A 576,716-nucleotide genomic window follows, 5' to 3' on the forward strand; every position below is an offset into this window, starting at 1 on the left:
TGCAAAGCATAGGATTTTGATTCATGCTGAAAACTTTAGGAAGTAAATACCACAGGGCACAATGCACCATTATTGGGTAATCATGAACATGAAAAATCAATGAGAACCGCAACATTTAAGCATAGCAAGTGGGTCTATTTGGGTATTCATGTGCGGCACTAAATAATAAGCTCTAATATGATGAGTCACGTTCTTTTTGAACGTGGCAGCAGAGACATGGATACATTTTCACCATATGGGATTGCAGAACTAGTTATGGGTTAGCAATCCTGGGACAGCGTGGAGTGATTATCTTCACCAGAATACTTAAATGACAAAAAATGCAGTTCAGAAGCATACAGCTTTGCGTTACACTCACCAGACCTGCAACAGGGCCTCAACATACCAGGAAGTGAGGAGAATTCAGACACAAAGTTCACGGTTATAATTCAACAGACATTATTGATGATTTCTGCCAAGCAGATTTCCTAGTCCAACAGTGACTGAAGAACCTTCCTGACATTTCTGCTGCCAAGGTGAGCCAATATGGGAACCTGATTGAGAAGCTGCAGTACCTGTTAGATGATTGCCAGACTGATCCCCGGGTGAATGTCAGCATCAGAATGCCTACAAAGGCTTCTGAGATGACATCCCTTTTGACCAACATACATGATGAGTCGTTAATTACAGTGGAAGTTTAATGATTTATTTTAATATATTAGTGTGCAAGGAAGTGAGGTTGTAGTTTCATTAAGTAATCACAAAAAAATTATCTTTTGTGAGTGTTCTATTGAACAACATCAATGATGTTTATAGAGACTTGTCATGGATAATGTCTTTCACCAAAATAATCTGCTTTTCAGATAAGATATAAATTATCTGGATAACCACTTTATATGGATAAAATATTTCCCTACATAATGAATAACTACTATGCAATGATAAATGGTTTATATGCTTCTTCTGAAAAATCACTGTATCTGGACAAATATTACAACTTTCTGAATAACTAATACATATATTACTTTTAAAAACACTAAGTTGCTGACCAAGGCAGATTTATTAAGAAATAAAAACACTTAACAAGTAACGTTTCAACACTGCATCAGGGTCTTCCTCAGATGAAGAACTCTGAGGAAGACCCTGACACAGGGTTGAAATGTTACTTGTTAAGTGTTTTTATTTCTTAATAAATCTGCCTTGGTCAGGAACTTACTGTTTTTAATATGGAAACAAGACCTATATTACTTTTATTGAATATGCTTAAAACATGCAAAGGTGAAGCTATCATCAAAGAACTGTATATTCAAGTGGTACATAACTGCTAGAAATGCAGCAACTTATGTACATGGCGATACTTATTAATAGCTCCTACCTTCTTGTATTCACTTCCCAAACTCCTCTTTGAATTACACAAAAAAATGACAGTTGCATAGAATACAATCTGTAATCACATTACTTAAGCTATTGATTGCCAAAGCAGCCAACAAGTATAATTTTAATCAACAGACTTACTGCATGCAAATTGTAACTTGGATCAATCCTTTTAAACTACCAGCAACTTCAAAATGTTGCTACCGAGTATAAACTACAAAATACTACTGTTGGTTCTCATATTGAACTATTCTAAATTAAGCTACTTATTTCTTTCTATGAGAATTGCTTGCTTTTCTTTGCCAGTCCTCATGCTCCTTCCTGTGGCAGCCAAACCACTCTCTTTCTGTAAATCAAAACAAAACAAAGTGCATTGTAATAAACAACTTTTGCATATGGTTGAGTGTAAGGCAAGGCATGAGCCTTAATTTCCTCCATACAAAATAAGCGGTAAATAAATAAATAATAAAAACATCTTACACCATGTGCTGGCAATGTCATATTGTTCCAACATAACACACATTACATGCAAGTAAACACTCTTTTAAGTACCATTTCAGGAAAACACATGCCCTCTTCATTAGACATTTATTGTAATTTTAACACTATTACAATTATAACAGGAGAAATTTAACAAAAAAAGTTAAGCAATGAATCGTGTCATATATTATGACATATAAACTATCATTACATTGTTGAAGCTCAACTGCATTAATAGTGACATAACGATCAATTACTTATTTCTTATAACGTAATATAATTTCCCTTTAATCTGATTAATCTCCGCCTAGTGGGCAGGGTGTCTGACTGACATGTGGGAGACCAGGTTCAATTCCCAGGGTGGGTGATTTAAGGTTGGAATTCTTCCAGTTTTGTCCCCACTTAATGCGGTCCAGGGCTCACCTAGTCTCAAATCAATGGGTACCAGAGGGGGTAGGTAAAGGAGGCCGGAGGGTGATGCTGATGACATCAGCTCGAAATTGGTAAAGATCGAGAATGTGTGGGATTCTACCCCAACATCCTCTAATATGTGCCTTCATGGCACAGTGCTATATGCACGGGGAACTTTATCTCCGTCACTCACTTGGATCTCATATGGATATGTAAATGTCAGATCATATGAGCATAACATACAGTGTAACAGTGCAACTATTATGCTTTGTTTACAAAAGTGTGTACCATATTTAGTCATGTATAATGTGCATTTTTTTCCAAAACTTTTGCATCCCAAAACTGTGGTGCGTATTATGCACAGAATAATTTTTGCATGTTTACAGAACCCTATGATGTTATATATTGTTGTAAAGCTTGAATTCTGTAGTTTCTGAATATGGCAGCAGTTGAAATAAGCTCATCACAAAATGAAGAAACGTTCTGATTTTTGTGGTACTTTGGATGAAAGAAAAGATAAGGAGAAAGATTAATAATAATTAAAATGTGTTACTGGCCAAATAATATGACACATATGGAGTGTGTAAATGCCTTAATGAAAAAAATCTTGCTAACTGCTAGTTTGAGGGCCTTGAATGTTACAGTAGTCATGGAAAAAGTATATAGGGTAAGCTGGGGGAATTGGGAAGTATGTTTTTAAAACGAAGCTGTGTAGACTCTGATACTTGTTTTAAGACTTTGGACACAATTTATTATCTTGAGAACCGTCAATTACCATCTCTTAAACACACTTTAATTTTTTTCCCTCCTTATTTTATGCATTAAAAAAAATTAAAAAGTAATTTACAACCCAATTACCCCCATGGGGGTAATTTGGAGGTATACCTAGAACTCAAAAGATATTAGTGCTACAGTCTGTGGACAAAAGGCTGTTAAAAAAGAAAGTAAAAACTACATTTTACACTCAGTTTTAATAGAAGAAAAAAAAATTAAATAACAAATGTTTTTAGGAAAACTTCGCAATTTTCTTAAAACTAAAAAAAAAAACAATATTATCCCAGTATTCTAGGGCTTTGAAAACCTACTGCTTAGTTTATATATGTAGGTAAATGATAATACATACAGTAATTTTTTTGGTACAACCTAGAATTTTTTAGAGTATCTCAAAACTTTGAAAAACATGTGGGTAATTGGGAGGTAGTTTTCCCCCCTCCTTAAGCCCCGCCCCATCTTTAAAGTGCATGTATTAAGATTTTTAAAAATTCTTCATACTCCTTGGGGTATATTAACTTGTTTTAAGACTAAAAATCAAACAATTCCCACTTGATAAAAAATTAGTGTTACATTTAGTTAAGGCAGGACAAACATAGTTTTTCACTTTTAAAGTCAGAAAAGTGCAGTAGTCGAAACAATATTGTTTTACTCGCTGGAGAATTGAAGCAAAATGCCGGAAAAAAAAAAATACAATTAGATCCCAATGAATGAAGCTATCATTCCATGTACTAGTTATTGTTTTATGAAAATACAGGAAATTAATAAAAATAAAATAAAATGATACCCAGTTACCCCACCCACCCAATTCTTCCCGCTTACCCTAGTTTGAAGTGGTGTTCTTTTAGAAAAAGTAAAGAGAAATTGAGCAAAACCATGCATAAAAGGTTAAAGGCCATTTTCCATGATTTTTCACTTTGTAATGTAATGTTCTGCAACACAAGAAAAGCAATGCTGTTCTGGCAGAATTCGAGCATACACCTCCCATCACATGGGATGTGTATCAGCGGTATTAGTTGGGTGAGAAATAACAGAAAATAACTTCCTGAGTACTGCAAATCCATAATGTAATTTTGATCTCCCTTTCTACTATTACAACTAACTAACTCTCTAGCCTACTTAAACCCGAAGGTTCATGGCTGCAGCAACACAGGCCTTATGTAGACTTATTAGGGGATGATATAATTTTCTCAGTATGATATGAAACTTCTGTTAGGTGACTGTAATGCACAGATTGGCAAAGAAGAGACATTTAAACCCACAATTGGTAAAAAAAGTTTTCATGAATTAAGTAATGATATTGGTATAAGATTGATTACTTTTACAACCTCAAAGAATTTAATTGTGAAAAGTAACAGCTAGATTATGAGTTTCACCATCTGGAGAATGGTATATTTTGACTATTTTACCTCCAGAATATTTTACCTTGGGAACATCCATGGCCTCATATTCCTGTTTCTTGACATGTCTTTTTTACAGTGCAGAGTTATTGTTATACTATTACAGAATAAATATAATGGTTAAAGAGTGAAAGCTTTGGGATGCTACACACAGCGGAAGGAGAGGAAGGAGGTGGCTTGGGTTGGTGACTTACTGTTTACACAAGAGGATATTCTCCTCTTGATCCACATGGCAACATAGCAAAGCAACAGCTTTACGACCTACAACTAAGAAAGCTATTTCTTGAACCTGGATGATACTGCACATTATACACAAGATAAAATTTTAGTCACTTTTCTCCATCAAAAACTAGGATGCACATTATACATGCGTAAATACGGTACTACCACTAGTGAATTTGTTAATCTAGCTGAAACAGGATATGCTACAAGAAACAGAAACAATGGACAAAGTCAACAGGCATTTGTTGATAGGATCAACTTAAGGAATGGAATGGAAATTCTTAGCTGAGAATCCACACAGGTCATCTGCTTGTGAATCAACATTTGGCATTTTTACAAGTGGTACCTACAATTTCCTTCTGATGTGGAGAAGTCACCCAGACAATATCACATCTGTTTCTTCAATGGCCCTTACGACAAGACCACGAGGAACCATTACATAAAACACTAATCTGAAGGTGTCCAATTACTGGTCTCAATCCCAACCCTGATAAGTACAGGCATGACGAAAACACGAAATAACACACTGTTACGCTCATTTTTCAGGTTTTGTCACAAAATGAACCGCAAAATGCAAAACAATGTCAATTTAAATCCTTCCTTCTCCCCCACCTTTTGAGAGAGAGAAAAATGAAGGGAAAAGGGTGGGAAAACTATTTCTTTTTCTTTCTCTCCCAAGAGAAAGACAGAAAGACAGACAGACAGACAGACAGAGAGAGACAGAGAGAGAGAGACAGAGAGAGAGAGAGACAGAGAGAGAGAGAGAGAGAGAGAGAGAGAGACAGAGACAGAGACAGAGAGAGAGAGAGAGAGAGAGAGAGAGAGAGAGAGAGAGAGAGAGAGAAAAAACTGTCCTGAGAGTTACACAAATCATGGAAAATTGATAAATTCTGCTTTAAATATTTGAGAAGCAAAAATGGGCTCCTTTACACAGGAATAAACTTAATACTCTCACAACTACATAAATGTGCTATTAGAAGGGTAAAAGTTTATTTTGTGTAATAAGTATAGTTTTACATCAAATTTAGGGTTGCATTCACATTTTTACAATGGAATGTCATTTTATATACAACTTTTGATACCGAAATATACCCAGTTTTTGTACCAAAATTATAATCTTTTATTCACCATAAATATGTGGCTGTACTGACAAGAAATCCCCAAAACATTCATCATGTGGACCTTGTACAGATTTATGGCACAATATGGCACTTTTGAAGAACTGTACAAAACTAGAATGGCCTATGAAGACACTTATGCTCTACTTGCTGGCATAAGAACTTTTGCATGCAGTACAGCATTGTGTGAATCCACTTTCTCTGTGTTAACCTGCATCAATAGCCCTCAGAGATTGAATGTGCAGCAAGCGCCTGGCAAATCTTGTTTTTCTAGCATTTGAGAAGAAACGAGCATCGAACATAGATATGTCAAGACTGCTTCACAGGTTCAACAACATGAAGAATCGCGGACTCCAACTTTTTTAAGGCAGAGGTATGTACTGTAGTCACTATTATTGAATATTGTGCATTTTTCATATGGGATACAAATATTTGTGTAATCAAAAGTGTATGAAGTGTTTAGTAAGGAATGAGGTCAGTAGCATTCAATTAACACTTCGAGAGATGACAGTGTTTTAGAAGATATTGAAAAGAGGGTACTATTTGTATTATATTTCTATTTCTTTAATGTTTTATATTAACTTAATGACCCCCTTAACCCACACAAAATACCTTACCTTTATTTAATATGAAATGTTTTTTTAAAAAAGTCACTCATTTTATAAAGCCCCTCCCCCTGATAAACCGTGAGCCCTCCCCCTAGATCAATTCTAGCTACGGGCCTGAACCCAGCAAGTGTCCAATCATGTTGCCTACTTCTCCCAGTAATGCACATCATAAGGTGAAAGGGAAGATGTCACATTGGAAAGTAGAAAGGCTGTGGTATAAGTGGCATTTTGTGATATAGTCAACAAACAAGGAGCTACTTTCACATGTGGTTTCTACAAAAGAACACAGTGACACACTTGCTTGGTGCTTATACAATGAAGGTCATGTATAAGGGGCACCCATGTGAAATTGAGACTCTTGTATTAGCACTGTTTAAATATACAGAGTTTTGCATTTGATCTGGTAGATAGCATTGTATATCAGGATGCAAGTGGTCATCACAGGAAAGTAATAGCACGTGCTGAATCAAGTTGACTATATAGAGTGGTGACACAAATGTGTCCAAACAGGCCCAGCGAGCAGTTATTCAATTTTTGACAGCACGTGTTAGTGGAGCGAAAATTTATCACAGTGTGAAGGAAGTGTATTGGATATGTGTATATGTGTATGCGTATCTGTCACTGCATACATTACATGAACATTTGTAACACCCAACAGATGTACTATGTAGAATTTTAAGTGAAAAATGCAGGCTCAATCAGGACATGGACCTGGGTCTCTGGCATACTGTGCCATTCTCCACCACTGAGCTACCAAGATGGCCTGGCTTCACTTGATTTTTTGCTTTTGCTGTTTTACCTTGTGTAATCATCACTGAGTGGTACAATGGGATCTGTTGCCTTTGAGTGTTTCACTGTACAGTTGTGGTAGCACTGACAGTGACGATTACACAGGTAAAAGAGAGACAGCGAAAAGTCGAGTGAAGCCAGGCCGGATTGGTAGCTCAGTGGTAGAGCAAATCTGTCATATCTGGGATTGAGTCCTGGTCGATCCTGCATTCTTTGCTGAAAATTCTATGTACAGTCACGGACACTGCTGGGTAGTAACGATTCCACTGAAAGTCAATGTATTCACCCCTCTCTATTGTCCCAACCGGTTGCCTTGCAACTACCACATCTTCGGGAAACTACAAAAAAAAGTTCTTAAGGGCCACCAGTTCAGTAACAATGCCGAGGTCCAGGATGCCATTAGGTTCCAAAGACAACCACGGACGTTCTTCACTCAGGGTGTCCACAATCTTGGGATGCCCTGGGAAACATGTTTGAACCGACAAGGCGACTTATGCGTAGAGGATACATCGCCCATATATCACTTTTACTTCCTATATGTTTACATATCCCAACCAATAAACCATACCGGAGGAAAAAAGTATCACTTTCATTTGGGCAACCCTTGTTAATTTCAATGCATGTTTTACAAATTACAATGGCTCAATTTCCAAAACCAATATCTCTTACCTTGACAATGACGGCTGCAATAGTATCTTCGATCAGTCCAGTTTTCTTCTTTGCATTTTGCACACACTTTCAGTTTCTTATCTTTGGATTCCATCTTGCAAAAAGAACATCCTGAAATAAAAAAAAACATCTTTTTCACATTCTTGTTGATCATTATATTCAGCTTTTTAGCCATTAGGCACATTGGTCAGTTGAAACTGTAGAGACACTAGAAATTGCTTATTCAATTATTGTCATCCCTGGTTATTTTTTGACTGATAAAATCTGAAGTTTAGGAATTCTTGATCCATAATTAAAAAAACAAGGCATGAGGGCATTTTTTGATTTCTTAATACTAGAAATAAGACACATAATGGTGTAAAAGGTGGGCAGAGCACGGTGCTGAGCACATTACCTCCACAAAAGGCAGATTTTGAATGTGTGCAGCCCTATCTACACATCCCACCCCCTATATGCCCTTCTGGTATTACAATGCACAGGGGAAGCTTTACTTTTTCATATTTCTATACACGTCACATATTGAACATATTTCTGTTAACATCTCATATTTGAAAGAACCATTCTGTTATTTACTCATTACTTATATGAAAAAATGTTCTGTTAAGTAGCCTGGTTTATGTACAAAAAATCGCTTTTGTAACTTCTTTTCAAAAGGGAAGTGAATGGCTTTGAGATGATACTACTCTTAAGTCAATACTGATGCCAGTATATACACACACACAAATTCTTGGCAATACTGATACTTAAACCATTGTAGAATTTTATAATTGTTCAGAACAGCCATAAATGTTACTATATATTAGGGATGGGCCAATATGAAATTTTGGCCGATACTGATAAAGTACCGATATAAAATTTACCGATAACGATAACCAATATTCTACTGATCCAATATAAAATTAGAAATGGTCCTTGAAGAACCTGAAAGGTTCATTGACCTCCTTAATAAATGTGTGTTTCGAGTTGACTGCAGTATAAAAGAAATTGCATATTTAGACATTTACTTTTTAGAAAGTAGGGTATGGAGATTATCCATAAAAATTACAACAAAATGGCAGAATTTTGCACTAAATTATCAGATATTTATCGATATATCGGATCGGTAAAATAATCGATAATTTTAGTGATAAACCGATATGCCTATATCGGCCGACACCAATAAAGTACAGATTAATCGGTCCCATTGCATTGCAATTATTTTATCAGGCAACCAAGACTTTTGCTTACAAACATTATCTGAACCAATTAATAGAAAAACAGAAAAATAAAGCATAAATTTCAATCCTGGCAAATATTTTTAGTGCATAATTAATAAAAATATAGGGATGAGACAGATTAATCGGTACTCAATCCGTGTCGGGCAATATAGGCATATCGGTGTTTCGGTAAAATTATCAATTACTTTATCGATCCAAAATATCTACAAATATCTTATAACTTAGTGCAAAATTCTACTTTTTTGTATAATTTTTATGGAGAATCTTCATGCACAATTTTTTTAAAAAAGTAAATGTCTAAATATTAAACTTCTTTTGCATTGCAAAAGCTTGATCAATCTGGAAACACACATTTATTAAGGAAGTCAATGAACCATTCAGGTTCTTTAATTAAAGACCATTTGGAATTTTATATCGGATCGGTATTGGTAAATTTTATATCGGTACTTTATCAGTATCGGCCAAAATTTATTGGCACATCCTTAGCAAAATAGAATAAAATTATATATTTTGGAGGATATGTTGATCCAATATCAGTATCAGCTAATACAATTTGAACTAATTTTTCCCTGTTGTTAATGTTGGCTCAGCCAGAGAGGTGAAGAACTTGTCAGTTTTTTGATAAAATATTTTCTGTATTATACCTTATGGTAGTAGTATGAATAAGAATTCATATAACTCTTTCCAGAATTAACACCCTTTACTAGAGAAATGTATGTGAGAAAGAGATAAAAAAGTTGAAAAACAATTGACATTTCTTTTGGGAAATGGCCATTGATTTTCAAAGAAAATGTCCATCTTTAAGAAGCTCTGTTTGTTTGTTCATTAACTTTAAGCATGAATAAATTAAACAGATATTATGAACATAATTTCATTCCATTAGCACTGTATCATTAACAAATTGATAAGATTTGAATGGAGCAAGAATTGAGGCCTCACAATTGGCTTTACATTTGTTATGCACTTTCTGCGTGCAATCATAACATCTACACATATCTTTGAAGTGATGTTAATGGTTTTAATTAATTCCATAATTATGCATTTAAATAGCAATTTTTTTTTTTTTTTTTTTTGTAGTAGTTCTGGTGTGTGTGTGTTTATATTGTGTTATAGTTGTGATGTGTTTGTGTGTGTCTTGTGTAGTAGTTGTGATGTGTTTGCGTTCGTCTTGTGTAGTAATTGTGCTGTCTAATATGTTTGTGTTTGTCTTGTGTAGTAGTTCCTCCATTCATATCGGGGGTTAGGCGTAGAGCTGACAACTCTGCACTGTAAAAAGACATGTCAAGAAACAGAAATATAAGGCCATGGATGTTCCCAAGGTAAAATATTCCGGAGGTAAAATAGTCCCCCGTTCGGATCTCCGGGTGGGGACTACTTTGGGAGGTCCCTGGACTAAGGATAAGGTCTACGTTAGGAATAAGGATATTAAATTAGGCACCTGGAATGTTCTGAGCCTTTACCGGCCTGGGGCATTTCAGTGTACAGTTAATGAGATAGTCAAGTATAAATTAGATGTAGTAGCTGTCCAGGAAGTTAGGTGGCCAGGAGAAGGGAATTGTAAAACTAAAAATTATACTTTTTTCTATGGTGGTACTGAAAATCATAATTTTGGAACAGGCTTTTTCATAAATAATAGAATTATCTCGGCTCTTAAAACAGTAGAATTTATTAATGATAGGATATCATATGCAGTTTTACAGGGTAGGTGGTGTAAAATTATTTTAATAAACATACATGCACCAACGGAAGATAAAGATGATAATACTAAAGATGATTTTTATACAGAGTTAGAACAGGTCTTTGATAAATTTTCTCAGTATGATATGAAAATTCTGTTAGGTGACTGTAATGCACAGATTGGCAAAGAAGAGACATTTAAACCCACGATTGGTAAAGAAAGTCTTCATGAATTAAGTAATGATAATGGTATAAGATTGATTACTTTTGCAACCTCAAAGAATTTAATTGTGAAAAGTACCACTTTTAAACATAAAGATATCCATAAATATACCTGGTCTTCTCCAGATGGTAAAACTCATAATCAGATAGATCATATTCTTATTGATAAGAGAAGGCATACTAGTATAATTGACGTTCGTACATATAGAGGTGCTGACTGTGCCAGTGACCATTATTTAGTAATTGCTAAATTAAGAGAAAGACTCTCAGTGATAAATCATAAGCAACAAAATCTAAAAGTTATAAAATTTGATACAGGAAAGTTTGCTGATGAAAGAATTAAGAAAGATTACCAAATTAAACTGTCAAATAGATTTGATGTTTTGCAGGATTTAAATGATGATGAAAATATAAATGAAACAGACGTAAATAAGAATTGGGAGCACATACGTAATGCAATAGAATCAGCAGCTAAAGAAAGTATAGGATACCATAATCCAAGAAAAAGTAAGCCATGGTTTGATAATGAATGTCATAATCTAATAGAAATAAGAAATCAGGCTAGACTTAGGTGGTTAAATAACTCGGATGATACAAATCTAAGCAATTATAATAGAATAAAGCGAGAAGTTAACCGCACGTTTAGAAGTAAAAAAAGAGATTACTTGAAAAGCAAAATTAACGAAATTGAAACAAACAGCAAAAATAAAAATATCAGAGATTTATATAAAGGTGTAAATGAATTTAGAAAGGGGTGGCAACCTAAAGTAAACTTGATAAAAGATAAAGACGGTGATTTTGTAGCTGACCCAAGCGATATTCTAAATAGATGGAAGAACTACTTTAATGATCTTTTAAATGTCCATGTAGGAGATAAATCAGAAGTAAATGAAGTACACACAGCAGAACCTTTAGTTCCAGAACCTAACTTGACTGAAGTTAAAGATGCTATTAAAAGGCTTAAGAATAACAAAGCACCTGGCATTGATTTAATACCAGCTGAGTTAATTAAATATGGTGGAAATTCATTAATATGTCAAATTCATAAATTAATTTGTTTAATATGGAATAAAGAAGAAATCCCTCAACAGTGGAAAGAATCCATAATTGTTCCTGTGTTTAAAAAAGGTGATAAAATGAACTGCAATAATTACCGTGGAATTTCTCTACTCTCAACAACATACAAAATATTGTCTAACATTCTTTTAACAAGACTAACCCCATATGCTAATGAAATTATAGGTGATTATCAATGTGGATTTAAACGTAACAGATCAACTACAGATCAAATTTTTCACATCAGACAGACACTTGAAAAAAAGTGGGAATATAATCAAAATGTCCATCAGCTATTCATTGATTTAAAAAAAGCATATGATTCGGTCAAAAGAGATAAATTATATAATATATTAGTAGAGTTTGGAATACCTAAGAAGCTTGTTAGTATGATAAAAATATGCACCAGTGAAACAGAAAGTAAAATTCGTGTGGGTAATAATATGTCTGACAAATTTATAATTCATGATGGGTTAAAACAAGGAGATGCATTATCTCCATTGCTCTTTAATTTTGTCTTAGAATATGCTGTAAGGAAGGTAAAAGAAACTAAAGAAGGACTAAAATTAAATGGTGTGACTCAGTTGTTAGCATATGCAGATGATGTAGACTTACTGGGGGATGATATAAATACAATTAAGAATAATGCTAAAATATTTTTCAAAACTGCTAAAGAGATAGGTTTGGAAGTTAACAAAGAGAAAACTAAATATATGCTTACAGGCCGAAACCAAGTGTTAGGTAATAATCAAAATCTAATTATTGATAACAACTCGTTTGAACCAGTTTCCAAATTCAAATACTTAGGAGTAATATTAACAAATGAAAATTATATTAAAGAGGAAATAAAAAGTAGGCTTAATTCAGGAAATGCATGTTACTTCTCTCTTCATAAACTTTTGTCTTCTCGTTTAATATCTAAGAAACTAAAAGTTAAAATATACAAAACAGTAATTTTGCCTGTAGTATTATATGGGTGTGAAACTTGGTCCCTTACATTAAAAGAGGAACATAAATTGAGAGTATTTGAAAATAAGATCCTTAGGAAAATCTTTGGACCTAAAAGGGATGAGGAGACAGGTGAGTGGAGAAGGTTACATAATTTAGAACTACATAATTTGTATTCATGTCCAGATATTATTAGAATAATTAAATCAAGAAGACTTAGGTGGGCAGGCCATGTGGCACGAATGGGAGAGGAAAGAGGAGTTTACAAGGTTCTTGTTGGGAAACCTGATGGTAAGAGACCTGTAGGAAGACCAAGACGAAGATGGAGGGACAACGTTGAGATGGACCTAAAGGAAATCGGTAGGGATGGAAAAGAGTATATAGATCTTGCTCAAGATAGGGACAGATGGAAGGCCTGTGTTGCTGCAGCCATGAACCTTCGGGTTTAAGAAGGCTAGAGAGTTAGTTAGTTAGTTAGTTAATAGCAATTTCTTTGAATCATTCCATGTTTTGCAATTTTTAACATGTTGTGATATTTATAAAATCATAAATTATGTAAAAGTTGTAACTAAGTAAAAATCGGTAGTGATCTGTCAACAGGATGTAAAGAACAAATTATTAACGTAAAAAAAATATTTTGCATAATTCTTAACACTGATCAATTTTCGTTATACATTAGTAATAAATGTAATGCATACTTTTGTCATTTTTTCCAACGTTCATTGGTTGATTGCATACTGTCTGACTGGCTTTGTTCTTTGGCTTCTCTCCATTGCTAGGCTCGGCAGGAAGATCCACTTGTACACTACTATCAACTGTTCTCGTGCATTCTGCAGAAGGTTAAGAAAATAAAATATCATGCATACAAGTTGATGAAAACAATAATAAAAACATGCCCTCCACTGTCTTATTGATCAATTAATTACCTTCAACATTTCAAAACAACAAATATGAATCCTCAGTTCACATTCATGGCATAAATACAGTTATACTCAGAGGTAAGTTACACTCTCATATGTACAGAAGCAGAGAGTTCGGCACTGTTTACAAAAACACTTTAGACACCTATCGATGCTGCTGATTGGACCTCTGTTATGCAATGGATTTCATGGGTGTACCTTGAGGCCTAACTTTGAAGCAGCAGAAGCGAAAAGTTTTTCAACCCATAAATATAGCCTCCATGATTATTTTGCTAAATGACTGCTACATTTGCAAAAAATCATAAAAAATAATTTGCTTTAGTAATGTGATTATTAAATGCCGACCCTGCCAGAGGCAGGAAACGGCAAAGGATGATGATGATGAATGTGATTATTAACATACAGCTTAATGAAACACTTAAACACATTAATTATTTATACAATAAATTAATGAGCTCAATGCTTGTTCTGTTTCGTTCTGTTTCTGGAACAAACACACTTTATAAACTTAAAAGAGAAGCTTGATTCAGAAGTTTGGAAAAGTACAAGTTAATGTATGTTTAAGATGCTCAATGATTTGCTTCATTTTACTTCTCTTTTGTGCCACTTTGGCTAATTTGCGAAGATGGGGATGAGTGATGATATGATGAAATTGATGAATGGACACTCACAAATATCCATGCCCGGGCCAGGATTCGACCCTGGGACACCTGGCATCATAGCACGATGTCCTAACCACTCTGCCACAGGGGCTAGCAAGATGCTCAATGAGGCAAAAAGGATGACCAAAATGTGTTGCAGGTTTGCAGCAACAGATACAACACAAATTTTGCATTCTGGCTGGTTTTAAAGAGGCACATGTTTTAGCATATTATTAAGTGCCACAATGTACAATTTGTGCTGTGGCTGTTACAGAAAGTAACCACAATCCATCTGGCATCCCATGTCAGTGGTGAACTGATCAGCAGTGCAACCTCCGGCCAGCTTTAACTGCTCGCCCCTATGTACTCATTAGAAGCTGGGTGAGCCCCAGAGCCTCTAATCAAAAGCAATGTCAGAAAAATATGCACCCGACATCAATAATCACAGGAATGAAACCTGGGTCCATCATGACTTCTAATGATAGATATTTTCTGTAGATATGAGGGGTGTTCTGAAAATAAGTTTCACAAGTATTTCATTCACAAGACGTTTTATTCAGGAAAGCAAATGCGTATACACCTATTCTACTTTCCCACATAGATCTTGACAACAATGAGACACTTGTTGTACCACTGCACTTGTTCGGAAAAGCCTTTTGCATAAAACTGAATGCGTGCCTGCTTACAGGGAAAGTGCTGGTGGCACATTCCGTACCTATTTTAGAGTTGGGAACAAGGGAAGTCATTAGGTCCAAGATCAGAGCTGTAGAAGGGGGGTCCAAAAGTTCCCAAACAAACTTCTCCACAAGTAGGGTGACCATAATATTTTGACCTCAAAACGGGACATCTCAAGAAGGTAAGTTTGCACCCCCCTCTCTACTTTTTACTACCCTTGCCCCCATTTATGGAACTTTGATTCCCAATTTTGAAACCCAATCGCCACCACTGCCCCCTCAAAAATTGATTAGGCCTAATTATAAAATGATTGTCAAATTAAAGTATGGATCACATAAATGATACATTATAAACAATAAATGAAATATGAACTCTCGTATTAATTATTATAATTTTGGTATAACTTACATAGTGTTTCTAGTTCCTTCTGATCAACCTTTGATGTTAGGCCGACTCTGGAGTTGATGAATCCCAGAAGTATGCATCAGAAGAATCGATTTTCTTGAAAACAACTTTATTCTTCACCAACCTTTCATAAAACTCCCCACATATCTGGCACACAACACGAGATTTGTCTTTTCAGTTTGTGTTGAGATGCAGGAAATTAAATTTTTGTTGCAGGTTTGTATTGAAATTATGCCTAATTTTCTTGGCTATGTCTATTAATTGCTCTACAAATATCGGAACGCATACAAAACATTACAACTGTCTGCTCAAACATTCTCCACGACAATGGAACATTTTGATTTTTATAAAGTGCTTGAAATAGTAGAAGTGTTTTGCCATGATGCTAGTTAAAAAATTCCACCAACATTTTTTAAACATGAAGTGCCTCTCAAAGTTAGATTTGATTTTCAAGCTAACTCCTAGACTTTTATAAAACAGGACAAATAATGTTCTTTGAATAATATTGACAGGACAACTGGGACACACATCTGAAACGGGACTGTCTCAATCAAAACGGGACGTATGGTCACCCTATCCAGAAGGGCTGCTGTTGTCCCTTGTAATGCCCTGAACTGTACTTGATTGTTATTTAGTTGAAATATTGTGTTTGTTCTTTTCTTCTTTTAATTTGGCAAACATTTAAGATGTCACAGGCAACTAGTATTAGATGGACAAATAGACTAACCTGAATAAATCAACCTGGCAACACATAAACTGTGAGATTTATTAAAGCAACAACATAACTGAAATATGGAAATATCTAAAACAAGTTATGCATGTTTCTAAGTTTATAAATTGTTGTTAAGTTCGTTCAGAAAGAATAAACCATTTTATTAAAATGAAACAGGAAGTTTTGATTACCACGACTGATGATTACTCCAGTCTTTTGATAATGATGTGAAGATCGAAAGGTAAATTCCTAAACAGACTCAAAGGTTACAGTTACAGTGAGCGGTCTCGCAGAACATCAGAAGTGAGCATACTTCCTTTGAATGGCACTTTCAATCTTGTATCTTCATCATTTTCCCACGTCTGTAAAACTTTGTCTGTTTGCCATCCTGACTTAAGTGCTTACGGATCGGGAACGTTCTGCCTTGAAGAATCATCTACACATTTTTTTGTTTTCTTTTGAATCATGCCTAAAACACTGAAGAACTACTTTGCAGGCATTTGTGAGTTTTCATGGAAGTTGTGAGGCTATGTTCCATTTTGTGAGCACTGTAATCATTTATTTCTACTGCACATTTTCCTACAACCCTTAATATTTCTGAATGCTATGTCACACAAAAAAATATCAATAAAAATAATAAATTTTCGTTAAAGATTTTGAATAAATTTAATGCATACTGCAAACGTTTCCAGGACTCCTTGGTTCTTTGCCCACTGCCTGACTGGCTTCGTTCTTTGGCTTCACACTGCTAGGCTCGGCAGGAAGCTTCACTTCTCCACTACTATCAACTGCCCTCACGAATTCTGCAGAAGGTTAACAAAATAAAATATTATGCACGGCACCAAATTTGAGTTACTGAAAACAATAACAAAAATATATAGTGTGTAAAATCAGTGCATTAGTATATTCAGCAGGCTAGAATGGAGTTTTACCAAAGGGGTATATTAAAACTTCCAGAACGGTGGGAAAAATGTGAACAAAGAAGTGCAGATTAGGTGCATAACTGAACAAAAGAGTGTAGATTGAGGCAATGTGATTGGTTTTGCAATAATATAATATGATAATTCACTGCAACGCAAAAACTCAATGTGCCTGCATATCTCTATAACAGGTATTGGATAAGATTGCATATTACTATTAAAGCTTATTTACAATAAATTTTGTTTAAACATATTTACAGATTGTTTCTCAATAATAAGTTGTGAAAAGAAATTATCGTTTTAGTTATGGCATTGCTTAATTTGTTCTGAAAGTATGAGAAAATGGTTATACCTAGAGAAAAGGTGTTGATGGCCTTCTTATATTAAGCATGACGAAAGGAAGGATTAAAAAATAGTCAAGTGTCTATGGTAAGTAGTATCAAATATGCTGCAAAAAACTAGTGATGCCTAAAATTCAACAAAGCTGCCATTTTTCAAAATGGCATTTTTTCCTGGAGTGAGAAACTTGGGCATTTTCATTATAAGTTCGACGACACTGAGGAACACAGCCCAGAAAGTTTTGCTTTTATCTTTTTTTCTGGGTGTTACCCAAAATATCTCTAACTGCACAGGAATGAATTTGATCAGATCTATCACCAGATGAGAGGAATGGGAAAATTCTAAATGTAAAGTTATCATCAACAATGGGATTAACTGGGTTCACACCCTGCAGATTGTATCAACATTGCATATACAGGGTGTAAAAAAAGTTCACAGACCTTTTAAAAATATTTCAAGAGCATGCAACTACTCTGTAAGTATACAAACCTAAATCACTAACTTTTAAAAAACATTTATTAGACTAGTAAGAACAATTACTTACGTGAAATTTAGAAGATTTCGTACTTCCGCGTTGCACAATTTAATGGTTCAATCCTATTAATTTCGAAGATCCACTGTCTTCATTCATAAAAGGGTACAGCGTTTGAAGCGGAGATGGTACCGCGTCACTACATTGTTTGTTCCCGGGAACATCGCGGTACCATCTTCGAAATTAATAGGATTGAACCATTAAATTGTGCAACGCGGAAGTACGAAATCTTCTAAATTTCACGTAAGTAATTTTAAACTGCGTTTACCGCAACCACCATGAATTAGTAAGAACAATTTTAAAAACTAACAATAAGTGCTCAAAATCACTTCCTTTTGGCTCAATATAATTGCAAGGTAATCTCCAAAATTTATTTATTTATTTATTTATTGAAATTTCCAGTACAGCAGAAGCCATTTTAAACCAGAAAGAAACAACAATAAAACAATAGACTAAGATTAAAAACAAAAGAACGGATAACATAAAATAAACAAAAATAAAACAAGCCAAAAAAAGGACCAAGGTAAACTGTTCGACAGTGATTTCATTCCATGCACGTTGTAAAGCTTTCTTGAGTACATACACTGATATGTACAGAATCAGAGATATACAGGGGATGGACAAAAATATGAAAACACCACGACATTGAAACGAATGATATTGACACAATTTTTCCACTTGAAATCGGATGCAGTGCGACATTCTTTTGATTTGCGCCATTATATAGGACCCTATCGGACTGGTAGGAGTCGACAGTTGCACTGTAGATAGCATGCAGTGCAGTTGATACTGAATTATGTCCGAGCTGACTGTGTTTCAAAGAGAGAAAATTGTTCGTGCCCACCTTACAAGCGCCTCTGGTACCAAAGTAGACATGTTATTTGGCATATCGAGAGGGACTCTATCCAAGATCATGACGACATAATAGTGCGTCTGGAAAGACATCATCAGATAAACACCTGCATGGACGAAAATGTACATTGAGTGACAGAGACAGGACACTCAGAAGGATTGTGACCATGTTTTGCATGAAGAATGGTGCAAGATCCCATTTTCCAACATCCAGGACTTGTATTTGTACATTCCTCGGAGACTGCAGGCCGTTTTGGAAGCTAAAGGCGGTCCTGTACCTTATTAGCTACAGCATTCCGGCTTTGCTTCGCAGGTATTTCCATATTTTTGTCCATCCCCTGTATATTCTCCTCCAAAAGCGACCACACAAAGTAATCCATGCCATACAATGGAGCAAATTTGAGGGCCAAACATTCTTGCCCCAACAAATATGAAACAGATTTCTATACATTGCAATTGCTGATTGAGCTGAATGCACTGGAGATCAGTCTTGGTAAAGCATGACTTCGCTGAAGTGCTCCGCTACCCACAATTCCAAAACGTTAAAGGGAACTATTTGCAAAGTTTGCTCATTTTGACATTCTTATTGGTATTTTTCCCATCACACAAATGTTGCACCAAACCATCACACATACTGAAAAATGCAGCAGCGGAAACGACGGTGGTTTCCACAGTTGTACACACACATGTTAGAACCTTCCCATTAGTAAAAATAACTTTTGGAAGCCAATCAGTGAACAACTGAAGGAAACGACATGTTTTTACAAACGTTTCTGATTCATTTCATTATTACAAACAACCATTTAAATAACACTTTTCTTTAAAATTAAATAAGGATTTTTTTGAAAAAAAAAAAAAAAAAGAACATTTAAAAAAAAAACGAAAAAATGCAAGAAAAAATAGCCAAAAAGGTTTCCAAACGTTTTCACTACACTGTGTATTATAAGAACACTTCATTCAAGATGACGATTTGTTTCATTATTAACTCACCTTGAAATCTCAGTGTCTGAAGTATCCCATCCCTTGCAGGAGTCACATATTTATCAAATAAGGTATTGATTCCTGGATTCCTCCTCAGCCATTCAGGCCACTCAAATAACGGTAATGGTAAAAAAGGGAATCCACAAAGTCCAGACCATATTTTCTTGAAATGATCCTTCAATGCATTACCAGCTCTTTGCCAGGATATGCCAAAACTTTCTTCATTCAGCAGAACTCTTCTTATGACAATGTTTGCTTCCACCTGTAACAAATGTGATTTTCTTTACTGATTTCAAGGGGAGGGGGAGATGAAGGAAGTCATGGTAATACAAATCTAAATCACCATCATAATGAATCAAGAAAAAGTCATCCGATAATTTTAAATATACACACATATCGGTGATTTCATATTACACACCACCCATAAGACAGTGAATTAAAATTAGTTGGTAATAGATGGGAACAAGAAAGTATTTTATGGATTAGTGAGAGAAAGGAGAAGAGAAAGAGGAGACAGTCACAAGCTAAGGGATGAAAGAGGAAACATTGTAGAAGAGGATGGAGAAATAAGGAGAGTGTGGAGAAAACATTTCGAGAAATTGCTGAAGAAGTGAAGGAAAAAATGAATCTCACATGGAAAGAAGTGGAGGAAGCACTGAAGAGACTGAAGAGAGGTAGAGCATCTGAGTAGATGAAGTGCCAGTGGAAATGATACTAGGAGCAGGAGTGACTGTACAAAGTAGTGAAAACAGTGTGGCAAGAGAGAGAAGTGCCAAGAGATTGGACAAAGAGACTAATATTTCCCATATTCAAGAAGGGGGACAGAAAGGAATGTAAAAACTACAGAGGAGTAACACTAATGTGCCATTCAGTAAAGGTGTATGAGAAAATATTAGAGAAAATAATAAGGGAAGTGACAGAGCTGATCATAAGGAACAGTATGGATTTAGAAGAGGCAGATCAACAGTAGATCTGATATTCACCATAAGGCAATTACAGGAAAGGCATTATGAGTATGGAAATGATTTGATTATGGCATTCCTAGATATAGAAAAGGCATACAATAGCATGGACAGAACAAAGATTTGGAAGGCTCTAAAGAGAGAAGGGAGGCGAGGAAGAGATAGTGTGTAGAGTGCAGAACACATACAAGGCCAACCAGAGCTGTGTGCAGACACCACTGGGAAGAACAGAGTGGATCAGTATAAATAATGGACTAAAAAAGGGAAGTGCTCTTTCCCCACTGCTCTTCATAATTACAATAATTAACAAAGAGGTGGGGAAGAGATGAAGGCCTGTTGTTTGCTGATGACCTAGTAATATGGGGAAACTGTGAAGAAGAAGTACAGAGACAGGTTGATAGTTGGAATGAGGAAATCAGACGAGCAGGAATGAAGTTCAGCGCAGAACACAGTGAGGTGCTAATAACAACAAGAAACAGAGCCAGAAATGTACCAAGAATAAAGAAGGAAGAGTTGAGGGTAGTGGAGAGTTTCAAATATCTATGAAGAATAGATGAGGAGGTAAACAGATGATGGAACAGGGATGTTCCTATGAAATGCAAGAAGGTAATATATAGCACATACTATACTATGTGCCAATAATTACGTATGGAGTAGACACTTGGACAATGACAGAGAGAGACAAAAGAAAGATGCAGGCAGTGGAGATTAAATTTTTAAGGAGTATATTGGGGAAGACTAGAAGGGATTCTAATAAAGATGAGAAAATCCGACAAACAGGGGGGGTGGTGAAGCTCCAGAACAGGATAGATCTTTCACAGATGAGATGGTTTGGAGACGTGAAGAGGATGAATGCAGAAAGACTACCAGTAAGAGCATACAATGAAAAAGGAGTGGGAGTAAGGTCAAAGGAGAGACCAAGCTGTCGGTGGAAAGAGCAGATAGTGGAGAATGTTAGAAAAGGACAAGATTAGGACATGGTGGAAAGAGAGGAATGATGGAAGACCAGAAGAAAATGGAGATGCTTGACTTCTATGCCGACCATGCCAAGGCAGGAAATGGCGAAGGATGATGATGGTAGTAAATGATGATAAATAACTGTAATATTTCAATAACAGACAAATTTGTTACAATATTTTAGTGTTGGACCGAAATGAAATTTTGTCCGATACCAAGAAAGAACCGATAAAAAAAATCCAAATAGCCCTTGAAGACCCTAAATGGTTCATTGAACTCCTTCATAAAAGTGTGTTATCAGATAACTGAAATGCAAAAGAAGTTACATATTTAGAAATATAGCCGGCTCCTGTGGCGGAGTGGTTAGCACATCACGCTACGAAGCTAGGGGTCCCGGGTTCGAATCCTGGCCTGGGCATGGATATTTGTAAGTGTCCATTCATCAATTTCATCATATCATCACTCATCCCCATCTTCGCAAATTAGCCAAAAGTGGCACAAAAAGCGAAGTAAAATAAATCAAATAAAAAAAATAAAAATGAGACATATACTTTTTTAAAAAGTGGGGAATAGAGATTACATGTTTATATCCATAAAAATTATAACACTAAATTAAAATATATTTACAGATATATCGGAATGGTAAAATTATCAGTAATTTTACCAAAATGCAAATATTATCCGATACCGATTAAACTGTCCCATTGCTACAATATTTTTATTACCACTTATGAAGGGATACCATAGAGATGGACGGATTGATAGCAAAAATTGTTGACCACAAGTCTAATTTCTTGACTTCTTGACCTACTTGTTTATTTCTTTCCTTTTTCCTGACTTCCATTACTTTCTTGACTGGTAGACACCCTGCAGAAACATTTTGCCTTTTGTGTATGGATAATATGATCCTCTGTTTAATTTTGTAATTAATCTAAGTTGTTGCTATTCTTAGGTATGCTACAAAAACATAGACTTGCGTGCAAAGAAATAGACCAACTTCAAACTTTTGACATAAAATATTTACTTGTTCTTACTTTTTCTTCCAACTGTTTGGAGGCACATACAATGTTTACTTTTTCTTCCACCCATTTGGAGGCGCTAGTGAACTCTGCATTCGCCTATCCAAATGGAAGCATGTAATCCTACTTATGTGTACATAAAGTTCAGTAATAAATATGTATGACATGTTCTGACAGGTAAAAAAATTGCTGTCAGAATTTGATTTTTTGAGAACTTTCTGCATCAGCCTTTACATTATTCGCTATCAGAATTTTATCAGTGTGTTATTGTGTGTATAAGTTTATTAGTGTTATTTTGTAAAATGCACAACACCGGAATTAGCCGCACACGTGGTTGCTTTAATCCAAAGTGGGCTTAGTCATAGAGATGTGGCGCAACAGTTGGATATGACTCGCTCAGCAGTTCGAAGGGTATGCCAACATTATGAAGAGACTGATTCCTTTCATCGCAGCCAGGAAGAGGGAGAAGGCGTTCTACAACTGTGAGAGATGACCCCTTTATTGTGTCAAAAATGCTAAGAAACTGTCGATTTAATGCAGTTCAAGTGCAACAACAGCTCCATGAGGTTAGAAGTGTAGTTATTATTAGTCAGTGGACAGTAAGACGTAGACTACAGGAAGGGAACCTGACCCCTCGAAGAGCTGCAACTGGTCCAAAACTAACGCCGGCTCATCGTCGAGCTCGCCTTCGGTTCGCACAATCATCAGAACTGGACATTGGCACAATGGAGGTCTGTTCTGTTCTGTTCTCCGACGAGATCAGGATTTGTCTCTATGGCAACGACAGGAGAAAAAGAGTTTACCGGCGACCCAAGGAGAGATTTGCTGAGTGCTGCATTGAAGAGCGGACCAGTTATAATGGTGGTTCATGCATGTTCTGGGATGCAGTTTCTATGGAAGCACGAACGGATATTGTTGTGATCGCTAAAGAGGGCCGTGGTCGCCAGAGAAGGGGTTTGACAGCCCATTGATACATTGAAGAGATTCTGGGAGAACATGTTGTGCCTTATGTTGGTTTTATCGGATAAAATTTTACTTTTATGCACGACAATGCAAAGCTGCACATGGCAAATATCGTTTGTGAGTACATTGCAGAGGTTGGTTTTCGAGTTATGGAGTAGCCAGCATGCAGTCCCGACCTAAACCCATTGAACATTTGTGAAGTTTTCTGGTGTAAAGTTTTAAGGAAAGATGCAAAATGAAAATAACACACATCCACGGCTTTTAACTTAACTGAACAGGTGGTGCAACACTACCACACACTTTGCACCACTAACCAAACAGAAATTAAGCATGGTCATGTTGCCCTGCTCTCTCATACTTTAATTAAATTTACCTCATGCACAGCAAATACACAAATTCAAAATAATTCTATACTTACAATTTCATTTATGAGGTTCTTATGATCTCTACATAATCTTCCAACCGCATTATGTGGGAAGCATGGCACTGAATCAATCATATTTCTGGTGAAATATCGATTGAATTCCACATTCAGTTCACACATAGCTGTCATAAGGAAGAGTTTCGTGAAAGCTGTTAAAATCTGCTGGGCGTGATGAATGCTACCACAGGGAGTAGCGACAGATGGGTCACAGCAAAAGCCAGGTACATTCCAAACTGTGAAAAAGGAAAGACTGTTTAAAAAAGCACTTCTGTGCAAGTTAAATCTTTGCAAGTTTTCTGTTTAACAACATGCATTCAACAAACATAAACATGCATTCAACAAACAAACACATGCGCAAATGAACACTGTCAGCACTCTTAGATTTAACGCATATAATCTAGATTTGGAACAATTATAAAACTTTCCTCTATATAAAACTGAAGGCTGGCAATTGACTACCTTAACCCATAACGGGCATGGCGTGGTTCCTGGGACCTTCAGACTGGAACAACGCTCTTGTTCTCAGAAACAGTAACACACACTTTCCTCTCCTTTTCAGTAGCTTCATATTTTGGAACATCACGTAACTCACTTGAGCCATTTCGCTCTCTATGTTTTAGTTTCAGAGCAATAGACACTCGTGGATCTCATGGACCACACAATGCCCTTTGCGCAAGTCTTTCAGTATGCTGTAACGTTCTCCTAGGAACCGGGATCGAACCAGTGATGTTTAGTTGTCCCAATGGGTGGCGTAGCTCGATCACCATTCATCCTCATGACAAAGAGCACTTGCCTCTATCTGATAGCTCAGCAGTAAAGAGCAAGAGGTGAAACACACATTCAAGAGATGGCTAAACACAACTATTCAGGTTTTACACTTTCAAGTTTGAATCACACATGGTTATATGAGGTAATTACCTGTCTTTGCTGATAGATCTGATCTGCGGAGTGAACACCTAGGCATGAACCTGTACCATTCTCCCAAACTCTCCTCTTACTTCCAGGCCACCGTCTGCTCGAAAAAGACCCCTCACTGCCCGTTGCAACAAATACTTATTTCCTCACCTTTCTCCATAATGCCGAGTCATTGCCCTCTAATACATTTTGGGTCAGCACCTTATTTACCTGTTGCAATACCACTAATTCGGGAAGGTTGGTTAACTTCTGACATGGCATTCCTTAGATGCCTATGAGTGCAACGGCTGGTGATCGGGTTTTCATGCCTGATAAAAGATTCTCAGTTTTATGGGGGATGTTACGATGGAACCTGGTACGAGAACCCAAGTTGATGATCCGTCTTTTTGTGGAAATGTTCTCTCCACACTGGAAGAAGTTGTAAGTGCATTCTGATAGAACTGATAACGAAACACTGATTTCCACTGATCATCACTCCGATCATTGAGCTATCCCCCCCATTTTGACATTGTGTACAAATTTTTTGCAAGTGAATTTTTTATGTGATTTTGTTACCTTTGGGTAAATACATGTATGATCTGTTATAATTGGGGTGTAAGGGGTGCTCCTTCCACATAGTGCACCCAATAGTCAACCTCACTTTCACGTAGTAAACCCTGGACTGCAGACTAACGAGGCTATGGCGACTGGCCCCATGGCCAGTATAATTCTCTGTCGTCCTGTGTTTTGTTCTTATTTGTGCTGAGTGCTCCTTTACAGCCTCAGCTTTTAACAAAAGTCAGAAGATTTTAATATTTTATGATGTTAGTTATGCAACGTTCGAGTTGTTATGTGTAACGATAAGGGGCTGGACCCCATATAATGTGACGGGTGCAAAATAGCCTTAGTGCTGACACACCCAAAATTTTAAAATCAAATCAAAATCAAAATCTGTTATAATTGACCAACTAAAGCATTCTTTGCATCTTATGACAATGTATTTATAGAGCTGTTTATCAATATATGGGAGATTTTTGTAGCATTCCATAAATTCGGTAATAAAAATGGCAATAATGGAATTAATGATTTTTTTTAATAATTCCACAATGTCCAAAAATACATGATAATTTGTGAAAAAGTTTGTTAATGTTTCGATAACTCTTGGAAATAGTATCAGGTGGTTGCATTTTAGGCTTGGAACATCAAGCCACGTCGGAGAAGTGTCATGCGAGGATACTAGGTGAAAGGTTTGTGTTAAAAACACTTCATGGTGCTCGACACATACAGATTTAAAACTACCTTTGTTAAAAACCATTAAAACTCACGAGAAAACATGTTAAAATCACCACCAAGGTGTACTTGAGTGGCCGTTGAAAGCCCTAGTTCCTTGCCAAGGTGAAGCGTGCGAGCAGCTGGCACCGTTCTACAGATTTGTGGGGTACTTCCCTTCCCATGAGAGGTCCCTCCCCGTTTTTTTTCTTTTCTTCTTCCATCACCATTCCAGGGAGAATTCACGTTCCACTTCGGCTGCTTTCTTTACCTCCGAGGTGACATGGAAACCTATCGGGGCACTTTTGTCATTCATATTGTCCCATTTTTTAAAAAAGCTAATCCATACTGCCGTCATCTCGGTCCAGTTTATTTCTGTTTCCCGCACAAATAAGTGCCGTTTCGTATACGGTCCAATCCAATTTACTGTTACTTCTTTTTATTATTCTATGCCCACTGTTTATTACATGCTCTGCAAGCCCCATTTTCGGATCCCTTTCTTTGATATTCTTATCGTGTTCCCCCCATCTAACACACATGTTCCTGCCTGTCCTTTTTGTTCATCGGGGTTACTTAGGATTTTTACCCCCCACCCCCTCTTATAATCTGTGAATTGCTTTCCAATATTTCTAGGGGCTTTCGTCCCGCATTTCACACCATACTTTTTCACTGTCTTTTCAATTTTCTCTGCGAGTCCTTTACAGTACGGGATCCCAACATAGTGAACTTTACTATCCAACTCTCCCTCCTCAAATTTCTCCTTTCCTAACCTTAATCGGAGTTCTCCTTCGCGATATTCTTCCTCGCTCTTCTGGCTAACACATTCATTTCATATTCGGAGTACCCATTCTTCAATCCTACCTCTATTATACATGATATTTCCTTTTCAGTTTTAGTAATCCTTAGGTCCAGGTAGTTAATTTTACCATCAACCAAGTTCTCCCTGGTGAAGCCATTCTGTCTTCTTGTTTCTCTAATTCAGCAAAAACAGTGTTAAGATACTTTTCTTTTCCAATTATAAGGATATCGTCTATCTACCATAATATTTTATGTTTACTCCTACTTGTTCCATAACAGCATTTTCTAGGTAATGCAAGAAAATGTTTGCCGCAAAACCCGATATCGGGTTGCCCATCGGTAACCCTTCTTTTTGTCAAAAAATCTTTTCGTTCACGTGGAAATAATTGTACCTGGTTACAAGAAAAAAACACCTGACGTATTCCCATGCTACTCATATATCCACGCCATGGTCTAATAGCCACCTCTGAAGGCAGTCACCGGCTTTCTCTCTCGGTACACTAGGGTACAAATTTATTACATCAAAGCTACTAATTTGGTCATCACTCCCGATTTCTAACCCTTCAATTGACTTTTTTTTTTTACCTCAAAGGAGTTTTTAATGCTATACTGGGTGTTAACATTAATCTTCTTCATTCTTTTAATTAATTCTTTTGCTAACCCATAGCCTGGGTGTTCATAAGTGGGGATTATTGGTCTACGTGGGATCAGCACTTTGTGCATTTTTGGAAAGCTGTGGGGATATTCCCCTCTTTCGCTTCCTTGGTGAGCTTCTTTTTTCCCCCACTGCCCAAGGTTATACTGGTTTCTATCCCACGTCTAATCTCATTTCAAATTTTGTTAATTGGGTTCCCATTAACCATTTTGAAATCACTATTCAGAAACATTATTCTAACTTACTTGGATACACATCTTTTCTATAACTACCATCTTATTTTCCTTGTTAGATCGAATAAGATACACATTATTATCTTCAGCCCATTTTTTCACTATGTACAAACTCGGAGGTAAAGAAAGCAGCCGAAGTGGAACACGAATTCTCCTTGGCTTGGTGACAGAAAAAAGGGGCGGAGGGACCTCTTGTGGGAAGGGAAGTACCCCACAACTCTGTAGCACGGTGCCAGCTGCTCGCACGCTTCACCTTGGCAAGGAACTAGGGCTTTCAACGGCCACTCAAGTACACCGTGGTGGTAATTTTAACATGTTTTTCATGAGTTTTAAGGGTTTTTAACAGAGGTAGTTTTAAATCTGTATGTGTCGAGCACCATGAAGTGTTTTGAACACAAACCTTTCACCTAGTATTCTTGCATGACACTTCTCCGATGTGGCTTGATGTTCCAAGCCTAAAATACGACCACCTGTTGAAGGAAGCAGTAAACCTTCTGAAACATAGTTTACAACAAATACATACTTACTTACGTAAGTAGACAAAATTCAATACTCGAATGCAGTGGCGGAGCGTGACCTTTCCAACAGTGTAAGTCTGTCATGATTAAGGCTATGTTTATCAAGCCAAGCCTTGGCTTCAACAGTATTTTTTTTCGCCAAAAAGCAATGCTTTATTAACACACGAAATTCTTTTTTATCCATTTTTTCACAATAACAAAAGCTACTTCACTCACAATGCTATATCTCACAAACAAATTATCCGGCAGCTGTGAAATTTATACACGTATATTTTGAAGGTTAGTACTAAGTAAAAACCACATGGATTTAATTCTAGTAACGCCATCTATGAGTCAGCCTACGAACATTTCAGCCCAACTGTTAATGATAAAAAATATGCAAAGTTAGATAAAATGAATAATAATAATAATAAAGAAACAAAAACAGTATGAAACAGAAAAGTGCTGAATACTTTTAACAACCGCATAACCAAGTATCAGCTTCGTACCCTGAATCACAAAATCGGCGTACTTTATTTTTCATTTCTGTTACTATGCCTGCTAGAGAAGGAAGGGGGCGGCCTACCTACATCCACAAGTTTCTTCTTGGCAGCAAAATCCTTGCTGGACAACGGCGTCTTCAACAAGTTCTCCATCCCACCGCACAATCACACTCATCAACGAGTTCTCCATCCCACCACACAATCACACTCATTTTATTCCATAATGTATTTCACTATCACACCACAGCACAGGAATAACAGTACGCTTTTTAATAGATGGAATTTGCAAAAGCAATACCTCGAGACTTTAACAAACACAACAAGGAGGGGAAACAAAAAGAAACCATATCTATAATCGGTCACTGCTCAAAACAGTGTTCTTTCGGACTGTGAGAGGAATATCCCTATCGGATATAAATAAATTCTCTCTCTTGCCTTAAAATTCCCTACATTTAGTAAAGGAAGGAAACAAAAATAAAAGAAATGCTCACTAATTGTAGGGATATATCCAGAAATTTCTATCAAAGGACATGTAAGTGCTTTCTTAGGATAGTGTAAAAGCAAATCTAGCACCTAAAATATCATAAAAAGGCTTTTCGTACGTTGTTCAAAGAGTATTTGAATCACGGACTATGTAATTAATAATATTTGGTTCACATTTGACTTGAGATTTGTAAAATTGGTTCAATCTTTAGCTTTCATTAACATTTATTTTTTATTTATTTATTTATTTTTGCACTTTTTAGCTCAATTATTACTAGCTGAGTTCATACATAAACGGAAAACAGAGATCTTAATATTTCTGATGTTTATGCTCTCCTACAAGTGAAAAACATAAACGAGAATTTAGCACATCAATGTGTATCTAGCTTTCCCATATCCCGCTCATTTCTAGGTTTCTCCTTTTCCCCCTTTCTGTTAGTTTTTTGCTTCAGAATTCCTTGTTCCTGGAAAAAAAAAATCTCCTTCATGCACCACCGGCTCAAATTTCCTTTGCACTCAAATATTCATACCCGAATAACGCTGGAGCCCCTCCTCTTGCAGGACATGTCTCTCGCTGGCGAGTATTCAGTGAAGCCAACCCAAGCATAATGGTGCTAAATCTCGCACAAGTTTAAAAAGTTGTTTGTAAGTTGGGGATATAAATAAAACAAGAGGGCCACTTTTCGTTGTGGTTGAATTTTCTCAAACTTTTCATGTATAATGTCGAACACATGCTGTTGGTTGAACCATTCGAATTTATATTTATGATTTTGTTATAAATTAATATTAATAATATGAAAATCACAGAACATAATAATAGCATAATTTCGGAGTTTAAACAACAGAAGGGGCAAGGCGAGGAGACACTTCCTGAAAAATGAATGTCAACCATTTTTACACATATAATTTCATTTGTCACATCAAATTGTTAATTACTGGAAGTGCGTTGCAGAAAAATGTTAAATTCAAATTGAATTAGTATAATAGTTTTTCTTGTATGTACGCATTGCTTGCATTATAGAATTATTTTCCTGTAGTTTACGGTTATTACAAGCATAAGAAAACAGTTTTTCTTTGTGACGTTTCAGGAGAACGTTAAATCTTTAGTTAAAATGAAAATAAATGTCTGATGAAAGGAGCGTGTGTTCTCCTGAAACGTCACAAAGAAAAACTGTTTTCTTATGCTTGTAATAACCGTAAACTACAGGAAAATAATGAATTAGTATATTTTGAAAAGGGAAATATACCTAGTTTACCCCCAACCCCTGAAAAAAAATACTTTGCTTAATCCTCCCTGGTGGAAAGAAATACTGTGGACGTCCATGAACAACACCTTTTCTAAACATGAGGTTTGCAACACTGCTGTAAGCCTCTGGCTGTAGGTTTACAAATGTATGGTTCTGGCCCTCTCTTCTCCATCAAGATACGGTAGACAATGGTAGGCACTACTCCTTCGCGGTCAAAAATTTGTAAGGTAATATTCAGATGGCTTACAACTTTCCGCAAGCAGAAGGCAGGAGTTCGCATGTGCCGCCTGGTGCTGAAGTGTTGCAATCTAACAAACAGGATCTCGAGGACTGGTATCAAGCCGAGTTGAACTTTAAAGTTTTTACAAATTTTGCCATATAATTACATACATTTTACTAGAACTAATAAAGTGTAAGCCGGCTTACGCGACTTACATGGACCATCCGGGCCTGCTCTAACGTATTTTTGTTTATTTATCATCATTAAGACCTCATTGTCTAATCCAGAATCACTTCCTGAGTTATGATAGTCTTTATATCTAGTAAATTATCATTAAAGAAACAAGGTAATATGTGCAATATTAATAAATGAATAAGTGCAACTTTATAAACTTATTTTCATTATATCATAAACACTACCAGTAAACAGATGATTTGATTTGGGATTACAGACGATTTGATTTGGGATTACAGAGTCCACCTGTACAGGAGTGCAGGAGACAAGAGTGCCTGCAACGGCTACCCACACTAATCTTTACAAGTCACCCTGATTGATAATGTTACACTTCATACAACAAATTCCTACCAAGTTGCATGTTTAGATTTTTCAAGTGATGATCATGGTAAAGTTAAACACACTCATGAATGCAGTATGCATGCCTGCACATAAAATGTGTCACTTCTTGCTATATGTTATTGTCTTTTTCTATCACCCAACAATTTTACTACTTGCTGTAAATACTGCGGCTTAACACCCATCCAAAATGCCTCCAATAAGTCTCGAGTAACAGTCACCTTCTCTGAACGAGTAATAGTTTCAATAAATATTATCTTATTGTCACGCGAGCAACAACAAAATTTCAGGCTGCAATGGATGTGATGAGAGTAAAGTACATTATGTGGTACCTAACTGGCCAACTGTCAGGAAAAAAGTATTTTGACCATGCTTGGAAGAAACCTTAAAGATAAATAACTTGAACAGCATGTCTTCCACACCATGGCTTGTGTGCAATGTGAATAAACATCAGCTTTACTCGACTTGCATGCATGCCATACCCCCCACACTCAACCTAACCACCCAATAAATGCTCCCACCTGTTTTCCTGCTCTTCTGAACATCATCCACTACATACTACGCAGTAAATACTGGCAAAAGCACCTTCACGTCAACGCCTGTTATCTATCTCTTCTATCTGGCTATACTGATGTACTGACGCCATCTTCAATAGTCTGTGCTTCTACTGTGAACATGTGGTGAGACCGTGAAATACTTAACAATTGCTCATTTGTGGTAAGTGTTTACCGTATCCTACATCACATTATCTGCCCTTGAGGCTCTTTTCCTCATTCTATTACTGTCAGCGATTCTGATAATGCAGAGGTGAGAAGGTAATTCAAGAATGAATCAGAATGTGATGGCAATTATATTGAGACGCATGTAAATAAATGTTTGTATTAAAAGCTTTACTTTCAGTGTTATTAGTGGATAGAACAAAATCCTTAAGGTAAGGCATAACTTACAACACATGGCGGCATTTCACTAATAAATAAAGTCAAGTTTTGGCATGTACTTACTTTTTCCCTCTACCTTTCACCACATCATGTGGCTTGCCTCCTTCCTGGATTTCAGCAATTGCCTTGGTGCGTGCTGTGTAGCGTGGGTTCGACTGCAAGGCTCAGTTGTCGGTAAAGCAAGTTTTAGTCGTGAAAAGGAAATTCTTAACTTATTTCGTAACGGATGATGCATTGGTTAAATTTTGAACAAGGGTTTAATAAAAGGATTAATTTGAAGTACATAAAACTAACATGTTGGAGATAATATAACAAGTTTATAGGCAATATGTTGTTTCAATTTCAATATTCCTCACAATTTATCAAAACTTCAGTGGAAAATTCATTTTCCTCAATGTGTTAATTTGACAGTTCGAAATAATTTTCACTTTACAATTTTATGTTCCTCACTTAACACTTAAAACTCGATGGAAAGTTCATTTTCGTTAGCATGTAATTTCGAAATGTTGAATAAAAAACGGGATCTTACAGCATCCAGTCCCGTGAGATCTGGACAGCAGTTAGCTGCCGACTGGGTTTCATGTGGAAAATATTCAACATATAACAAAATATAAATAATTTGCCCACCAAGAATGACGTAACACAGACAATTCCTTTGCACATAAAGCTCCTTCTTATGAAGTCTCCCTTGATGAATTGGTCATGGGAGTTCCACTATATACGCAACACTTCACATTTCATTTCTTCATTGTTGTTTCAATGTTCAAAAATCTTTCAATATGTGTTAAAGTACAACTTTTTTCACTGATTGTAGCTGAAAATATTCTTAAATGTTCCTTCACTGATTAATTTGCTTTTATTTTACTTCACTCTTTGTGCCACTTTTGGCTAATTTGCGAAGATGGGAATGAGTGATGATATGATGAAGTTGATGAATGGGCATTCACAAACATCCATGTCGAACCCGGGTCCCCTGGAGTCATAGCACAATGTGCTAACCACTCCGCCACAGGGGCCGGCTTGAAACGAATGTTCCTTGAAAACGAATGTTTTTCATATCCATATTTGGCACTGCCATCTAGTGTTCACTGCAGGAAACTCATCTCTGATGTCACAGACTCAGACTCATTTATGCACTTTACGTTTTTCACTATAACTTTTTCTTGTACTTTAGTATGTCATTTTTGTTATATTGCCTGGGTCTCATATTATGGAGGGGAATGGAAAAATGCAGTCACACACCCTCTGGCACTCTCCCTGGTGTCTTTTACTTTGGAGGAAGGTAACAGGCTTCATCAGGAGATGAGACACGAAAAGTCAAAGGTTTAAACATGGGAAGGTAAGTCAGGTTAAAAAGGTTCAAAGACAACACAGTGCTCTGTCACTCCTTCCTACTCCATCTCCGGCTGGCATCTTGTCTTATCTCCTGATGAAGGCACATGATGTGGTGAAAGCGAGAGGGAAAAAGTAAGTACATGCAAAAACTTTACTTTATTACTTAGTCAAATCCTTAAGATTATCATTATTGATTTATGCAAACATAACCTCCTCTTACAGAAAACTGATAACCTATGACTTACCTTCACAGCAGTGATCAAGTAAATTTTCTGCATATTCTGGGCCTATCCTCATGGTACTTTTGTCCTGCCAATATCGGTGACGCATATAAGCTTGCTGCCAAGTGCTCTTGCAGTGTAAAGTTTCTACCTGGGAATCCATCCAAATTTCAAATACTTCAAAGGACACCTGAAAGAAAAGAGAAAGCTAGTAATATCTACTTTCTTATTGTAATCACACGCAGAGAAATCTGTTTCAATTATGTATATTCCAGTGGCGTGGCATGACTTTTTCAAAAGTGTTACCGGCCATCAGACGTTATCATCTCCACCCTACCGCCCCCAGAAAAACATGCCTTTGATCTGGATTTTTGTTCTCTTTTTTTTGCAATCCGCTCAATGATTTATTTAGCCACAATCACTCCTAGAAAGAACTACCACTCATGAGAGAGTTACCGTGAAAATCCAGTGAATAGCAGTCGAGCCTTGTCAACCATCTCTGTTTCTTTGCAAAGAGGTGGAAAGGGGAAGAAGAACCACACATTCGGGTCAGTTTGACGTTTCTGCATTGAGCAGACGACAGAATTCCCCTTCTCCAGTGGTGGGAGGAAGTCCAGATGTACGTACTACTGTTGCCAACTTAGTTTTTTGGAGCAAGGTTTGTCCAAATCATGAATCGCATCAAGTACTTATCTTTTCGTCTATTACTAAACGGTCTCAGTTGTAGTTAAATCCAGCTTTGGCTTTGCAGTCTAGCTCTAGTTACTTCAGAGAAATATCCCCGTTTTAGGTGGGATTTAGCTCCTTTCTGGAAATCCAATGTGACAACACTTGCTGATCCGGTAGGCCGAAGCAGCAACAGGGCCCCTAAACAGGCATATGAATAACCCCCTAGCACACTTGCTCCAAGTCTTTCCCCGCTGTTCCCTTGCATTGGCAGGTGCCCTTTCCTCTTGTTGCTTCTTGAGGGTAGCAGAACGGCCTGTCTCTTCACTTTTGTCGGCTCCAGAAAAAAATGTCCTCTGCAATATACACTCAACTGCAACGCTGTCGGTTAACTTATTTAACAATGTTGTTATTTTATTGAGAAAAAAACTTTTTAATTTCTTTACATTTTGCTGCGGTAACACCGGATACATGCACGCCACACCTCTGGTATATTCTTTATGAAAATAAAAGACCATGGTTTAAAACATGAAGCATATTAAAAGGTAATAATATAATTAGGGATGGGCCGATATGAAATTTTGGCCAATACCGATAAAGTACCAATGTAATATTTACCGATACCGATAACTGATCCAATATAAAATTAAAAACGGTCCTTGAAGAACCTGAATTGTTCATTGACCTCCTTAATAAATGTGTGTTTCGAGTTGACTGCAATGCAATAGAAGTTGAATATTAGACATTTAGTTTTTTAGAAAGTAGGGCATCGAGATTATCCATAAAAATTAGAACAAAATGGCTGAATTTTACAATAAATTATAAGATATTTATTGATATATCATATCAGTAAAATAATCAATAATTTTACCGATAAACTGATATGCCTGCATTGGCTGATACCGATAAGAGTACCGATTAATCAGTCCCATCCCTAAATATAACCATTAAAATGTTTACTTTCAGATTGCAAAGTTCATCTAAGTTTTGAGTACAGAATTTACCCATCATTTTTTCTTCTTGACAGACTTGAGAATTAATTATCTTTTCTCTCTCTCTCTCTCTCTCCTGTTTCTTCCATTCCAAGGGGGGGGGGGAGAAAGAGATTTCCTTTTACTTTTTTTTTTCACTTTTACTCCCATTCCATTCTTCTGCTTAATTTTCCTCTATCTTTGTGAGACTGCAGCTTCATAAATTAACAGTGAATATTACAATCCCAACAATTTTATTTGCATTAGGTTAGTCAAAAAGTAAATGCAATATTTTTCTTTTCTTCCGTAGGTTGGCTGTACAGTTTTCTGCGCTCGCAAGCTGATAGATAGTATCGTTGTCTTCACCTGTGGCAGGTTACAGTGTCATCACTTTGCTCTGCAGTGTTGCCCAGTAAACATGGCTGCGCCACTGTCCGTGTGCACCACAGAACAGCATTCTGTAATCCGTTTCTTGTGGTCTGAAGGTGTACCAGGAGCTGAAATCCATAGACGACTTTCAGCACAATACGGTGATAATGTTTTACCGCTGCGAAATGTTTACCAGTGGATTGAAAAGTTCAAAAATGGTCGAACAAGTGTGAAGGACGAGGAAAGAGCAGGTCGTCCAGCCACATCCACTACTGATGACAACATTGAGCAAGTCCGTGAGCTGGTTCTGAAAAACCGACGAGTGACTGTTGACGAAGGGGCAAACCACATGCACGTTAGTCATGGTTCTGCATATGGAATTATCCATAACAGGCTCAACTTTCATAAAGTCTGCGCGAGATTTGTCCCTAAAGAACTCGCTGATGAGAACAAGCGAAATCATGTGAGAATCTGTCAGCAATTATTGGACAGACATGCTAACGAAGGTGAAGCCTTTCTGAAATGAATCATCACTGGAGATGAAACATGGATCCATCACTTCGAACCTGAGAGCAAACGTCAGAGCATGGGATGGAAACACCCTGAATCTCCAGTCAAAAAAAAGTCAAGCGTCAACACTCTGCAGGAAAAGTGATGCTCACACTTTTTTGGGACTCAAAAGGAGTAATTATGGAACATTACGTGGAAAAGGGGACAGCAATAAAGTGAACAATACAGTGATATGCTTTCGAACAAGCTGAAGCCTGCAATTCGAAGCAAACGATTGTCGGAAGTCATTCTTTTGTTGCATGACCACGTGCATCCCCATACCACCACCAACACTGCTCAAACTCTTCAGAATCTGGGCTTCGAGGTGTTAGAGCATCCTGCAAACAGTCCCGATCTCGCCCCGTCGGATTACCATCTGTTCGGTCCACTTAAAGATGCTTTAAGAGGCCATTGATTCGACACAGATCAACAGGTGAAGGAAGCGGTGCATACGTGGCTTGCTGCTCAACCGAAAACCTTTTTTTCTCAGGGTATCCGAAAGCTTGTGGAACGTTGGACCAAGTGTATTGAAGTGCAGGGGGGACTATGTGGGAAAATTATATCATTGTAAGTTTTCTATTGTTGCTGTGTAAAATAAAAAAAATGATTGCATTTACTTTTTGACTTACCTAATAAATACCTTCCAATTTTTTTTTATTTTTATTCATTAATTAATATGTGCCCTTGAAATACAATGTTAGTAAGTAAATTATGGCATAATCACAACGAGCAATAGTTCAATTATGTCTAGACTTACTGGCAAATATACAATTTGGTTTAAGTTAGTTGTCAATCACTGGATCTATGAACCTTTCATGGACCTGGGCTTGAGAAACAATAGTCTAGAGTTTCCTACAAGTTTGATATTCAGAATGGTAAAAATACCCTAATATGATGTCATTGCTTAAATCTTAAACAGAGTTCAGTTTCTATGCCAAAAAAAAAGCTCATGTGGAATATATTTAAATATATTTTTTATTTGCTGAACAAACTTCTCAGGCTTTCCTATAACGACATTGAAATTTATTTTATGGATACAATTCTAAAAAATTAAATCAAGTTAACGAAGGGGTTCTGGTGTCTTGCACTGTGGCTGTGCGGTCTAACGCATCATGCTTTGGGCTCCGGCATGCAGGTTCGATTTCCTGGGGGAAGTGTAACAAAATTTCTCCTAAGATTTTGGCCTGAGTAGCGTAACCCAGTCATGGAAACCTGTAACGACTGGGGGTTAGTCGTGCTGACCACACATTGCCCTGTAACTGATTGGGTGATCTCCCACCTCGACAGGTGGGAGTGAGGAAGGCAATCGGTAGGTAGGCCCTGTCCCTCACAAGCTGCTACCCCACAGGTTATTATTCAGGGGGTCTGGTGTAGGGATTGCCAAAAAAATCTGGAATCTGGATTCCGGAAAATTTGAAATCCGGATGCAGAAAATTACTATCTGGATTTCAGAAAAAATGCAGATTTCTGAGCGAGAAGAATTACGAAGACAAGACAGGCTCTGGAAGGATAACGGATTACAGAGGGACAGCAAATTTTGGAGGGAAAACGGATTTCGATCCATATTTTCAATAATTGTCTCATGAATTTAACAATATACTTCAATCTACCAACCCAATGTCAGACTGTCTTCCATGTAGTACACCTTGGACTGCATTTAGCAGACTAACGAGACTATAGTGTCTGGACTCACAGCCAGTACAATCCCACGTGGAGCTTTTTTGTGGTTTTGTGACCTGCCCATGTGTGTTTGTGATTGTCCCTTCATCTGCTTCATCTTATCACAATTCATCCTCATTTTTGTGATTAGCCAAAAGTGGAAGAAAAGTGAATTAAATACAACAAATAAACCAAATCAATTAATGTAATACATCGTTCAACTAATAAAGTATGGGCTATGATAAATTTCTTCTTAATTTAAAGGGATAAAATAAAATATCACCTGTACAGTTACGGACACTTCTGGGTTATAACAATTCCATTAACTTTCAATGGAATCGTTACAACCCGGAAGTGTCCATGACTGTACAAAGCAAAGTACATACTGAGCATTTGAAGGGCATCAGGGAAGAGACATATAAATGAGAGAAGTAGGGATCAAGAATCACACAGGAAAGATACATTGATTGAGTTGGTGTTTTAAGTACACTTTAAGGCTAATCGGGACTGGATCTACAGTTTAAAGCGTGATCCGACAGGAAAGATAGCCAAAAGGCTTTATAACGGGTGACGACATCGGTTACTTTCACTACTTTTTTCTAGACTGGAGCGGATAGAGATAATTTTAATCAGAAGATTTGGTGAACAGCGTGCACGCAGATGTGTGTTTCAAAACACCGAGCGAGGGGGGACAAGGGTAATACAAGCAGAGAAAATTGGTGGAAGGGAAAAATAAGACGTGCAATAGCAATGAGAAAAGGTGAAAGAAATACAAAGGAATTCAGGAGAGGGCGAGGGAATATCTGTGTGTGAAACTCAAACTCACTCTCTCTGTGAACCCTATCAGTATATCAGTATTTGGCTCCTGCCCAGCTGGTCAAAATTTTCTGGCACCGTGCATGAAAGAAACAGTCAAAATTTTCTGGCACCGTGCACGAAAGGAGCCAACTACGCTTAGTAATATGGTAGATTTTCCTTCTTTTATGATATGATTGCACTACTTTATGTTTTAATTTTTGACCGTAAAATAATTGGTGCAGGTTAAAAAGTTGGTACATAAGATCAGTTCCGCAACAATCAGATGCAATCTGAATATTTTATTGTACGTATGATACGAGAGCAGCGGTGGTGCCAGTATTAACCATGTAGGTGCCGAGGGGGCATTCTTTAGCCATTACATCAAATACCAATGAACAATTAATAGACTTTTATGAAAATATGCCAATGAAACTGAAGACTACTAGTGACTTGTTACAGTTTTGTTTGTTTTGGCCACTACAAGTGCATGTTTTGTAATTTTAAATAAACAAAGCTTGTTTATGCAGGCCAATGACCATATACTGTGTCTTAAATAAAGAAAAATAAATTTTTAACAAAAAAAATAATAATGGTGGAAGACAGACAACAGCCACTAATAATTGTAGAGACCCCCCCCCCCCCTAATAGAGGAAAGTAAATGCGGGTTCTCTTTCAGATTATGATCAATGTCTGTTGTCTACTATGACAGCGGTGTTACTCCCATACATAACGTAACATGGCAGATGGGGATGAAAATTAAGGGGTGGTAAAAATCCCTCCGTACCTTCTTCCCCGTACCAGCCATGCATGAGAGCAAGAAAAGTTTGGTCGAAAGCAGAAAGAAATATATATAACATTTTGTGTTGTATACAATTTCATTGTTTGAGCTCCGAAGCATGTAGTCTCAGGAAGCAGATGCAAATGATTATATTCTTTCGGCGTCAGAAAGTGCTTGCACATTAAACTGAAGCACGAACTTGTCCAATCTATCAAAATATCGCTCTTGTGCAACTGCTACGACAGATTAGGAGCCATCGAGCAATGTGGGAATGTTTGGCCGAAACAAAGAACTGTTGTACAATACTACTGCAACAACACTGATCACAAATGCCTTCCGAAATCCGGATTCCCTCCAAAATCTGGATTTTATCCGAAATCCAGATTCCCTACGAAATCCAGATGCTCCGTTTTTACTATCTGGATTCCTGATTTGGCCATCCCTAGTTTGCTGTAGCTAAATGGTAGTAGGTGTTCTCACCTTTGGCGCATGCAGTCCTGGGTTCAATTTCTAGTAGGAGCCCACAAAATTTAGGTGTTGATCAAGCATTGTGAGAACAACTGGAGAGTTACTTGAAAAGAAGTAGCAAACTCCAGTCTCGAAAGTCAGTGCCAATGGTACTTGACTTGCTGACCATGCATCGGGAAGGACCTGGCCCTCAGAGTTTAGTTTAGTAAAATAAATTTACACGATTTTTATTAGGGTTATGGTTGTTCATCTGAATTTTGCCTAAATGCCCTTAATAAATCTCTCAGCTGTTTAAATCTGATATTGGGTTCAGATATTTGTTTTACACCCTCAGAAATGTAATTCTTACGAAAAGGTTTCTAAATTGATATACTGGACTCTTGTGTGTATTATGAAAATGAACAAAGATATTAAAAATGCAAATGAGATTACTGTAATTTGGCATTGTTTTCATATAGGCAAATATCTGAAATTTCAATTCATCACAGAAACCCTTGATTGAAAGATGCTTTGGGAGATGTCAAGTACTCCACATGACTGGAAATGAAGAAGTTTGATGCAAACAGTGTACTGGACAAAGAACTTGAGAGTTCATGAGTCAACCTTTAAAGGATGGGTCTTGCATGCTTGTACAGTCTAGGACACTTCTGCGGTGTAGTGATTCCATTGAAATTAAATTAAGCCATTACAACCCAGACGTGTCCGTGACTCTACAACCTCTCCAGATGGGAACTTTTCAAGTGCATGTGTTTCAAACTTGCTGTGAAGTCCAAAGTAAAAAAATGAAATCATAGCTCAAGAACTAATTGTCGTAGGGAGATGAAATCATTTGGTTTTATAATTGAAACTAAAAAAGAGGTATTCGGCATGCCCTGTGGCACTGGGACAGACAAAAAAAAAAAAAAAAAAAGTTTTGTTGAAAATATGCTGATACTTCTTGGGGGAAAAATAATAAAAATAGTATATAAGAGCAGCAGTATTACCAGCTTACAGAAAAAATTCTGGATTTTTGCTCCTGTCGATCCTATGGATGCTGGATGGACCTAATTCACATGAAAGCATGACAAAAGACCACTCTTTGAAGACAACTTTGCCCGTTGGCCAATTTTGATTTTTTTAAAAATGAATTCATGTTTGGGGAATAAAAGACATGGTTGATAACAATTAGACATAAGCAAGTTACTAATTTTTCTCTGTGAAACTTACTTGTAGAGGTTCTATTAATTTCGGTGGCATCTGCCACCATCAGCTTGGGAAATTGTTACTTCGCTATAGAACCTATACAAGTAAGTTTCGCGGAGAAAAGATAGTAACTCTCTTACGTCTATATAATTTTAAAAATGAAATTACGCAACACTTTCGAAAGTCGTAATTTTTAGGAAATTTTGAAAATTGAACGTTACCCTGTTGGACCCCTACTTGGTGCACATGAACATTATTCTCATTATTACATGTAATAGTAAAATAACGCACCCAAAAGTGTTTGTTCAAGAGTTATAACTCATTTTATAAGACCTATCACATAATACACATGGAAAATCAAGGCACTTTCAATTTGTCCTTGTTAATAATAGTAACGAATGATATGTTGCTTTGTAATACAAGTATATTATACCTTCATATGGACAAATGGACAAAAAGGACAGAACTGAGATACCATGTATAGTTTTTGAGGCCAGCCTTAGTGGAGAGAAATGAACTGAGTCATTAATACCTCATGTGAAATTATGAATATTTTAAAAGCTGTGTGTACATTGTTCCATTGGAATGATCACTGTATTTGTTGGCATGTAAGATGCACTTTTTTTCTTTTAAAAATAGATCTGAAAAACAGATGTCTTATATGCCACGCCGATACTCAGTTCTTAGTCACCTTCCATTACGGAAATTTTCACTTCTGAGTTGGAAGATTTCTTTCTTACGGTGTGAAGAAGAACATTAAAATGTATTAATTCCTAATTAGATTAGGTATGTTATTTGTTGAAAGTAGACCCACATATTACTTTCTATTTGAAATACAGTAAATTATTTATAAATTCAGTAAAAACCCTTTTTCCTAAAAAATGTGTACAGGAAAGGGGGGTGCATCTTATACGCCAGCAAATATGGTAGTTACTATAATTAATAAATGACAAATGTCATTATCAGCATTAGACCATATCAACCTTTCACTATACTCATGGCACAGGGATGTCATGTCAGCATTTTGCTTAAACAGGGTGTTTTAAAAAGAATCTTCTTCTGTTGCACTACAGCCCTTGGTGAGCTCTGGCATCTCAAACAATCTTCCTCCACCTCATTCTGTCTTGAGCTACATTCTTCCAATTAAGTACATTCATCCTTTTTAAATCATTCTCAACTGCATCGATCCATCTTCTCCTCGGCCTTGTTCCTCATACTTCCTGGTTTAATACCAAGCGTGGTAACCTGTCCTCCTCCATTTTCATCAGATGTCTTGCCCATCTTAAACGTTGTGATTTGATGGATCTCCCAACATGTTCATGTTGGATCAACTCTTCTAGCTCCATGTTATTCCTAATTCTATAGGATCCATCTTCATTCTTAATAGGGCCAAAAATCTTTCGTAAAATTTTTCTTTCAATTAAAATTACCTTGCTTTTTGCTTTGGATGCAAGTTTCCAGGATTCTGGATTATAAGCTATCACTGGTCTGATGAGTGTCCTATATAGTCTTAATTTGTGTGTTCTTGGAGAGGCTCTTGGACTTCAATAATTCTATATGTGCATAATTTTGTCTGTTTCCAGCCTGGATCCTGTGGTTAACTATCTCTTCTTCTTCTATATTGTTATGGAGAAGGACTCCCAAGGTAGGTAAAAGTGGAAACTCCTTCAAAACAGCATGTGCCCTACATTCAGAACCACGGGATTTCGTCTGGCTGGTGATCTGGACATTCTCATGCATCTTGTTTTGGTTTCATTAATTAATAGTACAGTTTCTCTGGATTTGCTTTCTATATTTAAGAAAGTGCCTTTAAGATCTGCAAGGGTCCGTGATATTATCATAATATCATCAGCATAAGCGAGTATCCAAGTTGTTTTGTAGAATATGCTCCCCCGTTTTTGAAGTGGACCAATAATATCATGTAGCACAATATGAAAATTAAAGTGGACAGCACATCCCTTTGTCTCTATTTTAATAGTTGGTGAGGCTTCACCCTGCACCATGACTCCAGCTGTTGTATTTTCTAAAGTCATTTTAATCAGTCTTACTAATCTATCAGGGAATCCTACTTTCTTCAATGCCTTAGTAATCACTGCTCTGTGCAAGCAATCAAATGCCTGCTAGTAGTCTATAAATAGAAGGTGCAGATCTATATTATGTTCATAGAACTTTTCCATAATTTGGTTTATGGTGAAGATGTGATCTATAGTAGATCTATTTGAACGGAATCCACACTGATATTCCTCTAGCATTTCTTCTGCTATTTTAGATGCTCTCATGTACAGAATATTGGAGAATATTTTGTATCCAATATTTACCAAGGTTATTCCTCTGTAGTTACCACAATTCATTTTATCGCCTTTTTTATGGACGGGAAAGATAACTCCATATCTCCAAATACTGGGTATTCTCTCTTGGTCCCATATCATGCAAATTAACTGGTGGACTTTCCTCCAGAGTGCTTCTCCACCGTTCTTAAATACCTCTGCGGGGAGCAAGTCTTCTCCAGGTATAATATATATGCAAATGATGGAGGAGACAGAAAACACTTACCACACAAAAAGAAAAATGTTGATATTTCGTGACCTAGATTAATCTGTGAACCTCTTTCTTCTCCGATGAAAATGTGACCTAGGGTACAAAATATCAACATTTTTCTTTTTGTGTGGTAAGTGTTTATTTACTGTCTCCGTCATCATTTGTATATATATTGAGCTTTTTGAAATTGGATGATTCTTTTTGAAACACCCTGTATAAGCAAAATGCTTTCTGAATACTGAATGTTACTTACATCTGTGATAGGATGGGTTGTACCATATTGTGAAAGGTAAACAGAAAAAATAGCCTTCAGGTCCATGGTCACAGCCAGCATTCTCAGCCTTATCTCAGTGCTCATTTTCCGGTGTGTTGACGGAATCAGGGCTTCTAGAAGCACAGTCCTCCTGCTCACCAGTTCATCCACAGCAATGGTTCCACTCAGGCAGTCTGAAATAATAAAATAGTGCATTTTATAACATTTAGAGATAACTTTGCAGCCAGGAAGGTATGTTAGCTTGAACTGAACGAATATCCTTATCCTTACTGATACACAATTCAATAATACAAAAGTTTTTAACCTTTCGCATACATATGGAAGAATTTTTCCCCACACAGGTATTTCCGTTCAGGATGGATAGAATAATTTTCTCCCATCACCACATGGCAGCAATTAACATGCCATTTCTTGAAAACTACACACAATATTTCGGTTCTGTCTTCTTTGTTCATTAGGGTACCTCTGAAGGTATGACATACTCGAATTACAAAACAATATATCCAACGTTACAACCGAAATTCCATAATTTGGCAACACTGCCACTTTTGTACATTTCAAAAATTTTTGTCCCCAAAAAGTGTGGTGCATGTTTACGGAACCCTATCATGTTATATATTGTTGTAAACCTTCAACTCTGCAATTTCTAAATATGGCAACAGCATTCCATTCAAGATGGTGACACTTATTTGCAATGCGGTTGAAATAAGCTCATTACAAAATGAAGGAACATTCTGATTTCAATGGTACTTTGGATGAAAGAAAAGGTAAGGAAAGAGAAAATAATTAAAATGTGTTACTGGCCTAATAATATGACACACGTGGAGTGGGTAAATGCCTTAATGGAAGAAATCTTGCTAGTTTTGAGGGTTCTGAATGTACCTCCTATATATGTTTCATTAGTCATCGAAAAAGTATATATTTTGAAGTTTTTTTAGAAAAAGTAAAGAGGAAATGAACAAAACCATTTATGAAAGTGCCACAATTTTTATCTTTGTTCTCCTCTTGGTCCATTTACTGTTGATCGGCATAGCAACAGCTTTACGAGCTACAACTAAGAAAGCCATTTCTTGAACCTGGATTGTACTGCGCATTATATACAAGATATAACTGTTTCGTCACTTATCCTTATCAAAAACCAGGGTGCGCATTATACACACATGCACATTATACACACATAAATATGGTATTTTTCCCCCACAAGAAGTATCAGTATGTTTTCAATGAAACTTTGTATGGTTGTAGGAATAAACCACTGCTACATACTAAATTTTCATTCACTTCAGTCTCTCGTGGGAGCTGAAGGGGCCTTTTATTTAATCTTCCTTTAACACTCATTATTGGGAGGCACACTGCATAAATTTTGTTCCGCTAAAAGCATTGTCTTTAAGAAGGTAAACAAAACTGATTTCATCTTTCTAAGACAATTAGTTCTCAAGCTACTTTTTGTTTTCTCTCTTTCTTTGTAATAAAGATTCACACTTGAAAAGGTCCTGTCCACAGAGGCTACCTAGGATTTTGAGACTCCATCTGCTAAAAGTTAAATTGGAACTATACCATAGAAATCCACCAGTTTTGCTTCCAAATATTCATTTCATATGAAATAATAATTTGATTCTTGCAAAAATAATAAAAAATCTGGATTTTGCATAATTTCCAGGATATTTACAATCCGCCAAAGTGTCATGTATAACTTTGTAGACTCCAGAACAGTACCAGCAATTACATTTCGGCCAATACATTTGTTCACTGTTAGTTCTCTTTTAATGCTTAACGATACCCATAGATAGGATAATATGGCATTAAATATTCATAGAAATGGGAGCGAGAGGTACTGTCAAGTAACTATAATTGCTAAATTTCTCACCAAAGAATGCATCAAGCAGAGTGAAATTTTGTGAAGATTAAAGAAGTTGTCCGATACTGAAATGTTATTGAAAGCCCAAGCATTTGTGTGGTATAAAAAAGAATGGATGTCAATACGTGAAGAATTTGACTCGAGGAAGCCTCTCGGCAGACCACATTCAACCAGTCCTCCACCTGAACGAACAAGATCAATGCATAACTGTGGATGGAAGTGAATGCTGATTATTATTGTATGCTTTGGACAAAGTTAAAGCAGCCTACAAGTACAAAAAATACTGTCATTCTACATGACCTCATACTGTTGCTTTAACTACAGAAAAAGTTGCAAAAATACACCACTCTGCTGGAACAACCTCCTTATAGCCTTGATCTCTCATTAAGTGATTATCATCAAGGATAGGCTATACATTTCCATATACAAGCAAAACACCACACCACTCCATTCAAGTGCAAGGCTCAATGCTACCATGCCAAAATGACATGGAAGCCATTTTGTTTAGTATAAATATTAGCGGAAATTAAGATAAATGCCTAAAAATCCTAATAAACAACATAAAATCAAGTTAAAACATGCCAGAGCAATATTACATACCTAAGCACCATGTGCTATAATTTGTTTATCAGACCAAATTTTTATTTACTTATGCATTTTCAAGAAAACATTTGTGTAGGTTCAGAATAACCCCACTTCCTTGAAAATACCATTTATTTACGCCAGTCAGAATAACTTTGCTCAAGAAACCCCAAAAATCGATGTTTTTTAATAGAAACAATCGAGAGCTGAAAAACTCTATCCTAGTCTGATACCTGGTGGCCAGACTTGGAACTGCTTGAACCAAGCTACCCATAATTTGAGTCAGCCAATGGGCACCAATCCCAGGCCATGACGCCAAGTCCAGATGGCAAACTTTCATTATCATGTGTGTAGGAAGCCATCTTGGACTCTATTTTGTTCCAGCTTCTGACCAGTTAAGGTCGTGACCAAGAAACGTGTTATATTAAAGTATAGCGAGTGAGCACAATGGTCTTGATATCATCGGGAACTACCGAAATAGTGATATTGAGTCCCTCAAATGACTACAAATGCTTACAGGACAGATAACAGTGTGAAAAGTTATCTAAGCCAGGAATCGGGACTCGGGCATGCAAAAAAGGGGTAAAATCGGAAAATGCGGACTTTTCATTCCCCGAATATTTTGCGTTTGGCCACGTGGCTGTGCAAGCTGAACAATCAGATACATAGTAACTGGAATCTACCTCAATCTGAGGGTGGAACAGGCATCCAACATCATCAGTACCACCAATAGTCTAGAGAGGCTCCAGGAAGCTCAGGATTTTGTCTCTTCGTGCCAGTAAATTCTGTTTTCCCCCCAAAAGTGAGCCATCATTGTTCAAAAGTGTGTGTGTGTAACAAAGGGCACCAGATCAGGTAAAAGGTGTCTGCATCCATACCTATGATGAGATCCGGAAATAGTAGAAAATCTCATCTTATCTAAATGCTGTGTGTGTAAAAGTGTACATAATTGTTTGTTTTGCCTGTGTTATTTCAAGATAATAGTCCTAATGGCCAATAAATTTGTCATTTCAATGAGTTGCATCTAATTTTCATCCCTGAGTGTGTAATTCTGCGAGTGTTCCACCACTACCGTTTAAATTTAGACTGAAAGTTCCTCTAGATACCAGCATCGGTGTTTCGACAGCAATGAGGAAGTAGTGCTTCACATGCAATTTGCTTCGACACCAAACACAGTCTTTCTATGCTACAGCCACTAAAAAATTCAGTAGTGAAAGTGCTTTGATTGTAGTTGTATGTATGCAGAAAAATGATCCACTTATATTTTGTAATATTTTCATGTAATGAAGTTAGTTCAAGTGAAATTCTGGTGTCTACAGGGTGGGGCAGAAAAACAGGATGATTTTAAAAATGATATAACCAGGGTTGCTACGATTTTTTTATTATGAAATTCCCTGACATTTCCAGGTTTTTCAGTCCGAAAATGAAATTTTTTCAGACATGTTTGTCATCATGATTTTTGCTTTTGAGCCTTGTGTTTTTCAATTAAATATATAATCTGTTAATTATTATGAACATTCATTTTCATATTATTTTTAGCAAATTTCATCGTACATTGAACCCGGCCGGTTCAAACCGGGAACTTTTCTAATGTTGGAAGCGGCCCCGGCGCCCACCCAGCATCGAATAACATGGGTACCTGGGGGAAACCCTGGGGGGTAAAGGCAGTCAGGGGCATGATGCTGATCACATCACCCCCACTCACGACCGGATCAAGAAAGTGTGGGGCGTTACCCCCTCACCCCCTATATGCCTTCATGGCATGGTGCTAAGCACAGCGGAGCACTTTACATTTTTTTAATTTTTTTTTACATACAAGAACATGTGAACATTCGAAGAGTAAAATGTAAAATTACAATCAGCATCAAATGTATTGGGTGCTACAATCATGTGCATCTAGACTTCAGGCTAAGGTAACAGAGGTATATTATTTCATCGTAACAGATCTCCAGAATATAAAAACAACAAAAAAAGTTCATAAACCATACACAATTTTTCATTTTCTGGCAGATTTATAGTGTGGTAGACAATGCTGCTCTTTTGCTTATATTTATAAGTACACAGCATCTGGAGAAATTTTTGTTGCATGTAGGAGCTCTATAGGAAATGATCTATAAAATAATACACTATAACTTCATCTTCACCAACGTTTCCATTAATTATGATCATATTGTCAATGTACAATGCCCCGGCCGGTTCAACTCCAGGAACTTTTCTAACATTGGAAGTGGCTCCTGCGCCCACCCAGCGTCGAATGACATTGGGTGAAACCCTGGGGGGTAAAGGCAGTCACGGGCATGATGCTGATGCACGTAAATTCCAGATCATCTGCAACATTTCCTGACATTGGCTTGTCAGGGAAAAAACTTGCCAATTCTTGTTTTGTTATTGTTTCGAATTGCATGGTGTGGTCATAAGGAAGCGATTCAACGTGAGGTAGCCATGATGAGAAACATGCTGCAAAATGTGATTAGAAGTTTCAGTGAACAATTCCAGCAATGCGTGGACCAAAATTGGCACCATTTGCAAAATGTTATTTTCCTCACTTATTGTTCGTATAAATCCTTTTTTTTCTCCCAATAAATAGCATACATATGGCTGTAAGGTTAGCACATGAATAAAGAGAACTCTTTATTTACTGTGTTATCAGGGTTGCTACGTGACTGGAAAAGCTTGAAAACAGGGAAATGTCATGGAATTTGGCTTGCATTGACAAGAATAACGTCTCACGGAGTTATCTTTTTATGTTGAACATTTATTGACACTTCTACCCTTCACCGTATATACATCTTTTCATTACAGATCCAATATCGACTGCTCCCGGTTGCCTTTTGCCCAAAAACACAGAGAATTGCACTTCTCAGGACTTCACTCTACGAGCACACTATTTACCATAGCACTAACCCGCCCCCGCAGTTTATCACGCAGAGGTCCCTACGCCATCCTCGTATTAAGTGCAGTACATCTTATTAGAGCTACGAGTGCACTATTTACAATAGCACTAACCTGCCCCTGCAGTTTATCATGCAGGGATCCCTACGCATTTGGCGCTTAAACTCTGTGTGTATCGTTGCATCCAATAAACTGTCTTCATCGATTGAGGGATGGCCATTTTCTGCGATCTGAGAGCATAAGAGAGCCCGTAACAAGTCGGAACTGGTATTTATACCTCCGACAAAGGACCCGCACCCCAACCACCGAGGCAAAGGTCCTATTGTTACCTTTCAAATGAGGAAGCCGTTGAGGAAACTCAACCGTTGGCTTCCCGGACTACCGAGCAAAAAGCAATCTAGGCCAGAGCATGTACACAGAAATACACTTTTACATACATATTTCCCTTTTTGCAGCTGTGTGCGTAAAAGCCACACAGCACTTCTCAGGGAAAATTCCTGACATTTCCCTGTTTTCCAGTCGCGTAGCAACCCTGATAATACAGTAAATAAAGAGTTTGTCTTTATTCATGTGCTAACCTTACATATGTATGCTATTATTATTGGGAGGAAAAAAAAAGGGTTTACACCCACATTAAGTGAGGAAAATAACATCTTGCAAATGGTTCCAATTTTGGTCCACACACACTGCTGGAATTGTTCACTGAAACTTCTAATCACATTTTGTAGCATGTTTCTCATCATGGTGGCTACCTCACGTTGAATCGCTGCCTTATGACTCCACCATCCAATGTGAAACAATAACAAAACAAGAATCGGCAAGTTGACTGTAAGGCTAGTACATGAATAAAGACAAACTCTTTTAATGTGTTATATAATTTTAAAAATCATCAGGTTTTCTGCCCCACCATGTATTTGACTGGTTTAATACATGACAATATTTTTGTAGACTCACCATTGGTTAACTGAAGATATGTCTCCTGCAACCAGTTCATTCTTCTAGCCAACAATTTCATCAAACGAACGGCATGCTCCTTCTTCTTATTGGAGACTTCTGTCCACTTCTTCAGTGAAGCCATTTCTTCAACGAAGCGATGCTCTACAACTTCTTGAAAGGGGAAAAGCAACTCTCCATCCACATCCTTTCCTACATGAAAGTGCAATGCAGCAATCATCTCCAACAATCTGCAGCGCTGAGCCTCTAATTTATTCAACCAATCAAGAACAGTATTTCCATCTTCACTGAATTCAGACTCCTTAACCTCTATAAAGTCACGTGCAATGCTTCCATATGCCTTGAGATCCTTGAATAAGGGGTTAGAAGATGCTTCAGTTCTTACCTTACTCTGCACTGACTTAACAATAGTGATTGCACTCTCGACGCTAAGTGTGTCTTCTCTCACATAATCCCGTATATACTCCTGTGTTTGAACAAAGCTCTTCGCTGAAGGACATGGAGTAACATGGTTTATTTCTTGCAGTATGTTATATATCCTTCCTGCTATTTCTGCTAATCTTGATCTGCAGCTATTCAAGAACAACTGCAGGAAAGTATTCTGGAAAATAATAACAACACATTGCGTAAATGTAAAATTTATACACAAACATTACAACTCATTGAGGTATCCCTATTTCCAAATCTACAGGGTGTCCCAAAAGTCTCATTACCATTACAATCAAACAAATCTGAAACCACATGACATAGAGCAGGGCATTTTTTTTTTAAAATGTTCTACAGCACAAAACGTTTTGTTGTTGTTGTTGTCATTAGTTCATTGGTATTCATTTTTGTTCTGCAGATTGGAAAATGATGACACCCCAGGAGAAGGTCCAATGTGTGCTGTAGTACGTGTACTGTGCAACAACACTTTCGGCGTCAACAAGGAAGATATCCTCTCTGGTAACCGCAAGATAATTGTGTGGTGCGCTCTGATGCACAATAAGGTGATATGCCTATTTCTCTTTATGGAGGCCAGCATCAAAGGTATAATTTATTGCAATATGCTTGAACAATATCTAGTACCCCACAGGGGGAGTTACAGGTATCCATTATTTTCCAACAAGGTGGAGCAACCCCACATTGGTCTCATGATGTTTGAGATATTCTGGATAGACATTTGCCTGGGAGATGGATAGGCTGTGCTGGACCAATCGCCTGGCCCCCACACTCTCCTGATATTACCCCCTTGGATTCTTTTCCCTTGGCCGCAAGTCAAGGATAGTGTATACCAAACCCCTGTTCTAGACCTTGTTACACTTCACAGCAGGATCATTTCACTTGTACAAGCAGTTGATGTTGATATGCTGCAAATTATGCAGCGTGTGTGGGTAGAAGTGGAATATCACCTTACCTTCCCATCCCGAGTAACACACGTTGAGATGCACTGACGTACAAAAATAAATTAAAATTAAGAAAGAAAAAAGCTGTAGAAAACTTTGCAAAAAACACCCTGCTCTATAATTTACTCTGATAAGCTTACTTTTAATTTTTCCGAGCAAATTTTCTTGAGGTACAGATGACTGACGAACCCACCAGATGAGTGGCAAAATCGATAGCAAAGAAAATTTGCTTGGAAAAATGAAATGTAAACTTGTCAGAGTAAATTACTTATCTCCGCATATCCACCAAACAGATATCTTTAGATATTCTGCTCTACGTTATGTGGTTTCATAGTTATGTTTGACTGTAATGGTAATGAGATTTTTGGGACACAATGAAATCATTTGTTTAGCATGTACTAAGGTTACATCTCACCCCCCTCCCCCCATAAGCTCATTGATCTGCCAATGGTGTGCATGAATCAGCACCAGCCCGTTTATTTTTTTTATTGCCTCTATCTGGGTCAGAAATTTTGCTCATAAGTCAGTAGCATTTAGGCAAGAGCCTAAACCAGTGATCCACCCATTTTTTTTCTTTCTGCAACTTGGTCAGGAATGAGAACAAATATCTGATAAGACTTTTGTTCAACAACTGCATTGGTACCACTCCACTACCTGTTCGTCTGTGCCAGTGTTTTGTCTTGTGGCTCCAGAGCAATGACTCATCCATCGTAAAGGGAAGAAAAATGGCATTGTTTTGTATCTTGCCTAATAAAACACAAGCACCAGACACACAGTGACAAGTTAAAAGACAAGCTATTTTTTTCTCATTTTGCCTTCTGATAAACATCTTGAACACACAGAATAGTGCAGGAAGGAAATGAACACGATGTTTATAATAAATCGTGAATTATTAAACTTGGAGGGGAGACAAAAAAAAACACCTTATTTACAGGAAAACTATTGGTGGAAGGGGTGTTTGCACTCCGCAACACTGCTAAATCCAACAATAAATCGTGGATTACTATAAATAAATGTAAATAACAATAAGTGGCGTGCTCAGAGGAGGGGTTGATGGGGGTCATAACCCCTCTTTGGCAAAGTATTTCTACAAAAAAAAAAGTCCAAGCTAGGAAAAGATGCAAAATGAGGGCTATTAAAAAGTACACGTAATACTCCTCCCCCATGCTTTCAAAAATCCTTGGAACATCACTGATAACAATTCCCCACATTGTGACGTCAAAAAATGCATAATTTAACAAAGCTTCTTTTCAGTTCACTTTATGAAGTTGGGCTGATCGGGACTGGACACACATGCAGCTAAAGTGGGATCTGATTCATTCTACATGTCTCCACTGTGAACTGAATCCACGACACTTTGATTGCCATATATAAAGATGCTTGATGTCCGACTATAAATGACCCCCCCCCCTCCAATTACCCAATACTTCTAAAACTAGCAACTAATTACCACTTTACAGAGTAAATGAAGATCCCACACAATCAGAAGCATAAATTGAACCTAATAAGCGGCAGATAAAAGCAGTCATCCACTGTCTCTAAACTCGAAAGTGGGTCAAGTTAATCTGCCACTAATTTTCACAGCAGGTCTTGATTTTTTCCCCTTAGAAATTCATAATCATACTTCTTTACCGTTGTTGTATTATTATTATTTACACAATATACCTCCTGAAAGTCGATTATGAAGTTGTTTCTTACTGACACTTGAGTTTCACCCCTCCCCTATGCTTTTCCGTTTTTTACATTCCCGCATTTTACATTCTTTTTATTTACAGGTACCTGAAAAACGTAAAATCGGGGTTACACTGTAATTATATTCAGGTGTATGGAGATCCATAGGCATGTTGCATCTTCTAATTAATTTTCTTCCTTGTATATGAGAAACATATCTGCATATATGATGAGTTTGACTCAGAGATGCTGCATAATTTGCCTTTCAAAATGTTTCAAAACCAGATTGGCTAGGAATGGAGATAAATGCATTGCCCATAGCTAATCCTGTTGTCAGTCTATAGATATTTTGCTTGAATTGGCAGTTCTTCATATCTAAGCCCAGTTTGAGATAACAATGACTTATTCTATGAACAAAGGTTCTAATTTAGAAAACAGTAAGTACATGCCAAAACTGGACTTCACTACTTAGTGAAATAATGGCATGGGGTGGTAGTTATGCCTTATCTAGAATAAAATCCCCCAAGGGAAAATAAAAAAAATAGAATGACCCAGAGAAACATGGAAAAGGGAGAGTATGTGCAGATGCAGAGAACAGCTGGGAAAAAGTGAAGGTGATGATCAAAACTAAATATGATGGAGAAGTTTCCTGAAGGCAGGAAATGCTTCGTAAAGGAAAAAGGTTAATGATATACCTACTTCTTTTTTCTCAGCATCAACCATGTTCTTTGCAATCACTAGCCTCAGTGCAAAATATGCACAACAATTATCTTCTAGCTGTTTGAATTTAGTTCTTGCTGAACCTGAAAACAAGGTTGTTGAATTTTAAATTCTATAAAACAATGACAAGCACAAAATACAGGGTTAATCATAAAATGGTAAAAAGGAAATTGATACAAAAATAGCATTGTGATGCTTAATTAGTCTTACTTTGCTCAAATGACAGAAAAAAAAAGAAACAAAAAAGATGAATCATGAGATTTACCAGTTACTTGTTTAGAAGAGTATGGAAGCATAGTTAGAGATTATTACTTTCATTGGTAATTAGTATTACACAGGTAACAAATGCTATTAAATGCAAGGCCATGAAATTAGGCAGGTGGCAGAAGTTCGTGCTGTTGCCACATCCGAGCACAACCTCATGTGTTCAAAGGTTTAAGAGGATGAAATATATTGTTGTAGAGTTCGTCTTTGTAATTTATGTGATACAAACAGACAGTATTTGTTCAAAAGGACAAGGATGACAACTGCTTGAACTAGGCAAAGCAGCCCTGTTGACATTGTCACACAGTGTGCAGAAACCAGCGACTTTTGTATCACTCTTCCTTTGCTTTTCCCATATATGGCACCAGCTCAATTTCGCCAAACCACCTATTTTCAAGGCTGTGCGTTTAGTGTAGCATTACTTTAGTTTATTCATCTTGATGAATTAGGAACTTCATGGTGCTAAATTTCTATGAAAACAGTGAATACATTCTTGCATTTTACTAATCTGAAAAATGTAAAATCAAACTACTACAGTGTATCAAAAATACACATAAAATCAGCAAATAAGCCCTATTTGTAAGAACTTACCAAAGAGAACAGTGAGGGGATCCACGAAAGTACTTGGTATTCCTTGCTCATCTATCAGCCAATCGAGAAGGTTATCCTGACCACCAGCGTTAACCAATCCATCATCTTCCATAATTGCTATTACACCAAGAACATGTCCTATTCTCCTGTGCAATAAACCAGGGGCAATGATATTCGCAAAGAAACATACTTTCACATCTGCAAATAGTAATGGTTTAAGTAATTTCTTACTCCATTTAGAAAACAAAAAAAAAATATTGAATAGTTATAACATAATACCATATATACAGAATATTTAATGGCATAACATACATAAAAAATTCTTTTAAGACAGTCTTTTCATTATGGTCACAACGTCCCCTTGACACAAAACAGCTGTCCTGCAGAGAGCAAACGATCTTCTCACAGGACCCAAAATTTCCTTCAATAATTAGATCTTCACCCCAAGACCAGTGTTAGGGTGGTCTCGCTATGACCTCTTGATCCTTCTTCTGACTCAAGAGGTGCTGCAGTAAACATACATTTCGCACGAAGCAGGTGGTCAATTACTGGTAATGAACTTATTGTAGCGTTCCAGGATTTAAAAAAATTATAACAACATTTAATTTTGGAGCAAATATCTCACACTTTGCCCCTGACCCCAAGGAAGGGGAAAAATTCAAAGGATTGGTTGTTCCCGTATTAGTAGGCAGCTGTACAGATGTAAACACAGACAGCTCAGGCTCCTTTCCCAACGCAGCTGAGTCTTCGGCGAGCACTTGAAACAAGAAACACGCTTTTCGTAAACTACTAGCTGCAGACGATGGGTCGGAGGCCATGCCTTTTCCTGGATAAGTGGCGGATATGGAAGATTTTACCCCGAGACACCTCCTTACATAAACTAAAAGGTAGAGACGATTCCCTGGATATACTGACATTTCTGTGACATGAGTATTTACGAAGGGAAATTCCCACACATCATGACATTAACTGTGAGTAATTGAAATATCCGGAGTTAAAAGTGGCCATAGCAAATTTACTGCAGTGTGGCTTAAACCTGTGCAAACAATTTTAATTTTTCCCATGACCTGTGTTTGGTCATGCAAACCCCGTAGAAGTTCACTAGTGCATACACGACACCCTCATTGTGGGTGTAGTCAAGAGTAAGTAGCCAATGGGAGAAGAGGACAATCCACCCTTCGGACAATGCTCATGGCAAACTTTGCATTTGTGAAGAGAGTTTTTCAATGCAGTTTTCACAACAGTTCTCTAAAGGACGTCTTCGATTAATTTTATACCCAATGACATGTAGTGTGTGCTCTATTTAGTTTCCACAACGGTGAAGCAGAAACATGTGCAACTTTTATGGAAGTATTATGTGCTTCATCCTCTTATTATTGTTCTCCTTAATTGTTAGTCAAACTCTCTTGAACTAGCATTCCGAGTGTCGTGAACTTTAGTTAGAACTGTCAGTTCTTGCCCAACCGGTGTTGGGTGGGTCTTGTGCACAGCGATACTCAGCTGTCACAGGCAACAACAGGTAATGTCAACAGCATGTATGTAAGTGGTTAAAGCATTAAACACATATATCCATGAATTTGCTACATTGTTCTGATTTCTGATTTTCTCTTGTGCTAAATTTATGGATGACGTGTTTTCTAAGACCAAATAATTATAGGATTTAACCGCCTATTTCCTTTGGCTGAACTCAGGACTGTCCGAGCCCTAAAACCTTCCCTTTTGGCTACTAATGATTTTGTAAATGTACTTCAAGCCTCTGTAAATGAACATCCATGCCTGCCTAATTCAGTATCAATACCTGATACACTTGTATTTATACTTATCTCCCAGTAGACTTTTTTTTCCTTTCCTGATGAAAGCTTCATGGAAAATCTTAGATAGACAGAAAAACAATAGTATGCTTGTCAATGGTAGCCAACACAGTGTGTTTCATAAGCCATGCAACACTGATCACATGCCTAAAACCTAGGAGAGATACATGAAAAATGTAGATTGAACTACATAACATATTCATTTTCTTCAAGCATTTGACTCAGTAACTACACAACTTAATTACTGCATGTTTAAAGAAATCTAATGTTTTCAATAATCTAATAATATAAGTAAATATGACCTTACATAATACCAAAGAGAGCTGTGGTGGTTTAGTTGGTAGCGCATCTGACTCCCATGCAGGAGACCCAGGTTTGATTCCAGGGATGGGTAATCTAAGGTTGGAATTCTTCCGGCCTTGTTCCCACATAAAGCAGCTCTGGGGCTCACCCGGCCTCAAATCAATGGGTACCTGGGGGACTACCCTGAGGGGTAAAGGTGGCCAGAGTGTGGTGCTGATCAAATCACCTCCAAAATGGCCGAGTTCGAGAATGTGTGGGGCTCTACTCCCACATCCCCTAAATGTGCCTTCATGGCATGATGCTACATGCACGGGGAACTTTGCCTTTACCTTACAAAATACAACAGGCAGAGTAAAAATAAATAAAGATCTGAATGAGAAATTTGAGATTAACACAGGCGTAAAATGAGAACACCCCTTATGAGCAGTTTTATTTAGTCTAGTCATGGAAGCTATAATTCAGAAGCTGGAAATTAGAGGAAGCATTTCAACAAGGTTAAAACAGATCTGTGTATACACAGATGATGATATAATCACAGCAAGAACTAAGCAATCAATGGTGGATTCCCTTGTGAAACTTAACTAGGAGGCAATGAAATATGGATTAGTAGATTGGGCCTGTATCAAATGGAAACAATTCAATTGAAGAAGAGATTAAGGAAAATGATTCAAGCTGTAAATGGAACATACTATGCAAATAAAAACATATTCCATTCTACATTAGCTTCCAGGAAAACAAAATTAAAACTAGGGATGGGATAGATTAATTGGTACTCTATCGGTATTGGTCGTTATAGGCATATCGGTGTACTGGTTTATAAGAAAAATTCCCGATTATTTTATCGATCTGATGTAGTGCAAAATTCTACAATTTAGTTGTAATTTTTATGGATCATCTCCATACTCCACTTTTTAAAAAAGTAAATGTCTACATATGCAACTTCTTTTGCACTGCAGTCACCTTGAAACACATACTTATTAAGGTCACCTTGAAACACATACTTATTAAGGATATCAATAAACCATTCAGATCTTCAAGAACCATTTGGAATTTTATAGTGGATCGGCAGAATATCAATTATTGGTATCGCCGCTAAATTTTATATCGGTACTTTATTGGTATCTGCCCATCCCTAATTAAAACTCTATCAATCTATAAGACCTGTAGTTGTGAAACCTGGGTACTCAAAATCAAAAAAGACATAACTCACAAACTGATTATATTTAAAAGAAAAATATTAGAGAAAATATGTGGCCCATAGAGACAATATAATGGCATATGGCGAGCAAAAACAAATGAAAGTATGGATGGATATATTAATAATATATAAGAAGATACATCAAAGCTCAAAGATTGAGTTGGTTAGGTGACTTTGAAAGATGCCCAAAGAAAGAATTGTAAAGGAATACATAACTGGAGGGAGACCTATTGCTACAAGATCACAACGAAGACCCAAGACCAGATGGACAGACAATGTTTGAAGTGACATAAGATGAGTGAAGATTCTATTGAACAGAGATGGGGGAAGAATGTAATTGAGCAGGCCAAAGTCTGTAAAGAGCTTTAGTACTTTAGAAGAAGAAGATATGATTTATTTGCACTTATCTCCTACTTGAGTTTTGTCTGCTGAAAGTTTCATGGAAAAGCTAAATCATGGACAGAACAACAAAAGTATGCTTTAAGCACAGTTGCAGCTTTTAACATGTAGGCTGCAGCATCAGAATACAAAACAAGCACCTTTTGATCCTGCATGCCCATCGGTAACATCACTTTTAAGACCGCCATTCATAAAAATGTGCAACTGTTGCATGATTTGTATGTTCCAGCACTTCAGAACACAAGAGGAATAGCTTGGAAGGAGCTTCTGGATCAAGTTTCTCAACAATAACATTTAGCTATGTAGCGTCCCAACAGATCAATCGTTTCATCCACAGCAATCCCTAAGTTGGAGTCACCTATCGGTCTCTGTAAAAATCCCAGAGTCTCCTGGTAGCATAAATCCAGATAGTTCTTGTGTATTCTGGATTCGTCAGGCACATGCTGGCTACAATACTTTTCCAAAAAAGAATGTTTATAATCTGGCATTTGGAGTTTATACCACAGTATATTTGCAGCCACCATTGCACGGCACATATCTTTGAAAAACACTTCTTGCAGATCAGGTACTTTGATTCATTTTTGTGAAAAAGAATTTGTTTCTTGGAAGAGACTAACTGCTTCTTTCTTACTGTAAAGCAATACGTGTGTGTTGTCCCAACTGCAACTTCATGGAACATCCTATCTTTTTGTCACAAACTTGACACGTTACTACTTTTCCATCGGTGCTGAAGGCATTGTCTATTGCCATGCACGAGCTTAATATTTCAGCAATTGCAGAAGCGACAAGAGCCATTGCCAAAACAAACACACCTATTCAGTGCTAACATCTCCCAATCAACTCTAATATCTAAAGAAAAACAGCAGCAATAAACTGGAGGCTCTAGTATCAGAGTATTGTTTACATTTGAGCTACTCTACCTACTACAAGCAACGAAGCATTCACTTGCAGCTTTCACATTTGGTGCAATTGTCAAATTTCCGACTGCATGGAAGCAAAGAGAATTTTTGTAAATTTCGAAAAAAATTGTAAAAAAAAGCATCTACAGAAAGAACAATCAAACGAAAATACATAGCTACTTTTGTACTTTTTGTACAATGGAACATATTGTGTAACTCGCTATGTACAGGAAAATAGCTTTCTTGTCCATCAATGCATGCAATATATATCTTACCTTCAGGTAACTTCTTGAATAAGGCGTTCAGAATCTTTTCTTCCATGTCTGCCACTATTTTTCTTTCTCCAGTTGAGTCCTTTCTCTCTATAAATTTACTTAATATCTGAAAAAAAGGCAATGATTTAATTAATTTATTTCTGCAAGTGTGCATCATTCCCCCCACCCCATGCACTGTCACTCAAACTAAACTCATAGTTAAGTCCATGCACATTATAATTTAAGGCTCAATGACATAAACAACAGTACAAAACATTATATCCCTACCAAAAGGATGTGTGGATTTCAAACCTCATGAATTTTACACAATCATAGCTAACAAATGTTGTTGGTCCCAGCAGGAAGAAAAACTAACCTTTAATCATATTTTTTGACCTTTAGTGAATGGAGGCTTTCAATCTTGCTGCTATGTATTAAAAAAAATTTGAATGGAGGCTTTCAATCTTGCTGCTATGTATTAAAAAAAAAATGAATGGAGGCTTTCAATCTTGCTGCTATGTATTAAAAAAAATTAACTCAATAAGTAATTGTCAGAGATGATTTTTTGGGGGGAAATGAGATAGCTTTTAGCGGAAATGAAATTTATACATTGTACCTCCAACGAGGAAGAAGAATACCACAATTTTACAAAGAAATTGGTGTTTCGCACATCCCTGAGCCACTACAATACACCAAACTGAATGAAAAATGTAGTATGTAGCAGTGGTACATTCCTACAACCATGCAAAGTTGGACTGAAAATATGGTGATACTTCTTGGGGAAAAATAACGATCAATAAGAAAATCAGTGTTGCCACCTTATGGGAAAAAAATCTGGAAATGGCATCCAGCGTTGGCCCTATGGACACTGGATGGACCAAATTTGGAGGAAAGCATGACAAAAGACCACTCTCTGAGGACATGTAATGCCCATCCCTCAATATTGAAAAAAAAAGAGAAAGAAAATATGCAAAATTCTTGAGAAGCATAATTTTCTGGAAATTTTAAAAATTGGAAGTTTTTCACAGGACCCCTAATTGTTGCACATTGTGAACAAGTGCCTTTGTTTTCATAATTACATATAAAAGTAAAATATATCGGTAAAAAGCGGGGCTTGAAAATAGTCCATTTATAAATTTTAGTGATGTGACGAAGCTGAAAATTTACAAATGTCGATATAGGCTACTCACCGATATTTTCTGGAACCAATACCGATGCCAATATTTAACCAATACAGAAGATTATTCAGCAGAAATAGAATATTATTTTCAGCATGACAAAAATAAATTTGCTACATAAATTTCTATTGCATATTATATACAGTATACACAAATATATTCACAGAGATTTAACATTAGTACACAAGCAGTTCTTTGAAATGCAAAATGAATTCCTCCTCTAAATATTGGAAATTTAATGCTGGCAGATTCAACTTCAGAAACACGAGTCTTTGAATCACTTCTGGAAGTAACCAACTTCTTCTCTGTCTAGCAAAACTGAGCACTCATGCACTGAATACTGATGCAGCAGGTGTACCCAAGTATTTTCTCACATCAGGGAGATGCATTATCTCCATTGCTCTAATTTTGCTTTAGAATATGCTGTTAGGAAGGTAAAAGAAAGTAATGAAGGACTAAAATTAAATAGTCTGACTCAGTTGTTAGCAAATGCAGATGATGTAGACTTACTAGGGGATGATATAAATACAATTAAGAATAATAATACTAAAAAAAAAATCAAAGCAACTAAAGAGATAGGTTTGCAAGTTAGCAAAGACAAAACTAAATATATGCTTACAGGTAGAAACCAAGTGTTACATAATAATAAAAATTTAATTATTGATAATAACTTGTTTGAATCAGTTTCTAAATTCAAGTACTTAGGAGTAAACAAATGAAAATGATATTAAAAAGAAAATAAAAAGCAGACTTATTTCAAGAAATACTTTTATCTTTTTGTATAATATCTAACAAACTAAAAGTTAAAATATACAAAACAGTAATTTTGCCTAGTGGCCGCGGTGGCTCAGTCGGTAACGCGTCTGACTATTATGCTCAAGGTCCCGGGTTCGATCCCCGGCCGGTTCAAATCTGGGAACTTTTCTAACGTTGGAAGTGGCCCCGGCGCCCACCCAGCGTCGAATAACATGGGTACCTGGGGGAAATCCTAGGGGGTAAAGGCGGTCAAGGGCGTGATGCTGATCACATCACCCCCACTTACCACCGGATCAAGAAAGTGTGGGGCGTTACCCCCTATACACTTTCATGGCATGGTGCTATGCACAGAGGAACACTTTACCTTTTTTTAATTTTGCGTGGAGTATTATATGAATGTGATTGAAACTTGGTTCCTTACATTAAAAGGGGAACATGAATTAAGAGCATGTGAAAATAAAATCCTTAGGGAAATATTTGGACCTAAAAGGAATGAAGAGACAGGTGAGTGGAGAAGGCTACATAAATTAGAACTGTATAATTTGTATTCATGTGCAGATATTATTAGAATAATTAAATCAAGAAGACTTAGATGGACAGGCCTTGTGGCACGAATGGGAGAGGAAAGAAGAGTTTAAAGGACTTGTTGGGAAATCTGATGGTAAGAGACCTGTCGGAAGGCCAAGATGAAGTTGGATGGATAACGTTAAGATGGACCGAAAGGAAATCAGTAAGGATGGAAAAGATTGGATTGATCTTGCCCAGCATAGTGACAGATGGGAGGTTTGTGTTGCTGCAGCCATAAACCTTTTGGTTTAAGAAGGCTAGAGTGTTAGTTAGTCGAGCCACGTTTGGATACTCATTTTTAAATTTTCAATACAACAGCAGATCCTGGTCATGAGGAATAGTCTGTTCTATTTCTGATTTTGAGGTACATTGATCCTCTGAATGAGAGTTTGCAATAATTTTATCACAAAAACTCCACAATGACGAAGATCCATTAACCTAATTTTTAATAATCGTACAAAATTATATTAACTTATTACACGATGCCAATAAGTATGTTAATTTTGGCCATTATTCATACATCGGTAATCAGCTTCAACACATCGCTAATAAATTATATCCCATAATGTTGGTAGGGCGATAAAATAAACATTTTAAAACTGTGTTTCTTAATAATACGAAGAATGGATATATATTGTTATGTGATTTGAGTATGTTATATCTATGTATGAATACAACTGAACAAAAAAGAGATCGATCTGTAATATCACATGTAGTTTTGAAGAAATGACATGGTAATTGCTATCAGAAAATGCTGAAATAATTTCCATACAATGAGCAGCTTCTTCTCAATTCATCTTTTTACGTGGAAAATTGTCATTTTTTAAAAAAAAAACAATTGAAATTAGATTATCTCGAAAACTACTAATTTTCGGACGGGGTATCATATGGTCAAATTTATTGCAAATTGTCTCTACTTTAACCCCTTTCAGGGAATACATCTAATTACCAGTCACCCCGTGTATATATATATATATATATATATACAAATTCAATGGGATTTGGATTAATGGAAGTTAAAATTTTTTAATTTTCGCCTAATTCGCAGAGCAAAATTCATGCAGAATTCCCGGTGAGTGGCCATACCGATCATGCCACCAAAGATAAATGGCTCCTAGATTATACATATAAAATAGAAATGTAGTACAAGACAATGCTCACCTCCATATCATCAACAAAAATCAAGATATAAGAAGAAACTCCGAACCGTTAGGTTTTATCTAACAAAACGAGTGATTGTTGGCTAGTCATGATGTTCTTAAGATAACCATAGAACAATGACCAACTTTCACTTTATCCAGTGAGCATCAAGGGACAGCAACTTTTCCAAGTTTTGCTCACTGAGAACTCATTTCAATGCTACAAACCTTTTAAAAAGTGAAATTTTATCCCTGCAGGACGCAGCAAAAATTCATGACATTTATTTATTCTGTTGGATAATATACTGAAGTGATAATACTGGGGCCAAGCTGATACCCATGTTAGTGGTGTTGGTATTGAAAATATCAGTTTGTATTTATTTACCGATACAAGGTGATGCTTTTCTGGCATGGGGATCAACAAAAATGCCCTGACACTTCCATTTAATTATGAAAAAACTTTTAATTAGTGCAATTTTTAACCATAGGTATCAATGGAGACTTTGTAACAGTATCAGTGTGGTTAATAGTTTTTCTTGTATGTACGCATTGCTTGCATTATAGAATTATTTTCCTGTAGTTTACGGTTATTACAAGCATAAGAAAACAGTTTTTCTTTGTGACGTTTCAGAACACACGCTCCTTTCATCAGACATTTATTTTCATTTTGACTAAAGATACAGTTATAACAATGGTTAGTAATTTTTTTAAACAAAAACAATCTGTTATATAATGGATGTTGTCAATGTTACATTGTTGTAATATAGCAACTTAACTGTGAAATTTTTTGCATTATAGAATTATTAGACTATGTACTAATAATGAGGATATCAAAAATGAAGAAGAAAGGCTCTTTAATATAGCAAAAGAAAATGGCTTTCACACTAACAGAATAAACCACATCAAAAAACAAGTTGCAAGAAAACTAAAGGAAAAGAGAAATACAGACAAAGATGAAAATCTGTTGAAAAGAAATTTGTGTGCATTCCATTCCACAAGGGATTCTCACATAAAATTGCAAACATTTTTAGAAGTTTTAATTTCAAAATTGTTTTTAAATCACCAAGAAGTTTGGAATGTACATTTAATGAATTCAAAATGAGAAACTCTCTACCAGATGTGGAAACCACAGGAATATATAATATATGTTGTTCATGTTCAAAGGATTATGTAGAACAAACAACAAGGAAAATGGCAATAAAATGGCCCGAACACTATTTGGACATTATAAATCTAAACCCAAGAACAGGTTTGTCAGCTCACATCATCGAAGACAAACATTTGATTAAAAAGAGAAGGTTTTTTTTAAAAAAGATTGAGGGGAAACATAGAGTTGAATGTCTGGGAAGCTTCGTTCATTGCAGAAGAACACTGGAATAAATTAAATAATGAAAATGGTAACATAGATCCAGTATGGAGTTTTCTTTTTCACAAATGGAGTAAGCCACCATCTTTAAAATTTAATGTAACAGAAAACATCAAGAGACTTTGTGAAAACAATGATGAATTTGAATTACCTGATGATATTTGGGATTCATAATTTTTAAAAAATCTGAAATAAAAATAAAACAGACTGCTTTTTTCACAGTTAAGTTGCTATATTACAACAATGTAACATTGACAACATCCATTATATAACAGATTGTTTTTGTTTAAAAAAATTACTAACCATTGTTATAACTGTATCTTTAGTCAAAATGAAAATAAATGTCTGATGAAAGGAGTGTGTGTTCTCCTGAAACGTCACAAAGAAAAACTGTTTTCTTATGCTTGTAATAACCGTAAACTACAGGAAAATAATCAGTGTGGTTGATTTTGATTTTGTTATTTAGCGTTGCTTTTCTACCACTTTTGGCTAAGTGCGATGATGATGATGAGTGATGAAGGTACACTCACAAAGAACACCCATGCCCATTCTTGGATTCAAACTTGGGACTCCTGCTGTCTTAGCATGCTATGTTAACCACTATGACATGGAGATTGGCAGTATCAGTTGGAGGTGGTATCAGCCTAGCCCTAGATGATGATGATAACCCATGGTGCAACAGCCCTTGAGGCCTACCTATTCACTGGCAGCTTCAATCCCACCACATGCCTTCACGGAGATGGAAGATCATCCAATCAGTTATGGGGTGACGTGTGGTCAGCACAACAAACCTCCAGTCATTGTTGAAGGTTTCCATGACTGGGTTACACTACTCATTCATAGCTCACAAAATTCTTCACTGCGGTGGGTGCCACACGTTGCATACACAAGACGAAATATTAGGTGAAGGGTTGTTATGCTTTTTCCCCCAGCAGACCCGAAACAGGACACGTCCTGTAGCCCAAGGCCAAAGTCAACACCTTAGACTGAACAATCACAGTGCGAGACAGCCCTACATGATCCAATATGGAAAGAATATCATGCCAGCACAGATACCATGAGGGTGTCCTACGAAGACTGTTGCTACATCTCCTCAAGGTCTCTCTCATTTCTCTTCCATATGAGCTCATCAAACATTTCTTTTTGATTTCAATATATTGATTATTTCATATATTGCTTATTAAGCCAACTCTCTTAAAAAACAGAGAAGTTGAAACCATCATTAAGAAAAATCATTGCACAACCATGACTAACTCCAAAAAGTCTATTCTTTGAGAAATAAATTAAAAGCAGATCTGAAAACACTGTCATGGTTTATTGACAAAAGTTGAACAACGTCAATCACAGAGATTTACAAGGATGGAAAATTATTTAAAAAAATTAAAATGAAGCAAATAAAAACTTAATTTAAATTAAGACTCATAATGTTAATTATTATCTTACCTCAAGAGCTTCTTGTAGAAATTCCCGTCCACCTTTCAGTAATGGGAAGCTGTTGTCACTGAGCCAATATTTCATGCTTCTGAAACAGAAAGATGATTACTGAAAATGATGTACAAGATATGCAAGAACAATCTGACCAATGTGTCTTGCAATAAAGTAACTAATAATTAGGGCTGGGCTAATACCAATGCTGATGTATTGGTATTGGTTGATACCAGGGGTATCGGTATTGGTTGATACCAGAAGTATCAGTATCGGTATTGGAAAGTATCAGTTGATCTAAGTTCTTCTTGAAGATTCGCATAGCCACATTTGTAGCTGCAATGTAATTTGAAATTTTGGCAGATACCAATAAAGTACCAATATAAAATTTACCAATATCGACAACCACTATTCTACCAATCCGATATAAAATTCTGAATGGTCCTTGAACCTGGATGGTTCCTTGACCTCCTTAAAAATGTGTCTCTAGATAACTACAATGCAAAAGAAGTTGCATAATTAAACATTTACTTTTTTATAATACCCATAAAAATTATAACAAAATACCAGAATTTTGTACTAAATTATAAGATATTTATAGATATATCAGATTGGTAAAATAATCAGTAATATACTGATACATTGATATGCATATATCAGTAGATACTGATAAGAGTACAGATTAATCTGTCCCATCCCTGTAATACAGTATGGCGGGAAAAGAAGTATACCAAAAGTTCGCAACATTGTACACAGTCGGTAACAGCGGAGATGCAGGGAAGCAAAGAAGTATACAGAAATACATAGTTTTCTTTATTTGTTAGGTATAAATGTAACTTATAACGAACATGAAAACGTTAAGTGTATTAACACAGCTGAACAGACCAAAAGGCTAAGTTACTCTACATGTTCCAAACAACAAACATTTCTTGTAGCGACGCTGCAAATTGCTAAACATTGCTGAAGTTGTGTTCTGTGTACCTGAATGCAATACGTGCAGGATATTCAGCACCTGTTTCACACTAGGCCCATCACTATGGCCACTTCCATACAAGCTGAAATAATACTCGCTAATAATGTTCTCTACAAGCAACAGGCTTCAACTGAGGCTTTGCTTCAATGCGTCTCTGCTGCTACCGACTGTGTACAATGTTGTCAACTTTCGGTATACTTCCTTTAAAGTGCCCAAATAAGAGATAGATACCTAATAAGATACATCAGGTTAACAACTCCAGCATATCAACTCTGATAAACTTACTATTCATTTTTCCACGTAAGTTTTTTCGCCACTCATCTGGTGGCTTCGTCAGGCATGAACGGTCTTGCTGCAGCTAGCGTGGTTCCTTCTTCTTCCGCTTGCACTTGTGGCGGCACTAGTTGACGCAGCCCTTTCACTTTTTGTCGTTCTCGTGCGGGTGTAGTCTGTTGCTGCGCCTCGGGGTTTTGGCACTGCACAAGGTGGTTCCAGATCTTGTCGTCTACTTTCGCGAAGCGGTGTTTGTTTGCGTGCGCAGGCGGGCTTTTTTGCGAACGTTTGGGGTCTGTGCTTGGTTTCTTGTTGCAGGGGAGGAGCAGGTTGGGTGGGTGCTTGTTGCTGGAGAAGAGCAGGTTGGGTGAGTGTGCATATTCCTGATGGCGGGAATACAGGTTTTATTGAGGGCCCGGGTATTGGTGTTGAGGTCAGTGGGCACGGTCACTATTGCGTAGGTTTCTCTTGAAAACCTTTCTAGTGTGAATTTTGCTTGCATGATTATTTTTGAAGAGCCTATGCTGTGGTTTTCATCTATGAGTTGGCAAGAAAGGCCTGTTTTTCTCCTCCCAAGTCTGTGGTCAGCATCATGCTCCTTGAGCCTTTCATCAAGCTGGCTCTTTGTCATCCTTACATACTTGCCTCCACATGCGCCGGTCACCATGTAGATGCCACTTCTTGCATTGGGGTCGGTGTAATAACATTTGAACAGGAATGTGAACTTTCAGCTTAACAAAACATACATGCACGAACTGTTTGTGTTCCTCAATCGTTCTGGACTGGTCTCATTAACATAAGTTCAATAGTTTACTTGCTATAATTTTTTTTAACCCCTCAATTATTTGTGAAACACCCGTTACATTAAGAAATTTATATTACATTAGCTCATTCTTAAACAGACATTCGTTACCTGTAATTTTCCGAGAAGTAACTATCCATTTCCCAGACCACACTTGGCACCGACATGTCAATTCTCTTCCTCTTCAAATTCTCTCTCACAACAACACTGCACTCTCCTTCAGTTTGTTCATACTTGTCCCAGCCTTGATTTAAAACAACTGAAAATGAGCAAAAAAACTTAAATGAGCATACATTGCAACATAATTTTTATTGAGCAATTCCAGAGGTAACAGACTGAGACTTTAGAAACAGACATATTTGTATTCTATTTCTTTGTATTCCATTCGTGGAAACATATAACAAAAGAAATATAACCCAGGAAATACACTGCTCCACAAAACTTAAGGAACACCAAGGGAACAGAACAAAACAAACACAAAAACAGGGTTCACCCTGTGTACCATCTTGAAATGTTGCATCTGTATCTTATTGGTGTTCATAAGCCCTGATCAAGAGCATCCCAAACATGCTCGATAGGATTGAGATCTGGTGAGCATTGAGACCACTCAATAAGGGTGATGTCTTCCATTTCCAGGAATTCCGACACAATATGTGCACGGTGCGCGAGCATTGTCATCCATAAACAGGAACTCCGGACCAAATGCTCCACGGAAATCGAGAACTTATGAATGCAAAATGCTGTTTTTTCCCAATTTTGGATTGGGCTGAAGCCTCATCAACCCCTCTCTCTGCATACGCCAGTGTAGCGTGACAAAGCTTAAATAAACTTCAGACAATGATATGCAAAGAGATATTTTATTGTAATGTTATTCTCAAGATTTACAATATTCTCTAGTACTCTACTTGATCTCAAAATCCCTTGGTGTTCCTTAAGTTTTGTGGAGCAGTCTATTTAAATAGTACTCTGCCAGTGGAGCAGCGGTGGTCTAGTTGGTAAAGCGGGAGACTCACATTTTGATTCCAAGGGTGGGTGATCTAAGGTCAGAATCTTCTGACCTTGTCCCCACATTGAATGGCTCTGGGGTTCAGCCAGCCTCAAAGTAAATGGTCTGGAGGGCAAAACTGGCTGAGAGCATGGTGCTGATCACATCATCTCCAAAATAGCCAAGATCGAAGAATGTGTGGGATCCTACTCCCACATCCCACTATATATATTCCTCACGACATGGTAAAAAAGTACATGGGGAACTTTACCTTGCCAATTACCTTATTCTGTCAGCAGCACTATAGGCCAGTAAACAAGGGTTGATTTTGAGGTCCAATAAGGACAAAAAACAGGGAAAGCTGGAACAAATTTTATTATCTTCCTAAAAGAGTTCTTAACAACGTATTCATTTTGCACCCCTCTAGCACCCCGGATTTGGCCGCTTTTGGAAATATCTCGCTTGGAAAGCATTTTACAGCAAAAGAGACTATGACAAAAAATAATCTACATAAAATTCCCTACAAAAAATATTCTGTGCATTTTTCTTCTAGGAAGCACTATTATGATGCTAGAGAATAGAGTATTTTCACCTTTTTTTCCCTGCTCCATTGTGAAAGAGCGAAACTCTAGAAAATGCTTTTGCATGGTAGCTAGAGGCCATAGATATGCACAAGACCCGGAAAAACCCCATCTGCAAGGAGGCACGGCTACGATAATATGCAACACTGACGTCAAGCCCAGATGTTCGACATCGAGCAAGCAAACTTCATGTGACAGTTGTGCACAGGCATCGATGTCTGCCAGGATTTTCTATTACCCGGGTCTTAAGTATGGCCTTTATATTTCACTACGCATGGAAATATTTGAATTTCTGCTAGGCACAGGTGCCCTGGGGTTGTATAACCATTGGCGTGGCAAGTGGTGGGTGAAGTTGGCGACCACCCTGGGCCTCTCGTCCCATGAGGTTGATACAAAAAACGTAATAAATGGAAGTGAGAAAGATAGAAAAGGCTAATTTTTGTGGGCAATAAAATTAAAACCTTTTTTTTATCTGGCTTTATATTCTAGTTTAACATTATAATTTGACACCCAGCGTCGAATGACATGGGTACCTGGGGGAAACCCTTGGGGGTAAAGGCGGTCAGGGGCGTGATGCTGATCACATCACCATCACTCACGACCGGATCAAGAAAGTGTGGTGCGTTACCCCCACACGCCCTATACGCCTTCATGGCATGGTGCTAAGCACAGGTGAGCACTTTACTTTTTTTTTTTTTACATCAAATCAGAGGCAGGCGGGAGATCTAAGCCTAAGGGGCCCCGAAAAAGTCAAAATAATTCTCATTTCCCATGTGAATTTGCTTGGACATTTTTATCCATTTATTATTTTCTTGAATTAAAAGTGCTTTGTCTTGGCTTTCCTTCTGTCTCGTGACCTTGTGTAGCCTACCCGATTTTAATATGTTAATGATAAAGCACCTCAAACTGCCACGGAGCAAAGTATGGGGCATTTCAATGCTTCCAGTGTTTTAAACTGAAGAAGGGTATGGATAAATATTAGCAGTTCATTCTTCCTTCCTACCTACAACTTCAGATGCAGCTATTGCCCTCTGTAACGGGCACGAAGATGATTTATCTTCAGAATTTCCTGATCAAGTTCTAAGTTTCAGGAATGTGCTTAAATCTGAAATCTTTGCTTTCGCAAAGTTTCTTCTCCTTGATAGCTCTACTCTAGCTTCCAGTGTTCTCTGTATCCTGTACCGCCTTCTGTTGGTTTCCTACTCTTCAAGTAACAACCATTAAAAAAGAACTATCTTTCTCAAAATTGAAACTTAGGGAAAACTTATGGAAGGTAGTGTCGAATGGTATGATCCAGCCCAAATTTAGCAGACTCAGTAATCTCACTCTTGAACGAGAAAGGGCAAGATCTAATGTAAGTGTCTATCGCTGCCCAGAAGCCAGCTTTCTGTTGAGCAAGGTGGTTTCATTTAAATCAAGATATAAATTGGTGAATTCTATTTTAAAACATCACTTGTTGAAATCACTTTAAATAAAATTACAGAATAATGTACATAAGAAATTTGTAGATATCAGAATCACTTTTTGTGAAAGTATATTAATCTCGGAATCATTTAATGGAGTTTATTATGCTCTAAAAAAGGAAATAAAAGAAACAAAACATATGTACTGATGGTGAAGCTCATATGAAAGTAAATGTAATATGTCATCTGAATAAACACTTCAATTTCCCTTGATTTAAAATTCAATAATTTTTATAAGCAAAAATAGAATAATATACTAATCATGTTAAACCGAAAATAGTGTCATTTTCATTAAACTGTAAATAAATATGGCAGTTGATATTTGGCTAACTATCATTAAAAACACTAAAATTCTGCTACAAAGACTGTAAAAATTATATTAAGTTAAAATTATAAAGTAAATCCAGAATTTATTATTTTCACTGCAAGAAAAGTTACTGAAATTATAATAGTTTCATTAACACACTCAACAAACATTCTCATATTAGGTTCATTGTGTTCAGTTCCAGAACAGAAATGTTTACATGTAATTTGTTACAGTGGAACCCCGATTTTACGTTCCCGGATTTTACATTTTCCCACATTATACATTCAATCTTGATGGTCCCAACATAGCAAAATGTTATAAAATTTTCCTCGGTTTTACATTTTCCCGTATTTTAAGTTTCTTCAGTCTGGTTCCCTGAAAAACGTAAAATCGAGGTTCTACTGTATTTGCTTTAATCAAACTGTTCAAATATTTTACAGGGCAGTTTATGAGGAAAAGCCTTTTTAATAAAAAATATGTCTATGTGTACCGTTCCAAAAAAGATTGATTTAAATAAAAAAAATATAAAAAAATTATAAATAAAAATCATTATTTTTATACACCCAGCTGTTAAAAGGGGTGGGGGAGGGGATAAGTAAGTATTTGTATTTTCTACCTTTGATATGTTGTAATATGTGAAAATTCAGAGGTAGAGCATCGTTTCGTATAAATATTAATATAAGTGTAGCCAAACCAACCATTCTAAGTAATGGAGTCCATTAGTGGTGATGTCAGAAGCAGACAACGAGCTAGAACTGAGTCTACACAACGAGAATGTGTTTTCTTTGTATCCAATTTAATGCTATTTTCATTCGGAAGGGGTAGCTTTAATTATTGTGACAGCAGTTATTTAACAAAATTATGATGCGTATCGTACATCAGTGTAAAGATGAGATTTTGGAGAATACGACTATATATCACACATACCTACAGAGGATAAGGTAAAGAATAACCAGAGAAGAAAATCATGCATTTTCAAAACATTCCACTTCCAAGCACAGCCGAAGCCGACCCAAAGTTTACCCAATCTGAAGTCAGCCACGCTGCTGCTATGGATGATGTGAAACCATGGGAGACCAGCAGCCTCAGGCGATTGAACCGACGACGCCCATTGCCTGAGATTTCCTTTGGAGCATTCACTTTACTCGATATCCTACTCCATTTATTCTTACATTCTCATCTGTCAGGTATATGTTATATATAGAGGTATTCTCCGAAATCTCATCTTTCCATTGATGTACGATGCACATCACAATTTTGTTTCTTAACTGCTGTCACAATAATTAAAGCTACCCCTTCCGAAGGAAAATAGCATTAAATACGAAGAAAACACATTCTCTCGTTGTGTAGACTCAGTCCCAGCACGTTGTCTGCTGAGACGTCAAACTATTGGACTCCATTACATAAATTTCCTGGAAGAATCTGACTGTACTTGAGGGACCCAAATTTGTTTCCAGCGGACGCGTACTTTACGATTTTGTAACGCCACTGCGTCAGATATTTAATATTATAAGAACATTAAGACGTAACAACAAAATGAGATTCACAATTATTATTTTCATCTAAGTCCTAAAATTCAAAGTTAACTGGTACAATTAATGTGCAATAAAGTCTAAATTGCTAATTAAAAAAAGTCAAATTCGAAGAGCTTGTAGGTAGATACTTTGGGTCCCTAGACAGGATTATGGTTTAGCGCACCCCCTTCCACCTGCTCTATCAAGCTCCGACATTTTATGTGCGTCCTTTGATATTTTCCACTTAACCCATGATGTGTGACATTTACATCCTACAAATTTTGCAATAAGGAAACAAAGAACGACTCATTAAATAATATATAGGTTATATTTAAAGATTCTTAGTTTGTATTTCTGATTTTTTTTTAAAAAAAATAGCACATTTAAGGATATTTCAGTTGTCTCACTGACTAAAGAACATCTTAAAAACGTACTATTACTACTACAGAGCATTCCCTGACATTCGCTACAAGACTCGTCAGCAAGCGGCCCAGCGTCATCGCTTGTCTTTCCTGGTGAACAGGGTCCTCGAAAGTCAGTAGAGTCTGCTATTAAAATTGCAGTTTTCATATTGTGTACTAACCTTGACTACAGAATGTGTTGAAAATGATGTCCCTCTGCTGCAACACATTCCTGGCATCTCCGAAGGAAATTGGCATTTACACGTGCAAGTTCATATACTGTAATTCTCCCGATTTCTCGTACAATACTGTCTTTCAACTCATGGATGGTGTGCGGATTGTCTTTGTATACTTCATTTTCTAGATTTAAGAATTTTTGCGGCTCTAAGTGCTGTTGTTTTTGAAACACCCGTTTCTTGTGAGAGGCGGCGGATAGATTTCCGAGGAGACTGTTCTAACCTTTGTCTTATGTCATAGAGTTTTTCCTCACTAAGTACACGCACGTGGGATTTTCTTTCCACTTTGATTCAGAACTGACCCTGTTACTCTAAACTTTTTTTATGAGGTTTAATATAGTGGTCCTATGTGGAATGGGAACACCAGGAAATTTCATTGCAAAACGTCATCGCACTTCTCCACAATTCCTCTTTCCAAAGTAACACTCGACAAGATAAATCCTTTGTTGTAATGTAAACTTTTGTGGTGCCATATTAAGCCACAATCTTCAATACACGGACACGACACAACACAACTTCCAAGGGAGGATTATACTGGCGTCAGTCTGCAACGTCAACAGAAAGGGAAAGAGAGCGAAGGCAGGAAGAGCGAAAAAACAGACTGTAGCATGCGACTGTCGCGGTCCACGTTAACCGGGAAGGACATACGCTGATGCCGGGCCACTTGCGAGTCTCGTAGCGAATGTCAGGGAATGCTCTGTACTTTGGTTAATGAAAATTCCAGCAGCGTGTTACTGTAGTTCTGCCAAGTGTAAATTTCTGTCGCGTACTATTAAATATAATTTTTGTCAAATTAATTATTACTATAGGCTTTAATATAAATATGATAATTTGCTGACGTTTCCTTGATGACTGTGTATCGATTCACATTGATATTTCAAACTTACAGAATGGGTGGTGCCTTGCATTCTAATCTCGCCCAGGGCCTCACGATATGTTGCTACGCCACTGTACCTAAGATTTTGTAACTTCTCTAATTAGTTTCATCATTATGTCAAACCAACTACCACATATTTTCCATATTTGATTGAAGGTATTGAAATAGGTTTGTGTGTCTTGTTCATTTTATGTCACTATTCTGGTCTTGAAATCGTAAATCTTATCTTGGTTTCATTTTTATGTTGTTTGTTTGTTTGTTGAAATGTGTAAATAGAATTGCCTACTATTTGCACCCGTATGAAGATACATGATAACAATTATATTTTGCATCGCATTACTAGATAACTAGCAACAACATGAGCGAACCACAATATGTTGAAAGAGATGACAATATTCCAAAACCTTTTATAATGCAAATTCTGCTTTCATGTTCAATTTTATGGACCATTGTGCCTTAGCGTTCAGGAGGCGAGGGAATCTTGAGCAACTAATTCAGATATTGAATTGGCAAAATTACACCAGAGAGAAAATCAGTGTATCCGTTTGATTGATTCATTCATTTATTTGGTCAATTTATGCACAATAAGGCTAATCGGGACTGGACCAATAGTTTAAAGTGGGATCCGAACCACCAGGTGCCTCCACCGGGTATCGAACCCGGAACCCCTTCATTACAAGGTGACGACACTACCACTGCGCCATAGGGGAGCACCCACCAAAAAAATATAATTTAGAACAACCGCCAGTCACACAAAGTTTCAAAATATTTACGAAGGCACTTTTTGCGAAACTTGGTTTGTATTCCTTTACAGGTGTCAGCAGTGGCGGCGATTAGGGGCAGGGCTGAGAGGGTGCAGTTGTCCTCCCCCACTTTTTACCACTTTTGCACCATGCTAACCTCATGTACCAAGGGAAATTAAACTGTCCTTGCCCCCCACTTTTGCACTTAGGCTCCCTAATTTTGGAACCCAATCACCGACACTGGATGTGAGTGATGCAAATGTTATCTACCAAAGAATAAATGTCTGCAATTTGAAATTGATAAAAGTGATGAACATTTTAAGTGCTCCTTGACCAGTTTAGAATCTGAAAGTTGGCAATGCTGACTGTGTGACTCATGTATCTGGAGACGGTGCAAAACCGGAATGAGCGTTCACTGAAGATAAGTGAGCTTCGTCTTGCAAGGCCTTCCAGTTAACCGTGGACTTTCGATGCTTGATGGGTCAAAACCCAGGTCTACAGTTTTACTCGCCCGCTCACCAGCCAGGCAGGCCTAGTAAGCGATTCTAGCCGATGTGCAGCTCTCTGCTTGAGGCCTTATTTCTTAAAAAATTACTATTATAAATGTTCTAAGGAATCTTCTTGAATATGTATTCTCAAGTAGTAATATATGTATATTAATTAAATTATAATTTTGTAATATTTAACATAAAACAAATTAACATAATGTCTGTATTTCTGCTACTGTTAAAAACCAAAACATCGCTTGTCTTCTATGAGCAAGAATTCTTGTAAGTGAATGTGGAATAGATGATCAGAATCGATGTGAGCTTGCAGATCGAAGCAAAAGCGACAGGCCACAATCTACACAGGGATTTCAAAGCCTCCTTTAGTCTAAAGGAAAACATTCACCGTGTATGCGTGCACAACTGGCGATGTGATACAAGACCCAGTTGGAGTGTCGAGTAAGTTCGAAAAGTTGCATTTATTTCTTAAGATTGGTTTCCAAGAGACATGTGCTGCTTCCATCTGAAAGCTCCGTTTGTCTTCTATACTCTGTTCTGGGAATCTCTGGAGCAAGCGAAAGAAAACAAGGGTCTGCACAAGTAGTAACTCGAGAAAAAAGTAACTTGACCAATGAACGCGTGACAGGGAACATAATTGCATGGTGGAGGGAAAACGACTGCAGCTACTAACCGCTTCCAGGATCGTGTACTGCTTCGCCCCGCCCACAAGCTTTCTCCCCTTCCGTAATGTAACACGTGGCCTTTCTCCAGGGATTCCCGGGACAGAGTATAGAAGGGAGCTTTCATATGGAAGCGGCACATGTCTCTTGGGAACCAATCTTAAGAAGTAAATGCAACAGTGTCAGATTTTGAACACGTTATCGAACATGTTAGCCCAACTTTTTCTGCAGCTACAAGTCCCCTTGCGTAATCTTTAAGGCGTTTACAGGGTATAATGTGAAGAATCTCTGGCGGTGCAACTTCTTTGTCTGTTGTGATACTTTCAGAGATGGTTCAAAGAGGATCATTAAGAGAAGGCTTATTGGTTGCCCACATCCCTACCTCATCAGCTACGTATAACAGGTAAGGGGCAAGTTTGTACTTGAAAGTTTTCTCTGAATTGGTCTTGTGATTTTTAGTAAAATAATTTATTAAATAAAAACTCTGGATCAACTGGATACAACACATCTGATTTTCACTTCAGAAGTGACCGCTCCAGTGATTAACTCTCTCTTAATTTTGTTCAAACTTGACATTTGCCAAATTTTTTCGAACGACCCTCAACATTCCAACATCATAAGCATCAGAAGGATTGGTTTTCTTAATCCCTATTACTTCTCTAATCATTGACTTTATTATTTTCCTGTAGTTTACGGTTATTAAAAGCATAAGAAAACAGTTTTTCGTTGTGACGTTTCAGGAGAACACACACTCCCTTCATCAGACATTTATTTTCATTTTGACTAAAGATACTTGATTACAAGGTGACGACTCTACCACTGCGCCATCGGGGAGGCCCATATTTCACATACAGAACTGCATGCAATGATAAAAGTAACTGAACTCATAAATGACATTCTGCAAGAAAGAACAAATGTAATAAGTACAGTTTTATAGAAGATAAATACAACAAAACATGATGGAAAAGATTTTTTCGTTTCGTGAGTTCCACACTTGCAAAACTGGGCGAAAAATGCACAGAACATTTTTTGTAGAGAATTTTATGTACATTATTTTTTGTCATAACCTCTTTTGCAATAAAATGCTTTTCAAGGGAGATGTTAGCAAAAAACAGTGGTTTTGGGTGTCATTTTTCCAAGATGGCGGCCAAATCCGGGGTGGTAGAGGGGTGAAACATTAGTTTGTTAAGAAGCCTTTTATGAAGATAATAAAATTTGTTCCAGCTTTCCCTGATTTTTTCCTTATTGGACTACCTTATTGACTGGTCTACTACGTATATAAAAATAAATTTGAAGGTAATAATACACTGACATAATTGGCAAACCTATGCATCTGGATTTTCTGAATCAAAGTTGGCAGAATAGTACTTGATGAGATAATTGTTTATGTTATGTTGTGCCTTACCTAAATTTTAGAGTTTAGAAACATGTGTTTTGTTATATTTGCATTCTAAAGATGTTCTCATTTAAAACAATGTACAGCACATTGCTCTTCACTGACATACAATTTTGACCATTAAGGTTGACATATCTCTGGAATTGTTCTATTACTATTAATACTGAAATTCAATACACTTGATATTTCTGAATTAATACATATGGAATGTTGACATGATTATCAGTCACACTATTCTAGGTTCATTGATTGATTGAATTAAAATTATAGGGTGTGTCAATTCATTTAGCCATTTTGCGCCCTTTAAATGTATATGGGGAAATATCCCCTCATCTAAGATTCTTAGTTAAAAATTTAAAACAAGGGTATAAAGAGCACATTGGGAAAAACTAAAAGTGCAAGGTTGTAAGAGGACCTGCAAAAGAAAAACACCACATTTAAAAGTATGAATATACTAAAAAAAGCAATTTCAAAATTCTTCACTTTTCTTGACCTTTCTTTCCTCTTTCTTGACTATTTTCCCCTCTTAGCATTTATTTAATCCCCCACTTCCCTGAATAGACCAGGTGGGCACCTAAAAGTATCACAGTGAATAGTTCTGAAACATGAAGGTTTACGGCAATTCTGACGTCACCGATGTAAATGTAGTCAAGGGGCCCAGTGGACAGAGCATTTCTGGTCTCTAGTTGCCATCTTGGATTCAGCTCATGTTCTTGAAATTGGAAGGGGGTCAAGTGAAACACGATTTCAGGGTAGAATTGACTCAGAAACACGAAACAGGAGTTGTTTTCTATAAAACTTCATTCTGAAGAAAGTTAGTATTGGCCGAAATAGGATTGTCAGCAATGTAATGGCAGGTTGTTATCCTTGTTCCAGGTGAACGAGCATGTCACGAACTCGTCAAGATCACATAGAAATGGTGCTGCTGAGGTGCCTCAGAGTGAGTGTGGGCGTCCGCAATGCCCAGCATACACATTTACCACAGACATCACAAGAAGACGTGGACCAAATTCCGGGAGACCACCTCGAATAAGAAACGAGAAGTGCCACTGATATGCGGTTTTCGCACAAACAACAAGCAGAATGCGGGTCACAAAAGTATCATATGTATTCGGGGTTCCGACAATTATCAGAAAGTCAAATGTCCCGAACAAAGGGACATGTTTTGACATGGGACGGGTATGCGTTACAAATAAGGATGAAGATACAGATTGACATTGTAATAATGTTAAACGAAACAAAGTTCAGACTGCCCCACTTGACCTCCAGTACTGCTATGACAGATGCAGGCTCGCTGCCACGGCAGTCCTGCTAACATACCACGTGGCCATTTCCGAAACATAAACCTCAAGAGACCAGTACTCGGTAATAGACGTCTACAAGTAATACCTAGATAGTCAGCATCCTTTATTTCAGATGGTAATGTGCAATGTACAAATAATCATGACACAAGATACGGGTACTCTACATGACAAGCATGCTTGTGCTATGAACGACAAGTTGCTTCTTTCAAAGGGTATGTTCGAGATGGCGGCCATCAGCTGCAATACAGGCTTGCAGTCTAACACACAGAGATAGTTGCACACTGTGTATCATGTCTCGTGTAATTCCTACACACGCTACGCCAATGCGGTGTTTCATGTCTGCCTGTGTGGTCAGTATGTTCCCGTAGACAACCTCTTTCAGTGTTTCCCAGAGGAAAAAATCCAAAGGTGTAAAGTCAGGGGAGTGAGATAGCCACAGAATACGTCCTCCTTGTCCAATCCAACAATGTGGAAACATATTCTGCACACAATCCTTACTGCAATTTACACTATGAGCTGGGCACCCATCATGTTGATACAACATGATTTTCCTAGTCTGAAACGGAATGTCCTCTAACATTGGTGGAAGTTCATGTGATAGGAAGTTGATATACTTGTTGGCATTCAGTGTGAATGAAAAACGGCCCTGAGGTGATCACCACGATACCAGATCACACATTCGCACTCCACGGACATTGGTGTTCCACCTGTCGAAGCCAATATGGATTTGTTACGGACCAATAGTGCATGAAGCGAAGGTTGACATGACCATGATTTCTAAAGGTTGCCTCGTCAGTAAACTAGATACACTACAAATCAGGTGTGTCGTTTCTTAATGCCCATGTACAAAAATTCACATGGTTTTAAAATCATTCCCATGGAGTTCTTGATGGAGTGAAACATGATATGGGTGGAACCTGTGGTGACGAAGAATGCGTAGCACACTTCGTTTACTTATCGCACTGTCCCTAGCGATAGCATGGTAGCTAATGTGTGGATCGACAGCAACAGCAGCTAGCACGTTGGTTTCACCCACTTCTCCAGTCACCGTCTTGTTTCGAGTACATTTGCGAGGTGTTACACTGCCGGTTTCCCTCAGCTGAGAGAAAAGCTTGTCAAACAGTCCTTGTGACGGTTGACGTATGTCTGGATATATCTCTGCATACACATGAAACGATAACATGGCATTTTTCCTACATTCTCCATACACTAGGATCATGTCGGCCATTTCTGCGATCATGAACACCATCTTCTCCAGTGTACCTATGTAGCCCGACTCACTTGTCTGCACTAACATGGTCCACGGTTGTTTCAGAAATGGCCACGTGGTATGTTAGCAGGACTGCCGTGGCAGCGAGTCCGGACCTGTCATAGCAGTACTGGCGGTCAAGTGGGGCAGTCAGAACTTTGCTTTCTTTAACATTATAAACATGTCAATCCGTATCTCCGTCCTTATTTGTACTTGTATCATGTAACATAGGCCCGTCCCATTTCAAAACATGTCCTTTTGTTCGAGACATTTGACTTTCCGATAATTGTTGGAACCCCAAATACATAATACTTTTGTGACCCGCATTCTACTTGCCGTTTGTGCGAAAACCGCATATCAGTGGCACTTCTCGTTTCTTATTCAAGGTGGACTCCCTGAATTTGGTCCAAATTTTCTTGTGGTGTCTGTGGCAAATATGGATGCAATGCCCACACTCACCCTGAGGCCACCACTCAGCAGTACCATTTCTATGCAATCTGATGAGTTTACGACATGTTGGTTCACCTGGAACAAGGATAACAACCTGCCATTACATTGCTGACAATCCTACTTCAGTCAATACTAACTTTCTTCAGAATTTCTAGCCTGAAATTGTGTATCACATGACCCCCTTCCAATTTCAAGAACATGAGCTGAATCCAAGATGGCAGACTTCAAGATGGCGACTAGAGAACAAACATGCTGTGTCCGCTGGGCCCCTTGACCACATTTACATCCGTGACGTTAGAACTGCCGTAAACCTTCATGTTTCAGAACTATTTGCTGTGGTACTTTTTGGTGCCCCACCCGGTAGATATTTGATTGAATGAAAAACCCCTACCACAAGATCGGTTAAGATGAAAACTGCAACTGTACTTTAACAAGAAATTTAGACTTGCTTTAATTATTAATGCACGTAAAAATGAATGCTTCAAACTTCATCATGCCCACAATATTTAATATCTTTACAAAACTTCCCGCATACAAGAATGTAAATTCTTAAGAAAGAAATTGAACAAATATTAACCACAACTTAATAAAATTTTAGATTTCCAAATTTTCAATTTTTTCAAATCCCAGTACAGGTATATAACAATGAAAGTTCACTATACTGTGAAAACTAAAATAAAAAACAAAATTCTTGACCAAAAGCATAATTTCATGACCTTTTCTTCACCTACCTGTTGATTTCTTAATATTCTTGACTGGTAAAAACACTGTTATGCTTTGTTAATGTTTTTTTCTGTGTAAACCAATGTATGTGTAAATTTATCTGCCGTCTGTAATTGGAGGCAGTAAATAAATAAATAAATGAAATATAAATGAATATATGATGGATGTGGTAAACACAGTTTAAAATTACTTACGTGAAATATGGAATTTCCAAATTTGTCGTAAGTAATAAATGAATAATCCTGGAATTTTCCAGAATCCTCAATTTTTCCACAGTATTCATTACACAATAAATTGTTATATTTTAAATTTATTTCCCCCCACATAGCCACAACATTCTCAACTTCTTTATTATTATTGAAGATGAGCCAGGTAAAACACTACTCCATGGATTTTGGCCAATGTACACAAATCAGAGTATTGGTAATTTTACCAATAATTTTATCAATCAAATAATTTATAAATAGCCTGTAATTTTGTACAATATTCTACAATTAGTATTATTATGAATGAAAACATATAATTCATATTCATATGGCCCAGGTATTAGTATATGATTACTAGGTTTGTTCTCCATGGCTAGAAGAGAAATCATAGACTGATATATTCTGTTACTAGCTTTCTGTATCGTGCTACAATGTACCTACGTAGGTATGTGAATGTTTAGGACATACATCCAGTTTTCAATTGAATATGTTATTTGTTCAACGTCTGGTGTTTATCTCATACTACTAATACTAACCTGTATATCCATGCCCTTCACATGAACCTTTGTACATGAAGGAAACGATCCACTGGCTTATGCTGGTTTGTGCCACTCTAGGTATACCAAACACTGTCATATTGAACAACAGGCCAACGTTCACTTTGGTCGAATTTTGTAACTTCTGCCTTAAGAATGGGACCAAACATATCACTTCACCACCTTATCACCACTCTACCAACAGCTTAGCTGAATGATATGTTCGTACTGTCAAGACCAGCATTGCCAAGCTCATAACTTGCAATCGCCAACCTCCTTTTCATCCTTCAGAAAACTCAACTGGATGGCCATGAAAGCCTACAAGCAGTGTTGGTCTCGCAACACTGGCCTAAGTTTTGGTGGGAACTCAATGATGTATCTCAGGCCTGTGAATCTCCATTCAAATTGACGAAGTCAGCGAAACAGTTTCAGAAAGACTCTTCGTTGAGGTGTGGTACCTTCTCCATCAGTTCAGTCATTTAATTTCTATCCCCTGAGCATGGTACTCCAAATTACACCAGAGGAGTTGTTCTTCATCGTCTTCAGGATAGTATCCTTTATGAGATCATACTAGAAGATGGAGTCACATGAGTGGTACACCCCAGGTGATTGAAGAGATGTGTCCACCGCCCTCACCCTCAGAGATCGCTCTCACCCTCCACAGCCCTCACCCTCCGACATCGCAGTCGCCTTTGCCCTCCACCGCCCTGACCCTCCAAGATCGCATTCGCCCTCACCCTCCACCGCTCTCACCATTTACAGTCTTCTGGAGGGTGAGGGTGAGGTCTGCCCTCATGAGGGTCACCCTCCGGAGATTGTAACAATCTCCCAATTTGATATCTGAAAATATGCAAGTTTCGTAAAGCTGTTTTGAGTTCATTTTTTGCTGATGAGCTAATCGAGACTAAATATACAGTTTCAAGTGGATTCCAAACCAGAATGATTATCGAGTGTGGTGTTGTTTAATGTGTCCTAGGTGCAAACAGATCCCAAGTTGAGCATTTCCTTTTACAGCACGGATTTGAATGCAAGTTGAGGAAGAGTTTGGAAAATGGAAAGGGGGGGGGGGGTGAATTTGAATTTGACTGAAGCAAAGAAAACGTAACTTTTTTTACGATGTGTTTTAGACAGCCGAAACGGAACTAAATTTACAGCCCCAAGTTTCTTTTTCTCTGGTGCCGAGAAAGGTTGTGTTGTTTCTCAAGAGAATCTTATCTTACCAGTTAATCCTGTAACGGACACTGTGAACCCACATAAAATCCAATATTCATTCTGTCCGATTATCACCAATCTTTTGCTCGCGCCAGTGTGACTGCTGTCAACATTTATCCAAGTTTCGGTTCTTGAGATAAACGACAGATTGTTTTCCTTTCTGTAGGTCTCTGTGCAAACGGTTTCTTATGAACTAGAATTGTAAGAATTTTTGCGGAAGAGCAACGACTGTGCACAATTGAAAAAAATACCGTCTTTTAAAATACTTTATTGGTGAAAATGATGTCATGTTCTATTTTCCTTCCCACAAGATGCCTCCTGTGCATAACAAGTTGTATAACTATGCAGGATAAATGGTGTTACCATCTCCTTGGAATATTTGTCCCTGTCCTCATTTTGTGTAACATTTTTTACACTTTCTTTAAAACTTACAATATTATTATATATACATATAAAGCTTATTTTCTGAGCTACTACCAAGTATAAAACATCCATTGTGGGGGTGATTTATACTCTACTTTAATTACACCTGAAAAACAGGTGCCATCTTGAAAAGTTTGGTAACTCGAAGTCCTTCAATTTGAAGTCGATATTTTTTGGTCCCTTGAACTTCATATTAACGATTTTTTACTGTATATATCAACAAGCACAACTACAAATTACCAGGTTGCATTTTTTTAGTAATAATATTAAAAATATATATATATATATATACAATTGAAATGGCCATTTACCATGATTTTTCCATTTGTAACGGAACGATTTGCAACACCGAGAAAAACAATGCCGCACTGGCAGAATTCGAGTATGAACCTCCCGTCACACGGGATGTGTATCAGCGGTGTTTGTCAGGCAAGAAATAATGGAAAATAACTTCCCAAGTGCTGCAAATCCATAACATAATTTTGATCTCGCTTCTACTACAGAATGAACAAGGTGGTTACAGAAGTGAAAGCTTTGGGATACTAAACACATTGGATTAAGAGGGGCAGGTGGCGTGGTGCATTACATGTGTATTACAGTGCACAAAATGAATTTCAAACAAATCATATACCCAGTAGTAATTGCAGCTTTCCGGCAAGGTAATCCGAGAACACTTGTTCGTATACCTATATAAGACTGGGAGTCTTACCAACTAAACTGTCACAACTTTGGAAGGTGGCTCCTCACCTGGTGTTAAAAATCAACACCTTCCCCTGGCAAGAATGAAGACATGAGTCATTGCTAGTTGTGCTACCGAAGCAAGAGAACATTTGTGTTTAGCTTCCATGACGGAATGGGGCAAGTATAAAAACCATGTGGCTGTTATAGCACTCCAGAAGATAGAGAAGTCAGCTGGCAAAATTTTCAGGACCCTCCAGAAGCTCTGAATCTCAAAGAGGTTCATGTATCATACTATCCAGCATTTCATTGACACTGGAACAGGGAATGAGAGGCCCAGAGAGAGAGGAACAGCCATGCACCGTAAGGACTGTGCAACTTGTGAAATCAGTACAGTGTGTTCCAACAGTCACTGTGCACACACTCATTTCAATGTCCAGAGATTGTCAGGGAACATGGATCCAAGAAATGTCAACATATAGTTATGGGTAAGGGTGCAGAGACTAGACAACAAGCAGGTCTGGACACGATGCTGCATGTTCGTAAAAACGGAGTTGGGGTTTCCTGAGTAATGTTTTGTATTGCGGTGGATACTGCATATTGCAGATTATCAAATGTTTTTTATTTTTTATTTTGCACATAAACATGTCCCTAGAAATAACTTCACGGATGAAAAAGTCTGGTGGAGAGAAATCAGGTGAGATTGGAGGCCACATACTTCCAACTCTCTGGATTACAAATTGTGGTCTGTGGTTTAAGACATGACTAGCAACAAGCCACCCCAGTATTGTCAGTCTGAAGCACTCCCTGGGAAAGGTAGTGGCAGATCTTCCTCTCGATGCAGTGCGCAATGCAATTCATGAGTGGCCACAGAGACTTAGGGCATGTGTGCATGCCAAAGGTGCTCATTCTGAACAATGATTATTGATTGATTGAATTGGTGTTTTAAGTTCACTTTATGCACAGTAAGGCTAATCAGGACTTGACCTACAGTTTAAAGTGGGATCCGAACCACTATAAGCCTGCACCAGGTATTGAACCCGGGACCCCTTGATTAGAAGGTGACGACGCTACCACTACGCCATCGGGAAGGCCTGAACACTGATTAGTGCTTTGTCTTCACAATATATTTGTGTAACACATATGTGTGTAATAATACAAGATCTTAAAATATCTTCGTTACTTCATTCAAAACCTTGCGACAGTAATTGTGTTAAGACTGGGCATGTAGAGAACACTTTCGACAAACAGAAGTTTATACAAAATATCCCAGCCAGATCATTGAATTTTAGAAAGGCAAACTTTCTTGGAATCTACAAAATGTTACATGATATAAACTAGGCACCTATTAGTAGTATGGACAATGTGGATGATGCTGTAAGGCACCAAAGTGCCACTTCAAGATTCGCTCGCTGGAATTACTAGAATGCCACTTCACACCAGAAATGATCAGTCTGTTAAAAAGAAAAGAAAACCACACTGACGTCTACCTACTTTAGCTAAGGTGCACAGTACTACGAACAAACCGACAGTGTGGCAATGGGCTCACCACTCTTGCCTGCCATAGCCAATTTTTCATGGAAAACTTTTAAGCATGAAGCATTGCACACAGCTCCGTTATAATCCACCACCTTCTACAGATACGTCAACGACAACATAATTGTCTGGCCGCATGGTAAAGAAACTCTTCAGCCATTTCTAGACCACCTAAACAAACAACACCCAAATATCAAGTTCACCATGGAGACTGAGAAGTATAACGGCCTGCCGTTCCTGGATATTCTCATCAAATGCAAGCCAGATGGATCCTTGGGACACAGTGTATATCGGAAACTGACTCACAATGATCTATATCTCTATGCCAACAATCTTCACCACCTGTGTTAACGAGCTACAGCACTTTTCACTTTATTTCACCGGGCCATCTCCATCAGTGACAAGGAGCATATATCAGAAGAAATACAGCATTTTCACATGCCTTTTAAACAGAATGGGTACTCGTGTCCTGGTCGAGCCTGCCTTTTCCGGTGAAAAATTCTACCGAGTATATCTCCTGTGTGTGCCTAATTTAAAGAAATAACATCTCTATTCTGGGAGGATCCTGGCAATGTGGAAGTCTACAGTCTTTCAAAGGCAACAGATCCTGTTGCAGTAGCGCTCACAGAGACTATTCCACAGAGGTAAAACAGCGATAGCGAAAAATCAGGTGAGGGCAGGTCTGCTTGGTAGCTCAGTGGTAGAGCAATCGCACGGTATGCCAGAGACCCGGGTTCAAGTCCTTGTTGAGCTTGCATTTTTCACTGAAAAATTCTACGAGTAATCTCCTGTGTGTGTCTAATTTAAAGAATTAACATCTCTATGCTGGGAGGATCCTGGCAATGTGGAAGTCTACAGTCTTTCAAAGGCAACAGATCCTGTTGCAGTAGCGCTCACAGAGACTATTCCACAGAGGTAAAACAGCGATAGCGAAAAATCAGGTGAGGGCAGGTCTGCTTGGTAGCTCAGTGGTAGAGCAATCGCACGGTATGCCAGAGACCCGGGTTCAAGTCCTTGTTGAGCCTGCATTTTTCACTGAAAAATTCTACGAGTAATCTCCTGTGTGTGTCTAATTTAAAGAATTAACATCTCTATGCTGGGAGGATCCTGGCAATGTGGAAGTCTACAGTCTTTCAAAGGCAACAGATCCTGTTGCAGTAGCGCTCACAGAGACTATTCCACAGAGGTAAAACAGCGATAGCGAAAAATCAGGTGAGGGCAGGTCTGCTTGGTAGCTCAGTGGTAGAGCAATCGCACGGTATGCCAGAGACCCGGGTTCAAGTCCTTGTTGAGCCTGCATTTTTCACTGAAAAATTCTACGAGTAATCTCCTGTGTGTGTCTAATTTAAAGAATTAACATCTCTATGCTGGGAGGATCCTGGCAATGTGGAAGTCTACAGTCTTTCAAAGGCAACAGATCCTGTTGCAGTAGCGCTCACAGAGACTATTCCACAGAGGTAAAACAGCGATAGCGAAAAATCAGGTGAGGGCAGGTCTGCTTGGTAGCTCAGTGGTAGAGCAATCGCACGGTATGCCAGAGACCCGGGTTCAAGTCCTTGTTGAGCCTGCATTTTTCACTGAAAAATTCTACGAGTAATCTCCTGTGTGTGTCTAATTTAAAGAATTAACATCTCTATGCTGGGAGGATCCTGGCAATGTGGAAGTCTACAGTCTTTCAAAGGCAACAGATCCTGTTGCAGTAGCGCTCACAGAGACTATTCCACAGAGGTAAAACAGCGATAGCGAAAAATCAGGTGAGGGCAGGTCTGCTTGGTAGCTCAGTGGTAGAGCAATCGCACGGTATGCCAGAGACCCGGGTTCAAGTCCTTGTTGAGCCTGCATTTTTCACTGAAAAATTCTACGAGTAATCTCCTGTGTGTGTCTAATTTAAAGAATTAACATCTCTATGCTGGGAGGATCCTGGCAATGTGGAAGTCTACAGTCTTTCAAAGGCAACAGATCCTGTTGCAGTAGCGCTCACAGAGACTATTCCACAGAGGTAAAACAGCGATAGCGAAAAATCAGGTGAGGGCAGGTCTGCTTGGTAGCTCAGTGGTAGAGCAATCGCACGGTATGCCAGAGACCCGGGTTCAAGTCCTTGTTGAGCCTGCATTTTTCGCTGAAAAATTCTACGAGTAATCTCCTGTGTGTGTCTAATTTAAAGAATTAACATCTCTATGCTGGGAGGATCCTGGCAACGTGGAAGTCTATAGTCTTTCAAAGGCAACAGATCCTATTGCAGTAGCGCTCACAGACACTATTCCACACAGGTAACACAGCGATAGTGAAAAATCAAGTGAGGGCAGGTCGGCTCGGTAGCTCAGTGGTAGAGCAATCGCAAGGTATGCCAGAGACCCGGGTTCGAGTCCTGGTTGAGCGTGGTTCAAGAAATGGCTTTCTTCGTTGTAGGTCGTAAAGCTGTTCCTATGCCAATCAAGAGTGAATGACATCTTACGTATTCAATGAGTCACCTGTTGCTATGTGGACCAAGAGTATATCCTCTTGTGTAAACAATAAGCCACCAACACACGCCACCTCCCCCTTCTCCCTCCACAGTGTTTAGCATCACAAATATTTTCCTCTTTAACCATCTTATTTATTCTGTAATAGTAGAAAGCGAGACCAAAACTATGTTTTGAATTTGCTGTGCTCAGGAAGTTATTTTCTATTATTTCTCGCCCAACAAATACCGTTCATATGCATCCCAAGTGACAGGAGGTGATTGCTCGAATTCCACCAGAACGGAACTGCTTTTCTTGGTGTCACAGAACATTACATTACAAAGTGAAAAATCGTGTTAAATGGCATGTAAACTGTTACATGAGCTTTTGAGTTTTATGAGTTTTTCTTAAAAACTTCAAAATATATTTTTTTTCCGTAAATAACGTAACATTTATACGAGGCACAATCAGGACTCTCAAACTAGCAGTTAGCAGCACATTCCTTCATCTTGTAATGAGATTATTTCAACCGCATTGCACATTAGTGTCACCATCTTGAATGGAATACTGTTGCCATATTCAGAAACTTCAGAATCTAAGTTTTACAATGATATATAACATGATAGGGTTCCGTAAACATGAAAAATCAATGCAGGTGTCACAAATTAATAGAATGACCCTGTACAGTTTCATGTTGGCTGTCCAAATTATTCCATGCATGATGCACACCACAGTTTTTGGAGGCAAAAATGTTGGAAACAATTGTGCATTATACATGAATAAATATGGATATTAGGTTTGTTTTACACCAAATTTAGGTTTTCATTCATAGTTTTAACACCAAAATGTCATTATATATCCACTTTTTACCCCAAAATATGTCCAGTTTTTGTACCAAAACCTTGGATCTTTTATTCACCATAAATATGTGGCTCTACATATGTGCATTACTTACCATCAAGCACTCCATATCCCTCAGCTGCAAAGAATTCCATAAGGGGAGCTAGTTGTGGCAGCAGATTTTTTATATGGCATCTCAAGTCATGGCACCTAGAAGCAAAACACAAAAAAAATATAGTAGTATATAGAAAACAAAATTTCACAAATCAAAACACAATACAATATGGTTAACACTTGATATGAAATGTGGACAAATTTAATATAATGTTGAGAATGTTCCAGTATAAAATTATAAATCACAAAATTATTAATTGATTTGATTTATTTTACTTCGCTTCTCTGCCATTTTTGCTTAACTGCAAAAATAAGGATGAGTGATGATGTTGATGAAATTGATGAAAGTGACACTTACAAAGAACATCCATGTCTAGGTTGGGATTCAAACCCACGACCCTGTATCAAAACTAATTCTTCATAATAATGTGTTAGTATTCAAGCAATTATTCAATTTAAATATACACATTAAACATACACACAAAGTAAGTTCCAATCGGCTACAAAAAACAAATGAAATTTCAAACAATTTTATGCTACAACTACTCTGCTACCTAGTTTCTACCACTATTGTGCTACTTGTAAGGATTAAGGCACTAGTTTCCGTATTCCCTCACATCTCTCAATGTTGATGCCTATAACGAATTCCATTTTTTCTTAATTACCGGCAGCAATAGCGGTGCCAACACCATTTACAAATATATAGTCATTGTAGTGCTGTAGTCATGTGTGATTAGGCCAGTCTTCATGAATTGTTCTGCTGCATGGTGAACATGATTGAGCCAACTGAGCACCCACAGGGTGGCCACTGTAAGACCATGATAAAATTCAAGTATAATTCCCGGTTTTCAAGGTGAACTTTCCAAAAATTCAAGGCTACAAGCAGATGTTTTCTCTATTTCAACCTCACGCATTAGCGCTTCTCACTCACCACACGCACACAGGTACAGGTATATTAAGAACAAAAAGTGGCTGTGAGATTCCAATGTATCCAAAAATTCCAATTTACTTCAATTAAATGGTATATATACATATATATAGTGCAGGAGGCCTTAGAAAGATCGCTTCGCGGGCTTACAGCAGACGACAATATGGGTGTGTGTCTGCGAGAACCAATCAGGTCCGCGAATAAGCGAGCCCGGTTGCCACAGCTGCACCCTTCTGGAAGGGTGAGTGACCTCTGCCTCTTGCTACCTCGGCCTGTTTGTTCGGCTGAGGAGCCGACGACACGAGAGTATCGGCAATAGTGTGCGAGCGACGTCTGCTGTTAGCCCGCGAAATGCTCTTTCTAAGGCCTCCTGCACTATAATATTACGTCGTTTGGAAAGTAAGTTCCATCATGCGATAAAATGAAAAATATAAATAGTAATATCATGACCTTTATAGGAGTGAGAATATATACATGGTACAACATTCACACATAATCACCATAAGAATTAAAGCACGCATCACAGCGAGATACCAAGTTCATTATACCCCTATCATAGAACGTTTCCACCTGAATGGAGAACCATTGGGAAACTGCACGTTTCAGTTCTTCATCAGTACCATAATGTTTTCCAGCAAGGAATGCCTTAAGGTGGAGGACAAAATGAAAATCAGATGGGGCAAGATCAGGACTGTAAAGGGGGGGGGGGGTGGTAGTGTTTCCCAATGGAAGGCTGTCAGGAGTTTCTGAGTTGCATTTGCCACGTGCGGACAAGCATTGTTGTGGAGGAGAATGACACCCCAACTGAGCATGCCACGTTGTTTGTTTTGGATTGCAAGACCCAGGTTTTGAAGTGTCACACAATAGGTTTCGGCATTGATGTGCTGTCCACGCTCCATAAATTCCACACGCAATACTCCATGCCTAACCCAAAACACAGTGCACATGATTTTTATTGTTTGTAAGCTTTGGATTTGGTTGCATTTTCCACGGTGATGCGGAGTGCCTCCACCCCATGGTGCTTTGTTTCTGTTCTGGGGTTTCATGCAAAACCCATATCTCGTCTCTAGTCACAATCCGATCCAACAACTCTTCTTTCTCCTCACTATACCGTTTCAAAAACTCTAATGCACTTCCCATTCTTTCCTTTTTGGCATTTTCGGACAGTTGGTGAGGGACCCAACGGTTACACAATTTGCAAAATTTCAAATTCACTGTTACGTTTTCATACAGCACAGTTCTGAAAATTTGTGGAAACTCTAATGACAGCTCAGACAAAGTGAATCGTCTGTTCTCCCTAATCTGTTCTTCCAATAAACGAACCAAATTGGGATTCACAACAGACGGTCGACCACTTCGTTCTTCATCATGAACACTAACCCGTCCAACATGAAACTGTCTCACCCATCTTCTTACCATTGAAGCACTCATTATTCCTTCTCCATACACCTCACAAATCTGACGGTGGATCTCCGCAGCTGGAACATTACGTGCATCCGGAAAACGGACCACACCTCAAACGTGGCGGGAGTTTGGATTCTCCGAAACATAACAACAACGAACTATGCACTACTCTCCTGACCAAATATGGTATGCACCTTCTTTTGAAGTGCAGACACCTGCAAATAAAGCTTTATTAAGGTCAATGAACCATTCAGGTTCTTCAAGGACCATTTGGAATTTTATATCTGATTGGTAGAATATAATTTATTGATATCGCTAAATTTTATATCGGTACTTTATTGGTATTGGCCAAAATTTCACATTGGCCCATCCCTAATTTATATTCAATCAAATCCATAATTATGTTAGTAACTGATGTGATTCTTCTATTTTCTCCCTTAGGAAACATAACTGAACATCCATAAGAATGGTTAAATATTACCAGTACAACAAGTTCCAATGAGGATGGTGGCAGTGGCCACTGAAATTAATAGAACAACGAAGAAACAGTTTTACAGATAAAGTGAGTACTTTTTCCTCTGTAATTATCTACTACCACGTCTCTCATTTCCAAAATATGAATTAAATATTAAATTGTCTAAAAGTCAATAAGTTGAAGCTATTTGTACACATACAGCACAAACCAAAACTGTTAATGCCTGTCAGATGGTTGCATTATCCAGTTAATTGGAAGCTATAATTCACATGGGGTGAGAAATACATACTGGTTCTTTCATATTTAACCCCATGGAAAGTCGTTCACATTCCCCAGGAAATAAGATAGGATATAAATTTTGTAATACTGTAGCATATAAAATTATCTGGCTACAACAAGGAAGACCCAGGTTCAATGGGTATCAATGGGTACCTGGGAGGAAAAGGTGGTCGGGCATGATGCTGATCACATCATTCCATCTATGGCCAGGCTCATGAACACTAACCCGTTCAACACAAAACTGTCTCACCCATCTTCTTACCATTGAAGCACTCATTATTCCTTCTCCATACACCTCACAAATCTGACGGGATACATTAATCTACGAAAAATTGCTAATTGCATGAGAATCTCAAACTCAAATTTACCTAATCAACTTCAAGATATCTTATCTTGCCTTAATCTTCTGTCTGTCAGATAGATTGTTCTACAAAGGACACTAACAAAGTTAATTGTTCAAGAGTTTCAAACTCAGATTTACCTAATCAACTTCAAGATATCTTATATTGCAATAATCTTCCATCAGGCAGATGAACTGTTCTTCAAAGGACACTAACAAAGTAAACAGATTGAGAGAATTCTGTTTTGTTTTCCATGAATCTTTCTTTTCCTTCCTCGATAAAAATAAAAGCTAACTGTAAAACATGTTTAAATTCAATGAGATTTAGATTAATAAAAGTTGCAATTTTTCACGTCTATGGAGAAAAATTCACGCAGAATTCATATAGAATTCGCATGGCCAAAAATTCATGCATAATTCCCAGAATTAAAGGAATTCCCAGTGAGTAGCCACCCTGAACATATAAAGCGGAACCTCATTTTTACTTACTTCAGGAGCGCCATCTGAAAAAACTTAAAATACGGGAAAATGTAAAATCTGGGAATGTGAAATTGGGGATGCACTGTATATGTTGAATTATTGATCCTACCTCTGACCCATTGCAATTTGAAACTGGATTCCATCACAAATCAAAATAGCACACTGAGTCAGCATCTTAGCTTCCATGTAAAGGTTGTACAATTCTTGCATCAAGAGGAAAATTTCACTTCTTACAGGATACAAACACAAAGGAAGGAAAACAACTTCAAACTGAAAAAGAACAAAACAAGGTGAACAAAAACTGGATTTTCTTAATATCAATTTCAGAATTAGCTTTAAAAATTAAGAAATATTAGTGAAGAATTAGAAATGTGCCCTTAAAAAAGCCTATATGTACAGTTTTTAACCGTGTAATGAAATCAAATACATTTATGAAAACTCAATCAAATTAATTAAACAATCGGGAGACTTTAAAATCTACAAAATTATAGGTAGCAACAAAAATGATTTATATTAGGGATAGGACAGATTAGTCAGTACTCTATCAGTACCTGCCGATATAGGCATATCGGTGTATCAGTTCATCATTAAAATTACCGATTATTTTGCCAATCTGATATATCTATAAATATACCTTATAATTCCGGGGTGAGAAATACATACTGGTTCTTTCATATTTAACCCCATGGAAAGTCGTTCACATTCCCCAGGAAATAAGATAGGATATAGATTTTGTAATACTGTAGCATATAAAATTATCTGGCTACAACAAGGAAGACCCAGGTTCAATGGGTATCCATGGGTACCTGGAAGGAAAAGGTGGTCGGGCATGATGCTGATCACATCATTTCATCTATGGCCAGGATCAAGAATATGTGAAGCTCTACCTCCACATCACCTCATATGCCTTTATGGCATGTGTGCAAATACCTATCAATAGTCTTCTGTGATGGTGGCAGCAAGTCTCTGCAATTGATATGTGAATAAAATAAGGGAAGGGGAAGGGGAAGGGGGGCAAAAGTTTAACACACTTATTAATTATTTGTGTTAAGAAGTGGTAATCAAAAATTTATTAAATGAATCATTTGGTTGAAGAAGTGCATAATTCAATAAAGTGAACATATCTATTCAAGAATCATGTTAAAGATTTTGTTCATAAAAATTTAATATTTACAACGCATATCAGTGCAAGTGAAATAAAAGACCTAAGTATGCAAGTCTTACTACTGATACAGTAGTACCTAAGTTTATGGTAATATAAAAATGAAAAGTACCTGATATATTCTGCTGAGTAATGTGTTCAACCACGTTGACAATAATGTGTTGTTAAAAATCAGCTGCACAAGAGTGCATGGAGTTGTCCATGTTGTAGAAGTGCACAAGGAGTCATAGAATGAAGAATTCATCATCATTGCTGCGAAATAGAAAATAAATCTTTAGCATAACTGTTTCAGCTATTGCAAATTCAATAGAACAGGGATCTCACATGAACTCTAAAATGTATTTTCCATTTTCATTTTTTTCCCCAGAGACCTTATTACTGGGGCACAGGACTCTATGTTCTATACTATCGTGAAATGTTTGTAATTATGTCATCAAATGTCAGAAAAATTCCCAGTAAACACAAACATACATATTTATTTATTTGCCTTCTACAGAGAAAGGATATCTCCAATTACAGAGGCATTAATATAACATAAATAATGTGAAAATGAAAATAAGTGAGATTAAATAACATGCATATATATTACATAGTTGTTAACTATAACATAAGTACACTTAGATAACGTAGAGTAATATGAGAGAGAGAGAGAGAGAGAGAGAGAGAGAGAGAGAGAGAGAGAGAGAGAGAGAGAGAGAGAGAGAGAGAGAGAGAGAGAGAGAGAGAGAGAGAGAGAGAGAGAGAGAGAGAGAGAGAGAGAGAGAGAGAGAGAGAGAGAGAGAGAGAGAGAGAGAGAGAGAGAGAGAGAGAGAGTGAGTGAGTGAGTGAGTGAGTGAGTGAGTGAGTGAGTGAGTGAGTGAGTGAGTGAGTGAGTGAGTGAGTGAGTGAGTGAGTGAGTGAGTGAGTGAGTGAGTGAGTGTGTGAGTGAGTGAGTGAGTGTGAGTGAGTGAGTGAGTGAGTGAGTGAGTGAGTGAGTGAGTGAGTGTGAGTGTGTGTGTGTGTGTGTGTGTGTGAGTGTGTGTGTGTGTGAGAGAGAGAGAGAGAGAGAGAGAGAGAGAGAGAGAGAGAGAGAGAGAGAGAGAGAGAGAGAGAGAGAGAGAGACACACACACACACACACACAAAAATTATTCATATATCCACAACCAATATTATCACATTTCTCATGAGGTGTACAGAATAAATATGACCATAATAGGATAGAAACAACAATGAAATAAATACATACACATATTAATGGGCTTAATCCTTAAGCTTATCCACATACATATATTTACATTATATAACACACACACACACATTTATGTGGATATAGGGATACATATAGAACATATTCTACAATAATTAATAAATACAATAAATAATCAACCATTTGTGAAAGTATCTCTGTTGAGTGTGGCTGTTATAGCATTTTTATATTCCAAAATGTTAAGATTAAAGTCAATATTTGGATTTGTGGATGTTATTCTATTATACATACTACTCATTCTAATTAATGGTGATTGTTTGTACTTTTCAGTTTTAGGGATATTATATAGCAATAAATTTCTTATTCTTAAATTACATGTGCTAGCATTGAAACATATTTGGTGAAGAAACTCTCTATTATCCAACAATCCAGTTATAATTTTATAAAGAAATATCTGTTGTCCTAATTCTCTTCTATTGCTGAGTGTCATAAATGAGAATTCCTTCAGTAAAAGGACATATGAAACTCTGTTTGCGTATGCAGACATGTTGTACCTCTTGTAATCTAGGTATCTCAAAAACTTTTTTTGCACTTGTTCTATTTGTTTTATGTGGGTTTTGTAAAGTGGCGACCAAACAATAGATGTATATTCTAGTTTGCTTCTAACTACGGCACTATACAGAAGCTTAATAGAAGTAGTACTGCTAAAATTGAGACAATTTATTATTAGTAAACCCAAAGATCTATACGCATTATTTATTACATGAGATATATGTTCATGAAACGTTAGTTTACAATCAATTATTACTCCCAGATCTTTAATACTTTTCACTTGTTTCAGTTTTTCCTGATTAATGAAGTACTCATAATGTGTGGTATGTTCTGTATTTGATATTATCATAAAACAGCATTTCTTGATATTGAGTACAAGATTACTTTTAACACTCCACTCAAATAAGCTGTTTAAATCTGTTTGTAGTTTCATAACATCCTGGGGCTCGTTAATTTGTTTATATAACTTTACATCATCAGCATACATTAAACAATATGAATGTTTAACATGTAACGGTAAATCATTTATGAAAAGAATGAAAAACAATGGTGCTAAGTTGGATCCTTGAGGTACCCCTGACTGTGCAGTATACATATATGACTTAGCATTTTTATATGTAACATACTGTTTCCTATGATTCAAATACGACTCAATAAGAGACAAAAAATTATGTGTCAACCCAAAGCTTGAAAGTTTTTTTTAACAAGACATCATGATTAATTTTATCAAATGCTTTGGAGAAATCAGTGTAAATTACATGCATACTTGAGCGATCATGCAATATGTTGTGTGCATATTGGACAAAATTAATTAGATTCGTTGTTGTCGATCTACCAGTAAAAAATCCATGTTGACTTTCACTTATAAAACTCTTTACATGATTAAATATTTATATATATATGATATGTTCAAATACTTTTGCTGGTGCACATAAAATTGCAATGGGTCTATAATTTTCTATATTTCTAGAATCTCCTGTTTTTAAAATGGGGCAGACTTGCGTTAATTTCCATAGATTAGGGAAGTATTGATTTTTTATTATTAAATTGAATATTGAACACAAAGGTTTTTCTAATATTTCTGCACATGCTTTTAATACGTAAGGAGGGATTCATTCCGGCCCAGTTGATTTTTTTGGTTTCAATTTTTTTATGGCTTCAAAATATTCTTTAGATGTTATTGTCCTAATTGATAGTTCATAAGGGACTTCCGTTTTAGAATATTCTGATGGATTATAAACACCAGTACTATCTACATACACTGATTTAAAATAGGACGCAAAGCCATTAACAATATGTTGACTCGTTTCAAGTAATTCAAAGACCATTGTAGGATTATAATTGGTTCTCTTGCCCCTTTTACTTTGCAAAAATTCCCAGAATCCTTTGGTATCTTTTTGTATATTTTGTTCTATTTCTTTGATGTAGATTTTGTATGCTTTTTCTATCAACATTTTAGTTATTTTTCTAAGCTTTTTATATTCTACCTCACTATTTACACTATCTTTCTTTCGTTTTCTATGATATTCTTTTAGTTTTAATTTATTAATAATTTCTACGGTAAACCATCGTGGATATTTGCTGTGCATACTAGTTTTCTTATATGGAACAGTTTCATCAAATACCTTATTAATTACATTATAAAAATAAGTTATGGCCTCTTCTACATTACTTATTTTGTATAAGTATGCCCAGTCTATACCTCGTAATAATTCATACATGCGCATAAAGTTTGCTTTACAAAAGTTCCTTTTGAGAGTGATATTGTTTTTAATACTCTTGAACTTTATTTCCATAGTCACATTTATAATTAATGCAGGATGATGTATATCCTCCTTAACAAGAGGATATTCATCTCTAGATACTGTAATGTTAGTATACACATTCGTAAGTATAAGATCTAAGGTTCTGTTATTGCCATTCTTAACATTGTTTATTGAATGTAAATCATAGAAACTTAAAAAGTTTTGCAACAATTTATAACAGGGCCCACCTTCTTGTAGATTGTATGAACAGTCAGATATCAACGGAAATTAAAGTCTCCAACTATAAATAGATTATTTTGTAACTCTTCTTTGCATTCAAACAAATTGTAAAATGATTTACAGATATCAATTTTGGAAGCAGGAGAGATATAGATCCCGATTATATAATACAATTGGTTACATATAGAGACTTTAATACATAACATATCAAGATTACTTTTTAGTTCAACAACATCTGAAGGTATTTTATTTTTAACTGCAATAAGAACACCACCTCCTTTATGATTACCAGTTTTATCATGACGAAAGACCCTATAATTATCATGAAATAATTCACTGCTTAGGACCCCATCATGTAACCATGTTTCTGTTAAGACAATAATATCATATCTACTTGCTATATTATTTACATAAAACTCATAAGTTTTTGTATTGAGACCCCTCACATTTTGATAGTAAACCATAATATCAGACGAAGCCATTTATTGCTTCAAGTTATCTATGTCATCAATCCTTTTGTGAAGCCATTTCAAATTATACTAACTTATCAACATCTTCAATTGTTTTCAGAACAAAAATATCTCTATCACCTTCTCTTTTTCTTAATTTTATAGACCCTGAACCATCAACCCATAAGTATGCGTAGTTTTTCTCTCTTTTAACTTAATATGCACAACAGTACTTTCAAAATTCTCATTATACAGGATGTATCTTCCAGGGAAGATCGACTAGGGTGGGGGGTATTACATGAAGTCTGAATCCCTTTAACTGAAGAATGTAGTGGGAAAATACTGAAAATATCATGAGCTTCACTTCAATTATCCTAAGTTTCACTTACTATTTTCACCTTTGTGGAAACTAAAACATAATTGGCAGCTCCCTACAGCTCTGTTAAATCTAGGCAATCAATACACAAACACAACTTTTAGGTGTTTCACATTGACTAAATGCTGCAATAATGCAGATATCTTTGAATATCCTACCCCTATTTCACACAACTTGCAAACAAAAATCTTGTCGTCTGTGTAGAACACAGAACTCCCAAATTCTGCAACATAGCCCCTCAGTCTCACGGCTGCAGATTCCTTTTCAGGAGGCATTCTATCCCCTCACACTGCTACACACTGATACGTGCTTGGATCAAATGACAAGTGATTTTCATACTCTATTGTCGATAGAGTAGAGGCTGTAATGTACTGAATGTTAATTTTACATTTAGCTGATTGTTGTGGGAAGCATAAAAAAAAAGGTAAATAAATTAGAACAATTGAAACTTCTAAACTTCCTGCATCTGCACAACAATGAGAGAGAAAATTTATCCACAATAATGATTGCAAGGCTATCAATTGTCGGCCGGATAAAAAAGGTGGGGTACTATTGTTCTGTAAGAAAATACTGCATCTGCTTTTAAATTCTTGGTTCGTAATTTCCTTACCCTGCCATCGATAATATTAACTATTTATTGCGCTAAAGGTATGAAGAATAAATTACAAAAATAACTGATTACATGGAAGACAAATACAAAATTATACAGAAAAATTCTTATTATGAGAAAATAGAAGAAATATGTTGTAAAAATGCAAAATTGGAAAAATATATCAAAATATGTCTCATCAAGTTCATCTATTTCATCTGATTTTCATCAGACATGTAAAAATCTCACCCCAGTATTCGATCCTATGACAAATAAAAAAATATGTTATAACATAAGTCCCAGGCTCTACTCATTACCCACATTACTATTTTAAACTGATTATACAATGGCCTCCTCCATTTCCCCTCATAGCCATACGATAAGGTAACGCAAACGTTAAAGGTACCCCTACGCATATGCACACATGCCATGAAGGCATATGTGGAAGTAGAGCTTCACATATTCTTGATATTGGCCATAGTTGGGATGATGTTACCAGCAGCACATCCAGCCACCTTTAACCGCCAAGGTTGCCCCCGGGTACTGATTAATACCAGGCTGAGTGGGCCTCGGAGCTGCACAGAAAATGGAAAATGACTGGAAAAATTTCTGGTCCAGATCACCTACTCTGAAAATCAAACCCGGGTCTTCCGAGTTGTAGCCAGATGCTCTACCAATTGAGCAACGAGGCCCATTCAGAACAATACCATCCTCACCTTTATTATTATTAGAGATGTTTTTGGCCAATGTAAGCATCAGTGAAACGGTAATTTTTCTGGCAACTTTACCAATCTGATATATTCTTAAATATCCTGCAATTTAGTGCAATACTAGGCTACTTTGTCATTGATTTTTATGATGAAAAAAATATACAGTGGGACTTGTTAATTCGAGCTACAAGGGGACATGAAAAAAGGTCAAATTATCCAAAACTTGTATTAACAGAAACATGACATTAAAGATGTCATGGTATTGTAAAGTAAATGTTTAAATGCACAATTTGGGTTTCAAAGTCAAAATACATTGTAGTTACCTGCTTACACAGATTAACCTTTAGCCACCTGATGGTTGAAATTTCGACCAGCAATGTGCAACAGCAATTAACATGCCACTTCTTGAAAACTATACACTATATTTCAGTTCTGCCATTTTTATCTTTATATGCATATGAAGGTATGACAAACTCGAATTACAAAACAATATATCCATTGTTACAACTATTAACAAAGTTTAGTTTGAAAAAGTCCTTTGTTTCCCTTCATTACCACTATATTATTAAGGGATAGAGTTCTAAAAGTTGCCACATGTTCAAAACCACTTCATCTTTTTTTAAAAAATTAAATTCTACAAGCAAGAATGAGTAAAAAGCAGCATTTTAAGCAGTGTCCGACAATTAAGGATTCAGGGGGGATGCAGGGGCAAAGGTATGATTGTCGAAATTTGCCCAAACCACATGTTAGCATATGGCACCAATTAACATGCCATTTCTTGAAAATTATACACAATATTTCAGTTTTGTCTTCTTTGTTCATTAGTTTACATCTAAAGGTATTACAGTCAAACCCCGATTTTACGTTTTTCAGGGGCCCGTAAAAAAAAACAACGTAAAATGCAGGAAAGCACAAGGGAGGGGTGAAATTCAAGTGTCGGTAAGTAATTACTACACAATCAACTTTTTATGGGGTATATTGTATCAAAAGTTATTTAACAACAGGAAAGAAGTATGATAATCAAGTTCTAAGGTCAAAAGCAAGACGTGCTGTTAAAATCAATGACGGATTAGTGGGACCCACTTTCGATGGTAGGGATGGTGAATGACTGCTTCTAACTTTGCCATCTTTTCCTGCCTTTGACGTTCTTTTTCTTTTTTTAGAAATACTGGCCAGAGGGAGGGGGGCTTATGACCCTCATCACCCCCTTTGGGCATGCCACAGATTGTTATTTACATCAATGTTAATTGACAATTTATTATTGGATTTAGAAGTCTTGCCGAAGGCAAACACCCCTTCCACCAATAGTTTCCCCTTTTTTTTTCTTCCCCTCAACATTTAATATTGCGTGATTTTTTTCAGCATGTGAATGGTTCTGAAGAAAAGCGGCGATTATATTATTCTTAGCATCATGTGCATTTCCTTCCTGCACTGCTCTGTGTGTTCAATGTGTTTTATCAGAAGGCAGAACGAGAGAGGGAAAAAAATGCTTTTCTTTTTCTAACTCCTCGCTTTGTGTCTGGTACTCGTGTTTCCTAATCCTCAAAACAAAACATCCTTCAGAGAGGAGATTCAAAACAATGCCATTTTTCTTTCTTTGGGATGAGTCATAGCTCTGGAGCCAGGAGATTAAACATTTGGCACTCCTTGCCAGCTGGCCATTGCTTCCCACTGGTTTGTAATGGAAGGAAGGGGAAAGGGGGGAGACGGACAGGTGGTTGAGAGGCGCTGAACAAGTCTTATCAGAAGTGTGCTTATTGCCGGCCAAGTTGCCGGAAGAAAGAAGGACAGGGGGGGGGGAGAAGGATCACTGCTTGAAGTTCTCCAATGTTGTCATGACAATGCTTCAGACATATGAGCAAGATTTCCTATGCGGGGCATTAAAAAATGAGAAAGGGGCTGAATCCTTCAATTACTGCATAGCTCTGTACAGTGCCCAAGTAATGAGCTTATGTTGGGGAAGATGGGTGTCTTTTTTTCACTTGCAGTATGCTATGTTCGTTGAATGCGCATATTCAGGTTGAAGAGCAACCGGGTAATTTTAGATGCCAGAGGAAAGTCTTTTCACGTTTATGTTAATTGGTTAAGTTGTCTCGTATAAGGGTGCTAACTTCCACAGGAGCAAAAAAATCGGGGCAGAAATACTTGGTGGCACTTTTCAGTAATTACAAGACTAGTGATTAGGGATGGGCGATATCGGAAATTTGATATCGCGATATATCAAGAAAATATCGTCACACGATACTATATTTTTCCATATCGTGATATTGGCGATATATTGTCTCCATGATATATATCGCTAAAATATCGTGACGATTATCGCCAAATATTGTGATGATATATCGCCAAATATTATGATGATACATCGCTAAAATATCATGATGATACATCGCCAATATATTGTGACCATATATCGCCAAAATATCGTGATGATATATCACCAAAAAATCGTGACTATATATCACCAAAAAATCATGATGATATATCGCTGACACTATATATATCACCAAAATCTCGTGACGATATATCGCCAAAATATCATGACGATATATAGCTGGCACGATATATATATCGCTAAAATATCGTGATGATATATTGCCAACATGATATATATTGCCAATATATTGTCTAGTTGATATCGCCTGGATGATGTTTTTTCAACATAGTGATATATCATCTGGACGATATATTGCCCAGCACTACTAGTGATGATACCATAGAGGACATGACAAAGCAAACGAACCCCCTTGCAAATGAGAAAAAGGTGAAGGTAAAGTTTGTACCATGCTGTGATGCATACGGAATGTGGGAGATAGTGTGATCAGCACCATGCTTTGGCTGCCTTTACCCCACATATTCTTCAATATTTTGCCAATTTTTGCCACGCTTAGGCAGCCCCCATGCTCTTTTGGCCCAAATACGCATTTTAATGACATTTAGATGTGCACTAAATTTGGCTGCTCTCAGAAAATATTGCCGCACATCTCATTTATTCACTCATTTTTCCTGGCCCCATCCCTTTACAATCATTAATCCCAACCTCGCTCCCCTCCCCCCACACACAATTGATTTGACATGAATATTTTTCCGACAGTTGAGTAAAATATCGCCTTATTTGCCCATAGAAAAAAATGATCACTTTTGCTTGTGCGTTTTCAGCTTCATTATGATAACCAAATGATATTACGTTCGTTCATGAAAAAACTTCAGATTAAAAATAATCAAACTACATCCAATCATATTGCCTAAGGAATCTAAACAAATTTCCATTGAAGAAAAAGTGCAGTTGTTATCCAGTATGGCAAAGCCTTAATATTTTCCATTTTCAACATTGCAAACAAGAAGAAAGGAAAAGTTTTTACAGACAAGTCCCCCTCTTTTTATCATTCTCATCAACTATGAAGAATTGAGTAAATATGTGGTCAAAGAAGCGAATGGTGATCGAGTATTTTTGTCAATTTTCCACTTGAGTTTTTGTGGAGGGAAGGATGAACAAAGACACCTCAGTCACACACATTGTGTCCAAACTCTAGGGAAGGCAGCATTTAGAGAGAATCAATTTGGCAACAGTGCACTTGTAGTCTGAACCTGCGGCAGAAGGATCGGCCCATTTCATCTTCATGCGGAATGCATGTATATATTATATGTTCTATAAAAACATTCCAATGTAAAATGACTAACGCTGTATTTGGAATCTTCTATTAAATAAATAAAAAATAAATAAAAAGTGCCATTTTCCCTTCCTGTACCCAGGGTGGCTACAAACAAGCAGAAATGAAATTCCCTGACTTTTCCAGGTTTTCCAGGACAAAATTTACATTTTTCCCTGACAATTACAAACTAAACAAAATCTATGTTTTTGCAAATGGAAATAATAAACTCATACAGATCCACGTATGGTTTTGTTAAGTACCAATATTATCTTCTATGAAATTGACTTAATTTCTCTATTCTCTATGTTTTGAATTCAAAGTGCAAAATAGTGAATTTGGAAAATTATTACAATTCACAAGTTAGGGAAGGATTACGGAATTTTGTCATACACAGTAAGTTTAAAACAAAATACTTCATTATTTTTAAAGTTACGACTAAATGAGATAAGAGTGAAGAGAGAGTGATTAAGAAATACAATTTGTAATTTATCAGTCTCCTTATACATTCTCGGTATTATATATTAATATTTTCACTGAGGTTTGGAGCCCTCTGCTTGCAAAAACCATGAGTGCGGACTCATTTTTCGATGCATAAAGCTACTTCTCTCTTCTCTGTAAAGCAAACAACTTAACTCTTGCATATAAGTGAAACAATTGAATTGTACAAATGAAAGTGTCATATTTCCTTACATTATCAATTGGATTTCTGCTTCAGTACAGTATATCCAAGTGAAGTACTGTGAAACTGACAACATGCAGTTATACCATTAATGCTGATGAAAAGGGTATGTAGGTACAGTAGAGCGTCGATTATCCGAAGTAATTGGGGGACATGGGTGTTCGGAAAACTGGTTTGTTCGGATAATCGAACTGTACATGTTTATTTGCCAAAAAGAAGTACTGTACAGTAAATTTATTCATAAAAACAGGCATCTCTTTAAGTATGTATTACAAAGTAACGTACAAAGGCAACTTTAGTAGGAATATATAGTATGTGGTACAGTTTATTAAACAAAAATATGTACATATTACATACGCATTTTGCATGAACAATACACACAGTACACAAAATTAACGTTTAAAAAAATCCTTTATTTTGGTCTGTCTAAGCAAGCCTACACGCTTACGAGCAGCTAAGTCACGTACTTTTTTCATTACAGATATCTGAAAGTGAGCGAGTACACAGTTCGGTTAAGCGGTCGTTCGGTTGACCGACGTTCGGATAATCGACGCTCTACTGTATTAGAAATTTAACGCAAGGAATTTATAGAATTGCATTGTATAGGTACCTGATTTAGCTAACCACACATTAAAACAGGAAAACACTAATAATAAAAGCTTATGAAAGTTCATATATGAGGGGCATCCTGAAAAAAGCTCCAATGGTGTATATACACAGCACTAGTGGTCGGAGAGCAACACACACACTTGCAGGCAGGAAGAAGTGGTATGTAGCTGTAATCTGGTACAGTTGCAATGCAGCAGTTTTAGGACAGTTCTAGGTTAAAGATTGCAGCTCTCACTCAGTCTCCCACCGACTGCGATGTAGCCTACATTGCACGCTCAGAATTTGGCACAGAGCCAGCAGCAATCGTGTGAGGTGTGCAGATCGGACGTCGTGAGTGATAGTATGGTCAGACGATGGTACAGACAATTCACGGAAGGCCAATCGAATGTGCACAACCCCATACAGCTGAGCACACACGGGCCCTTTGCATCACTTCAGGTGAGAGATCTTGGACCACTCCCTGAAAAGGCCTGGCCTTGAATGTACAGACTTTCATCTCTTTGCTTAAGTGAAGAGGTTTCAGGCAGGGCAAGGATTTGACAGCTACACTGTGGTAGAGATAGTTCCAGTCTTTGCTGTCAGACACATATACCATGGACATACAAAATTTAGTGCCATGCTACGACAAATACCAGAACAACGGTGGTGATTATGCCGAAAATTAGGTTATGACTCACTGTTACTAATGCAATAAATTACAACTGATATTCTTGTTTTATTTATACCTAATCGGCAGACACTTTGATATTTTGTTATTTTTTTAAAAAAAAATTGGTGTATTTTCTTGTTTTTTTACTTTTTACTATACGGTGCTATTTTCCCAAAATTCACATTTTCATTTTAGCGCATTTTCTGGCAAATATCTGAAATTATACCTTCATGGTGTTTTAAAACTACTGTTTCAAATTGTAAGTCACAAGGCTTACGTCTCTTCGTGAGAGTTTGATATCTTGAAAGTTATTTTCCATACCCCTTTTTTAAATTTTAAGGTAAGAATTTTAGATAATGGAATTTTCCCCATATATACTGAAGGGTGCATAATGACCATAAGTGGCGACGCACCCAAAAAATTAAAATCAGTCAATCTCACGTGACAGATACCGATATATTATGGCACCAAAAATTGGAATTATCTTTTTTTGACTTGTTAGTGTTACGTTTCCCAAAATTCGTGTTTTTGTTTTAGAACATTTATCTGCCAAATATACCGACACGTAATACTCCATTGTGCTTTTAAACTATTATTTTAAATTGTAGGTCACATGGTCTACGTATTTTCGTGACAGTTTGATATGTTGGAACAGATTTTTGAGGAAGTAAAAGTAAAGTGCTCCCCTGCACTTTTCCATGAAGGTGTATAGTAGTGGTGTGGAGTTAGAGCCCCACACTTTCCTGATCACGGATGAAGGTAAAGGTGATGTGATCAGCACCATGCTCCTGGCTACCATGGATGCTGGGTGGGTGCCAGAGCAGTTTGAATAGGTGGAAAACATCCCGGTTCTCCCCCTCAGGGGATCGACCCCGGGTCTCTCGCATAGTAGTCAGATGCCCTAATGACTGAGCTCCATTATTACTCGCTCGACAAATGCCGATGGTGCGCACTTAGCTTGGTAATTCAAAACATATCTCGTGAGACAAATATGAAGATGTGGCTCTCGTGTGATGGTAGATACACACTCGATCTCCTGTTAGAACCCTGCCACTTTGCTCTGTGATGCAAATGGTTTCGATAGAAATTGAAAAAAATCGTTGGAAATACATGATTTAATGTGGCTGTCGGAATTATTTCATGTACGTATAACTATAGTTTACTCTTGAGTAAAATGTTGGAAAACTTGCATGTTCTATGTACACAAACATGGCCTAGAAAAGACAAGAATGTTTCGTTGTTTTAGGACATTTCTTTAAAAAAAATCGCTAAAAACGCCAACAATTCGCATTTTATGCCAAATTCGCACTATTTCGATATTTCGAAAGGCCAAAAATGTGTCCAAACATCTCTGCACATTCTTCAACATAACTTTGCAGCAATTACCAGTTTTCACGGTTTTGGCGTTTACGGTTCCCTACTAATCGGAAATTACTTTCTGGCCACCCCTTGTATAAATCAGTAGATGGAAAGTGAAAATTTAGCAGGGCTGGCAGAGAAAAGTCAATTCTTGAAGAAAGTGATTTGCTTTTATGATTGAATGATTCGAGTAAATATATTAAAATATTTACGTTTTTATTATTAGTATTTTATTTCATAATATTGGACATTAACCTTACTCAGTGAGAGATTAATGACCATCTCTCACGAGTTCAAACAGACAGGACAGAGAGTCACGTTAATTTCATTGCAATACTAGTGTTGCAGTAAATTTGAGGTTGCGAGCATGCACTTGCCAATTTTTATAACGTTCACCAATTCAGATTTATGTTTCACTTTTTCGTGATAGTATTCAATATATATCCCGTTTGGTTGGATTCTTCTTGATATCTAATAATAGTGCAATGCCATTGTAAACGTATGTTAACTTGTGCAAAACCAGTATTACGTCAGGATGATGAAAGAAACCTTCGTAAGCACTGCTACATTAAATAAGGTGAAGTGAGCCAGAAGAGTAATAAAATTCCAGCAGCATATTTTCAGTGTAAAGCTCTTCTTGTTATCTTCTTGTTACTTATCCGAAGTAGATTGCTCCGATAGTGGCCAAGTTTTAACAATTTTCCTCCATAAATGCAAATTACCTATTTTTCGTAAAAAAATATATCACATTTTGGCTTATTATTCGACATAAAATATGTTTCATTCTCTTGAGAAATGTCCATTCTTTGGAAATAATACTAAAATTTGGCGCCTTCTCCCCAAAATAGTGGGAGAAGAGGGGGCAAATTCCAGATTTAATTTTTTTCATTGAAATTCGGGGAACGTGCCCCCAAGCCCCCTTCCTCGGTCCGGCGTTCTGAATTGTGCACGGTTGCATGCTCTGATGTTTGATCTGAAAAACAAAACTTATCCGAAGTAGATTGCTCCCATGGTGACCGAGTTATAACAATTTTCCTCCAAAAATGCAAATTACCTATTTTCGTAAAAACAAATATCACATTCTGGCTTATTATTCAACTTGTATGGCACACAAGAACATGAAATATGTTTCATTCTCTTGAGAAATGTCCATTCTTTGAAAAGAATACTAGTTCGCGACCTCTCCCCAAAATAGCGAGGCAAGAAGGGGCAAACTAGAGATTTTTACGTTTTTCTTTCCATTGAAATTCGGGGGTCGTGCCCCCAAGCCCCCTTCCTCTGTCCGGCGTTCTGAATTGTACACGGTTGCATGCGCTGATGTTTTAGCTGCAAAACAAAAGTTATCCGAAGTAGATTGCTCCCATAGTGCCCGAGTTATAACAATTTTCCTCCAAAGAGTGTTCGAATTTAAAATTCCCGCCGAGAACCCCGAACGAGAGAAATTTCTCTCTCTCTCTCTCCTCCTGCCATCACCGGTTTCTGGCGCCGTGATTGTGTTGCGCATAAAAGGGGCCTAAAACTTGAGGCCGAAACTTGCGAACGAGATTTCCTGTTCCCGTGCAGAGTTCCATAACGATATCTTTATTATTAAAAAAAAAAAATCAATGAAGACGAAATTCCCTGACATTTCCCTGACTTTTTTGGACACCTCAAATTCCCTGACTTTTCCCGGTTTTCCAGGTTTTCCAGGTCTGTCGCCACCCTGTGTACCTCAAGGGAGGTATGACAAATGCAAGTTGTACCCTGCATCCCTCCCCCCCCCCCTCTTCCACTGACCATTCCTCTTTGCTCCCTCCTCTTGCACAAATGCCTAACATCTGGAAGTTCAAGGTCGCGTGGTGAATGAAACGGCTGCAAAAGCAAGAAAAGGGATGGAGAAGCCACGTAGTCAACAGGAACCAAATTTTAAGACATCGTCACGGCTCGGAAAATATATAAAGCGGGAAACAGGAGTTAGAGCCCTTTGCCGGCGCCTGACTGAATGAACGTATTAAGCGGGAAAACGTATAATGTGGGAACATAAAATCGGGGTTTCACTGTATATACTCTCATTACAAAACCATATATACTCCATTGTTATTAATATTAACAAGCGCTGTTTGAAAAAGCCCTTTGTCTCCTCCTTGTTACTGGGGGATAAATTGATGATAAAAGGTTGCCACTCCTGCATCTTTTTGAACAATTTAAATTCTAAATGTAAGAATGAGTAAAAAGCAACATTTTAGGTAAAATAAATTAAGGGTCCAGTGGGGAAGCAGGGGCAAAGGCCCAAAGTGCGAAATTTTCCATAATTATGACAAATTTCTGAACCCCATAATTTATTTTATATTTTTCCTTCACAGTTACGGCACTCATAGAGTAGTTGTGCTTCCCTCCAAATTTGGCCCATCCATCATCCATAGGGCTGACACTAGAAGCAAAATTCTGGACATTGTCATGAAGCTGGCAACACTGCTGCTTCATATAATGTTGTTATTTTTTACTCAAGAAGTATCAGTCCAATTTCAATAAAGCTTTGCACGGTTGTAGAAATGTACCACCACTACATACAAGGGTTGGAACAAAAGTAATGGCAACACTGCTGTCCCGTGAAAGGGGTGAGTCACAGCGCCACAACCGTTTCGTGGTTGATAAAGGAATGTCAGACGAGGAAGTATAGTGAGTGGGGTGCGATTGTATGTTATTCAGTCAAAAACAGCAGTGCTTTGAAGCAGAGGACGAGAGTGCAAGCGCCCTAACAATATGTTTAGGCAAGAAGAACAACGTCTCTTAGGCAGACGGTCAATGCAGCCTACTACTGCACCTTCTTGCAACACCACCTTCGTCTCGCATTAAGAAGGAAGCAACGGCACGTTCTGGCACGGTGTCCCATCACCCTGCTTGACAATGCAAAGTGTCACACTGCGAACACTGTGACGGTGCTCCTGCATCACTGGTAGTGGAGGTACTGGAACATCCGCCGTATTCACCGGTATGAGACCGTGTGATTACGATCTTTTTGCCAAAATGAAGGAACCACTGGGCGGGAAGCACTACGACACGTGCGAAGCCATCATACGTGCTATAGGGCAGTCACTGCGGGACATCGACAGAGATGGACGCGCTGACGGTGTATGACGCCTTTCATACGTGTGGCAGAAGGTCGTAGAGATGGGGGGGCGATTACATTGAAGGAATGTAACACGTTCTTCTCTGCCAATACAGTCAAGTAGCAATTATGCCAGTGTTGCCATTACTTTTTATCCAACCCTTGTACTACAATTATTTTCATTCACTTTGGTCTATTGAGGGTGGCACAGGGGCATTTTTTTAAAAAAAAATCAACTTTCTTCTTCTTCCTTTAACACTAACATTGGGAGGCAAAATGGATGTCATTCTGTTGAGAGCAAAGAGCGAACAGACACATCAGAAAGCCAGGCCTGCATCCCAGTACATGGCACAAGTGTGTATTTTAATCCTCTAAATAATGTGGTACAAAATTTTACATCAATTAGCTGTTAGTTATGTAATGTGATATTATAGCTCTCGCCACAAAAACAGTACAGTCAAGGTCGGAGCTTCCCCTTGCATCCTCCACACCCCTGGCTCTCCAGGGTTGCCACACTTCTTCTAAGCTGTTCAGTCGACACCACAACTGATTGCATCTTCGCTGGTGTATTGTGTACGGATTATTTGGTTTTGCATTCATTATGAATGACATTGAGGTGTCACAACCCACAATAAAATGCTGTACATCAAAAATGCTAGCAGTCCCCGGATGGCCAGGGGTGTCTTCGAGAGGACGAGCGCGAAGGTGTTACGAGTAACAGTGTTAAGTCGGTCCGCTTAAAAGTTTTGGGCAAACCTACTGAGGACGCCTCTGATGGACCAACACAGCGTCACATCGTGGCAGCCAAAAAACGACAAAAGAAATCAGGTACAGTGGTGGCACTTTGGGTTTGTGCGTGGTCATCTCCCCACTCGCTTGTATAGTCTATATGAAATATTGGTCAAGGGCGATGAATGTAAATTACTTCATTCCTCATACACACATGCTCTCGCAGCCAACCAGTTTAAGCCGGCGAAAGGCCTAAACGTAACAGAGGAACAGCTTCCTATGTGCAGTACAATACGCACGTGACTGCCGAACAGACATTAAAAAAACAAAGTAAGGTAATCACTGGAAACGTTTACAAGTTTCTCAGAAATCTTGCATATAATGAAGAAGCAAGGAAGAACATCAACTTTGCAAAAGTATCAGGAGTAATTTAACTTCGGCAGAGACTTAAGGTGTGAACAATGTCTTCCAGTCACCGTTATTTTTGCATACAGCAGAGAAGCCATTAACCCTAATTTGAAGATGAAGCTGCATTTGCTTTGATGTAGTAGCAGCAGTCTCTACAAAGATCAGTAGCTGCTGTCTCTCTTTCGCCAGCATTGTTGTCAAGAATTGTTTCCCCTTTTGTTTATTCTGCCAGGACATTTGTCGTTTCAGGTTTACATTTTATAACCACTTTCTTGAAGTGTAAGCATAATATAGTATGCTATTGGCATTCCTTAAACAAGCCTTGTTCGTTTCAAATTACAAAATATGTGTTTGTTGGCTGTGGTAAAATCTTGCAAAAACAAAACACCGCCTCGGTGGCACAGTTCAATATGTGGTGGAATTTTGCTCTAGGAAGTTCACTGGTAGAGTCTCCCAGCCTTGTGTTATTTGTGAGTACCCATTTATCAATGCCATCCAATCAATCATCCTCAATGTCATGATTAGTTAAAGGTGGCAGAAAATCTGCGCTAAATAACACAAAAAATAAGCAAATTGCTATAGTAGAATTCACTTTCAATGACATATTTTATGAAAACCTACATACATGTTTGTTTCATTTCTTCATTTTCAACATTGCACTCCCTTAATTTGATTCCGGATTCCCCCCCCCCAGCACCCCTACATGATTAATCCTGGTGACGTCACTGTTGTAGAGAGAGATTGTGATGATTCTTACTGTGAACAAAGTACGTGGATTTACGGGAAATATTTTGTTCCCCCAGTAAGTAAATGTAGCCGGGCACACATCATAGGCAGCGCTCAGATGAGCGCAAGATCAATGTGCAGCAAAATCCGTTCAAATAAAACATAAAATACAGTTAACATGTCACTCTAAAGACTCTGTACTTGCTCTTAAAATTAATTTCAATGTTTTATTACAAACATTAATGCGGAAAGTTTTTAGGTGATCAAATAGAACGAGAGTTGGCCAACGACGATATTTCACATTTCAAAACCCAAAAATGTTTGTGAATCTTGGAAAATTTTACTATTTTACTTCACATGCTTATACATTTTTTGTATAAAATATATACTGTAGGCATCTATGAACCTTAAGAATGTTTCACTATTTTTTTAAAACTCTCTTGTGTCACTGCTTCCATTATTTTTTAGTTTGAAGTAAAAAAAAAAATCCTCGTGAATTTGATGGGAACATGTTTTTATTTCTTCTGAATGGCCAAGAAAATATTTCAGTGTAAAAAATACCTTGTAATGTTCTTTACGTTAAGTACTATTTTCTAACATTGCATTTGGAAATATTATTGAAATTTGAAATTGTTGCTTATTGGCAACACTGTAGGACTGGATAGTTTTTGTGGCAAGAGCACTAGCATATGATTATTTGATTTTCACTGATTGCCTGTTAGGGTGAATACTGGTCAACTAAAGGAAAATCACCTCCACCCTCCCTCCCCAAACTAAGTGTCTCTACTTCATATCATACCAAAATTGCACTGACTAATGTTAAGAGGGACATATTTTTGGTAAATAAAAAGGCAAATTTCGGTTGGAAAAAAAAGTCAATTTTGGGTTGAAAAGCGGTAGATAAAATAAAATTTCAGTGTTATAGTGGTGAAAAATCGGATCAAAAGTAGTATATAAAATAATATCTTGGTTTAAAAATTGTGAGTATAAGTCTAAATTTCATTTAAAAACTGCACATATTACACAAAATAAACATATCCCTTCTAATAACACATTTATGTAGTTACCAGAGTATTAAGTTTATTCCTGTATAAAGGGGCCCATTTCTGCTTCCTAAATATTTACAACAGAATTAATCAATTACCCGTGAATTGCATAACTTAGAGGATAATTCAAACTTCAGAATGTGTCCAATCAGTAAATAAACTCTAAATCTTGTGTTTAAGAGTCTTTTTCGCATTTTGTGACAAAACAGGGCAGCAAAATGCACCTCACACCTTTCAGAAACATGAGAAAAATTAAAATTACAATGTGTTATTTCACATTTCATGTTTTCGGCAAATACGAAATATGCATGCCTCTTCTAATGTTTCATCCATCAACCTGGACACCCTAAAAGTCAAGATGAACTCTGAGTTACACTTATATGTTAATCCATTTTATTTTCTAAACTACAATATTTACCATTCTTCATCAGGACCATGCTAGGAACTATTTCATGCAGAAGCCAGACTCTATATGACAAAAATCCTGGACTTGTTTCAGGTTCACCTGGAAAAAAATAGCAAGTACAATCTAAATAAAATCACAATGCACACATTTCTGTCTGTCTGTCTGTCTGTCTGTGTGTGTGTGTGTGTGTGTGTGTGTTTGTGTGTGTGTGTGTGTGTGTGTGTGTGTGTGTGTGTGTGTGTGTGTGTGTGTGCGTTGGTTTACCCGTGTAAACGAGGACTTCCATGAGTTAACACATCAGCAGTCCGGGGACATTTTTTGCCGACCGTAGATGCCGAGGACGTCCTCGGATCGTCTCGACAATATATTCAAGCATCCCAATGCTTTCTCAGTCTGTGGTCCTTTTCCCAGGCGTGGCTCGGAACGTAGGTCTGGTGCCTGTAGCGATATACACACTCACACAAATGTCCCTGTATTAACGGTCTGTAGGCATAAGTAACACATCTCGGATTTCACACTCGGCTCTCCTCAAGGTCACGAAAGCCCGCCAAGGGTCCGGGGCGAGAGGGGGTGAAGTCCTCGGACTGAATGTCGCGTGCCCGTCATAGTACTTCTCTACCGCCCCCACCTCCTCTCCACGCAGGGGACAAAGACCTCCCAGGGTGCACCGTGGACATGTGTTTACTATAATTTCCCCTCGCTTCTGGGAAGAAAGCTTCCACCGAGTCCATGCCCTTTCACGCTTGCCTTTTGGTCATGTCGACGAAACCACTAACAATGAGAATTTTCCAGTTTTACTTCTCTTTGTAATCTGTACCATGATTTTTAAAATCATTTTCCCTTTTATACCCTTCTTTGTTTTTCTTTGCTTTTCACTCAGACGCATATGAATTATTCAATTGGATGACACACCAAAGAGGACAAAAACATTCATAACTTACCAGTGGTTTCAACGCTTGATTCGTAGCTCATTAGGGGCGTTACTGCAGGGTGGATGGAATGACAAGAGTCAGGGCTCGTGATATGAAGTGAGCCAACCCGTTTTTCTCTCGCTATTTATGTTTCTTTCTTCCCTCCCTTCCTTCCAATAAACCTTTTTTAACCATTCAATTAAATACCTAGCGCATGAGTTCTAATATCTTACAGAGGAAAATCACTTTCCTTCATCCAGTTTTAATATCATCTATTTTTGGATATATTATATTTTCAGTAATGTATTTTTCATATGCGTGGCATAGAAATCAATTCAGAACATCTCTTTTGCACGTAAATTATAGTGTTGAAATTTCAACGATCTTTCAATTTGCGAACAATTTGTACAAATCAATTGGGGACCTATCTTAAAACATTGGCAGGGGTCTCTAAGTTTGTAGTTAAGCCTCTGTAACTCGTACACTGTACACTTCCATTTCTTCGTGTTCTATATCGTTTTCGTGTTTAGGATTCAATTGTTCTTAATATTCTGCCAACAAATCAGGAAACCAAAAGCATATATTTTTAGTAATTCTAAAAATTACGCCCTACTGTGACAGTAGAAGCTAAACAAGTTTGAGCAGCATTTACAAGGTAAACGCGATACTCCACAGGCCTTTATCAATCGGAAATATCAATATTTAACTCTCATTTTAGATAGACAGACGAGCAGGTCGATATATTATATCCTATTGTAGAAAGTGATACTATTTTTAGTTCATAGAATTTTATCTCTGTATCTGTAATTGATTCCGTTATTTACCTGAAAGAAGGATCGGGCGTGCCAACGAGGACATCTTATCTAATGAAGATTATCAAGGGTCAATGGAGAATATATATATATAATGCATCATGTTCGTGTTCAGGAGGTGTTTCAGTATTCTAAATTTCAAAATCAGAAAACTAATAGTTTCCGCGATATTCAAACGTTAAAAATAACAGTTGTTGATTTTCCGGTGGGGGGGAAGGGGGGCGTCATCGGCCTTGGTGAGCGGGTAGAGGAGCACCTACACGACTGCTACACGAAAGGTGAGAGAGAAATGTTATAGGAGAGTTAAGCTACATTGTTTCTCCAAATACGCAACTATACCATACTAACTGAAATATTCATATTTGTTCGACACCATGTGTAAAGATCCGCGCTCGTACTGGAAATTGTTAGGTGAGAGAAGTTGTTCTAGCCTTGGGGGTATTCTTTGCATAAAATATTCTATTGAGGAGGGGAATACAACTTCCCGAATACCCCACTTAGAGGATTGGTAAAGATATAATAGCAAACACATTTATATTTATATACGTATATGGATATACACTAACACAGGGTGTCGTTGTGAAACACCGACATCCTTCCACAGCATGTAAACGACATCAATGTGAACGAAATTTTTTCGATAACATTTTGTTCGTTGAGGTCTCATTTTGACAGTACGAGCCCTCAAAATATACCACTTTTATCCTGTATGCTTACAGCCATGAATCACATTCCGATGCCACTAACATTTTTTCTATTGTAAAACGACAAAATTTTTAATACGCTACTGACAGACAAGGAAGGATAGCCTCCAGGATATGAATATCTCTTAATAAAACTTAGAAAATTTGTAACGTAAAGGTATAAAACACGTTAAGCAACGTACGTTAATTGAACGAAATTTAAAATCAGGAATGTCGTTCTGTCAGATTCTCTGCTACCATGACAGGCCAGTCAACAATAAGGAAAAAAAACAGGGAAAGCTGGAACAAATTTTATTATCTTCATAAAATGGTTCTTAACAATATATTAATTTTGCACGCCTGTACCACCCCAGATTTGACCGCCATCTTGGAAATTGGCCCCCAAAATAAGGTTTTTTCCAAATATCTAACTTGTAAAGCATTTACAGCAAAAGAGGTTATAACAAAAAATAATCTACATACAAATCTCTATAAAAAGGTTCTGTGCATTTTTCTTCTAGGATGCGCCGTTTGGGTGCTAGATGAGCGAGAAATTTTAAGTCTTTTTTCCGCCCCGATTTGGAAGTACGGAGCTCATGGAAACATGTTTTACATGAAGTTTTGTGGTAATTCTCTTCTATAAAACTAGATTTTTTACATTTGTTCTTTCTCATAGAATGTCATTTATGGGTTCAATTGCTTTTATCACTGCATGCAGTACTTACAGGATATAGTTTAGCGTCCCTGAGTGCAGGAGATAATATATGTTGTCAAAAATAGAAGATAACTTCAAAGGAACATATTGACTTGGTCCGAAAAGGTTATTTCACAATAAAACGCCCTTGTAATCAATGTGTTCTGTATTCAATGCCCGGTGGAGGCACATTTCTCAGCGGTTTGGAGCCCACTATAAACTGTAGGTCCAGTCCCGATTGTCTATCTGTGCATAAAGTAAACTTACAACAAAATTCAAACCACAATGACACACGATCAGAAAAGGTTTGGTCTGGGATCTTGTCAGATATGACGATGGAGCCGTCCGTGATGCGCTCCAATAAGAGTTGTGGGTAGTGTTGCCCACGGGACGAGATGGGACAGGCTTTTAAAAATTCGAGACGAGACGAGATTGATTATGTGTGCCTTTGACAAACGAATATTTTCGAGACGAGACAGCATTTCACAGCATTTCCACGAGACGAGACAGGCCAAAGTCTCGTCTCGTGGGCAACACTAGTTGTGGGGATGGCAGAGGAATGATCAACTCAATGCTAACTAAGTGAATTTTTGGCATGTCTACTAGTTCACAGATAGGCAATTGGGAAACTGTTTGGGAAACCTGATGGTAAGAGACCAGTAGGAAGGCCAAGACGAAGATGGAGGGATAACGTTGCGATGGACCTAAAGGAAATCGGTAAGGATGGGATAGATTGATCTTGCTCAGGATAGATAAAGATAGAAGGCTTGTGTTGCTGCAGCCATAAACCTTCGGGTTTAAGAAGGCTAGAGAGTTAGTTAGTTAGTTACCAGTTCACAGATAAAATAGATGAGCTGCATGTCGATGCACGAAAGTCTCGTACATAAAGAGATAAACAAGACTCTCAGTTCTTTTGTCAGTGATTCTTATCTTAGCCACCATTCCCTGCTTTTGATTGATTGTTTTGATTGCATTTGAGTTTTAATTCCACTTTATACACAACATGGCTAATCGGGACTGGATTAAAGTGGGATTCGAACAACTATGTGCCTCCACTGGGTATCGAACCGGTGACCCCTTGATTCCAAGGCGACAACATTACCACTACGCCATCGGGGATCCCTGCTTTTGATTGTATAAAGCCAATAGTTACAAGAGTAATAGGGAATAAGAAAACCAATCCTTCCAATGCGCTCATGATGTTGGAATGTCTTCAATGTTGAGCATTTGGCAAATGTCAAGTTTGAACAAAATAAGAGAGATTCACAGAAGCGATCACTTCTGAAGTAAAAATCAGAGATGCGTTGTATCCAGTTTTAATTTAAATAATATTTTACTAAAAAATCAAGATCAATTCAGAGAAAACTTTAAGTACAAACTTGCCCCGTACCCGTTATAGCTGATGAGGTAAGGATGTGGAAAACCAAGAAGTCTTATTTTTATGATATCTGTGTAGCACTCTCTGAAAGTATCACAACAGACAAGAAACTGCACAGTCTGAGCTTCTTCGCATTATATTCTGTAAAAGCCTTAAAAGGGGCCTTGTAGCTGTAGGAAAATTGAGCTAAAGTGTTCAATGATCTGTGAACATTGCAATATATTCATGTGTTCAAAATCTGACACTGTTCTATCCTCTGTCCTGGGAATCTCTGGAGCAAGGTCGTGTATTACAGTAGAGTAGGGAAGAAAGCGAGTGGGCGGAGCGAAGCAGTACATGCTCCTGTAAACGGCTAGTCCTTTCAGTTATTTTCCCACGCCACGCAACCCCGTTTCCTCTCACGTGTTCATTCGTCGAGCCCTCTCGAGTTACTACTTGCGCAGAGACTTGTTTTCATTCGCTGGCTCCATAGATTCCCGGGACAGAGTATAGAAGAGACGGAAGCTGCACGTGTCTCTTGGAAACTAATCTTAAGAGATAAATGCAACTTTTCGAAGCAAGCTGCACGTGTCGCTCCAACTGCGCCGTGTTCTCAATACCGTGCATCGTAGCACGTTTGTTGTTCGCGCTTGCACGGGGAATGTTTTACTATAGACTAAAAGGGGACATGTCATCATCACATCGGTTTGAAATCCCTGGGTAGATTATGGTCTGTAACTTTTGCTTCGATCTGAAAGTTCACGACAACTGTGATGATATTTTTCATACGTATTACAAGAATTCTTGCTGGTAAAAGACAAGGGATGGTTTGGTTTCTAACAGTAGCAAGAAATACAGACATTATATTCATTTGTTTTGTATTAAATACTATAAAATTATTGTTTACGAGTGATTAATATACATATATTACCACTTGAAAATACATTTTCAAGAAAGTCCTTAGAACATTTAGAATAGGTATTTTAGTACCTATGCAAGTTACGGTGCAAAAACGTTTCCTTGTCTTCCTCTCTTGCAAAGTGGAGTGAGGAGGAAAAAAGTAAAATTTCTCGTTCATCTAGCACCCAAAAGGCGCATCCTAGAAGAAAAATGCACAGAACCTTTTTGTAGAGAATTTTATGTAGATTAATTTTTCTCATAACCTATTTTGCTATACAATGCTTTCCAAGTGAGATAGATATTTGCAAAAAACCTATCTTGGGCGCCATTTTTTAAAGATGGCGGCCAAATCCGGGTTGTAGAGGCGTGCAAAATTAATATGTTGATAAGAACCCTTTCAGGAAAGCAATAACATTTGTTCCAGTTTTCCCTAATTTCTTTCCTTATTGGACCCCAAAATCATCCCTTGTTGACTGGTCTATGATCCCGCTTCATGTCTTTAGTATGTTGGCAACGATGAATCTGCAGTGCATGGTTACATATACACAAGATAAGAATATTATGTTTTTCGAGGGTTGGTGGACCTGAAATAGGTCCTAAAGTAGCAATAGTTATTACGGAAAATTGTTGTCTTGATATCCTCTACACGCAGCCAAATTTTGTTGATGGTTGAAGGGAAATTGAAAGGGGGTAATAATTACGCAATATTAATAACTAGTGTGCAGATTTTTGCCCATTTGCCTTTTCTATTCTTCTATAGCATAACGTAGGCTTCAATGTTTCATGGCGTATCTAGTTCAAGAACGCATTTTCATCCTGCCTATAATTGCCTGTTTTTTGGGTTAGTGCCTATTTTGCTTGACTGTGTCTGAAATGCCTATTCTGCAATTTCTGCTTATTTCGGCTTTTTTCCCCCCTTTGACTTACCCTGCATTGTAGAAGGCAAGCCTTTGTTTAATTTGAACTGACTGAAATCTGATATTCGACAGATTTGAGGGAATGTCAGATCTTTGCAAATTCCAAATGTCGCTTAATCAGGGTAAGCAAACTGGAAATAGGTTGTTGACTCGTACTCCGACAAAACGAAGCTGGCCAACCACTTCTTCTCCTGTTTTATTTCAACTGGAAGCTTGTAGGAGTCACAGTACTCATTTGTTTTGTTGTGCTTGTAAAATGATATAAGGTGGCTACGCTTCAAATTTGTGAAGATATCCTTGGTTTCAAAATACCAAAGGACTAGGCGGCCCAAGGTTCCGCGTGCGATTCCTGTACTCGGTATTTCAGCAATTTCATTTAATGATCCTCCATCCTCATCGTCGCGATTCAGTGAAATGGCGGAAAGCAACGTAAGATAAGAAGCATATGAAATAACGGTTCACAAAGAGTGACCATTTTTTAAAGGCAGAATTTTTAGCCAATTTTAGTGCAATTTTTAATTTTTAATTTTAGGATGCCTTTTAAGTGCCTACTTCAGTACTTTTTAAGTGTATTTTGATCCTTTTGTGCGCCTATTTGCCTGCCTATTTGAGATATTTCTAGTGCCTACATATCCGCACCCTATTAATAATTATGTGAGTTTTAGTGTATAATTTTACGAAGAATTGAAGGTGTATACATATTCATTTTTCAAAATATAAGGGCCTCGCGCTTCCTAACAGCGGCCCTGGCATCGGGCACTGATGTAAGTCAACCATGTCAAGCTCACGGCCCGCAGCATCTCTTGATGCGGCTCGCCTTGGTCCTACCTACATTTCATGCATAGAGGACTATATATACCGGTACAATTGAAGTTACCCCTTGTTTTTTCTCCTAAAACAAGCGTCGACTCATCGAAACTTCACCAAATTAACATATTTCCCTACATTCTTGCATTCCATTATTAGGGGGAGGAGGCTGCCTATTAAGCAAGTTTATTGACAGGTTGGTCCTGAAGTATAGAAATATCTTGCTGGCTGGTGGAGACGAGCATGGATACTTTCTGTCGCTAACGAGTCAATTGCGAAGGTTTTGCCTTGAAGAAAATTCAGTTTCTGGAAAAGTTTCACACAACCTTGCCGCTGCGTAATACTTGTGGTAGTAAGAAAATGACTATAGAAGAGGAATGTAGAATTTTTCAAACGAAATAGGAGATTGCGTATTTTTGTTGTGAAAAGTGTTGTTTTGTTTCCTGATAACGTGTATTCACTCAAAAATATTTCTTTGTTACGAAATAAAGTTTGGCGACCACCTTGGTGGAGTGGTTATGTTATCACAGTGCCGCGGTGCGACTCGACTCGAGGGTTCTCAAGTTCGAATCCCGGCCTGGAGATGTGTGTTCTTTGTGAGTGCCCTTTCTTCCATTTCATCATATTGTCACGCATCATCGCCGTCGCCGTTAAACAAAAGTGACACAAAAGCGATGCTAGATAACAAAAATCGAAATAAAATCAAAGGTTAAAATATCAGAATTACAGATGAGGAGAGGATTAGTCACTTAACAAGCTATGTCAAAACGAAAAATTGAAATCATAATTTTCAAATAGATGAAAGTATGAACGTCTGTGGGCTTGCTCAGTTAGCTGTATTTACTCGTGGATGCGAGTCTCATCTCAGTGTGACAGAATAACTGCTTGTCATAATTTCCCTCCGTGACACAACAGAAATATTTTCATTGACGTAGAGATCATTTAGCAAAGATACAGTATTCCTTTATCTAAGTTAGTAACATATATATTTTACAATTTACACATACAAGTTATAAGTAACTTAAAACTTGATTAATTTGATTGTTATCGATTTGCTTTATTTTACTTCGCTTTTTGCTTTTGGTTAAACACGAAGATGGGGATGAGCGATGATATAATGAAAGGGATTCTCACAAAAACATTGATGCTCAGGCCGAGATTCGAACACAGGACTCCCAGCGTCGTAGCGCGCTGTGCTAACCACTCTGTCACCGAGATCGGCATTGATGAATTTGAAAACACGGTTCAAGGCTTCTAAGGGAAATTTTCTTATTTGCTAATTCCTTTTCCTTTGATGGTGTGTGTGCAAGTCCGACCTTGAAATGGAACTTTTTTAAATACAACGCAACTCCGGATTGAGAGAGAAATATCATCACAAGGTTAGCGTTTCTAGATTTTTCTTAAATCTCGCAGAGCAGTATCCTCGAATAAGTCATTTTGATGCTGGAATTTTAGTGATGTTGGAAGCATTTTCCTTTGTGAACACATGTTCTCCATTATGAAGATAAATGAAAGAGCCCAACGATCAACAATGACTAATACACATTTGTTGTCTGTATTAAGAATTTTCTACTGACAAAAAAAAAAAAAAAATAGTACGGACATTGGGATATTGAGAATCTGGTTTCTAAAACAGTGTGGGACATGAAACTAGAATTGTCCCCCCTTTTTTTTAATGTTTTCAGCAATTGTAACCGATGTACGCTTGAAACAAACATATAAAATACTTTCACTAACTGCCAAAATATACTTCAGTTTGATTTTATTTCAATAAAATATATAACCCCACACCTCCTATGCGCCTTCATAGCGTGGGGGAGCACTTTACTTTTTTTCCTTTTATATAAGAACTAAAATTAAAATATTTCTCATTACAATTACATACGTGCGTAATTATGGAGTCATTCAGTTCTAATCAGGGTTATTTGTGAAGGGGGATGAGGGGGAATTTTTTCTTCTGGTTGTTGCGTCCTCCTCCGGTTGCTAATTTTTAGCACCTGAGGGTGGGGACTCCCTATATATTTTATATAATATACCGATGCTGGAACAGTAATCACTAGAATCCTCCAGCCTGGGCCAACCTCCAAGATATGCGGCCCTACTTACAAACTGAATTTGACATGGTTGATGTAAGTGAAAGCTTCTTTCCTCTTTTGTTCGTGGATTCGCCTCTGGCCTCACCCTCGCCATCCCTGTCGAAGCAAACAATGTGTTACCCTCGACAAGGGTGAAATCCCAAGAGCAACACACATTGGCCTGGCTTTACGATGGGGGCTTCGCACAACAATTGCGCTCAAGGTTACCAGAAGAGTTTTCTCAACGAGCCCAGTATTCCAAGGTCTGTGGACCACCCATCCATGTTGATTCAAAAAGTATGTCACCCAACGGCCATACCACGCATAATGAACGGTCGGAAGAAGGCAAAAACATGACTGAATATAATTCCAGCGGATATGGTTTTGTTTTATTTTATTTTTACCTACAAAGAATGTTGCGAGGGAAGTTTTCAAATTTCTTCTTCTTGCACAAGTATAGATTTTGAATCGTTTCTCTAATCAGCATAAGCAGGAAAACTAAATAGGCAACGGTCATATCCGTCCTACTATCAACTAAGAGCATCTCAGAAACAACCACACCTACAAAGATGAAATTTAGTATACTGATTTATTAACAAATTAGTAGTCCGTTGGGATATAAAAGAATTGTAGCTTCCATCGTCTGTCCATAAGGGACAATAATATATCTTACATGATCTACTTGTAATGGAACGAAAATTCATTAAATTCAGAACTTGTATTTTTTCGAATATAAAATTGTCTGCCGTTACTTTTCCTTGAAAGATCTCTCCTTGAAGCTCTGTTCTTCACACACCCTATACGCCTTCATGGTGTGGTGCAAAGCACAGGGGAGCACTTTACTTCTTTTTTTTCCCCCCAAGGTGACCGATGAGAAGAAAATCCCTTCTTATGGACCATTGTCTGAGAACCAATGACAGATCTTAAATTAAGCCTTCATTTTACACTCTCATTCTGTCTTCTTGAAACTGGATTACGCTAAGAGAAAGTAATTTCCTATTATCTATAGCCCCTTCACATGGATTGTCCGCTATTCATGTCCAATGATACGATAATGTCAATTCTATTTTCCCAAGTTGTAGTAACTATTGCAAACACTGTGATGCTAGTTGCGTCAGCTTACGAAGTCTCCCCTCCCCCACCACTCGCTTCCCAATTCTTAAATCAATAACCAGGCCGATGCCAGAAGGCATAATGTCATGTAATCAAATATTCGGAAGCATATTAAAATAATATGATGTAAGGTGTCTAAGACAATGTAACCATTTATTGTATTAAGGGTTAATCAAATAATACAAGGAAAGAAGATACCTGTTTGAGTATCTGAGACTCAAAGGGTGATCGATATGAATGTTATGGTTGGATTGTAACAAACCACCAAGGTAATTAAAGTGACTAAGAGAAAGGTTCAATTAAATTTTGGTAGTTAAATATTAAAATTGTAAAGAGGACTAACAGTTTTTAAACCACATGAACCAGTGGCTAAGTCAGGAATAAATTACCAGAGCGGCCAAGAGAGGACCAGAATGGCAAGTGAAGGAGAGCAGGCACAAAAAATATAGTAAAAAGCCTGTTTGTTTTGGCTTCTCTACCCTCATGCAGGACTGTGGGATATGTGTAAATAAATCCCCCGTGCATTGCAATGTGCCCCAGATGCACATGAGACAGAGGATAGGGCTCCACATATTCTCGGCCATAGCCACAGTGGACCTTTTTGATCCATAGAATTTATTATTTATTTGAATTTAATCTTTCCATATTTTCACAATTGTATTTAATATGCTTCCACTGTTTTTAGTGCAACAACAATATGACATCCATTTCAAACTAGCTATTTTTTACTTCATTTGGGAGGAACTGCATATCCATTACGTGGACCGAAAGGTTACTGTAATGGATGCGAACGATAGACGGGAGGGGAGGGAAGGGAAGGGTGTCTGAATACATTTTTCCATGGGATTGAAACGTGGCAATCAGACATATTAGCCGATCTATTTTGATTTTTTGTTTCAACAATAATAGGACAAGTAATGCATATTAAGTTGATATGAGTCAGAAACATTTGTATTGTGAGAGCAGCGAGCAAAGCGACAACAATATTAATGTATTGCTGTACTAATACTTTCAAAGTAATAGGAGGTTCCCTTACAAAGGTTTGTATTGCGAGAGGAGTAAGCACAAGCAAATTTGCTGAATTTAGAGTACATTACTGATCTGCTATCATATCTACATCAAATACCGAGCTTCCAATCTATGGTAGCAATTACATCCACGGTTTTCTTAAAGTTACTTTGATCTACACTGCGAGTTTTGAGTCAGGAAAAGTGTGTGTGGGGGTGGGAAGAGGAAGTAGACGTGTGTCTGGCGGTTTGTGGCCAACCCTGGCCACCCCTTAGCGTTGCCACTGATATGAACACTACGCCATCCCTCCCAAACACACTTATCGCTCACCGAGAATACACATACTTAACATGCTATCATTACGCATCGTTCGTGCACCAGCAAAGTAGCAAATACAGTTAAGAAGTGCAATTTTACATCACAAATTGCTCAAGGAACGTTTCTCCAAAAGTAAATAAAATACCAGAGCATTTCATCCAAAATTATCCATCACTGGTTCGGAAGAAACAAGATAAAAGAAAGGGACTTTGGTCCTGAGGTAACACCATTTGCGATGAGCGTCATGCAAGGTTGCACAGCATAATTCTCAGCAACACATTAGCCACATTATTACTCTTCACACTGAAACTTTTCTTCCACACTTTAGTACTAGACCTTTCCCGACCTTAGTTGACTGATTGATTGGGTTGGTCTTTTAAGTCCACTTTATACACAGTTAGGTTAATCGGGACTGGACCTACAGTTTAAAATGGGATCCGAACCACTATGTGCCTCCAGTGGGTATCGAACCCGGGACGACTTGATTACAAGGCTACTTCTATTGGATTGGATTGATTTGGTGTTTTAAGTCCACTTTTTGCACAGTAAGGCTAATCGGAACTGGACTTACAGTTTAAAATGGGATCCGAACCACTATGTGCCTCCAGTGGGTATCGAACCCGGGACGACTTGATTACAGGGCTACTTCTATTGGATTGGATTGAGTTGGTGTTTTAAGTTTTAAAATGGGATCCGAACCACTATGTGCCTCCAGTGGGTATCGAAGCCGGGACGACTTGATTACAAGGCTACTTCTATTGGATTGGATTGATTTGGTGTTTTAAGTCCACGTTTTGCACAGTAAGGCTAATCGGGACTGGACCTACAGTTTAAAATGGGATCCGAACCACTATGTGCCTCCACCGAATATCGAACCCGGGACCCCTTGATTACAAGGCGAGGACGCTACCACTGCGCCATTGACAGGCCCTCTTGTCCTTAGTGATAGACAATTAATTATCAGAAACCATTCACTCAAAGAATAGTCTCGTCGGAGAGAGACAGTGCACTGTAGACGAACGAACACTGTCAGTAAGTAAACACCTTACATTATTTAGTTCCGCCTGGAACTCCCCTGGGTAGTCTCGTCGAGAGGAGTCTTCAAACTAGGGATGGCCAAAAGAATCCGGAATCCGGATTCGGAAAATATACTATCCGGATTTCGGAGCGAGAAGAATTACGGAGGCAAGACAGGTTCTGGAAGGATAACGGATTACAGAGAGAAAGCGAATTTTAGAGGGAAATGATAAATTTCTTCTTAATTTAAAGGGATACAGTTACGGACACGGGTTATAACAATTCCATTAACTTGCAATGCAATTGTTACAACCCAGAAGTGTCCATGACTGTACAAAGCGAAGTACATAGTGAGCAATTGAAGGGCATCAGGGAAGGGACACATGAATGAGAGAAGTAGGGAGACCATATCAAGATTCACATAGGAACGATAGATTGATTGAGTTGGTGTTTTAAGTCCACTTTATGCACAGTAAGGCAAATCGGGACTGTACATACAGTTTAAAGTGGGATCCGACAGGAAAGATAGGAATGATAGCCAAGAAGCTTTACAACAGGTGACGACATCGGTTACTTTCGCTACTTTCTTCTAGACTGGATGGAATAGTGAGAATTTTAATCAGAAGATTTGGTGAACCGATTACCCGTGCACGCAGATGTGTATTTTAAAACACAGAGAGAGAGGGGGGGGGGGCGTAATACAAGCAGAGAAAAATGGTGGAAGGTAAAAATAAGACGTACAATAGCAATGAGAAAAGGTGAAAGAAATACAAATGAATTCAGGAGAGGGCGAGGGAATATCTGTTATCTGCAAACCGTAATTTATCAGCATTTGATTCCTGCCCAGCCGGTCAAAATTTTCTGGCGCCGCGCATGAAAGAAGCCGACTGCGCTTAGTAATATAGTAGATTTCCCTTCATTTATGAAATGATTGCACTACTTTATGTTTTCATTTTTGACCATAAAATAATTGGTACAGGTTAACAAAAAGTCTGTACATGAAATCAGTTCGCAACAATCAGATGTAATCTGAATATTTTTTTGTACTATGATAAGAGAGCAGCGGTGGCGCTGTAGGTGTGCTGAGGGGGTGCGGAATGAAATTTTGGGGGTGTGATGTTGAAAACATAGAAAACATGCATTCTTTAGCCATTACAACATATACCAATCAACATTTAATAGGCTTTTATGAAAAGATGCCAATGAAACTGAAGACTACTAGTGACTTGTTTCAGTTTTGTTTGTTTTGGCCACTACAAGCGCATATTTTGTAATTTTAAACGAACAAAGCTTGTTTATGCAGGACAATGACCATATACTGTGTCCTCAAAAAGAAAAATATTTTTTTAACAAAAAAAATAATAATAATGGTGGAATAAAGCCAACAGCCACTAATAACTGTAGAGACCCCTCCCCCCTAATAGAGTAATGCAAATGAGGGTTCTCTTTCAGATTAGGATCAATGCATGTTGTCTACAATGATAGCGGTGTTACTCCAATGTGACAACAAAGTTTATGTAAGTCATACATAACGTAATATGGCAGATGCGGACGAAAATTAAGGGATGCTGACTGCTGAGAAAAACCCTTCGCACCTTCTTCCCCGCGCCACCTATGCATGAGAGCAATAAAAGTTTGGTCGAAAGCGGGAACAAATACATGCTCCGAAGCATGTAATCTCAGGAAGCAGATGCAAATGATTATATTCTCTCGGCATCAAAAAGTGCTTGCGCATTAAACTGAAGCGCAAACTTGTCCAATCTATCAAAATATCGCTCTTGTGCAACTGCTACGACAGATGAGGAGCCAGCGAGCAATGTAGGCATGTTTGCCCGAAGCAAAGAACTGTTGTACAATACTACTGCAACAACACTGATCACATTGCTTTTCAGTTAGCCAACTATTCCTCTTTCTCAGTTTGGGATTAGTGGAAACATATTCAGTAGACTTAGTTACGTGCTATTTAAATATTTAAAATAAGCGTGAGACAGGATGGAACGAATTAGAAATCTGGGTTCCATTCAAAATCCGGATTTTATCCCAAATCCGGATTTTCCGTTTTTACTATCCTGATTCCGGATTTTGAAAAATCCGGATTGGGCCATTCCTACTTCAAACACGTTCCTCACATAATTCCACACAAACAGATTCAAAAGCCCTTTCAGAAGTTTTTATGTAGTACTTCAATGCTATATTGACGTTACGTCTGGTGGCAGCTTCTATCTTGTTACTGTATCCTATTCTCAATGTACAAAACCGTCAAAACCCATCAAGCTTTATTCCTCGAACACTTGTGACAATAGAGTAACGTTGATATCAAACATTTGTAACCGCCAAAGATCCTATTTGCCTTTGCTCGGTGCTCAGCTTGTCTACCACGGTATTTTCAAAGAAGCTAAACCGAAAAACACCTCAAACGTAAATCCCACAAACTTATAAATTTCAAGATTTGAAGTAATCTCAAGTTGTAAGTCTGGTAATTTCCAGTTTAATGAGGTAATTTTTAGTCTACGTTTTTCTACTCGTAAATGGTGAAATATAACGAAAACCCGTTAATAGGTTATTTTTTTAGTAAATATAAAATTTCTTGAATTGAAAGAACTCTGTATTATCACATTCTTTGATATACATATTTTCCTTTCTCCTGCCAATTTATTTTTTGTAGACAACAATCAGAATTAATTCCCATCATCGATCGTTATGAAAGTACTCGAAGACTCGAACTGATTGATTCAGGCTATATTGATTACTCACAACTTCTAAAGGCGCAAACAAAAACAGTCTGATGAATGACCTATCAGATACTAGAATCTTATGATAACAATTAACGTCATTGTTTATACGATGGTTTCAGAACTAAGTTACGACTTGTCACTTCTTCATCAGAATCTCAGACTATATTTTGCGGCGGTTACATGCGGAAACTTCAACTAGTTCCTTTACATTAAAGTATACCTCGAATCAGTTGATTAAAATTGGGCAGTCAACAAGATTGTTTTTTTTTTAAACCAGTTTGATTTAAATTAGAGTTTAAACCAATGTTTGAATAAAGCTTTTTTTAACCAATGTTCCTTATTTTTTGTTTTTTCAATATAATTAAGAGAAAGGAAAATGGTGGAAATAAATCTTCACTTAAATAATAATAAACTGAGACTAGACTGAGTGGGATAAATTCAAAAAATAATCTGATGAACAAAAGGGAGTAAGCGCAATGGTACTTACAGTCACTGCCGTACGTAGAGGGGGCTGAAGGCGCTACATTCACCTTCGAAATTTTGAAAAATCAACAATTTCAAATAAAAGCACTAAAACAGGGTAGGGTGTGTACCAAAAATAACAGATCATAACGTCTTGGCATTTTCATGATTTTTTTCCTTTTTCTTAACATTTATTTAATCGCCCACTAGTTACGTACAGTTGGAAATAAAGAAAATTTACATTGTTATGTTCCTGTATTGTGATTTTATAAAAGATCTGTACAAATATTCAATTTTATCAAATGCCAGTACAGATATATGACAATGTCACTATACTGTAGGAAATAGCAAAAATTCTTGGCTACAAGAATAATTTCTTCTTGACTTTCTTAACCTACTTGTTGATTTCTTGACTTTTTCTTGATTTTCTTGACATTATTGACTGGTAGACACCACGTAAAAACTCGGGAAAAGCCAGTGGTAAATGCAAGCTCCATAAAATGACCCCCAGTTGCCATTTTTGATAACATTGGGTTCTAAGTTAAGAAAATATCTCAAATTCTCCTTTCCATGTATTATGATATTAATGCATCATACTCGCTATTTTCAATCTGTTATTTACTGATTTCAATACGCAAATACATAATAACAAATATAATAGTAATAACACGACAAATTATTAGGTGTTCTATGTCCCCACGGCCCCCTACAAGTTTGCGCCACTGAAAACATCCAGTTATTCATTTCCAGCCCCTCCCGAAAAAAAAATCCTGCGTACGCCAGTGCTTACAGTACATTTAAACCATTCGTTGTTACAAAATGGGGGTTTACCTCTCTCCCCTTCTGAACTACCCATTTTCGTCTCAAAGTTTGTTACTAATTTATATTCCAAGCTACATGCTAAACTTCGAATAAGAAAAAGTACTGTAGTTCCATTGCTTCACAAACGTCTGAAGTCCGTGTGTTATTTTTTAAAAAATAATTTGCATTGTTTCTAAATGATCAAAACAATATACAACATAAATTGAAAATTATAATATAAAATTTGTACAGGCTTGATTGTTTTTCCGCCTCCGTTATGATGTCATGAGTGTAGCAGGCTTCGACGTCAGAGGTTCTCTGTCATGTTGGAATCCTGGGGGAGGTATTAGATTTGTGTCTATTTAATGATGTTTTTCATCGCTTCATCATTCATCCTCAGCTTGCGATTATCCCAGTACTTTTTCGCTTGAAGCGGGCGACAAAGGCAGTGGAAGGACAGACGAGGTGTCTTTCGGGAGGAATGGTTGGCAATGGGACAAGGTTACTGGTGACAGTTTTATGAGTGTCGCATCAGCCCCAGGTTTCCATTGCCGAAATACTATATACAACACCTTTGCTGTTTCCTGCGTGCGCTTGCTGTCATGGTCATTAATCATGAACCTGATTTCCTGCATTTGCAATATATCATAATATTATATAAAAAAAAACAACTTGAAAGCTCATTCAGTACACAATTGAATCGTTTATTAAAGAAACCGCCTATCGACCACTTTTGGCCAAAACGATATTTTTACAGTTTCATTTAGCCCTTAACAAGATGCATCATTTGATGTAGAAACCGCTCATATAAACCGCATCCGTCCAGTTCAACCCCCGTAACTGAAATGATAAATTTGCTTGAGTATATAACTCCCAATTAGTATTAGAGGCGAAATGTGAGCGGCTCTTATGTTGAATCTTGGCCTGGCATAGCCAGAGGATGGCTTTTTGGGCTGAAAGTGCATCCACCTCTAAGTCCAAAAAAGGAGTGTTTACTAGCCTTTAAACAATTTACCCAAACAATATTTTTTTAAATATTATATGTAACCTACATTAAAGAAAAAAAGCTTCGAACAAAAAATACAAAGGATCACGAACAAAATAGTTGGCTATGTGAAGCCTCCACCGTCCTTAAAAAGAAGAATCCTGGCTTTGCCCTCGCTTTAAAGTAAGAGAAAATATTTCTAATTTCTTCATCCAGTTATTTATGAGAGATTCAGACAACAATGATTTACTTTCGACAAATTACTAAACTGATATATAGCCTAAGTCGATGTCGAAAAATTGGAAGCAAGGGTTAATTCATTTTACAACTTTGGGGGGGGGGGGGGGTGCTAACTATTGTGCGTCTGTCCCAGGCCCGTAGCTAGAACTGACCTCCAGGGGGGGCTTTTGGGTATCAGGTGGAGCTTTGTGAACCAAGTCCATTTTTCAAAAGTTCAATAGTATTAAATGAAGGTAAATTATGTGTGTCGGGGGTCATTAAGTTAAATTAAAATATAAAATTTAGAAATATCATACAAATACTACAGTTTTTTTCTATATATATCTTCTAAAACAGGGGTTTCCAACTGGCGGCCCGCGATGCCTTTTTTTGCGGCCCACGAAGCCTGTTTGCAAAATACATTAATTTCATGTAATTTTATTAAAATACATTCTATTTTTGCTGTTAAATGAAAGACAATATCACAGGTAGAATTGATTTTGCAGTCAATAATGATCATCAGAAGAATCTAAAGTGATGTAACTTTCTCTTCACACCATGCATTCAACCCCTTCGCTATGCGGAATGAACTTGCCCGCTTCCCACCTCTTCGCTATGCGGAATTGCAGGGAATCGTAATAAACTGATGATTTTCAACGTTACTTTGGAGAGGAATAACCTGGTCCATTTTCCAAGCTGTTGACGGCTAGCAGAAGATGAAGAAACACTGGACTTTTCTGAATTCAGTGCAAATATTAAAGAAATAATGGACGAGTTTGACTCCAGATTTAAAGATTTTGAAGAACTTAAAAGCAGCATCCTACTATTTAGCAATCCTCTTGGCGTTAATATCGAAGAACAAGAAGCTTTTCTCTCCTACTAGAATTGTGTGATTTGCAAGGCGATTTCCTTCAAACTAGGCAAGAAAAGGGGCCCGAGTTTTTCGAATACCTTTCAAAGGAACGCTTTCCAAACCTTCGTAGTTTTGGGTAAATAATGACATCGCTGTTCGGCAGTACATACACGTGTGAAAAGGTTTTTTTTTTTTTTTTTTTTTTTTTAATGAAGAACCGCTACAGAAGCCGACTGGCAGATTCTTCACTGCTTCACCTTCTGAGACTTTCAAATACAGAAATTGAAGTGGACATTCCAACTTTAATGAAAAAAGCAGATCGGCCTCAATTTTCTGTTCAGTACTTACAATCTTTGTTATTTTTAATCCCCCCCCCCAAAAAAAAATGCGGCCCGCCAATCAACTGCTGGATATAATTTTGGCCCTCGGACATTTTGAAGTTGGAAACCACTGTTCTAAAACATCTCTTGAAGTGCTAATGACTGCCACTGACACCATCCCTTAATACACCCTCCATACTATTTTTGATGATACAGATATATATATATCATACATGTTAAAATGTACAATATTCACTTCAATCATAGTGCCTACCGTACGTTCCACTCCCGGCCAAAGCAATAAAACTTGGGATCTGTTGACATTTGACGCAGATGCGGAAGGAATGTGGATAATGACATCAAAGTCACAGATTTCTGTCAAACGAGAGTCTGCAGCAGGGCCAGGGAAAGTACATATAAATAAGGCTCCCTATGAAAGAACTTTCTAAAGTCTAGAGAATCTTCTAAACACTTGCCGCTGCTTAGACTTCTGCTCATAAACAAAATGAACGAACGAAGTTGTGAACAAATTAATATATTCTGTCTACATTTTCACTCTTCGCCTCAAATTAGAATACAAAATAGTTTTACCTAATGTCAAGGGGCTGGCGGCAGTGCCAGGGGAGGGGGGGCTGGCAACCCTGTCAGGGGGGCTGAGCCCCCTGGCCCCTGCCTGGCTACGGGCCTGGTCTGTCCCACTCTGGCATCATCTCGATGTTTATTCTTTTCCACTGAGGGGGCCCCAATATTTTACTTGCAGGGTGGCCCCCAGGGAACAGCGCTACGCTACTGGTCTAGGAGAAAGATTAGGTACGTTAGAATACTACCTATTTTGTTCTCTGAAAATGTGAATTTTTTATCTGTTTACGTGGAAGATTTTTTCTTTTGTTCCCCTTAAGTTTAGCTCAAATAATTTCAATAGCTAATGATTATTATGAAGAAAACAATACATTTGTGTTTTCAACCTTTTTCATTTTCTTCACGTTCATCTATTTCATGAATAAAATAAAGTCTTATTTGTGATTCGTTGCAATTTTCTCCCTCCATAAACAAAAAATAATAATAAATGAGCATTATGAAATCGCGCTGATAATGGCGCAAAATAAATGTACAAAAGTGGTTCACTGAAAAAAAAAAACCTGTGAAATTGGAACAATAATTATTCCCCCACTACTAAATATCGGAAACTTTCAAAAACCATGTAAATGTGTTTGGACAATGGGACTTAATTTTGACCAATTTGTTTTACTACGCTCAAATATTATGTGGGACAATAGCATTTTTCTTGTTTTCTCACAAACGATATTTGTGGAAATAGGGGGTTTCTGAAATAAACTATTCAATTTCTGTCTAGGCACATAAGCAAGATTTATTAGTTCCTCTTGACAGTAGTGTATTTGTGCGAACTAGTAAAGAAAACGTTTATGACTTTCTTAATTAGCAAATCAACTGCAAAATTACTCAGGGATGTTTTTTTTAAAAGGGAGATAGAGTACAATGAAAAGTGTAAGGGAGGGTGACCTAAGAGAAGAAGAAGCTGAAGGAAAGTGAGAATGCATAAATGCATTATCTATTTTTCTTTGATGTCTACAATGTGTCAGTTGTCAAAGGGAAATAGGAAAGAACATAACGTATTTTTAATTTGTTTAAGAGCCATTATTTTGAAATTCTAACCAAAACGTTATATTTGGATCGTTGTATTTTTTGATCTCCGTGATTTTTTTATATGTTGAAGTAGGTCATGAGAAATTAATTTTGTGGAATTTTCAGACGCTGGAAAAATTTTCCCTACACTGTAGAAAATGTCAAAGTTCAAGGTCAAACCGTCCACTATTCATGAAAAGTGAAACATGAGTACGTTTGGAGTGCTGTATCTTTGGAAAGCAACAACACCCCAAACTTTTTTTTGATATACTGTTATTATAAGACTGCTTGTATACATTTAATTGTCTTGATGGGGTATTGTTGCTTTCCATTGTTATGCGGCAACAAAGAGGGTCCAAAATGCAGTTTTTGCCTGTTTTCGACCCTTAATATCTTGGTTAAGTAACACTACCCCAAAACTTTGCTTACTGGGCATGGAAGCTCACTATTAGGGCAAGCTACCTGATATAGCACATTACTTGGATATTGACGCTGTTAGCAGATATAAACACTCAAAAATTACGAAATCGGCAACTTTAGAATTAGGCTTATCTCAAAACAGCGGAAGGGTAGCAAAACACGTGGTATGCCATGTTGTAGGTGAATACATGTACTAACACATGGAAGTAAAAAAGTCATTGGAGCCTCATCCCATTTTCGAGGAGAACAAAATTCAAAATGATAAGAAATGTCAATGTAAATTATCACGCTTCCTCTCCTATCAGAAAGTGGAACGGCCATTTCTCCTCCCTTTCTTTGTTCCAAATGGAACAGTCCATGTCTTGAAAAGTTGTGGGATAGTTTTATTTCTTTGATGGATAACGTATTGGTAATGTCACCTCCTTGCAATCAAAGGGCGGGACCCTTTGCAAGGTGGAGGTACAAGTGGTTAGGATTCCACTTTAAACTCCAAATCCCCAGTCCCGATTAGCCATCTTGTGCATAAACTGGGTTTAAAGACAAAACTCTACATACAGTGGCGTACCAAGGACTTACGAAATGGGGACACTTATACATTTTTCCAATAGTCAGCCATCATTTCGTCACCTTTTCCTGCCTTTCACATTCTTTTTACTGGGCCAAAGGGGGATAATAATCTACTCCAGCCCCATTTTTGGCACGCCACTATATATTTTTTTGGAATTCATGCGATGAGAGTATGTTTGTGAAAGATGCTGTATCATTGTACCAAAGAGAACAGAAGTTTCTTGTAAAAGTCTGTACTTGTAACACCATACTGTGCGCGAGATTCCCAAAATAAACCAATATCAATTCAGGTAGGCATAGTAGCGGACTTCCTTGCGTTGTGGTTTTCAGAGCACGCTACGATGCCAGGGGTCCTGGGTTCGGATCCCTGCCTGGTGTTGATTGTTCTTTGTGAGTGTCCCTTCATCAATTTCATAAATCATCACTAGTAGAGAGGCAGCACTTCGTTCCTACGCGTCAGCAAAAATTCGATGCGCCAGGTGTTATGTTACATCCGGTGTAGCGGGGTACGAGCGATTTTATTGTTGAGTCAGCAGAACGTGTTTGATCACGTTGAAGACATCGGAAGCGGTGGGGGGATGGGGGTCAATGGGTTTGTCACGTTGTTTCTTGATGTATGCTAACCTAACTCGTGTGTATGTTTGTGTGTGTGTGGAGGAAATGCGCGCGCAACCATTGCGTATGATACAAAGACATGAAGAAATGATTTAAAGATGGCGCCGAAGGTGCTGTACCCCCCCGAAAGCTTAGCGGCTAAGGTTATTGCTCTGTAAAACAAGAGGCGTCGAGGGTTCGATTCCTGGTAGAGTCAATATTGATTGATTGATAGATTGAGTTAGTTTTTTTAAGTCCGTTTTATGCACGGCAAAACTAATCAGGATTGGAGCTACAGTTGAAAATGGTGATTCGGACCACTATGTGCCTCCACCGAGTATCGAACCTGGGACCCTTTGATTACAAGGCGACGATGTCAATATTGAATGGTCTCGATTAGTCTGTGTGTAAATAAAGGCAACAAAATGGTTGAGTTCGAAAATCGAGTTGGGTTAGTGGTTAATGTTGTCACCTGGCAATGAAGAGGTCGCGGGTTCGATTTTCTAGGTAGTTAAATTAGGCCAATTGTTTAGTCCCGCCATTATAGGTCCCCGATTAGTCCATCTGTGCATAAATAGTGTTTGAATAAAATCAATATGGCGGCCTTGGGTTAGTGGTTATTGTTGTCGCCTGGTAATGAAGAGGTCGCGGGTTCGATTTTCTAGGTAGTTAAATGAGGCCAATTGTTTTGTCCCGCCATTATAGGTCCCGATTAGTCCATCTGTGCATAAATAGTATTTCAATAAATCCAAATGGCGGCCGCGTTTTGTGTTTAGCGGCGGCGGCGGCGGCGACCGGGGCGCGACGTGGCACGGCGCGGGGCGGGGCGGGACGGTGCGGCGCGAGCGGGGGTGTTTTTTATTCCGCGAGATGTTTTAACCAAGTGGTTGAGGGTTCGATTCCCAATGTTGGTGAAAATTGGATATTCAATTATATTTGTTTAAAAGTTCCGATTAGCTTTTTGTGCACAAAGAGAAAATGAACTAATTGTAAATAGGATGTTTATGCTGTAATGAAAAGGTCCCCGGGTTCGATTCACAATGTCAAATTGGCTGATAATGATGTTGTTTTTAAAATAAAAAAAAAAGAAGTGTGTTGAGTCCCCATTAGTATTTATGCAGGAACAGATATTAAAAATCAAAACAAAATGGCTGTGACTGGTGTTTAGTGTTCGATAGGTTCCATGTTTGAGTCCAAATGTTGGCAAATTTTTAATTTAATAGTTATAATTTTTTTTTTAGTTTACAGAATTCTTTCCCATTTATTGCATTTTGGCGAACATGTCCCCTTTTTTGTGGCATTTGGACATGATGGAGATATACATAGAAATTGTTGTCAAAGTGCCTAATAATGATTTTCTGTTTAAATAAAAAAAAGTGTGTTATCAGTCCCGATTAGCACGAACAGATATTCAAAAACAAAACAAAATAGCTGATATTGTTGTTTAGTATTCAAAAGGTTTTGGGTTCCAATGCTGGCAAATTGCAGAATAACATTGATTTGTTTAAAAAGTGAGTTACTATTCCCGATTATCCTTGATACACAAATAGAAAATGGGGTGATTTTGGAGTTTTGCAACCAACGGGGATCGAGGGTTCGATTTTCACTAGGGGCTAATGTTGGCGTTTTTTACGCAGTCCCGATTAACCGTAATGCATAAAGCTGTTTCAACGAATATCGAACCTGGAACCTTTTTATTACAATGCAAAGATTTTACCACTAATGTATGCTATGTTTTAAAACAAAAAGAAAAAATAATAGTATCGAATTTTTTAAAAGATGCGTTACCACTCTCGATTAGCCATTATGCACAAAGAGATGTGTTTTGAAACCAATGGGGTCGAGGGTTCGATTCCAACTGGGTATGTGTGTTGAGGAAACTAAAGGTCAACAGGCATGGAAAGTTTATACTCGCCATCTCAAAATAAGTTTTCGGGCTTGGTACAGGTAGCTTTTTGTAGAAAGCCCCACAACGGCATCAACGTGGCTACCATCTGTGGGGGCCTCTTTTTTTTAAGTTGGAGAGGGGCACAAGGCCGCTTGTACCATACAACCTTGCACCGAAGAACCAACTTGTCAACTAGTCACTCACTCCATTATTAAAGTGCACAACATAATATCAGATTTGCACTGATAATAAGCAAAGAATTATAGCGGCTGCATAATTATATTTCAATGACAGCAAATGGTTTCAAATGAATGGTTTTCATTTTATTTTTTACTAAGTAACAGATTTGGTAATGAAAAGCTTTAACATTTGCATATAATATGAGATTTCTTTTGGTATCCAGTTTGTATGTTGACCAAATCACAGATATACTATTCCTAAGGATAGCATTAACTTAATCTAATAAAAATATATTCCAGTGCATTACAAAATTAACTCATTCTGTTTTCTGTTGTTTGAATCCATATGGTAAAGTCTCGAAACTTGATGCACATCTTTTTCTTTTGGTATATACCACCTGAAAAACCCTTATTTCCGGCTTACTAACAACGGAATGTCTTTTTGTGCGTACGATTTTGTTCGAGTTGAGTAAAGTTAAAGAGGAGGTGTTGTTGAGAATAGCATTGGTGAGTGATTCGAAATTGATTGTGCTGCTGTTTTTATGGTTTAGACATATGCCTTTCACCTTGCAAACAGTAGTAACATTAGTATTGTCTGGATTTACTACCTCAAATGCATAACTTTTCGGCCCACTGGATGAAAATGCTCTGATATAAGCATTTTTCCCATAGAGTTCTAGTTCATTTGTTAACTCCCCTAGGTAGTCTCCAACAGGCAGATCAACATCACCTGGCCTTTGAATATAAATGACACTATCGGTATCATAGTACAATACATTTTCGCCTAATGTATCCAAATATTCATAAAGCTCTAATCGTGCATGGGTTGTAGTGTATGCTGCAATAACTACATTTACAGTCGATAATGGAAGTGCAGATTCTTCGAGATATTGCCAGTGAACTATCAACATATCTTCATTTATAGGTATAACTTGATGTACTTCAACATTGGGACTTTCTAGTTTATCGAAAAAATCCTTAGGATTGTTGATAATACTAACTTGACCAGGGTTTTCTCTCTGTCCAAATTTACCCCAAAATGAATTCAGCATAAGTTTTGCTAAGCTTCGTAATCCAGGATTAGCACATATTCTGTTTTCATCCAACAACACACCCTCCTTTTCAAAATAGTCAGCTATGTATTTTTTTTTTTTTGTATTCTTCATCAATACACCACAATAGCCAGCCGCTTGCTTCAACTTTTGCTTTGAGAAATGTATTGATGTACTCTGCAAAAAACACCACCTGATTTTTTTGCAGGATCATATTGTTCAACATTATATTCCCATACCTCATGTAATTCTAAAATTTTGTATTTCTTTTGAACTGCCTTCTGAACTTCATCCACAACCCAGGTTCCAGTTATAGCTCTTTCCCTAGCAGTATGGCTACATTCCGCCTGGTTTATTTCATCGGCACAAGTTCTACATAGAGGGAAAGTTAATTTTGAATTGGTTCGATATGGTAACAGAGGATGGTACAGATCTCTCGGTGGAAGTATTGTTGCTTTGACAAGCCCTTCAAAAGAATAAATATCGGGGCATTCTTCCCCCACATAAATTTTCACCGGATGTCCAACTGGAAACTTTTTAACTTTGCAACAATAAGGGTACAGGCTACATACATCCTTATATTGAATTGTTTCATTTTCTTTCACAGTGTAATGTAGTTTGGTAGCATTAGTTCTACCACCATAAAACGCCTCCCGGGGAATTATGGGGGCTTTAATTGATAACGGATGTTTTTCAACATAATGTTTCATGGTTTTGTTATTTCTCAACTGCTGATGAAATTCGCACCCCCACATCTCATGGACAATGTAGTTAAGTGCTTTTAATCTGGTAATTTTATTTTCTGTTCTTTCATACCGAAAAGACAAAGTATCATATGGGTCATCATGAAGAGGTTCTGTACGTGAAGTAGGGAAACATTTGACACAACCATGTGTTCTGCATCCTTGATATTCAAATACATGCTCTTGCCCCTTTTGATCTTTAAAATATCCATCTACTTTCAAGTTTCCTCCAACCTTTACTTCTGGTCCTCTGGCTGCATGTTGGATTTCGATTTTATGTTTTTTTTCCTCCCATACCAGCCATTTCTATTAGATTATGACATTCATTATCAAACCATGGCTTACTTTTTCTCGGTTTATGGTATCCTATACTTTCTTTAGCTGCTGATTCTATTGCATTACGTATGTGCTCCCATTTCTTATTTACGTCTGTTTCATTTATATTTTCATCATCATTTAAATCCTGCAAAACATCAAATCTATTTGACAGTTTAATTTGGTAATCTTTCTTAATTCTTTCATCAGTAAACTTTCCTGTATCAAATTTTAGAACTTTTAGATTTTGTTGCTTATGATTTATCACTGAGAGTCTTTCTCTTAATTTAGCAATTACTAAATAATGGTCACTGGCACAGTCAGCACCTCTATGTGTACGAACGTCAATTATACTAGTATGTCTTCTCTTATCAATGAGAATATGATCTATCTCATTATGAGTTTTACCATCTGGAGAAGACCAGGTATATTTATGGATATCTTTATGTTTAAAAGTGGTACTTTTCACAATTAAATTCTTTGAGGTTGCAAAAGTAATCAATCTTATACCATTATCATTACTTAATTCATGAAGACTTTCTTTACCAATCGTGGGTTTAAATGTCTCTTCTTTGCCAATCTGTGCATTACAGTCACCTAACAGAATTTTCATATCATACTGAGAAAATTTATCAAAAACCTGTTCTAACTCTGTATAAAAATCATCTTTAGTATTATCATCTTTATCTTCCGTTGGTGCATGTATGTTTATTAAAATAATTTTACACCACCTACCCTGTAAAACTGCATATGATATCCTATCATTAATAAATTCTACTGTTTTAAGAGCCGAGATAATTCTATTATTTATGAAAAAGCCTGTTCCAAAATTATGATTTTCAGTACCACCATAGAAAAAAGTATAATTTTTAGTTTTACAATTCCCTTCTCCTGGCCACCTAACTTCCTGGACAGCTACTACATCTAATTTATACTTAACTATCTCATTGACTGTACACTGAAATGCCCCAGGCCGGTAAAGGCTCAGAACATTCCAGGTGCCTAATTTAATATTCTTACTCCTAATGTAGATCTTATCCTTAGTCCAGGAACCTCCCAAAGCAGTCCCCACCCAGAGATCCGAACGGGGGACTATTTTACCTCCGGAATATTTTACCTTGGGAACATCCATGGCCTTATATTGCTGATTCTTGACATGGCTTTTTACAGTGCAGAGTTGTCAACTCTACGCCTAACCCCCAATATGAATGGAGGAACTACTACAGAAGACAAACACAAACACATTAGACAGCACAACTACTACACAAAACACACACAAACACATCACAACTATAACAAAATATAAACACAAACACAACTGATAGCTACTCGACATATCTCACATTCAACTGATAGCTACTCGACATATCTCACATTCAACTGATAGCTACTCGACATATCTCACATTCAACTGATAGCTATACTAGACACATCTCACATCAATTGATAGGTTATCGACATAACTCGAATTCAACTGATAGCTACTCGACATAACTCGCATTCAACTGATAGCTACTCGACATATCTCACATTCAACTGATAGCTACTCGACATATCTCACATTCAACTGATAGCTATACTAGACACATCTCACATCAATTGATAGGTTATTGACATAACTCGCATTCAACTGATAGCTACTCGACATAACTCGCATTCAACTGATAGCTACTCGACATAACTCGCATTCAACTGATATCTACTCGACATATCTCACATTCAACTGATAGCTACTCGACATATCTCACATTCAACTGATAGCTATACTAGACACATCTCACATCAATTGATAGGTTATTGACATAACTCGCATTCAACTGATAGCTACTCGACATAACTCGCATTCAACTGATAGCTACTCGACATAACTCGCATTCAACTGATAGCTACTCGACATAACTCGCATTCAACTGATAACTACTCGACATATCTCACATTCAACTGATAGCTACTCGACATATCTCACATTCAACTGATAGCTATACTAGATACATCTCACATCAATTGATAGGTTATCGACATAACTCGAATTCAACTGATAGCTAGCTACTCGACATAACTCGCATTCAACTGATAGCTACTCGACATCTCACATTCAACTGATAGCTATACTAGACATATCTTGCAGCCAACTGATAGCTACTCGCTATATCTCGCACTCAACTGATAGCTATACTAGACATATCTCGCATTCAACTGATAGCTACTCGACATAACTCGCATTCAACTGATAGCTACTCGACATAACTCACATTCAACTGATAGCTACTCGACATAACTCGCATTCAACTGATAGCTACTCGACATATCTCACATTCAACTGATAGCTACTCGACATATCTCACATTCAACTGATAGCTATACTAGACACATCTCACATCAATTGATAGGTTATCGACATAACTCGAATTCAACTGATAGCTAGCTACTCAACATAACTCACATTCAACTGATAGCTAGCAACTCGACATAACTCGCATTCAACTGATAGCTAGCAACTCGACATAACTCGCATGCAACTGATAGCTACTCGACATAACTCGCATTCAACAGATAGCTATACTAGACATAACTCGCATTCAACAGATAGCTATACTAGACATAACTCGCATTTTAACTGATAGCTACTCGATATATCTCGCACTCAACTGATAGCTATACTAGACATAACTCGCATTTCAACTGATAGCTACTCGACATATTTCACATTCAACACTCACGACCGGATCAAGAAAGTGTGGGGCGTTACCCCCAAACCTCCTATACGCCTTCATGGCGCTGTGCCAAGCACAGGGGAGCACTTTACCTTTTTTTACTGATAGCTATACTAGACATATCTCGGATCCAATTATTTGAGCCACCGCATCAACAAAATTTCGGTGTTGATCCAACACTATGAGGACAATTTAGGAGCTACTTGGTAGCATTAGGAGCGGACTCTGATCTACAAAGCCAGAGAAACAGCGGCGATGGGACTCGAATCGGTGACCTACTGTCATGCAACGGAAACCTGCTTTCAGGCCTTGGCTCTGAACGAGCTGTTTGCGTCACGGGGAAGGGGGATTATTACATTGCTATTTGTATGTACCTAGGTGCATGGCACTGTTCTATTTTAACTAATATTTTAGTAAATGTGTCTAAACACTACTTCGAGTGCTCATTGCCTTTGGGTTCAATGTTTGTTGCAATACCCAGGAATAAGGCCAGCTTTAGACAGAAGCATTTCCTTTAACATTTTTGCTAGCATAAATGCTATGTGAATTCTTCAAAAAAATGTTATAACAGGTAGTACTTTACACGGGAACATTCTATGTAACATTCCGGTTAACTTTTGCGAATCCAATGTTTAACATATACAGCACGAAAGGCACACCGAGTTATACAGAGCGTTCGAAAAGTCCCCGCACTCAAAGATTGAGAATTTTTTGCTTATAATTTATTGCACTTGTCAACGTAATGAATACATGCATTTGTTAACTATATCTTGAAATACACAAGAACTAATTTGTAAACTAAATGTGAATAATACTGCAATCTCTGAGGTCGGTAACACACTGACAAGACGGCAAACCACTTTCCGCGCGTTGAAATACACAAAAACAATATGGAAACTAAATTTGAAACAATCATCCATTGCGGTTTTAGCTGGTACCGGATTATCGGGAAAATAGACTTCTCCATTTCTCCACACATCTTTCATGTGACATAAAATAAATTTATTTTGTAGCTGACCCAAGCGATATTCTAAATAGATGGAAGAACTACTTTAATGACCTTTTAAATGTCCATGCAGGAGATAAATCAGAAGTGAATGAAGTACACACAGCAGAACCTTTAGTTCCAGAACCTAACTTGACTGAAGACTGAAGTTAAAGATGCTATTAAAAGGCTAAAGAATAACAAAGCACCTGGCATTGATTTAATACCAGCTGAGTTAATTAAATATGGTGGAAATTCATTAATATGTCAAATTCATAAATTAATTTGTTTAATATGGAATAAAGAAGAAATCCCTCAACAGTGGAAAGAATCCATAATTGTTCCTGTGTTTAAAAAAGGTGATAAAATGAACTGCAATAATTACCGTGGAATTTCTCTACTCTCAACAACATATAAAATATTATCTAACATTCTTTTAACAAGACTAACCCCATATGCTAATGAAATTATAGGTGATTATCAATGTGGATTTAAATGCAACAGATCAACTACAGATCAAATTTTTCACATCAGACAGACACTTGAAAAAAAGTGGGAATATAATCAAAATGTCCATCAGCTATTCATTGATTTCAAAAAAGCATATGATTCGGTCAAAAGAGATAAATTATATAATATATTAGTAGAGTTTGGAATACCTAAGAAGCTTGTTAGTATGATAAAAATATGCACCAGTGAAACAGAAAGTAAAATTCGTGTGGGCATTAATATGTCTGACAAATTTACAATTCATGATGGGTTAAAACAAGGAGATGCATTATCTCCATTGCTCTTTAATTTTGCCTTAGAATATGCTGTTAGGAAGGTAAAAGAAACTAAAGAAGGACTAAAATTAAATGGTGTGACTCAGTTGTTAGCATATGCAGATGATGTAGACTTACTGGGAGATGATGTGAATACAATTAAGAATAATGCTAAAATATTTTTCAAAACTGCTAAAGAGATAGGTTTGGAAGTTAACAAAGAGAAAACTAAATATATGCTTACAGGCCGAAATCAAGTGTTAGGTAATAATCAAAATCTAATTATTGATAATAACTCGTTTGAACCAGTTTCCAAATTCAAATACTTAGGAGTAATATTAACAAATGAAAATTATATTAAAGAGGAAATAAAAAGTAGGCTTAATTCAGGAAATGCATGTTATTTCTCTCTTCATAAACTTTTGTCTTCTCGTTTAATATCTAAGAAACTAAAAGTTAAAATATACAAAACAGTAATTTTGCCTGTAGTATTATATGGGTGTGAAACTTGGTCCCTTACATTGAAAGAGGAACATAAATTGAGAGTATTTGAAAATAAGATCCTTAGGAAAATCTTTGGACCTAAAAGGGATGAGGAGACAGGTGAGTGGAGAAGGTTACATAATTTAGAAGTACATAATTTGTATTCATGTCCAGACATTATTAGAATAATTAAATCAAGAAGACTTAGGTGGGCAGGCCATGTGGCACGAATGGGAGAGGAAAGAGGAGTTTACAGGATTCTTGTTGGGAAACCTGATGGTAGGAGACCAGTAGGAAGGCCAAGACGAAGATGGAGGGACAACGTCGAGATGGACCTAAGGGAAATCGGTAGGGATGGAAAAGAGTATATAGATCTTGCTCAAGATAGGGACAGATGGAAGGCCTGTGTTGCTGCAGCCATGAACCTTCGGGTTTAAGAAAGCTAGAGAGTTAGTTAGTTAGTTAGTTAGTTCATACCAGCCATTGAATAGCCTCTATAGACTGAATATCACACCATCTGTATCCGTTTTTAGGAATAATTCATATATGTTCTGCTTTCAAAAACCTGTTACGGAATACTTTATTACAAGCTGAAGCGATGGTGATGGCTTCCAATAATGGGTTCACTGTTGTTTCTTTTTCAAAAGTGATCATGAATTTCAAACAGGCAGCACGTAGTACATTAACATCTTCTACACAGTACTTTCTCAACTCCTTCTGCATATCGAAAACTACCCCTGTTTTCTGTTGTTCACTATGCCATTCCAAAAAACTGGTTCTCTGATTCTCCATCATAGAATCAACAGCGTAAAATTCAGTACCAGGGACACATCCGACATATTCTTTATTTTTCAAAGTATTAAAAAAATGAGGAAAATACCCTTTGGACATTGGGAGATCAAATGCTTTCGGTAATTTGTTGAGCGCCATTGGAATAAAGTTGAGAGAATCTATGAAATGGATATTATGCATCTTCAAAGATAATATTTTGGCTCCATTCATGATAACAGACGATGTCCATTTCATTTTTTCGATCATAGTTTGCAGTACAAAGTGCGAATCATACCCTCTACTATTGTGTGCAATACACACAATATTGTTAATTTTGGTGCGGTGAGCTGAAACAAATTGCAGAAAATTGTAAACAGGTTCTGTACTATCAAAAATGTGCTGTTTTTTCCCGCATACACTGCACCATTGAGACATATCTTTGTTCTCAATGCAATTATAGCATACATTTTGGCATACCATAAGATTTGGAATATGCAGAAAATTGTTTTCAGTGCCTTCTAGTTTTGTGTCCTGCCTCGATTCAATATCGTAGAAAACAAACATTGCTTTTTTATATATAAGAGAAGATATTTGTTTGCCATAAATTTTTTGGATGTGACATAGGTGTTCAGATGGTACCATACTTTTACAGCTGACACAGAATTTCTCCCCACAAATATGAGGATTTCTGTTTGTACGGATAGCATACGCTTTCATGCATTTTTCACAACATTTTACTGTCTGACAAAGAGAGTTTTTTCTATTGTAACATGTTTTATGATTATTGTAACACTTTTGACCATAGAAAAATCTGTTACAATCAGTGCACTTTATTTTGGTTTCTGAAACAGTACATTTGGGCTTTTCTTGTCATTGTGAACAAACAGCTGTACAGCATCCTAGGTGTCTAGAAACATGATCATATTTTTTATGGCAAGTTTCACAATAGACATTAGCGGAGAATGCAGCTGTAAGAGATGTTATAACATTAAAATGGTTGTTTATGTACACCAAATTTAAAGTTTCGCGCCTAGGTAATAAAGGACCTTCATATATCACATCACTCCCGGAAAATCCATTATAAACGGTAATTTTGAAATCAGATAAATAGTCCTGAAATTTTTGAATTTCGGTAGTTCCTCCACCACCACTCAAATTTTCCCCAGCTTCTCTGCACAGTTTATCCACTTCTTCTTCCATAACACATTTATGTTGTCTAACATACTGATAACTTTTTTTAGGTTCATTTTTGTAAACATTAATACCTCTTGCCACAACCAACGCATAAGCCAAACACCTGCTATCGGAATTTTTAATAGTTATAATTCCTTTTTTTAGTTTACAGAATTGTTCCCCATTCATTGCATTTTGGCGAACACGTCCTCCCCCTCGTGGCATTTGGACATGATGGAGATATACATAGAAATTGTTGTCAGAAAGAAATGTTGTATTACTCTGCAATACTTTTTCCAATGCTGCCCACAATATCTCCATATTTATCGCCTGTGCTTCCCGAAAAGATAACCAAAAAGGGAGATCAGGGTGATCTTCATTCCTGATAGTAATACCAACTTGGTCATGCTCGGCCACATCACGTAGAAGATATTGGATCAGTTCTTGCAATCCCTCCTGAACCCATATCGCCGGATTCTCATTGTGTGGTGCCCCCCGCAACCGAGCATGCACCATTCGTCCTTCATATTGAATCTTTGGTAACGCCTTCTTGTCTCTTCTATAACTTCAACATGATGTAACACTGCATCATCGCCACCGCCTACTTGTCTGCACACTTCCGCTTCCTGAATACAATCCCGAAGAACCATTTGGTATAACACTGGCGAAATATGATTTGTACATTGCTCCAATTCTTTAGTCTCTAAAATAGATTCTAAATGGAAAATATCTCCACATTTTTCATCGGTTGTTCCAATACACCCAAATATCCCTGTATCCTGGTTGTTATACTTGTTAGGAAACATTTCAACATGTTGGTTGGTCTCACTAGAAATAGAGACAGAGGGTCTGGATTGATTGCTGTTAATAGCAGTAGAGGTAGAGGGGGTAGAATGTTCTGCTGACTCAACATTAAAACCGCTCGTACCCCGCTACGACAGGATGTAACATAACACCAGTCGCATCGAATTTTTGCTGACGAGTAGGATATGTCTCAATGGTGCAGTGTATGCAGGAAAAAACAGCACATTTTTGATAGTACAGAACCTGTTTACAATTTTCTGCAATTTGTTTCAGCTCACCGCACCAAAATTAACAATATTGTGTGTATTGCACACAATAGTAGAGGGTATGATTCGCACTTTGTACTGCAAACTATGATCGAAAAAATGAAATGGACACCGTCTGTTATCATGAATGGAGCCAAAATATTATCTTTGAAGATGCATAATATCCATTTCATAGATTCTCTCAACTTTATTCCAATGGCGCTCAACAAATTACCGAAAGCATTTGATCTCCCAATGTCCAAAGGGTATTTTCCTCATTTTTTTAATACTTTGAAAAATAAAGAATATGTCGGATGTGTCCCTGGTACTGAATTTTACGCTGTTGATTCTATGATGGAGAATCAGAGAACCAGTTTTTTGGAATGGCATAGTGAACAACAGAAAACAGGGGTAGTTTTCGATATGCAGAAGGAGTTGAGAAAGTACTGTGTAGAAGATGTTAATGTACTACGTGCTGCCTGTTGAAATTCATGATCACTTTTGAAAAAGAAACAACAGTGAACCCATTATTGGAAGCCATCACCATCGCTTCAGCTTGTAATAAAGTATTCCGTAACAGGTTTTTGAAAGCAGAACATATATGAATTATTCCTAAAAACGGATACAGATGGTGTGATATTCAGTCTATAGAGGCTATTCAATGGCTGGTATGGGAGGAAAAAAAACATAAAATCGAAATCCAACATGCAGCCAGAGGACCAGAAGTAAAGGTTGGAGGAAACTTGAAAGTAGATGGATATTTTAAAGATCAAAAGGGGCAAGAGCATGTATTTGAATATCAAGGATGCAGAACACATGGTTGTGTCAAATGTTTCCCTACTTCACGTACAGAACCTCTTCATGATGACCCATATGATACTTTGTCTTTTCGGTATGAAAGAACAGAAAATAAAATTACCAGATTAAAAGCACTTAACTACATTGTCCATGAGATGTGGGGGTGCGAATTTCATCAGCAGTTGAGAAATAACAAAACCATGAAACATTATGTTGAAAAACATCCGTTATCAATTAAAGCCCCCATAATTCCCCGGGAGGCGTTTTATGGTGGTAGAACTAATGCTACCAAACTACATTACACTGTGAAAGAAAATGAAACAATTCAATATAAGGATGTATGTAGCCTGTACCCTTATTGTTGCAAAGTTAAAAAGTTTCCAGTTGGACATCCGGTGAAAATTTATGTGGGGGAAGAATGCCCCGATATTTATTCTTTTGAAGGGCTTGTCAAAGCAACAATACTTCCACCGAGAGATCTGTACCATCCTCTGTTACCATATCGAACCAATTCAAAATTAACTTTCCCTCTATGTAGAACTTGTGCCGATGAAATAAACCAGGCGGAATGTAACCATACTGCTAGGGAAAGAGCTATAACTGGAACCTGGGTTGTGGATGAAGTTCAGAAGGCAGTTCAAAAGAAATACAAAATTTTAGAATTACATGAGGTATGGGAATATAATGTTGAACAATATGATCCTGCAAAAAAATCAGGTGGTGTTTTTTGCAGAGTACATCAATACATTTCTCAAAGCAAAAGTTGAAGCAAGCGGCTGGCCATTGTGGTGTATTGATGAAGAATACAAAAAAAAAATACATAGCTGACTATTTTGAAAAGGAGGGTGTTTTGTTGGATGAAAACAGAATATGTGCTAATCCTGGATTACGAAGCTTAGCAAAACTTATGCTGAATTCATTTTGGGGTAAATTTGGACAGAGAGAAAACCCTGGTCAAGTTAGTATTATCAACAATCCTAAGGATTTTTTCGATAAACTAGAAAGTCCCAATGTTGAAGTACATCAAGTTATACCTATAAATGAAGATATGTTGATAGTTCACTGGCAATATCTCGAAGAATCTGCACTTCCATTATCGACTGTAAATGTAGTTATTGCAGCATACACTACAACCCATGCACGATTAGAGCTTTATGAATATTTGGATACATTAGGCGAAAATGTATTGTACTATGATACCGATAGTGTCATTTATATTCAAAGGCCAGGTGATGTTGATCTGCCTGTTGGAGACTACCTAGGGGAGTTAACAAATGAACTAGAACTCTATGGGAAAAATGCTTATATCAGAGCATTTTCATCCAGTGGGCCGAAAAGTTATGCATTTGAGGTAGTAAATCCAGACAATACTAATGTTACTACTGTTTGCAAGGTGAAAGGCATATGTCTAAACCATAAAAACAGCAGCACAATCAATTTCGAATCACTCACCAATGCTATTCTCAACAACACCTCCTCTTTAACTTTACTCAACTCGAACAAAATCGTACGCACAAAAAGACATTCCGTTGTTAGTAAGCCGGAAATAAGGGTTTTTCAGGTGGTATATACCAAAAGAAAAAGATGTGCATCAAGTTTCGAGACTTTACCATATGGATTCAAACAACAGAAAACAGAATGAGTTAATTTTGTAATGCACTGGAATATATTTTTATTAGATTAAGTTAATGCTATCCTTAGGAATAGTATATCTGTGATTTGGTCAACATACAAACTGGATACCAAAAGAAATCTCATATTATATGCAAATGTTAAAGCTTTTCATTACCAAATCTGTTACTTAGTAAAAAATAAAATGAAAACCATTCATTTGAAACCATTTACTGTCATTGAAATATAATTATGCAGCCGCTATAATTCTTTGCTTATTATCAGTGCAAATCTGATATTATGTTGTGCACTTTAATAATGGAGTGAGTGACTAGTTGACAAGTTGGTTCTTCGGTGCAAGGTTGTATGATACAAGCGGCCTTGTGCCCCTCTCCAACTTAAAAAAAAGAGGCCCCCACAGATGGTAGCCACGTTGATGCCGTTGTGGGGCTTTCTACAAAAAGCTACCTGTACCAAGCCCGAAAACTTATTTTGAGATGGCGAGTATAAACTTTCCATGCCTGTTGACCTTTAGTTTCCTCAACACACATACCCAGTTGGAATCGAACCCTCGACCCCATTGGTTTCAAAACACATCTCTTTGTGCATAATGGCTAATCGAGAGTGGTAACGCATCTTTTAAAAAATTCGATACTATTATTTTTTCTTTTTGTTTTAAAACATAGCATACATTAGTGGTAAAATCTTTGCATTGTAATAAAAAGGTTCCAGGTTCGATATTCGTTGAAACAGCTTTATGCATTACGGTTAATCGGGACTGCGTAAAAAACGCCAACATTAGCCCCTAGTGAAAATCGAACCCTCGATCCCCGTTGGTTGCAAAACTCCAAAATCACCCCATTTTCTATTTGTGTATCAAGGATAATCGGGAATAGTAACTCACTTTTTAAACAAATCAATGTTATTCTGCAATTTGCCAGCATTGGAACCCAAAACCTTTTGAATACTAAACAACAATATCAGCTATTTTGTTTTGTTTTTGAATATCTGTTCGTGCTAATCGGGACTGATAACACACTTTTTTTTATTTAAACAGAAAATCATTATTAGGCACTTTGACAACAATTTCTATGTATATCTCCATCATGTCCAAATGCCACAAAAAAGGGGACATGTTCGCCAAAATGCAATAAATGGGAAAGAATTCTGTAAACTAAAAAAAAAATTATAACTATTAAATTAAAAATTTGCCAACATTTGGACTCAAACATGGAACCTATCGAACACTAAACACCAGTCACAGCCATTTTGTTTTGATTTTTAATATCTGTTCCTGCATAAATACTAATGGGGACTCAACACACTTCTTTTTTTTTTATTTTAAAAACAACATCATTATCAGCCAATTTGACATTGTGAATCGAACCCGGGGACCTTTTCATTACAGCATAAACATCCTATTTACAATTAGTTCATTTTCTCTTTGTGCACAAAAAGCTAATCGGAACTTTTAAACAAATATAATTGAATATCCAATTTTCACCAACATTGGGAATCGAACCCTCAACCACTTGGTAAAAACATCTCGCGGAATAAAAAACACCCCCGCTCGCGCCGCACCGTCCCGCCCCGCCCCGCCCCACGCCGCGCCGCGCCGCGCCCCGGTCGCCGCCGCTAAACACAAAACGCGGCCGCCATTTGGATTTTATTGAAATACTATTTATGCCACAGATGGACTAATCGGGACGTATAATGGCGGGACAAAACAATTGGCCTCATTTAACTACCTAGAAAATCGAACCCGCGACCTCTTCATTACCAGGCGACAACATTAACCACTAACCCAACTCGATTTTCGAACTCAACCATTTTGTTGCCTTTATTTACACACAGACTAATCGAGACCATTCAATATTGACATCGTCGCCTTGTAATCAAAGGGTCCCAGGTTCGATACTCGGTGGAGGCACATAGTGGTCCGAATCACCACTTTTCAACTGTAGCTCCAATCCTGATTAGTTTAGCCGTGCATAAAACGGACTTAAAAAAACTAACTCAATCTATCAATCAATCAATATTGACTCTACCAGGAATTGAACCCTCGACGCCTCTTGTTTTACAGAGCAATAACCTTAGCCGCTAAGCTTACGGGGGGTACAGCACCTTCGGCGCCATCTTTAAATCATTTCTTCAAGTCTTTGAATCATACGCAATGGTTGCGCGCGCATTTCCTCCACACACACACAAACATACACACGAGTTAGGTTAGCATACATCAAGAAACAACGTGACAAACCCATTGACCCCCATCCCCCCACCGCTTCCGATGTCTTCAACGTGATCAAACACGTTCTGCTGACTCAACAATAAAACCGCTCGTGGCCCGCTACGACCGGATGTAACATAACACCAGCCGCATCAAATTTTTGCTGACGCGTAGGAACGAAGTGCTGTCATTCTACTATCACTCATACTCACCGTCTTGATTAGCCAAAAGTGGCAGAAAAGCGACGTAAAATAACCTAGTAATCTCAAATAGGTCTAGGAAAAGCAGGTTTAGGATATTTCCATCATCTTAATATTGTTCCTGCAAAAATATCAATTTATTTTTGTCATAATCATGGCCATTGTTTCAAAGGAATTTCAAAATATCAGACACAAATTTACATTTTCGGGTGCTTTACCTTGCAAGTATAATGGCGTACTCCAGATGCGCTTCGTTTTCTTTGGATTGTGGTGCAGTGACCAGTTTTTTTTTAAAGAAAAAATAACGGGTAAGTAGGGAGGAATCCAGAATTTTTCTAGCAACATGTTAATACAACCTCAGAGACAACTGTTGCCTTTGCACACGGATATTAGATTTCAATTTAGTAACCATTTGTTTTAGTAAATAAGTTTCACTTCTTTTGAGTTTTGATTGAGTTGGTGTCTTAAGTCCACTTTATTCAAAGTAAGGCTCATTGGGACTGGACCTACAGTTTATAGTGGGATCCGAACAACTATGAGCCTCCATCGGGTATCGAACAAGAGACCCCTTGATTACAAGGCGACGACACTACCACTGCGCCATCTTCCAAATAAAAGGCGAAGTAATACCCAAGCTAGACAGAAATTAAGATGTAGGAGTTGTAATGGTCGGGTCGACCATTACTGGTTTTGTATTATTGTATTAATTAATTGCTGGCCAGCTACAAGGTGTAGGGTTAAGTAATATGTTTCCATGAGTGTACCTTTATGTTATTATTGCATGTAAGTGTATATGCTTATTGGATTGTGCATTGCTGGATATTAGATTCCCCTGTTTTTTAACTTCCCGGTTTGGGGGGAGCTAGCTGCCTTTCAAAAGGCCATTGCAGTGGAATTTTCCACTGCTACAGGGTTCACGTTCACTGACGTTTACCCCGAATATAATAAAGGGCCAGTTGGGCTTTAGAAAAAAAACAACAGTTTTTTACTACATTCACAACGACGAAGACCCTTCGAAAGTCTTGTCCACTCAGGGTGGGTAGTCTGAATGATTGAGAAGAAAATGTAATACTTGGCAAATGAACAGCTTCGAGAGTCTTAGTCCACTTATGGTGGCTAGACTGGTGACTGAAATTAATGTATTATTTGGCTAAGGAACCTATTTCAAAAGTTTAGTCCACTTATGGTGGCTAAACTAATGATGGAAAATATATGTAGCATTTGGTAATGCCAACCCCTGTTTGAAATCCCCAAGATTCCCAATTAGCAAAAGATTTGCATTTGTACGATATTGCCGAATCGCATCAGAATGCCTAGCGGGCTGAATGAGGATGCTGCGTAAGGAAACACAAGACTGGTCGGAATATCAAGTAAGTCGAGGGTAGCCCATAGAGATAGTTAGGCTAACTCTGTGTTAATGAAAGTATCAATGGTTAGGCCATAGGTACGCCTTTGCTTGAATTAAGGAAATTGGTTGATTATGTAAATGCACATACGGAAACACTTTGTAAATAATCGCAACGTATAATAAATCTATATAATCCTACTAGAAATGTTATGATTTGCTGAGGTAACTCCAAGAACTACAGTACTATCCATTTTTAAACAAATATTTTTTCACTTTCTGTACATGTGTAACGAACCAGGGACTAAAAATATAAATGTTATGTGAAACCCCCTATCGTAATTCCGGCGAAAATATAATCTGCTCTCTTGGCACCCAGGGTGAGGTGGAAGGAGAGATTGAAAGGATAATACAAGGGAAGTAATCCCGAGGGCCGGAGTTAAACCAGGGATTAGGGGGCCGAACTTTCACAGAGTCTAGTGGTGGTGTTTTAGCTGTGTGTAAAGTTTATCAATCCCCAAATTTTGTGTCTCTGGCTGTTGTAGTTCCTGAGATACTCACTTATGAGTGTCCCAGAAACTATGGTTGACACGGAGGGACACGATGGATCTCGATGTTAATGTAGAACCTAACATTGTGACTTTTAAATCAAGGCATATCGTGTTCGATCCCTGATGGAGGAACATTGCACAGTGGTTCAGACCCCGCTTTAAAATGCAGATCCAATTATTGCGGTATCCAGGGGGAAGAGGACATTACATTTCTTCTAAAATAAATATAATGAATAAAGTTTTAATATTACTTCAAAACTTATCACTCCTCATTTCATTCGTTGCCTTATTGACTTTTCAAATTTCTCCCCTAACGATCGAAAAACAAGTAAATAAAATAGATTTAAATAGTGGCAATCTCGTACTATATGTTCTGCTGCAAGTGACCCAACAAACGCCCTTAAAATCTCATTCCAGTCACGTTCCCTGTGCCATCAAACAAATTCCGGCAATTGCACTTCCGTAATTTTTAACTTCATCTTTCTTTGCCATGGTCAAGCGAAACCTCTAAACATTGATGTAAAATAGCCAGAAATATAAATAAATCATGCAAGTCAACATTTAGATTTACTATTGTATTGTTAAAGATAATCACGCTGCACATAAATACCGTCAATATCAATAATCTTTGTGGCCCTTTAAAGATCGTTGAATATCTTAAAAGAAGCCCCACGAAGTGGTTCACCAACAGGATAAAGTCTGGTACCACCTTTGTTTGTAGAGTGCTTACTCCAAGAAGGGAAAGTGTTAGAACTAACAAGTGAAATACAATAAATGTGAAGAGAGTGATGGTTTTCACTTTCTGAAGGGGAGATCTCTTCACTTTCTCTTGTTGCACCCCAGCCTTCTAACTCCACACGTGCCATTATGTAACCCCTTAACCATCTGAGGGATTTTTCTCTCATTGAAGCCAATTCTTAAAGGCAGGCTCCTTTTTATTGTGTTTTTGCGAGTTTATGTGCAACACTCCTGTTGTTCCCCATCCCTCTGCACGCCTTCTCTGTCGACCCTTCTCTCTTAAATGTTTTAACGTCTTCATCCCTATCACAGCCTCATCAATCTTACCAGAATGGTTGGACATTCTGGTTCGAAAGATCGGTAATTTATGACAGTTTTCCCCATCTTTGGTGAGTTTTCGAAAATTACTTGATTGACCCCTAACGCATTTCGTTTCAGAGTCGGACCCTTTTTTCCCACGTAGTTTCACGCTTTTCACTGAAAACAATATAAGGCTGAAAGGTCTGTCTTCAGTGTCCCTACACTGACCAATCGCATGATTCTGAACTGCCCTAGAGTTTCTAAAGTTCTTGCCTGAATTTATTGAAACTAATCAGTATTTGGTCACACATTAGAGTGAGTGTTCAGAGGACGGAAAATCATACGTGCTGAAGGGTGAGTATTCTCTTGAACAACGACCACTGAAAATATTCATGTTTTTATATACTCCAGTGCATATGTTATGTGTTCCAAATTGCTTAACGTTTATTGCTATTTTTATTAAGTCTTTTTTTTCAATTCGCACGTTCAGAATATTCCCTTCTGATGTTTTTAAAGTATCGTGGAAGAGTTTTTGCAGACCAATATGAATATGCAAACGGAAATTGTGTCTTCGGTCGTGTTTTTGGTAAAATAGATGCCAAACTCTGACAACACGCAGGCCTGTAGCTTATAGTGATCTCTTGAGGAGGCACTTGCTCCTAGTAAATGTTCTCGTTTGCGATATGAGAGATGCAAATTATTAGATATCAATAAACTTATAAATTCTTTCTGACATGCATGTGAAGTAGTATGGAAGGACATTGTGAAATACGATGAGAGGGGACTCGGTCCAGGTTAGGCTAAGCCTCCCTCGTCCCTGCCTAGCTACGGCTGACAACACGATATTTTTTAAAAAAAAAAAAAATGTGTAGAAACCCCAGTAAGTGGGTGGCGAAATACATATAATTTCATTTGGAATGGTTCAATATTCAATACTGCTTTTCTACTTTGCTACCTATCCTTTAATACGTCGTTTTAATTTGAGAATATCTATACCAAAGGGTCAACACTTTTGTTTAGAACGAGGAAACTTGTCTTTTGTGGACGTCTATTTGTTACAAACCAATGTCACCCCTGTAAGGTGAATTTACAGTGTTTGTTTATCAGTGTACTCAAAGCGCTCGGCTACCGGGACGTACTTCATTTCAATTGAATATCTGATACTACATATAATGTAATAATAATAATCATAATAATAATAATTAGAAATTCAAATGAACGTGTGTCGTGATTGCAGGGGTTTCGTGAAGGGTGTGGTCAGTGCAAAAATGTTGAGAACTACCTCATGAATATATCCAAAAGCTTCGGAATCAGAATCATGTGTACATTCTGTGTCGTAATAATACAACTGGGATGGTGTTTTAAATAATACCATGAACTTTGGGGAAAAAAGACCCCTTGCCCCATCATTTATACGTCCTTTGCAAAGAAACCATTACTTTTATCTATTATTATTATTATTATAAACTTGGTGCATTTCTCTACTCGAAACAGCCGGTCCCTGTGGCTGAATGGTTAGCACATCGCGCTACGATGCCAGGGGTCCCGGGTTCAAATCCCGGCATGGGCATGGATGTTTGCGAGTCTCCTTTGTGAGTGTCCATTCATCAATTTCATCATATCATCACTCATCCTCATCTTCGCAAATTAGCCAAAAGTGGCACTAAAGGAGATGTAAAATAAAGCAAATCAATCAATCAATCAATACACTCGAAACACCTGATGAGCTAATATCTGGCATAATTGTATTTTGTCAGATGTCAATGAAGGACAATTTTATTCATGAAATTTATGTTGTTTTATCTTTAACTTTATCGGATTTCGGTAATTTGATAAACCCTCTCATGTAACAATTTCATCATTCATCATCATCGTCGCGATTAAACAAAAAAGTAGAACGCTACGTAAGAAAGAAAAATAAATTATAAATAAATATATTTTCCTTCTGGAATGCACTACAATGTATTTTCTGATAATTGTAAAGTCTCATACACATCAGTACCAAACAAAATATTCACACAGTGCAAATGAAGGGAATACAAGTAGAAAGGAAGATTTCTATTTTCACTAATATTTCTAAGAAAGTCCCCATGTAATATTCTTGAAAAAGTCATAGTAAAAATGGAGAATCCGAATTCCGGATTTCGGAAGGAATACGGATTTCGGAGGGAATCCGGATTTTGAATGGAATCCAGATTTCTAATTCGATCCATCCTGGCTCACGCTTATTTTACATGTTGAAATAGTACGTAACTATGTCTACTGAATATGTTTGCAGCTAATTCCAAACTTAGAAAGAGAAATTGTTGGCTAACTGAAAAGCAATGTGATCAGTGTTGTTGCAGTAGTATTGTACAACAGTTTTTTGTTTCCGCCAAACATGCCCACATTGCTCGATGACTCCTTATCTGTCATAGCAGTTGCACAAGGGCGATATTTTGATAGATTGCAAAAGTAACCGATGTCGTCCGTCACCTGTTGTAAAGCCTCTTGGCTATCATTCCTATCTCTCCTGTCGGATCATACTTTAAACTGTAGGTCCAGTCCCAATTGGCCTTACTGTGCATAAAGTGGACTTAAACCACCAACTCAATCGATCTATCTTTCCTGTGTGAATCTTGATATGGCCTCCCTACTTCTCTCATTTATGTGTCCCTTCCCTGATGCCCTTCAATTGCTCCATTGAGGATGAATTGTGATAAGATGAAGCAGACAAAAGGACAATCACAAACACACATGGGCAAATCACATAACCACAAAAAAGCTCCATGTAGGATTGTACTGGCTGTGAGTCCAGACGCCATAGTTTCGTTAGTCTGCTAAATGCAGTCCAGGGTGTACTACGGGGAAGACAGTCTGACATTGGGTTGGTAGATTAGAGTATATTGTTAAATTCATGAGGCAATTATTGAAAATATGGGTCGAAATCAGTTTCCCTCCAAAATTTGCTTTCTCTCTGTAATCCGTTATCATTCCAGAACCTGTCTTGCCTCTGGTATTCTTCTCGCTCTGAAATCCAGATTGGATTCCCTCCGAAATCCGGATATTATATTTTCCGAATCCGGATTTCAAATTCTCCGAATGCGGATTTTTTTGGCCATACCTACAGAAAGGTGGCTGCTTGCAAGTACAAATAAAAGAGATATACAATTTATTACATAAGATGAATTATATTAAATTAGATTATAATTAGAAACAGTATCACGTTATACATTCTGAGAAGGTTCAGTGAAACAATCTGGACAACTTTTATTCTTGGATCGGAAATTCTATTTCTTGCATTGTTTCTAAAATGGAACCCAGACCCTCAGGAGTCCTTTTAAGTTGTAAGTTTGCTAACCGCAACACGGTTTACTTCAAAGAAGGAAACATGTGGCCTTCATTTAGAACACTTCCCTTCGCGATAGCCACATCCCTCCTCATCTGACCCTCCCCCTCCCCCCTGTGGTGCACCAGCTGCGGCAACATACATACACTCAGGTCCTCATTTCGTTTGTTGCAGAATCTACAGTTCGAGAACATCAATGTCCTCGCATCGTTGATAGAATTATGTGCGATGCGAGGACCTGTGCACACAAAACACAGGTGTACATTTGGTTATACAGATGACCTACAGTTAGAGGACCGTCCTCGTAATGTCTGTTACATGCCTGTAAGGAGAAAAGTTGTCATATCTTCGTTATTATTCAGCCATTGAGTATGCCGATGCGAGTGGTGTTTCATCTCAATAAAACGTCTTTCTTGAGCGCTACTAATTGTAGTTGAGCCATGTCCTCGTATTGTATGTGGTCTGCTCATGTCCTCGCATGGTAGGGTAGACAAATCTGTGTGTGTCTGTGTGTGTGTGTGTGTCTGTGTCTGGCTGTGTGTGTGTGTGTGTGTCTGTCTGTCTGTGTGTGTGTGTGTGTGTCTGTCTGTGTGTGTGTGTGTGTGTCTGTGTGTGTGTGTGTCTGTGTGTGTGTGTGTGTGTGTGTGTGTGTGTGTGTGTGTGTGTGTGTGTGTGTGTGTGTGTGTGTGTGTGTGTGTGTGTGTGTTGGTTTACCCGTGTAAACGAGGACTTCCATGTGTTAACACATCAGCAGTCCGAGGACATTTTTTGCCGACCGTAGATGCGAGGACATCCTCGGATCGTCTCGACAATATATTCAAGCATCCCAATGCTTTCTCAGTCTGTGGTCCTTTTCCCAGGCGTGGCTCGGAACGTAGGTCTGGTGCCTGTGGCGATATACACACTCACACAAATGTCCCTATATTAACGGTCTGTAGGCATAAGTAACACATCTCGGATTTCACACTCGGCTCTCCTCAAGGTCACGAAAGCCCGCCAAGGGTCCGGGGCGAGAGGGGGTGAAGTCCTCGGACTGAATGTCGCGTGCTCGTCACAGTACTTCTCTACCGTCCCCACCTCCTCTCCACGCAGGGGACAAAGACCTCCCAGGGTGCACCGTGGACATGTGTTTACTATAATTCCCCCTTGCTTCTGGGAAGAAAGCTTCCACCGAGTCCATGCCCTTTCAGGTTTGCCTTTTGGTCATGTCGACGAAACCACTAAGAATGACAATTTTCCAGTTTTACTTCTCTTTGTAATCTGTACCATGATTTTTAAAATCATTTTCCCTTTTATACCCTTCTTTGTTTTTCTTTGCTTTTCACTCAGACGCATATGAATTATTCAATTGGATGACACACCAAACATTCATAACTTACCAGTGGTTTCAACGCTTGATTCGTAGCTCATTAGGGGCGTAACTGCAGGATGGATGGAATGACAAGAGTCAGGGGTCGTGATATGAAGTGAGCCAACCCGCTTTTCTCTCGCTATTTATGTTTCTTTCTTCCCTCCCTTCCTTCCAATAAACCATTTTTAACCATTCAATTAAATACATAGCGCATGAGTTCTAATATCTTACAAAGGAAAATCACTTTCCTACATCCAGTTTTCCGGAAAATTGAAATTAATTAATATAATCTATTTTTGGATATATTATATTTTCAGTAATGTATTTTTCATATGCGTGGCATAGAAATCAATTCAGAACATCTCTTTTGCACGTAAGTGTTGAAAATTCAACGATCTTTCAATTTGCGAACAATTTGTACAAATCAATTGGGGACCTATCTTGAAACATTGGCAGGGGTCTCTAAGTTTGTAGTTAAGCCTCTGTAACTCGTACACTGTACACTTCCATTTCTTCGTGTTCTATATCGTTTTCGTGTTTAGGATTTAATTGTTCTTACTATTCTGCCGACAAATCAGGAAGCCAAAAGCATATATTTTTAGTAATTCTAAAAATTACGCCCTACTGTGACAGTAGATGCTAAACAAGTTGCAGCAGCATTTACAAGGTAAACGCGATACTCCACAGGCCTTTATCAATCGGAAATATCAATATTTAACTCTCATTTTAGATAGACAGACGAGCAGGTCGATATATTATATCCTATTGTAGAAAGTGATACTATTTTTAGTTCATAGAATTTTATCTCTGTATCTGTAATTGATTCCGTTATTTACCTGAAAGAAGGATCGGGCGTGCCAACGAGGACATGTTATCTAATGAAGATTATCAAGGGTCAATCGAGAATATACGAATATATAATGCATCATGTTCGTGTTCAGGAGGTGTTTCAGTACTCTAAATTTCAAAATCAGAAAACTAATAGTTTCCGCGATATTCAAACGTTAAAAATAACAGTTGTTGATTTTCGGGGGGGGGGGGCGTCATCGGCCTTGGTGAGCGAGAAAGGTGAGAGAGAAATATTATAGGAGAGCTAAGCTACATTGTGTTCTACAAATACGCAACTATACCATACTAACTGAAATATTCATATTTGTTCGATACCATGTGTAAAGATCAGCGCTCATACTGAAAAATTGTTAGGTGAGAGAAGTTGTTCTAGCCTTGGGGGCATTCTTTGCATAAAATATTCTATTGAGGAGGGGAATACAACTTCCCGAATACCCCACTTAGAGGATTGGTAAAGATATAGTAGCAAACACATTTATATTTATATACGTATATGGATATACACTAACACAGGGTGTCGTTGTGAAACACCGACATCCTTCCACAGCATGTAAACGACATCAATGTGAACGAAATTTTTTCGATAACATTTTGTTCGTTGAGGTCTCATTTTGACAGTACGAGCCCTCAAAATATACCACTTTTATCCTGTATGCTTACAGCCATGAATCACATTCCGATGCCACTAACATTTTTTCTATTGTAAAACGACAAAATTTTTAATACGCTACTGACAGACAAGGAAGGATAGCCTCCAGGATATGAATATCTCTTAATAAAACTTAGAAAATTTGTAACGTAAAGGTATAAAACACGTTAAGCAATGTACGTTAATTGAACGAAATTTAAAATCAGGAATGTCGTTCTGTCAGATTCTCTGCTACCATGACAGGCCAGTCAACAATAAGGAAAAAAAAACAGGGAAAGCTGGAACAAATTTTATTATCTTCATAAAATGGTTCTTAACAATATATTAATTTTGCACGCCTGTACCACCCCAGATTTGGCCGCCATCTTGGAAATTGGCCCTCAAAATAAGTTTTTTTTCCAAATATCTAACTTGGAAAGCATTTAGAGCAAAAGAGGTTATAACAAAAATTAATCTACATACAAATCTCTATAAAAAGGTTCTGTGCATTTTTCTTCTAGGATGCGCTGTTTAGGTGCTAGATGAGCTGGAAATTTTAAGTATTTTTTTCCGCGCCGATTTGGAAGTGCGGAGCTCGTGGAAACATGTTTTACATGAAGTTTTGTGGTAATTCTCTTCTATAATACTAGATTTTTTACATTTGTTCTTTCTCATAGAATGTCATTTATGGGTTCAATTGCTTTTATCACTGCATGCAGTACTTACAGGATATAGTTTAGCGTCCCTGAGTGCAGGAGATAATATATTTTGTCAAAAATAGAAGATAACTTCAAAGGAACATATTGACTTGGTCCGAAAAGGTTATTTCACAATAACACGCCCTTGTAATCAAGGGGTTCTGTATTCAATGCCCGGTGGAGGCACATTTCTCAGTTGTTTGGAGCGCACTATAAACTGTAGGTCCAGTCCCGATTGTCTATCTGTGCATAAAGTAAACTTAAAACAACAATTCAAACCACAATAACACGATCAGAAAAGGTTTGGTCTGGGATCTTGTCAGATATGACGATGGAGCCGTCCGTGATGCGCTCCAAGAACAGTTGTGGGGATGGCAGAGGAATGATCAACTCAATGCTAACTAAGTGGATTTTTGGCATGTCTACTAGTTCACAGATAGGCAATTGGGAAACTGTTTGGGAAACCTGATGGTAAGAGACCAGTAGGAAGGCCAAGACGAAGATGGAGGGATAACGTTGCGATGGACCTAAAGGAAATCGGTAAGGATGGGAAAGATTGATCTTGCCCAGGATAGAGACAGATAGAAGGCTTGTGTTGCTGCAGCCATAAACCTTCGGGTTTAAGAAGGCTAGAGAGTTAGTTAGTTACCAGTTCACAGATAAAATGGATGAGCTGCATGTCGATGCACGAAAGTCTCGTACATAAAGAGATAAACAAGACTCTCGGTTCTTTTGTCAGTGATTCTCATCTTAGCCACCATTCCCTGCTTTTGATTGATTGTTTTGATTGCATTTGAGTTTTAAGTCCACTTTATACACAATATGGCTAATCGGGACTGGATTAAAGTGGGATTCGAACAACTATGTGCCTCCACTGGGTATCGAACCGGGGACACCTTGATTACAAGGCGACAACATTACCACTACGCCATCGGGGATCCCTGCTTTTGATTGTATAAAGCCAATAGTTACAAGATTAATAGGGAATAAGAAAACCAATCCTTCCAATGCTCATGATGTTGGAATGTCTTCAATGTTGAGCATTTGGCAAATGTCAAGTTTGAACAAAATGAGAGAGATTCACAGAAGCGATCACTTCTGAAGTAAAAATCAGAGATGCGTTGTATCCAGTTTTAATTTAAATAATATTTTACTAAAAAATCAAGATCAATTCAGAGAAAACTTTAAGTACAAACTTGCCCCGTACCCCTTATAGCTGATGAGGTAAGGATGTGGAAAACGAAGAAGTCTTATCTTTATGATCTCTGTGTAGCACTCTCTGAAAGTATCACAACAGACAAGAAACTGCACAGTCTGAGCTTCTTCGCATTATATTCTGTAAAAGCCTTAAAAGTTTCATAAGGGGCCTTGAAGCTGTAGGAAAATTGGGCTAAAGTGTTCAATGATCTGTGAACATTGCAATATATTCATGTGTTCAAAATCCGACACTGTTCTATCCTCTGTCCTCGGAATCTTTGGAGCAAGGTCGCGTATTACAGTAGAGTAGGGAAGAAAGCGAGTGGGCGGAGCGAAGCAGTACACGCTCCTGTAAACGGCTAGTCCATTCAGTTATTTTCCCACGCCACGCAACCCCGTTTCCTCTCACGTGTTCATTCCTCGAGCCCTCTCGAGTTACTACTTGCGCAGAGACTTGTTTTCATTCGCTGGCTCCATAGATTCCCGGGACAGAGTATAGAAGAGACGGAAGCTAATCTTAAGAGATAAATGCAACTTTTCGAAGCAAGCTGCACGTGTCGCTCCAACTGCACCAAGTTCTCAATACCGTACATCATAGCACTTCTGTTGTTCGCGCTTGCACGGGGAATGCTTTACTATAGACTAAAGGGGGACATGTCATCATCACTTCGGTTTGAAATCCCTGGGTAGATTATGGTCTGTAACTTTTGCTTCGATCTGAAAGCTCACGACAACTGTGATGATATTTTTCATATTTATTACAAGAATTCTTGCTGGTAAAAGACAAGGGATGGTTTGGTTTCTAACAGTAGCAAGAAATACAGATAGTGTTGCCCACGGGACGAGACGGGACAGGCTTTTAAAAATTCGAGACGAGACGAGATTGACCATGTGTCATAAGACAAACGAATATTTTCGAGACGAGACAGCATTTCCACGAGACTCCACGAGACGAGACAGGCCAAAGTCTCGTCTCGTGGGCAACACTAAATACAGACATTATATTCATTTGTTTTGTATTAAATACTATAAAATTATTGTTTACGAGTGATTAATATACATATATTACCACTTGAAAATACATTTTCAAGAAAGTCCTTAGAACATTTAGAATAGGTATTTTAGTACCTATGCAAGTTACAGTGCAAAAACGTTTCCTTGTCTTTCTCTCTTGCAAAGTGGAGTGAGGAAAAAAAAAGTAAAATTTTTCGCTCATTTAGCACCCAAAAGGCGCATCCTAGAAGAAAAATGCACAGAACCTTTTTGTAGAGAATTTTATGTAGATTCATTTTTCTCATAACCTCTTTTGCTATGCAATGCTTTCCAAGTGAGATATTTGCAAAAAAAAAAAACTATTTTGGGCGCCATTTTTCCAAGATGGCGGCCAAATTTGGGTTGTAGAGCCGTGCAAAATTAATATGTTGTTAAGAACCCTTTCAGGAAAGCAATAAAATTTGTTCCAGTTTTCCCTGATTTCTTTCCTTATTGGACCCCAAAATCATCCCTTGTTGACTGGGCTATGATCCCGCTTCATGTCTTTAGTATGTTGGCATAGATGAATGAATCTGCAGTGCATGGTTACATATACACAAGATAAGAATATTATGTTTTTCGAGGGCTGGTGGATCTGAAATAGGTCCTGAAGTAGCAATAGTTATTACGGAAAATTGTTGTCTTGATATCCTCTACACGCAGCCAAATTTCATTGATGGTTGAAGGGAAATTGAAAGGGGGTAATAATTACGCAATATTAATAACTAGTGTGCAGATTTTTGTCCATTTGCCTTTTCTATTCTTCTATAGCATAACGTAGGCTTCAATGTTATAAGTTCGTTTCATGGCGTTTCTAGTTCAAGAACGCATTTTCATCCTGCCTATAATTGCCTATTTTTTGGGCTAGTGCCTATTTTGCTTAACCGTGCCTGAAATGCCTATTCTGCAATTTCTGCTTACTTCGGCTTCCCCCCCCCCCCCTTTGACTTACCCTGCATTGAAGAAAGCAAGCCTTTGTTTAAATTGAACTGACTGAAATCTGATATTCGACAGATTTGAGGGAATGTCAGATCTTTGAAAATTCCAAATGTCGCTTAATCAGGGTAAGCAAACTGGAAATAGGTTGTTGACTCGTACTCCGACAAAACCCTGTTTTATTTCAACTGGAAGCTTGTAGGAGTCACAGTACTCATTTGTTTTGTTGTGCTTGTAAAAGGATATAAGGTGGCTACGCTTCAAATTTGTGAAGATATCCTTGGTTTCAAAATACCAAAGGACTAGGCGGCCTAAGGTTCCGCGTGCGATTCCTGTACTCGGTATTTCAGCAATTTCATTTAATGATCCTCCATCCTCATCGTCGCGATTCAGTAAAATGGCGGAAAGCAACGTAAGATAAGAAGCATATGAAATAACGGTTCACAAAGAGTGACAATTTTTTAATGGCAGAATTTTTAGCCAATTTTAGTGCAATTTTTAATTTTTAATTTTAGGATGCCTTTTAAGTGCCTATTTCAGTGCTTTTTAAGTGTATTTTGATCCTTTTGGGCGCCTATTTTTCTGCCTATTTGAGCTATTTCTAGTGCCTACATATCCGCACCCTATTAATAACTATGTGAGTTTTAGTGTATAATTTTACGAAGAATTGAAGGTGTATACATATTCATTTTTCAAAATATAAGGGCCTCGTGCTTCCTAACAACGGCTCTGGCATCGGGCACTGATGTAAGTCAGCCATGTCAAGCTCGCGGCCCGCAGCATCTCTTGATGAAGCTCGCCTTGGCGCTACCTACATTTCATGCATAGAGGACTATATATACCGGTACAATTGAAGTTACCCCGTTTTTTTTCCTCATAAAGCAAGCGTCGACTCATCGAAACTTCACCAGATTAACATATTTCCCTACATTCTTGCATTCCATTAAAAGGGGGAGGAGGCTGCCTATTAAGCAAGTTTATTGACAGGTTGGTTCTGAAGTATAGAAATATCTTGCTGGCTGGTGGAGACGAGCAGGGACACTTTCTGTCGCCAACGAGACAATTGCGAAGGTTTTGCCTTGAAGAAATTTCAGTTTCTGGAAAAGTTTCACACAACCTTGCCGCTGCGTAATACTTGTGGGTAGTAAGAAAATTACTATAGAAGAGGAATGTAGAATTTTTCAAACGAAATAGCAGATTGCATATTTTTGTTGTGAAAAGTGTTGATATTTTGTTTCCTCATAACGTGTATTCACTCAAAAATATTTCTTTGTTACGAAATAAAGTTGTCGACCGCCTTGGTGGAGTGGTTATGTTATCACAGTGTCGCGGTGCGACTCGACTCGAGGGTTCCCAAGTTCGAATCCCGGCCTGGATATGTGTGTGTTCTTTGTGAGTGCCCTTTCTTCCATTTCATCATATTGTCACGCATCATCGCCGTCGCCGTTAGACAAAAGTGACACAAAAGCGATGCTAGATAACAAAAATCGAAATAAAATCAAAGGCTAAAGTATCAGAATTACAGATGAGGAGAGGATTGGTCACTTAACAAGCTATGTCAAAACGAAAAATTGAAATCATAATTTTAAGTTGTTTTTTTTCTTCAAATAGATGAAAGTATGAACGTCTGTGGGCTTGCTCAGTTAGCTGTATTTACTCGTGGATGCGAGTCTCATCTCAGTGTGACAGAATAACTGCTTGTCATGATTTCCCTCCGTGACACAACAGAAATATTTTCATTGACGTAGAGATCATTTAGCAAAGATACAGTATTCCTTTATCTAAGTTAGTAACTATATATTTTACAATTTACACATACAAGTTATAAGTAACTTAAAACTTGATTAATTTGATTGTTTATTGATTTCTTTATTTTACTTCGCTTTTTGCTTTTGGTTAAACACGAAGATATGGATGAGCGATGATATGATGAAAGGGACTCTCACAAAAACATTGATGCCCAGGCCGAGATTCGAACACAGGACTCTCAGCGTCGTAGCGTGCTGTGCTAACCACTCTGTCACCGATATCGGCATTGATGAATTTGAAAACAGGGTTCAAGGCTTCAAAGGGGGATTTTCTTATTCGCCAATTCCTTTTCCTTTGATGGTGCGTGTGCAAGTTCCGACCTTGAAATGGAACTTTTTTAAATACAACGCAACTCCGCATTGAGAGAGAAATATCATTACAAGGTTAGCGTTTCTAATTTTTCTTATATCTCCCAGAGCAGCATCCTCGAATAAGTCATTTTGATGCTGGAATTTTAGTGATGTTGGAAGCATTTTCCTTTGTGAACACCTGTTCTCCATTATGAAGATAAATGAAAGAGCCCAACGATCAACAATGACTAATACACATTTGTTGCATGCATTAAGAATTTTCCACTCACAAAAAAAATAAAAATAGTACGGACATTGGGACATTGAGAATCTGGTTTCTAAAACAAAGTGTCCAATCTGTGGGACATGAAACTAGAATTGTCCATCTCTTTTTTTTATTTTTTATTTTTTTGATGTTTTCAGCAATTGTAACCGATGTACGCTTGAAACAAACATAAAAAATACTTTCACTAACTGCCAAAATATACTTCAGTTTGATTTTATTTCAATAAAATATATAACCCCACACCTCCTATACGCCTTCATAGCGTGGGGGAGCACTTTACTTTTTTTCCTTTTTATATAAGAACTAAAATTAAAATATTTTCTTTTACAATTATATACGTGCATAATTATGGAGTCATTCAGTTCTAATCAGGGTTATTTGTGAAGGGGTTAAGGGGGAATTTTTTCTTCTGGTTGTTGCGTCCTCCTCCGGTTGCTAATTTTTAGCACCTGAGGGTGGGGGCTCTCGATATATTTTATATAATATACCGATGCTGGAACAGTAATCACTAGAATCCTCCCGCCTGGGCCAACCTCCAAGATATGCGGCCCTACTTACAAACTGAATTTGACATGGTTGATGTGAGTGAAAGTTTCTTTCCTCTTTTGTTCGTGGATTCGCCTCTGGCCTCACCCTCGCCATCCCTGTCGAAGCAAACAATGTGTTACCCTCGACAAGGGTGAAATCCCAAGAGCAACACACATTGGCCTGGCTTTACGATGGGGGCTTCCCACAACAATTGCGCTCAAGGTTACCAGAAGAGTATTCCGAACAAGCCTAGTATTCCAAGGTCTGTGGACCACCCATCCATGTTGATTCAAGAAGTATGTCACCCATGCCAACGGCCATACCACGCATAATGAACGGTCGGAAGAAGGCAAAAACATGGCTGAATATAATTCCAGCGGATATGGTTTTGTTTTATTTTATTTTTACCTACAAAGGATGTTGCGAGGGAAGTTTTCTATTTTCTTCTTCTTGCACAAGTATAGATTTTGAATCGTTTCTCTAATCAACATAAGCAGGAAAACTAAATAGGCAACGGTAAACTGATTTACTAACAAATTAGTAGTCCGTTGGGATATGAAAGACTTGTAGCTTCCATCGTCTGTCCATAAGGGACAATAATATACGATCTTACATGATCTACTTGTAATGGCACGAAAATTCATTGAATTCAGAACTTGTATTTTTCCGAATATAAAAATGTCTGCCATTACTTTTCCTTGAAAGATCTCTCCTTGAAGCTCTGTTCTCCACACACCCTATACGCCTTTATGGCGCGGTGCAAAGCAGAGGGGAGCACTTTACTTTTTTTTATTTTTTTATTTTTTACTTTTCCTCAAGGTGTCCGATGAGAAGAAAATCCCTTCTTATGGACCCTCGTCTAAGAACCAATGACAGATCTTAAATTAAGACTTGATTTTAGATTTTACACTCTCATTCTGTCTTCTTGAAACTGGATTACGCTAAGAGAAAGTAATTTCCTATTACCTATAGCCTCTACACATTGATTGTCCGCTATTCATCTCCAATGATACGACAATGTCAATTCTATTTTCCAAAGTTGTAGTAACTATTGCAAACACTGTGATGCTAGTTGCATGAGCTTACGAAGTCCTCCCCCCCACTCGCTCCCCAATTCTTAAATCAATAACAGGATCGATGCCAGAAGGCATAATGTCATGTAATCAAATATTCGGAAGCATATTAAGATAATATGATGTAAGGTGTCTAAGACAATGTAACCATTTATTGTATTAAGGGTAATTCAAATAATACAAGGAAAGAAGATACCTGTTTGAGTATCTGAGACTCCAAGGGTGATCGATATGAATGTTATGGTTGGATTGGAACAAGCACCAAGGTAATTAAAGTGACTAAGAGAAAGGTTCAATTAAATTTTGGTAGTTAAACATTAAAATTGTAAAGAGGACTAACAGTTTTCAAACCACATGAACCAGTGGCTAAGTCAGGAATAAATTACCAGAGCGGCCAAGAGAGGACCAGAACGGCAAGTGAAGGGGAGGGGGCACAAAAAATATAGTAAAAAGTCTATTTTTTTGGCTTCTCTACCTTCATGCAGGACTGTGGGATATGTGTAAATACATCCCCGGTGCATTGAAACGTGCCCCAGACGCACATGAGACAGAGGATAGGGCTCCACATATTCTCGGCCATTGCCACAGTGGACATTTTTGCTCCATAGAATTTATTATTTATTTGAATTTAATCTTTCCATATTTTCACAATTATATTTAATATTCTTCCACTGTTTTTAGTGCAACAACAACATGACATCCACTTCAAACTAGCTACTTTTACTTCATTTGGGAGGAGCTGCATATCCATTAGGTGGACCGAAAGTTTACTGATGCGAACGACAGACGGGAGGGGAGGGAAGGGTGTCTGAATATATTTTTTTCATGGGAGTGAAACGTTGCAATCAGACATATTAGCCGATCTATTTTGATTTCCAGGGAGTTCAAGGCAAATAATACATAAAAACATACTCCGGTTAAGGATCACCATCATTATTATTGTACGTGCACGAACAAATAAATAAATAACGGTATTCTTTGTTTCAGCAATAATAGGGCAAGTAATGCATATTAAGTTGATATGAGTCAGAAACATTTGTATTGTGAGAGCAGCGAGCAAAGAGACAACAATATTAATGTATTGCTGTACTAATACTTTCAAAGTAATAGGAGGTTCCCTTACAAAGGTTTGTATTGCGAGAGGAGTAAGCACAAACAAATTTGCTGAATTTAGAGTACATTACTGATCTGCTATCATATCTACATCAAATACCGAGCTTCCAATCTATGGTAGCAATTACATCCACGGTTTTCTTAAAGTTACTTTGATCTACGCTGCGAGTTTTGAGTCAGGAAAAGTGGGGGGGAGGGGGGGAGAGGAGGTAGACGTGTGTCTGGCGGTTTGTGGCCAACCCTGGCCACCCCTTGGCGTTGCCCATGGTGTAAAGACTAAAGAGGTGGATGCAAGCCGATCCTGAAAACTCTCCCTTCCGGCGCATGACGTCATCATCGTTGCAGAAGAGGACTGAAAGGAGTCCGTTCGCTTTACAGTGAAGCGTTCTTCATGAGACAAATTTCAACTACAGACTCAATATAACTTCAAAACACGCGGAATAACCATAACCATGGTGTACTGAGCCAGGCAGGTATCCAAGGAGAGGTCTTAGTGGGCTCGAGCCTCCCCCGAAAGTTTTCGGTTTACACTAGATAAAACGAGGTTTTTGGTTTCTTGTGGTGGGAAATAAGATAATGTGACGATAATTTAAGGAGAGAAATAATTATCGAGGCAATACAGAGAATGTTCTGTATCCTTCTTATTGTTAATAGTGCGTATCCAAGGTGGAAATCAAGGGGCTCAAGCCCCCCCCTGTAGGATTTTTTTCTGTTTATACTACATAAAATTAGGATTTAGGCTTCTTGAATAATGTGATGATAATTTGAGAGAAATAATTATCGAGAAAAGACGGAGAATGTTCTATAACCCTGTTATTGTTACTAGCGCGTATCCAAGGTGGGGATCAGGTGGCTCGACCCCCCCCCCCCAGGAAATGTTTCAGTTTACACTAGATAAAATTAGGTATTTGTCTTCTTGAATAATAGGCCTATGATGATAATTTAAGGAGAAATTATTGTCGAAGCAAGACGAAGAATGTTCTATAACCCTCTTATTATTAATAGCGCGTATCCAAGGTGGGAATCAGGTGGCTCGAGCCCCCCTCCCCAGGAAAGGAAATATTTTAGTTTACACTAGATAAAATTAGGTTCTTGTCTTCTTGAATAATGCGATGATAATTTAAAGAGATACAATTATCGAGGCAAGACGAAGATTGTTCTATAACCCTGTTATTGTTAATAGCGCGTATCCAAGGTGGGAATCGGGGGGGTCGAGCCCCCCCCCCCACACACACACCATCAGGAAATATTACTGTTTACATTAGATAAAACTAGGATTTTTGGCTTTTGAATAATGTGACGATAATTTAAGGGGAGAAATACTTATCAAGAAAAGACGGAGAATGTTCTATAACCCTGTTATTGTTACTAGCACGTCTCCAAGGTGGGAATCAGGTGGCTCGAGCCCCCCTCCCCAGGAAAGGAAATATTTTAGTTTACACTAGATAAAATTAGGTTCTTGTCTTCTTGAATAATGTGATGATAATTTAAAGAGATACAATTATCGAGGCAAGACGAAGAATGTTCTATAACCCTGTTATTGTTAATAGCGCGTATCCAAGGTGGGAATCAGGGGGCTCGAGCTCCCTCCCCCCCCCACACACACACCTTCAGGAAATATTTCTGTTTACATTAGATAAAACTAGGATTTTTGGTTTTTGAATAATGTGACGATAATTTAAGGGAAGAAATACTTATCAAGGCAAGACGGAGAATGTTCTATAACCCTGTTGTTGATAATATTGCACGTAAACTTTTCTTGAGCTTTCAGTATTGTCGCAGCAAACTTGAGCACTATGTAGAGACTTGTCAGCATTTGGAAGCTGCACAGTAAAGGTATCGCCACACGTAGAGCGATTCGTTGTAATTTTTAATCTCTGGAAGGTGCGAGAGGGAATGTTCTTCAATAAGTGGAGTCGAACTACTGGCAATATTTATAAATCATTTATCTGCGCAACGTTCTAGAATTTTACTGAGGATATAAATGCGCGTTAATTAGAACCATTCCTAAATATAAATTCTTTGACCGAACCTTGGATCCAAGAGAAAAATGGCGTTGTCTCTGACATCATTTCCTTTTAAGCGTTCAATTCAAGGACTTGTTCATGATTAATTTGATCGTGTTAAAGGTGCTTTACTTCAATCTGTAATACGAAATTATAAAACTTTCTGGTGAGTTCTTTTTAAAAATGTGTCCCGAGATGAAGAGTGGCGTGCCAACGATTGTCGGCAGGGAGAGTGGTTACACATACTATTTTTGGTGGTCAGTCCTCATTTTGCCATATTTTCCTGTTTTTGACGTTCTTTTTTTTAAGGACTGTGTCAAATGGGGTAATGACCCCACCCACCCTCCCTTGGGCATGTCACTGGAGATACCTAAATGAGTAAGCATTTGATCATATTGGGAGAAGAAACATTACATGTGTTGGGAACGGAAGGGTTTTCACTGTGCAATAATTGTTTCGCGATCCAGCTGTATTCTATAGAAGACTTCCTTCCACGGGGGAGGGGGGAGGAGGCTGCCGGAGCGTGGTACGAATTCCATCACCTCCTAAATGGCGGATATCTAGAATGTGTGGGTCCCTACACCTAAAACCTCTAAAATGTGCCTTCATGGTACGGACTATATGCACGGGGAACTTAGAAATAAATTTGAGGCACGAAAAAGCATATAACACAGACTGCATTAATAACCCTATATATACACATATGTATAGTACGTATACATACATATACGTAAATATACACACACCTAAGACTGCATATATACATATACGTGAGTCGCTTCGGTGACTGAGGGCGCCGGGTTCTTGACTCGCGATATTGCCACGGAAGTTACCGGGTTCGAATCCTGAACTGGGTAAGAGTATTTGTGTTGGGCAATCAGCCCAAGTAGGCAGAAAAGCAACGTAAAATGTGATACGTGAAAGCACACAATACATGCACATATATATTATATGTATGTATGTGTGTGTGTGTGTGTGTGTGTGTGTATATATATATATATATATATAATATATATATATATATATATATAAAAAGAGAGAGAGATATAAAATTGTTTATTTTGTTCTTCCGCCTGCAAGCCAATACCCATTCGTAACAAAATTCTTCTTTTTTAACAGGAAACCCAAAATACTTGATATTCGTTCCTTTCGTCTTTTTGTAATGATTGCTACAGCCGTAAAAGGCACAGTTAGGCATATTTTCTTTCGCAATGCACTTAGATTCTTCTCACTAGAAGTGAAACGAAGACAACAAAAAAGAAACACCAGTTCAATGGTCTACAGAAAAGAACAAACCCGGAAACTCCACTTGTTACCCTCTGAAAAGCACCCCCTCTCCTGGCTGTGGCCACTATGTTGACGTCAGAGCTGTGACGTATGGCTGAGAGCCATGCGCGTGCATCCACCTGTTTGTCATTCCACCATGGGCGTTGCCACTGATATGAACACTACGCCACCCCTCCCAAATACACTTATCGCTCACCGAGAATACACATACTTAACATGCTATCATTACGCATCGTTCATGCACCAGCAAAGTAGCAAATGCAGTTAAGAAGTGCAATTTTACATCACAAATTGCTCAAGGAACGTTTCTCCAAAAGTAAATAAAATACCAGAACATTTCATCCAAAATTATCCATCACTGGTTCGGAAGAAACAAGATAAAAGAAAGGGACTTCGGTCCCGAGGTAACACCATTTCCGATGAGCGTCGTACCAGGCTGCACAGCATAATTCTCAGCAACACATTAGGCACATTACTCTTCACTCTGAAACTTTTCTTCCACACTTTAGTACTAGACCTTTCTCGACCTTAGTTGACTGATTGACTGGGTTGGTCTTTTAAGTTCACTTTATACACAGTAAGGTTAATCGGGACTGGACCTACAGTTTAAAGTAGGATCCGAACCACTATGTGCCTCTACTCGGAAAAAGCCGGAGTGGTAAATGCAAAAAAAAAAAAAAAAAAAGGTAAAGGTAAAGTGTTCCCCTGTGCATAGCACTATGCCATGAAGGCGTATAGGGGGTGTGGGGGTAACGCCTCACACTTTCTATGCAAGCCCCATAAAATGACCCGCAGTTGCCATTCTTTATAACATTGGGTTCTAAGTTAAGAAAATATCTGAAATTCTCCTTTCCATGTATTATGATATTAATGCATCATACTCGCTATTTTCAATCTGTTATTTACTGATTTCAATACGCAAATACATAATAACAAATATAATAGTAATAACACGACAAATTATCCCTACGAGTTTGCGCCACTGAAAGCATCCAGTTATTAATTTCCAGCCCCTCCCGAAAAAAAAAATCCTGCGTACGCCAGTGCTTACAGTACATTTAAACCATTCGTTGTTACAAAATGGGGGTTTACCTCTCTACTCTTCTAAACTACGCATTTTCGTCTCAAAGTTTGTTACTAATTTATATTCCAAGCAACATGCTAAACTTCGAATAAGACAAAAGTACTGTAGTTCCATTGCTTCACAAACGTCTGAAGTCCGTGTGTTATTTTTTAAAAAATAATTTGCATTGTTTCTAAATGATCAAAACAATATACAACATACATTGAAAATTATAATATAAAATTTGAACAGGTTGATTATTTTTCCGCCTCCGTTACGATGTCATGAGTGTAGCAGGCTTCGACGCCAGAGGTTCTCTGTCATGTTGGAATCCTGGGGGAGGTATTGGATTTGTGTCTATTTAATGATGTTTTTCATCGCTTCATCATTCATCCTCAGCTTGCGATTATCCCAGTCCTTTTTCGCTTGAAGCGGGCGACAAAGGCAGTGGAAGGACAGACGAGATGTCTTTCGGGGGGAATGGTTGGCAAAGGGACAAGGTTACTGATGACAGTTTTATGAGGGTCGCGTCAGCCCCAGGTTTCCATTGCCGAAATACTATATACAACACCTTTGCTGTTTCCTGCGTGCGCTTGCTGTCATGGTCATCAATCATCAACCTGATTTCCTGCATTTGCAATATATCATAATATTATATAAAGAAAAAACCATTTGAAAGCTCATTCAGTACACAATTGAATCGTTTATTTAAGAAACCGCTTATCGACCACTTTTGGCCAAAACGACATTTTTACAGTTTCATTTAGCCCTTACCAAGATGCATCAATTGATGTAGAAACCGCTCATATAACCGCATCCGTAACGAAGGCAAGTGGCCTTGAAATATCCGTTTACTGCAGAAACCCCTCAGGCGCCGCAACATAGAGGGTTTCTAGAGTAAAGATGTAACTCAGTTGGTACCAACTGATTCAATCGGACGTTCCGTACAGTTGGCAATACTACGTACATTGTATCCAAGAACAAGTGTTCTCCTCTGGAGTGGTGTGTTTAACATTGTCGTGAATTCAGTGGCATGCCCAAGGGGAAGGGGGGGGGGGTTTGGTGGAGGTCATGCCCAGCATTCAAGAATAAAAGAACATCAAAAGCAGGAAAAGATGGCAAAATGAAGGCTGGCAACTAAACAAATGTATATAGAAAATCCTGAGCACGCCACTGCGTGAATTGTTGCTTGACAAAGTTTATCTTCAGCTAAATTCACCAAAAGCCAACAGGAAAGGTCCCATAATCAGGAAGAAACTGGACGATATTCGTAAGTTGCTGGATTACACACGAGAATATGACAACTTCTACTACAACATTCTGCTGTGGCCAACAACACATGCTGAATGCTTCAACTTGGTCTAGGACAGTGGCGTAGCAGCCGCCCCCGCAAAAACCCCGCAATGCTGGGGGGGGGGGGGCGAGTTATAGGGGTCCCACTATATAATCCCGGAAATTCAGCAGTTACTGTCGCTTATTTAAAAAATGGATTTACGAAACAGAAAGTTGGTTCCCAGTAACATATCATATGACGACATCTGCGATAATAAGCAGAGGGGCTCGGGCAACTTGACATTATGGGTCTCTTCCGAAAATCAGAATTAAGTTACTTGCTCATAGATGGCAATCGGTAGGAATATTATCTCATCTCATACCTATATACCTACGTGGTTTTCGTAATAGTAGCGTAGTGTAGTGTAGTACAGTTGTGAATCGAGTAGAAAGATTCAGTTGCTCAACCGGTTGATGTCTTATTGTTACACAATACCTAAACAAGCAAACTTGATAATTTATGACATTTTTATTACCAGTAATATTACGTGATATTTAAAATGTAACTTCCTACCAAATATTTTCAAGCCTCCCAAGCCTCAGTATGAGATTGAAATAAGATAAATTTCCCACATTGTCCACACCTATTACATTTTACTTCAAAGGGGCCCAAAAACTCGGGATGTTGAGCCCAGGGGGAATTTTCCCTTTGCCCTTAGGTCCAATAGCCCCAATTCCGCCACGCAGGGTATACAACGTATGCAGTACTCGAAGTGCTCCAATCACTCCAATAGGTATTTCATTGAGTGACAAATTTTCAGTGAATAAGTCCAGTCGCTGCTTAATTTTCTATCTCTCAAGACTTGAGTCCGCCTCTATTTCTTAGCAGCAGATTGCAATTGACCCGAAGATATTAGGTCACCATTGACAATGTAGAGGTCCAGTTCAATCCCCGTAACTGAAATGATAAGTTTGCTTGAGTATATAACTGACTATTAGTATTAGAAGCGTAATGTGAAGGCTCTTACGTTGAATCTTGGCCTGACATAGCCAGAGGATGGCTTTTTGGGCTGAAGGTGCATCCACCTCTAAGTCCAAAAAAGGAGTGTTTACTATCCTTTAAACAATTTACCCAAAAAGTATTTTTTTAAATATATGTGCATTATATGTAACCTACATTAAAGAAAAAAAGCTTCGAACAAAAAATACAAAGGATCACGAACAAAATAGTTGGCTATGTGAAGCCTCCACCCTCCTTAAAAAAAAAGAATCTTGGCCTTGCCACCGCGTTGAAGTAAGAGAAAATATTTATAATTTCTTCATCCAGTTATTTATGAGAGATTCAGACAACCCTGATTTAGTTTCGACAAATTACTAAACTGATATATAGCCTAAGTTGATGTCGAAAAATTGGAAGGAAGGGTTAATTCATTTTACAACTTTGGGGGGGGGGGGGGGTGGTAACTATTGTGCGTCTGTCTCAGGCCCGTAGCTAGAACTGACCTCCAGGGGGGGCTTATGGGTATCAGGTGGGGCTTTGTGAACCAAGTCCATTTTTCAAAAGTTCAATAGTATTAAATGAAGGTAAATTATGTGTGTTGGGGGTCATTAAGTTAAATTAAAATATAAAATTTAGAAATATCATACGAATACTAGTTTTTTTCTATATATCTTCTAAACATCTCTTGAAGTGCTAATGACTGCCACTGACACCATCCCTTAACACACTCTCCATACTATTTTTCATGATACAAATATATTTATCATATGTTAAAATGTACAATATTCACTTCAATCATAGTGCCTACCGTACATTCCACCCCCGCCCAAAGCAATAAAACTTGGGATCTGTTGACATTTGACGTAGATGCGGAAGGAATGTGGATAATGACATCAAAGTCACAGATTTCTGTTAAACGAGAGGCTGCAACAGGGGCAAGGAAGGTACAGATAAAGAAGGCTCCTTATGAAGGAACATTCTAAAGTCTTGAGAATCTTCTAAACACTTGCCGCTGCTTAGACTTCTGCTCATAAACAAGATGAACGAACGAAGTTGTGAACAAAATTATATATTCTGTCTAAATTTTCGCTCTTCACCTCAAATTAGAATACAAAATAGTTTTACCTAATGTCAAGGGACTGGCGGCAGTGCCAAGGGGGGGGGGTGACCCTGTTAGGGGGGCTGAGCCCCCCTGGCCCCTGCCTGGCTACGGGCTTGGTCTGTCCCACTCTGGCATCATCTCGATGTTCATTCTTTTCCACTGAGGGGGCCCCAATATTTTACTTGCAGGGGGGGGGGGGGGGGCAGAGAACTGCGCTACGCCACTGGTCTAGGAGAAAGATTAGGTTACGTTAGATTACTACCTATTTTGTTCTCTGAAAATGTGAATTTTTTAACTGATTACGTAGAAGATTTTTTTCTTTTGTTCCCCTTAAGTTTAGCTCAAATAATTTGAATAGCTAATGATTATAATGAAGAAAACAATACATTTGTGTTTTCAACCTTTTTCATTTTTCTTCACGCTCATTTATTTCATGAATCAAATAAAGTCTTATTGTGATTCGTTGCGATTTTCTCCCTCCATAAACAAAAAATAATAATAAATGAGCATTATAAAATCTCGCTGATAATGGCGCAAAATAAATGTACAGACGTGGTTCACTGAAAAAAAAAAACTGTGAAATTGGAAAAATAATTATTCCCCCACTACTTAATATCGGAAACATTCAAAAACCATGTAAATGTCTTTGGACAATGGGACTTAATTTTGACCAATTTATTTTACTGCGCTCAAATATTATATGGGACAATAGCATTTTTTTTGTTTTCTCACAAACGATATTTGTGGAAATGGGGGGTTTCTGAAATAAACTATTCAATTTCTGTCTAGGAACATAAACAAGATTTATTAGTTCCTTTTGACAGTAGTGTATTTGAAGGAAGGGTGTCGGGATGGGATTTTTAGAGAAACGTTTCTAGTGCGAGCGAACTTCTATGACTTTCTTAATTAGCAAGTCAGCTGCAAAATTACTCAGGGAACTTATTTTTTTGAAAGGGAGATAAAATACAATGAAAAGTGTAATGAAAGGTGACCTAAGAGAATTATAGCTGAATGAAAGTGAGAATGCATAAATGCATTATCTATTGTTCTTTTATGTCTGCAATGTGTCTGTTGTCAAAGGCAAATAGGAAAGAACATAACGTTTTTTAATGTGTTTAAGAGCCATTACTTTGAAATTCGAACCAAAAAGTTATATTTGGATAGTTGTATTTTTTGTTCTCCGTGATTTTTTTATATGTTGAAGTAGGTCATGAGAAATGAATTTTGTGGAATTTTCAGACGCTGGAAAAATTTTCCCTACCCTGTAGAAAATGTCAAAGTTCAAGGTCAAACCGTCCACTATTCATGAAAAGTGAAACATGAGTACGTTTGGAGTGCTGTATCTTTGGAAAGCAACAACACCCCTAACTTTTGTTTTGATATAATGTTAGTATAAGACTGCTTGTATACATTCAATTGTTTTGATGGGGTATTGTTGCTTTCCATTGTTATGCGGCAACAAAGAGGGTTCAAAATGCAGTTTTTGCCTGTTTTCGGCCCTTAATATCTTGGTTAAGTAACACTACCCCATTTTTTTTTACTGGGCATGGAAACTCACTATTAGGGCAAGCTACCTGATATAGCACATTACTTGGATATTGACGCAGATTTAAACACTCAAAAACTGCGAAATCGGGAACTTTAGATTTAGGCTTATCTCAAAACAGCGGAAGTGTAGCAAAAAACGTGGTATGCCATCTTATAGCTGAATACATGTACTAACACATGGAAATAAAAAATCATTGGGGCTCGTCCCATTTTCGAGAAAAAAAAATTCAAAATGTTAAGAAATGTCAATGTAAATTATCACGCTTCCTCTCCTATCAGAAAGTGGAACGGCCATTTCTCCTCCATTTCTTTGTTCCAAATGGAACACTCCATGTCTTGAAAAGTTGTGGGATAGTTTTAGCTTTTATTTCTTTGATGGATAACGTAGTGGTAATGTCACCTCCTTGCAATTAAAGGGTCCCGGGTTTTATGCAGGGTGGAGGTAGAAGTGGTCCGGATTCCACTTTAAATTGCAAATCCCCAGTCCCGATTAGCCATCTTGTGCATAAACTGGGTTTAAAGACAAAACTCTAGATACAGTGACGTAACAAGGATTTACGGAATGGGGGCACTTATACATTTATACAATAGTCAGTCATCATTTCGCCACCTTTTTCTGCTTTGACATTCTTTTTACTGGGCCAAAGGGGGATAATAATCTCCTCCAGCCCCCATTTTTGCACGCCACTATATATTTTTTTGGAATTCATGCGATGACAGTATGTTTGTAAAAGATGCTGTATCATTATACCAAAGAGAACAGAACTTTCTTGTAAAAGTCTGTACTTGTAACAACATACTGTGTGAGAGATTCCCAAAATAAACCAATATCAATTCAGGTAGGCATAGGAGCGGACTTCCTTGCGTAGTGGTTTTCAGAGTACGCTACGATGCCAGGGGTCCTGAATTCGGATCCCTGCCTGGTGTTGATTGTTCTTTGTGAGTGTCCCTTCATCAATTTCATAAATCATCACTCATACTCACCGTCTTGATTAGCCAAAAGTGCCAGAAAAGCGACGTAAATAACCTAGTATCAAGTAATCTCAAATAGATCTAGGAAAAGCAGGTTTAGGTTATTTCCATCATCTGAATATTGTTCCTGCAAAAAAATCAATTTATTTTTGTCATAATCATGGCCATTGTTTCAAAGGAATTTAAAAATATCAGACAAAAATTTATATTTTCGGGTGTTTTACCTTGCAAGCATAATTGCAAGATGCGCAATAATCCAGATGCGCTTCGTTTTCTTTGGATTGTGGTGCGGTGACCAGTTTTTTTTTAAAGAAAAAATAACGTGTAAGTAGGGAGGAATCCAGAATTTTTCTAGCAACATGTTAATACAACCTCAGCGACAACTGTTGCCTTTGCACACGGACATTAGATTTTGATTTAGAACCCATTTGTTTTAGTAATTCCGTTTCACTTCTTTTGAGTTTTGATTGAGTTGGTGTCTTGAGTCCACTTTATGCACAGTAAGGCTAATTGGGACTGGTTTTATAGTGGGATCCGAACCACTATGTGCCTCCATCGGGTATCGAACACGAGACCCCTTGTTTACGTTTCTCTTCTTTTGACTGATGCCAAGTACGAGGGACGATTATTGTGTTGGGGCAAGGGAAGAAATGCATGCTTGTCCCAATAGCCAGTCCGTCCTACGGCCGTATAGTATTTTTCACATCTTTGGTACGGCCTTTAATAGTTACGTACACTCATTGAAATGCGTTTCTAATCACATGTGATTGAAAAGTTCAGATGTTTTTCACAGCTTCTAGAGTTCCGCTTCATGCTACATTTTATTATTATTACGTGCCACAATCCAACTTGTCAGGTGCAATCTTCGAAATTCGAATATCCTTGAAGATTGATTGATTGATTTGGTGTTTTAAGTCCACTTTATGCACTGTAAAGCTAATCGGGACTGGACCTACAATTTAAAGTGGGATCCGAACCACTATGAGCCTCCATCGGGTATCGAACACGAGACCCCTTGATTACAAGGAGACGACACTACCACTGCGAAATCGGGGAGCCCCTCAATCTTTCAAATAAAAGGTCAAGTAATACCCAAGCTAGACAGAAATTAAGAAGTAGGAGTTGTAATGGTCGGGTTGACCATTACTAGTTTTGTATTATTGTATTAATTAATTGCCGGCCAGCTACAAGGTGTAGTGGTAAGTAATATGTTTTCCATGTGTGTACTTCTATGATATTATTACATGTAAGTGTATGTGCTTAATGAATTGTGATTTTTGCTGGATATTAGATTCCACTGTTTTTTAGCTTCCCGGTTTGGGGGAAGCTACGGGGTTCACGTTCACGGATGTTTACCCCGACTATGAAAAAGGGCCAGTTGGGCTTTAGGAAAAAAAAACAGTTCTTCACTACCTTCACAACGACGAAGACCCTTCGAAAGTCTTGTCCACTCAAGGTGGCTAGACTGAATGATTGAGAAGAAAATGTAATACTTGGCAAATGAACAGCTTCGAGAGTCTTAGTTTTAGTTCACTTATGGTGGCTAGACTGGTGACTGAAATTAATGTATCATTTGGCCAAAGAACCTACTTCGAAAGTTTAATTCACTTATGGTGGCTAAACTAATGATGGAAAATATATGTAGCATTTGGTAAAGGTAACCCCTGTTTGAAAAACCACAAGATTCCCAATTACAAAAGATTTGCATTTGTACGATATTGCCGAGTCGCATCATAATGCCTAGCGGGCTGAATGAGGATGCTGCGTAAGGAAACGCAAGACTAGTCGGAATATCAAGTAAGTCGAGGGTAGGCTACAGAGATAGTTAGGCTAACTCTGTGTTAATGAAAGTACCAATGGTTAGGCCATAGGTACACCTTTGCTTGAATTAAGGAAATTGGTTGATTATGTAAATGCACATAAGTATGGAAACGCTTTGTAAATATGTAAATAATAGCAACGTATAATAAATCCATATAATCCTACTAGAAATGTTATGATTTGCTGAAGTAACTCCAAGAACTACAGTTACTGTCCATTTTTAACAAAATATTTTTTTCACTTTCTGTACATGTGTAACGAACCAGGGACTAAAAATATAAATGTTATGTGAACACCCCCCCCCCCCCTTCGTAATTCCGGCGCAAATATAATCTGCTCGCTTGGCACGCAAGGTGAGGTGGAAGGAGAGATTGAAAGGAAAATGCAAGGGAAGGGAAGTAATCCCGAGGGCCGGAGTTAAACCAGGGATTGGGGGGCCGAACTTTCACAGGGTCTAGTGGTGGTGTTTTAGCTGTGTGTTAAATTTAACAATCCCCAAATTTTCTCCCTCTGGCTGTTGTAGTTTCTGAGATACTCACTAATGAGTGTCTTAGAAGCTATGGTTGACACGGAGGTACACGATGGATCTCGATGTTAATGTAGAACCTAACATTGTGACTTTTAAATCAAGGATTATCGAGTTTGATCCCGATGGAGGAACGTTGCACAGTGGTTCAGACTCATCATTTCGTTCGTTGCCTCATTGACTTTTCAAATTTCACCCCTAACGATCGAAAAGCAAGTAAATAAAGTAGATTAAAATAGTCGCAATCTCGTACTATATGTTCTGCTGCAAGTGACCCAACAAAGGCTCTTAAAATTTCATGCCAGTGACGTTCTCTGTGCCGTCAAACAAATTCCGGTAATTGCACTTCCGTAATTTATTACTACATCTTTCTTTCTCATGGTCAAGCGAAACCTGTAAACGTTGATGTAAAATAGCCAGAAATATAAAGAAATCATGCAATTCAACATTTAGATTGTATGCTTAAAGATAATCACGTTGCACATAAATACCGTCAATATCAATATAATCTATAATCTTTGTGGCCCTTCGAAGATTGTTGAATATCTTAAAAGAAGCCCCACGAAGTGATACACCCACAGGGTAAAGTTGGTACCGCCTTTGTTCGTAGAGTGCTTACTCCAAGAAGGGAAAGTGTTAGAACTAACAAGGGAAGTACAATAAATGTGAAGAGAGTGACGGTTTTCACTTTCTGAAAGGGAGATCTCTTCACTTTCTCTTCTTGCGCCCCAGCCTGCTAACTCCACACGTGCCGTTATGTAACCCCTTAACCATCTGAGGGATGTTTCTCTCATTGAGGCCAATTCTTAAAGGCAGGCTCCTTTTATTGTGTTTTTGCGAGTTTATGTGCAACACCCCTGTTGTTCCCCATCCCTCTGCACGCTTTCTATGCCGACCCTTCTCTCTTAAATGTTTTAACATTTTCATCCCTATCACAGCCTCATCAATTTTACCAGAAGGGTTGGACATTCTGGTTCGAAAGATCGGTAATTTATGACAGCTTTCCCCATCTTTAGTGAGTTTTCGAAAATTACTTGATTGACCCCTAACGCATTTCGGTTGAGTCGCACCCTTTTTCCCCCGTAGTTCCACGCTTTTCACTAAAAACAATATAAGGCTGAAAGGTCTGTCTTCAGTGTCCCTACACTGACCAATCGCATGACTCTAAACTGCACTAGAGTTTCTAAAGTTCTTGCCTGAATTTATTTAAACTAATCAGTATTTGCTCACACATTGGAGTGTTCAGAGGACGGAAGAATCATACGTACTGAAGGGTGAGTATTCTCTTGAACAACCATCACTGAAAATATTCATGTTTTTATATATTCCAGTGCATATGTTACTTGTTCCAAATTGCTTAGCTTTCATTGCTATTTTTATTTAGTCTTTTTTTTTTTCAATTCGCACGTTCAGAATATTTCCTTCTGACGTTTTTAAATTATCGTGAAAGAGTTCTTTCAGACCAATATGAATATGCAAACGGAAATTGTGTCTTCGGTCGTGTTTCTGGTAAAGTAGATGCCAAACTCTGACAACACGCAGGCCTGTAGCTTGGAGTGATCTCTTGAGGAGACGTTCAAGGGTTATTTGTGAGTGGGGGTGAGCTTGTTTCAAACATGTAAAACATGATACTTTTAGTTTCAATAGTTAAATAGAAATGAAACATGAACTGCAACTAGAGATGTTTTTTATTTCTTTTTTGTTCAAAGTTAGAATAGAATTCGGTGCTTCTTGAATTCATACATATAACTAAATTCTTCTATCAGAATTGTATTACTTTTGAGAAAAGCTGTTGCGGTGGTTTCAAGAGCACTTTCATTGCGAGGAGAGCAAGTGAGAAGATTTTTACTCTTCTTCCTATTTTTTTAAAAATGAACAACAATATTAATTTTACCGGTGAGAGGGCTAATTTTCATAGTAATAAGTATGAAGTTGATATGACTAATATACAAATCAACGTGGTGATAGCGTATTGAGCAAGAACAAATTACTATTTTTTCTTTGAAAAGAAATCGATAATTTAAATTGAATTATTAGTTAAAATTTTGAAATTGAAGGGAATGCATTGTTCCGTCTCACTTGCCCCTAGTAAATGTTCCCGTTTGCGATATAAGAGATGCAAATTTATTAGATATCGATAAACTTATAAATTCTTTCTGACATGCATGTGAAGAAGAAGCATGGAAGGACATCGTGAAATACGATGAAAGGGGTATCGGTCCAGGTTAGGCTAAGCCACCCTCGCCCATCCCTAGCTACGGGTCTGACAACACGACATTAAAAAAAAGTGTAGAAACCCCAGTAAGTGTATGGCGAAATACATATAATTTCATTTGGAATGGTTCCATATTCCATACTGCTTTTCTACTATTTGCTACCTACCCTATAATACGTCGTTTTATTTTGAGAATATCTATACCAAACGGTCAACACCGGTAGCAATGATAAGTTTAATTTTCCTGCTTGCTGCTATCGTGCGATTGTAATAGTCAGTTTATACTCGGCATATGCGTGTGCTAGCAGTGCAACTATTTTACCAAAGTGCTTAATTTCAATTTGGACTTGATTTTTTTTACGCCGATTTTCTACCAATTTTAACTAATCGCGACGATGAAGATGAATGATCATCTGATGAACTGCATGAAGAGTCAGTAGTTTACGACTCTTGAGGCGAGTTTTGTCACAAATAGGAGTCCCCAAAGAGCCAGTTTCCAATTTCTAAGCACGGGCGAGTTTTCTCACACTAGTCTAGGCTTTGTAATTATTCCTCTAGCAAATGTATGTGGTGAACATGCTTGCCCTGGTTAAAGGAGTGTATTTACACCCTTTCACCTGCATACAGTGCAAATGCACCCCCTAAGCTCGGGTGAGTATAACAACCCCTCATTTCGCGGGCGGGTAAATGCGCTTCCCAAGTTCATGAAGGAAAACTCACCTTTGTTTAGAACGAGGAAACTTTCCTTTTGTGGACGTCTATTTGTTACAAACCAAAGTCACCCCTGTAAGGTGAATTTACAGTGTTTGTTTATCAGTATACTCAAAGCGCTCGGCTACCAGGGCGTACTTCATTTCAGTTAAATATCTGATACTACATATAATTGTATGTAATAATAATAAAAATAATAATTAGAAATTCAAATGAACGTGTGTCGTGATTGCAGGGGTTTGGTGAAGGTTGTGGTCAGTAAAAAAAGGTTGGGAACTACTGTATGAATATATCCAAAAGCTTCGGAATCAGAATCATGTTGACATTCTGTGTCTTAATAATACAACTGGGATGGTGTTTTAAATAATACCATGAACTTTGGGGAAAAAGACCCCCTGCCCCCCCTAAATACATCATTTGCAATGAAACCATTACTTTTATATATTATTATTAATGTTATGATTATAAACTTGGTGCATTTCTCTACTCGAAACAGCCGGCCCCCGTGGCGGAGTGGTTAACACATTGAGCTACGACGCCAGGCGTCCCTGATTCAAATCCCGGCCTGGGCGTGGATGTTTGCGAGTGTCCATTCATCAATTTCATCATATCATCACTCATCCTCATCTTTGAAAATTAGGCAAAAGTGGTACTAAAGGCGAAGTAAAATAAAGCAAACAATCAATCAATCAATCCACTCGAAACACCTGATGAGCTAATATCTGGCATAATTGTATTTTGTCAGATGTCAATGAAGGACAATTTTATTCATGAAATTTATGTTGTTTTATCTTTAACTTTATCGGATTTCGGTAATTTGATAAATCCTTTCAAATAACAATTTCATCATTCATCATCATCGTCGCGATTAAACAAAAAGGTAGAATGGCGACGTTTAATAAGAAACATAAATTAGAAATAAATATATTTTCCTTCTGGCATGCACTACAATGTATTTTCTGTTGATCGTAAAGTCTCATACACGTCAGTACGAAATAAAATATCCATACAGTGCAAATGAATGGAATACAAGTAGAAAGGAAGATTTCTACTTTCGCTAATATTTCTAAGAAAGTTTCCATGTAATATTTTTGGAAAAGTCATACATATGTAGAAAGTACAGATGGCCAAATCCGTTTTTTTTGTTAAAAAAATATATCCGGTATCCGTATAGTAAAAACGGAGAATCCGGATTTCGGAGGGAATCCGGATTTCGGAGGGAATCCGGATTTTGAATGGAATCCAGATTTCGAATTCGATCCATCCTGGCTCACGCTTATTTTAAATGTTTAAATAGTACGTAACTAAGTCTACTGACTATGTTTGCAGCTAATTCCAAACTGAGAAAGAGGAATAGTTGGCTAACTGAAAAGCAATGTGCAGTAGTATTGTACAACAGTTCTTTCTTTCCGCCAAACATGCCCACATTGCTCGATGACTCCATAACTGTCGTAGCAGTTGCACAAGGGCGATATTTTGATAGATTGCAAAAGTAACCGATGTCGTCCGTCACCTGTTGTAAAGCCTCTTGGCTATCATTCCTATCTCTCCTGTCGGATCACACTTTAAATGTAGGTCCAGTCCCAATTGGCCTTACTGTGCATAAAGTGGACTTAAAACACCAACTCAATCAATCTATCTTTCCTGTGTGAATCTTGATATGGCCTCCCTACTTCTCTCATTTATGTGTCCCTTCCCTGATGCCCTTCAATTGCTCCATTGAGTATGAATTGTGATAAGATGAAGCAGACGAAAGTACAATCACAAACACACATGGGCAGATCACAAAACCACAAAAAAGCTCCACGTAGGATTGTACTGGCTGTGAGTCCAGACGCCATAGTTTCGTTAGTCTGCTAAATGCAGTCCATGGTGTACTACGTGGAAGACAGTCTGATATTGGGTTGGTAGATTAGAGTATATTGTTAAATTCATGAGACAATTATTGTTGGATCGAGAAATAAAAGACTCGCTGCTAATATCCTTTTCACTATATTCTCAAGAAAATGTACAGAACACAGTAAAAAAAACATGACAATCTTCATACTTTTTCTGCACGGGATGACAGTAATATAGCACAGCATAGAACAAGCAAAATACTGCACAGGCTATTGCCCGGAAAACAGAGTAAACAATATTGCCAGGTGCCAACTCACATAATATCTAACATCCTCCCACCTGAGTTGGCATATCAAACAATAATAGTTTCTTAGGTAATTTTATCTCTCTCCCACTACGTGTGGTACAAGGTTTGGTTTCAGTGGGAGGGAGAACGTCTTTCTGATTTTTCTTTTTGGTTTGTGGTTTAGGTAATGAACTCTTCATTGCTTCACCCTCCACTGCAGTCACCTCCAATGGATACAATCTCTGTACAGGACGAAGTAGTTCACCATGGCAAGTTTTCAGACGTACCAATCTTGTCACTTGATCCTTACCTGGAAGAATCTCAGTTACACAACCCAATGGCCAATTATATCTTTTCATATTGTCAAAACCAATCAACACAATATCTCCTACCCTGACAGACCCACATGCTCTGTTTATGGCCTTTTGCGTTAACTGTCCAAGATACTCATTCCTGAAACGATGCCTGATATCTTGTCTCAACTTCTGACAGTAACGGAGACGATTGTTGAGCATTGAAGAATCCACATGGTCACAATCAGGTACACCCGTCTCCCTGATTTCTTGTAAGAACATAGCAGGTGTTAGAGGAACTAATTCTGTCTCACTTTCATACATGTAGGTAAGTGGGCGTGAATTAATTATGGCTTCACAGTCACAGAGGATTGTTGTCATTTCTTCGTAGTACAAAACTGATTTTCCGAGTGTTCTTTTCAACAGACCCTTCAGGACACGAACCAATCTCTCCCAGAAACCACCCCACCAGGCTGCACTGGGTGGAATGAACTTCCACTGGATTCGCTGAGCTGTGGAATATTCTTCAACTTTCTTCCAATCGAGTGTCATAAATGCATTCTCAGTTCCTCTGAAATTGGTACCATTATCACTGTAGATTACAGAGGGTCTGCCTCGCCTTGACACGAATCGTCTAAACGCCTGGATAAAAATCCCAGTTGATAGAGAAGTAACTAACTCTAAGTGAATAGCTCTATATACTGCACATGTAAAAAGGCATATCCATGCTTTTTTGCCATCTTTAAGATAAACAGGTCCTGCAAGGTCCACACCTGTTACTTCAAATACATTAGCATCTCTAACTCGATCAGCTGGCAATGGTGCTGGAAGAGCTTGGATTGGTTTGGCTGCGTGTCTCCTGCAAGTAACACATTTCGAGAGCACTGAACGTACGGTTCTTCTACCACGAAGGATCCAGAAGTTCTCTCTTAAAATACTTAGTAATATGTTTACACCTGCATGACACGCTTTCTTGTGCCAATACATTATCAGCAATTTAACGACTGGATGTTGTGCTGGAAGAACTATGGGAAGCCTGAAATTTTCAGTATCTTCTCTGGCAATAATTTTGGTTTTCAAACGAATAATCTTGTCCTTGCCTTCATATGTGCACAAAGAGGAAAGGGATTTGTCATCCTTTGCTCGGAATGCTTCTTGTTGTATTAGTCTTAATACTGCATTTTCTGCTTCCTGAAGTTCGCGAACACCAAGATCTCCAGATCTATGAGTCTGCGAATTTCTACTATTATACAAAAATCTTTTGATCCATCCAATGAGTCTAATCACTTGGTTATAGTTAGAGAAATATCTGTAATACCATCTAGACTCAGCATCTTGAGCTTTCATACTAAGCATCGTTGATGAAGGTAGCACGTTCCTTCTTTCTCTGTCAACTTCCTCCTTGTTGATAAGAAACTCCATCGGTGGCCACTTACACGGATCTCCTTTCAACCAATGAGGTCCCTCCCACCATAAGGATCTCAACAACTGCCTTGCATCACAACCTCTTGAAGGAAAATCAGCTGGATTCATTTCACTGGGTACATATTTCCATGCACTGGGATCAGAGAGTTTTCTAATTTCTTTAACTCTGTTCCCAACAAATACTCCCCAAACTCCTTCTCGTCGAATCCAAGTCAGCAGCGTAGAAGAATCAGTCCAAAAGATAATGGAGTTATCTTTTAAATTCAAATGTTCGCGAATCCTGGTTGCTAGCCTTGCTCCCACCATTGCGGCAAGCAATTCTAGCCGAGGAATTGTACTATTCTTTGGAGCCACTCGTGCCTTTGCCTCAATCAATTGTACGCTAACACCTCTCCTTGTGTCAACCCTCATGAAAACTGCTGATGCATATGCCACTTTGCTAGCATCACAGAACACGTGAATGCTCATAGAGTTAAGTTCATTGGATTCATAATCCCAGCCCATGAAACTTCTGGGTATCCTTACCTCTTTTAACATCGGCAATTCTCGTACCCAGTTTAAAAACTGTCTTCTTATTTCTTCACTAACTTGCTCATCCCATCCGAGCCCCTCTGCCCAAGTCTGCTGAAGTAACAATTTTGGTAGAAGAGTCACGGGACAAGTAAAACCTATAGGATCAAATATACGGTGTGCTACAGATAATATCACACGTTTCGAAACTGTCTTGAGCTCAACATCTTCAATGTCAAAATTAACTGTAAATGTATCGGCTTGAGGATTCCAACTGAGTCCTAACACTGAAGTAGGGCTAATGTCCTCATCAACCCTTTGAGGGACTGAATACTCCCACCCTCTAAGGTCAAAACCTGCTTCAGCCATAACTGCACGCGATTCTCTTATAAATTTATGGAGATTTTTGTGTATGTCTACACTGGTGGCACAATTGTCCACATAAAAGGAACCTCGTAATTTTAAAATACTATCTTCTGTATAAGCTAAGTCTTCCTTCCCGAAATGACAACTCTGCAATGCTTGATCCAAATGATGTTCAATAACAGCACCCAACAGAAATGGACTGCTCGTAACACCAAACACTACACGAGTATGTCTGAATTCTTGAACCGTTCCAGTATTAATATCATGCCACCAGAGAAATCTCAGGTAGTCTCTATCTTTAGGGTGTACAGCAATTTGTAAAAAAGCTCGTTTAATATCTGCTATAACTCCAATTTTTCCTTTCCGAAAATGTAGTAAAATATCAGCAATAAGAGCAATCAAGTTGGGTCCAGGTTCTAAACATTGGTTCAAAGACGGGTGTCCTTTTACTTTAGCAGAAGCATCAAACACTGGTCTAATTTTTGTCGTGTTACTGCTCTCTTTCACTACATGTCGATGGGGTAAGTAATGGCCAAAATTCTCTGTTTCATCCTCTGGAACCACCTCAATGACTCCCTCGGACAACCATTCTTGTAGTACTTCATCGTAACTCTGCAACAGATGTTCTTGTTTCAACTTCTGTGTAGTTGACCAAAGTCGTTTCTCTGCTAGATCTTTATTGGTGGGGAGAGGCGAACAATCTTCCTTCCATGGTAACTGTACTTCATATCTTCCTTCAGCATTGAATGTCAGTGTCTGCAAAAATTGTTCTTTGACAGCCCGTGTGTGTTCTTCCGCAGACTTCTTGGCAATGGGATCCTTGATTCCTATGGTATCCAGTTCCCACAGATCAGCTACGGCTTCACCAACATGTAAATTCGATACCAACAAAGCTGTATCTGATTTTCTGTTTTCACCTGGAACTTTACCCATAAGTGTCCATCCCAGCTGAGTTTCCACAGCCACTAAACCACACTTTAATTTCACAACATGGCCAGTCAGTAATTTACCACAAACATCCGCACCAATAAGAATTTCAACTGGACCTTTCATCTTACCAGTATCTGTTAACCTTATTTGACTTTTGTTCAGCTCATTTAACCAAACACCTGGTGTTACATAAGGAATCTCACCACATATTGTATCTTGATCAAGAACATCAAATGTGCACGAATATTCTCTCTCAATGCTACATACCTTAACATTATAAACATTATGATTACAAGGACTAGACATGGTACCACCAAATAGCGAATGTATCAAACTTTGTTTGCCAATGGAGTTATAACCCATATCTGTTACAAGAGATTTGGATATATACGATTTTTGTGAACCTGTGTCAATAAGAACTCTCACATTCCTGCTCCTATTGTAGTTACCTTTCAAATCTACTACCAATGTCTGCATGAATACATGCGGATTTTCAAGTTGGTTTATCAGTGTATTGTTTACCTCAGCATTTGATTCTTTGCCTTCAGAATAATGGTCAGAATCATTATCTTTGTCTGAAATATTAGGACACATCAATACAACATGCTTTTTCTTGCAAACAATACATTTCAAATTGGCCTTGCACTTCTTCGAAAAATGACCAAATTTTAAACATGCAAAACAATGCTTTTTATCTTTTAGAACCTTCTGTCTTTCAGAGAGAGACATTTTCTGGGCTTTAAAGCAATCATATGAACTGTGCTTACCACCACAGAACACACAACTTTTCTCCCTACCACCACTGACACTCAACAAATCTGTCGCACTGGGGATAATAGGCTGACACGGTGGAGAACACCTTTTCTTCCAAACTTTCACTGCTGCACCATCCAATTCAAACCCAGCTGCTGCAAGATTGATTCGTTCTTCTCCTTCCACTTCAGATCGCAGGAATGACATCAAGGACTGCATTCTTCCGGTCGGTGTTGTCTCATTATTTTCCTCAGCAGCAGACAATGTTCTTCTCTGCCACACACGCATCAAATCCTCTGGGAGACTGGACTCCACCAATGGAAACAGCATTGCTGCATATTTGTCGCTGGTAACACCCATCGATTCTAATGCTCTAAGTTGGGACTCCAGTGTGTCATACAAAGTGCTCAAACAAATTTTTTCTTGACGGTTCAACACCTTTTGTAACACCAATTTTAGCAGTTCACGCACGTACACTTCCACGAGCATATCATCGCGACCAAAACGTGATTTCATGGACTGCACAACTTTCGGGTAATTTTCTTTTGTTGGTGGAAAACTGTTCACAAGCTGGCGTGCACGAGAACCTTCAATTGTCGCTTGTATCAAATACTGAAACTTGTCCTCTGCAGGAATTGTATCATCTTCATCGATCTTCTTGAATTGTCCCCAAAAATGTAACCACTCTTTCAAGTCCCCTCCAAACTTCTTCAGTTCGATTTTAGGTAACTTGAATCTTCGATTCTTTACTTCCGAAAACGACTCGCCTTGACAGCAGTTTCCTTCCGACAACTTCAAAAAGTTCGACACTTCAATACGTCGCTTGTTGAACGAACACTGATAATCATCCGACACTGACTGTTCTTTCCCTAACTCATTTTCACTAGCACCAGATTCCAACATCAAATCAAAAACAGTTAGGTCAGCTGCATGCAGATCACTTGCCTTATTTTCAAGCAACTGGATATTTGCTTGAATAACATTCCTGTCCGGAGTTTGCATCGCTAACTCATTTGCAATCTTCTCCGAAACACGTGTAAAAGCTGACCTAGCCACTGCACGGCTTTTCTTGAGACGATCAATGTCCGTTGACATTTTTGCGATATTTGCACTTACTTCTTCTCCGGTCCAACACAGAAAGAAAAACAGGTCCTGTCACGGTCGCCAATAAATGTTGGATCGAGAAATAAAAGACTCGCTGCTAATATCCTTTTCACTATATTCTCAAGAAAATGTACAGAACACAGTAAAAAAAACATGACAATCTTCATACTTTTTCTGCGCGGGATGACAGTAATATAGCACAGCATAGAACAAGCAAAATACTGCACAGGCTATTGCCCGGAAAACAGAGTAAACAATATTGCCAGGTGCCAACTCACATAATAGCTAACAATTATTGAAAATATGGGTCGAAATCAGTTTCCCTCCAAAATTTGCTTTCTCTCTGTAATCCGTTATCATTCCAGAACCTGTCTTGCTTCCGGCATTCTTCTCGCTCTGAAATCAGGATTCTCTCCGAAATCCGGATATTATATTTTCCGAATCCGGATTTCAAATTCTCCGAATGCGGATTTTTTTGGCCATCCCTAGAGAAAGGGGGCTGCTTGCAAGTACGATTAAAAGAGAGATACAATTTATTACATAAGATGAATTATATTAAATTAGACTATAATTAGAAACAGTATCACGTTATACATTCTGAGAAGGTTCAGTAAAACTACCTGGACAACTTTTTTTCTTGGATCAGAAATTCCATTTCTGGCATTGTTTCTAAAATGGAACCCAGACCCTCAGGAGTCTTTTTAAGTTGTAAGTTTGCTAACCGCAACACGGTTTACTTCAAAGAAGGAAACATATGGCTTTCATTTAGAACAGTTCCCTTCGCGATACCCACATCCCTCCTTATCCGACCCTCTCCCTGCCCCCTGTGGTGCACCAGCTGCGGCAACATACATACACTCAGGTCCTCACTTCGTTTGTTGCCGAATCTACAGTTCGAGGACATCAATGTCCTCGCATCGTTGATAGAATTATGTGCGATGCGAGGACCTGTGCACACAAAACACAGGTGTACATTTGGTTATACAGATGACCAACAGTTAGAGGACCGTCCTCGTAATGTCTGTTACATGCCTGTAAGGAGAAAAGTTGTCATATCTTCGTTATTATTTAGCCATTGAGTATGCCGACGCGCGTGGTGTTTCATCTCAATAAAACGTCTTTCTTGAGCGCTACTAATTGCAGTTGAGCCATGTCCTCGTATTGTATGTGATCTGCTCATGTCCTCGCATGGTAGGGTAGACAAACAGGTGTGTGTGTGCGTGTGTGTGTGTGTGCGTGTGTGTGTGTGTGCGTGTGCGTGTGTGTGTGCGTGTGTATGTGTGTGTCAAAAATAAACAAACAAACAAAAATACACTAACTGAAGCCAACACTGACATCAAAATGATAGAATGATGGGTATCATAATAATAAATAATGGAATCTATTTTTTGTACAACTGCTAGGGGCTTCTTTTGAATAACCATATTTTTTTTAATGAAAAGGTAGCAGAAAAGTAGCGAACAGGAGTAGCGTAGCGAGCTACTTTTTGCTAAGTGTAGCTGTGTCTGTAGCTAAGCTACATTTTTTAAAAAGTAGCTGTACCTGTAGCGAAGCTACTTTTAAAATGTAGCACAGGAGCATGCCAAATACACCTTTTATTTAAAAAAAAAATATAGACTTTCTTCTTCTTCCTTTAGCTGTCCTTATTGGGAGGTACACTTCTCCAATTGTTACTTGACCGCCCTGAAAGTCTTCTAATTGACCACACTGAAGGTTTTCTAAGTCCAGAAATCGTTAATTTAGCAACATAGCTCTTGAGAACGAGCAGAGAGTAGCCAACTTTACTGCAGGTCATCTACTAGGCGAGAAACCCTGTGGTGGGAGATTTACATTTTTCTTTATAATATGAAGTCAGAAACTATGAGGGCTATCCAGAAAGTCACTCACGTTTCGGCAGGGTGGAAACACTGCACTCGCTCGTAGTACACCTGGAGGGAATCGCTGTCAGGTTTGAACACAAAAGGGCATAACTACGAATAGCTTATGTAAATTAAATATAACAACACCTTGCAAAGTACTGTGCAATGAGCGGAAATTAAGGAACCTTGCAATTTGCAGCGAAAATGTCTTCGTCGCATAGAAAGATGGTTGAGCAATCATCAACACCATTCAAAGCATTTGCTAGAAGCGATGTGATAGAGTATTGGTAAAGTACTCGCTTCACAAATAAATTTTTCCTAACAATTAAGGGTCGCGGATTCAAATCCAAACATCTTTTTTTTTTTTTTTTTTTTTTTTTTGTAAGTGTGGCATCAGAAACGATGAGCATGGAGTTTAGTAAATAACTGAAATACATAAGTTTATTTCTTCTTTAATATTGTGACTAATTTTATTTTAAAAACACAGATTTAAGCGATAACAGAGGTAGCAAGGGAATCTCAAAGTAGGGTTCAGACAACGTATATTAAGTTTGGTGTAGGAAAAATAAATTTATCACAATTAATTATTTAATGCATTGCCAAACTTGAAGATGATAGTTGTGCTTTTCCATTGACCATATATTCGTTTAATGATGACCTTGCTAAAGGACCATGTCAGCAAATTTAAATCTACAAGTTATGCAAGCAAATGCACTTAAAATTCACAAAACAAGAAGGAGAAAAATGAGCCATAAAATGAAGTAAAATGTAATAAAAAAAGCAAAACTACTGAAAATGACCTAAAAACCAAAGGAAGGCTGTAAAACGCAAAGAATTTATGGTTTTCTGGTTCTAGCTGAAGGCAAACGGACTGATATTCGGTTTAGCATTGTTGTGTAGGCTCAGAAAAGAAGATGATTCTTCATCAACTTCCGAGCCATAGTCAGCACATTCCTTGTTTGACCAAATACTATCTGTTGGAATATGACAACAATTTAGGTATTTTTTGATCCAAATTGACGAATGTTAGTGCCAGGAAAAAGAAACAAATACATTATTTGCATTCCCTTTTGTGTTCAAACTTGACAGCGATTTCCTCCAGGTGAACCACGAGCGAATGCAGTGTTTTCAACCTCACAACAGTATCTCTGATTCCAATTTTAACATGACGAATCACAAGTATTCTCTTAAATTATTTCTCATACTTGAGTTTTCCGTTATGTACGGTATTAATATGTTGGGCGAATATAGTTTCTGACTTCATGTTATAAAGAAGAATGTGGATCTTTCACCACAGGGTTTCTCTCTGCTCGTTCCCAAGAGCTATGTTGCCAAATTAACAATTTCTGGACTTAGAAATTTTTCAGGACGGTCAAGTAACTTTTGGAGAAATGTACAATATATAAATTTCACCTGCTCTGAAAGCCGTGTCACTACAAAGAACAAAACAGATTTCATATCTTTACGACACTTAGTTAGTTCTCAAGGTGTAGGCTTTTTCTTTTCTTTTTCCATTGAGGCAAGTTTGGAAAGCACATGCTTGAAAAGGTCTACACATGCGAGGTGTATGTATTATTTTCAGTACATTACAGTAAAATGGGATCCAATTGACTGAAAAAAAAGACAGTATTATGGACTAAATTCGGTCAGTTGATACAAACAAGAAGTTTTGTGAAACATTATCTGTTGTAAAAGTGACGGATGAGTTGTTAAAAAGATAAAAAATGAATACAGGGTTCCCACATGAACTCTAAATATATTTTCAGAATTCTATTCTTTTCCCAGAGTGCTTAAGTAGATTATACAAAGGCCTCCTCAATTTACTCTCATAGCCATATCACAATTGCCTTTTATTATTATTAGATGTAAGCATATCAGTGTACAGGTAATTTTACTGATAATTTTGCAGATCTGATATATGTATAAATAGCCTGATTTTTAGTGAAATATTATACCATGTTGTTGTTATTTTTATGAATAAAACCACAATTCATGTCATAGTTTATTAAAGCAAATGTTTAAATGAGCAGTTTGTTTTTCAAAGACAAAATCAATTGCAGTGACCTGCTTTCATGGATTAATAAAGGAGGTGAATTAACAGGGTGGGTACTCTACGACCATGATGAAATTCAAGTATAATTCTCAGTTTTCAAGGCGAACTTTTCAAAAATTCAAGCAGATGCTCTCTCTATTTCAACCTTACGTATTGCCGCCTCTCAACATCCACACACAAATATCTTAATAATATAAAGGGTCCATGTGATTCAAACATAAAAAAATTATAATTCAATTAAACTGTATACGTAATATAATTAAAATATTTAATTTAAGGTGCTGAGTTTCTATTTACAATCAGAGTCGCAAACACGAATTTCTGTCTGGGCAGGTGGGGAGAAAGTGCCAGGATAAACATAATAATAATAATAATAATAGTGTTAATAATATTTTAATTATAATAATTATTGTTATTGATTTGTTTTATTTTACTTTGCTTCTTGTGCAACGTTTGGTTAATTTGCGAAGATGGGATGAGTGATATGATGAAATTGATGAATGCACAGTCACAAACATCCATGCCCGAGTCAGGATTCGAACCTGCTGGGACCAACATTGTTACTATTATTATAATTATTATAATTAGTAGTAGTAGTAGTAGTAGTATCAAAGACGTTATTATCTTCGTAAATTATGCAAAAAGGGGGTAGAAGTTGGTGCTAAAGCATTTCTGTTCGAACAAACGATTTCAATTATTTTTTCAACACGTTCTATTTCATAATGAAAAACAAGCACACAAGCTATTTTTGAGACAGAAAATGCTTGATAAATGCATTCCAAATATATGCACGATATATGTTTCACATATATGCAACATGGAGCAACGTGGACACTAAATTGTGTACGTATTCAAAGTTTCCTTAATACATATTATATATAACATATATTATTTAAATACATTACACAACCAATTCATCCATCTCACAATAAACCAACAGCAAAAATTACATAAATTGTCTCTGAAATGTGCACGGTCCCTTTCCTCAAAATAATTGTTTGTTCCTTTAAAACAAAATTAATTAAAACAAGTGTTATTTCTCTGTCTGATAATTTACGATACAATGCATTATGGAGAACAATGAAAGAATGTGAGCGAAGCGAGCAAGACAATTTTTGATATTTTTTTTTCAGGCTGAAATCAATATTGATTTTATAGGGTGCAAATAATTTCATGGGACGCCAATGCATTCTCTCTTTTACAACTTGTATGCCTCCCCGATGGTGTAGTGGTAACGTTGTCGCCATGTGATCAAGGGGTCACGGGATTGATACCCAGTGGAGGCACATGCACAGTGGTTTGGATCCCACTTTAAACTGTAGGTGCAGTGCCGATTAGCCTTTCTGTGCGTAAATCAGTCAATATGTTACAACTTATTTCCATTTAGATTGTTCGGCACCCAGGGTTGACTCCCGCCACCCTTTAACTATGGTTATAAACTTCATAAGACTAAGAAAATTTTACAAAAATAATCTTTATTTGCATAAAATGTGAATAGGATTCGGAATAATACAAGTTGTAATTTTTCACATCTACTGACAATAATTCAAGTAGAATTCACGCATAATTCCCGGAGCCAATAATTCACACATAATTCCCAGAATTCAAGGAATTCCTGGTGAGTAGCCACCCTGATTAACCATTCACGTTCTTCAAGGAACATTTGCAATTTTATGTTGGTTCAGTAGAATATTGATTATATAGGTGTCAGTACATTTTATATCAGTAGTATATCGGTATTGATAAAAAGTTAATATGAATATACTTTCTGATAGCATGATCAAACTAATTCAAGAATAAAATGGCATCTCTGTGAATATAATTAAGGACTACGATTGCAGGTTTTGGCGGGAGTTAAATATACATACAGTACATAATATATAAAACCAATATATTCACACTTTTGACAAACATAAGTTTACTAATTGAAGGGCTCGGGTGTGAAACATGGTAAGTGACATTTTGGTAATTTCTGAGTTCATTAAGAAAAAGGTTATTAGAAGCTATAATGTAGATAAATTGTTTTCGTGTTGTGTTAAACAATTTCAGAAGGCTTCACTGAGACGAATACAAATTGTATGACATGGCAATTTCACTTGAAAATTGAAGGATGGCACAGTTTACTTTGTAACTCAAAAATGACCACAATGTCATTTACCATGTTTTACACCAGACCCCTACAATTGACAATATCTACAGGGTGTCTGAAAAGTCCCGCACCATAGGCAATGGTAAAAATTTATTCCTCTCCTGAAATATGTAGAGCCTTTGTGGAAGTTGGAAGGAAAGGGGTGGTTGCTAATTAACAAGTTGCCTTTAAGATGAGGCAACATGTTGGGTGCTCGGGTACGTAGGTAAACTGTATCCAGGCCTCATTTACCCTTAGCATCTGGCTGGAACAAAAAAGGTACCATACTATGTTAATTTCCTCAGAATGAGGCTATTTCTAACAGCATAAATTGATTTCACTAAATCAAGGAAGATGACTGATTGAAGGTGCATATTATAAAGTCAGAATCACGAACCTTACGACCCTCTGTAAACAAACAGTCTCACTTTGAGAAACGTATCACTACATGTCGGCTGTTCGTGAATGCCGTGGCCATCATATGCTGCTCACTGGCACTTCACCCGACCTTTAATTTTACGTAACATGGAAAAACATGTTCCTATTTTAACTGATAGATCTACACACTGAAGTATAAGAAATTTTCGACAAGTGATTAAAACATGTTCTTGTTGAAGAACGAATATATTTTTCTAGTCAAAAGTTCCATTTATCTGACACTAGTTTAGCAGATCAGCCTTCCCCCTCGTCTCTCAGTATGGCAGGGCCAAAGTAAAAGTTTCAAGAGCATCAGAGAGTGAGAAAATGGTTTCAGTAAATTCAAGCCTTTTGGTTTTGTTGCTGCCCCTTCCGCCAAATTATTGCCCGACATAGTTGACATACAGAGTATTGTTTTCTCCTTTGTGCAACAAATATACCACCAGTTTTAGCAGAAGCTAACCAAAGAGAAGCCGAGGAATAAAAAGAGATTATTTATATTTCTTTCCATTTCTCCTGCACTGGAAAACAATAACACGATAATAATCACATTAATTACCCAAGTCTCATGCAAGTAATGTATTTTCTTACCTTGATTCAGCAGTTCCTTTTTTAACTGGAGGCATTTTCGGCGCTAGACAACAATATCAATGAGTGCCGTCTGTCAAATTTGCTTCCCAAAAACGAACTCAATGTGCCACAAGAGGTGATTTCACGTCGAACGGGGAGATGGCCATCATCACTATTAACATCTGCCAATATCTTACCCACAGTGGACAGCTCTTTGATTGAAAAAATACAAATGCACCTTGCGCTGTATTGAGCTTATCTCAAAATTGGTGTACTTGTTTATGCCAGCAACAATGGGTTTCTTCGTGGGACTCACAACTTACCCGGTCGTTTTCCTTTCTTTCATCACACCATAAACAAAAGACTCGACACACAACTACACTTGGACACCAACTTCAGTGCTTTCTGAGGATACCACCGACTCAACGTCACATAAACATTAAGAACAACTTGCTTCTCACCACTTTTCAAACGGTTGTATTTCTGAAAGAAACTCACGGAGACCTTCCTGCACGCACAGAAGTTGCCATGTTCGAAACTGGCACTATTTTCTTGCTGCTCATGTGATTGGTTGTAATTTATACAATCATCACGTACTATTATTATAAACAGAAACCTTTAATATATTTTAAAATGTATAACCCAGTGATTTTTCTTGCATTAGTGTACTTTTATAGAACGGACTACATGCTGTGGAAGAAATCCATTATTAGGCTGTTGCCAACCTCAATAGTTCTCACTAAGTCAAGTACAAAAATGGAAGTGGTATGTCAAATGTCGGCATATGATTTCACATTGTCAGTGAGGATGATGTTGCAGGGGGGAGGAGGAGCAGAGGTGCAGATCTATAATCCAGAGATGTTCACACTCCAGAATACTTTGCAGGTGAAGGAGGGTGAGGGCAGGCCGTGAGGGTGAGGACGTTGATTTAAAAGAAACACCTCGTAACAAGGGAGAAGAAAAATGTGACAATCCAAATGTGCATTTTACAGTGTTCATTCCCCACTTTTTTTTTGCCAGGAACAATGCTGCACTAAGTTATTGTTTTAGTTTCCCTTGGTGTTTTTGCTGCATAAACCAGTATTTTTGAACGTGGTGACAAGGACATACAAGTGTGTTTTTGGATGATGTAACTTTAGATACATTGACGTACACTCTGGAGAATACTGGAACGTGTGGCATATTTGGATTCAGATCAACCACGTTGTAACACGCACATTTGTCATTAGTTACCGAGACGATGAAGACAATTCAAGGATAAGTGATATTTGATTTCCAAATTAGTTAATTTCCTTCTCTTTCTCTAATTAATAATTATTAATTTAGTCATTCAAATCATATGTATTAGCTTACTTTCATTACATAAAATAATAAATCATAATACTTTCAAACACTAAATAAACTTAATCAAGGAACCCTGGTTTTAAAACTTAATTTATCTCAATGTGTCAGATTCTTGTAGCAATTTTTTTTTTGTAAAAGATGTGAGAAAAATTAATCCTTTGGTACGGAACCATCGTACCTCCTGGTGGATAAGATTTAAATTTTGTATTTGATTTTTATTATTTAGTGTCACTTTTCTTCCACTTCTGGCTAATCCTGACAATTAGGATGAGTGATCGTCAGATGAAATTGATGAAGGGACACTCACAAATAACACCCATGTCGAGATTCGAACCAGGGAACTTCAGTGGCTTGTCCAAAAGTCGACCACCAGGCGAGATGTACATTTTGATATTTCATATTTTACATAAGTACATTAACTCCGTTTTACAAATGAAGTTTTTGCACCTTGTGGCTATGTGGATTATTTTATTTTCTATCTGGATCATTTTATTTTCATAAGTTGGCAACATTGTTCAGATACACATGTTTTTGTTTACAGAAGGTCTTAAGTTCTGCGATTTCCACTTTAGTAATTTTGCCTATGGTGTGGGACTTTTTGGACACCCTGTATTAATCTGTAATGCAAAATAAACATACTTATATCTAAAGCCTCTTAAGCCCGTATCTTCAAAGTAACTTTTGTAAAGTAGATTAATGAAGTTACAATTATTATTATATATTAGATGTAATTATTATTATCAACAGGTGGGAGCATATCCTAGTCCCTCAGATGTATTTTATTGGGACTCGTCGGTCAATTATATGATTTTCCCTGAGATTTCCATGAGACTTTAATTTTTTTCAAATTCCCAAATTCCCCCGAGATATCTAGGCTCTCCAGGTGTGTGGCAACCCTGGAATAATAACTTATCTTTAAACACAAGATGTATCTTTTGCCATTCACTTACCTTTAAGCACTCTGCTCTGAAGGTCAGAAACTACATCCTCAGCCACAATGAAGAAAGAGCTACTGAATGCTTTTTCCCACAGTGTCATTGGCAACTGAGACAAAGGATGGAATAAAGCTTTGCCATCCACTTCCACCGCCCGTGGGGCATACAGCAGACATGATATCCGATGGTTATGACTTTCAGGATATCTTTCTTCAACCATTTTTCGAGGATATAGAATAAGAAATGTCCATTTTGTATAACCGTAGAACCAGGTTGGCTGTTTGATAGTCTCGGTTATATCATAAACTTGATTTCCACGAACAAAATATGGACAATCAGACGAGATGCTTTTTCCAATTTTCGTCAAATGTGGAGTTTCTGGTTTTGGCTGCAAAAAAAAAAAATAATAATAATAATAATAATAAAAAAATGTATGTTTTAAATTTAAGTTTGTGTGTGTATATATGTGTGTGTGTGTGTGTGTGTGTGGTGGGGGTGTAACAGTGTGTCAGTTAGTTCCAAAAATGTATTCCAGGTGGCAGCACAAATGCCTTTGTATGTGTACGGACAAAGCGAAAGCTCTTCCTGGCACCAGCAGTACAGCTGATATCCATCATGTGATGTTAAAAACCATACAAGTCTGTCTACACACACCCAAGCCATGCATATCAAGCGCCAATATTATTTATTTAATACCAGTTCTGAACCCTTTAACTTATTACAGTGACGAGTCCATGTAGGTTGGCTGGAAACACAGATTTTAATGTGTTTTACACAGAAATTTAAATGATAAAAATATCAATGAAAGGCGGAATGTATAATCTAAGATCACAAAGAAGACTAGTGCAAGATGCATGATGTAGTATGATCGCATAAGAGTCCTCAAGCAAGTTACAGCTATACCTTCTCTGTGGTTAAAATATCTTGCTGGTTTGAATGTGTGACTGTGTCTAGTCACCTCCTTTACCTGAACATTTATTGCGACATATATGTTAATTTGATGTGCAAGTCTGTGCTTTCATAACATATTTGTCCATTATCAAAACTGTAGAGTATTTAAATGAAGTAAACAATAGGTTACATTTTATGTATTTTTAAACAGGGTGTCTACCAAAATAACAAATCCAAAATTCTTGACTTTTTCATGAATTTTACTTGACCTATCTTTCCTATTTCTTGACCATTTTTTTTTATTTTTAACGTTTATTTAATCGCCCCATACTTAGTTGGAAATTAAGTAAATATAGTCAATGTAAAAGCCTTACCACAAGGGAAAACTGCAGCTGTACTTTAACAAGAAATTTAAACAAGTTTTAATTATCATTGCATGTAAAAATTCTAGTTTTTCTTGTAAGTATGCATTGCTTCCATTGTAGAATTATACTCCTGTAGTTTACGGTTATTACAAGCATAAGAAAACAGTTTCCATTGTGATGTTTCAGGAGAACACACACTCCTTTCATCAGACATTTATTTTCATTTTGACTAAAGGTACAGTTATAACAATGGTTAGCAATTTTTTAAACAAAAAGAATACCTTATATAATGGATGTTGTCAATGTTACATTGTTGTAATATAGCAACTTAACTGTGAAAAGAAGCAGTCTGTTTTATTTTCATTTCAGATAAAAAAATTTTGATCACATTATTTTTATTTAAAATTATGAATCCCAAATATCATCAGATAATTCAAAGTCATCATTGTTTTCACAAAGTCTCTTGATGTTTTCTGTTACATTAAATTTTAAAGATAGTGGCTTACTCCATTTGTGAAAAAGAAGACTCCATACTGGATCTATGTTACCATTTTCATTATTTAATTTATTCCAGTGTTCCTCTGCAATGAACGAAGCTTCTCAGACATTCAACTCTATGTTTCCCGTCGATCTTTTTAAAACCCTTCTCTTCTTAATCAAATGCTTCACTTCGATGATGTGAGCTGACAAACCTGTTCTTGGGTTTAGATTTATAATGGCCAAATCGTTTTCGTGCCATCTTATTTTCCTTGCTGTTTGTCCTACATAATCCTTTGAACATGAACAACTTATATTATATATTCCTGTAGTTTCCACATCTGGTAGAGAGTTTCTCATATTGAATTCATTGAATGTACATTCCAAACTTCTTGGTGATCTAAAAACAATTTTGAAATTAAATCTTCTTAAATTTCACAGTTAGGTTGCTATATTACAACAATGTAACATTGACAACATCTATTATATAATGGATTCTTTTTGTTTAAAAAATTGCTAACTATTGTTATAACTGTATCTTTAGTCAAAATGAAAATAAATGCCTGATGAAGTGAGCGTGTGTTCTCCTGAAACGTCACAACGAAAAACTTTCTTACTTGTACGAATTCTTAAGAAACAAAGTGAGCAAATCTTAACAACTCAATACAATTTTATATTTCCAAATATTCATTTTTACCAAATCCCAGTACAGATATGTAACAATGTAAGTTCACTATACTGAAAAAAAAAAAAAACTTGACCTCAAGCATAATTTGAATTTCCTGACTTTTTCTTGACTTTCCTGACATTGTTGACTGGTAGACACCCTGTTAAATGTTCTGATCCATTGTCAGCAGATATCGGTATCCTCAAACACTTTAATTGCAACGTTTCTACAGTAAATGTTTTTGCTGATGTCCAAATATTTCAATCTAGCATCCTTAGAAATTTCTTTATTGAATATTATTTTACCTTTATATAAAATATGGAATGCAAGGGATATTCCAAAAGTAAGTTTCATGAGTTGTTCATTTACAAGATGTTTAATTCAGGAAAGCAGATGCATTACCTATAGAAAGATAAACATCTATTCTACTTTCCCACACTTATCGTATCCGTGCACTTGTTTGGAAAAGCTGTTTGCATAAAACTCCATGCTCTGCGTACAAGGAAATTGCTAACAGTATGTTCCCTGCCAACATCATGGTTGCTCAGTTTAATCAAGTTCAGACAAATTCATATTAAAGCTGGGAATAAGGGGGGGCAAGATCAGGGCTGTCAGAAGGGAAGCGGTCCATTCATTTCCAAATGAACATCTCAAGAAGACTGCTATTGTTACTGCTGTGTGAAATCTCACAGCTGTGTTTGTTCGTAATCGTGAATCAAGAAATTATGGAGCTGAAGCAGTCTATGCAGCCATTTATTCCTTCCACCTACTCCTGTGCAAGTGTATCATATCCTCTGCGGACAACATGACCTCAGTGAGACAGGCAACAATCCTGACACTGCACTGTGCTCATACGCATATTGCATCCGAAAATATTGTTACGTGAAACATATTTTTGAAATCACCCTTGTAACCATGAACAAGCATGGAACAAAAGTTGAAGGGCATAGTAACAATTTCAAACAAAAAAAAAGAGTAAAAATACAATAAGTTATCACTGGCTGAAAGCTATTTGGCCACATGTCCATCTGCACTAACTTTACAGAAGAACTCATTGAAGTTTGACATGTGTGGATTTTAAATCAGGGTGGCTACTCTACGACCATGATAAAATTCAAGTATAATTCACGGTTTTCAAGGCGAAATTACCAAAAATTCAAGGGTACAGCCAGATGTTTTCTCTATTTCAAGTTTATGTACTACCGTCTCTCACCAAACACACAAATATATTAACAATATAAAGGACCTGTGCGATTCAAATGTATCCAAAAATTCTAATTCAATTCAATTAAACTATATGTACCTACATTTAAAATATTTAATTTAAGGTGTGGAGTTTAAATTTGCCATTTCACATACACAGACTCGAAATACATCTACAAACACAAGTCTCAAATGTCAAGGGACATACTAATCTACCAAAAAAATTGTTAATTGCATAAGAATTTCAAACTCAAATTTACCTAATCAGCTTCAAATTATCTTGCAATAATCTTCCGTCTGTTGGTCAGGGTGTTATGACAAAAACACTAACAAAGTAAACGGATTGAGAGGCTTCTGTTAATTTCCATGCAGCTTTCTTTTCTTTCTTCCATAAAATAAAAACTAAACTGTGAAAAACTGGCTTTAGGGTATTTATAAATATGTATACATTAAATTGAACTTGGATTAATAAAACTTGCAATTTTTCACGTCTACGGAGAAAAATTCACGTATAATTCCCGGAATTCAAGAAATTCCCGGTGAGTAGCCACCCTGTAAATACACTATAAGGTTTGTGCAAACATTATACAGTGGAACTTCGATTTTACGTATTTTAAGGACCAAGCTAAAAAAAAAACTTATAATACAGGAAAATGTAAAATCGAGGAAAATTTTACATTTTGCCATGTTGGGAACATCAGGATTGAATGTACGAGGGTCATTCGGAAAGTAACATCCGTTTGGGTACAAAAGAAACACCAGGACATTGTGAGAGTTGTTATTATATATAACTGAAAGAGACAACTCTAAGCTATTTTTCTACATAAGCAATGTTTCTGTTGAGACACTCATCCTATCAGAGAACAAGGTTTACAATACCCACGTGACAGAAATCAGCCACCTGTGCATTTAGCCATGCAGTAACACTGTCCTTGAGCTCCTGGTCATTGTTGAAGCGCTGTGCCCCTAGCCAGTCCTTGGTTCAAGCAGCAGTGTGCGGGCGAGAGTTCATGCGCGAGAACAATGCCAGAACTCAACATGCCACGTCACCTGTTTTGAATTGCTCATCGTAATTTCCTCAAGGTATCACAATACACTTAGGTGTTGATTGTTTTGCCTCCTTCCAGGAACTCCACCAACAGTATCCCTTTTCTGTCCCCAAACACAGTTGTTCAAGGACAGTGTTACTGCATGGCTGAATGCACAGGTGGCAGGCAGATGTCTTTGACATGGGTATTGTAAACCTTGTTCAACGATATGATAAGTGTCTCAACAGAAACTGTGCTTACGTAGAAAAAGAGCTTCGAGTTGTCTCTTTCAGTTCTATATAATAAAAAATCTCACAATGTCCTGATTTTTCATTTATACCTGTAACCTGCTGGTTGCGTACGTGGAAAAAAGGGCAATATAGCCTCGTGGAAAGTGTGGAAAGGTCCGGGATCAATTTAATGTACGCGCTTAAGGTTAAGCTACAACCAACAGTTACAAATCTCGAATTGTTGAGGGTTATGGCCTGCGTTTTTCGCTGCCACCTCAGTCTCAAGAGAGAACCAAATTATTATTATGTGAACTCAATGAAAAAGAAAGGGATTGTAATCCACTATTCACACAAACAAAAAAAAAAAGGAATTATATTCAAAATATGTGGTCACAAAATATCGTGTAAAATTTCACTCAGGTTTTGACCAATTTGTTAAAGGATCCTGCAACTCAGAAAATACGCACACTAATCAAATATAAATACATGTATAGAATCAACATCATTCCATAAACTTCATCACTTGTTTTCCTTACCAATAATAATTTTGTTCCTTCTCCTTTTTCTTTACGCGAAGTTTATAAACAAAAAAGGGGAGGCACAGAATAGTATGCAAATTTCGAAGACTTCTTGAGTCACAAATTTATTATATTCAATCTTGAACAAGAACAATTAACTTCTCAAAATAACTACAACATGAAGAATATTTTATCGTGTACAAACCTAGTTTATGTATCATTTAAGAATTCATCTCAATCGCAACTTTAACAATTCTTACTGTCGTTCTACCATTCGTCATTTGACATGTCAGAAATATATGTATATGCATATTACAAAATTTTAACGAAGTACTAGGACACGGACATGATTCCAATTGAACCCTTTTAATTACACATTTTAAAACCAAATATGCCAAGAAATTCAAACATTTACAATTTATCAATAAATGATCTAGTTTTGCCACATAGCGTTCCTTTTGACAATAAGTAATACTATTTTCCCTACTCCCATTTGATGCTCCCAGTATTTTAATTTTTTACTTGTGCCAACCTCGTGTGATTATTATTTCAAACATTTAAGAAGTCGCAATGGTACCTGTCAAGTGTCTCGCGTACGCCTTGGTAAACTTTAATAATTACGCAAACGTCGCAAGTTCATTCGCATTATTGTTGAAACGCAGTCAATACGACTACTCGTTACTGTTTAATTAGATAATGTACGTTAGTTGCAAATTAGAATAGCTACTGTTTCCGCCGCTCGCTCTTTTAGTCCTTTTTTACTCATTTAAACCTTTGACTCAATCACGTTAAAGATATGCCAATCTATCACAGTTCACGATCTTTAGGCTTCGCAGAAATAAAAGGGGGGGAGACGACACTGTACGTACCTCCGTTAAACTGCACAAGGAGTTCCAGTCACCAATTCAACACTGCTAAGGACGGTTGGTCAAAAGAAGACCTGCCTTCCTTCTCGTTCGGTCATCAGAACGTTGGCATAACGTCCAGAAACATCCATCGACTCATCCTCAGTCACAATTCTGGATCCTGATTCGGGTTGTGAGAAAAATACCAAATCTAACTGGACGCCGATAAAGTTCACGCATCCGTCAAATGCAACTTTCCATTTACGCGTATAAAGTTTGTCAGGGAGAAATGAGTTCTGCCTCGCGTTGAATCGTCCAAACCCGGAGAGAGAATATATCGTAGGTTGCGTGCAAAAGAAGTCAGAAAAGAGGTTAAGTCTCGCCCGCGAGGCAACTTGCACACTTAACCATGCAACACACTATGAAGCTGTCTCCCTCTCGTGACCCAAGTCACGTCGTTGTTTTCGCGAAGCTTGTGAAATCGGAACTACTGTAGCCTTCTGCTCGAGAGGCGAGCGCCAAGCAAGAGGTCAGTGGAGACCTGTAGCGGAGACTATTATAATCAACCAAAAACCAACAAGACGCAAGGCGTACGAAGAAATGAGGAATTGTGATGCTTTTCCACGCGAAAATACAAAAGCATAGGAAAAACGTCACATACCCAAACGGAAGTTACTTTCTGAATGACCCTCATATAATGTGGGAAAATGCAAAATCCAGGTTCCACTAATATTGTTCATAATTCACACCATTTGACATCCAGATATGTTGCTTCGGACTGTCATGCATAACACAGTAAGGTTTCCAACTAATTTCCGATGAAAAGTGGAGATAAGATGAAACAGCATTCAGCCAGCGATGTGTTTCATTCTTATACAAAAAAAAAAGGGAAAATCTGAGAAAATAGGGAAGGTAGTATGGTTGTTGGCTTGAACATGGAAAAACCTTCAACCAAGAAAAAAAAAACATCAACATAAATTTAAAACAGATAAAAAAGTGAAAATCTTAAAAGTGTGGGTGTATACAAGATTCAACGTAAAACATGTGATAAAGTATGGTGAACCTGGAAGAACCAATGACTGAAGGTGGAGTGAACATAGGACATAAAAGATTAGTACCAAGCTTGACTTAACACTTTTTTTTTTAAAAAAAAACAACATAACTTTGGTAATATCAACCTCCTCAAAAATATACATCAGACAACAAAACACAAAATACTGTAGATTAGGGACGATCAAAAATACAGTGGAACCTCGATTTTACGTTTTCAGGGGAAAAACTAAAAAAAATTAAAATGTGGGAAAATGTAAAATCGAGGAAAATTTCATATTTTGCAATGTTGGGATTATCAAGATTGAATGTATAATGTGGGACAATGTTGAATTAAGGGACATAAAATCAGGGTTCTACTGCATCCGAAAAATTTAAAATCTAAATTCAGAAATTTTACTATCTGGATTTTGGAGACAATCCAGATTGCCTCCAAAATCCAGATTCTCCAGTTCTTCTATCCAGATTCCGGATAGGAAAAAAATAGGTTTGGACATCATTACTGTAGATATGTGACTGCACATACAATGATTGATTGAGTTGGTGTTTTTTAAGTCCAATTTATGCACAGTAGGGCTAATTGGGACTGGACCTACAGTTTAAAGTGGGATCCGAACCACTATAGTCTATGGGCCAGCCAAGAATTCGGTATAATTTAGGGGTATTAATTTTCCTTTATACCACAGTTATATGGGTATGTTATGAGGCCAAAAAAACATTATTGCTATTTCAAAGTGGTATCTACTAGAAATGACGGCCAATCCAAGATGGTGGATGTTGACATTTGAAAAAAGGACTACATCTCTGAAACTAGGCCCAATTTCAACTACCTTTTTTTTCAAATGAAAGCTTAAGGTGCATTCTATATTTAAGGTATTCTTAGGTTTTTCGATAGGAGCAACGTTTAAGGAGTTAATCACGGATTAGTAAAAAAAAAAAAAATTTTTTTTGTTTATTACTAATTTACTAATAAACTAGGCATTTGAGAAGAAAGTGTTCGAAAAAAATTGTAGTGTAAACCCTTATATCCAATTTGACATATTACACTTGTTGGTTTTGACATTAGAATTCATATAAAATGGATGAATTATGGATCTACTAGCAGGATGTGTCTTTCCTTAGGCCTATTTAATTACACCTATTGTAACTGGTACTGACTATTGAATAGTATATTATTCTTGTTACATACATGTAATAACATAACATTGAATAATAGTAATAATATTAATCGTTATTCTTAGTATTGTTATTATTTATTATTAATTATTATTATTAGGTGTTGGTTTAGTACTAACTAGCAATGAATTTTGTTTAAATGTTAGCGGTGTTCATGGAAGAATGTTATGGATTGATTGAAATTAAAGTTTTGGATGCATCAGCACTTGGGCTATTTGCCCCCATCACATTATACAGGGCCAGCCCCTTACAACAGATAAAAAATCACCATGCGTCGCTCTTTATAAATCTCCTTATGCAGGGTAAAAATAGAGGCTGTAAAGGAGCACACAGCACATATAAGGGCAAAATGCAGGACAGGGCAACACACAACCATACAAAGGTAGCCTCACTGATGGCTTAGTGGTAACGTCATCACCTTGTAATCAAGGGGACCCAGGTTCGATACCCTGTGGAGGCACAACAATCCCACTTTATACTGTAGGTCCACTCCCGATTAGCCTACCTGTGCATATAGTTTACTTACAACAAAAACTCAAACCCTACAAAGGATTATACTGGCTGAAGGTCCAGACGCCAGAGCTTTGTTCGCCTGCAATACTGCAGTTGCCGAGGTAACGTATGTGGAAATGAGGTTAACATTTGGATGTATTCAGAACATTATAACATACTCGTACACTTTATTAGTTATGACAGGCGAAATGTCTGCTTTGAAGGAAGTAAAAATCTATAAAAACAGAAGATGGACCAGAGAAATATATTATGTGTGGAAGTTAGCATCTCAGAATGTATTTCATCCACCAAAAAAAATAGACAGTTTTGTACAATGCTGCCATGAGCAGAAATTTTGAATGAGAAAAAAAATGAATGATTTATCAGATGAATTAGTAGCGACTGTGAAATTTCATAGCAGGTGTCGAGGCAATCTTACTAATATCAAGACCATAAGAAGACTAGAAGCAAATGCGTCATCCTCCCACTTGTTTTCTGAAAGTTCTTGCTCATCAAGGCATGCTGAGAAAAGCTTGAAACGGACACTCATGCATCAAGAATAGCCCAAGATTGAATGTGTAACATGGAAAAATGTAAAATCTGGGAACGTACAATCAAGGTTCCATAGTAATTATCCCAGAAATTCCCACACTGACCAACAACTTTGCACAGACTTTTCACCTACCATGGAACAACTTCCGGTAAAACGTGATTCGTCAGCCAGCTGGCATTCCTATCATGGCTTCATTATGTTCATACCAAATTACACTAATGAATAGAGCCTACATTATATCCTTTATAACATTTTTAACTAGGGCATTTTAATACCATGTGATTCTTAAATGGAGCACATTTCTACTGCTTTTTGAAGATCAATGGCTACTAGTCGAAATATTCAGCTACTACAAAGGACATTCTAAAGTGCTGTTTCTACAAATTACAGATGTATTGGATTGGCAAAATTACTTCAGGGGTTACTGAATATACAGGGTGGTTATAATTGAAGGTTTCTTACTCATAGCCCTCTGGACCTATTTCAAGCATCTGATTGCAATGAAACTTGACATAGAGGCTATGGATACCATGGGGAAATGAATGCCAATAAAAAAAAAATAGTTCAAATGTTCACTACAAGGTGGAAATGTGGTGCTTAGAATTCTATTTCCTCTACTAAGAGCACTTTGAAGTCTGTTGAAATCATCAGATTGCGGTGAAACTTGATACAGAGCCTATGGAGACCATGGGGAAGCAAATGCTGATGAAAAAACATAGTTCAAAGTTTCACCACCATGTGGAAATGTGGCACTAGAATAACAACAATCAGATGTCATACATGTAAAACTTTAATTTTAGTTTATGTCTGTACAGCAGTGTTCAATATGCACACAATCAATGTGAATGACCCTATGGAAGCATAAGACAGAATGATCAATGAACGCACAAAGTGTCTCCCAAGATGTTCACTGTGCATCACATTTCAGCACCAAAATTTCCAGCTGGCAGTCAGTAGAATGTGTTTCCATAGCATCTATACTAAGTTTCACCCAAATCTGATGCTTTGAACAGGCTCCTGGGTGGATCTGAAGGGCAGGCATGTAGCCAGGGGGAGGGCTAAGGAGGCTGAAGCTGCCCCCCCCCCTTAATCCTACAAATCTCTCATTTAAATACAGTGTATAGTGGTAATTAGTTTTATCAGGGTGGTTTTACTTCCTTAGCAGGATTAAACATCTTATATAATAATTTGTAATATAGCGATAAATTCATCTTCAGGGCTTCTACCCCCCCTTTTTCACCTTCATACAGGATAAGTCAAAAAGAATGAAACAACTTGATACAGCTATTACGACGTAACTATTTACGATAGAAAATCAAACAATGCATTAACAGAAAGAAAAACTGTGGAAGTTTTATTCCCACTTGGCGCTCTTATGCTGCTTTTCCATTTCTCCACCAGTATCACTTGTGTGGCAAAATGGTGAGTGACCAGCAGAAGGATTATTGTTCGTTGGAGTAAGCAAAGTGTGAGTCGATCTCAATGGTGCAAAGACATTTCTGCATATGTTTCGGTGGTAATACACTGCACCGGAAGAACATGTGGCTTTCTGGGGCAGCTGCAGCTCATGACTTGCACTGTGAGTGAATTTTCGTGGCCTTCTTGCAGAAAGTTCCCTACTTCTGTTCGCTGACTCATAGGGTACACGCACCTGCCCAATGCTCTTCCCTTTACACACAGACTATAGTCTCTTCAAATCTTTTGTACCGATGGTTCGTCCAAAATGGTGGTTTACTATCAAAATGCATGCAGAAATGTCTTTCCACAATTCTGATAGTTAACTCGAACTCACGATACGCCTTCTGCTGGTCACTCACCATTTTGCCAAACTAGCAATCCTGGCAGAGGAAGGGCAAAGAAGCATACGAGCGCCAAGTCGGAATAAAACTTCCACAGTTTTTCTTTCTACTGATGCCTTGTTTGATTTTCTATCGTAAATAGTTATGTCATAATAACTGTATAAAGTTGTTTCATTTTTTTTTACTTACCCTGTATAGTGACTGCTGATAAGGGATGAGCCCCTCCTGAAATAAAATCCTGGCTAAGGGTCTGGAGTAGGGGAACTTTAATTATGACCACCTGGTACAATCACAGACACATCTGTCTAGTAACAATCCCATTAACTTTCATTGGAATCATTACAACCCAGAAGTGTCCATGACTGTACATGGGGTACCTATGAAACTAAAATAATTCATGTTTCATCAAAACTAGTTAGAGGAAAGTTCTGAAGGATCAAGCTCACCTGTGATGCTTCCCTCCACCACCAAAGCTTATCAGCTGTGATACTGAAGAGCAACAAAATCTCTCGTCCGAAAGTCTTCTTCAGAAACACCTCAAAAGATCCATACTCTGCATTTTCAGGTTTCTTTATCCACTCTACTGGTTGCTTCCATTCAAACTTCTTCCCTACAATTTTCTTTGCAACTAACCACCGCTTCAAAGTGTTTATGAGAGCTCCTGCAGCCAGTAAGTATATTTTGTGTGCAATACACAGCTGAAACAAAAATAACATGAACTGCAATCTCAGCATATTAAAAACTAATCATACTGTATACAAAATGATGTTAAGAAAGTAGGTGAATTATCCCAAGGAAGGGGGAGGGGGTAGAATTTAGATGATCCACATCATCATACAGGTCAAGCAGTAAAAAAAGAGAGAGATAAAAGAAGGAAGAGAGGATTGACCTTTCTTTAAATAATTATGTGGCCGTGCAGTCTAAAGCATCAGGGCTCTGACTACAGGATGCACCCAGGTTCGAGTCCACTGGGGGAAGCAGAACAACCTTTCTCCTGAGATTTTGGCTTGTGAATGGGACGGGTTGACACCTACCATCGTGTGGCAATTGGGGAGCTACGAATTAGTAGTGTAACCTGGTCAAGGAAACCTACAACAACAATTGGGGGTTTGTCGTGCTAACCACCACATCACCTCGTAACTGGTTGGATGCTGTCACACCTCAACAGGTTGGAGCGAGGCCGACAGTTTGGCAGGCAGGCATGCATGCAGGAAAGGCCCTGGCCCTCATGGGCTGTTGTGCCACGGGTTATTACAATTATCACATACAGTCAAACTGCGATTTTACATTTTTCAGGGGAATGTAAATAAAAAACGTAAAATGCGAATAACATAAAAAGCAGGTAAGCATAAGGGAGGGGTGAAACTCAAGTGTCAATAAGAAATGACTACACAATCGCCTTTTTAGGGGGCATATTGTGTCAAAAAATATTTAACCATGGGAAAGAAGTACGATTATGAATTTCTAAGCTAAAAAGGAAGACCTGCTGTGAAAATCAATAACGGATTAACGAGACCCACTTTCGAGGGTAAGGGCAGTGGATGACTGCTTCTAACTGCTGCCTATTGTTCAGTTTATGCATCTGATTTTGTGGGATCTCCATTTACTCTATAAAATCGTGATTATTTGCAAGTTTTAGAAGTCCCGGGTAATTGGAGGAGGGTGATCATTTATAGCTGGACGTCAAGCAACTTTATATATTGTAATCAAAGTGTCCTGAAGACATGCAGAATGGTTCAGATCCCACTTTGAGCTGCATATGCATCCAGTCCCAACCAGCCCAACAGCATGAAGTGAACAAAACAAGCTTTGTCAAACTTACGCTTTTTTAGATGTCACAATAGGCAGATTGTTATCAGTGACATGCATAGGATTTTCGAAAGGGGGGAATGGTGTAATGTAATCTTTTTACTTTTTATAGTAGTCAGCCCTCACGTTGCCATCTTTTCCTGTCTTTGACGTACTTTTTTTTTTTTTTTAGAAATACTGGCAAAGAGGGGTGGGGGTTATGACCCTCTTCAACTCCTCTTGGGCATGCCACCAATTTTTATTTACATCCATACTAATAGACGATTTATTATGGGATTTAGAAGTCTTGCGGAGGGCAAACACCCTTTCTGACATTTTTATTTTTTTATTATTTTGTCTTCCCGTCAATGTTTAATATTGTGTGATTTATTTTCAGCATGTGATTGGTTTAGAAGAAAAGCGGCAAATATATTATTCTTAGCACCATGTGCAGTTCCTTCCAGCACTGCTCTGTGAGTTCAAGGTGTTTATCAGAAGGCAGAACAAATAAAAATAGCTTGTCTATTTTTTTTAAACTCCTCGCTTTATGTATGTTGCTCGTGTTTCGTAATCGCCAAAGCAAACAACCTTCTGAGACGAGATTCAAAACACTGCCCTTTTTCTACCCTTCCTAGTGGACGAGTCATAGCTCTGGAGCCAGCAGACAAAACATTGGCGCCAGATGCCCGCAGACACCCCTCCTACCAGTTTGTAATGAGGGGAGGGGGAGACAAACAGGTGGTGGAGCAGCACCAATGTAGTCTTAAAAGAAGTGTGTCCTGGTCAAGTTGCAGAAGGAAAGGGGATGGATCACTGCTTGACGTTCTCCCATTTTGTCATGAAGGGGAGACTGGGGTAATTAGAACATGGGGTTATTGGAACATGTTAATGTAGAATAACTTAAAACGAAAAGACTGGTGTAATAATATTTCATACCTATGTACCTACACTACACCTACATGCAGAAAAGTTGTTATTGGAATAGCTACACAAAAGTAAGTTTTATTTGACTTTTACTATACACCTGCAAGAAATGATGTAACGCATGCTTGGTGTTTCTCTGCTTCTGCATATACTGGATGTGAATGAAAGAACCCTTGCAAAATTTTCTTCACCCCTATAATAAAACATAAGGGCACACATCTTTTCATGTGAGTTTGGTTGTCTATGGGCAATTTGCCTGGTTTTTATAAGCAAAGTTCTTATTACCCCAAAAATTTCTGCAAAGGGGTTATTAGAACATTGCGTAATTTGCTTGATTTCGCTTGGGTGTACTAGATTGTACATGTAACTATTAGAAGTTTTTTCTTTACTACATTGTAGAATGGCCTGTAACCTTTCAAACAAATCATAGAACACTGATTTTCATTCACACATGTTTGCTTCACAGCTGGGAAATTGAACTTTATGAAAAAAGACGTTAACTTGGGATTTTATTTAAACAAGCATTGATAACTCCAGAAGAAGTAGAGCTATTGTGTTCAAATTTGCAGGGTAAATGGGACATTTATATATGATGTTCTTATTACCCCAACAGCAATCTAAAGCTATTCAGTTGAAATTTCTAACTTATGTTCCATTAACCCCAAATGGGGTAATTGAAACAATTTTATGGTGTCATGACATTTTTTTTTTGAACGAGTATTTGCAATGCAGGTATGATCATTATTTTTTTCAAAAATATACAAAAGATGTCCTTTTAAATGGTAGAAATTTTTAAACAAATCCATCAGGAAGTTTCTGAGTAATTTACAGTGGAACTTCTACAGGCCGTTTCCTGTTCTAATTACCCCGGTCTCCCCTAAATGCTTCCGACAATCGACATACCAGCAAGATTTCCAAGGCAGAACATTAAAGAAAGAGAAACTGGCTGATTACTTCCTTAGGAATTACTGCATAGGTGTGCACACGGCAGATTAATGAGCTCGTGTTGGGGGAAGATGGGCATCTTTTGCTTTTTTACTTGCAGTATGCTATGTTCTTTGAATGTGCGTATTCAGGTTCAAGAGCACTTGCGTAATTTTAGTCGTCGGAGGAAAGGAGACGAGAGATCGCCTTTCGCCTGAATGTTAATTAGTTAAGATGTCTCGTGTAAGGGAGCTCACTTCCACACGAGCAAGAAAATCGGGGCAGAAATACTTGGCACTCTTCAGTAATTACAAGACTAGTGATGATACCATAAGGAGCATGAGAAAGCACCCCCCCCCCCCCCTGGAAACGAGAAAAAGGTAAAGGTAAAGTTCTCCATGCACTTTGCACCATGCTGTGATGCATATATAGGGGGATGTGGGAGATGATGTGATCAACAACATGCTCCAGCTACCTTTACCCCACACATTCTTCAATCTGTCAATTTGGAGATGTGATCAGCACCACAATTAGGCAGCCAATACCCACCAAGGTTGCCCCAGGTACATATTTATTTGAGGCTGGGTGAGCTCCAGAGCTGCTTTATGTGGCAGCTTAGATCACCCACCATGGGAATCGAACCTAAGTGTCCAGTGTGGCAGTCAAAACACCCTACCGATTAGGCCACCATGGCTGCCCAGCAAATGAGAAAAGTAAATAAACATACACTCTTTTGGCCCAAATATGCATTTTAATAGCATTTAGCTGTGCACTAAATTTGGCTGCTTCCAAAAACATTGCCGCACCCCTCGTTTATTCACTCATTTTTCCCCTTCTTTTTTTATTCCCGTCAACTAGCAAGGATTCTGTAAATGTTTGGACAAAGAAGCGATAGGTGATAGTCCTGTTGTCAATTTTCCACTGTGTTTTTGTGAAGGGGGGAAGGGTGAACAAAGACACCTGTCACACGTGTGTCCAAACTCTAGGAAAGGCAGCATTTCGCGAGAATTGGTTTGGCAACAGTGCACTTGTTGTCTCATCCTGACACAGAAGGATCAGCCCATTTCATCTTCACGGGGAATGCAAGAAATGCCGTTTTTCCTTCCTGTCCATCAAGGCATGTACGACAAATCACAAATGCAAATTGTGCACCTCCTCCCCCCACCCACACCCCCCACCATGGAACCATGCCTCTTCACTCCCTCCTCTCGCATGAAAAACCTAACATCTGGAAGTTGAAGGTCGGGGGTGAATGACACAAATGTGAAAGGAGGGAAAAGTCTTCTGGCAAATTTTACGACATCATCAACACTTCTTGGGAAATGGGAGTTAGAGTGAACATAAGATCGAGGTGAACGACCTATTATTTAACATAGCCTCTTGCTGGGACCTGGATGGCTGAACATATTAAGCGGGAAGACGTATTATGCGGGAACGTAATCAGGGTTTGAATGTATCTATAATTAATATTAAAAGATACATAATTGAAAAATAATTTGTGTTATAAAAATCATAAAGATCAGTAATAGTTTGTTTCTTTTTAAAGGGACAGTTTAATTAAATGGTAGGGTAAAAAAAAAGGTTAAGTGCTGCCCTGTACTTAGCACCATGCCATGAAGGCGTATAGGGGGTGTGGGGGTAATGCCCCACACTTTCTTGATCCGGTCGTGAGTGGGGGTGATGTGATCAGCATCACACACCTGACTGCCTTTACCCCCCAGGGTTTCTCCCAGGTACCCATGTCATTTGACGCTGGGCCGCTTCCAACGTTAGAAAATTTTCCGGATTTGAACCGGCCGGGGATCAAACCCGGGACCTTCAGCATGGTAGTCAGATGCATTACCGACTGAGCCACCGTGGCCACCATTAATTAAATGGTTAAATAATCAATCTCAGGTGATAACTGTACTTCTACCAATCTGATATATCTATAAGTAAGTCTGTAATTTCGTGAAAATTTTGCCATCGACATACTTCATATACCCTGCTTTTGTAAAGTAGAAAATTTAAATACGGAGTTTCATTTTCAAAGGTAAACCCCATGATGGGCACCCTTATTCCTCACGGTCACAACACTGAGATCGGGAAAGAGATAGGTCCACCCTCGTTCTGTGCAGTCATCAGACTCAGATCGGACAAGAAGAAGTCCTAAGTTCTGCTCAGCTGGCACCGAAATCAAACCAGGTAAGGAAGGGTTTTGACTGCCTAACTGGTCTTCTTCCACTGTACCTGCTGGACTAGAGTACTGCAATGAGGGCTTTTTGTTCGAGCACTCGATAAATCACAGATGACACTAGATGGCATGCAGAATTGATAGGTCTTCTGTTCAAGTGAAAAATGCTCGAATGAGTAGAATTCACACGAAGCCTAGTAGTACACGTAATTCCGTCATTTGCCTGTGGCAGAGGAACCCTCAAATATGGATCGTAAAGTAGTGAAATTGAAACTTAAGTGAACACAATCATTATATCCATGTTCAAATGCAGTTTTGTATATCTAACCAACACATTCATATGTAAAAATGAAATAGATGATTATGGGCTGAAACTACCTAGATAGACATTTTATGTTTCTACGATTATTGTCACATTAAAATGATATTTGACTGAATGTTATAACTGAACCTTATTATTTTGCAGAATATCATTATCCTTTTCGGTAAGTGAACATTGATGTACACATATTTGTTGCACTGTGATATATTTTTAATTGCTTAGGCAGGTCTGTCAGCATGTGTATCCATTTTACGTTTTGGTCACAATAATATATGGAACTATGATTTCAAATTGTAATTGCATAGAGTGGTTTTCTTCCATGTATGGGTTATAGGTTGACAAGTGTATTTTTAGCTTATTAGGCTCTCAAATGCAGGACGTTGCCAATCATTCCACTACCGAGTGTGCTACACTCAAGGGTGGGAAACTCGAACGTCGAGTTTGAGCGAGCAAAAATGGTGGAAAGGAAACTTGGTTTAACGCAGTCTAAGCTGGGATCAGTTTCCTTGGGCTATGATCCACAGTTGGCATCGAGCACACAGCTGAGCTCTGAACATGACCAAGCTCTTTATACAGAGTGTTAGTGCAAAAAGCAGAACTAACTGATCTACAGTGCCCAGTTGGTTTGATTGATTTGCTTTATTTTACTTCACTTTTTGTGCCACTTTTGGCTAATTTGTGAAGATGGGGATGAGTGATGATGTGATGAAATTGATAAATGGACACTCACAAACATCCATGCACAGACAGAGATTCAAACCTGGGATCCCTGGCTGCGTAGCGATATGCTAACCACTCTGCCATGGGAGCAGAGTGCCCAGTTGGCATCTACTGTCTGCAAAGTGAGATGTCTCTATCTACTGAAGTAATCTAGTTTTGTATGCTCACAACAGAACACATGTAGCATTAAAAAGGGTTCAGAGTTTAGGAATAAAAGGCACGGTAGTATAACAAATTTACTTATTTGTGTATGTGGGTTGTGGTAGGGGCTACCGAAATTAATATAAACTTTACAAGCGAGTCTTACGGAATATTAATTCACTTACATATATTTATTAAAATGTGGGCATTAAACTCAATAATACAATAAATATTTGATCATGCAGGACCAATGAAGGAACATTGAAATTGGACATTAAAAACTATCAAAGCAATCACATATGAAATAAATTGTCATCACAGAATGACTTATTTGAAACACTGTATACTAATAAGTTTTAAACATGAACATAAATTAACCAAAGACAATTAAAATAAATAATTAATGAATAATCAAGTTCTTGCTATGACTTATTTGGTTCCTTGTGTCAAAGTAATAATATAAGTATACTATTGTACTGTTACTACAGAGTAACAGCTAACAAAATAGTAAAAAGTGCATCTTGAATTAAATATGTTAATTTTTCACATCTGTTAAGTAAACTCACATATTCCCCGTCAGAAGACAACTTGAAAAGTACTACCCTTTTCCTCTTTTCTTTGTATTTAAATACTGATTAGAAGAATGGACATGTAATTGAAATATGAAACATTCATAATAAATTGTTGAATATGAAGAGAAGAAGTAACCCTAGCTTACCAGTGTTATTGAATCACTGTTTTCTTTGTTGTTTTTACAGGTGCAGTTATATAATAATTACAAAAATTACCATTGTTAATAAAAAAATAATAAACAATTATTGGACGAGTATCGAGTATATTCTACGATTCACAAAACTTGAAGTATGATGTCACAAGTGAATGTTTAATGAATGTAAATGCTTTCTTTTTTTGTTTAATATGCATTAAGTTATGTAGTAATTATAATAATTACAAAAATTGCCACGTTATGTCAGAACACAAATCCCAATTTAGGGGCGTGATAGGCCCACAATGTGAATTTTGCCTCCCATGTGCGTTACCTTTATGATTTTATGAAACAAAACACAAGAGGTTGTGGGCCTATCAGCACCTGCCCCACCCCCCTGCCCTCCGGTAAGATAGGGTTAATGCCCAGAACAGCGAACAATAAATTATATATTTGGGAAATAAGAACTCACTTTCAGAATGCTTCCACTTTCACCTGGATGCCCAAATAAATTGATAAAGGATGAAGACACTGATGCTCCTCCTGTAAGATGAAACGAGACACACAATACCATCAAATATGTAATCATTGGCACTACATAGCATACTTAAAACATTACTTGTTATAAAAGTCTACAGTAAATTATTTCTACATAACAAATGAGTAGGATCCTTTTGATCACATAGTGTATCATTGTCTTTTGGGAATTGATACATCACGCAAGGATAGAAGGTTAGAAATTGCTAGTCTGTTTTATTCCTTTCTTGCAATTTCATCATCTATGCACATTTTAGAAGTGCCTCTGCAACAACCCAGATTATTATACAAAAAACCTATAGACAGTTATATTTAGAAGACAACCAAGACATACGGTATCAACTTTTTTCTTTTTTTAAGTTATTTAGTCCACTTTATGCACAGATAGGATAATTGGGACTGGACCTACAATTTAAAGTGGGATTTGAACCACTATGTGTCTTCTTCAGGTACTGAACCCAGGACACCTTGATTGCAAGGTAACGACGTTACCACTACACAATTGGAGAGGGCCCACCAGGATATATCTTTCCTAATGGATGTAACATGCTCAAAATGGCCAAAATGTGTATGTGCCAAGAACAACTGATGATAATGTTCATGCCATTGAAAAACTGTGCTTAAAAATACAAAAGTTCCTCAAAAACATAACTGGAAGATTATACAAAATGTGAGATACGAATGATACATAACTTTACAATTACTCTCCTATAATGAAATAAATATGTTACTTATTGAAGCTGTAATGACGATGGCACAAAAAAAATGACTGTAATATACCATAGTTACTGAAATTAAATCAAATATGATTTCTTCCACAAACATATTATTATTATTATTTTCAGTAGCACAGTGTAAGAACAATAAACGACCAAGAGTTATAAAGTATAATGAGCATTTACCTCCATATATTAGATTACTGAAGAGCTGTTTGAAGCGAGCAACATTCACTGTGTCCTTAATGAAAGTGTGTACATCTGCAGCACTGAAATGATAAAAAAAATTATTCACAATTACACTTGCAAAACTTGGAGAGTTCACAAAGAGACTTTCATACATGAAATCAAGGTAGACCAGACCATAGAGTCATTCCATGCGAAATCAACACAGCCCACAACCTGACCATCTCCGATTTTCATTAAATTTGGGGAGTTGAAACTATACATGGAACTTAGTAACAGAATAGTTTGAGTCCCGTGCATCTTGTAATTATCAAATTATTCAAGGTCAAGGTTTGCAGAAATTGCCTTTTCTAAGCCCATTTAGCTATCTATACTAAATGTGCTGTAACTCCACCCCTATTTGGCCTAGGAAGCTCAAATAAAGTTTATTGTACAGGAAATTGAACAAGCATTCCAATTATATGTAACAAGCCAACATTTGGATAAAAATAAAATTTTGTCACATGACCTTGAATATCTCAAAACATGTCATCGCCAAAAATCGTGGAAAAATATATTTGTCACACCATGCTATACTCTAAAACACATGAAAAATCAATCTGGGGCTGCAATGATATCAGAAGATACAAAATAATATGTATAGCTATGTGACTGATAAAGGCCTCATTATAATGTACTGGGTGAGTCAAAAGTCCCTTAACACTCCCAATAAAATGTACAGGAGTTATGTTGGCTATAATTATTCATCTATGTTAGGCCCTAGGGGGAACCATAGTTGTGTGTGTCAAGCAGAGGTCCGCAATATTGAAATCAACTCAAACATTTTCAATGGAAAGGGGGTGATGTGATATGTAGAGGCATGCATATTTCATTTTTGACGAAAACACGAAATGTGAAATAACACATCCTAATGTTAATTTTTCATATAGATTTTCAGCGAAAAATGCAGGCTCGACCAGAACTCGAACCCAGGTCTCTGGCAAACCGTGCCATTGCTCTACCGAGCCGACCTGGCTTCCCCTGCATTTTCGCTGGCGCTGTTTTAACTGTATGAAATCGTCTCTGCAAGTGCTACTGCAACGGGATCTGTTGCCTTTGAAACACTATAGACGTCGACGTTGCCTGGTTCCTCCCAGCATAGAGATGTCAATCCATTAAATTAGGCACACACACAGGAGATGTACTATGTAGATTTTCAGCGAAAAATGCAGGCTCGACCAGGCCTCAAACCTGGGTCTCTGGCAATCCGTACCATTGCTCTACCACTGAGCTACCGAGCCTGCATTTTTCGCTGAAAATCTACATAGTACATCTCCTGGGTGTGCCTAATTTAATGGATTGACATCTCTACCTGAAATTTTGCTTTTTTGATTTACCAAAAATATGTGTCTCTAGTGGTATGTTAAATCAGGCTAGACTTTCACAAAAAATGCAGAGGTGAAGGTATTCAACCAGAAAAAAAGTTATACGCATATCTTCCGCTTACAATATGTTGTCCATGTTCCTGTATGCACACTTAACCTATCAAACTCACATAGAACATTTTGCAATGTAGCAGGTGCGACACCATTGCAAGCAGCAACTGTGTGTTCTTTCAGATGCTCAATATCATGGATTTTTAGTGCATATACCATTGCCTGCAAATGTTTCTGAAGGTAAAAGTTATAAGGTGTTAGATCTGGGGAAACTACAGGCCTTTTAACAGGTCCATGGCTGCCAATCCATCTACCGGAAAATTTGCCATGAAGAAACAACCGTAATATTCCCATACTGTGGTTGAGTTCTGTCCTGATGAAAAACTGAACAAGTACCGAATTCCGTAAGCACGGATGAAGAACCTGTTCACTTAACAAATCAAAGTAGCCCTCATTATTTAAGATTCCATTGTTGAAAATGAACCAATTAATCCCATTCTCCGTGCACCATAGCACACCATTAGCTTAACAGATCACAGGTATTGAAAAATATTTTAATTATAATTTCACCGTGAGCATAAACTTAGCCTCGTCACTGTGAAGGACCTTTCATTGCAAAGGAAGCGTCATATTGAAAATTTTTGATAAACCATTCACAATATTCAACTTTTCGGAGAATGTCGCTGATTAAAATCACATGCAATGGTGCATGAACTTCTCTCTCGAGACATCAGTGTGATCTCGATGCATTTCTAACATGTTAGAGGCATTCTAATTATTCTTTCACCTGACACCTCAAAAAAAAAAAAAAAAAAAAAAGAAAATGTTTAAAAGCAATCAATCATAACATTTTCTGGTTAAAGATATGTTGGAAAAACCTTCACCACTACATTTCTCATGAAAGTCTAGCCTGATTTAATATATCACATCACCCCCTTTCCATTGAAAATGTTTGAGTTGATTTCAATATGGCAGCCAATAATATGGCAGACCTCTGCTTGACACACACAACTATGGTTCCCCCTGGGCCTAACATATTTCTATCGTGAATAATTATAGATAACATAAGTACTTTACATTTTATAGGGGGTGTTAAGGGACCTTTGATGAGGCCTTTATCAGTCACATAGCTATACATATTATTTTGTATCTTCTGATACCATTGCAGTCCCAGATTGATTTTTCATATGTTTTAGAGTAAAGCATGGTGTGTCAAATATATTGTTTCCACGATTTTTGATCATGACGTGTTTTGAGATACTCAAGGTCAAAGGTCAAGGTCACGTGACAAAATTTATTTTTGTCCAAATTTTGGCTTGTTACATATAATTGGAAAGCTTGTTCAATTTCCTGTAAAATAAACTTCATTTCAGCTTCCTAGCCCAAATAGGGGTGGAGTTACAGCACATTTAGTATAGATAGATAAATGGGCTCAGAAAAAGCAATTTCTGATAACTTTGACCTTGAATATAATTTGATAATTACAAGATGCACAGGACTCAAAATTTTCAGTTACTAAGATCCATGAAAAGTTTCAACTCTCCCAATTTCATGTAAATCGAAGATGGTCGGGTTGAAAATTGCACATATCTGTTGATTTGGCATGGAATGACTCCATAGAAGAATACTTTATTCTAGTAATGGGACATATTAATCTGTGGCTACAAACAAGCAGAAATGAAATTCCCTGACTTTTCCAGGTTTTCCAGTACAAAATTTACATTTTTCCCTGACAATTACAAACAAAACAAAATCTATGTTTTTGCAAATATAAATAATAAACTCACACAGATCCATGTATGGTTTTGTTAAGTACCAATATTATCTTCTATGAAATTGACTTAATTTCACTATTCTCTATGATTTGAATTCAAAGTGCAAAATAGTGAATATGGAAAATTATTACGATTCACAAGCTAGGGAAGGATTACGGAATGTTGTCATACGCAGTAAGTTTAAAATAAAATACTTGATTATTTTTAAAGTTACGACTAAATGAGATAAGAGTGAAGAGTGAATGATTAAGAAATTGTAATTTATCAGTCTCCTTATACATTCTAAGTATTATATGTTGATATTTCCACTGAGGTTTGGAACCCTCTGCTTGCAAGAACCATGAGTGCGGACTCATTTTTCAACGCATAAAGCTACTTCTCTCTTCTCTGTAAAGCAAACAACTTAACTCTTGCATATAAATGAAACAATTGAATCGAACAAAATAAAGTGTCATATTTCCTTACATTATCAATGGGATTTCTGCTTCAGTACAGTATATCCAAGTGAAGTACTGTGAAACTGACAACATGCAGTTATACCATTATTGCTGATGAAAAGAGTATGTAGGTATTAGAAATTTAACGCAAGGAATTTTTAGAATTACACTGTATAGGTACCTGATTTAGCTAACCACACATTAAAACAGGAACACACTAATAATAAAAGCTTCTGAAAGTTCATATACAAGGGAAATCCTGAAAAAAGCTCCAATGGTGCCTATATGCAGCACTAGTGGTCAGAGATACACGCACACAAATGCAGAAGAAGTGGCATTACAGTGGTACAGTGGTACAGTTGCAATGCAGCAGTTTTAGGACAGTTCTAGGTTGAAGATTGCAGCTCTCATACAGTCTCCCACCGACTGCGATGTAGCCTATATTGCATGCTCAGAATTTGGCACAGAGCCAGCAGCAATCGTGTGAGATGTGCAGACCGGACGTCGTGAGTGATAGTATGGTCAGACGATGGCGCAGACAATTCACGCCAATCGAATGCGGACAACCTCATACAGCTGAGTACACACAGGCCCTTTGCATCACTTCAGGTGAGAGACCTTGGACCACTCCCTGTACAGCCCTGGCCTTGAATGTACAGACTTTCATATCTTTGCTTAACTGAAGAGGTTTCTGGCAGGGCAAGGATTTGACAGCTACACTGCGGTAGAGATAGTTCCAGTCTTTGCTGTCAAACACATACTATACCATGGGCATACAAAATTTAGTGTCATGCTACGACAAATGCCAGAACACGGTGGTGATTATGCCGAAAATTAGGTTATTGAACTGTTACTAATACAATAAATTACAACTGATATTCTTGTTTTATTTATGCCTAATCGGTAGGGACCTTGATATTTTGTTATTTTGTTTAAAATTGGTTTATTTTCTTATTTTTTTAGTTTTTACTATACGGTGTTATTTTTCCCAAAATTCACATTTGCATTTTAGCGTATTTTCTGGCAAATATCTGAAATTATACCTTTATGGTGTTTTTAAACTACTGTTTCAAATTGTAAGTCACATGGCTTACGCCTCTTCGTGAGAGTTTGATATCTTGAAAGATATTTTGGGAAAGTTATTTTCCATACGCCTTTTTTAATTTTAAGGTTAGGATTTAAGATAATGGAATTTTCCCCGTATATACTGAAGGGTGCATAATGACCATAAGTGGCGGCGCACCCAAAAAATTTAAATCAATCAATCTCACGTGACAGATACCGATATATTATGGCACCAAAAATTGGCATTATCTTTTATTGACTTGTTAGTGTTACGTTTCCCAAAATTCGCGTTTTTCTTTTAGAACATTTATCTGCCAAATATACCAAACCGTAATACTCCATTGTGCTTTTAAACTATTATTTTAAATTGTAGATCGCATGGTCTACGTATTTTCATGACAGTTTGATATGTTGGAACAGATGTTTGAGGAAGTAAAAGTAAAATGCTCCCCTGCACTTTTCCATGAAGGTGTATAGTAGGGGTGTGGAGTTAGGGCCCCACACTTTCTGGATCATGGCTGAAGGTAGGGGTGAAGTGATCAGCACCACGCTCCTGGCTACCTTTATCCCTCAAAGTTTCCTCAAGGTACCAGTTTCATATGATGCTGGGTGGGAGCCGGAGCATTTTAAATAGGTGGAAAACATCCCGGTTCTCCTCCGCAGCGGATCGAAAAAATCATGGGAAATACATGATTTAATGTGGCTGTCGGAATTATTCCATGTACGTATAACTCTATAGTTTACTCTTGAGTAAAATGTTGGAAAACTTGCATGTTCTATGTATACAAACATGGCCTAGAAAGGACAAGAATGTTGGATTTCAACGAATTTTTCGTTGTTTTAGGACCTTTCGCTAAATCGCTAAAAACGCCAACATTTCGCATTTTATGCCAAATTCGCATTATTTCGATATTCGAACGGGCGAAAAATGTGTCCAGACTGCACCAGACATCCTAAACATAACTTCGCAGCAATTACCATTTTTCACGGTTTTGGCATTTGCGAAAAATCAATGTCCCTACTACTTGGAAATTACTTTCTGGCCACCCCTCGTATAATCAGTAGATGGAAAGTGAAAATTTAGCAGGGCTGGCAGAGAAAAGTCAATTCTCGAAGAAAGTTATTTGCTTTTAAGATCGAATGATTTGAGTAAATATGATATTAAAATATTTACGTATTTATTATTAGTATTTTATATCATAATATTGGACATTAACCTTACTCAGTGAGAGATTAATGACCATCTCTCACCAGTTTAAACAGACAGGACAGAGAGTGGCGTTAATTTCATTGCAATACTAGTGTTGCAGTAAATTTGAGGTTGGGAGCATGCACTTGCCAATTTTTATAACGTTCACCAATGCAGATTTATGTTTCACTTTTTCGTGATAGTATTCAATATATGTCCCATTTGGTTGGATTCTTCTTGATATCTAAGAATATTGCAATGTCATTGTAAACGTAAGTTAACTTGTGCGAGACCAGTAATACGTAAGGATGATGAAAGAAAACCTTCGTAAGCACTGCTACATTCAATAAGGTGAAGTGAGCCAGAAGAGTAACAAAATTCGAGCAGGATATTAGCAGTCTAAAGCTCTTCTTGTTTATGCATGTGATTTGTTTTGGATGTTGCAGTCCATGCAATTTCTGTAGCATGTTGTAGTGAGGTACTTTGTCGGGTGGCGATATTCGACAAAAATCATATATATCAATGGAACCTATTTGTTTCCATGTTCCTTTAGTTTGCCCAACAAAATGCCTTACTACGACGTCCGACAACTATCGGACGGCACCACCTGCTCATATTCCCTCCATCTGTTGACAAGTCCCCTTACTACTCCCATACGGACAAGAAAAAAGGATAATTCAATGCATTTTCCACGTAATATTTAGAGGCTTAACCTTTCCCCGATGATACCATATGGTATCATCAGAGTAAGGTCGTACTGAACCGATGATACCATTTGGTATCATTGTGCTGAATACGAAATTAATGTGCTTTTTAGACCTTTAAACTCTTATGTTTAAGTGGCCGCGGTGGCTCAGTCGGTAACGCTTCTGACTACCATGCTAAAGGTCCCGGGTTCGATCTCCGGCCGGTTCAAATCCGGGAACTTTTCTAACGGTGCAAGCGGCCCGGCGCCCACCCAGCGTCGAATAACATGGGTACCTGGGGGAAACCCTGGGGGGTAAAGGCGGTCAGGGGCGTGATGCTGATCACATCACCCCCACTCACGACCGGATCAAGAAAGTGTGGGGCATTACCCCCACACCCCCTATACGCCTTCATGGCATGGTGCTATGCACAGGGGAACACTTTACCTTTACCTTGTGTGGAAACTCTGACACAGGTCTGGAGCAAGCCTGGGAAATTCATATTGATGACCAACCTCTCCCCCTCTCCACAACATATCCATGCCACATTTCCGAACAGAGTTTCACATTTTGGCTCATTATTCAAATTGTATGGCACCCAGGAACATAAAACATGTTTCAATCTCTTTGGAAATGTCCATTCTTTGAAGAGAATACTAAGGTTTGATCCTTCTCGCCAAAATAGCGGGAGAAGAGGGGGCAAACTCCAGATTTTTGTTTTTTTCATTGAAATTCGATGGTCGCGCACCCAAAACGCCCTTCCTCAGTTCGGCGTTCTGAATTGTTCACAGTTGCCTGCGCTGATGTTTTAGCTGAAAATCAAAAGTTATCCGAAGTAGATTGCTCCCATAGTGCCCAAGTTATAACAATTTTCCTCCAAAGAGTGTTCGAATTTAAAATTCTCGCCGAGAAACCAGGGGAGAGGAATTTCTCTCTCTCTCTCCCTCTCTCCTCCTGCCATCACCGGTTTCTGGCGACGTGGTTGTGTTACGCATAAAAGGGGCCTAAAAGTTGAGACAGAAACTTACGAACGAGATTTCCTGTTCCCGTGCAGAGTTCCATAACGATATCTTTAAATAAATAAATAAAAAAAAAGGTCAATGAAGACGAAATTCCCTGACATTTCCCTGACTTTTTTTGACACCTCAAATTCCGTGACTTTTCCCGCTTTTCCAGGTCTGTCGCCACCCTGGTACTGTATAAGTATCTGAGGCAGAGGTAACAGCAAAATAAATTAAAAAGTTTTTTTTCAATAAAATAACAACATTGTTAAATATGTTAACAGACAGCATTGTAGAGGACATTTTTTCTGTAGCCGACAGAAGAGAAGAGGCAGGTCGTTCCACTACCCTCAAGAGGTAACAAGAGGAAAGAGTGCCAATGCAAGGGGAGAGCGGGGAAATAAAGGGTCTACCAATTTGAACATCAAAACTTTGAAAGAGTGTTGTGGCAACACTGACTGGAATGACGAGATTGAACTGTGACATCTGTGTGCAATAGTCTGTGGCAAGTTATCAAGAGATACACAATGCAACAACACATAGAAATTATTCAAATTTATTATTAAAATTCGTGTTCAGTTCGACAGACATTTCGTGCATTTTCCGATGAGCACATTTTTTCTTCATGGCTTTGTTTGTAGGATTTGGGCACATGAAAATCCGCAAGTGATTCTGGACATACCCCTTCACCCTAAGAAAATGGCTGTGTGGTGTGGTTTTTGGGCCAATGGCACGATCGGGCCATATTTTTTTGAGGATCAACATGGAAATCACGTGACTGTCAATAGGGAGCGATACAGGACTATGGTGTAGTTTTCGTGGCCTAAACTGGCAAATCTGTTTTTCCAACAGGACTTCTTCCAACTTGCCACACAGCTCACCAAACAATGGAATTATTGCAGGAAAAGTTCCCCGGATGAGTTCTGTCCAGAAAGGGTGATGTGAACTGGACACCAAGATCATGTGATCTAACCCCCTGGATTATTTTCTATGGGGTTATGTCAAATCTAAGGTCTATGAGACTAAACCACGCACAGTTCGCGACTTGAAACAAAACATCGAACGAACCATTGAGGCTATACCGCTCAATATATGTGCAGACGTGCTGGAAAATTGGACATTCAGAATCCATTCTACCCACCGAAGCAGAGGAGGACATTTGAACAACATATTGTTGAAAACATAATGCCATTGTTTGGTCTTCAACATAAAATATATATACACTACCGACAATAAGTTTAAGACCACCAGGAAAATGTGCCAAAAATCAGTAGAAATGAATGTATTTCGTAATTAATGTACAAAAACAGATGTAACAATCTGCTTGGCAATGTACAGTACAAACATACCGTAGGTACATCCACTATACATACTAATGTCACCTCATATTTTGCTTTCGTCAATATGTCCGCCATGGGCCTTAATGACAGCAGCACAAATACTCCAATAGTTTGTCCAGATAGGATGGATGAATGTTACGCCAGGCATCGTTGATGAATTCCCATAGCTGTTGAGTGTTGCTGGATAACTTCTTCCTGATGTCCCTATTGATTTAGTCCCATAGCAGTTCAATTGGTGAAAGATCAGCAGACTGTGGTGGCCACGTCATGAGAACTAATGCCCCTGCTGTTGCCTTGCATTCCAAATACCACGTGCACAATTTGGATGTATGTGTGGGATCATTATCTTGTTGAAAAATAAACCCATTACCAACAAGACGACGACCAGAGGAGATAGCATAGTACACCAATATCTGAAAATACCCTTCTTTTACCAATGTTCCCTGAATTTTATGAAGGTCCCCAATCTGATTTCTGGCAAAACATCCCCACACCATTACACTTCCACCCCCATGTTTCACTGTCGGAACAACACACTCTTCTTTCATTCTCTCGCACAAAGGTTTGCCTATTGCTGCCAAATAATTCATATTTGGATTCGTCGGTCCAGAGTACCCGTTTCTAGTTATCCACAGTCCAACCTTGGTGCATTTTAGCCCAGGCCAATCGTTTTCTCTTGTTCACATGTCGTAACAATGGCTTTCTAGCAGCTACTCTGCCATGCAGCCCTTTTTCATGCAACCTATTCTTCACCGTTGACACAGACACAGGTGTCACTGCTGTTATTCAGGGAAGCAGCGATGACTGGTGCTGTTAGGCGCCTGTTCCGTTTACTAGTTACTGCAATACATCTATCGTCAGCTGCAGACGTTACACGAGCTCTTCCACTACGTGCACGGTCAGCATGACTGTTGGTTTTACGGTATCTGTCCAATGCACAAAGAACACCAGTCTTGGAAATATTCAGTTTTCTTGCTATTTCGCATTCTGAATAACCTTCATCTTTCAGTGCACATATCACAGCATTCTTTTCAACCGAAATTGCCTGTTCCCCACAATGATGGGCCATTTCAGACAGCTCCACTTAACTTGCACACCTCATACACAATAATGGGCTCACAATGTCACCTGTATGAACAGTAACTGACCCTGAGCCACTGATAAGGATGCGGATGAGTCTGGCTACCATACCGACCGGTTTCACACAAACAGCTGTAATGTTGCCAGCTTCAGCAATGTTTTTGTCACTTTCCATTTTTCCAACCACATGCTACACATTCGGAAAAAAATTGGTTTCGCGTCTTGCGAGGTTCAAACTAGACTACATTGCATTTTCCATGTGTATCATCGTCACGTCTTTCTTGGACAGGAACCGTTGGTTCCATACAACACTCCATAATGATTTTTTGGCCGTTTTCATGGTGGTCTTAAACTTTTTGTTTGTAGTGTATATATATATGTCATGATCACTTGTGGTTTTCATTCTATCTAATTTTAAAGTTCTGATGTTCAAATTGGTAGACCCTATACTTAGAGGCAAGTATGCTATGGGGTTATTCATATGCCTGTTTAGGGGTCCAGTTACCGGTCTGGCCTACCGTATCAACAAGTGTTGTCACATTAAATTTCTAGAAAAAGACCTAAATCCCACCTAAAATAGGGATACTATTTCTCTGAAGCAACTAGATCTAGAATGCAAAGCCAAAGCTGGATTTAACTACAAATGAGACCGTTTATGTACTAGACGAAAGAATAAGTACTTGATGTAATTCGTGATTTGGACAAACCTTGCTCCAAAAAACTAAGTTGGCAACAGTTCATATGTACTTCTCTTCCACTGCTGGAGGAGGAGAACTCTGTTGTCTACTTACCACACAAACGTCAAACTGACCCGAGAAATGTGTGGTTCTTCTTCCCCATTCCGCCTCTTTGCAAAGAAACAGAGATGGTTGACAATGTTCGACTACTATTCACTGGATTTTCGTGGTAACTCTGTCATGAGTGGTAGTTCTTTCTAGGAGGAATTGTGGCTAAATCACTGAGCGGATTGAAAAAAAAAAGAACGAAGTGAACAAAAATCTAGATCAAAGGCATATTTGGGGGGGGGGGGGGGTAGAGTGGAGATGTCAATGTCTGATGGCCGGTAAAAGTAATGCCACGCCACTGATCTGAGGGCATATCTGAGGTACCCAAAAGAAACCGGAATCATTCTCTGGTGTACAGGCCCATTGTAGATCATAGATCATACTTCCGCCACTAGATGTCTTTTCCATCAGTCTGCCAACCGGTGGCAACGAGAGAAGTTGTGGTGCCACGAAGTAAATTTTTTGTTCGTGCATCTCGCTTGTTCCTCGATTTTTTTGATGCCTGAAAAGTTTGTACAATGTGCATTTATGAAATTCTGTTTTCTGTTATTTATTTATTTATTGAAATTTCTAGTACAGCAGAAGAAGTCATTTTAAGCCAGAAAAAAACATCAGCAAAACAGTACACTAGTGATAAAAAAACACAAAACAAGATAAAATAAAATGAACAAAATATAAATATAAACAAGCCAAGACAGTACCAAGTTAAAAAGATTATTTTCACAATGCATTACAATGTACATATTTTTTCTAAGTTGATGATAAAATACGAATATGAACTGAATATATCTACTTGGTTTGAGATTATGTTGAATTGTTTCGGTAGCCTATGGAATCATGAATGTTGTATGAATGAAAGCCTGGAAGTTCCATTGTCGAAAGTCTCCTTGCTCTTTGTTGTGTGTAGGCAATCTGAGGGAGAGTTCATGGAGTGGGATACTACATCTTAGGTTTCCATTAATGATCTTATGTAGTAATTTCATATCTGCAATGATTCTACGTGATTCTGGAGTATTTATTTTTAAATTTTTAAGTTTACAAGCAGATCTCTCAGGTTGGTGTCTCAGGGCCGGCACTCTATATCGAACGATGGAGAGGAAAAAGCTAAGAACACTGTCGATCTTGGAGGTATGAAAAGGGGCAGCCACGTTCCAGATTGGTGAACAGTATTCTAGAATGGGGGACACAAATGTTTTGAAGTAAATGGAAAGTGCTTTCGGGTTATGGACTTCGGTGAATCTGTAAAGTAAGCCTAGCATACGCATTGTCTTTTTTGTGACGGTTGATATGTGATTATCAAAAGTTAGTTTAGAATCTATAAGGATACCTAGATGTTGTTGTGCTTCTTTTGCTAGAGGGATGTTGGTGAGTGTACAATTACCTTCAAGAATGTTAGGGAAAACAGCAGGGGGGTACAGTTATAATGGTTGAAACAGTTTACAAGGAAGCTACTCAGGGGAAGACACAAGTTTACGAGTGGTTTTCCTGCCTCAGGAGTGGTGAATTGTCACTCAGAAATTGATCCTAATGATCAAACTGTTAACCAGGCGTTTCACTTACAAGTTTTGAAACATTTGCTTGTTGCAATGAGATGAAAATGGCCGGAGTTGTGGCAAAGTGGGGAGTGATGGATTCACCACAACATGATGCCAGCTTACAAAGCCTCGAGTGTGGCAAATTTTTAACCAAAAACAGCATGACCCAGCTTATCCAACTACCATATTCACCTCATCTCACTCCGTTCGACTTCTTTTTATTCCCCTGAATAAAAAAGTCCTCAAAGGAAAGCGTTTTACAGACATGGAACAAGTGAAGAAAAAAACGATAAGGCATTAACCCATTACTGCCCACTGTCGACATTTGTCGACATAAAATTTAATAATTTAGTATAATTTTTTTCTCATGGGTTTTGTGATATTTGTTTACAACAATAACTTTCGTGGATGAGTTGGCAACTACTTCAGCGACTGCAGCAGAGTGACCTTCAGTTTCCCTCCACAGAGCTTGGGGAGTCATTGTTGTTCACACGTGTTTGCATCGTGCGCTATGGCTGCTAGCAATAGGTATGTTTTTTCGTATTATCCTAAATCTTAATTAGGTTATTTTTATGTGTGCATAAATAGCACATGTTGGTTATATTTACGCTATGTTCACTTTCGTTGAATGGTTGTTATCATCTTCTACGTACATCGTTATAATTTAGTGTCGACATTTGTCGACAGTGAGCACGGACGGGTCCACTGTTTTCATCACCGGCCCTGTTACGATATCAGTTGTATAATTTTTCCAGGTTGACTGTAGAGCAGATCGCTTGTATATTAGAAGAGACAAGACGACCTCTTAGATGCAATTGTATACACCGAGCCTCCTGAGAATGTTCTTCTAAGCGATGGTGATAGTGATGAAGATGAACCCGTTGGAGATATGAACAAACTTTCTGGTAATCAACTTTGGACAGGTGCAGTGCTGGTTTGCTCCAAAATCACCGATAAGGGAATAGTGCATTTGAGACAGGGTGAACCAGATGATGATGCGCGCGATAATGTTGCAGCTGTTTCAGTGTCCGATGTGCCTCAGTTTGATTTTGGAAGTCCTCTGCAGAAGCGACCAAAATCTGAAGCGTCAACAAGCAAAGATCCTGGTAGTTGTGTTCAAATCGATCACATCAGAGAATAAAGGAAAAGAGTGACATCGGAGACAAACCTTCGATCGAGTTCACACGGCCCGACTTTCTTCAAAATGATTTCACACCGGTACAATTGTTCGAAATGCTTTTGGACGATGAAGTTATTGAATTTATAGTTCAATCCACAATTGAGTATGCTGTACAGAAGGAAAAACCTGCATTTACATTGTGCAAGGATGAACTCAAACTTTTCTTTGCAATATTATTCCTTTCTGGATACAATGTAATGGCTAGAACCAAAATGTATTGGGAATTATCTGAAGATGTACATCACGCAGGTGTTTCGAAAGCAATGTCAAGGAATAGGTTTGAAGAAATACTGCGATACATACATTTTTGTGACAATTCAAAACTAGATGCTGTTGATCGTTTTGGGAAGATAAGGCCAGTTTGGTCTATGATAAATGAGCGTTGGCTTCAATTTTATCCAGGTGATACATATCTCTCAATTGACGAGTCAATGGTGCCATATTATGGGAGACATGGCGCCAAACAGAACATCCACGGGAAACCCATTCGCTTTGGTTTCAAAGTATCGGCATTGTCGACGCGTCTTGGATATCTTATTCAAGGAGAGCCGTATCAAGGTGATGCGACGGGAAATACAATACCAGAATTGGGAGTAGGTGGCTCTGTAGTCATGGATTTGATATCCGATCTTTCGGCTCGTTCACGGCTCTCTCTGTTTTTTGACAACTATTTTACTTCCATTCGTCTGCTGGAACATTTACAAGCAAACGGTCACAATGGAACTGGTACGGTTCGCCCAAATCGTGTAGAAAATGCTCCACTTCCGGATGTTAGTTCGTGCAGGAAACAAGAGCGGGGAAGTTACCATCAACTAACAGACAAAAGTACTGGCATTACTCTTGTACGCTACCATGATAACAACATCGTTACGGTAGCATCAACTGTCTCGGGTGTGTCACCTCTGGGACATGCAAGGCGATGGAGCAATGCGGACAAAAAATACATTTCAGTTCCTCAACCTTCGTGTGTTGCTCTATACAATACTTACATGGATGGTGTTGACCGCATGGAACAAAACATTGCATGCTACGGGATTAGTATCAGGAACAAGAAGTGGTATTGGCCAATGATAAGTTATCTGCTTAACGTTTCCATGAACAACGCATGGCAACTTTACCGTCTGACTGCTAAAGGAAAAGAAGATGGGCTTGATCTGCTCTCATTTACGAGGTATGTAGTACGGAATTATATGCAGTCGTACGTGAAAAACCGTCCACTAGCAGGAAGGCCAAGCGTTAAAGTCTCATCCAGAGTATTGCCTGAAGTGCGATTTGATGGTACATCACATCATTTGGAAACTTGTTTCCAAGCATGTACGTTGTGGACATTGTGGAAAGGCTACAAGGAAGAAATGTAAGTAGTGCAATGTCGGATGCCATATACAGTGTTCAGATGCATTTCACACACAGAAATAGATCAGCAACACTTACACAAAGTGATTGTAATTTCGTGTAAATATGTTCATGTATCAATATAATCTGAATGTCAAACAATAAAAATATAAAATATGTGGAATTTCGTTGTAATAACTGCCCATATATTTAGTAAAATAATCAAGTTTATTAAGGTTTTGTTATTCAGTATTGATGGTGCCATTTGGTAGAAAAAAATAAAAATCATTATTTTGTCATTATTTTAGACAAACTACAAAAGGGTTTCAAAGGATACAAGAAATTTCGAAAAATAAATAATTTGGGCAGTAATGGGTTAAAAGGCATCTCCTTGCAAGAGTTTCTGGACTAGTTCGAAAAATGGAAAACATGTTTAGACTAGTGCATTGCATGAAATGGACAATACTTTGAAGGAGATTAAATTTGTAACACCTAAAAATAAATACACAATTTTATATTACAAAATTCCAGTTTCTTTTAGCTCGTCCCCCTCCAAAAAGTCACATTTGCCTAATCACGATGATGAGGATGAGTGATGAAAAGAAGAAACTGATGAAGGGACATTCAGAAAGGAGAACACACATACCGATGATGCGATTCAGAATTGGAACCCATGCTAACCACTCTGCCACAGAGGTTGGCTACTTTTTCAATATATTTCAGTGAAGTGAATATTTAACTGCATGTTAAATCTATTAAAATGTAATTCACACTTATGGATGACTTTATAGAGAAAGTAATGGTTCCTTTCCCTTAGCAACAAAATATTCCAAATTTACATTTTCTCCTACTGATTTCTAGAATTTCATGTTATGCTGTTTCTTACTAACGATGTAAAATATCAAATTACTCATCAGGGTATCAATACATGAAACGTGGATAATATAATGTGTGAAAATTAATTTTCAATGAATTTCAACTGGTCATTCTGTATATTTGAAACATCGACATGGACGTGAACAGGATTTTTCTTCAGGGGCAAGCAAGTTATTTTTTTCCAGGGGGAGGGGGGCACATTTTCCTCCATAATAGAATTGTCCCATCAAAAACATTCCTTTTAAAGTTATGTTCTTGCAATGCCCTAGCAACAATTAACATATATTAGTGTGACTGATGTGATGATATATGTGAAATTTGTAATTTTTGGTTGACTTTCATTTTCCAGGTCAGGGGCTACCCTTTTGTTCTGGACCTCCATGAACGTCCACCTGTGAACCTTAGCCTTTATTTTAAGTGCAGATAATCTGACCTGCAACTACAGCATGAAATGAAATGAGCACCCAGTAAAAACTGAATCCAGTATTCCTTGAGTAAAATAATTATATTAAATACCACGCAATTCCAGAGAAGCACATCAAGTTTCCCACATGAACTCTAAATGTATTTTCCTGGAGTTTTTCGTAATTCTAATTTTTTTCCCAGAGAACTCACTATTCAGTACATTACTATTTTAAATTGATTATACAATTGATTCCTCCATTTGCCCTCATATCAATACCACCCTCACATTCTATATTATTATTATTATTATTATTATTAGATATGGGGCAGGTTAATTAGTTTTCTAGGGGTTTTGGCCAATATCAGGGTATCAGTAATATTACTACAGGCATGCATATTTCGTTTTTGACAAAAACATGAAATGTGAAACAACACATTGTAATGTTAATTTTTCATGTTTCTGAAAGGTGCTTTGTTACGAAATAATGCAAAATGAACTGCAAAATGCGAAATAGACTCTTAAACGCGAAACTTAGAATTTATTTACCGATGCAACACTTTCTGAAGTCAGGATTATCCTGTGAGTTGTGCAATTCACGGAAAATTGGTTAATTCTGTTGTAAATATTTGAGAAGCAAAAATAGACCCCTTTACACAGGAATAAACTTCATATTCTGGTAACTACATAAATGTGTTATTAGAAGGGATATGTTTATTTTGTGTAGTAATTTGGGATTATATTCACAATTTTAAAACAAAAATGTAATTTTATATACCACTTTTTCACCACGATAACAGCGAAATTTTATTTTATTTCCCGCTTTTGAACCAAAACTTGACTGTTTTTGTACCGAAATTTTGCTTTTTTATTTACCAAAAATATGTGCCTCTAAATATTACCGATAAATTTACCAATTAAGTATATTTATAAATAACCTGTAATTCAGTGCAATATTCAGCCATTTTGTTATTACTTTATGAATAAAAACATACAATTCATATGTCATCATTTTGTAAAGTAAATGTTTAAATACACACTTAGTTTTTCAAAGGCAAAACCCATTGCAAGCACTTAGTTACAAACAATAATTAAAGAGGAGAATAAATTATTCACATACTTCAAGCAACATATGCAACTTTGTATTGTATCAGTTGAATATCGGTTATTGGTATCAGTTAATTTGCGGGAAGAACAAAACTTTCAATACATATGAGTCCACTTCTGATACCAATAACAAAACTAACTCAAGAATAAAATGACATCTTTATGTAAATATTTAAGAACTAAGGTCACAGGTTTTTTTGGTAGTTAAACACTTTTTCAAACTGTATTACAGCGTATAAAATAAAATTTGAAGCATATCATACATAGAACACATATCTTCACAATTTTGGTAAACACAATATTAACTAATGTGTAATGCAAATGCAAAATAAGCAGCTATCTCAAGTCTACATCTTGCAAGTAGCTTGAGTAAAGCAATTTACTGAACTTGTAATTATTCACTGGAACTCATTGATCAATTAGATGATTTTCCCTGATATTTTTATTTTTTCAAATTCCCTGAGATTTCCAGATTCTTCAGGTGTGTGGGAACACTGCACATTTTTACGGAAGATAGAACAAACAATATAATTCCTAATTCAATCATAATAATAATAATAATAATAAAACCTGCTAACACAAATTAAACATGCAAATAAAAAAATTACCTCTTTCCTGTTAGGACCTTCAGAACATAGATGGAGGCTGCATTTGCAAAGTCATGTCCAATAAAGGAGTAATGTGACATCAAACCTCTCTGTTCGAGGAATGAGTGAAAGGTTATACCAAAGTACAACCAATACTGCTTCCCCTGTAATAAATACATGGACATCACTTAATTAAAATACTTTATGTTTAAAGAACAACAACTACTACAGTCAACTTAAAAAGGTAAAAAAAAAAAAAGGTAAAGTGTTCCCCTGTACTATGCACCACACCATGAAGGTGTATAAGGGGTGTGGAGTTAGAGCCCCACACTTTCTTGATCTCGGCCGAAGCTGGGGGTGATGTGATAAGCACCATGCCTCTGTCCTCCTTTACTTCCCAGAGTTTCCTCTAAGTATCCACTTTATACGACGCTGCGTGGGTGCAGAAGCTGCTTGAACAGGTGGGAAAAATCCCAGTTCTCTCTTGCCAGGGATCGAACCTGGGCTTCTCGCATGGTAGTCAGATGCCCTAACGACTGAGCTACCATGGCTTGACTACAGTAAACTTAAGGAAATGTATCATGAATATGCATTAACTTCTAAAATTTTGTTCTTATTCTTTTTCCTCTTCATTTTGAATTACAGCAGATTATAAAGAGAGATCTTATCAAGACAGATCAATTATTTGAACTTTACAGAAAATATCCAAAGCAAGGCCCTAATATTCTTCATTCACAGCGAAAATCTTCAATCTTCATTTACTGTACATTGACAAGGTAAATCGAACTAGTCTAACAATCTAACATCCTGCAAAAGATAATGATACTGGAAGTGGCTGAGGTATCCAAGTTATTGGAAATCTGCCTCAGGCACAACTGTTTTCAGTTTTATTTTCCTGTAGTTTACGGTTATTACAAGCATAAGAAAACAGTTTTTTGTTGTGACGTTTCAGGAGAACACACTCCCTTCATCAGACATTTATTTTCATTTTGACTAAAGATACAGTTATAACAATGGTTAGCAATTTTTTGAACAAAAATAATCCTTTATATAATGGATCATCAGGTAATTCAAATTCATCATTGTTTTCACAAAGTCTCTTGATGTTTTCTGTTACATTAAATTTTAAAGATGGTGGCTTACTCCATTTGTGAAAAATAAAACTCCATACTGGATCTATGTTACCATTTTCATTATTTAATTTATTCCAGTGTTCCTCTGCAATGAACGAAGCTTCCCAGACATTCAACTCTATGTTTCCCATCAATCTTTTTTAAAAAAAACCTTCATCTTTGTCTTCGATGATGTGAGCTGACAAACCTGTTCTTGGGTTTAGATTTATAATGTCCAAATAGTGTTCGGGCCATTTTATTGCCATTTTCCTTGTTGTTTGTTCTACATAATCCTTTGAACATGAACAACATATATTATATATTCCTGTGGTTTCCACATCTGGTAGAGAGTTTCTCATTTTGAATTCATTAAATGTACATTCCAAACTTCTTGGTGATCTAAAAACAATTTTGAAATTAAATCTTCTAAAAATATTGGCAATTTTATGTGAGAATCCCTTGTGGAATGGAATGCACACAAATTTCTTTTCAACAGAATTTTCATTTTTGTCTGTATTTCCCTTTTCCTTTAGTTTTCTTGCAACTTGTTTTTTGATTTGGTTTATTCTGTTAGTGTGAAAGCCATTTTCTTTTGCTATATTAAAAAGCCTTTCTTCTTCATTTTTGATATTCTTATTATTAGAACATAGTCTTTGTGCTCTCAGGAAAAAAAAATAAAAATATATTATCCATTGTTATACACAAATGTTCTGAATTGGCATGGATGTATTTTTTCCCTGCTATTTTTTTCCTATGGACTGATGTTTGAATTGTTGAGTCAGTTGTCTTAATTTGCAGATCAAGGAAAGAAATTACATTGTTATTCATGTGTTCGCAAGTGAATTTTATGCGATGATATGATTCATTTAACAATTTAAATACGTCCATGATGGTGAATGGACACGGAATGGTGTTTTTTATTTAATTATAGCAAGTCTTTCAACTAAATATTTGGATAGTTTGTATGCAGGATGTGTGAAAGTTACAATGATGGGTCGTATTGGAGTTCCCGGTTTGAGAGTTTTTGGTAGTCCAGAGGCAATCGGCAGGGTGGAATTTTTGAAAATGAGTTTTTTCTTCATTTCTCTTGGTATCGTGATACTGCTTTCAATTACTTTCTTTACCTCATTTATTATTTTAGTTATAGGGTTTCGATAAAATGGTAACATAGACCCAGTATGGAGTTTTCCTTTTCACAAATGGAATAAGCCACCATCTTTAAAATTTAATGTAACAGAAAACATCAAGAGACTTTGTGAAAACAATGATGAATTTGAATTACCTGATGATATTTAAGATTCATAATTGTAAATAAAAAATAATATGATCAATTCATAATTGTAAATAAAAATAATATGATCAATTTTTTTTTTAATCCAAAATAAAAATAAAACAGATTTCTTCATTTCACAGTTAAGTTGCTATATTACAACAATGTAACATTGATAACATCCATTATATAAGGGATTCTTTTTGTTTAAAAAATTGCTAACAATTGTTATAATTGTATCTTTAGTCAAAATGAAAATAAATTGCTGATGAAGGGAGCGTGTGTTCTCCTGAAACGTCACAACGAAAAACTGTTTTCTTATGCTCGTAATAACCGTAAACTACGGGAAGATAATTCTACAATGCAAGCAATGCGTGCATACAAGAAAAGCTGTTTTCAGTTTGAAGACAAATACTTCATACAAACAGAGGGATTAGCCATGGACAACCGTCTGTCCGCTCCCAAAGCCAATATTGTTATGCAATTAGCCTAAAAGGATATCCTTCACTCACCAGAACTTCAGTACATAAGATATGGCTGATATGCAGACGACACCATTGTTGTTTACAAAAAGGATGAAGAAATAGATCTACTTATGAAAAAACTTAGCAACATTCACCCCAGGTTGAAATTCACACTAGGACTGGAAAACCAAAGCAGACCTAACTATCAAAAGAAGGGGCAACAAATTCACCACCACAGTCTACAGGAAACCAGAGGCATGGAATCAATACATCCATTCACTCTCAAATCACCCACTTAAAGATAAAGCTAATGTATGGCTTGACTTCTACCGAAGAGCTTTCTCTCACTGCACTAGTGAAGAGGATCTGAAAGAAGAAGTTACCGTAGTTGCAGACATAGGTCTTCAGAATGGGTACATGGTGCATCAACTTTCTACGTGGTGTAGCAAAGCCAAAATGCAGGTGTGACAACCTAACCAACACCACCCAACCAGCAGCAATAAAACTAAATGGACTTCCTTCCCTTACCACCAGACAACATCCAACCGCCTGGCCAAGACCCTGAAACAGTATGACATCAAACTTGCACACAAACCAGTGAACACAATAGCAAATAGTGTCCTAAGCAAAAACAAGAGATCTTTCCTTTCACCACTAGACAACCCAGGTGTACATGATGCCCACTGTGAGTGAAACTTGCCTTACATTGGCAGATCCATCAACGAAAGTATACAACAGCACTTAACAGATGCAAAAAAATCCCAACCCACTACCGGACTAGCAAGGCACTTCACTTTAAGTTTAACAAACACAGGATCCAAAAAGTTTCAGTCAGGCATACAGCGCACACCCTAATCGACACTAAAATCAAACAGAGACACACAATTATGCACTTTCAGCATGAACTGAATATCGACAGTGGTCATGTTTGGTTCCCACTATTGCAACAAGTCAAACTTACCATGCACAGCAGACGAAATGGCTACACCAGTGCCCTAGCGGTACACAAGAAAACAACAGGAACAGAAAGTCTACCCAACAGTGTGAAGCATTGAGTTTCCAAGTGGATGGTGGCAGAGGCCACGGAAATTAGTAGAACATTTACAAGTTAGTTTCGCGGAAATAATTTTAGTAACTCACTTACGTCTTATATGCCTAGTCATATTATAAATTCTGTTACAAAGTTTAGACAGGGATGGCAACACTGGTTGGCAAGGTAACCCCGCAATGTTGGATCAAACATCATTGTGTGTTTGGCTGTGGTAGCGGAAAGGTGAATTTCACTGCGAGTCGAATGGAGTGGGGTGTATACGAGAACTGTATGGCAATAATCACACTGCACAAAGTTGGCAAATCACCATCAGACATTTTCAACACCCTGAAAAAGCTGAATATCAGCAGGATGTTCGTGCATTGGACCATCAACAGATACTGTGACACAGGGACAATTGAGGACCGCCGCACCAGGAAAGGTAGACCTCGCAGTGTGAGGAGACAGAAGCTCGTGAAAGCAGTGGATGTGCGGATTCGACGAAATCCTGTCAGGAAACAAGCAGTGATGGCTCGAGAGCTGAACATTTCGAAAATATCGTTGTCACGTGTGCTCCGAAGTGACCTAGGACTCCGTGCTTATCGGCGAAATACTGGTCACTTTCTCACTCCACAGCTTAAGGTCCAGAGGGAGCAGAAAACAATAAAGACTCCTTCAGCATTATGCAAATGGTGGCCACAGGAGGATGCTTTTCACGGACGAAAAAATCTTCGCAATTGAGGAGTCTTACAATCGTCAAAACAACTGTGTTTTTGCCTCAACATCCCAGGAAGCTCGTTAAAACACGCCATGGATCCTCAGAGGCCATCATCCTGCCTCAGTGATGGTTTCGTGGGGATTCTCGTACGGTGGCACAACTGACCTTCACTTCTGTGAACATGGTGGGAATACATCTGCAAAAGTGTACCAAGCCTCAGTGTTGGAGCCACTTGTGAAATCGTTGACCTGCACCATGTTCAACAATGAGCCATGGAGCTTCCAACAGGACTCAGCACTGGCCCACAAGGCAAAGACCACAGAGGAGTGGCTTCAGAGGAATGTGCTTGATTTCATTGCTCTGGCTGATTGGCCTGCCAGCAGCCTCGACCTCAGCCCATTGGACTACAGGTTGTGGTCCGTTTTGGAGGGCATGGTCTGTAGGAAGAGGCATCCAAACCTTGCAAGTCTCAAGCGTTCTTGTGAAGGCAGTGGCGGACTTTCCCCTCGAGACCATGCATGCTGCGATCGTAGACTGGTCTCAGAGACTTCGGGCCTGGGTGAAGGTCAGAGGTGGCCATTTTGAACAGTGATTGGTGCTCTGTGTTGGCACGATCTGTATCTTTGTAACATCCAAATATTAATACATCAGCTTGCTCACTGTGCCTGTAGTTCATTATTAACTTTGTAACAGAATTTATGATATGACTAGATAATGATTGTATAGGGATTAATAGATTTTTTTTTCCCCGATACAAATAAATAGAGAAATGAAAAGTGGCATGACCAGGATTTACGTAAATCTTTTTTAGTAGTCAGTCCTAATTTTGCCGTCTTTTTCTTCCTTTGATGTTATGACCCCTTACGCCCCCCCATAATGTATATTTAATTTTTGACAAACATGAAATATGAAATAAACTTTCATTTTTCATGCTTTGGAAAGGTGCGAGGCAAGTTTTCCTACCTTGTTTGTCACAAAATAATATGAAATAAACTCCAAAATGTTAAATGAACTCTTTAAACACGAAATTTAGAGTTTATTTACCGACAACACTTTCTGAAGTCTGAATTATCCTGCAAGTGAATATAAATCAAAAATTTATTTATTCCATTGTAAAAATTTACAATTTAAGAAGCAAAAATGGGACTCCTTTACACATGAACGAACTGCATAAATCTGCTATTTGACAGGAAATGTTTACTTTGCATCATAACAGTTGGGCTGAAAAGTTCGTAGGCTGACTCATAGATGGCGTTACTAGAATTAAATCCATGTGATTTTCACTTAGTACTAACCTTCAAAAGATACGTGTATAAATTTCACAGCTGCCGGATAATTAGTTCGTGAGATATAGCATTGTGAGTGAAGCAGCTTTTGTTATTGTGAATAAATGGATAAAAAATAATTTCGTGTGTTAATAAAGCATTGCTTTTTGGCGAAAAAAAATACTGATGAAGCCAAGGCTTGGCTTGATAAACATTATTCGGACTCTGCACCAGGAAAATCAACCGTTGAGAAGTGGTTTGCTAAATTTAAACGAGGCGAAATGAACATCGAAGACGATGCACGCAGTGGACACCCCAAAGAGGCTGTTACCGACGAAAACATAAAAAAAGTCCACAAAATAATTTTAAATAATCGTAAAGTGAAGTTGATCGAGATAGCTGAGATTATTACATAGCGTTGTTGGAGCGTTTAAAGCATGAAATCACGAAAAAAACGGCCCCATTTGAAGAAGAAAAAAGTGCTGTTTCATCAAGACAATGCACCGTGTGTCAAATCAATGAAAACGATGGCAAAATTATATGAATTAGACTACGAATTGCTTCCTCATCCACCATATTCTCCAGATCTGGCCCCCAGTGACTTTTTCCTGTTTGCAGACCTTAAAAGAATGCTCGCTGGAAAGAAATTTAGCACTGATGAAGAGGTAATCGCAGGCCTATTTTGAGGCTAAAGAGAAATCGTACTATAAAAATGGCATCGAAAAATTGTATGACCGCTATAATCGTTGTATTGCCCTCGAAGGCAACTATATTGAATAATAAAATCGAATTGTCAAAAAAATATTTTTTACTATGTTAGCCTACGAACTTTTCAGCCCAACTGTTAAGTATAGTTTTTAAATCAATGAAGTCCTACAAATAAAGTAGGAACATAAAATTTACAGATAACAGATATTCTGCCCATCTGATAATGCAAATGCTCTTTTAAGAACATGAATGGTTCAATAATTAAAGCAATCAGGTAATTTCGATCGGTCTTGCTTTGTTGCATTGCTGGACTTTATTTTATAGAAATACGCAGTAAGTACGGTAATTGTGATTTTACAGTTTCAATTCCCATAGCGTTCCAAATATTTGCCATGTTATGTCATCTAGGTGAAACTAATTAATGTGACTTTTTTGGGTTTAAACTGGACACACAAAAATCAACATCTGCCTCAAACTCAAAACAGATATTCTGTCCTGGAGAATTAACTCTTATTAGCAGTTACACATACTTTTTCATGCTACACAAAAAGTAACTACACACATATTTTACACTAAGTAAAGAGTTAGTACACAATGTGTGCCAATGAAACTGAGCACAGCAGCATGAGCATACTGCATGAACAGGAAAAAATAGGTATATCACATTTAACACAAAGTACACATTTTCATTCCTATAAAATTACCAGCAATTTTACTGTCTCATAAAATAATTATAAAACTACAACATTACACCCAGGAATCCATTAATTTTGCAAAACCAAAGTCCAGGAATTTTTCATAAATTTCCACTACTTCTAAGATCATTCTACAAAAAACTAACATACTAATTTTAAAAAAGTGCTATGTCTTCAACTTTACGTATTATTAGAATGAAACAAGTTTATTCAACATTGTTGAGCTTCCCAGATGGTGCAGTGGTAACATAATGGCCTTGTAATTAAGAGATCTCTAGTTCAATACATGGTGGAGGCACACAGTGGTTCGGATCAGACTTGAAACTGCAGGTCCAGTCCCAATTAACCTTTCTGTTCATAAAGTAGACTAAAAACAAAAACTCAACATTGTTGAAAATAAATTATGAAAAATTATCTTAAATATTTTGTTAAAAAATGTCAGGAAGAAACCAGTTAGGAGAAGAAAAAAGTGAAATATATTTTTGTTGCAAATCCTGTTAAGAAAAAAGAACATTTAATTTCCCTTACTTATCTAATGAGGTTGGGGGAGTACATTTTATGAATGGAAAAACAAAATAACTTGAGTAAACCCACCACGGATGAAGAAAAATGGATCATGAATTTTGAACTTTCATACAAAATTCCCAGAATTCTTCATAACCTTTTCACTCCAAAGTTAATTTCCCTAATTTCTCCACAACTGAGTAGAAACCCAAACACCATAAGGAATTCCATTTACATTACAGCTCTATCCAATGAAACTTGAAATAATAACTTTAAAAAGTACATACCTGAATTATCCACATGTTTGTGAAGTCTTCAACATGTTGTGCATAGAACACATACAGTGATCTGTTAAGTTGGAAATTAAATAAGGAATCGTCCTTAAAATCCAGTAAAACCTCCCTCATCTTGATTTCAGCACGAGAGCATTGTATGTACTACCTAAAAAAAAAGGAAAGAGAAAAATATATATACCGGGTGTTCAAAAATTATTGGTTGACATTGTAAGACTATATTTTCAACAATAATTATCGTATAGCATCCATATGGTTGAAAATTCAACCGCCACACGTATACTAGGGTGGTTCGAAAAAACACTTTTTTCGAAATTGGCTTACTGCTAGTGCTAATTTTTGGCCAAATTGGCTCAATAATACGTGTGCAAAATTTCAGCTCGATCAGTGGATGTCTTCAGGTGCCGCATTGTATCTAAAGTTTGAAAAAAAATTGGAAAAAGTAAGTTTTGGTGAAAAAAATTTAAAATATTATTTTTCCCCTAGTGAGGGCATTTTGTATGTAGATCAGCTCTAAATGATGTAAACAACGCTAGAAATAATAATAACGGGGATTGCCGGTCCTCTTTAGGCGTACTTAAGGCCTAAACTTAAACCAAAATTTGCGAAAAATAGGCTTAATGGACTTTTATTTTACCGGATTTGAATTGGATGCAAGAGCTTTTTGTACGGATATATTAGAATGTTATCATTTTTTATTAGTCAAATAATTTTTTGAAAGATATATTTTGTGTTTGAAGTGTGTGAAGCAATATTTTTTTTACATTGATCACGCCCGAGTTTCTCATTACTCACCGGCTAAATAAATTATCTGAACATCTTTTCTTTTCACGCATAGATATCGATACTTCGGAACTCGTCGTAATAGGCTGTGATGAAACGCCCATTAATACAGGATGGAAGAATGGCGCAATGGCCCAATTGGAATACTATCTCAAGTAGTCTCTTCTAAGGTTTGTTTGTCTTCTGCACACAAATGAACTTTCCTTGCGGCACTTCATTAAAGAAATTGACGGAAAAAGTACTGGACCTACTACATTCGCAGGACCAATTGGAATGGCACTAACAAGACTGGGAGAATATGCTGGTGCAACGCATTCAGCCCGTGCCAGTGTCTTGGACTGACAACTTAACAGAAGAGAACCTAATCTCCAACCAAAGGTATCTCCTGTGGATCTGGAAAGTGGAAAAGATCCTGTGGACGTCCGCATTTGTCCAGTACATTATGAACGTGAATGCTCCTATTTGCTTTTCCATCAAGAAAAAGCCATCGTTCGTTGATGAAGGCCGACACCTGTAGAGACTTTTATCCGCTTCCAGCTGCATGGACGTCAAGTACAGAAAAATAATTGATCCTGTCCTACAGCGAAATGCCTGGTTTGCCCACCCGGAAAACCATCTTCTGACAATGATTTCAGACGACAACCCAGACATAAGGGTACTTGGTTGGAGGAGAATCCTAAAAGTAAGAACAGTGCATGAGATTAAGGTCAACACAGAAAACTATGTTGACATGATTGATTGGTTTTGCAAATTGACTGAACAACAGTTGACACAACACATAAGCTTGGAACAACTTCAGGACAACACAAAATCAGCTTCTTATTCGGGAGAAGATATCATCTGTTTTCCAGCTTATACACAAGCAGTCGAAAGACATGTGAAGCTTGTGACAGAGGCGGCAGCATCAGTGTATGGCAAAGAGGAGAGCCATAAGTTTATTTTGGCAACGTTGAAATCTCGGGACCATATTTCGAAGTTTTTTCACTAAAGCAGAGTACTAAACTACTACATAGGAATACAGCAACCGCCTGATCATTGCATAGCGAACTAAACCAATAACCAATATATGCATGGGTGGGATGGTGGATGGAACTGGAACTGCAGCCACCAGGTGAGTTCTGGGCTTATATATATATATATATATATATATATATATATATATATATATATATATATATATATTGAAAATAGGCAGAGAGCTGCAGACAACACATTATAAAAGATGTAAGTTGTTGTCAAAAATAAATGTGCCTCAATTTCTTCACAACAAACACAAACTCAATAAAGAAACGCACACATATTTTCCCTATTTTTTTGCAAATTTTGGTTTATGTTCAGGCCTTAAGTACACCTAAAGAGGTCCGGCAATGCCCATTATTATTATTTCTAGCATTGTTTACAGTATTTAGAGTTTACCTACATGCAAAATGCCCTCACTAGGGGGAAAAAAATATTATTACATTTTTTTCACCAAAACTTACATTTTTTCAAACTTTAGGTACGATGCGGCATCTGAAGACATGCATCGACCAAGCTGAAATTTTGCACACGTATTATTGAACGAATTTGGCCAAAAATTAGCACTAGCCGTAAGCCAATTTCGAAAAAAGTGTTTTAGGGTGGTTCGAAAAAACACTTTTTTCGAACCACCCTAATGTATATCCATTAGGACGGATTGTCGATATTTCAACCAGCAGCAATTAATGTGCCATTTCTTGACAACTACACATGATATTTCACTTCTGTCCTTTTCTATTTTTAGTATACATATGAAGGTATGACATACTCGAATTACAAAACAACACATCAATTGTTACTACCATTAACAAGCAAAGTTTGAAAAAGTCCTTTGTCTCCTTTCCCTTCCCATTTGTCATGCTTCTCTCCAAATTTGGTCCATCCAGCATCCATAGGGCCAATGCTAGAAGTGAAATTCCGGACGTTGTCCTGAAGCTGGCAATACTGCTCCTTTATATAACACTATCTTTTACTCAAGAAGTACCTGTCCGATTTCAACAAAACTTTGCATGGTTGTTGAAATATACCACCACATTTTTTCATTCACTTCGGTCTATTGAGAGGAGCACAGTATGTCAATTTTCTTTTTAAAAAAAATCCAACTTTCCTCTTCTTTTTTTAACACTAATTACTGGGAGGCACAATGTAGGGCCATCCAGTTTGTTGCACTTTTTGACTCTCTTTGCACCAAACATCTAGTTGCTTACAGGGTGCAACACCAAGTCTCTCTAGTTCATTGGTTTGGAGTCAAGTAGTGTATTTGGTGTCTGCACCATTTGCACTACGTTCTGGGTAGGTGTATGTGTGATGTATGGTCACGTGGTGAGTGCTAACTAATCAAATTAATGTTTAAAGCAGCATCCAAGCATTTGTTGAATCTTCTGAACTTGAACACCGCTTTGCGTCTACTTGGTTGAATGTCATTTCCTTGCACAACCCTGACACTGGAATGCACCTGCACTTCACCAAGTGTCAAAAAGTGCAGCGAACTAGACAGGGCTTGTATAAATTTTACCTCTGCTAAAAGCCCTGTCTTTAAGAAAGAAAACAAAACGAATTTCATCTGTCTACGACAATTAGTTCTCGTGTTACAATATTTTTGTACTTTGCAGCAAGTACGATAAGTGTGGAAGAGGTCAGGCATCTAAAAGATAATGAACAGAAATACATAATATTAGCACCACTTCAAAGAAGAATATGTGAAGTTTCACAGAGACCTTAAATGCATTTAATATGTGTGTCGATGACACGACAGATTTCCAAGCAGTACTACCATTCTCGCCAAACTCTCCAGCATGCCTTGCGTGAAGTTTTCAATGGCGATATTGAAGCACGTTTGCAGTTCCGGCAGCATCTGTGGAAGTCGAGGAGCGTAAAAATCGGTTTTGATGAAACCCCATAGGAAGAAATCGCACAATATTGCCATTGGAAAGTTCACACAATACATGCTTGAGAAGGTTTGGCAAGAATGAAGTACCACCAGAACATCTGTTGTGGAACACGTTGGGCACACATTAAATACACTTAAGGTATGTGTGAAACTTCAAATATTCCTCTTTTAAATGGTGCTAATATCATGTATTTCTGTTTATTTTGATTTGATTTGATTTGATTTAGTTTATTTTACTTCGCGTTTTGTGCCTCTTGGCTAATTTGCGAAGATGGGGATGAGTGATGAAATGATGAAATTGATGAATGGACATTCACAAACAACCAAGCCCGACCGGGATTCGAACCCGGGACCCTTGGCGTCGCAGCGCGATGTGCTAACCACTCGGCCACAGGGTCGGGCATATTTCTGTTTATTATTGACGAAAATATAGTCTTACAAAATCGACCACTAATTTATGAAATTTCTTACATTTCTGTATTGCTTAATAATAATAATATTCAGGGCAGATAAAAAATCGTTTGATAATTCTTTATTATTTAAATTTATTTTCTTAAAAAAAAACATGCTAAACTAGGGTGACCAGCCATACTCTTTTTAAGAGTATTATACTCTTTTAGAGGTTCATATAACCTATACTCTTTTCAAGTTGCAAAAATCCTCAAATATACTCTTTTCCTTGCTATTTAATTTCATTCATTATTTTACGCGTAAAAATGCCTTAAAATCCACAGAACGGAAAACGTCAAGATGTCAACAAACTGAAGTATTTTCTCCTTGACTCAAGAATTTCCTATGAACAATTTCAAGTGTCATTTTCATATTCCATCAACAAGCAAAACATATTTCAAATTCATTGGAATTTAATGATAATGATTAGGGCTGAGCCGATACCACTTTCACCCGATACCGATGACGATACTCTTACCGATTCCCACCGATACCGATACTTGAAAATTTCAATAATTAAAATTTGTTCAATATTGGTGTGTAAATATTCTCCTCCAATTATATGCATCAACATACCAAGAAATTTGCTTTAGAATATTCAAGAATTGCATCAGAATATTAAAATAGATATTATGAAGTCACAAAATATAGTTTTTTGTGCAAAATTAGTGTAAAATAAAAAGGAAGTTTTAATTTTGCATGATTTCCAGGATAATTAGACTGTCAGGAAGTCGCGCGGGATTTTTGCGGACCCTGTGAAAGAGCAAAATGCATGCGCACCTTCAACCTATAGACTATACTCTTTTTGGTCAACAAATATCAGGTCACCCTACCAAACACTTTAGGTGCCACATGTACCACCTGCGGTACAAACATATGCTTTACTAGCAAACTAACAGCGATTTTGGTTGGCATTCTCAGGAGGCCAAAATTTCATCTTCAGTGATGTAGTCTTATTTACTTTCTTACTACCCGTAAGTACCTGCATGACCCATTATTGATAATAATATGTCGGATAATTGTATTTTTCCTTTGTCAGGCTCTTTGATGCACGTGAGGACAACATTGAAACCTGCTTATCATTGTTGAAATGCTTCATGTGCTCGAATATTCACAGGCAACATTTATCAACAGTAGTATTATTACAATTGCTTTCATTTGACGTGTCATTGTTGTCACCACCTACTCATATTATTGTTTTCCTGTATTTTTTTGTTACTCCACTTTTGGCAATTTGCAAATGAACACAATCATGGCACTCGTTTGGTTTAAAAATGGACTGAAGCCTATGAAAATACTATGCCAGGGATTCCCAACCTTTTTCGTTTCATGGTGCTCTTAGTGTTTCAAGGTGCCCAAGTCAGAATGTAGGCCTATCTAACACTGGCAACATTCAGTTAGTGAGGTTAGGTTGCTTGCCTGAAGTTTAAAATAAACACACATGTCAAATTCAGAAACATTTTATGTGTAAAAAGTACTAAATAAGTATAGCCTATATTCGGAACAATCATATCATTTCAGTGAAAATATTGGAACATTTTGCCGTTCCCCTGTAAGCCAGACATGACACCGTGGTGCAAACTTTGGTAACCATTATACTGTGATTTCTTTTGTCATTTTATTTACATCATTGTATTGATAAACATAAATATATACATAAAAATGTATTAACATATAGTAATTAACAACATTATGTCCCTATTTATATGTATAGTATATTTCCCACCGTGTCCTATTTCAATTTAGGTAGCGTTTTATGAAGCGATCTATTATGTATGTCTTCCCAGTTCACGTATACTTCTCATAGGCGATTTTAACTTGCCGGAGGTAACAGGTTCTAATTATGATTTCAACACAGCGGCTCGCAAAAATCTAAAACTCTCTCCAACTTTATGTCTTACCATAATTTAAGTAGTGGAAACAATGTGTTAAACACCAACAACAAAATGATAGATTTAGTTCTGACTAACATCCAAAACGTGTTGGTCTGTAAAGAAACTGAAACGTTAGTAACCGAGAATGAACATCACCCGCAACTTAACATCGAATTCTTTGTTTCAAAACACGTTAAAGCAAGCAAAGAGAAATCAATTAGCATACGTAATTTCCAAAAAGCAAACTTTGAAGGAATGTACCGTGAAATTGCTACCATCAACTGGGAAGAAATATCCAATCAAAAGAATGTAAATGATGCGCTTGATATTTTCTATGAAAAACTTGATAAAGTTTTCGAAGCCACCGTCCCGTTGAAAAACAAATATATAACATCACGCTACCCTGGTTGGTTCACCAGTGGTACAATTAAAAACATTAAAAGGAGGTTACAGGAATTACATATCAGAAACGGAAAATTATATAAAACTAGATTTTAGGCACTTCTGGTCCTTCGTCCAAAATAAAGGAAGGAAAAATATGTCCATGCCCCTCAAATACAATGACACTACACTATACGATGACGAGGCAATTGCAAACACCTTCGTTCAGCATTTCGAAGACCACAAAAAGATAGACGTAGGTGAAGCATTTGTACTAAACACAGTCAGTATTGAAGGTGTCGAAAAGGCAATAAAAAAGTTAAAACCAAAGAAATCCTGTGGCCCTGACGGCATTCCGCCCTACGTGTTAAAAGGTTGTGTAAGCTTATTAGCTCTATCCTTAATGAAAATATTCAATCTTTCCCTAGCTACATCTGTATTTCCCACGAAATGGAAAACATATATAGTGCATCCCATACCCAAAAATAGTGGCACCGGTAACATTGAAGAGCATAGGTCAATAGCTTTATTGTCTGCACCTGCAAAAGTTTTTGAATGCATTATTTATCAAAACTTGTTGACAGACATATCCCCCGTAATATCTACAAACCAACACGGCTTCATCCCGGGGAGATCCACTGTTATGAACCTCTCTCTCCTAAGTCATTTCTTTGCAATTAGTTTAGAAGAAAAAAGCAGGTAGATGTCATCTATACAGATATATAGAAGGCCTTTGATAAAGTAAACCACGATATTTTGTTAAGTAAACTTTCATGTCATGACCTCTCCAAACCAGCACTTCATTTCTTTGCTTCCTATCTGAAAGACCATAAGCAGAACGTATCTTATAAAGGAGTTTTGACAAAAGAGTTCACAGTTTTCTCAGGAGTCCCCCAGGGCTTGAATCTTGGACCTCTGATGTTTTTAATTTTAATCAATGACTTACCAAAGTGCTTGTGTAATTCATTCAGACTCTTATACGATTGATTGATTGATTGATTTGGTGTTTTAAGTTCACTTTATGCACAGTAAGGCTAATCAGGACTGGACCTACAGTTTAAAGTGGGATCCGAACCACTATGTGCCTCCACCAGGTATCGGACCAGGAACCCCTTGATTACAAGGCGATGACGCTACCACTGCGCCTTCGGGGAGGCTGGACTCTTATTCGAAAATGACTAAAAATTCGGTAGGACTATTTGCAATATTGATGACTGCAAATCATTACAAAATAAAATCCATACAGTAACGAAATGGTGCAGACTAAATTATCTTAATCTAAATATAGGAAAATGCTGCGCAATGACATATTTGTTCAACATAAAGCAAATTGAATTCAATTACAAAATAAATAACACAAAAATTAAAAGGGTTAACAAGATGAAAGATCTAGGAGTTACATTTGATTCTAAACTATCATTTGCAACACATATTGAAAAGGTCGACAATGAGGCACACAGAAACCAAGGGTATGCAATTAGAATGAGTAAAGAGTTTATGAACAAAGAAATGATGAAAATGATATTTAACGCCTTAGTCTGAAGCAAAGTAGAATATGAAGCAGAAATACGGGCTCCTCAGGTCAAAAGGTACACCCATAAAATTGAAATGCTACAATCTAAATTCATAAGATACGCCACTTACAAAGAAACAGGCATAGGCCTATGTAGCCAATACAAACACCACAACCTGCCTTCTTTCAGCAAAAGAAGAAAGATCAAATTGCCCTGTTTCTTGTACAAAATCATGAACAATAATATCCAGGTACAACATCTACTAGAACAAATACACACACGTGTTCCTATCTCCAAGACAAGATCCAAAGGGGGCCTCTTTTACTGTAGTAATAGAAGATCGAACATCATAAATAAATCATCTATGAGAAGAATGTGTGAACTGTACAACAGATGTTCAGAAATGGAAACAAAATTAGATATATTTCACATGCCTATTGGGACATTCAAAAAGACCATTCAAAGGATGGAAGAATAAATGTCAACCACGCAAATATGAACGTACATTTTGTAAATCTATATTTCTTTCGTAGTTTATACTCAATTATGTACAACACTATAATTGGACATTAGCCTGTTGTGGTCAATGAATAAATAAATTGAATAAATAAATAAAATAAATAAATATTACTTTAGATTTATACAGGGTGGCTACTCTAGAAACATGATAAAATTCAAGTATAATTCCTGGTTTTCAAGATGAACTTTCCAAAAATTCAAGGGTATACTGTAACAGATTGTTTACAGAACGTTCCGGGAAGAAAGAGGCAAAAGGAATTGAAACACCCCTTTTTGAAATAATAGACTGAGTCCGGTACACAAAGGGAAGGAAGCGGTCGAGGAGTTGGCGCGGAGAAGTTACAGCAGTTGGTGCGGAGATTTTGACTGGAAGGTGATCGCGCTAGTTAGTGCTCTGCCTGTTGAGTTTTGCATACCTCCGGGGACATTTTTCTTCTGGCGAAGTGGTAAAGTACAGTCTTCAGTCGGAAGACCACGCTAGTCCACCGTTGTTTGCAGAGGCACAAGAAACGTTAAATCGGCATTAAGGCTCTCCGGAAAAGAGATGGTGCGGACGTGAACTCACTCTGCAGCAGTTTAGCAGATTTTCAGTCAGTGAAGCCGAGGTAGCAGAGAAGGATATTCTACAGCGACAAGACACCAAGGTTCGTTGGGAAAAGAAGATGGAACGACGAAGACAAGACACCGAGGATCATCGGAAAAATAAGACAGAACAACGAGGGTTTTAGTGAAGTGGTCCCCAGTGTCGAGAGCTCTCGTGTTTTAACCCCCACACGCTCGATCTTCTGATGAAAAAATCCAACTAAAGTTTGAAAAGCGCTAATTCTTTCTAAAGGCCGACCATGTAATCGTGAGTAAAAAGGTTAAATTTGTTCTTCTTTATAAATATATGTGAGAGTTTTTTTTCTTATATTTCTTTTACCAAGATAATCTAAAGTACTGGTGTCAACTCTTGTATTGGGTTTACTCATGTAAACCAAGAACCACCAGCGAATCAGTGTGAACCTTTAATTATTTTTTTTGTGAAGTTATTTCTTAGTTTTCTCCTGTAATAAAAGATAGTAAAGGTAATTGGTTATTCTTTCCTTCAAACATTGAAATCTATAATAATAGTTGAAATCAGTTTATCTCAACCGAACTGTAGTTAAAAAGCAAAGCTAAGTCTAATACTAATAATAATAATAACGTAAAATCACGTTTTATCGTTATAATACAAGAAGATGTTTTCTCTATTTCAACCTTACGTATTACTGCCTCTCACCATCCACACAAATATATTAACAATACAAAGAGTCCATGTGATTCAAACTTATCCAAAAAGTATAATTCAATTAAATGGTTTATATACATTTAAAATAATTTAAGGTGCATAATTTAAATTTGCTATTTAACATAGTCAGACTTGAAATACATCTCCAAACACAAGTCACAAATGTTACGGGATATACTTATTTAAAAAAAATGTTATAATTGTATGAGAATTTCGAACTCAAATTACCTAATAAACTTCAAGATATCTTGCAATAATCTTTCGTCTGTCAGAAAGATCATTCTGCAAAGGACACCAACAAAGTAAACGGATTGAGAGAATTCTGTTCCATTTTCAATACAGATTTCTTTTTTTCCCCCTTCCTCGATAAAAATAAAAGGTAAACAGAGAAAACTTGCCTCAGGGCATTTATATATTAGTATAAATTGAATGGGATTTGGATTAATAAAAATGACAATTTTTCACGTCTAAAGAGAAAAATTTAAGCAGAATTCATGCATAATTCCCGGAACCAATAATTCACGCAGAATTCCCGGTGAGTAGCCACCCTGTTATAAATGAATAAAAAAGGCCTGCAAAATTATGCAAATATTTATTAATTAATAGTTTATCGAATGTTTTGTTTCAAAAATATCAACTCATTCAAATACTCAGAACAAATGAGGACTTAAGTTCCAAAATGAAGTTTTATTTTAATTCACTGTAGTTCATGATGTTATAAAGACAAGCCCCTAGGTTATACAGAGTGTCCGAAAAGTCACGCAACCCGGTGTTTACGACCGTATAACGGAATAGCGAAACGGAATGAGAAGAAACGCTTTCTGCCAAGAGAATGCCCTGTATATTGGGAAAATTTAGAGAGACAAACATATGTAAGAACATACATGTTTTAATAACAAATAAGCAAAGTGTTGCCAAAGGCGGAAAAAAAATATTTGCAAATCGTGTATATTGATGCACAGAACTCACTCAGGTAAATTATTGCAACATTTCACAATACCAACGAACAATTTGGATGGCCATCTAATGAATTTGACACAAAAAGAACTTTGACGAAGTTTCAAAAACATTGCAGAAGGGAATAAATGGGCTGTTCCAAAAATCGAAGTTTTCACAATATTACGAGGGACACTGGCAACACTGTTGTTGTCACGTGTCACTAACAGACGTGTCTCACCTCAGGCTATCACACTAAGGCACTTTTAACGGCAAAGGAGAAAGTTGGTTATTCTCGAACATATGCAATAAATTACATGCACCTTGCAACCCTGAAATGTGGTTTCAATTGGATAGGTATGTCAACAGCCAAAATTCCAGGCATTGGTCGACAGAAAACCCATATCAGTTGCATGAACTACCCTTGCACTCTCCGAAAATCGGTGTATGGTGTGGAATATCGCGACGTCGTATTGTGGGACCGTTATTCTTTGAGACAACAGTGGATTCTGCTGTGTACGGGGATCTCATAATGCAATTCGTTGCTCTCCTGGAAGAAGACGAATGTGATGTTTGGCTACAACAAGATGGAGCAACTTGCCATACATCTGATGAATCTCTTCGTATGCTGAGAGAATTTTTGGTGATCGTCTAATATCCAAGGATTTATGCCCCATTCGCTCGCCCAATTTTTTTTCTGTGGAGTTACTTAAAGGGGAAAGTATACCAAACGGGACCCAGAACATTGGAGCTGAAACGAAACATTACACAGGAAATTAATAATATCGGTGCTGCAACCCTCAGGAAGGTATCTGAGAACATGATCAAGCGAACCAACTTATGTATCCAAGAAAATGGTGGACACTTCGAACATTTGCTTTAATTTGTAGTGATACCCACATTTCAGGGTTGCAAGGTGTATGTAATTTATTGCATATGTTTGAAAATAACCAACTTTCTCCTTTGTCGATAAAAGTGCCTTAGTGTGATAGCCTGAGGTGAAACACGTCTGTTAGTGACACGTGACACCAACAGTGTTGCCAGTGTCCCTCGTAATATTGTGAAAACATCGATTTTTGGAACAGCCCATTTATTCCCTTCTGCAATGTTTTTGAAACTTCGTCAAAGTTCTTTTTCTGTCAAATTCATTAGACGGCCATCCAAATTGTTCGTTGCTATTGTGAAATGTTGCAATAATTTACCTCAGTGAGTTCTGTGCAGCCTGGCTTCACCTGATTTTTCGCTGTCGCTGTTTTACCTGTGTGGAATCGTCTTCAAGTGCTACTGCAACGGGATTTGTTGCCTTTGAAACACTGTAGATGTCAACGTTGCCTGGTTCCTCCCAGCGTAGAGATGTAAATCCATTAAGATTAGGCACACACACACAGGAGATGTACTACAGAGAGTTGCAGCGAGGAATGCAAGCTCGACCAGGACTCGGAACCCTGGTCTCTGGAATACCGTGCCATTCCTCTACTACTGAGCTACCGAGCCAGCCTTGCTTCGCCTGACTTTTTGCTGTTGCTCCTGGTCGAGCCTGCATTTTTCACTGAGATTCTACATGGTACATCTCCTGTGTGTGCCTAATCTTATTTATTCAATTGACTGTGTGTGTGCAAAATTTCATATTGGGACGGCAATGGGTTCCTATGGAAATTATTTTTTTGTATTATAATGCACATTCATTTTGTTGACCTCCATGTTAAAACCATACAGTGGCGCAACCACAGGGGTGGGCATTGCACCCCATCCAAACTTTGGACGGAAATGAGTTCTGGGGGGGGGCAAATATTTGCGACCAAGTGTGCCTGCAGGGGTCAATTACCGCCCACAACTTGAAATTTTATGCAAATAAAAATACTTTTCGTAAAATTTTCTTCCTCGCTTTCCTCACGATGCCTGCTTTTCTTAGTCTTATCAAGTTCAGAACTATAGCTAGGGGGCGGTGGGAGTTGGCCCTGGGTGCCGAACGATCTAAATGAAATTAAGTTGTAAAATTGATTGATTGATTTGTGATTTGTGGTTTTGTATCCACTTTACACACAAAAAGGTTAATCGGGACTGTCCTACAGTTTAAAGTGGGATCCGAACCAATGTGCCATGTGCCTCCAGCAGGTAAATAACCCGGGAACAAACAGCAAAAATAAAAATATCAGAGATTTATATAAAGGTGTAAATGAGTTTAGAAAGGGGTGGCAACCTAAAGTAAACTTGATACAAGATAAAGACGGTGATTTTCTACCTGACCCAAGTGATATTCTAAATAGATGGAAGAACTATTTTAATGACCTTTTAAATGTCAATGTAGGAGATAAATCAGAAGTAAATGAAGTACACACAGCAGAACCTTTAGTTCCAGAACTTAACTTGACTGAAGTTAAAGATGCTATTAAAAGGCTAAAGAATAACAAAGCACCTGCCATTGATTTAATACCAGCTGATTTAATTAAATATGGTGGAAATTCATTAATATGTCAAATTCACAAATTAATTTGTTTAATATGGAATAAAGAAGAAATCCGTCAACAGTGGAAAGAATCCATAATTGTTCCTGTGTTTAAAGAAGGTGATAAAATGAAATGCAATAATTACCGTGGAATTACTCTACTCTCAACAACATATAAAATATTATCTAACATTATTTTAACAAGACTAACCCCATATGCTAATGAAGTTATAGGTGATTATCAATGTGGATTTAAACGTAACAGATCAACTACAGATCAAATTTTTCACATCAGGCAGACACTTGAAAAAAAGTGGGAATATAATCAAAATGTCCATCAGCTATTCATTGATTTCAAGAAAGCATAAGATTCGGTCAAAAGAGATAAATTATATAGGACTGTCCTACAGTTTAAAGTGGGATCCGAACCAATGTGCCATGTGCCTCCAGCAGGTAAATAACCCGGGAACAAACAGAAAAAATAAAAATATCAGAGATTTATATAAAGGAGTAAATGAGTTTAGAAAGGGGTGGCAACCTAAAGTAAACTTGATACAAGATAAAGACGGTGATTTTCTACCTGACCCAAGTGATATTCTAAATAGATGGAAGAACTATTTTAATGACCTTTTAAATGTCCATGTAGGAGATAAATCAGAAGTAAATGAAGTACACACAGCAGAACCTTTAGTTCCAGAACCTAACTTGACTGAAGTTAAAGATGCTATTAAAAGGCTAAAGAATAACAAAGCACCTGCCATTGATTTAATACCAGCTGATTTAATTAAATATGGTGGAAATTCATTAATATGTCAAATTCACAAATTAATTTGTTTAATATGGAATAAAGAAGAAATCCCTCAACAGTGGAAAGAATCCATAATTGTTCCTGTGTTTAAAAAAGGTGATAAAATGAAATGCAATAATTACCGTGGAATTACTCTACTCTCAACAACATATAAAATATTATCTAACATTATTTTAACAAGACTAACCCCATATGCTAATGAAGTTATAGGTGATTATCAATGTGGATTTAAACGTAACAGATCAACTACAGATCAAATTTTTCACATCAGCCAGACACTTGAAAAAAAGTGGGAATATAATCAAAATGTCCATCAGCTATTCATTGATTTCAAGAAAGCATAAGATTCGGTCAAAAGAGATAAATTATATAGGACTGTCCTACAGTTTAAAGTGGGATCCGAACCAATGTGCCATGTGCCTCCAGCAGGTAAATAACCCGGGAACAAACAGAAAAAATAAAAAATATCAGAGATTTATATAAAGGAGTAAATGAGTTTAGAAAGGGGTGGCAACCTAAAGTAAACTTGATACAAGATAAAGACGGTGATTTTCTACCTGACCCAAGTGATATTCTAAATAGATGGAAGAACTATTTTAATGACCTTTTAAATGTCCATGTAGGAGATAAATCAGAAGTAAATGAAGTACACACAGCAGAACCTTTAGTTCCAGAACCTAACTTGACTGAAGTTAAAGATGCTATTAAAAGGCTAAAGAATAACAAAGCACCTGCCATTGATTTAATACCAGCTGATTTAATTAAATATGGTGGAAATTCATTAAAATGTCAAATTCACAAATTAATTTGTTTAATATAGAATAAAGAAGAAATCCCTCAACACTGGAAAGAATCCATAATTGTTCCTGTGTTTACAAAAGGTGATAAAATGAAATGCAATAATTACCGTGGTATTTCTCTACTCTCAACAACATATAAAATATTATCTAACATTCTTTTAACAAGACTAACCCCATATGCTAATGAAGTTATAGGTGATTATCAATGTGGATTTAAACGTAACAGATCAACTACAGATCAAAATTTTCACATCAGCCAGACACTTGAAAAAAAGTGGGAATATAATCAAAATGTCCATCAGCTATTCATTGATTTCAAGAAAGCATAAGATTCGGTCAAAAGAGATAAATTATATAGGACTGTCCTACAGTTTAAAGTGGGATCCGAACCAATGTGCCATGTGCCTCCAGCAGGTAAATAACCCGGGAACAAACAGAAAAAATAAAAAATATCAGAGATTTATATAAAGGAGTAAATGAGTTTAGAAAGGGGTGGCAACCTAAAGTAAACTTGATACAAGATAAAGACGGTGATTTTCTACCTGACCCAAGTGATATTCTAAATAGATGGAAGAACTATTTTAATGACCTTTTAAATGTCCATGTAGGAGATAAATCAGAAGTAAATGAAGTACACACAGCAGAACCTTTAGTTCCAGAACCTAACTTGACTGAAGTTAAAGATGCTATTAAAAGGCTAAAGAATAACAAAGCACCTGCCATTGATTTAATACCAGCTGATTTAATTAAATATTGTGGAAATTCATTAAAATGTCAAATTCACAAATTAATTTGTTTAATATGGAATAAAGAAGAAATCCCTCAACAGTGGAAAGAATCCATAATTGATCCTGTGTTTAAAAAAGGTGATAAAATGAAATGCAATAATTACCGTGGTATTTCTCTACTCTCAACAACATATAAAATATTATCTAACATTCTTTTAACAAGACTAACCCCATATGCTAATGAAGTTATAGGTGATTATCAATGTGGATTTAAACGTAACAGATCAACTACAGATCAAAATTTTCACATCAGCCAGACACTTGAAAAAAAGTGGGAATATAATCAAAATGTCCATCAGCTATTCATTGATTTCAAGAAAGCATAAGATTCGGTCAAAAGAGATAAATTATATAGGACTGTCCTACAGTTTAAAGTGGGATCCGAACCAATGTGCCATGTGCCTCCAGCAGGTAAATAACCCGGGAACAAACAGAAAAAATAAAAAATATCAGAGATTTATATAAAGGAGTAAATGAGTTTAGAAAGGGGTGGCAACCTAAAGTAAACTTGATACAAGATAAAGACGGTGATTTTCTACCTGACCCAAGTGATATTCTAAATAGATGGAAGAACTATTTTAATGACCTTTTAAATGTCCATGTAGGAGATAAATCAGAAGTAAATGAAGTACACACAGCAGAACCTTTAGTTCCAGAACCTAACTTGACTGAAGTTAAAGATGCTATTAAAAGGCTAAAGAATAACAAAGCACCTGCCATTGATTTAATACCAGCTGATTTAATTAAATATTGTGGAAATTCATTAAAATGTCAAATTCACAAATTAATTTGTTTAATATGGAATAAAGAAGAAATCCCTCAACAGTGGAAAGAATCCATAATTGATCCTGTGTTTAAAAAAGGTGATAAAATGAAATGCAATAATTACCGTGGTATTTCTCTACTCTCAACAACATATAAAATATTATCTAACATTCTTTTAACAAGACTAACCCCATATGCTAATGAAGTTATAGGTGATTATCAATGTGGATTTAAACGTAACAGATCAACTACAGATCAAAATTTTCACATCAGCCAGACACTTGAAAAAAAGTGGGAATATAATCAAAATGTCCATCAGCTATTCATTGATTTCAAGAAAGCATAAGATTCGGTCAAAAGAGATAAATTATATAGGACTGTCCTACAGTTTAAAGTGGGATCCGAACCAATGTGCCATGTGCCTCCAGCAGGTAAATAACCCGGGAACAAACAGAAAAAATAAAAAATATCAGAGATTTATATAAAGGAGTAAATGAGTTTAGAAAGGGGTGGCAACCTAAAGTAAACTTGATACAAGATAAAGACGGTGATTTTCTACCTGACCCAAGTGATATTCTAAATAGATGGAAGAACTATTTTAATGACCTTTTAAATGTCCATGTAGGAGATAAATCAGAAGTAAATGAAGTACACACAGCAGAACCTTTAGTTCCAGAACCTAACTTGACTGAAGTTAAAGATGCTATTAAAAGGCTAAAGAATAACAAAGCACCTGCCATTGATTTAATACCAGCTGATTTAATTAAATATGGTGGAAATTCATTAAAATGTCAAATTCACAAATTAATTTGTTTAATATAGAATAAAGAAGAAATCCCTCAACACTGGAAAGAATCCATAATTGTTCCTGTGTTTAAAAAAGGTGATAAAATGAAATGCAATAATTACCGTGGTATTTCTCTACTCTCAACAACATATAAAATATTATCTAACATTCTTTTAACAAGACTAACCCCATATGCTAATGAAGTTATAGGTGATTATCAATGTGGATTTAAACGTAACAGATCAACTACAGATCAAAATTTTCACATCAGCCAGACACTTGAAAAAAAGTGGGAATATAATCAAAATGTCCATCAGCTATTCATTGATTTCAAGAAAGCATAAGATTCGGTCAAAAGAGATAAATTATATAGGACTGTCCTACAGTTTAAAGTGGGATCCGAACCAATGTGCCATGTGCCTCCAGCAGGTAAATAACCCGGGAACAAACAGAAAAAATAAAAAATATCAGAGATTTATATAAAGGAGTAAATGAGTTTAGAAAGGGGTGGCAACCTAAAGTAAACTTGATACAAGATAAAGACGGTGATTTTCTACCTGACCCAAGTGATATTCTAAATAGATGGAAGAACTATTTTAATGACCTTTTAAATGTCCATGTAGGAGATAAATCAGAAGTAAATGAAGTACACACAGCAGAACCTTTAGTTCCAGAACCTAACTTGACTGAAGTTAAAGATGCTATTAAAAGGCTAAAGAATAACAAAGCACCTGCCATTGATTTAATACCAGCTGATTTAATTAAATATTGTGGAAATTCATTAAAATGTCAAATTCACAAATTAATTTGTTTAATATGGAATAAAGAAGAAATCCCTCAACAGTGGAAAGAATCCATAATTGTTCCTGTGTTTAAAAAAGGTGATAAAATGAAATGCAATAATTACCGTGGTATTTCTCTACTCTCAACAACATATAAAATATTATCTAACATTCTTTTAACAAGACTAACCCCATATGCTAATGAAGTTATAGGTGATTATCAATGTGGATTTAAACGTAACAGATCAACTACAGATCAAAATTTTCACATCAGCCAGACACTTGAAAAAAAGTGGGAATATAATCAAAATGTCCATCAGCTATTCATTGATTTCAAGAAAGCATATGATTCGGTCAAAAGAGATAAATTATATAATATATTAGTAGAGTTTGGAATACCTAAGAAGCTTATTAGTATGATAAAAATACGCACCAGTAGGACAGGAAGTAAAATTTGTGTGGGTATTAATATGTTTGACATATTTACAATTCAAACAAGGAGATGCATTATCTCCATTGTTCTTTAATTTTGCCTTAGAATATGCTGTTAGGAAGGTAAAAGAAACTAAAGAAGGACTAAGATTAAATGGTGTGACCCAGTTGTTACCATATGCAGATGATGTAGACTTACTGGGGGATGATGTGAATACAATTAAGAATAATGCTAAACTATTTTTCAAAACTGCTAAATAGATAGGTTTGGAAGTTAACAAAGAGAAAACTAATATATGCTTACAGGCCGAAACCAAGTGTTAGGTAATAATCAAAATCAAATTATTGATAACAACTCGTTTCAACCAGTTTCCAAATTCAAATACTTAGGAGTAATATTAACAAATGAAAATTATATTAAAGAGGAAATAAAAAGTAGGCTTAATTCAGGAAATGCATGTTACTTCTCTCTTCATAAACTTTTGTCTTCTCGTTTAATATCTAAGAAACTAAAAGTTAAAATATACAAAACAGTAATTTTGCCTGTAGTATTATATGGATGTGAAACTTGGTCCCTTACATTGAAAGAGGAACATAAATTGAGAGTATTTGAAAATAAGATCCTTAGGAAAATATTTGGACCTAAAAGGGATGAGGAGACAGGTGAGTGGAGAAGGTTACATAATTTAGAACTACATAATTTGTATTCATGTCCAGATATTATTAGAACGATTAAATCAAGAAGACTTAGGTGGGCAGGCCATGTGGCACGAATGGGAGAGGAAAGAGGAGTTTACAGGATTATTTTTCGGAAACCTGATGGTAAGAGTGAGATGGACCTAAAGGAAATCGGTAGGGATGGAAAAGAGTATATAGAACTTGCTCAAGATAGGGACAGATGGAAGGCCTGTGTTGCTGCAGCCATGAACCTTTGGGTTTAAAAGGCTAGGGAGTTAGTTAGTTAGGGTTCCGTAAACATGAAAAATCAATGCAAGTGTCGCAAAATCATGGAACAACCCTGTATAGTTTCATGTTGGCTGTCTGAATTATTCCGTGCATAATACGCACCACAGTTTTTGGGGGCAAAAATTTTGGAAAAAAGTGCTCATTATACACGAGTAAATACGTTATTTATACTGTTTTAGAAGCATCTAAATGTGGCAAGTATATAGCCTTGCATTTTGGATTATGTTTCGTAAAATATCTTGCCTATCCCATACATTGAGGCATTGTTCCTTCCAGATTTCAAAATTAAAGGAGACATCACAGAGGAGAATGTCCAATTATAACGCCATTAAGCCTTCTTTCCATGATTATGAAAAAATAAATATGCTGACCAAGGCCTTGGCTGACCTTGGTCAGCATATTTAGTTTTTCACAGAGGAGAGTTTTGTGGTTAGTATTTCTTCTACTTATATTGGAGGAATTGGGGAGGAACCAGATCATAAGTGCCTATGGGAAATTGGCATGAGGATCATTCCATGTCAAATCAACCAATGGTCTCAGAAATTGATAATTCTTGGTACAGTGGTAGTACCAGTAAACCTAAAAAAAAACTGCCAAATTTCAGATTTTCTTTTACTCTTCATTTCTTAGTTATTGACTTTCAAGAAAACAAAAATCCCAAAATTTGACAACATTTTGAAATCTTTAAACATCTGTAGATCAAAAACTATTTGACCTAGAGACCTCAGATTGGTGTCATTCTCTTCTGTTTTTAATTTGAAATGCAACATGACTGTGGTATTTAAATTTTGTAATTATTCAAAAACTCAAAAACATCCCTTTTATTTTTTTAAAAAATAATATATGTTTTAAAGACATCAATTGACTACGTAGAATTTCAGCAAAAAATGAAGGCTCGACCAGGACTCAAACCCGGATCTCTGGCATACCGTGCCATTGCTCTACCACTGAGCTACCCAGCCAGACTGGCTTCACCTGATTTTTCGCTGTCGCTGTTTTACCAGTGTGGAATCGTCTTCAAGTGCTACTGCAACGGGATCTGTTGCCTTTGAAACACTGTAGACATCAACGTTGCCTGGTTCCTCCCAGCGTAGAGATGTAAATCCATTAAGATTAGGCACACACACACAGGAGATGTACTACATAGAGTTGCAGCGAGGAATGCAAGCTCGACCAGGACTCGGAACCCTGGTCTCTGGAATACCATGCCATTCCTCTACTACTGAGCTACCGAGCCGGCCTTGCTTCTCCTGACTTTTTGCTGTTGCTCCTGGTCGAGCCTGCATTTTTCACTGAGATTCTACATGGTACATCTCCTGTGTGTGCCTAATCTTATTTATTCAATTGACTGTGAGTGTGCAAAATTTCATATTGGGACGGCAATGGGTTCCTATGGAAATTATTTTTGTATTATAATGCACATTCAATTTGTTGACCTCCATGTTAAAACCATACAGTGGCGCAACCACAGGGGTGGGCATTGCCCCCCATCCAAACTTTGGACGGAAATGAGTTCTGGGGGGCAAACATTTGCGACCAAGTGTGCCTGCAGGGGTCAATTACCGCCCACAACTTGAAATTTTATGCAAATAAAAATACTCTTTGTAAAATTTTCTTCCTTGCTTTCCTCACGATGCCTGCTTTTCTTAGTCTTATCAAGTTCAGAACTATAGCTAGGGGGCAGTGGGAGTCGGCCCTGGGTGCCGAATGATCTAAATGAAATTAAGTTGTAAAATTGATTGATTGATTTGTGATTTGTGGTTTTGCATCCACTTTACACACAAAAAGGCTAATCGGGACTGTCCTACAGTTTAAAGTGGGATCCGAACCAATGTGCCATGTGCCTCCAGCAGGTAAATAACCCGGGATCCCTTGGTAACAAGGGGACGATGTTATCACTACACCATCGGGGAGGCACAAAAGTTGTAATTGAGAGAATGCATTGACGTCCCATGAAATTATTTGCAGCCTATTAAATCAATATTGATTTCAGCTCGCAAGAAATTTGGATTCAAGAATTTTCTTCCTTCGCTCTGAATGTGTCATTCATTCTTTTCTAATGCATTGAAAATTACCAGACAGGGAAATAAGACTTGTCTTAATTGATTTTGTTTTAAATGCATGACTGATGAAGTTTTATAGTGCCTAAAAAACCTATTTTGCTTGTTAGAACTTATTTTAGGTTTATTCACCTAAATCAAGCCTTTTTTAGGTTTTTATATATTTTTAAATGTTTTACAGGATTTTTATGTCACACAGAGGCATTTACTTTGTTTGGTCACGAGAAAGATACAATGATGAACGTGCTTGGAACATACTCTCTGTCGATTTCCCTTCCTCCAAATCCATGGTGATTTTTCAAAGCTCTAAACAAAGCAAAATGTCTGGTGCTACTGTTACCTGTACAATACAAAGTGGTGTGATCTTAGGGAAATCGGTAGGGATGGAAAAGAGTATATAGATCTTGCTCAAGATAGGGAAAGATGGAAGGCCTGTGTTGTTGCAGCCATGAACCTTCGGGTTTAAGAAGGATAGGGAGTTAATTAGTTAGTTAAAATATCTTGCAATTGTTTTTGAATTCACAAATTCAATTCTGGTATTTGTAATTATTAATATTTGTACAACATATTTTCATGAGTTTTTGATTACCTGCAGTGCACCTGAAAGAGATACAGGCTCAGAAACTGATTGGGACATAGCCTATATGTCCCTATGTATCACAAAGGTAACTTTCTGCATGTTTTTAGGTAATTCTACAAATTCAAAGAAAACAAAAAAAAAAACATTTCCTTGTAAAAAAAAAAGTTTTGAATAGTTTCTACATAAAATATATATTGCGTATATGTGTGTGTGTAAAAAAGTGTTATATTCTAAACGTATTTTTTTTATTATATTGTTCCAGAAAGATGTCAAAGCAACGTGAATTTCTTGTTTCTGGTGAAGAAATCGTGCAAGTTTTACAAGCTGAAGACAGTGACAATGAAGATAATCTCCTTCTAGATGAAGAGGATCAATTATTTTTAATAGAAGACATTGATGCAGGAGAAACTAATGTCATCATAGACGATCCTCAACCTGCAGTTACTTGTTCAAGAGAGGGATTGACAATTTCGGACATCAAGCTGAATTCTATGGACCCTAATTCTGAAAGTCCTCATGGAGGTGTTCAAAACCCTGAGTCACATAGTGCTTTCAGTGTTCCAGATTTTAAGTGGAATAGAAGTTACAAGCCAAGAAAATTTAGTGTTAATGAAAATTTTGATTATGGGAAAGTTCTTATTTTCAATGCAGAAGAAACTGTTTGTGTCCCAGAAATTTTCAATTCCGTTATGAATTTCAATGAGCAAATCAAATTGATAGTCGAGGAAACTTGCCGATATGCTCAGCAAAACGGGGTGGTTTTTGATATAAACAGTGCAGAAATGAAAGCCTTCTTAGGTATGAATGTAATAATGAGTTACCATGTTCTACCTACTATTAGAAGTTATTGGTCAATGGAACCTGATCTAAGTGTTCCTTACGTTTCACAAGTAATGCCTTTACATCGTTTTGAAGAAATTAGGAAGTATTTGCACTTCTCAAATAATGAGGCTCAACGAAATAGAAATAATCCAATGTATGACCAGGCCTACAAAGTGAGACCAGTAATGGACCATCTAAATAAGAGCATCCAAGCTGCTTTGTGTCCATCTAAAACCCAGGCAATAGACGAACACATGGTCAAATTCAAGGGACATAATAATATTATGAAACAGTATATAAAGAACAAACCTATAAAGTGGGGTTTCAAAATGTGGTGCAGGTGTGAATCAGAAACCGGATACCTGTATGAATTTGACCTATACACAGGGAAGAAAGGGACAAGTCATGCAGAAGTGGGTTTTGGAGAGAGTGTGATACACTGCAGTTAACAAAATCCATTTGTGGTCTTGATTGTGAAATTTATATGGACAACTTTTTTAATTCGCCTGTTCTACAGTACATTCTAGCAGAAGAGAACATAAAAGCTTATGGTACTGTCCGCACAAACAGAAAAAACATGCCAAAAAACTTCCCAACGGACAAAGAAATGAAGAGAGGGGATATTTATGCAGTGAACACTAATGGTATGTCTAGCATCAAGTGGATGGACAATAGGTCAGTGTATTTTTTATCGAATTTCATATCACCAATCCCAATAATAAATGTAAAAAGATGCATTCAAGGTAATTCTGAGAAAATAATTGTTCCTTGCCCTTTGATGGTCAGAAAGTACAATGAGTGTATGGGAGGTGTCGTCCTTATGGACCAGAAAAAGTTACTTATGAAGTTGACCGTAACGCAAAAATTAAGTACTACCTCAGGTTATTTTTTGATTTGATTGATATTGGAATTAATCATTCTTACATAGTGTACAGCAAGCTGTTCAAAAGTGTGTGCACAGAATCAGGGAAGTCGATGACTTCACTAGAGTTTCGCCAAAGCATTGCTCGAGAGTTGATTGGACAGTATTCGAACAGAAAGAAATCATTGCCAATGTCAGTAAGTACCAAAAAGAGGCTTGAGAGTCAATTTCCTCCTAAACCTCCAGAGCATTACATGACAAAAGTACAAAAAAGGATACGCTGTGTGAATTGTGCTAAAAGGAAACTAGAAAATCATACAAATAACATGTGCTCAATATGTAATGTACATCCATGTTTTGTGTCATATCGTAACTGTTTCCAAGAGATTCATGCTTAAATATCAGATGTTTATGAGTTTCCTAATAATTTGATAGATAATGTTGTATTCTGAAATGAAAAATAATTTTGTACTGTGTGAGTTGTGCAAAAAAGAAACTAGAAAATTATATTATATACTGAATATTATAATCCAATCTCATATCTAGAAGGGTCAATCATTATGAAATCATACCAGCTGGTTGCTTGACCATTTTTAAAAAAGTTTATTTTTTGAGTGGTGTGAGCCTCATATATTGACAGTTCAGAACCACTCTTATTTTATTTTTACTATCACCGATTTGAAGATGGCGGGCTTTTTTTTATCATGGCGCACGTCATTTTCTCCATTCGTAAGCATCAGCGGCAACTTTTTTTTCTCAGCTCTGGTAAGTCCTACGACAATGAGACAAAATCTGTGATGTTAAGCACATTATAGGCTACAATTATATTTCTGTGAAATTTTCTAAATATTATTCCTTCATAATAAATTTTAATGTTAAAATTGTGTATTTTAATCGCTCAAAATGACATTTTCGGACATTTTTTTGAGGGGGAAGGCAGTTCACTTGACACTTGAATTTTTTTGCGCAAGTACCTGTGTACCAATAGAGTACGTCAAAATTATTTGAAGCTTGAGACTTTAATATTTGTTTTTCTACAGGGTCATAAACATGTACTTTTTGTTAAAAAAGTCCAAGTTCAGGGTTAAATATCTCTGGTGGGCAGTTGTTTAAAAATCTGAAATTTGTACACAATACAGTACTTCAGGATAAGTAACTTCAGTAAAAATTTTGAGTTTGAGATTTAATTGGTTTAGGAGATACAAAACTCGTGAAAAATTCAACATTTTCCATTAAATATGGCATGCCTAATTTCATTTCTTATTAACATTTTGTGTTGAAATTCTGCAAACTGTAATTTGGAATGTTAATCAACAACATTACAATCCTGAAATGGATCTACAATAAAGTATATATACGAGGGTGTGCTGAAAAGTAACGCTTCCTATGTTTTTATTTTCTTTGTTACCTTGTAAACGCATTTTGGATTTTGAGCAACCATACATTGCACTTATAAGACTTTCCCGCTTCTCAATTGAAGGTTTCAAACTTCTATCGCCAGGGGGTGCTGAACTATTGCGAGGAAAATGGCAGCATGTAACCATGCAATGTCGGTGAAGTACCTGAAGTAGCATGCAGTGATAAGAGTTTCTAAACGCAGAAAATGTGCTAGAAATTGACATTCATCTGAGACTGAGGGCACTTTATGGGGATGAATGTGTAGACATCAGTACTGTGCAATCGTGGGCTGTTCATGCTCGTAAAGATAACCCCAGCTGAACACGATTCCGATAACATCCAACAGGTGTGTTTCGCAGCCTTTCATTCCATTCTCTCACATAGCTGAGATTTCTTTAGCTGGGGTTATCTTTACGAGCATGAACAGCCCACGATTGCACAGTACTGATGTCTACACATTCATCCCCATAAAGTGCCCTCAGTCTCAGTTGAATGTCAATTTCTAGCACATTTTCTGCGTTTAGAAACTCTTATCACTGCACGCTACTTCAGGTACTTCACCGACATTGCATGGTTACATGCTGCCATTTTCCTCGCAATAGTTCAGCACCCCCTGGCGATAGAAGTTTGAAACCTTCAATTGAGAAGCGGGAAAGTCTTATAAGTGCAATGTATGGTTGCTCAAAATCCAAAATGCGTTCACAAGGTAACAAAGAAAATAAAAACATAGGAAGGGTTACTTTTCAGCACACCCTCGTATATATACTTTATTGTAGATCCATTTCAGGATTGTAATGTTGTTCATTGACATTCCAAATTACAGTTTGCAGAATTTCAACACAAAATGTTAATAAGAAATGAAATTAGGCATGCCATATTTAATGGAAAATGTTGAATTTTTCACGAGTTTTGTATCTCCTAAACCAATTAAATCTCAAACTCAAAATTTTTACTGAAGTTACTTATCCTGAAGTACTGTATTGTGTACAAATTTCAGATTTTTAAACAACTGCCCACCAGAGATATTTAACCCTGAACTTGGACTTTTTTAACAAAAAGTACATGTTTATGACCCTGTAGAAAAACAAATATTAAAGTCTCAAGCTTCAAATAATTTTGACGTACTCTATTGCTACACAGGTAACTGCGCAAAAAAATTCAAGTGTCAAGTGAACTGCCTTCCCCCTCAAAAAAATGTCCGAAAATGTCATTTTGAGCGATTAAAATACACAATTTTAACCTTAAAATTTATTAAAAGGAATAATATTTAGAAAATTACACAGAAATATAATTGTAGCCTATAATGTGCTTAACATCACAGATTTTGTCTCATTGTCGTAGGACTTACCAGAGCTGAGAAAAAAAAGTTGCCGCTGATGCTTACGAATGGAGAAAATGACGCGCGCCATGATAAAAAAATGCCCGCCATCTTCAAATCGGTGATAGTAAAAATAAAATAAGAGTGGTTCTGAACTGTCGATATATGAGGCTCACACCACTCAAAAAATAAACTTTTTTAAAAATGGTCAAGCAACCAGCTGGTATGATTTCATATGGATTGACCCAGAACCTTAAGTTTTGGGTCTAAAATGTAAGACACGTAATGCTGGAATGCCCCTCATACAGTATCAGTTACGATTGGCAGAATAGGCTATAGAAAACAATTAGGTACCACTTTACTATACAATACACCTATACTACTATACTATACTACTTTACTATACAATACACCTATCAATGATATATTTTGCAATTTTTTACATTGCTAACATACTATTCTGCATTGCGGAACATTTCATTAGGTGAAATAATGAATTTCTAACGAAAAATACCTAAATTTAAAAAAAAATATTAAGGTAACAGTTGTATAAGTCGGAGATGGATTTCTTCAAATTTACAGGAGAAAAGATGAGAAAGTACTTATGGAATTGCGTTCTTGAGGACTTTCTGAAGCCAGGGAAATTGTTTTTTCGAATCGTGCAACTTATTTGGCCTGTAAGTAAGGTATTTTTCGTCATTCATGCATCTCCGTTGTACTATAGCTCGTGCCACCATTACCGTCGACTACGTGAATCAAATGTTCTGTGCGTTCGATTATGTAACCCCATGTCAGTGTAGCAACCACGCGGTAGTTTTACAAGATGACGTATGAGTGGGTTTCTATTTTCCAATTTAAGGTAAGACTCTAGTTTACGTCCTTTTCCTAAGGAATACGTGTAATATATCGTTGGAAAGCTTATTTTATAAGGAATTCAACAACGTAAATCCCAAAGCGAGAGAAAATTTCCTGAAGGAGTAAATCGAGAAAAACCGATGTCCGGATATGCGTAATTGAACGTACTGAGGAATTTTTTAGATGATGAAGCACATATCTAGGGGTGAAATGAGTGCTAATGGAACCTAATCTAACAGGCCTAACCTAACCTCGTCCCCGTGAATGGATAGTGGGGCTATCGTGAACAGAAAGTGTAAAAAGAAAAAGGTACTTACCAGAAGAGATGCCGGGTGCCGCACCGCGAACGCAAAGAAGCAATCACCATGCAGATAAGGACGTGAAGTAGAGTCTAGCCTCAATTTTAGCTTAAAAACCTTTTGTGAATAGTTTGTGCACGTTTATCGGTTCATAAGTTTGAAAACACTGCACATCAGCTGACGATACTGCATATCAGCTGATGATAGACAACGTTAGTCAAGATTTGCCCACCGAATTAGCAACAACCAATAAATGATTATAATGTTAAAAATAATGCTTTTTTCATGGAAAAAAGTTATCCCCAGCTTGAAAAATGTTCTGCTCTGCATATTTGAAAATAAACGAGTTTAATGTGTCTCCAGCTTATACAAATGTTACCAAAATTAAAAACATTTCACGTAATTTTTTAACCAAAAAAAGTTGAATTTTGGACAGAGTAATTATTAAACCATTGACGTTAGCCCCACAAACCATCCTCGGGTAGCCCCAAGAACCATCACGGGGACGAGGTATGCCTACTAGGTTAGGTTAGGCCTGTTAGGTTAGGTTCCATTAGCACTCCTTTCGTTCAATTTAGCATAGACGAACAACATCGGTTTGGTACTATTATCGTATGAGGGAAACACCTACGAATCGTATATTTCGGACTTCTTTACATTGCTAACGTGTTATTTTCGAAAGTGGAACATTTCCTAAAGTGAAATAATGCATATCAATGTCTATTTCTTAGATTTAGGAGTACTTACTGTTACTTGTTGTTTCGAATCTGTAACACATTATGGCCGTGATAGCGTACTGGTTTAGGGGGCGTTCTGAGAGTGTTTTGTTGATTTATGCAGTGTTGCAACCTCGTTCACCGGAAAATATCTACTTTCGTGCCCGGATTTGAAATTATGCTAATACGTCGCAAACCATTGACGTTAGCCCCAAAAACCATTGACGTTAGCTCCAAAAACCATTGACGTTAGCCCCAAAAACCATTCACGTTAGCCCCAAAAATTATTTTCCGTAAGGTTAGGTTAGGCAAGCATAGTTAAAAAAAATATTAAAAAACTCAACACGTCATGTTCTAGTGAAAACACGGCGAGGCTGAAACACTGGCTACGGGGTTGCATCATGTTAACATACGAAACATTGCACTCTCGTGCAGAAAGCAAATGGCGGGAGCAGAAACAGCGTGTCGGACAGAGATTTTCGCAGAAAACAACATGCATTCACATTAAAATGGATCAAATCTACATTCAGGAACTTCCAAAACGCGGAACGAGTTTACAATACCGGACCACTCTCCAATTTCTATGAAATTTCGCCTACTCACTAATTGTGAACTCGTAATCACGAATCTGCATGTAATAATTGGCGGTCAAGTATGGAAATCGAGAAAAAAATGAAATAAACTATGTTTTCTTAACGTAACGTAACCCTACCATAAGAACAACAGCTCCACGGAAGACGCCATTTTCCCCACATGAAGAAATCAACAGGCAAGAAAAGGTATAGCTAAAATATTAATTTTTCTTTGTATTTATGCTAATGGAACCTAACCTAACAGGCCTAACCTAACCTCGTAGGCATTCCTCGTCTGTCGTCAACAAGATTGTTGTGCGTAAAGGAAGACCATTAGCTAATTAATTGCGGAAGAAAGATGGTTCCGAATTGCTGTGTATGGACAATCACCGTGGTAAATCGCAAGGTTATTTTACAAGTTGTACACGTAAATGTACAATTTTAACAAGTGACCGCCAAATATGAACTACAGATACGTCATCAGGACACCGAAATTAGTAAGTAGGCGAAATTTTATAGAAATTGGAGAGTGGTCCGGTATTGTAAACTCATGCCCAAAACGCTAAAGAAAATTATTTCCGTAAGTACTTTCTCCTGTAAATTTGAAGGAATCCGTTTCCCTCATACGATAATGTTACCTTGGTTTCGAAAAAAATATGCGTAACCCCACACATCATTCTCGCATAGCCCCACACACCATTCTCGCATAGCCCCACGAACCATTGACACATAGCCCAACAAACCATTTGCGGAAACGTACGTTCTTCAGTTACAAAAACACTTTTAAAAAAATGATAAAAAAAAACGTGAATACACGTTAAAAAATGATCCGCGAAGCAGACAGGTAAGTACAAATGTCACAAATTGACGAAACTCAGAAGTTATAGGTGTCCGAAGGATAGTAAACATGTACCGATTTTTTTTAAATGAAGAATCTCAAACCTCAATTTTCTACATGGTAATTCAACCAGGCATGGATTCACGAATCACAATACATCAAAATTTCCCATAAGAATGTTCTATTTTTCAGAACATTTTTCGCTGAAAAATTCAAACGTGCCTGAAGATAAAATAAAATTTAAAATACTTACTTAAGATTTTGTCTATTTCAAAGCCTACAATCTTTTCCGTTAGTATTGTGGAAACCATAGACATGCTACTACGTGGCAACGTATACATCGACATTTACCAGCACAGCAGGACTAGCGAGTTAGAATAACAACTACCAAGTTAAATGATGTCTCCGTCCTCCATTACAAATAGGCAATTTGATGGGCTTTCGAGAGGAAAGGGAAATTTCTAGGAGTGTGCGGGAACCCGAAAAGTCGGGACCGGGATCTGGAAAACAATTTCCCATCCCGATCCCGACTTCGAGACTTCTAAAAACTTGTTAATTATCGACGTTTTCTGGCAAGTGGCAAGTGTCTGGAACTTATCGGAGATTGTTTGTTTTTATTTCAGAAATGCAAAAGCAATCACTTAAGTTGAAAATGACGTGTAAAATTCGAGATTTTCAGAGTTTCGGGAAATTTTGAACATTTCCTGTCCCGAATATCGGGATTAAAAAAAATTTCAGTACCGACCAAAAAATATCTGTCCCGCACACCCAAATAATTTCCATCGATCCCGACTTCCGGAATAGGGTTGCAGGTAGAAGTCAAACAGAAATTCGAGAATTCAATTGCCTAATAATCCTGATCATTTCCGTGCCGATATTTGGAATATCTTAACTGATTCTCAACGTAACTCGTTCTTTTGTTTCAGGTTATTACATATTGGATGTTGGAGCTCTCTCTGTGTGTGTATATATATTCTACCTCGCTAACCTATGAGGGGGATTCCCTGAAGAATCGTTATTAATATATTAAGTTGATTTCCTGTCAGTATTGATACTTGTTCATGTTGTCAAACAATGAATATTGAATTATACTTTTACGTAACATCGCTATATTCAAATATCATCAAATATTTCTACCTTAAATTATTTCTGGAATCCGAAGGTCAATCAGTGTTGTCAGATACATTAAGAAAAAAATTAGAGTTGGGATGGGGACGAACCAAGAGGCACTGCTGATGCACTTATTCATGATGTCACTTGTCTCGTACCAAGCTGAAGAGACTAGGAAGTGGTTAATAGGGGAAATCCCACAAGGAGTTTCATTCCACTCTTTTTCGCGAACAGCAATATTTTTCAGGTTCGTTGGTATTTTTTCTGGGCACCAAATTCATTTCTTTCGTTTTTCTGGTGTGTATATATCTCGATCACAATACGTGATATTGTAATGGTAATTGCAATTGTAGAAATTCATTGTAATTTCTAATTTGCATTAGTTTCGAAATTAAGTTTGTGTCAAAGTGGAAATGTAATGACCATGTAATATCTCGTTATATGCATGTTGAGTGTAAACATCATAATTCAGCAGAATTTCACATTCCGTAAGAAATTATATTGAAATTGTAACATCGCAACGACGATGATGATCGGTATTTTTTTCCCACGAATGTAAATTTTCCAACGAGGGAGGCGAGCAGTGTAAACCCCTGCATTCCTTTGTTGCTTCGACGACCTGTGAATAATCATTGCAGTAGGGCCAATTTATATAATTTAGGAAAGCAAGTTTTATATAATGACTACACACACACACACACACACATATAGGGTGTCCCAAAAAATTGTACACACACTAGAACTAACAGGAATTTAATTTTTCGAGTGTCCATTGCCTGGTAACAGTCTGTTATGGGGAAGACACATATCTTCAATTGTGCAGGAGAAAGTACTTATGGAACTGAGTTTCTGTAGACTTTTGAAAGGTCGTGGAAGTGATTTCTCCCTTCATTCAATTTATTCGGCTGGTAAAACATGTATTTTTCGACATTAATGTCTCTGCAATGCACAAAAGCTCTTGCCTCCATTACCTTCAACTACGTGAACCAAATGTTCTGTGCGTTCGATGACGTAACCCCTGGCCAGTGTTTCCAACGATGCCATTGTTTTCTCAGATCATTACAATTTTAACTATGTTTGCCTAACCTAACCTTTTTGAGAATGGTTCGTGGGGCTATTTATGAATGGTTTGTGTATTTATGAATAGTTTGTGGGGCTATACGTGCATGGTTCATTGGGCTAGTTGAATGTTTGTGTGGCTATCCGTAAATGGTGTGGTGCTATGCGTGCACGGTTCCTGGGGTTTTGGAACCCGGAAAAAGAATCTATAACACGAAAGTAGGAATTTTTCAGTTAAGATGGTTTGAAACACTACATACCCACAGATGATAGACAACTCTAGTCAAGATTTGCCCGCCATATTGCGTGTAACAGAAGCAAAAAGCAACGAACAATAAATACCCGTAATGTGAAAAATTACAATTATTTCAGTGAAAAAAGGCAAAATCCCACCTTAAATAATGTTTTGCAATGCAAAATAGGTAAATACGAATGTAAAGAAATACTAAATGGATGAGTGAAATGTGTTTTCCCTATAACAGACTGTTAACCATTGCTTTTGATTTGGAGAGTTACATTCCAAGAAGAGTCCATGGTCTCAATGCAGATGATCTTGACCGGAGGTTTGTGAGTGTTGCTTTCATCTAAAGCGGGCTTTACAGTTGTGCAGTTTAGTCTTGAAGCAAATCTGTTTCCCCCAAATATGTATACTATATATTTATCAGTATAAACTTATTGTAACGACTTAAGATGACCGGACCCCTCTCCGATTTTCTTCATATTTGGCATACTCACTAATTGAGGCCTACTAATCTCGAATCTGAAGTTAAAAGTTGTCGGAAATGTCTAGAAATTGCAAAATAAGCTCAAATAAGGCATTCGTTTCCGGAATGGAAACCGTCGATTTTCGCGAAATTTTTTGTTTCACAAGCAAATATACATATTCCTGATACTACCACGACACCGAATTTTAACTATGTTTGCCTAACCTAACCACACGTCAATCGTTCGTGGGGCTAGCGTCAATGGTTCACAATTATTTTGCAATTTCTAGATCCTGATACTACCAGGACACAAAATTTTAACTGTTTGCCTAACCTAACCACACGTCAATGGTTCGTGGGGCTAGCATCAATGGTTCACAATTATTTTGCAATTTCTAGACGTTTCCGACAAATTTTAACTTCATATTTGTCATTAGTAGGCCTCAATTAGTAAGTATGCCAAATATGAAGAAAATCGGAGAGGGGACCGGTCATTTTAAGTCTAACCAACTTATTATACAAGATGTTTAATCCTGCTAAGGAAGTATAATTAATTGCCACTATACACTGTTTACATTAGATATTTGTAAGATTTTCTCCCTTAGCCCCCCCCCCCCCTGGCCATGTGCTTGGTTAGATGGTATAAAATCATGCTATTTCCATACAGTTTCTAACCCCCCCCAAATACATTCCTTAAGTACAGCAACAATAATAAATATAAATTTAATTTAAATATAAATAAATGTATGCTTCACAGTAGCTCAATTTACCTCTGTGGCGGAGTGGTTAGCACAATGCACTATATGCACGGTTCGGACATGTTTGTCCCAATGAGAATACAGAAAACAGAAAATGGACCTCGCATAGGTGTATTCCTTAAGTCGTTATGGTGCCTGACTGCCATGCAAGAGACCCAGGTTCGATCTCTGGTGGGGAAGAACCAGGATTTTTTCCATATGTTGAAACTCCTCCAGTGCCCACGCACCATCATATAAAGTGGGTATTTAGAGGAAACTCTGGGGGGTAAAGGCAGCCAGGGGCATGTTGCTGATAACATTACCCTCACCTTCGGTGATCAAGAAAGTGTGGAGCTCTAACTCCACACCCCCTGTACACGTTCATGGCATGGTGCAAAACAGTGGAGAGCACTTTATTTTGTAATAAGTATAAATGTACAAAGATTTATATTATACAGGGTGGCTCAATAAGTCACTTAACACCCCCAGTACAAGTCCACTGCAGCATGGAACGTGAAAATGGAGATGACCAATCATTGCCTAGCCAAGGGGGAACCATATTGACGTCACCCGCATGGTCGGCAGCCATCTTGATATCCACCATCTTGAAATCAACTTCAGATATTTAAATGGGAAGGGGGTCGTGCGACATATCAAGATGGGCTAGAATTTCACCAGGAAAACAACTGTGACATTTGTTTTCGCCTAAATTTAAATGTTGCAGCATTAACAATACCACAATGTTATGACCACACAGCGTCGAATAACATGGGTACCTGGGGGAAACCCTGGGGGGTAAAGGCGGTCAGGGGCGTGATGCTGATCACATCACCCCCACTCACGACCGGATCAAGAAAGTGTGGGGCGTTACCCCCACACCCCCTATACGCCTTCATGGCGTGGTGCTATGCACAGGGGAACACTTTACCTTTTTTTACCTTTACAAAGTTATGGCTCAATAAGTCACTTAACATGCCCAGTACAAGGATACTGCGGCATGAACCTGAAAATGGCGATGGCCAATCATTGCCTGGCCAAGGGGGAACCACATTGACGTCACCCACATGGTCGGCAGCCATCTTGAAATCAACTTCAGATATTTAAATGGGAAGAGGGTCGTCACCTAACTTTAATTGGTTCAGAGTTAACAATACCACAAAGTTATAACATAACACATGCTCAATATGACATCCCTCTTGGTCAACACACACATGTAACCATCTCTCCCATGACCTTACCACATTCTGAAGAACCTCAGGAGTTATTGCAGTACAGGCATCCACAATGGGTGTGCGCAAATGGGCTAGATCCCTGATTTTCGTAGCATACACCATGGCTTTCAGATGTCCCCAGAGGTAAAAGTCCAATGGTGTCAGGTCAGGTGAGCAAGCAGACCATTCCACAGTCCCTCAGTGACCAATCCAGTGGTGAGGGAATTGTTGATCCAGGTACTGACGGACTATCATCCCATAGTGCGGTGGAGCACCATCTTGCTGGAACCATTCAGGATAGCTCTCATCCTCGGACAGTAAGGATGGTAAGATCTGCTCCCGTACTAGAAGCAAGTAGCCCTCTGCAGTTAAGTTGCCCTCAATGAAAAATGGACCAACAAGTTGGGAACCCCAAGTACCACACCACACCATTAGCTTCCCACCTCCCGTCACCTTACTGGTATCTGTCCAATGTGGATTTTCGGGTAACCAGTACCGCAGATTTTGCTTATTCACCTCTCGTGACACATAAAAATTAGCCTCATCACTGAACAGAATCTTGCTACCGATGGCAGGGTCACATTGCAGTTGTGCTATAGCCCACTCACAAAACTGCAAATGCCTGTCTGGATTGTCCTCACTAAGGTGCTGCTGCAGATGTATCTTATACGGATGCCAGTGGTGGTCACGTATATTCTTTAGTACCCTCACCCGTGGCTGTTTTCGGACGTCCACGTCGCGGCTTGTCGTCCACAGATCCAGTATCTTGAAACTTTGCCAGCAACTGGCTGACATCCACATGTGACACTGGTTGTCTTGCAGTATTACAGTTATTGAAGTCTGCGGCAATGTCACGCGTACTTCTCTCCCGTGACATCAATATGATGGCAATCCGTTCCTGATGTGTTAGTGGCATTTTCGTTCAGATCAGTGAAAAATTAAATGTGCTACTCTTGACACGATCAATTCACATCATCACTCTAAACTTTTATGTAAAGACAAGACACAATCGTAATTCCCATGTCAACCAATACTACAAGGTATGTACATACCGGCAAGTCAATATCCGGACATTTTCAGTGATTGGTCTAAACAATAAATACCACATAATCACATACTAACGATAATTTGAACAATAAATATTTAAGCAAAAAGGAAATACGTGTCACTCTCCAATGTGGGAATCGCCCTTAAATTTAAAGTTATGTGAAAACAAATGTCACAGTTGTTTTCCTGGTGAAATTCTAGCCCATTGCCGCACGACCCCCTTCCCATTTAAATTTCTGAAGATAGCGGACGTCAAGATGGCTGCCGACCATGCGGGTGAAGTCAATGTGGTTCCCCCTTTACCAGGCAACGATTGGTCATCGCCATTTTCACGTTCCATGCTGAGGTGTCCTTGTACTGGGCATGTTAAGTGACTTATTAAGCCATAACTTTGTGGTATTGTTAATGCTGCAACAATTAAAGTTAGGTGAAAACAAATGTCACAGTTGTTTTCCTGGTGAAATTCTAGCCCATCTTGATATGTCGCACGACCCCCTTCCTATTTAAATTTCTGAAGTTGATTTCAATATGGCGGACATCAAGATGTCTGCCAACCATGCAGGTGACGTCAATGTGGTTCCCCCTTGGCCAGGCAACGATTGGTCATCACCATTTCCATGTTCCATGCCGCAGTGGCCTTGTACTGGGGGTTTTAAGTGACATATTAAGCCACCCTGTATATCAGTAACATATGTAAAATACATGCAAGTCTTCACAAAATATTTTAATACAATGATAGATTTGTGTAATTTGGTTGCAAGATAATTTTCAGCAGAAAGTAACTGTAAAAGTAACTTGCAGTTAGTTTTGAAGTACAGGTAACTGTTAACTGAGTTACTTTTTAAATTTAGTAACTTTCACTTTTTGTTTAACCAAGTAACTGACTACACAGTTAAATATATAAACCTTTTAATCCTAAAACATCCCAAGTAACCAAAAGTGGTTGGGACAATGGTCGGCCCAATGCAAAAACATCCTGTTGACCAATGGTAATTTTGGCCGTGGTTTCAACGTTGGCCCAACGTGTGGTTTTATTACGTTCGCCCAACGTATGGTTTTACTGCATTGTCATAACGTATGGTTTTACTACATTGTCCCAATGTGTGGTTTTTACTATGTTGGCACAACATATGGTTTAACTACATTGGCCCAACATACTGAAATCTAGAGAATAGATAGGTTTGTTTTCTGATATATACATAATTTATTGTGAGGCCAAATGAGGTGTTGTGGATACGAAGGATGAACTCAACAAACGTACATTGTGAGGGAAATGCATTTCAAGTTGTCAGGCACAGTGCGAACTCCACAAAAACTTGGTAATAGTAGATCGGAATATTTCATGCGTGATTTCCAAAGTTTTTTTTATGGTGTTCGCACTGTGCTTGACAACTTGAAACACATTTCCTTCGCAATGCACGTTTGTTGAGTTCACCCTTAGTGAACACAACGCCTCAAGTGTAAACAATAGTTCAAGTTATTTATGAAAATAAGAACAGCACTTTATTATCACATGGTATTATTGTTTTCAAGGCACCATACCTTCAAGTGGTAGCACAAAAACCTTCTAGAGTTTACTTAGTTTTCCACCTTTCATGGAATTTAGTCTGCACATAACATTGCTTAACCCTTTCGAGGGTGATGACGAAATATTTGTCATCCATGGAAATTCCCCAAGGACGGGGCTCATTTTATGCAAAATGTAACATGTTTGAAATTTTTTTTTAAAAAAAGTTGTAATAACACGATAAATGCCAATGAGGGCTCGTTTTATTCAGAATTTCCAAGGCTTTCATTTGGTAAGGTAAACATGTCGATGTGTACCCATTTTTGGAAACAACAGACAGAGGAATTTCAATATTTTTTTTTTCTTTTCTTCAAAGTTTGGCTAGCTCCCATCCAGTAGCACTCACCGATCTGGGCAAACCACCACTTGTCGCTGATTGCCTCAAGTTATGTAATGGCGAAAACATAGTATCAAAACGATACTACAAATAGTATTGTTTATAAAAAGAAAAAAAGAATAAAAAACTTGAGGTCAATGAGAATGTTTATCACAACTGACCGGAAACTCCATCAGAAATGTGCTCATCAATCAGGGCAAACCGCCACTGGTCGCCCCAAGTTATATAAAGGCGAATACGATAGTACAAATAGTAAATTTTATAAAAAACTTGAAAAAAAAAAAAGAACTCAAAATCAAGCCCATTTTCTAGCGCCCATCTATCTGGGCAAACCACCACTAGTCCCTGATTGCCCCAAGTTATATAAAGGCGAATAGTATCAAAATGATAACACCATGTAACAAAAATTTGTTTATGTGAAATTTTTTCCTGTTTCCGATGCAGTTTACTACCAAACACTAGAAAAACACAATTTTACAGGTGGGAAATTGTTTTTAATGAAATGACAATGATTTTCTGATTTTTTAGTAGATGCATGAGAGCTGGTTTACATTGATAAACAAGTTTGAACACATGTCAAAATGGAGTAAAGAAATATAAAGAAAGGGCTACAGTACATGAACACCTGTACATTCCATGTAAAGATAATAAGGTCTCTAAAAATGTGTTGTTTTCCTACTTTTCCTATTGAGATGTTCATCAGCTTCTCTGATCAGTCCCCAGATGTAATCTCCTAGCATCCGCTCATTATACTGTCCCTGGTACCTTCTTTCAAACAATTGTAAGTCCTGATGGAACCTTTCACCCTGTTCCTCTGAGTATGCACCCATATGGGATTTGAAGACATCTAGATGTGAGTGGAGTACATGCACCTTTAGAGACATTCTGCATCCAATTGCTTTGTAGTTATTCAGAAGACCCTGTACTACATCTCTGTAATTTTCCACCCTGTGATTACCCAGGAAAATATTCACTATGTCCCTGAAGCTATTCCAGGCATTTCTTTCAACAGGTCGAAGCTTTCTGATGAAGTCGTCAGCGTTAAGAAGTTTCTTCACTTGAGGGCACACAAAAAATCCACCCTTTATCTTAGCCTCGGATAGTTTTGGGAAAACAGTCTGGAGGTACTTGAAAGCTTCCACATTTGTATGTAATAATCTTTTCACAAATTCCTTGATGAGACCAAGCTTAATATGCAGGGGAGGCATTAGGATCTTTTCCTGCTTGAGAAGGTTTTCTGTCCAATCTCTTAACTCCATCCTTAATGGCCACTCAAGAGTCTCAAAATGTCTACCTGCATCCCTGCTATCCCAAAGGCAGAGAAAACAAGGATACTTTGTGTTTACCCCTTTTAAGCCCATCAAAAATGCAATCATTTTAAAGTCACCGATTACTTCATGACGCTTCCTCTGGAGGGATATCTTGCAGGTTTTATCCAATAGGTTCCACTGCTTTAATCGAGATGTTAAAATTTCTGCATTGGATTTTGTTAGTCCTAGATCCCTGATTAAGTAATTTAACTCAGTTTGCGTGGGAAAGTGAGGTGTATTATTTGCATCCCCTGAGAGGCCTTCTTCGTGGTAGATGTCGGTATCCGATTCAATACTGGTTTCTACACGTTCATTCCATTCTGGGGGACGAGGAGGAACAGGAAGCTCCTCACTGTGTGGAATGGGACGGAGAGATGATGGCACGTTGGGATATTCAAAACCACAAGTTTCTTACCCTCTTATAATGGGACAAGTCTACAACACAGAAATAGTAGTTGGATAGGTGATCTGTAGGTTCTCGAAAAATTCTAGGTACGCCAAATTTCATTTTCCTGTTTTCTCCTATATACCAGGCTTTGAGAGTGGATCTACAGCACCCGCACAGAACATGTGGTGCCCATTTTTTGTCTTGGTCTCCCACAGACATACTAAAATAATATTTGAACGCTGGGCAGAAGTTGTTGCCCTCCTTTATCCTATGTTTTAGTGCCTTTGAACTGAGGAAGATGCCACACACATAGCAAAAACTGTCTGTATCATGCTTACAACGACGGGAAGATGCCATCCTTACATACTGCGACCCTCCAAAACAAAAACAAAACAGATTTTAGAATACTAGGTTGCACAGTTTTATCTTATCATGAATTTTCCTATGCTTAATTCATGTTAACCAATACATTTCATATAATTGACCACCATTACCAGAGACATAATTACATGAAGGTAGCAATACCACATACATATTAGTTTTGACCTAATTTATCATAAACAAAACAAAAATTCACTTAAACAAAAAAAATCTTTTTTTTGTTACATGGTGTAGTACAAATAGTAAATTTAATAAAAAAAAACAACTCAAAATCAAGGAGAATTTTCATCACAACTGGCCGCAGAGACTTCATCAGAAATGCGCCCATCGATCAGGGTAAACCGCCACTGGTCGCTAATTGTCCAAGTTATATAAAGGCGAATACAACAGCAAAACAATCAACCTGGCGGCACGAGAATGACGTCAGAGTCTACTCAGTGATGATGGCATATATGTGAAGTGAAAGCTTGGAGATTATACCCAAAAAGATTTCGTGTGTTTTTTTAATTCATTTTCCGGTTTATTAAACTTTTATTACCAAAATATTTGTTTGACAAAATATTCGTCATCCGTCCTTGAGTTACTTCTGACATCTATAGGCCCTGCCCCGAAAGGGTTAACCACTTTCGCAATAATACATTTAAGAATGTTCTTGTTCTACTACAGCAAAAGAGACAAACAGTAAGCAATTCCCAACACGATCTTTCATCCATGGAGGCTGACAAAGTTACTGCAAGTTAAAAACAGCTTCTACTTTCATTAAAAATATATTATATTTCTAGTATTTGCCGTGACTGAAATATTCGAAAAGAAACACTGTTACATGTCACTAATTTCACTCTAGAATTTTCAGCATTCTCCTTAAAGTTGTCTTAGCATTAAAAAGTTGTTTATAAAACTGATTTTGACTCATGTTTCCATGGTTGGGCAAATGTTGGCCCAACGTAAGACCAACATCATTTTGCCAACCAACGTAAAGCCAACCTTTCCCACGTAAAAACTGATGTTGGCCCAACGGTGGTGGTTACTTGGGATTGTTCATTATAATATTTTGCTTTATGACCTTTTGGATTGTAAATTTAATGTTATTTCTCTTTTATTTAGCCCCCATAGAAAAATTAAGTAATTTTAAAACATCCAACTATGTATATTACAGGAAGGAAATATATTTGCATAAAAAATCTGTGTGTGATATTTTGATATTCAAGCATGTTCCCATAATATAAACAAGTATGGTGTGTATTTTCATGATAATTTCCACAATACCTAAATATAGTGTTTCATATCTATTTTATTTGTTTCAGAATTTTGCAACCATATATGGCAGGTAATCATGAGGCATCTTCCGTTGGACTGTAATGATAAAGCCTTGTTTGGTCAAAAAATAAACCGGTCTCTGTATATGTTTTACTGTGAACATGAAGGAGAATTTTCAAAGATGTGGAGGGATCAGGTAAATTTATATTTATGAATATTCATGATGTCTGCAAATTGAATATCCCGTATTTTGGAATGTTTAGGGATGTTGCCATTGTCAATAATATTTGAAAGAGAAAAACTTTCAATCAGTGTCTTTATTGGTATAAAGTATTGGTATTCTGCTTCATGCCAAGTGTCTTGAAAATTCTAGTTATGGTGTCAATGACAGGCATAACTTTGAACCATGGGAATATATGTTTCTGAACTTGCTGAAGTAGAGTTGAATCCAGCCATTTTCCTCCGGGAGGATATCAAACTTCCATGGGGAATGTCATAGGCACCAAATTATAATACTAATAAAACAATAGTAATATTTTTAAATTGACCATTACTTCTGATATGTTATTAAATTAAGTGTAATTAGGTATAATTACAGTGGAACCAGGATTTTACATTTTCCTGCATTATACATTCACTCGTGATGGCCCCAATGCAGGAAAATGTTATAAAATGTTCCCGCATTTTTATTATTATTTTTTTCAACTTTTCCCTCTCAAAAACGTAAAATCGAGGTTTCACTGTAAATATCATTTTCAGAATGTATATAATAATATTATAGCACACAATAATTTGCATTTACAGCAAATTAAGGCATCCAGGCTTTTTACAGCATATCTGTGGATAACATCATCAGTGGTTCCTCGTCCCCCTCAGTTGACACCTTTCACACAAGCTGGAAGCATATCCTGATCCATCCTATTTCTTAATTTAGCTGTTATCAAAATGAACAATAAGTTAAATTCGTTCATTATTTTGACATTTAATTATAAAGAGGATCGAATCAGTGCTCATTATTATGAAAAAGCCAGAGTACGTTAAATTAAATTGAATAAAAAAATGGCAATTTGAGTGTGGTTGCCAAATTCCTTAACTAATGTCCAAATGCCCTGTTAAGTTAGTAAAATTTTTGGAGGGAAACCCTTTTTAATTTCGAGAGGGTATTTTTCCCCCTGGGCCACCCCCTGAATTCATTTCTGCACTGAAGTAAGCTGTGTTCATGATACACCACAAGGAATGGACATTCGGGAGATGAATCTGTCCACAGATGTACCCTCTCCTCTCATACCTTACTGGTCTAACCTACAAAAGTTCTATCTAATGCTTAGCAGATGTACACCCTGACAAAATAACTGTACCAGAAATGCAGCAACACCTGTTCCTCAAAAATGTTGTTTGTGTGCTAATAACTCCCAATTATTATATGATGTACACCCACACAACCTGTTTATTAGATTAGATTTATTCCATCCATATGATCATTGATCTGAAGCTGAGAAACAACAGCTTCCAACTCTTCACATGTGACTGACTTTGCTGCGCCATCTTTAAATTTACTAGACCAGTTAAAAACTTTTTCTTTCCCTACATACATAGGTATCCCTGAAAGCTATTTTCAACAGTTCATACAGGCTGGCGCATGAACAGTTGACACATTTGAAATCTAAATATCAAAGAAAATAAACTGTAGTCGGAGCTGAACAATACACAAGTGCATTCGGTAATCCTTGGAAATACTGGTAGGCAGCCTATCGCTGGGCATGGTCTAGTAAACACATCCATTTCCCGCCAGTCAGTGAGTAGCCATGGCTGAGCACAGCATTTGTCTTCAGTGCAGCGTGCGCCAAAACAGTCCTGTTGTATGCAGAAATAAAGAGTGCTACAAGTACGCAACTGAAATTTCGAGCTCATTTCAAAACATAATGGCCTCCAGCAAGAAACACTATTCTTCGTTTGTTTCAAGAAACACTATTCTTCGTTTGTACCGTAAGTTCGAGGAAGAAGACACCGTGGAAGAAGGAAGACGACCTCGCGTTTCTCCAGTTCGGACCCCTGAAAACATTGAGGCTGTTCGAGTTGCCATGACACATAGCCCGGGAAAGTCTACACAGCGTGCTTCACAAGAAATGGGCATTTCTCGCCATTCAGTTCAAAGAATTCTTCACAGGGATCTCAAGCTGTATCCGTATAAAATTACTGTATTCGAAAAACTATCCGAACTTGACAAAGGAAGTAGAATGGAATTTGCGCGGTGGTCAGAAGGAAAAGATCATGTTCTTTACAATACATTGTTTTCAGACGAGACCTATTTTCGTATGGATGGGACTGTCAACAAACAAAATATCTGGTTTTTGACAAGAGATGCACTACATATTGTGCACGAAAAGAAACAGAATGGAGATAAAGTGAACGTATGGGTAGCTTTGTTCAGTCACTGATTAATGGGGCCAGTTTTTTTTTTTTTTTTTTGATGATACAGTCAACTCACAGCGATATTTGAATATGCTGCGCAATGATTTTGTACCACAGCTACTCGCAACTAGTCTTCCAATGGGCCTTCAGTGGTTTTTGCAAGATGGGGCTACCTTTCACACTGCTAATGTTGTGTTGGACTTTTTGAACACAGTTTTTGGTGATAGAGTGACTTCCAATCGATATCCTGATCGACACAATAGACGTTTCTTCTGGCTGCCTTCAAGCCCAGATTTAAATCCCTGTGACTTTTTCTGTGGGGGGGTTTAAAGGAAAAACTCTTCCCGTTAAAGCCAGCAAACATTATGGAAATGTGAGGTCAGATAGTTCAGTTGTGTGGTGATATTCACGAAGACATGTGCCGTAGAGTGGTAAGAAATATACGCACCTGCCTTGAAGAGGTTGTTCGGCAATCAGGGCCCATACTGAACTTGTGATACAGTGAGAAAACTTTCCATGTACAGATTATTATAACACCATTAAGCCTTGTGGTAATAGGGAACGTTGACCTATCAAAAGAAGAGGAGGCTTTTTTAAAACTAGGAAGAGCTTTCAAAGTTAAAGAAAGAAATGTAGATTATGAGGAAGTTATATATGACATTGAAGAAGCAGTACTCCATATAAAAGAAGAACCAGCTAGAGACAAGATTAGAAGAAGAACAGCAGCCATACTGAAGAAAGAAATGGGAAAACAAAGAAAAGTAGATAATTTGAGTCAGAAAGAAAGGGAAGGGATAAAGAAAATCAAGAAAAGAAATGATGTGGTGATAGAGCAGGCAGATAAAGGAGGAGCAATTGTGGTGATGGAAAGAGAATGGTACGAGAGGAAGTTTGAAGACCTAAAAGAAAATGGATATGAGGAGATTTGTGGAACAGAAGAAGAACGAACTATAAAAGAAAGGGTCATACAAGACTGTAGGAAGAGTGGATTCAAGAAATGCATAAAGGAGACAGGAAGACTACCAAGTTTGAAGGGTTTTCCAAAGATACACAAAGAGGAGATAAAGTTAAGACCAGTAATGAATTGCAGAAACAATATTTTGGAACCCTTGGAAAAGAAATTAAAGAAAGTTATTGAAGTGTTAGTAACACAGCAAGAAAGCAGAGCAGTTAAGAACAGTGAGCAAGTAGTAGACCTCATAAAAGGACTTAAGTTAAATGAGATGAAGACGACAATGTTTAGCTTAGATGTAAAAAGTATGTTCCCAAGCATCAAGAGGGAACACGTTTTGGACATTATTAAAAAGAGAATGGGAAAGGAAATTATAGGAGAATGGGATAGTGAAAGGGTAGTGAAGGCGCTGGAAACCATTTGGAATAACGGTTACAGTATAATGGGAGATAAAATAATGTTAATGAGTGAAGGACTGAATATAGGTTCTAGCCTAAGCCCAGCATTGGCTGAATTGGTTATGAATGAATGGGAAAAGAAAGTGATAGAAAAAGGAGGTGACAAAATAATTTTGTTTTGCAGATATGTGGACGATTGTTTTGGCATATGGAAGGGAACAAAGAGGCAGCTTGACATTTTTGCCAAAGAAATACAAGATGAAGAAAGAGGGATTTTATTGGAACTTGAAATAGAAGAAGAAGGCAAGTTAAGCTACCTTGATATATTGATGAAAAGGAAGAGAGGAGAAGAAATTGAAACCGCTTGGCATCAGAAGAAGTGTGCAGCAGGGGTATTCTGCCACAAAAGAAGTGATGTAAGTGAGGTGACAAAAAGAAATTTCATAAAGAATATGGAGGACAGAATAACGAAAATATGCACGAAGGAATGTGAAAAAGAAGGCAAAATAAATAGCCTATGGAAACAGCTGGAAAAGAATGGCTATGAGAAGCAGGATAGACTGGACATAAACAGAAGAAGGAAGAAAAGAGGAAGGGGAGAATTGGAAGAGAAAGAGAAAGATGAAGAGAAAGAAAAAGAGAGGTGGTTTGGAATAAGGAGTATGGGTGAGACCACAGAAAAGATATGCAAAGTGCTTAGGAAAGCGGGCATTAAAACTTACAGGAAGGGAGGGAGAAGCATCTTAGGAATAGCGAAGAATGCAAACAAGAAAGAGGAAAACAGAGAAGAGGAAGAGGAAGGGATTATCTACGAAGTAAAATGTAAAGAATGTCAGAGTGTGTACATAGGAGAAACGAAAAAGAGACTGAAAGATAGGTTGAAACAACATAGGGATGATGTACGACTTAAGAGAGAGAGAAATGCGATATTTAAACACACGAGAGAAACAGGACATGACATAGAGTGGGATGAGGCTAAGCAGATAGGAAGGGAGAAGAGAATGCTAGTGAGAAAATGGAAGGAAGCCAAGGAAATAGAGAAGAGAGGTGAAGAAGACACAATGAACTGGAATGGGGGACTGAAGTTAAACAAAGAATGGAAGAAAGTGTTAGAAAGAGTGGAAAGGACAAGAGAGAAAGAGGAGAGGAGAAGGAAGAAAATGAAGGAAAAAGAGCGTGATATATAAAGCCCAATTCACATTCGATATGAAAGTATATATTTTTCGCCTTTTAGGTGAAAGTATAGTGAAAGCCACCTGCGAGAAAGTTCCAAAACAACTTTCTATTAGTCTGGAGGGAGTAATGTTTTGTGTATATAATGCCCTGTTTTTGGTATCTTGTTACTTTTGTACTTGATACAGAGTCTGATGAAGACCTTGCTAGAAGGTTGAAACGTTACGTTTAGTTTATGTTTTTAATAAAATAAATTACTGCCTTGGTCAGCATATTTATATTTTTTCAGATTATTATGTATGTAATAATATGCACATGTAATATTTGAAATTAATTTGCAATCTAAATTTGAAATTTGCCAACTATTCGTGCACCACCCGATAGGTCTCTAAAGTTGATTTTCCTGTTTTTAAGAAACATTTTACACACATCCATTGTTCTGCACACGCAATAATGTGCCAGCAAGACTTCACACGTCTGCACTGAACAGGCTTCAGCTGACAACTAAACAAAGACAGAGCTGTGACCTTTGCAGTATCTTTCAAGGACAAAACAAACTTTCTTTTCCTCACACACAACCCCCGCAAATCCTGTCTTAAGAACTTTTCAATCACACCTCGTGCATGTCTTTAGATGATGATTCCCAGTAGATTATCAGTGGTTTAAAACTATGCCAAAAAAAAAGTTTTCTAGATATCTATTTTCGTCACAAATACTGGGTAAATAACATTCAAACCCTTTAATGTTCATGATCCGGTCGTGAGTGGGGGTGGTGTGATCAGCATCACGCCCCTGACTGCCTTTACCCCCCCCCCCCCGGGTTTCCCCCAGGTACCCATGTTATTCGACGCTGGGTGGGTGCCGGGGCCGCTTCCATCGTTAGAAAAGTTCCCGGATTTGAACCGGCCGGGGATTGAACCCGGGACCTTTAGCATGGTAGTCAGACGCGTTACCGACTGAGCCACCGCGGATCATGAAAGTGAGGGGCATTACCCCCACACCCCCTATACGCCTTCATGGGGTGGTGCTAAGCACAGGGGAGCACTGTACCTTTACCCTTTAATGTTCATGTGAGAGATATCTCCAAAATATTGGTCATCTCCAATTAGACTCCCTGGTTGTCCTACCATCCCCCTGCATCCTCACTTCAAGCAATGGCACAGTGTCCATAGGCCAAAACGTACTACAATAGAATAATCAGTAGAGACCGGATTTTAAAGGGAAGTCCTTTTTATTTTTCAACATGGATCATGGAATAAACAAGAGTGTTGATAATTATCTTCCACCAACAAGATTACGTGGTTTTGACTTCTCTCCCTCCCCCATTTTTCAGCCCACATTCCCTTTTTTCCCCCTTTTTTAAAAACATTTTCCTTTCTGGTCCCTTTATTGACCCATTTTTCAGCCTACATTCCTTTTTACCCCCTTTTTAAAACACATCTTTCTTGGTCTCTTGGACAAGCTATCAAATATTGTGTACAACCGTTTTTACCCTTAACAAAACGTTCAACAATTGTCTATTTGGTGGTTTAGTGGAAAGAAATAACAAGTGTCTTCTACCTTACCTTCCCTCCATGAGTGTTGGGAGTACATTGCAGTGAGCGATTGTTGAAACAATATGAACTGGGAGCAACAAACGCACTGTAAGCGGCACACCTGTTGGGTTGAAAGTGTACTTATCTGCTAGATTTAGACTTTTATTGTGAAGTTTTTAGAATAGTTTTAACTTACTGTGTAACAGTGACGACAGTATTGAATGTCAGTGAAAGGCGAAGCCAGGTACAAGTTGCAGCAATCAATGGAAATGCGGTAAGCTGTTGCAAGGAAGATTTCATTGAAATGGATGATAAAATTATTTGCTGTGTTTTACCTTCAAAAAAAGGAAATGAAAAAGGACTATAGTTTATTTTTGCTCTCCACTAAAAATATTATTTTAAATGAAAGCACAATATATAACATTCATATATAAAAAGGGATACATTAATATGATTTTTAATGTATCCCTTTTTATACATGAATGGTATATATTGCACTTTCTGAAATCTGATTGCCTCCAAAAGCCAGTTTCTCTTTTTTTCCATCTCTAATTTGAAGAAGCCTGTAGTAAAGAAAATTTGGTTTAATTTCTTAATATCATACCAAAGTATTATAGAGAGTCTTAGACATTAAGTTTTTGTTTTGTCTTGCTTTTGCATGAATGTGTGTCATTTTTGGTCTTTAAAGATCTGGTCTCATTCTTGTCTCGATTTTCACAAATTCTTCTTGGTCTCATTCTCAGAATTTAAGGCAGGACTTGTCTCGTCTTGATACCATTTCTAGTTTGTGTTATAGTTTTTTAAGGCAGCAACTAAAAATCTCTGAATGTGTAAGTTTTTAATGCATACTTTACATGTCAAATGAAAAATTTTCTTTTTGACACATAAATACTCAACCCTGACTGTAGTAACTAAAGAGAGTCCACATTGCAATAGTAAAGAATGCTCAAAGGTACTTAGTACCAACCAAGCAACTGTCACTAACATTGTATATTTACATTCTATAACTTGTACTCCACTTCTGGTTTCAAACCTGACACTAGAGCCACTTACAAAAAAGCAACAAAGAAAAACAACTACAGATGAGTATAAATTTGAAGAAAGAGATAATCCACCATATGGTGCAAGCAATTTTATGCACATGTTTTTTTAAAAGTCTAAAATTGTGATTTAAATATTAAGAAAATAACTTTAAATTAAAAAATCATCAAAAATTATTTTTTAATAAAACTCATCATTTTTATTCACCTTGGTCCTGTCTGAATCCTATTCGAATCTAATGTCGTATTTTCCAGTAGAGGCCATGTGTTCCATAATTGGATACTTCACCAACAATTATGCTAGAATGATACCATATTTATGCGTGTATAATGCACAGTATGATTCAGGTTCAAGAAATGGCTTTCTTAGTTGTAGGTCATAAAGCTTTTGCTATGCTGATCAAGAGCAAATTACATCATACCTATTCAATGAGTCACCTTTTGCTATGTGGACCAAGGGGAGAATATCGTCTTGTGTATTCAATTAGTCACAAACCCATGCCACTTCTCCCTCCACTGTGTTTAGCTTCCCAAAGCTTTCACATCTGTAACCACTTTGTTTATTCTGTAGTAGAAGAAAGCGAGATCAAAATTATGCTATGGATTTGCAGTGGTCAGGAATTTTTTTTTCTATTATTTCTTGCCTGATAAATACCACTGATAAACATCCCATGTAATGGGAGGTGCATCCACGAATTCTGCTAGAACGGCGCAATGTCGCCAAACATTCCATTACAAAGTGAAAAATCATGTGAAATGGCCATTTAACTTTTATAGTGTTTTTTAAAATTATTAATACTAAAGAAATCCAATCCAAAATTTGTGGAATAAAGTGTGCATTTACATGAGTAAATATGGTATATCACACCATTGACATCTGCCCATACCAGTGGAAAAATGTAAATTACACAGAATGCAATATTTTATACTTGCTTACAGTGTAATCTTGGACACCAGAAGGTGAATTGTTCAGAGGAGAATTTCTCATTTCCTTAATTTTCTACAAAGTAACAGTCAAGTTTATATAAATATATAAAAATAATACACTGTTTGTCGTAAGAATGAAAATCTCATTTATTTAAAAATACATGGTAAAGTTATTTCTTTGTTCAAATCAAAAATGTAAAGATCAACTATTTATATTTCAGGGAGAAAGATACTGGTTGTCCTTCTGCATAACTTTCCACTCGTTCCTCAAGAAGGAGGGTTTCTTGCAGTACAATTGTAAGCTGAAAAAGGACTTGCCATCAGAAGCTGTTGTGTATGTGTTGAATGTATTAACAGAAAAGAGGTAATCACATTTTTTATTTGAAGATTTATTCTATATTAGGTTGTAATACAGTGATGCCCATGATATACAGGGTGGAGCAAATTAAACTGATCGATTGTTTTCTATGTAATTGTAGAAATAAATAAATGGACCATCTCAACGGCAAAGGAAAGCTTTGTTCCTAGATTTTTTTTTCCATTAAGAATGGAAAACCATATCAGCCAAATGACCTCCCCTTTCTTGTTTGCAGACATATGCTCTTCTCTACGATTAGTCAAAAGTGGCAGAAAAGTGAAGTAAAATTAATGAAATATAATATTTTCCATCACCTCTCTCAGAGTTTTAGGAGCTATTGCGGCTATATCTTTCCTGATGTATGTTGTGTGTTGTATGCATGTGTGACATGCTGAAGTAGTCAATGTGCATATTCTCACAACCACCACTTTCAGATAGTTGTGCAAGTTATGAAATAAGAGTGCATCATAGTGTTTGAGTCCTAATATACATGTATATCTATATAATGAACCACTTTCACAAGGATAATATTTTTTGTTCTGCCTACAGCTAAACAGGCAAAACATAAGCAATTCCCAATACAGGAATATCATTCACCATGGCAGCTTACAAAAGACTGGTGAATAACTCACAAGTTGCAAAGAGCTTCAACTGTGATTAATGAATTATTATATTTTCACTATACGCTGTGACTGAAATGTTCAGAAAGGTACCCTGCCACACATAATTCATTTTGTATCCTAGAATTTACAGCATACTCTTGAATGTGGTCTTAACAGGAAGTATTAGTTTTTAAAGCTCTGTAAACAAACTGTATCACTTCAAGTAACGTATCACTCCACGTCAGCTGTTCGTGTGTGATGAGGCCATCAGCATCTCACTTCACACAACCTTTAATTTTATGAAACATTGGGGCCTCCCCGATGGCGCAATGGTAGCGTTGTCGCCTTGTAATCAAGGGTTCCCAGGTTCAATACCTGGTGGAGTCACATGGTGGTTCGGATTCCACTTTAACTGTAGGTCCAGTCCCAATTAGCCTTACTGTGCATAAAGGGGACTTTCAACACCAAATCAAATCAAAAAATTTACGCACCATGGAAAAACGTATTTCTATCTTAACTGATAGATCTACATGGCCGTAGACAGAAAAAATATTTGGGGGGGGGGGTTTCAACCATAATTGATCATATAGTTAATAGTATTACATGCAGTCACTAAACACTATATGTGTTTCATGGCACGAAAAATGGTTAAATGTAAATACTACACTAGCTGCCCTGCGGGAATAGTAAGAGTAAAGTACGAAGTTAGGGTGTTCCAGGTTCGAACTCTGGTCAAGCATGGGTAGGTGCATCCTCATCATCGCGGTTAACCCACAATGTAGAAAAGCAACATAAAATAACTAAAATAGAAACTTCTATGCAGTAATTTTTTGAAAATACAGAAAACGTCTACTTAATGCTTCAATGATGTTCTCGCAACAACGAAAATAATTAGTGAATAAAGAAAAGAATAATATGTGGCAGCAATAATATTTAAAATGTGACACATACAAAATTCAAATTCAAACTTTTCTCCTACAATAATGATCATCATGGTGATGATAATAATAATAATATTAATAATACTAATAATAAAGGGAAACAACTCACCGAAATGGAAGCTACAATACAAAATGCCGAGAACGCTTTGAAAACTGGTCTAGCACATCCTCAGGGTTTATCTTCATGTTGCGATGAACAGACATCAATGCCAGACCATTGAGTCGATTTTCACTGGTGGAATTTCGAAGGTAAGTCTTCAGTCGTCTGAGTTATGAAAATGTTCTTTCCGGTGAAGAAGTTGAAACTGGCAATGTAGCCAGTATCTGTAGAAGTTTACTTATGTTGGGAAATAATGAAGAATTGCACTGCACAAATCCTTCTACAGCAGACTGGGGTTGTGTGTTGTGCTTCTCCCATTTTTATTTCCACACCGCAAATTCAGCGTGGGCAATACTGCGCTCAGGATGGCAGTTTTTATAAAAGTCTACACATTCCTTCAGGTCTTCACTATTGGCTGTAACACATTTACTTGGAATAACATTTTGCAAAGAAGAGATCAGTGTCCTGTAACATTGGAATCTGTCACTAAGCTGTGTTATAATATGGTTTAGAAATGGAAGAAAAATATTCAACTTGCAATACTCCTCACAGGTCATTGACGGGATATTGTCTCGATGGGCTTGTCTTTTCACAATCCTGGGAAAATCCATATGGCCACCGTTTTCAGTAACCATGTAAGTGGCATAGGCGAAAATCTTCCTGAATTCTTCTTCTACATTTTCGCGCATGGCATTTAAAGTATTGATAACATGGTCCACATGGTTGCAAGCTTCTGCTAAGTCTGCATTTACAGCCTGGAGTTGTCTACATAAAGTTAGGATGTAAGAAAATATGTTTTCTAAAATCAGGAGGGGGACAACGAATTTAGCTCCTTCAATGGCACTTAACAATTGACATGCCTTTTGAGCAGTCTCTTTGTTTGCAGACGATTCTAGCAACTCCAGTGCATTCACTACAGCTGGGTACAAACTCTTTAAATCGGATAACACTCTCGTGCTTATGGACCCATCTTGTTTCACGAAGACCTAACAGAGTTCCATGTTGACATTCTGGTAGGGTTTCTTTTATTGCAGTTTTCAGAACTTAGTTTCTTTGAGCAGACGAACGGAAGAAATTTGCAACAGACTGAATGCTTCCTAGGCAATTGCGTATGGACGATAGAGTACACGAATTTGCCAAAGCAAGGTTCAAGAAATGAGCACTACAATGGACGTGAAGAACCATGGGGTGGTCCTTCCTAATATATTCATTAACACCATGCAGGTAACCGCTCATGGCTGACGCTCCGTCATATCCCTGTCCAACCAAGAAATGACAGTTTGTGTTATTTCTTTTCAAGGTTGCAGAAAGCAGTGTGGCCAAGCCCTTGCCTGTAAGGTCGACTGCTGGAACAAATTCAAGAAAGTCTTCACAAATTTTACCTTCCTTCACATCTACATAACACACACACACAGATACCTGTTCAATTCGAGAAATGTCTGTAGTTTCGTCTGCCATCACAGAGAAACACTTCTCGGCAGCATTCACTTTCTCCACAATCTCTTTCTTAATTATGTCACCACAAATCATAATTAACTCGTTCTGAATGGTAGGGCTTGGGTACTTTGAATTGAGCGCACCCGATTCCAAATGTTTCTGAAGCACAACGTCACCTACACTTACATGGAACCGTAGTAAGGCACGGAAATTACCGTCTTTTGTTTCAGCCTCCTCAGACTTCATCACGTTTCCAAAGTCATCCGTTCCGCGAAGGACAATTTCTTGACGACCGCAGAGAATAATTGTTTCTATAATGGAGCGCAGTTTCTCGCAATTTTCAGCTCCTTGTTTAGCTCGCTCGCTGCACAATTGGTCCACTATCTTATTACTTTTCCCTTCAGTCACTTTATGAAATTCTCGGCTAGCTCTAAACACCGGTTATGGTATGACATATTCTCATGGTTTGCAAAATCTTCCAAAGCATTTTTAAAATTGCAGTGCTCTTTCCTCCCCTCGAGAAAACAGTACGCACACTTTGCACAATGCACCTTCCAGTTTACTGGAATAGGCTAGCCACGGAAACTTTTCCAACCACCTTAGCTGAAATCTTAGATTTCGTGCAGTTCTGCGCGGGAAAGCATATGTTGAAGAAGGAACCCACGGATTCTTCGAAAGTTGTTCTTTTTTCAGATTGTTGAGATTTGCTACATTAAGGTAAAGGCCAATATCACAGAAAGAACTATCACTATTAGTTACCAACAAATTGGCTGATGCATTTGTGATAATATCATTTTGCTTGTCATCCGTTGATTTCGCGGCGAAGTCATCATTAGAGGTGTCACCACTGTTACATCCGTTTTCACTTTTAGGTTTTTTCTTGAAAAACATCCCTATCGAGAGTTGTCCGCTTCTGCCATCTGCACCGTGTTTCATTTTTGTGTTCCTAAAGCACTAGAACTCCGGCACAAGAAACACACTCATATCACACCACAAGGACGTGATCTAAAAGGACAAAGATACTTCCATCCAGCAATGACAAATTTGAGACTGGAGGCTATTGGCTAGGACAACAACTGGACTATAAGAGTCATGTTTTTTTGACAGTCAAATCTAAATTCAACCTTAAGCGATCCATTCATTTTTCACGATGCAGTAATATTCCCAGTAGAGAAATTGTTCAAACAAGGGATTTTGCAGGGGGGATAAATAGGAAAGACGGAGAAAAACTTATAAAAATATGCAATAAACTGGGAAATGAAAACATTAAACTTTTTCTTTTGTATATCTATCTTAAACTTAAAGGCGATATTTGAATATTATAATTATAGAAATGAAAGGGGAGGGGGTTAAACAACTTATCTAACAGCCCAGGGAATTTAAAAGTTAAAAGGGGAAATTTTGAGTCCCAACCAGAAACAACACTGAAATGAGAACGGTCAAGTGAAAGTTTAAGGGTCGCGGGTGGGCTGTGGACATAAATAGAACCTGCTTTTCTCAAGTTTCAGGAATTCCAACTCTTTGGAAAGTCTGACTAAATTGTCCCAAGGTGGATTTCTCTCCACATTGTCTTCCTGTTACATCTTTGTACCTAGGTAGAGCTGTGAATAAGTTTTCGACTTTGGATTCTCAACCTGTATAAATCTAACATGTCAGAAATTTCGGGGGAGGGGGTATTTGAACCCTAAGAACCCTCCCCCTTAAATACGGCCATGTAGATCTACACATTGAAGTATAAGAAACTTTCGAGAAGTGATTGAATACATGTTCTTGTTGAAGAATGAACATATTTTTCTATGTGATCTAGGTTAACAGATCACTCTTCCGCCTCCTCTCTCAGTATGACAGCACCGAACTTACAAGAGAGTGAGAAAATCATTTCAGTAAATTCAAGCCTCTTGGTTTTGTTGCTGCACCTTTCACCAAATTATGGACCAACATTGCTGACATACAGATTATTGTTTTCTCCTTTGTGCAACAAATACCGGCAGTTTTAGTTGAAGCTAAACAAAGATTAGCCAAGGAATAAAAAGAGATTTTTTATCTTTCTTTCTGTTTCTCGTGCACTCGAAAACAAGAAGACGATAATAAGCACAGCAGTTCCTTTTTGAACTGGAGGATTTTTCATCCCTGTCAATGAGTACCATCTGTTAAATTTGCTTCCCCAAAACGAACTCAACGTGCCACAAGAGGCGATTTAACATCGACCTTGATAATTGGGAAAATCGTCATCATCACTATTAACATCCACTAATATCTTCCCCCCAGTGAACATTTCTTTGATTAAAAAAATATGAATGCACCTTGCGCCATATTGCACCTAACTCAAACTCTGTGTACTTGTTTATGCGAGCATCAACGTGTTTCTTTATTGGACTCACAACTTGACTGGCCATTTTCCTTTCATCACACCGAAAGCACAAGATGCAGACGCAAAACTACACTCGGATACTAACACTGCTTTCTCAGGATACCACCAACACAATGTCACATAAACATTAAGAACAACCCGCTTCTCGCCACTTTTCAAATGGCTGTATTTCATTCCGAAAGAAACTCCTGTACGCAAGGAAGTCGCCATGTTCGAAACTGGCACTATTTTCTTGTTGCTCACGTGATCGATTGTAATTTATACAATCATCATGTATTATTATTATAAACAAAAACCTTTGATGGAAATATATTTTAAAATGTACAACCCAATGTAATTTACACTTTTTTTCTTGCATTAGCGTATTTTTATAGAACAGACTACATGCTGCGGAAGAAATCCATTATTAGGCTGTTGCCAACCCCAATACTTCTCACTAAGTCAAATACAGAAATGAAAGTGGTATGTTGCATATGGTACTGTGATTTCACATTGTCAGTGAGGATGATGCTGCTGGGGGGGGGGGGGGTGCAGAGGAGCCGATCTATAATCCAGAGGTGTTCCGGATGGTGACATCATGAGGGCATCCTCACACTCTGGAATACTTTTGTGGGTGAAGGAGGCTGAGGGCAGGCTGTGAGGTTGGGGGGGATTGATTTAAAATGAACACCTCTCAACAAGAGAGAAAAAAAATGTGACAATATTTAAAAATTCACACCCAAATATGCATTTTATTTTATATGTAGGGTACATTAAAATGTGACTGCCTCAAAGTATGTCCACAACTTACCGTCTTCTTTCCTCACTTTTTGCCAGCGACAGTTCTTCACCATCACTAAGTTGCTGTTTTAGTTTCCCTTTGTGTTTTTGCAGCATAACCCAGCATTTTTTCACGTGTGAAAAGGATGTGTTTTTGGATGATGTAACTTTAGAGACGTTCAAGTACACTGTGGAGGATACTGGAATGTGTGACATTGAGGTGTAGATCGACCATGTTGTGACACATATTTGTCATTAGTAGACCTCGGATTTTTAGGTTCTAAAAAGTGTGCTTTTAGGTTCCTAAAATACGTTCTATAAATCCTGAAATAGGTTCTAAAAATCCTAAAAGAGGTTCTAAAAATCCTAAAAATTTTCTAAAAATCCTAAAATAGGTTCTAAAAATCTTAAATTAGGCTCGAAAAATCCTGATCTAGGTTGCAAAAAAACTTAAATTGGTATAAAATTCCTGGAAAACTGATTAGATACAATCATTAAAAACAAAATTTCACAAGAACTGTAATATCCAAATATTAATTTTTTAAACAAATTTTCATTTCATTATATCATTTTCAAAATTATCTACACATTATTATAATACTACACTTGTGCTGATACCAAAAGTTACTTGTTGATATGAAAAATGAATTGTGTATGTAAGCTATAATTTGCTGCACAATATCAGGCTGACTATTCACTGGGGAATACCTTGAGTTCTGGGAAATATGCATGAATTAATGTCTCTGGAAATTACTCATGAATTTTGGTAAAACATGAGAAAATGTACAAGCGGATGTCTTCTCTATTCCAATTTTGTTCTCCGTAGAAGTGAAAAATTGCAACTTTTACGTATTAATCTAAATCCCATAATATTTATACATGTTTATAAATGCCCTTAGGCAAGTTTCTCTCATTTTAGTTTTTATTTTGTTAAGAAGAAAAAGAAAGCTACGTGGTAAATAAAACAAAATATTCTCAAGATTTTATTTGTGTGTGGGGGGGGGAGGGGGGCGAGAGTCGGTAATATATAAGATTGGAATAGAGAAAACACCTGCTTGTATCCTTGAATATTTGGAACGTTCCCCTTGAAAACAGGAATTATACTTGAATTTTATCATGGTCCTAGTGACCACCATGAATTTTTTACATGTTATCCACACTGAAACTTCGCCTTTTGTCGATGAGGATGATTTCATGTGCTGAAATTTATCTTTCAACAGAAACATAGTCAGTGGTGCTAATTTGAATGCTTAAACATTACTTCACAGGGCGGGAATGCCAAAAATGACCAAACTGACGTGAAAGTGACAAGGCCACCCAGATCAGAAGTTTGCACTTTGGACTGTGCTGGCAGTAAAGACCGTTGGGTGCCAAAACTGAGAGAGAGGGGTGGGGATGGACAGTTTACTTTATCTTAGTAGGCAAGGCTTAGCATTAAGAGTCTATAGTGCAGGGGAATTGCCCCGTTTAATTGCCGCCACAGTGTGCAGGTGACAGTAGCATCAGACATTTTGTTTTGTTTAGAGGTCTGTTAAACATGTACTTGGAGGGAGGGAAATCGACATAAAAGATGTTTCAAACACGCCAGTCATTGAATTATTTCACCATCAAACCTAGTAAATACCTCTGTGAGATATAAAAATCCTTTAAAACCTAAAAAAAATATAAAAACCTAAAAAAAAGGTGTACTTTAAACACATTAACCTAGAATAGGTTCTAACAAACAAATTAGGTTATTTTAGGCACTATAAAACTTCCTCAGTTGGTGCATTTTTTAATGAAACGCTGATATAACTTGTTATTTCTTATTTACTTTCAAAGGAAAAAATAGGTTATAAACCTAAAATCCGAGGTTTAGTCAAGTTACCGATATGATGAAAACAATTCAAGAATGGGTGATATTGGAATTCCAAATTAGTTATTTTCATTCTTTTTCTCTAATTAATAATTATGAATTAGTCAATAATAACATATGTTATAGCTTACTTTCATTTTCTTTAACAATAAATCATAACGCTTTCAAAAACCAAATACATTTAATCAAGAAAGCTCGATTCTATAACGTGATTTATCCCAATGTGTCGTATTTTTCTAGCAAGGGAATTTTTTTTAGTAAAAGATGAAAGAAAAATTAATCCTTTGGTACGGAACCATCTTGCCTCCTGGGGGATAAGATGTAAATTTTGTATTTGATTTTTGTTATTTAGTGTTGCTTTTCTTCCAATTTTGGTTAACCCCTACGATGAGGACGAGTGATTGTTAGATGAAATTGATGAAGGGACAGACACTCACAAATAACACCCATGCGGGGATTCGAACCAGGAAACTTCAGTGGCGAGTCTGAAAGTTGGCCACCAGGCAAGATGCACTTTTTCATTTTTCACACATTAACCCAACAGGTTATCAGTGAAACACTGTTTAGTCTATGTCAGTTGACAAATGGAATGTCTTTGCACATTGTAGACCAGGGGTTCTCAACCTTTTTGGGCCTGTGCCCCCCTTTGCGTCCCCAAATTATGATTTCACTCTGTACATATCTTTGGCTCCCTCGCCATCCCCATGTACAATCAGTAGGAAACCCAGTCATCAGAAGGATATAATGGAGAATGAGCAATGATGTACATAAGTTATTTAAATAATTTTCTTAAATTCTGGTTTATAGTTTGCATAATATATGATATGCAATTACCCATATAGGAGAAAAGTTGGTTTACCGGGGTAAACATTGTAACATGGAGAATATGCCCACTATATATACCAACTTCAATTTTTCAACCAATGAAAACAACCTTTTTCACATAAAAATCTAGTTGGCCCAATGGCTCTGGTCAACGTGGATTTGTACTTCATCAGTATCAGCAAAAATATCTTTTCATCCCTAAAATACATAAAATTGTATTTTTTGTAAATGTCAAGTCATGCACATTTTTCGTAATTTTAAATCCAGCCAGTAAAATTTATTTCTGTACTTTATTGGTATCACAAAAAGAAATTCTATATCTGTCCATTCCTAATACGTATATTATTATATACCAGGTGTCCAAGAAGTCTTCGTATGAAAACAAAAATTAACTGTATCAGCTATATGCAACATAGACATAGCAGGCGCGTTGCCTGATAATGTTCACATGAGCACGTTAACACTCATGTATATGTCTTAAATTACGTACATGTTAAATATGCACACACACATACACACATACGTATATTTATTCGAAAAATACTATGTTTGATGTACGAGTATATACACACAATTTACTCTGACACGACTTCTTTCACGTCTTATAACATTTGTAGATAGTTGGTAACACTGACTCCTATGGTGTTCCACGGAGCACGTTGAACACAATTGCTGTGCGTATTGCATAGAGCTGACAGCTAAGGAGTTGTTGGCCACTATACCCTGAAGATGTTCACTTCGCTGTGCAAACACTGATGCAAGGGACAATACTTCTTACATTCGGCACCCGAGTGCAGCATATGCTAGGTATGTCTATGGGGATTTGAATAGTTCTTTGCTACATAGTTGCAAACTTTAGCGACAATTCACTAAACCTGGCAGATTTTAATGGGGAGAGGGACAATTTCCCCTACGACCTTCTTGTATTACTTCAAATATAGCGTGATTTTGGGGGAAGTTGTTGAAAATATAAATTGAACTGTTATTATCACACTTTCAATTGAATATGAATTTACAAGGGATAGGAGTAAATTTGCATTCAGTACAAAACCATTATTGTGAACACTCATATGTGAACCGCACGTGACGTCACTGAAAAAATGGTACCAAAATGTTTGCAAATTATTCAAGTTTTATTGGCAATAGGAAAGAAATCAGTAAATCTCCACGTGAGCACCCTTGGTAGCATTGAATACATCTAGTCAAAATTCAACTTCTCGCCATGCATTAGCCAACATCACAGGAGGGATTGTTGTGATGACTTGGGTTATCCGTTGTTGCAGAGTTGCAAGATCTAATACAAGAGTTCTGTAGACATTGTCTTTCACATAACCCCATAGAAAAAAAATCTAAAGGGGTTATGTCTGGAGATTGCAGGCCACGCTGTCGGTCCATCTCGACCAATCCATTTTCCAGGAAATGTATGATCAAGGTAGGAACAAACCTCCAGACTCCAATGTGGCGGTGCACAGTCTTGTTGAAAGATAACATCTGGGTGTTATTCTAGCAATTGGGGAACAGCAAACAATTGCAACATGTCGAGATACACTCCAGATGTTACAGTGTCCTAACAGAAAAAGAGTAGTCGGCCACTTCTCGGTGCATCAGCAACAGATCCTGTGGTCTTAAATTTGTCATACCATGACTTAATGCTCCTACCATCGAGCGAGACCTTTCCGTATGATGTTTGAAACTTTGTCTGCACTGTTTTTTGTGACCTCTTCTCGTGAAACCACAGGACACACTCAGCTTTTCCTGATTTGTGTACATTTCCAGTTTGCTGGACACTGGCAATGCTACACTACTGCAACGTTACAGAAACCTGAAACAAAAAAAAACTTGAATAGTTTCCGAACATTTTGGCACCATTTTTTCATGTCTATGTTGCATATAACGGATACAGTTAATTTTTGTTTTCATACAAAGACTTTTCAGACACCCTATATATTATAAATGTAAAGACACTTTCTAGTTTGGGGTGTATGGGGCGACCCTTCCAATTAATACACCCCATAACCAATGAGCCTCTGGCGTCTGGGCTAAAGGCCTGTTTAATCCTCTGTAGGGCTGTGTGTGTGTGTGTTGTCCTGTGTTGACCTTATGTGTGCTGATTGCCCCTTTACAGCAACCTCAGCTTTTAACCCAGGTAAGAAAATTTTAATCCTCCCAACATTACAGTTATGGTATATTAGTTATGTTTTAGTTATGGTAAGGGGCTGGACCCCATATAATGTGACAGGTGCAAGATAGACTAAGAGCTGATGCACCCAAACTTTCAATTTCGATCATTCTACTTTATTCTGTATGTTTCAGTATTAACCATGTACACAAGATGATAGGAGACACAGTGAAGGTAGCTCGCTTTAAGCAGCTCTGGAACAACATTCTGTATGAAGGTAAGACTATCTAATTCCCTGTTTTATTAGTCAGTCTGCATATGTTGCTTTGTAATTCTGTTATAAATAACTAACATTATTAACAGTAAATAACATGATTACTTTTTACTTGCTTCATTACTGGTTCTGACATATATTTGTTTTTCAAACTGTTTCACCATGCAACATTTCAGACACTTAGCTGACAGGTTATCAGCTATATAATCAACCAACACTCAGCATTCAAGTTCTAATGGGAGCACCATGTCATGCAAGACAATTGAGCAGAGTGAACTAAGACAGTGGTTCCCAAAGTGTATGCCGTAGTTGGCTTACAGGGGCATGTCGAGATGTTCCAATATTTTCAATGAAATGACACTTATTCCAAATATGTGCATATTTATTACTTTTTACGTGTAAAATGTTTCTAAATTTGAAATATGTGTTCATTTTTTAACTTAAGGCAAGCAACCTAACCACACTAACTGAGCATTGCAAGTGTTAGATAGGCCTACATTTTGACTTGGGTGCCGTAGAAAATGCTGAAACACTAAGGGCAACGTGAAATGAAAAAGTTTGGGAACCCCTGAACTATGGATTTGTCTTGCTTAGTACTTAGCAAGCAGTAGGGAATGGATTAAGCAGGATTTACATAATCTTATACTACGACTGCTGTATTAGCAGTAAAAGTAAGCCATTCTAAAGTAAACTTCATGGTGCAACTGCCCTTTTAAGGTCCAGGGCCTGCCAGACCAACCTTTTCATTGGGTGTCGGATAGTCAGTGCATTGAGTCACTGTTTTCTGCCTTTTGAGACTGGAGTCTGCAACATCTTCTCAAGTAGCTCCTCAATCATCCTCACATTGTTGGGTCAATACCGAAATGTCGTAGGCTTCCACCAGAAATCGAAACCAGTCCTGCTCGCACCAAGCCACAATGGTGAGCCATTCATGATTGAAATATTTCTAAGAGAACAAGGAACCAGTAACATCAGTCTTCAAGCAGTATTTCAAAATTGTCAGACGTCAGACATGAAGGTGTTCCTAGGAGCAACATAATGCTAATGAGGACTGGGTTCAGAAGTTTCCAACCTAACCTCTGTGTCTGCAAGAAATAGCAGATCTGTAGGCAGAAATATTCTGTGCAGACCCAGAAAATATTGAAATATGTCATCTTGCATTCATCATACCCTCATTGTATACTGCATAGAGACTTGAGTCACCATCCGGGGAGTGATTTTCCCATCATGCTCTGATGCAAGAGGTCCCAGGTTCGAATCCAAGCTTTGATATTGGTGTTCTTTGCGAGTGTCTCTTCATTAATTTTACCATATCATCACTCATCCTCATCATTGTGATTAGCCAAAAGTGACAGAAAAGCAACACTAAATAACAAAAATTAAATGAAATTGAGTCACTATTCCTTTAAAATTCAAATAGAGAAAGAGAATTGTTCATATAATTAATAAAATTCTTCTAGTTAATGTGCATCATGGGAAATTTCATGAATTGAGTAGGAAAAAGTGTATGATTTTTAAGAAGTTTATTCCATATGTGTTGTTTCCTAATATCAAACTTGTATCTTTTGTTCAGAATACTTTCAATACATGCATGTTAAGGTAAGGTTTATTGACTACTGAATCTTTCAAATCATGAATTCATTTTGCTCCTCTTTGTGATAGATACTATGAGGGTTTCTAAGTCATTGTTGTACTTTTATATTCTTTGATTAATTTCATTGAAAACTAATGACTTCTTTCCTTGCCTATAGAGGAAGGCAGATGCTCTTTGTCCTACACCAGACTCTTTGGCTCTCCAGATAAAGGACTTACCGTGTTCAATGTAAGTTTTTCTTCTTCGTGTGTTATGTATAAATTAATATATGTCTATGTTCATTTGGATAACATTATATATATATAAACTTGCCTCTTAACTACAGCTTTATAAGTAAAAAAAAAAAAACTACTTGTCAGTCATGTTTCAGGAATCTCACAGTCCCTTCTTCACACTTTTCTTTCAAAACAAGAAATATGGAATGGGCAGAGGTGAAGTGTCCAGTCATTGGGAGATGTGGCGATGACCAAGCAAGATAATAAAAATATTGCATTTTAAATATTTTAAAGAAGAAGTAATTTTAACCTTGAAAGTTTAGAAATTTCTCCATAAAAACCTGGAATTCTACTTGGATTTATTTTGATCTTAGAGTAGCCACTGATTAAGGAGGTTAATGAACCAATCATGTTTTCTTGAAGGAACATTTACAACTTTATATCATATTGGCATAATATTGACTATCAGTATTGGTATATTTTATATCACTATTGGCAAAGTTTCATATTGGTCCATGTCTATTTTAATTAATTGAGTTGCCAGCAGTAAATTATAAAATTGGATCATCTTAATAATCTGATGATTGCTTGATTGATTGTTATTTTCATCTTAAGAGCCTAATCCATGGTTTAATCAATATATTACATTAACATATCAATGTATATTAGCAAATTCACATTTATTAGTGCTATGTTAAAATATTGCACATTGTCCCCCCCCCTCCCCCCAGAAGATTGTTGGTTACAGTTCCAATTATGCTAGATTTTGTCTTTTAAAGTTTCGTACTTCCTATCTTCCTTCCTTTGACAATCCAATTTTGCTCTTACTTGTTATTGTCTCCCCTACAGGTCAGGATGGCATTGGATGTTTATTTACAAGCAGCAGGTGCTTTGATTATACTTCTGAAACGATGGCTTCAAGCAAAAGAAATCAGTGCCAAGGAATTTCAATGGACTCCGCCTTTGAATTGGACAACATACAAAGAAGAAGAGAATACCCTTTTTGAATCTCACTTAAAAAGCAAATGGGGTCATCGCTTGCTGAATCTTCTCTGTATTCCAGCAAAGAGTATGTCGTGGTTGGTTTCAGCACCAATGGTATGTTCACTTCTGTATGGTGTGTGTAAAGTGTAAAGCCATAGATAATAGATAGATATCGTATTTATTTAGAAGGCAGGCTTTTACATTTGACCCTTGTCATAGATTTAAGAAAAATCATAATAAAAAAAACTAACATTAAGGTATAGTTATGTGAGGATATTGGTTACGTGAGGAGTTGATAGACTTGGCAAGCAACACTTTATCAAATTCACTTTAGTTTCCAAAGTAAATTAGTAAAGAAGTACAAAAGATATAATATATTTAGTGTAACAACTTTAGAGAGAACATTAATTCTAACATGCTAATATCAGATTAAATAATTTTGTACCTCGAAAATGTTGCCTTTTTCTTCTTCTTCTTCAAAATTGGGGAACACCCATTACATGTTGTCATATTATCCTCCAAGTTTGGTCTATTCAATGTCCATAGGTCTGGCACTAGAATAAAAATTCCCAAAGTTGTTTCCATAAGCTGGCAACACTGTTACTCTTATTAATTGTTATTTTTTTTTCCACAAGAAATATCAGTCTGTTTTCAATGAAACTTTACATTTTGTAGGAATGTATCACTGCTACATACATTTTTTATTTCACTTCAGTCTATTCTGGTGGCCATAGAGGCTTGTCAAATACCAATTTCTTCATTAAATTTTGTTTTTCTTCTTAAACTGTCATTATTGGTAGATACAACGTATAAATTTCACCTCCACTAAAAGCCCTGTCATTCTCTGGGGGGGAGGGGGTTGAATTCGATCTCTCTTTGACAATTAGTTCTCAAGCTATGATCTTTGTTGTGCTTAATGGCATGTTTGACACTGCGTGTTTAAAACGTTCTTGTCCAGAGATGCTTTTCAGGCACCTTCGTGCCTTCCACACCCTTGTACCTTCACAGCATGGTGCAATCCACTGGGGACAGTTATATATATATATTTATTTAGGGATATAATTTTATTTGTTCTCTGGTTAGCCAACCTTTTGTCTGCCAGAAGCGTGAATCACCATAATGTCTACAACTGACGTATAGCACCATAATGTCTACAACTCATGTATAGCAAACTCGAAGTGAACTGGTTGAATATAACAAAATATACAAGGGGAGCCTATTAATATTTTTATATTGGGTGGCATATGTTGGTGAAAACACAACAACATCCAGCAGACACAGATACCATGTGTTGTTGCATTCCAAGGCTGTGCTTATCACCTAATACCTAATTTAACAATATGCAAAATTTTTTGTCAGGAGTGTATTTTAATTCAATTACCATATTTACGCATGTATAATGCACACCCTGGTTTTTGATGGGGAAAAGTGACAAACAATTATTCCTCGTATATAATGTGCAGTACAATTTAGGTTGAAGAAATGACTTTCTTAGTTGTACGTCGTAATGATGTTGCTATGCCGATCAAGAGTGAATGACATCATACCTATTCAATGAGTCACCTGTTGCTATGTTTATCAAGAGGAGAATATCCTCTTGTGTTAACAATAAGTCACCAAGCCACTTCACCTCCCCCCTCTCCCTCCACTGTGTTTAGCATCCCAAAGCTTTCACTCTTTAACCACCTTATTCTGATATAGCAGAAGGGGAGATCAAAATTACGTTTTGGATTTGCAGTGCTCAGGAAGTTATTTTATATTTTTTCTCACCCAACAAATACCGCTGATACGCATCCCATGTGATGGAAGGCGCATGCTCGAATTCTGCCAGAATGGCACTGCTTTTCTTGGTGTCACAGAACATTACGAAGTTAAAAATCTTGGGAATGGTCTTCAAACTTTAATACGTGGTTTTGCTCATTCCTTCTTTACTTTTTCTAAAAAGAAAATCAAAATAACTTAACATTTATATGAGGCACATTCAGGACCCTTAAACTAACAGTTAGCAGCACAGGATTTATTTCATTAATGCATTTACACACTCCATATATATAATATTATTTGGCCAGTAATACATTCTAATTATTATTTTATTTTTCCTTATCTTTACTTTCATCCACATAAAAATCAGAAAGTTCCTTTATTTTGTGATGAGCTCATTTCAACCGCATTTCATATTAGTGTCACTAACTTGAATGGAATACAGTTACCATATTCAGAAACTGTAGGATTTAACCTTTACAATGATATGTAAATGATAGTGTTCCATACACATGAAAAATCAATGCAAGTGTCACAAAATCATGGAATGACCCTGTACAGACTCTCTGAATTATTCCATGCATAATACCACAGTTTTTGGGGGCAAAAATTTTGGAAAAAGTGCGCATTATAAATGAGTGAATATGGTAATTGTACATTTTAATGTATATAATCATTCTTGACTAATTCTGGATTCCTCTTCAGTGCCACTTGTTTTAAATATTTTGTAGAAAATTGTTTAGGTTAACTATGAATAAGTGCAAACTGTCATACTAATAATGCAATATTAATGTTAATTAACAAACACAATTGCACATAATGATGACCTTGTAGATACTATAATGCCACCACTTTCATATAATGTTTTTTTTTAAAATATATGTTTTAATTTCAGAAATGGACACCACATGAAACTTATGTGCAGTTTGGACAATGTCTTCTTGCATATTGTAGTGAAGGATTATTTGGTTATAGAATGGATAGTTCTTTACCAGCATGGTCCAAAGGCTACAAACTGTGTGAAGTTGCTATATCAACCCCTCCTGGATTTGACTTCTTCATTGTTGGTAAAGTGTCCAGAAAGCTTTTTCCTTTGCTTTCTTTACACACGCTGGCCATCAGTGAGGACACAGTTCACCCCATGTCACAATTTCCAATTGCTCTGTGGAAAAATGCCTTTGGAGGAGCTCTGCTATCTGTAATTGAAAATGCATATGCTGCCTGGATGTCCGATTTAAAATCAGGTAAGAAGGAAGAAGTTCTTTTTAAGTGGATAAAATATATTCTCTCAGTTTTGCGTTTGTGTTGTAAAGAGTAGAGCCACACTAACTAACTAACTAACTAACTGTCTAGCCTTCTTAAACCCAAACGTTTATGGCTGCAGCAACACAGGCCTTCCATCTGTCCCAATCCTGAGCAAGATCTATCCACTCTTTTCCATCCCTACCAATTTCCTTTAGGTCCATCTCAACATTGTCTCTCCATCATTGTCTTGGCCTTCACACTGGTCTCTTACCATCAGGTTTGCTAACAAGAATCCCGTTACCTCCTCTTTCCTCTCCCATTCGTGCCACATGGACTGCCCTCCTAAGTCTTCTTAATTTAATCATTCTAATAATACCTGGACATGAGTACAAATTATGGAGTTCTAAATTATGTAACCTTCTCCACTTACCTGTCTCCTCATCCCTTTTTGATCCAAATATTTTTCTAATAATTTTATTTTTGAATACTCTTATAATTAGCTGACCTCCATGGTCAACACAGCATGTTATAATGCCAGGGGTCAGGGTGCGAAATCTGAGGGAGATTTCCCCCTCTCCAACAATGTTGGCCTCAAAAATTCCCCTAACAATTTTTTTTCTATCTCACAAGTAAATTTTATTCTATCGTCTTGTTCTCCCATGATTTCGAAAATACGATCTAATATTTCTTTTTTCCCAATAACTAAGATGTCATCAACATATCTACAAAAATATTTAATATCATTGTTAACCTCACTCAGTGAATCTTTCTCAATGTAATGGAGGAATATGCTGGAAACTATTCCCGAAACAGGGTTACCCATAGCAAGTCCTTCGTTCTGTCTATAAATTTTCCCATTGAAACAAAAATAATTATATCCTGATACTAAATGGAACCACCGAACGAACTCCCAGGCTGTCACAACATCAGTTCCCTTATCCATAACCCACCTCTGAAGACAATCCACAGCTTTATCTAGAGGGACGCTAGGATACAAATTAATGACATCAAAGCTACGGATTTCATCCTCTTTGTTTAGGTTTATCCCCTCCAATCCCTTCTTCACTTCCCACAAATTCTCAAAACTGTATTCGGTCTTCCCCCCCAACCTCCCTTAACCTCTCTACTAACGTTTTCGCCAGTTTATACCCTGGGTGAGAATACATGGGTATAATCGCTCTCATCGGGATCCCTTCCTTATGAGTTTTCGGAATACCAAAAGTGATAGGAAGTTCACCCCTCTTACAGTATTCAATAAGTTTCTTCTTTTCTAATCTTGAAAGTGTCAAACTAGTTTCTATCCCCTTTCTAACTACATTTTTTACTTTACTTATTGGGTTTCGTTCTATTACTTCAAAATCATCATTGAGAGAAACATCTTTCCAATTTCTCCCTATAAGTATTCTTCTCCATTATTACCAATTTATTTTCTTTAGCAGATCTAATAATATCCATTTAGTATCAGGATATAATTATTTTTGTTTCAATGGGAAAATTTATAGACAGAACGAAGGACTTGCTATCGGCAACCCTGTTTTGGGAATAGTTTCCAGCATATTCCTCCATTACATTGAGAAAGATTCACTGAGTGAGGTTAACAATGATATTAAATATTTTTGTAGATATGTTGATGACATCTTGGTTATCGGGAAAAAAGAAATATTAGATCGTATTTTCGAAATCTTGGGAGAACAAGACGATAGAATAAAATTTACTTGTGAGATAGAAAACGAAGGAGTAATTAACTATTTGGACATGAGGATTGAACGGGTTAATGGCAGTTTTCGTACCGGGGTTTACCACAAGAAGTTGGCAGGGGACAGATATATCCACCAAGATTCTGAATACTTAAACAGAATTAAGAATAATCTATACATGAACTTCTACATTCGGGCTGGGAGGCACTGTGATTGTAGGGAGGAAAGAGAGAAAGAAGAAAATTGGATAATGAAGTTGGGGTTAAGAAATGGTTATAAAGCAGAGGAAATGAGGGGAAGAAAGAGGGGGTCACTTAAAGTCTTGAATAAGGAAGGTGAAAAGAATGGGATAAGTAAGGATAACGAGGTAGGGGAAATATAATACAAATTCGTCGGCATCCCGTATGTAAGAGGGGTGTCCGAAAAATTTGATAAGATTCTAAAAGACTTCAGGTTAAAAGGGGGAATGAGAGCTCCCCGAAATATAGAGGAATATTTTACTGAATACAAAAAGAATGGAAAGGGGCGAAAAGAAGTCAGGGATGAGAAGGGTGTGTATAAGATAACTTGCTCTTGTAATAAAACATATATTGGACAAGCAGGAAGAAGCATGGGAACCTGCTGGGACGAGCATGACAAGGATATTAGGGAACAATCTCCGAAGACCAGGCTTTCTGAACATGTTTTAGAATTAAATCATAAGGTTAGAAGAAGAGAAGTGGTAAAAAGAGTTCATAAACAACCTGATATGAACGTTCACGAGGCTGCAAATATTTGTGTTGACAGGGGGAAAAAACTAAATAGAGATGACAGTAACTTGAATGAGGCGTGGATCAACATGTTTAAACGGTGGGGAAAAAACAGTGAAGAGTCTGTTAAATTCCATGTTACGCCGGAAGTGACCCGCGCTGCTTCAGAATCTGTGGAGTTCTCATTGGAGGGGATGTAGCATTAGTAGGCTACAGTAGTCATTCTTTCTATATGGGAAAATGGGTACACCGTTTTTTTAGAATATCTCTTAGCCTACATGGAATTTTTAACTTCATGTAATTTTAAATTCCACATCCCAATACCCTTTTTTACCTAATCCTGGATTTACTTTTACATTTATGACGAAGTATTTTATATACTGAAAAGAAATACCTGAAGAAGCGAAGCGTAGCTTCACGAAACGTCGTCTGCAAGGAGTTTTACGATTATTATACTTACTCACATAAGTTTTTATACTTTTTATACTGTGATTTTTTCTGCATTGTAGGCAGTAGAAAATTATGAAAAGTTCTTGTACTCAAATATGCACAAATTGTTGGTGATCTTGGCTACACAACCAGTTTCGTCTTCAACACCCGAGAGGATGTGTTTAACATTAACGAGGTTGAAATAATGTCCTTGCAATTCAACGGGAGATCCTCGACTAATGGACCCTGCACTGTTAAGTGTACATACGTACGAATATTAAAATAACATCGATGTTTTTATTTTCAATTTTGTAGCAAGGAGGAAAATACTAATTGTAATTGTTTTTTAAAGAGAAGCTGGGATTAGTTTTTTCAAAAGAATTTTCTGCTCATTTTATGTAGAAAAATTATAAGTTCATAGTTAGACTTAATTTAATAAATGTGTGACCTTTTATGTGGTGGCAGAGTGGATTTTGATAGCCAGATCATACCTAGGGACTCTATACGTCCCGGATATTCAGGGACAATCAGTGTTCCGAATAGTTTCTTTGGGATGCACAAATGTCCTGGAATCAGGTGGGAAAGAAGATATGATTAAGACCCCTACTTTTCTGAACTTTTTTTTTTATATTTAAATGCGTGGACGTAATTTTAAAATGCTCATTTTACAAAACAACCTAACTCTACATTGAACCACTCCCTCTCCATAATACGAGAGTTATCGAGATACAGACGGTACTGCAAACATCTTTGACTTCACGATGGTGCCACCATCTGCTAGAAGTGCTGAATTTCAGTTACGATTGTCTTCCTTTGTATAGTAACCTGCTTACTATAAGGAGTCAGTTAGGGTGGCGACAAACCTGGAAAACCGGGAAAAGTCAGGGAATTTGAGGAGTCAAAAAAGTGAGGGAAATGTCAGGGAACGGGAAATGTTGTTGCTAAGTTTTGGCCTCAACTTTTAGGGCCCTTTATGCACAACACAACCATGGCAGAGGGAGAGAGAGAGAGAGAGAGAGAGAGAGAGAGAGAGAGTGAGAGTGTGTGGGGGTAGGGGGTTGGTTACTTTTCAAATACCAGTAACTGTAACTCAACTTACTTTTAAAAAATAACTTTCCGAACACTGTGAAATGTTTACAGATTGCCAGTACTCAAAAACACACATTTTCTTTGGTAACCAATCCAAATGAAAGTGTGCCTCATAGAAATTCGAAGTGTCGTTCAGTGGTGCTTGGTTTTCCTTGACCAACTGGAATGACAGACAACCATGGAAAGAGTTAAAAAGAATGTGCCAAACATTGTACCACCTGCTAAATAAATAAAATTCAATTTACTTCACAGCTGCAAATTTTGATTACTTTGAAACTGACTATTGCACATGTTAGTAAATATTTTTCTAGAATATATTCTGGGAATTAAATGATCTCACCACGTAGATGTATATTTTTCAAAAATTATTGTGCATTGTCTTGTGTAACTTTTGAGATATTTCTGTGATATTTCAAAAATATAATTTTTTACAGTATAAAAGAAGTTTGATGTTTGTATATATATATATGTTAATTTTTATATCTAGATTCATTCTTTTATTGTCCCTGTTTACAGGTACTTCACATTATGATTCAAATGACAACACCAAGCTTGCAAAACACTGTAAAAGGTTCACTGATGCAGTAATTCAGAATATGATCACAATGAAAAAAGGCAAGTGATGAAACATTTTTATTATTGCTGCTTTGTTTCCTATTTCCCTTACTTTTAATAATGATTAATGGTCCAGTAGGTGTGGGACGGCTGATGCAAGTGTGATTGGTGTATCTGGTTATCAGTAAAATTCCCAATAATTTTACTGATTTGATATTTCTGTAAATAGCCTTTGATTTATTAGTTCAGAATTATGTTGGGTAAAAATGTTATATTTATTCATTCTTATATTCTAGTAAAGTAATATTTTAGATATACTTACTGCTTAAACAATTTTTATTTACTATTATCCTAAAATTATTACTATAGGAATATTCAAAAATTATTGCACCAATTTTAGCTTTTTATACCTAATGCTAACCAGGTATTTTGAACAACACTCGAATATTTCAGGAACAACATTAATTTGAAATAAATTACACTTGTTTGAAGATTATTACATTGCAAATTAAGCTCGAAGATTATTACATTGCAAATTAATCATTATGAGAGTTGTTCTCCAAAAATATTTTCCATATATTATGTGTTGTGAGATCTGGAATTTTGTCATCATTTTTATTTGTTAATGTAGCATCTGTCTTGAAATCAGAGAGCTGCAGCTCAGGCAGATTCGCTTACTAGGCCCGCCTGGCTGGGGAGCGTGCGAGTAAAACTGTAGACCTGGGTTTTGACCTGTCAAGCATCAAAAGCCAACAGGTACCTGGAAGGCCTTGCAAGTCCATGCTCGCTTATCTTCAGCAAATGCTCATTCCAGTTTTCCATCGTCTTCAGATACGTGAGTCACGCAGTCACCATTGCCAAACTTTTAGATTCTAAACTGGTCAAGGAGCACTTAAAATGTTCATCACGTTTTTAGCAATTTGAAATTGCAGACATTTATTCCTTGATAGAAAACATTTGTATCACTCACACCCAGTGGCGGCAATTGGCTTCCAAAACTCGGGGGCCAAGTTCAAGAGTTGGGGGACGCAAGGACAGTTTAATTTCCCTTGGTACATAAGGTTAGCATGGTGCAAAAGTGGCAAAAAGTAGGGACAACTACCCCCTCTTGGCCCTGCCCCTAATCGCCGCCACTGCTGACACCTGTAAAAGGAGTATGAACCAAGTTTCGCAAAAATTGCTTTCGTAAATATTTTGGAACTTTGTGTGACTGGTGGTTGTTGTACATGAAACATTTTTTGGGGGGGCACTCCCTTATGGCACAGTGTTTGTGTTGTCGCCTTGTAATCAAGGGGTCCTGGGTTCGATATCCAGTTGAGACATATGGTGCTTCGGATCCCACTTTAAACTGTAGGTCCTGATTAGCCTTATTGTGCATAAAGTGACCAAATAATGAATCAATCAATTAAACAGATTTTCTCTCTGGTGTAATTTTGTCAATTCTATATCCGAACACTAAGAAACGATGGTCCATAAAATGGAACATGAAATCAGAATTTGCATTATAAATGGTTTTTGAATGTTGTCATCTCTTTCAACAAATTGTCGTTCGTTCATGTTGTTGCTAGTTATCTAGTTCTACAGACTGCATTGATACTACCATAATAGGATGCAAAATATAATTGTTAGCTTGTATTTTCATTCGGGTGCAAATAGCAGGCAATGCTATTTACACATTTCAACAAACAAACGACGTAAAAATGAAACCAAGAGAAGATTTACGATTGCAAGACCAGAAAAGTGACATAAAATGAAAAAGACACACAAACCTATTTCAAGACCTTCGAAACAAATTTGATAAATATGTGGTAGTTGGTTTGACATAATAATGAAATTAATTTGAGAAGTTACAAAATCTTAGGTGCAATGGCGTAGCAACATATCGCGAGGCCCTGGGCGAGATTAGAATGCAAGGCCCTATCTGTTCTTTAAGTTTGAAATATCAATGTGAATCGATACACAGTCATCAAGAAAAGTCAGCATATTATCATATATATATATATATGATAGCCTACTACTACTACTACTACTAATAATAATAATAAAAATAATACATTTCTAACAAAAATTATATTTAATAGTACGCGACAAAGAAATTTACACTTGGCTCAGGTACTGTAACACACAGCTGGAATTTTCTTTAACCAAAGCAGTAGTAATAGTATGTTTTTTAAGATGTTCTTTAGGCAGTAAGACAACTGAAATATCCTCAAATATGCCATTTTTTTTAAAAAAAACAACTCAGAAGTGCAAACTAAGAATCTTTGAACATAACCTATATACTATTTAATCAGTCATTCTTTGTTTCATCATTTCAAAGTTTGTAGGAGGAAAATGTCACAAACCGTGGCTTAAGTAGAAAATATCGAAGGATGCACATAAAATGTCTGTGCTTGATAGAGCGGGGGGTAAGGGGGTGCACTAAATCACAATCCTATCCAGGGGCCCAAAATATCTACCTACAAGCTCTTCGACACAATTGGTTTCAACATCAACAAATCTTAAAACGATAGTCATTTGCCCCATAAGTGTGAAATCTTTGGTGTAATCAAATGTTGATATTTTCTTGTCAGAACAGTTTCCGACAATCACTACGAATGTACATGTAACAATTTATCTTTTTTGTCTGCCATCTTCTATTGTATTGTTTTGTTGTTGTTATTTTAATTTTTTTCTTGTTGCTAGAGTTTCAGTATAAAATGGTCTTTCAGTACTGTATCTGAAACTTTTAAGTAAATAAATAAATAAATTTCACTTTTTTGAATTAGCAATTTTGACTTTCTTGCACATTAATTGTACCAGCTAATTTTGAATTTTAGGACTTAGATAATAATAATAGTTGTGAATCTAATTTTGTTGTTACGTCTTAATGTTCTTGTAATATTAAATATTTGACGCAGTGGCGTAACAAAGTCGTAAAGTACGCGTCCGCAAGAAACAAATTTGAGTCCCTCAAGTACAGTCAGATTCTTCCAGGAAATGTATGTAATTACTTAGAATGGCTGATTGCGGCTACACTTACATTAATATTGCGGCTACACTTACATTAATAATTATACAAATCGATGCTCTACCTGTAAATTTGGAATTCTTTGGAATTTATGTACTCAAAACACAGAAAATACAATTACTTACTTTTCCTCTCCCCCGCCCCTCTTAACAGCTGGGTGGATAAAAATAAAGATTTTTATTTATATGTTTTGATATTTTTTATTCAAATCGATCTTTTCTTATTTTTTAAAAAAATGCTTAAAATTGCTTGCGTGTTTTTTGGCACCATACATATTGACATATTTTTTATATAGAAAGGCTTTTTCTGATAAACGGCCCTGTAAAATATTTGAACGTTTTGATTAAAGCAAATAACGAATTACATGTAAATATGCATTTCTCTGTTTCTGGAACTGAACATGATGAACCTAATATGAGTTGTGTGTGCTAATGAAACTATTATAATTTAAGTAACTTTTCTTACAGTGAAAATAAAATATTCTGGATGTACTTTATAATTTTAACTTTAAATATTTTTAACAGACCTTGTAGCCGAATTTTAGTGTTTTTAATGATAGTGTATCATTCTAAAGAATGATGGGATCAGAACCAGTCACTTCGCAATTAATTGCTGTGTGATGTAAGCTATTCATCATTCATCCTCTATGATGAGAGCACTCATTAACATGACGAGTTTACGCTTGGCAATGCGAAAGGTACAAATAAGATTTAGGAACTTAACAACTTGAAAAGACAACGGTCACTTGGTGGGTTTTATGAACCTTTGAACCTGAATCATGGCTGGGTTTAGGATAGTTATCTGTCTATCTGACGAATCAAGATAATTACGATGAATAAAAATATACTCCTCTGTTGGCTTCTCTATAGGTCGACCAGCGCGTCGTCTCACTTTCGCTCATCTGCTCTCCTAACCTCTTCTCTCTGCGCAATTCCAATCCAAAGTCAGTCCCCTCTCAGCTTGTCTCACCTCTATATTCCCTAGGCCATGGAGCTCTTCCTCCATGCCGAATCGTGTTTTTAATTGCCACTATGCAAACCACTGACTCCATAGGCAGAAGAAACTACCTATTTCCTGAATACCTCAGGAGGTTTGCATAGCACAACACTGTGCATTGTTTACATGCCTCAGAGGTTGAGACAACTGAGATAAACAAGTGAATGCCCTGGTCAACATGAAGCATTCAGAAAGGCTTTTAAAATAAACATATAATCTTAGGGATTGATACGATAGTTAGCCAAATATCAGCTGCCATATTTATTTACTGTTTAATGATAATGACACTATTTATGGTTTAACATGATTAATATTTTGTATATTATTCTATTTAAAAAATGTGCTATTTTTGCTTATAGAAATTATTGAATTTTAAATCAAGGGAGATTTAAGTTGTTTTTTTTCATGACATATTACATTTACTTTTGTATGAGCTTCACCCCATCAGTACATATGTTTTGTTTCCTCTATTTCCTTTCTTAGAACATAATAAACACCATTAAATAGTTACGAGATTAATGTACTTTCACAAAAGAAGATTCTGACATCTACAAAATCCTTGTGTACATTATTCTGTAATTTTGTATGAAGTGATTTTCTAAAATAGAATTCCCCAATTTAAATCTTGATTTAAATCAAAAAACCACCTTGCTTAACAGAAAGCTGGCTTCTGGGCAGTGAATGACACTTTTACATTAGATCTTGCCCTTTCTCGTTCAAGAGTGAGATTACTGATTCTGCTAAATTTGGGCTGAATCATACCATTTTACACTACCTTCCAGAAGTTTTCCCGAAACGTAGAACTTGATCAGGAAATTCGGAAGATACATCAATTCGTGCCCGTTATAGAGGCAATAGCTGCATCTGAAGTTGTAGGAACGAAGGGAGAACTGCTAATATTATTTTGCCCTTCTTCAGTTCAAAACAACGGAAGCATTTAAATGCCCCATACTTTGCTCCATGGCAGTTTGAGGTGCTTTATCATTAACATATTAAAATCGGGTAGGCTATGCAAGGCCAAGAGACAGAAGAAAAGCCAAGACAAAGCTCTTTTTATTCAAGGAAAAAAAAAAACACACACACACACACACACACACACACACACACACACACACACACACACACACACACACACACACACACACACACACACACACACACACACACACCCCCTGTTTTCCCACCCTCCATTAAGAGGAAGCTGGACTTTTCACGCCAAAGCGAGGAAGTTTTAAAAGTGCTCTGATTGGACTGAGATTTTTATACGTAATAGAGGTACTCCCGAGGATAGCGGGAATCTGGGTGTGGCTGCTATACACTCCATGGAAGTTGAGATATTGACAATGAATGGGCGGACAAGCACAGCACCCCCAAGAGAGGAAGGTGCAAACTTAAGAGTATTGCGAGGAATCGTTATTCATTTGTTATTTCTTAGGTCACACACTGCGTTGACGAAACGTTATGTAAGAGGAAGCCACAAGCACCAAACCCCGAAGCGAGGAACCAACTAAACACAATAGTGTCCGTAAAACGTGAATAGAGAGGAACTACGTGTCACGTTATGATGAGTGACGGATGATTCGAAGCGCGCGCTGGTGTTTGACGTTCCTAACTCGGCCCCCATTGGCTGCGCTACCTGTCAGCAATCTGCCGTCGATCACGCGGCAACCCAAGCACCGCCCTCCATACCAAATCATATGGGAATAAATGTTGCAACAATGTGCGAGAGCGTCTCCGCGCCAAAAGGGGTGGAACAAGCTGGTTTCGGATGGCTTAGTAACGGTGCAAGCGGTACGACAGGCGAGGAACGTACGTACGGTGGCCATTTTCTACCTCGCGCAATTACTCGACGTAAGGTGAAAGGACATAAATGGGGAGATAGACTAAATTGTGGTAGAATGAAAAATTATTCTTATAAAAAGAATATATTTGAATTTTCATCACATGGAATTGTTACTTGTTTGGGTTAGTTCTTAACACCGCTTTATGCACAGAAAAGCTAATCGGGACTGGACCTACAGTTTAAAGTGGAAACCGAACCACCGTGCAATGTGCATCTACCACCACCATTGCATGGCATCAGATACTATTATTTCGATGGATATTGTGATGCGTTGGAGGCTGATCGCTGTTAGTATTGTCAGTTGGGATGTCTAGATAAAACTGTTTTTTCTTAACTTCCATTAGAACGCCGTTAAGTCATGTTGATATTTACTTATATTTATTTATTTAACATAAAATATGTGTACCGTCACGTTGACCTAGAAGATGGTGTGCCCCCGTTGCGGAGTGGTTAGCACATCGCGCTGCAACGCCAGGGGTCCCGGGTTCGAATCCTGGCTTGGGAATGAACGTTTGTGATGTCTATTCATCAATTTCATCATATCATCACTCATCCCCATCTTCGCAAATTAGCCAAAAGTGGCACAAGAAGCGAAGTAAAATAAATTTTGCTTTCTAGTCTCCTTTCGGGAGGCACTCGCTTCACTTTCACCGGCAAATGTTCCACACGTAGGACGCTGCTCCTCAATCCTCAATACTCAGTGGTGGCGATTGGGTTCCAAAACTACGGGTCAAGGTACCAAAACTGGGTGGGGGGGGGGGGGGGGCAAAGACAGTATATTTCCCTTTGTAGATAAGATTTAGCATAGTGTGAGGGCAAAAGTGGCGAGAAGTGGAAGGCAAATGCCCCCCCCTCGCCTCCTTCCTAATCGTAACCAAATAGCCCTTTCACAAAACAACATCGTAAACGAAATCAACCGCAAACGTACGGTCGCGGACACTTGTCGGTTGTAATGATTTAATTGAAAGTCAATGGTATTGTTATAATCCAGAAGTGTCCCTGACTGTACAACGAGCAAAGTGTCAACTTAACAGCTTAGAACAAGCGAGGCAACCCTAGAGGGCCAGGGGTGTGGAGGAGGCAAGGGGAAACTCCGAAAGCGAGTGACCTTGACTGGAGTATACTTGGCGTCAGTATTGCCAATAACTTGAACGTAAAAGTCGTGAAAAGTCCTTAGAAAATCCGCTAGAATGTCGCTAAATGAAATGTAAAGGCTCTAGAAAAAGTCGCAAAGTGAAATGTACTTCTAAAAAATAGCAAAAAGGTGGAGAAAATCGAGTACTTGCCTATAAAAGCAACATTTCCTCGTTACTTTCCTCTTCCTCTGAACACTGCACTTCACACTGATTACCGATGTCAGATACTAAATCATCGAGAAAATGCACTGCAAGAACGTTGTTTATTATTTCTGTGCACTTGGTTTTATGCAGGCGAATGCATGGTGCACTGCAGCTGTCAGTCACCAAACCTTTTCATACATAATTCGGACAAGTGATTCACGGTAAGCAAAGAACAGTGTTCGGCAATGAATAAAGCTAAAATAGCTTCAGCACTAGAAGTATTTAAATTTTCCGGTTTGAACTGTTTTTCTTCTGTTTTGCAGAACAGAAGTAACCAGATCTGACTTTATGTTTCTGTGTTTCAAAAGTTTTTTTCAGATCAGTAGTTTGGGCATACAGATAGTTCTACTTTGCAGTACTTACAATACGCTTTCGCCGTGTCACTATCGACAGGGGTTAACCATTTGTAGTTTTCCCACTCCTTCCGATAATGTTTCTTGTATTGCGGTTTTCCCCACACTGGACACTGCCCTGCCTTGGGCTGACCTGCGCACAAACACACACGAACTTTATAATTTACACTAGCACTTCCTTTGTCACCACACACTACCCAAAAAACTCCAATCGGAACCCACGCACGACGCGACCGCGAAGTCAAACGTTCTGTTTTATAATAAGGCAGCCGCAATGGCGCCAGGAGGAGTGTCTGATAACAATGAGCTGTGAACAGTGATGTTTACAAACATCACAAACCATACTGGAAAAGGGGGTACGCTTTGCTTCAGTTTCTCTTTGTGCATCAGAAGTGAATTACGAGAGTATTTCCTTATTTAATAACTATAAAACGGACATTTTTAAGCATTTAGACGTACCTACGCAGATATTTTGTGAATTCTCCAAATTAGTCGCTAAAGAGCACACGAAGTAGCCAGAAAAGTCGCTCGTCACTTTTTCACGTCTTTTGTCGCCAGCTAGCCAGATCCGCCAGATTTAGCGACTTCTCGCTAGAGTTGAAAACACTGCTTGGCGTCAGCTTTAGTAAAGTGTAATATCATTAATTTAGAATTCATGAATACCTTAAAAATTAATTGTTCAAAGAATGATGAAGTAACTTTCTTTGTAAACAAGAATTACACTTACAGGCTGTATTATCGATGTATATAAATGTCTGAATTATTGACAATCCATTTGTATTTTGCATGAAAAGTGTTCACAATTTAGATCCCCTGCTGTCAAAAACTCTTCGCCATAAATCGGCACGACAAAAATGTTAATTAAATGAATTTCACTGTTTTAATGCGACGTAATATCCAGAAAAGAATATTCCCTCTTGTTTCTCTGCACTTGATTTTTATTTCACTAGCTTTGTTGCTGCTTAGGCTATATCAGAGAAGAAGCCTCATGATTTTTTTTTTCAGAATAATACTGGAGCTTAATAATTTCCGTGGCGTAACAGTTCTGCACATGGTCTACAAAGATGTCAACGGAAAGTTTAAAGAAAGCGTCAAGAATGATAAATAGAAAAAAAATCGACTTTGGTAGTTTTTGTTCCTTTTGTGCGGTCCTGGAAGACAATATGTGTAGTCATAGTTAAAGCCCGCTTATTCCTCTTTCGGTGGAGCCCTATTTCAAATCCGTGGGTTTAGCTGCTTGCACGTAACATCCATTCCAGTGATAACTTGCACTTCTCCAGCATTCAGCATTCAAAGTTTACCACCGTCTGGAATTTCAGGATGCGGAAAGGGCTGTTGATATGTTGTTTTGACATCAAATAGAACAGATGTGCAAATTTTCAGATTCACACAATTTTTGCAAGATTAAAACCTAAATTGACGGTCTGTAAGTTTAAATGGAAAGTTAGTCTCTTTGGCTGCCCCAGTCGTTACAAAGCTATCAAGGCGCGAAAGAAGAATCCCTTTTAATTTTATTTTTTATTTTGTGCGAGACATGAGAGTGTATAGTTGTGTTTGTCCCATTGTACACTCGTAAATGCATTCTCATCGTCACCGCAAGAGATAAAAAACAACGAAAATAACTGAAGAAAAAGAGAGTGAGTGTCGAGAAGTTTCGACCTATACAATCGTTGAGGACGCGGTGCAACCTAAAAAGACCAATACTGTTAATTGTGTGCATTACCTTGTTTTTGCTGATCGCTGATTAAATTGTTTTTTTTTTACATACTTGTAAAATATGCATTGCACATTGAAAACACTTGTTTTGTAAATATAAAACCAATCGAACGCAGGCTTAGGGTTGTCCGACCTGTCATGATATGCTGGAACTGCTGTTGTCGTCGTGAAGAGATTCCTTCCTAGAGTTTTCTCACTAGCCACTGGATTAACTGTGATCCTATATATTTTATACCCTGAGTCCCTTACCGTTGGAAAGAAATATGCACACAAAAATTACAAAGCAATTCGAACTTTCAGGATTCGTGATATTGTTTATTTCCCTTCGCTCTTGTGCCACTTTTGGCTAATCGCGAAGATGAGGATGAGTGGCGATACAATGAAATTGATGAAGGAACACTCCTCACACACCCATGACGAGGCCGCGGGATTCGAACGCCGAGACCCCTGGCGACGTAGCGTGCTGTGCTAACCATCCGCCACGAAGGCCAGCCTTTCAGGATTCGTCCATTACAGTGCGGCGAGGGGGTTTAAGCTTTCACGTTTAAACGTACGTTCCTGTCGCCAGGAAAGAGATGAGCAGGCAAGCAATGTTCGTTTTTTTTCACCCATCCTACTGGTATAAATCATGGTTGCAGTTTAGTGTTGCTATGCGAAGGTAAACTTCCCTCAGGGCAGGAGAATTGAGACAAAATTTTAGGCGCAAAGCAGTGGCGGCGCCAGGGGTGCGTGAGTGAGTGCTTGCGCGCCCCTTAATTTTCTTCCGCATCCCTTCAGCACACCCTACGTTCAACTGAAAACATTAATATGTAATATTATGTCATGTCATATTGAGGGCCGAATGATAGGTTATTATTGTATGCAACAGGCAAGCACTGAAAGAGGTACCAATACTTTTCTGTACTTGCGGCAGCCTCTGTAAAGATCAGCGGCCGATTTTCTTCTTTCGTCAGCATTGTCGTTATCAATTTTTTCTTCTTTTGTTTCTTCAAGTGGTCTGTTCGTGGTTTTTGATAATTGGCTATAGATTAATGTGAGTTATGTTTTTTTCTTTCTTGCATTGTTCATAAACGGTTTGTTTTCCGTCTACTTGTTCTTCCTTACACTGGAGCAAAAAATTCAGGTACTTTTAAGGTATCACCTCATCAGGTCGTGCTCTGGAAATTATTTAATGCGAGTTGTAACATGAAGGGTACTGTTCTTCTTAATACGTTCTATATATTTGTTCCACGTTTAATGTCCAGTAAAGTACCATTTCAAACTTTTTCCAAGACTGTTAGGAAGATGCCCAATGTTCACGAAGAACTTTTACAGTTCGTTGTTGGGGATAGTGCGGCAGAAGGGATTTTAAAGATGACACAGTTCCTGTACTCTTCGCGTTTTGTCTTGTGGCAGACGGTGCCTTCATTGGTTACATTGAGAAGGTTCAAAAATTGTCTTTTTAAGGGCAGGATGGTTTTATTTTGTATTTCACTACATAGTTCAATAAGACTGCAACGTGTATCTGAATGTTTACACTGCATGGAATGACCACTTTCTTGTAATACATATCGCACCCCCTAACTTTCTTTCCGCAACCCCTCAGCACCCGTAGATGAATAATTCTGGCGCCGCTGTTGGTGAAAAGAGATCGAAACTGCAGAGATATTTGAAGATACAGTCGTTGCATATTAAAATCAAGCTGGATTGAGGCATGAATTATCCGTTTTTCATAATTACATATTTCAAACTTCTTACTTGGTAAAACCGTATTTTCTTGATAAAGTTTTGTGATCGTGTTTTAGTTTTTCCTTGGATTAATGGAAATTTTTCATAATGCAAAGGAAAATTACACTTTCCACTTTTTGCAACAGTTGTTTGTTTTCTAAGTAACAATTTACGGAGTTCCGTGATTAATAATGGAACAATGAAATCTGAGTGCTCGTGTTCCCATCATCGCGGTTATCAGCTGAAAATGAGTTTGAGTTTTTGTTTTGAGTCCACTTTATGCACAGAAAGTCTAATCAGGTCTAGTCTTACAGTTTAAAGTGGTATCCGAAACACCATGTATCGAACTCAGAACCCCTTGATTACAAGGCGACGACATTACCACTGCGCCATCGGGGAGAGGTCTTGGCTTAAAAATCGAAAGATTCCTTGGTAAAGAAAACATTCTCTCTTTCAAGTTTTCATGTTCATGCCTATGTGCGAAATTTAAATGTAAGTACAGAGAAGTTCCCAATGTTTCCTTTTCTCTCTCCAAGCTACTCGTGAAGAAAAATATAAAAACCATTAACGTAAATAGTCATTTACAATTTTTGAGCAAGCCTTTACATGACAAATTGCATGATATGCTTACAAAATTTCGAGGTTGTTTAAATCAGTTTGATTTAAATTGTGTGATTGACAAAAATCAGTGTTCTTTTAAAATAAAAGAAATATACAATAATGCACATAAGTAATTTGTGAATATCAGAATCACTTTTGGTGAAGATACATCAATTTCTTAATCATTCAATAGTTTTTACTGGGCTTCGGTGTATAAAGTGGGCTTAAAATCAAACTTAAACAAAGAAACAATATCGAAGGAAAATTAAGTGAACAAATTATATGTACTCATGGAGTGAAACTCGTAAGAGTTATGAATGCAGCAGTAGCCCCCCCCCCCCTTCCCAACAGATGAATAAAATCAGCTTAAATGTGAACTCCTTGGCGTCGCAAGGCCTTTTTACGTGACACGTCCTCTCGTTAATTAATTAACCGCCATATTAATGCTAAACTTCGTCACACCTTTTGCACTACTCAAATACTCTGGATTTTGAGATATTGAATGAAATGAAAGACGCAAACATATGTACCGCACTACAGTGACAATGATTTATGGATTACTGACAAAGTATATCGGCAGGCTTCCTTTGTAACTAAATTTCTCGGAGACATTAGCTGCCACACAACAATCGTAACATAACCTCCCACCTTTAGTGTTATTGGAGAGTTTGGCTGGTTGTTTCCATCGCGGCTTCTCACCTTTCATCAAAGCCTTGCCGCCTGAAAGTCTCCCTCCCTTCTTTTATCTGCTCAAGCTACAGCCAGGGCATTTGAAGCGGTGTTTGTTTTTCGTTACGAGTACTTCGTCTGTGGGCTGCATAGGAGTGCGCAGACACTCTGATTAGGGGAAGGGGGCAAAAGCCTTGATGAAAATCCAGTCGGGAAATTAAAACCTCATTCCATATCAAAGGCGCATACCCAGATTTTTTTAGGGCGGGGGAGATCCTAAAATGTGGAACAAAGAGAAGGGCCGAAAATGCAGTTGGATTAGTTGAGTTAAATTACTTTACGTCACTTTTCTGCCACTTTTGGCTAATCGTGACGATGCGGATGAGTGATGATATGATGAAATTGATGAAAAACACTTACAAAGAACACCCATGTCCAGACCGAGATTCCAACCTGGCGTCAGAGCGTGATACGCTAACCACTCTGCCACGGTTGTAGGCGAAATGCTGTTGGAGTATTAGATGTCACCATCAATGCTATGGTGGTATTGCAAGGAGATATATAATTGTAGAGTTGAAATTATCGTCCAAAGTAACGGGGAAAAAATCAATTCATCGATAGACACCCCCTCTCCAAACCTGACAATAAACAGCACAGTCGCTCACATAGAAAGTATGTCACACAGCGTACAACTGAGTGATTATTTTTGCACTCAATTCTCAGAAGTATTCTAATAGTACTTTCCTCCGCAAATTGTGTTTTCAATTTTCCATTAATTTTCTTACACCAGCACCATTGAACAACCATGATAATTCTAGGTTTAGATAATAATATATTTATAAATTAAATGATGCGCATTAGCAATGATTCTTCTAGTAAAAAAATGTCTATTTCTGAGTTAACCAATAGAACATTTTTGCATTTTCGCAGCACCATTGCAGTTAAAATGAAAGTCGGGACACTGATGGAGATGACTGGCCGAATCTGAACAAAATTCCCGACCCTTCTTTAACTAAACCTTTCACTACGCACACGTTTGCAAATTAAAGGCTCATATTTTTCCATATATATTTACAAATATTGGATAACGTAAACACTGATCGTCCAAGATTAGAATGAACTTTTGCCGTCTTAGGAGAATATCTTATACTACAACGTTAGTCTTCTTACAGTTGGTAGAAGTTTCAAACGCCTCCACTATGTCACTGACACAATCCTGTGCGACAAAATTTTGCTCAACATAAGGCAACAACAGATAATTTAAGCTGTTTAAACGGCTATCTGATATTGCACCATCTTAGAGAACACCCATTCACACGAACAACTTTGTCAGAGGAAAAACAAAGTATCTTCAGCAGTGGCGGTCATGGACGTCCGCAGGGAGGAGCAAGGTAATTTTTCCAGCGGGGGGGGGGGGGGGGGGGCAAAGGAGGCATATATTTCCCCAAAATAGTGATACCCCTCAAAAACACTGCTTCAGTCTGAAACATAGGCGCCGACTCCATGGGGCTTGGGGGGGGCTCGAGCCCCCCAATGTTAAAGATGTGGGGCAGAGCCCTCCAAATAATTTTGCTTAAGAGGATCTAATGTATTATTTTGCTTCTCTTGTAAAGTTTACTCTGAATTGTGCCACATGAACTTAACTTTAAATACACATTTGAAATGTTATAGACCATCAACTTGGGGGGGGGGGGGGTGCTGAGACCGCAAAATCATCAACTTTGAGGGGGCTATGACCAGAGACAGCAAAACACATGACTTATTACTATATACTAAGTATGTAATTATGAGTATTGTTAAATTTTTTTACTAAAAAGAGTTTCAAAAGACGATATGCATGAACTAGGGTAGTTCGGGCTACAAATGGCTCTCACATGACATTCAGAACGAGATCATTGATATATTAGGGAGATCTGTTTTGCGCTCCGTGGCAGCAGATATTAAAAGTCGGGAATATTTTGCTATTATGGTTGACGAAACTTGTGCCATATACATCCGTGGACAATTAATATTCTGCATTCGAACTATGAATAAAAATTTTGACATTTATTAGGAATTCATGGGCTTTTATGAGATTCCGAACAATGAAGCCAAAACTTAAAAAAGGGAGAGCGAGTCATTCATTAATTTATTTCAGTGATCAGAGCCCCCTCCAATAATTTTGACAAGTCGGCGCCCCTGGTCTGAAATTATCATGTTCCTTCAATGCCCTAATAATAATTAACAAAAATTAGTGTGTCTGAATGAAATTGTGTGAAATACATATAATTTAAGGTGGACAGAATTTTAGAAAAAATGTACATGTCGCATTTGACGTAGTATCAGAATCATTCAACCACCTAAGTATGAGGGAGTGCTAAAAACAAGAAATTTTCTGGAATGTTAATGACAATAAAGTGGGAAAGTCCAATTACATAGTAAATAATGTATCCCCTACGTAATTGCTTGGAACTCTCATTGACATGAAGATATTTCATTTTTCTTTAGTAGTATAATATTGTTGATAATATTCCTCTACACTAAATTTCTAATCGGCAGTATTAAGGGGCAACTGCCCCCCTTGCCCACGCCTATGGTGGGCTGTACTCTTGAGATTTGTTTTACAAATTTATACAACACGTAACTACGGCCAGGGCCTTTATTGTTATAACATATTTTTCATTTGGCATCGAATCGAATACTTATCTACACTTATCTGATGAAAATCAGCCAAAATAGACAAACTTGACAAGGCATATTTTAACATATTTTACCAATTTCGCGTGTATACAACGTATTTCTTCAATGTTCTCATAATAAGACATATTTCTGTATAATTTCGTAATTGTCTTGCACATAATCGGTTATTTTATAATAGTGATGGGTCATGGCAGTTCCATTTCGGGAAGCAGTTCACCGGAGCTCGCTCACCGAAAGGAAGCGTTCACCGGAAGTCATTCAAAGGAACTACGAAGCCACGGAGCATGCTCTCGGACGAGGCAGTTCCTTTTAGATAGGCAGTTCACTGGAACTTGCTCGTTGAAGGAGTCGTTCACAGCCATACCAACACAGCTCGAAGTTGATTTCGTGGGCGGAGGAGGGGATGTGGGAGACTGCTTCTGGAGTGGGTGAAAAGAATTAGAGGGGAGGAATCCGTCTTCGTGCACATATTAAACAGCTATAGGAAACAATGTATCGACTGACCGACCGAGGTTCGGGAGCTGCTTTCAGGGTGGGGGTGAATGAAAATACATTTTAATGGATAATTGAACTTTAGCAGACAAAAAGTCCTCATCGGAAAGGAAAAGTTGGACAAGTTCTCTTCCTTTCCAAAAATGAATTCCTACCCCTTGTTGTCGCAGTGCATTACAGCGCCTGGTGATAGATTAGGAAAAATAATTGTAAATATTTTAAACATGGACGTCCGCTGTATTTTCTCCAGGGAAGGGCAAACAATGTATTTTTCCAAGGTGTCAAACGAGGCATATTTTCTTCCAAAATAGTATAATCTAAAAAAAGAGTTCAGTTTGAAGTTAGCATGCACCTGTAACGCCCTTCTAATAATTAACAAATTGAGATTGAAATGAAATACGTATGTGTAAAATGTACAAATTGTAGGTTGAAATTTATTTTCTAGGGTGGCCGTCGCCCCTCCCCACCTTTTCAGACTTTCATGCAATTAAATGGATACACGGTCAAACAAACACCCGTAAGAGAATGGAAGAGAGGACGCTAAATCTTTGACTACGAAGAATAAATAGCATTCGTATTTTTCAAGCTCTCTCCGCCTCCCGGCCCCACTTTTACTTTGAGAAAATGGAAGAGCACGGAAACGGAACATTTGATATGATGATCTTATATCTATCAAGTTCCTTGCAATGCGACTTGCGAAAACATGCCACAAAAAGGATTAAAGGTGAATTAGTTGCCCATCCCTCCCTCATTGTTGAGCTTCTGCAGCATTACTCTAAACAGAGTTGAACGCATAGCTACGCGGAAAACCGCCACTATCAACAATCAGCAACAAAAGAATGGACCTCGCTCTCTCTCTCTCTCTCTCTCTCTCTCTCTCTCTCTCTCTCTCTCTCTCTCTCAGGTTCGTAGGAGTGAGTCATCCAATAGGAGCGTTGGCAACATACAAGCAAAGCTCACGACTTCTGAGGAACTACCACGGGTCATGGCAGTTCCTTTTCGGGAAGCACTTCACCGGAGCTCGCTCACTCAAGCAGCCATTCAAAGGAACGAACGACCAACTCCTTCCGATGTTGGTTTCGTGCAGCTGAAGTGAAGGGGGTGGGGGAGGACTTTCTGGAGTTAGCTTGAGTGAAAAGGATTAGGGGAGAGGGAACTGCGCTTACTACTACTCGACTTCCCACAAGAAAACCAGAGAACATACAGGCAAAGCTCACGACTCCTGGAACAAGGAACGGTTCGTTCACGAACGACCCATCACTATTTTATAATTTATTCTTCGTACCTTTAACGCAACGGATAGTTTATATTATCGATGGCAGTATAATTAAATTAAGGACAAAGAAATTAAAAGAAGATGCCGTCTTTTCTTACCAACTAATGCAGAACAATAATATCCCCCCCCCCCCGATTTTTTTTTATCCCGCGACAGTTGATAGCCGTGCGAACGTTATTGAGGAAAGAATGTACTCTGTCATTGTTGTGCATGCACAAGACTCACAGTAAACAAGTGTCAACTGTTCTCGTTTGTTTACCTTTTTTCGCTTCTCACAATAATCAGTCAAAAGCAAAAATAGCATTCTGTACATTACAGCCCCTACTCTATCGGCAATCGAGTACAGGAGTTTCAAGATATCTTGTCGTTGGAGCCAGTGTGTATACTCTGTCCCTCCTTAGAATAATTGCAGTGAACCTCACGACATTTCCTATATTTTCCCACCACATTCTTCGGTTAAAGGAATTCTGTCTTTATTTAATACCCCACCTTAATCCATCTTCCCCGAATAATGAGAAATTTGAAAGTACTGTTGTGCATATATTTAGTTTTACAGGGAATATTTCTGCATTTTCTGACATTTTACATTTTTTATGACATATTTCTAATTTCGTGTGACATATTTTTCAACTTTTATGACATAATAACACACATATTTTACAGTTTTATAGGACATAAAGTCCTGGGCCCTACACATAATACATGCCCTAAGCTCTTGTTCTCCCTTATTTGCATGATGACGATATGACCACGAACAGTGTTAATAATATAGAACACTGACAAGTATCAAACTGAAAATCTAACGGATGATTATGAGCAGTAATTAAGTTGTGAGAATTCTTTAAGGGTATGCTGTAATTATGAAAATTTTTGTTTTGTTAAATGCTGGGACTTTATTTCTAAAATATAATAACAATAAGAGACAAATTGCTGAATGGTCTTGAGCTCCACAGTTGGCGCCACTGAGATAAATCGTACCTGGGCAATTCCGTTGAAGATTTTTCACCTATTTCATGTTCTTATGTACGTGGAACACTCCAGTACAAAACGAATTTTCATACACGTACGTTCAAAGGAAATAAAATCAGCTACTCAAAATTCATGGTAATGTAGTAAAAAGTCCTGGAAAATATAAAAACTTTTTTTTTCATCTATCATTTCATATCATATTTATCGGGTAGTTACTTCAAAGACACTGGGGTCACCTATCCAGAGGTAGCTTCTCTCAAAGACCTCTTACAAAAGCACTGCACGGATCAATGCTCTTCATCTTCTCATTTACATATTATTTCCAATCCCATCTAAAAGCATGCTTTTAATCTTCTAGTGTCAGTAGAGTGCCAAAGCAGGTGTTGGTTGGGCCATACCCCTCATCCCTTTGCCACAGCATTCCTTTAAAGTGAAGGCATCAGCCTCCCTTATGAAAATCCTTGACATACCACTGTATGGGGTACAGAAAAATTTGGACAAGCAAACCCGTGAATTGCTTTAAAGAAAATTGGGGGGGGGGGGGTTATCGAGATACATGTACATCCGATTCCAAAGTGAAGTTATTTATATTCAGACAGAAACACGTATATTGCTGGGTGGTTTATGCTTGATTGTTGTAATTTGTATTCTTCTGAGTTGCTGTTTTCCCTTTTTTAGTTTAATAGCGATGATTGGATGGAATTTATGATGAGGCATGCCGGAATTAGTACTAGACTCCTGTGTAATAGGTCGTGAGTTGATTACTGAAAATACTTCTCCACCAGAAGCGGTAAATCTACTATTGGAAAAGTTGACGTGTCTTCATAAAAATAAATTCGCAGTACCATTTATATGCGATTTGCATGTTATGAAACGAGTGAAGGAATACTGTATCTTTGCTAAATGATCTCTACGTCAATGAAAATATTTCTGTTGTGTCACGGAGGGAAATCATGACAAGCAGTTATTCTGTCACACTGAGATGAGACTCACATCCACGAGTAAATACAGCTAACTGAGCAAGCCCACAGACGTTCATACTTTCATCTATTTGAAGAAAAAAAACAACTTAAAATTATGATTTCAATTTTTCGTTTTGACATAGCTTGTTAAGTGACCAATCCTCTCCTCATCTGTAATTCTGATACTTTAGCCTTTGATTTTATTTCGATTTTTGTTATCTAGCATCGCTTTTGTGTCACTTTTGTCTAACGGCGACGGCGATGATGCGTGACAATATGATGAAATGGAAGAAAGGGCACTCACAAAGAACACACACATATCCAGGCCGGGATTCGAACTTGGGAACCCTCGAGTCGAGTCGCACCGCGACACTGTGATAACATAACCACTCCACCAAGGCGGTCGACAACTTTATTTCGTAACAAAGAAATATTTTTGAGTGAATACACGTTATGAGGAAACAAAATATCAACACTTTTCACAACAAAAATATGCAATCTGCTATTTCGTTTGTGGGCCTCCCCCATGGCGCAGTGGTAGCGTCATTGCCTTGTAATCAAGGGGTCCCGGGTTCGATACCCGGTGGAGGCACAAGTGGTTCGAATCCCACTTTAAACTGTAGGTCCAGTCCCGATTAGCCTTACTGTGCATAAAGTGGACTTAAAACAGCAACTCAAGCTATTTCGTTTGAAAAATTCTACATTCCTCTTCTATAGTAATTTTCTTACTACCCACAAGTATTACGCAGCGGCAAGGTTGTGTGAAACTTTTCCAGAAACTGAAATTTCTTCAAGGCAAAACCTTCGCAATTGTCTCGTTGGCGACAGAAAGTATCCCTGCTCGTCTCCACCAGCCAGCAAGATATTTCTATACTTCAGAACCAACCTGTCAATAAACTTGCTTAATAGGCAGCCTCCTCCCCCTTTTAATGGAATGCAAGAATGTAGGGAAATAGGTTAATCTGGTGAAGTTTCGATGAGTCGACGCTTGCTTTATGAGGAAAAAAAACGGGGTAACTTCAATTGTACCGGTATATATAGTCCTCTATGCATGAAATGTAGGTAGAACCAAGGCGAGCCTCATCAAGAGATGCTGCGGGCCGCGAGCTTGACATGGCTGACTTACATCAGTGCCCGATGCCAGAGCCGTTGTTAGGAAGCACGAGGCCCTTATATTTTGAAAAATGAATATGTATACACCTTCAATTCTTCGTAAAATTATACACTAAAACTCACATAGTTATTAATAGGGTGCGGATATGTAGGCACTAGAAATAGCTCAAATAGGCAGAAAAATAGGCACCCAAAAGGATCAAAATACACTTAAAAAGCACTGAAATAGGCACTTAAAAGGCATCCTAAAATTAAAAATTAAAAATTGCACTAAAATTGGCTAAAAATTCTGCCATTAAAAAATTGTCACTCTTTGTGAACCGTTATTTCATATGCTTCTTATCTTACGTTGCTTTCCGCCATTTTACTGAATTGCGACGATGAGGATGGAGGATCATTAAATGAAATTGCTGAAATACCGAGTACAGGAATCGCACGCGGAACCTTGGGCCGCCTAGTCCTTTGGTATTTTGAAACCAAGAATATCTTCACAAATTTGAAGCGTAGCCACCTTATATCCTTTTACAAGCACAACAAAACAAATGAGTACTGTGACTCCTACAAGCTTCCAGTTGAAATAAAACAGGGTTTTGTCGGAGTACGAGTCAACAACCTATTTCCAGTTTGCTTACCCTGATTAAGCGACATTTGGAATTTTCAAAGATCTGACATTCCCTCAAATCTGTCGAATATCAGATTTCAGTCAGTTCAATTTAAACAAAGGCTTGCCTTCTTCAATGCAGGGTAAGTCAAAAGGGGGGGGGGGGCGGGAAGCCGAAGTAAGCAGAAATTGCAGAATAGGCATTTCAGGCACGGTTAAGCAAAATAGGCACTAGCCCAAAAAATAGGCAATTATAGGCAGGATGAAAATGCGTTCTTGAACTAGAAACGCCATGAAACGAACTTAAAACATTGAAGCCTACGTTATGCTATAGAAGAATAGAAAAGGCAAATGGGCAAAAATCTGCACACTAGTTATTAATATTGCGTAATTATTACCCCCTTTCAATTTCCCTTCAACCATCAACGAAATTTGGCTGCGTGTAGAGGATATCAAGACAACAATTTTCCGTAATAACTATTGCTACTTTAGGACCTATTTCAGATCCACCAGCCCTCGAAAAACATAATATTCTTATCTTGTGTATATGTAACCATGCACTGCAGATTCATTCATCTATGCCAACATACTAAAGACATGAAGCGGGATCATAGGCCAGTCAACAAGGGATGATTTTGGGGTCCAATAAGGAAAGAAATGAGGGAAAACTGGAACAAATTTTATTGCTTTCCTGAAAGGGTTCTTAACAACATATTAATTTTGCACGGCTCTACAACCCAAATTTGGCCGCCATCTTGGAAAAATGGCGCCCAAAATAGTTTTTTTTTTGCAAATATCTCACTTGGAAAGCATTGCATAGCAAAAGAGGTTATGAGAAAAATGAATCTACATAAAATTCTCTACAAAAAGGTTCTGTGCATTTTTCTTCTAGGATGCGCCTTTTGGGTGCTAAATGAGCGAGAAATTTTACTTTTTTTTTCCTCACTCCACTTTGCAAGAGAGAAAGACAAGGAAACGTTTTTGCACTGTAACTTGCATAGGTACTAAAATACCTATTCTAAATGTTCTAAGGACTTTCTTGAAAATGTATTTTCAAGTGGTAATATATGTATATTAATCACTCGTAAACAATAATTTTATAGTATTTAATACAAAACAAATTAATATAATGTCTGTATTTCTTGCTACTGTTAGAAACCAAACCATCCCTTGTCTTTTACCAGCAAGAATTCTTGTAATAAATATGAAAAATATCATCACAGTTGTCGTGAGCTTTCAGATCGAAGCAAAAGTTACAGACCATAATCTATAGTGGAACCACGAGCAAAACAACCTGCGCAGATCCGCGAGTCATGTGCACCGTACCCCCGCGAGTACGGGAGGGGGAGAGTTAACCATGCTTCCTTATGGCCCGAGGTGGAGGGAAGAAGGGGAAGTTGCGCGGGGACTGCTCGTCCCAAGGTTTTTTTCCTTGTGGCCGATCTATACCCAGGGATTTCAAACCGAAGTGATGATGACATGTCCCCCTTTAGTCTATAGTAAAACATTCCCCGTGCAAGCGCGAACAACAGACGTGCTACGATGTACGGTATTGAGAACTTGGCGCAGTTGGAGCGACACGTGCAGCTTGCTTCGAAAAGTTGCATTTATCTCTTAAGATTAGCTTCCGTCTCTTCTATACTCTGTCCCGGGAATCTCTGGAGCCAGCGAATGAAAACAAGTCTCTGCGCAAGTAGTAACTCGAGAGGGCTCGAGGAATGAACACGTGAGAGGAAACGGGGTTGCGTGGCGTGGGAAAATAACTGAAAGGACTAGCCGTTTACAGGAGCGTGTACTGCTTCGCTCCGCCCACTCGCTTTCTTCCCTACTCTACTGTAATACACGACCTTGCTCCACAGATTCCGAGGACAGAGGATAGAACAGTGTCGGATTTTGAACACATGAATATATTGCAATGTTCACAGATCATTGAACACTTTAGCCCAATTTTCCTACAGCTACAAGGCCCCTTATGAAACTTTTAAGGCTTTTACAGAATATAATGCGAAGAAGCTCAGACTGTGCAGTTTCTTGTATGTTGTGATACTTTCAGAGAGTGCTACACAGAGATCATAAAGATAAGACTTCTTCGTTTTCCACATCCTTACCTCATCAGCTGTAAGGGGTACGGGGCAAGTTTGTACTTAAAGTTTTCTCTGAATTGATCTTGATTTTATAGTAAAATATTATTTAAATTAAAACTGGATACAACGCATCTCTGATTTTTACTTCAGAAGTGATCGCTTCTGTGAATCTCTCTCATTTTGTTCAAACTTGACATTTGCCAAATGCTCAACATTGAAGACATTCCAACATCATGAGCATTGGAAGGATTGGTTTTCTTATTCCCTATTAATCTTGTAACTATTGGCTTTATACAATCAAAAGCAGGGATCCCCGATGGCGTAGTGGTAATGTTGTCGCCTTGTAATCAAGGGGTCCCCGGTTCGATACCCAGTGGAGGCACATAGTTGTTCGAATCCCACTTTAATCCAGTCCCGATTAGCCATATTGTGTATAAAGTGGACTTAAAACTCAAATGCAATCAAAACAATCAATCAAAAGCAGGGAATGGTGGCTAAGATGAGAATCACTGACAAAAGAACTGAGAGTCTTGTTTATCTCTTTATGTACGAGACTTTCGTGCATCGACATGCAGCTCATCCATTTTATCTGTGAACTGGTAACTAACTAACTAACTAACTCTCTAGCCTTCTTAAACCCGAAGGTTTATGGCTGCAGCAACACACGCCTTCTATCTGTCTCTATCCTGGGCAAGATCAATCTTTCCCATCCTTACCGATTTCCTTTAGGTCCATCGCAACGTTATCCCTCCATCTTCGTCTTGGCCTTCCTACTGGTCTCTTACCATCAGGTTTCCCAAACAGTTTCCCAATTGCCTATCTGTGAACTAGTAGACATGCCAAAAATCCACTTAGTTAGCATTGAGTTGATCATTCCTCTGCCATCCCCACAACTGTTCTTGGAGTGCATCACGGACGGCTCCATCGTCATATCTGACAAGATCCCAGACCAAACCTTTTCTGATCGTGTTATTGTGGTTTGAATTGTTGTTTTAAGTTTACTTTATGCACAGATAGACAATCGGGACTGGACCTACAGTTTATAGTGCGCTCCAAACCACTGAGAAATGTTCCTCCACCGGGCATTGAATACAGAACCCCTTGATTACAAGGGCGTTTTATTGTGAAATAACCTTTTCGGACCAAGTCAATATGTTCCTTTGAAGTTATCTTCTATTTTTGACAAAATATATTATCTCCTGCACTCAGGGACGCTAAACTATATCCTGTAAGTACTGCATGCAGTGATAAAAGCAATTGAACCCATAAATGACATTCTATGAGAAAGAACAAATGTAAAAAATCTAGTATTATAGAAGAGAATTACCACAAAACTTCATGTAAAACATGTTTCCACGAGCTCCGCACTTCCAAATCGGGGCGGAAAAAAAGACTTAAAATTTCTAGCTCATCTAGCACCCAAACAGCGCATCCTAGAAGAAAAATGCACAGAACCTTTTTATAGAGATTTGTATGTAGATTAATTTTTGTTATAACCTCTTTTGCTCTAAATGCTTTCCAAGTTAGATATTTGGAAAAAAAAAAAATTATTTTGAGGGCCAATTTCCAAGATGGCTGCCAAATCTGGGGTGGTACAGGCGTGCAAAATTAATATTTTGTTAAGAACCATTTTATGAAGATAATAAAATTTGTTCCAGCTTTCCCTGTTTTTTTCCTTATTGGACCCCCTTGTTGACTGTTGGTAGCAGAGAATCTGACAGAACGACATTCCTGATTTTAAATTTCGTTCAATTCACGTACGTTGCTTAACGTGTTTGATACCTTTACGTTACATATTTTATAAGTTTTATTAAGAGATATTCATATCCTGGAGGCTATCCTTCCTTGTCTGTCAGTAGCGTATTAAACATTTTGTCGTTTTACAATAGAAAAAATGTTAGTGGCATCGGCATGTGATTCATGGCTGTAAGCATACAGGATAAAAGTGGTATATTTTGAGGGCTCGTACTGTCAAAATAAGACCTCAACGAACAAAATGTTATCGAAAAATTTCGTTCACATTGATGTCGTTTACATGCTGTGGAAGGATGTCGGTGTTTCACAACGACACCCTGTGTTAGTGTATATCCATATACGTATATAAATATAAATGTGTTTGCTATTATATCTTTACCAATGCTCTAAGTGTAGTCGGGGAGTTGTATTCCCCTCCTCAATAGAATATTTTATGCAAAGAATACCCCCAAGGCTAGAACAACTTCTCTCACCTAACAATTTTCCAGTACGAGCGCTGATCTTTACACATGGTATCGAACAAATATGAATATTTCAGTTAGTATGGTATAGTTGCGTATTTGTAGAACACAATGTAGCTTAGCTCTCCTATAATATTTCTCTCTAACCTTTCTCGCTCACCAAGGCCGATGACGCCCCCCCCGAAAATCAACAACTGTTATTTTTAACGTTTGAATATCGCGGAAACTATTAGTTTTCTGATTTTGAAATTTAGAATACTGAAACACCTCCTGAACACGAACATGATGCATTATATATTCGTATATTCTCGATTGACCCTTGATAATCTTCACTAGATAACATGTCCTCGTTGGCACGCCCGATCCTTCTTTCAGGTAAATAACGGAATCAATTACAGATACAGAGATAACATTCTATGAACTAAAAATAGTATCACTTTCTACAATAGGATATAATATATCGACCTGCTCGTCTGTCTATCTGAAATGAGAGTTAAATATTGATATTTCCGATTGATAAAGGCCTGTGGAGTATCGCGTTTACCTTGTAAATGCTGCTGCAACTTGTTTAGCATCTACTGTCACAGTAGGGCGTAATTTTTAGAATTACTAAAAATATATGCTTTTGGCTTCCTGATTTGTTGGCAGAATAGTAAGAACAATTAAATCCTAAACACGAAAACGATATAGAACACGAAGAAATGGAAGTGTACAGTGTACGAGTTACAGAGGCTTAACTACAAACTTAGAGACCCCTGCCAATGTTTCAAGATAGGTCCCCAATTGATTTGTACAAATTGTTCGCAAATTGAAAGATCGTTGAATTTTCAACACTTACGTGCAAAAGAGATGTTCTGAATTGATTTCTATGCCACGCATATGAAAAATACATTACTGAAAATATAATATATCCAAAAATAGATTATATTAATTAATTTCAATTTTCCGGAAAACTGGATGTAGGAAAGTGATTTTCCTCTGTAAGATATTAGAACTCATGCGCTATGTATTTAATTGAATGGTTAAAAATGGTTTATTGGAAGGAAGGGAGGGAAGAAAGAAACATAAATAGCGAGAGAAAAGCGGGTTGGCTCACTTCATATCACGACCCCTGACTCTTGTCATTCCATCCATCCTGCAGTTACGCCCCTAATGAGCTACGAATCAAGCGTTGAAACCACTGGTAAGTTATGAATGTTTTTGTCCTCTTTGATGTGTCATCCAATTGAATAATTCATATGCGTCTGAGTGAAAAGCAAAGAAAAACAAAGAAGGGTATAAAAGGGAAAATGATTTTAAAAATCATGATACAGATTACAAAGAGAAGTAAAACTGGAAAATTGTCATTCTTAGTGGTTTCGTCGACATGACCAAAAGGCAAACCTGAAAGGGCATGGACTCGGTGGAAGCTTTCTTCCCAGAAGCGAGGGGGAATTATAGTAAACACATGTCCACGGTGCACCCTGGGAGGTCTTTGTCCCCTGCGTGGAGAGGAGGTGGGGGCGGTAGAGAAGTACTGTGACGAGCACGCGACATTCAGTCCGAGGACTTCACCCCCTCTCGCCCCGGACCCTTGGCGGGCTTTCGTGACCTTGAGGAGAGCCGAGTGTGAAATCCGAGATGTGTTACTTATGCCTACAGACCGTTAATATAGGGACATTTGTGTGAGTGTGTATATCGCTACAGGCACCAGACCTACGTTCCGAGCCACGCCTGGGAAAAGGACCACAGACTGAGAAAGCATTGGGATGCTTGAATATATTGTCGAGACGATCCGAGGATGTCCTCGCATCTACGGTCGGCAAAAAATGTCCTCGGACTGCTGATGTGTTAACACATGGAAGTCCTCGTTTACACGGGTAAACCAACGCACACACACACACACACACACACACACACAAAATGACCTTTTCGTTTTCCTTTCTTGTTCCGTCTGTTGTTTTTTCGTTGCCACCATGTTGACCCCGATGAGTTGTTGTGTCTTGGTAAAGCTATGGGTGTCAAATTCGGCTGAATATGCACAATAACCTTTCATTGTCTTGTGTGTTTACAAACATTGTGAGTCTGGGTCAGTTTTGAGTTCAGCGTTTTCATAACAAGGGCGGTGTAAGATGATTTTACTCGTAGGGCATGAAGAACAGTTGTGAGAGGATTCAATACAGCCCTTATTGATTGATTTATTTTACTTCGCTTTTTCTGGTCCCACTTTTGGCTAATTTACGAAGATGGGGATGAGTGATGATATGATGAAATTGATGAATGGACACTCACAAATATCCATGCCCACGTCTGGATTCGAACCCGGGATCCCTGGCATCATAGCTTGATCTGCAATACACCCCTTATGCTTGATAGTTATGCAATAGCGTGTGTGTGTGGTGTGTGTGTTATTTAATAATGTCGCGCTGGCGCCATTATGGAGTGGTTAGGATATCGCTCTACAATGCCAGGAGTCCCGGATTCGAATCATGGCCTGGACATGGATGTTTATGAACTTTCATATTATCATCACTCATTCCCATATTCGCAATTAGCCAAAAGTGACAGAAAAGCAAAGTAAAATAAAGCAAATCAAATCAAATTAAATTAATAATGTCGTTCTCGAAACCTAGTACATACCAGTAGTACAGGCACCAAAGGTAAATACTCGTATTACATTCACAAGACAGAAATCTTAGTTTTAAAGCTTATTCTTACTTCAAGGAATTGGCGTTCGCAAGACGTGCGTGCTGAAACAGTGTTTTCTCGGAGTTGAGAAGTTACCGGCTAAAGGGTGTGGTGTATGTGTGCATACTGTGTTGCGCATTATAAAACAGGGTAAAGTATCTACCACAGAAATTGGCGAACCCCTATTCAAATCTCCTGGGAAACATGCCAGAAAACAGAAACTAGAGCGATGATGATGACCTTGCAGTTCCCCTACAATAAATACGTACCTTCAAACTTCTTTCAGGTACGAGTTTATCTTATATGCTGCAGTGATATGATATAATCCTGTGTAGAATTCTTCACTATATATTTCATTGTACTCAAATATCACGTGCATTCATTATACCCAGAAAAAGCTGAATATTGGACACAGCGAATTATCTGTGTTTCCCTTCCGCTAGCAGTTGGTTTGGCAACAGCGCAACAGCACTGGCTGCGTATTGGCTGAACTCATGTTCCTTCTAAAAGCGTACGCCGTATAACGTGAGTGAGTATGAATACTCACGTAAGTAGTGTTAAACTTAACTTTATTCAATTTAACGTTGTTTATATCATTATCCAAGTGAAACTGGAGTCCTCTGAGATGATGCTTCAAAGGAGTAAGAAGATGGTAATAACTCGGAGCAAGCTCCGGGAAGTATTCTCGATGAAGCACATGCCACCCAAAACCCACCAGGCCAGGGCTTACGGGCTGGGCTCCCATATCAGGACCCCTAGTTCTATGAGACAGGCATCATGAACCTCGTGTAGCACTGGGATAAATGTCTGAACTGGGGTGGGACTATGTTGAGAAGTAGTGTATGAAGTGTCCTTTCACGTGAGTCTGTTTGTTTTCATCTAATAATACCTACTGAAATTTGTAGGCTTTGTATTACTTTTTTTCATCCCTAGTATTATCAATATCAATGACAACATTTTTATGATATTGATGCTTCAATATTATAAAAATATTGACTTGATATCGAATATCACACAGCCCCTACTGGACATACGCAGTGACCACTTCCGTAAGCCAAAATTCAATACTTACACAAACACAGTAAAGTTTCCAAGTCTTCCCCGATGGCATAGTACTAACATCATCACCTTGTACAGAAGGTTGTTCACTTTATATCCGACCATTTTCAATTTGGTGCTGCCACCTGGCATATCATGCTGGAACTATGGGTCTGCTGGCGGGAGCAGTGTTGTGTCTGACCTTGTAGGTGTGTGAGTGTTGGTAGTGATTGTTATCAAATGGTGCCAAAAATCAACTGGTATTGGGAGGGTTATGTAAGTTTTCATACATACGCATTGTGAAACAGTGTCAGGCGAATGGGTTAACACTCGGGGTGACTACTGCGAAAGCTATTGTGGTCCGTTACACACAACAGGCTCTCCTTGCGAAACATTCACCCACGAAAACCACCAGGAGGAGGGCTGCAAGCAAAGTGTCACTGCAGTGCAGGGAAAGTTTCCCTCATGGTTTTATGGGTGTGACGGGATTCGGATATGAGGGTAAGTTGATAAGCAAGGTGGACAAAAACGTGAAGGTGAATGCCAGATACTTCCAGGACTCCATTCTGACACCTATCTATCGGAGAGACATCCCACAATTGTTTGGAATGAACGCGAACCAGGTGATGATCCATATGGACAAGGCTTCGAGTCATACCGCCAGAACAGCACTACGTTTTTATCAGGAAATGGCAGAGGAATTAGGAATTCATGTCATTCCGTTTGAAGAAATTCCTGTGAAAAGCCCAGATGCCAGTCCAATGGATTTTTGCACATTTGGACTGTTGAAACGACATCTTCAACATCGCCGCCCGCACACTCTGGATGGTCTATGGAAATCTTGCAGTGAGGAGTGGGACAGAATTCCCATGCCTGTCCTATGCCAGAACTTGCTGCAATGGAAACTGCAATGCCGGGCGATAGTCCACAATGCTGGGGGCCAATAGAACATGATCGGTGGTGGTTGCGCGGTATCTCTTATGGTGAGTACCCGTCAAAAATGGTCGGATATAAAGCGAACAACTTTATGTGATTTACTAATTAACAATTTTAACTACGAGAACTATACCTTGTCTTGCCTGTTGATTTCTTCATGTTGGGAAAATGGCGTCTTCCGTGGAGCTATTGTTCTTATGGTAGGGTTACGTTACGTTAGGAAAACATAGTTTATTTAGTTTTTTTCTCGATTTCCATACTTGACCGCCAATTATTACATGCAGATTCGTGTTTAGGAGTTCACAATTAGTGAGTGGGCGACATTTCGTGGAGGTTGGAGAGTGGTCCGGTATTGTAAACTCGTTCCGGCAACGGTTATGGTCACCTTAAGACATTTTTGTATTGTAGATGTAATTTTGTATCATAAAAAAATTGATATCGATTTTGGAAGATTTGAAATGTATAGTTTGAAGTTTTATATATTTAAATTGCATATATGCAGGGCCACCAAATAGAGCACTCTCGATGGTGGTGACATGGTTTCTCTTAAGGTAGGAGCAGTTTGAAATCATCACCATAGATCAGAAACAACCTCTGTATAACGTGACAGGTGCTAACGCACCCAAAATTTTATTCAAATGATAAGTAACTGCTTCATAAATTACCTTCCTCACAGATGGTAGAGACGTTGACGTTCGTTGTGAGGCTTTGAACTAACACCTGCCTGTACCAATGCAAAAACAAAATCTCAATCAGCTAGAGTTGCTGTCTAGTATGTTCGTTTTGCGTACTAGTTGTGCTGTCTAATTTGTTTGTGTTTGTCTTGTGTAGTAGTTGTGTTGTGTTTGTGTTTATATTGTGTTATAGTTGTGATGTGTTTGTGTGTGTCTTGTGTAGTAGTTGTGCTGTCTAATGTGTTTGTGTTTGTCTTCTGTAGTAGTTCCTCCATTCATATTGGGGGTTAGGCGTAGAGCTGACAACTCTGCACTGTAAAAAGCCATGTCAAGAATCAGCAATATAAGGCCATGGATGTTCCCAAGGTAAAATATTCCGGAGGTAAAATAGTCCCCCGTTCGGATCTCCGGGTGGCGACTACTTTGGGAGGTCCCTGGACTAAGGATAAGATCTACGTTAGGAATAAGGATATTAAATTAGGCACCTGGAATGTTCTGAGCCTTTACCGGCCTGGGGCATTTCAGTGTACAGTTAATGAGATAGTTAAGTATAAATTAGATGTAGTAGCTGTCCAGGAAGTTAGGTGGCCAGGAGAAGGGAATTGTAAAACTAAAAATTATACTTTTTTCTATGGTGGTACTGAAAATCATAATTTTGGAACAGGCTTTTTCATAAATAATAGAATTATCTCGGCTCTTAAAACAGTAGAATTTATTAATGATAGGATATCATATGCAGTTTTACAGGGTAGGTGGTGTAAAATTATTTTAATAAACATACATGCACCAACGGAAGATAAAGATGATAATACTAAAGATGATTTTTATACAGAGTTAGAACAGGTCTTTGATAAATTTTCTCAGTATGATATGAAAATTCTGTTAGGTGACTGCAATGCACAGATTGGCAAAGAAGAGACATTTAAACCCACGATTGGTAAAGAAAGTCTTCATGAATTAAGTAATGATAATGGTATAAGATTGATTACTTTTGCAACCTCAAAGAATTTAATTGTGAAAAGTACCACTTTTAAACATAAAGATATCCATAAATATACCTGGTCTTCTCCAGATGGTAAAGCTCATAATCAGATAGATCATATTCTCATTGATAAGAGAAGGCATACTAGTATAATTGACGTTCGTACACATAGAGGTGCTGATTGTGCCAGTGACCATTATTTAGTAATTGCTAAATTAAGAGAAAGACTCTCAGTGATAAATCATAAGCAACAAAATCTAAAAGTTATAAAATTTGATACAGGAAAGTTTACTGATGAAAGAATTAAGAAAGATTACCAAATTAAACTGTCAAATAGATTTGATGTTTTGCAGGATTTAAATGATGATGAAAATATAAATGAAACAGACGTAAATAAGAATTGGGAGCACATACGTAATGCAATAGAATCAGCAGCTAAAGAAAGTATAGGATACCATAAACCGAGAAAAAGTAAGCCATGGTTTGATAATGAATGTCATAATCAAATAGAAATAAGAAATCAGGCTAGACTTAGGTGGTTAAATAACTCTGATGATACAAATCTAAACAATTATAATAGAATAAAGCGAGAAGTTAACCGCACGTTTAGAAGTAAAAAAAGAGATTACTTGAAAAGCAAAATTAACGAAATTGAAACAAACAGCAAAAATAAAAATATCAGAGATTTATATAAAGGTGTAAATGAGTTTAGAAAGGGGTGGCAACCTAAAGTAAACTTGATAAAAGATAAAGACGGTGATTTTCTAGCTGACCCAAGCGATATTCTAAATAGATGGAAGAACAACTTAATGACCTTTTAAATGTCCATGTAGGAGATAAATCAGAAGTGAATGAAGTACACACAGCACAACCTTTAGTTCCAGAACCTAACTTGACTGAAGTTGAAGATGCTATTAAAAGGCTAAAGAATAACAAAGCACCTGGCATTGATTTAATACCAGCTGAGTTAATTAAATATGGTGGAAATTCATTAATATGTCAAATTCATAAATTAATTTGTTTAATATGGAATAAAGAAGAAATCCCTCAACAGTGGAAAGAATCCAGGAAAGAATCCATAATTGTTCCTGTGTTTAAAAAAGGTGATAAAATGAACTGCAATAATTACCGTGGAATTTCTCTACTCTCAACAACATATAAAATATTATCTAACATTCTTTTAACAAGACTAACCCCATATGCTAATGAAATTATAGGTGATTATCAATGTGGATTTAAACGCAACAGATCAACTACAGATCAAAATTTTCACATCAGACAGACACTTGAAAAAAAGTGGGAATATAATCAAAATGTCCATCAGCTATTCATTGATTTAAAAAAAGCATATGATTCGGTCAAAAGAGATAAATTATATAATATATTAGTAGAGTTTGGAATACCTAAAAAGCTTGTTAGTATGATAAAAATATGCACCAGTGAAACGGAAAGTAAAATTCGTGTGGGTATTAATATGTCTGACAAATTTACAATTCATGATAGGTTAAAACAAGGAGATGCATTATCTCCATTGCTCTTTAATTTTGCCTTAGAATATGCTGTTAGGAAGGTAAACGAAACTAATCAAGGACTAAAATTAAATGGTGTGACTCAGTTGTTAGCATTTGCAGATGATGTAGACTTACTGGGGGATGATGTGAATACAATTAAGAATAATGCTAAAATATTTTTCAAAACTGCTAAAGAGATAGGTTTGGAAGTTAACAAAGAGAAAACTAAATATATGCTTACAGGCCGAAACCAAATGTTAGGTAATAATCAAAATCTAATTATTGATAACAACTCGTTTGAACCAGTTTCCAAATTCAAATACTTAGGAGTAATATTAACAAATGAAAATTATATTAAAGAGGAAATAAAAAGTAGGCTTAATTCAGGAAATGCATGTTACTTCTCTCTTCATAAACTTTTGTCTTCTCGTTTAATATCTAAGAAACTAAAAGTTAAAATATACAAAACCGTAATTTTGCCTGTAGTATTATATGGGTGTGAAACTTGGTCCCTTACATTGAAAGAGGAACATAAATTGAGAGTATTTGAAAATAAGATCCTTAGGAAAATCTTTGGACCTAAAAGGGATGAGGAGACAGGTGAGTGGAGAAGGTTACATAATTTAGAACTACATAATTTGTATTCATGTCCAGACATTATTAGAATAATTAAATCAAGAAGACTTAGGTGGGCAGGCCATGTGGCACGAATGGGAGAGGAAAGAGGAGTTTACAGGATTCTTGTTGGGAAACCTGATGGTAAGAGACCTGTAGGAAGGCCAAGACGAAGATGGAGGGACAACGTCGAGATGGACCTAAGGGAAATCGGTAGGGATGGAAAAGAGTATATAGATCTTGCTCAAGATAGGGAAAGATGGAAGGCCTGTGTTGCTGCAGCCATGAACCTTCGGGTTTAAGAAGGCTAGAGAGTTAGTTATAAAGCGAACAACCCTGTAATTAAGGGGTTTCAAGTTTGATACCCTGTGGAGGCACATAGTGGTTCAGATCCCTCTTTAAACTGTAGGTCCAGTTACAATTAGGCTATCTGTCCTTAAAGTGGACTTGATACCACAACACAAACAAATAAAATTTGCATTTGTCACATGTTGCTGAAGTGTTGCAAACTAATAAACAGGACCTCGAACACACAGCCTGATTTTAACTTCCAAAAAAGTTTTAAGAATGTCGACATTACATTTTACTGAAACTAAAAGTGTAATCCTAGATTTCAGGAGCATTTCATTCCTGCTTGTTTCTTTCGTGAAATATTTATCTATCTATCTAATATACAAACTCTTTTAAGAGTACAGTTAGCAAGCTGTTATGTGAAACAAACATTACTTACGTGAAATTTAGAAATTTCGTATTTCCATGTTGCTCAATTTAATAGTTAAATCCTATTAATTTCGAAGATCTTCTGTCTTCATTCACTAAGGGTACTGCATTTGGATGAATGTGAATGAAGACAGATGATCTTCGAAATTAATAGGATTTAACTATTAAATTGTGCAGCGTGGAAATACGAAATTTCTAAATTTCACGTAAGTAATTTTAAACTGAGTTTACCGAATCCATCATGAATTTCTCATTATTGTTAACAGTACCAAAGAAGAATTTAGAAGAATTCAATTCTATTAAATGTAACATTTATAATAATGCATAACCCAATATTGAATAATTATTTGTATTTGTTTGTCATTTTAGCAATGGATATGAATTCATCCTTCCATGATTCCTTGCAAGTAGAAACAAAGTTGACATCTCCTGCTGTTCTCTACCAGGTAGTTTTAAACCACACTCTGATGTTGTCATGGATGAACACTATGCTGAAAAAGATCCTTGAGGTATCTACTTATTGTCTGATTAAATTTCTTTATGTATCATCAAATTCTTAATACTGCATATTGAATGATGTAGTTTATTTTACTTCGCTTTTGTGCCACTTTTGGCTAATTGCTAAGATCAGGAGAGTGACCATATGATGAAATTGATGAATGGACACCCAGAAACACCCATGCCAAGACCAGGATTTGAACCCGAGACCCTTGGCATTGTAGTACGATGCGCTAACCATTCTGCCTAGAGGGGTCAGCTTAATGTTTAATATGTATGTTGGTTTGCTAACTGATATAAGTACTTATGATGGAATTTAGAAATCATGCATGTGATATGTATATATATCTATGTGTGTGTGTGTGTGTGTGTGTGTGTGTGCGCATGCGTGCATGTGTGTGTATGAGGGAGAGGGGTTGGGCAGGGACATACTTTTTTGTAAATATTAAAGCAAAATTTTGGTAGAAAAACAGAGTCAATTTCAGGTTCAAAAGTGGTAAATGGAATAAAATTTTTGTGTTATAGCATTGAGAAATCAGATCAAAAGTAGCATATAAAATGACATTTTTGTTTTAAAATTGTGAATATAATCCTAAATTTTATTTAAAAACAGCACTTATTACACAAAATAAAAGTTACCAGAGTATTAAGTTTATTCCTGTATAAAGGGTTCCATTTTTGCTTCTCAAATATTTACAGCACAATTAATGACTTTTCCATTAATTGCATAACTTGTGACATAATTCAAACTTAAGAAAATGTCGTGTTGATAAATAAACTCTAAATTGAGTGTTTAATAGTCTATTTTGCATTTTGCAGTTCATTTTGCATCATTTCGTGACAAACAGGGTAGGATAATACCCCTCACATCTTTCATAAACATGAACAAATAACATTACAATGAATTTACCAAATAATTTATATTGCAAACTTTAAAATAGGCAGTCTTTTTGGCGCCCAGCACACTTCCCTCACAAGCTACGATCCTACCATGTGTGTCATAAAATCACTGTAATAACTAAAACGTTGGAGGCCCGACCTTGTTTCATGTTTTTGCCCCCCCCTTCCCCTCCCAGCCAGAGTATTTCTTGCTCTATGAGGCGGTTACAATCATGAATTGCATGGTTAGAAAATCCACATTGTGTGGCTGATGTTTATTGAAAGAAATTTGCATTTTACTCAAAACAAGTAATGAATTTGTATTTAACATGTAATGAACAATAAAGATACAATAAATAAGTAACAATATTAAATTCAGCAAAAAATAATGACAGGAAAAATTAAAATTTTCGCTTGAGTGCTTTGTCATAAGCAAAGTGTTTCATAACCTGTTCAGTGTTTAGGCGTTCCGTTTGCCTGTGTGCTTATTGTTCGAAATGGATATGTCTGTTAATCTTTGCTGAGAAGCAAGTGCTATTCAACAGATAATAATTTATTGGCTGAAGTTTGGAAAGTGTGCGTTCTGCAGAGGCCACAGTCATGGATAAAGTGAGGAAAATCAAACAAGCAGTAAATAAATCTGGAAAAGAAGGTTAATAGTCGGGTTCCAGGATGAAAGTATGACGTCGAGAATGGTCTCCAGTTTTGTGATCAGAGGCGTGCCAAAGGGGGGTTGAGGCGAGTCATAACCCCCCTTTGTCCCAGTATTTCTAAAAAAGAATGTACACCCCCTTCTGAAAATCCTGGGCACGCCACTGATTGTGATATCTTCCATTGTATAGTGTCTAGATTAGAACTAACATTGCTGGTACACTTTTTAAGATTGTTTTTTTTACAAATCAAGGACAAAGAAACGATTTTGTTAAAGGCCCGCAAAGTCTCCACTATATCTTGCGGCGTCTTGCTGCATGTACATTTAGTCCAAACCTGTGTTACTTACTAAGTGATATATTATTGTTTTCTCCAATTTCATCTTTATTTAACTGTCGAACAAAAAAGAAAGGAATATTCATTGTAATTATTTTCTTTTTAAAAAGAAGCTGGAGGGGGGGGGGGGGCCCAAAGCTTGAAGCTTTGCTTGCACCTCCAGTTTTTAAAGCACTATATAAAATACTACAACGTTTGCTGAGCACATCAACCATTGTAAGTTGTTTAACCTCAATAAAATAAAGACTATTAATAATTTCTAAAAAATCACAATAAATTGATTTTTGATTACAATATGTCAAAAAAGGGCCGATAATTTTTTACATGGTGTTGGCAACACTGATGAAGTTGAGCATTCGCAGGAGGATGCCCTAGTATTCTGTACTTGCAACAGAGATAGAATCGTCAGAGTGGGGTTGCGTACGTTCGAGTAGCAGTAAGGTGAAATGGCTGCAGTAATACAAAATACCGCCCAATGTGAAGTGAAATCTGTCATACGATTTCTGAATGCCAAAGGACAGAATGCATCTGACATCCATCGGGAATTGTGTGCCATTTGTGGACCGACAGTGATGAGTGAAGGGAAGGTCAGGCAATGGTGCGGAGAGTTTCGGGAAGGGCATTCAAATGTCCATGAAGGAAGCGGAAGGCCTAGTGTTGAGACAGACGATCTGCTGGAACGCGTTAATGAGAAAGTGCATTCCAATCGCTGATTCACAATATCTGAACTCGCCAAAGAGTTTCCAGAAGTGTCTGTGAAAACAGTGCATCAAATTGTGACTCACAACCTGGGGTATCACAAACTGTGTGCGAGGTGGGTACCAAAAATCCTGACAGACGCTCACAAAGAGCAAAGAAGGAGAGCTGCACGTGATTTTTTTGGCCCCCTGGGGGGGAGGATGTGGATGACCCCTTTTCACACATAGTGACGGGGGATGAAATGTTGATATTGTATGCCACTGGGGAGTCAAAGCAGCAGTCAATGCAATGGTAGCACTCTAGTTCTTCTAAAGCGAAGAAATGCAAACAAACACCATCAGTTCACAAACTCATGGCAACCGTGTTTTGGGACGAAAAGGGTGTAATTTTTGTGGAATTCTTGGAACCAGGATGAACAATTACAGCAGAGGTGTATTGCGAGACACTGAATAATCTGCGACGTGCCATCCAAAATCGGTGGAGAGGAATGTTACGCTCTGGAATTTTTCTGATCCATGACAACACCTGCCCACACACAGCTGCTTGTACTGTTGAGACAATTGAAAGATTTCGATGGGAACTATGCAGTCATCCCCCTTACAGCCCCAGCCTTGCCCCCAGTGATTTCTTTCTTTTTTTTCACCTGAAAAAGTGGTTTGCAGCGAAGTGTTTCAACGACAGTGACGTGATCAGTTCTGGACTGGCTGCTCTCTCAGGCAGCAGATTTTTACACAGAGGGTATACGGAAGCTTGTGCCATGCTATCAGAAATGTCTGGAGGTTAATGGTGATTACGTCAAAAAATAGCTAATGTATGTACTTGTTTATCAATTATAATACATTTCTTCTCCTATCATTTTCTTGTTTTTTAAAAAATATCTGGAACAGTGGAGCAGTATAACCTATGTTTTGCCCCAACAGGCAAAAAAAGCACTGCTGTGTCACCTCCCATGGTTTCTAATTTTTTACTCTTGGGTATGTCATAAAATGCCACAATGTTTTATGTATTTCATTCCAACTTTGCAAATTTATCAATAACTTTAAAAGAAGCCCTTGAGAGGGGCACAGGAGAAGAACGATCACCCCCTGAAGCCTTTATTTCGCTCTCGCAGCAAGCTACTAAGATTGATAGTTGCACTGGGGTACATGTCAGAAGCTCTCTCCCCCTAGCTATGACCTTTCCACAGTGTCTGTGCATGAAATAAATGAGGCAGAGGTGGTTGGAATATTTTCTAAATTCTCTGTGAAGAGGCGGTCGGTCACCTCACGACTCCTTTGATCCACCCTTGTAATATTATACTAGTCCATTACCTTAAGTTCAGTTCCTGCTTCTCTTTCATCGCCCCCTCTTTTCCTCCATAATCCTTACCTTTGTTCACTCCCTGTCTCTCATCGCCTTCTTTCTTTTGTCTCCCTCTAATATTTTGTTGGCTCTTATCTTTCTTTGCACCTTTGTTCATCCCTGTCTCTCATCGGTTTGTATCTTTCATCGTCCCATCCTTCATCATTCTTATCTTTATTCGCCCCTGTCTTTCATCACCCCTTATCATTTGTCTCTTCATATCTTTCTTAATCCCATTCTTCGTCATTCTTATCATTGCTCGCCACCTTGTCATTTATCACATCCTATATTTCGTTGCATTTATCCTTCGTCATTCTTACCTTTGTTGCGCCCTTGTCATTCACCTCATTCTATTTTTCATCCTCCCTTATCATTTGTTATCCCTATTTTTGCCATTCTTATCTTTGTTCGCCCCCGGTCTCTCATCATCCCCTTATCATTCGTTGCCTCCTTTCATCGTTCATATCCTTTGTCATTCTTATCTTTGTTCATTCCCTGTCTCTCATCACCCTCTTATCATTCGTTACATCCTATCTTCTTTGCTCCAGAGAATTTGAAAGCTATAATAACTTTATAAGTCAAATAGAATTACTTAGTAAAAACGATTCAGATAAATCCCAAGGTGAGAGCTTTTTTAAGTATTGCTTTAAGATAACTTCAAATAAACAATCCTTTTGTCATTCTAATCTTTGTTTGCCCCCTTATCTATCATTCGTCGCCCCCTTATCTATCATTCTTTGCCCGCATCCTTCATTATTCTTATCTTTCTTCACCCCCTGTCTCTCGTTGCCCCCTTATCATTTGTCGCCCCTATCCTTCATCATTATTATCTTTGTTCACCCCCTGTCTCTCATTGCCCCCTTATCATTTGTCGCCCCTATCCTACGCCATTCTTATCTTTGTTCGCCCCCCTGTCTCTCGTCCTTGGTCATTCTTATCTTTGTTCGCCCCCTGTCTCTCGTCACCCCCTTATTATTCATTACGTGATTTATTGCATTTCAACCGTGAATAAAATAAGGCCCTTAAGGGTCTGTCGCCCCTCAGGTAGTGGTGCACCCTCTCCGCTCCCTTGTATTTGATCTTGTATATTTCTTAATTGACACTATGTGTGTTATATTTCATTCCAACTGTGTAAATTATTTATCAATATGTGAAAAAATAAAATAGGTCCTCCGTGGAAGTTGCCCACGACACCCCCTCTGCCCTTTAATCTGCCCTTGTAGTACAGACACAAACAACAAACAAGCAGTCGAATGGCACGATCACAGAGAATGATTGTGTGCACATGCAAAATAATTCTCTCATGTGCCTGATTATCCTTCAGTATTTTTCCCTAGGCCATATTTAGTACTTGGGAGCAGGAATTTGAAGTGAATTAAGCCATATTCTTTTTCCAAGTTATGAATATGAAAAAGAGTGAAGAGTAGTTAACTGTGAAGGTACTCTCTTTCTTTTCAGTTTGAAGTAGTTTTCAATCCACTTTGCTTCTACCCACTCAAGGAAAAGTCTGATGGAGTCATACAAAAAATTTATTGGCTTCTCAAGGATGGCAAAACAATGACCCAGTGCTGCATTTTGATTTGCGAAGGACTACAGTCCACGGAGAACAAGAGAAACTCCAGGTAAACAACTTCATGTTATCAATTAATGATGTCATGACAAGATGGAATTGTCTTCATTGACCAGTTTAACCTTTGGTGTACAGGTGGTGTGTGTGTATATATAACTAAGTGTATATATGAGGGTCATTTAGATTGAAGTGGCATTATATCTGGAAAATGAAAATGAAATGTGTTACTCATGTTAGGATGGTTACATTCCCTCCATGTAGTCCCCTAATTCCCGGTGAACACGTTCCCAGATATGTGGCAGACATTGGATACCGTTGAGAACCCCCTTTGCGAGAGGTTGTCGAGCGAGCGCTCTATGACACGAATATCACGGAAACATTGTCCCCGAAGTGGTTCTTTCATTTTTGGGAACAAATTGCAGGGGCTCATATCTGGGGAATATGGCGGTGCTCCAGTACCTCCCAACCCCGTCATCGTAAGAGAGTCCATACCACATGGGCAGTATGAGATGTGGCAATGTCGTGAAGCAGAATTGGTCCAGACTGCAGGAGATGGGGTTGCAAAGCTGGCCGCAAATGGTGACTCATGTACGAGTCATAGTATGCAGCATTTATGGTAACCCCTTGTGGCACTTGATGTGAGAGGATAATGCCTTTGTGGTCATAGGCCATTATCATCATGACCTTAACGTTGTTCTGCATGGGTTAACATTGTTTTGCGTGCTATGTCACACACACACACCTCACTTTAACACCATCCACTGACCACACACACCGTAATACGAGAGCACGAACACGTCGATCTGATTGCTACACTGCCCAGGAACACACTACGCTTGTCGTTTGTCTCCCGGCCAAACAACATGTGATTCACAGCAGTGTTGCCATTTCAATCTAAATTACTCTTGTATATATACGAGGGTATATCAAATAGTAATTGAGTATTTTTTTACAGCCAAACGGAATTGCACAATTGCATGTAAATAGTTCAGGAGAGCTGGTACATATAAATACTGGTACTACATGATAGTAGTTGACACATCATTTCTCCAAAACTTCAGTTAAACTTACAAATTTCTTGTGTGACATACTGCACGAAAAAAAATCGTAGAAGCAAAAGTACTGCATATAGTTGGGGTTCAATTTATTTTCTTCTCAAAGTATCATGCTCTTTGAGGAAGAGGAATTAAGCCCCCCCCCCCCTCCCTCCAAAAATGGGAAATGTAAAACTGCTTGTTCAACTGACTGTGCACAAAGATAAATGGGAGGGAGAATGAGATGAGCTCAACTTGTTTTATATTAGAATTGTTTGCTGCATTGATTTATAAGTGAGAAGTTATCAGGTTAGAGCTCTTCCTTGACCCAATAGTTAGTGCTCTCACCTTTGGTGTGAGCGATCCTCTTTTTTATTTCCGGTGAGACCTCTCTCTAAAGTTCCAGCATTGACCTAGCATTGTGGGGACAATTGTGGAGCTACTTGAAAGCAACAGCAAACTTGGATCTCGAAAACCGGAAAACTGAGGAGATGAGACATGATGCTCTTACTATGAATCACCCGATGAAAAGTTACTTAGTGGATCCTGGCACTCCATGGTCCATTTATGACAGGGGAAGGGTTTATTCAGATTACAACTGAAATTACCTTTTCTAAATAATTGTTTCATTTTACTTAATTACAGGTATAAGTATTTCTGTGCATACATGCGCAGCTTGGGCAAATATGAATGATAATGCATAAGTAGATTCATACCTGTAATTCCTTTATTTAAAACAAAGCAACTAATTTTCAAAATACTCTTCCTGGTTGGCAATACACTTGAGCCAGCACTCTGGGAACTAGTGGACGGCCCTCAGAAAAAAAGTCCTTTGGTTGGAGATGTACCCACTCTCAAACAGCATGTATGACATCCTCATCACTGCGAAACTTTTGGCCACTCAGATGCTCCATGAGGTGACCGAAGATGTGATAGTCAGATGGTGAAAAGTCCAGACTGTATGGAGGATATGGGGCAAGGTTCCATTTAAGTTTCTGTAAATCCTCCCTTCTGGAAAAAAGATCTAGTGAAAAAGAGTAACAAGTGAATTTGAAAAAGTTGTGGAAAAGTAATTAGCCAAGAAAATTATGCTGGTCCTTGAGGTAACTACTTATTTTATTGTGCATTAAAATCCTAACCCAGCTGATCTTTTGTCTAGATAAAATTATTTTTACTGGAGAATTACCAGGTAATCACTTTGTTCAACTGGAACTCTTGATTGTTTATGTCAAGGCATGATATTTGTCAAAACAGCAAGTAATTAAAAACTTTAGTGCTACAAGTAGAATATTATTGTTATTATGCATGTACAATCTGTAAAGGTGTAAGTTCTAATTTTACAAAGATTAATACATATATCAAAGGATTCTTCTTCCAAGTCTTCTTCTAATACTTTTATTTTGCAGTTATGGTTGTATGTTGTGTGCTGTAGCAGATGCAGTTCCAAGACTTGCACATCTTATGGATTTTCTTGACCAAGATGCATACAAAATTTTGGAAGGTAAAAATCCTCAATTTCACTTTTTTCCACCATATTTTAATTTCATGAAAATTAAGTGATAATTCATATTCTGGAAGTGCAGTGAGAATGCTTTGGGTGGTTATTTTTCCTTCCTAAAGGTGCGGTTCCGTTTGTGCGATGGTCACATGCGATGACTGCATGCAGTCGCTGCACACCTACACGTCAAATGGAATTAACCAGAAGTGGTTTCGTTTGTGCGTCAAATGCTAGAGAGTGCATGCAGCTGCTGCAACGACTCCTCTGGGAGCAGTCAGCCTGCAGCCATCCCTTGCATTCCAGTAGGTTCTCGTGTTCCTCGATTGTGCAACTTGTGTTTATTATGAGTTTCAGCAAAGATTGTTTGATGAATTTAAAATTTTGGGTGCGACAGCACTTAGGCTATTTTGCACCCATCACATGATATGGCATCCAATCCCTTTCCTTATATAAAATATATATTGTATTCTGGCTTTGCAGTACATCATGTATAATTTGGTTAAATGGCCACTAAACCTCGTCATGGACCAACTAGTGATGTATTTTAGCTGCTTGGTGCAGTGGTTCTCAACCTTTGCGAGACCACAGCCCAGTAAATGTATTTCTTACAAGTCAATGCCCTGATCCCAACTATTTCACTCTTAAATACATTTCTGACCTTCAAACTTTATATGAAAATTAATATTAATATATCAAGTATAGCATAATCATAGTTCAATTATGTATAGACTTGCTGTGAAATATATAAATTAGATTAAAAAAAAATAGTTGTCAAACTCTGGGTGTAACTGACTTTTGGCTCCACAGCGGTTGAAAAACACTGCCACTAAAACTGAAGTATAGAAGCAAATAAGACTGACCGCAAATCTGGACTGGACCTACAGGTTGAAATGAGATCCGAAGCACTCTGCCTCCACTGAGGATTGAACCTCAGACCTCTTCTTATTACAAGGCAACAGCATTATTTTATTCCATTCCAGAGTTTCATTCATGATTATAAAAGGAACCTTCTATCAAAAAGCTAGCCTTTTTCCATCAACAGTATTTTCATAATTAATTTTCGTACTTAATAAGTCTTTCGGGGGTGTGTGCATGTGGGAATTAGGGTCTGGACCCCCTAAATACGTCCTTTCTGTCATTCAAAGCCATATGATCCCAATATAATCCTTTCTTACAATAAGTTCAGAGGAAATTATACAACAACGGCTCAACAAATATATTTTTCATTATTTAATTTTAATATTTGATATATCTTTCGGGGTGGGGAGGTCCGCCTCCCCCTGGACCTCCCCATAATACGTCCTTGTTACTATTGTATTATATGTTCAGTGCACTTGCAATCTCTCTTAATTTTAACGTGGCAGTTGGCAAGGATGATTGCATTCACACGCTCCATTTTGTCGATAATGCTCAGAGTTGCAGGTTGCCCAACACACCATTCATCGTTCATTTTCGTTCTTTCCTCTTCAAACATCTGGCATCATTTCCTGATCATGGAGTGTGACATTGCATTCTCACCATACACCTCGACAATTTGGCGATGGATTTCACTCCGATTATGCCTTTGTGCCCACAAAAATCTGACGACAGAGCACACCTCAATGTTGGACGCCACCTCAATATGACGCACCATACTCACACTGTGAGTACTCGCATGCTAAACCAGCTGAAGCACAGCTGCTTCTGGTGTGTGAAGAAAACATTCCAGACAGTGTTGCCACCAAGCGTGATTATTTTATCTCTCTTAGTACAGGAACATGGGCCGGGTGTAACTTACTTTTTGATTCACCCTAGTACTAGCATGATATTTAGAGAAATAGTCTATAATTGAATTCAGAATTTTCCAATATTGTTACTGTTTTTATTTCATTTCTCACATCGGTCCATTCTCAATATATTTATCCATACCTATATTCTATTGTCACGTTACGATTACATTGATGATTGTTTTTATATTACAGTAATTTTTGAAGATAGCTGGAATCTGGAGGAGCAAATCACAGGAGAATGTAATGTTGAGTTGCAAGCAGAAGATACAAGGAGAAAAATCGACACTAGAGTGCATTCTACAACCATTACTATGGAGAGACACTTCTCCTCAAACTTCAGGTAGAAATACTTTCTATAATAATTTATTTTCCAAGATAATGTCAATGAAATTCTTTATTTTAATGAATATTGGAAATGTTGAACAGATTTACATCTGAAACTTTGAAAAACTATTAAAAAATGTTATTGTAAAAATTACATTTAGTCAAGCAATAGAATCTTTCCTGGCAGTAATAACAAACATTATTTGTTTGCCAAATAACATGCTGCTAATTTGTAGGAGTTAAACTCTCTCTTCTTTAGTTCATTTTCCATTAAGAAAAAGAGCCATATGTAAATTGTATGCAAATATAATGGAGTCCTTAGAAAAGAAGGTGGAGATTGGTTCACAATAATCTCTTGCTAATTTACACTATTCTCTTCTGTATTTCTCCAGAGGGGATATGAACATTCTGTCCTGGAAAACCTGAAAAGTCAAGGGAATTTTATGACATATCTGTAGCCAGCCTGTTTACTGTACATGAAAGATCCAGGATCTGCAAATGAATTATCTTCCAGAACAGAAATCATGAAGTGTAAGTGGATTAGTATCCACTGAGAACTGATTTTGTTTGAAAATATATGAGTTTGGTTCTAGAACTGAAATCTGATGCCAGGCACATATCTAGAAATATATTTCGGAGGGGGTCCAAATCCATGTCCCTGAAATAATAACAATAATAATAATAGTGTGATACTTAAATTAAGATATTAAAAAAGTATGTAAATGAATTAATATTGTTATTATTGCATCAATAGGTAAAAAGATGGTGTAAGAATAGAGATATAACAGCTTACTTTACATGTCATTAAGATATAAAAACAACTGTCCTGGCAAGGACATTAATGTCAAATAAATAAATGAATTGAATATTTATTGAATATGAAAAAAGTATGTTAGATCCAGTTGAAGAAAAGTAAAGTTCCTGAATAATATTTTATTTATGTTATCATAGGTAGTGCATAAATCTTCTTTAGCCTCTAAAGCCTTATGATCTCAATATAATAATTACCTTCCAGTAAGTTGAGAAGAAATAAATAAGCATAGATTACACATCCAATGCTATTAAAAGTATATTTTCAATATTTAATTTATGCACTTTGTAAGTATTTCGGGGGGGGGGGGGGGAGCCCTCCGGAAGCAAGCATGGTTTGCACATTCGTCAAAAGCATGAATGAGGATTCCAGCTGTTGGCTGAGGAGATGCAAGTACGTAGTATAACATTTTCCAAAGTACATAGTATAACATTTACGAACATGCCCAAAACTGACTTGTTTTTTGAAACAGCTACATCATAATCAATAGTTAAAATTTAAAAAGAAGAAAATCATTGCAGTCAGCCATTATTCAGATTTGAACCCACTTGCTTTCTACAAAAAAGTTTAAAATAGTTATGTTTTCCACGATAATTTGTATGCTGCATGAAAGGAGCAGCTTTTCTAACTCACTGATAAATTTGATAAATATTTCTTAAATAACCTGTATATGATGCAGATTTCTTTCTTTCATTATTAGTATTTTCATGAATATAAATGTGTAGCCAAATAATAGCCATTGCTGTTGGTTCCAAAGGTACCAGCCATGTTAATAATAAGAAGTCTAACCTCCATTTGCTGTTATTGCACTATTTACCCTTCAGGGTAGGCTCTCCACTAAGTTGTGGTAAACTGCTGACAAAATTTGTTTCCATTGTTCCTGTAGCAGGTTAATATTTCATGTGTGTTTTTTTTGGTCAAATATGTCTGGCATACAAGTGATGCTCTAGTTCATCCCAAAGATGTTCAAGTGGATTGAAGTCAGGTCTTTGAGTGGGCCAGTCACCTGATTTTCTTCTATCCACATGCAATTGGCCTTGCTGTGTGGGCAGGAACATTGTCGTGTTGATAGAGAAAAGGCCCTTTTCCAATCATTCTGGGACTGCAATGGGATCAGAAGATACAAAATATTATGTGTAACTATGTGACTGATAAAAGCCTCATTACATGAACCATGACGAGTCAAAAGTCCTTTAACACCCCCTACAAAATGTAATGGAGTTATCCTGGTCCTGAAAAAATAGGTTAGGCACAGAGAGATCTCTAACTGTGTGTGTCATGTGCAGATCTGGCATATTGTTGACCGCCATATTGAATTCAACGTAAAAATTTCAAATGAAAGGGGTGATGTGATATATTAAATCAGACTAGAATTTCACGAGAAATGAAGCAGCGTAGGTTTTTCCAACTTCTTTTTAGGCAGCTAGACGTTATACACATATCTTTCACTTACGATATATGCACATTATAGTGTTGTCAATATTCCTATGGGCACACTTGTTGACGTCTTTCACACTCACATAGAACATTTGGCAATGCAACATCATCGCAAGCAGCAACTATGCCTTCTCTCAGATAGTCAATATCACGGACTTTTAGTGCATGCACCATTTTCTCCAAATGTTTCTGAAGGTAAAAGTCCCCCTAAGATGTTAGATGTGAGGAATGTGCAGGCCTTTACATAGATTCCCATCTGCCCATCAATCTACCTAGAAATTTACCAAGAAGAAATTGCCAAAATGTCCACATAGTGTGGTCACACTCTGTCCTGTTTCAAAACTCTGGAAAAGTGCCATATCCCGTAAGCAAAACCTGTTCACTTAACAAATCCAAAAAGCCCTCACCATTTAAGGTTCCGTTGTTGAATATGGACCAAGCATTCCCGTTCTCCATACACTATAGCACATCATTAGCTTACCAGCAACAACCATTCGGCTGGGATCTGTCTACTGTAGATTATCAAATCACAGGTATTGCATATAAGTTTTATTAACTTTACCGTGAACTTAAAAAATAGCCTCGTCACTGAAGAATTTTTCATTCCAAAGGAAGTGTCACGTAATTGCTTGAGATACTTTTCCTAATATTCTCCACTATTCAAGTATTTGGTGAATGTTGCTGATTAAAATCATAGGCAATGGTGCGTATACTTCTTTCTCTCCCAAGATGTCAGCGTGGTCTCGACGAGTTCCTAACACGTTAGGAGCATTCTTAATACTTTGTTTTTAACACCTCAAAAAGGAGAAAATGGTTACAAGCATGCAGTAATAACTTTTTGCTGGTTAAAGATACTTTGGAAAAACCTTCGCCGTTTCATTTCTCATGAAGTTCTAGCCTGATTTGTATATCACTTCACACCCTTTCCTTTGAAATTTTTGCGTTGAATTCAATATGGCGGTCAACAATGTACCGGACCTGCGCATGACACACTTATCTCTGTGCCTAACCTATTTTTTTCAGGACCAGGATAACTCCATTACATGTTGTAGGGGGTGTTAAAAGAATTGACTAGTCATAGTTCATGTAATGAGGCTTTTATCAGTCACATAGTTACACATAATATTTTGTATCTTCTGATCCCACTGCAGTCCCAGAATGATATTTTGATATGTTTTATAGTATGGCATGAGGGACCAAATAGATTTTTTTCACGATTTTTGGTGATGACATGTTTTGATATATTCAAGGTCAAAAGTCAAGGTCACGTGACAAAATTATATTTTTATCCAAAGGTAGGCTGGTTATATATCACTTGAAAGCTTGTTCAATTCCATGTACAATAAGCTTTATTTGAGCTTCCTAAGCGAAATAGGGGCGGAGTTACAGCACATTTAGTACAGCTAAGCGGGCTCAGGAAGGGCAATTTCTGCTAACTTTGACCTTGAATAATTTAACAATTACAAGATGCATGGGACTAAAAATTTTCATAGTTACTAAGTTCCATGCATAGTTTCAAATCCCCAAATTTCATGAAAATCGGAGATGGTCAGGTTGAAAATTGCACATATCTGTGTTGATTTGGCATGGAATGATTCATACGTGTTGTTACATTACTATCTTTACAGTCTTTTTATCTATTGATGTAATAAATATATATTATTAATTAATTTGAATACTTTAATTAAAACTATTTTAATTAATGTAAATATCATTATAATGGTTTTAATTTAAACACCATTATTATTATTCTTTTTATTATTATTAGACACTGTATGGACCCCCCACCTGAAATATATTTCTAGATGTGTGCCTCAGTGGCAGCTGGCCAAGTGCAACAAGTGCAGATGTTTTCACCTAATTTTTAAATTAATAATGACATTTTTCATTTGCTTTTTAAATTAAACTATTTCCCAGCAGAACACACACGATAATACTCAAATAATACGCTGCTCGGCGCTACACACGTGAAGAGTGCGTTGTAGCATAAACAAACCAAGAGCAGATGCCGCCAGGTTGCGGAGGACTTTAGCTGGTTGTCATGGCAACGGTGACGTCACCTAGCATTGGAATTGAACGGGTGTCGCCGTCTAGGTGCAGCAGTTCTCTCGTCGACAGAAAACATCGCATCCAATGGTTGTGGCAAAATCATTGTGTTCTCGCTAGATCTTGTTCCGCGTGTGTGTTTCACGTTTCCTATCGTGTGTTGTGTTCATGTGTTGAGCTGTGGTTTGTACAATGAACCCAGTAAATGAGTTAGTGTGTAATTGGTTGCAGACACCATTTTCCAGATGGACAGATGAAGACAAAAAAGACGTTTTAAATTGTGGGGGCCCACTGACACTTACTATTTGTTTTTCATTGCCTATAATTGTACTTCTTCACCTGTTATTTTAGGCACGAGCCGCTACTGGCGTGCCTGGTTTTTGGATGACAAGAAACGTGGCTATGTATACTAGACATTAGTTAGTAAACCACTTTGTCACTCATAACTTAATGAATCACAATATATTTAAATAGTCTGCACAACAGACTACCTCTTACAGATTTCATTGTACCATTATAGTGATTTTTCTTGTGTGTGCATATTGCATAATGTGTATTCACTCCACTGATTAACTTAAAAGATCCTTTTTATTTAGAAGTGTTGAATTTTGGCTGCATGATGAAAAAACTTCATTTGTGAAAGATGGAAGAAAGTTCATGGTGAGAGCATTTCAGGTAAGAATTCTGACTTCTTTTCGACATTTGTTTTTACTAAGGTGCATAAAGAAAATGTTGACTGATGGTGAATTGTTTGTTTGTGTTTAGTTATTTAATGTTGCTTGTAATTTCTTTACATTAATTTAGACTGTTAAGATGAAGGAGAAAACTTAATGTAATCTACTCTCAATCCACAAATAATGTGCTGGATCTAGTGATTACTAATATAGAACATTTGAAATTGGATGCTCCTTTGTCTACTCTAACAAATGTAGACCATTTTCATCCTCCTTTTGAATTTGTGCTGGAATATACAGTGTGTCCAAGAAAAAATATACCAATAAAGAATTTAAATAACTCAACAATCGTTAACGACAGAAATGTCAAATAACGTTTATTTGGAAGAGAAAATCATAGATTTTTTTGACCCTTTTGAAAAAAATTTCACCTTAGTAGATCTCAATGTGTGCTCCTTTGGTGGCGCGACAAACATCAAGGCGGTACTCAACCTCCATCCAAGTGTTCTTCAACATTTGTTGAGTGACGGAGCCACATGCATTGATAATTCTTTCACGGAAATCATTGAGGTCTTGCACAGGTGTTTGGTAAACCATAGTCTTCACATAACCCCAAAGGAAAAAGTCCAAAGGAAACAAGTCTGGTGACCGTGGCGGCCATTTAATGGGTCCACCCCTCCCAACTCCTTTGCAAAATATTTTGAATCTAACTATGAAAATAATGGCCAGAATTGGGAATATAAGATGAAAGACAGTCATATACATATACCCATACCTAGAATAGATGTAAATGATGTAATAGCTGTGGTTAAGAAAATTAAACCTAGAAGTTCTTTTACACCCATTTCTTCCCAATTATGTACTAAAAGCCAATATAGAAACATTGGCACCTGTAGTAGTTAAAATATTTAATTTATCATTAAGAAAAGGATTTTTTCCAAATGAATGGAAATGTGTTAAAATTATACCTGTTCCCAAAGTTCCAGGTCTCAAAGGTATTAAAAATTACAGGCCCATTGCCATAATTGACTCTTTTGGGAAAATATTTGAAAATATAATACATAAGTATATCTATATACATTTTGGAAATCTGTGTGTTTACTCACTAAATATATTCTTTTACAGTAAAAAAAAAAAAAGGTGTAAAAACTTACGTGAGTGAGTATAATAGTTGCAGACGACGTTTCGTATAGTTTTATGCAGATATGTTAAACACACAGTGTTGTATTAAGGTTAAACTGTTAACAACATTTAAATAAATACTTTTCAATTCAATTTCAATAACCTGATTAAAAAAAAAGGAGAGAGAGAGAAGGGAAAAATAGATTTTTAATGTCTGAATAGCTTCATTCATTGCAGAAGAACAGTGGAAGAAATTATATAATGAGAATGGCAATATAAACTAGAGGTCTGCACGGGCCTAAATTGTAAGGCCCGAGTCCGGCCCGGCCCGAGGAAATGAAACCTGAACCCGACCCGAGTCCGATAATAAGTAAACATGACCCCGGCCCGAGCCCGAAAACATAATTAAAATTACTTTCCAATTCAGCATTTGAAAAAAAATGGGCACTGTTGTACTTCGTGCTCCTATTCTCATTCTCGAAGTAAACCATAATTTCAATAATTAAAAATTATTTTTCGATGACAATATTTGCTAACAAAATAGCCACGAGGCCCGGGCCCGACCCGAGCCCGAGAAGTTCTGGTTATTTATGGCCCGAGCCCGTGCAGACCTCTAATATAAACCCACTATGGAGTTTTTATTTTCACAAGTGGGGTAAGCCACCATCTTTAAAATTTAATGTAATGGAAGACTTCAAGAATCTCTGCAAAGGAGATGATGATTTTGAATTGCCTGATGATATTTGGGATATATAGTTAAACATTGTGATAAAAATCTTCATCTAAAGTAACAAATGGTACCGGTACAACTACAATTTTCAAAATTTAGCATCGCTATAGCTACAAATTTTGTAGCTAGCTACAGTAGCGTGCTACTTCTGACCACTGGATATGATCCATTGTATAACTGATTCTTTTTGTTAGAAATTTTTAACGATTTTTATAACTGTATCTTTAATCAAACTAAAAATAAATGTTGATGAAGGGAGCATGTGCTTGGAAATGTCAGAACAAATACTGTGCTTTTACAGCTTGTAACGACCGTAAACAACAAGAGAAATAAATTAACTCCATATACTGACCGGAACTAGAACCTAGATCCTTCTGCAGTCAGAATTTATTCTGAACACTCCATATACTTAGCTACCTGACCTGTGTTACTGGTGTTCGATCAATACTTGAATTATGGGAATTATCTGCATTTATTTGATTAAGTATGATCACATTGTGTTTTTGTGTGTGTATGTGGGGTTGGGGGGTCACACATGCATGCATGCCTGTACAGGCAAGGGTGGAAACAATGAAAATATGCTCCAGCCCCCTTTTCTCGGGGAAAAAACCTTTCCTCCGCCTTTTTTTTGGCAAATATGGTTTGACCATGAATCCAACTAAGATAAAGCTATACATCTTGAAATATTGTCTTAAGACAATATAATTTATTAATTAATACAAGATTAGATTAAAAGTAATTAATTCTTGCACTGCAGTGGCCTTCCTAAAGAAGGCTCAACCGGTAACTGTGTGAATAACTATGCAATACATTCTAATATATGGATGATTACCATATCGCTGTAGATTTTAAAATTCGGCTAGTAACAGTGTAAACATTTATAATGGCATGTTTGTTATTCTGATTTGCACATGATACAGAAAACACACAAATATTAAATATTTAAAAAAAGAAGGTAATGAAAATTTCCATAAGTGAACTCGAAATAGTAAAACTTTTTAAGCACTGAATTTGGAAATCAGATTCCATGATAACTGAGTGCCTTGTATTTTTCTACCCCTGTGTATAGGGATCCCTAACTTTACATTTTTGAGAGAGGGGCAATCATGGGCATTGATTTATTCCAATATCATGTTGAGAACCACGCAAATTCAACACTTCAAGAAAATGCCAGCATTTAATAAATGAACACAGAGCAGAGCTGCCTATCATCTCCCTAAAGTCTATGACACACTCACCTCTCAAAAATGTTTAATATCTCCCCCCCCCCCTCTCCTCTGTTTATGCTAAATTCTTTATGCACATTATTGTGGGCAGACAGAGTTTTGCATATATATTTTGGTAAATAACAACTTTCTATTAAAGTATTTTTATGCATATGGTAATTGGAACTAAGTCTGTAGTTGTATAGAGGGCCAAATTCTATCAGATGACATTAGTCTCATTGTTCTGTAGCTAGAGGCATGCATATTTCATTTCTGATGGAAACGGGAAACACGAAATGTAAAATAACACACTGTAATATTAATTTTTCAAGTTTTTTAAATGTTTTCCAACCATGTTTTATCACAAAATGATGCGAAATAAACTTCAAAATGCTAAATAATCTGTTAAACACGAAATTTAGTTTATTTACTAATGCAACACTTTATGAAGTCAAAATTATCCTCTAAGTAATGCAAATTATGGAAAGTTGATTAATTCTGGTGTAAATATCTGAGAAGCAAATATGGACTCCTTTACAGTAATAAACTTAATACTCTGATAACAACCTAAATGTGCTATTAGAAGGGAAATGATTGTTTTGTGTAATAAGTCTAGTTTTTAAATCAAATTTAGGATTATATACACTATTTTAGCACCTAAAGGCATTTTATATACCACTTTTGATCCCAAAATATGCCCAATTTTTTAACTGAAATCTCAGATCTTTTATTCATCATAAATATGTGGCTCTATGTATAGTCAGTAATAAGGATGGGACAAAATAATCAATACTCTCTCAGTAGGGCACAATATAGACACATCAGTTTATTGTTAAAAAAGCCTGTAATTCACTGGCCCAATATTTTTACAAATGGCCTGTAAGTTGGTGTCAAATTCTGTCAGTTTGCTGTTATCTTTATGAATTTGTTTTGTAAATTAAATGTCTGTTATCATACTCAGTATAATAATATGCAGCCATATTTTAATTTCCCCAGAACATGAATTCAGTGTTTAAATATGCAGTTTCTTGTTCTATGATAAAACCTACCACTGTTGCCTATTTGCATACTTCATTTAAGAAGGTGACTGAACCATTAAGCTTCTAGCAATTTTATATTATACTTTTGGAATACTGATTATCACATACAGTGAATTTTATATTGTGCAAATTTTTCAATATGTTTGTGAAGAAAAAGCAAGCAGTCACTTTTTGAGATCCTGGCAAGTGAAATTATTACTTTAGTTATTAAAATTTTTACATGAGCACTTTATTGTTGTCAGCAAAAATTGCATATCAATCTTTAATCAATAGTATCCAAGTCATAACAGTATTTATTTTTCAAAATGCTTTTGAAAATGTGACCATTTAAAATTTTTAAACCAATTCCAATGAAACTATTGATTGCAAATTTTCAAATTTGCTTTTTTTCTCTCCCCCCCCCCCCCCCGCCCCACTTGATGGATACTTTAAAATGAAAATTGTGTTGAAAATTTGAGAGAATGGGGGTCAAGAAGTCAGGTTGATTTCACCTGGAATGACCCTACCTGAAACTCAGTTTTCCATTCCAGATCTTGCAGTACCCACATGATAGATTTTAACACCATTAAGCCTTGTTTCCATTATTATGAAAAAATATAAATATGCTGACCAAGGCAGTAATTTATTTTATTAAAAACATAAACTAAACGTAACGTTTCAACCTTCTAGCAAGGTCTTCATCAGACTCTGTATCAAGTACAAAAGTCTTTTTGTACTTGATACAGAGTCTGATGAAGACCTTGCTAGAAGGTTGAAACGTTACGTTTAGTTTATGTTTTTAATAAAATAAATTACTGCCTTGGTCAGCATATTTATATTTTTTCATGATAGATTTATGCATACAGACCCATGAAATATGTGAAATCAAGATTCCACTGTAGTATTTAATAATAACTGCATCCTGAAGTTACTATTTTTGAACAAAATGTGTAGTTAAATTGCTTGGACTTTTTTTATCACAGTGAACAGTTTAATAGGCAATAGAATGTAAGTTATTTTTGTTCCTAAGATAGATGATTGTCGAAGATATATATATTATGTAAGAGTATTCTATTTGTGATTCTCGAAGAAAATATGCTAGTTTGTTGAATCAAAACATTAAAAAAGTAATCGTATGGAAAGTGAGATAAACATTTATCTTTGTTCAAAAACAAAGCATTTATATGAGTTCCTTTTCATTTAGATTCTTCAGAGGTACCTAGAGGAAGAAGATTGCTTTGCTGCAAACAGAACAGTTCAAATGGAATGCATATTTGATCATTTGTACGAGAAGATGTCAGAAGGTAATTTTCAAAGATATGAACATTTTCCAGCTTATGATTCAATGCACCATGTCCCTAAATGATTATAGGGGTTTCAAGTAGTTGGTATATTGCAACACACAAAGTTGAATGTTTATATCGTTACGATAACAACGGCTGTGGAAGTTTGCTACCCTGAACGCTTTTCATTAGTTTCCCATCAGTCCCAGTGGCGTAGGTGTATTACAAGATGGTGACTCCCATGCATAAGTTTTTTTGTGTCATTGAATTTGCAAGGCATGGTTCTGCTGTTTCAGTTTAGCGAGATTTTCGACAGCGATTTGCAAGTGATCCTGTTAACAACATTTGTTGATGGTTTAATAACTTTCAAACAACTGGATGTGGCTGCAAAGGGTAGAGTTCTGAATGTCCAAATATGTTGGGCAAAAGTGTTTGGGAAGAATTAGACTACAGGATGGATGTGTGCCGTGTCATGAAATGTGCTCACATTGAACATTTATAAGTAGGGCCCGGGACTTTATATTATAACATATTTTTTATTTGTCATTGGATCGAATACTGGGGTGAGATCATTACATATCTGATGAAAAGCAGCAGAAATAGACTAACTTGAAGAGGCATATTTTGACATGTTTTATCAATTTCACGTTTTTCTAACATATTACTTAAATTTTCTCATAAAACATATTTCTGTATAATTTCGTAATTGTTTTGCATATAATTGGTTACTTTATAATCTATTCTTTGTACCTTTATCGCAATTGATAGTTCATATTATCGATGGCAGGATAAGAAAAACATGAACAAAGAAATGAAAAGCAGATGCAGTCATTTCTTACCAACTAATACAGAACAATAATATCCCCCTTTTTTTTATCCCGCCGACAATTGAAAGCCGTGCAAACATTATTGATCAAGAATGTTCTCTAATTGTTGTGCAAACACCGGAAGTAAAGAAGTTTTAATTGTTCTCATTTCTTGACCTTTTTTTCATTTCTCACAAATGAAACATTCTCAGTTAAATGTGAAAATAACACTCAATACTGTACAGCCCCTACTCTGTCGGAAATCGAGTACGAGAGTTTGAAGATGACTTGTCGTTTGATCCAGGCACGTATCAAGAGTGTAGCAGTGCGAGGGAATAGAGTGCCTCCTGAAAAGGAATCTGCTGCCTTGAGACTGAGAGGCTATGTTACAGAATTTGGGATTGATGTGTGCTCCACGGACGACAAGATTCTGTTTTGCAAGTTGTGTGAAATACGGGTAGGATATTCAAAGATATCTGCATTATTGCAGCATTTAGACACAGCAAAACATGACAATCGTCCTAAAAAAGTTACGTTTCTCTATTGATTGCCTAGATTTACCAGAGCTGTAGCAAGCTTCCAATTATGCTTTAGTTTCCACAAAGGTGCAAATCTGACATAATAGTAAATAAAACTTAGGATAATTGCAATGATCCTCAGAATATTTTCAGTATTCATCCCATTATATTGTTCGGTTAAAGGGATTCGGACTTCATTTAGTACCTCTCCCCACCCCACCCTAGTCTATCTTTCCTTGAAGATACTGACATCCCACATAATTAGAAATTCAAAAGTACTGTTCTGCATATTTTTGGCTTTACTAGGAATATTTCTGCATTTTCCTGACATATTTTTAATTTTTCATGACATATTTTGCATTTTTTTTTTTTTTAAGACGTGAAGTCCCAGGCCCTATTTATAAGGTACACTATGTAAACGTGATGAGTTGTTTACTGCCATGTAAGCTTTTTCCTTGCCCCATATATAAGGGAAATTAAATGACTATGAAACCCCGATAATCATTTTGGACACTATGTAATTTTAGATTAGTTTATTCCAGTTTGTTAACTTAAGAACTCTTATGTGTGGTGTCTGTTCCACTTGCTGGCATGGGAATTTCTGTTTGCTTTGTTCATTGTGGATAAAGTTTTACTACTGAATTGACCTAGTACAGGTGGATCAGGAACATCCCTTGCAATCTCACTTCAAGAGAAATTGTTCCATTTCAGTGTTCATTGCACAAATCTCACTACTTTGATGCACTTAGTAGTCATCACCCAACTAACCACCCAATGGCTGTTTTTACAAGGTCTGTCCATAAAAAAACAACTTATTTTTTAGGAAAGAAACAAGTAATTACCTTCAAATGAGGAGGCAATACACTTTGACCAGCTTTTATTGTAGCTAATCAGTGGTGATTTGACCAGCATTTGTACAGGTCTTGGAAACACTGTTGATAGTCATTGACTACAAACTACAAAAAATCATAAACAACCACGGGACCAGAGTACACAATTCGGACACTATCTCTCCATACACCTAAGATCTCATGCACAGTCTCTATAGATTATTCATGTATATTGCACACCAACCCACCTTTACGTCCTTTACAGATACATCTCCAACCCTGCTTTGGCCAGTCAGCATACAAATGAGGATCAGTGTAGCACACGCACTGGGAGTACTGTACATCCACAACCATTCAGGGTCTGACAGTTGCGCGTAAACGACACTGAAGGAGCACTACATTTTTTGGGGTTGATTCTTAACGGAATGAATCCTTTGACAAGGTGGAGCCTGGGCCTCTGCAAATTAATCCTCCCTGGCAACCTATATAGAAAAACAGTCTTGACGTGACCACCAGACAAAGTGGAGCCTGGGCCACACATAACTCTCCCTGGCAACTTCATGTACAAGAGGTTCTTGTAACTGACAGACGAGGTGGAGCCTTAGCCACTGAGAATAATCCTACAAGGCAACAATTTATTCTCTATATAGACACCATCCCCAAACACATCATGTGTCCATGAATTGCAGTGTGATTTAGTAGCTCACACAGTACCTTGACGGAAGCAGAATGAACGTTGGTAATTTTAAAAATAACTCAGTGGTTAAAAGTAAAAGACTAAGAAAGAAGAATTGACAGTAAGTGTTCGCAAAATACGCATAACATTTAATTTAATGTCTGCGACGTCGTCAAATTTTCCCCCTTTCATAGCCATTCTGAAGCTTGAGAAAAAGGAAATAATCAGCAGGTGATAAGTCCGGAGAATATGGAGGGTGATTGATCACTGTCACTGAATGCTTAGCAAGGTATGAGGGCGAGCATTATCGTGTAACAGAAAGCATTGGCCAGAATCACAGAGGTCCTTCCTAACCCACTTCATCCTGTTTCTGAGTCAACCAAGCACTTCCTTGTAATACTACTGATTGACTGTTTGATTTCATGGTGGATGAATATGAAGCAAGTCTTTCGCACACACTTCAACGAAACATCCTAGTTTTATCTTTATCCAAATCTACTTACAGTTTGTTAAATTCAAAGAAAACTCGGACGTCACTATTTAAAATGTCCATATATTTTTCACTTATTGATCTACTGTGTTTTGTTTCATTATCTTTGCTATGGTCAAAAAATGTATATAGAAATGTATACATCATAATTTTACATTATCAAGAATGTGATAATAATTAATTATACATCATATTAGTGCAACAACGTTTTCCAAAATATAACAAAACAGAAGTTGATAATATAGATATATCATCTTGCATATTAAACACATTCCATTCATTCAGTAGCTACACCAAACTAAAAACAATATTCTTGAATGGAAACAATCATTAACATAAATTATTACATCTCAAATTGTATTTATAGCTTCTCATTATCCGATGTAATTCTCAAAATCTTCTAACCTTCTTACTTCACTTCTTCACTAAATCTTTGATAATTTCTTCAGCAATATGTTGAATAGATGTAACTAATACACGACAATCAAGAAATGCAAAACATACACTTAGTTCATTCCTTCTTCTATATCTTCCAAATTACTATCTTAGTTGGAAACTCCGTAATTATTCATATATAGCTACATGATTACTTATTTCCTTGAACGAATATACATCAAGTTGTCAGTTGAGGTGCAAGTAATAATATAACGCTGCGACTGTTTCTTCAAATATCATACTTATTTGCACGCATATAAACTTGTTAGACGAAGATAATCATCACATTGTCAGTGCATCCATGGGCTTTCATAAAAGTATTGTCTACATTTATTCATGTACTTTGTAGACACATCAATTCTCAAATATATTTAATAACCATATGTTTAATCTAGTGGACAATTCTATTTTTATGTCCTACTAGACACAATACATTGGCATAAATCCATCATTTACGTATATTCAGCGTATATTATTATCTGAACAAATTCTTAAACAAGATCGCGCAGAAACAGAATGTATATTCACATTCTTACTTGCATGGAGCAACAATTCTCGTATTTTAACACGTCAGTAGCAATAGGAAGAAGTTCCAACATCATCAGTTACATTGAATATGCATAGATTAAAATATTCCATCTTTCTTTGAATTAAAGTGCAAATAATTAATAAATACATTTCTTGATGTCGTTTTAAGCAAAACTTTGCCCTTGTACAAAAAAAAAACTTGCTTGAAGTAAATCATCTTGACCTTTTAATTTAACATCTCACGGGAACTTGTGTTAAAGGTAAAGAACCTTGTACTTGATTTATTTGCGAAGTATTTTGTTCACGATTTGCCATTCTTGTAGAATCAGAATTAGTTTGTGATACTAAACATGCTGCTTCAGGTTGAGAATTTAATGGATTTGAATTTGCAGGAAAACGCTGATATGGCATTGTATTATTATTAGCACTGCGATTTTCATTCATGTAATAGAATCGCGATTGATTGAGCAAATTTTCATCATTAGATTGTCCTGTAAGTGAACGATAATTATTTTGCCTGTAATTATTTCGGAATTGTCCTCCGTTTCTAGATCTGAAGCCATTATAATTGTTTTGTGCAGTAAAATTTCCATGATGTCCATAATTATTAGAGGTTCACCTAAAATTGTTTAAATATCGACCTCGAAGATTGTTTCCCTGCCGATTTTCGTAACCTTGATTGATAACAGCATTGACATCTACCTCACTACTAGTTGGAGTCTGAGTACAAACACTAGTGGTCTTCGAGCGTCGAACATTAACTTTCCGCACATTTAACTTGCCTCTATTTTGTTCCGAGTTCTTAAAAACCTTTGGAATATTTTCACGTTCGTTGTCTTCATTAGGAAGAACAACAAGCCCCTTTCTACTAAATTTTAGTACATCTAATCTTCTTAACATGCTAGTTAGTTGATCTACTGAACGAATTTCGTGACAAGTAATGTGATTGGCAATATTATCAGGTAATTGGCTAAGTATTAATTGCACAACATCTATATCTTGAGGATTTTCAACCAAATTGCAATAACTAGAGTGAGCTTTATAGCAAAAGTCTCTAAACTGCCATGTACACTGGGATCGTATTTGCGATTCCTCAATACGGAGAGTTGTGATTGGAAAACTTCCGAAGAAGTACAAACTGATCATAAGAATTAAAGTAATATTTATTAGTCCGAAACCAATAACCAGCTCTCCCAATGAAGCATTGTTGAATACTTTGCAGTTTCATATCTGTTGGCACTCCTACAACATTTAATATGTTATCCAGCTGTTCAATATATTCTCTCGCTGATTGTTGCTCTATTTTGCCCGAGAACTTAGGCAATTGAGATAATTCACTTAATTTTAAACATCCACTTCTTGCATTTCCTTCTCCATTGCATGTATTTCTAGTTATAGGATTATCATTTCTTCCTCTCAAATTATACGGTTGATTACAACAAATATGATTTGCTCCGTTTAACCCTGTATTACCATAATCATGCAATCTAGAACCATTTACAGACAAGTGATGATCATCGTGATTGTTCGAAACTGAACATGGTACACTTGCATCACGATAAATATTACTAACACAATCATTTTGTCGGTTAGGTTCCGATATTTGTGGGTTAAAATGACACCACATACAAGGAGAATTAAAGCTTTGATCTAGATGAGAATGTGGATTATTATGTACATTCCTACCATTGTCATTATTCATAGTAAGCTTAAACTAGAAGTTGGATGTGCATTTGTACCAAACAGTTGATAGCAAGCATCAGTGTAGTTATATTTCTCAGCACCTAACTCTCGTTTTTGGAATGGACCTTCTGCGTCGTCACTTCGGAATTTCTTTAGGGAAGTTTCTTCAGAGCTAGATCTTACAGATTTATTATACTTTTGCTTCCAACAGACATGTTTACGAGCACGAGTGTTAGTAATATTCTTCTTACCGGAAACTGTCCCAGAAGAATCATCTGATACATCACTAGACAAAATACTGACTACAACATCACACTGGGTTCTTCCATTCCAACATGTATTAGATTCTGTATTATCCACAACAATTGATTTTGTTCTACTATTACTATTTGTAACAACAGAATTATGAGCATTAGAATTAACTTCGGCTGTTAAATATTTGCCATCAGATTGAAGGTTTGTGTTACCTTGTTCCATACCTTCAATTCGGGAAATAAACTGTTGGAACTTTTCTGTACAATCAGAAATATGCTTATGTACATTAACATTGCTTTTAGTTTCTAAAATAGTGACTCTAGACATAAGATCAACAATGTTAGAAGAGCAGTCATTATAATTTGAATTGAGATTATCTAAACGTTGGTCATAATCAAGAACGTGTTCTTTCAATGATTCTTGCACATTTTCAAATCCAGATAGTTTGACATCAACATTACGACATTTATTATCAAACACAGATTGAAGACGTGTAGTTGATTGTAAACATGCTGTAAATTTGAAGCTGTTAATCATGATATTAGTCATGTTAACAATCGGCTCAATATTTTAATGTCTGAATTTAGGGGACAAAATAGATGTGGTCAGCAACTCAATTTTGGCAGCATGTTCGGCCAAGCGAGAAAATGCAAACACTTGGAAAAGTTACACAATGTACTCCTTCCAAAAGCAGCTCAGTTTGGGTGGGATTCTCATCCCAGTGAGAAAACACCACTCTTTTACAGCTCACACACTACACTGACAAACATGCCCGACCAAGGTTGGGCGAGTTCATTCTGAGTGCAGGGGGAAGGAATCGCGTTTGGTCAAATATATGCTGAACAGCCTCTGTATTCTGTATTTTGATGTTTTCCATGCAATTTTAATGAAGGGATTACGGAAGAAAGGTAAAAGTGAGAAGCTACATCGATTCTCTTGATTGATTGATTGATTTATTGTTTTAAATCCACTTTATGCACAGAAAGGCTAATCAGGACTGGTACTACAGTTTAAAGTGGAACCTGAACCACTGTGCCATGTGCCTCCACGAGGTATTGAACCCTGGTCGATTCTCTCGAATGTTGTGGTTCACCTTTTGTATCAGTGCATCTGGAATGACAGAGGGTCGTCGTCATTGCTCCACACCATGAACATCTGTTTCTTCATTCTTAAACAGTATGCACCATTTCTGGACACTTGCCACATTCATAATAGAGATGTCCATTTTCAAAAAATATTATTTGATTTTCAAAAGTGAAATTCTGGTTTTTTTCTTTCTTTTTTTCTTTTTTTGTTAACATTTTTTCGATTTTGAATTTTTGGAAGAAAAAAAGTGTCCATTCCTAGGTCATAGCACCTTAGCCATAGTTTGCAACATGTCTCCAATGAATGTTACTGTGTCAAACGATTTCCATTGCAAGAAACGAATCATGCCATAAACTTACCAGTCGGCAGGCAATCGGCACGTTCATTGTTACAGCTTGTTATACTCACTACGTGAACAGGTTGGCAGCACCACCTACACCAGGTAACTACTTATACAACACAGAACAAAGAATGAATGACCATCTGCAATGAAATAGTTGCACATGCTGTATGCCCGAACATTCTATATGATGTACATATGAAAATGTATTTACTATTTACATGTTTTTCTTGCAGTGATGCGACTATCGGTGGATGCATACTGCAAAGATAATGACTACAACTGTAAAATAGGCTTCATTAACAATGTTATTCTCATGTTGGAAAAGGATGGGCTCATAAATTCAGGTTCACTGGAGACCTTCTGGTCTAAGTTGTATGACAAGAAATTCAACCCTACTAAAGACCCTTACACTATTCTTACAGGTAAGGCAACTTATTTTACAAGCTTTATTTTGCTCAATTTGTTCACACATCAATTGGCTGTATATGTCTCCAAAAGTAATCTGACCTCACTGAAATATTTCAAATTATTAATGTGGCTCTTAAGCATCAGCAGAAAGTAGCCAACTTTATTATGAGCCATTTACTAGATGAAAAAAATATAGTGGTGAAAGACTTACTTTCTTGCTTGTAACATATCAATGGAGAACAAAATTGGAAAACATAGGTGTGATGAATAAGGTTAGAGCTGCATGTAAAATTTGAAAACAGTAAAATTTTTGTGAGGTTGTAAACACTGCACTCAGTAGTCATTCATCAGAAGCAACTTTCTGTTGTGCCTGAAGAAAGAGAGGAGGTATAGGTACAAATGGTTTAGTCAAAATATATTTAACAGTACCTTGAAAAATACTGTGCAATGCGCAAAAATTAATATTTCTGTGCAATGTGCAAAAATTAATATTTCTCAATATCTGCAGCAAAAATGTGAAAAATGTTTGCTTCAACATGTTTTAAGATATTTCCAGAGATTCGGAGTACTTTATATCACCACCAGAATCCTCGTTGATGTAAATCATTTCAGTAAACGGTGAGAAATCGTGGGAAATGTACATTTAACTTGGTTTCATGTTGCTGTCAGATTTATTCCATGTATAACCATGAACCATAGCTTTTTTGGGTTAAAATTGTGAAAAATGTGCACATTATACACACTTAAATATGGTAATACTTCTTTATTAGTATGTTATATCGTTAGTGAGTGGTCTCGAAAATTAGAGAATTTAGTTTCTAATATCAAGTTTCGTAAAAGTAAGGTTTAACATATGGTTGTTCAACCACATAATCCTATCTCTGTATTCTCAGTTAAGTCTGAAAAATGATTTTTCCAAGATTATGAACTGGGAATGCTATAAAGGTATCTAACACTGTATTTATGTATCTATATACGAGGTGCGCCTAGAAAAGAACCGGATTAATGTTGCTGTCGACAAAAGGCAAGCGCGTCAAGGTCAAGCGGTGCATGAGGGTATAATGTGATATCCTGCCTATCGACTGTGTGATTGCCCAGGCTGTGCAGCGCTCAGTTCCACTGTAGCTTGTGGATGAAGTGAACCGTACATCTGTGCTCCGTCGGAAAAATGTTAAGTGTGAAAGTTGAACAGCGTATCAATTTAAAGTTTCTAACGAAACTCTGAAAATCCACCACAGAAACTTATGGTTTGTTGAAGGAAGTGTACGGAGATGAGTGTTTATCATGCACGCAAGTGTTTGAGTGGTTTCAAAGGTTTAAAGAGGGACGAGAGGTGATCACGGACGACTCGCATCCTGGATGGTCTTGCACGTCAAAAACGTAATCAAACATTGCAAATGTCGGTGAATTGATTCGAAAAGATCGTTGCTTGAGTATTCAAGCTATTGCAAAATAACCAACATTATTACATCACTGTGCTGACGACCCTTCGTGAGCAAGTAAGAAGGCGACGACCTAATTTATGGAAAAGCAAGTCATGGATTCTTCATCAGCACAATGCTCCTGCCCACACAGCATGGTTAGTCAAGGTTTTTTTGGCCAAGCATGGGATCCCAGTGTTAGAACATCCTCTATGTTCATTGCATCTCGCTCCGTGTGACTTTTTTTCTTCCCAAAGGTCAAATCAGCACTGAAAGGAACCAGATTTACGACCGTAGAATCTTTAAAAACAAAAGCGACGGAGGTCATGAACATGGTTTCAGAAAATGATTTCCAGCACTGCTTCCAGCAATGGAAGATTCGTATGGAGCGGTGTATCGATAGTTAAGGGGAGTACTTTGAAGGGGATAATGTTCGCATTGCACAATATAACCAATAAGAGATTTTGTATCAACAGTCCTGTTTTTTTCTAGCCAAACCTCGTATGTGTTTACACATTTGTTAACTTATAAAGCTACTGAAAAGACATCGTGCACACACAGAAGATAAATAAATTCCACTATTCGGTCCAACAGAACAATTTAGCAGGCAGAGGTGTAATAATTCATAATTACAATGGATGCAATTAACAAAGAGGTTGGGAAGAAGATGAAAAGATGAAAGTCCTGTTGTTTGCTGATGATTTAGTAATATGGGGAAACAGGGAAGAAGAAGTACAGAGACAGCTTGATAGTTGGAATAGGAAATCAGAAGAGCAGGAATGAAATTCAGTGCAGACAAGAGTGAGGTGCTAATAACAACAAGAAATAGAGCCAGAAATGTACCAAGAATAAAGATGGACACTGAAGAGTTGAGGGTAGTGGAGAGCTTCAAATATCTAGGAAGCATAATTGAGAGAAGTAGAAGAATAGATGAGGAGGTCAACAGAAGAGGACAAATGGGTGGTGGACTATATCAAAGCATTCTAAGATTAATATGGAACGGGGATGTCCCTATGAAATGCAAGAAGGTACACATACTATGTGACAATAATTATGTATGGAGCAGAGACTTAGACAATGACAGAGAGACAAAAGAAAGATGCAGACAGTGGAGATGAAATTTTTAAGGAGTATATTGGTGAAGACTAGAAGGGATAGAATAAGGAATGAGGAGATCCGACAGACAGTGGTGGTGGGGAAGCTCCAGGTCAGAATAGATCAGGCACAGATGAGATGGTTTGGACACATGAAGAGGATGGATGCAGAAAGACTACCAGATAGAAGTTACAATGCTCAAGGAGTTGGAATAAGGCCAAGGGGGAGACCAAGATGTTGGTGGAGAGTGTTAGGAAAAGAGGACAAGATTGGAACACTGTGGAAAGAGAGGAGTGGTGGAAGACCAGGGAAAAATTAAGTATGATAATGATAAAGATGGTGAGGTGTAGCATAATTATAAAGATGATGAGGTGTAGCATAATGATAAAGATGAGGTGTAGCATAAGGAGTAGAAGAGAAGGACTTTGAACTAATTTGTTGCTGTTACCTCCACGAGTTTTAATTTTGGTACATGCATTCATATTCTTCATGCGTGCAGAGAATAAGTACATAATATTTTATGAGAAAATATAGTCATGTGTGTCGGAAGGAAATTTGAAAATTAGTTACAAATTTCTGAAAGGTTCATATTCCCTCCTTTTTAAAGCCTAGGTTTTGATATAAAGAAGAAAGATTAATTTAATGTGAACTAACTGAAAGGCCAGCAGCATTTTGCTACACAATGAGTTTTGCTTACAATCTTTCTTTTGGTCAAACTTATGTTTTTGATCATCTTAACCATATGTCATTTTGTATGTAAAAGTTTATAAAGTTTAAGTACATTTAATTTATGAAACAAGTGCCATGCTTTGTGTTCCTGTATATGCTATGTATATAACTAATTCACAGTTTCTATTTACTGGCATTTAATTTATTTCAGGAGATGCAAAGGAAAAATTAGAAACTTTGGAAACAAATGCCTTTGCTTATGCAGTCTTGAGAATAATGGTTGGAAACACTGTGGATAAAGTTGGTAATAATAAGGTAGGTGACGTGTATGTTTGTGTATTTTTGTGGGGAAGAAGTTCCTGTATTCTTCATTGTGCAGAGCTTCTTAAAATACTGTGATGTATTCATATATTAGTACACTTCAATCGTTATTTATCTACATTTTTTTTTATTAACACTAAAAGGTGAAGTATTTGTTTTTGTCTGAGTTATGAATCTGCGGTGGTTTAGTTGGTAGGGCATCTGACTGCCACTCGGGAGATTCAGGTTCAATTCCCAGGGTGGGTGATCTAAGGTTGGAATTTTCCCGCCCTTTTCCCGCATAAACCGGCTTTGGGGTTCATCCATCCTCAAATCGATGGGTGCCTGGTAGGTAAAGGTGTCCAGATTATCGTGCTGATCCCATCATCTTCAAAATGGCTGAAATCGAGAATGTGCTGGACCCTACCCCCACATCCCCTAAATCTGCCTTCATGGCATGGCATGGTGCTGTGCACAGGGAACTTTACCTTTTTATCTGAATTATGAACGTGGTGCTGGTATGTCAAACAGTTATGCATCACCAAAAATGAATTAATCAGTACGTAGTCATATCATAAATTCTGTTACAAAGTTAATAATGAACTACAGGCACAGTGCTCAAGCTATTGTATTAATATTTGGATGTTACAAAGGTACTGGTCTTGCCAACACAGAGCACCAATCACTGTTCAAAATAATCACCTCTGGCCTTCACAGAGGCCTGAAGTCTCTGAGGTCAATCATCGATCGCAGCATGCACGGTCTCGAGGGGAAAGTCCGCCACTGCCTTTACAAGAGAATGCTTGAGACTCGCAAGGTTTGGATGCCTGTTCCTACAGACCATGCCCTCCAAAACGGACCACAACCTGTAGTCCAATGGGCTGAGGTCGGGGCTGCTGGAGGGCCAATGAGCCGGAGCAATGAAATCAGGCACATTCCTCTGAAGCCACTCCTGTGTGGTCTTTGCCTTGTGGCCCGGTGTGAGTCCTGCTGGAAGCTCCACGGCTCATTGTTGAACATGGTGCAGGTCAACAATTTCACAAGTGGCTCCAACACTGTCACTTGGTACACTTGCAGATGTCTTCACACCATGTTCACAGAAGTGGAGGTCAGTTGTGCCATCGTACGAAATCCCCCACCAAACCATCACTGAGGTGGGATGTTGTCCTCTGAGGATCTGTGGCATGTTTTCACGAGCTTCCTGGAATGTCAAAGCCTAATCATGGTCGGATTTTGATACTTCAATCATGAAGATTTTTTCGTCCGTGAAAAGGATCCTCTTGTGGCCACTATTTGCGTAACGCTGAAGGAGTCTTTTTGAATTCTGCTCCCTCTGGACCTTAAGCTGTGGAGTGAGGAAGTGACCAGTACTTTGCCGATAAGCGTGGAGTCCTAGGTCATTTCGGAGCACACGCGACATCGACATTTTTGAAATGTTCAGCTCTGGAGCCATCACTGCTTATTTCCTGACCACTGCTTTCACTGGCTTCTGATTGATTCATTAATTTATTTTACTTCGCTTCTTGTGCCACTTTTGGCTAATTTGCGAAGATGGGGATAAGTGATGATATGATGAAATTGATGAATGAACACTCACAAACATCCATGCCCAAGCCAGGATTCAAGCCCAGGACCCCTGGCATCATAGCACGATGTGCTTACTACTCTGCCACGTGGGCTGGCTCATGAGCTTCTGGCTCCTCAAGCTGCGAGGTCTACCTTTCCTGGAGCGGTCCTGAATTGACAGTATCTGTTGATGGTCCGATGCACGAACATCCTGCTGATATTCGGCTTTTTCAGGGTGTTGAAAATGTCAGATGGTGATTTGCCAACTTTGTGCAGTGCGATTACTGCCACACAGTTCTCGTATACACCCCACTGCATTCGACTCACAGTGAAATTCACCTTTCTGCTACCACAGCCAAACACACAAGGATACTGGTTGTTGTTTGATTCAACTTTGCGGGGTTACCTTACCAACCAGTGTTGCCATTTCTGTCTAAACTTTGTAACAGAATTTATGATATGACTGGGTAGTAAAAATCATGACTTTATTTAAAGAAGAAAACTCCCAATTTTTCAATTTTTGCATTGAACATTGAATTAACGATATGGGAAGAAAAATGTATGATCAGTATATAATTTTGTCTTACAGAACATATTGCTAGAGCTTTTCTTAACTGGCTGCAGAGCAAGATTAGCTGAAGCTGGAACAAAAATGGGCACCCTTATTCAGGAAACATTGAACATTACCCCTTCTCCCACAGCATGGTACTTCAGAGATGCTCAAGCAAAAATAGCTGAACATTTGTGTGGTGAGGTGAACACAGTGAGAAGCATTGATACTGCCATTTTTGCTGTGGAAGAATTATCTCAGAAATTACATGCAAAGGAACAAAGAACAGTATGCTATGAAGTCAAGATGGAAGAGAAGGGTGTGTTCGATAAAGAAATACCAGTCAGCATTGAACCTGAAGATGTTACTGATTGGTTAGATTCCATGGAAGGATTCCGCCAAAAGTTGTTACAGAGAATTGCTTCAGTGTATCTTTTCTTAAGCAGGAACGATGTTCATGGTTCTAATTTGCATTTCCCATATCAAGAAATTGTAGAGCATCATTTAGTTGAGGAGATGGCAGCACTGAGGAAAATGATGGAGTTGTCTGACAAGAAACTGGAGAATGTCACTCGCTTCATGAAGCTTCTCACTTTCAGGATTAATTGGCTGAATGATGAATCTTGGAAGTGGATGAAAGGTGAGTTATATAGATTATTGTAATTTATTTTCCCCTTCCTATGTGCCAGTCTCTTATGGAGATTTCAGACTGAAGTGTTGCCACTTGGAAAAGTACCTACAGAAATAAATGCAACCTTTCATACTGGATGACATCACAAGCTGCACATGTCATTTGCAGTGGTGTATTCTGCATTCAAAACCTGGGCTATCTCTTCATACTGTAATGTTCGAATGCGAGGCCCTTTTTCGTTCAATTTCTTGGATTTTTAAGTGATACGGGGGAGGTGATAGAGGTGATATATTAGCTTTTGGATATATTATGCCAAATATTTTTGAAGACTCAAATATTCTGTCTTTTATCACCAAGTTTAACAGGCTAGATAATATTTTTTAAAGTTTGATTTAAGTCAGCTTTGTGTTCAAGGCGCGCTAATTGGAACTGCATTTAGAGTTTAAATTTTGATCTGAACATGCAATATGCGTTAAAAGGGGAATTGAATCAGAACCCTTTGAGAGAATATGTTTTTCTTTTATTTGTTGATTCAGTTTATTACTCATATCTAGTCGACCAGTTTATGGTGGCAATAGGAGGAATTATGATAACAACATACACTATTATAATGACCATCTACTTGGGGTCCCACATTCGAATTCCAGCCTGGGCATGAATGTTCTTTGTAAGTGCTCCTGCTCATCATCTTGATTAACCAAAAGTGGCAGAAAAGCGAAGTAAAATTAACCAAATCAATCAAACCATTTACTGGGTCCCTCCCTATCTTTGCATGCAAAACAATACTATAATCTCTGGATCATTGATTCCTGTTTAGAGTATTCATATGAAACAGTTCAAGCGTAGGTAAGAAATGATTCTTGGTGAGGTGAAGCACACTATAATGAAATCCGCCCCTCCCAACTGTAATTTCTGGATCCACCACTGAAGTGACGTGACATTGTAATTAGAAACTCGTACCTTACAATTTAAAAATAATTATAAAAATATAACTGTTTAATTAACATAGAAACAGTAAGGAAAGGATTTCAAGTATTTCATGGTTATTTATAAAATATAGAGGCCCATGTTATGAAATATTTATGTAGACCTACGTGCGAGAATAAAATACATAATAAACTTCTTACCTTGAATATTTCATTTGAACAGGAACTCCATTCTTATCTTGCCGACGTCTGTGGTAAAATGGTTATTAGTACAGCGTGCTACGATACCGTGGGTCCCAGGTTCAAATCCAGGCCTGGTCATGGCTATTCTTTGTGAATGTCCCTTCATCAATTTCCTCGTGTCGTCAGTCATCCTCGTCATCGCAATTAGCTAAAGTGGCAGAAAAGCAACGATAAATAACAAAAACTGAATCAAATCTATTCTGCTCTTCTTTAGGATGCCAGTCCTGGATATCTTCATGATTTCAAGCTTATCCTCATACAAAAGCAGAGTAAATTGTTTCGTCAATAGTTCGTTAATTATGTCACTGAATTTCATTCACTACACTATGCAGCACAGATCATTCAAAACATACAGGGGCGCCGACTTGTCAAAATTATTGGAGGGCTCTGATCACTGAAATAAATTAATGATTGACTCTCTCCCTACCTTTTTTAAGTTTTGGCCTCAGTGTTTGGAATCTCGTAAAAGTCCATGAATTCCTCAAAAATATTAAAATTTTCATTTGCAGTTCGAATGCAAAATGTCAATTGTTCACGAATGGATATGTCACAAATTTCGTCAACCATAATAGCAAAATATTCCCGACTTTTAATATCTGCTACCACGGAGCACAAAACAGATCTCCCTAATATATCAATGATCTCGTTCTGAATGTCATGTGAGAGACATTTGTAGCCTGAACGTCCCATCCACTCTCCTAGTTCATGCACTTCATCTTTTGAAACTCTTTTTAGTAAAAATGTTAACAATATTCATAATTATATACTTAGTATATAGTAATAAGTCATGTGCCTTGCTGTCTCTGGTCATAACCCCCCCCCCCCCCCAAATTTGATGGTTTTGCGGTCTCAGCCCCTCAAAGTTGATGGTCTAGAACATTTCAAATGTGTATTTAAAGTTAAGTTCATGTGGCACAATTCAGAGTAAACTTTACAAGAGAAGCAAAATAATATATTAGATCCTCTTAAGCAAAATTATTTGGGGCTCTTCCCCCACATCGTTAACATTGGGGGCTTGAGTCCCCCCCCCCCAAGCCCCATGGAGTTGACGCCTATGAAAACGTATATGTCACTCACTCACTCAATACACTACCTAAAATCTTGGCAGTAAGGTACGTAATTTTCATTCAACGTGGTCAGCTACTCTCCCCCAGTCATAAATAACCACCCGAGGGGTTCAAAACTTTGTCACCATTGTAAAGCATGGTTGGTTGAAGGTCAGCGCTCTCGCTTCAGCATGTGTTCAATGGGAAAGTGTTGGCCCAGAGGGGAAAAAAATCCCCTGTTACTTTGCCACCTTTTCCCATTCCTGTAATAGTAGTTCCGTTTAAAAATTTCCCTTTTCTGAGAATAATCCCATGCTGATTAGCAAATTGGCATCACTGTAAGTTTTTTTCGCCATTGTAACGTGAAGACTTCTCTGCTCAACTCTTGGGTTTGAAAGCCACTACAAATACATCAGGCGCTGGTCGGGGAAGAAATCGATGAAGCCTGGTGGTAGGTTTAAAGGAAATCGTTTTCTCCCACAGTCGTTATTTGAGACTGAAACATCAGTCACACTTGCTAGTTGATTATTTTCTCAATTTAGTGTGGTCTTCAGAGATAGCGTAGCTAGCCTAGAATATACGTGCCTGGTCATTTGTCACTTGTGTGTCCCTTTTACATAATGGAAGGGCCTGTGTCACCTTCGCTTCTCACTTCAGTCTTGTATACTCTATCCCAGGAATCTCTGGAGCAAGGCCATTCATAAAAGTAGAGAAGGGGAGAAAGCGAGTGGGTGGAGTGAATCAGCACACACTGCTGCAAAGGTTGGTAGCTGTAGTCACTTTTCCCCTCCACACAATCTGATCCTCTTGCATTTGTTCATTGTTCGAGCCCTCTAAGAGTCACTACTTGCACAGAGACTTGCTTTCGCTAGCTAGCTCCAGTAGAATGAAGACTCATATACTGAACAATAACTATTGTTTATTATCCTTTCTGATAATATACAAGGATGTAGAGATACATATAACGGCTATGTCTCTAGTCAGCCAGTACCCTTTGTCACAGACTTCTCACTCCTTCATAATGTGAGCACTGTGGCCAGTCCACAACAACTCTTAAAGCCCACTTGAAGTCCCCTTTCCTTAAGTGTCTTCTGCATGCCTTTGTCATAGCTTTGACTGGCCAGGTGACACCAGTATTTCAATTTATTTCACTAGCATGTTTGAGTCTCTTAAACAACTAAATACAGATACGTATAGTCACATGAAGAAAGCACTAAGAGCATGTTGAAGGACAAGAATCAGAGGATACTTGAATACTTGAAACTGCCCCCAGTACCATTCTTGTGTTAAATTTTCTCTCGTCCAGCTTTGAAAATTAGTTGCTGTAGTAGAAATTGCTTGTTTCATACCTGTGTGTACAATTTGATGAACTTTCTGCCTGTCATCTTTTGGAAACATGTGCATGTCTTTCCACACATTAATGTTCAGCAGTCAGTCTGAATATTTGCATGATTCAAATATATCCATATACCTCCTTTCCTTTTGGTGCAGTTCATTCTCTTTTCAGAATAACCTTTTATTTGTTATACTAAAATCCTTAATGAAGTTTGTTCTATACCACCAATCTATGTATGTATTTATTTTCATTTTCACCACCGATAGTTTCCTTTAGTAACTTTAAACACTTTATGTAAACTAGAAATACTGATACATCCTTAGCTGGTTAATCATTCAGTGGGTGAATGAACTGATGAGAATATTTGTTCATTTTGAGGGGTTGCGGGGAAAGAGATTCATGACATTTCAATTTGCGAGAGATTTTTCATCTTCATATTTCCATGTCATAACATAATTTTTATTTGCTCCGAATGATATCTGAAGAACTTGGGATATGTAAACCTTATCAATATCCTTTAGTTGGAAGTGAAATCTCCTGATGAGCTGTATTGTTATTATTATTTTAGAGATCGCGATAGATAATTTGCAAGGTTCACATTGTGTGTGTGAGGGCAACATGTAATTTAACAATAATTTCAATTTTAAAGGCTATATTATTATTATGGCCTTATCCATCCCCTCTCCAATGGCTTAATTATGAACTTCAGAAAACCGCGACTTTTCGCCTCCAGGTCAAGGGGAAAAAATCCGTGTTCCTACATGCCTGATTTTTGTCCAGTCGTATATTGCTGTCAACATGCACACTTCGCTCGCATTTCAGGGAGAGGCAGAGGATTTCCTGACATTTCAAATTAAGTTACTTAATTTTTTGAAAAATTGATTAAAATAGAACACTGTAAACAATTTTTTAAACATTCATCTTTGTAAAATTAAACAAAATTTATAACAAAATGCTGTAATATGCAAATTTATATAATTTATGGTATTGTGTGTTTACCAAAATAATCAGTCTGCTTCAAATTTATGAGTGCAAATGCCTTTACCTTCGTTAACTCCTCACAATTCCCCCCTCCCTTCCTTTAGCTGCATTCATGCTCAGTTAATTATATGCTCAGTGAATTCGTCAAAAAAAGCATATACTTTCATTTCTAAATAGTCTTAGCATTCATGAAGAAAATTTCCTGTAAATAATTTTATGGATACGACAAAAACACTAGAAACAGAGCACACAAAATATCAGTAAACAAAAGCACATCGATGATCATTTTTAGGGCAACTTTTGCGAATGGGATTTCATCACGTAAGCACTGATGTCATGCTAAGGCCTTACACATTCTACCATCAGCGTTCTAGATCTTATAATGAAGTGTTGCAATGTGATATTCGTTGCCATTACTTGTTCTTCTTGTTCAGTAACATTTATATTTCGTGTGAGAACTAACAGCATATACCATGATAATCTGATTTGTTGAAAATGTGCTCCACATGAAGGAAAAACGTTATCACGCATCTATATCATTATGCAGTTATGTAAACATGCATGGATATTAACACAATCGCACACCAGATCCATCACACTGCGATGCAATGAGTAATAACCATCCACCTTTGTACCTTCACTCCTAAAATAAACATCAGAATTCTGAAAAAGTAGCGAAGTAAAATATAGCACTGACTACTAAACAAGAAGTCCACTGGTAACTATTCGTTATTTTACGTTGCTTTTCTGCCATTTTAAAATGAGAATGAGTGATGGTTAGACACAGCATTAACTATGGGGAAGACAAGGAGGTGCCACAAGCCCAGTGGCAAAGTGGGTGCTAATGCCACAAAAAGATAAACATTTGGAAGGAGTAAAGGTTGCACTCCTTTGTGACAATTTTGACTAGTATTATTATTATTATTGCCAGTTTCGAAACAAATATCCTAAAAATTTTCTTGCTTTGCTCGCATTCCTGCTCACAGTGTACAAGGGGGGAGCAGGGCACTGAAAACCTGTATTATTTTTTACTGATAATGGTAGATAATTAATTCTCTTGGTTCACATTTTGTGATAATATTACAGATGTGAAAAATAATTAAGAGGTTTTTGATTGTCTTACCATTTACATGATGTTGTACCATTTTTCCACCCCATTTCTTAGTGATGCACTCTTTTTCTTTTTGGCACACTGAAAATATTGATGCCAAATTAAATTAAATTAATATTCTTGTAAGTTTGCGAAGAGATATATGTAAAAAATTCCTGCTCGCTTTGCTCACAAGTAGTTTTTCTGGATATGATACCACAGTTCATTAGGCAAATATATCACTTTCACAGCAGCCCGGAAAGTGCTTCAACAGAAAAATCACACAAATCGAGCATCACAATGACAAAATTTCACGAATTTTGCTTCGAATTTATTTCTTATCCAGCCTATTCACAGGACTTGGCCCGTGTGAAAGATGCCTTCCATGTCCTTTCAACCTATCTTTCAATAAAATGAAAAACTAGGAAGAAAGATGCATAGCATTACGCATCATTAGGAAGGAAAATACAACAACTTGCGGGATGATGATGAGGGAAAATGCTCAAAATCAAACAAATATCACCCTTATAAAATCGTCATAGCTAAGCTGGGGAGAGACCTGCACTCGATCGCCAGCTCTGAACTACGAAGGAGACTAAGAAAGTGAGTGGAAACATCCATCGTGACACTTTAGGCTGCTCTCATACTGAACTGTGCTTCTTGGTGGTTCCTCTCTCGAACCTTTAGGCCACCCTCTGTCGTCAGCATCCTCGAGCATAAATCGCCTTTGAAAAATTATACAATCGCAGCTATAACATAACAAAAAAATCATGAAGACAAAGCGTCTATCCTCATCTATACCCTCCTATTTCCTTCGATCACCTTTCATATTCAATTTCATCTGTTTCTTCACCTCAGCTAAACTCAATGGGCTAATGGGATGCTCTGACCCCTCTCAGGTACGGATATAGTAAGAGAAGTACATGAGGTATGAGGCTTGAACTATACTAAATCATTTTGACATAGGCTATGGGAAAGGAGACTAGATAAATGAACAACATCTGTTTCTGAAGAAAGTCTGCTTCTTCAGTAGGCTTCTTTATGGACAATTATTTTTCTGAAGATGGTTTATTTTAAGGTTCTTTCAGAAATTCTTACATGGGTTCTTTACAGGTTTCCAAAAATCAAAGTGCCGAACAATGCAGTTTACATTACGTTTACTGAACATGTAGGTTGACAAATTTGTTATAAAGATGACTAGGAGCTTGCTTTGAACTTTTTGAACGCTCCCTGACATAATGAAGTATAACTTTGACATGACTGTCAAAACTTTGGGCATTGACTCCAATTTAATATTAATTGGACATTATGGTCGGGCTTCAAGATATGTGAAGAAATACAAAACTGTGATAATTTGTAAAATATTAGATATCTGGTATGGCAAACATGTTAGCGTGTTCACAGGGCGAACCTAACCATGCCAGATATCAACAGTGAATAACCTGATAAATAATTAATAATCATGGAGACAAAACAATCTAAACTTATTCTTCCATATGATCAGAGGTGTCGCATGAAGGGGTTCATGGAGCACATGAACCCCCAACCGAAAACTGAAATTTGTTAGTTTGTTTTCTTCGCTGCAGAATAAAATACTATTTTACAAAGCAGCTATTTTCATTCATAAAGTCTTCACAATGCTTACAATTTCCCAATTTCCCTGGACTGTTGACAAGAAAAACTCACCAGGTTAGGCAGCGAGAGCCCAGAGCACCTCTGGTGCAGTGAACCCCCTCTGCTGTATTCTTCCCATATAAATGTCTGCATATGTCCATAAAAATAAGAGGGCATTACAGGCCGCAAATGTCGGCATCTCTGTCAGCGCCGCCCGCCACGCTTCTCCCGATCTCTCGGCTGAAGATCGAAATGGACGCACGGTATATTTTGATTTCACTAGAACAGTTCTGTACCATTCAAATTTGTATAACTAAAATATAAATTATATTTATACAATAAAGGAGAAAAGGTTTATTTAAAATGCAGAGGAATTCTTAAACATTCACAGAAAAGATGCCCAAGGTTTATTTTATGTATTATATTATATAATAACCCATGACGCGACAGCCCTCGAAGGGCCTTGGCCTATCTCCTGATTGCCAGTCTCCCTCCCACAATCCTACCTAGAGACGTGGAGTTCTTCAACCGGTGTTGGGGGGGGGGGGGGATGTGTGGTCAGCATGTGTTCTTTCTGAATTAGTGGTTGATGTATCAATGATTCACATTTGGGAGGTCGTGGGTTAAAATTTCGTGGCTCGACATTCTGAGGTTATCCGTGGCCTCCTTCAGTCACTCCCGATGGATGTTGGGGTGATACATTTGATAAATGCTGCTTACCACTTTCTAGGGCTTTCCTGCATTCTGTCATAACATCCAGATGAATGACGTTAATCAAATTGATCAGCTTGGTTTTTTGTAGCTTTGTTTAAAACTTGGTAAACAGTGATATGTTTTGGCGAGTATTGACAGAATAGTTGATAGTTGTTGGTTGTGTCAACTTGAAAAGTTTCAGCTCTTAATGTTTATTAAATTTGCTTACTATTTTTGTCCTCAGAAACTCTAGACAAACTAACTCTAACTCCCTAGCCTTCTTAAACCCGAAGGTTCATGGCTGCAGCAACACAGGCCTTCCATCTTTCCCTATCTTGAGCAAGTCTCTAGACAAATACCGAGATAATCGTATTACTTGGTTAGTGTAGGGCACTCTAAAAAGGGAAGTCACAGCTTCGATTATTGGCTCAAATTTTGCCTTTTTGTATGCTCAATTAATCAGTTGTCCACATTTACCATTTTTTTCTCTGTGATTGTGATCAACAAATTGGTTCTCAATGTGTTTGTATCCCCCCGGTCTTGGGGGGAGGGGATTAAAATTTTCGGTGAATTTAGGCTGGGTGTGAACTTGGGGGGGGGGGGGAGTAACATTTTCTATGAATTTAGGCTGGGTGTGAACACTAGGGTGGATCGAAAAACCGTTTTTTTCAAAATCGGTCTGCGGCTAGTGCTTAAAGTTTGTGGTTGATGGTCCTTATAACCCATATAAAATTTCAATTTGATCGGATAATATCTTCAGGCTGCGCTTTTTAGTCAAAATTTTAAATTTTTATGAAAAAATGTCAAAAATTTGCAATTTTTCCTGATGGTTTCTCGATGTTTCTGGAGTGATTTAATGGCAAAAAATTAGATATATTGCTTGTATGTTGCTTAAAATTAACGATTTAGTGTGTTTGAATCAGGGAAAATGGTTTCTTAGTTGGCCAAAATTCGTCAAAAAATGCCAAATATACAGAAATGTTACGGATGTTGGGTAGGCAATAACCCGCTATAATTACTCGACCCCACCGACTTAAATTTACCAAAAACGATAAGGTAATAGGAAAGGAAGTAAACTGCAGCTCTTAGTTCATCGACTAATCGACTATCCAACACTCACCACGAGGAGGTGGCTGCAATCGAGTGCCGCCCGCCCACCCACCCAGGAAGACTGGTCTATTTAGGTTTTAAAGTCCGCTTTGGTATCAAACTTTGGTAATATTTTCCTGTCCTCCAATCGAGCTCTAATATAGCCATCTCAGGAGTCATAACCACATACAGCAATTGATGCAGCAGTTACATCTTTGACGCACCGTTCCACAGCCTGGCTATGGCACGGCAGGTCAAAAAAATCTGCAGTTTTCCTAGGGAATCGTCTATTCCTGCTGTGATCTCTTCTAAGTCTTCATTGGTAAGTAAGTGTGCTACTGGAGGCGATGTTATTTCTTCTTTTCCCCAGTGCACTAAATCTGTGTAATCTTTGGCATTAAAGTTAATCGCTGGGGGAGAAAATTTTCTAATGGTGTTGATTGGTTGGCTTTTCTTGCTTCCGATCTTCTTTGCCGTGTTTTGAAGCACATTTGGGCAACTGTCTGCCAACATACCAACAAGTATGTTTTATGAATGCCCCAGAAAGCATGATTTTGAAGACGTTCATAGAGAAAAGTCTTTAAATCGTTTGGTAAGTACTCCATTTTCTGTAATGATAGCCGCAGGTTTTTTGACGCGTTCGTGATAGTTCCATTGCATTTGATGTAAAACCACATGGGAGCGTAAACTTTAACGACAAATTCTGTCAATGTCTTAAGAGCAGGTGATGGATTTGACGTTGCTACGTACAGTCGAAGGATGCGCCCTACAAGAGTCAGCTATCGAGCATGGTGAATGGGCCGCCCAGGAAGACACATCGCAAGATCATTTGGACACACTCTACTGTTTGCAGCCTGGCACATTTTGTAGAGGTAAGCCTGGTCTTTGCTGAGAACATCAATGTCAATATCAGGAAGAAGTGCTTCAATTTTTTCGCACTGGACGATGGGCCGGTCTTGGCAGGTAGACAAGCTCTTTCCTACGTCGCAGTGCACAATACTTGATGTTTGCTCTTTGTTCCATGTTAAAATCATGACACGTGCCCATATTCAACAACGCACAAGCGGCAATGTCACTCAAGGTCAATGAGCTCTGCATTGATTGTTTGTGAGATACCTCTCACTTGTTCGCACCACAGAATGCTTGCACAGGAGCACCACCCACCCAAGAAAAAAATTAGTCCCGATTTCAAATTGTCGCACTGTGTATTTTCGTATTGAGTACCAATATCTACATGTGGACTGAATCTTCTTATTTAGATTCATCTGTGTGTTATTGATCTGGGAGAAACAATCAGATTTTTTTGCCCCTAGAAGCAGACGCTGCTAAAGATGTAAAAAATGGCATTTTCACCCTTAAAGAAGGGCTGAGTATTTTTTTAAATTTTCTTGGCATTTCCAGACATTTTTTTGGGGGGGGGGGGTCATAATGGAGCATTTTTTGACTCCGGGTCTTCTTTCATGGAGAACATTTATATCAGTGAGCCAGTTGGATTGGGGCTATATGTATAATGGATTATTAACACTGCTTTTTTTATTCCAGTGTGGGAAATACCTGGATCTTCTTCCAATCTCTTTGTTGCTACATGTTGTGGATCTGTGCAACATGCTCAACAGATAATGTCAATATTTCTGAAGATCTACTTGGTGGTATATATGCATGTGGTGAGAGGATTTCTTAACACAGTCTACAGCAAGAGAGAGCACTTGGACATTCAGTTTATGTTAATGCCCGGGAATGTAACAAGTAGGGCTTCAAAAGAACTCAATGATATTAGTGAGGAAATAGTAAGTGTCAAAGTTACTGATAATGGACGTATATTTTGTTATTGTACTCGTAAATAGTTGTACCCACTCACTTCCTCTCTCTCACTCTATTCTTCCATCCATCGTATTGCATCTAGTAATCAACATTGTATTTTTGGTACATGGATATACGAGGGTGGTTCAATAATTATTGTCCCTGACATATAAGCAGTATTATTTTTCCACAAAGTCCCCCTTCACAGTAATGCACTTCTTCCACCTATGCTGTAAAGCCACTATGCCAGCTTCAAAGAATGTCTGTGGCTGAGCTGTGAGCCATTCTTCCGCAGCGTCCATAACAGCAGCATTTGAGGGAAAATGCATCCCCTTGAGGTGCTCCTTCAACTTCGGGAACAAATGAAAGTCACTAGGGGCGAGGTCGGGTGAGTAGGGAGGGTGTTCCAACACATGGAAACCAGCAGCATGGATTGTGGCACCAGTAACATGACTTCCGTGTGCTGGAGCATTATCGTGGTGAAACAGCACTATTCGCCGCAACATCCCACGCCGTTTCTCCTTGATTGCTTCGCGTAACTTAGGGATTAGGGCTGCATAATAGTCCCCAGTAACAGTGTGTCCCACCAGGTAGTCAATAAGGAGCACACCCTTCGCATCCCAAAAAATTGTGGCCATAACCTTGCGTGCTGATGCTTGCACCCTGAATTTGCGGGGGGAGGTGAATTGCTGTGCCGCCACTCCATACTCTGTCGTTTGGACTCGGGATCATAGTGATGGAGCCATGTCTCATCCACTGTCACAAATCTATCACAGAACTGCTTCAGGTCTGCCCCCATCAGCTCCAAACCAGCCCTTGAACATTGAACTCTGTCTTTCTGTTGTTCACGGGATAACATTTTGGGAACCCATCGCGCTGACACCTTTCTGAATCCCAAGTGTTCATGCACAATGGTTTCCACTGAGCCTACAGAGATGTGCATGACGTCTGCTAACTGTTGCACCGTGATTCTTCTGTCAGCCATAATCATGTCATGCACAGCATCAATGTTTTCTGGGGTGGATGCTGTTGTTGGAGGACCATCACCAGGGGCCTGTTGACAGCTTTCCCTGCTGCAACGTAAATCACGGCACCAGTTTTTTACCACCTGGTAGGTAGGAGCCCCATCACCCAACACACTGACCATGTCCTCATGAATCTCCTTTGGGCTTAGCCCAGGCGCGGTTGGCCCTATAGCGCACAGGATCAGTGAACCCCCAGTAATATACGATAATCACCTCGAGAATGAACAATAAACAATGTCTTTACATTTTCACATTATTTCGCTAAAAATTCTACACAATAAGTCATGTATTTGTGCCCGTAATACGGTGAACTCTTTTGCTGAGAAGAAGAAACCGCGATTCGGCCGCCCTGATACAGACCCTCAGTTGAACCCCCACAGGACAGCTCTTGCCATTGTGAAAGCTTCGTGCGGGAGCAGAAGCTCGAGGAGGGTATAGGACAAAATACATGGGAGGTGAGATTTGCAGAACCTATGTTCAACCCAACGGTCATGCGCAGTTCGTTCTCTCGCAGAAGGCGCGGGACAAGGCTCCGATCTCGCTGCTTCCTCCCTTCCAGTGTTGCTGTGTGCGGTTCAAGTTTGAAGCGCACACATTACATATTCAATATTCTCTTTGTATCATTTTTGTACTGAACTTCTTGGAATAAATGCAAAATTGTGGCAGAGATGGATGAGTGGAAACAAATAAAAGCTGGAATTAGATGCGATGAATTAAAATAAAGGAGATACATTACCAAAATAGCTCGTGCATGCATTCAGAGGTTTTTCCTTAAAGGTGGAAACACTTCGGGTTCGCGAGAGAGAAAGAATGGCGCGAAGACGTGACTCGCTGTCGCTCGGTGTCAATCGTCTCAAGTTTGTTAGTTTTTGAAGTGCTTGGATACTTGTTGGAAAGTATTAAGTGATGCTGCGAGTGAAGCGAGGGATGGACTTTACCTAGGTTATGTCACATGATGCAGTGTAGGCGTTGCTGTCCGCGCAGGTAAGAAATGACCGATAGAAATGCACGTAATTAACGTAAACGAACTTCCTTGTCCACTGAAAAAAAGCGTGTGCTGGTCGACCAGCCCCAAATTCGAACAAAGCTATCTTGTATCAATGAAAGGGTCTCAGGTTCGATTTCTAGTATGCGCATGCCATTAGTTGCCATTTCCCTTTAACAAATGTAGGACCAGTTCTGATTAGTCGGCATGGACGTCCGGAAGGGGAAAAGGGGGCCGCTCACCATGGAAATTGAATGTAAACCAAAAATTATATATTACACGCATATAATTTAATTTCAGTCACAGTAATTTTTGGTAATTATTATAAAAGCGTTGCAGTAACTTCAGACTGAAGGAGTGTTTTTTGCTCCTCCTGAGGAAAAAAATATTACTTGCCCCTACTTGAGAACGTCCATTCCAACAAAACTCAACTTTTTTCATAAAGGCACAATTTATTGTAGTTTCAGCCCTAAATTTATTCGCACACCCCTAATACAAAACCTTATACTCCCATATAAAAAAAATTCTGGACAAATCTTTTAAGCCCGCCCCCATCCTTTTGTTAGGCGAAGGAAGTTTATTTTGCGGAAACTGAATATATGTCACATGACTTCAGTGAACCCCCGGGTAAATAATGCATGAGCCGCGCCTGGCTTAGCCCCTTTTCCTGGAGGTACTTGATGACAGCTGGTTGTTCGGTTTTCTCCATTTTTCTAACTAAGTGCCACCTCTCACACCAAAAACGAGAAAAACAAATTTACTATAGCACCTACGGTTCTGAAATTTGGCATATAGGCATCTAAGACATTAGGCTACAATATCCCCATCATTCATTGCAATTCATATACTTTAAGTATGCCGGGGACAATAATTATTGAATCGCCCTCGTATGGGTTTTGTTTTTTCTTCCTTCATCACTCATCTTCATCGTTCTGCCAAAATTGGCAGAAAGGCAATGCTAAATAACAAAAATCAAACCAAATCATGAAACTCGGTCCCAAGAAGTTAACATGGATGCTGCTGCAATGAGAAATGCTTGGTCTTCAACATGCTCTACATTAAGCAGAACATGTTGAAAATAAATGTTTCTTTTCATTTCCAATGTGCCACTTGTGAGACGTTCATTATATTTAATTACAAAACTGGGTGTTCATTGATTGATTGATTGTTTTTAAGTCTACTTTATGCACAGTAAGGGTAATTGGCACTGGACCTACAGTTTAAAGTGGGATCCAAATCACTATGTACCTCCACCAGGAATCGAACCAGGGACCCCGTGATTACAAGGTGATGGTGCTATCACTGCACCATCAGGGAGGCCCACAAAACTGAGTGTGTTCCATTTATTTTACCTATCAAAGTGCCAAATTTTAGTCATATCGAATAACATTATGTAAGGTAATACTCTTCTGTTTAGTTTTTATTAAATTTTGATGCTGTAGTGAATTTACATTGCTTCATGTAAATAAAATTTTCACTTCATAATTTCATTATATATTTAATGGAATAATGCATAGCTATTGACAATGTTGATTCAATATTTAAACACGATTTTATACAGTACTTTGTTTAGAATATGATTTCAGTAATTTTGGAAAAATGTCAGAACAATGCATGAATTCAGGAAAAATCAGATTAGTTAAATTAAAAGCACTAGTATCCTATAAACTTGTAACAAACAAACAGATATCTGGCATGGGACACTTTGGAGCCTAGGGCACGTGCTCAAATTACCCCTCCTTAGGGCTAGCTGTGGACAAAATGAAATTTAAAATTGAATTTCTTGGTGCGTGAACTCTTTTCTATTCTTAGATATTTTTCGTTGTTTTCTTCAGCTAGATAGATCTCTTATAGCTTTCTCTCTGTTGCTTTTCAGGCAGATGCAAATGTTACAATTCACAGATTTCTGCTGAATGAGAATGATGGAAGCGTCTCTTGGGTAGAAGTCCGTGAAGGACTGAAAGGACACATCAGAAGGATATGGGTGATGCTCGACATGTCACCAGTTCTCTTGAAGGATGAAGTTGCATGTTTGAAGTACCCACTGTGGTTAAATAGAGATCCAAAGTTGAAAGAGATATTTTCTGCTTTTCTCGATGGAAGGAGAAGTTTTGTTCTTAAGAAATTGAGATTTAATGGTAAGACTAAAATTATGGTTGTCGGTGTTATGACAGTAATCATTTTGTGAACAGGGAATTTAACACTTGGCAAACTGGTCTGAAAATATCATTTTTCACCCTAGGAGATTTTTTTTATTATTATTATTACAGAAATTCATAGATAATATATTGCTAAGTGTGTTATTATTTACAATGTTTATCTGAGATATACATGATGTGCCTCTTTCCACAGATATATAATGTTACATTTTATATACATTTTCTCACATTTATGAACTTTTTCTTTTAATATTTTTTTTTAAAAATATTTAATAGAAGTTACTGAAAACATATTTTCAATACATAATATAGATTAAATTAATGAAAAATAACTTAAAGGTTCTTGTTGGCATTGAACTAACTACAAAATACGAAGCCAAATCCTCATAAAGAGTTCCCACAGTGTGCATATCAATTGTTCAATGCTATTCTCAAGAGGTAAACAAGAGCACAATGTAATTCAACACGAGTAAAAGTGAAATTCACGAATGAAGAAAACATTACATCTACCGGTAGCTGTTGGAATTTTAAACAGGTTGTTACAACACACGTGCACAAGAGATACTGTGTGATTATAGCCCATCATTCATTCACAATACAAGTATATAGCAAAGAGTGGGCTATGCACATTGCCCACATTATTGGACAGTAGTTGTACAATGGTCTATGCATATTGCTCATAGAATGTGCTAAACATAAAACAATATCCCTTTTGTGAAATTGTGATATGGTTCTTTATTTTCTCAAAGTTTTGATTTTTCAAAATTTTTAAAAGACAAGATTGATTTAAAAAACTCTAAAGGTACAATAAACATTATAAATTTTTTAAAGTACATAGATTAGTATTTTTAAGTGTATATTATTAGTGATTGTTGAAAAGATTAAGTATGTGGCATCTAGATATTGAGAAAATAACCTATAGAGAAAAAACATTATGGGTCATTCCACGTCAAATCATCCAGACCATGTCACCCACCATCTCCGATTTTGATGAAATTCGGTATACTTATAGAACTTTTGATGCTAATTACAAAAATGACAACTTTTTTGAGATTGGTCAAGGGGTTCAGAAATTACGCGATTTTAAAAATCTCTGTGTACGCCACATGCGGCTCAACTTTGAATGACACGCATTAGGCTATAAATTATAGTATCTTCTCTCAGGTTTGCCGTAGAAACTTCAAGTTTGATTTCCTTTGCTCAGGATAGTGTAAGCTTTCATTTAAATAAGGTTTGTGATCAGTGTATCAATAATCATGTATTTTATGTATAGTTTCATGTATTTTTTTTAGAAAATAAATGACTAACTTCAAGAGCGAATTTCGTGCAATGCCTCCCCTTCAATTTCACCCAAATTTTATATACAGGCAGCTGAGAGTGGGTACTAATGCTTGATGGAAAAATTGGGATGGGCGGTTCAGAGACAGGGTGATAAAAAAATCATTTGCATTAAAAGTTAATCTTATTAAAAATGCTTATGTATTTAGCACAAAGTCTGAAGTACAATATGTTTTGTTGTATAATATTCAAAATTTCTGTTCACTATGTGTGAAGGTAAGCATAGGCGTAACCTGGTGGGGGCAAAGGGAATCATTTTCCCTATCCAAAATGTATACATTAATTCAAACCTACAAATAATAATTGCAGTGGAACCCCGATTTCAAGTTCCTTGATTTTACATTTCCCTGCATTTTATATTCAATATTGGTGGTCCCAACATAGCAAATTTTCCTCGGTTTTACATTTTCTCGCATTCTAAGTTCTTTCAGCTTGGTCCCCTGAACAACGTAAAATCGAAGTTCCACTCTATCTAAGTTAGTTTCTACTGTCTTCAATTTTTTTAAAAAATTATAATCATAGTCATTAGCATTCCCAAGCTTAGTAAATTTTCTTCGAGAACATTCTTCTTTTTGTGCATTTTATCTCAATATGGAATTTTTTTATACTCTTCACGGAGATACGTAATATGAAGTAAGAATTAATAAAACACATTTGTGCTGATTGAAGTTTTTCCAAATGGAGCTTTTCTTGCAACATACCAGAGAAAATCTCCTTTTGATGGGGTGGTTGGAACACTTAGAAGACTTGTATAGACATCAACAGTATCAAGTAACAAGTTCAGCAATGAAGTACCAATTCCATACAAATAGTATTAGAGGCATAAATTTCTTATTGATCACGTAAGGTGAAATGATAACAACCCACAGTACAATGTGTCAGCGATTGCAAAGTACTATACAACAGCACCAGGAAGATTAAGTATGCACTGTTTTGAACTTAGGCTACAGGTTATTTACAGTGTTCGGTAAGTTACTTTTTACAAGTAACCAAGTTTCAGCTATTCATTTAAAAAGTAACTCTGTTACAGTTAGGTACTTTGAAAATAACTGAGTTACTTTACAGTTACTGTGAAAGAAACTTACAGTTAATGATCATTGATTTGTGTAAAAATTAAAAATTGTGTTTCTAGTACATAATCCGTATGTCTTCATATACCTACATTACTACTGCAAATAAATGATGAAACACAGAATCAACTTTGCTTGAACGATTTTAATTAAGAAATCATTTGAATGCTGACAACGGTATTTTGAATATGGTGTCATTGATTCCACTTGCACCTATTTCTTTCTCCTCCATTCCAAGTTCAACAAAATCCAAAGATCCACTCCTTCAACGATGACTGTTTCCTATCTCGACAGTCCACCTAAAACACTGAAGTTTTCACATACAAGTAGATATGAATTGACATAAAGCGTGGATGAAGTTAGCATGCAACAAAGCATAGCTTCCTTGACAGGCCAGCAATTCCAAGAATTTTTTTTTTACGTAGCATCCAGACAAGGTACAGATATATTTTTTTTACAGTTGGGAACAGAAAATGTGAACGGCACAATTTATAGTGCATGAAATTTTGGCAATGCATAGAATACAATCGAGTAAGTATTTTTCGGTACTATCTTCATGGGCGTAACTTGGGAACTTGGGAACTATCTTTGGTTGAGAGAATCACAGTTTTCAGTACCATAAAAATAGTGTCAAAGATTATTTGCTAAGTACATTTGAAAAATCACAATAATTACTCTTTTTTTGTTTGTTCCTCAAGTGCCAGGAGGTTCACAAAATATATTTAACTTGTAGGTTTTAATTAATGTATAAATTTTGTATAGGGAAAATGATTCCCTTTGCCCCCACCAGGTTACGCCTATGCTTACCTTCACACATAGTGAACAGAAATTTTGAATATTATACAACAAAACATATTGTACTTCAGACTTTGTGCTAATACATAAGCATTTTTAATAAGATTAACTTTTAATGCAAATGATTTTTTTATCACCCTGTCTCTGAACCGCCCATCCCAATTTTTCCATCAAGCATTAGTACCCACTCTCAGCTACCTGTATATAAAATTTGGGTGAAATTGAAGGGGGGGCATTGCACGAAATTCGCTCTTGAAGTTAGTCATTTATTTTTCTAAAAAAATACATGAAACTATACATAAAATACATGATTATTGATACACTGATCAGAAATATTATTTAAACGAAAGCGTACACTATCCTGAGCAAAGGAAATCAAACTTGAAGTTTCTACAGCAAACCTGAGAGAAGATACTATAATTTATAGCCTAATGCGTGTCATTCAAAGTGGAGCCGCATGTGGCGTACAGGGAGATTTTTAAAATCGCGTAATTTCTGAACCCCTTGACCAATCTCAAAAACGTTGTCATTTTTGTAATCAGCATGAAAAGTTCTATAAGTATACTCAATTTCATCAAAATCGGGGATGGTGGGTGACATTTTCACAAAATTCTGGATGATTTGACATGGAATGACCCTTATTTGATGTGTAATTTCACCATTCTCACTGGCAACATTATGTGTATTGTGCATGTTTAAAGGGAACGAGAAAGTATAATGTCATCATGAGTTGGAATACAAAATGTGGGTGCTGACGTACAGAGAGGTGAATAGTCAAGAGGTTGAGGAAGGAGCAAGAGGTGTGTTGAGTGTTCTTATAAAGGGGGGGGGGGAACCACAATCCTGCTTAGGGTGCCAATGTACATAACTATGGTACTAAAGCAATATGCTCAACACGTGTAGTGCCATGATTGAGATGTAAACTAACTAACTAACTCTCTAGCCTTCTTAAATCCGAAGGTTCATGGCTGCAGCAACACAGGCCTTCCATCTTTCCCTATCTTGAGCAAGTTCTATATACTCTTTTCCATCCCTACCGATTTCCCTTAGGTCCATCTTAACGTTGTCCCTCCATCTTCGTCTTGGCCTTCCTATAGGTCTCTTACCATCAGGTTTCCCAACAAGAATCCTGTGAACTCCTCTTTCCTCTCCCATTCATGCCACATGGCCTGCCCACCTAAGTCTTCTTGATTTAATTATTCTAATAATATCTGGACATGAATACAAATTATGTAGTTCTAAATTATGTAACCTTCTCCACTCACCTGTCTCCTCATCCCTTTTAGGTCCAAAGATTTTCCTAAGGATCTTATTTTCAAATACTCTCAATTTATGTTCCTCTTTCAATGTAAGGGACCAAGTTTCACATCCATATAATACTACAGGCAAAATTACTGTTTTGTATATTTTAACTTTTAGTTTCTTAGATATTAAACGAGAAGACAAAAGTTTATGAAGAGAGAAGTAACATGCATTTCCTGAATTAAGCCTACTTTTTATTTCCTCTGTAATATAATTTTCATTTGTTAATATTACTTCTAAGTATTTGAATTTGGAAACTGGTTCAAACGAGTTATTATCAATAACACTGGGGAACAAAAAAAAAGATTTTATTTTGTGGCATAAAGTTTAATAACAGTTTCAGCACACAAAACAGCTGTGATTGCCAATTGTATGATTGGTTCAGTTGAATTGACACACCATGGAAAATGTAGCAGGTAAAATTACTCCATGCTTTTCTCGGTAATATCAAAATTGATAATGGGCTGAAATTCCCATTAAGGAACTTATTTATTTATTTGTAAATTGTTGCTAGGCAACTTATGAATCATTGCTAGGCAATATATCTCTTAATGTTGAATTTTGTAGTATAACTAAGCGAAATGCATTTAATGTGAAGCCATTGAAAATATGAGTTCCTCACGTAGTAAGTGTTTCAATAACCCAACATGGATGTAGTGAGAGATTTGTACCAGGCTTATTTTGCCAAAAATCTGAGACAACAGAATAAAAAATGGGCCCCACACATAGTTTGCAAAACTTGTTTGGAATCTTCGTTATTGGGGCCAAGGCAGACGAAAGGGACTCAGATTTGGAGTGCCCATGATATGGACATGGAGTGAACCAAAAAATCATGTTAATGATTGCTATTTTTGTGCTGTGAATGTTAAAGGCATGAATAGATTCAAAAACCGTAATTGGGTGTACCCTCATGTAGAGTCAGCAAAGCCGCCAATACTGCACAGTGAAAATTTACTTTACCAGTATGTACCTTTTCGCAAAATATTGACGATGACGTTGAGATATCAAATGAAAGTGCTAGTGCAATACAGCAGGAAAACGATCACATAGTTTGTTACTTCATTGTGTACATATTTTCTTAATTATTACGATCATATGCCTATATTATATTATTTTTATAATAAAAAGAAATATTAAATTGTTGTTTGGAAGTTCATTTATATGTATGTCTTATGTTTCCGCCATTTTGGTTTAGTTGCATTTATTTCATAAATTAGAATCAATTCAGGAAATATATTATTATATCATTATTCAGCAGCATGAAATCGCCCTAAATTAGCTCTCAAACACTGTGCCGCAATTTCACTGTTCCCCAGTGTAATTAGATTTTGATTATTACCTAACACTTGGTTTCGGCCTGTAAGCATATATTTAGTTTTCTCTTTGTTAACTTCCAAACCTATCTCTTTAGCAGTTTTGAAAAATATTTTAGCATTATTCTTAATTGTATTTACATCATCCCCCAATAAGTCTACATCATCTGCATATGCTAACAACTGAGTCACACCATTTAATTTTAGTCCTTCTTTAGTTTCTTTTACCTTCCTAACAGCATATTCTAAGGCAAAATTAAAGAGCAATGGAGATAATGCATCTCCTTGTTTTAACCCATCATGAATTGTAAATTTGTCAGACATATTAATACCCACACGAATTTTACTTTCTGTTTCACTGGTGCATATTTTTATCATACTAACAAGCTTCTTAGGTATTCCAAACTCTACTAATATATTATATAATTTATCTCTTTTGACCAAATCATATGCTTTTTTGAAATCAATGAATAGCTGATGAACATTTTGATTATATTCCCACTTTTTTCAAGTGTCTGTCTGATGTGAAAAATTTGATCTGTAGTTGATCTGTTACGTTTAAATTCACATTGATAATCACCTATAATTTCATTAGCATATGGGGTTAGTCTTGTTAAAAGAATGTTAGACAATATTTTGTATGTTGTTGAGAGTAGAGAAATTCCACGGTAATTATTGCAGTTCATTTTATCAACTTTTTTAAACACAGGAACAATTATGGATTCTTTCCACTGTTGAGGGATTTCTTCTTTATTCCATATTAAACAAATTAATTTATGAATTTGACATATTAATGAATTTCCACCATATTTAATTAACTCAGCTAGTATTAAATCAATGCCAGGTGCTTTGTTATTCTTTAGCCTTTTAATAGCATCTTTAACTTCAGTCAAGTTAGGTTCTGGAACTAAAGGTTCTGCTGTGTGGACTTCATTTACTTCTGATTTTTCTCCTACATGGACATTTAAAAGGTCATTAAAGTAGTTCTTCCATCTATTTAGAATATCGCTTGGGTCAGCTAGAAAATCACCGTCTTTATCTTTTATCAAGTTTACTTTAGGTTGCCAACCCTTTCTAAACTCATTTACACCTTTATATAAATATCTGATATTTTTATTTTTGCTGTTTGTTTCAATTTCGTTAATTTTGCTTTTCAAGTAATCTCTTTTTTTACTTCTAAACGTGCGGTTAACTTCTCGCTTTATTCTATTATAATTGTTTAGATTTGTGTCATCAGAGTTATTTAACCACCTAAGTCTAGCCTGATTTCTTATTTCTATTAGATTATGACATTCATTATCAAACCATGGCTTACTTTTTCTCGGTTTATGGTATTCTATACTTTCTTTAGCTGCTGATTCTATTGCATTACGTATGTGCTCCCAATTCTTATTTACATCTGTTTCATTTATATTTTCATCATCATTTAAATCCTGCAAAATATCAAATCTATTTGACAGTTTAATTTGGTAATCTTTCTTAATTCTTTCATCAGTAAACTTTCCTGTATCAAATTTTAGAACTTTTAGATTTTGTTGCTTATGATTTATCACTGAGAGTCTTTCTCTTAATTTAGCAATTACTAAATAATGGTCACTAGCACAGTCAGCACCTCTATGTGTACGAACTTCAATTATACTAGTATGCCTTCTCTTATCAATGCGATTATGATCTATCTGATTATGAGTTTTACCATCTGGAGAAGACCAGGTATATTTATGGATAGCTTTATGTTTAAAATTTTTACTTTTCACAATTAAATTCTTTGAGGTTGCAAAAGTAATCAATCTTATACCATTCATGTTTGAGATGTGGTGTTGGTTTTCTTTCCCTCCAGAGGATTTTCAATTTTAAGAGACTTTTTGCTGTTTTGCTACTTTTAACTTTATAATAAAGATGTTTTATTTTCTTTCTTTCTCTATTCCTCCAGTATCCTGATCTAAATGGCTTGCCTTGTCTTGATTCAGCAGGACTTTATATTTCCAATTTTCCCAGTAATGTATATTCAACATATTGTTTTTGTGATATTCTGAAGTATATTCCATGGTTCACTATTTCGTGCCTTTGGTCTTCGAGTAAACGTTTTCATTTCTTTTTTTGTTTTTGCTTGTATTTTTTTATTATTTTCAATTTCAAATTGTATTTAACCATTCATACTTTTCTTCACTTCAGTAATATAATACTTTCTTTGTATTTTCCAACATTCTATCCTCTAATTCACGGGCCGGCCTCCATGGCAGAGTGGTTTCTACTCCACATTATGATGCCAGAGGTCCCAGGTTTGAATCCTTGTCTGGGCATGGGTGTTTTTTGTGTGTCCCTTCATCATATCATCACTCATCCTCATCTTCGCGATTAGTCAAAATTGTCAGAAATGCAAAGTGAAGTAAAATAAACCAAAACAATCAATCCTCTAATGCTTTTGTTGCCAGTCCCCTTTTGTTTGTGACTGAAAATAAATGGGCAATAAACAGTACAATTTTAAACATTCATTCATAGTCATATAGCAAAATATCTAAAAGTTATTGCACAATGAAATATGGGAGAATATGATGAAAAAAAAGAAAAAAAATGATTTATAGTTATTTAAAATTCCTTATGCAACACATTACAGAAAGAAAAACTAGTAGAAGTTCATGTTTCATTTTTATGACCTGTCATTAATAACAATAATAATTAAGAGAAAATTTGAAATGCTGTAATTGTAGTAGTTGTGCACAAGTTTTCGCTTTTGCATAAGCAATGAATGGGAAAATAATAGAAAATAAGTACGTTAAATAGTATTGATTAATTTAATTACTTATGTGAGTGAGTATGGAGTCTTATTAGGACAATATTTCGAAGCTCAGACTGCCTCCTTCATCAGGTTCGTGGATGTTTCTAGGCACAGAGCATAGTGCCGCGTAAAAGAAGTGTTGAATGAGGATTTGGTTAAGGGTTAAGGTTAAAAAATAAACACTTACAGAAACTTTTCCATATTCCAACTTAAAAAATCTCAGCATGTTAAAAACTTTGTAAAATTACTCCACACTTATATTAAAATAACTAAAAAGGATCCCAAGTGGCTCTTACGAGCTCAGGCACTATGCTCTGTGCCTAAAAACATCCTCGAACCTCATCAAGGAGGCAGTTAGACTTCTGAAGCATTGTCCTAATAAGACTCCATACTTACTCACGTAAGTAGTTAAATTAATCAATACTATTTAATGTATTTATTTCCTTTAATAGTGAGTAACATGCACAAACCTACAATATGTTAATGGGAAAATAGTAAGCAGCAAGAAGAATTAGTTTGTGAGAGTTCAGTGAATACAATTTTATGTGCCTTGTTTTGTTATAAGAATTCATAGGAATATTTTGTTTACATTTATGTTTTTGTAGAATTCATGGCAGCAACTGAAGGTGCAGATTGTGGAACATCAAAATCTGAAGCCAACGTTCCAACTAATCAGAAAATACTTGAACAGGCTGGTGGACACAATAAGATAAACACAAGTAGGTATAACTTTTTCACAAATGACAAAATTGAGTTAATAATTAACAGCATTGTACAGCAAGGGGTGGGAAAAATGGGTGACCACCCAGGGCCTCGCATCCCATGGGGTTGATACGAAAAATGTAATAAATAGATGTGAGAAAAATAGACTGAAAAGGCTATTTCTTGCGAGCAATAAATTAAACATTCTGTTTTTATCTGGCTTTAATTCTAGTTTAACATTATAATTTGAATGAATACGTCAAATCAGATGCATAACATACATGCAGTCGGGGGCCTAAGCCTAAGCGGTTCCCAAAAAGAAGTAAAATTTATTGTCGTATTTCTCATGTGAAACATGTATATCCGTCCTTTGATAATTTCTTCTTATGCCATGGTTTGTGATATTAACATCCTACAAATTTTGAAATGAGGAAACAAAGAAAAACTCATTCTAAATAATATAAGTAATATTTAAAGATTCGTAGTTTGCATTTCTGATTTTTTAAGAAAAAAGTTTAGCTCATTTAAGGATAGTTCACTTATGTCTTAGTGCCTGAAGAACATCTTTAAAAACATACTATTACTACTACTTTGGTTAAAGAAAATTCCATTAGTGTTTTACAAGAATATACCTCTGCCAAGTGTAAATTTCTCTGTGGCATGTTGTTAAATATAATTTTTGTCAGTAATTTGTTATTACTATTAATATTTAAATATGATAATTTGCTGATGTATCCATGAAGATTTTCTATCGATTCACATTGAGATTTCAAATTTAAAGATCGCAGGGGGCCTCACATTCTAATCTTGCACAGGGCCTTGCGATATGTTGCTACGCCACTGTTGTACAGAGTACCTTTTTACTATGATTGTGGCTTAACTTACTTTCTAGCCTTCCTAAACCTGAAGGTTCATGGCTGCCGCAACACAGGTTTTCCATCTGTCCCTATCCTGAGCAAGATCTATATACCCTTTTTTTTTTGTGGGTTGAAGTGTAGAATTAAAAAAAAAAAAACACAATTTTTGTTGTAACGTTTTGGGAGAACTTAGGTCTCCCTTCATCAGGCATTTGAATGGATCATGCGTTCTTCTGAAACATTACAACAAAAATTTTGTTTTTATGCTTGTGACAGCCATAAACTACAAGAGAAATAATCAATCTTCCAATTTAAGCAATTGTTATATATGAAGAATTCCTACAATTATATAATAAAATTTGATGTAGAACCCAACAAGGGCATTGCAACAAACCTCTGCAAGTTTAAAAGAACCAAATTAACAACATAATTATGGCCATGCAGCCAACAGCTGAAACTAAATTTATGTGAAAGATTTATAAGTCCATCTGTGCAGATGTGTGTTAACTTGTGAAAATTATTCTGTCTTCATTCAACTTCTCCACATTAGTAAAAATTGTGTTGATATCAGTACTTTTTTGTTTTCAACTTCTAGGGATATTCTGCCAGATTTAAACCAACACCTCCAAAGTAAAAAGTGCTTGTAGATTCTTCAAATGTGTTAATAACTCTTAAGTGCAACCTTGGCAAACTCTGACATGGCAAATCCCGGACCACTGCAAAAATAATCCTCTGTGACACACTTGTTATTTTCACTAATTTCGTTTGAATTTGGTCTTCACCCCACCAAGCAGGTGAACTTACACAGACTGCTCTGCCTACTTCTTCTTCCTCTACCCCTTATGCCATTACAGCATCAAGGATGCCTCAACCCCATTCTTCTCTCTTCTTGGCCATTTTCTTTATTTCTTGCAATGGCTTCCCTCTTTTTCTTCCTACTTCTTCCACCATATCCTCATATCTCTTCCTTCATCTGCCTCTGGGCCTTTTTCCTTCAGGTCTTGCCTCCAATAACTGCTTGGGTTTCCTTTCTTCCACCATCCTGGTTACTTGACAAAAGCATTTCATTTGTCTTTTCGTAAGTTGGTTTACAATTGATGTTTACTCCAGCTCTTCCCATATCCTTTCATTACTTACTCTGTCTCTTCTTGTTCTTTGTATTATCTTTCAGTAGCACTTCATTTCTACAGTTGTTATCTTAATAAGTTTCTTTCCTTTCGTTGGCCAGCTTTCACTTCCATACAGAGTATTGGTTCTATTATTGATTTATATATTTGTAGTTTGGCCCTCATTCCTTTTTCTCGTTTTCCAAATATTGTTTGGTTCAATTGATAGTAGGCTTTATTTGATTTTCGACCACAATATGAGACTTCTGGCTCTATTTTCGCATTTTGATGAAGTATTGTTTCGACATATTCATAGCATGGACCTGGTCGAGCTGTTTTCCAGTACTGTTTATATTTAGGTTTCCTACTTGATCTTCTGTTCTCCTCATCTTCATTACTTTACCCTTAACCACAATTCCTTTTTTCTTTATTGCTTCTGTCCATTCTAGTGCTGCTCTTTGCAACTTTACCTCTGTATTTGCAACGAGTACTATATCGTTTGCATACACCAAATTTGACAATACACTGGCCTCATTCACCACATTTCTACCTTGGTCTGTTCTCCTTTTACCTATTTTTATCACTTCATCCATTACTATTATAAAGAGTAATGAGCTCAAACTGTCCCCTTGTTTTACTCCTCTTTCCATCATAAAGGTTGTGATGTTCCACCGTTCAGTCGAACAACTCCTTCTACTGTGTCATACATCGACTTTACTTGGAGCCTCTGCCACTGCTAAACAATCCTCGCAGGCATTCTGTTTTCTTTTCGACTTAGCACTCTGACTGCTTGTATTGATGCCTTTCCTGAACATATGTGTTCGTGGAGTACCGACATACAACACATAGTTAAAATACACTACCTTAAAGATGGAGACAGAACCAGTCTTCAAAAAATTGATGTGTGTGTGTATATATATACACACAGTGTGTCCCGCTTATACATATAATAAAAGAAAAATTCATAACTTCTAAACAAACTGTCAGAATGATGTGATTGTTGTTTCATTTTAAAGAATGACTCAGATTTTTTTTTAGCAACACATTCAGTGGTAGTTGCGCATGCGCAGTAGCCAGAATGTCTTGAAAACTGATATTATCAGTTTCTCAGTAGCCATTCGTCATGTGGTCGCCACAAGAAAAGGTGTTTTGTGTTTTAGTTTTAACGTTGTCTGAAGTGGTCTGTGACACTTGTGCAGAGATGATTTCGTGCACGTTATAGTTTGGGTGCTAAAGAAGTAGTTCCATCGTACATTTCAATAAAGAGATGGGAAAAACAGTTACGCAAAACCGGTTCATTTCTCAAATCTCGTTAAGAGACTTCCTGGACGAGCATTTCAATGGAAAATTAATAGGAAGAGCTTCGTATTTTATTGAATGGCCCCCACGGTAACCAGACCTCACTGTGTGTGATTTTTTGTTGTGTGGGTATGTTAAGGACAAAGTTTACTCTACACCGGTTTGAGATTTGCAAGACTTGCATGATAGAATTGTGGTTGCAGTAAGCAACATTACCCCACACATGCTTCAAAATGTGTGGCTTGAGGCTGACAACCGGTTTGACATTTGCCGTGCCACTAACGGTTCACATGTGGAAGTGTGCTAGTTTTCTTAACTTGTAAAAAAAAATTCTGAGTTGTTACATGTTTGTACAAAGTTTGTACAAAAAATATTGGTAAATAAAAAAGTTGTGATTTTTTCTTTTATTATACGTATAAGCGGGACATGCTGTGTATATATATATATATACACACACACACATCAATTTTTTGAAGACATGTTCTGTCTCCATCTTTAAGGTAGTGTATTTTAACTATGTGTTGTATGTCGGTACTCCACGAACACATATGTTCAGGAAAGGCATCAATGCAAGCAGTCAGAGTGCAAAGTCGAAAAAAAAACAGAATGCCTGGGAGGATTGTTTAGCAGTGGCAGAGGCTCTCTCTCTATATATATATATATAATAAACAAAGCACAGTGATAAAAAGTTCAAATAATTCAACATGAATCAACCACCACTGATGACTTAGATTGACAGACCAGCATCAAGCACATGGTCTTGGCAGATGGTATCCGCCAAGCAGCTCTAACTGACAATGGTGAATCTTGAGTGATTGATTTGTTTTATTTTACTTTGTTTATCTGCTACTTTGGGCTAATTGCAAAGACGAAAATGAATGGTGATGAGATGAAATGGATAAAGAGAAACACAAAGGGACGACACAATACGGGCCTCACAGAGGATTATTCTGGCTGCGAGTCCACACACCAGAGCCTTGTTAGTGCGCAAAATGCAGTCGAAGTGAAGTCACCCCACAATTGTGAATGTATGGGGACGAGAGAGATCTTAAGAACAGCAGAAATTAAAATTATTTTTCAGAAAGTGTAAGTGAGAAATCAGCAGTGCTTCTAATTTGTCTTGTGTTTCAGAATGTACAACTTGTAAGATATCTTCACTGGAGAAGCAAGTGAAGATGTGTGGAAGATGTTTGAATGAGAAGTGGACTCATCCAAGGTGGTATTGCAGCATATCATGTCAAGGTGTGTATGATGTATATTATATTTGTTGTATTGTGCAAACAAGTATAAATAGTGAACCTACTCCAAGATTTTAAAACGATGAGTTCAAAGTAAAGGATGCAGCAATGAATTGGATGATTTTAAATACTCCACAGTTAAGACAAAATAATGCATAATACATACAAAACATACATAATTAAAATAAAATGAACTAATTTATTGGCTGAAGAAGAAATATCAAAAGAGAATACAAATGTAGTCCTTACACTGTGATTTATTTGAAAATAACATTACTACGATGACCTCCATTTCATTCCAGACACACTATCAGCAAAGTAGTATTTTGAGCCACTTCTTCCTGGATCCAGCCCTTAAGTTCATTTAGGGTGCGTGGGGGTTGGCTGGAAGACTTTCAATTACTCCCAAAGAAAATAATCACATGTGGACAGGTCCGGTGATCTAGTGGGCCAAGGAATATCTCTGTTGTTGTGTTTGTAATATGCTTTTATAGTGAATGATCGCTGTGCCCCGTTCTACAATTTCATCATAACTGAATGGTAACGCAGGCTCTGCGAGATGGCGGTAGTCACGTGTTACCTATGATGCAACAACTAGCTATATCCAGTGTTGCAAAACTGTCCGATTCATTGCCACACCCTGTAGTAGCACCAAGATATCAGAAACCTTAAGAAATATGCATTTTCCCTGTGAATTAAATTAGCTCCACTGCTTCCATGCCAGGGTTTCAAAGATGGTGGTGGACAGGGGTTTATCCAGGATTTTTCCCTTGGGGGGGTGTTGGAAAATTTTGGGGGGTGTAAATTTGGGGAAGTTAAGTGCATATTTTGGACCGTTTTAAAAATGTTCGCCCTAATCGAATTTGTTCATGGATGTTTCTAGAGATTAACTCCCCCCTCCCTTCCCTTCACGTAACATTTCAGAAGAAAAAAGATGTCAAATACAGGAAAAGATGGAAAATAGATTAATGTTAATATTTCAGTTTAACGTTTCGAGGATTGCTTTCCTTCCGATTGCATTGATTTAATCAATCGGTAGACAAAACACAAGGGATGACATTAAAAAAACACCAAATTTTAACATATTATTACCAGGAATCATTTCATGCAATTCTTAAGCTAGTTATATAGAAATTAGGAACACTTGCACAATATTTTAGCTGTATTTGTATCGTTCTTGCCGTAGGTGTAACTCGGAGTTCAACTTGGGGGTGCCCAATTTAAATATCAGTGAGAATGCATTGCATGGATGTCCGCGCACTTGCCTGTCTGAAGTAGTAGTAATAAATACAGATATAATATGACTTAAATAAATTATGACACTGCCAGCGAAACGAGCAAGAAAATTTTTAGAACTATTTCTTTGCAAACTGATTATGCATATTATTAATTAAACATAGCGACAGTATCCCATGATGTTTACTCTTTACAATCTTGCTTTGCTCGTTCGTTGAAGACTTCAATATGAAATTCCTTGACCGATTTCGTTCAAAAGCAATATCAGGTATCTATCAAACGTGCATCCCAAATTCCCATTATATTTTTACGTCTTCATGGCCATGCTCTAAATATATCGAGTTTCATTACTTTATTTCAGTTTGTTAATCATCGTTTAAACAGAAATTTGAAAACACCAGCAGAATTTGGAACTCACTCGCTACATAGAACTATTAAAATTATACATGCATATTTTCTTACTGTTAGAACAGGAGGGGACATGTGGTGAGGTAAAGAGGATGCCGAACGAGCAAAGCAAGATTGTAAAGAGTAAACATCACGGGATACTGTCGCTATGTTTAATTAATAATATGCATGTGCACTATATCCTTACAAAACTTTGGAAAATACGCTTGGCACTTTTGAGAGTTTATCTTTCAAATACTAAATAAGATACACTAGGGAATTAGGAGTCACGTGCCTCTTTGCCTTAAAAGAAAACGAAATAACATGTGCAAATAAACGCATGGCATTAACTGCAAAAGGAAGGCAAGGAATTTCACTTCTAAATTGAGGCAATGCTTTATTTTCAATCATTTAAAAATCGAATAGAATTAATTTCACTATCCAACACAAAGAGCACAATGAACCAAACAAATTTTCTCTCTCCACGTTTTTCAGCAGGCAGTGGCAAACGCCGTCGTGCCCTATGGTCAGAAAATTTGAGACTTAATGTAAATTAAATTTCTTTTATGTTTAATTCCTTACACTCAGGCCCATAGCCAGGAATTCTTTGTATGGGGGTAGGGGGCAAAGTCAATCCTTGAGGGGGAAAATTTTCAATATATTGTGCCGCATTGGCAGATATAGGAGGGTACACAGAGGCACTTGACACCTCCCCCAAAATGGATAAGTAACAGACAAGGGATAATATCTTGAAACTGCAACGGACAAAAAAAAACAAAAAACTTCGAGCAACATCAAATGGCATTTTCTCGATAATGACCTTCCCAGATTGGCAAAGAATATTAAGTTTAACATAGTAAATAGACTAATAGGGACTGTATCTACTTGATATTTACAGGTTGATAATGTTAATAGACGATTAATGAGCGCCTCTGCAGAACTGATTAAGGGAGCCCTTTGTAAATCATGCTTCATAATGATTCCCTCTAGTTTCCAGTATGCAAGATTTTTCCGCACAAAGGAATCTAACGAGAATCCAAGAACACCATTGTTATGCAAACAAAATCGCATTAATTAAATAATAATGGTTCCATATTATCTACACTTTGATGAATTATGTAAAAAATTTTAATACATTTTTTTTTGTACTTGCTAAAATATGGGTCCCTTAGTCCACCACGGACTCTATTTCCTTCAAAGGGGGAAGACTCTTGCATCACTACAGACAATGTTTGCCTACTGGTAACGTTAACCATTTTGCAAAATATTGTGTGAATTGTATTATATTATAAGTTGAAATACATGTTTTGACACCTGACAAACAAATAGGAATACCTTGATTGATCAATGACTTCTTGGATTACAGTGTCATCATTAATATTTGATATTAAGTTTCATAGAAAAAAATTGTTTTAATAGGGCGCAAATAATTTTACGGGGCGCCATGGCATACTCTTTAACATTTTTTCTCATATAGATCGTTTGGCTCCCAAGGCCGACACCCACCGCCCCATAGCTATGACTCTGAACTTGGACTATAAGAATAGAAGAAATTGCGAGTGAAGCGAGCAAGAAATTTTACGAAATGTATTTTTATTTGTATAAAATTTGAAATCGAGAGTTGGGGGCAAGTGCCACTTGGCCGTCTCGAAGGAAAATGCAAGAAACTCGTAAAATCTAATTCCATCATGAGTATCCAATTGTCCTGATATTCTTAGATTCTCCTAGTCTTGTTTTTTACTTCAATGTTTGCTTCCCCTAGAATGGACTTCCGTCCAAGGTCGGGAGGGTGGGGGGGGGGGGGGGGACAATGCCCACTGCCACCCTGTGGTTGCAGCACTGTTTATGAGTGTCTTTTCATCAATATAACGTCATCATTCATTGTTGCGATTAGCTATAAGTGGCAGAAAAGGAACGCTAAGTAACAAAAATCAAATATCCACTCCCTCTCTCTACCACATGAATCACTATTACCAAAAAGGGAATTCCCCCCCCCCCTCCCAATCCTGATACGACATTATACTGAATCCCACACATCTTCATAAATCACAAAATCAATAAATGTCTTTATTATGTTGCTAGAGTAATTGTAAAGATTAGTGAGAATTCTAGGTGTTCTGTATTTCTCACAGGGGGGCAGTTGCTCCCTGTCCCCCCTCTAGCTACGGGCCTGCTTGCACTTCCTTTGCTTCCTCTGAAAAGTTGAATAAAATTAAACATGTCATTATTATGTCAGGGAACCGACTAGATACAAAAAATTTTTACTAAAGCTATATCTTTGCAAACTTATAATAATTTTAATTTTATAGGGTGCCAGTAATTTCACGGGGCACCACGACGTTAACGCTTTTCTATTTTTATCTGTTTTGCTTGTTCGGCACCCCATTTGTACTTATCGCCCAGGCAAGCACCCCACGTGGACCCTCCCCCTTTTACAACTCTCTTTCTAATAGTATATAATTTCTTTTATAAAGGTAAGAACTCTTGGAGCCACAAAAATGGTCATCAACTATAGCCGTGAATGAATCACTTAGGTTCTTCATGATATACATGCCATTTTATATCGAATACTCGGTCAGTAAATTTTATATTGGTACTTTACGAATATCGGTTGGAAGAAATTATACCGACATATAGTGTCACTGATTTTCTACTCACCACTTTCGGTTTCTTTCTGTCTGGTTTTTCATTTTCTCTATCTTCTTCAGACAGTTTTGCAGTAAAGTTTCAGACATTGTTATACACTAAACAGAACGACAACACACGAACGGAGATGCTACAATGAGACTGACCTAAGGCATTTGACTGTTCTTTTCTCTACCACTCCAAAAATCATTCATCTCGCCAAGTTACAGAAAATAGTGTTGCTAACCATAGTAACAGAATTCACTAGAAGGAGTCAAACCTGTAGATTTGAATTTCTTCCCTTACTTTTATCGTAAATTTCTCACATGAAAGAATCGAATGGAAAATTCAACAAAATGTAAATTTCATTAACTCAGGGGTTGAATAATTGAATTTACTAATCTGTAACATATTTAAGAAATATATAAGGTATTCAATCGCTGAACTGTCAACACTGTGCGCGGAATGTGCTCCCTGGGAGGAGGGCGAGAAGTCAGTTTGACATTTTCCAGATGGCAGTGTCCCTTCCCTAGAGCTGACCGAAGCCTTGTCAAGGGAGCTATTGTTTCCAGGAAATGGCCATGCTGCACATTCCACCCTCTTTCCTTGACACTTTGGTTTTAGTTGATCGGAAAGTCCTTTGAACTAAGCTTCTTCAGCTACAAATGATTTTTTTCTGTTAATGTTGACGTATTGTCATTCTATTGTTGATATAAACATCCATATTTACACCCCCCCTGTAGGGGGGTGTTTCACTTTTCTGCTTGGGGGGGGTGTTCACAAAAAATTGGGGGGGTGTTAGGGGGGTGTGGATAAATCACTGGTGGTGGATCCATAGTCTTCATTACAAAATGTCTCTTTTAGGCATATGAATTGAGAAAGTATGATTATTACAAACATCGGTTTGCCCATAAATATACACATTTCTGTAAATCGGATATTTTAAGAAGCAGCTTGTAGCTTACTGATACCAGGATAAACTACATAATCCTAATATTAATAATCCTAATAAACTTTGAATACGTACACAATTTAGAGTTAACATGTTGCATATGTATTTTCTTATTTTATGTCGCTCCATGTTGCATATGTGTAAAAAATATGTTGTACATGAAAGTTATACGTGTCATATGTGCAAAAAGAATAATGTTCGTCATGCATATTCTGTCTTTCAAAAATACAGTTTGTGTGCTTGTTTTCCATTATTAGTTAATATTTCAAATTATTTGTTCAAACACAAATGCTTTAGCATCGACTTGTACCCCCTTTTGCATGATTTAAGACAATAATAACGTGCTTTTAATGCTACTATTGTTACTACCACTACCACCACTATATTACTATTATTATAATTGGCATGTTTGTCCTGGTACTTGACCACTCTCCATATAAAGATTTGTGGTTTCGCCTCTGCTCACAAAGAACATTCATGCCCAGGCTCTAACCTGGAACCCCTGGCTTCGTAGTGTGTTACGTAACCATCCCACCATGGAGGTCGGCTAGTGGAAGATGTAGGACAGCTTACTGGCTCAAATTATTATCAAACACGATGAAAATGTGATAGTGTTTCACATTTATTATTTCGGTTAGAAAGCGATAAAATTTGTAGTGTGAGACGGGTTACACTAAGCATCTTATGAAATATAAATGTGAATTTCAAATCTTATGAATCATTTCTCTATGCAAACGCATTAAATATGATAAGCAGCATAGGAGTGTGTCATGATATCCATTTTATAAAGGAAAAGTTAAGTTTTAACCCTGACTGTTTGCATGATATCGTTTCCATAGCATGTTATATATATTGCTCTCAAGAATTTTAAACGGCAGTAAAAATAAATTACATTTGCAACTGCGAAGCTTACAATGGGATTGCATACATTAAGGTCATAAGATGCCATATTTCGATTGCTTGTAACATCGAAAGAAGAATTAGACGAGTAAATAGTCATTGATAAAAGTTGCCTTCCTTGATGTCCTGTACACACTGTGAAAATTTTCGATGTTAACAGGCGGCACCCTATGAATATAGGTTCAAGAAAATGACCAGTAGAAAAAAGCTGCAGTGAATTAAATACGATTGAAAATCTCTCAAATTATTTTCTATTTATAATATTACATTGTGTCTGTAGCAGACGTTGTCTGTTAAAGTACCTCATGCACAACCTAATTTTTTGACAAATAATTATGTCAACTCTTCTGCTATGGAGTGGATTCTCCTAATTTTGTTCATATATCTTAAGCCATTCTGTGACTGGCAGAAATCAGTATCAGCATAAAAAACCCTGATATTTTGGGTTTGTACGCTTCTGCTCAAAAAGTGGTGGCGATAAGTGGCCCAGAGACCTCGCTTTTTCGGAAATGGGGTAAGGCGAAGGAGGCCCCTTAGATCATTTGGTTTCGTACCATAGTCATTAAGGAAGATATTTTTTCATAACGTAAAGAGGATACAACATTTCCCTCTATAAAACTTGATATGAAATATGAATGATGACACTGTAATCCAAGAAGTCATCAATCAAAGGATTCTTATTTGTTTGTCGGGTGTCAAACACATGTATTTCAATGACACAATATTTTGCAAAATGGTTAACGTAACCAGTAGGCAAACATTGTCTGTAGTGATGCAAGTCTCTCCCCTTTTAAGCAAATAGGAGCCATGTTTTAGCAAGTAGGCCTACAAAAATATAATATAATTTTCGTCGACTTCCATTTGGAAGATTTGGTCAAGGCATAGGAAATAGGATGATAACACGGGAAATGTTCGTGTACAGTGAAGTGGATAATTCGCAAAGAAGTATATTTCCTTATTTCAGCTCCTTGTAATTGAAATAATTATAGGGTGGCTACTAATTAAGAGGCCACCTTTTGATCATCAATTACGTTTAACAATGAGAACATATTTATAATATTGACACCTTTTCTTTTGCAGTAGTTGTGGTGTGTTTGTGTTTATTTTGTGTTATAGTTGTGATGTGTTTGTGTGTGTCTTGTGTAATAGTTGTGTTGTCGAATGTGTTTGTGTTCGTCTTCTGTAGTAGTTCCTCCATTCATATTGGGGGTTAGGCGTAGAGCTGACAACTCTGCACTGTAAAAAACCATGTCAAGAATCAGCAATATAAGGCCATGGATGTTCCCAAGGTAAAATATTCCGGAGGTAAAATAGTCCCCCGTTCGGATCTCCGGGTGGGGACTACTTTGGGAGGTCCCTGGACTAAGGATAAAATCTACGTTAGGAATAAGGATATTAAATTAGGCACCTGGAATGTGCTGAGCCTTTACCGGCCTGGGGCATTTCAGTGTACAGTTAATGAGATAGTTAAGTATAAATTAGATGTAGTAGCTGTCCAGGAAGTTAGGTGGCCAGGAGAAGGGAATTGTAAAACTAAAAATTATACTTTTTTCTATGGTGGTACTGAAAATCATAATTTTGGAACAGGCTTTTTCATAAATAATAGAATTATCTCGGCTCTTAAAACAGTAGAATTTATTAATGATAGGATATCATATGCAGTTTTACAGGGTAGGTGGTGTAAAATTATTTTAATAAACATACATGCACCAACGGAAGATAAAGATGATAATACTAAAGATGATTTTTATACAGAGTTAGAACAGGTCTTTGATAAATTTTCTCAGTATGATATGAAAATTCTGTTAGGTGACTGTAATGCACAGATTGGCAAAGAAGCCACGATTGGTAAAGAAAGTCTTCATGAATTAAGTAATGATAATGGTATAAGATTGATTACTTTTGCAACCTCAAAGAATTTAATTGTGAAAAGTACCACTTTTAAACATAAAGATATCCATAAATATACCTGGTCTTCTCCAGATGGTAAAACTCATAATCAGATAGATCATATTCTCATTGATAAGAGAAGACATACTAGTATAATTGATGTTCGTACACATAGAGGTGCTGACTGTGCCAGTGACTATTATTTAGTAATTGCTAAATTAAGAGAAAGACTCTCAGTGTTAAATCATAAGCAACAAAATCTAAAAGTTCTAAAATTTGATACAGGAAAGTTTACTGATGAAAGAATTAAGAAAGATTACCAAATTAAACTGTCAAATAGATTTGATGTTTTGCAGGATTTAAATGATGATGAAAATATAAATGAAACAGACGTAAATAAGAATTGGGAGCACATACGTAATGCAATAGAATCAGCAGCTAAAGAAAGTATAGGATACCATAAACCGAGAAAAAGTAAGCCATGGTTTGATAATGAATGTCATAATCTAATAGAAATGAGAAATCAGGCTAGACTTAGGTGGTTAAATAACTCTGATGATACAAATCTAAACAATTATAATATAATAAAGCGAGAAGTTAACCGCACGTTTAGAAGTAAAAAAAGAGATTACTTGAAAAGCAAAATTAACGAAATTGAAACAAACAGCAAAAATAAAAATATCACAGATTTATATAAAGGTGTAAATGAGTTTAGAAAGGGGTGGCAACCTAAAGTAAACTTGATAAAAGATAAAGACGGTGATTTTCTTGCTGACCCAAGCGATATTCTAAATAGATGGAAGAACTACTTTAATGACCTTTTAAATGTCCATGTAGGAGATAAATCAGAAGTGAATGAAGTACACACAGCAGAACCTTTAGTTCCAGAACCTAACTTGACTGAAGTTAAAGATGCTATTAAAAGGCTAAAGAATAACAAAGCACCTGGCATTGATTTAATACCAGCTGAGTTAATTAAATATGGTGGAAATTCATTAATATGTCAAATTCATAAATTAATTTGTTTAGTATGGAATAAAGAAGAAATCCCTCAACAGGGGAAAGAATCCATAATTGTTCCTGTGTTTAAAAAAGGTGATAAAATGAACTGCAATAATTACCGTGGAATTTCTCTACTCTCAACAACATATAAAATATTATCTAACATTCTTTTAACAAGACTAACCCCATATGCTAATGAAATTATAGGTGATTATCAATGTGGATTTAAACGTAACAGATCAACTACAGATCAAATTTTTCACATCAGACAGACACTTGAAAAAAAGTGGGAATATAATCAAAATGTGCATCAGCTATTCATTGATTTCAAAAAAGCATATGATTCTGTCAAAAGACATAAATTATATAACATATTAGTAGAGTTTGGAATACCTAAGAAACTTGTTAGTATGATAAAAATATGCACCAGTGAAACAGAAAGTAAAATTCGTGTGGGTATTAATATGTCTGACAAATTTACAATTCATGATGGGTTAAAACAAGGAGATGCATTATCTCCATTGCTCTTTAATTTTGCCTTAGAATATGCTGTTAGGAAGGTAAAAGAAACTAAAGAAGGACTAAAATTAAATGGTGTGACTCAGTTGTTAGCATATGCAGATGATGTAGACTTACTGGGGGATGATGTGAATACAATTAAGAATAATGCTAAAATATTTTTCAAAACTGCTAAAGAGATAGGTTTGGAAGTTAACAAAGAGAAAACTAAATATATGCTTACAGGCCGAAACCAAGTGTTAGATAATAATCAAAATCTAATTATTGATAAGAACTGGTTTGAAACAGTTTCCAAATTCAAATACTTGGGAGTAATATTAACAAATGAAAATTATATTAAAGAGGAAATAAAAAGTAGGCTTAATTCAGGAAATGCATGTTACTTCTCTCTTCATAAACTTTTGTCTTCTCGTTTGATATCTAAGAAACTAAAAGTTAAAATATACAAAACTGTAATTTTGCCTGTAGTATTATATGGGTGTGAAACTTGGTCCCTTACATTGAAAGAGGAACATAAATTGAGAGTATTTGAAAATAGGATCCTTAGGAAAATATTTGGACCTAAAAGGGATGAGGAGACAGGTGAGTGGAGAAGGTTACATAATTTAGAACTACATAATTTGTATTCATGTCCAGATATTATTAGAATAATTAAATCAAGAAGACTTAGGTGGCCAGGCCATGTGGCACGAATGGGAGAGGAAAGAGGAGTTTACAGGATTCTTGTTGGGAAACCTGATGGTAAGAGACCAGTAGGAAGGCCAAGACGAAGATGGAGGGACAACATTGAGATGGACCTAAGGGAAATCGGTATAGATGGAAAAGAGTATATAGATCTTGCTCAAGATAGGGACAGATGGAAGGCCTGTGTTGCTGCAGCCATGAACCTTCGGGTTTAAGAAGGCTAGAGAGTTAGTTAGTTAGTTAGTTAGTTAATCCTAATATTCTGTTTTCATGGTGAGGCAATAATCATATATTGAATTGACAGATGCACTTAGTATGCAATTTTAGTATACAATTTTATTACTTTTATTCTGAACAGATTAGTACTTCAGCGTAGTTTCTAGACTATTTCATAAATTATTTCTTATTAGGGCTGAGCCGATACCACTTTGAACCGATACCTAGGCCAATACTCTCACCGATACTTGTAAAATTCGATTTTAAAGTAATAAAGTATAGTTAACAAGCCATACTAACTCATGACATCACATTCCTTTAGTGACATTCAATGACACAAATTTTTCTCATGTAGTATTATAATACGTTTAGTCAGTAGATCCCAGGGTCGGTGATCAAATGTTAGAATTTTTCTGGCCTTGTCCCTGCATAAAGTGGCTCTGGGGCTTACCTAGCCTGAAATCAGTGGCTACCCGGGGGCAGCAGTATAAATGCAGCCAGAGCATGGTGCTGTCACATCACCTCCAAAATATCCGAAATTAAGAATGTATGGGGTCCTACCACACATCCCCTAAATGTGCCTTCATGGCATGGTACTATATGCATGAAGAACTTAAATAAGCTTTAACATGTCTTGTGACATTTGGTAATTTTTTATGTGAACTCCTCTGTAGACCCAGAGAATGCAAAGAAGAAGATTTTTGAAATGTTGCAAGACTTTATTTTAACATGATGCAGTTACAAAAAAAAATTTAAAAAAATGGTGGATTGGCTCTCTTCTTCAGTTTCACGTAAACACTATTCATTCCTGTTGTTTGACTTAACCAGAAGAGGTAGAAAAGCCATGTAAAATATATGCAAATACAGCTATTAAAATAATGCCTCTTTATGCTATACTGTCCATCAGTGGCATGCGGTAACATTTTCTGTTGAGGAAGCTGATCCAGAAATATTAAGAAAATCAAGAATTCATTGATTCTACATGGTACGTTTACTGAAGAAATGAGCACTCTACCTGATACTGTCTTGGCGCAGTTGTTCATTTATTTGAACTTCATTTGGTCTGTTGTCAAACGTATGTAATGCAGCAGATGATTGAAACAATTTTCACGATTTTCACATTTTGCAATATTCACAAATCAATTCTGGCACTAAGTAGTTCTTTCCGTAGAAAATAGTAAACAATGCCAACACTTAAGTTTTTGAAGCTTTCGGTTTCCACACAACCCCTCGAACTTCCCGTAGTTTGAAAGTTGGTTACATTTGAAGCCCTTCTCTGCTGGTACAATTCAGGAATATCTGGAGTTGAACACCCATTTTACTTTTCATTTCACATCACTCTCACAGAAAGAGAGAAGGAGAGAGGAACAAATGACACAAATAGAAATTCATATGCCTGAAAAACAGTAACTTTTAACCTCGCAAAGCACTTATAAAAAGTATGACTGCAGTTAGCCAGTTTTACCAACTCTATTTGGCGGATCTGGCTACGGACGTTTTAGCTGTCTCATAGACAGAACGCTCTGAAAAGTTTATCTTCACATGGAATATGTCATACTTATGTCAGCAATCATATTTTTGCAATTCTCCTGTGCTTTGAACGCTGGCAGTATACAGTGCACGTGGACACTTAATTGTGCAGTTCGCAACACTGAGGACATCAGCAGACTACACCGATGGCACTCTGGCTTTTTTTCAGCCCTTACCGATTGGAAAACAAAGTTTCCCTCCACATAGAGTACTCTCCCATTGGATCCTTCAAGGTCGCCTGTTGACTTTTCTATCCCTTGCTGGCGTTGTTACCTAGAGTGTGGTGTAGCAGATGTTTTGTCAACACACCACAAGAGGGTGTGGATGGCCCCATATCGGAAAAAGACAAACCTTGGAGGCTTGCAGGTTGATTCTTTTGAGGTAACAGGGAAGAAATAATAAAAAAAGCCAAAAGTTAAAGAAATACTTTTGTCACTGCTGGCCTTGCTGTACTGTCCATCATTCTCTGTCATTTGCAATAAGAACAAGTTGCTGCGGTATTGGTCAATACTAACAGTAACATAAAAGACTTGCACTTGACTCCCACTTGAATGTAGATAAAAGAAAGCAAATTCCACAGTGACCTTTACTCATCTTTCTGACATTTAACCGGGAACATGACAACCATGTGAGGCCCATGGACAGTCGAGATCCCAGCGACAACCAAAGTACAGTTGGTACACAATCTGTGATGTTTTTACATTGCAATTTTGGCAAGCATTTGTCACAATTGTAACAGCATGTGTTAGGATGATATACACAGCTAAGAGGTTCTTTCAGTTGACATAGTTTATCACAGCACAGTCCACTGCGTCACTGTGTAAATCAAACACTGTAAGCTGCATGTTTATTTGTTACAATGTACATATCTTTTATTGTAGCAAACACTGTTACAATAAACCTCATATACAAACACATAAGGGACAACTGAAGGTATACATGATGATTTGGCACACAAAAAGTTTGCAGTGTTGCCAGATTACAAGAAAAGCGGAATTCAGTTGTGTATAAATTACCCATATTATACCATATATCACGTCACACATATCTCGAAAATGCTATGTGATGGTGAAAAATGAGTGGGAAATCCGAAATCAGGATGCCATAATTAGTTGAGAACACATAATCGCTAAGAGGATACAACATGGTTGTCCCCTAGTGATGGCCCAATGAAGAATTCAACATGAATTTTGCAGCAGTTGTTTGGGTTTATGAGGTCATCAACAGTTTATTAAATATACCTTTTTCTAGACAAATGATATTCTTCTTAACTGAGCTAGATATATGAAATAGATTATAATGCACAGATTATATATTATAACATACTGAAAAGTTATGTGAAAATAGTGGCTCAATCAGAGAAAGAACTTTGGAATCTAGCATTTTGCACCAATACTCTACTACTGAACTACCAAGACAATCTTTGACTCTACACAATTTCCTCAACTCTGTTCGGCTACGCTGGAGGAGATCCAAAATTTGAGTGTTGACCCATCATCATGAGGACAATTGCTAAGCTAGTTGAAAACGATAGTGATGGATTTCATTTTCATGAAAAAAATAGGACAATATCATTTGCTTAATTTTCCTATTCATGTTTAAATTATTTGTAACATCCATAAACTAGAAGATGAATTCTACGGTGCAAACAGAATGTACACTTCCGTTCACAGAAAGTGGCACACTCATTTGAGTTGAAGTCCATCTTTGGGTCTGGCAGTACAGCCGAAGTAAGTGTTTGGAAACCAGCAGTGTTGCTTACTATCAAACATTTTAACCACATGCAGGGAATTTTGTCTCTCTCAGACTCAAAGAAAAGGGCTAAAGGAAAGATTTCAGCGTAAGTATTAATTAACTGGACTGTCCACGTCTACACTGAAAGAAATGTATATGCGAAAAATTTGTGAAAAATATATTTAAAAAAAAACAACGCATTTTTGACGTTCGTGAAGAAGTGGTGATCACAATGCGTTAGAATGCAAAGGCCCTGGGTTCGAATTTGGCCTGAGCATGGGTGTTCTTTTTGAGTCCCTTTTCATCGTTGCGAGTAGCCTAAAATGGAAGAAAAGCAACACTAAACAACGAAAAAGAAAAAGAAAAAAATTTGAATAAGCGAGGCGGAAATAGTGCTGTTGTAATTCCTGAAAATGATGCAAAAATATAATTTCATGCAAATCCCATACATACACAAATAACTGTAATGGGAAAAACTTCATCTTTTTCTTTCGGAAAAAGTGTTATCCTAGCCTGGGAGAAGGCTTGAAGAATATATAAACTCCTTCCCCATCCACTTTGGCAAACATAATTGCAAAGTCGGCACTGAATATGCGATGGGAAAAATAAAAGAAATCCGAAGCAAGAAGAGTTTTTGTCACAGCCAGGGAGGCACATGTGAGGAGGTACCCTTCCCCCACAAACACACACACATCAGTCATCCAGGCTATTAACAATAAGTCAATGGTTGTCCTCTCATTTAACTTTAACAGTAAATGGAATTTTTGTAAAATGAAAATTGTCTGGCTTTCCTTTTTTGCACGTGCACATTGGTTTCATAATGGAGCAAGAAAATAGAATTGTGACTCATAAAATCACTACTGGCTGAATGAATTTCTCCATAGATTCCAGAATAATGACTCTTCGTGCTGGAATAAATAGATTAAAAATAATATAATATATGTGCCGAGTAAATATATAGAACTGTAAAATATGTATTTTTGGATGATTACCTGTTTGAGTTATTTCATAGTGCACCAGTAAGTGTTTTGATCAATCCTCTCTTCTAAATCTGTAATTTTGTAAATGTCAAGGAATATCATTTGATCCAGTTGCAGGAGTTATTACTAAGTTTTACAAAAAAAACTACTTTTCACTAAAATTGTCGACCAAAATTGCTTTCTAGTAGTGTTTGTATAAAAAGTAAACACTCTATTCAGTGACTATATAATTCATATATTCAGTGACTATATAATTCATAAACATGATGGAAAGTTTGCCTGTTTCTCTTTTATCTAGGAATGTGGATTATTTTATTTTTATGTTGTTGGAAAATGAATAATTTAATTTATTTTTGTTTCGAGAGTTAATTTTATAGTTCTCCAGCTTAATCATGAGATATATTAGAAATTGATAAATTTCGTGACATAAGAGAGTTGTGTTGTAAATTTGTCTCCTTGTAATAGAGTGGCTCTGGGTTCGATCGCAGATGGTAGGCACATAGTGGTTCAGATCTCACTTGCAACTGTAAGTCCCATCCCGAGTATAATTGAAGTATGAGTGTGACGTATCCACAGAATTTTGACACGTTTTGAAAAAAATCACTTTGCCACGTGCCCCTGTGAAAATCAAGAGATATTTGAAATAAATGTATAATTTTTCCTTCTCTATGGAACCTCTAAAAGTGCAGAAATATAGGTTTCCCGTTAGCACCATACATTTTTACATCTGAATTTGCTATTGAATTGAATGTTGGCGGTTTTCGAAATTACAAATTATACATCGATGGCCAAAATAAACCGAAATATCAAAATCGACTTTCGAATCTTGCTACATTTCACTGTTTACCACGTAAATAAAGAGAAGAAAAAAATTCTGATCCTGACAGGGTTCGAACTCGCGACTCTTGCAGTATGTTAATTTATACCAAAGAAAAAGGAATTGTTCCTGCTTCTTGGTCGCAGAGAAGAAACAGTTGGATTGACAGGTTCACGTGACTATGCCACTGCTGCTTATATGTACTCGAACACGGCGAATACTTGACCTTTGCAGTCTAAAGCAGCTCCTGCGAAAGCCAACAGACAAGAGGAAGCTTTTATTCAGATAGTTCGTAACAAGGAAACAAATATTCCATGGAATGTAACATTGAATTTACTCAAAAACCAATTCATACGATAAGTTACCCCAGACGTTACCGGCGTAGTTTAATTTGAATGGAAATGACATATTTGTCCCTTTCATCTCTATACTGCAATGGTTGTATTCCTATTAATATTAGATTGAAGTCCGGATTCAGCTGTTTCGCACAAATTGCACCTCGAAAGTAGAAGTATAATAAGTATAATATAAGAATAATAATTCAAAAAACTAATTATCCAAAATATATATTTTACAGATCAATTCTGTTTGTTTATGATAGTAACATCTACAATCTGCGCACATCTTGACTTTACAATTTGGACCAGGCTTTTTCTTTCCCATCTGAAAATTACTCTTAAGGTGCGAGCATTTATGGAGTGGGTCACTTGTAAATATCTATCTATGTATAAAACGAGGAGAGTGACACGTGAATGACGGAACATAGTAAAATACATCTGCTGATGTTCCTCACAACTTACTCATTTAATTTCAGTGGTTTTCTTCTTGAGAATATTAACAGTGTGTTTTATCACACAACAATTTTCAATGTTAGCACTTGTTGTAAATATCGAGGCTTAGCAGCAACTAAAAAATCTCAATTTCAAGTAGTCTTGAGTAACAGTCACGTTCTCTGAACGAGTAATAGTTTCAATACATATTTTCTTATTGGCGCGCAAACAATAACAAAGTTTCAGGCTGCAATTGGTGTGACAAGAATAAAATACATTAGGCTATGTAGCACCTATTTGGTAAGAAAAAATATTTTCGAGACACGGGGATTCGAACCTAGGATTTCAGCTTACAAAGCTGGCCTTCAACCGACATGGCCAGAAGCCACGGTGAAGAAACCAAGCTAGTCGAGTAATTTATCCAGAAGATTGCATCTTTCCTGTCCAGCTCAAAACTTTTGATGTCGCTTCTCGCTAATTACATTAATTTGAAAGCAATGCGCTTCATCAGATAGTGTTTGTGTGCTCTTCACATTGCTGACAGAATACAAGTCAAGCTTGTGCATGAAAATGAAGGAAAACGTTGTGAAGTCGTGCTTTTGTGGAAGGTGAGTGTTTGCAACCCTAAATGATAAGCTTCCATCAACATAGCGGATTCTACAGGGTGCGGCACTTCAAACCAGCTAGTCCCTTCATAAGATATCATTAGATGAACAATTTGAATGATTAAGTGAAATTAAAACAAAATCAAACAAAAGCAATACACCAAATGAAATTTAATGTTGTGTGTTAAGATTTCTCACCTTCACAATAGATGCTGAAAGTGTCCTCCACCCACTTCAACACACGTCTGAGCACATTTCAGGAGATTCATGTACACCTTTGTTAATTCTTGAGTGGTGATGCTGTTCATGATATTCTGGATGGAGGTCTTGAGTTCTTCAATTGTGTGTGGATTTGTTTTGAATACTTTCCCCTTTAACATTCCCCACAAGTAAAAGTCACAAGTTGACAAGTCGGGTGACCGAGGAGGCCACAGGCCTTTGCTAATTGTCCTCTCTGGAGTAAACATTTCATGCACACGGGATAGTGAAGCATTTGATGTGTGGCTTGTTGATCCGTCCTCCTGAAAGTAACAGAACTGACGCTCCTCTTCTGTCAATTGTTCATAAAACACTTCCAGAATTCCCAAATACACGTTACTGTCTACTGTGGTTTCAAAAAATATGGGCCCCATAACGCGTTGTGCGGAAATGGCACACCAAACACCAATCTTTTCGTCATACAATGGCTGCTCGTGGATTACGTGTGGATTCTGTGATGACCAATAGCGATTGTTTTGGGAATTTACGTATCCCGACAGGTGAAACCACGCCTCGTCACTCATGATGAGCATCAATGGATCCAAAACACCACTGGCAACATTCTTCAATAGCCATGAACAAAAATCCACCCTCTTCACCGGGTCAAGCTCCCTGAGTTGTTGCACTACACTTATCCGGTAAGGTTTTAACTTCAGCGCCCTTAACACACGTCTACAACTTCGCTCACTTACTGGAACCTGTTGACTTAATTTCCTCGTTGATTTACGAGGACTTCTTGCCATTATGTTCTGCACCTGCCTCTGTAATTCAGGTGTGCAGACAGATGGTCGTCTGTCCCTGGGAGCATTTGCAACAGATCCTGTACGCCTCCATTTCCCAATCAAATCCTGTATTGTGCATTTTGCTGGGACAGGACGTCCTGGAAATTTCTCCTGAAACAACTTCCTTGTTTGCACAAAGGATCCGGTGTGCACAAAAGCTTCAACAATTGCAACACGCTCAGGAATCAAATACGGCATTATCACGGCTTCACCCAACAAGGCCTGATTCTCAACTGCTTTCACTCGACCACAGGTTCACAAGCCACCTGTTGGTGAGAAACAGAATTAGTAACTCATGCAACACCATCTTCTGTTGACATGTTCATTTAGATGTTTTACATGTTCATTAGCAAAGCAATTACATCGGGATTACAGCATGCTGGTTTTACGTGCCGCACCCTGTACTATGTGACGAGGAATCTTATTAACCAACGGCACATATATTATATTATTTTTAATCTATTTATTCCAGAAAGAAGTGTCATTATTCTGGAATCTATGGAGAAATTCATTCAGCCAGTAGTGATTTTATGAGTCACAATTCTATTTTCTTGCTCCAATATGAAACCAATGTGCACGTGCAAAAAAGGAAAGCCAGACAATTTTCACTTTACAAAAATTCCATTCACTGTTAAAGTTAAATGAGAGGACAACCATTGACTTATTGTTAATAGCCTGGATGACTGATGTGTGTGTGTTTGTGGGGTAGGGGTATGTCCTCTCATGTGCCTCCCTGGCTGTGACATAAACTCTTCTTGCTTTGGATTTCTATTATTTTTCCCATTGCATATTCAGTGCCGACTTTGCAATTATGTTTGCCAAAGTGGATGGGAAAGGAGTTTATATATTCTTCAACCCTTCTCCCGGGGTAGGATAACACTTTTTCTGAAAGAAAAAATAAGTTTCATTAATTTTTTGCATCATTTTCAGGAATTACAACAGCACTATTTCCACCTCGCTTATTCAAATTGCTCCCCCCCCCCCCCCCCGTTATTTAGTGTTTCTTTTCTTCCATTTTAGGCTACTCGCAATGATGAGAAGAGAGACTCAAAAAGAACACCCATGCGCTCAGGTCAAATTCGAACCCGGGGCCCTCACATTCTAACACATTGTGATCACCACTTCTTCACAAACGTCAAAAATGCATTTTTTTTAAATATATTTTTCACGAATTTTTCGCATATACATTACTTTCAATGTAGACATGGACAGTCCAGTTAATTAATATTTACGCTGAAATCTTTTCTTTATCCCTTTCCTTTGAGTCTGAGAGAGACAAAATTCCCTGCATGTGGTTAAAATGTTTGATAGTAAGCAACACTGCTGGTTTCCGAACACTTACTTCGGTTGTACTGCCAGACCCGAAGCTTGACTTCAACTCAAATGAGTGTGCGACTTTCTGTGAACAGAAGTGTACATACAAGAAGGAAAATTAAAGTTTTTAATCATTTAGTTTGTTCTCCATTGTGAATCATTCCCTGATATATTTATCAAGGTGAATGCTGTAATCTGAGTTTTCTGGTAATAGCTACATAAGATACAATTCAACTTAACATTGTCTAGATGTTAAAACTTTTTTTTTTCCAGGCAAAGATTGGGGTTTACACAAGGTGGAACATCGTGAAGAAGCAGACAAGGAGAGGGATTAGCTAGCTATGTTTAGATGATTGGTTATTTTATTGCTATTTTATTTGTGTTTGGTTATTTTATTGCTGTTTTATTTGTGTTTGGTTATTTTATTGCTATTTCATTTGTGTTTGGTTATTTTATTGCTATTTTATTTGTGTTTGGTTATTTTATTGCTATTTTATTTGTGTTTGGTTATTTTATTGCTATTTTATTTGTGTTTTGTTCTGTCAGGTTGACTTTTAGTTTACACATATTAAACATGCAGAGTTTTCTACTAAATCAGTTTTTACTTATAAATATTATGGTAGCAGCTATTTTATTTTTTAATAATACCTGTTCTGAGTATTTTAAATATCATTTAAGAAAATTGTACAACTTTCATATTGATATTAGAATATAATGTGTATTTTTATATTAAAGTAAAGCTTTCCAAAACAATTTTGTCTAAAGATGAAGTTTTTCCCATTACAGTTATTTGTGTATGTATGGGATTTGCATGAAATTATAATTTTCTAAGTGTACTTTATATAGCTTTATATATGTTCATTCTTGAAGAAGAATATGGTTTATTTTCAGAAGGTGGTTAAGAAATATACACAAATAAAAACTACTGGAAGTTACATGAGAGGATAAATCTATTTTGATAATTTGTTTTGCATTGCATTCATTCTAAGTACAGCTGTTTCAGTGAAAAATGAAAACAACAAAATCAAGTTTGGTTCATATAGCTTCCATTTATTGGAAATATTTCTTATTTTTTTTTAAAAAAAGGTTCTATAGCCATATTCATGTCATTATTGAATTCAATTCAGGTGTATTAATACATAGGTATGTTGCATTACTTTGTGTTGTAAACTTAATTACAGAGAGAAGAGAATAAGGTTAAGTATTCATAAAGTAAGAAGGAAACATTCCAGAATGGAATGCTTCTTGTAAACTTTCACATATTTAATGGACGCTAATTTTTGTTTAGAGATTGAATGAAACATAGATCTAACATTTAAGTGAATTAATAGTCAAGTCTCTGCCAAGTTTATATTTTTATGTGAGCTTTGAAATATGTAGCAATAGAATTCTTTATTGTAATGCTTTGAATTCAGAATTTATTATTAAAATTTTATTTTGCCATAAGTCTTTTTATCTGACAATCTTTACATACAGTTTCTGTGTGTAAGAACTATTTTTATTGTGTTCTGCAGCAATTGGGGAGGGGTAACTTTCCCAGCCAGTTTTTGTCACTTTTTGCCCCTGCTCTATGGCCTCTTAAGCCTTGTTTACCAAGAGACAGTAAACGGTCCTAAGCCCTCCCTCCCCTTCCCCAGTTTTGGCACCCAATTGCTGCTACTATTATTTATATAAAATAATTTCACCCTTCCCAACTATTAACCAATTAATTTTGCTTTTTTAAGTGTACATGTGTTTATCTTCAGTATTTCTTTATCCTCCTTCACCTCACGTGTATGCAGAAAAATTTAAAACCAATTCTCCATTAAATATAACTACTCTAAGTCAATTATTGGTATAAAGTTTCTTTTAGCTGTACTGTGCGCCAAATATAATTATAAAGTTTCATTCGATACCCGGTGAAGGCACATGTATTTTAAATAAACCGAGTGGTAGCCGTCTGATTTTAGAATATCCAGGAAGCCAAACAATAACGCTTACAAAGGTAAATAAGCATAAACACAATTCTTGACTTCTCAACATAGTGGTTTGGATCCAACTTTAAATTGTAGGTCCAGTCTCGATTATCCTTACTGTGCATAAAGTGGACCAACTCAATCAATCAATATCATTATAATGTTTCTTTGAAGTGCACTGTATTCTTAGGCCAATCAGGATTGGACCAGGGCCTACAGTTTAAAGTAGAATCTGAAGACTGTACAGTGTGTCTCCACTAGGAATTGAACATGGGATCTCGTGATAACAAGGTGACAGTTATTAATATGCCATCAGGGAGGCTCCGAATATTGTTATGAAAAAGTTAGCAGATATCTTGACATTAGAATATGTATGACTTTTGCAGGGTATAGAGTTTCTTGGAATTAGAATAAAATGCATTATGTCATCTACCTCACTTCCCCAGTTTAATGTTTCTGTTACCCCACTGGAACTAGACATAGAATTCATTGTCCCTTTTCGTGCACCATGATGAGTGAGAAACATGATGCCAGGCAGTTCTTTCAGGTTCACTCACATGCCACTGGGCTTGGAGTTTTATTGCGTGGACTGAGGCAAAGTAATAAGCCTTTGTAATGTATCGACCTCCCATCTTTCCTTAGTAACTTTCCATGTATTTTCCAAGATCCCTCTCCTGCTTTTTACTCCACTCCGGACAAATGTTGACTGTCAGCTAGTGGTAGTATGAGAGGAATTTGTGGTTATATAGCTTCTGTAAGCCTAAGAGGGTAGAATCACAGAGTATATGCAAGCACATTTTTGTACATTGCGAGTAATATGCTGAGGGTAAAGCTGCCAACTCTGGAAACAATGTAGCAGGATCGACCTCGTGGACTATGTATTGCATAGGCATAACTTAGTGGGTGCAAGTGTTGCACTTACCCCCCTCCCCCAAAATTTTCAGGTTTGTTGAATTTTACAAGTTAAGGATACTTTTGTTAACATCCTGAGACCTGAGGAGCTAAATAATAAATAATAATATTTGTGATTTTGCAATTTACCAAATGATCCTGGACACTATTTTTATGGGATGAAAAACTTTTTGACTCTGCCCCCCCCCCAAAAGATGAGCCTCAAGTTCGTACCTCCCCCCCCCCCCCCCCCAAGTTAAGTCCCAAGTTACGCCCATGATGTATTGTATTTGAAGATAGTCTTTTCCTACATTATATATCATCAATTTTCTTCTACTATCCATTATATTTTTAAGTTTTCGTGAAATTTCTGTCAACATTTTGTTCTAAAAGGGTCTCTGATTACCAGGTTCCAGGTTCGACTCCCAGGATCATTAATCTTCAATGGGAATTTTACTGTCTATATCCCTGCAGAAGTTGCTCTGGGACACACTCAACCTTGATATTGACATGTTCTAGGAATATCAGGTTTCATTATTCTGCATATAATTCTGAATTTCTGTGATTTTTCTTCATTTTCACCAGCAAATGTGGCTGCTGCTTCGATGGCAAAGTTGCACAGACTTACAAATATAATTAACCCTAATTTAAATAGCAAATAATAGTTACATTATGAAATCATGAGATGCAGAGAAGCAAATTATGTATCAAGCATTTTCTGTTGTCATTTATCTACTACTTGTGAAAGAAAAAAATTAAACCTATGTACATATTGAACTCGATTCCTGCAACTTCAAGATGGTATTTTTTAATTTCCTTTTTTTTTTAATCTGGTAATTTTACGATGCTTTTGGGTAATTGCAACAATGAGGAGGAACTTTGACCTGAATAAGTAGCAATGGGAGAGCCATGCCTGACTAGGAGCCAAACCTGGGACCTGTGATTTTGTAGTGTGTTGTGCTCGCATGTTGAGAGTGGAATCCTTTGAAAAAAATAAACTAAAAGTAGAATGAAAGGAGCCAACATCAGATAAAATCTCATATGTACGTCTTCTAAAACAGTGGTATTCAACCTGGGGTACTCGTACCCCTGGGGGTACGCACAATTTAAAATAATTATAAATAATGAAAACTGTTTCTGACAGAGATAACTTGAAAATGCAATAAAGGGAAGCAAAGAAAATAGACATTTCTTTTGTCAATATTTTCCTCAAAGTAAATATAAAAAGGGTTCAATTGAGGATTTCATGTTACTCCCCCCACCGGCCACCAGACTAAAGGATTCTAACTAATTTATTATTATGCTCAGAACTTGTATTATCCTCTATTTCCAAGAATCGCTTTTCTTTACTCTTTGCAACAATGAAATCTTGCAGCTGCGCTCATTGCTAATCATGCTCCGAATGGTATTTGAATTGTTTGTTTCAAACGCTGACAATAATGGGAGTGTTTGTTAATGTACGTTACGGACTGAAGAAAGAAAGAGAGAGAGGGAGGGAAGAGGGGAGAGAAAGGGGAGTTCAGTGTTATTTCGTGACCGTTGTATGAAGGTGTGGTTTCTTCTTGTCTCTCCCTCTTTATAGTTACGTTCAGTTTCTTGTTATTAGTGTGGTGGTTTTAGCTTCTGTTGCATCATGGATAAATTCATTAAAAGAGGAAAACGTAAAATCAGTGAGACAAGTGAAAGTGGCACTAGTGTTGAACCCCAACAGTGAAAAGTGCTGCAGAATCGGTTCCTCCTCCACCGGATGGATATCAGTGAAAATAGTGTTGAACCATCTATGAGCAAGTCGAAAATCTCGAATACGTGTGATCCACCTCTTCCCCTCTGCATTATTTGTAATCAAACTTTATCGAATAACTGTATGAAACCATCCCTCCTTCACAGACACTTGGTAATCAATCATAATGAGTATAAAGACAAGCCAGTTGAATTTTTCAGGCGCAAAGCTGAAAATTTAGGTAAAAGTTCAAATGTAATACAGAATTTTACACAATCAACAAAGGTGGCACTGCAAACATTGTATGAGTTAGCGTTGTTATTTGCCAAAAATAAATCACGCTACACCGCAGTTGAATCTCTTATCATTCCTGGAGCTTTGATTATAGCAGATAAAATGTTACACAAAAATTTGGCCAACGTAGTAACAACAATTCCGAATTCTGACACAAGTGTAGGGTGTAGAATTCATGACATGGCAGAAGATGTTGTTGAGCAAATAGTAGAAAACATTAAAATGGACAAAAGATTTGCGATTCAAATCGATGAATCGGTGGGTGTCTCCGATGATGCCGAGCTACTTATATATGTTCAGTATTTTGACGCTAAGAAATGTGCTATTAGTGATGAAATTCTGGGATGTAAACAATTACTAGAACATACAAAGGGAGAGGATATTTTTAAAATTCTTAATAATTTCGTAACATTAGAATTAAATTTATCGTGGGCCTCTTGTGTAAGTTTGTCCACAGATGGCGCTGCTTCACTTACAGGTCCGAAAACCGGTCTTGTTGCTCGTATTTGCCAAATGAACCCTCAAATAATTTGGGAACATTGCATTACAGATATACACAGAGAAAATTTGGTCGCGAAAAAAATAACTCCTGATTTACATGAAACGCTGAACATTGCTGTAAAAGTAGTCAACTTAATCAAGTTGCATGCACTAAACTCCCGTATTTTCAAAGAAAAGTGCAAGGAGATGTGATCCGCACACATTCAACTGTTTATGCACACCGAGGTGCGATGGTTATCACAAGGATGCATATTGACTTGCCTTTTTGAACTGAAAAATGAGGTTTCCTTTCAACATTAAAATCCGATCTGGTGACGTATTTTGAGAATGCACAGTGGCTTTGCCAACTAGCTTACTTGATGGATATATTCAACAAATTTAATGATCTTCAACTCCAAGGCTTCGACAAAAATATTTTTAAAGCCCATGAGAAAGTGAATGGATTTTATAAGAAAGTATTACTTTGGATTGATTGCGTTAATGAAGGAAATATTGCAGTTTTTCCAACTGTGTTTGAATATTGTGGACAAAATTATGTTAGTATTGCTGGTGAACATCTGTAAATAATCAAATTCCACCTAGAAAATCTCAGGTAACACTTTTTGAAATACTTTCCAGAAATTGAGAAAGACGATAACACACAAGATTGGATTACAAATCCGTTTTCCACCACCGCCATCAATTCCTCTGATCTTCCTGTAAAATTAAAAGAAAGTCTGATGTAAATGTCCACTGATAGATCACTTGAAATAAAATTCGAGAACTTGTCTATTTGCGAGTTCTGGTGTTATGCAAGCAAAGAGTATATTGAACTTAGTGACACTGCCATCACACGCCTTCTTCCCTTCCCCTTTACTTATTTGTGTGAGCAGGGTTTTTCTGCATTAACAGCCATCAAAACGAAACACAGAAATCGCCTGAATCCAGAATCACCACTGGTACTCCCACTAATGATGATTCAGCCATGAATGAAGTAGTTGGTGTGCAGAAAACAAGCTCAGCCATCTCTTTAACAGGTAAGAAATATTAAAGTTCATAATATATTTTTGCTATACCTGTAATTTTCCTTTATTTTATAATTCTCCTTTTTATAGTAAAACTGTATTATTTAATAGATAATGATTTGCATAATTTATTTTAGATGTAGTTATGTATAATCTGAATTAAGGATAACTTGGGGAAGGGGGTGGGGGGTACACACTTGAGTGGAAAAGTTTCTTTAGGGGTGTGCGGAGAAAAAAGGTTGAATACCACTGCTCTAAAACACTAAAATTAGAAAATAAAATGAAACTCCATGCTGCAATATCACTTTGAGGCAGTGACCATTATTAGGGGGACAGTTGCAGTTTCATAATCTAATAGAAATAAGAAATCAGGCTAGACTTATGTGGTTAAATAACTCTGATGATACAAATCTAAGCAATTATAATAGAATAAAGCGAGAAGTTAACCGCACGTTTAGAAGTAAAAAAAAAAGAGATTACTTGAAAAGCAAAATTAGTGAAATTGAAAAAATGGCAAAAATCAAAATATCAGAGATTTATATAAAAGTGTAAATGAATTTAGAAACGGCTGGCAACCTAAAGTAAACTTGATAAAAGATAAAAACGGTGATTTTTTGGCTGATCCAAGTGATATTTTAAATAGATGGAAGAACTACTTTAATGACCTCTTAAATGTTCATGTAGGAGATAAATCAGAAGTAAATGACTTTCACACAGCAGAACCTTTAGTTCCATAACCTAACTTGACTGAAGTTAAAGATGCTATTAAAAAGCTAAAGAATAATAAAGCACTTGGCATTGATTTAATACCAGCTGAGTTAATTAAATTCGTTAATATGTCAAATTCATAAATTAATTTGTTTAATATGGAATAAAGAAGAAATCCCTCAACAGTGGAAAGAATCCATAATTGTTCCTGTGTTTAAAAAAGGTGATAAAATGAACTGCAATAATTACCGTGGAATTTCTCTACTCTCAACAACACACAAAATATTATCTAACATTATTTTAACAAGACTAACCACATATGCTAATGAAACTATAGGTGATTATGAATGTGGATTTAAACGTAACAGATCAACTACAGATCAAAATTTTTCACATCAGACAGACACACTTGAGAAAAAGTGGGAATATAATAAAAATGTCTATCAGCTATTCATTGATTTTGAAATAGCATATGATTCAGTCAAAAGAGATAAATTATATAATATATTATTCGAGTTTGGAATACCTAAGAAGCTTGTTAATATGATAAAAGTATGCACCAGTGAAAGAAAGTAATTCGTATGGATATTAATATGTCTGAGAAATTTACAATTCATGATGGGTTAAAACAAGGAGATGCATTATCTCCATTACTCTTTAATTTTGCCTTAGAATATGCTGTTAGGAACGTAAAAGAAACTAACGGAGGACTGTTAGCATGTGCAGATGATGTAGACTTATTAGGGGATGATATAAATACAATTAAGAATAATACTAAAATATTAGGGGATGATATAAATACAATTAAGAATAATGCTAAAATTTTTCTCAAAGCAGCGAAAGAGATAGGTTTGGAAGTTAAAAAAGAGAAAACTAAATATATGCTTACAGGTCGAAACCAAGTGTTAGGTAATAATCAAAATCTAAATATTGATGACAACTCGTTTGAACCAGTTTCCAAATTCAAGTACTTAGGAGTAATACTAACAAATGAAAATGATATTAAAGAGGAAATGAAATGCAGGCTTAATTCAGGAAATGCATGTTACTTTTCTCTTCATAAACATTTGTCTTCTCGTTTAGTATCTAAGAAACTAAAAGTTAAAATATGCAAAACAGTAATTTTGCCTGTGTTATTGTATGGATGCGAAATTTGGTCCCTTACATTGAAAGAGGAACATAAATTGAGAGTATTTCAAAATAAACTCCTTGGACCTAATCTTTGGACCTAAAAGGGATGAGGAGACAGGTGAGTGGAGAAGGTTACATAATTTAGAACTACATAATTTGTATTCATGTCCAGATATTATTAGAATGATTAAATCAAGAAGATTTAGGTGGGCAGGCCATGTGGCACGAATGGGAGAGGAAAGAGGAGTTTACAGGATTCTTGTTGGGAAACCTGATTGTAAGAGACCTGTAGGAAGACCAAGATGAAGATGGAGGAATAACATTGAGACGGACCTAAAAGAAAACGGTAGGGATGGAAAAGAGTATATAGATCTTGATCAAGATAGTGACAGATGGAAAGCCTGTGTTGCTGCAGCCATGAACCTTCTGGTTTAAGAAGGCTAGAGAGTGAGTGAGTTAGTTGCCTCCCTACTTTTTACCACTTTTACCCCCGCACTATCCTACACCTTATCTACAAGTGGAAATAAACTGTCTTTGCCCCCAAGTTTCGCCACCTTACCCCCCTAGTTTTGGAACCCAATCGCCGCCACTACTTTGAGGCCAAGGCCTGCTGGCTGGTTTTCCATTGGTCAGCATGTTTAGTCCTTTCTGGTTTGGAGACCAGAGTTTGGTACCATATTTATTTTAACCCTTGACTGCAATGTACTATTTCCAACACCCTGAATTTATATTTTATTTCTCCCACCCCTCCAACCATAAGTGGATCCTTCTCCATATCTTTCAGCTGTAGAGCTAGCTGTCAAGATCACGAGGTCTTGACTTTGTTTATTCAAATCTTATTGAATTCTATTTTCAGTGAGCAGTCCGACAAACATATTTTTTTTGTTGTTATATTGTGTTTTAAATGGCTCATAACTAATTTTCAATGTCAGCAAAATATTACATATTACTTTTAACTACCGTTATTCTTATACCTTTGTTCTTATACTGTAATATCCTGTATATCATAACTTATATTATATTTTCATGTATCTGACGAAATCCATACCCATGTGAAATGGGTCCACGGATGAATAAAGATTTTTATTATCATTTGAGTGTGTATGCATATATACAGTCCGATCAAGTCTTCAGTTCTGCAGACACAAAGAATATAAGCACACTATTCCCATTACAATCAAAATGGAATAAATATTCTGGAGTGAAGAACCATGAGATGTTTTTTTTTTATTTATTTATTTATTTTGTTTAGCATAGTTTTTCTGCATGACACTTTTGGCTAATCTCGACTGATGAGGATGATGTGATGAAATTGATTAAGGGACACTCACAAGACTAGACTGAGATTCGAACCCTGAATCCTAGTGTCGTAGCATGTCATAGCCACTAAGCCATGGAAGTTGGTTCCTAAGATCAAATCCTGCTGAGGAAAGTATTGGAGGTGTGTGTCTTGACAAGACAAGAAATATAAACTGACGTTCAGCCCATTTCATGCTCGGATAGGCTAATCAAGACTGGATCTACAGTTCAAAGTATGATCCGAACCACTGTGCAATTTGTCTTCATTGGTTTTACAGCTCCGTGCCCTTTGATTACAAGGTATCAGATTTACTACTACGCCATCAAGGTATCATGAAATCAACTGATGAGACATCGAAGAACAAGCCTTTTGCTTTAGTTTTGAAGCATGATCTTGGGTTACCAAGGATATTAGACTTTTGTTTATGGAATGTACTCTGGGTATAAGAAGCCACACATGAAGCTTCAAGAATACAAATATCAACATGATATCTATATATATAAAAATGGAAGTATGTGTGCATATATAGAGGGTGTCCCACTCGAAAGGGAACCCTGAATTTGTTTGGTAAAAAATGGAAATGTAGAGTACAGGAAACGAAATTTGAACATGACATACCTGTATTTGTGGGAAAAGAAATTACATCACAAAAGGTGTTGGAAATGACCTCCACCAACTTGTAAACACAGTTGAACACGACGTTGCAAGTTTGTGAATGTAGCTGTCAGAACCTCAGGTGTCACTGCATGGATTTCACGGCGGATGTTTTCCCGTAGCTCATCGAGGGTGCGTGGGAAAAGTCAGGTGGGGCAAATCTGGTGACCTTGGGGACCACAATCATTTGGAAATGACTCTGTTAGGGAAAAACGATTCCACCTCAGCCATGCTCACTCCCGAGTTGTGTGACGTTGCACCGTCTTGTTTGTACTATCTGAGTGTCAGTTCCTGATCGTCTAAATGGTTCACAAACTCTCGGAAAAGGTCAATGTAAACTTCACTTGTCACAGTAGAGGTCACTGTTCCACAGGTTTCAAACTTTCTCACTAAACTGTGTATGCAGTGTATCGACGGTTTCTTTTGCCCACCGAAACGTTCCACAAACAATCGCTGACATGTCTTAAAGGAACCACTTATCCAATATTGTTTGACAATAAACACACGCTCTTCAAGAGAATACCAATACATTGTTAAAAAACAATGATAAAGTCACATCAAGCCACTTACTCCGCTTACGCTTCACTGAAACACGGCGACTCGCTGAACTTGCCTGTTGACCCACTTCTTCACTCTTTACGATGCACAGTGTTGCTACGTCAACTTTCTCATTTACTGAACTACAATCTGTCAAAATTTGATACCATTCAGTGAAATACCCACTCCCTTTCGAGTGGGATACCCGTTATGTATGTTTGTTCCGGCATAACTCTCTAACGCCTGGAGCGATTTCAATCAAACTTTATACACGTATCACTTACAATCTGGAAATAAGTACTGGGGGTAAGACACCCCTGGCACCCCTAGGGGTAGGGGTGGGAAGGGGACATAAATTAGTATTCTGTTGCGTGCCATTTTAGTGTGTCATATCCTGCAAGTTATGCTTCCTGCTACACAGTGTGGCGAATTTGGTTGCCTACACAGAAGGTACGAAATTGCCATAGTTTTCGGGTTCGCTAAGATGTATAGTGACACTCCCAATGCTGTTCAACTCCAAGTTCATCACCTATCATCATGGGGGGAGAGGGAGGGTGCAAAATGACTTTGATTAGTGTCAAATCCATAGTTTTTGGAGTCGCTAACCTAATTTGTGACATTCACGATGACCAAACTTGGTACACATATTACTTACAATCTGGAAATAAATATTGTGGGGGACGACACCCCTGGCATGCCTACGGGTGGGGGTGGGAAAGGGGCAACATGTAAAACGACCGATATTAGTGTGGAATCCATAGTTATGGATAATTTTAAATCATCTCTGTGATTCTGCTAATGTTATTTTTTATATGATTATAGTTATACTATGTTAATGTAAACAAAAGTGGTGATTATTTAGTATTGTGATGTATAAGATATTCCATGTTCTACAGCAAGCGTAGGGAAGAAACCAGGAATAGTGTTTTCCTTAAAGACACTTCTTTATAATAGTTTTACTTGCGTTATTGCCTTTGAATACCCTTCTATTGAGCAACGTACATAGAGATTAGGTAAAGCCATCCGAAGATTGCCGATCTTGCAAGAACGCGTGACGTCACCGGAGAAGCAGTGAGCTCGGCTGAAGCAGACGGCCCCTAGCATTTATATGGGAGATTCAGAGAGCAAAAGTATATTATCACTTTTAGGAGGGGGAAAATAATAATTGTTATCCTCCAAGATGGTATTGAGGCATGCATCCTTTTAATGATTAGTAACATTATTGAAAACGTGCTACTTTTAAAAGAGGGCAAAGTACATGTGAAAAAATGTATTTTAAAAATCCATATTCCTGAAACTTTCTGACCGATGCGCTACAAAGAAAGTTGCGTGTTCTCCTTTAGAATCTCGTCATTGTACAAATCGTAATATAATTTTAACAAAAACGTGGCATACTAAAGAAGAATTAAAGAGTTTAAAAAAATAATTGATTAATAGACTTAGTTTATTTTACTTCGCTTATCTGTCACATATGGCTAATCGCAAAGATGAGGATGCATAATGATATGATGCAATTGAAGAAAGGAAAGTAGACCCATGCCCGGGCGGGGATTCGAACCTGGGGGGCCCCTGGCATCGTAAAGCGTTGTGCTAACCACTTCGCCACGGAGGTCAGCATTACAAGGATATAAACAGAAAGTGGCATCTATGTTTTAATATGCGAGAAACATTTGCGAGGAGTTTATTGAAGTAACAGATAATTATTACAAGACGTTGTGATGAAAATTATTAATATATCTGAAATATCGAGAGTTGACCTTGCAGTCTATAAATGTAGGGGGAAATCGGATCACTTTTTAAAAAAAACTCTATTTATTGAATATCAGTGCCTCTATTACAATTGAAATTATATGCATAGAAACAAGTAAACCTTCAGCTACTATACAAATGTATAAATTACTTTCATTTCTTATTATTTGCTGAGATATTGTAACTTTAATGCACGTGGTGCACTGATCCGATTTACCTCACCTCTGCGGGGTAAATCGGATCGGCTGTGGGGTAAATCGAAACACAGATTTTGATAAACAAATACCACAAATAAACTGCTTTTTACCAAAGGCGTTTACACAGCGTTCATGGAACCACCCTTTGCAAGCCTGGTACTGTATCCAATCACCAGCCTGGTGACTTTTTTTGTCTTAGTACGAAAGACTGCAGAATCCACACCTCCACGCTTCGTTCTTCTCACTTCTCGATGCGAGTTTTCCAGCATGCTTAACCTGTCTCTTATCCTTCTCATTCTTCCTTTTATCCCCAGGGTTGAGGTAAGGATAATTTTCACCTTATGTCAGACGAAGTGAAGGAATAGATTTTCGTGCATTTTTCTTCTGTGGCGTCTCCTTTGTGGGAGAAGGAATGAGACTGTGGATTTGATTTTTCGGCACTGCTTGAAGGGGTGGCAGAATTGCTGTCAAATGACTGAGAAGACGAAGGTGTCGGGGAAGTGCTGATTACGTCCTTAACAAATTTGTGCTCCGAGACATTCAATGGATTTAATGGGTAGATTCCACACACCTCAAAACCCTTTGTAGCGTTCCCTACGGTTGCTGCCAGATTCCATGCTTTTGTAAAGATGCACCCTAAAGTGAACTTAGACATTGCCCTACCAGTGTTTTGATGGAGCCAAGATGTAGCTTGCTGGTGATAATATGTCTTTAGCGGCTTGAACACACAAACGTTAAGAGGCTGCAATGCGTGGGTTGTGTGGGGGTGGCAAGAGCAACACTTGGACGTTACATTTCTCACACCAATCAGCAACAGCGAAAGTTTTATGCGAAGCATGTCCATCCATAATTAAAATCACTTTACCCGGACTTCTATGCCTGTTGAAATGTTCCAGCCACTTCATGAACGCTTCCTCATTTACCCACCCTGATTCAGTCATACACACTTCGGATCCTGGTGACATATCATCTCGAAATTCGTCCCTCATTCTCTTACCCTTAAAAATAATAAACGGTGGGATGTACACTCCCGTTGCGGATGTACGTCTGAATAGTGTCACGGTTTCCCCGCGTTCTACACTTGTTAGCGATATTACACCGCGAGAGCCCTTACGAGCAACAATGTTGGGTGGCTTTTTGTTTAATGGTAGCCCACTTTCGTCCTGGTTATAAATACACTCTGGCTGACCTTCCAGTTTACATTCTTTAATCAGATTTTTCAACTGAGTGCGAAAGTTCGAAACATTTTCTCGTGTCATGCCATTCATTCTTGCACGAGAAAGACCTTCGGCTTTCCGAATAGAAAGTTCTGGGTGTCTTTTTATAAATCCCTGAAACCAATCATTGCCGGCCATTTCGGATTCCTCGTTGAAATTGTTTGGAATCCCTCGCTCAGTCACATACTTATAGGCATACTCACGTAAGCTTCTTGGTGTTAAACCAAATCCCCTTTTGGACAGGTAAACTAGACGCACAACTAAAGCTGCTTCAATGTCTGGAGGTATCACTGGTTGACGTCCAACATTATGCACTGGAACATTTTCAGGCGCTGAAGTTCTTTCAAGGGTTGTAAATGGGACACCAAACACGTTTGAGGCTTTCCGTATTGAATATTGCCCTTCTCTAACAGCAGTGACAGCTTCTTCCATAGCTACAACGACCAGGAACTAGTATAAGGACCATGAGTAGTTTTCCGAATGTAGTTACGAGGCATCTGAAACAAAACAAAACGTTGCTATAGCCTACATTAAAGCATACGTACACATGTGTTGTGCTACAAATTAGGCTGCTGATGATCATAGATAGACAGACTGATTTATTTAAATATAAATATAGCCTACTGGATACCTCCAGTTATTTCAAAACAATCAAACATAAAGGAGAATTCGAATGATCCGATTTACCCTGAAATGCTCCCTGTGCATAGCACCACGCCATGAAGGCGTATAGGGGGTGTGGGGGTAACGCCCCACACTTTCTTGATCCGGTCGTGAGTGGGGGTGATGTGATCAGCATCACGCCCCTGACCGCCTTTACCCCCCAGGGTTTCCCCCAGGTACCCATGTTATTCGACGCTGGGTGGGCGCCGGGGCCGCTTCCATCGTTAGAAAAGTTCCCGGATTTGAACCGGCCGGGGATCGAACCCGGGACCTTTAGCATGGTAGTCAGACGCGTTACCGACTGAGCCACCGCGGCCACACCCTGAAATGCACCTTATTAAAAACCTATTTTTTGTTGGCACTGATTTCTGTGTTTTGTTTAAAATTATCACAAGATCTGGTGAGGCAATTGATAATAAAATTTGCTTAACAAGCAATGAATAGAAGCTTATTCCACGACAATGAAAACTTACATCGGCTGCTTTTTTGTCCCCACAAAAATGCACAACTTGAAACAATATAGTCTGGAACTCTTCTGGCGCAAAACAAACAATGGGTTCTGGCAGTTCTCGTTTCTTCTGAGAGGTGGCAGCACAATGCACACCGCAATGACGCAAAAACTTCATTTCTTGTGTCTGCAAAACTGAGTTCTTTTCAACCGATCCGATTTACCCCTACCTACCCTACTTTTAGGGTTACGCAAAACCTTTACTCAAAATTGCTAGTGTAAATTTATAAGCTATTAAAATTTAAAACTTATTCCTGTTCAAAAAAAGAAACTGCCAAGTCAAATTAATATTTCGTAGAAATACATATATTTTTCTTTCATGAGGCCAAGAGAGTATTTGGAGGGGACGGTGGCTTGGGAAGGCTATAGCCCCGGATCTCGATCTGCAAAGGGGCTTCCAGTGGGAAAAACTCCAGAAGAAGGGGCGAAATTATTTTTTTTAAATGACTCAAGAATACAAAGATATAAGTGGACATTTGACAAGCTTAGTCTGAAACTTACAACTGAAATCGTACGTGTGTGTGTGTTGTGTGTGTGTGGGGGGGGGGGGGGTTGGCTACGTGAGGTAACACAGTGGAATATGATTCACAATACTAAAATTAAAAGAATTATGTGGGAACAATAGGAATCAAAATATGTTGTAGCTAGTGACGGCGCAATAGTAAAGATGGAGGGGTAAATCATATTTTCCCGGGGCAATCATGTTTATTACTCCGTTACATACGACACAAAAATTCATATTTTGGCTAAAAGAGCATTCATTCATTTATTTATTTTTGTCGTTTTACTGGGGGCAGATAAGAGAGAGAGAGAGAGAGAGAAATTGTCGAACGAGAATAGGGGGCGTTCCTGCCCCCCCCCCCCGTAGTGTGGTCACTGCCTATAGCTATTCTGCAGAAGAATGCACCAATTAATACACTATTAAATAAAACAGATACTTTATAAACTTTTAATCAAATTATATGTGAACTATGATTTAAATTTAGAGAGAGCACATACCTGTTTAATTTAATTTGGATGAGTTAACTTCTGAAGCCTGCCATTTCCGAGCCTTCTTCCGGTGTAACTGCACTGCCCTTTGAGCCCTAGCTGCTGCGTTCAGGTGGCGGGACGAGCAGAATACTAATTAAAACAAATATATATATAAAAAAAAGTGTTGAAGCTATTCGCGATTAAAATTACCACCTGAGCGCTAGTGTCGCTTCCAATATGGCCGCTCTAAGTAGGATAGATCTTTGTTTACATACAGCAGTAGTACAAAAGAGCAGCGTGTTGTCATGACTGGTATGGTAGAAAACGTTTAAATTACGCATCATTTTTAAATATTGCGAATGCGATGTGAATTCCAGGTACTCTAACAAACGTGAAGCTGTACTGAGAACGAAGCATTTAATTATGATAGGCAAAAATAACACGGAAAATGCAGACGAAACTATGTATACGCACTGGTTGTCCAAAGCAGTGCTGTATCATCTGCACGTCATGTAACTGGGGTTCTCGGAAATTATTTGAAAATAAAGGAATTGAAATTGACCTGTACTTGAAAAGCTGGGACAGGAGAAAATTGCGAACATATCGTTGCAGTTCTTTCTCGAAAGAGAAAGACTGGTTTAATAATAATATTCACGATTTCATGACCAGGCTATACGCACTGAAAAAGGACATCGTACTGAATGAAACAGTAACATTAGCATATCCACTTTTTTTTCTGGTTACATTTGACATTAATTCATTCTCAAACTATTTTCATCTTCTCTCTTAATTGACTTGCACCTGTTCCAAATTTCACACATACGTAACACCGGTAATACATGGACGCATTGGTTAAGACGCTTCATGATTTTTCGGAAAAAAAAGCTTTATTTATAAAGTACAATTTAAAACTTTACTTTCATGGAAATATATATTTATCTCTCGATAAATAAAGTAAGCAGACTCGTGCATTCTTCGTAATTTCCTTGCCGAATTACAGTGTTATATGGTTATATCCCCCATACCAATCTTCTGTCAATTACGTTTTCCCTGATTTATTAACAAATTTCATTTTGTTGATTCCACGGGGTGGAAACACATGAAAACTTTTAATTTGTTCTGACCCATAAAACTATTTAGAGCTAAAAAAAAAAAACCTGAACAGTAGACCTTACTTTCTCGCATATTCACCATGCTATAAACGACTTCAACACAACGTATCCTACTAAGAGTACTTCCTGAAAATCCCGGCAGATGGCATATCGGTTAATTTTAATCGCGAATTGACGGCGCCAAAGAAAAGACAGAAGAGAAACGTGGAGAGTGCAGTGATATTTTACGGGAAGCAGTCACGTTTATTACACCCTTACATTTACATACAATATAAAAAAGTTATGCTTTTAGATCTCGCACAATGCCTTTTTCACAAAAATGGGCAATCCCGCATTTTTTATATCAATCAAGCTGTGATATTTTAAGTTTCTTCCGTTAGTTTTCTGATAATAATTTTCACAGCTTTCCATAGTATTTAGGCATGATTTCAGTTGACAAGAACAAAATAATCTTATTTCAAAGCATAGAGCAAAAAGAAATCCAACGCGCTTAAATTAAAACCAGTGGCGTGGTGTGACTTTTTCAAAAGTGTTACCGGCCATCAGACGTTATCATCTCCACCCTACCGCCCCTCCAAAAAAAAACATGCCTTTGATCTGGATTTTTTTTCAATCCGCTCAATGTTTTATTTAGCCACAATCACTCCTAGAAAGAACTACCACTCATGAGAGAGTTAACGCGAAAATCCAGTGAATAGTAGTCGAGCCTTGTCAACCATCTTTGTTTCTTTGTAAAGAGGTGGAAAGGGGAAGAAAAACCACACATTCGGGTCAGTTTGACGTTTCTGCGTTGAACAAACGACAGAATTCCCCTCCTCCAGCGGTGGGAGGAAGTTCAGATGTACGTTCTACTGTTGCCAACTTAGTTTTTTGGAGCAAGGTTTGTCCAAATCACGAATCGCATCAAGTACTTATCTTTTCGTCTATTACTAAACGGTCTCAGTTGTAGTTAAATCCAGCTTTGGCTTTGCAGTCTAGCTCTTGTTGCTTTAGAGAAATAGTATCCCCGTTTTAGGCAGGATTTAGCTCTTTTCTGGAAATCCAATGTGACAACACTTGCTGATCCGGTAAGACGCAGCGGCAACAGGGCCCCTAAACAGGCATATGAATAACCCCCTAGCACACTTGCCTCCAAGTCTTTCCCCGCTGTTCCCTTGCATTGGCGGGCGCCCTTTCCTCTTGTTGCCTCTTGAGGGTAGCGGAATGGCCTGCCTCTTCTCTTCTGTCGGCTGCAGAAAAAATGTCCTCTGCAATATACACTCAACTGTAACGTTGTCGGTTAACTTATTTAACAATGTTGTTATTTTATTGAGAAAAAAAACTTTTTAATTTCTTTATATTTTGCTGTTACCTGCGGTAACACCGGTTACATGCACGCCACGCCTATGGTTAAAACTCCCTTACATTGGAAGCCTGGAGAGAACAAAACAGGGGTTCCTTCGTAACACGATTTCTTGTGATAAATTGATTAGAAAGGATGAATCTTAACAGTAAAAGTTGTAACTTTTCACCCGCTACTATATTTTAGAAGATATTCGTTGTCAAATATCTCAATATTTGCATAAGGAACCATCCTTTTCCGTGCCGAGCGTTTCGACGATGACGTAATGCATCAACGGACAACTGCACATACGATCTGCGCTGCCGAACGAGCACCCCCTGGCTATTGAGTACAGTGGGATCCATGAATATTACCGTGCAAATTGCCCATGACAATTTTCATTAATTTTATCTTGTATCCTGTGTGTTTTTAAGCGATGAATTTTTATGTATGCTTGTGCCAGGGTGCGAAATCATTTAAGACTGGTGGAGGGAGAAAGATCTTAATCTACAAATCCCCCCTCCCCCACAAACATACTAACTAACTAACTAACTAACTCCCTAGCCTTCTCAAACCCAAAGGTTCATGGCTGCAGCAACACAGGCCTTCCATCTTTCCCTATCTTGAGCAAGATCTATATACTCTTTTCCATCCCTACCGATTTCTCTTAGGTCCATCTCAACGTTGTCCCTCCATCTTCGTCTTGGCCTTCCTACAGGTCTCTTACCATCAGGTTTCCCAACAAGAATCCTGTAAACTCCTCTTTCCTCTCCCATTCGTGCCACATGGCCTGCCCACCTAAGTCTTCTTGATTTAATTATTCTAATAATATCTGGACATGAATACAAATTATGTAGTTCTAAATTATGTAACCTTCTCCACTCACCTGTCTCCTCATCCCTTTTAGGTCCAAAGATTTTCCTAAGGATCTTATTTTCAAATACCCTCAATTTCTGTTCCTCTTTCAATGTAAGGGACCAAGTTTCACATCCATATAATACTACAGGCAAAATTACTGTTTTGTATGTTTTAACTTTTAGTTTCTTAGATATTAAACAAGAGGACAAAAGTTTATGAAGAGAGTAGTAACATGCATTTCCTGAATTAAGCCTACTTTTTATTTCCTCTTTAATATAATTTTCATTTGTTAATATTACTCCTAAGTATTTGAATTTGGAGACTGGTTCAAACGAGTTGTTATCAATAATTAGATTTTGATTATTACATAACACTTGGTTTCGGCCTGTAAGCATATATTTAGTTTTGTCTTTGTTAACTTCCAAACCTATCTCTTTAGCAGTTTTGAAAAATATTTTAGCATTACTCTTAATTGTATTCACATCATCCCCCAGTAAGTCTACATCATCTGCATATGCTAACAACTGAGTCACACCATTTAATTTTAGTCCTTCTTTAGTCTCTTTTACCTTCCTAACAGCATATTCCAGGGCAAAATTAAAGAGCAATGGAGATAATGCATCTCCTTGTTTTAACCCATCATGAATTGTAAATTTGTCAGACCTATTAATACCCACACGAATTTTACTTTCTGTTTCACTGGTGCATATTTTTATCATACTAAGAAGCTTCTTAGGTATTCCAAACTCTACTAATATATTATATAATTTATCTCTTTTGACCGAATCATATGATTTTTTGAAATCAATGAATAGCTGATGGACATTTTGATTATATTCCCACTTTTTTTCAAGTGTCTGTCTGATGTGAAAAATTTGATCTGTAGTTGATTTGTTGCGTTTAAATCCACATTGATAATCACCTATAATTTCATTAGCATATGGGGTTAGTCTTGTTAAAAGAATGTTAGATAATATTTTATATGTTGTTGAGAGTAGAGAAATTCCACGGTAATTATTGCAGTTCATTTTATCACCTTTTTTAAACACAGGAACAATTATGGATTCTTTCCACTGTTGAGGGATTTCTTCTTTATTCCATATTAAACAAATTAATTTATGAATTTGACATATTAATGAATTTCCACCATATTTAATTAACTCAGCTGGTATTAAATCAATGCCAGGTGCTTTGTTATTCTTTAGCCTTTTAATAGCATCTTTAACTTCAGTCAAGTTAGGTTCTGGAACTAAAGGTTCTGCTGTGTGTACTTCATTTACTTCTGATTTATCTCCTATATGAACATTTAAAAGGTCATTAAAGTAGTTCTTCCATCTATTTAGAATATCGTTTGGGTCAGCTAGAAGATCACCATCTTTATCTTTTATCAAGTTTACTTTAGGTTGCCACCCCTTTCTAAACTCATTTACACCTTTATATAAATCTCTGATATTTTTATTTTTGCTGTTTGTTTCAATTTCGTTAATTTTGCTTTTCAAGTAATCTCTTTTTTTTACTTCTAAACGTGCGGTTAACTTCTCGATTTATTCTATTATAATTGTTTAGATTTGTATCATTAGAGTTATTTAACCACTGATTTCTTATTTCTATTAGATTATGACATTCATTATCAAACCATGGCTTAATTTTTCTCGGTTTATGGTATCCTATACTTTCTTTAGCTGCTGATTCTATTGCATTACGTATGTGCTCCCAATTCTTATTTACGTCTGTTTCATTTATATTTTCATCATCATTTAAATCCTGCAAAACATCAAATCTATTTGACAGTTTAATTTGGTAATCTTTCTTAATTCTTTCATCAGTAAACTTTCCTGTATCAAATTTTAGAACTTTTAGATTTTGTTACTTATGATTTAACACTGAGAGTCTTTCTCTTAATTTAGCAATTACTAAATAATGGTCACTGGCACAGTCAGCACCTCTATGTGTACGAACGTCAATTATACTAGTATGCCTTCTCTTATCAATGAGAATATGATCTATCTGATTATGAGTTTTACCATCTGGAGAAGACAAGGTATATTTATGGATATCTTTATGTTTAAAAGTGGTACTTTTCACAATTAAATTCTTTGAGGTTGCAAAAGTAATCAATCTTATACCATTATCATTACTTAATTCATGAAGACTTTCTTTACCAATCGTGGCTTCTTTGCCAATCTGTGCATTACAGTCACCTAACAGAATTTTCATATCATACTGAGAAAATTTATCAAAGACCTGTTCTAACTCTGTATAAAAATCATCTTTAGTATTATCATCTTTATCTTCCGTTGGTGCATGTATGTTTATTAAAATAATTTTACACCACCTACCCTGTAAAACTGCATATGATATCCTATCATTAATAAATTCTACTGTTTTAAGAGCCGAGATAATTCTATTATTTATGAAAAAGCCTGTTCCAAAATTATGATTTTCAGTACCACCATAGAAAAAAGTATAATTTTTAGTTTTACAATTCCCTTCTCCTGGCCACCTAACTTCCTGGACAGCTACTACATCTAATTTATACTTAACTATCTCATTAACTGTACACTGAAATGCCCCAGGCCGGTGAAGGCTCAGAACATTCCAGGTGCCTAATTTAATATCCTTATTCCTAACGTAGATCTTATCCTTAGTCCAGAGACCTCCCAAAGTAGTCCCCACCCGGAGATCCGAACGGGGACTATTTTACCTCCGGAATATTTTACCTTGGGAACATCCATGGCCTTATATTGCTGATTCTTGACATGTCTTTTTACAGTGCAGAGTTGTCAGCTCTACGCCTAACCCCCAATATGAATGGAGGAACTACTACACAAGACGAACACAAACACATTAGACAGCACAACTACTATACAAGACACACACAAACACATCACAACTACAGCACAATATAAACACAAACACACCACAACTACTACACAATATAAACATAAACAAACTACACACCACAACTACTACACAAGACAAACACAAACAAATTAGATAGCACAACTACTATGCAAGACAAAACAAACATACTAGACAGCACAACTACTACACAAACATACTAGACAGCACAACTACAACATAAGACACATCACCGATACTACACAAGACAAACAGAAATACATTAGACAGCATAACTACTACATAAGATAAACACAAACACAAAACCAACTACCCAACAATTTGTGAGGAATGAAATATTTGCAATGCACATAATGTGAAAACTATACAAAGATGTTAATGTAATGTCTGTTTACTTGTGGTTACACACGGTAGTGGTGTCCGTATCATCCTTATGAGCGGCCACCACTGATCAAGACATTATACTTATACTGAATTTTTCTCTTCCATTAAACGAGTATTGAAACAGTCTACATCACATTATTAAACACTATAAATTATTAATGTTATGAATAAAAGGGAGGAGGGCGAGAAGGGCTAAATAATAAGTGAAAAGGAAACACTCACCTCAAAGAAAAACTTCAAATTTTCGCGGATGTGTGCCACATCATCAGGAGAAGAAAAGTTCGTGAAGATATTGACTTAGACAGGAAGATAACATGGCCTACAACATTGCCAGATCCAGAAAAAAAGGTTGCTAGTGCCACAAAAAATTGTTCTTTCGCCAGGCTTGTCGGGAACTGTGAGTGGTGGAGGCAAAGGATGGGGCATTGCTGGGTGGCCTTGTCCAGGCCAGGGGATGTAGTTGCACTCATGGCTGATATGTAGGCCCTCTCCCATGTTTTGTGTACTGAGGTGTTGATGGATTGGGGCAAGGGGTGAATGATCTCTACCCAGAAGCAGTCATTCAAGGGGATATTTTGGTGGTTGGTGTACACAGGATCAGCAAAGTCCAAGTTTTGGGTGGAGGAGTGGTCGTTGTTGATGCGGAGGTTGAACTGATTAATATTATGTGTACAAAGTGGGCCAAAAGTCATGATGAGATATTGTATTATTATTGTGAACGAAAAATGTGGTAATCAGTACAGTGTACTGAACTGAATAAGATCCATTAATAATAAGCAGAAACAAAATACTAACTTTATTCGGGTAAATTACTTATAAAGGTTCTATGAATTTCAGTGGCCTATGCAATCATCCACACCAGAACGTGTTGTTCCACTGCTTGGTTGGTTCCCAGTTCACTTTGCTTCCTTGCAAGCTGCTAGGGGCGCTGGTTTAGTATCAGGGTGGCTACTCTAGGACCATGATAAAATTCAAGTATAATTGCCGGTAATTTCAAGGCGACTCCCCCACAAACATACATATAAATTATAGGATATACAAATTTATAATGTTATTAAAAGTAAAAATAAATTACTAACTTAAAATATTATTATTATTAATTACAAAAAAATTGTTACTTTTTCTATATCAGATATTATAAAGTAGCAAACTACGTCCTTTACTAACTGGTTAAAGATGCTAATAAATTATGAAATAATTGAAGTGGTTTTATTATGTGTAAGTTTTTATTAAGTTTATGTTTTAAGTTAATATAAATCTATCAAATTTCATAGTTATTATTGTTTTACTTACTTACTTACTCCTTTGGCGCTACAGTCCTTGCAGGGCCTTGGCCTCCTTCACGACGAGCCTCCAGTCGTCTCGATTCATCGCCTTCCTCCTCCGTCTCCGGACTCCCAGTCTTCTCAGGTCTCCCTCTACATCATCGAGCCATCTTTTCTAGGTCTTCCTTTTCTTCTTCTTCCACCTGGTCCTCCTGTTAACACCTTCTTTGGCACTCTACAATCTTCCATTCGCCATACATGTCCCAGCCATCTAATTCGTCCACACTTGATCTCTGTTACAATATCTGAATTATTACATAGTTCTTGTATTTCCACGTTTGTTCTCATCCTCCAAAACTCCTCCTCTCTCACCGGCCCAAAAATTCTTCTCAACATCTTCCGCTCCCATCTTCTTAGTAACTCTTCGTCCTTTTCCACTAACGTCCAAGTTTCTGTTCCATATGTCACTACTGGGCGTACACTTGTTTTGTATATATTAATCTTGTTTTTTCTGCTTATGTCTTTGGAGGAGAAGACTTTTTTGAGTCCCAGTGCACATCTATTGCCTGCAACTATTCTTGCCTTAATTTCCTCAGATACATTGTTTGTTTTGTTTATTATCGATCCTAGGTACTTAAAGTTATCACATTTTTCAAATTCTTTGTCTCCTACCTTTTTCGTTCTTTCATTAGCTGTGGACTCTTTTCTTGATGCAAGCATGTATTTAGTCTTTTGTACATTGATTTGTAATCCTATATTCTCTGCATTCTCTTCTAGTTTTTTAAATTCGTTGTTTAGTTCTGTTTTGTTTCGTGATATAAGATCAATATCATCTGCATAAGCTAGACACTGACTCATCCTGTTAAAGATTGTACCTCCTGGATTTATACTTAAATGTCTAATTGCCTTTTCCAATGCTATATTAAATAACAGGGTTGACATGACATCTCCTTGTCTTACTCCTCTCTCTATTTGGAATTCTCTTGAGAGTTCTCCTTCAATCTTTACTTTACTTGTTGTATTACTTAATGTCATTCCTGTTAATTTAACTAATTTCATTGGTATTTTCATTTCTTTCATGATTTTTAGGAGTCTTTTTCTTTTGACGCTGTCATATGCCTGTCTGAAGTCTATGAAAAGATGATGCAGGTCTATATTGTATTCATAGCATTTTTCCATTATCATTCTAATTGAATAAATTTGATCTGTAGTTGACCTATTTCTCCTAAAACCACATTGATATTCTCCAATCATCTTTTCAGCTAGTGGTGTGAGTCTTAGCAAATGCTTTGTATGCCATATTGAGGAATGTGATACCTCTGAAATTTTCACATACTGTTTTGTCTTTACTTTTATGTATTGGCCATATAATTCCTCTTCCCCATTGTTGTGGCATTCTTTCTTCTTCCCATATTTGTTTGTATAGTTCTTCTAATTTATCCACTATAATGTTCCCTCCTACCTTCAATAATTCTGCATTTATATTACCTGGGGCTTTATTGTTTGCTAGTTCTCTGATTGCTTCTTTAACCTCTTGCCTTGAAGGGGGCTTAATCAAATCTTTATTAGTCTCTTCCATTTCCATATCAGATTCATCTTCCTCTTCCATCCTCAAGGTTCTTTTTTCCACTCTATCTCCTATATCCTCATTCTCCTTCTCTTGTTCATTCTTATATCCATTCAAAAGTTCACTAAAATACTCTGCCCATCTATTCAAAATACCTTCCTTATCTCCTATCAGATTGCCCTCCTTGTCTTTGCAAAATGCAACTCTAGGTTGAAATCCTTTCTTCTCTTCTTTCAGTTTCAAGAAGTAATCTCTCTTTTCCTTAACTTTCCATGTCGTTTCTATCTCTGCTAATTTTTGCCTGTCGTACTCTCTTTTCTTTTTTCTGCACAATCTAGCAGCCATTCTTCTCTTCTCTTTGAACACTTCTCTACTTCCTTTTGTATTTCTGTTTATAGTCTTTAACCTTGCGTCGTTTCTTTCTTTTATAGCTTTATCGCATTCCTCATCCCACCATTCGTTTCTTCTCGTTGGTTTCTTCTTACCCAGTACCTTTTCTGCAGCTTGTTGAATGCTGTCTCTTATTGCTTTCCATTTTCCCTCTATATCAGAATCTTGCCGTTCTTCTTCTTTCTCTTCCAATCTCTTCTTTAATGTCTCTTTATATCTTACACTGTATCTTTTATATTTTATTTCCTTCGTTGTATCATATTTTTCTTGTTTCTTTCCTTTACTATTTCTATAGCAGGCAATTCGTTGTCTATATTTGATTCTGACTAGAAAGTGGTCAGATCCACAATCTGACCCTCTGCAGCTACTGATATCTGTTATATCTGATGAGTGTCTGTCATCTATTATCACATGATCTATCTGGTTTTTTGTCTCCCCATCTGGTGAAATCCAGGTTTCCTTCTTTATGTTTTTTCTTTGTAGCTGAGTACTTTTAACCACCATTCTTTTACTTACGGCAAAGTCTATTATACGTAGTCCATTATCGTTACTTTCACTATGTAAATTTTCTTTGCCAATTGTTTTTCTAAAAATGTCTTCTTTTCCTATTTTGGCATTTACATCTCCAATTATTAATTTTACATCATGTTGTGGTGCTGTATCGTATACCTACTCCAATTTATCATAAAACTCATCTTTGATCTCGTCATCAGTCTCTTCACTTGGTGCATAGACACAAATTGCTGTGATGTTAAACAGTCTCCCTTTGACCCTCATGGTGCATATTCTGTCATTTATTGGTGTGAAGTCTATTATAGCATTCTTCGTTTTCTTATCTACGATAAACCCTGTTCCATATTTCTTTCCATTTCCACCACTGTTGAACACTATGTGGTTTTCTGACTTGAAAGTGGACTGTCCTTTCCACCTTGTCTCTTGCACTGCCATTATATTGATCCCATATTTCTCAGCAATTTCTTTAACTACTCTCAATGTCCCTGGTTTCTTTAAGGTGCGTACATTCCATGTTGCGATACTAATTGTCCTTTCTTTATTGACCGTTCTCATATTCCTGGTCTGTCCTGGTCGTCTTCTTATAAATCCATCCTTCCGAGGCTCGTCTATTGGCTTCTCAACGGATTGTTCTTTTACAAGGTAAGGGTGTCGGCCTTACGCTCAACCCCCAACCTGGAGGGCCAGGTAAATTGTTTTCAGGGTTTTCTTCCCCTAGCCTTTGTAGATCCCTCTACTAACTACAAGGCAGTAGTCCTGGTTTTGGTCCGCCCTGGGTATTTTAATTGCCCAGTACCCACTATATCTAGTAAGCTTTCCTCTATCTGCCACCTGAGGAGGCGCCCGGTAGGAGACCAGGAACTCCGCCGGGTATTATTGTTTTGCATTCTTGTTTTTCTTTTATTGTGCGTAATGATGTAGATTTGTTAATGATCTCCTGAGAGAGAAATAGCATTGAACACCCACAACTACACTAATTCGTGTATGCATTCGATATTTTTGTTAGTACAGTATATTTGAAATTAAAAGTAATTGCTTATCTTTTGTTTGTTGTAACAAAAACTCTCCCCACGGAATGTTTTGGTGGGGGGATTTTTGAGGGCAAGATTGTTGGTGGGGGAAATCCCCTCCATCCCCCCAGGATTTCGCACCCTGATTGAGACTATCAATGCTTCCCTTCCCGTGGAAAACACATCAGCTTTTTTTAAATCTGTTGATCTGTTGTACAGCGTTGCAGACGAAGTATTGCTGCCAATAAACATCTATAAGTTTAAGGTAATGTGACACCAACAAAGTTGTGCTGTGCTGTCATTACTATTCCTGGTATTAACGTTAAAAGAGTGAAAACGCTATTTTGGGGCACTCTAATGAAAACAAAAAGGTTGTTTCAGTTCAAAAATCTTTATTCAGATGCTCATGAACACAATGTCAAAACCAGGGTATGATTCCTTAGAAAATTTCGAGAAGACTTTTATGAATATAGTAATACGTAACAGGCTCTATGTATAAAATAATATGCATCTGTAAATTTAAACCCATGCATTTGATAGAAAGCGTATTTTACCAACGTGCTGTATTCCCTCGAAGTGAGTGACGAAAGATCGTAGTTCATCTTCTGTGTCTAGCAGAAACCCATCATGTACTTCGAATGTTTCCAACCTCGGCATCTTTCTCATCCCAAGTATTCGCAGCAAGAAATCGGCCTTCCTCTCGATGATATCGAAAACCGTCAAATATTCCAAATTCGGGGAGCATTCCAGAATCGAATGAATAGCCTTTTCTGTTACTTTTCCTTGCAGATTAACAAAGGACAAGTTTTGCATTGTATCGTGTGGAGGAAGAAGGCCGCCATATGAAGTACCACTCCACAAAATGGTGGGGAAGTGTAGATCCAGACGACGCAGCGCTGAACATTGCTGTACACCAGAGATATCAAAAGGTTTTTCAGCACCTGGGTTGATTATGCTGACATTTCTTAGCCTTTCTCTTATTTCTTCTGACAAATTGCTGACAGAGTCGCACTGCAGGATATCACTCGTGTGGTTGACATACATAGACTCAAGAAATATGAAGTGATTGAATCTGCTCAGTGAAAATGCTGATGGGGTATTGGGTTCAAAATTATTGTAGCGTATTTTTTGCAGTTTCGGAAACATTTTAATGATCATGCCAAATATGGATTCTTCCATTGAACGAACCTCGAAGAAGGTTAGGTTGAAGGCATGGGGCGTGAAGGTATCGTTTGTGTTCTTTACTTGGAACCAGTTGTTCCACATATGATGTAAGATCCAGTCATTCCACTCCCCAAACGACTCTAAGTTTGGTATGAGTTCCATAATTGCAAGTCTTGCTTCGAAGTCAGACTCAACCTCGATTTCAATATCTACACGTCTGAGCGTGGAGCACACCGGGCTTTTCTTCCTCTCGTAAAACATCACAGGTTCTCCTTCTGGCAACAGCTCCTCCAGTGGTGGGTAAATTCCAGGAAGTTCCCATAGAGTGCTTTCCCAAACCCTCTTATCTTCTTCCGTTTCTGCAGAGTGTCTTACAAAATTTTGGGTTAAATAGTGAACTCCCTTAGCAGTTATCCTCAAAAACACCTCCAAGTTCTGAAGACAGGTGCAATTCTGCCCAATTATCTTCATGATGGTGTCATCACATATGTCTGTTAATGTCAAATCAATTAAATGCTCAGCACAAATTAACAATAGTTCCATCTGCTCGTAAATTCTTGGTGTGACATGGAATTGGATGGGGTGAAAGCATTCACTCAAAGTGCGCAGTTCCTTTCCCTCCACTGCCGCCAAATTAAAGAAATTGTCAAGATGATCTTGTCGAAAGTCGCAGTCGACTACCAATTTCCTCATACCGATGGAGAACAGTACCTCGTCCAGGTACAAACAGAACGGGTAATTTCCCTGTACATCTTCCATCGAGAGGGTTCTTTCTAAAATTTGTTCTCGTACGGTGACTGGAAGCTGAGAGAAGAATTGCCTCATAGCTCTTTTGTTTTCATCAAAATTGAAGATGTCATTCAGTCTCTTCCTGCAAGAGTATGCGATCCACTTGCGTATCTTCGAGTAACAAATTTCCTGGAGCGGCTGCACAGCTGGAGAAAGGCGACGAAGAACTGAACCTCTGTGAAACACACATCTCGTAGTAAGTGGGATATTCTGTGCCATTCTTCGCTTCCTGTGAAATAGATTGTTCTAAAGTTAGGTTAATCGAGCAACTTATGCAATTTTAGAAGTGCGTAGCTGTCGTTACCTCGGGATCTTGTGAAGATCCCATTTGTTTCTGTAGATTTTAACCTTCGGCGGTAGGGCCTTCTTTTGTAACATAAATGGTCGCTCGCCGAGTGGTTTCTCGTTTAAAAGTTGACTTGTTTATAATTTACAAATGAATACTTATATTCAGAGAGATTGCTACATATTTCGTTTGTGTCTTTAGCTTAAACATGATCATTTTATTTTATTTTATTGTTTCTCGCCATACAATAGCAATGGCAAATGTGTTAAAAATTGAAATTTTAGTTGTATGACTAATCGCGCGGTGTAGTCAGGTGAGGGATAGAATCGGGACGGGATCGGCACGGGAATTTTTTAAAATCCTGACGTTCGAGGCGGGAAAAATTCGCAACTTTCCGAGTAAGTCGGGAAATTTTCGATACAGAAATGGACATTTCCACAAACCTAAAATATGATTTTTAACTTTATCACTGCATCATATTTTACCATTTAAACCAAAGAATAAATGATTCCACAGTTTTCAAAATTCCAAAAAATAGATTTTTTTAATGTAAGAGGTCGCACAACATAAACTTTATGACCAAAATTTACCCCTAACTTAAATTATTTTCTTTAAGAAGGCGTGTGAATGTAAATAACAAAATATAGTACTATGTATTTCAGTATAATAACTGTATTGAAATGTGGGGGACTAAAGTGCGCTGCATATTCGCTCACCTGGTGGACCGAATACAACAGCTTCTCGAAGGAAGGATGTAATAAAATTATTACAGGAATAAAACTCATTAATTTTATTAGTTTATAAGTTTTCTATAATGACAATCATAACCATTATTATGTTTATTATTTCTACTATTTTGAGTTTTATGAGTCTAAATCGCGTACCTCGTAAAAAAATTTCTGGCTACGCCTATAGTAATGCACGACATTCTAATAAAATAGAACAGTGCTCTTAGTAATTTGCACTTTTACATAACTTTCACAGACCAAGTTCATTGTTTTTCTAGCTTATCATTGATGTGGCCTCGCCATCCAAATCGCACCCAACCAAGTCCCCTTTTTTCAGTCGTGGGTACATTGGGTCATCTGCTACTCGTATTTGTGCACAACTTATAATTCTTTCTTTTCCCTTGTGATATCATCAACACTGACCAACTACGAAATTCGGGCGGCTCGGCTCTTGTAACTCACAAGATGGAAACTTGTTGTTTCTGCGCAAGGCAACGGTGAACTGTTATTTGTAATGTTAACTCGGCGGAGGAAACTGTAGTAAAGCGCTGACAGTGGTAACAACCACTTCCGATTCTAGTCATTACGTTTATTTTACAATCAACTTATTTCATAGCAGACACAGACACGCCCTAACACCAAATGAAGCCAACACAACGCGCAGACGACAGGACGAGCCGAACCACGACGTCACAACATGGCGCAGGTGTGTTTTGTGCGCAACGCTTGGCTCGAAAATTGGAAAGTCAATTTTTTACCTAAAAATTAACGCACATGAACGTGGAAAATTGCAGGGGTTATTTGTCGATGGTATAGATTTTTAAAAAAATAGTGGAAATGTCCATTGTTCAAAATTTCCCAAAGCTCTGGAAATCTCGAATTCTACACGTCCATTTTCACCTTAAGTGCTTGTTTTTGCATTCCTGGAAAAAACCTAACAATTTCCGGTAAGTTCCAGACATTCGAGAATTAACCACTTTCATAAATGACCATTTTGAATTTCCAACCGAAATGTCGCGAAGTCATTTCCCGAAGTTGGGATCGGAACAGGAATTTTTTCCATGATCCCGGTAATGACTTTTCGGAATCCCGCACACCCCTAGCGCCAAGAAAAACGTGTACTTCTACTAATATAGTTAGATGTAGACGTAACAAAGACACCTTCAACACAACACATGACACCACACAATCCACTGCAGGTGGGAGAAGTAAAGAAATGGCGCCCATCACCTGTACATCCACATTTTTTTCCACTCTGTGCCGCGACCGCCGGAGGGTTAAAACGAAGGACATGCACCCAGTAACTCATAAAGTGGCGTGCCGAGTACAGATTCGAATAGAAATTACTTATGTTTGTGTTGAGAATATGTAAAGTCGAATGAACAGGAAATCTTAAACGTTAAACGGTATGAAATTGCAAATGTACACGATCATTATTTATTATTATTATTATTTGTATTGTTGAGATTAAATAAATACAGAATGTCCCACCGCTCCTCCTCCTTTCCTTTCTCGCAAGCCACAAACACGTGTTTACACTTCCCACGTTGCTTTCATGCTTTCTCTTCACCACAGAATAGAAATATCATTCTGCCCCTCGATCAGGAGCGGTTTCTGATATTGTTGCAGTGTTGCACAACGACCGGATATTTTATCATTAAATTTCATTCTTTTTGTTAGTATTTTTTCATTGTTTTCCTATTAAATATATTGAACATACACAAATAAATTTACCCTTGATTGCTTCAAAAAAGCTAATTCCATTATGATCCGTTAAAAAGAAGAAAGCAACCTGCAAGATTTCACAGTATATGAGTAGACGTAGAGGTCGACGTTGCAGCGCCGAAGCAACAGCCTGGCGGCCGGATCTCTTCAGCGAGGAGTATTGGAGCGAAGTTCAACGTTATTGCACGAAACGCACGGAATGCGACTTTTGGGACAGCATAATGAAACTCACGAAACGCACGGGATGCTGGTTTGTTCCGTGAAAATCGTCTGCTCCTTGCAGACAAAGCGCGTGCTGATGGATTCAAACTGCACTAGTTCGGAAAATGTATTATAATTTTAACAGATAGCGATATGAAGCAACATGCACAAGATAAGTATGCCTTGACCGTTCTTAGAATGTGATTAAAATGAGTAACAGTGGCCATAATAGAGTTTATTTTTGCCATAAGGACATTCCTTCCGCTGACGCCATGCGGAAACTTTCTCTAAACAAAACGCTGCGCCTGCGCTTTCGCCTAGCGTGTCCCATAAGTCTGTAAAATAACTGGTTTCACCAGATTCACGAGCCTAGTTATTTTCGTTGAATGCGTTCGTTTCGTTAAGACTTTCGGAACGCACCCATGATGCTTCGTGCAGCTATCGAAGTTCCACACTCGCAACTTCACTGTCAGATTAAACAAGATGTGGTGTAGTGCTTAGCGGCACCACCTTTCGGATCGTGTTGTGTTTTGTAATACGAGTTCGAGTCCTGGTCACGGGTATTTTTTTTTCTTGTCAATTACTTATTACGTGTGTTGCATTCAATTCACGCTTTATTGTTGAATGATCTTCTCGGATAAATATTACTGTAAATTTTAAAATTATTTTTACTCGTACCTTCATATTTTTAGAAGTTTAGAAAGCTTGCTTACTATTAACATGTTGTTTTTTCGCTCAACAACATGCATAGAGAGGTACAAAGCATGCAGTCAAATGTACAATATTTACATGTTAATAATAATAATAGTGTTTATATCAACAAACAGGTATTATTAATGTCTCGACTTTCGAGTTCTTCACGCTTCTTCTACAAGAAAGTATCTGCACTTGCGCCTCATAACATCATTTCCCCCACGTGGAATTGGCCTTTATTAGAAGAAAAACAAATTTGTAGTGCTGTCTTTCGTTAATTTATTTCGTAAGCATACAAAATGGATACGCAGCCATTGTTCCTATAGTTTCACATGCAATAACGTTCTTTCGAGCGCGGCGTGCTTGTAGTTCTACATTTAAACGCCAGGCTGTGTGCCAGCCGACGCGGTTTGAATCTATACTAACAGATGGCGCGCAGATCGATTTCCTGTAATTTCCGTGCTTCAGAATTGCCAACACACTGTTTCGGAGAACGAACCATGGTTTAGTTAACTGGCAGTTACTTTCATATTGAAAAACCCGGTGTTGGTTAAGACTGGCTGTTATCTCCAACTGACAGTTAGTTAACAGAGAGATTAACAGGACATTGAAAAACTGGCCCTTAGGCAACACGATAAACCGCATGTTACAACAACAGGTCTAGGCGACACGGTAAGCCACACGTCTCTCTCATACTGAACCCTTTTCCCCAATAGCTTGCAACGTGTTGCCGTGGTTTGTTGTTCGCGCATGCGCGATGCAATGAGTGTCTTGCTTTAGGGAGATTACGCACCAAAGCGACAAGCGGCACGCGACACTTATCGTTTGAGGCTTTCACCAACCGAACGCTAGCCTGTGCTTCCCGTCATGCCGCTACGATGTGAAATGTTGCTCTTCATTGGCTCGTTTCCAAGTGAAATGTGTCGCTTCGGTATGAAAGTTGTCTTGGACAGAAGGACCCGTGTCGCTTTGGTGTGAAATCTTCGTATCGTTTGTCGCGTGTCGCTTTGATCTAAAATCTCCTTAAGGAAACGGTGCAGTCAGAGCTTGTGTCCCTACGGTTCGAAAGGCTGCATTGACGGCTCGCGTCCAAGCGACATTTGTGGTTTGTCGCCTCAGTATGAAATATCTCTCAGGATACTATTTATATTCTACTAACATAAAAAAATAAACTCTAGTACACAATCCAACACCTGACGTCCGGAATCACATTGCGATGTTTCTTTTTGTGTTACCCATGTTATTTATTTATTAATTTTATTTTACTTTTGTTTCCAAATTAATGACATTTCGTGACTGCAAATCACTCCACAAATATAACTGTTTCCATCAATTCACGTATAGCCTTTCAAGACAGACAAATCTACACAATATATTCCAAATACTAACTAAACCGCATTACTTTCATAAGAAAATTAGCACCTGTGCTGATCGCACTGCCATCTATGTTGTCATCGTCTCGGGAACCAGTTTCTTGGGTCGTTTTCCACACTACGTTATTCAAGGCGCTGTAGTCTTAGAGAATTCACATCGAAGAAACTCGCGACACGCAACACGCGACATGCAACACGCTTAGAAGCCAACACTCAGTAATCAATGCAAACTTTCGAACCGAAGAGACACAGCAAGATGCGCGTGTCGCTTATGTGCCTCTCAGAATGTGCCGTTTTCTCAATACCGTGCATCGTGTTGCTTCAGTTTGTTGTCCGCGCATGCGCAGCGAATGCTTCATTTTAACTAGCTGTATTTAGACTCTAGAAGAGAGCACAACCTGCATTATGTTTGATCCTCTAATTTGTTGATATAATAAAGTATCGATATGTACAATGTTTTAACAATGTTTTAAGATTTAAACACAACGTTCATTTCGCTTTATCAAGTTTTTTGATGCAGTTATCTATCGGATGTAATTTGCCATCAACATCGTGAAAAGAGGCCATGTTTTGGCTATTATTTGAAAAAGTCAGCTTAAGGAGGTACTTTAGTCCAAACTATATTAGTCAACATGGTAAAGTACTCTAGTACATTGTTTTTCAGCCAGCGGGCCGCGACCCGATACCGTGCCCTCGTATCAACTATACTGAGCTGTGAAATGTTCTGCTGAAACTGGTTGACAACTATCATAATCCCAATATCATGTTAGAGTTGTGAGTTTTCGTTTTTTAAGTCCATTTTATGTACAAATAGACTAATCAGAACTGGATCTGCCCGGTGCCTCCCCGGTTATCGAACCCGGGATCACTTAATTACAAGGAGACGACGTTACCACTTTGTCTTCAATACTTTTATATTTGTCAACAATCCTACACACGTAATCAAACTAGGGGTGTAAGGAGTGATCCTTCCTCGTTCCACGTAGTACGCCCAATAGTCAACCTCACTTCCACGTAGTACACCCTGGACTTCAAACTAACGAGGCTCTGGCGACTGGTCCCATGAGCAGTATAATTCTGTGTCGTCCTGTGTGCTGAATGCCTCTTAACAGCCTCAGCTTTTAACCAATCAGAAAATTTTATTATTTTAATATTTTAGTTACGACACGACATGACAATTATGTTCGTTTAGTTATGGTAAGAGGCTGGACCCCGTATAAAGTGACGGGTGCAAATTAGCCTAAGTGCTGACGCACCCAAAATTTTAAATTCAAATTCATATATTAAAATTCAAAACGTAATCAAACTATTATTACTCTTATGATTATGCTAGAATTTATTTATGAATATTTAATTTCATAGGTATATGTTAATTCATGCATAAAATCTTCAATACTGTAAAGATTTAAGAGGAAAATTCTTCGGCTAAGGGCATTGACTTAAAAAGTATACCGTGACATGGTTTCAAGAAGGTTGAGAACCATTTCTCTAGTGTTTAGGTATTCGCTTTATTAAGGCTGAAAAGTCTAGCGTATACAGTTTGATTTCAGTGCATATTATTTCTCAGTTTTCTCGTGCACAACATGCCTCTCCCAAGTTTCAATAACTTGAACAAATTTTACAACGCAGTTTACATGTAACAATGTCTCTTGTTACGTTATTTTCGGGTGACTAATAAACTGATTAATGCAATTATATCAGTACCATCATGCAAACTGAGCAAAGAAACCAGTGTCGCTTGCCGCGTGCATCTTGTCTCTTCGGTGTGAAGCACTCGTGTCGCGTGTTGCATGTCGCATGTTGCGGGTTGCGTGTTTCTTCGGTGTGAATTCTCCCTTACTGTCCCGTGTCGTAGAGCAACAGACAAAATGTCCATGTTAGGCAAGGATAAAAATTTTCCTTTGGGGAGAATTTTAACCTAATTTACTGACCTTACCACCAATCACCAATCTAAAAAATGTTTCAAATATAACTTATCGTATATAAATGGAGTGCTAGTTATTTTCCCTGATGTTGTGGCGTGGGCGCTGGACTAATTGTCTATTGTCATAGTTGCGATATTTTGTGTACTGTTGTTAAGTCGTGTTACCAACCGGTACCAGTGCTTGAAAATTGGAGCAATTAAAATTGTTCAAAATACTGATTAATATTATTGGGTGAGTATTCCAGGCCAATTAGAAGCATCGATTTATCAGAGTTTCCTTCAAAATATTCAACAGTTGAATCAGAACATTAAAGTACTTCTTACGTAACACACACACACACACAAACACACAAAAATCTGCTCAATATTGTTGCCGAATATATGGAACTTCATTCAAAATCTGCATGAAAATTATTAATTATACTCCTCAAAAATGTCACGTGGCATTTTGCGGATTCTGCGGAAGACCAAAACATCCGAAAAGTATCGGTCGCCTGTGCGTATCGGCGAACAAAATACAACCAATACTTTCCGATACCGATACATCGACATCGGCTCAGCCCGAATATAAATACATAAACAATTATAAATATATACATAATTACATTATAAATATATAAAGTTAAAATTATATATAAATATTATGCTATATATTCGCTGCAACCACCAACATTCCGAACCACGAGCCGCCACTGCCCTCGATGCTTCTTTCCAATAATAGATTCGATTTCAATAACATGTGCTTTGATTGGTCAGGCTGTGTCCGTAAGGTACGAAATACAGACTTGAAGAATGGTCTTCACAGAAGTGACGTCAACTAGTGCGGATCGAAAGCGCCGAGTACAAAAGCAATCGAGACCATATCTCGGAGTACGGTTGGTTCCAGACTTGGTCACCTGATTTCCGCACACGTTGTTCATTTGTTTGAAATCAAGGAGGTAGAAAGCCAGTAAAACGCGTTTAGGCCAGCAAGTTGTTGGTTGAAGTTCTCCTAATGTGTGGAAATGTAAGTATAAGGACATTTGAAAATGCTATGTGATTTCTATGGTGAAAAACAAGTGTTTAAAACGCAGAGAAAACAACGAGTCCTCAGTTTTATCTACTGATCGTATTTGGCGCTGCAGTCGAAGTGCAATTCGGAAGACTTTCATTTCCTGTCCACGACTTCAAGACCGCATTGTAAGACCATACTCGGAGGATGCTGGCTTAGTAAGGTCTTGCACCTTTCGGACACGGCCTTAGTCTTGGATGTCGTTATTTAGAACCGTTCCTAAATATAAATTCTTGGACCTAACCTTTCATAACAATGACGTTCTCTCTGACGTCATTTACTTTTAAGCGTTCAATTCAACGACTTGTTCGTGGTTTATTTGATCGTGTACAGTGTCTCTCAAAAGTTTTAGGACAACGAAATTTTAAACTAGGCAACCCAATTTACACAAGCAGTTGGAGGGTTGAGTGCAGATTTAGGCTCAATTTCAGGGTTGCCACATGCACAATAGATATTTATAAAACACGCGAAAGAAATTATCACTTAAACTATTGAATGTTGAGCTGGTGCCTACCTAGCCGCCTCTGATGAAATCTACCATTCTTCAGATTCTCTTTAAAATTCGACTCTGGTCACTTGTAACGTGCTTGGTGCAGACACTGTGCATCGAAGCAGAGTGTTTTGCGATAAGAAGCGGCCTTGAATAGCGTGAGTGAGTCACTTTGATCGCGAGCAAGCTAGACTACCAAGCTTGTCTGCCTTTGAAAACCAAGTCATTTTTTTTCACGGTTTCCGAACGCGATTGCTATTGTAGAAGTATATATTCTCTCAAAAGAGCAAGAAAGGAAATTCGACCAATGTTCTCCCGTCGTTTAAAACCAAATATTATCTATTAAACGAAAAGTTCACGATTGTCAATAAACGGTTTAACCTATCTGAGCATAAATACTAAATTTAATAGAAAGGTTCTCCAAAATTTCTCTTCCACTGTCTACGTAAGGTCAGTACCCAGGGGAGGGGCCATGTGGGCCATGCTTCCCCCTCGAACCCTAAAATATTTAACTGTGAACCTATAAATAAATAAATACGAAAATAACATCGTCGGTTTTTGAAATGTGTAAAAATTTCAATTTTGCTATTGTATAAATGAATCTGTTTCTTGCGCAAAAGTCTTCAAGCTGCAATATTGGGTGGTTTTAGTTTTATAATCATTGATGCAAGGCTACCAGACGTCCGATTCACCGATTTAGTCAGGACAGTGCGTTACTTTCAATCCCTGTCCCGACTTTTTCGAACTGCAATCGTGATGCGAAAATGAATGTCTCTTTATTATTGTTTTTTTTTTTGTTAACTCACAATTAGACATGTTCATTATTGTATGAATAATTCTAAGTACGCAACATAGAATTATCATGACTTTTTAATGGCGTTCGCACTATTTGAACTATTTTGTAATATCTGTCTGTCTGTCTGTGTCTCTCTCTCTGGTCTACGTCAATGACAGAAATGCAAGCAATATTCTTATTTATTTTTAACCCAATTAAAGGAAAGTGTAAGCATTTAAAAGAAATAAGAAAGATCATCACTGTTGCTCTTCCTTAGAAATTGTTGTTCTTCGAGGAAGAAAAATTAGAAGGATTTAGTCCAGCACCTTAACACAGTGTCCCACGAGTCTCTCTTGACTAACACCGTCAAATGTGAAGTGATTTTATGAATAAAATTTTCCGCCTGTTTACGTATAACGTTGCACAGATTTGGTAGTTCGCAAACGGTGTAATTATTTCGTGTTATCTTACGCAACAGCAAATACATTTCATAAGACTGTTCTGGACACAAGACTTGCATCAGTAAACAAGCATTTTGTCTGTTACAGTATCACAGGAAAAGAACATCGTCCTGTAATATTCAAGCCTCTAGATATTTTCCATTAGTAATGTCTAATCACAATAAGAAGTTAGAAGAAATAACTCGCATTTTCACAACTACCAATATTCTCGTTTTTAATTACTTCGAAAATTATTTCTCGAAGATATCGGTTATATTACAAGAACGCAAATCAAAATTAAAGTAAAAGTTCAACTACACGTATACCAAACGACATTTACAATATTGGAGGGACAGAATACTTAAAAAAAATATTGTTTCATTCGAAGGTAAAGGCGTAGTGTAGTGGTTCTTCTACCTGGTGTAAGGAGCTAAAGGTTGTAGGGTAGTGGTTACCGTTCAGGATTGTCGTTCTGATGGTCGTAGGTTCAAACCAATCCGCTGGCAGAAAATTTTCGTAAGTTTTAGACATATCCCATTGTGTTCATTGTCCACGCCGTGAGAAACGGAATGATTCAGTTTGGAATTAACGATGGGGGGAGGGGAAATATTGAATTACAAAATCTCCATTTCAACGAACCGAGAAGTGGAGAAAACTTGAATAATTCTTATAAATATTAAAAATTACGTTCATTTTTTTAGTGGTGTAATCGCAGGTAAAATCAAAGATCTTGCATGGAAGATTTTAATTTGCTCTGAACTCAGCCAAAAGGCATTTCGCACCGATCTAATATATTCTCCAATACATTTCAAAATGTTATTGAATGTTTCATGTCGATAATTTGACCAATGCGTCCATTCTTGACGCTCAGACGATATTTTCTGCAACTACCTCTTCTCTCCAGTTCCTTCTCCTTCTTCTCTCCCCTCTTTCAGTTCTGCTTTTATCTCATATCGCCTTCCCTACTTTTCTCGCATCTTAACTCCATCCCACTCTTCTCCACTCCTCTTATCTCCTTCCTGTCTTAGATTTCCGACTCCACTGCACTATTCTCTCTTTTTTCGTTCTTCTCTTTTTCTTTCCTTTACTCTACTCTCCACTTCCCTCTTCTCGTCTCCTCCTATCCTCTCCTCTCGTTTTCCTCCTCTTTTCTCTTCTTTGTTCTTTTTTCCTCATCTCTCCTCGAATCTTTTTCCATTCTCCTCACTACATCTCCTCTCCTCGTCTATCCTATCTTTCTTCTCTCCTCTATTTTAACTCTTCTCCTTTCGCTTTCTCTTTCTCCTCTCCTTTGTGACCTTTCGTTTCCTCTCACCCCTTTTCCTTACTGTAGACTCATCAGCGATGAAATACTAGAAAACCTATTTTTTTCTTTCAGAAAGAATTTTGTAATTTGCGATATAATAGTGATATTTTTAATAATTTTATACAATAATACTTGTTTATATTTCTTTCGCGTGTTTTATAAATATCTATTGTGCATGTGGCAACCCTGAAATTGAGCCTAAATCTGCACGCAACCCACCAACGGCTTGTGTAAATTGGGTTGCCTAGTTTAAAATTTCGTTGTCCTAAAACTTTTGAGAGACACTGTACAAGGCGCTTCATGAATAGTTTCAATCTTTAATTTTTGTATCAGGACGCGTGATATTTCGTCTAGTCACATCTAATCCTTTATTGCTATTATTAATAATGTAGTAGATGTTTTGCTACGTGTATTGTTGTCAATGACAAGGAAGAAGAGTTTTGGGCTAAGTTTTACAATACCGGATAATTCCCTGATTTTCTTCATATTTCAGATACTCAATAATTTAGGGTTCCTAATCACGAATCGGCACTTATTATTTGGCGGTCACGTGTGGAATTTCGAAAAAAGAGGGTCCGTGATCGCAACCGACAATGTACGATTGCTCATTATGAAACTAACATTTTTTTTACGGTGCCCCACAAATCATTCACGCTTAGCCCCAAAAACTATTCACGCATGGCCCCACAAACCATTCACGGTAAGGTTAGGTTAGGTTAGGTTAGGCAAGGCAAACATAGTTAAAATTTGGGGTCGTAAAGTAGTGGAAACACATAATCATACGATTGCTCATTATGAAACTAACATTTTTTTACGGTGCCCCAGAAACCAATCACGCATAGCCCCACAAACCATTCACGGTAAGGTTAGGTTAGGTTAGGCAAACAGTTAAAATTTGGGGTCGTAAAGTAGTGGAAATACAAAATCATCCGGTAAATAATGAGCAATCGTACATTGTCGGTTGCGATCACGGACCCCTTTTTTTCGAAATTCTACACGTGACCGCCAAATATTAACTGCATATTCGTGATAAGAAGCACTAAATTATTGAGTATGCGAGATATGAAAGAAATCGGGGAATTATCCGGTATTGTAAAATTGCTACGAGTTTTGGAATAAATAAAATGCAAAACTTTTCATTGCACGCTTTTATGAAGGGCACCTTACTGGAGGTGAAGTGATCATCATCACACTGCAGCCGCCTCTGCCAATACCACAGTTTTTTTCTTAGGAAAGCAAATCCACAGGATCTTTAAAATATTAAGCATTGTTTTACGAGCGGGTTGAGAAAAACTTTGATCGACAAATTGTCAATAGTGAAAGCTGGAATTGTTATGGCAGTGAGACAACTTGAAGCTGCCATATCGCTGCATTGCCATCGAGCAATATCGGTCAAAGCGTTTCTTGAAAGTGGACAAAACACTATGACATTCATAAATTATCTTTAAGATTTCGTCAGTTGACTTTTCCTAATAAACGAGAATATACGTGCGCTTTCCAAATCTAGTCTTCATTTGCTTAGTGTGAAGCTTTCACCGAATTTGAAGTCATTTTTAATTCACCAGTCTGATTCCCGCCGGTGAATTCTGGAAAGGGCGGGAAAATACATTTGGCACAGTAATTTCAGCATAAACTCTGAAAACCGAGAAACCCGTTATACTTGTACTTACTATGATTCTCGAATGTGTCGGACGGAAGATGGATGATGTATATCCACCACCAGGAGCCTCGCAACGGACATCGACATTATATACCAAGCAACAATCAATACATAATGCTCTCTCGTGTAATGGTGGCGCTTCATTATGTTCTTATGTTCAGGGTCACCGGAACAGCGCCGAAAGGAATTAACAGCAAAATATGAAATTTCCGATAGTCACAAATCGTTATTACGAATGTTGCCAAAGGGGAGATCCAGGGGCGGCTCAAGATAAAATTCTCACCTGGGCGATGTGGATTTTTGCGCCCCTTACTTTCCAGCAGAACCGGACTGGCCCATCGGGCAAAATACCAGTGCGCCCTTCCAAAACATTCGGCGCCCTTTTTTTCTTACTGCTCTGCTCACAACCAGTCACAGATATAGCAGTGGTGAAGAAACCTATTCTTCTTCTCTGCTGCTGCATGTTTAAACTTTAGTAAAACAACCTGACCTTTGTTCTTTTGTTATCTGTGTTGGTAACAACGATCTCAGGGCCTCCCCGATGGCGCAGTGGTAGCGTCGTCACCTTGTAATCAAGGGGTCCCGGGTTCGATACCCGGTGGAGGCACATAGTGGTTCGGTCCCACTTTAAACTGTAGGTTCAGTCACGATTAGCCTTACAACGCACAAAATGGACTTAAAACACCAACAACGATCTCTTCAATTTATTTTTAAAAAAATTGGTATCCCAATTCAGCCTTTACTGTAATGATAGGCCATTACAATAAACGATTTTTTGGGGTGTCCTGTTGAGAAAAAATACCACCGCCTTCTTGGCAGTCCCAGTCCGACCCTGCTTTCCACCCTACCCCCCCATTCCACCCTCAACATTCTACCCTGATCCTCCTAATTTCCACCTTCTACCAATAAAAAAACATGACCATATTTACGTTTTTATGACGAAAATATATTTTTTTTTTAATACTTTAAATCTTACTGTAAAAGAACACGTTTATTGCAGGCACGTGCTTATTTAATTCCTGCATAATGGCATCAAAATGACAGTAATCTCTTGCCTTGTGAACAATAAATACAACAGTTTTTAAAACAAACAGCCAAGTACCCAGTGGAGGCACGGTTTGCCTCCCATTTTAAACTGTATGTCCAGTTCCGATTAACTCTGTGCATAAAGTGGATTTAAAAATAAACTCAAACATACAAACAAATATTACGCTCATATAATCAGAAATAAGGTTTTGTTGTTAATCAAGCACCCCCAAGAAGAGCGTCCCGGTCTATCGGCCCTTAAACCACCCCTGTATTTGGCCAAAGGTTGAATGCCAGATCTATTTAATTATCTCGTCCATTTTATGCTGAGGTTTTATGATTGTTATTACTTTTATTATACTCTTCGGTGGCCGCGGTGGCTCAGTCGGTAACGCGTCTGACTACCATGCTAAAGGTCCCGGGTTCGATCCCCGGCCGGTTCAAATCCGGGAACTTTTCTAACGATGGAAGCGGCCCCGGCGCCCACCCAGCGTCGGATAACATGGGTACCTGGGGAAACCTTGGGGGTAAAGGCGGTCAGGGGCGTGATGCTGATCACATCACTCCCACTCACGACCGGATCAAGAAAGTGTGGGGCGTTACTCCCACACCCCCTATACGCCTTCATGGCGTGGTGCTAAGCACAGGGGAACACTTTACTTTTACTTTACTTTATTATTATACTCTTCTCTAAAACACTACAATCTTGCATTGCAGTGGCGTATACTAAAATTTGATTTGGTTTACAGCAACAATTCTAATTTATTTGTGTTTATTATACATCCCATCCAGATTAACTAGGTGTAATGGGAATAAAGTACTAATGCAAGTAAAATAAAAACAGAAGCTAGACAACTTCAGATTTTCTGGAAATTTTGATAAAATTTCACCCTTTTACCTAAAATTAGACCTGGATTTCCCTTCACAAAGGAAAAGTCCCCTTCATGTATTGGTCTTTTCCACTCTTACGGCGGCCGGTCCCAGTTTCTGGCAAGGGAAGTGGGGAGCGGGGGTTGCGCCGCAGACCAACCAGACAACATCAGTGGCATCGAGAGACACGACGCGGCGGGAAGAAGTACTACGTGAACCTCGTTCTACAGGCTGCTGCGTTTCTTATCGCACTGGATTGGGTCGCTTCCCCGCTCCCCACTTCCCTTGCCAGCATTAGGATCGGCCGCCGTAACAGTAGCAAATATCTTTAGTAACAGTGCCTCTGCCATGCGTGGCACAGAAAGCAGGAAGGAACAAGCAATGTTCTTTCGCCAATGATGTTTGGAGCGGTGCAACTTACCATGCAGGCTGCGTTTTTTTTAATAGCTACTCGCCCACTTCCCCTTCGGCTCCCTCGCCCTCTCTTGATCTAAGAGAGGAGAGAACCAGGGACTGCGAACCGAATTTGAACTCGAACTGAAACATGCTCCAGTTCGACTTATAGTTCGCACTCGAACCTGAACTGAAATGTTTCGCTACATTCTGGTGCACCATAACCCTCCGTATACTTTCAGTTTTAGTTCAGTTCCGGAATGAAACCGCATTGTGAACACTTTTGGTTCGCACCCGAACCTGAACTGAAGTGTTTCGCTATATTCCGGTGCACCATAACCCTCCGTGTACTTTCAGTTTCAGTTCAGTTCCGGAATGAAACCTCATTGTGAACACTTTTGGTTCGCACCCGAACCTGAACTGTAATGTTTCGCTATATTCCGGTGCACCATAACCCTCCGTGTACTTTCAGTTTCAGTTCAGTTCCGGAATGAAACCTCATTGTGAACACTTTTGGTTCGCACCCGAACCTGAACTGTAATGTTTCGCTATATTCCGGTGCACCATAACCCTCCGTGTACTTTCAGTTTCAGTTCAGTTCCGGAATGAAACCTCATTGTGAACACTTTTGGTTCGCACCCGAACCTGAACTGTAATGTTTCGCTATATTCCGGTGCACCATAACCCTCCGTGTACTTTCAGTTTCAGTTCAGTTCCGGAATGAAACTTCATCGTGAACACTTTTGGTTCGCACCCGAACCTGAACTGAAATGTTTCGCTACATTCTGGTGCACCATAACCCTCCGTGTACTTTCAGTTTAAGTTTCGTTTCGGAATAAAACTTCGTAGTGAACAACTTGGTATTTTGGGGGCTGCCAGATCCGAATATTTGGAAATAGATAAGATCCGAAATGCCATTAAGGCAGTGTTTCTCAATTTTTTTGCCTGAGAGTCCCCCTTGACATAATTGAATATTTCTGTGTACCCCCTGAATTCTCAATATTTTATATACCTAAAAATTGTATGAAATAAATGTGAAAAATGACACCAAACACAAACTCATTGCTTCCAATACGCTCATAATAATATGGATACGTAGTTATTACTTCTGAGTGGCAATATGTTTGTAATTCGTATATCTTGGTCGTGTTTGGTGTCATTTTTCATATTTTATAGACCAGATTTCAATTATAACAAAATAAATGTAATATTGTTACAACATAAAAAAATAACATTGTTGATTCAAATAGTCAGTAGGTGACTCACTAGTCACTACGTCCGCCCGGTCCAGTTTCTATTGCGTCACCAGCTGTAGGAAGGGAACAGGAAGTATGTACTTTCCAACAGTGCCTTACATCGCATTGCATTCCCGTTCCCAACCAATCACGTGGCCTCCTACCCGACTGCCATGCCATCAAACTGTTTAAATCCAGGTACTATAAATAACCCTGTTCATACAAGATATTAATCAAATCCACATTGGAATCGTGTTTTTCACCACAGCTGCAGCGCAATTCAAGAAACAATTCTCATATCGGCATTGTCCAAGAGTGGTGGTCATTGGTTCTGCGGTCACGAAAGACGTTTGATCGACACACTGTCGGCTTAAACCACAATACATTTTCTTTCAATGGGTAACTGGGGAAGGCAAGTGCAAGGTGCATTTTTCCCACTTTTCATTGTGGTTACTCTTGGGAGGGCGCATTTTTCCCACTTTTATTGCGAGAGCGCACTTTTCCCGGGCGCATTTTTCCCGACACCGGTGGTTTTGGCTGCACCAGCCACCCAGGTAAGCGTGGAGCGGTTGTTCTCAAGTGTGAAGTTTGTAATGTCAGATTTGAGGTACAACCTTTCCTCTCCAACACTTGATGATCTCATGGTCTTGCGGACGAATGCTTTATTCCAAAAGCGTTCTGATCAGCACTTGCCAGCCTTAAACCAAGATGAAAATTCTTTCAGTCCCTCTATTAGCTCCAGTAGTGTTTACGAGTTCGTCGAGGAGGAAGGTGAATAGTCATTGTCTTTCATGCTCACATGTTTTCTGTCGCTTTTCATAATTCTAGTTTGGAAAGACATTTAAAAGATTAACATTGTAAGATTTATGTATGACCTAATTTCCTTTTTTATTCAAAATTTAAATAATAGCTGTTAAAGTGCAAATGTTACATACGAGGAGGAGAAACTCGTACTACAAAATTATGACATGTATCATTTACAATCAACCAAAGTTTGTGAAGCATATTTTTAAGTGCTTTTTCTTTAATCCATGGTTATTTGTAGGTGTGAAAATATCCATCGAGGATAGATGCTTATTGCGTTTTTCATAAATTAACAGTTCATACACTATTTTATTTTAATTTTCTATTTTTAGGAATTCAGAAAACCAAACAAAATTATGTAATTACATACAAAAGAGTAAATGCCATTTTCCATGAATTGGAAAATTTGCTGCCATAGGAAAATCTAATGTGTATTAATCTTATTGACGTAGTTTTACGCAAAAATGGACACACTTATGAAGCTAGCCACAGCTCACATAGAATTGTATATGTTTTATTAACTACAATTTGGTTGCTGTACTGTGATGACATACGCTACTTTCATAAATGTATTTGTTTAACAACTATTTGTACTGTGATGTCATACGCTACTTTCAGGAATGTATGTTTGATTAACTACAATTTGGTTACTGTAATGAAGATACGTAACTTTTTTCACAGTTAATTTTCATCCCATTGTTTGATGCCATTTTGAACTGAATCAACTGAGGTAAAAGTGACGCGGCGGATTCATATAAACTTTTCGTTTTCATTTCACAGAAAATTACAAAAAAGTACAATTGTCAGTACAATGTGAGATACAGTTCTTAAATGAAAATAATGTAAAAGTTACTCAGTATTTTTCTCGATCTCAAACATAGCAAAACGCGCCCAGATCCTTAACATTTGGGTCTGGAAACGGTTTAAGTTCGAGAACTGAAAATGAACTGAAAACTTTCATTCCGGGCCAAACTGGAAGTGAAAGTTCAGACCATCCAATTACAGTTCGGGTAGATATACTCCGGTTTCGTTCCAATTTTAGTTCGAGAACTAAAAATGAACAGAAGGGTTTCATTCCGGGCCGAACTAGACGTACAACCTCAGATCATTCTAGTTACGGTTCGGATAGATATGCTCCGGTTTCATTCCAGTTTCAGTTCGAGAACTAAAAGTGAACCGAAAGGTTTCATTCCGGGCCGAAATGAAACTAAAACCCCAGATCATTCCAGTTGTGATTCGGACATATGTACTCCGGTTTCATTCCAGTTTCAGTTCGAGAACTGAAAGTGAACCGAAAGGTTTCATTCTGGGCCGAACTGAAACTAAAACCCCAGATCATTTTAGTTACGGTTCGGATAGATATATTCTGGTTTCATTCCAGTTTCAGTTCAAGAACTGAAAGTGAACCGAAATGTTTTATTCCGGGCCGAACTGAAACTATAACCCCAGATCATTCCAGTTACGGTTCGGACATATATATTCCGGTTCCATTCCAGTTTCAGTTCGAGAACTGAAAGTGAACCGAAAGGTTTCATTCTGGGCCGAACTGAAACTAAAACCCCAGATCATTTTAGTTACGGTTCGGATAGATATATTCTGGTTTCATTCCAGTTTCAGTTCGAGAACTGAAAGTGAACCGTAATGTTTCATTCCGAGCCGAACTGAAACTGAAACTGAAAGTAGGTTTCAACTGCAGTCCCTGGAGAGAACCCGGTCGTCAGAAGGATGCGATGGAGAACGATCAGTGGCGTACACAAACCAGTCTGTAAGTTCTTTAAACAAGTTACTTAAGTCTGGTTTAGAAAGTTGTATTAATAGTTGCATTGAGCAATTATCCCTATATTAAAATTAAATGTATAGAAATATATGAGAAAAGTTGGTTTACCGGGGGTAAACGCGGTAACATGGAGAATACGCCACCGTTACATTCATCATAAAAATAACACTGTTTCCAGTGCTTGACTTGTAAAATAAGTTCAATGTAAAAAATCCCGTCAACATTTTTTGCACACTAAAAATAAATGCGTGATAAATGCAGTTACCCGAAATAATGTTCACTTGCATACTCGATAATTTTTCTTTTTGTTTCATCAAGGTCGGTATGTGTTTTGTCGCATGCAATAGCGAGTGCCATCCTGCTAACAATTCTTCAGCCCATGTTTACCCATTTTGATAATTGTTGGTAATGGTATGTATCCATTTAAAAAAAAAATCAACCTGAAGGGTGCTAATACACTTAGCATCATTATGTATACAAAAACGGGTGTGAGTAATTCAGAGGGATGATGACTTACATCAGGATGCGAAATCTCTGCAGATTGGTGTGTGGGAAGGAGCAGACAGACAGACACACACACACACACACACACACACACACACACACATACATACATATATATATATAATATATATATATATATATATATATATATATATATATATATATATATACAGGGTGACTGGTAATTAGATGTATTCCCTGAAAGGGGTTAAAGTAGAGACAATTTGCAATAAATTTGACCATATGATACCCCGTCCGAAAATTAGTAGTTTTCGAGATAATCGAATTTCAATTGTTTTTTTTTTAAAAATGACAATTTTTCACATAAAAAGATGAATTGACGTGACAAATGTAAAAGTCACAAGGCGTGAAATCGATCGGGGGATCGAGCTGGGCAGTCATCATGCTGATAAATCATGTCACGTCTTGTAGCTAGAGGCACATCCTCCAAAAACATTGCCATCCCGTTCCTCAAAAAATGTTCATAAGTGATACCATTTATGATTTGGGGCAGGAAAAATAGCTCGATCAAATGATTGTTGATTACGCCCATCCATACTTCTGCCTGGGCGTGCGACAGTGGCTGGATGAATATTACCCAAAGAAATGGATTGGCCGAGGCAGCCCGATTCCCTGGCCGGCTCGATCCCCCGATTTGTGCCCTTGCGATTTTTACATTTGGAGCCACATGACAAGACACCGGTAAACTCGCAAGAAGAGCTCAGGGAGAGGATCTCAACAGCTGGTCAACACATCAAGGACACCATCACATCACGAGTTAAGAGACTAAATGTCCGTAAAACCCTGCGTGCCTGCATTCGTAACGGAGGTGCCCACTTTGATCAAGACGTGTAATGATCTTTAATTGTATTGTTCATTGATTCCATTCACATGAAGATGAATGAAGTATTATTTCTTGTACACAAATGTGAATGTTAGCAACATTTGTACCTTGTTGGATAGCAGATGACACAAGGAAGTAATTTAAGTAATTTGTACGCTTCGTGTCATACCATTTTTGTTATAAATACGTTGCCAAGTAAACTAAGAATGCATTTTTTTATCATCACTTGTAAGTTTAGACCCACCCGTTACTTACATGTGATTGTTATTTGGGAAAAACTTTTTTTTTAAACGAACCACTTATTTATTAGCTATCAGAAAACGCTGAAATAAGTTCCATACAATAAGCAGTTTTTTCTCAATTCATCTCTTTATGTGGAAAATTGTCATTTTTTTAAAAAAAACAATTGAAATTCGATTATCTCGAAAACTACTAATTTTCGGACGGGGTATCATATGGTCAAATTTATTGCAAATTGTCTCTACTTTAACCCCTTTCAGGGAATACATCTAATTACCAGTCACCCTGTGTGTGTGTGTATATATATATATATATATATATATATATTATAAAAAGGTAAAGTGCTCCCCTGTGTTTAGCACCACGCCATGAAGGCGTATTTAGGGGATGAGGTAGTAGGGCACCGCATATTCTTGAGCTCGGCCATTTCGGAGGCGATACTATCAGCACCACGCTCCAGCCGCCTTTTTTCGCCAGGGTTGTTGTAGAAATGAGAAAATAGAAATGTTTTGCATTCTGCGTATGTGACAGTATTCTTTGGATATTGTCCCTGAAGTATCTGTTAACATCCTAACCCGCAATGTTTTTTTTCAGGATAAACTAGTTGAAGGCCGCGAGTGGTTCCTGAGAAGTAATGAACATATCACAGAATGCGCAATGGTTTAGCTCACGTTTCTTGGGGGGAGGGGGGAGAATGATATATACAAATTTATTCTACGAATGCTTACGTCATTGTGACAATGAAGTATATTTTGCAGACTAACGAGGATCTGGCGTCTAGACACAAGGCCAGTATAATAGTTTGTGGATTTTGGGCTGTGTTCTACGTTTGTGATTGCCTTTCACAAATTTCGTCTTAACACACCTTTCATCCTTATCTATGTGATTACTCAAAAGTGGAAGAAAAGCGAAGTAAAATAAATATATCAATTGGTCATTGTGTCCCTGCGTTTTTCAATATTTCTTCCTGAACGAAAATTAATGTTTCACCGATGTAATGCATGAATATAGTCATGTGAATTATTATTTTCCGTCATCATAGTGTGCTTAATTATTCCTTAAAGCATAGACTTTAACGCTGTTGTCCTTAGTGTAAACGATCTTAACTGTCTGGAAGCTTTTATGTAGGCAAAAAAATGGTTAAGAGTAAATCCGAATTGATTGTTAGAAATTTAAAATATTATAACTCTGACGACGCATATTAACTGTTCTTAGTTCGCTGTCAAGGAACTAATTTAATATCAGTTTTTGTTTGTTTTTCTTTGTAAAAGTGAGGCCGTACTAAAGTTTTCCAGTGTACCCATGTCATTCGACGCTGGGTGGGCGCCGCGGCCGCTTCCATCGTTACAAAAGTTTCCGGATTACGAATCAATTAAAGGAAGTCTTCTAGAATACAACTGGATCGCGAAATAATTAATGCACAGTGAAAACCCTTCCGTTCCCAACACATCTAATGTTTCGTCTCCCAATATGATTAAATGCTTACTCATGTATCTCCAGTGACGTGCTCAAGGGAAAGTTGGTGGAGTCATAACCCCATTTGACCCAGTAGTTCTTAAAAGAAGAACGTCAAAGACAGCAAAAGATGGCAGAATGAGGACTGACCACCAAACATAGTATGCGTAACCCATCTCCCTTCCGAGAATCCTTGGAACGCCACTCTTTATCTCGTATACATTTTTTTAAAATCAAGTCACCAGAAGTTTTTATCCTTTCGTATTGGAGACTGAAGTAAAGCACCTTGTACACGATCAAATAAATCATGAACAAGTCCTTGAATTGAATGCTTAAAAGGAAATGACATCAGAGATAACGCCATTTTTCTCATTGGATCCAAGGTTCGGTCAAGGAATATCTATATATGGTTCTAATTAACGCATATTTATATCCTCATTATATTCTAGAATGTTCCGCAGATAAACGATTCATAAATATTGCCTCTTATTCAAGAACATTCCCTCTCGAGCGTTCCAGAGATTAGAAATTACAACGAATCGCCCTACGTGAGGAGCTACCTTTGTTGTGCAGCTTCCAAATGCTGTCAAGTCTCTACATAGTGCTCAAGTTCGCTGAGACAACACTGAAAGCTCAATAAAGGTTTACGTGTAATATTATCAATTATCAACAACAGGGTTAAAGAACATTCTCAATCTTGCCTTGATAAGTATTTCTCTCCTTAAATTATCGTGACATTATTCAAGAAGACAAAAACCTAATTTTATGTAGTGTAAACAGAAAAAAATCCTGGACGGAGGGGGGCTCAAGTCGCCTGTACTCCACCTGGATTGCTATTATCAATAACAGGGTTACAAAACATTCTCCGTCTTGCGTCGATAATTATTTATCTCCTTAAATTATCGTCACATTATCTTATTCACACCACAAAAAACCAAAAACCTAATTTTATCTAGTGTCAACCGAAAACTTTGGGGGGTGGGGGGCTCTTGCCCCGAGCCCCCTACACCCCCTCTCTGGATACGTGCCTGAGACATGCCATCTGATCTTTTGTCTCAAAAGTGTAGAAAACTTGCCGGAATGTTAACACATGAAGGCTACTGAATTAAAAGATAAATTGAAAGTTCTTTCGGCTATAATACAACAATTACACCAAAGGAGACCTTAAAATGATAAAGGGTCATATTTTTGCACCTATACCTAGGTATAATGTGAAGGCATGGGAAATATTCTATTTTAGAACAGTGCACACGAATTTCATGTTTTTTAATGCAAAATTTGCATAACATTTCTTTGATTTTCTTAGAATTTATGGCTATTTTAAAAACAGATTATAAGACCAGACAACAATTCCCAAACATACAAAGCTCTGGACCTTGTTCTGGACTCATTTTGAATTTAACGGAATGGAAATCAGGAGTTCGAAATGTGAAAATTGTAAATAAAGATACATCTATTCATTTTAATGCAGGGTGAGATTAAAGGGGGTGAGTAGAATTCCTCATTCCTCAATCTTGAGCCATACCAACCAGGAATAATCATCTCCCACCCACTCGATATAGATTGATTGATTGAATTGGTGTTTTAAGTCCACTTTATGCATAGTAAGGCTAATCGGAAATGGACCTACAGTTTAAAGTGGGATCCGAACCACTATGTGTCTCCACCGAGAATCGAACCTGGGATCCCTTGATTACAAGGCGACAACGATACCACTGCGCCATCGGAGAGTCCCACTCGGTATAGAAACCACATTATTGAATATTTATCATACTTACAGAGTTCTTCTTCAGTTCAGTTCATTCTAATTTTAAAGTCCCAAAGCTACGGATAAAAATATCTGTTAACAATTTATGGCAGATGTGTACCACATCCAAAATCTTTTAGAAGTCATGTATTCGTTATTTCCTCAGACATCTACAGGCCGATGTGTTCAAGAAAAAAAAAACACTGATTTGAGATGCTTCCCGATCAACTCGTAAGAGCTCTAACTTTGAAATATTTGTAAAACATTTGAGAAAAGGATTTATTTGCAATATAATTATCTGTACTTAATGACATTCTTCAAGCACTGAATGTACTATCTTTACATGTAAAAAACCGAAATCCTTCAGATCTCAGAGCAAACAAGAAAAGCCAAACGCTTAAAAGTTTTTTCATCTTTTCAATCTTTGGTGGACAATATGAAGATCCGGCCAAGGTTTCTTTTCGTATGTAGTGCGTACTGAAAGTCGTGATCAACTTTTTATTTCAGACGTAAATGTTCACGTAGAGCGATGCGCTGTATAAGACAGTTAGAACCATCTATTGTGACAACATACACTTGAAAGTGGGGTGATCGGCGCAGTACGATGCGCATTAGCGAGTAGCGAGTAATGGCTCCGTTTGACACGTCGTTTCGCCAGCGTGCAGTAATTGAATTTCTGTTGAAGGAAGGTGCATCGGCATCAGATATCCACCGCCGATTGCAGGAGGTGTATGGTGATCAGTGTATGGCTGCCAGTAGCATCAGGCGATGGATAAAACATTTTAGAGGTGGAAACACAGACATCAGTAATCTCCCTCGCACAGGCCGCCCGAGAACTGCCTCGAACAACAGGAACGTGGCTCGCGTCCAGGAAATCATCCAGGGGAACAGGCGTGTTTCGGTTAGGGAACTTTCACACATTGTTGGTGTAGGGCACAGTGCACGTCCTGGCAGGGATAGTGTTATCCTCCAACACGACAATGCCAAGCCGCACACAGCACAGCTAACGAGGGATGAAGTTGCCAGATTTGGGTGGGAACTCCTTCGACATCCTCCCTACAGTCCAGATCTGGCTCCTTCTGACTTTCACTTGTTTTCTTTTCTGAAAGAACACATTCGGGAAAACAGATATGACACCAACAAGGAAGTGGAACTTGCCGTTAGGAGTTAGGAGTTAGAGTTCTACAACAGAGGAACTTTCAAACTTCCAGAACGTTGGCAAAAATGTGTCGATTTAGATGGTGATTATGTTGAAGACTAATAAAGGTATGTACTTTAACAGGCATATATTAGATTCTTTTTTGTACAGTTTACTTCCTTCTTGTAACATGTTGATCACGACTTTCAGTACGCACATACATGTGTGTGTTTTAGGGTGACATGTCAATTCCTCGTTTAAGTGAAAAGGTGAACTTTAATGTAAGGAAAAGCATGTGCGCGTCACAGTTAAAGATTTTTGAATACAAAGAAATTTCGAAACACATTCCAACCTCGCCGGCAGAGTGGTTACCTTAGCGCTCAATGACGTCCAAGGTTCCGGGTTCAAATCCCGGCCTGGACATAGGTGTTATTTGTGAGTGAGTATCCATCAATTTCATCACATGATCCCTCATCATCATCTTAGCGATTAACCAAAAGTAGCAGAAATGCGAAGTAAAATAAACCAAATCAATCAATCAAATATTCCCACCTCACTCCCAAAGACCTTGTGAATCCAATCCAAAATCTACCAATATCTACAGCTCAATGCGAAATATACCTAATCTTAAATGATTAGAGAAATCATTTAGAAGTTCCTACTTCTCCTTTCATTAGATCCCCAGTCCATTGCTTTCATGGAGAAAAATTTGCAAGAAATTGGATCAAGTCTAAGTATCACAGTGCCCTCGACAAGCCATCTGGAAAGCCATGGAACCTGCAGTAAGCCTAATTTATCTCGTGCATTCATCTGACTAATGTAATTTTCTTACAGTTTGACTTTATGGTTTGTCTTAAAATGGCGCTGTGTTTGTGTTGCATTCGATATCAAAATAAGATTTAAGCAATTAATGTCCAATTTTAAGTATACCTAAGACATAGGTAAAAATAAGTCCCCCCTCTAATAAAATCACAAACTGCACCGGTTTGATATCTAGGAAACATTTCATTTCACCTAGGAATGATATCACGATGAGAGGAGCCGAGAATTGTCACAGCCTCATCTAGTCTCCTGTGTGGTGAGAGTCCCTCTCGTTTTTGTTTGTCCTTATTTTTGTTTCGGTTTCCAATCACAAGTTTTAAAAACTTATTCTAGATTCACTTCATGCTCAGATAGGCTAATCGGGACTGGATCTACAGTTTCTAGTGGAATCCAAAGCACTATGCATGTGGGACCCCTTAATTACAAGGCGAGGTATCTCATCCTCACCCATGAAATGTTTAGTATAAGCAACACGTACATTGTGTCACCACTCCAAGTTTCATAACGTACAATGTGTCACTAACGCAAAAACTTTTCATAATAACCATTTTCTGCTTTACATCTTGTTTCGACGCTGCGAACCATCGAAATACGGAATTTTATCCTGAATAGATGAAACCAGGCAGCACAGGTTCGCAATTGTCACTAATGGATTAACTTTGCAATTACGTACAATAAACAAAATATACACTTTATTTGAAATATCAGTAAGATATACCCTGGCATGTGTGGATAAGAAAATAGTAGTTTAAATTTATTTTAAGCGATTTCTTCAAATATGATATCCGAGTTTCAAACGAGATCGTCTCGGATATCAAGTATCGTCTCGCTTTGATCTTGAAGAGATTTATTTCAGTCTCGTGTCAAGATATGAGACGAAACAGAGACTTTTCTTGTCTTAGTACCATCTTTGTTTTAAAAAATATCTCAATATATAGGTTTAAATATAGTTTTCCGAACACCCTATACCAAAGTTATGGAAATTATGGGTGAGGTACAGAAGTACATTGTACCCCCCCAAGTTTTTCTATTGTGTCTCGTCTCGTTTGTGTATTTCGTTTTGGAAAATACCATTTGAAATATTCAAAAGATAGGAGGCCTGTCATATGATGAAGATTTGTATCTTATCTTCGACTCGATGCGACGACTTCTTTAAAAAAGGGAACACCCCTTACGCAAAGGAGCATTCTCTGCAGCGTGATTTTTCTGAGAGTTAATTTTATCTGATTCCATCGTCCCACACACATTTTAAACCTCCTTAAAACGGTTTCCAAGGACACAGGTCAATGAAACTAATTAGTAGCAAGCACAATGCAGTAGAATAAGTTTACAATGGTTTGAATTTCTATGGTAAGAAAGGTAATGCTTATGTCATAAACAATATACAATTTTTTTATTGAGCTATTTGAAAGTAGGTTCTTTTAACAGTAGCGCCTTGCGTCCTGTCAAATTATCTAAGGGGGGGAAGGGTACAAGTGGATTTACGGATTTAGGGGGGTACAGTACCCTCCTTCAAAAATTTTGGAGGGTACAATGTACCCCTGTAGCCCCCGTTCCTGCGCCACTGCTTTGAGATGTATAATTGATAGAATGGCCATTCCACTCACTTCCTTTTTCACCATAGGCGTGCGCAGACCCACTGGTTAGGGAAGGGAGCGAGGCAAAAGCCTTGATTAAAGTTCAGTCGGGAAAGAAAAACCTCATTTTATCTCACTATTTTAGTAATGTGGCGAGCAAGAAAATTCTCAGTTCCAAATTTTTGCAAACTGAAAACAATATTGATATTGTTAATTTAATATGGCACAAAAAATTCATGGGGCGCCATGGCATTCTTTTTTTTTTTTTTCATTTAGAACGTTCGGCGCCCATGGCCAAATCCCGCCGTCCCCTAGCTACCTCTCTTTCAACTTGACAAGACTGTGAGAGATATTGCGAGAAAGAAAATTTGACGTAATGTATTTTTATTTGTATAAAATTTGACATCAAGGATGGCAATTGCTCCTTTGTGCCCTGCAGGTGCTGTTGGCCGTCTGGAAGAAATAATGCAAGAAAGACGTGAAAAATAATTCCACCTTCATTATCCTTTTGTCCTGCTATGCTACCCTTACATTCTACTAGTTTTGCTTTCCTTAGTTCAATGTTTGCTCCTCTTGCCTCCCTAGAATTGAATTCCGTAAAGGTTGGGGAGGAGGGGCAATGCCCACGGACCCCCTGTGGTTGCGCTACTGTACCCCCTTTTACCCCCAGTTGCATTGGACTTTAATCGGCTTGGAAATACTTGATTTTCTTTAAGAGTATAGTATCTTTTAATAACGGCGTTAGGATTCGTCTGCTCTAAATTTCTAGGTGAAAGTATAATACTGTACAGACATTTACGTCTGGAAGGGGGGCAAGGATGGCCACACCTTCCCCTTGGAAATCGAATGTCAACATGAAAGTATATATATTTCAGTCATAGTAATTTACATTAATACGATAATTTCAAATTCAAGCTGTAATTTTTGAGAGGACAACACTATTATCGCGGTAATATACCCCATGGAAAAATATCTTGCTTGTCCCTCCGTGGAAAAAATCTGCGGACGTCCATGATTAGAAGGGGCAATTCCCCCCCGTGCGTACGCCTGTGCCTCTCACGCGTTCATTGGCCGAGCCCTCTCGAGTCCTACTTGCTTGCGCCAGAGATTCCCGGGATAGAGTGTTACGTTGCTCCACTGAATTCTATGTTCTATTCTCTTGACTAGGGTGCGAAATCATGGGGGGGGGGGGGGGGCAGGAGAGATTTTCCCCAATGAACAACTTTGACCTCAAAATTCCTCCCCCACTAACCATTTCCGGGGGGGAAGAGTTTATGTTGTAGCAACAAAATATAAGCAATTAGTTTTGACTTCTTATGTACTTTACTAAGGATAATATCGAAAACATACACAAAATAGTGTGGTTGCGAGTGCAGAATGCTTTCTCTCTCTCTCTCTCTCTTTCAAGAGATAATTAACATCTACTTTACACCAATAGCCATATGCGCACAAGTAAAGTAAAAGAAGAATGCAAGTCAAATAGTAAACAAAAGTTTATACGTAATAAAACTATTTCGTAATTTATTGACATCTTTAACCAGTTAATAAAGGAATTAGTTTACTACACTACAAATATCTGATACATATAAAAGTAACGAATTAATTCCTTTATGTGTATTTAATAATAACGTTTTATAATATTTAGTAATTAATAGACTTTTTAAATAACATTATAAATATCCATATCATAATAATTTTTATACATATACAATATACAATATATACTGTATGTATATACAGGGCGTATCTAAATTCCCATTACATACTATGACGGCTTGTAGTGGGGACCAAAACGGTTAAGTTTTGCGTAGGAACTCATGTCCGGAAACGTACCATTTTCCCGCTACAAGTAAAACACCACCACAACAGACGCTGAATTCTCCCGCGTTTTCGGCGCCAATGACCAGGGTATACGTACGTTGGCCTGCACTTTCGCTGGACTTGACTCCGCTGGATTATTTCCTGTGGGGCCACATGAAGAGCCTGATTTACGAGACCCCGTTGGAATCAGAGGAAAACCTTCTGGCGCGGGTTAGGGCAGCGGCGGATGTCGGACTACCAGGTGTTGGTGATCGTATGTACCAGAACATGATAGGTACGGTGTTTGTATCGAAGTCAATGGTCGCCACATCGAGCCCTTCTTGTAAGTGGACGCTGCAGCTATTAAAAAAACAACGTACAGTAAGCAGCAGAAGTGGGAGTGTTCAACGTTTGTTGTGCTGGTGTTTTGCTTGTAGCGGGGAAACGGTACGTTTCCGGACATGAGTTCCTATGCAAAACTTAACCGTTTTGGTTCCCACTACAAGCCATGAAAGTCTGTAATGGGAGTTTAGATATACCCTGTATATGTATTTGTGTGTAGATTAAGATATTCCTTCCTCCACCAGTCTTCAATGATTTCGCACCCTGCTCTAGATAATAGATAATGTCCAATTAGCATGCTAATGTAGAATCATTGTCACTAATATTCAGAGAATTATCAAAAGTGTTTTATGAATTCAAACAAGTCCGTTTCTTCTGTGCAGTATGGATAGGGTGACCAGACACACGCATTCAAAAAAGAGGACAGAGCAGGCGAAAAAGGAGGACAAAGCCATACAAAGGAGGACACCGCAAAAAATGGCAAAACATTTGCCATTATTCATAACTTAATCAATATAAATAAATCTTACTAACATTTTGCTCACAGATACTTTTCAGGTGATCTCTTTCAATAACTTCCTCTTACCTTTAAGCAAAGAAAGAATCTTCTAATATGTTATTTAACAAATGACAAAGAATATCTAGAATTTGAAGCACAGAATTTTACTCCTTTTTATAATTCTTGGATGTTAGAACTTAATATACCAACAAGTGAATGCAAATGTAACAAGTAAGATTCGCTCTAACTTATTTCCAAAAACCGAATTAAAATTTTGGGTAGTTTATATTGGGTAGAGAAATATGATTTTAATACCACGAACATTTCTAGCTCTCTTTCAACAGCAGGGGAAAGTGACAGCCACCGTACACTTTATCTCATATTCGTTTCTTCCATCCTTTAAAAGCTGGATATTTTCTGGCACGATCATTGTTGAATTTACACTTCCGCTTCGTAATTTCATGAAAGAAAATATTACTTAATAATCAAAATTCTCCCTACGCGTTTCTGTATCGCGTATGCATAACTCGAAAAGGAACTGACCGACCCCCGTGACGGAGTGGTTAGCACACCGCGCCACACAACACCAACGGTCCCGGATTCGAATCCCGGCCTGGGCATGGGTGTTCTTTGCGAGTGCCCCTTCATCAAAATCATCATATCATTGTTCATCCTTATCTTCGCGATTAGCTAAAAGTGGCAGAAAAGCGAAGTAAAATAAACAAAATCAATCAATCGAAAAGGAACTGCACAGAATACGTGCGTTCCAGCCGTTTCAGAAGGCGAAGCAACGAGTTAGAATAATACTAACGACTAGGCTGAGGAATTTTGCCTATTTGCCTTTTATATTCCTTTGTAGTAAAACATAGGCTTTAATGTCTAAAGTTCGTTTCATGGTGTTTCTAGTCCGAAAAGGCATTTTAATAGTGCCTATAAATTCCTATTTTGCTCTATTGTGCCAAAAAATGGCTCTTCTGCATTATTTGCATACTTCAGCTTTTTTTACGTTCCTCTGGCTTTCCCTACATTGAAGGATGGAAGGCTTTGTTTATGTTGTACTGACTGAAATCTGGTATTCGACAGACTTGAGGGTCTCAATTGGAACATTGTTTAAAATATTTTTTTCTTACAATGGTGCAAATTGTTTTTTCATCAATTGTTTAAATTCGCAAAGTCGTTAGCACAAGCTCTTTTTGTGAGAATTACTTTAATTGACGATTCCCCGCAAATGTGAATTTCGATCATAGTTTGTTAATCGTTATCCCAATTTTATAATGAACTGAAGTGCCAATACAGTATGATTGTGCATTGTAAATAGAAAATTGAAATAAGTTCACATTCATTGTCTGTTTTAATGTCTTTTTTAAATTTCAGGTGCCTATTTTCGTACCGTTCCTAATTTATAGTGTCTTTTTAAGTGCCTATTTTCATCAGTTTGGTGCCTATTTCAGAGGTTTTTAGTGCCTATAAATCCGCACCCTACTAATGATTCAGTTAGGAAAGTGATCGTGTTCAGCTCACAGATGCTATTTGAGCATTGCTCGAACACTTAACTCACCCTACGTAATATGCCTTAAATGATGATCGTTATGTGTGGAAGCATTCTCTATGCAGCACATTTGCTATGGTCGATGGTTTGCTCTTTCCAGAAAAGGAGGACATTTACAGAATTCTAAAAAATCCGCCCGGACGCCGGACAGACATCTAAAAAGGAGGACATGTCCGGATAAAAGAGGACGTCTGGTCACCTATGGAAGTGTATGGTCTGTGCTGTTTGGAAACACGCATTACCATACAGGAACTCGAACTCTGAAGTATTTTCACAAGTTTGTGTGACTTGTCATTTATGGGAAAGTCAAACCGGTCAAACTTACATTTGAATACTAAGGTAATGTTGGAAGTATTTTTTTAAAAAGATTTATGGTTGATTTTTCTATTAATTTTAATATGTCCGTCGTCGCCTTGTAATAAAGGGTTCCCGGGTTCTATACCTGGTGGAGGCACATAGTGACTCGGATCCACTTTAACTGTAGGTCCTAATCCGATTTGACTTTCTGTGCATAAAGTGGACTTAAAAACAAAAATTGAAATTAATATCCTTGTGAGAACTTTTAAGTCACCAACTTCCGAGCCCAAATCAAATAACATCTTAAGTAGATGCCCGATTCAAAATCGACCTTCAGACCAAGGTTACCAGTGGCGGATCCAGAAGTTACAGTTGAGAGGGGCGGATTTAACTCTGGTATCTTATCAAGAATCAATTATAAGAAGCTACACTTGCACCGCTTATGTAAACAATATACTGTATATTACTGTAAACAGGAACCACCCTGACTTTCATGTTTTTGAGATTAGTACATTGCTTTACAAAAATAGAGTACAGGGCTGGAATAGATCATGATTGTATGTCGTTATCATAATTCCTCCCATTGGCAGGGTAAACTGAACGATCAGATATTAGGCGTAAAATCAGGGTGCCAAATCCTGGGGGATACTTCACCAGCAATCTTAGCCTAAAAAATCCTCCTTAAGATTATATGTTTATATTATAAAGCCTCTCTGAATGCTTCAGGAAACAGGTAGCTTCTCCTGCCTATGGAGTCAGCGGTTTGCATAGTGGCAATTAAAAACACGATTCGGCATGGAGGAAGAGCTCCATGGCCTAGGGAATATAGAGGTGAGACAAGCTGACTTGGGATTGGAATGGAGAAGGAAGAAGAGGTTAGGAGAGCAGTGGGGCATAAGTGAGACGACGCTCTCTGGTCAACCAATAGAGAAGCCAACAGAGGACTTCGTATATTTTATTCATCATAATTCATCAGATAGACAGGTAACTATCCTAACATCCAGCTATGATTCAGGTTCAAAGGTTCATAAAACCCAACGAGTGACCATTGTCTTTTCTAGCAGTTTAGTTCCTTAATCTTATTTGTACCTTTCGTATTGCCAAGCGTTAACTCGTCATGCCAATGACGAGTGCTCTCATCAGAGGATGAATGATGAATAACTTACATCACCCAGCAATTAATTGGAAAGTGACTGGTTCTGATCCCATCATTCTTTTGAATGATACGTGGTGGATTGCTGGGGCTTCTCATCCATTTCTTCGGAAATGCGATGAGAAAATAGTTTGATACGTGGTGGAGTGCTTCGGGCCTTTTCATTTTTTTTCGGAAATGAAAAGAGTTGCAGTTAATTGTTAGCTTTGAAATTTTCCCTCTATCTCCGTTTTGATACGTGATGGATATGCTTAGGGCTTTCATCCATTTTTTCGGAAATGAGATGGAAAATTGTTAACCAGTTTTAAATTAACCCCACCCCAAAAAGTTTGCTAACTTGTTTAGTTTTTTTTTTAGTATGTCCTTGCCATATTTGATTTTGAAAATACATAGGGCTTAAAGTTTTTTTTAACATTGATGGGGGAAGAATATTTGATGCCATGATAGATGTTTTGTCTAACATGAGGATGAATCCGATGAAATTTATCGACCTCAAGTCTGCGTCGGTAATCAGCGAAATGTAAAAATGCGTAGGAACCTGCGCCCTAGCTCCGTCGCGGTTACCCGAGTTGTTCTGGCGCTTTGGTATCAGGAGCGTCCGGCATTCCGCGTGGCGGAAGGTTCGATGTCGGGTTTTAGGCAGCCACATCTTGCCAAAAATGCGGTCGGCCCAGGGACGTCCGTGGACGATTCCCTATCACTTCGCTCCTGGTAGCGCTGTGGTTCGCTCGCGAATTCGGCACCATGGCTACGACAGAATTCCCACCTGGGAAATTTTTACCATTCCCAGAATTTTATAGAAGAATAAGGCATTTAGATTCGATGGTTTCTTGCATTGACAGTGATTTTAGAACATAGGATGGAATTTTTTTTTTTTACATGATCTTGATCTTGGATACGAAAATTATCACAACGTTGGTTATGAGGATTAAAATAATACAGTAAGCTACAGTAAACAGTAAACGATTTTTACCCTTAATATTTTAATTAATTAAAAACGTGGATTAAAAGTGGATTTTAAAGTTATTCATGAACGAGGAAAATAAATTAGAGTTTATTGACTCTGACTCGGTGGCACTATGTGAATTTTAACGATTCATAGCAGAGAGTATGTTTTTCTGCAGAGAGTATGCTTTTCTGAGTCAACTTTTTTGTTACTGTTATTATTAATTGAGATTCCTTAAAAGTTTAATTTAAATTTGGTTTAAAACTGACCGTAACTTGTAAATGATTTAGAATGCTTGAACTATAACTGCTAAGATTATTGCAAAGAGGATATTACATTTTATACATATATAGTCTTGGGAACGAATAAGGCCCCGAGGACCACTCATTTATATTCTTAATGACTAAAGTCTTCTAGCACCTCATGAAGGGAGCTGAGATTAAGGAGATAGTCAAGTTTATACGAGATAGTCACTTGCCTTATGTTACCTTAACTTACGAATACATTGCCTCAATTTTAAAATTCATGTTAATATGTAAAGAAACAAAACGCTAATTATATTCCTGGGCACGCTGTACATTTAATGTCCGCTATTAGTATATAGTTTGAGTGACGTACCGTGATTTAGGATATAAACCGCCCGATTAATTAAAAGTTCTAGTTGAGAAGTAATAGATGTATAAATAGGCTGCAGTGACGAGAGATGTCCGTACACAGGTAAGCAGTAGTGACGTGAAAGAGTCCGTACACATATATACATATACTTATGATTTAAGCACAGTTAGGCACAGCCAACTTAATTTAAATAACTAGAAGAGAATTAGGAGAGCACTTTACACAGCGTGGACGTTTCTCACAAATTAACGAGATTTTTTGTTATTATATGTTTATATTTTTTTTCTCTGTCCGAAACATTGTTTTGTTTGACAGTTGAATATTTATCCTTAGCACGTTGTAGCTTCGAATGTTAAAAACTTTAAAATGTAGATTGTTTTAAATCTTAAAATATAAATATTGCAATTTTTGTTTCAAGTTACGGCATTTATTAAAGTGAAACAGGTCTAATATTTTAAATCCACTTGCGTAATATAATATTCATTTATAATGAAAATGGCACTAATAATATTAAAGGTTAAATAAAAGCAGACTTATTGATTAATAATGTGCCTTAGGCACAAAAAGTTTTTTTTGCAGTATTAAAAATACTAGCTCAGCAAGTACATCACTAAAAATTTATAGTTACACTTCAGAAGAAGGTATATAATTATATTATCAAAGTTCTAGTTTAAGTTATTTATTTTATATGAATATGTAGACGTCGACGTGAAGATTTTTTTGCGCCCCAATAACAAGTATTTTCCTTCGGATATTGAATAGCTACCAAAATCCTGGAAATCCATTCTGCTATCGCAGAATGATTATGGTTAAACCACAACGGTTTTAGTTTCAAACTTTGCCACAACAATATGCTAAGCATATTGTAGAATGAGTTGAGAGAATTAAAGATTCTTCAAGTTTTAGTGATGTTAGTATTTTAATGCATTTAAAGATTGCATAAATAATAATTATTATTTTATTTCAGGTAGTCAGGATTAAATCAGTCTCAATTTTTTCCATTACCTTGTACCTCAGTACGGTTTGATTGATTTTAAGTATTTAAAAATAAAGATAACACCTGAAATTAAATAACATAAGTTTGCAGTAAAATTTAAAATAAGATAAGTTAAACAGTGCTAAAAATTTAGAGAATAAATAAATTATATCAGATAAATAAATTAAGCAGATAAATTGAGCCTAGAATCAGAAATAAATAAATTGAGTTAAAATACCTACTAATTTAAACTAGGCAGGCTTAAAGTACGTGTTAGCTTTGAAGAACTGTTTGTTTTGTTGCCTAAGCGACATGAAAATCATTGCGATTTTAGTTATGTTAAACGGATTTCTTCCATACGTAAAAGCTTCAAATTTTATTTATCTGTTGAAAAAGTCCTTTGACTATCCTCATAATATTATTACAAGTTTATTATTAGCAACATTTATTATTAGTATTTTTATAATTTTCATAATTTGTTACTGTAAATGTCAACGCAAGAAATCTATTACTTATGACCATGAGTGTACCAACGAATTAGCGTTAAGTGAACTTAAAAATGATACACCATCCGTCATACCGCCACCCCTCCCTCAGTCCGTTATTATTCAGCACAGTGTAAAATAAGAAGTTCAAGATTCATCCCGAAATATTAGTCACCAAAGACGACGTTTTAGATTTGCCTAAGAATATTGTATCTGTTAAAGATAGAGTTCAGAAATTTGCCGTAAGCAAGGGTCCAAGTTTTGTTCAAAACAGCCGCAAAATTGAAAGTGAATTGATTAGTTCGCCCTGTGTCCAGCCAATTGTAAAAGTTAAAGATTTATTTGTAAATCAGTCAACAGCAAAAGTCGAGAAAGTTCCAAGTTTCACTTAAAAAGCAGAAAGTAAGCCAAATTCTCAGGTTTCCGAACCTGTTGTATCTTTTACTGATCATATGTTTTACGATTATACGTTTGCCTAGAATATCTATTATATTTATTACGTATTAAATTTTAAGTTATAATCCATTATTGAGGTCTGATTGTATTTTATGCAAGGTTTATTAGTCTTTTATTTTCCTAGCACCTTCCCAAGTCTTTGTTATTATGCGATCACGGAAGTGTTCGAGTTTTGCAGCCACGCTGACAAGCGCGCCAAATTTTTTTTGCCCCTCCATCACGCCTAAGACGTCATTTCAAAAGTCCTTGACTTTCTTTCGACTCTCGCAGCTCTTACTAAACCTTGTTTGTAATAATTTAAAGTTTTGCCAACATTAACGCGTCACGCAGCGAGTCAGCGAATCATAGCGCCCTATTTTCTTCCTTCGTCCGTTGTAATTTTACCATCCTAGCAGGAGAATCCTTTTGCCCGTTGCTCGAAGCAACGATTCCCCCCCTCCGCTATTCCGACGGAACCCGAACTGTACCCGACGTCACCCGAACACGGCAAAAAGCGAGCCTGCAAGCCTTCTCGCTGTCGCTGTAGAGAACTCAGCTCAGTTCATTCCAGCGACCACAAAAATGCAACTTTGCAAGAACTTCAAATATCTGGTGTCAGAGCATTCTTTTTTCCGTGTTGAAGCCTTCCAGAGCACGCTAGAAGCACAGAAAGAATTAGCATGGAAACGACAACGAAAATTTTAGACTCTGCATATTGTTTCCGAACCAGTGGCGTTCGCTCATTAAATTTTCATGGGACCAGTTCAGTTATGAATATAGCCATCAGAATTTGATTTTCACGATAGAATTTCATATCAACAATGTTAGGGATATTTTGTTTTACATAGATAAATTTTGCCATAAACGTCGCATTTATGCACTTAAGATTAATCACGACCAATAATTTTAACAAAGGAACAACAAGACGAGATTTTTTTTGAGTTGTTCTCGCAAATTTTCCCGTTTATAATAAAGATATTTATAGTTAGTAAATTTATGGGAGAAATCGATTTGCATTTGATTAGAATCAGGATAAAGTCAAACGAAATTTCGATAGAAATCTGGGAAATTTTACAAAAGGGCAATTTTAGCATTTTATGCACATAGATTAATCAAAATTTTCAGGAACATGCCCGGGCTAAGCCTCGGTGATTAGCACAGGCATGTGCAGCAAAAGTCGCCACGGCACCGTTCCTTTCCAAATTTTAACAGTATGGACTACCACAAATGTTATAATTTGAGAATTTATTATTATTATTAATATTTATTATTATGAAATTTAGTTCACTTATCCAATTTGCACCTTATTTGACATTGCAGCAATGAATTCATTACTTCTTACTGATTAACTTCGTATTAATTTTAGTACAGTAGGTAATAACTAGTAATTTTTATTTATATGCTAATATATTGCATAACTATTCTCGATTTATTTTGTTTGGACAAGCCTAAGGGATTGGCACACCATTCTTATATGAGTCAAGTATATTTTTTCCGCGGCGGGTCTGTCTATGATCAAGTGATTTGAAGTATACGGCGGACTCGAGAAGTTTTGAGTGGTTAAATTTCTTTGTTTAACGAAAATTTGGAATTGAGAAAGTTTATTATCCTTATTGTGTTTAAAATTATAATTTCACTCTTTTAATTCCCTGATGCTATATTTCTTACCGCCTGGAGTTTCAACGAAAGTCCGAAGTAGCATTTACTGAATTTTTTGTTTTACATTGCATAATAATGAACTACGGCTAATGTTGCACCGGCCTATCAGTTATTAGGAGGCCGTTAGAGGCTTGCCAAAGCAACCTCTTAGGACACTAATAGCTTGCTTTGCGCAACTCGAATTTTATATATTTTCTTTTTTAAAGGTTCACAACATAATAATTTTTTAAAATTTAAACAGAATTTTAAACATGCTTGCAAGACTTATTTTTGTTTAACAATTTTAAATTTTGTAATTTTGAAGTGAAGTCTATTACTGACAACAAATTATTTCAGTTTATCAGAACACGTAATGGTATTTTAATATCAGGTACAGGTCAATTTATTGTCATTCAGAATTTGAATAATAATTTGAACACCCACAGATCAATTCAGATTAACGAGGAGCAATCAATAATTTTTTAATTATCAGGATTTTTCTCAGATTATTGTGGATCAACAAATTTTACAAACCAGAATTTTAGGTTTTGAACATGTAAAAATGAAGGAAGTTGAATTACCACTTAATATTCCCAAGAATTTATCTGATTTCACTATTCCCCAATGGACTCCGCTCGAATTTGCCTTAAAGCAACTTAATCAATCTATTAGTAAGGGCATTTCATTTCAGGAATTAGTTTTAAACCCTTTGCCCATGTCTATATTAGTTCTTATTATTTGGAATTTATTGCTAACTGCAGCACTTGTGTATTATTTTTATAAGCACCCTCAACTTGCAAGACAGGTACATTCAGAGCAGCACAGCAATAATTTATAATTTAAGGCAACACGTCAATCATGGACATTAATATTTTAATTACGGTTGTATATTTTATTTAAATTTTCCTTATTTATTTTAAAAGAGTTATGGCGGATATTTAATCAATTTATTTTAATCATATTTTATTTTGATGAGGCAATTTAATTTAATTTAATTTTAAGAAAAGGCAATGGAATGAGTTTGGTCTTGTGTGCATACCGTGAATTAAATACACCTATCCTCAGCAGTTTCCTTTCATTATTATAATTTTCCTCTTATTTAACCTAAACTGTCTATACGAAACGACGTGGACGAGCAATGCCTACATCAATCATGGGCATTTTTATGAAGGACCTCTGCCGAAGCAGTCAACTACCATGCGGAGAGACTCATCACCAACAACTTGAAGAAGGCATGCAGACATTTTTAGTAATACTACAAGAGGACTACACTTTTACCGGGAAGACTGAATTCAACCATGAATTTCCCAGTTCAGTGGATCACAGATTATTGATTTATCAACCACACTTAGTGAAGGAACCAGATAAAATTTCCCTCCACACTGTTTGCAGTTGGGACAACATTTTTCCCCATCTCTCAAGTTCTACGGGTAATTTGTTACACCTTTTACATTGCCCCAAACTAAGTTAAGAAGACAAGTAATACAAAGAAGAAGAGAAGCAGAGAGAACAGATATCCTACACGCAGCAGTTTTGGTTACAACAATAATTACAGAGTTGTTGTTCAAATTGTGCTTCAGTGTTTCCCCACACATGCACATGCAAGCTTATACCATGTGTATTTATGTGGATGTTCCCATGCATCATGGAAAAGAATATTTTTCCATGGCCCTTCTTCACATGTTCAGTTCCGTACCATGCATGCTAGGCAGTTTTAACATGCATTATATTTTACATCATAATACAAGGAGGCGACAAGCACCAGTTGTGCCAATTAACCAGCGCTAGCAACAAGTAGTGCACATTTTTTTTTAAGAAGAAATTTTTAAAACGGATAGCCAAACGAACATGCAAGTAACAGCAAAGCATTCCTACAGCACATTCGAACATTTCAGGAAGTATGCTTTATTATGCCAATGTTTTATGCATATGTTCATTACAAGCAGTTATTTTTTGTTTCATCAAGATGGAACATAGTAAGTGACACATTTTTACTCATGAATATTATGTGAAGTTTCAATTTTCATGTCTACAAATCAGAGCAGACAGTTTTTGACACTTGCACGATTTTTTTCTTTGTGCAGTTATATATCAACAGTATTTACAAGGCTCTACTACAGTGTACATAATAACATAGTCAAGGAAATCGAATGTTATTTTGATTATCTGGTTTTTTTGCCTGCAACAGTTTTATTATTCAGTGTAAATAATTATGTGCATCGAATACTTCCTACTCATACATAGGAATAAGCGAAATAGCCAGTGACAGTTTATGTATTTGAAGAGGCTTATTTGACTTGCAACGAAGGGAAGATTTGATATAAACAGTGCATAAGAACATTTTTCCTTTCGTTTGGTAATAAGTGAAGTGGCTATAAATTAAGCAAAACGTATTACATTTTGGTGTACCCAGGCTTTTCTACATGCAGAAACAATGATATGTGTATTTGTGATAAGTTTACTTCGAACACTTGTATACCAGGATTCAATGCAACATTTTACGTCTATTTTTTATATATGTTCTACATGCTTATTTACGATTTTACTTACATATGTGAGAATCCACGCTTTTGTGTACTTACTTATAAACTTTTTTTAGTTCTCGAAACTTATTTGAAGGGTCCACATCGGGCTCAATTCCATAGAAACATTGTGAACTATGGATTTCCTTGTGAAAACACGTCGGCCATTTGCAGGCTTTGTTTACATCACGCTGGCGATGGACAAAAGATAAACGACCGAGCTCTCGTGACCCGTAGGAATGAGCAATCCTACATCAAAAGGCTTACGTACGAACAATTGTGTTACGTCGCAAGTTATATCATATAATGACATGAACTTTTGTGACTACCAGTCATGTAATGATACAAAATATTTTTTTTTTATCATATCGACATGCGTACTTATTATTATCGATTGTAATGTTTTAGGTAACGGAATATTTTTTGGGGGGTTAGGAAAACAAGAGAAAGCTATGTTATGTAATTTTTGTTGTTTTTATATTTTGTATGTTTGTTTTTTCTAAGAAAATATATGAAATTGGCGAACCTGGGTCATGTCAAGCTTTGCGATTTGACTTTTTAAATTTTCAACATGGAAAATTTTCTGCACGGCGGTAGAATTTATCAATCCCTAAGATTATATGTTTATTTTATAAAGCCTCTCTGAATGCTTCACGTTGACCAGGGCATTCACTTGTTTTTCTCAGTTGTCTCAGCCTCTGAGGCATGTAAACAATTCACAGTGTTGTGCTATGCAAACCTCCTGAGCTATTCAGGAAACAGGTTTCTTCTGCCTATGGAGTCAGCGGTTTGCATAGTGGCAATTAATAAACACGATTCGGCATGAAGGAAGGGCTCCATGGCCTAGGGATATAGAGAGGAGACAAGCTGAGAGGGGACGGACTTGGAATTGGAGTTGAGAAGGGAGAAGAGGTTAGGAGAGCAGTGGGGCATAAGTGAGACGACGCTCTGGTCAACCAATAGAGAAGCCAACAGAGGACTTCGTATATTTTATTCATCATAATTCATCAGATAGACAGGTAACTATCCTAACATCCAGTCATGATTCAGGTTCAAAGGTTCAGAAAACCCAACGAGTGACCATTGTCTTTTCTAGCAGTTTAGTTCCTTAATCTTATTTGTACCTTTCGTATTGCCAAGCGTTAACTCGTCATGACAATTACGAGTGCTCTCATCAGAGGATGAATGATGAATAACTTACATCACCCAGCAATTAATTGCAAAGCGACTGGTTCTGATCCCATCATTCTTTAGAATTATACGACTGTACTAAGAATAATATCGAAAACATACACAGATTTGTGTAGTTGTGAGTGTTCAATGATTTTTCTCTCTCAAGAGATCATTAACAAATCTACATCTATACGCACAATAGAAGTAAAACAAGAATGCAAAACAATAATAACTATGAAATCTAATTGATTTATATTAACATAAAGCAAAAACTAAATAAAAACTTGCACATAATAAAACCAGTTCAACTAATTCATAAGTTATTAACATCTTAGTGAAGGAAGTAGTTTGCTACCTTGAAATATCCGATATAGCCTATATATAAAATTAACAAATTTATTTCCTTCTGTGTAATTAATGAATAATAATATATTTTTAATTTAGTTTTTCTTTACTTTTTTAATAACATTATAAAAATGTATATCGTATAATTTATATGTATGTTTGTGGGGAAAGGGGGTTTGTAGATTAAGATCTTTCTCCCCCCCCCCCAACAGTCTTAAGTGATTTCTCACCCTGCGTAAAATGAATAGAGAAAGAAGACAAAAACCTATTATTTCAAGGGGTCTAGGGTTAGATCCCCTTTTGAGGCACAGTTTTTCGGATCCAAATTTAAACTGTAGTGCCAGTTCCGATTAGTCTACCATGGGCAACATAATGTGGGCTTAATCTAACTTTAAACAATAGTCTCTAGCCTGTTCAACTTAGTGATCGGACAGATCATTTGAGTATTCAAAAATATTATCCATAATAATATATCCAGAAAACTACCAGTTGGGAGGGCGATCACCCCTATCGCCCTTCCCGTGGATCCGCTCCCGAAGGTTACTGCTTGCAATGTTCTGGCTGGAAATGACCAACTCGTAGGAGGACAAAGATAAAAGCTTTCAGAAGGAGTCGGCCAGGTTCTTTCAGGCATGTGTTGTAAAACTCTGCTGTTGTCCTTACACTCCCTGCCTGTCGTCCCTCCTCCCCCTTTCCCTAATTTTTTGAGGCCCTTCCTTTTTGCAGGGAAATAGGAGCAAGGGCGCCCGTGACACACAAACAAACAAATGCCTCTCTATTAATGCGCAGACGAGAAGGAAGGGTGACAAAAACAATTAATTCTAATGGGTTTGACGCTTCGTCCGGAGACCGAAGTCTCTTTCCTAGGTGCCAAGCTAAACGGTTTGATTCCAGGGTACGTGTGACCGGATCGGTTTTTACCTCCGACGCATAGCCGACTCGTGCATAAAGTGACGTTGAATAATTAATAATAAATAATAAATAATAATAATGACGTAGATAATAATAATAATAATTCATGTTAGCCCTAAAGTCCAGCGGAAATGCTTTACTGACTTAACGTTGTACGAAATATTAATACCAATAGTTATGAGGATTAGTATACGATATGTATAAACACAAATCATAGTCAAATCATAGATAACAATAATGTATATTATATAACACACAAAAATAGACACATTACACAACCCCTCGCTATCACTCAAGCATTCACACACACAATCAAACAACAGGGAAAAAATTACATTAAGGTAAATACATTGGCTTTTTTAGATGCCAAGCAATATTTAGTTTTCTTATGAATCTTAAACTGCGCCCGCAGACGTTAACTTGTTTAGAATCCAGGATACTTAGCTTTCATCTTCGCATGCTCATTAAATTCTGCCAACGAGCATAACACGTAAACTTTTATGGTTTTGCAATTTATTAAAACATTTAAGTAATTGTTGTAGAATTATCACTAATGCGCCTCGGAACTTCAATAACATTAGGCAGGGCACGCAATTCGTGCAACATAGATATCAAATGCAAGGCACATACATGTTTACAGAATGAAAAATGAAGACACTGATGTATGAATATATTAAAAATAGCACGAAGTTAATTTACTTCCTTATTTACTCTGCAAGAGATACACGATTTATGCAATTTAATCAAATGTTTAAGAGTACACACCTAATATGACAAAGATAATTATTCATACGGCTCGGCGCAGAGCATGGGAAAAACAACAGTATGCCGTGAATCGATCATCCGAATTAGAAATTGTCGTGAAATTTAGATTATGTTGGGCAAAAATTTAATCAATACTTTGCGATTTTTAATTTATTGACTGGTATCTTTTCGTCCGACGGCCGATCTTTGAGGTCTTGGGTCGATGATCACTCACACATATAGAAAATTAACAGTTGTATACTGTACCATCTCGGCGTTCTAGACGTTCCTGCGACGTTTACCGTAGTCCTTTAAACGGCGGTGTGACGTCAATCCGCGGTCCTCCTCGCGACACTAACACTTTCCCACGTTACTTCTTTGTAGCGGCGTTTCGCAAACTTCTTGAACACACTTTACTTCTACGCTTCGACATCACGGCGATTAGATGAGGGAAAACTGCCTCTCTGCCATCTCGTCTGCCTCGTGGTGGAGCGATTAATTGCTTCGCATCGTCTCTCTCTCTCTCTACTCGGGGGACGGCGAAAACGGGCGAAGTTGCTTTACAGGGGGTATTCGTGGATTCTCACTGCTAATCTTACGCGGGACGTCGGCGTCGTCTCAAGACGCAGTAGGTGTCGCTTCGTCTCTCAATCTTCTCTTCTTGACGGTATGTATAAGTGAGGGTTGGTGTCGCTTCATCTTCCCATTCCACTGTCTTTCTCTCCCTGTAGAACTTTTGTCGGGCGTCGGCGTCGAAGTACTCAAGGATGCTGATTCGGCTGGCGGCTTTCGGCGGTATCGTTACATGGCTTCATATTGGGCTGCGGACGTCACTTGTGGCGGCGAGGCGTATGTGGCTCTTGTGGCGGCGTTTTAGTAGTGTGACGTCGGGACGCTGGGCGGCAATGATCTGCGGCGTCGGCTTCATGCAGGATAGGAAGACCCATGGCCCTCTTCCTCTTGTGATTTAGCACGCCATAGTTGTATTACTGTTCCTCGTCACAAAAAGAATTATACGAATCCAGTGCACAGGTCACTAATTGACACTGCGTATTTATACCACTTGTCACAGTCACTCATGCAGAGTAAAACACACGGCGCGCTAGAAAAAAGAATCTTACTCAGACTGTCGCAGAGGTGTTGTCGGTTCAGAAACTGGCGGTCAACTGTATGTGTTTGTCTGTTCTGCCACTATTTAAAGACAACTTGAATTTCGAAATCTAACCGACTGACTTTTAGGCGCGGAAATCTGAAGTTGCGTCGTTGGTGGTCAAGCGTCCCTTTTTTGCTTGGTCCAGCGTCTTCAAGCACACGTGTTGCGTTAGAATGGGATGAAAAGAATAGATTCTATCGCCTGGACTTTCATCCGGTACGTAACATGTTCCTCCACTAATTGGTCTCCCAAGTGGAACAAAGCACAAAAGCCAAAAGCACAAAAGTCGCTCAAACAGTGAAAGATTTATCACAGCACATTGTGGTAGTTCCCAGCTCCTCTAACCGAACGGGGAAAAAGTCGACAAAAGCAGAGAAACACAAAAGGTTCAGAAACGTGGTGTTTTTCTACCCAAGCTTCAACAGGATACGAAGTTACAGAAAAATATAAAATAATGAAAACCTAGGATATAGAATAATAAAAAAGTAGGTGACAAAAACTGATTGTCATATAATGAAGGCATCACTGTCGATTTCATATTGTGGGATGTCATGTTGCTTCTTGGTCTTAGTTTTTGATGTTTGCGAAATGTTTAATCATTAATAAATGGCGTTACGTTAATGATTTTTTAACAAGGATGTGCTGTATGCAGGTGGGTTTAAGGGTGGCCAAAATTTATTTCATGGTGGCGTAGTGCTAGGGAACGGATTTTAAGGTGCAGTACATTTCCAAAAATATAGCTGTTATATATGCCGATCGTTTGAGATATGTATTGTAAAGTATGATATGTATAAGTAAAATGAACACACTTTGTTGCATCTTTGGCATACTGTCCCAATTAGCCATACTGTGCATAAAATGAACTTAAGACACGAACTCAATCAATCAATCCGATTACATAGGAAATAAATCCGCTGTAGTTGCTTTGGAACTTTCGTTGGCTTGAAAATACTTTATTTTTTAAGGATAGTAATATTGTCTAATAACAGTAATAAGATTTATCTACACTAAATTTCTAACTGAGCGTATTAGGAGGGGCACCTTGCGCACGGCTATGCTGTTTATAATCCTTGGTTCCTTTTCCCAACATTCGATCTCACCCACGCTTTTCTGTATTTTTTCATTCTCTCCTGCTCTCTTTTTCTCTATTCTTTCTTTCTCTGTTTTCTCTATCCTTTTTTCTCTTTTCTTTCTTTCTCTCTTTTTCTCTATTCTTTCTTTCTCTCTATTTTCTCTATTCTTTCCTTCTCCTTTTTCTCTATTCTATTTTCTCTATTCTTTCCTTCTCCTTTTTCTCTATTCTTTTTCTCTCCTTTCCTCTATTCTTTCTCTCTGTTTATTCTATTCATTCTTTCTCTTTTCTCTATTATCTCTCTTTTTCTCTATTATTTCTCTCTTTTTCTGTTTTCTTTCTTTTCTTTATTCCTTCTATCTCTCATGTGTCTCTATTATTTATTTCTGTTTTGTCTATTCTTTCTTTCTCTTTTTGTCTATTCTTTCTCTCTCTTTTTGTCTATTCTTTCTTTCTCTACTTTTCCTCTATTTTTTCTCTCTTTTCTCTGTTCATTCTTTCTCTCTTTTCTCTATTTTCTCTCTCTTTGTCTATTCTTTCTTTCTCTGTTCTTTCTTTCTCTTTTTCTCTATTCTTTCTTTCTCTCTTTTTCTCTATTCTGTACTCTCTCCTTTTCCCTATTCTTTCTTTCTCTTTTTGTCTATTCTTTCTTTCTATCTTTTTCTCTATTCTTTCTTTCTCTCTTTTTCTCTCCTTTTTATTTATTACTTTTGCCTATTCTTTCTTTCATATTTCTTTCTTACTTTAGATATATTTCTCTCTCTCTCTCGCTTTCCTTGTATTCCCTCTCTCTATTTTTCTTTCCATTTCTGTTCTCTCTCTCTTTTCTTTCTTACTCTTCTCTCTCATTTACTTTCGATCTCTTTCTCTTACTTCTGTTCTCTCTCTGTCCCCCATTGGTTTTCTTACTTCGAAACTCTCTCTCTCTCTTTTCTCGCTCCTTTCTTTCCATTTCTCTCCCTCTTTCCTTCCCTTTCTTTATCTATGTTTCTTTCCATCTATTAACGGTTTTGAAAATATCTCGTATAATCTACTTGGGGGTGTTTAGGGTGACTCTTTCACGGAGAGCTAAATCTTACCTCTACAAGCGACGCCCTTATGTGTGCCTATATTCAAGTGAGAATTATGAGAGCTTGGGTAGTACAGAGGGATCCATGAGTATTACCGTGCAAATTGTCCATGACTAATTTCACTAATTTTTCTTTTACATCCTGTGTGTTTTTAAGCGATGTATTTTTATGTATGCAGAAGTTGTCAACAGCTTGTTTTGAGTTTTCTTTGAATTGTTGAAGCTCTTATTGAGTCAAATATAGTGGACGAACATGCTGATGGGCAATTTGCACGGTAATACTCTGGGATCCCACTGTACAGATTTCTAGATTGTTTTCTGGAGAGATATTGACATTTTAATCAGAATTAAAAAGTTAGAAAATTAGCTCCTAAACTATGAAGCATACGATCCTTTTCCATATGCTGTAACCCGGATTCCAATTCCGTCCTGTCGTAGGTCGTAAGAATGATGCCAGTGTAGTGGCGCGCCCAGGATTATCGAAAGGAGGGTTACGTATACTTTTTTTTTTTAGTAGTCAGCCCTCATTCTTGCCATCTTTCCCTGCCTTGGGTTTTTTTTTTTTTTTTAGGAATACTGGGTCAAGGGGCGGACGGGTTATGACCCACACCAACCCGAACCCCCTTGGGAACGCCACTGCCAATATATCTCCAAGGACACAACTTCTCGATTTTTATCCCCTGTGTTGGGGAGAACGCTGACTTGCCCGAATTGATGGTAAAACTATACTGGAAGCGCGCGGAAAATTACTATTGTCAACGCCTACGCCCGCACAAGGGTCACAAACACAATCTGACGCGACGTTTCTGTTAGGCCTATATTTTCAAACACAAGGCAAGTCACAGAAAGGTCACGTCAGGTTCCAGTATACTTTGGAATCCAATGGAACGGTCGAAATCAAATGATTCCGTTCACTTTATTTTTGTCAATAATGCTGCAAGAAATAAGAATATTAATGCTTGTATCAAAAAAAAAAAAATCAAGACCAAGAACACCCTAGCGTAAGTAATTGGATAACACTCCGCAACACAACAGTTGCGTATCAATTTAATGACTTACACCTTTCTCACACGTCGCTAATAGAGTTAAACGCGGCGTTTCTAAGATTTAGTCCTGTTAAGAAAAAACACAAAGAAAGGAGATTACCATGAGCAAGACACATCATGACTTATTATGCGATAATCTAATCAATCAGAGCAAAAGATTGTTCAGAGATAACAGGGGTAAAAACTTCTAATCAAATAAGTACAATTCAACTTCCTCTTAACAATCTATTTAATTTCTGTTCTCAATAACTATTATAAAAAGGTCCATCAGGACTCTGGTTAACAATTCAGTCTCCCAAGGAGTAATTACGATCGTAACAAGTGCATTATAAATATACAAATATCAACAGCATTAAGAATGGTAACCAGTCTTATCAGTAATAGACTACAATTATTTTCCTTTCTCTTTTTTTGTGTAATACAACTTTTTATTGCATGGCCGTTGATGCTACCGTGTTGGTTATTTGGTGGTACTGGATTGAAACCGGAAAGAGCGGGGTGTGTTGTACGAGTTATCAAAAAAGGGGAAGTAGTTAAAGCAATTCAGGATAAGCTCCCAGTAGCTCTTCAACAACACTATTAACTGTCCAAATGGTTCCTCTGCCACTTAACACGCGCTCAACCAAAAATAAAAAAGAAAGTGGTTGCATTTAAGTGAGCCCTTTTTTACTACTACCGTCGTTTGCTACGGGCAGCGTGCTCAAAACGAACACTTCACACTAGAAGGCATTTAGTAAGTTTTCGTTGCGGCGATAATTAGGAGTAATAATCGTGCAGTCACTCAAATTCACAGTACTCGTTATTGCAACAACGGGACAAGTCTAAAAACTGAAAGGAGGGAGAACATACGTCGATCACGTGTGCAAAAATTCAAAAAAAAAGGAACAGTTCCACAAGCAAGCAGACAACGGGAATATTTGATAGAAGTCCAATTTACCTTATATGTATTCCTTCGGAGCTCTAGTCGTAAACCAAGTACACTCAACTGTTCTGGTACCAAAAACTACAGTTAAGTATTTCCACTTGAGACCATAATTGCAGCTGCTACTGAACGTGTTCCATTTTTCGTGGTCCCAATAGGTTTCCGAAGGAAGTAAACAGTTCAAGGCGAGCTTTCCCGTGTCGCTGCTGCTGGGCTGATAAGGCACAACGCGGAGTCTGAATGCGAACTGCTGTGTTCCCGATCTGAATCGACGGGGCAGAAAAAGGGGGGGGGGAGAAAAGGAGAGAGTAGTTTTTTGTTATGGCCAATAGACGGAGGCACGAAGCAGACGACGAGGAGCTACTGTCTATTGGGTTGGAGAGTTTATTTAACAAATGAACTCTATAATCGTACTCAATGGTACGTGTAATATTCACGGATGAAATCTCGAGTACGTGAATATTACACCCCTTCGGAAAATTTTCTGGGGAAGGTTCCGAGAAAAGGCAAAGAGAAAATGTATATTTTTGCAAATATAATAATTTGTGCTTTAAATAAAATACGTGAAACAATACATTTATGCTAGTAGTTTCTTTAATTGATTAATTATTTTGAAGCCAGAAGGATGGAAATATATATTTAACATTTTAAGAGCGATCCACGATAACAAACCATTTTATATCCGAGTATAATGTCCAAAAACATAGCACCACGGATAATATATGTATTCCCCCGCAAGATGGTTCTGCTTGTACTGGGTATGTATAGTCTATTGTTTATAAGGCCTTAGAAAAGTGTTCGCACAAGTCAATGGAGAATATGCTTAGTGTCCCATCCTGTAATAGGTAAACCTTGATAGCACTATCACTTGTCATTCTAAGTCCAGGTAGAAATTTATATATATATAAGTTCAGGTAGAAATTCAACAACATTACTTAACAAATTTGTTGACTGATGTAATTGTAAAGCCTGTAAATAATAATAATATAATATGGTTTGCTTAGTGTTCATGTATATGTCTTGTTTTGTTTGATGTTGGTTGTAGGTATGAAGATTACTAAGATACCCAAATATATAGTAACAGTTTGGTGTAGTTTAAAATTACTTGTCTTACATTTTTACAGTGGTAAATATTGTCATTGAGGCAATAAGAATTCACACTGTGAAGAACACTCAAATAACCATTTTTCATTCCTGAAATGTTGGTATCCCACCATCGTAAAAACTCAAAGTAACTATATATATCAATCTTATTAATATTAGACAAATAGTTGTTTGCTTATGGTTATTTTTATTTGAAGAAAACTGTTTTTCATGTAAGATGAAACATTTAATGTTATGAATTTTCCAGATAACTCATCTTCAAATGTCTGTTAAAAGTTGTGTAAAAACTCATATTACGAGAAAAATGTCATATCTACATCCTAATCAGAACATCTTAAGCGTTTGATAGCGTTTGTTCATATACTCCATTTTACCCTACAATAGTACCAAAGTAATAAATATCGAACGTAAAACATTAATTGCTTGTAACTATATAAAAAATTATTTCTTCTGTACAGTAGCACCTAGGATCTCATGAGGTGACTTCGGTGTTCAATGAGGAACTCTCTGGTGTTCAGTGAGGAACTCTCTGCTGCAGGAACTCTCTGTTGCAATACGTTTCTGTTGCAGGAACTCTCTGGTGACTCAATGCATGTCCTAGTGAAAAATGGAAGAACAACGAAATACACTCTAATCTCCTAGACAGACTTCTAGCCTAAAGGTTATGTACGAACTGGCCTATTTATAGTCATTAACTTTAGGAAGAAGCCAAATATCATCGCATTTGCCACTGTAGTGGTCGCGTGGATCACAAAGGTGATCCACTCGTATATTTTCACGTCCTTCTGCAGGTTGGCAACACTCTTTACCTTGGCTCCCAGTCTACTTTCCTGGAAAAGTTCAGGATGTTTGTGCAGCCGTTATTTGAAATATATATATCCATTGTTGATTTTTTATTAGAGCTCATATTTCATGGAGCACAATAGTGCCACGCAAATATTGATGGTTAGTGTTTCTATGTACTATATAAGTACGCGTTTCTCAAATCTGTTATAAATATATGAAGTGGGTGTGTCCCAGTGGCGGATCCAGAAGTCGCAGTTGGGAGAGGCGAATTTCAGTCGAGTGCTGCACATCTCACCGAGTCTAACCTACACTTGCACTATTTTGTAAAACAATATATTGTACTGTAAAAAAGGATCAAGTAGAGTTCCATGTTAGAATATTTATTGTTTTGCAAAAATAGGGGCCCAGAGCTGTAATAAGTAGTTATTATTGTCTGTTGTTATCATAATTCCTCCCATTGCAACGGCAAACTCAACGATCAGATATGAGGAGTAGAGTGGATTAGAAAATAAGACAAACACCTATTCATTCTCTCAAGGGGTCTAGGGTTCGATTTCATTTTGAAGCACACCACACGGTAATTTGGGTCCAAATTTAAACTGTAGGGGGTCCAGTTCCAATTGGCCTCTCTGAGTATAAAATGAACTTAGATGAAGCTTTAAAAATTATTCTCGAACTAATTAAAGTTGGTGATAAAAGACAGAACATTTGAGTCTTTCAAGATATTAAGGACAATAATATATCCAAAAACCTGGCAGTTTGGGGGGGGGGCAATCGCCCCTATCCGCGCCTGGTGTGTCCAGACCACCAAAAACATATTTTTGAATTTCTTGGAATAGAAAATAACAAAAGTAAGATTCCAAGATACGTAATTTTGTTTGGTTTCATCACATCCAAATGTTATGCACTAGATTCAGGATTTTCTGCCTCCTGTAATGTGATGAGTAAAATAAGTTATGATTTTGTTAAGTGAACCAGACTATTTTAAAAAGGGCATTCTCGCTATAAAACCAGAGAAATTTTGACAAACAATGGTCCACACGACCAATGACGGAAGTTTTTTCCGCTCGACCACTGCAGTGTTAAGCTTTGACAAACCCTAAAATTTGAGGACTGAAGTTACTGCAAGGTGGAATTTATTTCGGAGTTTCAACCGATGCACATAAAAATTATATCTGTAAACTAAATACTGTTACCTTACAAAATAACTGAAACGTTAATCAACATTCAACATGACCACTTTTGTTACTACGTCAATGGGGAATCCAGAAGAGCGTTGAGAGGGACTAATTTCACCTCACCGATAATCAATTCTGAGCTACAATTACACTTTTCTATGTAAACAATATATGTTTCTATATACAGTAACCAATTGACTTCCATGTTTTAGAGATTAGAGTATTGTTTTGCAAATGTAGGGTCCAGGGCTGGAATAGATAGTTTGTATATCGTTATCATAATTCCTCACATTGGTGCGGTCAACTGAACGATCAGATATGAGAAGCAAAGTTAATAAACAACAAAAGCCAAAGCCAGAAACTATTTATTCTCTCAAGGTATCTCGAGGTCTATCCCCTCCCCACTTTAAAATGTAGGTCCAGTCCCGATAAGCCTTACTGTGCATAAAGTGGACTTACAACACCAACTCAATATATATATGTGGGGGGTGTAGGCATATTGCACAATGGTTCGAAACCAATTTTAAACTTTAGATCCAGTTTTGTTTAGCCATAAGAATAAAATGAACTTAAACTTTGGGGAAAAAATGCTCGAGCCTGTTAAACTAGGTTGATCAGACAGAACATTTGAGTCTTCAAAAATATTAGGCAAAATCTTGGAACTTGGGGAGGGGAGATCGCCCCTATTGCCCTCTCCGTGGATCCGAACCTACTGTACGTTCAAACTGTTTGACTCATTGTTAAATGCACATTTTACATTCATACTACATCACACAAGAACTACAAAACTTACCTGTGTACGCTGAACTCCTTGTTCCTGGGTAGCTGCATAATTTGGCGCAGATCGCTGCCCTGACACTTTTTTTTTCCTTTTTATTTTTTTCCATGCTCCCGCGGAACTGGAGTTCCACTCTCTGAGAATTTCTCAGCCTTACATGTTCCCTCCCTGGTTTCTTGAGCCTCCCTCCCTCAGGACCTAAGTGCCTCCGGGGCCCTTTAAGGCCCAACTTGGCCCTTTAGTCCCCCGGGGCCCTTTCAGGGTTCCCCTTGGCCTCTTTGAGGGCCCCTGAGACCCCTTTGAGCCCCCCAATATCCCCTAGGGGGAAAACCACCACTGTGGAAAAGATCCTGGACAATGGAGGAGCCCAGGTCGGAGGGGGACGTGCGGGTACCTCCATGCCTTCCACCCTCCTTCCCTCCGTATCCCCCCTCCCCGTAGGAATGAGCCTCCCAGGACTCCTGGGCGCCCACGTTAAAGGCGCAATGTATCCGAATCACCGTAGTGAACGACGAAAGAGACAAAAGAGGCCCACACACACGCACATACACACACATAAATACGCATGCACACACTCGCACACACACCAAAAATAAAATATAAACTACGAGCTACCAGGAATTAAGAGGGGACTTGAAGGGTGAACTACTTTACACATTAATGGGGTCTCCAGTCACATCTAAGCAACTGGAGACCCCTTTATACTCTACGTGGTGGCTCCAGCCACCATACAGCAGCCGGAGACCACCCTTATTCACTATGGGGTCTCCAGCCGCCTCTAATTAGCCGGAGACCCGCTTATACCTATGTGGTGGCTCCAGCCACCATACAGCAGCCGGAGACCACCCTTATTGACTATAGGGTCTCCAGCCACCTCTAAGCAGCCGGAGACCCCCTTACTCACTAAAGTAAGCACAAATTCCCATATTCTACCTCAGAAATAGCGGTAGCACAGAAACTCTCTGGTGTGTGGAGATAGTTTTAGTGTAACAGCATGTTTAGACCCAGCCTCTTCGCCATTCCCACTTGTCTCTTGGTGTCAATGCTATTCCTAACCAAGAAGAGATGCTAGAGACTGTCAAGACTGGAGGCCATGGACGCCTACAGGAAGGGGATACCTAAGTATACTTTCGGCTGACATTAGCATGATCTTGAAAGTCAAAAGTCCTGGGTTTGAAACAGATTTCATGTTATAATCATCCGTCCCCTATTACCATCTGCGTGGTTATCACTGCACGCTGTGACTCCAGGGGTCCTGGGTTTGAATCCTAGCCTGGGTATGGGTGTTTTTTGCGAGCGAATGAGTGAATGTAGTGTACAATACGTATTTCATGAACATTTCACAATATTTTGAGTAGAGCACCTGCAGAAAATTTTTCAAGGGGCATCAAAATCGAAAAGCTGCATCCTGAAGTTAGATATACTGTATTAACATCGTGTTTACTTGCCATCAGAAGAAACAGATAAATGAAGCGCTAGAGAATGAGAGGAAGGAAGTGAAAGAGAGAGACGAAAAGGAAATAAGGATGTGAAATAGAGAGAGAAAGAAAGACAAGAGAGAGAAAAGAAAAAGAAATAAGAATATAAAATACAGAGGGAGAAAGAAAGGCAAAAGAGAGAGAGAAGAAAAAGAAATAAGAATGTGAAATAGAGAGATCGAAGAAAAGGAAATAAGAATGTGAAATAGAGAGAGGGAAAGAAAGGGAAATAAGAATGTGAAATTGAGAGAGAGAGAAAAGAGAGAGAAAAAGAAAAGACAAGAGAGAGAGAGAGAGAGAAGGAAAGAGAAAAGAAAGAATTGAGAATATAAAAATAAGGAGAGAAAAAGACAAGAGAGGAGAAAGAAATAAGAATGTGAAATAGAGAGAGAAAGACAAGAGAGAGAAGAAACATCAATAAGAATGTGAAATAGGGGGAAATAAAGACAAGAGAGAGAGAGAGAGAGAGAGAGAGAGAGAGAGAGAGACGAGAAAGAAATAAGATAGAGAATGTGAGAGGAGAAAGAAATTAGAATGTGAAAGAGAGAGAGAGAGAGAAAGAAAGACGAGAGAGAGACGAGAGAAAATAAAGAAAAAAATAGAAAACCGTGCGAAAGAAAATAGAAATTTAGGAAGAGTGAGAGGGAGAATGGAAAGGGCATAAGGTCGAAACAGAGACAGAATAAAAAAGCCGACAGAAAATGGGAGGGAAAACACAAAAAAAAAATAGTCAACAAGAGAGGAGTATGTACTAAAACCGAGAAAAAGTCAAACTCTAGGAGGATACAAGGGAATAAAGTAAAACGAACGGACGAAGGGGTAGTAGACATTTCTTCCTTATTCCAATGGGTGAGGGGAGCAAAGGATCTCTTCCTTGACGCTCCCTGCGGACACTCGTCAGTTCATATGATGAACACAGTAACACACCATGTTCAAGAGTAGCGGAAGCTTCCTTGCCTGAAAGCAAATCACTGGTCACGAACATTTTTTTTTCTTTTCACCATTAGCTTGCTCTGGATATCCTAGAGTATATTTCCTTTCATTTTTCTTGTCGCGTGTAACCAAAGAGTTGGAAATCCTGTAAGCGTTCATGCCACAGCCTCATGATGACAAGAAAGAATGCAAGAAATCGAAATTTAAAACCTCGTAATGATAGTGGTGAGTGAGTAGTGCGGACAGAATGGATGCCATGCAAATAGCTACTTAAAACACACGGCAAACTATGCACACAACCTAAGAGCAACTCATCTAAAGCTATCCTAACTATCCAGTGCCTTCGACATCACTGTCATTTCGTATGAACCAATTCAATACTTCTCATTAGCTGTAAAATACTCAACGAATTGACGTATTTCTCTTGTAGCAAGTGCTAATCCCGTAACCGAAACCTTAATTATTCTAATGATTTCTATATTTCTCTCTTGGCGCATTCTGATTCCGTGTTTCTATTTACGGATCTTCTTTTAACACTAACACCCTACCAATTTCATCACGTGAAGCAGAGTTTAGCTACATTTGCTTTCCTTATGCAGTGTGCACCTAAGTAGGATTCATGTTTTTCTATTTCTTTAGTCCTTAATTATTATTTAACTAACCCTGCCTGTTACACATCTGCGCCATTTTAAAATATGTCTTGAACATACTTTATATACTTTACATACATATAATTATTTTTCAACCTAAGTATGATTCATGTCGCTCTCTATCTTAATTCAACCTAATTCAAATCTAATTCAACATGTTGTTTCTTTTTTCTTTATACGACGCTACAACTCTCTGTGAGTTTTGGCCAGCTCAACAATATTGTGCCAGTGCTTGTTGTCTCCAATTTCTAACTTTCGTATCGTTCGTATCGTTCTATTAGGATAGTTAAGAATCGAGAGTAATTTCCTTTGTGTATAGAATTTATACGCTTTCATTCTCCTCAAATCTTCTTCGACGTCAGCTTCCAATTCTTTTTGCTCTTCCCCTTAATCTAGATTTTGTTATTATTTTAACTGTTCGAGCTTCCTCCATTCTATCAATATGGCCTAACCAAGCTATCCTTCGAGATTTCACTCCTCTCTCTATATTCCTTATTGCATAGCTGCGCATTTTCCCTACCAGTTACTGTCTAGTAAACCTGCCGATATCTATACCTATAGATTATCTTTCAATTATTTACCAAGCTAGATACGGGTTGGAATTCTAACGTTGCCAGTTTTCTTTTACCATGTAACTAATATCCACGTTTACGGTAGATATACGTAGTAATCCTTAAAGTTAATAGTAATATTGTTCGACTGTGACCCAGATGTATTTCAATTGAGGTACAACAAGTTGCTAATCGTATAACACATATTCTAAGTGTTGATAATGGTGGAAGGTGTGACGTCATAATGAAGAATGGCTTCAGTACGAGCTAAAGACCTGTTGCATTTGAAACATGGACATCGCACCAAGAAAGTAATCTAGAGGAAGACTGTAAGCATGGCAACAAGATGCAAAGAAGGAACACAGAGGCAGCCCGATCTCCCTTTCCAATGCCTGGAAGCTAAAGGCCTACGTTAAGACAAGGATATTTCATTAAGTGATCATCCGTCCTTTTTTCAATTAATCTAGAGATCTAGAGATAAAATAAGGAAATTCCAGCTCAAGAAGGATATGTAACATTTAGGGAGGAGAAGAGTGACAGAAATGACCAAGGTGAAAGAGAGCGTGGAGAGGAACACTGATAAATGGGAGAAAGGGCCGAAGGAAGATCATGAGCAAAAGGACAAAGGATGGAAGAAATGACATGAAGGTGATTCTGGTGGATAAATTAACAAATAAAATAAATTTACCTTACACTTAAATGACATCGAGGCACACAGAAGAAAATCTTCAATCTCTTAATCTGTTGTTAGTAGGTCTCTGTAACGAAGCTGTTAGCATCTATCTCAAGAATCAAGGGGTTCTAGTTTCGAATCCTGGGTAAGCATAGATGTTCCCTTATGTGTACCCTATTAATGTTCACTTCATCATATCGTCGCAGTTAGCATAACATCTTTGCTGACGTAAATGATACGTAAATAGCATTTTTACAACAGACAGTACTTTATACGGAAGCATTTTATGTAAAATTTTGGTTAGCATTTGTGATTGAGATGCGAAGGGTGGAGTAAACATGAGATAATGTATACAGCACGGCTTTCATTGCATTAACAAATTTAATGGGGAAGAGATGACATTTAAGAGTGGAAATCGTTATTCAGTTCCTGAGATATCGCGTAAACAAACTAAAGCTCTTTACCTTTTTTGTAATATCAAGAAACATCCACCTAACCTCGTATATATGGGCCTATATATTGAGATATTTCTGTCCATGGGTCAGTGGCCCGTGTTTAAATTGAAACAACTGGCGAATTCTTACGTAGGCGTTGATTGATTCAGTTGGTATTTTAAGTCCACTTTATGCACAGTAAGGCTAATCGGGACTGGACCTACAGTTTAAAGTGCGATCGATCCGAACCACTATGTGCCTCCACCGGGTATCGAACGCTTCCGTAGTATAACTAGTGAAGTTCTGTATTTAGGCAACGCCATTGATTTGTGCCAAAAACCTTTTCGTATAAATAGGTTCTTCCTATGTTTTGAATAGTTATTTTTATGTGAAGTGATACATTGTTTACATCGTACTTCGGCCGCCATTAGCTACATCTGCAGTTGTGACGTAGAGCTCACTTCTGATTGGTTATGTACGCGAGATACTAAGTAAATTAAAACCGATTCTATCTGTGAAATATGCAACGAGATATGCTATGATATCAGAATGCTATAAGATTTCTTCACTTTACGCAGTCTAATTTTGATCACAGCAGAAATGTTAAGAAATATGCCATGGAAAATGTTTTCGTCTAAAGCGGGCCAAACACACACGCACGCATTGCACAAACCATGACCAAAGAGAGAAACTCCATTAAATGAAATAGCCAAGCAAACTAAGAAAGCATGAAAGAAAAGGGGCATAAGAAAATGTGTGGTCCGGTGGCTCGTGGTTTGTCACATTCAGTAGCCAGTTGCTTTTGGATGTCTGCGTCCTAGGTTCGGATCCTCTGTAAGGCAAGGACGTTGATATTGTTCCCCGTCTATTTCATCAATTTTCCATTCATCCTCATCGTCGTGATTAGCGTAGAGAGGTAAATATAAAAAGAACAACCAAAATACACAAAACCCGGTAGCCAAGCTATTTGAGTGAGGAACGCAGAATCTTCCCACCAAACATCGACATATTTTACATGAACCCAAAAGAATATATAAGTATTAAAAAATGTTTATCCTTGAACTTTTTATTTCTAACTCAGAAATTTTATTGTTGAATGTATTCTTTGATTCTATCTTGTCAAGTTTATTATAATTATTATGAATGAGTACAGTTCGAGATTTAATAAGAATATTTATGGAAGTGTAAACCAAGTTGTGATTACGGAAAGCATATTTAATTTCGTTAAGATCCCGTGCATGAGATTACCACTGTACTCAGCCTGTGTTAATTGCATTGCCACGCTTTCTTTACAGAACGCTGTAACTGGGTATCTTCCTGTTGCGTTACTAAATAAATAAATATACCGTGTTCTAGTGCAGATACGGACATGGGTGTTACTTTGTGTTCATTAGTTTCATATTATCATCATTCATCTTCATCGTCGCAATTAACATAAAAAGGTGAAAAACTAAACAAATTAGCTCCTTGCCCTTTCAAAAGTATTCCTAGATAGAATTCACAACTAGGTGGTTCGGTAAATTATAATATGCCCTTCACCAGTGTAAACTGACCTTAAACATCTGTGTCTGTATTATTCAAAAACGTCTTGAGAAGAAACATTCAGCACACTGAATGATATCTTATGTACGTGGATTGAGATTAATAATAGCTTGAAATGTATTCAGAAGCTTTGTAAAAACATTTTTGTATGAGGAAGCCTTTAGAATGTTAACTGCGCCTTATTTGGAAAGTTATGACAATGAGTAATTTAGAGATATAGTTCAGAAGTATTGTTACAACTATCTTCGCTATGTAAGATGAACGGCTGTGAATACAATGCCTATAACTAGGAGAGAAAATTGGATTGTCTGAAGAGTTTGAGATCTAAGAGTAGACTATTGTTCATAGAAAGAATATTAATAGACTTTGAGCCTGTTGGTGATATTTAAAATACATTGATTACTCAACTGTGTTAAGAAGACTAGAAGCGTATGAATGGAGGTTTGTGTGTTCGTATGTAGACTGTTGTTCCGAAGTGTACACAGGCTTGTTGAAGCAACTACAACTATACTCCGTGGCGCAACAGCCCTTGAGAGCCAAGGCCTGTCAGGCGGGTTTTCAATGGGTGACAAGTGGTCAGCGCATCGAGTCCCATCGCCGCTGTTTTCTGGCTTTCGAGATATAAGCCCGCTACATCTTCTCTTCAAGAAGCTCACCAATTGTTCTCACGATGGGAGGCCAACGTCGAATTGTTTTGAGCTCCGACCGGAAATCGAACCGGGCCGCTAGCACCTTCCCCATATCCCGTCAAAATAAATTAAGAAAGATATTAATCTAACCTTTTTCCAGCGTATGTTAGAAAATGCCAAGTGAATTAATTTATTGTATGTTCTGTGTGTGGAATGACAAGAATAACGCGATGCAAAGCCAGGTGTCTTAGGTTCGAGTCCTGGGTAAGGGCAAGAATGTGATTGTCTCATAGTTTGCTTCATCATTCGTCCTTGTTGTTGCGATTAACCTAGACTAGTATTTCTCAACCGCCGGATAGCTAGAGGTTTATATTCGTCAACTTAGGGTTCAAGTTACAGAAGCCCAATGACAGTACAATATAATAGCTATAATTTTATTATTATTATTATTACATATTTATAGTTATTAATAATTACTATTAAATTATAAGCAATTAACATTTTCTCTTAACAATTTGGATGTAAATATTTGCTTGAAATAAGTAATTACATTAAACTTAACAATATTATTTTTAGTATATTTAAGTTAAGTTCTCATTTTTAAAACATGATTTCAATCCATATAATGTATTGACTAATATAGTAATGTTGTTTATTTGATTGTACAATTACTGTAAAATGTTTAGTAAACAATGGGAACGGCTTGCACTCTTTAACTCTCCCCTTATATACAGTAATCGAACTATTATTCTTTATGATTATGCTATAATTTATTTATTAATATTTAATTTCAAGAGTACGCATTAATTAATATATAATGGTTTAAAAAAGTATTTACAAGTATTTTTTTTTTGGAATTGGGACATAACTTTTAAAGAAAGAATTTACCGGGCCGCGGTCTCTCAAAGGCTGGCCTATACAGTTAGGATAGAGACATAGAATAGCGTAACCAAAATAGAATGTGGATAGAGTTTCCTACTGTCAACTGGCTCTTCTGACTGTGACACCACGAGTCACTGGAGGAATCGCTGGAAGTGCTGGAGAAACGGAAAGGAGATCGAACTGCTTCCAGGCGACAGAGGACCGAGCAGTGTGAAGTGTAGACGAGAGAGTCGAGCGAGTTTCCATGCAACCACTACATCCCCTGCAACCCTTCCCCTAACGCAACTAACAGGGTACAGGGGGCGGCCTCCCCCGCCTCTCACGAACGCTAACAGAGGAGACCCGGATACCACCTGGATGGCGTCGAGGAACCCCAAAAGGTTCATGTAAACGGGGCTCGTTAAAGGGTGGAAGCATGGAGTTTTCACCAACGAGTGCTTCCTCAGCAGCCGCTGGTGCCTAAGTCCCTCCCAGCTTGGTTACAACCCCCACTGACCATTCACCCCTCCGCAGCGCTGGTTCTCCCCCCTCTGTAACCCTCCCCTGCCCTACCCTTTTCCCCTAAGGCTGAAGCGATCCTTGGAAAATGGACCCCAGTTTATCTCGTGGCCCTAAGTAGGCTTTCTAACGAGGTGAGATTTTTTGGTGCAAGGCAGTGATCTGTTTGCTAATTATGCTTTTTTTTTAATATTGGAACCTGAAAGAAAATAAATATACACTTAGACCTGTCGGGAGATGATTTAAAAAACAACGTAGACTTAACAGTTTCCTAGAACTTAAAAACATTTAACTAATAGACAGCGGCAGCGATTAGGGGGTGCGTGCGGGCAGTTCCCCCACTTATTTTCCCCCCGCACTATGGCCTCTTAATGAAAACCTTGCCTACCAAGAGAAAGTAAACTGCCCTTACCCCCAAACACAGTTTTGGCACCTAATCACCGCCACTGCTTACAGAAGAACTCCCAGAGATGGTATGGGGGAGTTCTCGAGTATCATGGACGAGGATAGACTTCCTGTCTATGTTACGAAACCATTTCGCTAATGCCATAGTCAAAGTTAACCATTAGGATGCAACGACATTTCAAGCATCAACCATGCAGACAAAGCTCACAAGGGAGGGGGGGGGGGACTCTCAGGATGGCAGAACATTTTGCAAGATGCAAGGAAATGATTTATTGAAATGGTGAGAGAACTTTTTGTGCACCCTATATTTTAGGTTAGGTTCTTGATAATGCTTTTCACAGGAGTCTCTCGAAGCTGTGCGATTGATCTGCATGATTGCTGCTTGTGACACTTCCAGAAAAATCACTGTTCGGAAAGTTACTTCTTAAAAGTAAACTGACTTACAGCTCCAGTCACTTGCTTCAAAAAATAACTGAGTTACATTTACTCATTTTGAAAAGTAATTCAGGGACAGCTAAGTTACTTTTACATTTTACACTTACGTTCAGCTGGAAAAATTTTTAATAACATATTACAAACAATGAATGATCATTAACGAAATGAAATAAATATGTGAAGTCTTACAAGTCTTTTATTTATGTCTTTGGAACATAATATATGTCTTCCTATTAGGACTGAGCCGATACCGATGTATCGATATCAGCCGATACCAGAGGTATCGTTATTATCAGGTTAGGCAATAGATGAGTATTTGCCGAACTTTGCACAAGAATCAAGACCATTGAATTAAATCGAATCAAATAGGGCCATTCCAACATTACGCGTGTGACATTTTACACACAAAATTTAAGGTTATAGACAAGAGATTGGATTAAATTCATAATGAACGGGTTTAATAAAATTATGACGTACTTTGTTGTGTCTGCTAACAAACTAAAAACTTTGAGTATGATGGCATAGGCTGAATGGATGAAAAACATTAACAAAAATGTGTTACGTGTGTGACACTTTAAAAATTTAGCAAATTTTGACTTCATTTGTCTGTGAAGCATGTAGGCTGCAGATGCTAGTAACATTTATTGGTGAAATGTACAAATTATATGCATTCACAAACATCTAAACCTTAACGAAATTAAAAACAGTAATAATTTCCATATTCATTTATTTTGTTCGCCAAATCAAATTATCCCGAAAGTTGTGCAAAGTTTGACATGTCTATTGATTTCGAAGTCTTCATTGGATATGGTGGTTTTCCTTAAAGCGAGGATGTTCTAAATTTATCATGCAACTAAGCCTATTGTTACCAGCCTTAACCGGAACAATCCTAGTACTTACCCACTCCAGACATCACGTATGAAACGTGTAAACAACCTTTCTCGAGGAGACCGCACGAGATTACAAGTACGATGTGATGCATAAGTATTACGAAGCTAATTGTCCGCTATATTTATGCTTTTTGCTTTATGCAATGAAAGCCTTGAGAGAATTGAAACAAAACGCCAAAGAAACTGCTGAAAGCCCTGTATCAGCATACGTACAAATCCAGCCGACCCATGTGGCGGAGTGGTTAGCACATCGCGCTACGACTGGTTCGAATCCTGGCCTGGGTATGGATATTTGTGAGTGTCCATTAATCAATTTCATCATATCATAATTCAACCCCATCTTCGCAAATTAGCCAAAGGTGGCACAAAAAGAGAAATAAAATAAAGCAAATCAATCAATCAATCAATCAATCCAGTCCCTGAAAAGTAGTCGTTGACATTTTGCTGAGTAATACTTTGGCATTCTACTGTACACACTGTGTCTCGGGAAAATGCAGAGCAAGGTAACATAATGGCAATTGTGAATGGGAGAAAGCGAGTGGGCGAAGCAAAGTAGTGGGCGACGCTGCAAGCGGTTGGTAGCTGCAGCTGCTTCCCTCCTCCCCCCACGCATTTACTAACCCCACTGACACGCTAATTAGTCGAGCTTTCACAAGTTCTTTGTGAGTGTTCCTTCATCATATCATCATCGCTTTTAGCCAAAGTAGCAAAAAAGGGAAGTGAAATAAACCAATACGAATAATCAATCAGGCAGGACCCGTCCTCAGGTCAGTTAACCGGACAGTCAGGGTGCGAAATCCCGGGTGGGGGGGACAGGGGGAATTCCCCCCCACCAAACTTATCCGTGGGGGAGAGTTTTTGTTCTAACAACAAACATAAACAATTAGTTTGGGAATCAAATACTTTGGGAGTCGAATACACTTTACTGGAATAATATCGAAAATATTCGCAAAGAACGGACAACAAAGAGCCTCATCTCTAAGGATACTGCACCAAGCAATCCCCAGAACACTGAAATTAGTCCAACTTGTTATTTCCCCTCGATTTCTCGTCGTCTTTCTTAAGCTACAGCGAAGTACATAAATTTATTAAGAAAACACGCAATAGCATTTCGATATGATTTTTTTTTATGGGAAACCACTATCTTCTTAATGTCTTTCAATTTTTTCCGACCTTCGTTAGTCACGCTTATCATTGTTGATGTTCATAGCATTAGTGGTGTATTAAAATCTTTAATTTGCAATCTAATTTTAAATGAAGGATAGTCAAAATAATGTATTGTATATTTTATAATATAATTTGATTATTTAATAATTGACACATATTTAGTGTTTATAATATATATATGTGGAGTGTGTCTGTCTGTCTGGTCCTTCCCCCCCACCAATCTGCAGTGATTTCGCACCCTGCGGACAGTCACCCGCACCGAAGCTCGATTCGGGTACAGAGAAGGAGGACAACAGCCTAGATAAGTGTTCTGCTCCGGTTGCTGTGCTCACCCACTCATCCTAACTCATCTCTCATAAGTTGCATCGTAAGTGGAGTACTTATATCACATGCATCTCAAGTTGTAATGTGAACGTCCTGTTTGTTGTTGTTTTAGTGCATAGGGCCATTAGTTGGAATGCGTTGCGTATTATTACAAAAATAAACAAGTTTATGATCAAATTAAATGCTATATGTGAAATGTGAAGAGAATGTTACTGGAAAACTTAAAGGGGAGCGGTAGTCCTACAGGATTTCACTCTCTGTCCTGATTGGTCCCGTTGACCAATGAGCGGCGAGGCAGAGATATAGCAAATTACAGTGATAAATTTCAAGTTGTTAATATATAAGCATAGACATATGCATCATACTTCACAAAGTGCCAGAATATCTTGATGCTACGGAGGTTACATTTTGTAATGTAATTACAAGCAGCAAGAAATTAATTGTTAAGTTGGAGATATTTTATGAGTTGCCATCCGAAAATGATATGGACATGTATTGAATGTGCAATTTATATTGAAGGTATGCTAAATGACTCTCGTTTAATCAAAGCAATGATATTTTGGGATGTTTGTAACGACTTAAAGATAAGTGATATGAATTCATGAACTCACCAACCCTTCCTGGTGATTTCACTTGCGAAGCACAGCATTTCTCTCCTGTCCCTGCGTCACCGTGTTGCCTCTGAAAGGTACAAGTAAGACACAAATAATCCATGCTGTAATGTTATTTATTAAGAACTAGAGTAAAATACAACTGGAAGCTTCTCGTCAGAGTAGCCTCCAGTTACCTTCCAAACTGTTAAAAACGAAACATACTGCAGGAAGGAAATGTCACCAATTGCTTCAATCTACAGGCATCTATTACGCTCAAGTGAAAGTCTGGATTGGTACTCTAAGATGTTTATCTGCCGCAACAACTCAATGTCGCAATATTACCAGGAACTGTACATTTCGCTAACTGAATCATACAATCAAACCGTCATGTCTGGTTTGACTGCTCACTGAATTATAGGTGAAATTAGATTGTACCAACAAGGCTAAAGTGAAAATTCCTAGTTGAGAGTCTTGGGGCTATCTGGGGGTAATGCTAATAAGGTTTAACATGGCAATTTTATGGTTTGTATAAATTTTCATTGCTGTATATAAATAGAGAGAAAGGATTCTCACCTACTGCTTGCACAGTACTCCTCTTGCTAGGTGCCGGTGCCTGGATTATCTTCTCCAATTTCATTGGCTTAGGAGACGTGGTGAAGTCCAATCGTAGTCGAACTTCCGTGTTTCCTCAGGCTGTCTTGTCGAAGTCTTCAAAGCGTGGCGAGACCTTATCTGTGAAGCAAAAATGTATTCTTTTAGGACTCTTCAAGTCGTTTCACAACTTTTATGCAAAATGGACCAGGACACATGTAAATGGTGCGTATATAAGAAAAAATAACAAAACCATATCTGTATCGAGATTTTATGCATAAACATAAGGATAATGTTAACTGTAATTTCATCACTGATATGATGTTAACAAAAAATAAACCAACAAAAAAAATAATAAGTATATCATTCCAAAGCTCAGAGGCAACAAAACAAAGAGTGCATTCAAGTGGTTTATTTTATTCTTCACTGCAATTTAAGATGGATGACATTCCAATAGTGATATTTACTATCTTTTGTGCCCTGACACAAATTTCTTTCGAATTCATTCATAGAATTGAAAATCTGCATAAGGTGGTTGAACAGTGTTATTTTAAATGAACATGACGGAATTACCAGATCCAAAATGAAAAGTTATTAAAATAATTGATACAAGAGAGCTACAATAAACTCAACAAAGTGTTCAATGAATTTTCCACACAATTGTATTGACAGATTTTCAGACCTTTGAACGTAATATTAGAAAAACTTTTAAAAGTTATGTTAAAAGACCTTCTCGATTGTTAAATATAACAAAATATAAACAGCATTTTACACAGAAATAGCTTACCGTATACCGAACTCTCCCTTCCATTTTCGTTAAAACAACAAAATGACAAATATACAATATATTTTATGATAAAATGTGTATGAACGAGCTTCTTATCATGTGAATCCTAACTTTCATAACAAACTTAGGTTTTAAAAATGCAAATTATATACTAATTTACATTAATTCATGGTTTGTTCAAGAACACACGCGCATAGTTCTGATAAGGTATATTATGCGCAATTTTAAACAGTCGTCACATCATTTATTTCTGGACTCACTTATAGATCAGTTTATATTAATAATGAAATAATGAAGATATTCCACTGATCACTGAAAATCTGATAATAGTAAAACTGAGAATTGTTAAACTTTGGATAAGCTCACAGTATTTATAAATTATGTAAATATATATTGTATCTTAGTACCTTTCTTATTTTGTTGGTTGAATACTGTCAAATTGGCTTTGATTTGGTCTAAATAGCTTCTAACCATTTGCGAAAGCCAGGCATTTGAAATCTCATTTTCCATAGTTCATTTGTACATATGTTCTATGGAAACCTTAAACTCGCAAGCATTATTATTACAAGCCAACAATGCATTATTCCAAATTGTTTAAAATCATTTGTTAAAAAATTCATGCTAGAATATTCTCTAGATTGCTGTTAGGGTCAAAATAAAAAAATGAATGAATATTCTCTAGAGTCTGAACATGGATTGAATTCGTCATTGTCTAGACAGCGGCGCAAACTTATGGGCGCGTGGAGCTCGAACCTACTCAATAATTGGTCTATTATTATTATTATTATTATTATTATATTTAATAAAGTGGTAGACAGAAATATCTAAACCACATGTTTCCTATTCAATTCCTGCCGTATTGCAGACATCATTTATATTTATATTGCAAAACGAGCACTAACCTGTGTTATAAGAGTTGCTCAAAGTGATGTCCACCTACATTCACACATTCCTGGCATCGTTTGATGAAATTTTGATTCACACGCAAAAGTTCTTCTTCCGTAATTCTTCCAACTTCTGCCCTTATATTGTCTTCTAGTTCGTCGATACTATGAAGATTATTTCGGTAGACTCTATTTTTTAAGGTTCCCCACAAATAATAATTTCGTCGAGTTTTTCTTCGGTTAGAATCCGTCGTTTTTGCTTAGGGGTTCTAAAATGTAACGATCCAGTTTATCGTAATGTAAGGACAAGACGTCTAACCATCCCTCTACCTGGAGGTGAAATTGCCTACACACGTCTCGACACGAGTCTGTTTTCACGTAAAGTAAGTGTCATACATAAAAATTCTTTGTTCTAACGTGAACTTTGCGGCTGGCATTTCAATCGCCTCACCTCCACACAACACACACACACACACTGCAATTACACAAAGAAGTAGCACGGCAAGTAACAAAAAAACCACACTCTTTCACACAGTACAAAATTAACACTCTCTTGGTTCAAGGTCTGTTCCTCACCCCATTCGCGGCTCTGTCCAGGGCACCTGTAGTCGCGATGGAAAGAACAACTCAAGCTCGGAGCTTTCAGATTGCAAACAATGCTCACAAAAACCATTGACTTTTAACGGTTTAGTCTGCAACGTAATCTTGATACAATTTTGCACATTCGAAACCTCCAAACGATTTCGAGCGAAGCAAAACGCTTTCGAGGGTAAACTTAAGCGGGACGTTACTGGTCGAAAATGTCGGCATCTCCACTAGCGCCGCCCGCCACACTTATTCCGATCTCCAGGCCTCGCCAGGAACTGGACCCCCGGTACTATCGGATTAAAAATTATGCTCGAGTTTGGACACCACCGCACGCATTGTCTCGCTGGGGCAGCCCTAATTTTCCACTGTTCAACAACATCGCTGTGTGCAGTGTTGCCACGTTCTGCGTACAGCTTTACTCCGCTGAATAAAAATCTGTATAAAATCGGTTTCGAAATGGGAATTGACATTGCTTACAAACAAGACCAATATTGTATTTGTAGGGCTATCCAATAATAAGAAAACGTTGTGTCGCAAAATTGCTAAAAACGTTTTTTTTCACTAATTTTGAAAACCTGAAATGAAATAATTGTGTTTAAAACCTTTCTGCCTGTCCCCTACTAAAATTTCATAACTATCGGACAACCCGTTGGTGATTTACAGAATTTCAAAGAGAGCGATCGTTTGGAAAACTAAAAAAACGGCCCTTTTTTCGTTTTCACGGCGATAAGGCATACTCGAAAAAATGTTTGGTTATCATAGATTAACGCATAATTGAATAAGCTAAATTTTGATGTAACTCGTTTTTATGTAGCCCTATTGGTTAATTTTTAAATGGAGTTCAAACTGGAGTATCTATAATTTTTAATCCGATAGTAGTCAAGGACTGACAGACGGGCGTAACCGGAGCATGGAACTACTTGTGCAGTAAGGGAAGTACACCACAATGAATAACAAGGTGAAAATTGAGTATACATGTGGGTGTAGAGGTACTTCAGATGACTGGTCTGGTATTGGATTTGAGTAGTCGACCGAATCGTTTCAAGATGGCGGAAGAATAAGCGAATTTTCCTATATTGTTAGTTTCAAATCACTGACTGGGCTATATTTTATGCGGTTCAAACTGACAGTAATTTTAGAGCATAATTTGCGGTTAATGAACTTTCCAACTTTAATCCGAAGTTGAGGAGGAAAGTGGGGACTGAATATTACACATATTAATTTCATTTTTGTTACTTAGCGTCGCTTTTTTCTATTCTTGGCTAATGGCGACGATGAGGATGAGTGAATATCATCACTCATCCTCATCGTCGCCATTAGCCAAGAGTAGAAAAAGCGACGCTAAGTAACAAAAATGAAATTAATATGTGTAATATTCAGTCCCCACTGAAGCGACTGTCGCAAAAAACACCTATGCCCAGACCGGAACTCGTACTATGGCCTTCCGGCGCTGTAGTGCGCTACGCTAACCACTCAGTTACATTTTGACAACGATAACGATAGTAGTAAAAACAGAGCTTTAACTCTGAAATTCATATAGCAGCTAAATACCTCAGAGATTTGGTACTGTGCTGCATTTGTCAGAACTCGGTCGTAGTGTTTCAGTACTACTTACAAGAAACCGGTTTTCCCTATCCTACGACTCATGGGCGTAACTTGGGACTTAACTTTGAAGGGGCAGGTACGAACTTGAGGCTCAATTTTTTTTTTTTTGGGGGTGGGGGGGTGGGGCAGAGTTGAAAAGTTTTCCATCCCGTAAAAATTGTGTCCAAGATTATTTGCTAAATAACTGTTACATTTGCGAAATCACAAATATTATTATCTATTACTTAGCTCCTCAGGCCTCAGGATGTTAAGAAAAGTATCCTTAACTTGTTAATTTTAAGAAACCTGAAACGTTTGGGAAGGACAACTGCTCTTCCCTCTTGCCCCCACCAAGTTACGCCTATGCTACGACGACCTAAAGTTATGTTTATATTTTAGACTACATTTTCGTAGAATTTATTTATTTTATTTATTTATTTATTTATTTATTAAGTCTTGTTTATCATGGTGAAGTTAAGGCTTTGCAGCCTTTTCTACCACTTAACCATGTTTACATAGAAATTTTAGTTTATGGAAATTGGAAAACATCATTTAAGCCATTACAAAAAAGGAAAATATTGAAAACAAAGAAAGAAAAATATAAAATTACAAGAGAAGAAAATGAAAAAAATACATACGAGAATAAAAGTCTAACCTATACACACGGGCATGCAACAAACTCACACACACATACATACGCTCACATATTCATTAGGAATTTGAAATATTAAGTTGAAAAAGGGGTATCAGTGTTTTTCTGCACTTGACTGTATTCATGTTGTCACTAACGTATAAGCTTGCACTAATGTGTTAACTATTTGTGCTAAATAACAAATGTTTTAATTGTGTCTTAAAGACATATGGTGAACATGCGTTCCGAATTTCGAGGAGCAGTAAGTTCCTAAGATGAGAATTGGAAACGGTGAAAGATTTTGAATAAGAATTGGAGTAGTTGAGTTCTATCGCGCGATCTGTTGTCATACTGTGTGATTCGGAGAGCATTGAGAATCTGCTCGAGAGATAAGCCGGTTCTTTTGAACTGATTGCTCTATAGAGAAGAGTGAGGTTGTGTACCTTACGCTCATCAATTAATTTCAGCCAATTTAGTTTTGTATAGAGAACGGGTAAATGAATAGAATAAGCATGTACAAATCCGAATTATATTGAACCTAAATCTCGGATAATTATATTTACGTAGATTTTAAAGCTCCGGATTGAAGCTCTTTTTTAAAAGAAAAATATCTGGCATCTGTATTTCCGTCTTCGCGTTATATTGATATGATACTCGAATTATCCATTGCTTTGAAAATGGAATGTTGACAATTGTAAATGCGAATTTCTTTGCCATCTCGATTCGCGACTGAGCCAAAAACGACACGTTAGCGTGGAATTGTGGTTCCGGCTTCTACGTGCTCACTAACGACAACAGCTTCAAGTGGGAGTTGAAACCTGACGAGCCTGAGCAATGTCTCTCTCCAGCGAGCCCTTATGGACCGGATTGCAGCAACCTCAGACTTCACGCTTTCTCATTTGCCATGCGCGAGAGTAGACACTGGCGCAGCCACAGGGGGCACCCCCCTCCCCAAGCTTGGACAGAAATCAAATCTAACGGGGGGCAAGGGAGGCAAACATTGACGGCCAAGGTCACCTGGAGGGGGTACAGAGGCGCAATTGTCCCCCTCGATTTCAAATTTTATGAAAATAGAAACACATTTTATAAAATGTTTTACCTCGCTTCGTTCGCAATTCCCTCCTTTTCTTAGTCTTATTAAGTTCAGAGCTGTAGCTAGGGGGCGGCGGAATCGACCCTGCGCCGAACGATCTACTTGAAAAAAAGCTGTAAAGAGGAGAATGCCATGGCACCCCGTGAAATCAATTGCTGTCGATTAAATCAGTATTGTTTTCAGGGCCTCCCCGATGGCGCAGTGGTATCCTCGTTGCCTTGTAATCAAGGGGTTCCGGGTTAGATACCCGGTGGAGCCACGTAGTGGTTCGGATCCCACTTTAAACTGTAGGTCCAGTTTCAATTACCTTACTGTGCATAAAGTGGACTTAAAACACCAAATCAATCAATCTTTCTTCCCTCTCCCATTTACCTACTTCTTTCTTTCTCTCTGTATAGAGCGACCACAAGGAAAAAGAAAACCTTCGACGAAAAGTTCCCGCGCAGCTTTCCCTTCTTCCGTTCAGCTCGGGCCATAAGGAACCATGGTCCACTATCCCTCTCCACTCCTCGCGGGAGTATGGTGCACAGGAGTCGCAGGTCTGCGCAGGTTGTTTTGCTTGTGGTTCCGCTATAGTACAGGAACCTTACTAATGAAATAGAGCAGTGGTTCCCAAACTTTTCGTTTCACGGCGCCATTCCTGAGCAACCAAATGAAAATACCTTTGACGTTGTAGCAAATGTAGGGCCAGCCTTAGATCTAAGTATTACAAAGGACATGATAGATGTTTGTCACAGGCTAAAAAAATTCCCACATCAAAAGTCGAGTGGGATAGTTGTCAAATTTGTTCGTTGTATTGACAAAGATATGTTTATTCAGAAGAGAAAAGTAAAAAGAAATTTAAATACTTCTCACTTGGGTTACTCAAGTAATGACATGGTGCATATTAATCAATATTTAACTCCCTATAGAAAGCGTATATTCAGTCAGGCCAGACAAATTAGAAATGCTAAGAACTATGCTTATTTATGGGTTGATTATGCAGGGTATATCAAACTAAAGAAAAATCAAGATGATCAAAGTATAATATTACTGAAAACAATTGAAGACGTGGAGAAGTTAATGTAATGGCGAATTCTGAGAATGTCACAATTTACTATCAAAATGTAAGGGGGCTCAACACAAAGATACAAGAATTTTATGTAAATAACATTGCAAATGAATATGATATAGTTATAATTACTGAAACTTGGCTACATAAAGGTGTATATAGCAATGAGTTATTTACTGATAATTATAGAATTTATCATCATGATAGGTTAGATCGGAATAGAGGTGGTGGAGTACTTATAGCAATTAAGCAAAATATTATGTCTAAGAATATTATTCTACACGATAATTTTGATTCTTTATGTGTCAAAGTAAATCTAAAAAATGTAGTTTATTATATAGTTACCGTATATTTCACACCAAACAGTGGTATTGATATCCGATTTCTTTGAAAATAACGAAGAATTGCAAGGTAGTAATGTAATAATTGCTGGGGATTTCAATCTCCCATTAATAATTGATTCTTCATACGAACTTCAAAAAGGCGGGCCTTGTTATAGAGCATTAGATAATGTTTTGAATTTGTACTCCTTACACACTATTAATGATGTTCGAAATGTTAACAATAGAACATTAGATTTAGTACTAACTAATGATGATAGTACCATGGTAGTAAGTAAAGAGGATCTACCCCTTGTTAAAGAAGATCTACACCATCCAGCTCTAATTATGAAATTAAATCTAAGAAGAAGAGGAAATAATACAAAAAATGAAGTAGTATTGGATTATAATTTCTGTAAGGCTAATTTCCCAAAATTGTATGAAATGCTGCGCGATACAGATTGGAATTCTCTATATAAATTAAAGGATGTGGAAACAGCTATTAATTTATTTTATGATAGATTAAATTTTGTATTTGATTCAACTATACCAAAAAGAAAATTTTACAGGAATAATAAATATCCCTGTTGGTTTACAAAAGAGATTATAGAAACATTAAAATTAAAAGAGTATTATAGGAAATGTATGAAAGACACTGGGAAATCCATGAAATGCATTGAAGAAAATAACATGCAGGCGCTTCTCGTGCATAATTTTCCTGGCAGTTCACCTAAATTATGCAAAGTGGACTTATCTAAACCTTTTGAGACACTACACGCTTTGGTTCGTAGAGATAGTACTGGGAAAATTATCAAATTTTGACCGGTAGATTACTGACAAAGTTGATTTGCTTTATGTTCAGATAACAGTGACAGCATCAAGGAGTGTGTGTGTAGGGGGCGATCATTTTAATTTAAGATTTTCGTATGGTATTGTATTTAGGGGTATCTCAGAATTCAGAAAATATTCTCACCTCAATTTTGCCTCTTCCACTCTTGCCAACTCGTTTCTGGTCCCACCACTGTCAAATAGACTATATTATTGAACTGGATCCTGAACCTACAGTTAAAAATACAAATCTCTGACTGCTAAAATGAGTATGTATCAGTAATCGAACCCAAGACCCCTTGATTACAAGATAATTCTTATATAACTATTCGAAAGTATATCGCTAAATCAAAGCGATTCGATTCGATTCTATGCAATATGTTAACTTCTCACACAGCAACAACTACACTCCTTCCAATACACAATCCACCTCCCTCCACTTAACGTATCACCACGCCAAATATATTTCAATCACCAGCCACGCACTTCAAAACAAACTAACAAGTACGGAGACAATGACAAGTAACAAAGTCAACCATTGCACGTTGATATAGCACCCTGGGAACCACGATGGCCTCTGATGAACCCCGTGTAGTGGCACTGACAGGTGCTCGCCCTCTTCACCTTGAACCCCGGCACCCTTCTGGTGCCACGCTCCTCCACTACGAGGTCAGGTGACAGGAAGCCGTGGTTGGGAGTCAGTTCGAAATGATGATCCTCTCCATCAAAGTGGAGGCGATAATGCACTTATTGGAAGATGAAACATGATATCATTTGATTGTATGGCGTTTTCTAAGTTTATTTTCTTCCAGGAGGAAAGAGGAGAAAGATGATGATGGAGAGAAAGAGAAAGAGGGGGAACAATGTGGAATCATTTCTGTTTCTTTTTCTCACCCAGTTATTTAACTCTCATATATATATATCTATATATCTATCTATCTATATCTATATATCTATCTATATCTATATATCTACTATCTATATCTATATCTATATCTATATCTATATCTATATATATATATATATATATATATATATATATATATATATATATATCTATATCTATCTATCTATCTATATATCTATCTATATCTATCTATCTATCTATCTATATCTAACTATCTATCTATATCTATCTATATATCTATATCTATCTATCTTTATCTATCTGTATCTATCTATCTATATCTATCTATCCATATCCATCCATCCATATCCATCCATCCATCCATCCATCCATATCCATCCATCAATCCATATCCATCCATCCATCTCTCTCTCTCTCTCTCTCTCTCTCTCTCTCTCTCTCTCTCTCTCCATATCTCTCTCTCTCCTCTCCTCTCTCTCTCTCTCTCTCTCTTATTTATATTTATCTTCATAAATCTTTTCTCTCTCTTTTTATGTAAGTTTTCCGTTGTTTCTTTCATTTCTTCCCTATCTCTCTCTCTTAAAAAATAGCTCTTTGACGATTACCTATAAACAACATCACAGAATTTTCAACTTATATCCCAGATTGATTTCAACCTCCTTCAGAAAAATGTCAAGGCTGCCAAAGTTCAGCAACATGAACGTTCAAGTGATGATAAAGGTTTACTTCATCGTAAGGCAAATGCTTATTTTCTTCTTCATTACAACATTAGATTCAAAGCAACATTTTGACTGTTTCGAGAGAACATTCCTAGCCAGGGCCGGATTAAAGTGGGTGCTATTGATGCTGCAGCATTAGGCCCATTCCTGAAATAGGCCCAGATGAAAACAGACAAGAATTTTCCAAAAGCCTAACAGTTTTCTTTTGCTACATTAACCTGAAAATTAATCTTAGAATAGAATGAAATTTGGAACCCCAATTTCGGACGCCTAGACACAGCGTTACTTATTATACAGTTACTATTATTCTTTGCGCTTTGATGTAACTATAACGTCGTTGTGTTTATTGTTCACGGAAGATTTCAAGCATCAGGCCCAATTTCGTCTTAATCCGGCCCTGTTCCTAGCAGTTCTTGGTGTTGAAGAGAAAGAGGCGAGAAATTTTAAAACCATGCCCGAGAAAACAAGCTCTCACAAATGTGTACTACAATCTTTCAAACGTTTCATCAAAGATTAAAGAACGAAAAACAATAAATTGCACTTATATCAATGTAAAAAATGAATATGTATGCAAAAACTTGACTAAAGGATAATTAGACAATTATTACTACATCCTATGACAGTTACAGGATATGAAAGACTTACCATGACTACAAGTACATACGTGTGCCCAAACATTTGACTCTCATTACATTTTTGTTCTTCGGGGTTGAAATTTCCTGCCGTGTACCACAATTTTTGTTTTATTTTGACATTTAATTTAACTTTACAACAACTCTGTAGAATTCCTTCCATTTTTATTCGTTACTTTGCTGAGACTGGCTTCATTTTGACTTCATCATCTGCTAATAGGAGAACTACCAACTGGTACAGGTAGATGTTGGTGGAAAGCCCCACAACGCCGTCAACGTCTCTACCATCTGCGGGGGCCTCTTTTGTTTAGAGTTGGAGAGGGACGCAAGGCCTTACGCCTTACGGCCTTGCGCCGGAGAACCAACTACCTACCCTACGTACAAGCACAACAAGTACATAGAACAACTTTATCTACTCGACTCTAGCGTTTCTTGGGTCGCAAGGCTCGAAGCCACCCTATCTCTGCACACTTGCTGAGGAAGTCTACGACCCAAGAACACCTAAGAAACGTAGCGTACAAGGACAACAAATACATAGAACAACTTTACCTACTCTACTATTGTGTTTCTTGGGTCTCAAGGCTCGAGGCCACCCTATCTCTGCACACTTGCTGAGGAAGTCTACGACCCAAGAACATCAAAAGTACCTAGCAACACACGCATTCGACAACTATATCCATTCGACAACAAAAGTGCACTTAATGAGGTAAGGCATGTAACTCAACATGTTAAGAGTGGAATAATCAGTGTGCGAATTAACGTAGGGGAGGGGGCTGGGGATTCCCCACACACAAAAAATTCACCGGCAAAAGGAAATGGTTTTTTGTCCCTGCCAGGGATGTTTTTACCCCCTAAAAGAAAATTGAATTAATATCATGTAGTATACCATTCTTTAACTATGTAACAATCATAATTGAAAAACCATTTTTGTCTACAGCCATCAAAGATTTCCCTGTCGAAAATTATGCAGCCTTGTGGATTAATGAAGGACACTATTCTGCAACTGACCTATCTCCCCGAACTGAGACAACATCAGACTGTTTTCGACTAAAGTTTTCATGGCATAGTGCTGATATTTTACATGTATTGAAGGGTTCACAAGAAACATGCAGCTTAGTTAGATGAACATGAAATTTGAATTTGGCAATAGAAATTTGGTCAAGTTACTAGTTGATTGGAGTGTTGTCTAGAGTCTGCTCTATGCACAGATAGGTTAATCGGTACTGGACCTACAGTTTAAAGTGGGATCCGAACCACTGCAACGTGATTTTACCTTGTATCGAACCCTGGAACCTTTGATTGCAAGGCGACGACGTTCCACTAAAAGTTTTTTTGTGTGTATGAGTTTGTGTTTCCTTAGAATATAGATATACTGTTCCTAAATTAGATGTAAATGATTATGAAAAGATTTAATGACCTAGATTACAGCCAATGCACCAGGGTACGTAGAACCGTAATGCAATAGTTTAGTTTATTGACTGGTAACATATTATGCAAATTTACATACCCCAAAAAACCCTGCCTTCTATAATGAAAATACATATGCCCCAATGAGTGGGTATCCCCCACCCAAACCTTAATTCGCACAGTGAGAATAACATCAGGCATATCGTTATTTTACCTTGTCCTAGAATATCATTAACTACTCTTACAAGTACTCACGCGTCAATCGGTAATGGATGGTAGTGAATGCAGTTACTTAGATACAGCTCTGTTTGTCAACAAAGACAATTATTACTTTCGCATTGTTGTGCTCTGAAATGTACAGTCATGCGCAATAAAAACGAAACACCCAGATCTTGAAATAATTACTCCCCTTCACCGGCGTTATATGCGTTGCCTCATTCTAGGTAATGATTGAACTTCTATTGAAGACCTCCTATCTAGGTTCGACCAACGCCCCTGCAGTTAGGCAACACACCTTACTCCATGGAGTGTCTTCATTTTATCGAGGATGGCTCAAAATTTAACAAAATATCAAGTTTGTATACTTAGAAAATATTATAAGATATTTGTAGGAGATAATAGTGTTCACAAAAACATTGAACTTGGTATTCAGGTTAGTATTTGCGATTTGTTTAGCATAAATAAAATATATAATACATAATGTATTCGTTCATCGTTCTCTGCTTTAATAGGAAGATTTTTCACTGCAACATCCAGGTTTTATGAACGAAAAATTACAGGAATCACATATACTTGAAGATACGTTAACTTTGAAGCAGTGTTTTATGTATTCATCCGCGCTTAAAGGGGGACAACTTCTCCCCTGCCAGTCGTACCTGAACAATGCGTATCGCAGGAGGCGGAGGGGATCGTCAGTGTTTCCAACCTCAGAACTTATCAAAAACCCATATCCATACCAAATAGAATATATATATTTTTTAATTTCAGTGTTTCGTGGAGCATACGATTCTAGAGATGTCTTTCAATGAACTGCATTTACTTGCTTTCTGATACAAGTAGTTCAACTTAATATCTAGGAAACGTAAGTGTGCGTGTGGATACCAGAGACATAATTATGGAAGGTACCTGGGGGCAATTTTTTATGGGGTAAAGGCGGTCGGAGCTTGGTGCTGATCACATCACCTCCAAAATTTTTTTGAGATCGAGAATATGTGGGGCCCAACCCCTACATCCCTATAATTTGACTTTATGGTACGGTGCTGCATGCACGGGGAACTTTACCTTTACCTTAACTTTACTACGGTAGGAACAGAGCACCGAACAAAAAGAAAATATAAAGTTGGAAACATTAAACAACACAACGTCCTGTGAAAGTATTGGTGTCATATTATGTTATAATTGTTTGCAATATGGCGTTAGTGAAAGTTTTCTTCGTCGCTTCATTCGCAAACTGCAAAAGTATGATTTGTTAGCCTCTAGGTATGTACCATGAGCCTCTCAGGACGGAAACTTTTGAAGCGTGCGCTTTTTTAAATTTGACATGAAGTACAAAAAAGAATCATAGATCGAGAGCTAGTTATCGAGGAGAAATGAAATTCTTTATTATTTTTTCTTGGTGAATAACAGGGCTTTTAGCGAAGGTGAAATTTATAATTTATACATTGTACCTCCCAACAATGAAAGTTATAGAAAGAGGAAGAAATGGAATATAAAAAAGAAGAAACTAGCCATCACAATAGACCACCATTCATGAAAAGAATGTATGTAGCAGTGGTGCATTCCTACAACCATGCAAAGTTCCGTTGAAAATAGGCGGATACTTCTTGGGGGAAAAAACAATAATAACAATGTATAAGTGGGCAGTGTTGCCAGCTCACGAAAAAAAACTTCTGAATTTCACTTCTAGCGTCGGCTTTATGGATGCTGGATGGACCAAAATTGTAGAGAATCACTACAAAAGACCAATTTTGAACAAAAGAGGAAATTACGCAATGTTGAGGATTTTTTTAAAATTGATCATTTCTCCTTGAGCTCCTAATTACTGCACGTTGTGAACAAGTTTCTTTCTTTTTGTTTGTATTATTAAAACATATCAGCAAATAGCTGTGGTTGAAGAGTCAGAAATGTGTTGAGTCAGAAATGCTCTCTTTCAATGGCAGTTGGCTCGTGTACAGACGGACGGCTTAATGAATTTACTTGCTAATAAATAAGAGTTATACTTTTAAGTTCAAATGAATCAAATTTATTGAACATTTTTAAAATATATGAAAATTAAAATAAGAGAATGTTATTTATATTCAATGTTATCCCCAAAGAAAGATTACTGGGAAGAGAAACGAGATTTGGTTTAGGTTTCCAATCCTGGAAAGCAAAAATAATTTAATTCACCTGTTTTCCTATTTGTGGAGTGTCAAACAACCGTTCTTATCTCATAAAAAATTCAAAACAATTTGATCAATGTCCACAGTATTCTACGAGTTCAATGTCTATAGTGGCGCAAGAGTCTTCCTTTGTAGCACGTAGTGTTCGAGCCGAGACTCAAAAAGCAGGGACATGGATTAAAAGGAATGGACTGTTCCCACTGAATCTGGACGTCTGGTAGCCTTACATCAATGTTTACAAAACTAAAATTACCAAATATTGCAGGCTGCAGATTTCTGGCGCCTGTCTCTCTCCAGAAACAAACGTTCAGTTGTGCGAGGACAAAATCGAAATTCTTGCAAACTTTGAAAAATCATCAACGGTTGTTTTCGTAGGTTTTTATAGGTTCTCATTGAAATATTTTAGAGTTCGAGGGGGATCATAGGTACGGGCCTGCTCACCGCATTGAATTGAACGCAGCGCTGATTGATATATGCTAACTAACTAACTAACTCTCTAGCCTTCTTGAATCCGAAGGTTCATGGCTGCAGCAACACAGGCCTTCCATCTGTCCCTATCCTGAGCAAGATCTATATACTCTTTTCCATCCCTACCAATTTCTTTAGGTCCATCTCAACATTATTTTTCCATCTTCGTCTTGGTCTTCCTACAGGTCTCTTACCATCAGGTTTCCCAACAAGAACCCTGTAAACTCTTCTTTCCTCTCCCATTCGTGCCACATGGCCTGCCCACCTAAGTCTTCTTTATTTAATCATTCTAATAATATCTCGACATGAATACAAATTATGTAGTTCTAAATTATGCAACCTTCTCCACTTACCTGTCTCCTCATCCCATATATGCAAATGTTGTAATTGTTGTTTTTCATTTTCGCTTGCAAACAGTTTTATTACAAATAAGCACACCATCCCTCCCCAATAAAACTATATTTTAATAACTGTACAAAAGTTCACTTCTTAACCCTTAACGGGTGTGGTGTGGTCTCTGGGACCTGCGGCTTAGAACAATGATCTCGTTCTCGGAAGTAATAACAAGCACTTTCCTCTGCTTTTCGGTAGCTTCAGATTTTAGTATATTTGGTATGCTATATTATTGGTATAGGCGCCACTTCCCTCGCTGATATTTAGTTTCAGAGCAGTAGACACTCGTGGGTCCCATGGACCACGCGACGCCCCTTTGCTTAAGTCTTTCGGTACAGAACTTTGTGCGAGAATCCAAGTTGATGATCCGTCTTTTATTGGAAATATCCTTCCCACACTTGAAGAAGTTGGAAGCGAAAGTGAATTATCAAATATGGAATCTGATGAAATTGATGATGAAGCACTTATTTCCACTGACTATCGCTACGATGATCAATAAGCTTTCCTCCCTCGTTTTGACATTGTGCAGATATTTTTTAAAATTTTTGATGTGATTTTGTTTTCTTTGGGTAACTGCATGTGTGTTAATAATAATAATAATAATAATAATAATAATAATAATAATAATAATAATCCTGTGAGTAACAGCCCATGAAGGGCCTTGGCTTACCTACCGACTGCTGGTCTCCCTCCCACGTTTTCATACATCAACTCTAAGCGTGAAGATATTCAACCAGTATTAAAATAGTCGGGTGGTCAGCCCGATGTATCCCCAGCCGTTATAGTAGGTTTCCGCGACCATATGACGCTTACTCATTCGAATCTCCCCAATTTCCTCACGATGATGGGTTGTCACCGGCCCTATACACAGGTCGAAATTTCCCGGAGACTGAACCCGGGATCGAACCCATGCTGTCCAGCAGCCGTCGTCCAAAGCAAGGTGCCTTAGACCGCACGGCCATGGAGGAGGACATGTATGTCAATACATGTTATAATTGAACAACAAAAACATTTTTTGTATCTTACAGTCAGATGAAGATGTATTTATAGAGCCGTTTATGAATATGTCACAGATTTTTGTAGCGTTAGATAAACTGAGTAATACAAACGGAATTACGGAAATAATGGATGATAATTTGTCAAAAAGTTCGCTAATGTATCGATAACTCGTGGAATTACTATCGCCCTTTGCGTTACAATCTGGCACGACGCCCGTTACGGGGACAAAACTGCATATTTGTTCTTCATTATCTCTGCTCAGTTTGACGATTTACAATCATTTTCTATGAAGTACAGTAAGTATAATTATCAAGAAATACTGAGAATCATTAACAAACCATCATTTTTTAGTGTAACAACTTTGTCAAAATCATGCATATACTTTTAAAGAATTATTTTTTATCATTGACATAAAATATTATAGTAATGTATGGTTTCACAGTCACAAACCTCCGAAGCGCAGAACGAGTCCGGCTCATGATATCGTGCCTTAGTGATGTAAATGTCCCTTCTCCAATTTCCTCTACCCACAATGCACCCTCATCGTTTTGATTAGTCAAGAGGGGAATAAAAGCGACGTAAAACAAGAAAGTACAAAACGCACAGAAAATATTTTAAAATTTGATCATTTCCTATTTTCGAAGAACTCTCTGCTATGCTATTTGCCATTGCTTTGGGAACCTTTTAGAACACATGTTAACGTATGGTTGGGATCCTACACAGTGTATATATCCCGTCATAGGTTTTCAGTTTTTAATGGGTAGGAGTGGGATAGGCTATACCAGTTCCACGTGGCAGCGCCATTTCTTCAAAAATACATATGATATTTCAGTTATGTCTTTTTGTTTGTTTGTGTAGCCTAAATGTGAAGGCATGACATACTCCAATTACAAAAAAACAGTAAGCTGTAGGCTATTTGTTGTACTATTATTAACAAGAGCGATTTGAAAATGTATTTGTTTTCCCCTTGAGTATTATGAGATATATCTTATAACATGGGGTATATCTCTTCAACCACAGCTGTTTGCTGATATGTTTTAATAATACAAACGAAAAGAAAGAAACTAGGCAGTAATTAGGAGCTCAAGGAGAAATGCTCAATTTAAAAAAAATCCTCAACATTGCGTAATTTCCTCTTTTGTTCAAAATTGGTCTTTTGTAGTGATTCTCTACAATTTTGGTCCATCCAGCATCCATAAAGCCGACGCTAGAAGTGAAATTCAGGAGTTTTTTTTCGTGAGCTGGCAACACTGTCCACTTATGAGATTCCATATTTGATAACTCACTTTCGCTTCCAACTTCTTCAAGTGTGGGAAGGATATTTCCAATAAAAGACGGATCATCAACTCGGATTCTCGCACAAGGTTCTGTACCGAAAGACTTAAGCAAAGGGGCGTCGCGTGGTCCATGGGACCCACGAGTGTCTACTGCTCTGAAACTAAATATCAGCGAGGGAAGTGGCGCCTATACCAATAATATAGCATACCAAATATACTAAATATACTAAAATATGAAGCTACCGAAAAGGAGAGGAAAGTGCTTGTTATTCTTATCGTTGTTCGCCCCCTTCTATCTTTTGTCGCCCCTATCTTTCGTCATTCTTATCTTTGTTCGCCCCTTATCATTCGTCGCCTTCTATCTTTCGTCGCCCCTATCTTTTGTCGTTGTTATCTTTGTTCGCCCCCTGTCTCTCGTCGCCCCTTATCATTCGTCGCCCCTATTTTAGCCACTCGTTACACTCGCCGTTAAGCTTCCTGCTCGCCATAATGGTAGTTCTTCGTAAAAAATCACATTATTTGCCATATTGAATAAATAAATTGAGATCCTTAAGGGTGTGTCGATCCTCCGTCCCTCTTTTTTCCACTCTTGTATGTTTCTTAATTGACACTGCGTGTGATATATTTCATTCCAACTGTGTATATTATTTATCAATATGTGAAAAAATAAAATAGGTCCTTGATGGAAGTCGCTCATGACGCCCCCTCCAGGGCCTCGGAGGGGCGGTCACCCCCTCCGCCCCCCTTTAATCCGCCCTTGATCGCCACCGGGCTCTGGTCCTCTGTCAAGAGTCACTCTATCTTCCTGCCCACTCAAATAGCACACACGAGAAGGAATGTAAGGGGCACCTTCCACGTAGGCGCACAAAAGTCAACCTCACTTCCACGTAGTACACCCTGGACTGCATTTGCAGACGAACGAGACTCTGGCGACAGGCACTATGGCCAGTATAATTTTGTGTGTGTTGTCCTGTGTTTTGTCCTTGTGTGTGCTGAGTGCCTCTTTACAGCCTCAGCTTTTAAACTACATAAGTCAGAATATTTTAAGATTTTAGTTATGCAACGTTAGAGTTGTTATTTGTAACGGTAAGAGGCTAGACCCCGTATAATGTGACGGGTGCAAAATAGCCTAAGTGCTGACGCACCCAAAATTTTAAATTCAAATTCAAATTCAAAAAGCACACACGAGAAATGTGCAGACTCGTTTGATACTGAACAGAAGTATAAGAAGAGAAAGTAAAACACAGAAAGAATAAGAGACAGAAGTGAAAGAGAAAGTAGAAGGGATTGAGAGACAGAAAGAATGAAATTTTATGAACTGGGCAGAGGTTCCCAAACTTTTTTCATTTCACAGCCATTAGTGTTTCAAGATTTTCTCGCGACGCCCAAGCCAGAATGTAGGCCTATTTAACACTTGCAACGCTCAGTTAGTGTGGTTAAGTTGCTTGCCTTAAGTTGAAAAAGTAAACACATATTCCAAATTGAGAAACTTTTGTATGTAAAAAGTACCAAATAAACGTATATTTGGAACAATCACATCGCTTCATAACAAGCAAGTGTCATTTAAATGAAGATATTGGAACATTTTGCGGCACCCCTGGAAGCCAGCTAAGATGCCTCAGGGCGCTGCGGCGCACACTTTGGGAACCACTGAACTAGGGAACAGACAAAGAAAGAAAGAGATAGAGAAACAGGGTGAAATAAGCAGAGAAAAGAAGTTGGAATGAGGCAGAAAGCAAGAGGGAGAAAAAGAGAGAGAGAGAGGGGGAGAAAGAGAGAGAATGAAGGAAGAAAGATAAATAGATAGGAAAACTAGGAAAGAAAGAGAGCACTTGAGAGATGACAGAGATAAAATTAGTATCTTGGTAGCTGTAACAACCGAAGAGCTCACCTGAAAATATTTCGTCACCCTGTGGCCCACTCGAATGAAATTATCTGGTGATGCCATGGGATCAGATTTTAAGCCATTTAGAATAACTGCGTCATTAATTGTTTAATTTTATTATTTTGGACTATAACTTAATTTGGAGGTTTTAATCCACTACATTTTAGTTATCAATATTATTACATATACGCCTATATCTTTACACTTTACCTGAGTTTCTATTGCTACATCAAAATTAAAACAATTTAATATACACAATTTCAACACATGTTTTGTTTCATCTATTTAAATGTTTTCCTTTGCTCATATCTTTAGATCACATATTCTAGCAAAGCCACTATGCGCTTTACACTATTTGCAGCATAGGAAGGGAAACTAAGGAAGGTATAGACATTGGGAAGTGAACTTTGTTCGTTGAGCCTCTAATTGAGGACTCTCTTATAAAACAGATGCGATATTGTTTTATATTGTACTTGCAATTATAGCTGGTTAAGTTGGTTATACTTAACCATTCGAAGTTGGATTTACATGTCCCGTTCGAATTCGCAATATTAACACTATTGTTTCTCGTAGGTCGTAGCAGTTTAATCTGATGAAACCCTGGACGTTTTTGATTTATCTGGACGTATAACTTGCAAGTTGCTGTTGTAGTATTATTTTTTGTGTACAGCAAGCATGCTATTTTTTTATTTTGTTGGGAAACGACAACAGTGTTCTAGAAAATGTTTTAGCTTTTTAAGAAGAGCTGGCTTTTTCCACTATGTGTGTGTAAGTTTTTAGTGTATTCTTACCTTTTTAATGTGTAGTGATTGTCTTGTGCAGGTCCCTTTACAACCATGCACTTCTAACTTTTCCCAAAGGGCTTTTTACACCCCTTTATTAACTCTTAGGTAAGAATTTTACTTACCCCGTATACACGAAGGGTGCAAAATGGACATATGCACCGACGTGCCACACCAAAAATTTTAGCCCGTCTTCGTGGTGAAGTGGTTAGCGCAGCGCTCTACGACGCCAGAGGTTCCGAGGTTGAAATCCCGGCATGGGCATGAGTGTTCATTGTGATTGCTCCTTCATCATTTACATCATATCATTCCTCATCCTCATCTTTGCGATTAGCCAAAAGTGGCAGAAAAGCGAAGTAAAATAAACCAAATCAATCAATCAAACCAAAAATTTTATCTTATTCATTTATTCATTTTGAATTTCACGAAGAAGAAATGCAATAGTTTTTTTGGTTCGTCATTCCTTCACCCGAACCATAACATTTACATTGATGACTTACAACAATCTACCAATACAACAATGCTCAACTGATAACCGTTTCCATAGAGCTTATATTACAAAAATGGCTGTTGAATATAGGCCTATCCCGTGACTGAAAACCAAGTTTCAGAATGAATTGGCTTTTCACTATTATTTAGAAGCAAAGGCCAGTATTAATCACAAAGAGAAAAGAAAGTAAGTATTGTTTATGTAATACATTTTAAATTGTATACTGTTTTCTCATCTAAACTTTAACAAATCGCGATTGCACTGGAAAAAGGTCATCAGAGGTCAGTATAAACTTTTGTTTGTAATTATTAATTTTTGTTTGTAATAAGAATGTGTATAATTAATCCGCCCATGAAACATAAAATATGAACAGAAAACACACATGTAGGGCTAAAATTCCCTTTTTCAAATTACGCAAAATATAGGTTATCATAGGAAACGTGCGTGAGAGTTCTTGAACAATTGTATTTGTTCAACTATAATCTGCTGTATTGTTGCAGTCCGAAGGTAAGAATTCTTATATGTAGTGTTCAAGTCCAGCTTAAATATGGCTGCGAGCAACACATCAGTGTTATTCTGCAGGTGAACGCGATTGGGGTGGGTGTGATCAAATATATGATACTAATTTAAAGGCTCACCTTAATGTATCCTCCACACAGGATAAAATTCCTCATAATATATCCTACAGGACGAGGTAAAAGTCAGGTTACACGGGCGAATGACCATCACGGTCGCCAGACCTATCACCACTGGAATTTTACTTGTGGAAGGACGCAAAGCCCTTTGTGTACGATAAGAAAGTTAAGAGCATGAAACATCTCTAGTAAAGGGTCAAGGGTGCCATTTTCCAATCACGCCCACCACTCTAGCAGACGTTTCTCGCAGCTCAAATTGAACTACCGTATGTTTGCCCCATTCTGAAATTCCAGTGTTGCTAATCTGCTCTCAAGGCACCCTGGAAGAGAGGTGTGTGGAAGGAGAGAGGTAAAACAAAGTAAGGCCGGAAAGCTGGAGGTAAGACAAGGGGTCAGTACAAATAATAATAATAATATATTGTAGGATATAAATCCAGTACCATTAAATTTGAGAGAAACCACGATTGTCTTACGTAAAGTTTCCTGGTGTATCGATTACAAACGAGGATGAAAGGTGATAAGATGACAATGGTGAATGAATAATCACAGACACACATGGACAGGACAGAACACAAAACCCACGGAAGACTTTACTGCCTGTGAGTCCAGACGTCAGTCTCGTTAGTCTGCAAAATGCAGTCCAGGGTGATTTGATTGTTTTATTTATCGTACCTTTGCTGCCACTTTTGGCTAATCGCGACGATGAGGGTGAGTGACGATATGATGAAATTGATGAAGAGAGACTCACAAAGAATACCCATGCCCAGGCCGGTATGCGAACCCAGAATCTCGTAGCGCGCTGTGATAACCAATTCCTCACCGAGGCCGGCAGGGTGTACTATACGTGGAACAGAGGTTGACATTTCGGTGTCTCCAAATTAATTGATTCTTTGTCTTAAATTTTTTGGATGCGTTGGCACTCATGGTCACTTTGAACCCTTTATTTATACGGTGGAAAATACCCTTATCTAAAACCCTTACCTTAAAGTTGAAAAAGAGTCTCTTGAGAAAGGCTAAAAATGCAAGTTGTAAAGGGACCTGCATAGGACAAACACAACACATTAGAAAAAATAGGGCTAGACTAAAAACTACATCAGAAAAAGTGTAAATGGCTTGCTATTCTCAAAAAGCTAAAAACATCGGTCCCTTACACCCGGCTAAAGCCGATGTGGGAGGCACTGTAATAGTTTTTAATCTTAGATGCAGTGCGTTCAACGCCACCGTTTCATTGTGCACTAAGCTGCTTACTTGCAGCAAGTAAATATACCTGAACAACACTTTTGAAGTTATCAATCGGTTATGATGGTCTGGGCAGGGACGATTAAAGATTTCTCGTTCACGGTTCGTCGTCAACGAGTTTACAGGACGATTCTTACCGCCTTTAGCAAATTCCTTGAGTCGCTGGACTGGCCGGTTGGCAGGCCGCCACTAACCATTACCTTTATTTATGGCCGGCCACTCCATAAGCAATTTGAGAAATTGCAAGCGCAAGGTCAAACTTGACTTTGTTGATTTATTGGTCGCTTCTTGCATGATTGATTATTTCTTTACGCTAACACTCACGCGACATACCTCACGGTGAAATATATGTGAGGTAGGACAGATAGATAGCATAGCAAGGTTTCATGAAATAGGGGGGCAAGGCAAATTTTCGTCTAAGCAAAAAGTCAATTGGAGAAAAATCGTCGACATAACGTCATTAGTTATCATAGTTTTCATTAGTAATTTAGTGTTTTCTTTCCTAGCACTTTTGGCTAATTGCGACGATGAGTGATGAAGGGACACTCAAAAAGACAACACGCTCGACCAATAATAGTTATTATTTGCAAACATTACATCTGAACACAAGACTATATTAATAATATTATATTTAATTTCAATAGATTAAGAAAACAGCCAATTAATATTCAGAGATTCTGTATTTGTATTTCTCATTTAGCGTCGCCTTTCTGCCACTTTTGGCTGATGGCAACAATGAGGATGTGTGATGGTTAGATGGTGAGTTGTATTTACTGCGCAATTCCTGGTTCATTCTTATACGCCATTAACCATTATCTCCAATTGACCTATATAACTGTCTCATGTTCTCGGCATCTCCTCAATATTTCTGGCCATTGCCCATGCTTCTGCACCATATACTACTACAGGTATTGTAACCTCCTTATATGCCTGAATTTACGACGCTGAGCTCTTCCTTAAGATCTTCAACAGTGCCAAGTAGCAGCTTCCATTCTATCTCTAACTTTCTACATTATTGTTACACGTCACCAATGATTCCAAATATTTAAAACTGTCTACCTTACAAAATTTGTGTTCATTTATTTCAGATTCTTCTTGTTTCTTAAGTTTATTTCCCCATTTAAGCATGTATTTAGTTTTTGATTCATTTATCACCATACCAATTGACTCCTTCATCTTCCATTTGCTGCATTACTTCTTTTACCCCTTTGTGTGATCGTCCCAGTACTGCTACGTCATCTGCATAACCTAGACACTACATTGTTAGGTTAAAAACTGTTCCTCCAGGGTTGATTAATACCATCCTGATGATCATTCCATGCACAAGTTGAAGAGAGTTGTGGAGAGTGAATCACCTTGCTTTAATCTTACGCCTGTCTCAAAGCTTCATGATAGCTTCCCAATAATCTTTACTTTATTGTTTATTTTGTGAAGGGTCATTCTTACTAGCTTAACCAACTTCATCGCAATTACCAACCCTTTCAAGATTTCAATTAACTGTCCTCTATGTATACTCTCATGCAATCTATGCATGCTGGTGTACGTCAATCTTATACTCTGGGTCTCTCCAAGGAGATGTGTAAGAATGAATATCTGGTCTGTTGTTCCTCGGCCCTTCCTAAAGCCACATTGATAATCACTAGGGCTCGGATAGTTATGCACTAAAAAGTGTAAAATATGCTCTTCAATATACACTTTAAAAAACAGTTTTATTTATAAATGCTGTATATTACAACCTATAAAAGATTACATGACAGGCAACGAATATGCATTATTCTGAATGCTCATTCGCTACACAGATTTTTTCAGCGTTAAATGAAACACAATACATTACATTGATTTGGTGTTTTTTTTAAGTCCACTTTATGCACAGTAAGGCTAATCGGGACTGGACCTACAGTTTAAAGTGGGATCCGAACCACTTGTACCTCCACCGGGTATCGAACCCGGGACCCCTTGACAATACATTACAGATCAAGATCATGATTGCATTTGATAACAACATGATGTCTCAAATTTTCGAACTTGAAACTCCTTCTGTTTTCAGCTATAATATAATTGTCTTATATTCAGAAAAAATACGTTCCACTTCACAAGATACAAGTGGACTGTATTTTTGGGCAACAAAGAGAGACACATCAAGTTGCAGATCATCTACACGTTGTCCATTTGTATGCAGAATTTTCCAACTTTCACCATTGTTGCATACCCAATGTTCTTTTTCAATACTGCATCCAACTTCTGTACACAGGATCTTCACATAATCCAGGAAAAAGGAAAGAAGAAAGACAGAGAAAAGATAATGAAAAGAGAAGAGAAGCGAGGAGAAGAAAAATAAATACAGTATATGCTCGATGTTGGTTGTGGGTACAAAAATATGCACAACATCAACTTGCATCAATATGCACAACATCATGCAAATACGCACCTGCATATGAAATATGCATTTTTAGTTAAAAATCCTTAGATTTGCATTTACAATATGCAAAATTCATAATTATCCGAGCTCTAGTAATCACCAATTATACTTTCAGGATAAGGTTCCATATGCTTTGCCAACACGTTGGTGAATAAATATCGTATATGTTTCACTCAGTAGTAAGTACCATTGCTCAATAATTATTAAACAATAGTTTGTCTCCTTTTATTTTCAATAGGGCATATTATAGATGTATGTCAATTCTGGCATTTCCTCCGTTTCCAAAACAGCGTTAATTATCACATAAATTTTCATCCAAAGAGATCTGCTTCTCTGATTGCGTCCTCTCCTGGTGCTCTATTATTCTTTACTGGAATGTAGGTTCGTCAATTACTGGTTCAGGTCCTTCACGTATCTTCTCTTGTACCTCTCCTTCTGTGATGCATTCAACCTTTTGGAGCTTTCTCATTCCATGTCTATTCTTGTCTCACCCAGAATGTTTCCATTGTGGTCTTTACAAATAGTTGTTCGGTACTGAAATCCTCATTTCACTTTACATACTCCTTCAAATAAGTTAGTTGCTATTTCTTCCAAATACGTATATCCTGAATCTCTTCCAGTTCTATGTTTCTCTCTTGCTCTTTCTTCCCGCTTGAAAAGTTGTTAGCTTCCTTATATTCCATGTTCTTTGACCCTGCATTTCAGCATAAGATCTTTAGACGTGTTTTATTCTGTTCTTCTAATGTCGCTTTCCATTCATCATCAAACCACGCACCTTCCCTTTCTTATAAACACCTAACACTGTTTCTGCTGCTTTATTTAGGGCTTTTTTAAAAATAAATCTTCCATTTTCCTTCCTATTGTTTTCCTTGATTTTCATCTAGACATTTCATTACGTCTTGTTTTATATCCCAGTGATTCTCTTTCATTTTTTAACTTATCTACATCATATTTGATACTGGTTTGTTCCTTACTTCATCCTTAGTTTGTAATGGTCATTATGTACATCAGGTGCCCTGCAGGACGTGACATTTAAGATGTTTGTCGCATGTCTCGACGAGTCTATTATTATGTGATCGATTTAATTCAGTGTTTTCCCCATCTTGCTATTATTCAGATTTCTTTTCTGTCGTGAACGAGGCAGTGGTGTCGTTTAATCCAAGTTGAAAAGAAGACTCACTGGGGCATCGTTTAATACATTTGACACTTACATTCTTCAAAGCATATGTTTTTCTACCTTTTCATTTTCATGTCCAGTAATTGCAATTAAAATTTCATTTTTCTGGTATTTGACGAATGTTGACTTACCTATTCCCATCCGGCCCTTCAAGTAATGTATAAAGTTTAGAAAATGTATTTACTACTAAATTGTTGAGATGGGAGCATCTACTTTTAAAAAAAAAATACCAGGCTATTTTACGTCGCTTTTCTCTCACTCTTTAGGCCTCCCCGATGGCGCAGTGGTAGCGTCCTCGCCTTGTAATCAAGGGGTCCCGGGTTCGATACCCGGTGGAGGCACAAGTGGTTCGGATTCCACTTTAAACTGTAGGTCCAGTCCCGATTAGCCTTACTGTGCATAAAGTGGACTTAAAACACCAAACCAAACTCTTTCTCTCACTCTTTGCTAATCGCGGTGATAAGGATGAATTATTATATGATAAAATTGATATATGAACACTTGTAAAGAACACCCATGCTTAGGCCGATAATAAAAACCTTGACCTGTCGTAGATTGTGTATCAAATCCTTATGCGAAAGGATAAATCCTTAAACCATAAGTTCTACTGTTAATAAATATGCCTTAAATAGTACATGATATTGCTAGCGTTATGACACAATTTGAACGGACTTACATTAAGTTTGTCACAACATTTTAAAAACATTTAATATGAAAACCTCACGTGTGCAATTCGTTCAATTTTACTATTGATTAACAGTACATTAGCATTAGAGTTAGTACGTCAGCAATCAAGTCCTGGAAATAACGTGACAGAAACGTTCCAAAAAATCAATACAGAAAATACATGCTCCGCTTTTATTACTGCCTGCATCTGACAATTTCGAACTCTTTATCGAAGTGCCTGAATGCTAACGCTAATGATTGTCACTAACGTAGCAGCAAACAGAGAACAACGACAACCAGTGCAAAAGTCTAATTTTAGGGGTGATTCAAAGACTGAGTGATCTCTTTAGTATTTGGTATAGCAATCTGGCACGTAGCCAGGGGAAGGGCTAAGGGGGCTGAAGCCCTACCCGAAATCCTACAAATATTTAATTCAAGTCGTGTATAGTGGTAATTAATTTTACTTTCTCAGCAAGATTAAACATATTGTATAATAAGTTGTAATATACTGAAAAGTCATTTTCAGGGCTTATAACCCCAACTTTTTCACCTTTATATGGCTGCTGCTCATAAGGGATGAGCCCCCCGAAATAAAAGTCTGTTTTTTTAGCGCAAATGTGGCTTTTATGTGCTTTGAGTGGCAAATAGGCTTTGAGGTAGACAATTAGCGACCAATGTTGCTACGACAGTGTCCTGGTGCTACTCAAATATTAACTCTATTATTGTTAGATGTCAACAATATAGGTGTCCTAACAGTTTCCATAGAGCTTGCAAAACTCTTGTACGAGGAAACAAGTTATTTTCTTGCGATTTTGCTGAATTCAAAACACAAAAACCATGGTTTCATCATGTAAGTGCTACAAGAAATGTAATTGTATTAATTAATAGACTGAGAACGGGCCATTTGTGTACTAGGCAACATTTATCCAAAATTGGAATAACGAACAATAAGAAATGTGAATGTGGCTGGGAAAGTGCAGATGCACAACATATAATACTGGAATGCTCAAAATATAATAGAGAGAGAAATATCTTGTATAAAACTTTAAATAATCTAAAGGTTCAGTTTCCAACAAATTTGTTAAGTTTAGTTGTTAATCCAGAATCCAGATGTGAGAATTGGTTATAGTTTGTTATCATTTTTAAGGAAGTGTAACATACAATTGTAAAAGGCAAAATGTTCAAAAAAAAATCTAATATCTGTAAAATAGGGGGGATGGACTGATAATTTTATTGTAAAACAATTGTGTTTGTATTGCTATGGACAAAAAACGGCATAAAAGCTGTTAGGTTCCAAATAAAGGAATGAATGAATGAATATTTTCTTGCGACTCAAAAAAACAACAAAAAAAACCTCTGAGCTAATTGTGGGGCAAAGCAAATATTAAACCAACAACGAATAAGGTACCGTATGAAAGACTTACAAATTATTATGCTTGTTCGATCATCAAAACTTCAACCATTCGCAAATTCACTGGCATCAGGTTATTAGAGATGGGTAGGCAACATTTTGCTTATAATAAGGAGGTGCATTGTAAATTCGTCTACAATAACACAAAATGGCGGCCAAAATTTAAGTAGAACTATGCCACGAAACATTAGTTCGTTGGGAAAATTTCTATTCAGGTAGTAACAGAACTTCACTTATACTTCTGTAGGTCCCCACGCAGACAGACATAAAATCACTGCAGTATACTTGTCATTTGCATTTTTCTATATTGGTGTATACTTCAAGTCCGGCTTGAATATTTCAAGACGCAAAGATTTGTACAAAATATTCGTTACAATTTGTTGTCTTTATTAATGCAATTGTATAGAACAATCATCTGAAAAATATCTTTACCTTTCCTGTAAAATCTTTACGACTTTCCCTTTATTCTCAAATTTGTAATTCTTAGTCAAATGAATTTAAAATTATATTTTTTGTTTACACATCCGTTATGTGTAAATATTTCAAGTACATATTATTACCAGAGAATACTAGAGTAAATATTACTAGAAAAAAATACGTTCAGATGCTATTACGTATCTCTGTGTCAAATTTATTTATAAACTTTGCTTGATGAAAAATTGTTATTTGTGTCGAGTTTGCACAGTTCACACTCGGCAGTTGCTTGACGCTTGATTGAAACAATCAGCGATGAACGCAACTTCTGTGGATTTTCATCTTTTTAAACATCAACACAGTTTTAGTATCTTAATCGAATTTAAAGAAATTTGTATGATTTCTATTAAAATATCACGTATTAGTATATTATATTGTTCTGACTATTCGAGCTTTGACATGCGTGTGTAGAATTTAGTTTAAACTAATATTTCTGTTCAAATTCACTAGTTTTACCAATGATGCCAATTTATTGAATACTTTCCGTATGCAAACAAATAAAGCACAATAAACTTGGAGAGTAAATGCATATTAAGTTATCGTAACACAGGAGGTAGCGTAGTAAAAATGTCCCAGATTAAATTCCTGCTAAGTGCACAGTCCCGCTTTACAGTCCGAAAGAGGCTATCTAACCACAAAAGAACAAACGTTTGTTTAGCTTTCCACTGGTAATATTAATGATTAGCAATGGAAATTCATGACAAAGATGAATGATTAATTTATGTTAGAAACAAACCAAAGAAATAGATTTTGTGGCTTTATTTCACCATACACTAACAACGATAACACAGTTATTTTTATTTTACGATATATGGGTGCATGGATGGAAACACATAAATCTATAGTTGCTGAAAATATATAGTCGTCATATATATAAAAATATAGAATGTAAACAAATAGTACTTGCGGAAATTAAAATCGTAGCTCATTTTCAAAAAATGTTAATTTTTGATTTGACGGTTTTGGCTAATGATCAAATGATCAGTAATAGTTTACGTTTTCCTAAAAAAATACCTTTTCCTGAGCACATTTCCCATTTCAATAATTGAAGGATTCGGGGGTAAAACATGGTAAGTGACATTTTGGTATTTTTTTAGTTACAAACTAAAACGTGCCATCTTTAAATTTTCGAGTGAAATTTCCATGTCATACAATTTACATTGGACTCAGTGAAGCCTTGTGAAATTGGTGAACACAACACGAAAACAATTTATCTACAGTATAGCTTCTAATATCCTTTTATGTTAATGAACTCAGAAATGACCAAAATGTCACTTGCCATGTTTTACACCCGAGCCCTTCAATTAACGAGGTCATTGTTTCTAAACCAGAAAAGAATCTGTAGAATATTTATCTGTGTGGAGAACGTCCTCCTTCAAGCATTTTACACAGAATACGTGTTGGCCATAATTCCTTAATCACAAAAATTCTAAGTGGATTATATTATTATTCACGTGCGAGAAAAATGTTAAGAAATATAACTTCAGAACTACATTTTTAGATAAGGGAACCATTCAACTATATTTTCTATATTTTATTCACTGTTATAACAGACAAACGGTACGAATTAGTAAGGAAAACTAAATTCTTATTTCTCAGGCTTTGCCACATACTTCCTAACCGGCTGTGACGTCAAGGAAGCCAACATAGAGCAATGCATCCAAGCGATAGCACCTGCCAAGAGGAGTGTCCGTTAGAAGCAGGTGCGTGAGTACATTCATTTTTATTATTGTTTATATATATGTAGGTAAAGTACCCCGTGCATATAGTTCACCGTGCCATGAAGGCACATGGAATATGGCCCCACGCATTCTCGATCTCGGCCATTTTGTAGGTGATGTGATTAGCACCACGTTCTGGTAGCATTTACTCTCAGGTTTGCCCCCAAGTAACCAATCGATTTGAGGCTGGTTGAGCTCCAGAGCAGCTTTATGAGGATACAATCGAAACTGGGATATATAATAATTTAACTTATTATTCATTGTGCAAGTCAAAACTTTGAAGCTTGACATGTCCATTAAAAATCTCCATACACTATATTATTTTACATGTGCAAAGCAAATGCTCAGAAATATAGCAAATTAGACACGTTCGAAAAATTCAAAACTAAATTTAAGATACGGAAACCATCCAATTTGTATATTTTATTCAATATTATAACAGGTATGCTGTACGAATTAGTAAACAAAATTTCGTTTTTATTCCTCAGGCTTTGCCACACACCTAACCGGGCCAAGATTGCCAAGTTCGACTTCCAATTCCTAACCAGGCTGTGACGGCACAAAAGCCAACAACTTGGAAGCAGCAACAGCACCTGCCACGAGGAGTGCCTTTAGTAGCAGGTGTGTAGCATGTAACATTTTATTATTGTTTTACATGTATAAAATTTAACTTACTAATCAAGAGATTCCGGATTCGATATCCGGTGGAGGTATAAAGCACAGTAGTTCGGATCCCACTTTAAACTGTAGGTTCAGTCGCGATTAGCCTCTCTGTGTGTAAAGCAAGTCAAATGTTTGTGAAATCGAGAGATTCTAGATTCGCTCGAGACTTAAGTAGATTAAGTTCATGAGAATGTATACGATACTCTCCGGGAATCTCTGGAGCAAGCTCGCGCATGATGGTAGAGAAGGGGAGGAAGCCAGTGAGCCGGCGGAGTAAAGCAGTAAACGTATCTGCAGTCGCTTTCCCCCTCCCGTTTCCTATCACGCGTTCATTGCTAGAACCCTTTCGAGTTACTAGATGCGCAGAAATTTGTTTTCGTTAGCTTGCTCCAGAGACTCCCGGGACAGAGTATAAATCGAAATAACTTTACAGTTTCACTTATTTTTGTCATTTTTTATAAATTTGGCATGTACAAAAAAATTTGTCCGTTTTAAGACGTGTGTGAGAATATACATTTGCACCGTTTACTTAGTTCTTGACAGTCTGAGTGTAATGAATTTTAATATACAGGGTGAGTCAAAACTCCGGTTACGTAGGACGTTCTCCTAGTCTTGTTAATTGTCCGTGAACGGTTGAATGTCCAGTTTCCTGGTGCATGGATCGGTCGCCGTGGTCTTGTTGAGTGGCCAGCACGGTCTCCAGACCAATGGATTTTGACCGTTGGGGTAATTTAAAGGCGCTCGCCTACTCAGATAAGGTTCAGAACATCCAGCATCCGAAGGAACGCATTGTGTAATGTGCAGACATGATTTCGCCGGACGTTCTGCAAGAGGTTCTGGAGAACTGGAAACTTCGCGTTCACAAATGCATTGATGTTCAAGGTGCACACGTTGAAGATATACTATAAATCCCTGTAACCTGACTTTTGACTCACCCTGGAGATTCAATTGTGAATAAATAAGATTATAGCACTTGGTTTATCTACGTCTCACTTTGTATCTTACAGAAGCAACACAGTGACAGAGGGACGACAACAACAGTCTGAATGCAAATGCTGCAGTTGCGAGCAGAAAAAATCATAAGGGGTTGGTAAGTACCATTCATTCCTTATTTTCTTTCCCCTTTTCAAATAGCATGCATACTAACTATTATACTTTCCACAGACACAGGCCCAGGACTTTTTGAGGAGGGAACCAGATACGAAAGTGTGGAACAAAGAGAAGATCCGAAATGCTGTGGGGCTGGTTGAATTAGGCTATTTTACGTTGCTCTTCTGCCAAGTTTGTCTAATCGCGACGATGAGGATAAGGAATTATGATGAAATTGATGAAGGAACACACATAGAACACCCGTGCTCAGGCCGGGATTTGAACCCGGAGCAGTTGCATTCCCCGCAGTCGACCCAAAAATCGGAAACACAGTCGCTTAGAGAAAAAGGCTGTCACACGGGATAGAGCTTAGTGCTTTTTGTTTGCATTCAGTTGTCAGAAGCAGGCCCGTACCCAGAATTTTTTTCAGGGAGGGGCCAGATCCGTGATTTTGTGTGGGGGGTGTATGCATATACATACAGTGGGCGCTATTTGGGGGACCTGGGGGAAGTTGCCCCCCGATTTGTTTTACACTTTGCCCCCGCACTATGCTTAATGCTTGTCTACCAAGAGAAAATAACTGTCCTTGCCCCCTCCCCTCCCCTTCGCGAGTTTTGGCAAGTAATCACCGTTACTGGTCAGAAGTATTCGGATAGTTCTGAGTTTCGCAAATTAAAAATGTTTTCAAATTTCCTTTCTTTTCTTATACCAGAGCCATTGAACAACCACGATAATTCTGTGCTAGGAAAATATTGTATTTATAAATTAAATGATACGCATAAGCAATTATTATTACAATAATTCTAGATGTGAGGTAACCCATAGCCCGCTACAATCCTTTACTTTGTATGGCTATAGTTAACTAAAAGAAAGAGGGACATTTTCATCTGGTAGCGAAAACTGGGGGACAAAAACAATTTACTTTCTCTTAGAAGACAAGTTTGATTTTTTTGTTTTAGGTCCATTTTTATACGCAGACAGACTAATTGGGACTGGACCTACAGTTTAAAGGGGATCCAAACCACTGTATGCCTCCACCGGATCTGGGTAGACAAGATTTAGTGAAGGGGCAAAAGTGGAAATAGTGGTAGGGAGCGCACTGCCCCCCCATACCCCTACAAAAGCCACCACTCCTGGTAGCCTTGTATAATTGGTTATAAAACTAAAACTACCCAATATCGCAGACTGCAGACTTCTGGAGACTACCTCTCTACACAACAAACACATTTATGTATGTAATGCAAGGACAAAATCGAAATTTTTACGTGTTTGAAAAATTGTCGATGTTATTTTCGTAGTTTTTTATGCATAGGTTCATATTTTAAAAATCATGGCTCGAGGGAGGACCCCATGGCCCCTTCCCTGGGTACGGGCCTGGTCAGAAGAATTCGAATAGTACTGCTTTCCGTAAAGAAACAATGTTTTCAAACAGCTTTGAAAATTCTATGTTTAGAAAATAATGTACAGAGTGTCCCAAAATAGTGATTACACTCTTTGAACGTTAATAATGGGAACATTAATAACAGCAGTATGAACTTTTTTTTTGTGCCACATACCTAAAAGTTATAGATGTTGATTGGCAGCAATACTTGGTCTGCAATGCTATAGAACAGATCAACAAATCAAAGAGCAGCAGATATGGTTTCCACAGGAAGGGAAGCACAGGTAGTGTCAATCGTATGTTTCATGTCATCCAGTGGCAATGGGTTTGTGGGATATACATTGTGTTTCAGTTTCCCAGAGGTAGAAATCTAACGGTGTTAAATTGCGAGATCTGGGTGGCTAGTTCACACTTCTAATATTGTTCAAAAGGAAAATTGCTCACCTCTACCACTTTGGGTTCACAAATGCCTACCGCCTGGTGGGCTGTGATGGAACTAAAAACAACAGAATGCCTACACATGCTTACACACACATTCAATGTAGATACTGCAGCTTCAAATACAAAAAGTCCAGTCAACTTATCTTTAATAGTTCCTTTGTTATTAACATTCAAAAAGTGTAACCACTATTTTGGGACACCCTGTATTTATACATTAAATGATACTTATTAGCAATTATTATTACAATAATGAACATGTCTAAATGTGAGTTAACCAAGAAACGATACATTTTCACATCACAACGGTCGCAAAAAGTCTGGACAGGAATTAAAGGAAATTAAATCGGAACGTTGATAGTCTTCTATCAATGGTTATAAAACTAAAACTACCCAATATTGCAGACTTCTGAAGCGTGGCTCTCCTCAACAAACCCCTTCATTTCTGCAAGGACAAAATAGATATTTTTACAAATTTGAAAAATCGTCAAATGCTGTTTTAGTAGCTCTTTATAGGTTCACATTTAAATATTTCATTGTTCGAGGGAGCCATGGTCCCGTTCAGTAGCATGCGTAGCATATACTGTATATGTATTTCTCAACAGGAAGACAGACGACGTGCTGTATATTCTACAGGCAGGCAGGCAAACCATGTGTCATGACTTTGTATAACAATATGGACAAACAGGACTAAAATAAATGCTATTTGTTTCAGGTTCCATTAAAAAAAAAAAAAAAGATCGTTGCCTAAGAAAACCCTCCCTCGACAAGAGGCCAGTTTCTGGGCCAGATGAAACACTGGGGTCCATTTCTTAAGGATTGACTCACGGGTAGGGAAGGGGGGGGAGGGTTTCAGGGGGGGGAGAAACAGCGCTGCGGAGGGGTGAATGGTCCGTGGGGGATGTAACCCAGGCCAGGAGGGACGTAGGCACCAGCGGGGTGCTGAAAAGCAGTCGTTGGTGAAAACTCCATACTTCCACCCTTTTACGAGCCCCGTCTCAATGGGCTCCTTGGGGCTCTTGGTCACGGTATCGGGGTGGTGTGATGGCGTACAGGAGGCGTGGGTGAAAGCTTCTCCTCTGTCGGTGTTTGTGAGAGGCGGGGGAGGCCGTCCCTTTTCCCTCCTTAATTCCGTAGGGGAAGGGTTGCAGGGGATGTAGTGGTTGCATGGAAACTCGCACGACTCGCTCCTCTACACTCGACATCGCTCGATCTTCTGTCGTCTGGAAGCAGTTCGATCTCCTACCATTTTTTTTCGTATTTCTCTAGTATTCCTCCAGTGATTCACAACTATTAGTATGAATTGATGAAACAGATGGAACGTCCGTTCCTTGCTCAGAATTTGGGCCAAGGATCTCCATGTTCTCGCTTTTAAATTCATTTTCATTTCTATACTCTAATCACGCAGATGACGATGGATGATGAGTTGAACTAGAAACTACACGGTAACTGTCTTCGTAGCTCTAACTACTCCGCAACGGAGGCAGGAGATTATTTCCTGATGAGACTGGTGAACGGTCTTAAACTTACCACGTGTAATTATTTCTCTCTCTCTCTCTCTCTCTCTCTCTCTCTCTCTCTCTCTATCAGTAGCGTACGCAGAATTTCATTAAGTGGGGTTATTACTAATAGTGTTTTTCCAAATTCACATTACCAGTGTTTTCTTATAGTTTAATTACTACTACTACTACTACTACTAATACCACTACTACCACTCAGTAGTAGAGTAATCTACATAAATATATTTATGAAAGCAGTAGAACGAAATTACTGTCTAGTCATTCGATTTTTAACAAATTCTAGGAGCATGTCAACTTTTACGAAATAATTCTCTATTCAGCGGTTATTTGTAATGATATGTACGACATTTTAAGTGTGAAGAAAATTCACGAGAACAAGCAAATATATTAAAATAAATTGAAATAATGAAAGTATGGAACCCAACCAGGATGATGAAGAGGCACGATGTAGAATTCGCACTCACTCTATACATGTTGCTCAGTTTCACTGAGTCTATTTTTGCGTCCAAAAGTTTTTAGTTTGAATTGATGATTTAAGTCCACTTTACGCACCGATAGGCTAATCGGAACTGGACCTACAGTTTAAAGTGGGATCCGAACCACTGTGCAACTTGCCTCGTGACCCCTTGATTATAAGGCGACGAAATTACCACTACGTCATCGGGGAGGCCCTCGCTCATAAGTAAGTTTAAAGAGCAACACATTCATCATTTCTAGGTGATTCATAAAAAGAACTTCTTCAACATTATTTAGTGATTTCAGCATCACTTCAGAGTTCACAAGGGAATACAAAATCAGTACCTGGAGAAACGTTCACAATAACAACATCGCCACACTACGAAGCAACACTTTCCAATGGCGTGGAATTGTCACAATTCTTGCGGGAATTACTTTGCGAAATTTTGCCAAAAGAAAAGCAAAATTGAACTTTGTGCTCGCTTAAATTGTTTACACATATCGACACTGTAAAGATTTATGTTCAAATGAGAAACACGCCAATACCTCTCTGAAAATCTACCATGCACATGAACAATATTTCACATCTTTTTTGTCTCGCTGTTCCTACCAACAAAACATTTCACAATAATTGAGCATAATGTCGTTTGAATTAAGAAACTTGCCTCGGTAAACAATGGGAAGATGGATCGCTGAATGTATTTCTTGTCGGACTAATCTTTGTCTGCATTAGCCGCTTACAACAAACCAAGAATTTTCTTTAGTTACTGCTCATTCTTCAGAGGAAAAAAAATGTCCGTTGAACATTTTTGCAGCTGAGATACAAAATAACATTTCATCTGTTTAAAATCATAGGTGCTCTCATACTTTATTTTCAAGAATTCGTGTTTACTTTCAAGGCATTCACTCTTAAAGACGCGTGAGTTTGGAATGCTGTGCTTTTCTCCGTTCTACATGGGGATAATAATTCAAATATTTATTACCATTATTATTGTCGCAGATCTTTGACTGTGATAAATTGGTCATTTGAAAACAAATTACACAGCATTTTCCATAATATTTAAAAAGTTCAAAGTGGGGGGGGGGAGGAATTAAAGCCGGTAACCCCACCCTTGCGTACGCCACTGCGTCTCTATACCTCTCTCTCTCTCTCTCTCTCTCTCCCTCTCCCTCACTGTCTCCCTCTCTTTAGCTGACGCCATCCAGTCAAGGTCACGCGATCTAGCTACACTGTTGCCAAAATAGCAACAATTTCAATATTAAAAATAATTCCGAAAAAAATGCCAGAAAATAGTACTTAACGTAAAGAACATTATAAGGTAATTTTTAAATTGAAATACTTTCTAGATCATTTCAGAGAAAATAAAATATGTTTCCATAAAATTCACAAAGAAAAAATACCTCAATCTGTAAAAAAAATATAGAAGCAGTGACAAAAGGGTGTTGAAAACTTAGTGAAACATTCTTAATGTTCATAGATGCTTACAGTATATATTTTATGCACAATATGTATTAGTATTTGAAGTAAGAAAGCAAAATGCTCCGAGAATAGCAAATATTTCCCGGTTATGTAATGTAAAATATCGTCGCTGGCTAAAACTTTCAGTGAGAAAGTTTGTAGTAAAATATTGAAACTAATTTTAAAAACACATGTAACATTTTTAGCGTAACGTTGTTGAAAATAAAGAAAACATGAAAACATACATGCATGCTTTAGCCACTTCATTAAATACCAATCAACTTTCAGTAGGCTTCTATGAAAATATACCAATGAAAGTTAAGATTACTGTAGTAACTGACTAAATTCTTTGTTTATTTGGTTTACTTAACACATCTTTTCTGCCACATTTGACCAATCACGACGATGACGATTAACAATGATTAGATGACATTGATGAAGGGACACTAACAAAGAACACATGGCCAGGACTTCAACCAGTGAATTTCAGTGGCAAGATTGAAAGTCGACCACTTATTGGACTGTTCCACCGAGGCGCAATCTTTTGCAAGTTTTTATCGCAGCCAACAAGCACACGCTTTGAAATTTGAAAAGAACAAGGCTTGTTCAAAGCCGGCCAAAGGCATCCTATATTGTGTTAACACTCCAAGTTATAATCGTAATGAGCTAAGTGGTGCTTTTAGCAACAATGCTTAAAAAGGAAAATATACTCACACTAAGCTATAGGTAATTATTGAAAGCGACAAACGGACAGGCTGAATAAACAAAAGAGGAAACAATTACTAACAACAATGCTGAAGAGAAACAGCAGCCGATGATATTTGTAGAGACCGCCGTTACTACATTAAAGTAAGTTCTCTGCCTTCTTCGTTAGGCAAGATTCTTGAAAAACTTGTAAACGTTTGCAATAATTATTTCACTTTGCTTTCTAATGTCCGTTTGACAGTCAAGCACTTTACATCCACCGGCTAATGTATCACACGTAGGACGCTGCTCCTCAATATCACTAATAAATAGAAAACAAAATATTAACCGCATTGTGCAAGGCGCGAAGTGTCGACTGAGCAGCTTAGAACAAGAGTGGCAACCCTGGAGGGCCAAGCGTGTGGAGGAGGCAAGGGAAAACTCGGAAAACGGGTGACCTTGACTGGACTAATTTGGTGGTGTGAGCATACAGCTTAATCACGACGAATAGCATGGATCATGATTTGATGAAACGCCTAACCACTTTGCAACGGAGATAAGCGTTACCTTAAGTTTTGAAGCATTAGAATAGGAGATCGGACTGCTTCTATGAAAAACATTTTTTTCCTTGTTTTTTGTTGCCATGTTCAAATCATTCACTCTCTGCATCATCCAAGTCTTGGGACTTCTTCAAATACACGTTTTCACTTTTTCCTGAAGCCACGTTTACTGCGGCAATACCTTTTCCATTATAAATTTCAACTAAACTCGTGCACATTTCTGATTTTTCTTACTACTACGAAATGCGGAGACAGAAGAAAGTGTCATGTTACATAGCTATTATATAGGTACTGTTAGGTTTAGAATTTAGTTTTCTAGGTGTGTAAAGAGCTTCCAAATATTTCAAATAAGTAATATTCGGTTACCTCGTCGAAAATGCTCCTTCAAATATATTTTTTTCAATATTTTCTCGATTCATCTATTCAATATCTCTTCCATAATCATTTTCTACTCCTCCTACCAACGAAATCCTTCCAATTTGACTCTTTATCATACAAGTGACAAGCGTCTTCGGTTACCTCTTTCAATTAACAATTACTTTTCTTGTGAATGGTAGATAGCGAGCAGCAATAAGATATACATATATAAAGTACAAGATGGATATACCCCGATAAATAATAATAATAAAATCGTCTTTATTAGAGCGGGCGTATTTCGACCTCGAGGGCCGCTCTTACAACAGACCCTTGTCTGGGGGATTATTTCAATGAAAAAAATGTAATATAAGAATATACGTTGATTACATGTAAGCTTGATTAATATGGATTGAATATAAGCATATAAATTTAATATAAAATAAAAAGACAGAAGATTACACGCATATGTTAATGAACATAGATATCTAATGTTCGTCGCCTTCAAATTTAGAACACGTATGACAGAGTCAGCTGGAACAATGAATGAAAATATAATAGCAATAGTAATTATAAATTAAAAATATAAATTAAAATAATTAAGTTTAGAATGTTAATAGTTATAAGAAGAACACAGTTGATATATATATTTATAACTGAAATAGTTGCTAGTGAGTAAGTACTTAGCTGCCTTGCTAACAGATGATTTTTAAGTTTCCTTTTAAACTACTTACGGCACTGGATGGATCTTAGAGAAGTTGGAAGGGAATTCCCCTCTTTGGAGGAAATTATGGTGTACGATTACCCGTACGCGGTTGGATTATGGTTGAAGTACAAGTTCTAAGTGGAAAAAAGGGAAATAGGATAGAGGAAAAGATAAACAAATAATGCAAGATAGGACACTAAGATATATTAATTTTTAGTTGAGTAAGAGTTAGAGTAAGATACATACTTAGCAAAGAAGGAACAAAGATATCACAGAAACATCGACATAGATTTTGAATTCACGAAGAGTTTTCAACTCTTAGTAGAAATATGTATTCATGAAAATTGCTAATAGGAAGAAGGATAGTATTATGTCATGTAGTAGGCTACTTATAATTCAACAGCATCTTATGTTAAAAATCAGAATATATATATATATGATTCTACTTTCAAACAATAGTGCTCCTTGAAGGACGTTACAAAAATATTACTGAATTTTGCATGAATTTGCCGTTGTTTGAAATTTATGACATTCTTTTGAAAGGGTACACAAGGAACGTATATTAGCAGTTAGAAAATTGATTGGAATACAGAATAGTATTAATATTCATTGCTACTAGAAAAATAGATTACTAAAACGTCGAAATGATATAAAAAAGTAAAAACAGATAATTATGATACAGACTCTTATTGGATATGATTAAAAATGCTATTTTGATAGACAAAATAATGGTTTGATATTGAGCACACCAAGATTGGAATGAAATACAACAAACGCTGCACCAGTAACGCACAGAAAATGAAAATAAACAATAGTTTAGAAACTATTATAAGCTTCTCATGATTCTTGATTTTAATCTTCAACAAGTCCTGCTTATTGGTCTTATGAAATAATACAATATATATACATACATTACTCACTGGATAGGATGTGAAGCCTAAGCTAGGTTTGGAAATAACTGTGTACAGGTCACACTTCAAAATTAGTAAATACATTAAGATACAGAAGAATATGTGAAGAATAAATTCACTAACAAAGAAATTGAAGTTAGAAAAAGGATGACTCATTGAGGTGTAGAATAACAGAAAAGTGTAGGAAAGTGTAGGAAAGTGTAGTGTGCAGGTCACACTACAAAATGTCTTGGTGTGCTAAGGTTAGATGGGTAGAAAAAGCAATAAAGAATAGATATAGAGAGAGCAAGTTCTGTTTAACACGAAATATAAGAAATTTAGATATGCAGGTCATATATGTCTAGGTGTGCTCAGGTTAGGAGACATATGTTATATAACTATTGTTAGGTTCAGAATTTAGTTTTCTCGGTGTGTAAAGAGCTTCCAAATATTTCAAAGCGCTTTAGATGGAAAAGAATAATATTATCTGATAGGTAGAAATAAGTAGTAAGGATAGTTCGATACAGTTTACCTAAATTATAAGTTAGTATAGGTGGTTTCAGTTAAAAATAAGGATAGTTTATAGTATTTTTAATATCACTCAGGTAGTTTTCAAAATCATTCTGTCATTACATTATCATTACCGTAGTTGCAACTGACAACAAGAGGCAGGGGAAACGGCGACGAGGCTGGGCATAAACATGTTACAGATAAACTATCTCCACATACAACAAAGTTTCCGTGTTACCGCTATTTCCGAGGTAGTATATTGGATTTTATGAGTGGTCTCCGGTCGTTCGAGCAGCTAGAGACCACAATAGGCAGTAAGAGTGATCTCCGGCTGCTGTATGGCGGCTGGAGTCACAATAGTGTGTAAGGATGGTCTCCGGCCGTTCGAGCGGCTAGAGACCACAATAGACAGTAAGAGTGATCTCCGGCTGCTGTATGGCGGCTGGAGTCACCATAAAGTAGTTCACCCTCCAATTCCCTCTTAGTACATAGTTATCAAGTTACAGCTTTTATTTTTTTTGTTTTTGTGCGTGTGTCTCTGTGTGTGAATATGTGTGTATGCACGTGTCTGTGAATGTGTGTGTGCATGGGCCTCTCTCGTCCCTTTCGGCACTTACTACGGAGGGTTGATCCCTAGATCTTCTTCTGCTGCACCATCACTGCCGAGTCTGGGAACGCTGGGGGGCTCATTCCCACGGGGAGGGGGGATTCGGTGGGAAGGAGGGCGGAAGGCATGGAGGTATCCCATGTCCCCCTCTGACCTGGTCTCCCCCATTGGCCAGGATCTCTTCTGCAGTGTTGGTTTTCCCCCTAGGGGAAAATTGGGGGTTAAAGGGGTCTCGGGTGTCCTTAAAGGGGCTCAGGGGAGCCCTGAAAGGGTCTAAGAAGGACTTAAAGAGCCAGGTTGGACCTGAAAGGGCTCAAGAAGCCCTCAGGGTCCAGAATGAGCCAAGGGTGGGAGGTAGAGTGAGTCAGCTCTTAGACATTGGTACTCCAGTTCGTGGATTCATTGTGTAGAAAAAAGAGAGAAAGAAAAAAGAAAAAAAAGTTGTATTGAGAAGTTAGGCAACGATCTGCATCAAATTTGAAGCCAGCCAGGATCAAGGAATGCAGCATACACAAGTAAGTCTTCTTGCTTTATAGCTACTTTTATGAAACCAGTACAAATTCAATAGAAATTAAATAATTTTCAACACATGACTCATTATTTGTATTGCATACAATGGTGTTCTCTTTAGCATCCTATTTTATACGTTGGCAGTTGAATAACCAAAATAGCATTTTAGTTTGTAGTACTCAACTCCAAATCTTGGCACATTACACACGTACAGGGTGGGAAATGACCTTTTGCTAGGGGTCTGCAGGGAAAAGTAACAACAATTAAGAAATTATGGTAATACCAAATGTTTACTACGACAATTGTGGTTACAAAAACAAAATTAAAAGTTAGTTCACGACAAAGCCCCTTGCTTCAAGGCAAATGCTAAAACCAAGACCTTCTTCGGCGAAGTGGCATTGACTTCTTCAGCAGTTCTGAATGGCCGGGTGCATCACCGGACCTGAATGCAGCGGAGCATTTTGGGGCTATTCTGAAGGACGCAGTTGAGTCCTTGATGATAGTGGAAGGCGGACCGGACCGCTATTCCCGGCCAACACTCCTTGCACATCTGGAACAAGTCCTCCGTGACATGGAATGGAATACGGACTGTTTGCGAATCTTCTGAGCTCCTACCCTGATCGTCTTCGTGCTGTGAGAGAAGCAAACGGCGGACATACTAACTTTTAATTTTGTTTTTGTAACCACAATTGTCGTAGTAAACATTTGGTATTACCATAATTTCTTAATTGTTGTTACTTTTTACTGTGGACTCCTAGCAAAAGGTTATTTCCCACCCTGTATAGGGCTGCATAGAATACACGCAATTATTGACGGATTTAGTGTGAAGGGAACGGGGACACGTAGCCCTCCCAAAAGGTGTTCAATAAGCTATATAAAAGTATTGATAGTATTATATTTCAAAGATCAGAAAACGTTCCGGCCATCCTTTTGCAGATAGTAAATAAATAAAAATAAAATAATACTAGACACTTCAATAAGTCGAAACCGAAAATCGAATCCGGGGCCTCTTGGCTACAAGGCAACAACGTTAACTGATGAAAACAAGGCGAGAACATTCTAGGTCAAATGTTTCCAATGTTTTCAATATTTTCGTCTCAGGAGAGGAATTTCCAAGCTTATTCCTTTCTGTAATCATTGTTAATACAAACAACAAAAATCTGCTCATGCAACCTTATAACCAAAAGGTCCTTGAGTTCATTTCCTGGTAGAAGTAGAATTTAAAATGCTCCTACAACAAACCTTTGTAATTGCCTTCATGTGAATATTACATCTGTCTATGTATGAGGGGGAGTAAAATGAAAACTTTAAAGTCCGACAAAAATTGTATGATAGACTACATATAGTTAAAATTTACACAAGGTTCCAACTAAAATTTACAAAACAACCTCAGTATTGCAACACTGATCAAGTGAACCACAAAATACCATATTTGCAATTTTAAAGGTGGCGTCTCCTTCAGATCGTTGCAGCAGTGAAGAGCAGTGGTTTATTGCCCTCTTAAATCCTAGAGCTAATAGAAATTGTACGGCAAATGAAAATTCAATATCTCTATGCATGTTTACCACACCATCAAATTTAGGGATGGTAGAAGAAATTCGAAAATGGCCTCAGTTCTCGAGGCAGATGGGTGGAAAGACCTTAGCAGTGGCTCATGTGTGACTGCACCTACATCTGAAAATTCTTCTTTATGGGGTATACGGACACTAACTCAGATTTGAAATTCTGTGAAGATCAGCAATTCGTCTGTATTAAAATGCAGTAAACTTGTGCAACCGTACATGATGAAATATACGTACTAGAGAATAAAAATAAGGACAAATTCAGGTTTGCATACGCCTCTCCCTTGTATACGAGGTGTGTTCTTGTCTGTTTATTTGTGCACATATACGTAGACATATTTTAGACTGTTTTTAATATGCTTAAAAATCTGCATATTACATTTCCAGCGTTACATCTTATCATATGTTTATAACATATTATGTGCTCTTCCCAGAAAAAATCTAGATCAGTTAATGCGCGCACACACACTAATAGCATAAATAAATAAATACACACACACATATACACGCACACATATATACGTTATATATGTATATGTGTGTGTGTAAAAGTTGCAGACAAGCCAAGTAGCATATGGCCACTTGTATTGTACCCAAGGGCAAAGGAAATATACACAGTGCATGAGTTTCTGTCTATTGAAGGGCACGATTGAAGATACCTCTAGACGTTGTGTGCCTAATCTTATCTTGTAATTAGAAGATACTTGTTTGTGGTGCATTTCTCATTACAGCACGCGCTGAAAATAACTTAATTTGCATTGAATTGCTATTATTTCAGTGTCAAGAGAGAGAATGCCAAGAAACAAGAAAAGTCCCTGAGCGCAAAAGAAACTGGACTTTCGACTCATCAGGTGCTGAACATGTACGAAGACAAAATA

The 576,716-nt window shown here is 37.5% G+C and overlaps 5 protein-coding genes and 1 long non-coding RNA gene across 7 annotated transcripts; 1 reads left to right on the plus strand and 5 right to left on the minus strand.

Annotated features, from left to right (window-relative positions):
- Positions 1–1,188: 1,188 nt before the first annotated feature.
- LOC145999689 (uncharacterized) lies at positions 1,189–279,962 on the minus strand. 2 transcript variants are annotated; one of them, XM_083136904.1, is made up of 25 exons: positions 279,887–279,962; positions 250,099–250,252; positions 242,067–242,209; positions 224,253–224,335; positions 223,286–223,356; positions 215,562–215,813; positions 203,837–204,209; positions 114,283–114,369; positions 95,182–95,321; positions 94,017–94,177; positions 90,003–90,097; positions 68,733–68,880; positions 66,592–66,670; positions 60,164–60,269; positions 55,279–55,476; positions 54,403–54,506; positions 50,648–51,248; positions 44,341–44,534; positions 34,134–34,299; positions 24,238–24,476; positions 19,928–20,180; positions 16,972–17,097; positions 13,640–13,771; positions 7,822–7,932; positions 1,189–1,699 (listed from the first exon to the last, which is right to left on the minus strand). In XM_083136904.1, exons 2-25 carry the CDS (start codon positions 250,216–250,218, stop codon positions 1,620–1,622), a joined length of 4,062 nt encoding a protein of 1,353 aa, XP_082993030.1. In that variant the 5' UTR covers positions 250,219–250,252; positions 279,887–279,962; the 3' UTR covers positions 1,189–1,619. The 2 variants fall into 2 exon arrangements, with proteins under 2 accessions (XP_082993030.1, XP_082993031.1); XM_083136905.1 differs by lacking the exons at positions 7,822–7,932; positions 13,640–13,771; positions 16,972–17,097; positions 19,928–20,180.
- Positions 279,963–280,915: 953 nt separating this feature from the next.
- LOC145999690 (uncharacterized) lies at positions 280,916–439,515 on the plus strand. The gene is made up of 22 exons (XM_083136906.1): positions 280,916–280,990; positions 290,789–290,937; positions 299,400–299,542; positions 310,740–310,822; positions 312,571–312,641; positions 313,478–313,726; positions 316,269–316,617; positions 321,099–321,197; positions 355,276–355,415; positions 360,769–360,932; positions 363,321–363,415; positions 365,374–365,521; positions 370,396–370,474; positions 375,754–375,853; positions 383,716–383,904; positions 387,287–387,390; positions 389,531–390,131; positions 400,683–400,927; positions 404,827–405,088; positions 414,309–414,422; positions 418,799–418,909; positions 438,380–439,515. Exons 2-22 carry the CDS (start codon positions 290,818–290,820, stop codon positions 438,439–438,441), a joined length of 3,528 nt encoding a protein of 1,175 aa, XP_082993032.1. The 5' UTR covers positions 280,916–280,990; positions 290,789–290,817; the 3' UTR covers positions 438,442–439,515.
- An 11,966-nt stretch (positions 439,516–451,481) lies between these two features.
- Positions 451,482–452,396, minus strand: LOC145999220 (uncharacterized). Its single transcript, XM_083136155.1, has one exon. The coding sequence runs from the start codon at positions 452,394–452,396 to the stop codon at positions 451,482–451,484; it is 915 nt and encodes a 304-aa protein (XP_082992281.1).
- Positions 452,397–462,062: 9,666 nt separating this feature from the next.
- On the minus strand, positions 462,063–464,934 carry LOC145999221 (uncharacterized). The gene is made up of 3 exons (XM_083136156.1): positions 464,540–464,934; positions 463,398–464,059; positions 462,063–463,039 (listed from the first exon to the last, which is right to left on the minus strand). The coding sequence occupies exons 1-3, from the start codon at positions 464,932–464,934 to the stop codon at positions 462,063–462,065; spliced, it is 2,034 nt and encodes a 677-aa protein (XP_082992282.1).
- An 888-nt stretch (positions 464,935–465,822) lies between these two features.
- On the minus strand, positions 465,823–480,025 carry LOC145999465 (uncharacterized). The gene is made up of 2 exons (XM_083136429.1): positions 480,005–480,025; positions 465,823–467,571 (listed from the first exon to the last, which is right to left on the minus strand). Exon 2 carries the CDS (start codon positions 467,559–467,561, stop codon positions 465,909–465,911), a length of 1,653 nt encoding a protein of 550 aa, XP_082992555.1. The 5' UTR covers positions 467,562–467,571; positions 480,005–480,025; the 3' UTR covers positions 465,823–465,908.
- Positions 480,026–517,687: 37,662 nt separating this feature from the next.
- Positions 517,688–520,112, minus strand: LOC145999786 (uncharacterized). The gene is made up of 2 exons (XR_014443429.1): positions 519,981–520,112; positions 517,688–517,820 (listed from the first exon to the last, which is right to left on the minus strand). It is a non-coding gene; the product is annotated as an uncharacterized LOC145999786 (long non-coding RNA).
- Between the last annotated feature and the right edge of the window lie 56,604 nt (positions 520,113–576,716).

The sequence above is a fragment of the Lepisma saccharinum genome, chromosome 15 (genome assembly GCF_977018435.1).
Source record: "Lepisma saccharinum chromosome 15, izLepSacc3.1, whole genome shotgun sequence".
NCBI classification, from domain to species: domain Eukaryota; kingdom Metazoa; phylum Arthropoda; class Insecta; order Zygentoma; family Lepismatidae; genus Lepisma; species Lepisma saccharinum.

Bases quoted from the DNA above. Each gene is read 5' to 3' on its own strand.
- LOC145999465 (XM_083136429.1), bottom strand. From the start codon at position 467,561: ATGGCACAGAATATCCCACTTACTACGAGATGTGTGTTTCACAGAGGT.
- LOC145999690 (XM_083136906.1), top strand. From the start codon at position 290,818: ATGAGGCATCTTCCGTTGGACTGTAATGATAAAGCCTTGTTTGGTCAA. The intron at 310,823-312,570 runs GTAAGACTATCT...CCTTGCCTATAG, and splicing joins GAACAACATTCTGTATGAAG to AGGAAGGCAGATGCTCTTTG. The intron at 375,854-383,715 runs GTAATTTTCAAA...TTTTTCTTGCAG, and splicing joins GTACGAGAAGATGTCAGAAG to TGATGCGACTATCGGTGGAT.
- LOC145999220 (XM_083136155.1), bottom strand. From the start codon at position 452,396: ATGGAAGAAGCTGTCACTGCTGTTAGAGAAGGGCAATATTCAATACGG.
- LOC145999221 (XM_083136156.1), bottom strand. From the start codon at position 464,934: ATGAGAACGGTCAATAAAGAAAGGACAATTAGTATCGCAACATGGAAT. The intron at 464,060-464,539 runs GTAGGTATACGA...ATTAAAGAAGAG, and splicing joins GAGTTTTATGATAAATTGGA to ATTGGAAGAGAAAGAAGAAG. The intron at 463,040-463,397 runs GTAATATAAATG...ATCTTTTCATAG, and splicing joins AGCAAACAATAAAGCCCCAG to ACTTCAGACAGGCATATGAC.
- LOC145999689 (XM_083136904.1), bottom strand. From the start codon at position 250,218: ATGAGGGAGGTTTTACTGGATTTTAAGGACGATTCCTTATTTAATTTC. The intron at 44,535-50,647 runs GTGAGTCTACAA...TTATTATTTCAG, and splicing joins ATATCTTCAGTTAACCAATG to ACTGCCTGAGTGGAACCATT. The intron at 34,300-44,340 runs GTAAGTAACATT...CTTTTCTTTCAG, and splicing joins CAACCCATCCTATCACAGAT to GTGTCCTTTGAAGTATTTGA.